The sequence below is a fragment of the Balaenoptera ricei genome, chromosome 11 (assembly GCF_028023285.1).
Source record: "Balaenoptera ricei isolate mBalRic1 chromosome 11, mBalRic1.hap2, whole genome shotgun sequence".
Taxonomy (NCBI): Eukaryota; Metazoa; Chordata; class Mammalia; order Artiodactyla; family Balaenopteridae; genus Balaenoptera; species Balaenoptera ricei.
In genome coordinates, this window is record NC_082649.1 from 30548662 (window position 1) to 30979760 (window position 431099).

General features: G+C 44.0%; 1 protein-coding gene and 1 long non-coding RNA gene across 4 annotated transcripts; both read right to left on the reverse strand.

Annotated features, from left to right (window-relative positions):
- Positions 1–121468: 121468 nt before the first annotated feature.
- On the reverse strand, positions 121469–127241 carry LOC132373971 (uncharacterized). Of its 2 annotated transcripts, XR_009505569.1 has the most exons (3): positions 127155–127237; positions 125706–125834; positions 121469–121811 (listed from the first exon to the last, which is right to left on the reverse strand). It is a non-coding gene; the product is annotated as an uncharacterized LOC132373971 (long non-coding RNA). The 2 variants fall into 2 exon arrangements; XR_009505570.1 differs by lacking the exon at positions 125706–125834 and having other exon boundaries at positions 127155–127241.
- A 66188-nt stretch (positions 127242–193429) lies between these two features.
- RUNX2 (RUNX family transcription factor 2) lies at positions 193430–418312 on the reverse strand. 2 transcript variants are annotated; one of them, XM_059938580.1, is made up of 7 exons: positions 417641–418312; positions 408821–408977; positions 402997–403101; positions 349534–349707; positions 329883–330044; positions 300725–300790; positions 298116–299120 (listed from the first exon to the last, which is right to left on the reverse strand). In XM_059938580.1, the coding sequence occupies exons 1-7, from the start codon at positions 418016–418018 to the stop codon at positions 298642–298644; spliced, it is 1521 nt and encodes a 506-aa protein (XP_059794563.1). In that variant the 5' UTR covers positions 418019–418312; the 3' UTR covers positions 298116–298641. The 2 variants fall into 2 exon arrangements, with proteins under 2 accessions (XP_059794562.1, XP_059794563.1); XM_059938579.1 differs by lacking the exons at positions 298116–299120; positions 300725–300790 and adding an exon at positions 193430–194047.
- Between the last annotated feature and the right edge of the window lie 12787 nt (positions 418313–431099).

Here is a 431099-nt window from a genome sequence, read left to right on the forward strand (position 1 = left end):
CGCAGCTTTGTCCACCCCAAACGCCTTTGAGCTCTGCAGTGACGAAGGGCAGAAAAGACCCATTTTCAAAGCCATTCGCCTGAAGAGCACCTGGAATATTTATTCAGCAGGTTCTTCCTTCAGATTTCCTTTCAGGTGATCACGGATTTGGCAGTGATGCCCTTGGCGAATCCTCAAAGAACACAGATCAAAACGCCCCATCCTCCTGCCCCATAATTACGTCATCCAGTAACTCCCCGTGAGCCGGTGATAAAAGGAAATCTACCCAGTGGGTGCTCGACAGGTGGCCTTAAAAGGTTTAAATTGCCACTTGAAGCTGGGCTGATGCAAAGGGTCTGTGCAGGTGTGACTTGGGTGGATGAGGACAGGACACACTCGATCAGGGTGGGGCCCCTCCGAGCACACTGAGCGATGGAGGGGACGGGCAAGTTTCTTCCCTGGGTTCACCTTTCTTTACTGACCCGGATGCTGAGGCAAAAGCCTGGGCAGCCTTAGGACGGTGGGCGGCACCCGGGAGAGGTGTTGGGGATTCTGCTTTCTTTGGCCACGTGGTACCATCTCGAGCCACAGACCAATCCATGTCAGGACCTATTCCGACAAGACCCCCAAAGAGCCCCTTTAGAATTTCAAAAGGCTCAGCTCACTTGGGACTTAATCTTTCAGATACTGTTCCAGCCAATTGGTCCCACTCTTAAGCATCCGTCTTCAGTTACGTTCCCCTACTTTCACCCTGTGGAAATTTGCAGAAGTTCTTGTGCCATATTGGTTTCTTTAGGTCGGGACCTCTGCTTCCTCCCAAAGCCCATGTTTTTATTATGTCTTCAGAATTTTGAGGGCCTCCCACCCGTCTTGGGCCATCTCCACATTTGAAGCTTCTTGATATGGCATCATATTTATTTTTCTCTATGCCGTGCATAGTCTCCTCAAGATACCTTTCTTCTACCTCGGTGACAGCTGCCAGCTGCCAGCTGTTTTACTGTGGCCATTTGTTGACACCCAGTCTTCTCCATGATTAGGAGCCACTTGAGGTCAGGGGAAGTGTTTTCCATTTTTCTGTGTTCCTGACGACAGAACACTATATTTATTAAACTATATACTATTATTATTAAATTATACCGATTAAACTCTATTAAGTACACTATAGGTACTTAATAAATGTTTCTTTTTGTCCAAGTAATATTTGGTTTCTGTTTTGTTTTGTTTTATTGAAGATTAGTTGATTTACAACATTTTATTAGTTGCAGGTGTACAGCATTATGATTCAGTATTTTTGCAGATTATACTCCATTCTAGGTTATTGCAAGGCTATAATTCCCTGTGCTGTACAGAATATTCTTATTGCTTATCTATTTTTACACCTAGTAGTTTGTATCCGTTAATCCCATACCTCTAATTTGTCCTTCCCTCTTGCCCTCTCCCCACTGGTAACCACTAGTTTGTTTTCAATACCTGTGGGTCTGTTTCTGTTTTGCATATCCATTCATTTGTGTTGTTTTTTAGATTCCACATAGCTAGTAAATGTTTCTTGATTGATCAACTGGTAAAGGTGTTCCTCTCAGCGATGACACTCTACGCCTGAGCCAGGAGCCCAGCACTCAGCTCACATCATTTCTCTGAGGCTTTCCTCTCCCATGTGCTCTAGCTCCACATCGGCTTGTGAATTCCTGGAATGCTGAAAGAGACCTTAGAGTTTTCCTAAGGCTTATTACAGCAGTAGCAGCTATTGACTGAAATAAAGGATTTGAGGAACAAATATATTTGGAAAACACTGAGTGAAAGAAAATCTGAATAAGTCCTTCACTGTAGAACGTCTCTGAAGTGAACTTCTAATATTATATTAGCCCTTGATATGCTAGGATGTGTTGGGAATCTCTGAGAAAGGAATATAGTACCATTTCTCAATGCCCCCTCACTGCACCCTCACAGTGGAACCCTTTTCTCTCAAAGCTTCCCCTTGGACTCGGTTCTGTGGAACTCACCGTGGGACACTGACCCACCGCAGGCCCCTCGTTCTGCAGGTGGGAATTCACATCCTTGGATCACAGCGCCAACCCAGCAGTGAGGCTGTCTGCCTCCGGCTCAGTCTCTCCATCTCACTCTGGGGCTCCATCTTGATCTTCTCCACCACTTCTGGCCACACCACTAATTTAGCGCTTTGCATGGTTGGTCGTGTATGCACTTCTGTCTAGAACGAAATTATAACTTTCCTAAAGGGAGGGGCCATTTCAACACTCTCTTCATCTCCTCCTGAGTGCAGAGAGTCAGGCATGGGGCCAATATACTCTGACCGAAGAAAGAATGGCAAAGAAATGAGTGAGAGAGGTAAAAGTTTATCACAGTGTTTTGAAAAGGGATCTTATATCTCTTTGGGGACTAGAATAGATGCACCATCATTATTCTATGTCCCACTAAACAGGAAAATGCTTTCCATGACCTCACCATAATACATCCCCGTCATCAACTGTAAGGAGGATCCTAATTTCAGGGCTGTTAAAAACAAATCTGTAGCTTAAAAAATTAATGAAATACAGCAAAGACATTTACTCAAAGCAAAACTCAGTTCTACAGATAGCCTCATTCCACTGGAAACTCATTTCGAAATTTCCCAAAGCCTCCGAGTAGGAGAGGAGTGGGCAGGGAGTGGGGAGAAAGAAAGGTCTGTAGTCACAGGGCTAGAGAAGGACAGTGAAGGGAATCCTGCCAAAGGCCAAAGTTGTAAGTGCCTTGAGGTTTTCAAGGGTGGTGGCCATTGCCGTTGGGCGGACTCCAGCTGAAACCCAAGAGGCAGGGCACACAAATGGCATCAATTAATCTGAGATCGGTAATGACATGTTTGTTTTGGCTGGAAGGGATGCCATTGTGGCTTCAGTGCAGTGGTTGGGTTGTTGTGGACGGAGGGTGGGGAAATGTGTGTCCTGGGTACAGTGGTGCCATGGCCCTTGGAAGCTAGCTAGCCAAGAGGGTTCGTGGGTGTTTTTTGGTAGTTGGGAGTCTCTGGGTTAAAAACATTTTCTCAAAGAACCTCAAACAAAAGCAGCAATTGCTCATTCTGAACCTGCGAACCGGAGGCTAAGACTGACATGCCAGTGGCCACGGGGTAATGCTCTAGAGTTGATCTGAACATCTTCACTTTTTTTTTTTTTTTTTTTTTTTTAACGGAAGGCTTCTTTCTCTGATTGTGTAAACACTGGGACCAGGAGAAGTCATTTCCCCATTGCCAGAACACTGTCCAAATTCACGAGTTCGACATTTCAAACCAGACCCATGCCCTCAGCGGTCAGGTTGGTTTTCCTTTGGCCAAACACAACCTTCTGCACTTGGACGGGGCAGCCTGGGGTAGAAGGGCGCTTACAGGGCTTCTTAAAAAGGACTCCAAAATCTTCTGGGAGAGAAAAGAACTCTTTCCAGAGGGATATTCGTGATTAAGTGCAAATGAATCTGAAACACATGGATCAAATTTCCCTGAAATTACACACAGTTTTAAAAATTAAGGGGGGAAAGGGAATGGGTTTTCTGGTAACCCCAAAACATCTGAAGAAGAAACACACACACTCGGGCACGCAAAAATAAACCAAACTATGGTGTCTGAGGGCTCCTATAAATGCAGGCTCCAGCTGAACTTGTCCTTGAGTTAGGCTAAGGCCTCCCCTTGGAGCAGCTAACATCAGCGAACAGGAGAATCTGGGGCTGGGAGCCCATCTGCCACTGAAATGCCCTGCAATTCTGAAGAGGGATTCAGGGCAGCAGGGGAAAAAGCCCATTTTCTGTCTGTTAAGCCTCTCCATTAGTTACCTTTACCTTTATGAATGTTGTTAAGATTTGGGCTTTAACATACATAACTTTAAATCAGTAATATCCTTCATGGTTCCATGATTTGTTGGCTCCATATGTAACCCCTTGGCCCATTAAATTGGCTCCAACTCAAATCCTATGGTTCCTGTACTTTCAGCTCTCTTTTTGCTGGGAAGGGGCACAGAGCAGAGGAGCGGGCAGGCAAGAGACATGAGAAGAAGCTAGAGAAAGAAGAAAAAACGGAATTCCTTCTACTGAAATTTCTCAATGTGGAACTCATTGTCTGTACTGGCTTTGAGGCGGAAAAAAAAAAAAAACAAACCTAAGAGTTTAAATATTTGTTGAAGTCTGGATTTCTCCCTGCACCCGTCCCCACCAACCCCTCCACCCCGCCCCGCCCTGCCCATTCCCTCTTGTAAAATTAAAGCTGAAGCTAGCAGTTCACATCTCGCTCTTGAAATGTCACCAGCAACACTGCTATTATTCTGATTTTCTGGGCAACGCCCGTCGGTTCCCGGCTGCAGCTCAATTAAGCGAACTCTGCTTCTCTCGGCTCTGGCCTGACAGCTGCATTGAATTTGGGTTCATGGGGTGATTTATCGGGCCTGCTGATGTGCAGCCACGTGATTTTGGAGTGCAAAAAACCCTGGAATGCACCAAAAAGCAATATATGCATTATTATTAATAATAATAATAAAGATAAATGTCAGCCCCAAGTGACTCTGGTGACCCTTGCCACTCCATTTAACATTTTAACGGTGGCATGTGGCCCCTGCGTGGCACTCGGTTCTGTCTGGTGCCTTCAAGGAGGCTAAGAAAAGGTTATTTGTCAAATGCTGGGTCGGAGATGGAGGGGGAGGGGGAGGTATTTTTAAAGCTCTAGGTCAGCCCAGCCCAGCTGCATTCCTGTCCCTGTCACTGAAGGAGCTGAACTTTGTCACATTATTAAGCTGTCAGCAACACCAGGGCGTTGTTTAGATTTCTGGTGGGAACTCCTCACACATGCTCCAGGGCTCCATGGGGATTTTATCAACACTATTGTAAAACATGCACAAATGAGCTGTGCTGGAATTGCCCTGGGAGGACCGGGCTGCCAGGCCTCATCGGGCAGCAATACCAGAGCCGGGCTCTTGTGCTACCCACAGCAACCTCCCCAGAGCCCCCTGCAAACACCCATGCGTGGCGGGTCCCTCCTTTCTGCTGGGTCCCTTCTCCCTGAGTGCTGATGGTCGAGAGCCCTGCTGTGGCCTCAGCCAGCCCGGGCGCGGAGAAGCTCTGAGTTCAGGTTCACGTGGCGCTGATGTGGCCCAATGGGGCTGTGGTCCAAGTCCGAGTTCAGCCTCCCCGTTTCTCTCTCTTTCCCCCCACAGGCCAGTTCCTCCCTCACCCCTGAGAGCCGAACGTTCCCTCATTGTTCGTCTTCCAGTCTGGGAGCCGGGAAACCTCCGGATACAAGTTAGGGAGGTTGAATGGTCAAGAATTCTGGGGTGCGCTCTCTCTGTAAGGAAGGGCTGTATTCACAGGGGGCTGGAGGCCAGAGTTGGGCTTCCAATTTTAGCTCTCAGCAACGAGACTCCAGGGAAGGGGCTCAGGGCTGGGGGTTTCCAGCAGCCCTCAAATCACATCACGGCACACAGCCCACACTTCACGTCCATGTGGAGCTGCCTCCAAATAGGGCATAAAGGGGCGGGGAGAGGAGCAAGGGCAAAAATGAGCGGTACGATACTAACACACCATCATAAAGCAATTACACTCCAATAAAGATGTTAAAAAAAAAAAAAAGAACAGTAATGAGAACACCTGCAAGGACACTCCAGAATCCCTGAGGTCTTTATAAAGCTAGGAAAGCACTGTTGCCACCACAGCCAACCCCACTACTGGAAGAGAAGAGGGGAGGACAGCCCGGGACTCTTGGGATCCGTTTAAATAGCAGGCTAGACTTGAGCAGGGTGAAAAAGCCCTGTCCCCTATTGGCGCTGTGACCTCAGACCACGACCATCTGTACAGTAGATACAGAAGCAGCATGTGCCTTGTGGGCTGTTATGAGGACCAGACCAGATAACGGAAATATCAATGTTGATCATACTCTGAACGTAATAGCTCTGCCGCACTGATATTTTAAAGAAAGCAGATCCGGGCCCTGGTGCTCCTTGGTGTGCCTGGCTTTTTCTGCTCTGATTTGTGGCTGTGTTGTTAACTGGCTCTGCGAACTTGGGAAATGACCCTCCGACCAGCAAGGAAGGTGCCGTCATGACTCAGTCTTCCTGTAACTTCTGTGATTCTTTTTTCAACTTGCGTGATCAAAAACAGAGCGAAGGAGTCAGAGCCACCGTTCAGAACCCCGGGTCCGCATGGCACCGAAACCACTTAGGCAATGACACTCGCACAGTTGAGTGCCCCACGCCTAAGTGACAACACATGGCCACTTCACCGCCCCTCTCCAGGGCACACAACGCGGGGGTGGTCCCCGCAGGGAAGTGGAAAAGATCGTGTCCCTGCTCAGAGGATTCTTTTCCACATAAGAAGAGCCCCAGATCTTTCTCCAGACTTCCCACTGCCGACAACTTTGTTCATCACCTGGCAAAGAACTCCTCAGGGGTGGGACACTTCTCCTAACAAGGTCCCTCGTGACCACTGTGGGAAGCCTAAGTTGGGCTAACAACAGCCTCATTAGACTGGGTTTGTCCAGGCCTTCAGACGGGTGCTCTGGGCACATCAGGTAGAAGCCACAGGCCTCTCCCAAGACACGGAAGGCATTACGGTTTCCCCTCCTTTCGAGTTTGTGGAGGTGGATATTGTTAATGACAAGCAAAGATGCTACCACGTTTATTGACAAGCAAGGCAAATCATCACTCGTGGGCACGAGACACCGAGATACTAGGACAGGTCACTGATGCATCGTGGATCAGACCTAGGATTTAGATGGAGGGACACAGAGCTACGCCCGGGTCTGCCATCATGTGACCCTCAGCAAGCCCCTTCCGCTCACCAGACCACCTCCTCAATTCAGAACGGAAAGTATGAGGAGGCACCTGCCCTCCTTAAAAGGCTCTGGGGACTAGGAATAATAAGTGGAAGTGGGCTTTTAACAACACCCGTCTCCAAGAGGATTTCATAAAACAATACACCTAAAGTTCTTGATACAGAGGTAGGCATGCAGTAAGAGCTCAATAATTGTTGGCTATTGTTATCATTGTCAATCTGTCTCCTTTCTAGATGTAGTTAGTGCTGGATGCTGAACTGGATGCCATGAAAATATTATTTCCCTTAATCCTCACAACTTGATGGGGACTGTATTATTTTGCACATTTTACAGGTGAGGAAACTGAGGCTCAGGAAGATAGTTTTTTTCTCAGGTCCTCTAGAGGGGGCAGAGATTCATACCCATGGCCTCTAACTCCAAAGCTGGTGCTCTTTCATTTCTAACTAAACGAAATAATGTGCACAGAAGTACAATATTGTTGATAACTCTTACCAGTATTATTTCACCAAAGACCCTGGCTTCCTAGTATAATCTCTATCAGTTAGGATTCCATTCATTTGGCCACATGCAACAGGACACTCAGTTATCAGTGGCCCAGGTGATAAAGGCATTACATTATCTTACACAAACACAAGGATGGAGGAAGGTGGTGCAAGGTCAGCAGCTCTGTGAAGTCAGAACACCAAGGAGCTCAGTTGGCATTTCCCTGATTCTCTGGTCTTCCCCCTCATTTCTGCAAGATGGCTGCCAAAGGGCCAAACATCACATCTCTACACCACAGCATCCCAACAAGGAAGGAGGGGAGGGGTCAGAGAGCTTTTTCTCATGCAACTTCCTTTTTTGTTATTATGAGAAAAATCTTTTCCAGAGGCTCCCAACAGAGTTCTAGTTATGTCTTATTGGCTGAATTGAGTCAGTGGCAAGGGGAAGAGAGTGGCTATAATTGAACTAGAACAATCAAATCCATCTCCTGGGACTTCAAGAAGAAAATTGGAGTTCTGATTAGCAAGGGGAAGGAGGAAAAGTCAGCAGTGTTGGGTGGTCAGCGATTCCTTTACATAGTATTCAAGCCCCGACTCCCTTCCCTACCTCATAGCCCACTCCCCTTCTCATCCCCACCTTTCATTGCTCTCCCATTGGACCCTGCTCTGGCCAGCCAGTCTCCTCATTACTTGACCCATATGCCATGCTCAGGCCCACTTGCACATTTCTTCTCTTGGAGTTCCCTCTGTTTACCATATCTTTCTCCCACACCTTTGCCAATGAAAATTCTGTTCTACAATAAAGGATAAATTCTATTCTACAATAAATTCATATTCATCCCCCATAAATGCAGTCCACACCAGTGTTGCTTTTTTATAAACTTGGGAACACTTAGAATTTGAAAGAAAGGGTGTCTAGCATGGTGGTTAAAAACATGGACTTTACACGGCTACCCTGAAGGTATTTGTTTCCTGCCTATAGTATCTACTAGCTGTGTGACCTTGGGCAAGTCACATGGTCTTTCTGGGCCTCAGTTTCCTCATCTGTCAAATGAGTTTAATAATGACTTCTACCTCACAGGATTGTTGTAAGGCCTAAAGGAATTAATGTAAATGACTTTAGAGCAGTGTCTGACACATGGTGAATGCCATTTGTATACGCTCATTTTACGATTAAACTATCCCTTTCATTACTTAAATCCTAGATTACAAGACTGAAGGAGAATATCCAGATCCGTCAATTCACATGGTAGTTCTGTGAATTGAGGTCTAGAGTGTTTAAAACTGATATTTTCAAGGTCACAGGAGCAATTACATCCTGCTGGCAGGTCCTTGAAATACAGACATTTTGGTGCCAAGGGTGCTCTTTCGGAAACTTTGTAAAATGTTTCTGAACCTCTGGATCTGGGTTTCTCGAAGCCTGGGACTTCACCACCATCAGAATCCCCTGGGTGCTTATTAAAAGTTATGATTCCTGGACCCCATTTCAGATTCCCTGAATAAGAGTCTCTATGAGTGAGGCTCACATCTGCTATTTGAACAAACTGTCCAGATGTTTTATGAACCAAAGATTGGTACCTGCTGCCGGAGGGGTTGGCATTTCCTCCAGGGAAGACTCACATGGACAAGACCTAGGATAGCGAGAAGGATATCGCTAAGGACCCAGGCAGACCTCCATGGAGATGGGAAATCACACTTAGCCAGGAAGGCATAAGGTAAGGATCTCTTGGGTCTATTCAATCACTGTCAGTCAGAGCCCTGTGGGATTTTAGAGACTGAGAAATTTGTCCAATGCTGTGAATTTTCTCAAAGGAATCATGTTGGGGAAGGAGACAAGATGGGAAGGGGCAACTCTCCTGAGACCTGGTTTATGACTCAGCTCTCAATCTTGGGCATTTTTTTCCAGGGCTAATTCCATGGAAAATGTCACTGGAGAAGTCTGACACTTGGAGGACAAATGGGCTAAAAGACCCTTGTATTTGTTTTCTTTGGTGCATAACAGATTACCACAAACTTCACAGCTTAAAAAACACACACATTTATTATCTCATGGCCCCTGTGGGTCAGGAGTCTGGGCACAGCTCAGCTGGCTCCTCTGCTTCAGAATCTCTCACAAGGCTGCAAATGAGGTGTCATCTGGGGCTGAGGTCTAACCTGAAGGTTTGACTGGGAAGAATCTGCTTCCAAGCTTACGTGGTTGTTGGCAGCATTTGGTTCCTTACAAGTTGTTGGATTAGGATCTTGGTTCCTTGTCAGCTATTAGTGGAAGACTTCTGAAAGTTTCTGATCATATGGGCAACTTACTTCATCAAAGCCCACAAAGTTGTCTGCTGCCAAGAAGGAAGTGACAACCTTTGTAACCTAATTATAGAAGTATAACCTGATCATATAACTTAATTAACATTGCTGTATTCTATTGGCTAGAAGCAGTTTACTCAAGGGAAGGGGAATATACAAGGCTCTGAATACCAGTACATGGGGATCACTGGGAACCTCCATATTGAAAATTTTCTCTCTCAACCAAAGTGGGTGAAACCATTGGAGAGAAGTGTGGATAATGCAGATACATGATGTGGGCAGGATTATATTAATCCACATATACCACCTCTCAAATTACTTTACTACATTAGCTAGACATCTCATATTTATTCATGAAATATTATTGATGAGGGTATAGAAGTAAGTATTTCCAGGCAAACTAGATGTATAAAACAGGGGACTTCCGCCAAGAGGATTTTAATCCAGAAGGAGAGATAAATTATTATAATACTTGCTTTTAAATTCTCCCTGCCAAAATCCTCACTCTGAAGCCACTTCTGGGAGTAAGAGCACAGGATCTCCTAAAGGTTCCTATTAACTGCAAATATATTATCCCTGGACAGAGAACAAAAGTGATGCATTATATTTCAGCAAGATTTGGCTAACAGTCACAGAACAGGTGTAAGCAGAAACACCGACTCAGACATGGTGACAGACTGATGGGGACAATGTGGTCCAGGCCTTTGTGGGGGGGGCTATAGAAGGGCCTCTTTCTGACTGGGGAAGGGGCTGTGACAGCAAGTGCTGGAAGGGAATAGGCAAGCACACTACCAAAGGGACATTCTTCACCAACAATTCTGTCTGGGGCGGACTCAAGTTTCAGGCAACAAAAAGTTAGCAAAGAAAGGTGCTTGGTAAAGTATAAAATCCTTTAACCAATACCCTCCACTTCCAAGCATTATTAATGCAAAAGGAAGTATAAAAGGAGGGTCATTCATTACTTTCACGCACCCAACAAGTTTTTATTGAATGCTCTCTCTGTGCAAAGCATGGGGGCCCTGTCTCTGCTCCCGTGCAACTTTTTGTGGGACCACAAGCAAGGTAACTCCACGCTTCCTTGTAATACTCAGGGAGAGTTATTCTATAGCTCCCGTGGGAATCTGCAAAATATGGCCCCAGTCCTCCTTTCACGGAGCTCTCCTGGAGAGAACAATGAGAGAAGCCAGACTGACATTTCTAAAGTGGGAGCCTCAAGTGAAAACCACTTCTTGGAAAAACAGCAGGAAGAGAGGAGCCCAGAGGTTTGGAAACGGCATTTGATAACAATAGCAAGGGGACTGCTTTTTTGAGGGATTTCAACATGTGCACTGAACTCTAATTGGTGTGGGAGAAACTGGGACGTAGAGATGAATGAACCATCTATTGGAAGAAGGCCTGATGCATGCCTCCCAGTACCAGGCCAGGGACACTGTGCCAGGCTCACTCTGGGCCAGGGAGGTGGGAGGGACAGATCTCTAGCTGAGGTTCCTCAGCAGAGTCAACTGCTTTGTGATCTCCAAAAATCACGTTGGTAGAAGAGAGGAGAGAATGTTTGCCCTGAGCTACCCGATTCTTGTTCTAAGCAGCTGAATTTCTTTATTAACACGACAAGATCTCTAGCCCACATCCAACCATGTTTTAACTTTGCCTATATTGGTCCTTGAAGTTCATGACAGCTCATGGAAACCCCTTATGCAAATGAAGATGCCCAGACCAATGGCTCTGAGCTAGACTAGCCTTATGAGCATTGGGCCATTGTCTTGGTGTTCAAGGGCTCTTGACATTCAGCTCATTCTGTGCAGCAGGCATGGCGGAGATCCTCAAAGATGGACATTCAGAAGCTCTAGCATCTAGAATGGACATCTAACCCCAAGGGCTCTAGAGGGAAGAATTGGAAAGTTCAACAGAGATTTGAAAACTTGAGACTCTAATCACAATGCAAAACTCAGGGCCAAATGAGATAAGAAGGTGTTTCTCTATTAACGCCAGAATAACTTGTCTCTCTCAAATATTACCTTCTTCCATAGATGCTGAGTGACAAAAATTCGTGGCAGCTGGGGAGGAGAGACACAATCTAAATAGGTGGAGGGTCTCTTCCTGAGATTGTGCTCATGGTCTTCCTTTGTATTTTAGTTTCTCTCCTGATTTTAATATTTGTGATCTTTACACTATCAGAGAACAAAGACATACGTAACAGACATCAATTTACTCTGATGAGTTTATGTAATATTATGATTTGTCTTCTTTCACATTTCTAACATTTACCCCTTTCCCCCCAATCATTTTTTTTCTGACGCATGAGGACACTACATTAAGAATCACCAGGGTGGCATATATCCAGACAAAACTATAATTCAGAATGATACATGCACCCCTATGTTCATAGCAGCACTATTCACAATAGCCAAGACATGGAAAGAAACTAAATGTCCATCAACAGATGAATGGGTAAGGAAGATGTGGCATACATATATATATATATGTAATGGGATACTACTCAGCCATAAAAAGAATGAAATAATGCCATTTGCAGCAACATGGATGGATCTAGAGATTATCATACCAAGTGAAGTAAGTCAGAAAGAGAAAGACAAATACGATATGATATCACTTATATGTGGAACCTAAAATATGACACAAATGAACCTATCTATGAAACAGAAACAGAGCCACAGACATAGAGAACAGACTTGTGGTTGCCAAGGGGGAGGGGGATTAGGGGAGGGAAGGATTGGGAGTTTGGGGTTAGCAGATGCAAACTGTTATATATAGGATGGATAAGCAACAAGGTCCTACTGTATAGTACAGGGAACTATATTCAATATCCTGTGATTAAACCATAATGGAAAAGAATATGAAAAAGAATGTATATATATGTATAACTGAATCACTTTGCTGTACAGCAGAAATTAACACAACATTGTAAATCAACTATACTTCAATAAAATAAATTAAAAAAAATAAAGAATCGCCAGGGTGGGCGATTGATACGTGAGTACTGGGAGGGAGAAGGGTGGGCTAGGATGTAGAGGGGATACTCACCCACTTCAAATCCCTCCTGCTCCCTTGAAACTATACTTCTGAGCAGGAGCAAATCTATCAGGTTGGCAGAAAAGTTATTAGAAAATGAGAAATCTCTGAATTGTAGAATAAAGGAGCCACTTAGAGATCCTCTGCTACAATCCGTTCTCAGAAGCCAAGAAAGGATAGGGAATGTACCCAGGTCACAACAAAGAGCAAAACTAGGATACAGTGCCAGGTGTGTCTGGCTCCCAAGCTTAGATTCTTTCTCCATGCTGAGCCACCCCTGAGACGCTCAGACACTGACACCACAGAGGGATTCAAGCATCAGACCCATTTCTCCTCAGGCCGTTTGCAAAGGCCACTTTCTACTTGAGAACATAAATCTCTGTCCTGTCCTACAGTGGGTAGCTTGTCCTAATTCCTGTTGTGTCTCTTCCCTGGTTTCCCCCCACCCGCTTATGTCCAGCCATTCCCTGGGCCCCAGCGGGCAAGAAGAGGCTTGCCCAGTTGAATTGAACCCCATGGTGGCCAAGTCCCCACCCGCCTCCCTTTTGTAAATTTCCCTATGCTAATCTTATAACAACTTTACACACACATACGCACAGAAACGAGCAATAGTTAACAAGAAGAATCTCAGTCAAAGGAAACGTGAATGTTTAAAAAGCAAAGAATATATTTTAGCTCATAGAGCGGGGCTGATCTGGAAATAATCTGGTTTCGATATGCCTCTCGTGTAACCCTTCGAAAATATAAGACCCTTGCAGAACTCCCTATCTCTAATTTCTTTTGTTGCAATTTTCCAATAAAATCTGGCCCTGGCCCAAGTTCTCAGAGGACTAATAAGGATAAGAATGTCCCTGATTTTCCTTCAAAATGAGAAATCATTTCAACGTGAGGAGTTCGGCCGCAACTGGCACAATCCCCCTGGGTCTCTGGATTTCAGGAAAAGGGACCCGGGCCTCTTTCTCTGGCCATCCCAACAGCCTTCCAGACTTATAATTATTCAGTCAGCAGCCCAGAATTGTGGCCTACTTAGTTTTCTCTAAAAGCACTTAAGGACAGTTTAATGAAAGGAAAGAGCAGCAAAGAAAGGGGGAAAATGCTTTTTTTAGGAACAGAACAAAATATCATGTTTTCTTCTCTTTCTCTCTTTTTTCCCTTTTTGCAATATTTCTCCTCAGAGAAAATTATAGTCTTGAAAGCCAGCAATGTGCTCTGTATGTTTTGCTTATTACAGTGGTTAAAACGAGCACCACGGATGATGGAGTATCATTATAACATTCTTGATACCCCTGATATATTTGTGCAAACATAGTTGTGGGCGATGCATGCACAGCGATGAGCCCGTGTTGTCTGGAGAAGTCTCTCTCCATCTTTGTTTATTCGCACAGCCTCCTGCCTTTCTCTGGAATCCATCCTTTGTATTCCTTTGTACAGCTTCTGTCTCTTCGAGCTCCCCTTTTCCTGAACTTACCTTCTTTCCCACCTCCCTGGAACAGCATCACGATGTTTGGGTGCCAAACAATTTGCAAAGGAAATGGTTCAAGTTAGAAATGGAGTAAGATGGAGGCTGTAACCACAATGTAGGATTTCGGGTCGTTACCACTTCATTTCCTTTGGTTTGTATCTGTGCCTTTCTCGATTTTCTGTTCCTGTCTACAGGATCCCAGCAAGAGGCCCCCATTTCCTAGCCGGTGGAGCGGGAGGGCGTCTAAGAGCCAAAAAATAGAAAAATAAAAACATAATACCGTTCAAAGGCAATATTGCAGAGCACCGAGTCAAATGCTGTTGGGACAATGAAGAATAATACCCTCCTCCATTCCACTCCTTGCTCTAAAAATGTTTACAATGTGCAAAAAAGGAAAACATGAACCATTAATAAGGCCAGACAGGTCAAGGGCCATAGGCGTTCAGGGAATAAGGGCCCTCTGAGGGCTGGAAGATTCTAGGAAGGTTCCATGGAAGAGCTGGCCCTGCGTGTGAATGAGGTGGCCCATCTTGGAAGTGGACCCTCCAGCCCCATCGAACCTTCAGATGACTACACCTCCGGCTGACATCTCAACTGCAACCTCACGAGAGACCCCACACCAGAACCTCACAGCTAATCTGATCCCAAACTCTTGACTCACAGACACTTTTGAGATAAAAATGTTTACTGTTAACTTTTTTTTAAACTAAGGAAAAGTACGGTTGGAAGATATACTGTTCTTCCTGGGCTCCTGAAGGCACAGCAGATTTAGGCTGGAGAATTGGCGAGGGGTGTCTCCAGTTTGGACAACTATGGGAAGAGGAGACACCTTTGGAGCAGAATACGTGGGCCCAGGGAGTTCTAGAATAAGAAACAGATGCATCAGGTATACTGGGCATCCTGGTGACAGTGGACAAGTAAAGGGATACAAGTTTAAGACTGGGACTTTGGGGAGGGCAAAGCCAGGACATTTTATGGAAAAATTACCTTTTACAAATGCAAAGTGTGGGAATCCCCTGGCAGTCCAGTGGTTAGGACTCAGTGCTCTTTCACTGCCCTGGGCCCGGGTTTGATCCCTGGTTGGGGAACTAAAATCCCACAAGCCACATAGTGCAGCCAAAAAAAAAAAAGTATAAATGCAAGGTGTTCTGGTTGTAAGACAGGGTGAGCGGTATGTTTCAAGCACCCCTCAATGAGGTCAGTCATGTGGCCTGGAGATCATTTCCTCCCAAACACTGCTTTCATTATCCTCTTATAGTGTATTTATCCCTTTTGAGTTGGATCTTTCTTTTTCCTCTGCTCTGCTTCTTGTCTGCCCCTCCCTGGTGCATGGCTGGTAATATGCGTTGGGTTCTGAGATATTATGTGAGTGAGTGGATCAGTGCTTATATTGTGAACTACCAGGGAGATCCCATTTGTTTCCAGGATGTTTGTGCTTTGGACCAGAGCAGGAATTGTAATAATCTTATTTGTCTTGTCCGTTCTCTCAATCTGAGCTGTGTAGCATACTAATCAGCAACCATAGGTAGGTATTTAAATTGAAATGACTTAAAATTAAATGTAATTTAAAATTCAAAAAAAAAAAAAAGAGCTGGCCCTGAAGGATGGATGGGGCCCAGGAAGAGTAGTGAGAAGTTAGGAGAACTTTTCAAACAGAAGAAGCCGTAAGCTTTAAAGGCATGTCACTCACGGTTGTCCTGTGGGTCAATTCAACACTGGAAGGTTGGTGGGACATTCCATAAGAACACTTTCTAAATAAGCATTACTTATATTCTAGATGGACTAATTTGCCCACTTCGTTGGCCTCTGGTGCTAATAATGCAAATCTTTTGAGTTCGAGCCTTCTTCTTAAAATCTAGTATCTACTTAGTTATTGGATTCTGTCTGTCTGGGGACACAAACACTTTGGAATTCTGACAAAAGCTATGGACTGTTTCCCTAGAAGAAGTCACATGAACACAAAACGAGGCTTGTAATTTCAAGGGCTTCCAGAAGCCTCTTTATGAAACCCAGGTGAAAATGCCTGGACTAAACCATCCCCGAGACAGAGATTGACTTTGATTCATCATGGTAGCCTGATGTGCAGAACACACTAGTTGGTCACTGAAGGTTGAATGAATAGGAATGAATTCTGTGTTCCCCCATACTTTTTGGCCCCCGGGACTTCCATCCATCTGCCCTCCTGGGGCCACAGACTCAAGTTCCCCGCTGATCTGGATGCCAGTGTGGAAGACTCTCACAGAACCTGCCCATTGTGCTTCCAGCTCCTATCCTGGTATCCAAGAACCTGTCCTTTTCTTGAATCCATCTCCTTATTGTTCTGGGCCCATCTTGCATCTTATCTCCTGAGGGCTGGACTCTCTCTGGCATCTAAGGTAATAGTTAAAGGGATCCATGTCAACATGCTAAAGGAAGAGAAATAGACAAGCCTCTCCTTTCTCTTGTTTCTGTGCCCAGAATACCCATTGCATCTTCATGGTTGCCTTCTGGAACCAGACTTCAATCTTACTTTCTAGGCCTGAAGTGCCTCCAGTGAGAGGAACTGAAACCTAGTGGAATGGGACTTATCTCCTGGGAAGGTCAGAGAAGAAGATGCTTTGTGGCAGGAAGAAGCTGGTCACACTCTCTCTAGCCATACTCCATGTTAAGAAAGATGATCCAAAATTTGGAAATGACACAAAAGATGACTGAGCTCCCTTTTGGAGTCATACTAGAGCACTGCCTCACAAGCCTTGATTTTGTCCTGGGGATATAGCCTTTTTGACTTCTTATTTAATACCGATTAAGAGCCCGGACCTCGTAAAGTTAGTTGTTAATTTATAGAAGATTGATAGATGACATATAATTTTTGTCTGGTAGAGATGTAAGCAAAGTCTGTCTAATAAAAAAGATGATTTCAAGGGATAGAGTTGTATGGTCCTGTAGGACATTACCTAATTTTGTATTTAAAGTTTCTGTCTTACTTCGTCAATCTGTCTTGCATTGACTATATATACTGCAGTCTCTTTCATTCTCTTGTAAAGTAGTTTTAGCATCCTGCAGTTTTCTTGATTAATGAGTTCAATGAATCTATGAACTCACTCTACAGTTGTATGGGAATTGCGAGTTTTTTTTTTTTGAGAACTCTCAGCTACATCTCAGCTGTGGGCAGACGCCAATGTCAGAGGTATTTTAAGACCCAGAGTGCTGTAGGGCAGCACTTCTCAGACTCTAGTGGACACACGAATCACCTGGGGACCTTTTAAAATGCAGATTCTGATTTGGTGGTTCTGGAGTGGGGCACTTCTCACAAGCCTCCCAGGGATGCCCGTTATGCTGGTCCGTGGACAACACTTCACTGAGGCTGTAGAATGTACATAGTCTTCACCAAAGACTGGATGGATCTGTAAATCTGTGTCCCCACCTCCACCCCCCACTCCCTGCCCTTCGAAAGGCACAGCAGAACCAACCCAAGAGACAGCCCTGACTACCAAAGACCTGGGCTTGGTGGGGAGTTTCTGGAAACTTTCGGGGGAGGTTCAAGTGTGTGTAGAAGGGAGTGGGTAGGAGGGTGGGGCAACCAAAAGGAAATGAAGTGATTCATGCTCAACTGCGATTGCATGAGCATTAAATACAATCTGAGGGAAACCCAATCTCCCTATTGCAAAGGGCAATATCCAACTTGGAGCGCTGCTCTCCAAGCAATACAGCCTCCTCCCTCTCCTGACGGACCCACCCAGACTCTTCCCCAAGGAGCCCTCAGGGCTGTCAAGTGCATGGGCAGTGCTCAGACTTCGTGTTTTCCATGGCAGTTGAGCTCTTTTCCCCTCCTTTGGGAAGAGGAGAGGTGGGTCCCTTTGGTTTTCAGTGGGCACATTTCAGTACGTTGGTGGCCTGCCTCCGCTCTGCTACATGCTCTCTTACATCATGGTGCACTCATATTTTTAATCCTGCACATTTCTTGGAAACACACAGATGTCAGAGACTCCAAGAAACACACAATTGGTTTAGTTCACTCCTACCCCTGGGCCTCTACCAAATCGAAGAGGTATCTGTTCCCAGAGAGAATGGAAAGCTTCGATTCTGGAGCTCAAAGACCTGCTCTTGGACTGCACTGCACTGTGATGAGGAGAGAGAGAGAGAGCAAGAAAAGGGGAGAGAGGAAGGAAGGGAGGGAGGGAGGGCATTGTTCATAAAGCTAGATTTATTCTGTGAAAGAGATGTCCTTTATTCTGAGAGCATGTTCTCTCTGTCTTTTTTGGAGGTCATGTTAGATATCTTCATTGAGATGATGTTGGTAGTAAGATGACAGATTTTGTGTTGTTTTGCTTTTGTTTTTTATGACCTTGTTCAGTAAAATAAAAAAGTTGGCAATCCCATGCTAGTCCTCCAATTTTGGGGGAAACTGTTCTACTCTGGAAAGCCACACACCCAAGAATCACTTACGCTGGGCTCTCAGGCTATAGCTGGGATACCCCTGAGTAACTGAGTCCCTACTTGCATCTTTCTGGAAAAACAGCCTTTGATTCCCGGGGCTGGCCGGTGTGGGAGCAGGTAACTTTCTTCCTGACGTGGGCAGCCCCTCTGCTCCTGCCTTCACCAGTCTGCTTAGAGGGAAGAAACACTTGGCAAAACAGATAACAGAGCATCTTCTACACAGATTTAACATAAGGTTTGGAGACTGGGAATGAGTTAGAGTTTGAATACCTGGGAGTGAGTCTTGGTTCTTCCACTTAAAAACTGTGTGAACTTTTGCAAGTGGTGTAATATTTTTGAAGCTGAAAAAACTTTCAGTTGCCAAGAGAATAAAATCAGTAACATATATGAAGAGCTCTGTAAAACATAACATAAAAGAGCTGTGAAAATATAATCTATTGTTACAAGACCTCTCCCTCCCTCCTACCAAATTTCCACACACAAATGAAACATTGTTGGGTTTATAGCTAAGATTTCTGGCTCCCTTGTGCCCACTTTTGGTGTGGGGACAATTAAATGATCTCAGAGATAAGCAGTCTAATTTTCAGTTATTTATTAGATTTTAATATCTGGAGTTTGTCAGGGCATCAAGAGCTATCTGGGTAATTCAAATGTGCATCCAAGGTCAATAACCACTGTTTACAGAAACGGGGTAGAGAAAAGTTATCTAACCTAACTAGCTAAGTTGCAGCTTATCAAATGTTCTGACATAATAATCTCATTTCAGTCTTAAAAAATTGAGTTTTACTGTTCCCAATCACACATGAAAAACAGAGGTTCTAGAGATTAAATTATTGCCCAAATTCACACCATCAGAGCGGCAAGGACAGGATGCTAATATATTTTGGGGTGATTCAGAAGCCCTGCCCTTTACCCATCACTACCTCATGCTATCAGAGAGCCAACACTGAATCTTTTTTTTTTTTTTAATAGAAGGGTTTTTGTTTTTATAAATTTATTTATTTATTTATTTATTTATGGCTGTGTTGGGTCTTCATTTCTGTGCGAGGGCTTTCTCTAGTTGTGGCAAGCAGGGGCCACTCTTCATCGCGGTGCGCAGGCCTCTCACTATCGCGGCCTCTCTTGTTGCGGAGCACAGGCTCCAGACGCACAGGCTCAGTAGTTGTGGCGCACCGGCTTAGTTGCTCCGCGACATGTGGGATCTTCCCAGACCGGAGCTCGAACCCGTGTCCCCTGCATTGGCAGGCAGATTCTCAACCACTGCGCCACCAGGGAAGCCCAACAGTGAATCTTAATTCACTCACCATGGGGGAATTTTTTTGACAGGGTACCAACTTGGATAAATGGTCCCAACTTGACCATTTATCAAAAGTGTAACTTTGGACCCATCTCTTTTGATAGATCCTGTACCATTCATAGAAGAAATATAAAATCTTCTCAAATAATTTCCAGGAAAGTGATTATAAAAAAACAAAACCAAAATCAAAATACTTTGCAATTGTAAAAATCATAATTATTAACTTTCTCTAATGAACTAACTTACCATTAGCCAAGACTTGCTGTTTTTGCCATAACTGAAACATAATTGAAATGTCATTCATTTTCTTAGTAGGGCTGGTAAATGGAACTGCTCATATCTGAAGGGTTAAATAAAATATTTTTATACTATTTACACTGAGCATTAGCTAACTCCCTGGGCTAATATTGGACATTATCCCATCAGTGTACATTAGATGTAACATAGGCATCTGTTACCGATGCTAAACATCTAATTGGGGGAGTGGAAATATAATATAATAAAGAGAATGTATATATGAGGAAAACTGAACTCCAAAATGCTTTAAATTACAACATGATGCCTCCCACTTTATTTAATCAAGTCCTTTCTTATAACTCAGTTAAAATGAGAGGGAAGAGAGAAAGGGAAAGTAATACTAAAATTTATTCCTAATTTTAACTCTGAAGTATACAAATCATAGTGATTTGGTGAAATAGTTTGAAGTTTCCCAAAAAAAAAGAAAAAGAAAAAGAAGAGTTCTGTGTTTTTCCTGTAAGGCCTCTCTTCGAGAAGATAATTACAGAAACTTTACCTTAACCATTCTAATATTCTGACCCAAGAAAATTTAGATGTTGCTAATGTTAACACAGATGCTGCAGAAATAGACATGGACCAACAGTGGCGAGTCTGGGTGATAAGGGTCAGTGCCAGAAGGTTCCTGGGGTCCTCAAAACCTCAAAATATAGACAAAAACAAATTCAACTCACCAAGTATTTCAGTTACATCTGGTGAGGTGACCCAGGTTAGCCAGGAGAACAACAAATCTGCTTCTACATGTTAGAGTATGTTTGACTTAAAAATGGCAGGAGGAAGCAGAAAATAAAGTCTGTGTCCCTAAAAAGTGCTTGATCTTGTCCATCTCATAAGACATCTCTCTTCCTTCCTCCTGTCCTGAAGTCACCAAAAGATGGCAGACGCCAGTAAAGACTCCCTCACATAGCAGCAGTGGAAGGCACACTCCCTCCTTGAGGGCTTCCCTGCCTTCAGTAAAGGAACTCAAGGGAGATCTGCTAAAACAGTGGTCAGCAAACTAGTCCTGTTTTATTTTTAAATAAAATATATTGTCTAGGGCTGCTTTTATACTGGGAAGGCAGAGTTGAGTAGTTGCCACTGAGATCACATGGCCCACAAAGGGTAAAATATTTACTACCTTTACAGAAAAAGTTAGCCAACTCTTGTACCAAGAAGGGCACCAGCTACAGAGCACCAAGATTGGTATTTTATCAACTCCCAAACTCTGGTTCTCAATCCTTCTGTAACCCTAGCACACCTTAGGGAAAAAACATATATCCATCGGTAATACCATCTACCTCCTCTAAGGAGTAAGGATTTTCCATGAAGCTAGTGCAATTTAAGCTTCGTGTCGCTCACTTGCAGAAGGTCTTGGGAGGGACCCTAGGGATGTGTTCATATGGTTAGATGTTTTTATAACATTTGAAAACATAAGAGATAGAGACTATTGTGTCTTTCCATTCCAGCTTCCCTTCCGCTAATCTTCTCCATGTCTTGGGTAGTGCTGGATGGAAAGTGGGAATTTTGTGGATCCAATTAAATAGAAGTTGAGATGGGGAGTTGGGGATACATCTAACTGGGTTTCATGAGACATGGATAGAGAGAGACAGAGAGATGCTATCTCATAGGCACTTCTCTTTAGGTTAAGCTTCTGCCAGCCTCCCAAGATAGGAATAACTCTCCGGATTCTTCTGACCGCCCACTGCGCCAAACCATTGTCATTGTGACATAAAAGTACAGGCTTAGCTGTCCTAGCACAGCGGATACGTCCTGTGACGTCCATCGTTGAAAGTGTGTGGTTGCAGGGGAGAAAACGTTGTGAAATGTGTGAAGCCAGAAGCTAGTCTATGGGAAATTCTACCCAGGCTTACAGTACATAACGGAAAAAAACATGATAGATTTTTTCCCCCCAAATCTTCAAACAGTCTAAAAATGTCAGCTGGCACTGTTCATTACAAGTTGTGATGCTAAAAAAAACTTTTCTATCGATAATAAAATTTTTTTTCAATCAACCACACTGAAAAAGGTCAAAATATCTATTTTTCTTATAATAACCTATAATGGAAAATAATCTGAAAAATATATATATATATTTCTTTTGCTGTACACTTGAAACTAACACAACATTGTAAATTAACTATACTTCAAAGCTTCGAAAGAAAGAAAGAGAGAAAGAAAGGGAAAGAAAGAAAGAAAATACCTATTTCTTTCTGTAGAAAATGATAGTATAACATTGCAGTTGTATAAAGAAATGCTCAAAGAGCATGCAGTCCACACATATAGGAAAACTAGTATTATAGAGTGCATCAAATAATTAATTAATAAAAACATCATGTTGTTTTCTGGATTTTGTGATGTTTGTGGTCACCTTTTTAAAATTAGTAATGTCTTGTGATGTTATCTTCATTCTAAAAAAATTGTATATCCTTTTTCATAACTAGGGGCCCCCAGATCAAGTCAGCTTTAGGCCCACAAAACCTGGCCTATGTATGTACCTACTCACACACACTTGTGTGTTATTAAAACACAGATTTTCTTTCTTTCTTTCTTTCTTTCTTTCTTTCTTTCTTTCTTTCTTTCTTTCTTTAATGCTGGCCATTATAACCCACTACATTGATGCAGTGATCTAGTAACGCATTAGGATTCCCAGTAGAAAAAAGCTTCCTTAAAAGTCTATACAAACAAATTATCATTGTAAGTGAATCTATTCCTAAATGGATGTCTCATGTCTCATCCCAAGTTACCTTGCTGCAATGGTCTGGATGGGATAGAAAGACATAAATTGCAGAGCTTGGTTGACCTGGATCTGAATCCTGACTTCACCTTTTTTGCCCTCCGAACTTCCCTGAGACTTAGTTTCTTTATCTGTCAAACAGGGAAACTGGTGCCGACTTCATAAGGTCCTCGTGAAGGGGAAATGAAGGAACCAGTATTAAAGGCGTAGCTCAAAAGCTGGTGGACGGCAGGCCTTCCACCCTGGAGGTTCCTCCCCTTCACCATCAGCATCACTCTGGGAGCCCCCAGCGGCTCCCGCACAGAAAACACAGCTGGCAAAGAGACACTCCGAGGAAAGCCTCTGTAATTAATGTCATATTCACTCAATTTCAGGTCTAGACAATATTTTTCTAAAACAATTGCTTCCAAGGGCCAGTAATAAAAACAGAACAATGTCAGTCATCAGAACTCAGAAAGGGGAGAATAAATACTGCCTGACGGGTCCATTCAAACTTTGATCCGAAATCCTGCATTCCTCTGGGAGACTTATAGTAAATGATTTCCACACTTCTCCATGGCTGTTGGTCCTTGCTGTGCATGGCCCTGTGTCTCAGGAACAAAAGACAGGAATGCAGAGAGAAGACGGCTTTAAGACTCTCCTTTAAGGGATCCAGAAGCCTCAGCGACTGGAGTAGCAGATGTTAATTGCCCTCTGGAGATCACTGTCCTAGATACGGTGTGAGACGGGTCCTCTGAAAGCTATGGACAGCCCCAAATCTCTGACCTAGAGTATTTCCCCAACCAGCATGCCAGGGGTCTGAAATCCCATCTGCTACTTAGGACAGCTGCCTGTTGTCCTGGAGAAGCAGAGGACGAGATGAAAGGGAACTGGAATTTTCCCTGGTATTGGGCCTGTTGAAGGGGGTCTCTGCTCTTCCTCAACCCACCTCTACGCTCACCCCATTCTCATTCTTCCTAACTAGTTAGGAGCAGGGACTACGGAAAGCGCTGGCCACAGTTGCCAAAGTATCTCAACTCGGAGAGGGTGCCATTTTGATGGAATTCTTTGCAAATGGCACCTCCTAGAAATGCACAAAGTTGTTGTTCAGGTGCTGGCAATTTAGATCTTCCGTCCAGAGAAGTTTCTTCACATCTCCCTTCATGGGGAGAGAGAGTGAGAGACTAGAAACAGAGAGAAATGGAGAGGCTGACAAGAGGAAAAAGAGAGAAAGAGGAGGCCCAGAGGGAGACACAGAGAGAGGAAACTGGAGACAGAGGCTGAGTGGCCTTTGTTACAGTCTTTGGGAATCAACCCAAGGCTCTTCAGTAAATAGAATTCAGCAAAGAAGCCAACAGACGTTCCCACGAACACAGGGCACAGACCACCCAGCACTCAGACTCCTTCGCCAGATCCTGGGGTGTTGTCACCAGAATGAGTATCTCGGTCTGCAGAGGCCCTGGGAGTCATTTGTGTTTGCCCACCCCCGCCCCCGACCTTAGATTCCCATATTTGAAGGAGGACAAGTCTTTGTGATCCGAAACGAAAATCTGCATCCCTCTCTCTCCCTCACGCCACCCAGATTCAGTAGCCCCTCCCAGCAAGAAGGGGCAGCTCAGCTCAAAATGGCACGTGGCCTCCTTGGGCATGCTCACCCACTGGGCACCCAGCAACCCTCCATCCTTTAAAAATAGGTCTTCCTCCTGCAATTTCTCCAAACCAATCAAAAATCCCCTTCTCCCGTGAAGGTATTCTCCACCAAGTCAAAGGGGAGCCTGATTTAATAAAATCTTACGTATGAGTGACTGATGATCTTCCTCAGTGCTTCCAGGAGCATCTACACTATAAAAAAGCAATTTATGACCAAAAGAAACAAAGAACCAGGAAGATGAATCTCTCCTTGGTAGGGCTCCAGGGACGGAGGCAAAGGGAAGGGATAAAGTTCAGGAAGGGTGGAGCCTTCATGGAAGGCCCAGCTGGTCTGCTAGTGCCCCTAAGTCACACCACAAGGGCAGGTGCTTGCTCTATCTAGGTCGAAAGTTGCTTCAGCATCCAGGAAGTCGCAGCTCTCCTCGGATCAGAAACCTGATACACCTGTTTTCTGCCATAGCATCTAACAGGAGAGCCAAGGGGATGTAAGGCAGCGGTTCTCCAATTGCGAGCCCTGCAGCGGCAGCACGGGCGGGCGTCGCCTGGGATCTCATTAGAAATGCAGAATCAGAAACTCAGGGGGTGGGACCCAGGAATCTCTGTTTCTACAAGCCTTCCAGGGAAGGCTGATGTACTTCAAGGCTGAGAACCATCTATAGAGCATGATGAACAGGGAACCTTCGTCTACCTCCAGCTAGTTTCAAATCTTGAGTAACTCTATTCACTTCTGTGAACTTCAGTTTCCCCAAATATCCAATAGTATGATGGGATTTAATCAGTGTCCTAGGGAAAACTGGTTTCCTCAAATGCTGCATGAAAAAAAAAAAAAGAATAGCCAGATCATTCTGGAAAACCGTTCCTTAGACGTCCGTAATACGTATTAGCCTATTAAAGACTTCAAAAAATCCAACCATGAATAAAGGAGCCTGTTTAACTGTGTTTAACTCCGTGTTTGGGAAACATGTTTGAGTGTGGATCTTCTTTCTTAGTCACATCCATTAACATTGGGAACAAGAGTGTTTAGGTGATCACCAGGGTCTTTGCCAAATATAGTACCTTGTAGGTCTACATCGTACTGCTCCAAGGAGGTTGACTCTGGTCTGGCTCACGTCTGTTGCAGCACATGTAAAGTCAGCTCCAATAAGCAAATGCTCAGCTTATACAGGACCCAGGCCATCTACAGGAGTTTATCTACCTTATGATTTATGTGCATTCAGTAATTTGTTAGTGTAGTGTACAATCTTACCTGTCTCTGCCACCTAGAGAAAAACCTAGAGAGGGGCATTCTACAGCTTTGAGGGCAAGAGGTGAGGCATGTGGGCAACAGCAGGAGAGGTGAGGAAGACATCCTAGGAGGAGGGGAGGTGTGGTGGACGGTGAACTCCTACAGAGAATAGAGGGCCCTTGGGAGGCATGGAGCTGACTGTCCTCGGCCATCTGCAAGACTGCCAGTAGCACTTCACAGTTTCTCATTTCTTAACCCTCTGCCCGTCTCAGAGGGCAGAGAAGATGAGTCACATGCATGAAACACCCTGATCTCTGCAAGCAAGGGATGCCAAGAGTCATAATGATTACTAACTAATGATCATTAGAATGTTCTGCAATTTACAGAACATTTCTGTGTAGATTCTTCCTTAATCTTGGCAATAACGAAGCTGTGAAGTAGGAATTACATTTTACTCCCATTTTGCACATAAGAAAACTGAGGATCAGTTGGGATTGTTTTTTCCCGGACAAAGTTCAGGAAGGGTGGAGCCTTCATGGCAGGCTTTGTAACTGGGAGTAAGTGGATTCACTACAAGGGCTCTTCCACCATCCCAGGTGACAGTGGTCTCCAAAGGCACGTGATCTATCCTTCTAAAGCCATTTCCATTCAGAAGTTCTCTCTGGTTTGTGCAATGTTGAATTCACTTCACATTAGCCCAATGCAGCCCTGATAATCCCCTCCCTAATAGTGTAATGGCTCAGAGCATGATTCTCGAACTGATAGCTCAGGATCAAGCCCCAGGTCCTCACACTAGTTGTATGATTTGGGCTTCTGTGGGACCAACTGTGTAAAGTTTTTAGCACAGTGCCTGGCATAGGAAGTGCTCTCTGAATGTTGGCTGCTCATCCATCATTGCGAGAAGACAAATCTTAGCTGACTTCGGGCACCAGGAAAGGGAGTAGTAAGCACCAGAGGAACGAAAAGTCATGGACTATCCCAAGACCAAGGAGACCAGTAACGCAAAGAACAATAGACTCAGGACTGAAGGCTTTGGTTGGAATCTTTACTTTGCCATTTAATTCCAAGTGGACTTGAGCAAATAACTGAACTGTTCAGTTTTCTCTTCTGCTCATTGGGGGTTGTCATGCCTTACTTTCTACATGAGGCTGTTAGAAGGTTAGACAGACCAAGCATGACCCTTCTAGCAGACACTCTTGGTTGCCTACCTAAGAGCCACTTACCCCAACTTCTTGATAACTGAACCCTGACTTTGTTCGGGTTCTGCTCTTCCCCATCGTCATTTCCTTTAGGGGATGTGCTCTGGCTGGTCTAAGCTCATAAAGGCAGCTCCATTCCTCCTACCAGTGACTGGTGGAAGTCAGGCATGTAACTCACTTCTGACCACTGGGATGTGAGGCCAGGTCCTCTTTGAACTTGGGGAAAAGATTTTCCTGATTTTAAAAAGATGCATAGGAAGAAATGGTATCTCCTCCCCCTGGACATGGTGCATCTAGATGTGATACTGGTCCTACTGCTGCAGGTGTCTTGCTACCTAGGGTGACACGCCTGAGCATGACACTAACTCTTGGAAGATGGCAGAGAAGAGGATGGAAATCACCCGGGTCTCGGACAGTGTTGCTGAGACACTTAATTAGCCAATCCTAAGATGTCCTATCTCTGAAATTCTTTGTTTAAGGGCAGTGGAGTCAGGGTGTTGTGCTATTTACGTCTGAGAGTGCCGCAGTGTACCCCAGGTGATAGATCACTGTAAAGTACTATTTTATGAATCTGTGGAACTATTTTTTGCAGTGAATCCTCCAAACTCTCTGCATAAGTGAGAGAATAGCAACAAATTACCCAGCAAAACCCCAGAGGGTCATAGCACTCAGGTGACAAGGCGTAGATCAGTGATGCAGAATAGAATCTTGGTACAGAACCAGCCTAAATGAGCTTCACAGTTTATTTCCCTGTAATGATGTTCAGAACTCTGCTCCCCCATATTTTTATGTTCAACAAAAGAGTGTCCTAAAGAAATAACATATGATAAAGGAACACATTCTGCCACTTTACGAAATCCATATGCCCTCTCCCTTGCCATCCAGATTTCCAAAGCTGACATTTACTGTGCATCAGAACATAGGCAAACCAACGGCATGAAATCATCTGGAAGTCACAAGTCCATTGCTTCAGCTTTTTAAAAAGTGAAATAGAGAGATTCTGGCTGCAGCAAGTGTTCCATTTTCTAAATAGAATGCTTGATTTGGCCAGGCCAGATATGACCTAATGACAGAGATTAAATTACATCTGAAAGGAAAATAAATTAAGATATAAGTAGTAAAATTGCATGTTCTTGCTAAACTGAACCTATGACAGGATTTTTTTTTCTTCTAATAGCTGTTCACTCTTACTATTTTCCCTGGGTTGACAGCAAATAGTCAATATCTTCAAAATTATTTAAAATCCTGTGGGATTATGTTTGTTTTAAATTTTGTATTGGGAAGGCAGGAAACTGTTCCTGGTAAAGAATCGGGAAAATGTCACAGGGATAATGTCTTGATCGGAGTTGTGATTTTCAGTAATGACAAAGCCTGCATTCATTACTGGCACCTAGTAAGTGCTCAACAAATATGTTTGAAAGAACTAAAGCACAGTATCCTGTTTATTCTAAGCAGAAGACCCTGAGTGTCCTCTCAAGGTGGCAGTTTAATGTTCTGTGAACAGGTCTGAGATGTAAATTGTAATAAAGTACTAGGATAAATTTTTTTTTTTAGGATAAATGTTATCTTTATTGGAAAACCTATGACTTTTCAAAAATATATGACAGTGATAATTGATGTACCTGATGAGCCACAGGGATTCACAACTTCTAAATACCTTAAAAGGAAGCATTATTATAAAGAGCATGGAATTTTGAGTCCACAGAACTGGGATTCTGTCCCTGGCTTCTCCACGTAGCAGTTTCATGACCACTGGCAAGAAATTCAACATCTGCACCCATAGCTTCTTTTTTTCCCCAAAACAAACAACTTTTTATTGAAGTACAGTTGATTTACAATGTTGTATTAGTTTCAGGTGTATAGCGAAGTGAATATATATATATATTCTTTTTCGGATTCTTTTCCATTATAAGTTATTATAAGATATTGACTATAATTCCCTGTGCTATACAGTAGGACCTTGTTGTTTATCTATTTTATGTATATTAATGTATATCTGTTAATCCCAAACTCCTAATTTATCCCTCCCCACATTTCCCCTTTGGTAACCATAAATTTGTTTTCTATGTCTGTGAGTCTGTTTCTGTTTTGTAAATAAGTTCATTTGTATCATTTTTTTAGATTCCACATGTAAGTGATGTCATATAATATTTACTTTTTCTTTGCCTGACTTACTTCACTTGGTATGATAATCTCTAGGTCCATCCATGTGGCTGCAAATGGCATTATTTCATTCTTTTTTATGGCTGAGTAATATTCCATTATACATATATATATATATTATATATATATATATTATATATATATTCTATTATATGTATCTATATATCACATCTTCTTTATCCATTTATCTGTCAATGGACATTTAGGTTGCTTCCATGTCTTGGCTATAGTAAATAGTGCTGCTATGAACATTGGAGTGGATGTACTTTTTTCAAATTAGAGTTTTCATCTCTTCCAAATATATGCCCAGGAGTGGGATTGCAGGACCATATGGTAACTCTATTTTAGTTTTTTAAGTAACCTCCATACTGTTCTCCCTAGAGACCACACCATAGCTTCTTTATTGGCCAAATGGATGGTGACAGTAGTGCCTACCTTATAATGTGGTTTTGAGGATTAACTGAGATAATACATGAAAAGCACTCTCCAAGGTGTCTTTGTCAGAATCACCCAAAATATAACAAATGAATGAAGGAAGGAAGGAAGGAAAAAATGAGCTATGTTGTGATAGCTTTCAAATCCAATCTATGATACTAAAGCCTAGTTCTGTATGACCAATTCATGGATGACACGTAACAGGAACTCAACTAACCAGACTCTGATTAACCAGAGTATGCTTCAATTACTGTGCTTACCTTATTGTGTCACCATTATCTGTTTGCAAATTTCTCTATAGCTATATTCATCTTTTTATCTCCAACAACCCAGCATTCGGCATATAGTAAGCACTTAATAAACATTTATCAAATAAGTGAGTGAGTGAATAAAGAATTTCCCCTGGGGTCAGAACTATTTTCTGTAAAATATTAAGTGATTGACAGGGGACCCATTGGTAGCTGCTAAGACAAGTCAAGATGAAGCCGCTACAGAAAGCCTTCTCTGAAGGCTAAAAACTACACGCTCCCACTGCTGGCCCTGCTGCCAGATGAAAACCACATCACGTGGCAATTTACATTGTGTTCTTCTAACATGGACAGATTCAAGACAGCCTGGCTCTTGCCATCTTATGGACCATTCTGCCCTAACACACTGGCTACTGTTCTTTCTATTGAATTGCAACTTCTTTTTTTCCTGGGTATCGATAAACAGCTGCAGAGTCAAATTAGTACTGTTTACTGTCAAATTAAGATGGAAACCGATCCTTTCTGTTCTTTGTTTACAGCGCCTGTATGGCTTGTCCCAAACCTCCAGAGTAACTAAATGCAAACGGATGGCTTCTGACGGTGGATGCTGTCCCAGATCAAACAGAAGGCAGATTTTGTTTGTCTTCTAAAATAAACTATCTTTTCAGGTTCATGGGCTCGGAATAACAGCTATCATATTTCTCCAGCTGGTTTTTATTCCTTTACTAATTTTACAGCTTGGTCTTTTAGAAGGAGAGTTCTGTCTTTGTTGCATTCCTATGGGGCTAGTTCTGTGTCAGGGGAACAGAATATTCGTAGAAGTTCAGGAAGCCAAGAGAGACAGAGAGAGAGAGAGAGAGAGAAGAGTGTGTCTGTGATTTGGATGCATGGATAATACTGTTCTGAAAACTCATCGTGAAATAAAGTGTTTATTGTCAAAACCTAAATACTGTAGCAATCTCTAAATAATAGAATTTTTAAAATTCTGGTCTTACTACTTAACTTTTCTTTTCCTTCCAGAGTCTTTGCCGTTTGCATATTCGATAAGCAGACCTGTAAGTTCCTCTAAGTTCTTTTCTTAAAATGTTGAACTAGATGGGTAGCACGACACTTAGAAACCATCTGCAGCTTGACATCACTTTGACTGATTCCACCACTTTGGGGGACAAGTTTTCAAACCAGCCAATGCACCGTCCTGCAGTGCCCTCTTCTCTGTTGTTCATCAGCCCGTTATGAAGAAGAATCTTGCAAGTTGTCTCACTGAAATCCAGACATGCTACTTCTGCTGCCTTTTCTGGGCGAGACAGGCAACCCTCACAACAAAGGGAATGATACTGTGCTCACATGAAGAGTTCTCATGAAACACAAGCTGCCTCCTGACAATGACAGCTTCTTTATTTCATGCTTGCAAACCACAAACCAAATTCCCAATCGTCTGATCTAGAATCTCACCCAAGAACACCACCGTGTTGATTGTTCTGCAATTAGTAGAATCTATCCTCTTACCCTTTATGAAAATGGGACCAATAATTTGCTAAATTCATTTACCATTCATTTCACAAAGAGTCATTTTACGTATGCTATATAATTTAATCTACATGACAATTTTATAGGAAAAGTACCGTATTCCCACTTGATAAATAAACCATCACACAGGAGTTTAAATTCTAGAACAAGAGGTGACCTTCTTGTTTGCCATCCTAGTTCAGATCCTCCTGCCACCAGGCCCTGCCTTCCCTTCCCTGGAATTTGAAGCCTCAGACCTGGCTTTCAAGCCATCTCTAACGTGACCTCACTCTTTCACTTCAAATTTCCACTCTTCTAACACTTGAAGCTCCAGTCAAACTGGGTTACTCCCTGAGCCTAAAGACGTCTGTACAATCCTTCCTCCGTGTTCATGCCATTCCCCAGTCCTTGTCACATAGCCAGGTTCCAGTTAAAATATCTCAGCTTCCATGACCCTTCTCACATGGACACATACAGACACTCACTCAGAGCTGTTGCAATGGCTGTTCAGTCATTTGACAGTGAATAGAAGAGCACCTTGCTGGGAGGACCGTGGGCACTGCAGACGTTAAAGCCAGTGAGCTGAAGACTCCAGCTGAAGAAAATACTTAGAGGGCCCCCAGGGGCTGGGGCAGATCATCCAGGAAAACCAGGCTGAGCAGACATGGGGCTTGCATTGGTTTCGTTCTCTCACTGGTGTTACACCTGGGGGCACGGATCTTTCCACCATCTTTAGTGCATCTGATACAGTAGAAAATGTCAAATTCATATAGTCTTTGGCAGAAAGACAGTCTTCGCCTGCCAGAATCAAGTGGGAAGACTGCAGCTGGAACACTTACTATTAACACAGTATCACAGGTAGTCAACTACCTGAAGGCAGAAGTTGCAAGGTGAGTTTAGATGAGGACAAGTGCATCTAGGTTACAGTACACATTCCTTGAAGATCATGGGGACCAGTCGAGGTGAGACTGAAGCCTCCTGGAGCACCAGGCTAATGAATGGGTACTCTTTGTATGCTTCTGGGTGGGTGATGGCGAGCCCTTGAAGGTTTTTGAGCAGGGGAGTGATGTGATGAACACAACGTTTAGGAAGGTTAATCTGGTCATTCTATGGAAAAGGAAATTGTACACGCCATATGCTCTGACTTCTTCACAGTTGGAAATCCTGAATATTCTGTGAATCTTCTCACTTCTTATTCACCTACACTCATCACAAGTCATAAGGAAGCCTGGGATGCAGTTCCAACATCCTTTTTTCTTGCTGTTTTCTTAACTTTTTTTTATGAACAATATATCTACACTAGTTCTAGTTATGAAAAACAATGGCTATGGTTGAGTCACACAAGTTCCTAAAAAATGGAAGAAACCTCAAGTTAGGGACCTGAATCTGGTGTAGTACAAATTTCGTCGTTGTCATGTTAATCACCATCATCATCATCATCACCACCATCATCACCATCATCATCATCACCATCATCCTCATTATCATCATCCATCATCATCACCATCATCATCATCACCACCATCCTCATTATCATCATCCATCATCACCATCACCATCATCATCATCATAATCACCATCATCACCATCATCCTCATTATCATCATCCATCATCATCGCCATCATCACCACCACCACCATCATCATCAACCATCATCATCATCATTATCATCATCCATCATCATCACCATCATCATCATCATTATTATCACCACTAACTAACTATTGAGCATTCACTCTCCCCACTAGGTACTTGCTATGGACTCATTTATTCCTTATCATACTATAAGCTAGAGGAAAGTGGCTGACCTTTACACTTGATCACCACAACATTTTGATTCCAGGTTCTCTTTGGTGTGTGCCTAGTCCAGGACCAGAATAGAATTTTCAACCTACATCCTGGGAACCAGCTTAGGGCTCAAGCTGGTTAATAATCTGGAATTCTTGTTTGCTTCACTCTTTGGTCCCAATCGATATTCAGATCTGGATTTCCTTCTTTCATCCTTCAAATATTTTGTGAGCATCTGCTATGTGCCCAGCACTTTGGTGAACAAGACAGATGTGTTTCCTGCAAGCATGGGTGAGTTTTGCTTGGAATGCTTGAAGGTAGAAGTTTCACCCCCTGCTATGATAACAAAGAAACCTGGGTATAAGACTTGGCTCAGATGCTAATTATTCTGGGACCTTGGCCAAGCATCTAAATCTCCCTGAGCCTCAGTTTCCTTGTGGTTAGAAAGACAGAATTCACCTGGAGACTCTCAGTTCTTCATCAGAGTCTGGTTTTCAGAGTTTAAAAACTGAAGTTATGTTGCAATCAGATGCCTTTCTGTCTCCCCATCTAGGCCTTTCTACTCTCCAGGGCTGAACAGTTTAGCCATCAGTGGAGCGAACATGCCACATTGCAAGCCCTTCCTCACTGAGGTTAATTGGAGTCATTCTTGTCTTGGCCTCCCCACATCCCATGGGGGCCTGAGAGGTCCAGCCTGGCTATTTGCTCAGTGTCACTCTGAATCTAAACCTGTTCCTTTTTAACTTGATATTGTGTCTCTGTTTACTTTACCTAATAAGCAAATCATTTCCTTCATAAAAAGCTCATTTTGCAGATGAGGTGGGATTCAGAAAAGGGCGATGCCGGTCATTTTTCCTGACCTCTTCCATTAGCTGAAGTACTTGCTGAGAGGTGATGTCATTCCCTGAAACAGAGGCTAGACATACAGGGATAAACAAAGTCGCTCTTCTCCTCCCATTGGAAGAGACCATGCCAATGGAGTTATGCTGGGTTCTTCAGAAAAGGGAACCCAGGAACTCAATACCAGGCTCATTATATAGACCCCACAAAGTCTCTTTGAACGTAGGACTATTGACCTAGAGCATGCTATTAAACTGGAAACAGGATTAAGTAAGGCAGTTGCAAATCACAAAGCACTTGAGCTGTCATTTATTTTCACCCTTCTCTCCTTCCAAATGAGCACGCAATTTCCTTTGTGCAATGGCATTTGGCATATGCCAACCCAAAGCCATTTTGATTTTTCCTATTCTTCTGTGGTTTCAGCCATGCATCAGAGGCCTATATTTTTCCTTTTTGCCCACATTAAAAAAAAAAATTCATAGTAGAACAAGAAGTTGATGGGAAGACTGGAACTCTTTCACTAAGAGGCAAGAGGAAAAGTATGAAGTATTCAAAGAAGATATTTAACACCTTGGGCCCACCATTATGTTCTGTGAGCCTCAGTTTCCTCCTTCAGAAAATGGGATGAAAGATGCTTCCAGAAAGCTGGAGACACTTCAAGGAGATACTCTATATAAAACACATATTCATTCATTCAACAATTAGTAAGTGCCTACTCTGTTCTACACCGGGATGACTTTTAACCCCCTCAAAAACATGAGAATGCAGACCTAACTACCAATCCTATTAAAATAGTTCAAGAATTTGTTTCGGAAAATCACTGGATTTTCATAGCCTTTTTCTCTTTATCTTTTTCCCTTCCCTCCCATCCCAAACTTCAGTGTGAAGAAAAACCTACTCCTTCAATGGCTCCAACTCAACTCCCTTCTCCATAAATCATTCCTTGAATCCAGGAAATCAGACTCGGAAAAAGTGTCTTGGAGAAAAGACACATATTGGAAAAAAAAATGGGTGACTTTTGACTGATTCGGTTCCCAGTAAAAACTCGAAGGGTATGTTCATTCAATTCCACAAGCATCTAGTAAGTGCCTATTAGACACACAGCCATGCCATGTGGTAGCTTGGAAAGAGCTGGGTTCTAGTTGGCATTCCATCACTAATTGATTCCCGACACTGGCCAATTCCAATTCTATTGCCTCTCTGGACCTCCTTCTCTATAAGGGCGGCTGGAGTAGATGGTCATTAATGACCCTTCCAACACTAACGTTTTATGATGCTGGTGAGTGCAGGGAAAGGAACTGAAAAGTAGCTCCTGCAAAAATGGAACAGCTTTGCCATTTCTGTTCTTTATTTAACCACAATCACTTAAATTATTTAGAACATATTTCCAGTTGAGGTCTAATTACAGAATTTTCTAATTTTCTTTTTTTTTTTTTTACTGCTGTTGTTGCTGTTTGAATCAAACTTGTTTTGCTCTTTGCTTCGGGTGGAAATTTTTAATGCTGAGTGTGTTTTTATGAGTGTAAGCGAAATTTAGATTCAGCCCCTCTGCCTCGCTATGGAGGTCCCTGAAATTTACAGGGGAAGAAAAAAATCTAGTCACTTCGAATCTAGGTCAAACCAAATTTTAATATCCAAAGAATTTAATCAGAAAGCTGGAGTCTACATTACTGTTTTAAGATACCAGATTTGGCAAGTGTTCTATTTTGTTATGAAGGACCCTACCCATCTCAAGGCTAATGCAGTACATATTAGCATTCAGGACCTCAGCAAATCACAGTTTGTTTTGAATTTAACTCTATATATCCCAGCATTTGTTAGATAAAGGACTCTCTGCTTCAGAGGTAATCTCCTAGGTCATATCATATTTATTTCTCTAGTTTAGGGTATTTCAAGAGTTAGTTATCAATTGATTCAACACATTCCAAAAGTAAATGTGATAATATCTCATTAATTCAGACCTCACTAATTTAGACTTTGTGCACCTTGGGGGCACATAGGCAAACCTAAGCCAAACAGTAGTGTAAATGACATTTAAGAAATTTTTAACGTTCTTAAGAAGACATAGTTTTAAGTACATTAAAAAAAAAAAACAAACTCTTGCATTTAAAAAACAAAAAAGGGTGCTACATACAAATGATCCTAAGTTAATTTCCAAAGCTGACACAGTAGTCCCTCTTTGCACAATATATTTTTGGCCGTTATTTGTGACACAGTTTATAGTAGAAATCATTTTTTTATACATTCTGCAATTCTAGCTTTTCCCTTTCCGGGTGTACTGGTGCCGCAACTTAGTAAAAAATTAATAATATCACTGCTACAGAATATACCATGTTGGAAAATGTGACATGTTTGATCACAGTGTGAAATTTGCTTTCTATGACTCACCCCAGGGTAATGATGAAAGCATTTGTGGTGGGAAGAATATCTGAGTTGAGTTTGGGTAAACGCAGAAGGAACGCATGTTGTCAAAGAATTGACTCAGTCATCTCATTATGAACAAAGTAAGGCCCAGAGAAGCAAACTGATGCGGCTCCCTCCTCGGTTTAGCAGGAAGTGGAGCAATATGTAGAAAGTATGGCTCTTGACTATGGGTTCAGGCTTTTTCACTACCCAGTCTTTATGTGCTGAAAGGGGGAAACCTCACTGGCACCATCTTGCTCTGTCATAAATGCTCTTATGCTGACCCGGTGCCTTCACACCAAGCAACCACAGAATCCCTTGTTGAAGTTACACTGAGGGCCTGCCTACAGAGTTGTTCAATTTCCCCGGAAAACCATGTACTTAGCCTCTAGGTTTGTTTTTGTTCCAAGGCATCTGACTCAGTGGCAGCCCCATAGAGACACAATGTTTAGGTAGGGGTGGGGAGGGTAGAGGAGATAGATCTGTCTATCTATCTATCTATCCATATTTATATATAGATAGATAGATAAAAATATATCCTGCCACATTATCGAGCCTGACCCTTCCACCCATTTCCACCCCCTGCTTACTGGTAAACCAAGGGTAAGTGTGTATTTTAAGGAGAATGTACTGAGTGATCACCAAAGCAACCTGAACTTAAGTTGAGCTGAGAACCACAGGCCACAGTAACCTGATTCTTGGAATGTTCACCACTGATCTTGGCAGCCGTTTTCTTTCTGGTTTGTGATTTTCAATAAGATCCCAAACAACCAAAGAGGGGAGGAAAAAGAAAAAAGAACAAGCAAAGGGAGAAAAATCCCTAACCTTCCCAAACCAGCCATTTATCACAGTCATTGACACAACGACCTCAAGGGAGGTCACCACTACTTAGGAATTGGCGACGGTGCTGTGATGAACGCTGAAAAGGGCATTTTTGGCCCAACAGACCAATTAGCCAATGATCGTATCCACTTCCTTGCTCCTTCCTGAATTTCTTAAACATGTGTTTCTTGGAATGCACCTCTATTGCCACATAGACCCAAGTGACAAATCATCAACCCCCAAGAGCCAGGGCTCTGCAGCAAACCAGCAGCACACACTGCAACTTGCCAGAGGGCAGGAGGGAGCGATAAGCCAGACTACCAAATCTGGTTAAAAAAACCCCAAAAACCTGTTTGTATTGGCTGAGTAGTATATTCCAAAGCACAGTGGTGGCACTTACTTCTTTGTAAAATGTTCTAAGGTCTATTACACTTAAGAGGAAGCCCGGTGAGAGGGACGGTGTCGTCAGGGGCAGGCTGGCCGGCTCCCAGAGAAGCAGTAGCCTGATGAAGTTCCAGCCGTCCACACACTGGTCCTCAGCCCGGTGGGTGCAGCAGTTAGATTTAGCCCACACGTACCCAGATATGAAAGATGAGTTTCTTACAGGCAGGTGTTTGATAATCAAACACATAGGAGGCTGATGTAGAAACCAGAAGCTAGTCTGGACCTGACATGCTCTCTCCCTTCCCATGCTTGTCTGGAATGGTCCTCCAGTGATGAGATGCCAAAGTCTTCCACTTACAATTTTAGATATGTGATGTTGGGAGGACTTTTCCACAGATTGGCTTCTGGCTCCACACGTTTATACCTGGCTTCTCCTCCAGTCTCATCCTACCGGTGCCAGGCACCTTAGGACACAGTCAGAATGAGATGATTTTGACCCTGCACCTTCAGGCCATGATGGGGGGCAAGTCCACCCAGCGGGTAGTAGGATTTTCCCTGACGTTCCTACACGAGGAGGGTTTGCAATAACATAATCGTACATGGGTGTGATTGACAAACTACACTAATATACACCCCAGAAACCTGAACTTATGTATCCCCAATGCAATTGCCCTTTATCCAGGTCCCCCCAAGTGCCCATGGCCACTCCAATGTCACCTGACAGGAAGGGAGGTATTGGAGGGAAGGTTGGGGAGAAAAGACAGAAATCTTGACTACCTTAAAATAGCTTACTTCTGCCAATTTTACAAAGACGTACGAGCACTAGGGCCTCTCGCATGCAAGCGGGGGAGGGAGGTCCTAAAACTTAAGCCTCATCAGCTTCATAGTAAATCCAGGCCTTAAATCTGGACATGCCAGACCTGTTGATAAAGCTCAGTGCAATCCCCTCCTCCCAGAAGGCTGGCTCATCTGATGTCTGGGCTGAGGAACTGATCTTCTAGGTCTGTAGCTAGCGGATGGAGGCGGGGGGCGTCCTGGATAATCCTTAAAATGAATCCATATGTTGCTGGATTTGTCGGATGAGTGGGGAGGAGGGTGAGGAACGAAGACCAGCAAACATCTATATTCAGGGGTTGATTAGCATCGTGGGGGAAGGAGACCAGCAAGCAGCCTGGCGTGGAGTGTGGGAAGCAGGGGATGGGGGATGGGGAGGAGGACGGCACAGAGACACACACATACATATGTACACACCCACCAGGACCAAATGTGCGGAGCCAGTGGCTGCCACGTGAAGCTGGAGGGGAGGGTTGCTGAAGGACTTGGTAAGCCATGGGCACTCCGATCATCACCTGGTCAAGCCCCAGGTGACTGGGTGTGTGACAAAGAGTAGGGTACAGCCCTTTCCCATCTAAACAGAATGCTCATGGCTCTGGCACCTTTAGGACCCGCCACTCTCCAAGGAGATGGCCCTGAACGTGGACGGTGGTGTTCCCGAAGTGGTGCAGGCAGTGGGGGAGAGGCAGCTCAGGAGGCCGGGCACAGAGGGCACATCATTGGGAGGGCCTTGATGGGGAGAGGGGGAGGTGGAGGACACCATGTGCTGACCACCGCTGGCACATGTGACACATCCTCCCAGGATCCCCAAAGTGACTGGGTGGGGCTCTGCAGAGCGCGGAGACCCTTGTGAGCAGGTGAGGGCAAAACCCAGCTCAGATCGCATTGTTGTCATTGAGACCTGGGGAGATGGGAGTTCCATTTCACGGACATTAGCATCTTAGCCTGCTTTTTAGAAGGAATCCGTCTAGGCAACATTATTGCTCTGATTTTGAAGGTTGAGGAAGGATAGGGCAACCTCAGGCCCATCCGTTAGGGGTGAGAGGGTCAGATGAGAATGAGATTCTACTTATGTATTTATTCGTTCATCCATTTAATACTTGTTGAGCTTCTACAATATGCAGGCACTGTTTGGGGGTAAAATAGAGAGTTCCAGCTGATAGACTGCCGAGGTAACTGGCCATCTCTGAGTTAAGGCATCTCTCCATCTCACGGGAGCTGGTGTACAAACCAAGTGGGAGGACACACCACCCAAAGGTCAAGGTTGTGGACTCTGGGGCCAAATGACCTGGGCTTAAACTCATAGCCAACCTTTACCAGCTGTGAGAACTCAAGCAAGGTACCTCGTCTCCCCCAGCCTCCACTGTTGTGGTCCTTACCTGTAAAATGGGAATAATAATATTTGCTTCCACGGTAATTTTGAGGATTAAAATGTAGAATCCACAGAAGTGTTTAGCATCGTGTCTGGTGCACAGGAAAGGCGAGGGGAGTGTGAGCTCTTCACAGTATATTTGTATGAGGATTATTCTCTCCTTGCCCCCGTTTGGGAGTGGTTCAACAGCACAGAGCTGTGAGCCAGACCGGCACACATAGGCTACAGGAAAGAAAGCGCAGGCTTCCACAGGCAGCAGAAGACAGCACTGGGGCCACAGTTACCCCAGAGCACGCTGACAGCAGCTGCGGGGACCTGGGAAAACGCTCCACCTCATCAGAGAAGGAAACTGGCAAATGCCATGAGGGAGATGAGAACTGCACACACGAGCACTCAGACGACATCTTCTGGAGACTAGAAGGAAAACTAGAGGAGGGAGCTTTTGAAAGACTGAAGGACGGCTGAGGTTCCCATAGTGACAGATGGAGAAGTGAACTCTGCTGGATTGCATTTCTCCCTCCAGGCTGGAGGCTGGGGAACTGCGGGCGACAGCAGAAGTATCCTCCTCTCGGTAGGCCTGGGAAGGGAGGAGGCATTGGCTGGGGATGAATTCACCTGAAGGGTGAATAGGAGTCTTCTAGGTAAGACACCAGTGAAAGGAAACATCAGAGTCTAGGAAGAGGAAAGAAGCAAATGAGAATGAAGTTCGAAAGTTAAATCGGAGGCAAATTGCGAAAAGCCTTCTATGCCAAACCTACCCAATCTCGCAGTTTGGGAGGCCCACGGGAGGTTTATAAGCCAGAAGTAAAAAGCAGATAGGACAGTCAGGCGCGCATTTATTAAAGGTTCCCTGTGGCAGTGTGGAGGGTAGATGAAGGGGGTGCTGGCGGGGGAGGATTGGGTGTGGGCAGTTATCCGACAAGGTCAAAGTTAACAATATTCATGTACCGAGGGCTACCCAGTTGGCCCGTGAAGATGAACTTTTTCTCTCTCTGCAGGTTTTCTAATCTCCTTTCTTTCTCCACGTGCTAATAGCTCCTTATGGTTTCCTCCTGCAGGGAGCATCTCGCTCCTCTGATTCTTCATCCTGGGGGTACATAAGAGACCAGATCGGTGTCTAGACTTTGCAGAAGTCTAGAAGAATAAAGGAGCATTCAAACCAAATAAGATGAAAGAACAATTTATTTTGAGGCTATCTTTCTAATATCTTAAATATCAGGGTGAGCTAGATGGGGGCCCCTGGGACTCAAGTTGTGTTTATGGGCTGACCTAAGACACTAAGAGATGATTTGAAAACGTTAAGGAATGCCCCTCCATGCCAGGTTGATCCCCTTTACCAAAACGATTTACTAGAATGGAAACAAGAAGAAACGTTGACCTCGGCTCTTTGCCTCCTTTATTTGCATGTAACCACATGGACCTGAGGAGGAGGTGGGGGACGAGAAATGCCTTTTGTTGGAAGCATAGTCCCTGGAGCTCCCCTCCCCCAGCCCCTCCCCAGGCGTCTTCCTCCTCAGCCCTCCTGCCCCCTTGCTTCCCCAGACACACCTTGCTCCTTCTCACTTCCCCATCATGGCTTCCACCCTCGGCGACATGGGAAATGCCTTCATCCTCCTCATCACTTCCATCCCTCCGGGTCCAGGGCACTCTTCTCACCTTCCACTGGCCTCCCCGAATCAAGCCAGTCATCACCCAACATGAAAATAGCAGTAAGGACAGTCACCCGTGCGGAGCCCCACCAGCCAGACACTGTAAGCCCTGGGCTCAGCCGTGCACTCACTCATTCTATAAAAAGTAAGGAGCGTTTGATAGTGTCTGGCCTTACATTTAGGTCTTTAATCCATTTTGAGTTTATTTTTGTGTATGGTGTTAGGGAGTGTTCTAATTTCATACTTTTACATGTACCTGTCCAGTTTTCCCAGCACCACTTATTGAAGAGGCTGTCTTTTCTCTGCTGTATATGCTTGCCTCCTTTATCAAAGATAAGGTGACCATATGTACGGAGTTATTTGTAGTGAGGTGGATGGAGTTAGAGTCTGTCATACAGAGTGAAGTAAGTCAGAAAGAGAAAAACAAATACAGTATGCTAACACATATATATGGAATCTAAGGAAAAAAAAAAAAAAGGTCATGAAGAACCTAGTGGCAAGATGAGAATAAAGACACAGACCTACTAGAGAATGGACTTGAGGATAGGGGGAGGGGGAAGGGTAAGATGTGACAAAGAGAGAGAGTGGCATGGACACATATACACTACCAAATGTAAAATAGATAGCTAGTGGGAAGCAACCGCATAACACAGGGAGATCAGCTCTGTGCTTTGTGACCACCTAGAGGTGTGGGATAGGGAGGGCGGGAGGGAGGGAGATGCAAGAGGGAAGAGATATGGGAACATATGTATATGTATAACTGATTCACTTTGTTATAAAGTAGAAACTAACACACCATTGTAAAGCAATTATACTCCAATAAAGATGTTAAAAAAAAAAAAAAAGTAAGGAGCGCCTATGACAGGCCAGGGGACCAGCCAGGAGCAGGGATTCGACAATGCACTGGACAGGCTGGGGCCCTGTCCTCGCTGGGCTCTGCAGCGCTTCATAGCGTCCCAGGGACCCTGGGAATAAATAGGCTGTCCTGTTCTTTACAGATGGGATAATGGAAGTTCAGCCAGCCGGAGCATCTTCTCCAAGGCTGTACAACTGGTAATCGGGGGATAAAGCTTTAGACACTGGTCAGTGTGATGCATGGCTCTCCAGCTTTGGACACACGGGTCACCTCCTACAGCGTCTGTAGGGGCACCGTGTCTGACCTCCAGTGCCTACGATGTTTTCTCATTGTTTGGTGTGTGTTGGATGCAGCTCCTTGACTGAGATCATTTAAGGTAGGAGCCCAATCATTTGTGTCATTTTTCCCTACAGCACCTGGTGCCAGGCTGAGCCCTAAATACTTGGGGAGTGAGGCCAGGCAGGCTTTATCTGGCTCCTCAGCTCCTGTCTCAGGTTTTACCCATAAATTCCGCAGCAGAGGGAGGGCCAGTGGGGCTCCTGGGTTCTGAGACATATCAGCCTGCTCTCCATGTCCCACCATCTTCAAATCCTCCTACGGACCTTCTCTTGCAGTAGGAGGACTTGCTAATCCACTCGATATCCAAAATCTTCTAAATGTGATATTTAATCATGTCATGTATTCCAAAGATACTGTGTGTTCTTTTTTTCATTTCTCATGTAAATAATGAATAACAAATAAATCACACAGCACTGGTCCCGTGCCAGGCATTGTTCTAAAACATGATATTTCGGGGGCTCTCGCCTTCTGAGATGGCCCACACTCTGTCTGTGGAGTGTGTGTCTCTCTAAATAAATCCGCTTCTTACCTATCAAAAATAAATAAAGTAAAATAAAACAGCGTGCTTTGTTGGACAGAATCAGCATCACCCGGGAACCTGTTAGAAATGCAAACTAAAGGGACACTCTGGGGTGAGGGTAGGGATCCAGCAATCTGTGTTTTGACAAGGTTCCAGGTGTACTGAAGCTGAGAACCACTGTCCTAAGGGCTTTTCGTGTATAAACTAACTCCCTGAACTCCCATTCCAACCCTCTGAGGTAGGTTCTATTGTTAACTCCGTTTTGGAGCTGGGGGAACTAAGGTACAGAGAGGTTAGGTAACTTGCTCAAAGTCACACAGCCAGGGAGGGTGGAGTTTCCAATCCCTCAGCGGGGGAGAGGGCTTGACCTCAGGGAATTTGTGGAGCTCATGGTGACATCTGTCTCACCCCTGGAAAACTTATCTGGAGACAAGAGGCTGGTGGGCACAAGACAGGGTTACCCTAGGACTTTGGAGGCCGAGGGACGTGCCAGTTTTCCTGGGGGTCATGTGGACCTGTGAGCTGTCACTGGCCCCAAGACCTTGAAGAACAGTTTGACTAAATGTGTCTGAAGATGGAGCTGTAGCAAAAACAAAGCGCTTTAAAAATCATCCTCTGCCATTTGTAGTTATTATAAAATATTGGCTTTATTTCCTGTGTTGTACCACATATAGCTTATTTTGTTGTAGCTTATTTTTTAATTGAAATATAGTTGATTTACAATATTTTGTTAGTTTCAGGTGTACAGAAAAATAGTTCAGTTATATACATATAAAGAACTAGAAAAGAATATATATATTTTTTCAGATTCTTTTCCATTATACGTTATTACAAGACATTGAATAGAACTCCTTAATTATATTTCTTTTTAACCCGTCCAACATTTGGAACATTAATACCACCTGTCAATCATGTTTTCTTCTTATCACGTTATGTGATGTATCAGTTCATTCTAATGTGCAGGCCTGGCTGTATCGAAGGGCTTGTCCTGACCTTAGGGAGGTTGAGGATGTCAAGTTGAACACATTTGGCAGGAAGCTGTGATTCCACTGACACATCCAACCAACACTCCAAGTAGGTGAGTTTATGGGCGTGTGATGTGAAGGGGTACTGGGGAGACTTTTAGTTATCCCCAGATACCCCTTTCTCACTCATGACACTGAGATGTCACCCTCAGATTCACTCCTTTGGACCTTGAAGAATTTTGGATTTCTCCAATCCCCTGTGACAGTGCGAGGGTCTCTGGCTACGACTGGAAGGGGCAGTTATCCAGCTGGGAGTACAGTCTCTGGGAACTAGACCACTGGGGAGGGACGGAGGAATGAATGGAGAAAAAAGAGAGAGAGAAACAGGGAAGCATTGAAGGGGAGGCACCAAGGACTATTCCACCAGCCCCCCAGGTTTCTTCTTCCTTATGACCAGGTAGAAACAGCATCCTCCCGAAGGATGCTGGATGGACAGCATATAAGAGCGCACAGGTAAGTGCACAGGTAAGCACACTATGCGCTACGTAAGCACTGTGCTGATGCTTCACAGGCACTAGCTAATTTAATCCTCGCAACAACCCCGTGAGAGTGTCACTATTATTATTTCCATTTTACAGATGGAGAAACTGAGGCACAGAGAGGCTAAGTGTTACACCCAAGTTACACAGCTGTGTGACAGAGTCAGGAGCACAGACAGCTTGACTCCAATGCCATGCTCTGTGCCATCACACCAGAAGTATGGTCCTTACCCCATAACACACACACACACACACACACACACACACACACACACACACACACACACTCTTGGAGGATTGTCAGGGAACTCCTGCTTTCAAGAACTGCTAGTTGCCACGTTCTGCCTTTTAGAGCCAATGAGACAATAAGAACTTGTTGGTCGTGTGTTAAGAGTGCTTATTTGATACTAACATAGTAGATTTATTCTCTGTCACTCCAGAGCACAGAACTAAAACTGAGAGGGGGGATGTACAGGAGGCAGACATTGGCTCAACAGAGGCTGTGTCATAAGACAAAAGGGCTGTGGTAGTTAACGAGCTCCCGGTGAGTGGAAGTGTTACAGCTTGAGCAGTCACAGGCCAGGGAAGGTCTATACCCCAGGGACAAGGTTGGAAGAGACCAGAATCAAAGCCCCCCACTCCTCGCCCCCAATCCCTGGTAGTCAATCCCAACATACTTCTCCAGATCTGCCATCTCCAAGCAGTGTGCCCACCCAGCAGGAGATGCCTGATGAATATTTAATATCATCTTCATAGACTTTCTGGGAGGAATTTAATAAAAACAGCAAGCATTCATTCTTTTTGTCTCCTAAGGGTAAGTCCATTCTAACCTGCCCAGTCACCCTTTCTGTTCTCTGTCTGCTTCCAGAGAGCCCTATGGGGATTCAGGCTTATTAAAAAAAAAAAAAAAAAAGCACATGTATAATAGGGTCTATGTCTTTGCCTCCACAGAGGAAATGCTCTGTGTTACTGTAAATAATAATTTGCAGGTCAGTGAGGGTTGTTAAACGTCCCTGATGCTTTTTCTCACTTCCCTCCAGACTTTTGTAATTACTACTGCTCTGAACCCAGCTGGCAGAGATGCATATTTCTCTGTCCAGGAAATGACAGCAGTGTGGTACCCTCTTCTCACTGTGGCAAAAGCCTGTATGACTGTGGATCGGGCCTGTCCTGAACCATTCACATCTCTGCATGAAAACAGCCACATGGGAACCGAACAAGCTGTTGCCCAAAAGACCCAAGGCATGGCAGCTGGGTTCTAAAGCTGGCTGTGCCACTATGTGCGTGACTTCAGACCAGGCACGGAAACTCCTGGGCTTCTGTTTCTTCACCTGCAAAGCTGAGAACACAATAGTTACACTGACCAAGAAATATCATTGCTATGAGAATTCATGCTTTTATCCAATATTTCATTCTAAGTCTTTGTGGATCGTCGCTAAGGGCCAGGGGGCCAGGCACATTGTAGTCCCTGGGGAGGGGAGGATGCAGTCATAAACAAAATGGGCAAAAGTCTCTCTGCCCCTGAAGCTCCACTGGGGGAAGCAGAGAAATAAGGGAATAAGCCAAACATACAGGATTTCTAATGGTGTTAAGTGCTTTGGTGAAAAGTAAAGCAGAAAAGGGAGGTGGGAAGTGCTGTGCAGTAATTGGGGAGGGCATCTCTAAGAGGCTGCAATTGGGAGACTTGGACCCAAAGGAGGTAAGGGAGTGGGTCCAGGGAATATTTGGGGGAAGGGCATTCCAGGTGGTGGGAATGGCAGGGGCAAAGGCCCTGGAGCAAGTGTGAGTCTGCAGTTCAAAGATGATGTGGCCAGAGTGGCTGGAGCAGAGGGCGTGAGCTGAGCGGTCACTCTGAGGTCCCAGGGAAGCGGGACCAGACAGGGTAGGGCTTTGTAAGGCCTTTGACTTGAACTCTGATTGAGACAGGAGTCGCTGGAAGGTTTGGAGCAGAGGAGTGACATAGTCTGACTCGAGTCTGAAAAGAATCTCTCCAGCTGCTGTGTTTAGAAAAGAGAATCCAGTGAAAGAATATTTGCCGAGGGATTTTGAAAAGCACAAAGCACAACAGGGAGATGAAGTCCAGGGAAAACTTCAGCTCTCCAGACCCCTCAGGCATCAGTAGTTCCGGAGACCTAGTGTGGATTAGATATGACCACCCAATCACTGTCACTTCCCCTGTTGAGAAGGAGAGTTCATTTTCCCTCCCCTTCAATCTGGTTGGTCCTGCAACGACTTACCAAATAAAATACAGTGGGACTGATGCAGGGTATTTTTTAAAGGACAGGCAACGCAGGAGCAGGACCCGGGGCTCCACCACTCGGGCCAGAGTTCCATCATCAGCTTCACTGACCACAATTCTCCACTGTGATCTGTAAGTCCCCAGTGAGTCCAGGGAGCCCCTGAAACGCCTTCCTATAAGGGATGGGGAAGCCCGGGGGAAATGCTTTGTTTGGTCCCATTACTTACCAGCCTTATGATATTGCACAAGTCGCTTAGGCTGCCAGAGACTAATTTATTCAGGGTAATAAGTTCCATTATCCAAGATCACTATGAACAATCAATAAGAGAATACATGAGTACCTAGCTTGGTATCTGGCACTCATTCAATTACCATCGTTCCTCACAGATGTAGGAAAAAAACTTATGGTTACCAAGAGGGAAGAAGGGGGAGGGGTAAATTGGGAGATTGGGATTGACATGTATACACTACTATATATAAAATAGATAACTCATAAGGATCGACTGTAGAGCACAGGGAACTCTACTCTATACTCTGTAATGACCTGCATGGGAAAAGAATCTAAAAAAAGAGTGGATATGTGGATATGTATAACTGATTCACTTTGCTGTACACCTGAAAATAACAACATTGTAAATCAACTATACTCCAATAAAAATTAATTTTAAAAAATTACCATCATTCTTTTGTTGTGCCCTGTATCAGGCTTAACCCTATAGGGCTGGATAAAAACCTTTCTTTCTCCTTGTGACTTTACGTACTTGATTGGAATATTCCACCTCTAGACCCTCCCCTCTGGAAAGTGATCGCAAAGGCAGGAGACTGTCCAGGGAAGGCATCTGCTAAAATGTGTATACATGGTGGAAGGGGTTATAGAGAGATCCCGGCCAGAACAGAATCCAAGTTTGCTGAGTCCTGTTTATAGGACTCTCTGCTGGGCAAGGGCTTCCCTGGGCATGTGGAAGAAGCCTGGTTTGCCAGAGAGTGAAAGTTTGAAGAGGGGATACCCCTAGGAGCCAGCAATGAGATGTAAATGCTTCCCATCCCACGCCTCCCCCATCAGTTCCCAAGGACTGTGAGGCCCCCATACTTGTTTTGGAGAGAATTTTAGTCCGTGCTCAGAGGAAAAAAAGAGAGAGAGAGAGAGAAAGTCAGTAAATCAATAACAGATTTTCCTTCCCATCAGTTGGTTTCAAGGTTTGAGCCAATGTCAACCGATCTAGAATTTCGAAGTTGTAAATAAAAAATTGAATGGTAAGATTTTTATCTGAACCACCTCATGAAAGGCACTATTCAGAGTACTGGTTTATCACACTCCTCACGTAGTCTGAGCTAAGGTATGGGTGCAGCAGTGCACACCAGTCCAAGAAATGCAGTGAGAAAGTTTTCACTTCTGCCTGGCTTGGGCTACGGTGCTAAGATGTGGCACTCTTACTGGGTCTTCTTGTTTCTCCTCCAAATTATTTCCCTCCATTGATTTCTTGCCCCCTGATCTAATCAACATACCCCCCACTGTAGCAGGTACTGTGGAAAATAACAACAACAACAGTAATAGCAATGGCACTTACTATTTACTGAGCACCTACTACGTGCCAGGCACTGAGCTTGCTGCTTTTCGTATCTTATTTCTGATTCTTCTGAAAAATGGGTAAAGTGGTCGTCATTACCTGTTTTATACACCGATAAACTGAAACTTTCAGAAGTTAAGTAAGTTGCTTAAGGTTGCCCAACTAGTGAGAATAATGAAACCATATGATCATTTCCTTGCTCCCAAGGAGTTTTAAGAAAACCATCTCTCATCAGTCACCCAGGATTGGGACTTCCCTGGTGGCGCAGTGGTTAAGAATCTGCCTGCCAATGCAGGGGACACAGGTTCGATCCCTAGTCCGGGAAGATCCCACATGCCGCGGAGCAACTAAGCCTGCGAGCCATAACTACTGAGCCCGTGTGCCACAACTACTGAAGCCCACGCGCCTAGAGCCGGTGCTCCACAACAAAAGAAGCCACTGCAATGAGAAGCCTGCGCACCACAACAAAGAGTAGCCCCCACTCGCCACAACTAGAGAAAGCCAGTGGGCAACAATGAAGACCCAACACAGCCAAAAATAAATAAATTAATTAATTAAAAAAAAATCACCCAGGATTCTTACTTCTAGCCATTCACTAACATTCCTTCAGCCAATAAATGTGCCTAAAGCACTTACAATGTGTTTCTGCAAATACAACATTGGCAACAGAGAAAACAATACATAGAATGATTATTTTTTTCAACTTTGTGGAATATAATGGAAGGTCAGAGAAACAGGACGGCATGGGCCCGAGAACCCAGGGAGAGTTTTACAGAGAGAGTAAGACTTAGGTTGTGTATTGAAAAGTGAAAAAAAAAATTATTCAAGGGCATTCCTAGTCAGGGGAACGGGATAGGCAAAGGTACTGAGGCACGAATAAGCATGACAGGATGAAGCATAGTGGAAGGACGTCTGAAGTGGAAGAATGAAACTATTCCCACCCCCTACAGGGATTGGGCAAAGGGGGGGCATTTGTCTAGGAATTGAACTAGACGATTGCAAATGGTAATTCCAATGCTTCACATTTCTCAGAAGGTTTTAGAGTACTTTTAAAAGTCAAAGAAGAATGGAAAAAATCAACCAACCAACCAACACTTCTCTGTGTTAATACTTGAATCATTAATTCTACTATGAGAGAAGCAGTCCACCAAATGTGGGGTGATTAAGAAAGTGTTTCTGCCCTTCTTCATCGGTTGAAATCAGAATTTCTCTGAAAATTCATCTTCATCCTCAGAAGATGTGTGTGTGTGTACAGTGTGTGTGTGTGTGCCTCTTCCAATAATATGTACTTTAGAATCCTGGAAAAATAAGAAAGCGTAACTGCTCCTTATCTTGAACCTGGAAAGCTCTGTGGGGACCAGATCGATTGTGCCCATACCCCCACCCCATAGATACGTCTGAAGGTCTCGGGATGTCAAAGACCACCATGGAATGTTTTACTGTCCTAGTCTCCCCTCAGGAACCACCAAAGATGGCAGATTATTCCAGACTGAAGAACTCCAATTTAGGGGAAAACTCCTGGAGGGTAAGAGCTGGATTCTTTGGTGAGAGAAACTCCTATTAGGTGGAGCGGCACTTCCTCAAACCTAGGAATTTACATGGTGAAAGTGGAAAAGAAGAAGGTGCTCTTGCAAAGAGGCAGAGAGACCCAAGGACAGAGATGGGGAGGGTCAGGGGGTGGCAAGATTCGGAACTGGGAATGCTTTCTAGGGGACCATCCTATAATGGTTTAACTTCCTGGATGCCCTTGCACTAGGGAAGACTAATATTTAGGTACATTGTTGTCTCCTGTGGCAGAGCCTGTTATCCGTCCTCCTTGTGCCCCCATCATTTCTGGGTGGTCACTGCTCTATCAGAGGTCTCATTTCCCAGCCCCCCTTGCATTCAAGTAGGGCCACGTGGGGTCTCCCAGGGCCCACTAACTGCCCTGGGCATGGGAAAATCTTATTCCTTCAAATATTCCCTTGCTTCTTCATACAGAATCTATTCCTAATAATATTTCAATCATCAGGATAATAATAGCACCCTAAAATTAATAATTTGCAGTTTAGAATGTTTGTCCATACCTATGGTCCCATTTGATACCAACAAGAACCCTATGATGTGGCTATGGTACCCATCTTGTCCCCATTTTAGAGATGAGGAAACTGAGATTCACGTCTTAATAGAATCTGGTAAGTGGTGGAGCCATAGTGGAGGTAACACACAGCTGAACAGATGCTCTGTAAGTGAAAGTTGGTGGATCCGACCCTATTAAATTGCTTTGCTTTGTTCCTTGCCACTGCTACTCTCATGCCACCCAGCTTTATGACCTTCAGGTGATTCCCACGGATCCAACTCTCCTATTTTTACACTCAAACAAGCAAAAGGCCAAGGAGTCATCCCTGGTGCCCGTGGTTTAACTTCGAATCTCAAATCAAAATGACGTTGAGAAACGTAGAGAACAGGTCCAGTGGAAGTCGAAATGTCATGGCCTTCGGCGAAATCTCTGCACACAGGAGTCTTTGCCCAGGTTAGTCGTCCAGCTTTAGAAAACAGACCCATGAAACACTGTCTCTTAGCAATTTTCCAGGAATATTCGTTGTCTCCAGCACGACATCACATTCATTCATTCAGTCAGTAAATATGTTTACAACAGGGTTTCCCAACCTCTTTCTCATGATGACTCCCCTTAAGGAGCCTTTTTAGAAAACTTTTGCCCAATCTCCCCATGAAACTTTAATACCACCGAAACACTGTATATCTCTTTATGTACTGTGGCCCATTGAAGGGCCATAAACCATTTCTAAGACATTTTCATTGCCCTCCCCCAAGAATCACTTTCACCCCTTGGGGGCATTATCACCTCTGTGGAGAATGCATGGTTTAGAGGACATACCACGTGTGAAGGATATGAAGGTAGAAAACAGACCTGATCCTTGCCTTCAAAAGTTTCCAGTCCAATACGAAGAAGGCTTTGTCTCGCGTCATCAACAATCCTAGTAAAGAAGAGAAACCGGAGATCCTGGGTTGATTTTAGAGACTTCTTTCTAAACCACCAAAGGTGATTTTAAGACCTTTCTCAATCCAAGACATTAGTAGCATTAGATAGGGTTTCAGTTCTGGGCCATCATCCGTGGGGCTCTACACACACAAAAAACAATTGGCAAAGACCTGTGTTCTGTGTGGAAACATGGCTGGGAGGCACTCACCACACATTTATGGCACGGAGAATAATTTTTGCTAAAAAAAATTGTTTAGAGTGAAACACAAGACAGAATGGAACAAATTCCTCCAAAAATTATTTTAAAAAAATGGTTTTTTGTTCAATCACTTCTATTGAAAAACCATTCAGCAGGATTTAAGTACTCAAGATAATGTTTCACTTTCTCTAACAAGGGAAAGAATTTGAAGCTGAAAACCCAACAGCTCCTTCATTACTTGAATGGAAATCCCCTTGAATTCCATCATCCACTCAATCACAGGCTTGTAGGTTGAGTCACAAAAAGGTAACCAGTGGTCAGGAAGAAAGGGACTGAATGTGAAAGTCGTTTCCATTTCGCTTTAGCACCTTTGAACGTGTTATTGTAATGCTTCTGGTGGAAGTGGGGAGGAAAATCCCACGTGCCATGCGCCTTCATTCAGCAAATATTTATTAAGTGCTGCTATGTGACAGGCCCCATGTCAGGTGTTTTTTAAAAAAAGAAGTCTATTAGGGAAAGAAGTACTTCTCTGACATCTGTAGCATGCCTGGCCTTGGCCTTGATGTGTGAGGGATTCAACTTGCATTATTAGAACATTTTTCCACGGGGAGCAGGAGACCTGAGTGCTAGATCCACCTCTGGGTCTAGCTGTGTGGACCTCTATCAGTTGCCTAACATCTCTGAGACTTGATTTCTCCATCCATAATAATTAGGGGGGGGTTTGCTAGTGGTTCTCAACTATGACTTTCACCTGGGGAGCGTCAAGGATGTACCAATGCTTGAATCCTATTTAGGACCAGTGGTCTCAGAATCTCTGGAGGTGGGACTTGGGAGCAGGTATTTTTTAAAAGCTTCCCCCAGTGATTCTTCCAGCTCTATCTTCTTTGCTAAAGACTAAAGACAAAATGCTAGAGGGGGCTCATCTTAAAACAAGATGGCAGCTCTGACTTTCTGACCATGGGCAATTCTCAACAAAAAGAAGAGAGCAAGGCTTGCCTCCCCTCCTTCCACTTCCTGTTTTAGCATATTTATGCTTTCCTTCCTCCTTTCCCCCATTACCATCTGTTTCCTGACTCCGTTTCTCTCCTGACCCGCTTGCTATGGCCTACTGCCCGCTGTACTTTCCTTCTGCTTTTGGTAAAGCATACAGTAGCATTCATTTGAAGCTAAAAAGAGTTCCTGCTCTCAGGAAGGATGACCCGTAACAGGAAGATGAAAGGCCCTCTAACCCTGAGAATGCAATTACAGTCCTCAAGCAAATAGGACAGGACACTTCTAAGAGTCGGGAGCAAGGCTAAAATCAAACCCTGTGGAATAGTACATTCCCTGGTTATGCGGAGGAGTTGTATGCCTTCCACCTCCAGTGGAAAGTTAGACACAATTTCTCCAGGATTTAACCCAAAAAGCTAAGAAATTTGGAGTGGATTGGGAAGTCTTCCAGTCAAATATTTCTGCCCCACGCTCAGGCTCTCAAGCCCGTCAGGGAGATTTTTTACTTGATGTGTTTCAACTTGTGGATGTCCCCCTTTAAAAAATGGAAGTTTCATTAAATTAAAACATGTTTTTAAAGATGTCTATAAACTGAAAACCCCAGGGCCTCTGTAAAGTGCAGTTGTTTTATCTGCTTGAAGACACAGATGCTGGGCTATCTAACTTACAACTGCAACGACTTGAACACAGAAGGTATTCAACTAACGTTCCATTCTTCTTATGAAAAAAGTAAAATTTACACTGTTAAAGCCAACCTGGGCCCTTTTTGCTCAAGGCCTTTCTTTTGGCCCCCAAACCAAAACCCCTTGCAGGGGTGAGAAGAGCTCCCAATTCAACTTTTATCACTTAGCAGAGGGTTTGGTACCAGAATGAATGAAAGAACGAAAAACTATCTCAGTGGAAGCTTCTGTGATTTTTCTCTCTTATAAATCATTGTCCCTTGCTTATTCCCCAAACGACACTATTTGCATCACAAGGAGATCTGGACTACTTCAAGATAAAGCGACAATGCCTAAATGCCGACCACACCATCTGTACTGTGACCAAAAGTCACCCTCACTGCTCTTTCCACATACCCCATGAAGTCATTGCCCACAGCGGTGGTGTGGTACCTATGACACTCAGAGAGAACTTTCAACCCTGGGTGTTCCATCTGGCCCTGAAATCGCCCTGAAGTTTCAGTTGAGGGGTTAGTTATTCATTCATATCACATTTAATAATCTATTTTGAAATTTGTATTTTGAAATACTTGTATAGTCACAGGAAGTTGCAAAAATGTACAGAGAGGTCCCAGGTACCCTTCACCAAATTTCTCCAATTCACCAAACTAATATGCAATGTGGCAGAATCACTTTCATCAGGTCTTTTCACGTGAGGGAATGGGAAATAGAGTGACTGACCTTCCTGGTTTGCCCAGAATGGAGGGGGTTCCCAGAACATGGGATTTTTAGATTTTAAACCAGGACAGTCCTAAGCAAACAGGGACAAGTTAGTCACCCTAAAAATATCCATACAAAACTGCCAAGCAAGCAATATTTGGGGGGTATCTATCCCCACTGCTCTTTTTGTGCCTTTTCTAGAACTGGTTTCCATCACCTCCTCTGTGCTCTGTGGCTATTCCATTTCTGCTGTTTGCAGGCTCTCACCTCCCACTAACTGGATCTGCCTCTCCTCCCAGACCTCTGTTTTGGAATTATCCCCTCATATTGTCCTGAGTCCCCCATTAGCTATCAAGATTTCTACTTCCTCAACTCACATTGCTGGTCTCAACAAGATACTGGGAGAAAAGCCTTTCATTCCAGTGCAGTGAAAAGAGACCTGGACTCAGAATCAGGAGGCAAGGGTTCTCATCCCTCTCCTGCTATTGGCCAAGTGACTTTGTGTAAATGATCTTCCAACTCTGGACTCCTTACTCTGAAAGTAAGGGAACTGGTCAAAAACAGGCTTTTTCACCTACTGACACTATTGACATCTGGGGCTAATTCTTCTTTGCTGTTGAGGTCTGTCCTGTGCATTATAGGATGGTTAGAAACATCCTTGGCCTCTGCTCTCTAGATGCCAGGAGCAGCCCTGAGCTGGGACAGCCAAACATGTTTTCAGACACGCCAAACGTCCTCTGGGGGCTAAAATCACCCCTGGTTGGGGATTGGTCTGAAATATTTTTCAAGACACTTTCAGTTCTGGAAGCGTTTGCTATCATTAATCTGCAGTAAGTTATAAGTGATTAATAGTTTCCCCTCCACCTCCCTAGAATATTTGCATTTTCAAAACATAACCTGTTTGGAAAAAAGTCTAGAAGCAGCTTCACCGAAACAAGAAACTCAGCTCTCTCTAGGCTGTGTTCACAGAGGTTTAATGTTTTTTCTTTTCCTTCTCCCCCTACACCTGTTCCTCCTCTTCTTTTTTTTTTTCTTCCGTTTAATATCTACATGATCATGTATTACCTGAGTTATTTTTTTTATGCATTTTTTGACAAAGTAATTTTTTGTTTTTACTGAAGTATAATTGACATACAACTTTCTATTAGTTTCAGGTATACAACATAATGATTCAATATTTGTATATGCTGTAAAATGGTCCTCACAATATGTCGCGTTAACATCCATCACCATACATAGTAACGAAAAATTTTCTCTGGTGATGAGAGATTTTAAGATCTACTCTCTAAGCAACTTTCAAATATGCAATACAATATTATTAACTATAGTCACCATCTCAGCTTCTTCATCTTTAAAGCAAGAATGGTAATATCTGAGTTATTTTTTAAATTGGATGTTTTCAGACCCAAATGAAGTCAGTAGGTTTTCAAGCCAGCACTATGAATGAAACAGGAGGGATTACAGGAAAAACAGGGGCTCACTAAGTCACACCATTTTGAGCTCTCAGACCTTTTCATATAGTTGTACTTACTTTTAAATTTTGATGATGTAATTATCCAAATCAGATTATTTTGGCAACCAAACAAGAGTTTTCAAAATACTCTTCACACCAAAGGCATCCCTCCAGCTCAGGGTACCTCAGCTGGAATGAACATAACCTCATCAACTCTCCCCTCCTAGAAGGACAGTGCACTCCAAACCCTTCGCCACTGACACTGGGCCTGTCTGGCTGAGGGAGGGTCCTAGAAAACAGACTTCTTGGAAAAATCTAAAACACCTCCAAAGCTCATGGATTATCCACTTCATACAAATGTGCTAAATATTTGATTTAATCCTATGAACTTATTGATAACTGACTGTTTCTGACCTACACAAACTGTAATTTTATATGGGTTTCCCCTAATAATATTCAGTAACTGTCAAATACATGAAGAATCCCACCCATCAGCACTGGTCCTCCAGCCAGGTGCCTTGACATCAGAAGTGGGTAGGAAGGGAGAGAGAGGGGATGGAGGAAAACCTGCAGAGAGAAGAGAGACGAAGCCAGACCTCTTATGAGTGGTGGGGGACCCCTGGGGATGATGGTGACCCCCACAGCTGACCTGATCCGCAATGTCACCAAGAGGGACAGGTTGAGAATTGGGGCTCTGCCCTGTGTAGTGTGTAAGCTCCCTGAGGGCAGAAACCATCTGCTATTATATGCATCTGTTTGTCTCACTCTGTGCCTCTCACAGAGCGTTACACACAGCAAGGACCCAGTAATCACTGCTGTACGGTTATGTGCATAGGAATATCTAAATCACATTGTGCTATGAAATGATCCATCCTGGCCTTCATTCATTTACGGGTTCCTTCATCCACTGTATTTGCAAAGAAAGGTGCTGGATAATGTGGTCGGTTCAAAAATCTTGCCCCAGCTCTCAAGCTATTTGTAGCCTATGCAAATTAGGCCTAAAGAAGTGGTTTCAACGCTAGAATCCAAGTTCAGTGTGGTTCCATGTATATGGCTTTTTCATTGAAACAAGTGAACCAGGGGAACTCCCTTGAAGTTACATTCATGACCCCAGTCTCTCTGACAGATGACAGTACTCAGTTAAAGCAAAGGAAAAAGTCTACTTGGAAGAAAAAAAAAATTTATTTCATTAATGGCTAAATCTTCACATGCTCAACAACTCATTTTTGGATTCTCAAAACCCATGAGTTTGCACCTATTGTCGAAAATACACGAGTAGCAAATTCTCCAAAAATATTCCAATATGCGAAAGTCAGATTGAAGAAATGATGAGGGAGCTCATTCTAAATCTTTTGGATTATTTTGGGGGCGCCTTTTCCTTTGTATGGCATTTATGCTTTATGAACAGACTTGACTAGGATCGGGCCTTCCTAGGGGTAGAAAGCCAAGTAGATTTACTCCAAGTGATTAGAGCTACTAGCTCTGACTTGAGGTCAATAGAATAAACAAATCATTACTCAAGGAATGGATGTTCTTCCATTTTTTATAAGAATTTCAACAAAATCCTCAAAATCTGACCAACTCATATGTTTGGATCATTTTCCTGTTTTTCCCTGACATTTGCATAACCAACAGCTTCTTCCAACATAGCTTTGACTGGTGTTAAGTGACTGCCAGAATTTGGACAGGAACATTCGTAGGAGGCCCTGTCCCATATCGGCAGCGTGCGGCTGCACCCTGGAACCCGCTGACTCTCTTGGTTACCATAATGGAAAGACTGCCAACTTCAGCTTAGTTCCATTATTTCTTCCCAAGAGCACCTGGCCAACCATATCTTGTTTTTCTAACCTCTTATTTAGGCATTCAGGATCTCCGGTGGAAAAGAAAACTACCGGAGGAGAGAAGAAATTTCAGCGCAGGGCAAAGGTCAACAGGAGTTGGCAGACCTGTGTTCACATCCCACCTTTCTGCCTCCTATGGTACCCAAAGCCAGTCATGCTCCTATGTATCTCATCTACAAATCACAGAGGTGAAATTAGATAAGCCTGAAATCGCTTCAAGTTCTAATTCTCTGTTATTCTATGGCCTCTTAGGAAAAAACTATGCTTCTTTTCTGCTCTCCCTCCTTCCCTTTCTCCCCTTCCTTCCTCAATCAATCTTTCTCTCTCTCTCCCTCTCCCTCCCTCCCTCCTTCTCCGCCTCCCTGCTCCCTCCTTCCTTCCTCCCTTCTTCCTGCCTTCCCTCTCTCTCTCTCTCTCTCTTTTTTTCCATAGGGCTTGCTGAAGGCTGGCAAATGCTTCCCAGCAGCCAAATAGAAGTCATTACCAGAAGCACCGCAGCTAAACAGAGGGAAATGTTTAGGTAAGCATTATAATGGGCATGGAAATAAAGAGACCACAATTCAAAGCATAAGTCATCGTAGATGAGAATGCACATGTCTGGGGCTAGGTTTATGAGAAATGAACGGGATGAGGCTGGGCTGGCGAATCCCTGGGCTTGTGTTTTCTTAATGCCAGGAGTGATTTATCTTCTGGTAAACAGTTTTGCTCAAGTAGGGCATCCAGTTACTACAAACCTTGTTTGGTATAAAAACTAACTGCATAGAAAAATATTGCCTTAGCAAGGTTTAACTGGTTGTTAATCCAAACATGTGGCAGAGACTGAATTCCAGGGCTCAAAATATCCTCCCGATTCTCAGCAGTATCAGAACGTCCAGAGGAGATCATAATCATCACTCTTAATGAGGCGTGACTCAGAGGTAGCGTATGGAAAGAGGACATTTCCAGAAAAACCATGGTATGGAAACCAAGCCCGCTGGGGGAGGTAAGCTGTCCCTTAGGTAGAAGTTCTGCTCAGCTCTTTTGAAGTACGAGGCTGGGCTGCCTCGGGAAGATGAAAAAAAAAAAAGAAAGTCTTTAAAATCCTCCTTTCCACACAAATCTCTTCACATACAGCTCTGTTCCCTGGGATGTTTCATCACCTTAAGAAATATATTTAAAACAGACACAAGGAAAAGTATCCTTTTATAAGGAAAGCAAAGCTCTGGGCTTTTATTTTTTTAACAAAAATTGAATTGCCTCCTTCAAATTCTCTGCGTTTGCCTCTCAGCATCCATGAGACCTAATTGTCATATTTTCAATATTTTGTTTTTATGTTTAAAAAAAAAGCTTGAAAGAACTCAAGAAAGAAAAATGAAAGAGAGAGAGAGAAATCTGGTCATCAAGAACATTTAGCTTCTATGTCAAAAAAATGTTTTAGAAAGAGAAAGAGAGGAGATAAGTTTAACGTTCAGATCTTCCCGCTCCCCACATCTCTTTTCCGCGGGGGTTCCTGCTGCGCTAATAGTTTTCAGTTGCCTCTCCGAGGAGTCCGGTGACCGTGTATTCTGAGCATTGCAAATACACCCTCAGCCTGCATGTCCTGGAGGGTTTGTTTAAAATACTTTTCCTATTTCAAGGTGGCAGTTGGCAGTCAGAACGATCCTAAATGCCCCTGGAGCCGTTCGAGTCTACAGGATCGTGAAGTGTCAGCTTACCCAGCACACAGACCAGCAGCTTCGCCACGAGGCAGCAGGCTTCTGGCTCCACGTACTGGGTTCCCTGCCACGTGCAATACACTCAGTGCAGCAGAGTCAGGGCGCCCCAGGGGGACTTGGCCCACGGAAACGGTCGGCTCAGCCATCCCAGGCAGATATCTAAACCAATCCACCGCGCTGATTCACGCAGATCACATTCATTTAAGAATTCCAGAGATGGGGATTTCATAATCTTCCTTGGTTGTTCGTTCCAATGTCTCACAACCCTTCAACCAGGACCTGCTCCTTCATCTCCAACCTAATCTCCCCTGATGCAATTCCAGCTCCTCCAGTTTTTGTTTTTTTTTTTTCTGTCTTCACTAGAAATGAAAAACAGCTGGACACCATCTTCCGCATAAAAACCCTGCATAAGCTGGGAGACCATTATTAAATCAACCAGGTCCTTGTCTTCTCTAGGTTACACGATGGATGCCAAAGGCTTCAGAGTTCCGTCATCGTGCTGGTTCCTCTCATTATTTTCCTGACTCTCTGTGTCACTCAAATCTAGAAATTTTGTGAGGATTTGACTCATACTAACTAAATGTGTGTGTGTGTACACTAACTAAATGTGTGCATGTGTACACTAACTAAATGTGTGCATGTGTACATGCATGTATAGGAGGGAGGTTAAGCTCACAGTTCCAACAAGTTACTTTTGTAAACTCTTTTATTGTGAAAAATAGCAAAAAGAATTTATATAACATACATGCATGGTTTAAAAAACAAAATACAGTGAGAACTCACATACCCGGCACAAGTTCTTTTTTCTATTAACACTGACCTTGTGTTTGATTTGCTTTATTTGAGAGGAGATGGAGAGTCATTTCACCATTGTTTGTAGTTTAAATTACATTTACATTTAAATCACACTATGTTTTAAACCAATGATGCTATTTAAACTCCTTCACACATGTTTGTCATAGCCTCTTTCCAATCTGACAATATTTAGCTAAGGCATCAGAAATTTTATAAGGTGGCCCATTCTAAAAAAAGCTGAACCCAAATCAAAAAAATCTTTAAATGGGGAATGTTTTCACTGAGCCAAGTTTACTAACAGTCTAGTTCTGTATTATTGAAATATTCATGTCTGAGCTAAAATACAATGTTTTCATCAGGAAATGTCAGGAAACAGGCCATTTAATCATGTTTCTAGCAGATGATACTTGATGGTATTGTTTCCATCATCCAAACAAACTGCCAAGTATCAGATGTGCCCAGCATTCAAGTGAGTCAGAGATTCAAGCCGCTGTAGATGTAGCATCATGACTTTTCTACTTGCTATCGGTCAAAAAGATGCTGCTTCATGAAAACATTTGAGATGAAGCAAAGTGAACAAACCACTATCATTTTGTATATTTTAAGGGAAAATACACAGATCTGATCTGTGTTAATCAGATCCTCCTTTATGGTCATCCTGAATCTCTGCTTGAGTGAAAAGCCCAAAGGCTTTCTGGACATTAAACCACAATTCTCAGTTCAGCTAACGTGAAGTATGGTGCATATGCTTTTTCTCCAGAGGCAGCTGTGATTCCCTCTCTCACCCATAGGTGGCCCATCTTTTCTTTTTCTTTTTTTAAACTGAAGTCTAGTTTTGATTTAAAATGTTGTGTTAATCACTGCTGTACAGCAAAGTGATTCAGTTATACATACACATACATTCTTTTTTATATTCTTTTCCATTATGGTTTATCATAGGATATTGAATATAGTTCTCTGTGCTATACAGTAGGACCTTGTTGTTTATCCATCCTATATATAATAGTTTGCATCTGCTAACCCCAAACTCCCAATCCATCCCTCCCCCAACCCCCTGCCCCTTGGTAACCACCAGTCTATTCTCTATATCCGTGATTCTGTTTCTGTTTCATAGATAGGTTCATTTGTGTCATACTTTAGATTCCACATATAAATGATATCATATAGTATTTGTCTTTCTCTGTCTGACTTACTTAACTTAGTATGATAATCTCTAGGTCCATCCATGTAGCTGCAAAAGGCATTATTTCATTCTTTCTTATGGCTGAGTGGTATTCCATTGTATATATGTACCACATCTTTATCCGTTCATCTGTCGATGGACATTTCGGTTGTTTCCATGTCTTCACTGTTGTGAAGGGTGCTGCTCTGAACATAGGGGTGCATGCATCTTTTTGAATTATAGTTCTGTCCACATGGAAAAGGGAACCCTCCTACACTGTTGGTGGGAAAGTAAGTTGGTGCAGCCACTGTGGAAAACAGTATGGAGGTTCCTCAGAAAACTAAAAATAGGATTACCATATGATCCAGCAATTCCACTCCTGGACATATATCCATCTCTTCTTAATCTCAGAAGAAGCCTCAGTTTTCCATCTCGGCTCTGCTTTTCCCAGAGCTCTCCATTGCTAACTTCTCCTGTCCTAGAAAAGAATCAGAAGTCAAAGCTCTGTTCTCACCACCTTCATATCGATTTCTCCTCAAGTAGCCTAAGGCATTTCTTGCTTTTTGTTATGTTTGTTGTTGTTGGGTTTGGTTTTTTTATTTACCTCTCCTGCCAGCTGCTTCGCTACCATGGCTGGGACTCTATCTCACTTGTTTTATGTTTACAGGTTTTCCTTTCATGACTAGATCAAGGTTTGTAAATTGGCAACACACTTATTTTCGTTTCTTTCAAGAATCCAGATAGTTTTTGAACACAGACCACAGTTGGCTTCATCACATGGTCCCAAAAAGCTATGCAGAGGCTGGCTTCCTGCATACAGTCCCTTTATCCAATACCAACCCTTTCCCTTGGCTTCAGGTAAAATATTTTTAAACCATTGCCACGCTTCCTGAGAATTTATAAAGACTGTTCGCTTCCATTTTTTTTTCCTAGCTAATACCCATGTTTTATTCTGATTCCCTTTGCTGAAATTGAGAAACATGCAGGATATTTGATTTCTCTTTGGTAGCAGCTTCACTGAGGACACTTCTTGCAAGGATTTTTCTCCACCTGTCAGAACCAAGGCGAGACTATTTCCCATCCTTATGGCTGCTCCAGGTTCCAGAACAAGGCTAGACCCACCTGACAGGCTCTGTGCCGGATCCAAGGTCAGGATGAGCCAGGCTACCTGTCTTGAAAGAAAGAAACTTCACCATTAGGACCACCCACCTGATACCATCCTGGAGCTTTGGACTGGCCTTTTAAGAGGGGAAGGGGGAAAAAGAGAAAAAATAACATAGCAAAATTGATCTCAGCACTACCCGTGGAGTCATTAATGTGGTTTCTTGCAAACTGCTCATAAAATTCATGGCAGCAGCTAATTGCTACCATGTTCTTCCTCATATACTCTCATATTAAATTTGAAAGAAAGAAATAAAAGCCCTTTCAAAGCCATATTAATCCATGCACGGCAGTGGAATGCGTGATCTAAAGCGAGCCTCTCACATCGCCACAGCTATGTGGGCTGGCTGGCAAACGTGGATTTCATGTCACTCACAATACAATGAACAATGCCTTTGCCAACCGCTGGCTCTGCCTGGGCCCAGCTCCCCTGAACCACAACAGTCCGAGCCAGCAAGGAGTGCCGTGTGAGCTCCCACACGTGAACATCAGCACATGTGCCTGAGTGTGCATATCGGTCTCCACGGAATTCAAGCTAAACTTGGCGTGTATCTTTCTGCCTCCGTCCCCCACGCACATTTGCTTGAAAGTTCTCAGCAGAAGAGTGGTGGCCAGTGGCCAAGATCTGGTTGCCACTTTACCCTCCCGAAGTTTCACTGCATTTGCCCTGCAATGTGCTAAGAAGACCAGCCTTGCCTCAAGGCACCTCTTGCAAGAATTTAAAGAACTACAAACTCGACAAGCCTCTCATACTTTCTTGAAATTCTCACTCGTAGAAGGCTCCTGTTGGAATGAATTATTCCAAGCTCTCCTGGGAACTGGGCTGCCCCTCGGCTGGTCTACACAGGTGTGGTGCTATCAGTTTTGATGGGTCATGGCATCCCTTCTGATTGGGTGTGGCATCTATCCAATTGGTCCTGGCGTCCCTTCTTATTGTTTGAATCAGTGCTGCACTGATTTGTACATATTGTTAAGTGTATTAAATGCAATAAATCTAGCCAAGAAACCAATATGTTCAAACAATATATCAGAATAGCTAGGTGACAACTAACCAAAGACATGGCTGAGTCTGCAATGAGCATTTCATCTGACAATTTCCTGCTGCTGTATGAAAATATGACCCTCTCCCAGGTATATCAGAGATGTCATTGCAGAATTGCTACAGATGAATTTCTTGTCCCAATCCTGCCTGAGCAGGAAAGCTTAAAGAGGACTAATGTGGGTCTCCATGGTCAAGAAACACAGAGCCCATAGTATCTTATGGATGATTCTTTTATCCCTCCCTCCTGTCCCAGCCTCATGACCTGAAAGACTTGATCTCTTTTCATTACCATCCCAGACCCATTCTGGCCCCAATTCAGCCCTAACCAAGCCAGGCAGCAAATCAGAAGCCCCATCCCAACCAATGGGCATGTTTGGTGCTAGTTTAGAATTAGTCTTGGGAGCTGATGGGAACGAGGTGAGCATTCTGTGTCCACCAAACCTCTAACCTTAGCCTCATCCTCGCGGTCATTGTTCCCCCCTTATCCCGTTATTTCCATGGGGACGGGTGCCCTGCTCTGAAGCACAGCCCACTGATGTGAGTCTCCACCCTAACATAATATTTGTGACGGCCTCTCACCTCTACAAGTAGCTCAAAGCCTCCTACTCCCCTCTAGGTGGCTTCCCCAAAACTCTCATCTCTCTGCCATTTCCAAGAGGAAGAGTTCTGAAATCACAGAGTCTTAGGACAGTTGGATCTCTGCTCTGGACAGTGAACTTTGGACAGGAGGAGATGATGTGGGCATGAAATTGGCCAATATTCTCTTTCTCTTGGGTTCATTGTTTTGGGTGCACCCTCACTAAGAGAGAGGTGAGAGTAGAAACCAGTGGGAAGAGGCCAAAGAGCCATGACTTTAGGTCTTGAATTACAGGAGAAAAATGTCTTTACAGTTCACATATGACCCATTCCAGTGCCTCAGGCATGACACCAGACAAGGACATGGGGCCAAAGTCTAGGTTAGAAATAAAGTACGTTTCCTCTGTCCCTCTGCCTCAGGAGTCTGTGGCAATGGTAAGCAGCTGATCAGGTACTAGAGGTTCATTATCTTAGATTCATTTCAATGAACACATTGTTCTAGCCAGGCATCTTTCCCTAGGTTCAGGGCATGTTTACCATACTCTTCCTCATTGCCTGGAGTCCTGCTTCTCACAAACAGAAGTTCCTGGATGCACAAGGCACCTTACCCTCCAGACAAAAAATATCACCCCTGCTTAAACACTCTTGCTGCTAAGTCCCACTCACCACATTGGCATCCTAAGATGTATTCATCAACACACATGCAACCCAAGTTCAGGCACTGATTCTGTGACACACACTCAGCCATCCTCCTTCAGGACCTTGAGTCGGTTTCATACATTCTGACACACTCCCCTCATCTGTTGCCCTATCTCGGACGTTTCAGATCACCCTGCAGCTATAATAATAGAAGTACTCGGTGCATGTGCAAAAGTGGAGCTGTTGTCTCTGAACACCGCTATGTATCTGTGTTGTGTCAGAGGAAAGTAGCAAAACATGAGAAAATTACTATGCAAGTTAAATTTTCAGTGGACGGTGTCCAAGCAACAGTGTTTATGAAAGTCTGTTGAGAGACTTGATATCTTCCCTGAAGGTTTTAGCTTGTCTGCTATTCAAAAAGAAGGATTCTCATAAATAATATAACCCAAGTGACCCCAGGTCTACAAGCTTTGGGTATTATCTTCTGTCTAATAGTCAGATAAAATAATTCAAGTCTTTACCTTCCATAACTATGGGGAATCCAATGCCTCTCCAGTATTTCTCAGGATTTCGACAAGGAGCTTGCCTCTACCTGCCAGCCCTAAACCCTTGTTCCTGGTTTCCCCCAAGTCATATCTGATTTCAGCCCATGCTCCTCTCACCCGTAACACTGCCCCCAAGGGCAGGTCAGCCTCCTTTTATTCCCCAAGGCAAACCCAACAATCTTGTGTGGAACAGACTTTGAAGGATTACAACAGAGGACAGGAAACAACTTAAAATTGGATATCTGATATGAATGTTAATAAAGTTGGTTGTCTTAGCCCTTCACGAGGGCTTGGATGTCCACTATCCAAGATGGTGACTCCAGATCCGTCACAAATCAGGGCTCCTTTCTCATCACCTTTCTTCCCCAAGCCTCTGCCTGCTATTACATCCCTTCCCCCAATGGTGAGCCCTTAGGCTAACTCAAAGGACACCGAAATTTTCAAAAAAATCACGCAAAACCATTTTAGGCCTCTCTTTGACTCAAAGGCATCCATATAAATAGAACAGGATGTATAATCAAAGGCTCATTAAAGTGACTTCTTAAAAAAAGAGCAGCTCCCCACTTAGTAGAAGGTCTGCCTTCCTTCTAGGAGGTGGCAAGACTATAACTTTGAAAGGCAGCACCTTTCTTTCTTTGGTTCCACCATGATAATTTTTTTTTTTTTAATTTTAAAAAAATTTTTATTTATTTATTTATTTTTTATTTATTTATGGCTGTGTTGGGTCTTTGTTTCTGTGTGAGGGCTTTCTCTAGTTGTGGCAAGTGGGGACCACTCTTCATCGCGGTGCGCAGGCCTCTCACTATCGCGGCCTCTCTTGTTGCGGAGCACAGGCTCCAGACGCGCCGGCTCAGTAATTGTGGCTCACGGGCCTAGTTGCTCTGCGGCATGTGGGATCTTCCCAGACCAGGGCTCGAACCCGTGTCCCCTGCACTGGCAGGCAGATTCTCAACCACTGCGCCACCAGGGAAGCCCCCACCATGATAATTTAATCCGAGGATTTATTCCAATCATGGTGGAGGGATTTTAGGGTGCTTAAGGTTTTCTTAAGCATTTCCAGGTGGAGTTTAAAGGTATCCTTGTATCTGGAAGAGAGAGAGGAGACCTTACCTGCAAATCTAGATAGCCTTTGATTTGATGCATAAATGAAGAGAAGTTCAGATGATCTCATGGACTATGTTCTCTCAGGCATCCCCACGTCTTAATGAGATGGGTCTACAACCTAGTGGGATGGATCTTAAAACTAGAATTCCGAAGAAGAGGACATTTTTGGGAAAAGGAGGCGGAGTAATACAAGTCAAGGAGATAGACAGCTATGTTAAAATTCACAAATCTGCTATGGAAAGGTTTCTGGAAAACAAGTGAGTGAGGGGACCAGGACAGGAGGGAGGATGTCTTGTGGTCAGAGAAGGCTGTGTTCTACTAGAGGACATGGACGGTGCCACCCAGATGCAGATAATGGGAGGTGCCAAGAGCAGAGTGCCAAGAGAAAGTGTTGGGAAGATCTTAAAAAGGAGTGGGGAAGCAGTTATCACTGTGATGGAAAATCATCTTTTGATCTCAAGTGAAAGGAAAGAGGGAAATGCCTCAAGTAGATCCAATGGTTAATTTGCGGGTTTTATTTAATTTTAGCCCCTGGTACTGATTCCTATATCCCTTTTAAATAGTAGGGGACCTGATGTAACTTTAAAAAAATTAAAAGTTGGCCTAGCTTGAAGTCATTTTTAAGAAATTTAGTATCCATTTAAAGCCAAAGAATCACAGAGGAGAGAGTATAAAGTCTGTTGCAAATGTGTGCACTCTGACTAAGACTAATATAGATCTCAAGAAATCCCCTCTCTTAACTCAATACAACACAGCCTTCTTGTGGTTTCGGCTCCTTCCCCAAATGACATTAGAACCACCCACGTCAGAGGGTGGAAGCAAGAGGTGCAAGAAGCGGGATATTAGCAGAAGGCATGGGATCAGCTTGGAGATATTTGGGCATCCTTGTGAGCATTTGGTGGCTTGTTAAGCTCCAGGAATTGGCTGTGCTTTAGCCTCCTGCCTTTCTGTACTGAGCGACAGATCAGCTGGCTTGCTTTCCTTATTTATTAAGTAGGGTCATCCTCTTGGTGTCTCAGATCCTTTGTGTCATTCTCTTAGTCAAACGAAAGATCTGTATGGTTTAGAATTCATCTGCAAATAGGAAAAGAACCCAAGTGGCAAGCCAATTCCTTGAGCAGCTCTGACGCCTCACACAGGATGCTTATGTGGAAAGTCCCAAGTATCCCTTTATTCAATAGAAGTCAAGTGATGTCTCCACCTGATTTAAAAAAAAAAAAAAAAAAAAAGGTAATGCAATTGAAATAAATCAGTATTCTTACACAACTCAGAATTGTATTTTAGAAATAGAGACAAAAGATAAACGGTAAATCAAACATGAATATCATGTGAATATACATACAGAAGAAGAGTATCAAGGAGGTCATAGTCCTGACAGAGTGACCAGCTGTTCTGGTTTGCGTAGGACTGAAGGGATTCCCAGGACATGGAGTGTTCAGTGCTAAAACTGGGAGAGTTCTAACTAAACCAGAACGGTTGGTCACCCTGGTCTACGATGAGTGAGGTTAGTGACAATGCAAGAGTCAGAAGAGATTTTTTTGTGTGGCCAGCACTAACTACACAGTCAGAGAGAAGCCTAGGAGCTGATCTCCATGCTGTATATTTGAAGGATGATATACAGAAAGTAGAGCGCTCACACTCCTGCTTTGCTTTTGTTCTGTCTGGAAAGAAGAATGATCTTCAGGCCAAGAAGAATAAAAGCAAAACTGGTTAAGGGTCTACCAAAGCTCAAGATGGATGTAGAGTTAATAAGAATTGACCTAGCTGTTTGAAATGAAATCAAGAGTGCTAACCCAGGAACTTTGAACCTGAAAGAAACAGCAATAGAAACTACCAAATCCTGTGGACAGTATTTAGAGTTCTCAAACTTGAGTGTGCTTGATGTCCTCCTGGAAAGCTTGCTAAAGATGCAGCTTCTGGGGCCCCACCTTCAGATAATCTTATTCGATGGGTCTCAAAGTTGGAGGTCTGCAGCCTCAATAAACACACCAAGTCATTCCCCTAAAGGTGGACCTTTAATGTCCACTCTTAGAGAAACACTCTTTTAAAGAACATTGGTGAGCAACCAATTGGTGAGCAAACAGTTGGTCAACACCAACAATTGGTGGACAAACAAACAAAAAGAAAAGATTAGAGATAAAAAAAAAAAAGAAATATATGGATGTCTATATGTGCATGTAGGCACACATACATGTTTAAATTTCAATTAAGAAATTTCTAAGATGGATTTCACAAATCCATCTTAATGAGTGGCTTAATGAGCCACTTGCAGGTCCTGTCAGATGCAGGCGATGCCTCTCTGGAGGACAAAGCAGCTGGTACTGGCAGAGGCCACACTTGGTCCTCTGATGTCCAGACTCTCTAGAGGCCTTTGGGCTGAGCACTCTTCAGAACCATCTGTTTGGAGTCAATGCCTCCACCCAAAGGAATGAACTTCAAGGTAAGAACTGAAGACACCCTGGACAACCAAAGCTTAATATATTATCACTTGGGTGTATTTTTGTCATCAGTGGGCCAGACAGTTGCAGGTATGCAAATCAGAGTTCTGGAAACCACACCACTGAAAATGCCTGGGCTGGAACCTCATCTCCACCCAGACAGCTTATATTCTAATAATGGCATTTCCTTCCTATCTGGTTGCTAATTCTCTGAGATGCAAACAAAAAAGAAATGAGAAAAAAAGAAATGGTCTGTCAATTAGCTATATGGAAAAATTCCTCCAATTAAGTGAAATAAATCAGACAGAGGAAGACAGATACTGTATGACATCACTTATATGCGGAACCTAGAAAATACAACAAGCTAGTGAATATAACAAAAAAGAAACAGACTCACAGGTATAGAGAACAAATTAGTGCTTACCAGTGGGGAGAGGGAAGGGGGGAGGGGCAAGATGGGGTGGGGAATTAAGAGATACAAACTATCATATAAAATAAGTTACAAAGATATATTGTACGACACAGGGAATATAGCCAATATTTTACAATAACTATAAATGGAGTATAAGCTTTAAAAATTGTGAATCACTATACTATACATTTGTAACATATAATATTGTACATCAACTATACTTCAATTTAAAAAAAAGAAAATTCCTCCCAAATTAAGATTTGTATCTCTTCTTAACTTTGGTTTCTGAAATAATAGCTAATATGTGCGTCATGCTTTATTTCTTAACTAAGTCCTTTATGCATGTTATTATATCTTTATCCTCTCACCAGCCCCATGAAGTAGGTAGGACAGAGAGTTTAATGACACCTGGGTCCTCTAGGCTGAGAAGGGGCAGAGCACAAATAATCAGAGCTGAGACTCAACTCAGTCTCCTGATTGCAAATCTGAAACCACAGCCCTCTGAACTGGACAATCATCCCCTTAAATCCTTCGGGGAAAAGGGGAGCAGTGCAGGTTACTGAACGAGCTAATTCCTCCATTGAAGAAATGGCTCAGACAGTCGTGGCTGTTCTCCTGATCACCGTTATATTTGTGTTTGCTTTTTCTTAAAATTAACTTCATTATGTTCCTGAGTGGCGGATGCCAATGTGTATCTGCAGGGAATTACAATTCTGGGCTGGAAGGAAGCTCCCTCTTGGATGCCTTGCAAGACCCATCAAAGAACCTGATGGAAATTGAGCCTGTCATTAATGAGACAGGGCAATTTGGCACAGAGAAAACAATCTTCTAAAATGACTGTGTCAGCAACCTCATTGGACTCCCCACTGAAACAGAGCAGGGACCTGTTCCCAGAGGGCAGGGGCCACGTGGTTACACATTTATATGCTCCCTGGTACCAAGCACAGTGCCACAGACAGAGTGGGTGCCTAGGAATGTCTATGAGATGAACAATTCAGGATGGGTACATGATTTGTGAGCTAGAAAGAGGTGCAGAGAACAGAGCCAAAGAATAATAAATTAAGGTCTGAGGGTTTTCTTCCCAGCTCCAGCCTTGTAAGAGCATTTTACTCTTCTTTCTCACGGGTAAAGTGCTTTAGTGAAGAATAGGACAAGCTAAGCATTTATTTTTCAATAATCTATACAAAATCTGCCAGAGGTGGGTAAGCAAGCAAAGCAATTAAACCACTTTAACAACAGAGGGGAAGCAGTCCAAATTCAAAACTGAGAATCCTGGCTAGGAGAAAAAGCAGTTTAGATCACTTCCCTTTGTAAAATGATCCCACTGGCTAACACAAGGTTGACTATGTTTAAGGGTTAAATGCATTACCAGCTGGCAAACGACCTTCTGGAGAGAGAAAGAGGAAGCAAGGGAGGCCAATGCTTCAGAAGTAACTTATTTAATAAAAATCATCTCCCCCTCGCATTTCTGACACCACCGGGCAGTCACACCATCCTGCCTTGGGTCACCAGACTTGGCTCCGTGCGAAGTCAGAGGAAATTATAGAAATCCATCATGGCTGAGTTTTCTGAGCTGGTTATTACTCGTTGCTTTTTATCTTCCAAACGGTCCCTAAATTTAATTGCTTCGTTGTAATGGATTAACCTCTGAGGTCCACAGTAGCATTCATATTGTGTTCAAAGGGAAAGTTGCAGTTTCTGAGCTCGGTGGAGGAAGTTTCATGAGACCAAAACGTCCCTGCTCAGTTCTGGGTAACTCTGACAGTCACTTGTCTGCAGAGGTCACACAGAAGTCCAGGCAAGGAGTAACCCCAAGAAGACTCTTATTTGACCTGAAGGAATCAGTGCACGCCCTCCAAACTGATTTCAAGATGAAAGAGGAGTGGACAGTGACCATGGGGATTGTCACTCTGCAAATAGATATTAAAAACACTTGGGCTTCCCTGGTGGTGCAGTGGTTAAGAATCTGCCTGTCAATGCAGGGGACATGGGTTCGAGCCCTGGTCTGGGAGGATCCCACATGCCGCGGAACAACTAAGCCCATGCACCACAACTACTGAGCCTGCGCTCTAGAGCCCATGTGCTACAACTACTAAGCCCACGTGCCACAACTACTGAAGCTCACGTGCCTAGAGCCTGTCCACAACACGAGAAGCCACCGCAACGAGAAGCCCGTGCACCGCAACAGTGGCCCTCCCATGCCACAACTAGAGAAAAGCCCTCTCGCAGCAATGAAGACCCAATGCAGCCAAAAATAAATAAATAAATAAAATAAAAATAAAAATTAAAAAAACGCTGGTTTTCGGGGAGGATTAGCCACAGGTCCTACTCTCCTGCTTCATTTATGCCTCTACCTCGTCTAGACCTTTCCCATCAGCAAGCACACAGGCTCTACTATCTCCCATCTATAAAAAGGTGCCTCTCTTGGCCCCAGAATCTTTGCTATTCTTTAAAAACAAAATTCTTACAAGTATAACTTACATTCCCCTTCCACTCAAACGTCTCTTACCAGTGACCAACAACCCTCATGGAGTCAGGTTCCATAGACACTTTTTTTGGTTCATCTTCATCACCTTGGTAGCGGCATTTGATACAGGGGACTGGGCCCTACATCTTGAAACATTGCTCCCTCCTAGATCCCATGAAACCCACCCTCCCCTGGTTTTCCTCCTACCTCTCTGGCCGTTCGTTCCCATGTCCCTTCTCTTGTTCTACTCCTTCTACTTACCTCTCAATGTCAGGTTTTTTTCCCTGGGCCCTCTTCTCATTTCTCTCTATCCTTCTTTCCTAGAATTTCTCATCTGTCCCTATGGCTCTAAATGCCATCTATACACTGATGACTCTACAATGTACATCTCTAACATCTGACTTCTTTTCTGAACTTCAGACCAGCATATTCATAGTTTATCCGGCCCAGATTTAAATTCTTGAGGATTCACCATCTCAGGAAATGAATCCTACCCCTCTTACCTCTAATCCACTGGCCTGTCCCGTTGCATCTGCCTCCAAATTATATCTCATTGGGTTCTGACCCAGGGATTAGAGCAGAGGAGAAGTCTTCTTAGAGTATCTGGAAATCATGTTCAATTTTCATATATGTGTTGGAATTGGAAAGGCAAAATCAAGAGGGGTCGCGCGTGGAGCAGATATATCTGGCTTGAGTTCAGGGCCTGTGAGCACAAAGTTTGGGAGACAAGCTTGGAGAAAACAGCATACTGCAGTGGTCACTTTTGCAGTGTCCATAGCCAACCCTCCCTCCTTCTTTCATTCAACCCATTTCTTCTACAAATATTCACACAATACCTTCTGTGTGTGCCAGACACAGTCCTGGCAGCTGGGGGCATAAGATGGAGAACCAAGGGAACACAACCCCTGCCCATATGGAGCTACAGCCAAGTGAAGGAAATAGATATTAACAAACACAACAAATGTTGTATTTCTTTGATTCTAGAACATTATCAGTTGTAAGAAACACTACTTCACCAAAGGTATACGTAAGCTGTAAGACGCAGCCCAGTTCAGAAGCCTTAAAATATTGGGGAGGAGATATGGCACAAAATTGTATAATTGTGAGACATGTTATGAAGAAAAAGTACAAAGCACTATGGGAGATGATCACAGGGTGTAGGTGGGACTAATTTAGACTGTGGGAGTCATAGAATCCTTCTTGAAGGAGTGATATTCAAGCTGAGATATCCTTCCTTGAAATTCCCTTTGACTTCCGTGTTACTTTGAGGAGTCACTGGAGCCTTAGGTGGTAGATAGTTTTGACATGGGAACACCTCCATCGTATTTAAAACAAATATCTTTTAAAATAATGTAAGGACATTTTAACACATTCTCTTCTCATATGTTTGAAGAGACTGAGCATCATTTGATGATAAAGCAAGAGTAAGTTCTCTGCCCCAAGCTCAATCTTGCCAATCTTCATCATGCCAGGCAGTTCACTTCATAGGGATGGTCTGAGCAACAAGGATGAGAAAGAACAAAAAACTACAAAATATAAATGCCCACATACACCATCAATAATAATAATAATAACAACAACAATGACAACAGGCCATGTAGGACCAACCAACCACATCTTCCTAGTGTTGGTGGTTGGTGACCCCTCAAACCTATTTCTCACTCATATAATGATCAGCAAAACCCCAAGTGTGACTCTGCCTAAGACTTTTCCTCAGTTCCCTTCAAACCCATATGGACGTTGAGGTAAATCTAATCCACATGTTTCTGATTCATTTACACTTAACTCATCAAAATGTTGTTTTCTAACAGCTATTTGATGGCCAAGAAGTCATTCTTAAAGCTCTTTTCTTAGAAATAGGATGTTGTGGTTTGCAAAGAGAAAAAAGGCTGAGCCCCTAAAGGTTTAAATTCGACTTGAAACTAAGAAATGGTGAAGTTTGGGCCAAATCTGGTCTAATGCTTTCTCATTATTCTTAAGAACCTTTCTGCCCCAGTTGGTTTTTCAACTCTCGGTTCAGTGTGAAAATGCTTGGACTAGGCAGGGTTGCTGGTCCAGGATGGCCTTTGAGATGAATTTGAACTAGAAAATAGGATGTGTTCAAAAAGGATGTTTTTCTGTTGGCTCATTTTTCCTCCCTTGAAATTCCCTTTACCTCCATAATTTACAGTAAGCCTCTTGTCAGATAAATGGCAGCTCCTTGACTCACCCTGGGGTGCTCCCCCTAGGGTCAGGCTACTCATGGTACTTGGAACCACTGCTTCTTTCTTCGTTTCCCCTTCTCAATGAAAGCTCTGTGTCAAAGCTTTCAAGAAAACAAAAATCCTGGAGCATGAAGAATTTCATGGCCCTGCAAAGAAACAGAAGATACGTTAGATCAAATTTAGGCTGATAAACTCACCAACTCCCTTTAATTTGACTTTAATTGAAATGACCCTTGTAAGGAGGACTAAAAATAAACACTCATTCATGGTTTTGCTCTGGAATCCCATAAAATCTACATGAATACACTACTTCTGGTTTACTGTAGCTTCTCAAGACACCCTGCCCAGATGGATTCGATTCCTGCCATTTGGAATTAAGACAAACCTTTAGCAGCCCTCACAAGCATAGAAACTCTGATCTTCCTCCATGTTTGTTTCTCTTTGGGCAGCTTCCAGACATGGGCCATTGGACACACGATACACTAGTAAGATGAGTTTATGAATTCTCTCTGGTGAAGGAGCAAACTGTGTAGTCTGGCAGCAGTAACTAGGACACAATAAATGTCCAAAAAAATATGTGTTGAATTAATCTCTATCAACAAAACTCAGTGGGTCTACAGACCTAGTGGAATAGAGAAGAGGAAGCATATTCATACTTTGCACAGCAAAAGAAGAAATTGACCATGTAGGGAGGGAATGAAATGAGGAGAAATGCAGAGGGAAGGTACCTAGTTAAGTCATTCTGCAACCCCAGCCATTGGCTTTTCTCCCGATATCATAATGGTATATAAAATGTGTACACACACACACACACACACACACACACACACACACACACCGGAATACTACTCAACCATAAAAAAGAAAATACTGAGATTTATGACAACATGGATGGACCTTGAGGGCATTATGCTAAGTAAAATAAGTCAGACAGAGAAAGACAAATACTGTGTGATCTTATTTATATGTGAAATCTAAAAAACAAAAAAACAAACCCCACCAAACTCATAGAAAAAGGGACCAGATATGTGGTTACCAGAGGTGGGAGGTAGCAGGCGGGAGAACTGGATGAAGGTGGTCAAAAGGTACAAACTAGCAGTTACAAGGTAAATAAGTCCTGGGGATGTAATGTACAACATGATGACTATAATTAGCACTGCTGTACAGTATATTGGAAAGTTACTAAGAGAGTAGATCCTAAAAGTTCTCATCACAAGGAAAAAAACTTTCTTCTTTTTTTTTTTTGTATCTTTAAGAGGTGACAGATGTTAACTTATGGTGGTAATCATTCTGCAATATATGTAAGTCAAGACATTATGCTGTACACTGTAAACTCATACAGTGCCATAAGTTAATTATATCTCAATAAAACTGAAAGATAGATAAATAAATAAGTAAATAAATGCCAGCAGTTACAAAATTTTAAACACATATATTTTCTTTTATTGAAGTAGAGTTGATTTACAATGTTGTGTTAGTTTCAGGTGTATAGCACAGTGATTCAGTTATATATATATAAATATATATATATATTTTTTGAGGATAGTTCCCCGTGCTATACAGTAGGTCCTTTCTGGTTATCTATTTTATACATAGCAGTATGTATATAAACATATATATATTTTATGTGAGATAAAAGTTTTTGTCTTTTACTGATATTGATAAATATAGATGGGGCAAATTAAACAAAGCTAAAATTAGTGATAAAAGTGTGGGAGAAATATCAGTTCTTGAAATGGGACAAAACTTGAATCAAAGTCTATCAATAAACTCTCATGAATTTTTATGTTTGTGAATTCTTTATGGAATGTGACTGATATAATCTCTGTCAAAAATATATGTATAGGGCTTCCCTGGTGGCGCAGTGGTTGAGAATCTGCCTGCCAATGCAGGGGACACGGGTTCGATCCCTGGTCTAGGAAGATCCCACATGCCGCGGAGCAACTAGGCCCGTGAGCCACAACTACTGAGCCTGCGCGTCTGGAGCCTGTGCTCCGCAACAAGAGAGACCGCGACAGTGAGAGGCCCGCGCACCGCGATGAAGAGTGGCCCCCGCTTGCCGCAACTAGAGAAAGCCCTCGCACAGAAACAAAGACCCAACACAGCCAAAAATAAATAAACAAACAAACAAAAAAATGGCATTAAGACAAAAAAATCATACTCAAGCTAAGAAATTCATAATAGAACTATAAACAGACCTCTGAATAATGAATGTGCAATCTGATTATAAATTTAGTGTATGGCCCAGAGCCTCTGTTCACCTGTCCTATTCCTTAGGAATTAGTTGCTCACAGCACATAGCTCAGAGCTAAGCACCTTAACAGGTAATTGAAAAAAGGCCTGACTCTTGACCAAGTTGTTAAGCCAAGTTAAGCCTTTATCTGTATTTCTTTCATGTACACACACACACAGACACACACACACACACCACAGAGACACTCACATCTGTAGTTAGATTAATGCCTCATTTATCTGACATTATTGTTAGTACATTTCCCAAATAAATAAAGCTCACCCACTGAAAGTTATATATTTTAATTGGAATCACAAAACTTTCTAAAAGAAAATACACACTACTCAAACTTCTTAAACATAAAATTCTCAATATAATATAAACTGTAAACAATGAGTCATGATGGTTCTAATTATGAACATCAGTCATTTTACTGGGCCCTCAGACTCTGTTGAGGATTTTTTAGCAATCCTCAGGTTATTTATTATTTTTAAACTGCATTCTGAACAGCTGAGGCAGTGAGACCTCTCCTCCTCCTTCAGTGCCGTGCATTTGATGGCAAATTTTGCCTTCAGAATAAAACCTGAGGGTTGATCTCTGAAGACAATAAGTGTTCTGCTTGGGAAGGATACAGGTGAGGTTGAGTTTGAGATAGTATTAAAATAAATAGTTTGGTAATTCTAGCCATCACTCCCATTCAATTCTTAGGGAAACAAAAAAATCAGCTCCACCCAGGAGTAAAACACAGTGAAGGTTAATATCCCCAAACGGAAGTCCTCTTTATTTTGCTCCTTTTGGGTTGCCCAGCCTGCCCATGCAGGGTACCCCATATGGAAACATGTGCCCTGCCCACGTAAGCAGAGTAGGGAGGCTGTCCTCCTATTTATGAGAGGGGACCGTTAGGCAAACAGTCCTGTACAAAAGCAGGGGAACCTTAAACCAAGGATCATCCAATGTGGAAGGAAAGCTGATTCCATAAAAGGGAAGGATCAGGTGAATAAAGAGATCAACTGTTATTCAGAGAACAGAAGTGACATTTTAAAAAAAAGTATAATTAGTATTTGCAGAGAGTTTTAAGAAGATAATGCATTCAGAAATGGAGAACAGGGTGCTGCAAAAAAGAAGCATTCAAAGAACAAGAAGGAGTTCCTGGAAATTAAAACATAATAATTTTCAAAATATAACAGTCACACCAATAAAAGAACCAAGGTAGTTGTCTGGAATCTATAACTGGGCAAACATTCCATAATATAGAGCAATACAACAAAGAGATGGAAAATGTGATAGGAAAATTAAGAGACCATGGAAGAAAAATCTACTAAATCCAGTCTATGTCCACTAAGAGTTTTAGAAGTAGAGAACAGAGACAAGGGAGAGGAGAAAACAATCAAAGACAGGAGGGAAGGATAAACGTTCCCTGAGCTGAGGAATGATAAGAATCTCCAGCCTGGAAGGGGCCCATAAAATCTCAGAAGAATGCCTAAAAAGATCCCACCTAAAGGTACAAGAGATTTCAGGATTTTGAAAAATAAAGAGAAAGGCTTAAAAGCTTCTGAGAGCAAAAGCAGTTTTTATAAGGGAATTTAAATCAGAGTGACATCAGACTACGGTTACAGTAGATGCTAGAAATCAATAAAGCAGTGCAAACACAGAGTTTGGAGACAAGAAGGGACCCAGAAAATGCACCTATGTATCATAAAGTAATCTGGGGGCTGACACTGCTAGTTTCTTGCCTTCTTTACCATTTTCTTAGGAAGGGGGATATCAATGTACTCAGCTAAAATTATTCACATCACCAGACTCCCATGACACTAAGAGTGAGCACATGACCCAGTTCTGGCCAATGAGTGTAAGCAGAAGCTGATAACTGGAACTTCCTGGATAGTTTTTTCAAAGGAACAGAGTCAATAGCCCGATATTCTTTGTCCATTTGTCCCTTTGCTCTTCCCCCTGCCTGCTTCTCAGAGTGTGGACTTGATGCTTGGAGGTTCACAACCATCTTGTGACCAAAAGGACCACAGTTTACATAATAAAGATGCTAATAGAGAAGGGTGGAAAAAGCCTGGATCCTTCAGGAAAAATAAAATCATAAAAGTATTAAAAGAAATGTGGGGAAAATTTTTAAAATAGTCTTGGGGGAGAAAGGACCATTCTAAGTGTGACACAAGATGCATAAGCCATAAAAAGAAAGATTAATATATTTGATAAATTAAAACTTTAAAATTATCGTATGGGAAAAAGAACCTCATAAAAAGTCAAATAATTAAAGACAAACTGTGAAAAAAAACATAGCTGCAATTCTTATCATAAAAAGATAATGTCTTCAATATATAATGAAATCCATACAAATTGGTACAGAAAGAAAGACTTGACTCAAAGAGAAAAATAGGCGAAAGATAAGAACAGTTCACAGGCAAAAGAATACTATCACCCTTGTATGAAAAGATGTTCAACTCATTAAAAGATTAATGTAAACTAAAACTATGGTGAAATACCATGTAGATATAGATATACAGATATATAGATATAGTCTTGTTCAAGCGTGTATATTCATAAAATATTCTGGACAGATAAGTAGGAAAATTGTTCCTGGAAAGAGGAAGTGAATGACTAAGAGACAACGATGGTGGAACATTTACTTTTCACCATATACCTCCTTTTATAAATTAAACGTTGTATTTTGAGGTAATTGTAGGTTCACAGGCAGCTTTAAGAAATAATACAGAGGATCCTTGTATCCTTTACCTAGGGTCCCCCAGTGGTAACAATTTGCAAAACTCTAGTACATTATCACAACTGGGATATCGATGGTTATACAGTCAAGACACAGAACATTTTCATCACCACGGGATCCCTCTTGTTGCCCCTTTACAGCCACATCAACTTCCCTCTCACCCACAATCCCTCCTTAGCCCCTAGCAGCCACTAGTGGACATTTCAAGAATGTTACACAAATGGAATCATATATTATGTAAACTCTTCGAATTGGCTTTTTTCGCTGGCTTAATTCTCTGGAGATTCATCCAGGTTGCTGCGTGTATCAATAGTTTGCTGTTTTTATGGCTGAATAAGTTTCATGGTACAGCTTTCACTCATTGAAGGATATAGGATTGGCTTCCAGTTTGGGGCTATTTTGAATAAAGCTGCCATAAACTTTCACGTACAGGTTTTTGTGTGAACATCAGTGGTTTTTTTCACTCTGGGCTAAACGCCCAGAAGGGTAGCTGATGGGTGATATACTAGTTGCAGTTTTTCTAAAGAAATTGCCAAATTTGTGGCTGCACCATTTTACATTCCTACCAGCAGTGGAAGAATGATCTCGTTTCTCCACATCCTCTCCAGCATTTGGTGTTGGTATTTTTAATTTTAATTTAACTGATATATGTTTAGTAATATCACATTGTGGTTGTAACTTGCATTTTCCTAATGGCTAATGATTGTTGAACAGCTTTTCAGGTTCTTATTTGCCATTTGTATATCCTCATTGGTGAAATGTCTCTTCCTGTCTTTTGCACATGTTTTAATTGGATTTTATTTTATTTTTTACTGTTGAGTTTTGAGAGTTCTTTATATATTTCAGATACTAGGCTTTTGCCAGATATGTACTTTGTAAGTAATTTCTCCCTGTCTGTAGCTTCTCTTTTTATTCTCTTAACAGGGTCTTTTGCTGAGCAAAAGTTTTTAATTTTAATGACATCCAATGTATCATATTTCCTTTTGTAAATCATACTTTTGGTATCAAATCTAAGAACTCTTCTCCTAGCCCGAAATCCTGAAGGTTTACTTCTATGTTTTTTTCTAAAAGTTTTATAATTTTATGTTATATATTCAAGTCCATTATTCATTTGAGATATTTTTGTGTAAGATATGAGGTTTAGGTCAAGTTTCTTTTTTTTTGGAGGGGCCATGGATGGCCAATTGTTCCAGCAGCATTTGTTTAAAAAGATACCCTTCCTCCTTCGAATTGCTTTTGCACCTTTGTCAAAAATCAGTTGGGCATATTTGTGCCCATTTCCCTAATGGCTTTCATTGATGTACGTGTCTGTCACTCCACCAGTACTACACAGTCTGGATTACTATAGCCATAGGATAAGTCTTTAAATCAAGTAGACTGATCCCTCCCTGTTTATTTTTCAAAATTGTTTTAGCTATTCTAGTTCCCTTGCCTTTCTATATAAATTTTACACTTGATCTTAGCCAAAAGGCCAAGAAGTCATTCCATATGAATTTTAAAATAATCTTCCCTATATCTACAAAAAGCCTTCCTGGGATTTTGATAGGGATTGAATTAAACCTGTACCTCAATCAATTTGAGAAGAATCAACATGTTTACTATGTTGTCTTCTTATACATAGCATGATATTTTTTCTCCATTTATTTAGATAATCTTTGATTTCTTTCATTAGCATTTTGTAGTTTTCAGCACACAATTTCTGAACATGTTTTGTTAGGTTTACATCTAAGTGTTTCATTTAGTTTGAGTGATTTAAGTGGTATTGTATTTTTCATTTTGTTGTCCATGTACTCCTTGTTAGTGTATAGGAATACAACTGATGTTTGTATGTTTATCTTGTATCCCACAAGCTTGCTGAAATCATTTATTAGTTCTAGGAGATTTGGGTTTTTTGTAGATTCCTTAGGATTTTCTACATGGACAATCATGTCATCTCCAAATAAGAACAGTTTTATTACTTCCCTTCCAATCTGCATGCCTTTGATTTCATTTTCTTGCCTTATTTCACTGGCTAGCACTTCCAGAACCACGTTAAATAAGAGTGGTAAGAATGGACATTCTTGTCTTGTTGTCACTCTTAGGGAAAGCGTTCAGTCTTTCACCATTAAATATAATGTCAACTGTAGTTGAGGTCTTTATTAAGTTGGAAGTTCCCTCTATTCCTATTTTTCTGAGAGTTTTTATCATGCATGAGTGTTCAATTTTGTCAAATGCTCTTTCTGGATCAATTGATATGATCATGTGATTTTCTTCTTTAGCCTGTTAATGTGGTGAATTACATTGATTACATTCTGAGTATTGAAGCAGCTTTGTATCCCTGGGAGGTACAAATGACAAGGATTATTAATGCAAATAGGTTGTGGTATCCTTGAGCCTCACCTAAAGTGTTCGTTCTCTGAGCTCCACCACACTTTCTCTCCTGCTGAAGAGGTGGTCAAGGCTGGCTGTAGTGGACACCGATCCAGGCAAAGATCACCAGGCCGTGGTGCCAGCAAGTATCACAGGGAAGCAAGCATGCTAAAGAAGAAAGTGCTGTGGATGCACCAGGCTGCGGGGAGGAGGAGTAAGGAGGTATGCCCACCATGACAAGTTTGCTGCCTGCAGATACCAATGGGATACCAGCCTTCAGCTGGCCAACAATTCCTACTTGAGAACAATGTGGCTGATTAATTCTGACTAACTTTGCCCATAAACATGCAAAGCATGAAGGGAGTATGCATCCAGCTATCAATGGAATGCAGTACTTGGGCAAAGACACTCACATCAGCTTACTTTGCCTTGCTACATTATAAGAATATATTCTGCATTTTTATTTGTGTGGAACAAATTGTCCTCAACAAATCCCAGGCTTTGTCACATTAATCTAGTGCTCAGTCATAAAAATACCCATAGACCTTGAACACTACTCATAGGCTAGAGTAATGCATCTGTGAAAGATGAAATTTAGAAACTATTCCTTTTAGCCCAATATCTGTATAACAGTTAAGCTGCCTAGAGAAAATAGGCAATATTTTGTGTGTGGAGGATCTCTCTCTGCACCTAAGACCCCAAGGGAAGCCAGAAAATAGAGTCAAATCTCCATTTAGAAGCAGAGGCCATCTGTAAATCTACTTCTTTCACAAGAGTCATCTAGAGAGGACTTTATATATGTCTAGTGAAAGTGGGAAAAAATTGTCCAGCATTTTAGATGGAAAGCGTTCCATTTTTTGTCTATTTTTTCTTCCTTAGATCAGTATTTCTCAAACATGTTTCATTATATCTCCCTCTAAGGCATCTTTTAGGACATTTCTTTCCTAATTGTCCCCCTCCTTCCATGAAATTTGGATACCACAGATATATTGTTTAGTTTGATGGGTAAGGTTGAGTTTTGGGGGGCCAAAGTTATTGTAATATCTAATTCTCTCCCAACCAATTTTTCCCCCTGGGGAGCAATACTGCCTTGTTAAGAATGCATATCTTAGATAAATGAGTATTTAGATTCTTCACAAAAGCAGAAGAAAGGAATATTCTAAAACCACTTTTAAGGTTGCTCCCATATCCTATCCTCAGAATTGCAATGACAATTATTCTCCTTTATCTGGATTCAAGTATACATACTTTAGTCCAGAATCAAGTAAAAAGAGATTTATTATAATCAAAGAAATGTCAGGGAAGTCAGCTTCAGGAAGTCAGTTTCAGAAAGTCCTAAAAGACTGGGAAAGTCACGATCAGGCAGCTACCTTCTCCTTAACCTAGTAAGTTCTAGGTGAAGGCTCTCACCTGCTTTTGCCCAGTGCTGTGTGTCTCCTGCAAAATCCAAATGCCTAAATCCTTCGTCCACACAAACTTCCAATGTTCCTTCACTGTTATGTTAAGGATGAGGGGTAATAGAGGGTGAGTTATATGGCACCATTTATTGCAATATGTGATGGCTGGACTCAGATGAGATGTTTAATTGGACAAGCTTCACTTAAGACATTATATAAAACCTGGCGTTATGTCTTGGACTCAGAGTCCAACAGATTTTTGGTACATGAACCATGGCATATTTATCAAGGGTGGTTAACTGCAATGTGGTATTGAAGTTGGGTATCTGATTCACCCACATTAAAGATTTCTTTCATTCAATTCTTTTGGACTTGAGCAGCCATAACAATGATGTCAGGTAGCAGGAAATCTAAAGCTGTGTGGTGGCAGCTTAGCATGCCAGGGTACCAAGGTTTGCCAGGGAAGACAGTTGCTGGGTTTGAGGGCACCTCTAACAATCTCTCCACAAACTGGTTTAATGAGGAGTCTCAACTCATTGGGAGATAAACCTGAAACAGTCTGCTTTATTGAGTATCTGCCACCAACCAGGCTCTGTGGACCTGACCTTCCCCCTGGAACGCCACACTACCAACCATAGCTGAGATGGCAGCATACATGTCCCATCACCTTCAATTATCAAAGCAGTCTCATTTCAGCTCTGTGAGAGTCAGTGCTGTCAATGTAAAATCTCCAATTCCATATTCAAGGGGAACATTTCTCTTTCCACCTTCCAGACCTCAGGGTAGGCTACACTGGGAGCTCAACTGGCTTAGCCAGGGGAGGGAGAGTGAGACATGGTCTGCTCTCACACATCTCCTCCTTCCCCTTCTCCACTCTCATTTTGGGGTGGAGAGCAGAGGGTTAGAAGGTATATATATCTTCTTACGTGACTGCTCACAGTGAGCTTTCAGACTTTTCCCAACTTCATCTTGGTTGGTCCTACCTGCTGACTTGGCTCATTATCTATGAACTCAAAATGGTCAGGTGGTGGTTCCAACAACCTTGCTGATAAGGGGCTTAATTTAGAGATGCTCTGCTAGGCATAGGTGGTCTCTTGAGAGATGAAGCCACCTCTTTCACTTGTCGTCCAGCCAATGGATCCACCTACTTGCTCTGATATTCCAAAACTATCAATACTTTGATCTCTGGAAAGACTATGGCCCCAACTCCCAATTACCCTTCCCAACCCCAAATGTGGGGTCCATGACACATATAGGATCTATTTCCCATACTCTCAGGAACTATAGAGAGGCAGTCCTTGTCTCTGCCAGCAGCACACTGTACCATCTGCCCCCAGGGTTCTTTCTGCCTTTCTGGTCACCCTGGTATGGCTTCTCAAGTCTGGTGACTTGCTGTCACAACCAGGGAATTAAACGTCTAACTTCTTCTACTTGCTGGACTTACTTTCAAGGGATTACATGAAAACTTATGAGGGATTCTCTTGAGGTCTCCATCCTTTGGCTTCAGAAAGTAAAACTTCCTTGGGAAGGGAAAGGGAGGATGGTTTGAGAGGCTCATGGCACTCCCTCGAGTAGGAAGTCTCATTCCACCCCCCATGGCCCTCTGATATCTACTGGAAAGAGGGATGGAGAGTAGCAGAAGCCAGGCCTCTTGGCAAGCCCGATGGGAGTGTCTGATCCATTAATGATGTGAAAACAGGATCTCTCTTCCCCGGTACATGGCTTCTTTCCAAGTCTCTTGGTTCTTTTTCTTCCACAGTGAGAGCTTGCAAATATGGCTTTGGGTTGCTATGCTAACAGATCCGGCCACCAGTCCACCTGACCTCAACTCTATTGCTCAATTCCAACTACCTCAATCTCTGGGTCTCAGTGCAAATTTTCAAGAGAGGGAGTCTGATTGGCTCCGCCCTGAACAGACGTTCACTACAGTTTCAACCTAATGTGAACAAAAGAGCAGGTCCCCACGTGAAAACACATCTTCGTAGTCCCACTCATTCACCAGGGTCAAGTTAGAATTACGGTATCATCACATCAACCAGATTGAGGCATTCCGGAGAGCAAGAGGTAGAGTTACCAATAATTCTCCAGGGACAATAGCATACTTTGGGACTGTCCTGAACAAACTAATATATATATTCATCCAACCCAGAGGAATTGCCAAAGAAGGAAGAGTGGGTAGACAGGTGTACCAGGTACACTTACTATGTAGTGAACCACAGATTAGTCAACAAGCTCCCTGAGGGAAGGAAGTGTGTCTTTTACACCTTTATATGTTGGAGTCTTTCACGGTGTCTGTCAGATAGGAGACACCTAATGAATATCTGTTGCATAAATGAAAATATAACAAGCTCCAATATCTCAGTGAAAAAAAATGTAGTTAATTTTAACATGTGAACATGGAATCTTTTTTCCTATAAAACGGAAAAGGTTCATATTATTCTGAGAGATACTTTTATAGTCTTGCTGATCAAGTTGCCTATACAATGCAATGAGAATTCTGAAGCTTGGGAAAGTACCCTGCTTAGAATTTAGCCTAAAACATAACCTGCACCAAAGCAGCATCTTTTATTTCTAATGAGACTCTTTCATTTACAGCATTTGTCATTCTCAACTTTTTACGGAATTTCAGCCCTTATCTACAGGGTTATATTGGCAATCCTATGTCAGGAATTTAGGCAGAAATGTGGTCTCCCTCCCCTGTGGTTGGACACCCTCTGCTGCAGGATAATAAAACAGAGCAGAAAAAATGGAACATGGCCAGGGTTGGTGGATGAAGGGATACAGAAGAGAGAAGTAAGAGAGTAAAAGTCAAGAAGACACCCAAAGACAGGAGTAAGTCCACAGCCAGGAAAGAATTGAGAACAAGCTCTGAACATCATCTCTGATGGGTACCAGGTAGGTGGTACCTCACAGTGCTTGTGAAAGCTCACCAACTCCCGGCTACCCTCCTTCTCAGGGACTTCCAGTTCCTCTCCCATGTAGGCTTTCTTCAGGTATCTGCAGCCCTTTCCATACACCCATCTAAAGCCATCTCCAAGGGCAACATCTTTGGAACCAGTAGAGGCACCCACATGTGGCTGGGCTGACCACCCTGCCCTTCCTCCACCCAAGTATCAGAGTGTCACTCTCCTTATAGCTGTTAATATGGCCTTGGTCCTCCAGCTCTGTTCGAGAAGGCATCTCTGACTCCATAACAAAAATAATAACTGTCAACTCTGTGAAAGGAAACTTTCTTTATTTTGGAGCATTAGACCGTTATCTTATTATATATTATTTTGTTTTAAATGGGTTTATATTTAATGACTTTCTACAAAAATTAGAAGTGATTTGCGTAACAAGAGAAAGAGAAGAGATAAAGGGGGAAAAAAAATACATCACCTCCTCCCCCAACTCTCCTTTCATGTTTTGAAGCTACATTTTTTAATTTATTTAAATTGTCATAGATACATTTTGTGGTTGATTCTTATACTTATGAATGTTCAAGTTGCTTTATCTTTTTTCCTCTTAAGACTATATAATTTTAATTAAAATATGGGCTGACTAATGTGGATTTCTCTGGGAGGAAAACCCCCCTCCACCCCCTGATCTTGTTCTGTGGGAGAAGCTCTAATGCCAAGCATTTCCCCTCTCTGGGTGGTTGAATCACAGACATAAAGCCTCAGAGTATTTAACTTGGCTTTTGAGAGTCTCCTTGCAAACTTGAACTTAATGAGGACAGGAAAATTATTACAGAGGTGTTCTTGATGGCGTCCAGAATGAAGGCACATTTGCCATTGGCCAGTGACGACAAGGTTTACCCCACTCTGTGTCACTGCCAACCTCAGGCTCCCAGAATTTCCCTGAGGCCTAGTTGCCTCAAAAACCCAATAAACAGTCCAGATTGCTTATTGGAGAGGGGCTCTGCTTCTCCCCCACCACTCACCATTGCCCTGGGTGGCATGACCACCCTTGCTTTTAGGTTGGGAAAATGGCAAACTCAGGACCATGTGTATGGAACGCACTGAATTATCCCCTGTGAGAAGAAAACAGAGAGAGAGAGAGCGAGCCTCAAGAAATCAGTTAATCTGGGAAGGAGAACATGAATGCATTTATAGCGTAAGGAAAATAGAAGGGTTACAGGTTTGGGTGGGTTTTTAAGATTTCAAAATATTTTTTGATGGTTTACGCCCACACGATACCATGTTTTAGACCACAGGTTGGCAAACGCTGGCCTGTGGGCCGGATCTGGCCAGCCATCTGTTTTTATAAATAAAGTTTTATTGGAACACAGCCACACCCACTTGTTTACACATTGTCTATGGTTGCTCTTATGCTCTAAGGCTGAGTTGAGTAGTTGTGACAGAGACCATGTGTGCCACAAAGCCTAAAATATTTACTATCTGGCCCTTTGCAGAAAAAGTTTGCCAACTCTCGTTTTAGACCAACATGGAGGCACAGTCTCATCTTCCTAATTTAACAGGAGGACAGTTATATATCAATGCAAAAGTAGAACCTAGGACCTTCCCTTGTAGCTTATGATCACGTCATTGTTTTTCTGCACCCACGAGCATGTTCTAGAGTGGAGGTAAAGAGCAGCATCCCTCCTCCATGCTCACCAGGTGTGTAACTTTGGGCCAGCCCCTTAACCTCCCAAGTCCCAGTTTTCTCATCCGTGTATGGGGGATGAGATGGCAGATGGGATGGCGATTGCACCTCCCTCATAAGGTTGTAATGAGATTACGTGAATGAACACACCCTTTGTATTCATGTCAAGAGTCAAGGACAGTGCCTGGCCATAATGCAACCTCCACGCACATTGGCTGTTGAGTGGTCCTTTTTCATTGCCGAGCCATCTCTCAACACCCAACATCCACGAGACATGCATTTCTCAGAAAAGGGGTAACAGGAGAACACGGAAAAGAGGTAGTCACCCATTGGCAATTTGGCAAGATCTAAGTTCCTACCTCTTATTTATTTTTTCTAAAAATCATTCATAACCATCCATGAACTGGATGTTCTAGGATATGGCCTGCAGAATAGCTCCTATAAAATCCAAACTAACAGTGAACAAGAATGATAATACTTATTTGCACTGGAATCTGCTCAATTCAGTATCTCCCTGGATGCAGCTACTACAACTCACTCTCATGCCCCAGTGGGCTCATTGTTCCTTAAATAGACTCACCCCTGGGCTCAGCACCCAGCTCTCTTCAAAGGGCTCAGTAAATCAGTGGCTCTCCACACGTACTCACTCGTGTGCCACAAAGTCAGATGCACAGGGTCTGGGCTGACCTCGGTTTAAAAACAGGAAAGCTAATCAAGTCATTGCTCCAAGGGAATCCAAAGAACACGGGAATAATTTGCCCCAAACACCCAGCGCTACGTTGGCCCTCCACAGAACAGCTGAATCAATTAGCCTAATTAAAAGAGGTGGAAAATTACTCCCGCAAATAAGTTGCCATGAAAGGCATGTCTTAATTTGGCCTAAGGGAAAGCAAAGAGCTCGCCCCTGTGTCTTGCCAGAGTCTATGAATGGGGAATAATTGGCAATTTATGCATGTGTGTATTTAAGGCCATGGTACAAATATGTTTTCGTTGACAAGCAGCTGAGGCTTTCCCTGGTATAATTGTGTGTGTTGGCTGAAACTCCGCGTGTGTACCGTGGGTGTACATTTGGGGGTCTGGGACAAACCCCACTGTGGGGAGCCTTGGCTGGGGCCAAAATCGACCCCTGGGAACAAGACCTCACATCAGCCCAGTCAGCCTCTGCTTCCTTCTCGGGGGACGTTTCCCAGCTCAGCAGACTTTGCAGGGAGGGTCTGAGGACTCTACTGCAAGCATCCTAGAAAGACAAGCTATGAAGTTAAAAAGTAAAATGAAAAAGGGTGCCTTCATCCCATGGAATCCCATTAGGAATAATGCTGGAGAAGTATATCTCTGAGTGTAGGAAGGTAATCGAAATTACTTGATAAGAAAAAACCAGCTGCATGATGGTCTATGTCAGCATGGATGTAGACACCTCGTTCTTCCATCCACAACCCAGCATCCAACCTCTGGGACCGTCCCAGCCCTCTGCCTGCCCCCAGCCCAGCCCCATCTGCAGGGAGAACTCCGAGACCCCTGCGTGGCTGAGAGGGCTGTAGGTCCTTGGGATCCTCAGAAAGGGACGTCTACAAACCCAGCACAGCTGTCTCTTGCCCGTGTTGGCCCCCCTCGGGCAGTGTAACTTTGATATGCTTTTTTTTTTGAAGAAGAAAGAAAAATGTCTCTTTTCGATGTCTTTCTCAAAGATCTCTTCCCCAACAGGGATGAGGACTTGAACGAAAGAAGGCTATGGGGAAGAAGAAAATCCTTGCTATACTTGGGTAATTGAAAAATTAAAATATTGAAATAATCACAGGATGCGAACGTCTCCCAACACCCTCTTTCTAGGTTCAGGGAAGGACCCAGAGCAGTGTGGTTCTGAGCCGAGGGGCAGGACATGGGATTCTCGGTCACCCTGGCTTCCTCCTCCCTCAACACCCCACCCCCACCCTGTTTTCCTGGTCCCTCCCAAACAGTGCGCCTCTTAAGCCCCTACTGTTTGCCAACTTTTCCTTGTGAACCCAGCTCCTCTCCACTGTGGGTTTCTGGACCCTGGACTGTGTCTTACACTTAGCTGGGGACGATAAATGATTAGCTAATGACCCAGAATGGGGGAGAATCGATAGACCTAAAGGACCCTTGAGAAGAGGGGGCTTGAGGTGATGGAGGGACCCAACAAACACAATCTTTTAATTGATCCAGGACTAGGGCTGCATGCCCTGTGGATACCAAGAAAATCAGTCCCAGTCCCTCTGTGCTGTGACAGGGCTCAGTTTTTGAGATATTACCTTTAAGAGGCAGTAGAGCTTGGGGTTAAGAGCATCAGCTCTGAAACAAGCCAGAGGGAGGGAGGAAGAAGGATGGAAGGGTGGAAGGAGGGAAGGAAGGAATGGGGGGTGAAGTGCTAATACCAGTTCCATACGAGCCATGTGCCGTGCCCTTTACAGACATTATCTCACTGAAGCCTCCCCTCAAACCTATGGAATTTACCATCCGAAGAAGAAGGGAATTTTAAAGAGACCCCTCTTTCTAAAGCTCAGAAGCCATATCATTAAACGTCCCATTTGATCTGTAACCCTCAACTCATCTGGGACCCTCACCCCCATCCCTGAGCATATTCCATCCTCAAACCCCATCTCACGCCTAAGAAGAGGCTCAGAGATGGGTGGGAGGGAGGGAAGTGTCTTCCTTCTAAGTTATTCGATCATTTTTTTTGTTGTTTTTTTTTAAACTCATCAGTTACAGAGGAATGACATGAGAGGAAAACCAGCTGATTTTTTTTTTAAATGTCATCCATTAATCTTATCTTTTTTAATTAATTAATTAATTAATTTTTTAATTTATGGCTGTGTTGGGTCTTCGTTTCTGTGCAAGGGCTTTCTCTAGTTGTGGCAAGCGGGGGCCACTCTTCATCGCGGTGCGCGGGCCTCTCACTGTCACGGCCTCTCTTGTTGCGGAGCACAGGCTCCAGACGTGCAGGCTCAGTAATTGTGGCTCACGGGCCTAGTTGCTCCGCGGCATGTGGGATCCCCCCAGACCAGGGCTCGAACCCGTGTCCCCTGCATTGGCAGGCAGATTCTCAACCACTGCGCCACCAGGGAAGCCCCTATTCGATCATTTTTAAAAGCTAACACTTTGAGGATTTTCTTTTGGTGTCATAAACTGTAGTGTGAGTGCCAAAATCTCTACCTTGGCTACCAAAGCGCCGAGTCAACTTACCATATTACCCACTATCATCCCCATTATACAGATGAGGGTCCAGAGAGATTCAATAACTGGCCCACGTTTCCAGAGCTAGACCGTGGTGGAGCCAGGGCTGCAAAGCCACGCGCGTTGGTTTGTTGGAGTGGGTGGCTCTCCACTCCACCACACTGCCTTGCATCCCCGCACCCCGGAAGCCCCACCACCACCCATCTCCCCACCCCCGGCCTGGACCGGGATGCAGATCTTCTTTCGTGTCCAGAATCATGAACCAGCTTGAATCAGTCCCTTAGCAGCCTTAACTGTGAATGTCCCAGTAGCTTACTGTGTGGAACTGTCTGGAAAAAAAATTGTTCTTGTGAAATGGAAAAAAAAAAAATGAAGTCAGATAAGATGCTACAAGAAAAAGCTTTCTTTTCTGACGGGTGCCATTTTTCTCAAACTCACATGGCTTTAAAGTGGACCAGATACTGCTTCTTTTAATATAACACAAGGATCAGGTAAATGGATCCATGGTACCAGTTTCTATTTTCCACTTGCTTTGAAATTGTTTACATAATGTGGGCATGGTCAGGTGTTTGTGCGGGGGAGAAACTCTGGAATTTGGGACAGCGAGATCTCGCTAGGAGAGTTTGCCAAGGCCTGAACGGGACTTTGAGGACATCCTCGGGCTGCAGTTTTCATGAGGGCTTGTTGAACTCAGATTCTTGCTAAAGCCCTGTTTCTTTTCCTTGCTCTTTATTGACGAAGTTTTCCTTTGAAACCTAAATGCATGAAACAACAGATCCTTCCGACCAATCTCAAGAGGAGGGCCATAATGAACCAGAACTGACTCTCTTTTCAACTTTTTAGAAATGGGGGAGGGGTGGCAACAATTTTTATCTTACTTTGTCAAGGGACAACAAGCTTCCATGGTTAGTCATTTTCCCATTTGATGAGCACACAAGAGACTGAACAGAGCAGGTAGATACCTCCTCGTTCTAGCCCTGAGGTTACTCATGGACAAAATGATTCTAGTGTTTTCTCTGCCCCTTCAAGTCTGACAACCATTGATTGTCCCTCATTTCTCAATGTCTGTCAAACAAATGAGTTTTTTGGAAAGAAATAATATTTGCCACCGTTTAAAAAGGTCTATTGTGTCCCAGACTAAGACACAAGTAGCTAGAGGTTTGGATGGAGATGGGGGAAAATGGGCTGGCTGGAGGCCGCTCTCTGGACTCAGAGCATCTTGGGTCCACTGCGGTCTGATTGTGACACAGGCTTGTGGGCTTTGGCCTCCTGGATCCAGAGACACATCTGCCAGAGTCAGGAAGAAGACAAAATTCTCTTCCATCCTGGTGATCAGCAAGATAGAGATAGACAAAAACAAAAAATAAACAAATGAGCAAAAACAGGTAAGACACACAAAAAATAGTTTTAAGCCAGAAAACTGCCCTATTCCTAAGTAAAGACAGCAAGGATGCCACACGCATGTCTACACCTTCCCCACACTGCAGAGTAAGTCAAGCCCCACAATGGTATGTTCATGCCCCATCTCCAATAGCATCCCCGGGTAGCAGACCGCCTCAGCAACCTCTCCATAAGGCTCCAGGACACGGATTCTCACTCCAGAAACCCACTGGGGGCCCCCAAAAGTGAGGGCTTTTTCCAAATAACATTCTGGGGTCCTTTTTAAACCTCTGTATCTCTGCTAAATCTGCAAGGCTCCATGGAGTTGGGTTGGAGCCAAGGTGGGATTAAGTGGAATTGTAGAAGTTTTCCGAATAAACAGTTTCCTACTATTAGCAACTTTGCACCTACAGCAAAGGCTCAACTTTTCCCCCTCCCTTTCTTAGCCAAGAAGTGTATATAATAATTCTGTTGTGTGAGATAAATTTGTTGTGTGGATGTGTGTGTAGTGGGCCACATATGTGTTTGCACCTCTATACACAAGAACTGCAAGGCCATATCCATACCTTCCCTGTACTGCAGAATTGGCCAAGCCCCAAAGAAAACATGCATTTTGGATGCCTACATAAGTGTTTTCAGTGTGTATGCATGTGTGCATATTTCTGTGTATGCGTATGTATGTGTAAACACGTATAAATATATATCCTTTCTCTCCTTATTGATTCTCTTCCAAAGATTTCATCAAATCTGATAACCATTCTTTTCCATTCCTATCCAAACCAGGTTTTCTGTTATGTCTGCTTCAAACATCACAAAACATAGGTTAATTTTTTTAACAGCCTCAGTCATAGGACCTAGAACTGCTGTTTCCCCTTCCTTGCTGGCCTTGACCTTGCTGGGATATCTCCCAGTAGAATTCCCCAGAAACACGCCATCAACCGGGTTGCATGGCCAGGCATCTCAAGTCCTCCTTCTGGGTTGTGTTATAAATTTTGGCTGAGACATTGACACATGTCAACATGTTACTTTCAATGACATGTTTGTCTTTTCTTTGTTAGCTTTGGTTCAAGGCCGTGAATCCATTTGGAGAATCGACGTTTCCAAGCCTAAGTAAAAGTCTTCTAATCTGCCTCATGGACTTTGGGGTTTCTCAATGCCTGCCCCCTCCTTCCATTGCTCTCCCTCCTCTCTTATTTTTCTTAGAAATCCAAGTGAAAAGGATATTTGGTGATCAAAGGGAATTCAACTGGCAGGGCATGAATGAAACAAACCAATGAGCTCCCGGTGACCTCTGTCTTTGGTTGGATCTTGATGAGATCCATCCCTGGTACCCACGTTTGCTGCCTCTGGGGGGACCACAGCCATCTCTCTGCTTTTTCATCTGAGCTCTGTGATTCTTTTTATCTTTTCAATGGCAACAGCGATCTGTGCTGAGGATTTAACCCTGCTTTGTCAAGTCTCTTCTCTCTTTGGTCATTATTCAAAGGATCTTTGATCTATTTGAAGTCAGACTCCAGGGTACCTGCAGCATTCCTTCCAGGAGTTTTGAGAGCTCCAAAGCCATCTCCCTTTGCCCAGACGGGCTGCTTCTCTGCTCATTTCCTTTTGCCCTCGAGACAGTAATTTCCCTTGGTGGTGCTTTCATTAGCTGTTGTGGAAAAAGACGAGCCACAGCAGCTCGGCTCAAACGTGGCTTGGGAAAAGTGGCCTAAAAGTGAAGATGTGTTATGCATTCCTTGGGGCCGGCTGAAGGTGGCCAGCAGGAAGCCAGTTTATAGCAAAAGAAACACGGTTTTGTTGCCTCTTTCTTAAAAAATTCTTCTTGGGCTTTGAACAAATAATATTAATATAAAGCTTGAACACACATCTTAATCATCAACCTTAAATCTAAATCAGTTTTGGCTGTTGCAGAAGTCCATTTACAAAGGGTAAAGATTTACCCCCATTAGGATGGCCTAAAGAATTAGTCACAGACTCTAAAAAAAAACTATAGCAGGAGACAGCATGTGAGAATGAAGGGGGCAATTAAACCAGAAGTCAGACAACTGGATTCTAACCCCAGAACTGCTTCTGTGTGGCCATGGGCAACCTATTTAATTACCCTGGGGTTCAGTTTCCTCATCTGTAAAAGGGGAGGGGGGTGGACTTAAACCTCTAAATTTCTATGTTCTGAGCAAGCAAGCAATATCATAATAATGATGTATTCTCCTAAGGCAACTACTTTGAAGGAAAAATATATTTATTTGGATATACAAGTTCTGGTGTTTGTTTAAAAAAAAAGATTTTCATTGCTTTATAGTCACACCTCGTATATTCCAGCTCCTGTTAGAAGCCTTTTATGACTCTGTCATTCATAAATTTGTCCAAACTCTTTTTTAATCCATTTACATTTCCTGTCTGTACCGCCTCTCAGGGTAATGAGTTCCATAACTTTATTATGTGCTAGGAGAGTATTATTTCCTTGTTTGCCCTAACTTACCTCAAGCTTCCAAACTGCCTGCTTGCCCTGGTATTTCAGAATTGGGTGAACAAGTTCATCCATAGTCTTTGCTTTATAAACTGGAGTTAAAATCATTTTAGGCTGCTTCATAAACAACAGCCCACCCCACGCCATTCCCCTAATCGTTATAGTTACTTGTGCAATAAATGTGGAAGCTAATGCTGTTAAGAAAGTCCTGGCTTTCAATGACTGAGAGTCAGGAGAGCCTGAAGGCCTAAAGCTTGGGCTCTAGAGTCAGACAAACCCAGGCTCCTATTCCAGCTCTGCTATTTGCCTTGTGGTCTCTCTGAGCCCCATTTCCTCATCTGGAAAAGAGAAAACAATCCCTACGTCAGAAGCTGTTGTAAGAGTTGACTGATATAAATTTTGGAATGTGCCCAACACAAGCCAGGGATGTTGTAAATATCTCCCCAAATCTAGTGGTTGGTTTGGTGATAGTTAATGGATGCCGTGACACTAGATAGAGTTTAATGGGCAAGGTGTTATAGAATCATGGCTCATATCGTGAGCATGGGTCTAAATAAGTGGTTGACAAAGAATAATCTAAGCTTCAATGCATGAAAAAAGCATGCAAGGGGAGTGCCGTTCCATACGCGACCAAGTGGGTAGGATTTGAGGGGAGATCTTCGGCAACAGATAGATAGGAAATGTAATCTCAGCTTGAACTAAAATGGTATCAGATCATGGACAATAAATATTTACAAGGTAGTAGAGGATGTTTTAAACCAAAGAAGGCAGAGGAAGCCAATATGCTCTTTCCAAAGCAATGGCCTGAGTGTCTCAGAGAATAGAAATTCAACATCTAGATCTTACTAACAAGTTGGATGACCTTGAGTAATTCAAAGCTGTCTCTAAGTCTAGGTTTCCTTGCACATAGAATGGAATCAGTCTAGTTCACTGACTTACAAACCCTGTTCCTTAGAACCTGTATTAAGGAAGAGAGGAAAGAGAGAGGGATGAGGATAGGATAAAGTCCTTGTTCCTAATTCAATCCAAGTAGCTATCTTTCTAAGGTCCTAAATGGGCTCATAAAGGAAAATTGCGTAGAACCAAAATCACTCTTTAAAAAACCCTTAAATCACCCCAATGTATACTGTGATAAGTTCAAGGAACCAAAACCAAGTGAAGAAAAGCAAAGTCACCTCTCCTGTCTCACCCTGACTCTAGGGTATGCCATCATTGAGCCAAGGGCCAGGCTGACTTCTCTCTCTTTCTCTCTGTCTCTCTGTCTCTCTCTCTCTCACACACACATACACACACACACATATAAACATACATATGGTTCCATAAATGCATGAACTAAAGCTATTACAATGAACTTCCCTTTAAGATTTAAAATTTGGTTTGTAAAAAGTCTTCCTAAGCTGGAAAGAAACAACTGATACCACTAGATTAGTTGCTGAGGTGCCTTCCACTCTAACAGAATGAGATTCCAACCAGAAGAATGTAAGCCCTGGCTCCAGGATTCTTATTAGAGAGATTTGGAGAGAATACTTAAGAGGAAATTGGGACAATTTATTTGCACACCTAATCAGACAACCAACCGGTGTAGGAAGTGTATGGAAAATAAGCCAAAATACATAAGCATTTCTGCATGAATGCTGGAAGCCTAAGAACAACAAAAAGAAACACTTGGCATCCAGTAGATCCATAACCCAACTGGTGTCCCCGCAAGAAACTGGTTACAAGAAAGGAATGAAGAAGAGTCCATAGTTATTCTCTGAAGACATGATCCCAATGTGTATTCAGCATCAAAATGACCAATAAAATTTCAGGCACATCATCAGCATGACTGCTTTTTAAAAAATACATAGATGCTTTATCCAACTCCTGAATAAAAACATGGCGCAACCCAACTAAGGTAATTTGCATCGTTCTCATTCTTATACCTCAGAAAGATGTAATGAGCTGGGCAAGGCAACGCAGAAAACAAAGAGAGAAAACAGGGCAAGAGGAGCAAGAGGAAGAGAGGGAGGGAGGGAGAAATGAAGGACAGACTGAAGTATTTCAAAGAGGGGTATTGAAATAATTAGAGTGATAGAAGATTCTTCAACAGAGAACGCTTGGAAGGGATGTTACCAATATCCACAAACTATCGACAGAATTACAAAGGAGAAAACAAGCTGGCCACGGTCTTTAACCCCATTCGTAAGTCCTTAGAGAAAAGAGTGTAGGGACTCACCAAAAGCATACTCTATCCAATAAAGCAACATATATTTAAATGATATCTCATAGGTATAGTGTTCACATTTATCCACAGGAAATGCTTGGAACTGGTTATTCCACCAGGAGAATTCAACAGATGTTATAAATAATTCAAGAAAAGTTAGAAAAAAAAATGTAGATAAATTTGAGAATTTGATTTAAGGAGAATGCAGCTCTTCATATATCTTTGGCCAAAGAACAGTCCATTTCTTATAGGGAACGTTGTCATCTTCAACCTGGAGCATGATTCTGGAGAATACTACTCAAAAGTCTTCACATTTTCGCATTAGTTTGCCAATGTCCAGAGGCAAGGACCAGCTCTTACTCTCCTTTATGTCCTTCGAAAACTCCTGTCCAGCACAGTACCTCATACATATTCAGCAGTCATTTATGTTTGCTGAAAGAAAGTTAATTGCATTGATTCATTGAAAGAGCTGGTTAAGTATGGTCTCTCTACAAGTTTTCTTTCTTTTTTTGTGGGGGGGCCACACTGTGTGGCTTGCAGGAACTTTGTTCCCTGACCAGGGATGGAACCCATGCCCCCTGCAGTGGAAGCACAGAGTCCTAACAACTGGGCAGTCAGGAAATTCCCTATACAAGCTTTCTTGGTACTTCCAATGTTCCCTTTGGATCCATAAGATCAGTCCCTAATAATCATTACATTTCCTGTCATCTGGAAGACATTCTTTCTGTGTTTTTTAACTTCTTTAAAAGATCCAACCTATTTGGTTCCCCAAGCATTCCATCTAATAAGCCTTTTATAAAAGTATGTGATTTGAATAACAACAGAATAAATGTAGCCTTGGCCTATTGTGATACTAGGAAACAGCCAGCGCCAATCAATTTCAAAACAAATCCCAGAGTTAGTGCATCCAAACACAATGGCAGTCAACCAGAAATTTTCTCCAGAGCATGACCATTGGTGCTGAGCCTGCTAAAGAAAAGGAGTATTTGTGAGCTTTCAGGATTTGTCATCATGTTCTTTGAAGAGCTACCAACCCGATGTGAGAGATGGAAAGTCTAAGCCCAGTTCTATCATGTGGGCACCTGTGGCCTCAGGTGAATGATTTAGCCTCCCTGGGCCTCATTTTCCTCATCTGTAAAGTGTAGAGTTTACTGACGCAGGTCATAACACCCAAGTCCCAGAACTGGATCCTCTTAAATCTATTGGTTAAGAAAACTAGATATTTTTCTGTTTCCAGAAAGTGAGGTTTTGATTTCTATATTTGAGAATATAGATTCTCTAACTTACTCTAATTTCATTACAGCTCCATGAGATATTTGGAAGCCCAGAAAAGATTGTGTGGGGGGATAGGGGGGAAGGTGGGGAGGGTTGCATAAGGCAAGAGTTTAATACTACTCTCCCCTTCAACTCCCCTGATTTGAGAAGAAAACCAATCTTCTCTGTGATGTGACCACACTTCATATATTTCCATGTTCATATTTATCAATGAGACAGCCCTTAAAGAAGAAATATTCCTTCTCAGAATCTTCTTAAGATCTATCCTCTACTGCACTACCGGATGAAAAACTCCTGGAGAATAGACACTTTAGGCCACAGTCCTGAAATGGTTCAAGAAGTGGAAAAGCAGAGTCCTATGTGAAAAGAATGGGGCTAAGAGAGCTGTAAAAAGAAGCTGGCCATGGAGAATTAATAGAAGTCTTGCTGGAGAAGTCAGAGAGGTGAGGCTCATTCTAGATAGCTGCAAACCCACGAGAAGACAGAAGCCTGCCTCAGAAGATGTTACAGTCCTTCCAGAATTCCAGTTCTTTACCAGCAAATAGAATGGACATCAGTGAATGACGTGCCATGCAGCACTATAGCAATGGGCCAAGACAAAGATGAGGACAAGAAAGGGCATGCTCTTCAAAGGCTCACGGACCAGCATGGCTAGTGATTGGCTCCTAAAAAATGCTATGAGAGTGTTTGTAAATAAATAACATAGAAATAAAAACCTTGTAGTTCAAAACCCACATGAAATAAGAGCCTGCCACAGACATCTTGGAACGCTTTCAGCATTGCTATCTACAAGACTTCTCCATTCATATAAGCAATAGGCCTGAGATGTGGCTGTGTCCTAACAAGAATGGATGATGAAAGGTCTTGTGCCCTTGCAGCCAATTTCATAGGACCTGGAGACATGCTTTGCCCTGTGGTAAAAGAGGATATAACAAAATAGAATATGAGGACTCTACCTACAAGAAGATCACAATCCAATGGGTGAAGTAAATTATGCACATGCCCAAAGTTAAACACCTACCCAAGAAATGCCATCAGACAACGTAAGAAATAGCAAAAGACTAGTACAGACAGTATGTGCGATGAGTAAGAAGAATGTGGATGTAAGCAGGTCAGGGACATTTTCATGGAGAAGGGCTTTGAATTGTGGGCATGAGAGGCATAGTGGAGATGAAAGGAGAGACTTCCAAAAAGCTAAAAGAGTGAGTATAGATAGGCACCAACATCAGGGAAGAATGAACAGTTTGAGCAGGCTAGCACCATTTGCTGGCAGTAAGATATGACCTTACAGTGACTGGGTAGATCAGTTGGCCAGACTAAGCAACTCAGACTTTATCCTGTGAGTAGTAGGGAACCTTTGATGATAAACAGTGTAAGCTAGGCTCTTGGTCATCCAAAATTCCCTAAGTGAGTCTAAAATAGTGATCATTGTTCCTTGCTCCATTGAGTCCTTGCTCCTTGTAACCATAGAAACACTCTTCAGAGTTGCCCGCATCACATGTGGTTTTAACAGATTTTCTTCCTAAATTACAGGCATCCTTGCAAACGTGAGGAGGATCCTAGAATTGGAAGAAGTCTAAGAAGTTGCCAAATCTATTTCTCATCAATGCAGAAACTTTTTCTACAAGACCCTCAAGAGCAACGTATTCCCCAGGCTGGTAGAATACATTGAAAGTAGGAGGAACTCAGGAAAGGCTGATGAGTAAGCAAATGAATTCAACCACTTCTTAAACCTGGTCATTTGGATCTCACTTGCAGGATTGGGCAGCATTTATTTCTTAGAAAGTTCTTTCTTCCTTTGAGTTAAATTCTGTCCTCCTATTTCTACCACCCATTGGCTCTAGTTCTGTCATCCAAAGAAACATAAGAAATTTACTCATTTTTCCATGTCCCTGCTCTTTTACTATTTGGAGACATTTGTTGGGTCTTAGCCTTTTCCTCTCCAGCTAAACACCTCCAGTTCCTTCCTAGAGCTCAAAGGAACCAACCTGCTATTGTGAATAATGCTGGATTCCCTTTTCTCCCTCTTCATTCACTGAGAAAGATGGGTTGCAGAAGGGATTGGGTTATAGATTCTAGGGGGAGGTGTCACCCAGAGGCTAGATCAGTGAGTCCCTGAACTTTTACATACGTGCCATGCTTCCCTGGGCTGTGTGTTCCGACCCTGCTACAGCTGAGGCCACTTGGCCATTTTCCAGTGAGCCTGATCCTTTCTCCCCGCAAGCTCCCAAACTCCCAAACTCCCATGCTGGAGGAGGATCTATGTGACCTGTCATCTTCCCACTGCTTCCATTTCCATCAGATGGCGTTTTCCCTGGAAGAAGCTTCCTCAGCACCCCGCTGGCAGTCTTCACACTAGCCTGTCTACTCTAAATCGCAGCCATTACCATTTAAGCCCACTTCCTCCAGCTTGGTCCCCAGCTCCTCAAGCGAGCAAAAGCAGCTGATTCCTCACCCTCCACACCATCATCCTTCAAATCCTCGAAAGCCATCATTAAATCACAATTCCACCAGTGTCACCACACCCCTAAGCTTCAGGGAAGGTTCGGCTACAAACCAACCTTCCACCTTCTAAGCAGAGGATCATAGTCAACATTTCTAAAAAGCGAAACAGAAAGCACTTGAGCTCATCATACTTAATAAACATAAATATGGTTTCTGGAAGTTTGGGTTTTTATATACAGTAATATTTTTTAGTTATGGATAAATATGTCCTATAAGTACATACATATTCTTCAGGCACTGAAATATTAAATGTCTTTGTGTTGTGGGTTTTGGTCAAAAGAGTTTGATAAACACAGTTTTCTGCCAGCCCAAAGCTGTGGCTGTCCCTAGTTAAGGGCTCTGTAATAAAAAGAGGGATTCTGAAGGTAGACACCACATCCGTCTTATTCACCTAGGCGTCCTCTCTCAGTATCTCCATGAAGTAGGTGTCTAATAAATATTTGCTAAATGAATGAAAACCACTCACTGGCTTGGTGACCTCTGAGACTCAGTCCCCTCATTTATAAAATGAATTTTCAGCACTTCTTGGTAAACTCTGAGTCCCCTCAAACCCTACCCTAAGAATCCATGACTATCTCTGGGTCCTAGAAAATGCTTTTGCCATGGCAAAATTTGGTTCCAGTAACATCTTTCTTCCCCCAAATTCACACTGTACAAATAACCACCACTGGGTAGGAAGTGTAAGGGTAAGCTGGTGCTGAAAAAAAGGCTAAGAAAAAAAATAATAAAGTAAATCCTGCCCAGTGTATGTCAGGCTGTGGTTTGTACTAGATTAATGAAAGCCCCACATGGCATAATTGTGTTTACAGTGAGCTTATAGGAGTTTTCCCTCAAGGTAGGGAAAGGGGATCGGGTTAAACAAATTATTTAGCTTTTCCTGACCTGAACTGGCAACAGGGATGGGGAATGGTAGTTGAGGAATGGCCTCCCCAATTCCAGCCCAGATTATGCTCACCTTGAGTGCTTTTGCAACCGGAGGCTGGTCTTCCATCAGGGAGGTAGAAAGCAATTCCTAGGCACTACCCTAGAAGGTCTAAAGCCCCAAATTGTTTCCTGTGGGCCAACTGTACCTTGTCCAGTTGTGTAGAAGACTCTCAGCTACAAGGCAGCAAGTAACTGGTATTACAGGAATGAAAGGTCCTGCTTTTTGGATGGAAAAAGTGAAGCAAATAAACAAATTTGATTGCCCAGAACTAGAATCCTGTTATCTTTATTGCTATGACTCGGCTCTTCTTCCTGAAACAGAAACACTTCATGGAATTACACGCAGCCCACATCCATAGGAGGGTGACACCCTGAAGTTCTGATAAGAAGAAAACACAAATCTTATCTGCTGAGTCTACACAACACCAAAAATCTAATTTGAATGAACACTTTACTCAATGTATTTGATGAAGGACCTATAGCTCCGGCATAGTTGACTTTGGTCTAAAAGCAAATTAATTTTAACTACAGCTTAGGGGATATGGATATAATGTTGCTTAGTTTGTGTGTGTGTGTGTGTGTGTGTGTGTGTGTGTGTGTGTGTGTGTGTGTGTGTGTTCAGTCAATCCATAGCCACTGCCAGTTTCTCTTTAGTCTCTGAAGATATTTTTAGGTATGAGACTGTACTAACAGGATGTATGTAATTTATTGGCAGAACTTTCCTGTCAACCCGTCAGTCATTTCTGATTCCAAATTACACGGGCCCAACCCAGGTCTGGGATGCATTCACATTAAATGATTGCGGATCGTTTATTTCAGAAATGATAGGTTGGAGAAAATGTGCTTTGCACATGAGAAATGAAATCCCACAGCACATCAGGTTTCCTGTTTCCTTGAGATCCTCCTTTTTTCCATTTAGTCTCTATTTTCACTTTTCCTCCCTCTCACTGAAAGGTCTTGAGAGGATCCAAATACAGATCAGGAAAGGCCTAACTACCCACTCCCTGGCCCGGGGTTGCATAAGACCACGCACGCTCCCGGAGGGGAAGAAGGAAGGAATCACAGTCACGACTGACACTTGATACGGCCCCTGGGAGCTCAGCAAGTCAGGAGAGGCGGTGTGATGACCCACCTTTGCAGGCTCAGCTGGATTAGGTGACTTGGCCAAGGTCACACAGAAAGGATGAGGATGCAGGAGCGTGAGCACATGCTCTCACGATGGTGTGCTCTTCTCTCCCCACTGTTTGTGAGTTCCCTCGTGGTTACTTTTACCCAGCACCACATCTGTACCAATAAGCCAAATCCCGTATCAGTGTGGGTTCAGTCAGAGAAGCACAGCCTCTGTGAATGTCACGGAGGACGGGATACCTTCTGCAGGTACGTCTTAACTGGCATGGAACTGGCTTACCGAGCTTCTCTAAATCCTTTGCCTGCTGTCAGTGTGGGCAGCCAGGAAGGGAGGACGAAGGTGAAGTGGGAAAGGTCAAATCCAACAGGAACGGTGTGCAGCCCTTACCACCTCCAGTCTTTTTTTAATTGAATGAAAGATTCTTTAAATTCCATAGTGCTTTACAATTTTCAAAAGTTTCACACACATGATTTCATACAATCCTATAATAACCCTTTTCTCCCCCCACGCCTATATTATCCACCCCCCCACTGCTAACGGCTAGTCTGTTCTCTATATCTGTGTCTGCTTCTTTTTTTGTTTTATTCACTAATTTGTTGTATTTTTTAGATGCCACCTTCCAAGTCCATCCATGTTGTTGCAAATGGCAAAATTTCATTCTTTTTTATGTCTGAGTAGTATTCCATTGTACATATATATATATATATATATATATATATATATACACACCACATCTTCTTTATCCATTCATCTGTTCATGGACACTTAGGTTGCTTCCGTATCTTGACAATTGTAAATAATGCTGCATTGGGGTGCATGTCTCTTTTCAAATTAGTGTTTTTGTTTTTTTCAGATGTATACTCAGGAGTGGACTTGCTGGGTCATGTGGTAGTTCTATTTTTAGTTTTTTGAGAAACCCCCATACCGTTTTCCACCATGGCTTCACCAATTTACATTCTCACCAACAGTGTGCAAAGGTTCTCTTTTCTCCACGTCCTTGCCAGTATTTATCATTTGTGTTCTTTTGATGACAGCCATTCTGACCCCTCACCACCTCCAGATGGTGTGAGCCCTTTCCCTGGGGAGCTGTACTCAGGCCAGGCCCAGGGGTTGAAGAAGCTGGGTGAGGAGTTCTGGAGGCCTGGAAGCCACCCTGAGCCAGCGAGGCTAGCCAGCAGATCAGCCCCAGGAGACCTGCTCATACTTCTGTAAACAAAGCTGGCCCATAAACAATTATACAGTTTGGACTTTGTGACTGTTCTTAGGTAATTTTTTTTATTATTGAGATTTTATTTATTTAAGCTTTTAATAGAGGTATAAGTTACATATTATGAATCTTAGGTGATTGATACTAATAAACGCATGCATCCATGCATCCATTTAACAGGAACCCCTATCAAGGTACACTCCATGACTCCAGAAAGTTCCCTCCCAGTCAACACCCCTCCCCCGCTACCACCAGAAATAGCCACTGCTCTGATTCCCTTGGCAGTAGATTCGCTTTGCCTACATTAGAACTTTATATAAATGGAATCATACAGTACTTACCCTTTGGCGTCATGGATTCTTTTATGTAACATAACATTTGTCAGATTGTCCATGTTGTTACGTGTATCAGTAGATCATTGCTAAGTAGCATTCCATTACATGGATGTATATGAATCGACCCATTCACCCGCTAATGGACATTTGGGTTGCTTTTACTCTGAGGCTATTATCACACAATTACTATGAACATTTTTGCACAAGGCATTTGGTGGGAGGGCATGTGATTTCACTTGGATAAATACTTACGGGTGGAATTACTGAGTCATAGGTAGAGGAATATTTAATTTCATTAGAAACTGCCAAACTATTTTTTTTTTAAATGAGACGTTATGGGTTGAATTGTGTCCCTCCACAATTCATCTGTTGAAATCTTAACCCCCACTACCTCAGAATGTGACTGTGTTTGGAGACAGAGTCTTTAAAGAGGTAGTTAGGTTAAAATGAGGGCATTAGAATGGGCCCTAATCCAATATGGCTGATGCCCTCATAAGAGGAGATTAGGATACAGATACACCCAGAAGGAAGACCTGAGAAGACACAAGGGGACGATGGCCATCTATCCACCAAGGAGAGAGGCCTCAGAAGAAACCAATCCTGCCCACACGTTGATCTTAAACGTCTAGCCTCCAGAATTGTGAGAAAATAAACATCTGCTGTTTAAGCTAATCAAACGAAGTTGTGGTACTTTGGTATAGCAGCCCTTGGAGCCTAGCCTAGATGCTTGGCTACCATTTCCCACTCATCCCCTGCCACTGTCACCTTCAATTGTCCCACTCCAGCCACCCTGGACATTTTGCCATTTCCTCCGCACGCCAAACCCACTCCCGACTCTGGGACTTGGCGGTTGATATACTCTGCCTGGAATCCACTTCCCCCGCATTGCTGCCTCCCTTCTTTCATCCTCAGCTCAAATGTCACCTCCTCGGAGAGACCTTCTCTGACCATGCTACTAAAACAGTCCCCATCGCCCCCCCATCCCTCTCCATCACCAGCTAACTTTTTTACTTCCTAAGAGATTTGACTTTCTAACGCATTACATCTGTCTTGTCTTATCTCCCAAGGTAGACTGTAAGCCCTACAAAGCAGACACGGAATTGTTCAACACTGTACATTTGGAACCCAGAGAAGAAGACTACAGAGGGTACTTAGTAATTATTTATTGACTGAATAGTTTTTGTTTTTGTTTTTGTTTTAATTTATTTATTTATTTATTTTTGGCTGTGTTGGATCTTCGTTTCTGTGCGAGGGCTTTCTCTAGTTGCGGCAAGCGGGGGCCACTCTTCATCGCGGTGCGCGGACCTCTCACTATCGCGGCCTCTCTTGTTGGGGAGCACAGGCTCCAGATGCGCAGGCTCAGTAGTTGTGGCTCACGGGCCTAGTTGCTCCCCGGCATGTGGGATCTTCCCAGACCAGGGCTCGAACCCGTGTCCCCTGCATTGGCAGGCAGATTCTCAACCACTGCGCCACCAGGGAAGCCCGACTGAATAGTTTTTTAAAAAAGAGAGAACAAGTTCTATGCACTGTCTGGCACAGAACCGTTGCTAAACAAATAATGTTATTATAATTCTAAAGCTATGTAATCATTGAAACCATAAGAAAATATCATCACGTGGTTACAGTTCTCAATTTAAGACACAAAAATGGACTTTAAAAAACAAGTATAAATTATAAGCATGTTAAAAACATCCCCATATTCAGGCATTAATTAGTTTTCTTGCATTAAGCATAGTTTTCTTTTCCATTCTTTATTTAAATGTTTTAACTCTTTTTTTAATTGTAATCTATACCCTGAAATTTTTCTGCAAAACCAAAACTCCGTGGTTGAAAGCCTTGCAATGAAATAATTTTGAGTAACATCTAGAGTTTTGTATTTCCCATGTCTTCAGGGTCTGATAGCTTCTGTATGCCTGTTCCCAGGATGTTTGGCTGTGCTGCAATTCCTACCCCTAGATTTCATGAGTATTCCTTTGTAGCTAAAATAATCACCTTAACTCACTGAACTAGAATGATTCTCTTATTTAATAGAACTTCTTCATTGGGTGTCTGTATCTTTCAATCAATCATAAAAAACTAAAAAGAACAAGTCTTCTGTCTTGTAATCTTTTTTCACTTAACTGCATAATGTGAAAATCTTTTCATGTCAACAGGTATACACATGAATGACTTTAAATGGCTACATACTATTCCATTGAGTGGCTAAAATATGAAATATTACCAGTCTTCTATAATTTGACTTTTAAGTTTCAAGGCTTTGCTTTTCTCCTTACAATTTTTTCACATCTTAGATAGCAGTTTATTTCCATAAACTGAATTGCCAAGTAATTCTTAGCTTATTTTAATCAAGTAAATGCAGAGAGCAAGTATACCCTCCCACTGAAAAGATCCAAGAAGTGGGTAACACTGAGCATTACTAAATGTAGCAAAACCACTACCCAACTTTAAAATATATAAAATGATCTTATCTAGAACTTGTTCTAAAAGAGCTGGATACATATTTTCCCCTTAAAAAACAGTAAGTGATGTTCCCAATAAAAACATCTTAGGAAAATTAAACTTTAATACTTGCTCATTAAATAGTATAAACTTTAATATCTCTTTGTTTTTTTCTTAAATTTTTATTTCATATTGAAGTATAGTTGATTAACAAAGTTGTGTTAGTTTCAGGTGTACAGCAGCCTGATTGAAATCGTAAACTGGCTTTTGATTAAAAGACAGAACTTGTATATTTTCTTGTGAAACTTGAAAAGGTAAAAGACTTAAAATGAAAGGATTCAAAATAGTGGGGCACTTTATAAGTTCATGGTGTCTGTAATATATCTGAACAGGGAATGGGCTTCAGAATGGGATGAAAAAGAGCTGATGTCACACAGCCTCTGTCCCGACCAGTGCAAGGACAGAGCTGGACGGTGCTGGTCCATTCTGCTGGCTTTGGCAGGAGACAGCGCTTCTAAGAGCCAGATCTGAAATCTCGGATGCTAGTTATCCCTAATGAGGATAATTGGATCCCTCTTTCTCAAATCATAGGCTTGAGAAATTCCTTACTAAAGTGCTCCCTAAAATTAATTTTATTTTTAACTTCATTTTATAGCTGGTGCTCATGCAGCTCTGACTACTGAACTCAGGTAGGTGTGCTTTGCAGAGGGGGGCTGGTGGAGGTGCAGGGGAGCCCATGTTTCTCTCTTAGCTTGTTTTAGCCCAATTGTTACTCAGCCTTTGAACGGAATGGATTCTAAAGGCTCAGAGTGCTCCGTTAGCCACTCTAATTATTCCAGAAAAATTGAATTTCCAGGAGTTTAAGTTATTTGAGGAGGGAGAATGACAGGCAAAGGCCTGTGGTCTACAAGACAGAACCAAGAGGTTTCTGGGGTGTCAGCACAAATCACTGCATTGCATTGCTCTGAGCCTGATGAGAGGGTTGGGCTAGATGTTCTCTTGTATCTCCCTAAATTCTGAGATTTTGTGACCCAGTTGTCTCTGGGAGAATTCAAACTTCTTTCCTAAAAGACTTAATCACTTCTTAAGTTAATTTGGAAATTCTCACTTTAGCTGGACACAATATTTTGAAAAAAAAAAAAAAAAAGTCATTCCCTTATGACTTCTGTTAACTTCTGTAGAGCAAGCAGTTAATTCTACTCATACTTGGGCTTGGGAACTCATAAACAGCACATTCTCAGCCTGGGGGCTCTGTGAATCATCATAGCCTCGCCATCATTTTAAATAATTCAATGGAGTTTAATAGCAAGTGTTTAATTCAACACACTGACTGCAATTCACCAGTCTAAGGCACCCTAGACTGAAGATATTGTGGGAGATAACAGAAATTAATGAGTTTCTTTCTTACTTCATTCAGATGACCAGCTGAAGTTATCTCCCTTGCCTGAGTTAGAGAACTCCCTAGCTCTCCTCTCTTCTGCTTCCTCTTCCTCTTGGGCAACCATGTGCATTTGTGATGTGTACATACAGGTGTATGGAAAAGCTCAGCTGATTGGAAATCCTGCAGGACTTTGGACAAGGGAGTGAAGATCAGACCCCAGAGAGTTAACCTAAAGCACACTACTAACTTATAGCCCACTATTTCTATAGCAAAGGAGCAATTTTAATGCAGAAAAAAACAATATGGAGGCTCTGCTATATCACTTGTATTATAAAAACTGGGGGAGAGGAATCTTCAAAGATGGGAGAGACCTGAGTGACTGAAGCAGTCATGTTCACATTGTATGGAAGGGAAGCATGTTAGAAGACAAATCCCAGAGCCGACGGCAAAGCAGATCGCTGGAATCTTCCCTAGATACCTGCTCAACCTTGGGGCCCCCAGGGACCAGCTGTTTGGGCAGTGAAGGGGGTATAAAGTGATAATGTGGTACTGAGTTTGCAATTTACTTTTCTTGATTTGTTTCAACCTCATTTCACAGACGTAACAATGCTCATTTCACACCACAATAAAGTATTGAATAGAAACTAGGGAAAGGGGCAGAGAGATCTAATTCAGGGCTGAAGTACCATAGCAAGACTGGTCCCAAACTTGAACTTTTAGAGGACATCCCCTGAGGAATTGTAAGAAATGTACATGAGGGACTCTTAAGACTCATGTCTTAAGACTTATGAAAAAAGATATTGAAAGCTATAGCATCAGGACTCAATCCATGCAACTGGACTTGGGAAAATGTCATCCTAGGAGAACCTGCTCTGTTTCTTACATCTCCATTTGTCATGTGGCCCTAGAGAATAATCAGTTGTCATCCAGGTAGAAGTTCATTCCTACAGACTCCTGCTGCAATCCAGTTTTGTGAAGAACGTAGCTTCTCTGTGAAGCTTAATTGCCTCCATCAGTGTTTCTGTGAAAAAAAATACAAAAGAATATAAACTGGGGCTACTGCCCACTAATAGCTCATAACCTACATTTTGTTTTACTAGTAGGATTTCTTTAGCACTTAAGTATATAGTGTTTAATTTATATTATTTATACACATTTCAATAAATTTTCAATATGGATAATATCCTGCATGCTGCTTTTTTCTTAGCGGTAGATATCCTTTACATACTTACGTTATGTATTTACATATATAATTACATATCAGTACTTTAGAACTTTAGGCACTGAGCTTGCAACATTATAATGCAATAAAATGACTCAGAATAGAAAATTAAAAAGAGAGGTTCTAAAAAAATTTAATTAGAGAGGGGATATTGTTTTGTTAAATGCCTGCAATGTAAGAGTAAAAACATTTGAAAACTAAGTTAAGCTTGAAGTTCCCTTGCAGCCTTGGCAGAAAGGGAAACATATATCCTAATGAGACAAAGCCTTTCCCCTGCGCTAAAATATACTTGGAATATTACACAGAGTCCTCTATTTGAGACCTTGAAAATATAATGGATGTCCTCACCCTGAGTTTTATAGAAGACACAAAAATTGTCTTCAATATGGCCATAAAATAAAATCTGAGGGTACATTATCCATCAAGATGGACAGGAAACTTGAACATGGGGGCAAAACCCAGCTCTTTTCATGGCAGTTGCCAGGATGATATCAATAACGTTAGCAGTGAAGGTAAGATTTCCCCAGGGAAAAATGAAAGTCCCACAGGCAGACCATAAATAACTATAGGAAGAAGCTCGCCACCCTGACACAGAGGATCTTATAATTTGAAAGGATAAGTATGAAAATCCAGACATAACCTAATCCTCGCAAGTTGTGTTCAAGAGTCACTCAATTCTCTATGTCTTTAAGGTCTGGCGAAAAACATTAAAATTCTAATTCTTTTAAAATGAGTTGGAGCCACTTAAAGTTGTGTTCTGTTAAATCAACACACCATATTATTTTGGTCAATTTCATCTACTAGTGAAAAAGCAAAGCAGTCAAACCACTGATTTCGAATGGTGTAGATACCTCCAAAAAGGAAAGCAATCAGCAAAAAAAAAAAAAAAAAAAGAAAGCCTTCCATCTCTTTCCTTCATTGCACCAGAGCACCAGTTACTAAGAATCTCAGATGAGTAGAGAAATAACTATTAAAAAATTGAATTCTTGTCTACACAATGCCAAAACATCTAGTAAGTCTGGTTAAAAAAAAAAAAAAAAAAGTCAACCCAGATGTTTGGCACTATATAGACAAAACATCCAGATGACTGGCTGAACTTGCGAATAAACTGCTGAAATGGGCCAGATGTTCCGGCTTCTTTGGGCTTCAGAGCCTAGGGGGTCCTTGGGGACATCAGGAGAAAGCAAATGTTCCCTCTGGAGCTTCACCACCTGCATGCCTTCCTTGGAAACTGAAGTGGGTGTGTAGCAGCGGGGTTTCAATTAAAAACGTCAACGACTGCCTTAGAAAAATCAAGGAAAAAGTACGAAAAGGCCGTAATGTGATATTTATCTGAAATCCGTGTTTTGGGAAGTCACTGAGTCACATCTATCTTGAGGCACTGTGGTTGCATATCTAAATATTCTTCCCCTTGAGACTTTCTCTTTCAACCCAAGTTCTGGGCTACCCTTACCCAACCCAGAGGGCAGTGGTTTTTCACAGGCAACCGTTAACGCTGAAATCTACAGCTCTCTGTTTCCCCACATCAGTTTTGTCCCTTCCTTGCTCCCTTCTTCATGGTTCCTGTTATATCTTTTCTTTCCTACAGAGGTGTGCTAAGTAGGAAAGGGAGAATCAGAATCAAGCCAGGGATTCTTCTGGTACAGCCCAGCCATGGGCAGTCCTGGCAGAAAGGCCCAATGCCAGAGCTGGCAGGGCGAGCAGAGGGGACAGAGGGGCCGGGATGCTGAGGGATGCTGCCCTCCACAAAAAAGAGACCCACATGGCTGCCAGCCAGCTAGCAGAGGCTCCAGCAGCACTCAGGCGGGTATTAACTGACAGGGTGGGACAGAGCCACAAAACCCAGAGTCCCCTCCAGCAGATTTGTCTAAAATGGTGCCTCGCAGGAAACTGAGGGCAGCAGGAAGGGAAGAGTCTCATCAACTACCATGTGATTACTGAGCTCCCAACTGTATTTAGAAAACAACTTCGGCTTCCATCAGAAAGTTCAGATATGCCTTGAATCCATGATCTAAGTTTTGTTTTCAGAAAGGGGTCTGTTTTGTTTCTTTTAAAAAACATCCTTAAAAAGATTTCCTTTGAGTCAGTCTTTTCTGTAGTCACCTTCCTTGGGAGACTTTCTGCTTCTCTGTAAAAGAAAAGCTGTGATTGCTTTCTTGTCCCCCTCCAGAAACACTTATTCAGACAATTTCCCGACTGCCACTGGAGGAGGAGTTTCTGCGTCTCTCATCAGGATACAATTAACAGAACAAATGAAGTGATGTGGGAAAGAAAATAGAAAAAGGAGTCATTCCCACTGTTCCTCTTGAAGTCGTCCCTGCACTCTGCTGGGCTGAAGGAAATCAGAACAGCAAACTTGAGAGCTGAAAGAACATTAGCTACACACCCACCCCAAGACCCATAGGACACATCCCGATTTCACTCATGTCAAAAGATGGCACAGACGGGAAAATTTAAACACAAAAATAAAGTGTTATTTTCCTCTCTTTGGATTAACAAAAAACTCCTTCTCCCATTTCTAACCACCCCCTCCCCTGGCTCCTTCTCCCCTCCCCTCGCCCCCTCCTCTCTCAGGGGTTGGCTTTATTTAAAAAACTATATTTCTGCCCAGGCATTCAAAAATGCTGAGTGCCTCAAGCAAAGTAGTAGAATAAGCATGTTTCTTACTGCTTCTTGGCAACTCTGCGGCCCAAGACCTGCTTCCAATTAGGGATCATGTGGCTTCAGTTTAGTATTATCATGAAAATGAAATTACCACTTTAGAAAAGTCAAGTTATTTTGGAAGTGAAAACTGCAGGTCAGAGCCCACCAAAATTCCAAAAAATTTGCTCAAGAAACATCTTATTGCAGGGTCAAACTGGTCTGGCTGATAAACATCCTAGGGTTTGTGATATGTGCCTCTCCTCCGGCAGCTCCACCGCCCCCAACCCGGCCCTAGGTCAAGTTCATTGTCCTTGGGAAAAAGGTATCCCTCTGATGGCAGATCCAAGCTTGCTCTGCTTGCAAAGCAATAGTACCGTCTTCTCTGATCCTCTGATGTACTTGAACCAGTGGACCTCATGATGCACTCACCTGGCTGGGACATAGTCTACCTTAGCTGGCTCTTTCTCTCCTGAGGTTTCTATTCCTTGCCCAGCCCCGCCACCCCACCCCGCCCCCAACAAGATTGTAAATTCCTGAGAGCAAGGGCCATGTCTTTTTTTGTAGCTTCATAAATTCTTAGAACAGGAAGGGACCAGATCCAATTGCTTCATTTTAAAGATAAGGCCTCTTAACTAGTTCTGGCACACATGCTCTGAGGACTGAGGTCTCTGTCCACAGCCAGGTCAGCCCTGAGCCCACAGAATATCTGACAACAAGGATGCCCTTCAAAAGTGTTGCAGACCAGACCCGGGGGACCTCGCCTATCAGCACAGTGGTTAAGACCCTTGAGAGTCAACCCAGCCGAAATAATACATAAATAAATAACTTAATTAATTAATTTTTTTTAAAGTTTATTAAAAAAAAAAAAAAACACCCTTGAGATTCAGAAAGACTGGGTTCAAATCCTGGGGCCATCACCAACTAGTTCTGTGACTTAAGACAAATTGCTTTACCTATTATAGGCTTCATTTATTCACGTGTAAAGCTGGGAAAATAGGGTTTGCTGAGGATTAAAGAAGGTAATGTACGTATTTAGTCCATGCGCCTATCATTAGGAAGCACTAAATAAATGGATATTGTTTTATTGTCATTATTATTTGGCATGTTTGATGGAACCCAAACAGAGGGGTTTCTTTTAGAGAAAGCTCCAGCGCTTGTCATATGAAAACATGGGTTTATTTGGAGGAAATGGTCTGTATCGGCTTTTTGGAACCATCTCTGTTATTATGAAATTCCAGGAACTGGAATAAAATAACAAGGGGGTGGGAGAGAGGGTGAGCGGATGGCTCACAAAGCAACTGGAACCAACCAGCCCGGGGGTCACGAATTGAATGAGCACCCACTGTGTGCCAGGCGCTGTGTCTGGTGCTGCAGGAAATCCAGGCCATGTTAGACGTGGCTCGGTCTCCAAACGCTCACAGTCTACTTAGACACATAGAATTCCTGGGAAGAAAACTAAAATTCCAGCTGTGGGTAGTCTGTCTCAAGGGGTCTGTTGATCACAAAAACTACAGAAGTACAGAAGAAACAGGATGCCTTCCAGGTGGTGTGGGCAGGGAAAATGTCACAGAGAAGGTGAAACTTAAAGAAGGCTTTGAAATTTTGCCATTTGCAGCAACATGGATGGACTTGGAAGGTATTACGCTAAGTGAAACAAGTCAGACAGACTTGATGACATTGCTTATATGTGGAATCTAAAAAATACGGCAAACTAGTGAATATAACAAAAAAGAAGCCGACTCACAGATATAGAGAACAAACTCATGGTTACCAGTGGGAGAGTGAAGCGGTGGGGGGGGGGGCAATATAGGGGTGGGGGAATGGGAGGCACAAACTACTGGGTGTAAGACAGGCTCAAGGATGTACTGTATAACACGGGGAATACAGCCAATATTTTGTAGTGACTGTAAATAGAAAGTAACCTTTAAAAATTGTATAAAAATTAAAAATAAGACAAAGTAGGTTTTGAAGCACTGGGAAGACTCAGCTAGGTGGAGATGAGGAAGCAGCACTCCTTACACTAAAGGAAGAGTCTCTGTGAAGTCCCAGATGTAGGGATTTCAAGATGTGTTTAGAGGCAGTGAAACCAGCCTGCCTAAAGGTAGAGGTACACCTACAGGCTTAGGGAACAGAAGATTAGAAGAGTTGCTTGAACATGCACTGTGAAGAGCTTTGAATGCTTCGCTTATCACAGGGCCTTAGCATGACTGTGCCGAGTATGAGTCACCTTAGCATTGTGCAGTGTACAACCTAAACAACTGTCCTTAGCAGCGTGGTTAAATCTTTGGACTTCATCTTGCAGGTGGTCATGAGGCACTGAAGATTTTCGAGTAAGATATCAGGGTCTGATTTTTGTATATGTTGTTGAGGACATTGCACTCAACTTGGAAGAGTTTTAGAAGTGGGTATCACCAATTCCATGGAATAACTGACCACCAATTACCAATTTGGGTGTGGAGAAGGAGGGAAGTCATGGTGCTTTAAAGCCCTGGCTCTTTACGATTCATAGTCTCTGCACCTTTGGAGTTTAAGGAATCTTGGTCCAAGTTAACGATTTTTCAAAGCTGACTGGGGAGAAAAATCTCAGAATAGAACATATTCCAGCTGTCCTATCTTTATTGTGGGCTGTTCTAAAACTCTCCTTCTCTAATAGCAGAATGTCTGAAAGAGTTTAGAGGAGGAGGGGCAGGCTGTGGGGCTGAGGAGAGGGAGACACAACCATGGTACCATCTAAACCTCCTCAGAGGCAGGAAATGAAGGAACAGGTGGATGCAGGGACTCGGTCACGATTCTTCCATTTTCCCTTTCACTGTCTTTGAGAACAATCGTTCTGTGACTTACGTCACAAACAGAGACAAATCCAGGATTGTGCCAAGAAAAACTCCCCTGGATGTAGCACAATACTGAGTCTAACGTGAGGTGGAGGGCAAGGAGGGGAGACTATCACAAAAGGAAACAGCCGCGTGTGGTCCTCCTCACACACATTGGCAATTGATGGGTGAGTTTCTGTATCACGGGCTACTTCAAATGCCATCCAGCTCGAGTCTTTACCCCACTGCACCGGGCAGACAACCCCACGGCACCCGGAGGCTCCCAGACACCCCTGGCCCTGGGTTCCCCTTGTTATAGCTCCTACTGACCACTTCAGGGAAGACTGAAACTCAAAGGAGAGCAGAAATTTTCTGCAAGGCAGGAAAGGTGTGGAGCAGATGCTGGGGATGGGGGTGCCAAAGGGATGGAAACAGATGCCTGGGAGTTTCTGCCATCAACACCTACTTGTAGATTCAAGTTTGAGCCGTCATTTGCAGATGCCTGTGTAAAATAATCCATCTCCCATGACCTCAGCGGAACATGACTTGGCTGGCGGGGACAAAGCCTCCTGAGGAGAAAAGCAGCTTGCCCAGATCTTCACAGAAAGCTGAAAAGATCCCAAGATGGGCCCCACTGCTTTAAGGCAGGAGGACTGGAGAGAGGTCAGGGACCCCAGAGCTACACCAAAGGAGCCTTTTCAAACCCTGTGGTTGACCACAGGAGAGAGAAAACGTGGAGGGAGAGCCCAGGGGTGGAGGGTGGCTCTCCCCGCACACTCTCCCAGGCCCCTAGGGAGCACCAGGGACCATGTCGGGAGCACCAGGGACCATGTCCGCATCTCCTCCTCCTCCATCTGCCACTCTCGGACACACCCAGGAGAGTCATGTGTTTCCTCAGGAGAGAGCAGCACAGGCAAAGCCCAGCTGAGCCCACAGAATCCCATCCCAGAGCTGCCCCCAGCCCAGGGCAGACCCCTAATGGATGTGCCTGGCGGGACCCCGGGAGACCCAGGCATGAAACCAGAACGGAAAAGAAAATGACTCCAGATTGCTGACAGGCAACCCCGCGTCCGTGGACTGCAGAGGCGGGGGTAATGTACAAACGCAAACCGAGCAGCTAGCAGAGTGGGGTTCTGGGTGGCTGGCATTCCACCAGCACGGCCACCGGGGCGGCAGCAGGGATCAGCGGCATTTAGCCTTTTTTCTGTCATTTCTTGCAAATGCTGCTCGGACCATCTCGAGATCAGGGCCTCGCGTAGGATTCCAGAGCACCGCCGGGGCACTCGGTGTGCTGACAATTCAGGAGGAGAGGATGCCACGAGGTTCCTTGCCTGTGGTCAACACCACTCATTGTGATGAACGGGACATCCCCTCGTTTCTCTCTCCTGCCTCTTTCTCTCTGCTGCCTTTTTCTTACACACAGAAGATGTGTGTGTATGCATACATATAGAATACTATAAAATACATAAAATGTAACATAGTATAATACAAATACAATAGATCCTTGTGTATCAGCATAGAAGTCAAGATCCTTGAGACTGGCTTTCGGGCAACGGCCGGTTTTATCAGCCCAGCACTTTGAAAATCAGCTCAGAGCAGGGTTACTTCGAGATTTCTATGCTACCAGTTTTCAGGAGGAACCAGGTGTATTTCCCTTAAGCATTCCAAAGGTTCTCTGTGAGTGGATTCTTTTACTCAGCTCACAAAACCAGAAGCTTCCATTAGCTTCCATGGCTGTCACATCAACAAGCTTCCAAGGTTGGGCAAACAGTTGATAGCATCTGGCAGAGGCTGGCTCACACGTGAAGATGGGGAAGGGTCTCCTCTAAGTGCCACGAGCTTCTGCCTCCTTTCCTGAACTTCTCCTCACCTCACCTCTCCTGCCATAGTGTTTTAAGAATGAACTGTTCCTCCCCACCATCCCAGTTCCATCCACGTCTCTAGATGGATGGCAGCAGGAGCACACCTCACTCTGCTGGTCTTTTATATCACTGGAGATGTAGAGATAAAATTCTGAAAAAAGTGCTCCAGTATCTCTGGGCATTCAAAATATCCACAGAGGCCATGAAATCTGAATTTGTGCATCACCCAAGCTGTCACCACCGCCTGGAATCACCCCCTTGTCCTCCTGTACCTACTTCATCTCCAGCTACAGATGCCCACGTCAAATTCCTTCAAGAGGTCCCGAGCTCATTCATGCATCAGTAAAGGTTTATTGAACATGCACTACGTGCCAGCACTGCCTGTTCTAGGCCCTGGGAATAAGGCGGTAGGCAACACTGCCAAAGTCCCTGCCCTCCTGGGTCTTACAGTTAAATAGTGGAAAAAGAAAACAACTACTTCATAACATGGCAGGGGGTGATAGGGGCTAGAGGTAAAAATAGAGTTGGTTAAGAGGATTGAGAGTGAACTAAAGGAATTGGGTAGCACAGCAGATGGCAAGGGGCTGGTCAGAGGAGCCCCTCTGAAGGGGAGACACTTGGCAGGGATTGAAGTGCAATCAGAGAGCCTGCACGAGGACATTGTTCACCTATTAAAAAATCCTGAATTCCCTATGGCAATGAAAGGTGGTAATAAAAATTAAAGTTCCTATGTTATTGCAGCACCTAATCACTTATCACGTGCTTTACACTCACCACTTCATTAGCTTCTCGCTACTCTCTGAGGTGTTATTTGTGCTTTAAAGATGCTGATATGGAGTCCCAGAGAGGGGAAGGGACTTTCCTAAGGCCATTCAGAGAAAACCCAGTGGCAGGGTGGGATTAGAACCCGGTTCTCCTAATTCCCAGCCAAATGCTTCCTAGGAGAATAGATAATGTTGGACGACATTACGATCAGGCATATTTTTGCTTAAGACTTCAATCAGAGGTACATGCCCCAGATATATACCCCTGTCTGTGTGCAGCCCCAATTCCCTTCCAGCTGGACCTAAAATATAACCACATGGTTACAAATAGGCAAATAGCTCACTGAAGCACCATAGGTATCCCACTGTTAGATAAATAAGAGCTGAATATATTCATTCAGAAAGGAGGTAAAGAGCAGAGAGTGACCACTATGTCTACTATATTTGCTATAACTACTACATACATGTTTGTGGACTTGCTCACCTCTGCATGTTAATAAATGGATGCCCCTGGACTTTTGACACTTGGGTCCCAGCTTTCCCCACAATGGACTATAAGGTGGAAAGTTGCCAGTCCTATGTGACTTTGGACAAATCTTTTCCCCTCTCTGACCTAAGTTTCCTCTTTTGGAAAATGAACACTTTGAATTAGATGGTCTCTAAGTTTCTATCACTTCCTGACATCTTACAATTCTATACAAACTCGTATTTTTTAGTAATAAATACAGATATGGTCCTAAGTAAGCCCTTGTGTGCTGTGCCACATTGTACCTGGCTAGAGACTTTCAACAATACCTTATCACCTTCTTGATTCATTTTTCCAGCAAAGAAACTCTTCCAAAACTAAAAAATTCCTGAGCGTTGCTGAGACGAGGCGCAGAGAATGTTCATTTGTTTTTCTAAATCAGTGTCAATTGCTGACTAAAAAACTGAGGCAGGGTTAAGCCTTTGGGGATGAGTATGAGGACAAAAGGGAACAATAGGAAATGGGAAGAAAACAAGCAAAGGAGAAGAAAGAGTAAGAGAAGGTGAGGAAAGGAAGGAAAAGTAGTGGTGGGTTGTGGGTGATGGAGGGGTGTGGGCAGGGACAGGAAATGTCCTGGAAAGTATTTCCAGAGCTTTGTGATCTGTTTCTTGTATAAGGCATACGGGCTTCATTAATAAGAGTGTGTGTGTGTGTGTGTGTGTGTGTGTGTGTGTGTGTGTGTCCTGAGACATGTATTAATCATGCTGGTGACGAGCAGATGAAATCAATGATTCCTGAAACTTCCTCTGAAATCAACTCAAGAGACCACGTACGTGATGTTTCCTCAAACTGGCACCAACGTAGTCATCCTTCATGGGCTGTGTCCAGGACCCTTTTCTCTTAGGCTTACCCCTCACTCCAGGATCCACCCCCAAACTCTCCCTCCTTCTCCAACCCCATCACTGATTTCTCCTTCTCTCCTGGAAGGGGAAGATTTGTGTCATCTCCCTAGCCAGCTTTAGCCAAGGAAAGTTTTTACTTCTCAACTTGCACACATTTTCTATATGATTTGAGCCTTTTACTCCACTTTTTTCATTCTGGTTCTTTTTTTCATTGAGGTCTTTCCATTCATTTTACCTTCACCTACGTCTGTAGCATCTTATATCTTATGGAAATCATCCTCAAACTGGGTGTGGGTACTCCTACGAGGTCCAAAGACTTTCTTTCAGGTAAGAATAATGTAAGAGGGGGCTTTCCTGGTGGCGCAGTGGTTGAGAATCTGCCTGCCAATGCAGGGGACATGGGTTCGATCCCTGGTCTGGGAAGATCCCACATGCTGCCCGTGCGTCACAACTACTGAGCCCCCGTGCCGCAACTACTGAAGCCCGCGCACCTAGAGTCCGTGCTCCACAACGAGAGAAGCCACGGCAATGAGAAGCCCGCACACTGCAACGAAGAGTAGCCCCCTCTCGCTGCAACTAGAGAAAGCCCACGTGCTGCAATGAAGACCCAACACAGCCAAAAATAAATAAATAAAATAAATAAATTTTTTAAAAAAAGAATAATGTAAGAGAATACTTTTCCAGACCCTAAACTTCCATAAATTCTCTTAGATCAGCACCACCAGTCTGTGGCATCTGCTTTCACTTCCCCTTTCAAGGTCACCATTTTCTTACTTGACAAAATATGGTATATTTCTTGCCCTTCCAAGTCTTGCTTTGGGGTATGACTTTGGTGAGTAAAAACCTCTGGGACACCAAACAAGGAGCAATTTGATAATGCATTGTTCCAAAAGGAACTCCTTGACAGCAAAGCAATGAGGACTTTAGTAAGAATTATTAAAAGGGCAGAAACTTTTTTCTTCCAGGAAACCAATTAATGGCAGGACTCTGTGACTTTAACTCTGGGACTATCTACCTATCTACAAATTAGAAATAAATAATTGCCATAGGAACATATCAACAAGTATATTTGAATTAAAATTTTAAGTTAGATTTTTTTTTCCTGACAAAAGACAAGGCTGATTCGACTGATTTATTTGAACATGCGAACCACCTTTGCCAAGGGGGTTTTATGTGAGTGGAAATGTTCTCAAACTGAATGAGTTTCTAAGGTTATGACAAAATATATGTAAAACACCTATGCAATATGCCAGAAATTATAACATTTGCAACTATTAAACTTACTAAAAAATTTTAGACGGTGTAATAGATTGTACTTTTATTTCCAATTGTTTGCTGCCCCATTCTTATAAAAGGAATATACTTGGGTCAGGCTCTGCCCTATGACCTGCTTTGGCCCATGGAATGTGAACAGAAATGATGTAACCCATAGCTGCACAGCAGCTTTAAAAGTCACCGCATGGCTCTGCCAGAGCTCTTTTTTTCCCTCTGCCACAAGCATGTCATGTTGCAAACAGCAGGTGCTGCTTCAGCCTGGATCCTGGAAGGAGAAGACATATGGAACAGATCCATAAACAACCTGCAGCCAACGTATCAGGTAAGCCAGAAATAAGACCTTGTTACAGTAAGCCAATAAGATTTGGGTATATTTGTTATAGCATCATAACCTAATAAAAGCTGACTAAATAGAGCTACAATATGACCCAGCAATCCCACTCTTGGGCATATATCCAGAGAAAAACATAATTCTAAAAGATACATGCACCCCTATGTTCGTTGCAGCACTACTTACAATAGCCAAGACATGGAAGCAACCTAAATGTCCATCGACATGAATGAATAAAGAAGATGTGGTACATATATACAATGGAATATTAGTCAGCCATAAAAAAGAATGAAATAATGCCATTTACAGGAATATGGATGGACCTAGAGATTATCATACTAAGTGAAGTAAGTCAGACAGAGAAAGACAAATATCATATAATATCACTTATATGTGGAATCTAAAAAATTATACAAATGAACTTATTTACAAAACAGAAACAGACTCACAGACTTAGAGAACAGACTTGTGGTTACCAAAGGGGAAAGGTGGGGGGAGGGATAAATTAGGAGGTTGGGATTAACATATGCACACTACCATATATAAAATATATATATATAATTGTATATATATATAAAATAGATAATCAACAAGGACCTACTCTATAGCACAGAGAACTCTACTCAATATTCTGGGATAACCTATATCAGAAAAGAGTCTGAAAAAGAATAGATATATGTATATGTATAACTAAATCACTCTGCTGTACACCTGAAACTAACACACTGTAAATCAATTATACTCCAATTATAAAATAAAAATTTAAAAACATAAAATAAAAAAGGAAACTGACTAATTATAGATAACAACTCAGAAACATCTGATGGGAAGGGCAAATAACTTTTCAAAATTTATTTATGGAGTATGAGAGTGAAAAGGTTGCCAACCTCCATTTTAGATCAATGATCATTTCCCATTAAGTAAACCACTTTTACACATTTTGTGCAGCTGTGGCATACATCAATTCTGCTCCAGGTTTATGTTAGATGTGAGCACTGGAAATAAAGAAATGAAGAACACATATTCCCCAATCTTAAAGAAATTAGAGTCTAATACAGCAGAGATATACAAGTAAGGTACCCACTGCCTGATGAGCATGACCATAGATATGGGTCCAGAGAAAGGAATGATTCAATTTTTCTAAGATAGAAGACACTGGGGAAGAATCACTGGAGGAGGTGAAATAGGGGAGGACATTTCAGTCAGATACAAATGCCTATATAAATTCCTAGAAATGCAAAAGGAGGTGGTATGTTTTTCAGAAGTAGAAACATCTGGCATTGCTGGATTCCACTTTTCAGAAGCAGTAGAGGGAGCTACAGTCTGTGGCAGACAGACCCTAGATCCCCACCTCCTATTGTTCACACTCTTGTATAATCCTCTCCCTTTGGGAATGGAAAGGTCCTATGACTTACTTCTAACCAATAAAATATGGCAAAAGTGATGGTATTGATTCTAGCCCATTACATAAGACTCCTGGAACACTTGCCCTGGAGTTTTTCCTTCCCTTGTCAGCTGTGAGAAAGCAAGTGCTCTTTAAGTAAGTGGAAGTTCACATGTCAAGAAACTGTAGGAGGTTCCTAATAGCCAAAGGAGACTTCACTCCTGCAACCATAAGGAAATAAATTCTGCTAACAATCAGAGTGAATTTAGAAGTGAATTCTTCCCCATCTGAGCCTCTGATGAGACCACAGCTATAGCTGATATCTTGATTGCAACTTGGTTGAGGCTCTGAAGCAGAGAACCGAGCTAAAAGTCAGGCCCAGGCTCCCAACACACAGAAACTGTGAGATAATAAATATGAGTTGTTTCAAGTTGCTAAGTTCATGGTAACTTGTTACACATCAATAGAAAATTAAAACACAGTAAAAGTGTGGGGAGGCACTATTCAAGGAGTCTAGATTTTATTACATGGTTAGTGAGGAGCCAAGATGATGGCTCAAGGGAGGGAGATGATACAAAAGTAAGTTTTAGGATTGTCACTCTGACAACAGCGATGGAGAAGGACTTCAAAGGACAAGGTTAGAAGCCTCTCATCTTCCACAAAGCCAGGCATACAAATGAGTATGTGACCTCAGACCAAGAAATATCAAGAAACATGTATTTATTGAGCATCTACAGGATGCTGTGTCAGTGAAAAGAATTGTAGGAAGAGTCACAGAGCATGGTCCCCACACTTCAAGATTCTTATATCAAGCAAGGGAACAAGATAGATGTGCAAACAAGGATTTGTTTGCTTTGTTTCATTTTGTCTTCTTAACTGACATTAATCAGTAAGTAGATAGTACTCGAGAGGAGGGATGGATCAAAGTCTCTTCCCACAGGAGTGGTCAGGGAGGGGTCCGGTGAGGAGTGATTTTGAGGTCCATCTTGAAGGATGAGTAGGATTTGGATGAGCCAGGTAGTGTTTCATGGCCAGCAGACAATTTCCTGGTGAGAGAAAATACAAGTTGGTTTGGAGAGAAAGCCTGGAACTGGGACTTTTGGAAAGGACTTTAGAGGGAAAGACTGAAGTGAGAGATTAGTCTTTCCCCTTCTTATTTGTTTACAGTGCTGACTATATTTTGTAATTTGTTGAAGGGCCACCCAAGAAGGCTTCATGGAGGAGGTGAGACGTGAACTGGTTCTGAAGGATGGCAGGGCTTAGATGAGCACCTAGGAGTAGAGAGAACCTTCCAGTGAGGAGCAGGGTGTGGCAGTGTAGTGGGGATTCAAGGAACATAAAGAAGACCCATCTGTTTGAGAGAAGGGAAGGAGAATAGAAAGAAATACAGGGAGAGAAGGTTGAGAAAGTTGGTTGGTGTCACATTTTTACCTCAAAAGCTTTAAGATCAATCAATATCCTTTTGAGCTTATACATTCTTAGCCCTTCCACGATCATGTTACTCCCTATTCTTCACCTTTTAAAACTATTAATAGTTTTCTATTATCTTTGGGATAAAGTCAATACTCCCTCCCATGACCTACAAGGCACTGCCCGATCTGGCTTCTGCCTACCTCTCTGGCCTCAACTCATACCCCCAAGACCCCTAGCACCTGGCCTCATTTCCTCAGAACACCCAGCTTCTTCTGTCCTCAGGTCCTTTACACAGCCAGGGTCAGCAGGTGGAGGAGGAGGAAGCCATGTCCTAGGCAGTATTTCCCTGGACTCTCCTCACCTCAGTTTGGAGTCCTTCTTTGTCCTAAGTGCTCATGGCACCAGCTTGCTTCACAGCACTTATCATGCGTGGCATTACAACCCTGGTTAAGGAGTGGTTGAGTGTCTGTGGGTCTAACTAGACTCTAGGAATCTAGTCTGTGTTGTTCACCACCATATTCCCAGGCTGTGTTGTGTCTGGCACAGAGCTGGCCAACAATAAATATTGACCCAATGAGTGGATGGATCCATGGGTCCACCCTCGGCTGGAGTGTAACCCAACATAGATGACAGGAACCAAAGCTTGAAAGTGATGCTTCTACCACTCATGCTCACCCACCTGGGACAGAAGCACCACTGGACATAAGCACAAACCACTAACCGGCAGTGAGTAAAATACTTCTACAGCCATCCCTCAAAACAGGGAAATAAGAAAGGAAAAAGAAATAAGGTCCGGCTTGGCATCACTGAATGCCATATCTCCATGGCTGCATAATGCTTCTGTTGGCAAGTGTTCACCACAGACTTACGGGTTGTTTTTTTAAAATCACCCCTCAATAGATAAGAAACCAAGAGATTATGATACACCTGGAGTCACATGGCAAATTGACAGTGGAACTACAGGTTCTAACTCAAAACCACGAGATAGTCAACATATTCAATGAGCAGGCATTGTTCAAATGTGAGCTCTTTGGTTTCATCTGGTGATTTCATTCCAATTGTATGTAGACTGAGAGAAACCCCAGTCTGGCAGAGGACTTAATATTCAGAATGTAAGAGGATTTAGGACTTTCTGGGGTTGATGCCAAACTCCGTGCTGAGGACAGACAGTGAGTTAAGAGGAAATGAATGCCTGAGAAGGGTGACCTTTTTGAGAGAGGTTAAGGGGGATAGGAGAGAGTTGATAGGACTCAGGCTGGGATGCCGAGGGTCCCAGGAGGCGCCTGTGTAGGGCGTGGGTCAATGTTTGGTGCTTTTAGAAACTCAGAAGGGTGGTTTAAACATGGGGCCACTCGTCTGGGTCTGCATCCTGGCTCTTCCTGTCTTAGTGACCTCAGAAAAGTGACTTAATCTATCTAGTTAACTAGTACCTACATTATGGGCTTGTTACAAAAATTAAATGGAAAAATTCTTATCAAGCCAGGGTGGCAAAGTTGAGCCACCCTGAGCCCACTGGCTGTTTCTGTAAATAAAGTTTTATTGGAATACAATGACACTCATTTGTTTACACATTGTCTGTGGCTGTTTTCACACTGCAGTGGCAGAGTTAAGTAACCACAGCAGAGAACATATGCCCTGCAAAGCTGGAAATATTTGCTGTATGGTCCTTTATGAAGAGTTGCTGATCCTCGATAGGAAGCATCTATTACATGTTTAGTGTAATAATTTAGTACTAACTGTGTACACATTTAAATATTTATTACACAGCCTGGCACAAAGTAAGTGCTCAATAATTATTAGCTTTTATTATGGAACCCCCTCCTGTCAGATGAAGGCCCAGAGAGAGGGTAAGTGGTTTTCCCAGGGCTGCTGAGCTAGCTTGTGTTAAAGAAACAGGGTTCGAGAAAGAGAATTAGGTGCCAAACAGGGCAATCAGGAAACTTGCCCCCAGAGGAATGCGTACCCAGGACACAGGAAGTTCAATTTAAGGAATCTGTATGTTAAATCCAGTGCCTTATGAGTTGAGCTGGCTATAGAACCAAAATTGATTAATCGAGAATGAAAAGCTAAGGAGAGTAAGTTTCCTCATGTGTTTTTCCTTATTAAAAAAATCCAGGAAGACCGGTCTGGAGAGAAAAGCTATTGTAAAGGATGCCTTTGACTCCTGAGTGATGGTTGTGACAATTTACCCAAAAGTGATGAGAACCTGCTAGCAAATCTTCATCTTAACTAAGGTTGGGGGCTGGCTGGTCATTGCAGTCCACAATTTCCCTTTCAGGAAAGTAGACGGAAAAACTTTCCATTTAATTGTGTGTTGTAACCCAGCAAATACAGTCCAGAAGGTAAATAATGAAAATAGGCACTTTCAGGTCAATGATGTCTTTGTACAATCAAATAACCATTTAGGTGCGTCTGAGGAGAGGTAGTTATTGTATATCAGAAGCCTTTGAGCAAGCACACAGTTTTACCATGAGGCAGCAAAGCTGGAGGCAAAAATAAGCTTGTTACTAGGGTTTATATTGCTTTTTTTTTTTTTTTTTTTTGCTTACTCATTAAGACACAGATGGCAAATACTGGTCCTGTAAATATTGATCGTATGTGCTTCCATTCCTCTATCCATGGCAGACATTATTAATTGATCTTGGCACATTTTCCCACTGATTTCAGACTGCTTCAGAATTTACTTCAATGCCATGCTCTATGAATCTACCAGGTGACATGCAAGATGAAATAAAATTGCCATCCCCAGATGCATGGCGCATGGTAGGAAATGGCTCTGGAACCAACGTGTTGCAATTATCCAGAAGTATGGCTCACTACAGTGAAGCCTCATTCATTTGTTCATTCAATAAATCTTAATTTCCTTAGTCAGGACCCCAGCAGAATACAGATAATTGTAGAAACAGATAAACTCAAAAGGAGTCATTTTCTGAGTTTAATGAAGAGACTATTACAAGGGATAGTACAGGATCCTGGGAGTAGAAGAAGGGAGGTTTTACCATCCCTGGGTTTGACAGGGGCTGTGGCTGCAGCCCAGAGACTCAGCCAGCTCGATGCTGATATTCCCTGGTGCTTTCATTGGCGTCCAAAGGGAAGCTGGAGGGCCAGGGAGCCTGTGTCAACCAGGGTTCTCCAGAGAAACAGAATCAATAGGATATATACAGACATGTATGAGATTGATGATAGGCATTGGCTCATGCGGTTATGGAGGCTGAGAAGTTCCACAATCTGCTGTCTGCCAGCTATAGAACAAGGAAAGTCAGTGGTATAAGAGAACTGGGGGCCACGGTGTACATCCTGGAGTCCAAAGGCCCAAGAACCAGGATCTCTGATATCCGAAGGCAGGAAGAGGTGGACATACCAGCCAAAGAAGAGAGAAAGAGAATTCACTCTTCCTTGGCCTTTTTGTTACAGTTGGGCCCCCAATGAATTGGATGATGCCCACCCACGTTACTCGGTCTATCAAATCAAATGCTAATCTCTTCTAGAAACACGGTCAGAAATACCCCCAAGAAACAATACTTTACCGGCTATCTGGGGATCCCTTGACCCAGTCAAGTTGGAGCATAAACTTCACCATCACAGAGCCCATGGACACGGTTCACAGGCCTCAGCCCCGGGGCACAGAATGAGGTGGTAAAAGGTACAGAGTGCATCTGGAGGGGCAAACAGAGACACTCAGCTCGAAGCCAGGCAGCAGAGTTGGTGAGACCTTGTTCTGGACACTGAGGACTCAATAGAGAACAGGCAGACAAGGTTCTGGCTGAAGGTGACAGTCCAGTGGTGGGAAGAGAAGGACTGAACTAATGAATAGGTGAAAATAACATGATTTCACATATTTTAGAAAACCCAAAGCTGGTGGTATTTTACCAATATTGCTTTGGCTATTTTTTCCTAAATTAAAAGAGGAACTATCACCAGCAGATAAGGCAAATGCCAACAGAGACCATTCTGCCTGATTGGCTGTCCATCCTTGAAAAAGAAACGAGGCACGATTTTCCTTTTTTGTCTTTTAATCACATGCTCGCTTCTCAAACTCATTCACTCTTCGATAGTTTGAGAAAACAGATTTTTGGTTTTGGAATGGATGCCTTGTTTAATCCTAGTTTCTGCAATCTTGGTAAATCAGGGAGAAAGATATGTCCAGCGGGCAACACAAGAATGTTTTATTTGCGTAAGAAAGAGAAAATGGAGATTTTTTTCCCCGAGTTGCAGGAATCAAGTCTTGACCATACTTTGATGTTTCACATCCATTCATCTCTTTATTGCCAATCTGTTCTGGATTCTATCCAAAGAGAACTATGACATTTCTCTTCCCCGATACTATTTTAGAGCTTACTACCCTACAGGATCTTTCTTAAATATTGTCAAAGGAGACAGGATTTGGCCAAGGGTTTTGATGGTTTTCTTGGGGGGATCTGAGGGAGAGGTTGGCAAGTGGGAAAGGGGAGAGTTTCTTTTTTTATTTGAGTGTGTTGTTTTGTTTTGTTTTGTTTTTTTACCAAGATACCAAGTCCCGATCCCCAAATCAACAAGCCATGCCCAAAGTTACGAAAGTAGAGAAGGGCTGGCTGAACTTTCAAAAAACTTGCAAACAAATTCACAATCCGATGGGTTCACAGTCTTCCGCAATCACAAATCCTACAGCGAATTCCAGAACAATGAAAAAAAAAGAGAGAGAGACATAAAGACCCCCAAACCAGCTGAGCCAGTATTTAAAGCCTTTTTAATTTAACGGAACTATTTTTTATGGTATCCAGGATATGTTTCTGGCTTTTCAAGCTGTCACATGATCTCTCGTCCAGATGTGCGGGTGTATATCTGGGACGGGACCGGCCACAAGCTGCAGTGCTTCCCTTCGGCTTGTAGCTTGTTCCTGTAACTCAGCCTAGTCCTATCCGCTCCAGAAGCCCCGCATTAACCTGTGGTAGAACAACAGTCACACAGGAGGGGAGAAAGTTAACCAAAACACTCACGTGAATCTGGAAAAGCAGAGAGGCAGCGGGTGGGGCTGGAGGGGAAGGAGCGCCAACTCAGAAGAGGTTTATTTGTCAGCTCCACACAACACTGAAAGTGAAACCTCCAAGTGTGCCGTGGTCTGAAAACTTCCCTTTTTTTTCACCTACTGGGAACAGCTTTTACCCGAGGACAAGCCTTCCTGGAGCCTTCCCCAGGAAATTAGCAAATGCCTCTGTTTGGAACGTCAGGTGGCAGGAACCCACAGCAAGGCCAGCAGTGCCTCAAGAACCACAGAGAACAGGGCTTCTCCTTCATAGAAATTTCTGGAAGCCCAGGCCTTCACCGCAGAGCAGGCGGGAATGGGCAACCAGGGGGCTGCCGCCTGCCTGGAGCGTCTTTGCCGGTGACCTCTGTGGGGACTAACCCGTCAGGCTGCTTGGAGAGCTTCTGGCAATCAGTTAAATTGGTTAAGCCTCGGTTTCTTCGCGTATGAAGTGGGGTTATTAATAGAACCCGCCTTGAAGGGTATTTTCAGGGTTTGATGGAATCGTTGTGAACGCACTTAGCACAGCACCTGTCACAGATGAGGGTTTTGATTCATTCTTGAGTTCAAAAATATTGGCATGCCATCTGTGCTAGAGGCTTGGGGACATCTGTGAACAAAACAAAGATACTGGCCCCGAGGACCTTACTTTTGGGGGGAAAGGGGGTAAACATCATAAGTAAGCAAACAAATGTGTGTGTGCAAAGGTGGTAACACGGGCTACAGCAAAGGGACTGTGGGTTTTCTGTGGGTTTTCTCCCTCCTGTAAAGCAAGTAGAGCCCAAGGTCCCCTTTATGATTCTCCACTAAAGGGGCATGAAAGGTAAGAGCCTGAGATTGATTAAGGGGGCCTTTATAGTCTTTTCTGCCTGAACTCACACCCTTACAGTGCCACAGCACAGTTGCCAGAAGGGAATTCTGCCGGGCTCTCCCCCAACCTATTCCATTTTCAGGACACTTTTCCCTCTGCCTTGGAGTGTCAATCCTTCCAAAGCCTCTGTGCTCTACTCGGTTTGACTTCAGCTCCAGCGGTGAGAGGGAAGATTTATTTCCACAACTTTCTGTGCAGAGTGTTTCACAGAAGATGTATTGTTCCGAGTGAGATTTTCACCGGGGCAGTGGAAGAGACGAGAAATCTCCCCCCAGAAACACTGTCACATTTCTTCAAAATCATTGACTCTGAAAAAGAAAGAAAAGTCTATAATCATTTCAGTTAGGTAGTATGCAGATATCTATATTGTATGTTTAAAAATATGTGGGAGTCTGACAAAACCCACATATACACACATGAAATCATATAATCTCGGGGTCAGAAGGGTACGACTAGCAGAAGCCCTTCTCTCGCCGTAATGCGTTTTGAATTACGCCTGCATGAGGTATAACATGGGTTACAGCCAAGGAGAAACATCTACCCTTCTGCAATCTAGCCAGTCTGCGGAAATTCTGCAGATGGCACCCTACAAAGGTAGGATCTTAATTCACAGGCTGAATTATGATAATTTCAAAACACTTTCATTTAAGGTGAGTTTAAAGGCAAAGAAGTTAATAAAATTACTCTTACTGAGTTTTCACAGTGGTTTTCGTCTCTGGGTACACATTAGAATCACCGGGACCTTGGTATTTTTAATCCAGACCTGTAGAGAATCTGTTTACAGTAAATTCCAGCGTTCACTATGCTAGGTTCATTTTTGCAACAGAAAGAAATATTCTGCTTATAATAATGAAAACTTGCAGCAAGAAGGCTCATATATAATTTCCCTCCAACAATGTTTAAAATATAAATCACTCCCCTCTCCACCCCATAGTCATACCCTGATTATTTTTTCATTGGCCTTTGCAAAAGGCCTTTTGACTCTTCCTGTTGCAGTCGTGGGGCGTAGTTGAAAGAATTCTTGGTTTAGGAACCGAGAAACATGGTCTTCCCCTCCTTTGACATCAACTAGCTGTATGATTTTAGGTGAGGTCTTTGTGGCCTCAGCTTGCTCCTCAATAAAATGGGCAGATTGTACTAGGCGATCTTGAAAATCCCTTCATTTAGAGAGAAAGCATGGAAATTATGGAAGGAGTCAGAGAGATGGGAGTTTGAATCCTGCTCGGTCCCTTCCTAGACCTTGGGCTTGTCTCTGTTTCAGAACAGCCATTGGTAAACACGTCCTGGGAAAATGAATTGAGATAGCATGCATGAAGACTCTTTGCGAAAGACACAATTAAATATTCATTTCCATTCCATTTGGTTCCCTTCCTCCCCTCAGGCCCCTTCCTGAGTTGACAGAAGACTCAAGTAAAATACAAGAAGTGGTTAAGAAACCCACCCAAATGATGAAGGAATTTCTACTTTGGCACATTTTTTTTGTCCAGTAAATTACTCTTTTCTCTCCAGGTAGCCCATAGGAGACAGGGAGTTGCTCACGCTGTCAGCAGGGCTTCAACATTCAACGTGCTTCCTAGAGTTGATGACTCCCTTGGGGACCCTGATGGTGGGCATTGGGGGCTACGGGAGAGATGTTTTGGAAGCAAGCCCTGGATGGAAACCTCCAAATCACATTCCACAGTCACCCACTGGTTATTCCAGCGTTAGATGAGCCTGAGTGGTCTCAGCTACTGCCTTTCATTGCATCAGGGTCAGGCCCTCTGAGTAGCATCTGATGCTTCCGTCTTCTCATGGGAGGGAAGAGACTATTCATTCAAAGAGGGCAGAAAGGAAAGCAGACGTTTTCATCTCTGAAAGCGGTATTCCTTCCAATAGCCCAGGTATCCTGTGAATTTGCCCAGCCCTCTATGCAAAGGGCTTTCTACCCTAAAAGGAACCATCCTTCCGATGAGTCCAGCCTGGCAAAGCCAGTGGTAGATAAAGCAAGCACAATTCCTTGCCATCTTGAGTCATCGTAACTATAGAATATAAGCTTGGTGTGCTGATGGTGTTTTGAGCCTGGCAGTTGGAAAAACATCTACATCGGACTCGTTCCCTGAATGAATATGATCGGGGGTGTTGGGGTGGATGGGAGAAGAGAAAAATGAACCGGAGCTGTGTGAAATTCATCAGTTTCAGTTCACAGGGCTTTGAGTTAACTTCTTTCAGTTTCGATTCATGCAGGTTTCCCTCCTTTGGAGAGAAACTTTGACTTTCAGGTTGAAAGAAACTAAACGGAGCTGAAACCACATTATTTGACGTACTTTCAGGTTGAGTCGAGGAGAAGAAAGAGGTGGAAAGGTTGCCCCAGACTCCTTCCAATTTCTCCTACAAAAATCTGCCGCTGGTTCACCTCCCCAGTTCTGTGATTCCTGGTCAGCTGTCCTCCCAGCTAGATTCGAGTTGAATTGGGAACCCAAATTCCTATTTATTTAACTTCTCCTGGAGGTCCACTCCCCGAGCCCAAGCCCACCCCGGAGGCAGCAGAGCCGGTCTGTGAGGGAGGGGCAAGACCTACCCTGAAAGACCCACCTGCCCCCAAATGTCACTCTGTTGACCTTTCTGAAATCCCCCTTGGGGCCTGGAACGGTGATCAGCAGAGAATCTGGGTTGGAAACTCACCTCCACAATTTACTATCTGTATGACCTTGGCAGGGTGGGGGAGGGGAAGTTGTCAATCGCCAAACCCTTGATGCAAATGTTGATGATTTCTTTAAATTCCTAACATTTGTCTGACTACCTCAAAATCCCATTTTTGCTTCAAGTTTGGTTCAGTTATTCAACATGTTTAGTGAGGACTCCTTCATCTATCTCTAGCCCAGTACCTTTAAAATGCTAAGTGGTTTGGGGAGAAGTCAGTAACGGAGTAGTTAAGAAACATGTAGGAGAATGGGAAACTCTTAGACAACAGAGAGGAACGAAGATGGGCAGAGTACTCTGAGCGTGGGGAGCCCAGGAGGGAGCTGGAGGTTTATGAAGTGGAGCTAGACGGCGCTGAAGCCAACTCCACTTATTCCACAATCTGGCCCCAGAGAGGAGTCACACTCATACAAATGCACTCAGTTCCTCCGAAAACCAAGCAGCCCCTCACTGGAGACTGTGACCGCAGGAGACCCTCTCGTGGGTCTGACTGAGGCCATCTTTCTTTCCAAATTACCTCCTGTCCCCTCTGAGGGTCCCGCTGAGGAAATGGGTCACAGGGCAGCCAACAACCCTGCCCCATGTTCCATGGCATTTCTAAATAGAAAGAAGGAGGGAAGGAGGGAGACAGAGAGAGAAAAAGAGAGAGATTATCCTCCACGTAGGGGAAATCACTGCTCCCAAGGTTGCTTTGATTTCCAGAAATTAATTAATGTGCATCCTGACAAAATTCCTGCTGCACGTGGAAACCACTGTAGACAGGGATCATTTACTGGAACGAGAAAGCAAGATCGGGTACAGAATAAGAGAAGGAACTCTAATGAACACAGGCAGGCCCCAGTCAGTGAGAATGGGATTTGCTCAATGTTTCCAGTAACCAGAAGGTCTACATTACATGGTTAGAAGAAGAGCCTCAAGGAGATTCTATCGGGGATGGTTTTCTCTCTAGAAGAAAAGCAGCTCAAATGTTCAAGGTCTGACCTGGGCTCAGTACTGAGTCAAGCTCATCTTTGATGATGTAAGTTACAGGAGCCGACTCCACAAGCGACCCAGGATACTCAGTTCCTCACGCGTACATCTGAGACCCTTGCAAAGTCAACCCAAGGGCCAACGACTGAAGCATACACACCCACTTTGGGAAGTGGGGAACCTCCACCCCGTGCAATGGCCTGTTGGACGGTGACTCAGAGAGGCAATGGTTTGGGGGTATGGAGGTACTTTTAATGAAAATCCTTGAGGCATGAATCCAAAACTCTTAGCTTGAACCCAAAGACTCCCTGTTACCAAAGCAAAGGTTGCTCAACAGCGTTTCCCCAGAGTCCACAAACTCCCTGTGGCAATGATCACTGACTGTCCCCCAATACCTATTCTGTCTTTCTTCTGCAGTCCTTAGATGAGTGATTTTTTGTGGGCCACCTGGCTGCCAGATTAAAGACTGCATTTCCCAGCCTTCCTTGCAGTTGTGTGATTGGGTACCTCAGTCCTGGTCAATGAAGTTAAAGTGGTGTGTGTAACTTGCTGGGAGTGGTTTTAAAAGCAAAGTCATGCCCTTTGTCCCCACCCCTCTCCCCAGCCTTTTTCCGTCCCACTGGCTGGAATGTGGCTATCGTGGTTAGAGCCCCAGCAGCAAACTGGGACCAGGACATATTCTAGAGAAGCCACGCATCACGGAGTATTCAGATGAAAGATGCCTGAATCCCTGTTGCCATGGAGTCCAGGGGTGCTCGGGACTGCCTGCCTCCTAACTTTTTGAATGTAAGGTGTAAAGAAACTTCTACCCGGTTTACACTGCTGCTCGCACCTAAACTTAATCACGACTGATGCATTCCCTTAACATGCTGCGTGTTTTCTCGCTTCATTTCCTCTTCCAGTTATTCCAAAATCTCCCCTTCTAATAATTTCAATTATTCAGTTAACAAAGATAAAATAATCAGAGCTAGCCTTTGTAGAGGGTTTATTATATGCCAGGCACTGTTCTAAGTGCTTTATAGGAATTAATTTATTTGTCACCACAACCTGTGAAGCAGGTCCTGCTTTTCTTTTTTTTTTCTGTTCAAGGATGTTTATCATGAGAATGTTTGCAATGGCAAAAAAATAGGAAATAAGCTATACCGATGGGGGACTGATTGAATAAGTGTGTGTGTGTGTGTGTGTGTGTGTGTGTGTGTGTGTGTCTGTGAAAGGGTTATGCAGCTCTCTCTATATTGATATGGGACAATCTCCCAGGTGTGTAGCTAGTGAAAAAGGCAAGCTATCAAAGTGTGCTTTTACCAATCAGGAAACTGAGGCATAACTTGATGTTACATTTCTTACAGATGGTTTGATACTTGAATCCAAATTATCTAACTTCAACTCTGAAAAGTAAGAGAAAGGGATGGATTGGCCCGGGTCTCCAGCTGCCAACTGAGGTTCACAGTGGTGGGGGGAATCTATCCACTGAGCAGAAATTTGGATCAGATGATTTCCAAGATGCATTCTGATTCTAAAAGTTCCATAATTGCATGACTAGGAGACATTGTAAGATCCTTAGGCCACCAGTGAAGATTCACTGATGTGTATCACACCTCTCTTCCTGAGAGAAAGAGAGTCAACTGGAACCTTTTAGATATATTTTCAATGCCTTTGTTACAGGATGATTCTAGATTCATCAGAAACTCAGTCAGAACTTGCATTTTCCCAAGTTTCTGATGAATCAAGCCTCATCTCCATCCAGCCATGATTCATTCAGTCACGAACAAACCAACAAAATCCTTTCCATGTTCAAGTCACTATGCTACCTGATCAGAGAGACATAAAATAAAATAAAATAAAAGAACATGACACTGTCTGTGCCCCCAAACCCTGTGAACTCTTAGCATAAAAGAATCATGTAAAAGAGTCTTAGGCTTGAATTCAGAAGAACTTGGCTTATGTCCTGGACCTTAAGGAAGTCACTTTTCCTCTTTGAGTATCAATTTCCTCATATTTGAGTTGGGATTGATAAGACTTGGATGAAAGAGTTGGCATGAAGATTAAGTAGCACGATTATAACACGCTGTAGATCAAAAAGCACTAAAACCATGTATAATTCTTAACTGCTCTTTATAATCTTCATAAACCTCTTTCACACACATTTTCTATATCATTTATTCCTTATCACCATCCAGCAGGATGTGTCACATGAATAATGTCACCGCATTTTACAGAGGAGGAAACTGAGACCCAGGAACATGAATGAACTTGGCCAAGTTCACAGTCATTCCGTAAGAGTCAGCCCTTCGAGCAGACACCTTGAAGCTGAAATCCTGACTGTGCCGTCTCCAGATGGTGAAGCCGCAGACAGGACACTTAGCGATTTCAACATGAGCTCTGGAGCCAGGATCCCTAGGTGTGAATCCCAGATCTGCCACTGCATCCTGTGCAACTCTAGAAAAGTGGCTTAACCTCTCTGTGCCTTGGCTTCCTCATCTGTAAAATGGAGACGGAATAAGGTTAGAAGTGTGATGGAGGTTTAAAGATTCTCTACAATATTTTGTTCACGTACTGAAAGTTTCACTTTCAAATCTCTCCACTGTCTTTCTAAAGGACAGTCTTGTGCTTGGTTTGAAGGAGCTTTCAAGTCTGTTCTTCCTTCTGTTCATGAGGGTCTGGTGTCCACACCTGTTGCAATGGGCCCAAAACCTCAAAGGAAAAGGACATCATAAGAGGTACATTGATTCCTCAGCTGGGGGCCAGAACCCCAGGCTGAGAGCTCACCCCGTGCAGAGAATGTCCACCTCTGAACAGGGAAGAGTAGACTCTGCTGAGCAACAGAGGAAAAGCAGGAAGGAGGGATCAAATCCTAACTGTCCAGGCTTGACTCTCACCATGTAAACACTCCCTGGCTGCACACGGACACCCACGGCCACACTGGCGTATACGTTTACACTGGGACCAAGCAGATGAATTGGCTCAATTCACTAAAACTCTTGTTTAATTTGGAGGCTTGAGCGTCCAACTGCCAAGTGAAATGCCTGTCTTAGAAAGCGCCTGTGTATTTTAAAGGAACATTGCATGCATTTTAACCAGAGATTTCCGCTGTGTGTTTATTTCCAATAGTAGAAGTGCCAAAGGGTGGTAAGTTTGTTGCCTCTTGTCTGTGGTTTTTGGGACAAGATGACTGACCCGCCTGAGGACATTGAATGATGGGCTACAAGGAGTGAACTGGAAATCGGTGGGGTTCCTCTGTGCCCCATTGTTCAGCAACCAGGGAGAGGAAGGGGCTAGTTTTAATCTGAAGTCTAGGGTGCTTGCTGATGCTCTATTTTATCCAAGCCATCAATGTAATGTTTGAATATTGCTTTGCAGTTAGAATTTTTTCACATGCGTTCTGTATGTCGCTGGGCATCAGAAAGGCTACTGGTCTGGTTACATCCGGGGGCATCTCAGGTTATGCACACAGCCTGATGCTAGCAAGAGCCATCACCTTACTTAAACTGATGCCACGTCCCGGGTATGTGGTCTTAGATCACTTAACCTCTCTCTGTGTCTCTCTCCTCATGTCCCTACATGTGAGGTTGTGAGGATTAAATGAGTTAATGCATGTAAAACATTTAGCACCCGACCCACAGTGAGCGCTCGATAGGTATTAGTGACAATGATGCTAAGGGTGGTCATGATGATAAGGGTGGAGGTGATGATGGTGATGACAGCGAGGAGGCTTCTCTCTCCTCCTTTTTGGTAAAATAACAATAATAATAGATTCCAGTCACTTGAGGTCTATTGTGAGCCAGGAAGCCACCCTGATGGGCACTTTATATACATTGTGTCTAATCTTTAACAACCCCTATGTTCTAGCTGGGAAAATGGAGAATCAGGCTGGTTAAGTAACTGGCCTAAAGTCACAGCCCCAATAAAAGGCAGAGGGTTTGGATTTGTGGATACCCCCCTACCACAGTGCACACATTTCTGCTGCATCTCCTGGACAGTTTAGTCCTCTTAAATGCTTTCCAGAAAAGGAGGTGTGCAATATAAATAAATGAACATACAAACAGATCTTTTGAAAGCTTGAGTTCTTGACGGTTTCCCCTTCCTCTCTACATTTTGTTTCACTTCTGTCTTGACTTTTCTACCTCCTACCAGGTTCTGTTCCCAAGTTTCCTGTTCACAATACCCCTCGTTAAGAAAGTGCTTTTGTGACCACCTAGAGGGGTGGGATAGGGAGGGTGGGAGGAAGGGAGATGCCAGAGGGAAGAGATATGGGAACATATGTATATGTATAACTGATTCACTTTGTTATAAAGCAGAAACTAACACACCATTGTAAAGCAATTATACTCCAATAAAGATGTTTAAAAAAATAAATAAATAAAAATTAAAATTAAAAAAAAAAGAAAGTGTTTTGTGAAACAAGAGTTTTTCCCGAGGCCCCAGGTTATGGCAATGCCAGTTTGGAAATCCTGGGTTAAGTGGACAATGTATTGATTGGAAATGACAAAGTTGCCTGACTCATTTCAGTGGGCCTGTGGGGACTGAGCACCTGGCGTGTGCCGGCAACAGTCCTATGTGTAGGAACAAAGCCCCTGCTTCCACCGACCTGCATTCTGGAGGATGAAACCTACAGCTCCCATACACACAAAAAATCATCTGATCTTCTGTGTTTCACTAAAGCTGCATTCTTTGCAGGGAAAGCCATGCAGTTCAGAGCATTCATGTCTTCAGCCCATTCTGGAGTCAAGAATTTCAGAATCCAACCCCAGCTGGGAGAGACAAGGAGTTGGGGACACTGAGATTCAAGTCTTGGTGCTACTTTCTTCATCTGTGACCTCGAGCAAGGATTAGCCCCTGATCTTCAGGTTAGTCCTTTGCAAGGGAGGTGACATTCAATCCCTCCGTAACAATGCTTTGCTTTTGCCCCATACATTTAACCATCACATTTTACATCAGCATTTCCTTTCATTGTGCCAAGCCCGGCCCCCCAGGTCACGGGAGACATCAGCTCCCTGGGTCTCTGTGGAGCGCAATGAACTAGTAGCCACTACTGCACGCTGACCATTCAGGGGCTCCGCCCCCTTGTGCTGATCGGGACTGAGAATTCCAAAACACAGGCAGCAGCAGATGCGCCGGCTGAGCTGAGAATAAGGGGTGGCCAAGGCCTTGAGAGGAGACTGGTCCATCCTAGACAAGACAGCATGTGCCCCCCAGACCCTCTTACTAGCCCACAGTTGCTGCCTAGCTTGCTGATGGAAATAAATTAAGTGAAAGCCATTTAAGCGAAGTGGTGTTTGTGTGTGGTTTCTCTTAGTCAATATCCTGTACCTAGGTCCTTGTTTTGACGTTTGGGTGTAGTTCCTCAGAATGAAACCTTGACCCTCCAAAACCACTGAAGTTCTGCCTGTGGTCAGGCTGCTTCCTCACTCAGTCCTGCACCCAGATGGAGCAGATTAACCTAGTCTTTGAGATTAACCTAACCGACACCGAAGAGCCCTGAATTCAAGTCCCACCTTTTCACTCATGGGCTGTGTGACTTTGGGAAAGTTACTTGACTTGTCCGTGCCTTGGCTTCCAAATCTCTGAAATAGGGATAATAATATTGGTGGTTGTTTTAAAGATCCAATTAAATAATGGATGTAAAGAACTTAGGACAGCAAGCACTTAGAAACTGGTAAAAGAAAAAAAATGCATAATAGCTAATTCTTATCAGGTAGAGTCGGGAGGAAGAAGGGAAGGGGCTCAGGAGAAATAGCTGTGCCCAGCATACCTTAAGCATAGGCCCTGGGCAAAAAGGCATGGTAACCTAACCTTGTTTCTGAAAAAGAATGCATATGTATATCCATTGCACGGTGGGCGGCGACACTTTCTTCCTAGTGGGGAAGCAGGCAGGCCCGGACCTCAGAGCCCCACAAAACAGTGGCATCTAGCCTAACTTTTTAAAAGCCTGAGGGGTTTCATGAGCAGGCCAGAGGGACACAGAAGTAGTTTTATATTTATATATATATATATATGTATATCTGATTCACTTTGCTGTACACCTGAAACTAACACAGCATTGTAAACCAACTAGACTCCAATAAAAATTTCAAAAAAAAAAAATCTAACCTTGTTTCAAGTACCCACCAAGAGCTTGACATCTTCCAGACATCTTGGGATAGATATACATTTCCTGATTTTACAGATAGATGAACAACCATGGCTCAGACACACTAAGACGCTGCCGTCACACGGGTGGCTAGTGAGTGTCTTGAGGAAGGGGACCACTTGGGGCTTATTCATCAGTGTATCTGCCGTCCCATTACCCGGCACCTTGTTGCTCTGCCTGCCTCGCCTGGCAGCAGGTCCCGCCCAGATGACCCGTGTCTCATAGGCAAGAGATGAGATGATGCCCAAGACGTGGCCATGGCAACTGAGGAAGAGGGAAGTTATTAAAAACCCTACTTACCAGACAACTTCTGTGTCCCTCTGGCCTGCTCTGGAATGTAAAACCCCTCAGGCTTTTAAACTGACAGACCAGATGCCAGCAGTTTTGTGGGGCTCTGAGGTCTGGGCCTGCCTGCTTCCCCACTAGGAAGAAAGCATTGCCCCCCGCTGTGCAATTGTCCACACAGCTTCCGTCTCCGGCATACGGCCCCCTCCATCACCCACCAGCAGGAAGGATGCTCCTGTCTCCTACCTCTGGCTCACCTCCCACAGTCATCTCAACTCCCATCTGATAACACTCATACCGGGACCCTTTTTTGCACTTGGGATTTCCTCCTTCCCCCTTAAATCTCAGGGATTAAGACTGCTGGCCCCAGACCGACACCTCTTCTTGGCCAAAGCTGGTTCCACCCCTGAGCGTTGCTCTCCTCCTCACCACATGCCTCCCCTTTCCTCACCTCTCTGGCCAAGCCCCACCCTGGAGCACTTCCTGAGGGTGGGGCCTATGTTGGAAGTTGCCTAGCCCAAGCCAAGGCCACATGGTTCCAGGGCAACTGAGACAACAGCACAGTGAATGACAATAGAAGGCAATGAGGGGAGATGCACAAACGGGACAGAGCATCCGCAGAAAGGACAGGTGGTCTGGAGAAGGTTTCGTGGTGGAGGGGCAAATAGACAGGTAGGATATGGACAGGCCCAACTGGGTGTGGAGGAGATGCCTTACTGAGAACCCTGGTGCACTGCGGGTGAGGAGGTAAACTGGCGTAGCCACCCTGGAAAACAGTGTGGAGGTTCCTCACAAAATTAAAAACAGAGCTACCATATGATCTAGCAATTCCACTTCTGGGTATTTATCGGAGGAAAATGAAAACTCTAACTCAAAAAGATATATGCACCCCCATGTTCATTGCAGCATTATTTGCAACAGCCAAGACATGGAAGCAACCTAAGTGTTCATCAATGGATGAATAAAAAAATGTGATATATATATATATATATATATATATATATATATATATATATATATATATATATATATGAATATTACTCCAACATAAAAAAGAAAGAAATATTGCCACTTGTGACAACATGGATGGAACTTAAGAGCATTATACTAAGTGAAATAACAGACAGAGAAAGACAAATTCCATATAGTCTCACTTACATGTGGAATCTGAAAAAACAAAACAAAAAACCAACCCCAAGCTCCTAGATACAGAGAACAGATAGATTGGTGGTTGCCTGAGGTAGAGGGTGGGGTGAGCAAAATGGGTGAAGGGGGTCAAAAGGTACAAACGGCCAGTTGTGAAATAAATGTCCTGGGGGTGTAATGTACAACATGTGACTATAGTTAATAATACTGTAGTGCATATCTGAAAGTTACCAAGAGAGTAGATCTAAAAGTTCTCATGATAAGAAAAAAAAATTGTAACTATGTATAGTGATAGATGTTAACTAGACTAATTGTGGCGATCACTTTGCAATATATACAAATATCGAATCATTATGTTATATACCTGAAACTAATATAATCGTATATGTTAATTACCTCTCAATTTTTTAAAAAAGGAGATGGTCTGCTGAGAAATCCTGAACCAACTGTTAAATCTGGAAAGGGACATGAGGGATATTGCACCAGCCTGATAATTATGAGACAGAGACCCCAAAGGTGTGACAGCTCCCCAGCCCACTTGGAATCTTGGAAAACACGTAGGTTTTGAGGTGAAATAGTCATGAGTTCTAATCCTGCCTTTGCCCTTCTGACCTATGACACCTGGAGAAAGTCTCTCAACCTCCCAAGCCTCAGTTTCCTTATCTGCAAAATGGGACTGTCAGTATCTATCTCAAGAGAGTTGATGAGAGGATTAGTGGCTAGATGTGCATAAATCACTGAGCCCTGAGCCTGGCCATATCCTGAGCTACATAAATGATTCTCTACTGTCCTCAGGATCAAGGGCAAACCCCTCACTCCATGCTTACGAACTCTCATACAAACATATCCATTATTGTAATTTAATTTTATATTCAGAAATTGATTTTTTTTTACTGTTGTCATAATACACACCACAAGATACAAAGTTCAACAAAACCTTAGCCAGTAGGGTTGCAAATTGAAAAAAGGTCCAGATCTGTCCACAGCAGGAGTCAGGGTTCAGTCAGCATAAAATTGTCATGCTCTCAGTAGAGGGCAAGCGTCTTTAAGATTGAAAATCTTGGACTTGGGTGTCTCCTTAGGGTCCCTCTGGCTACAAGAGTCTAAGTCTGACTTGGGGAAGGCTGGGAGGAGCAGAAGAGAGAATCTTATCCTCCGAGCCTGCATGGGATTGGGGATTGAGGTATGAGTGCCACACGCAGGTCTTGTCTTCCTTGTCTTCCCTGCAGTGGGGTGTAGGAGTGGGGGCCATAGTAGGTTTAGAAGCGGAATGCTTTCTGTGAGCCCCTTTACAACAGAGGACAAATGCCGGAGTCCAAATGACCATCAGTATTCCAGAACTCTCCAGAGTCTTCCTGGAAGTTCTCAAGCCATTAGTCAAGCACTCTCTCAACATTCAGAAGGAAAAAAAAAAAATGGCATCTTTTGCTTCCAGAGTACATGCTATAAATCTCTGTACCCATCTTCCACCTACCTTCCGTCTCCCCTCCCACTTGAGCCAAGCACTCAGAGGATTCTGGGAGACTTCTGCATCCCTCACACCAAGTTCTAGCTTTCTGGAGAACCAGGGACCAGCCACTACCACTTCCACTGGCTGGACTGCACAGGGGCATCTTAGACTTGGTTAGGATATGATGTAAATTGTAGAGATTGAGAAGCAGCCAGACCCCAGTCTTCCCTTCCCCTGCCCAGAGGATGCATCTCCTGTCACATCTGCTTAATCAGATGGACTGCAGACCCATTTTTGCAGAAGTAGGTTAAGGTCAGAGCCAAGACAGCTGCAGAAAGAAGCAAATTGCTTGTGGATCCCCACCTGGGCTATCAGCTCACTCTGGTCCTGGAAATGACTAGACCATGTTTGGACATCCATGTTGATCAGCTGGCCTCCAATGAAATTAGGTCCCAAGGAAATCTGAGCTTCCATCTCCTTGGAGCTGTGTTGACTCTGGGTGCACCTGTCTTATTAACATTTGTGCCTTGAGAGAACCATGTGGGAATGGAGAAGAGATGCCCCCAGGCCAGCCTGGGGAGGCGCCTCTGTCAAGTGTATACAAGAGCCAGGCTTACAAGGCCAAGTGTGGGAATACTGGATAGCCCAAGCAGGTCATACCCTTGAGCCATGGATGCGTCCTCCCCTCACCTGCAACTCCAGCCAGCTGTCTTCATAATACCTGTGTGCAGACAACAAACAAGCCAGGTGAGAGTGTGGGTGGCTCAGGGAAACTCGTCCCCACGACCATAGAAGAACCCAAGCAGCCCTGGGGGGTAGAGATAGGCTAACATCATCTTTAAGTGTGGAAAGGACCACTCTTCTCAGCAGCTCCATCACTGTGAGTAGCAAACACCTTCTCTACCCACTCAAGTGCTGGCCAGGATGGTAAATGATCGTTCAGGGCTGGAGAAACTGTTTCAGGGAGAGTCCTGATCCCAGACCTGAAAGCAACATAGGGATTTCCCTGGGCACAAGGCTCTCCTCCCCAGGGCCTCTCTCCTCCGGTCCTGAGCTCTGGAGGCGGCAGCCCTGCAGCAGCTTCTGTGACGGGACCGATTGGAAGAGCCTCTTACCTCTGGGCTGGTCGGGGCCCAGGTTTCCACCCATCACGTCATTGCACTGACCGCCTTGCGGAAGTGCATGCTCTCAGAATCAGCGGGCTAAGGTTGGATGATCTAGGTGGAGAAAGAGCTTTCCTTTTCAAATCTGGTTGAATTATGTTTTTATACCATTTCTGCTATAACTATTATGATCACACTTACAGTGCAACATGGACAAAGATTCGTGTTGACCACAAACCAGAACCTCATAGAAGACAATGTAGTGACACCCCCCCCCGCTACACGATATCTACTTAAAGGACCCCCTAAGGGCTCCTCACCCCCGAAACCTCTCTCTAGCTGGCTTGTCACCATCCAAGGAATTGCCCTCTTTACAGTTTCATTCCTTTGGGTTAAGGTAGTGTTCCCTGTCAAAGTATAAAAATTCCTGGGAGGATAACACATTGAGTATTGGTCTCCAGCATCTTAGAATCCATTCATCATGCTTTCATCACCCTCACCCAGACCATCGCAGCAGCCCCTTTGCCAGCTGCCCTGGTCTGCTCTTTCCTCCCTCCCACTCATCTTCTCCTCTTCTGCCAGCGATTACTTTTAAAAAACTCAGTCCTTGTCGCTTCCCTGCCTAACAACCTCCCCTTCTCCTACAGAATCCAACTCAAACTCCTTAGGGTTCAAGGTCTCTCATTTTTTAGCCCCTGCATGGAGATGGAGACTCTTCACTTATGTCACCCACACCCTGAGCATTTGTTTCCCGAACAAACAAGCCTCTTTCACATCTCTCTTCCCCAGGGTGTTCCATTTGCCCTTCCTCTTCCCATCCTCCTGAATTGAGATGCACCTGAAATTGTATCCCGATTGGGCTGGGTTTCCACATCCCACCCCATGCTTCTGTGCAACCTCTGTCCTGCCTTTCTCTTCACCCAAAGAGTCTTTTTGGATCCCTCTAGAAAGACACTCATCCCAGGGCCCCATGATTATGTTTGGGTCTATTGAATATAATATAAAGAATAGATTATATTATATTCTTTCATATATATATATATATAAATACAATAGGTATGATAATATTCCTTCCTCCTTTCAACTGTGAGCTCATTGCGGACAAGGACTTTGTCTAATTCGTCTATTTGCCCCAAATCCCAGCACCGGCTACACAGCCAGCTTTCAACAAATATGTGTTCTCTGTTACCCCTGAGAGTCAGCTAGGAGATTTTGATATGGAAAAAAGGAGTGACGGGGCAGAGTGGGGTAAAAGCAATAACATACTTTGGTCTGAATACAGCAAGCAGTCACTTGAAGCCTGGATCCAGGAGAAGAATCATAAAAGGTAAGAACTCAGGACCGGCATCACCTTCCAAGTCCTGGCCTCCAGGTCAGCCCAACCTTAGCAAAGACTGCTAGCCCTAACCACTTACAGCTTCTAAAAACTCTCTGCCAGAGTTGATGTCATTTTATCTTTTTTTTTTTTTTTTTTTGGCTTCGTTGGGTCTTCATTGCTGCACATGGGCTTTCTCTAGTTGCAGCGAGCTGAGGCTACTCTTCGTTGCAGTGCGCGGGCTTCTCATTGCGGTGGCTTCTCTTGTTGCAGAGCACGGGCTCTAGGTGCACTGGCTTCAGTAGTTGTGGCATGTGGGCTTCAGTAGTTGTGGCCCACAGGCTCTAGAGCGCAGGCTCAGTAGTTGCGGCACACGGGCTTAGTTGCTCCGTAGCATGTGGGATCTTCGGGGACCAGGGCTGGAACCCTGCAGGGGACCAGGGCCTGTCCCCTGCATTGGCAGGCGGATTCTTAACCACTGTGCCACCAGGGAAACCCTGTCATTTTATCTTGACTCCCAAATTTAAATTTCCAAATACACGTGTGTTATTTTTCTGTCATCAGTTTCTAATTTAATGGCGTTAGAGTCAGAAAACATGGTCTGTGTGTTCCTGATTTTTTGGAAACTTAGTAACCTTTATTGCATAATATATGGCCAATTTCCATAAACATTTACACAGGAAAGACTATGTAACTGTGCCCTGTGGGGCACAGGGCTCCCTGTATGTCCACCAAATCGATCTGGTTCTGTGAGCTGTTCAAACCCTCGACAGCTGTACTAACTCATGGTCTGCTTAGTCTAAAGTCCATTGTGTTTAACATCTGCCCCTGTGATGGTGAGATTCACAGCCTCTCCTCCTAATTCACTCTTTCTCGACAAACATTATCTGCTCTCACTTGCCTCAAAGAGTTGTCAGCTCCAGGGAAGAGAGGGTTTGTGAACTACAAAGCACCCCATGCAGGTTAATTATTACTGCTGAAAATTTTCGCAACGCCTCTCACCATCTTGAGAAGAATAAAAGCCTTTTTTTAAAAATTTATTTATTTATTTATTTATTTTGGCTGCGTTGGGTCTTCATTGCTGCACATGCTCTTTCTCTAGTTGCAGCGAGTGGGGGCTATTCTTTGTTGCGGTGCGAGGGCCTCTCGTCGTGGTGGCTTCTCTTGTTGTGGAGCACAGGCTCTAGGAGAGCAGGCTTCAGTAGTTGTGGCTCACGGGCTTCAGTAGTTGTGGCTCATGGGCTTCAGTAGTTGTGGCTCACGGGCTTCAGTAGTTGTGGCTCACGGGCTCTGGAGCACAGGCTCAGTAGTTGTGGCGCACAGGCTTAGTTGCTCTGTGGCATGTGGGATCTTCCCGGACCAGGGCTCGAACCCATGTCCCCTGCATTGGCAGGCGGACTCCCAACCACTGCACCACCAGGGAAGTCCCCTAAAAGGCTTTTTAATAGTTCTTTTAGGCCTTCTTCCCACCTTCCTCATCATTGCTTCCATGGCTGAACACCTATTGTGTGTGGGCTCTGCTCACTTCATTCTTGGGTTTCCCCTCCAATGCCCATGAGGAGGTGTCATTAGTCTCAGAGGGAAGAGCCTTGCTCAGATCCCAAGTTCATAAAGCAGCAGAGTCTGGAGCACAGCCCAGGTTGGCCTGCTTCCAAAACCTATGCTTTTATTATGTTTTGTTTCATTGCTTAAATTGTTTTTCTAATGATGAAATATTTCATATGTATACAGAATCATATACATAACACTATATAGAAAGTATAAAGAATAATCCCTACCATGCAGCCTTAAGCATAGTACATTCTAGATGCTTTTGAATCCACCTGTGTGCCCACCCCATTCTCATTCCCTCCACCCTTTTCTCTGGGGTATCCACTCTCCTTAATTTTATGGGTATTTTTTTCACCTTGCTTTTTTCTCAGTAGTTTTACTATGTGTGTATATATTATACATAGATGTGTGTAATAATATATTATTGAGTTGTGCATAACTCTGAACTTCAGTTAAGTGGGTTCATACTACACATATTCTTCTGCAACTTGGGAGATTCATCTTTATTAATTTGACTAGAGGGATATATTCATTTCCACTTCTATATAATTCCACTGTATGAATGTATATCACCATTTATTTATTTCTCCTACTACTGGTGGATATATAGTTTGTTCCTACTGTTTGCTTAACAATGGTGTTGTAAATATGCTTATCTCTTGGTGTACATATGCAAAAGTTTCCCTAGAGTGTAAATACTAGGAGTGTGTCTTAGCTTGGGCTGCCATAAGAAAATACCATAGACTGGGTGGCTTAAACAGCAAAAATTTATTCCTCACAGTTCTGGAGGCTAAAAATCCAAAATACAGGTGTCAGCATGGTCATTATCTGGTGAGAATTCTCTTCCTGCTTGTAGACAGCCACCTTCTCACTGTGTCTTCACATGGCAGAGAGAGACAGTAAGCTCTCTTGTAAGGGCACTAACCCCATCATGAGGAGCCCACCCTCATGACCTCATCTAGACCTAACTATGTCTCAAAGGCCCCATCTCCAAATACCATCCCACTGAGGGGGTTAAGGCTTCAACATGTGAATTGAGGAGGGGAGCACAATTCGGTCCAAAGCAGAGTGGAATTGCTGGGTCATAGGTCACACCTATCTTCAACCTTATTAGATATTGCCAAACTGTTGTCTGAAGAAGTCAATTCAAACTCCATGCTCCTGACCTGCTTCCTAACTCAGCCACCTGCCTCCTTCAGTATGCCTCCCATTAACATTCTTCACCCAGATTCAAAATGTTCTCTCTCCAAGAGCTTAAGAATCTTTTATGTGTCATGATCTGTTTCTCTTCCCTGACCCCTTGCCCGGCCACCCTATCTTGTTTGTCTCCTCCCACCATCACTTCTCCCCACCTTCCTGGTGATGACACTGGCTGACACACACCCACACCCTACCTGTGCTCCAGGAATCCAGTGAGCTTCCAGGAGCAGAGAAGAAACTAACATTCCTCTCTCAAAGGCATGTGGAGAGATGGTGCCCCAGCCTTCCTACAGTTAACCACCGTGAACAAGCCAAGCAGTGACAGAATCAGTGGACGCTGAAAATCTTAGAGGTGGAAGAGGTCCAAGCAATCGTCGTCTATTCCCCCTTTAACACAGGAGGAAATGAACTCCCAGAGGGGAAAGTGTTTTGCCCAAGGTCACCAAGCCAGTGAGGGGCCACTGGGCTGGAACAGTAAGTCCTGTGTTGTGAGCAGAAGTTACCATCCCGGCAGTTTGTAGGGACAGGGGTGACATTATTCTAATTCTGGTTTTTGGATACAAACAGCGAGTCTCATCATAGTCTAAAGAAGAAAATTTAGGTTGTCCCAAATGAATCACCTGTTTGGGGAACTGATTTTTGAGGGCTAATTTTACGTCCAACCAAAGCAGACAATAATCAGTACATTATAGCAAGGGGTTTGTTTATAGCATGGGAGAATGAATACCTTGTTCATACCATCATTCATTCAAAAAGTATTTCTTGAACAGCTGCTATGTGCCATATTCTAGGCACTATACCAGGAAAGCGGGGGAGGGAGGGGAAACAGGCAAAAATCCCTGCCTTCTTGGATCTTACATTCTAGTGGGTGATAACAGACAATAACAACAACAAAAAAAAAACACAAAAAACAAACAAGCACATAAATATCAGCGTGTAGGTGTCTGTGTGCGTCAAGTGGTAGCGACCACTATGAAGAACAGCAAAGCCAGGTAAGAGAGAGACAGAAAACAAGGGCCAGCAGGGGGCACTGTTTGTAATGAGGCCTGTGGGAGGGTAGAAGGAAATGAAGTCAGAAAGATGGCAGGACCAGATAGATCATTTGGGTTTATCTCTATTCATTGCTCTATAATAAATTGTTGTAGGCAAACTTTGTGGCTTCAAATATTTCAAATGTATCATCTTGCAGTTCTGGAGGTCAGAGTCGGACATGGCTCTCACTGGGCTGAAATCAAGGTGTCAGTGGGACTGGGTTCCTTCCTGGAGGCTCCAGGGGAGAAACCCTTGCCTCCTTTTCTAGCTTCCAGAGGCTGACATCACTCCCTGGCTCCTGGCCCCCTTGTCTCTACCTTCAAAGCCAGCAGCAGGGTGTCAGGTCCTTCTCACCTGAAATTCCTCTGACCACCTTTCCATACCCACAAGTCCACCTCTCTGATCTCAGCCTGGCAGGGTTCTTCACCCTTAGGGACTTGTGGGATTAGGGTTGAACCCACTCGGATCGCCCAGGGTACCTTCCCCATGTCAAGGCCCATCCTCTTAATCACATCTGCAGCATCCCTTTCACCACGTGAGGTAACACACAGGCTCCAGGCATCAGGCCATGGACATTTGGGGGCCATTAGTCTGCCAACCACCAAAACCACTGGAGGATTTTGGTAGAGGAGTGACCTGATTTCTAAACGGCTGCTTGGCAGGGAACAGACCACTGGAGGCAAAGGTGGGGGCAGGGGGGGGACGACAAGGGGACCAGCTAGGAAGCTGCTGCAAGTACCCAGGGCAGGGGAGGTGGCAGGGAAGGAGGACGTGGATAGGAGCCGTGGAAGTTTCAAGAGGCCTTCTTTCTGCGGGTATATTTTAAAGGTAGAGGCAATAGGATTGCCTGACCAACTGGACGTGGAGGGTGGCAGGAAGAGAAGAGTTGTGTAATTCCAAGGATTTTGTTCAGAGAATGGAATTGCCTGTCATCGGAGGGAAAGACGTTGAAAGAAACAAGGGGTGGGGAGGGATGAAATCAGGTAACACTTCCACCCACAAGAGTTAAGCTAATGCCTCTGCTCTGGCCCCCAGCTTTCAGGATTTTATATTTCAGTTGGGAAATCAAGACACACAAGATAACACAACTGATTACTTTGATACATCAGAACTTACACTTACAAGTGAATACTATCCCCAAAGCTGTCATCTCGGGAAGCCATATACATTTATTCCAAGGCTGCTGCCCAAACAGCCAAACAGCCAAAACAGCCTTGGAACTTCTTTCTAGGAACTGGATTGATTTACGGGCTGTAAAGAACATCAGCTTTGTCATTTCTCCCTCAGAAGTTCAGTTTGAACATTGACTTTATTCACCGGACCTGACTCAACCTCCAAAGAATTAAAACCGTGTTCCCAGGATGATAATTGGCCACCACGGAGGACAGTCATATCTCTAGCTGTGGCCATGCCACTGGAAAAGTCGGCTACCATCTCCAGGGAGGACGAATTTCCTTCTACAGACCAGTACCCCATCCAGTGGAGGTGAGAGCCACTTCCCTCCAGAAGCTCCAGTTATGATGCCATTAATACTGGGCAGAGGTGGTCTTCTTAACAGCCCAGCCCTCATCTGGGTGTATAGATTTGGGTATAATATGGTTTAAAATTGTGCAATTTGGTGATAGTGGATCATCCATACATTTCACAAGAGACGTTTTTTCTCTGGTTTCCATACCAGGCATATTCATGTTTCTCATAAGCTACTGGATTGTTCAGATTGTATGGTCCTAGTGAAGATGTAACTGGTCATATTTCTTCCTTCACTCCACAGACTAGAAAATTTTCTGTTTGCTCATTTGTAAAATATGGAAGCTTAGTTTCTAGTGGGTGCTAACAGACAATAACAAACAAACAAAAAAGCACAAAAAACCAACAAACACAGTGTGTAGGTGTCTGTGTGTGTCAAGTGTATCTTCTTAGGGTAGTTTTGAGGAGGAAATCAGACATTCCATATAAAGCACTTCACATGATGCCTAAGAAACTCTTGAGAAATTGTATTAACCTCGGTCCATGTGCAGGATCACGTTTACCAGATCACTGCTCACCTTTTACTTTTCCCTGGAAGAACTTACTCCTTTCAGGCTCCAACTGATTGTGTTGCTTGCTTCTGATTCTTGCCTGGTTTTCCCAACATTCCCTTCGAGTACCTTAGCTGTCCAGTTGGTTGTGACGATCAAGCGGGTGAGCAGGGGTCTTCTTTTCCTACCTTCACTACCCTTCCCCTTTCTCCAAAGACTGCCATGCCATCCCAAAGACACGCAATGGCCCTGCCAAACCAACGTCCTATAAATTATCAGCCCTGCCCGCTGCCTTCACGATTGACATAATACAGAGGTAAACTACTACCTGGACTTCACCTGCAGAGAACAACAGAGACTTCATAGGCTCCAGGTAGGAAACTTGGTCTTTGCTGATACCTGAATGCCCAGAGAGAGAGGTGAGATCTATCTAAGAAAAACTTTGGGTCTCCATCCCTTTCATTTAAACCAACACCCACGATTTCCACTAACCTGAGAAATAATTACGTGGCGATGCCAGGAGTACCTTTCTTCTTCTTTTTTTTTTTAATCAGTCATCAATTTTATACACATCAGTGTATACATGTCAATCCCAATCGCCCAATTCAGCACACCACCATCCCCACCCCACCGCGGTTTTCCCCCCTTGGTGTCCATATGTTTGTTCTCTACATCTGTGTCTCAACTTCTGCCCTGCAAACCGGTTCATCTGTACCATTTTTCTAGGTTCCAGAAAGACAAAAACAAATATCGTATATTAACGCATGTATGTGGAACCTAGGAATACCTTTCTTCTCTCACAGGGAATCTTGGGGGCATTTTAACAGGGGCTTCTGGAATCCGTGCGTGGTTCATGCTTCAAATCTGATTCACTAGTGGCCCAGTTGTTTGGAATTTTAGTCCAGTGGGGGAGATAGTTTTGTCCAGAATATCCTTTAGAAGCACCCCAAAATGACAGTGAATGATGGCTCATTTTCTCCGTTTGTCCATGAGTTAGAGTGGCCCTAAGGGCAGCGTGAGGCCCTCTCTACCCCTCCTGCCCTCTTTCTCCTCCTCCCCTGTCCCCGCCAGGCCCTTAAAGAGGAGTCATGACCCGTGGTTGATGAGATCATTGTCCGCATTAGATGAGAAAATGGATTTTTAAAACTCCCCACTCTGCTCCTGGCACATAATAGGCCCTTTATTAATGTCAGGGTAATTGTTTCTCCCATCCCCCATGTTTGCCCACCAAAACCATGAAGTTCAGACCCCAAAAGACAATCTTCAGAGGCTCTGAACTGGCTGTGAAGATCCCCATCCTCCAGAACCTTCCCCAGCCCATTTATAACATCACAGTCTCACTACGGCTGCTGATGGACCAGCCATGTCCATCTTTCTTTCTGAGTCTCCAGGACTTTATAGAAACTTCCAACCACTTGATTTGACAAATGACTTTCTGAGTGGAAGGGGGTTTTACATTTAATACATATCATAAGAGACATCAGAGCTATGCTCAGGAGATCAAATAGTTTCTTCAGCTAAGAATGTAAGCATGATCCCCATTAATATCTTTCCAACAAAGGCCCTGAGCTCCCCACCCCCGTTCCTCTATGATCTCAGTTTATTAATGTTGCCGTCCCCTCCCCCTGGTTAAGCTGCCCTCACCGCAGACTCTCATTCCAGTCTGATGTACACCCTCCGTAGAACACACCTCCTTGGCAAGCATTTAATGTTAAAAAAAAAAAAAAAAGTCCTTCATCATCAAACAACTGAACACCATCTCCTGGGAAATAAAATCTGAAAAGTTAAGAAGGGAAAAAGAGAGGGCTATGATTATTTTAATCTTATTCCAGATGCTCAAGTACGCTCCCAAATAAAACCCAAATTAAACGTGAGCCTTATTCAAAGGGATGATGGCCGTGCAAGTGTCTGAGACAAGGTTTGGCAAATAGTAGGTGCTCAGTTAATATTTACCTAAAAATAAGTAAGAACATCCATACAAGCTGTCCCATGGACCACGCTCTGTCGAGCCCCAGCCTGAACAGACAAGATGGGTTCCTGTTACTTCAGTCCCCACCTGGACCCAGGGTGCTGTAATTTTTCAAAAGCACCTTCATGCTTACTAGCTGCTTTGATTAATGCAGTGTATCGAAGCTTGCACCTGGCCTTGAGAGAAGGGGGTCTCTCCCAGGTCCCTCAAAGACAGGATTAACGCAGACACCCCACACTGACACACACAAACACTGGGAAAATCTGGTTCTCTCAAGATTTTGGAAGCATCTGAAGATTATGGAATCTCTGTCAGCACTACAGAAATTGCTGAGATTGGAGCTCTGATTCCTTATCAAAACTAGAGGGAACAAAAACCTCTTTACCACCAACATTAACACCAAAAGTATGTCAGAAGAGTACCGACATTGTAGGATGGACACTTTGGCCCCTTTGGTCAAAAGGGCCAATGTACCAGCCAGAAAATTTCCCTTTCACTTAGCCACTCCAACCCTGAAACCAATGCCCAAGTCATGTTGTTCCCTGGGCCTCAGTTTATTGCATCTATAAAATGGGAACAAAGAGGTTGGCTTCGTCTCCCTGCTGGCGTTCTTGGGAGAATAAAATTAGACAGCCTGGGAAAGATTTTTCAAGAATGGAAACTTACACATACAAATTGGCAGCCACCGGCGAAGGACAGGTGATGTGGGTACCAAAGAGAGCCAGAGGGAGCTCCTTGCCAACATGGTACTAGGTAACAGGAGTAAGGATGCTCAGATCATCACGGGTTGTGTTCTTCCTTCGAGGGCTCTGTCATATCACCCAGGTTCAGGTCACTGGCAGTCCTGGATGTGAATCCCAGAGCTGTCATCTACCAGCTAAATAACTTCATAACCTGAGCTGGCCCCTTGGCCTCCCGGGCCCTTCACCTCCTTCCGTACAAGGTGGACTAACATCTCCTCCCTCATAGAGAACAGCCAGATGTAAGGATCCAGTGAGGGAACGGAGGCCAGCGCACAGAGGTGCTGCACAGGTGTTAGCTCAGCCTGCGAGTTTGTCCTTCAAAGAAACCATTCTGCTCTCAGGGACCCTCAGAGGGGAGGAGGAGCTTCCCTACAGCTGCCTGTGGAAATTTGTCTCAAGTTCTGCCTCATTGCCCTGGGGCTCCTCCCCCCACCCTCTCTGTGGCACTTCCACAAGCCTTGGAGGGTCGCATGCTGGGAAGCAAATGGCCCTTCACCTCATGCTCTGTCCCCTGCTGGTAGAGGTGGTGGCTGGAGGGGAGGGAAGATGGCCTGATGTGGTCGCTGGTGGCAGCTCTGGACTGATGGCTCTAGCATCTCCCACGGCCCCCAAGCAGTGCCCTAAACAGAAGGGGGAATTGGATGAAATCCTCCTGCACGGTTTTCCCACCTGCATTTCACCACCCTCCCCCCAGCAAGGCCTGGGGCTCCACAACAAGTGCTGCACCAGGTCATTCACCCGACCTCCACAGCCACCTGTCAAAGCCTCCTTAGACTCGGAACTCTGGGACCCGAATGGGATTCAGAGAGCATCCTATCTGGATGCTAACCTGGGTCACTGAGCCCCTTAAACATCCTGGCAGGCAGTAATGGGGGTGCTAGAGACACTCTATTTTAAAAAGCTGTTCCTAAAACATACATGTGCACCATGTGAGACTGGACGGGCTAATTATGTCTCCGTCTTTTTTGGATGGAATTGCATCAATTCAATATGATCATTCTGGTTAGCTGGTGCTGATAAAAGTTCTAATAAGTAGTATATCATTTTTAAATGCAGCAATTACTACTGAATGAATGCTGTTTGTAGCACTGACGAACTTTTCTTTTCTAAACAAGGAGTCTACGGGGGAAAAATAATGAAAAGTCTCCTTAGTGGCAAAAGGGGCAAAACCCACCAACCAGTCCCATTTTACAGGTGAGGAAATAGAGTCGCAGGAGTTAGGCCTCTCCCAAACCCGAGCAGCTTCTCTGGAGTAGAAGCAAGATTCCATATTACAAGCCCAGAGTTTTGCTTCCAGCGCTGTTTGCTCGAGCTGCTTTGTCCCATCCTGGGCCCCGTCCTCTCCACACACACCTGATAATTACCAGGTTATACCAAACAAGGAAACTATACCTTGTTAGCCAAACGATGGGCACATGTCAACAGGCCCTTCTAAAACTGTGTTGTCCATTAGGTAAATACATGTGGATATTTAATTAATTAAAATTAAACTTTACAATTCAGTTTCTCATTCATACTAGCCACATTTCAAGCGCTAGGTAGTCACTTGTGGCTGGTGGTTACCATACTGGACTGTGCAGATATAGACCGTTTCTATCATTGCAGGAATTTCTACTGGGCAACACTGGTCTAGAAGCAGTGACTTTGACAGGAAAGAGTCCAGACCCTGTGGGTGGGCAGGGCTTGGAGGTACTTCACATGTCACCCAGGCTCTGCATGGGCTCCGAGTCTGTGGGTCCCCAAGGACCTGGAGACTTTGAGAGAGAAACAGCCTAAAGGACCACCTCCCTCCTCGACTGGTGCTGTGGTTTCTACGACCAGAGCCTCTCTCGAGATTCAGCCACCCTGAATATTTACAAGTCACTTTGTCACAGGTGAAGAAGCACTAACATGGGCATCAGAGAGGGGGTTTCAGCCCCAGGGCTGCCTTTTACCAGCTGTGTGTCTTCAGCAAATAACTCCTCTTCTCTGGCCCTCAGTCCCCCACTAGGGAAACCATTCTGTCTTCTGAAGCCCGAAAATTCGATGCTGCCCCATCCTCAATTCATTCATCTCTCGTGGGTCTGTGTCTTATCTTTCTTGGGTGTGTGTGCATTTAGAGAAATGTTCGTCTTGATCAAGGGCATGGTGGAGAGGGCAGGGGAGATTGCCTTGGCCAACATCAGAATATGTTTTAATGTAGAGAAAAACCTCTGAAGAGACTAAGGCAGCAGAGGGCCTTTCGGCTACTGTTTTCCACGCAAGAATCCAGTAGATGGGGCTGCTGCATAGAGGCGATGTCCTGACAGGCTCTGCCTTAAGCTTGTCATAGTGGGTGCCCAAGCTCAGAGGGGAGGAAATGTGTCTTTTTTGTCCTTGCAGGACCCCAAATCTCTCCCTATACCCAGATTTAATGAGTCACCGCTAGAAGCCTCGGTACAGGCCCAGGAAAGCCCCTCGTGCCCCTTCTGTGCCTTTAGCCCTGATGAATTTTCCTTTTCCCCTTCCAAATTATAAAACTGAAGCTATTTCCTCCGGTGCCTTATTTAGCAGCTGTCAAAAGTTGGAACCTGACAAAGATCAACAACTTTTTACTAGCTCAAAATTCACTCCTGTCCCAGGTGGGTTTTCCCCTGCTCTGCCCTCCCTCTCCTTCCCCAGTGAAAACTTTCAAAGTCCACCAAGATTGCCTGAGACCCTGGCCGTGTGCCTCTTTGGATACAGAATGCTTTTAAGGAAATAAAAGTGCATCCCCGCCATTCACTTTTTCCTAACTGCCTCATTTTCCTTCCCAAGTTGACGATGGGACTAAATCCTCCTCCCCAGATGAAGGGTGATTGGCAGCCTCAGTCCACAGTCTCTCACCATCTTCTGAGGACAAGACTCACCCAGCCTCAGCACCACAACTGACAGCAAATGGTTCGTCGGAATTTCCAACTCCTATGATTTCTCCCTTCAGTTCTTCAGAGGTAAAGATGAGGGTAAAATACGTCAAGAAGGCCCCTGGCTGTGCGTGCCCACCGTGGGAGTTTTGGACAGAAGGGTGTACATCCTTTGCAACTTCACAGTGAGACTTGCACAGAAGGTCTCTTTTCCTTGTAAATGGCCCATTTAAGGCTTAAAGTTCAAGAGCGTACCTGGGTCCAGCCTTACTAGCATCACCAGGCCCCAGGCTTTTCAGCACTGGGAGGAGAGGGGGGAGGGCAGCAGAGGATGGCGACAGTCTGGCAGGGACCCCTTCTGTTGACACCAGAGGGACCTGTCCTGGTAAGTGAAGCTGCGTATGGCAGCTCGGGGGCTGCTTAAAGCGATGGATGAGAACAGGTGCTGTAGGTGGAGGGAGATTTCATTCCCTGAGGTTGGTCTCCAAGCTGAATAGACAAAGGAGCAAGAAATGGGGAAAATTCTCAAGCAAAATAAGGAGTATTTGCTGGTCCATCTGAGTGAGAATTCTCAAAATATTTTCCAAAGCTCCAAGCTGCTTGGGGACTGCGGCCACAGTATAGAGATAATTGCCCCATGTTCATTAGGAGAGCCTGTGTGTGTAAAGGGAAGAAATAGTCAAGCTTTGGGGCCAAATGTTGGTTCAAATCCCAGCTCCATGAGCTTCTGCTTGGATAACTTTAGATAAGTCACCTGGACTCTCTGAATCTTCATTTTCTCATCTTTTATAGATTGATTATTGCCAACAGTCAATGAAATAATCTGTGTGAAGGCACTCAGCACTGTGCCTGGCATGTAGTAAGCACTCAGATGTTAACTACTATCTTACTTTGCACATAAAATAATACCACAACGCCCTTCTAAGTAGAAATAGAGATGTATGAGAAAATTCTCTCTTTCCACAGGCTACGGGAATTTCTTTAGGATTAACATCCTAACACTTGTGGAATTTAAGACTGACCCCCCAAAGAAAAGTCACAGGGGAGCTTGATACGTGCTCCCTAAAATTTGCTTCCCATTCTACCCAACAGCCCTTACGAGTTTGGAGTTCTACCAATGAAGCCACGTGGTCAATATAAATGGCAGCATATTCACCAAAAAACAAATATTTCTCAGATCCAGTAAAACCCTGTGAAAACACCACGCCCTTGCCCTCTAAATCAAAATCAGACACCAAGAGATTGGGTCCATCCTTGTTCTAGCCCTGACTATAATAAAATGACCCTACATTCATGCTATGGAATATTTTGGACCCCACTTAGAAGATCGTAGTGGAGTATGGGATCTGTGTGGGGTGTGTGCCAACAGCCCCGAGGTGGGCAGACACCGCCCTGACGGTGTTAAACAGTATGTGCCTCGTTCCCATTCTTGTTTCTCAGTCAAGGTCAAGTAGATGTTCTTGGCGCAGTTCAGTGGCAGCGCAATTCCCGAGGGTTCTAACCCCGGCCCAACTCTAACTCCTGCAAATGAGAGTCACATTATCGTGGGATTAGAACCTTGAGTTTGCACAAATAGTGAAAAGGGAAGGAAGAAAGAGCGTGGTTTCCAGGTTTGAAGACCTCAAGATTTTCTAACAAGAAATTCGCTATGACACGTGTCCCAAGTGATCAGTAGCATGTTGCCACTCACAACTGAAAAGTGCGCTGGTTTATTCATTCATCTCACAAACTTTTATTAAGCACCTACTATGTGCCATGCCCTGTGCCAGACCCTGGAGAATCAAGAATGAATTAGGCACAGGCTCAGCCTTCAAAGACCTCACAAGGGTACAGGGGAGACCGACCATGCAGGGTGACGAGTGCCGTGCAGGGTGACAAGCGCCGTGCAGGGTGACAAGCGCCGTGCAGGGTAAGCACAGGGCACTGTGGAGCCCACAGGAGGGAGAGACTGTTAGTTGTAAGCAACTCTGCCTTGAGCCAGGAGGCCAAGGTCCTGAGATGGGAGAACCAGAGTGCAGGGGAGGCCTCCTGGGGACATGGAGGAGGAGACAGGCTCAGGTAAGAGCACCTGAGGCCAGCACAGGCAAGAAGGATCAAGTGCAAAGGCTCTGAGGTGGGAGCCTATGATGGGCATCGCAGCCTGTATGGAGGTGGGGGGACGCTAATTCCAAAGCCCACATTCCTCTCCCACACTCACGATTTCTCTGATAGTTACACTTATATTCCAAATGCACAGTCAAAGCACAATTAGCACTGAATCTGAAAAAACACAATGTAGATGCTTATTCTGGAACCAGAAAAGACCTTCAGGTTTCCTAGGAAGTTTATGACCCTATCCCTCAAACACTGAAATGAAGGCCACGTATGAGGTTTCAAAGTTCTCTAACGAAGCACATGCCTCAGCGTTCTTTGATAATAATATCTGAACTCTCTCCTTGAAAATCAGGAAACATTTCTTCACGTGGCCTCTTGTCACATTATAAGCCAATTGGCTATTAGTCAGCATGCATCAGGAATAGAGCGTAATATCATTCATTTAATATAATTGTTTTAAAACCTCATAGAGTGATAGAATGAATAAAATGCCCCAGGCACTGCACTTAACCCCCTCCCTAAGTCAGCAACTCTGAGTGTGAACGCTGGACGTGAGCTGGTTGAGCCAGTCTACGTGCAGATCCAAAGCCAGCTGAGCCCCGCACTTAGGTAGGATTTGAGAGGCACCAAGAAACCTACCCTCAGTGGCAGAATTCCAATAAGTTATTCATATTTTGAGTGAAGGTAGTGGGAATTGGGGGTTTTGTTTGTTTGTTTTTCCTTTTATTTTTTTAATAAAGCAGTGGAAACCTTCCTTCATGTGAAATCTTGCAGAGTGCCCCATATAAAATCATAATAGCAGATTCTTAAATAGTATTTACTATGTGCCAGATGTTTTAACTGATTTAGTCCAACAACAACACTGTAAGACAGATACAGTGTACTGTTACTGTCAAGATTTCCCAGGTGACAAAACTGCGGCACAGAGAGGTTAAATGACCTGCCCAACATCACACAGCTGGTAGGTGGTGAAGCTGGGGTTTGAATCAGGGTGGTCTGACTCCAGAGCCCACCCAATACTGACCCCTCTGGGTGGTCCCAAAGCAGAAGGCAGCATGGCCCTGGTCGGAGCCCAGGTGGAGGGCAGGGTTTCCAGTCTCCATGGGGATGGGGTCACCCTCAGGCACATCCATGGAAGGATTCCATGAAACACAACTTTAAAGCCACTGGATTGAGGTGTTATCTACCAAGGATCACTTTACGATAACACCTCCTTCTTGGAAGGAGTGACATGTTAGTGCATTAGTATGAATCCGTTTTCAAGAACCTGGTTCTAAGCCCAGGGAAGTAGTGATGGGGACATCCCAGCCTCAGGGCAGGGATGCTGGCAAGGGCAGAGCTGGGTCCAGGGAGGGCTAGACTCCAGAGTCTGAATAGTAGGAGGAGAGGGTGATGGGAGAAATGGCGCCTCCAAGACCACAAGCTCCCTGCCTGGCAGGCGAGCGGGAGATCAGGCTAAGAGCAAGGTGCCTGTGAGGCCCATTGGGAAAGGCCTTAGGGCAGGCCGTCTTCTGGTTGCTGAGCGCAATAAAAGGGGGCTAACTCCTGGCAGAAGCATAGCGTGACTCGAGTTGTAGGGGGTGGGTGAGAAGAACAGTCTGACGTGAGAGTGTCAGGGCTCCCGGTGTGGTGACACTCAGAGTTTTTCAGTTTCTATATTGATAAAAAATTTTGCAATTTTCAAAATCGCAGAACAAATAGAACCATGACTCATACTTCACAATTTGCCTGGCAAATTTACTGTAGTATCATGATTCTGACCATTGCATGTTTTTCAGGGGTGATGAGACATCAGGATAGAATATTTGGCACAAGAAGTATGTGATCGTGGGGACGGTGGGACACACATAACCCCCACCTCATGTCTTATGTTCAAGATTAGAAACCAGTGATTTATGTGGATTATGAGTCTCAGTGGACCTGGGGGTACAAGTTTTGATGTATCCACGTGAGTCTTTTTAGTCTGCTTTTTAATCAGCTCTGAGCCACATTTTCATCCTCTGTAACTTCATGAGATTAATTACTTTGGGCCCACCATTAAAAGTATTAAAATTTTGAATGGATTTGAAATTTGAATGTTTAAATGGTAGGAGTTTGAGTAGAGACTTTCAGGATAATGTAATTTAAAAGCTGATGATATGCACAATTAAATCTTAACACTTTAAAGGAACAATTAAAAAACCAGATTTCTGCCCTTTGGTTTCTAACTGAGGAATCAAGTCAGAAAGTCTATAGTCCCTGGTGGAAGAAATAGACATGGGGGACCAAGTCTTGTCACTGTTAGATGGCACCTAGCATCATGTCAGCAACAGAAGACATAATCGATAATTTGTTGAATGAATGAATGAATGAATGATAAATACATATATGCAAACACTCAAATATACAGTCTCTACAAGTTGAAATACAGGGCCCAATCTTACTATACTTAGGGACCATTTTCCTATTTACAATTTTTCTGGTATTTGTTCCTTTTTAAACATGTTCATTAATCCTAGAAATGAGTTTACACAGAAAGAGAAACTACTTTATATCTTGCATTTGTTCAACACCTTTCACTCAGATCTCATTGACATTGTCCATATTTTCAATTTTCAGAGCACCAATGGGCTGTCCAGGCCCAGGGTAAAGGTCATGGTCTCCAATATCTCACACCATCACGTTTTTCACTCTCTCTCTCTCTCAGGGGCTTTTGTGGAATAGAAACTATTCTATTAACTAAGAGACTAGTTCTCCTTAGAAGATGATTCATTTGAATAGTCTGAAACTAGTATTTGGTGAATTGCCTACCTCTACAGGCGTTGGGACAGACACTTAATCTTTATTTCATTTAATCCTCCCACGTGTAATTTTGCCCATTTTTAGGAGATGAGAAATTGGGGTCAGAGAGGTTTATCCAAGCCACAAAGATAGGAAGGGGCAGAATTGGGATTCCAAGTCAGGCTGAGTCCAATGCCTGTTATCTTTATATCAAGGACAAACAACATTAGTTCAAATGGTGGTGGTTGGAAATGAACACCTTAACAGGGCTAGAAGCCAAACCAGGGATGCTGACCAGGAGGGCTTTTAGGCCAGTGGGTAGCAATGATATTTGGGGAGACCCTCCTTTTGCACCTCAATTCTCACTGTGTAGCAATTTGGCCAGTTGGATGCTGCAGGGGCCTCCTAACCAGCCAGGAGCCCACTCTGGTCCCCCTCCAGGCCACCTTCCACGCTCAGCCAAAGTGATTGAATGTCAATCAGAGGAGGTCACTGCCTTGTTGAAAGCCCTTTAGCACCACCCATTGCACTCAGAATAAAGACCCCAATCCCCACATGCCAGAGGTCCCACCTGAGCGGCCCCACCCCCCTCTTTGGGCTCATCGCCCCCCTCTGCCCATGCTCTCTGCTCTCCAGGCACCAGGCATTCACTTCCTCCTTCCTGCCACAGGGCCTTTGCACGTGCATCCCCCTCCCTGAGAGCCCCATCCCACCTTGCTCTCCACCAGGCCACCTTCCTCCCCCTTTTCCTGTCTCAGTGTAAATGTCCCTCCCTCAGAGAAGCCACTCTTGACGATGATCAGCTTAGGCCCCCTGCAGTGCATCCCAGGGTACCTTGTCCTGATCTTTAATTTATCACTGTTAGAGTGAGATAATTACCTGCATGATCGTGTGTTGAATGTCATCTCACACCCCGCCCAGAGGGAGATTTGGCTTAAGTGACACCCGTGAGGCAGGAACCCATCAGTCTTGTTCATCTCTCTATCCCCAGCCTCTGCTTCAGCACCTGACGTATAGGAGATGCTCAAAACATGCTTTTTCCACCCAGGAGGCAGTTCATCACAAAATCGGGCACTTGCCCATCTAGCTTCAGGCCCAGGAATCACCAGTCATACTTACTATCTGATTTCCTTGAGTTTTATCGGAACCAGTGTGTGAGGAGCCAGGGGAAACAGCGTGTAGCACCCATGTCACAGGAAACCGTTTACCACTTGGTGATCCTCTCTCCCTGCCACGTTTTAATAAGCTTAATAGCAACAGCAGCCAACATTTATTAAGTGCTACGTTAGCCAACATTTATTAAGTGCTACATTCTCAGCAGTGTGTTACGAGATTTTCATTCAGCCTAAGTCCACAAGGCATGATGCCGTTTCACTTACATCGGATCCTGGCCTGGCTCCGTTCACCTTCCAGAGACTCCGTCTCACAGGAAGAGCCCCCATTCGAGGCCTGGCCTGCGAGGCCCAGAGGCTTGGTTCCTCTCTGACCTCATCCCTGTGACTCTCCGCCCCCTCACTCAGCTCCAGCCACACCGGCCTCCTTGCAGCTTCTAGAACACTCCTGGCAGGGAAAACCCCCAGGGCCTGTGCACCTGCTCTTCCCTCTGCAGGGAGCCCTCTTCCCCCACCGCAAAGAGCCACGGCCCTGGCATCTGCTTCAAATGTCTCCTTCTCTCCCAGCCTCCCCTGACCACCGTCCTGCACTCCCTTGGCCCCTTTGTTGCTACATTTTCCTCCATCAGGTACCACCATCTAACATACTGTTATGTTAGATGTTATATTAGTTATTATGTATCTGTTTATGTACTGTCTCTCTCCCCCCCTTGGAAGGGAAGCACCATGTGGGGAGGGCAGTGCCTGCTTGGTCCGTGGCTGTGCCCTCCTGCCTGGCACAGACCAGGAGCTCAGCAAACGGTGACTCCACCGGTGAAGCGTCTCCTTTCCTCCCAATGCTCATCCTGAGGGGTGCACATGCCACCCCAACACCTTCCAGGCCACCTGTCTCTGCCGAGGCTGACGCTGCCCCCGCACCCTCTAGAGGAAGAGACCAGGAAACTCAGCCTCCAGAGATGTGGGGTGCACCACGGCCCCCAAAGTCTGATCTGAGGCAGGCGCCCTGTTTCAACTTCCCACTTCTTCAGTGAATCCAGAAGATGAGTTTCCTTCCCCATCAGTTGTGCATTTGTCCATTGTTTTAGCCGAAGCCATCACTTACTCAGATGGAGGAGGCCCCACCCCTGGGAGACTCAAAGTTAAGAAGCCGCCTCCCAACAGCCATGTGAGCTCCATTCTGTTGAACGTGTTTTCCTTCTCATTTATTTTTCTAATCTCAGATATAGATTTTTGTTACCTTTCAAAATATGGGGCATTTAAGAAAAGCAGTCTTTTCAAAAAGTGCTCATGGCCAGAACTGACTGCACTTCTTTCATACCTCCCGGTCCCAACCTCCAGGGGTGAAAGGGCTGCAGCTTGGTCCCAAATAGGAAAACACAACATTTTTTTTTAACCAGGGAAGGGTTGTGTTTCCGCACAGAGGACAGGTTCTGAGCCCTGGGATAGCAGAGAACTTGATCATTTTTCATCTCAGACACCACATCTCTGAATTCTTTCCCCGACCCACGACTGATCAGCATTACTATTAGTAGCTCCAAATATGTTGCTCGTATTTAAAGCCTTGTAGTTACCACACAATAAATACCCCAAACGTGCTCCCCTCGCTCCCCACTTCCTGCCTCCGTTCCTTCCACTGGTTTCACAGCTCTGTCCTTTTCAAAGTTGTCCCCTGTACTTACGACGACCCGTTTCTTCTGCTCCATCAAACCACCCTGCTTTCAAATCCCTCCCTCTCTTTAAATCCCTCTTCACTCTTGAGTGAAACCTTCTACTGGGGTCTCACAAGGAGGGTCCCTCCCTCCTGCCACCCCTCCCCAAAAATCTGGAGAGGAAGGAGTAATAATAGAACTGAAATAATACGTCAGTTTCAGCTAAGCTGAGCCAGGCACACTTTCACCAGGTGTTTCAGATCTTGGCTCCTGGGGCACATGAGGATCCAAAAGAGCAAAAGCTGAGGACTTTACGTCCCCAACACCACAACCTGGAGCGTCAGAGTCAGTACCTGCTTTGGAACGGAGAGGGTATGGACTTGCTTACACCCTCCGATTAGAGGAACTGGCAGGGCATCGGGCACCCATTAATTCGTCAATGTCATCCTTCAGTTATGTAGCCAATAGCGATTGAGAGGTTTAGTTATTGGATTGCTGAAGGTTTTACAATCTAACTTTCAAGCATGCCCTATCACACTGCAAATCTTCTCACAAGAAATTATGTCTTACTGAATGCAATTGAATTTGATAAAATTCAGTTCCTTCATTTGAACCTCCATGGTATTTTTTGAGGTAGTAAAAGAGCACTGGGCTAGGGCTAAGGAGAACTGGAGAGGAATCCCGTCTATCCTACTTAACCGTGGGAAAGTCACATGACCTCTCCCAGCCTCAATCTCCCTTATCCATAAAATGGGTGCGATACCAACTGCCCTGCCTACATTACAGGAGTTGCTGTATCTTATTCATCTCAGTGTCCTTGGCCATCAATACAAAGCCTGATCTATAACAGCCTTTCCAAAAACATAGATGACACTGAAAAGATGGTAGTTACATTGAGAAAGTAATAACAAAGGACCTTTTTGTTGAGTCAAGCATGACAGACACAAAATCCTCACCTCTACTTAACAAAATTCGGTGCATCCTTCCAGACCTAATTCAAATGCAATTTTATCCACGAAGTGGCCCATCCCCACAACCCCAAGACAGAAAAGAGTCAAGGAGGTTGTGTGGCATCTGGGACACCGGGCCATACCTAGGAGGTACCACCCCCTGGAATGGAGCTCTTGAGAGCTGCCATGAGGAGAGACCCAGTGCAGGTTGTGGAGTCTGGAAACCCAGGTTCTGACCAGGAGGAGGGATGAGCCAAGGACCCAGAGCAGAAAAGGACTCTGAGCTATGAGAGCAGGGATGGATCAGATGGGACATCTGAGGACAAAGTTGGGGGTTTTGTGGAGTCAGTAGAGATGGTCTCAAGGGGGAAATGGATAAGGACAGACACACACTCTGTGTGTCTGGAATGTTCTCTGAATCATGCTGGACAGAGACCAACTCTCCCTTTCTCAAATCCCATAGCACTTTGCACTACTTGGGGCACTGCCCACACTGCCTGTCTTTGTGGTTCTTTGAATACGCGCATCCCTCCCCTAATATCAACTCTTTGAAGGCAAGTCCAAGCTTTACTCATCTTTGTACCCCTTTCTCAGTCCACACCCAAAGCCTAGCCCAGTGTCTTGCCTATAACCACTCTAATAAATATTTGTTTGATGGATTATGAAAACATTATCCTCTTTGGTTTCCAATAGGATCAAATAAAACATGGTCCAAGATACTATAGAACCTTATAAACTAGTTCACTCATCTAGTTTTATCATCTGGGTTTTGCATTTTCTCCCTATCCTTTAGCATTTTACAGCACACAGTGTTCTCCAAGAAAATCACTCACTGCTCACCGGGCTGTGTGTTTCATACCAAATAGCATAAGCATGGCTACCATTTATTGAGCCTTGTGGCAAAATGGCCAGCTGTTGGCCAGAAACATTTGGCACCCCTTAGAGAGTGCGGAGTTATTGCTCAGAGGGGCTGCTAAGCTGGGACTACATTTCTCAGCTCTCCTTGTACCCAGGTAAGGCCATGGGACCGGTTCTCATCAATGTAACAGGATGCATCTCACCTGTAAGGATTTTAAGGCACAGTAGGGCTTCTCCACTCTCTCTTTCTCCTTTGCCACCTGAAGTCAGAGGACTTGGAGTTTCTAGGAGGTGGGGGAGTCACAGGATGGAAGCCTGGATCCCTGAGTCACCACGTGGAGGAAGGCCTCCTGCTTCCCCGTTGAGTCTATTACATGGGCAAGAAATAAACTTTAATTATATGAAACCATTGGAATTTGGCACTTAACTGTTACAAGAGCTAGCGTTACCTTAATTATTTCACTAAACCCTTGTAATGGCCCTGCATGGTAGGTACTCTCACCAACCCTCTTTGTATTTTTCAAATCAGTGAACTAAGACACAGAGGGGCTAAGTTACTTAGACAGGGTATCAGAGCTAATAAGTGCTAGAGCTGGAACTTGACCAAGATTTGCCTGTTTCCAAATGCCGTGTTTTTCCCCATTACCTTGTCCTGTCTCCCATCCATCAATGACCTTGGACTCTGTCTTTGACATCATTTTTAAATTAGGGGTTTCTAGGCTTCCCTGGTGGCGCGGTGGTTAAGAATCTGCCTGCCAACGCAGGGCACACGGGTTTGACCCCTGGTCCGGGAAGATCCCACATGCCGTGGAGCAACTAAGCCCGTGCGCCACAAGTACTGAGCCTGCACTCTAGAGCCTGCGAGCCACAACTACTGAAGCCCGCATGCCTACAGCCCATGCTCTGCAACAAGAGAAGCCACCGCAATGAGAAGCCCATGCACCGCAAAGAAGAGTAGCCCCCGCTCGCCGCAACTAGAGAAAGCCCGCGTGCAGCAATGAAGACCCAACTCAGCCAAAAATAAATAAATAAATAAATAAATAAATAAATAAATAAATAAATAAATATCAGGGGGTTCTGACCTACACTCTTAAAAAGAAGTTTAGATATATGTCTCCCCTTTCCTTCACAGAACTCCTTCCATCACCTGGAAGAATCATGAATGCCAAGCCCTGGAGTGTTCTACAAAGAACTTAATTTCTTCCTCACCTGTTCTGACACAATTTTTTTTTTTACTACCAGAATTGAATTATTTCTCTAAGGAAATATTTAAACTTAATACTGCTTGGCTTCTGTGTTTTTACCAGGTATGAAGGGTAAGAAGAGAATTCATTATGGGTTTTGAGTGGGAGACAGGAAAGAGAATGGGGAAAAAAGAGAAATCATATGGATTCATCAAATCCCCCCCTGGTCCTTGCTTGCTTCAGTAAGCTCTCAAAACCTTTGTACTGGTTCTCAGACACTTTGTTGATACAATTTATGCCACCCACGGTTTTGTCTGTATTCGTTCTGTATCTTTTTCACCTTCTGACTGAGGCATTTAAAAAGTTCAGATGACTTATCCAGAATCATATAGTATCAAGGGACAGTACTGAAAAGCAAATTATATCAGCGTGAAAAGGAATAGAAAGAAAGGTCAGTATAAACTCATCTGCAAAAAGGAGCTTTTAAAATGACAGGAGTTTCTTTTTTTCTTTTCTTCCTTCCTTTCTTCCTTCCTTCTTTCCTTTCTTTCTTTCTTCCTTTCTTTCCTTCTTTCTTTCTATCACCCTTTACATATACAATTACAGTTACACAACTTAGAAAGAAAAAAAAAGGAGTAGGCAATCCAGATTTTTTTCAGTGGATGAGTGTTTTGCTTTCTAATTATTTCATCTCCTCGTTTTATATCAAGCCGTGTGCTGTCATCATTTCCTTGGCCCTTAATTTGCTATTCCTAATCTTCTGTGGGTTGGGAAACTAAAAGATAGATACATAGATAGATAGATACATACATACATACATGGATAGATAAAAGAAATTGTGATATAACTCAATAGAACTTTTGAACTTTCTACAGTGATGGAAATTTCTCTGTGCACTATCAACTTACCACTATTGAGTCCTTGAAGTATGGGTAGTTCAGCTAAGGAATTGAATTTTACATTTTATCTAATTATAATTAATTTCAATTAAATTTAAATAGCCATGTGTGCCTAGGGGCTACTGTCCTGGACAACACAGGTCTTGAACAAGGTGCTAAATAAGAGTCAATTGAGACTCGTCTGAAGCTCAAGGGACACATATTTTGAAAACTCAGCAGCATTATTTTTTTTTTAATTTACTTCTGCCCTGATATGAGTGAATAATGAAGCCAGTGGAAAGACCCTCCAGCAAACCCGGGCATGGGAGGGGAGCTGCACAATGTTTTGGCTCAAGAAGGACAGGTCAGCTTTCGTGATCATGGAAGGAGGACAAGGGTGCTGAAGGTGAGAAGCAGGGAAGCTCAGTCAGGGGTGCGCCTGAGGCCAGGGGAGCCTGGAGAGAAAAGCTGCTCTTTTCAAGGAGCCCTTCCATCCTGGTCACTCAGGGCAGGGAACAGGGCAGACAGAACCTCCCGAGACCCCCAGGACGAGCTCAGAGAGTCCCCTCGAGCACAGCACACACGTGGCACCAGCCTGGATAATGACAGCATGTTCATGTGGGGTTTGGGGCTTTTTTTTAATCCCCAGACTTGCTCACAATTTTTTTCCAACACAAGGCTTCAAGCGACCAGAACTGGCATCAACACTCTATCCCTACCCTAAGAGTCAAGGATCATTCTAATGTCGTTGCGAAGGTTCAGGGTCTATGACCTGACTAGATACCGAGTCTTCCAGGGCGTCTGTGTCCTGTAGGGGATACTTGGTGGCTTTCTGAATAGGATGGAACAGTCCTGCTTTCTGAAGGGAGTCCATCCATCCTTCGCAGCTTTGTCCCAGGTATTCCCTGGAGCTACCACAACCTCAGCAAGTTAGACCTCAAGGATCCCACACCAAATTCAGGGTCTGTTGTGTTCAGAAATGGCATCTGTCCATCTCTGTGCAGGAAGAGAGAGCCTCAGTTCTGAACACTGACACACACATACGTCTTTCCTGGCCAAGGATAACGGTGCTTGTCTGCGACCTGCAGGTACGTGCCACTGACTAGCTTGCCCACCTACTCCCTCATGAAAGGGGCAGCTTTGGCCTCAACCTCCCATACTTAGGCACCAGGTCCTATTTCAGCATCAAATCTGTGCAGTTCTTTTCTTTTTGAAATAAAGATATGCATAGATATAGAGTCATGTGTCTATTTAATAGAATATAAAAGCAATAACTGATCATTGAAGAAGATGTAAAAAAAAATAAGTAAAAACACCTAAAGACCTCCATTCAAAGGCAACCTCAGTTACCATTTGTTTGTTTCTTGCCTGCCATTTCTCTTTGCACAGAGTGTTTCCCCTCTTGACCTAGTTGTAAGCATTTTATAATCAGTATCTTGGTTTTTGTTCCATCATGAGCTTTTCTTGTAATCATACAGATTTAGCAAACATCATTTGTAATGTCTGCAGAGTATCCCGTTAAGAAGAGCTACCATATCCGCTTACTCATTCCCCTCTTGAAAGACATTTTTTTTCTAGCATTGCCCATTTCTAAATTATGATAGCAAATGACTCTGTGTGCAAAGGTTTGCCCCCGACACACACCAGTTTTGGGAAACTCTCCTTAGGATGGAATCATAGAAGAGGAATTTCTGAGTCCAGGGTCAGGAAGATGGGGAGCCAAGGTCCAGGGTGGACCAGAGCCAAGTTTATGAACCAATAATCTTGACCTTCTTGGCATTCCAGCTCCCAAACACAAGACCTACTGCTACAGGATTATCTGGGCATTTATTTAAAACCCAGGTTCCTGACAGTTGTTAGGTGATTGCTTGATAATCACTGCTTCTGATCGACCGGACCCCCAGGCAGGAACACATTTTGGAGAACATCTTCCTGAGCTTTCTGTTTATCTGTTGCTATTAAAACTGCAGACAACAGGGACTTCCCTGGCAGTCCAGCGGTTAAGACTCCTCACTTCCACTGCAGGGGGCACGGGTTCGGTCCCTGGTCGGGGAACTAAGATCCCACATGACGCATGGCAAGGCCAAAAAAAAAAAAGAAAACTGCAGACAATAGGCCTATTCTTTTTTTTTTTAACATCTTTATTGGAGTATAATTGCTTTACAATGGTGTGTTAGTTTCTGCTTTATAACAAAGTGAATCAGTTATACATATACATATGTTCCATATCTCTTCCCTCTTGCATCTCCCTCCCTCCCACCCTCCCAATCCCACCCCTCTAGGTGGTCACAAAGCACAGAGCTGATCTCCCTGTGCTATGCGGTTGCTTCCCACTAGCGATCTATTTTATGTTTGGTAGTGTATATTTTGTCCATGCCAATCTCTCACTTTGTCACATCTTACCCTTCTCCCTCCCCATATCCTCAAGTCCATTCTCTAGTAGGTCTGTGTCTTTATTCCCGTCTTGCCACTAGCAACCTAAGTGTCCATCATCGGATGAATGGATAAAGAAGATGTGGCACATATATACAATGGAATATTACTCAGCCATAAAAAGAAACGAAATTGAGTTATTTGTAGTGAGATGGATGGAGTTAGAGTCTGTCATACAGAGTGAAGTAAGTCAGAAAGAGAAAAACAAATACAGTATGCTAACACATATATATGGAATCTAAGGAAAAAAAAAAAAAAAGGTCATGAAGAACCTAGTGGCAAGACGGGAATAAAGAAATAGGCCTATTCTTAACCCTTGCCTCTTGGCAGGGGGAAAAACTCATAAGAGCAATCAGTTCATTTCCTAGTTCCTTTTTTGAAGTATTCACTTAAATTTTTTTTTAAATCATCCCACATAAAGATATGGAAATTGAGATCCCACTGATTAAAAGTCCTGCCTTTACCTTACATGATCTTTGAAAGTTAGCCCTTCCCCATGCGGACTTTTATTCCTTTTATTCAGTATTTCCCTTGCTGAGCCCGTCTACAATTCCCACTGCCAGGACTCTGGAGTCTTTTTACTGGAAGACATGGAGAGGGTCTCATCAATTTTAATCATGAACCTCAAGGAGGTAACTGGAATGTTAGTCATAGAACATTACACGTCCACCAAAGGAAAAGTGTTTGGGAATTGCTGATGGGGTCCTCCAAGGAGGAAAAGTGAACCTGGCTCAAACCCAAGATGTGCAAAGAACACTCAAAACTCTTCCATCTCCCTGAACCCAAGCCTGCTCCTTCAGTGTTCTTTTATTAGGAACGATGAACTCACATAAAACAAAACTGAGAAATAGAGACAGAGACAGAAACCAAGTCAAAAGCAGAGACCAATTTTGGAGCACGCAGGACTTCAGGATGAGCTGGGTGTGATCCCAGAGGCTGCCACCCAGTGGAGTTCGAGGGAAGCATCTTGCCTGCCGCATCCTGGCCCCACGTCAATACGGCTTTCTCAGAGGAGGCGCTGAAAAGGTGTCCGGGTATTAATTTGTCTGTTGTGAGAGGTTTTAGTGCAGCTGTAAATCACTGCAAATCACAAACAGGGCCTCCACGGAGGTATCCGTGAGCGGCTTGAGCTTGGTGAGGCCTGAAAAGAAGAAACTTCTGTCCATCGCGGGAGGGGTCAGGAGAGCCAGACTACAGGCCAGTGTTAATCACCTGATGTGGTTAAGAGGCAATGGCTCTGGTCCCACAAAATCACCCCACAAAAGTGAACCTGGCAGGTGTAGTGTTTTGGTAGTTGAGAGATTTTTTAAGGAAGCGTTTCTCAAAAGTTAAGATGTGTTGAGACTCAAAGGCTGTGGTTCAGGGTTAAAAGGCCCGGGTCAGGGAAGGGCCATTTTCAGTTGTCTGGGAGAGGCTTCCTTTTAATATTAGACAAGCAATCAGCCAAATCCAGAGAGAGAAGTTGAGAGGCTGGCCATTGAGATGGGGACCTGGCCGGGACACAGGTGTCACTTTAAAGTAAAACAGTTCCCTAGAGTTTGAAGTTGCTTCACGCAAGTCTTCAATGATACTCAGGCCGGTGCGTGGCCTGGTACGATGAACCCACCCCAGGGTCCATTCTCTAGTATTCGCAGATGAAGAGAACAGAGGTCGAGGCAGAACAGCAGGAAGCAAGGGCTTGTGATAAAGCTTATTTTCTAACTTTCTATGATTAAGATGCCCCTTCTCTTTAGAGTGGGTAAGAAAGGCTGGAAATCCCAGGTCCAATCGCCAACGATCCCAAGGGTGGTCCAGGAGTCTGTGATGTTCACCAGCCCCCTTCCCCATCACATGATTCCGATATCAGTGGTTGAAGGACCCCTTGTGACCAGGACTCCCCAGAGCACCAAGCGTGGCTCCACTCGTGGCCCCAACATAACACTTTCAGAGGCGAGCAACACTCAGATAAGCTCTGTGCTCCAAGGGTGAAAAGGCCATGGTTTCTCGGCCCTTCTTTTGGAATGAATCACAGAAGGAGGACTCTGCATTTATTCTTCGCGCGTACAAGCCAGTGACTCAAGTCTGGCAGCGGCATTCTTGTAAGATGGCCTTTGGGGGCCCCATAAGCGAAAGAGATAGTCAAATGCACTAATTCAGCTAGCTGACTGGGGCCACACCTCCCCCTCAGGGTGAACCTTATCAATCATATTATCATTCCCAAATACTTATCCTCCTCTCCTCATTCCATCAGAGCTGCAACCAAGTAATATGACATAAACAAGAAAGAAGTGTTTATTGTTGTAAACCATTGAGCTGTTGGGGGTGTTTTTTACTGCAGCAAAAGCTGCTTGACACACACAGCTCTGCTCCTTGTTAGACACAGGAATGTAGGATTTTCTTTCACCCAATATACTTCTTTTAGACACCTACTCTGTGCAAGGCATTATTCAAGGATAAATGTACAAACCTTACAAATATAGCATCTGACCACCCCCTGCCATTCAGCGTTAGCCCCTTCTGCTACAGAAACAAATTATGTCATTCCTACTCAGAGCCCTTCAGTGGTTCTCTGGTCAATTTAAAATTAAAGCCCAAGTCCTTTTAGATGGCCTGGAGGGCCCCACAGGGTCTGGCTCTTGTCTCGTCTGTGACCTCATTTTCTACCACCTCTCCATCAACCACTTCTGCTGCCACCCTGGCTTCCTTGCTGTTCCTGAAATATGCCAAATGTGCCCCTGCCTCAGGGCCTTTGCACTTGCTGTTCTTTCTCCCTTGACTCTTGTTCCCCAAGATACCACAGGGCTCACTCCCTCCCCTCCTTTAAGTCTTTGCACAAGTGTCACCTCTTCACTGAAGCCTGCTTTGACCACCCATTTGAATTGAACCTTCCTCCTTTGCTCTCCGGTACCCCTTCCCTGCCATAACTCACTCCTTCACAAATATCACCATCTAAGTAGTTCTCAGAGCATGGTGCAACAATCCTGAAGGTCTCCAAGACACGTTCAAACTATTTTCATGATAATACGAAGATGCTATTTGCCCTTTTCCCTGTGTTGACATTTGCACCGATGGTACAAAGGCAGTGGGGGTAAAACTGCTGGCACCTTGGCTTGAATTGGGTTAGGCACACCAAACTGTACCATTGGTCACTTTGTCCTTCACTGCCACACTCACAATAGAAAAGGTGCTAGTTTCACCTAAGAATGTCCCTGAGGAAAGTGTGTAGATTATTAATTCTATTAAATCTTGACCCTTGAGCACATGTCTTCCTAATATTCTGAGGAATACGCACAAAGCCCTTCTGTTACCTACCAAGGTATGATTTTTTTGTCTCAAGGAAAAGTATTCATGTGATTGTTTGAGTTACAGACTGAATCAGCTGCTTCTTTCATGGACTACATTTCACTCGAAAGAATGACTGACAGAAAAATAATGATCATTCCGACTTGGGCATTTGACAGATATCTTCTGGAAAACAATTGGTATTTGCTGCCAAAGATAAAATACTGGCTTTCAAGCAAAAATTAAAATGTTTGGAAGACTTGTATCTGTCACTTCCCAAAACTTAAAGACTTTTCTGGTGAGATTGAAGATGACATGCATAAATATGATTTTGGTATTGGATCATGAAAGGTATGGACATTGGGAAGAATCTGCATAACTTGGCGAACCCATTCTTTCCAAATGATCAATTCATAAGGCGTGGGTAAAAGACCCATTCAAAGTGCAAGATAGACCAACAGATTTTAATGAAATAGAGTATTGATATGGTTTCAGATTCGACATTGCAACCAACCTTTAAGAGACTACTACTTGTTGAGTTCTGGTGTAGTATCAGAGAAGAATATCCACAATTAAAAGGCTATTCAAATACTCCTCTTTTTTCTAACTACCTGTCTGTGTGAGGTCAGATTTTTCTCCATCTACTTCAGCCAAAGCAACACATCAGCATACACTGAATGCAGAAGCAGATATGAGAATCCAGCCGTCTCCCACTTCAACCAGAAAATAATGAGATCTGGGACTTCCCTGGTGGTCCAGTGGTTAAGACTCTGCCTTCCAGTGCAGGGGGTACGGGTTCAATCCCTGGTCAGGGAGTTAAGATCCCGCATGCCTTGGGGCCAAAAAACCGAAGCATAAAACAGAAGAAATATTGTAACAAATTCAATAAAGACTTAAAGAAAAAGAATGGTCCGCATCAAAAAAATTTAAAAAAAAAGGAAAGAAAGAGATCTGCCAAAATGCCAAACATGCCACTCTTCCTCTAAATTTCTGTTTTCGAAAAAATAGCAATTTTTCACTAGATATATGTTATTTATCCTAAAATGTCATGAGCATATTGTTGCCTTTCAGTTTTCATATGTGAATATTTTTGGTTGCTCAGTTTTGATTTCTAGTATTGTAGATTTCAATAGCGATAACCTACATAGAAAAAAAAGTTCTTTGAGATCCTCAATAATTTTTAAGGATAGATGGGGGTTCTGAGACCCCGAAGTTTGAGAACTGCTGCTATATATAACTTCTTAGTTATTTTTTTGTCTTCCTCTTTTAGAATGGAAACTACACTAAGGCAGGGGCTGTTTTCTGTCTTGTTCACTATCCCCAGAGGTTAGAAAAGTGCCTGGTATTAGTAGGCAGTCGGTAAAGATCTGTTGAATGAATGAATGAATGAATGAATGCCACCCAGCCATACCCTCCACTCCTATGAACATGTCTGTGGCACAGTCCACAAGGCCTAGCTAAGGCTTGATACCCACCCATCTGCTCTAAGATATTTTCCAACGTCCTGCCCTCTCCAAACCAAACCATTCTCGCCCCACTGAACCATTCTGAACTCCCACTCCACCGACCTGTCTCACTCATCCTGACCCCAAGGCCACCCCTTGCCTTGTCTGTGTGCATCCACTTGTCTTCCCACCAGCCTGCAAGGTCCCGGAGTATCGTGTCATGATCCCCTATCTCTTCCTCGGCTTGAAGCCCAGAGCCTAGCACTGAAGAAATGCTGTTGAAGTGAAGAGATGCTTTTTAAATGAGTGAATGATATACCACATGAGCATCCTTGGACATGAATAAGCACATGTGTACAAATATGCAGAAGATCCAGCAGCCAATCAAAACCTTTCTCCAGTACTGCCTGGATCCCACACATTTCTGTACCTATAGCTCAACCCTTGACTCTCTCCCGAAGGTTCTCTGGCTGACCCTCACTGGCCCATGCACCAGAGCTTGTATCCAGGCTTCTGCCTTGTGGCCGCAGGTCCAGGCATTGTTCCCTTGCAGGAGTCCTTGCCTTGGTGATAACAGTAGCATTTCTTGAGCATCTACTATGTATCACTCATAGATATATGTAATCCCCCCAGACCTTCCAACAACCTAATTAGGCAGAACCAAAAGGAACTAAGGGCCGTGTCTAATTAATTTGTTGTATCGCCAGCCCCCGGCACAGTGCCTGGTACACAGTATGTGCTCAAACAGTATTTAGAGAATAAATGGATTAATGAATGAGTCCCACCCCATTTTACAGATGAGCAAACTGAGTCTCCTCAAGGGTAGGCATCCCATCCATCATGTGATCCTCTCTCCAAATATTCAGGGCTGCCAATGGTATACACCTGGCTTTGCCCCCACAAGCCTCTCTACCCAGTTGGACAAACCCAGTCTTCAGGTCACAGACCCTCCTGGTCCTAGCTCATCCCAATGTTCATTCAGGAACAATCTCTCACTGGCAGCCACCTGAGACAAGGCACCTCAGGCCTCCCAACCCTGCCACCCTTGGCCGAACAAGCAGGTGTGTTTTCAAGGTGCATTAAACCTCTTGCAGGAAATCTCTTGATCTCAGCTTGGTCCAAACCAGGGACTAATACCACCAGGACCAGCTTGCAATGCAGAGAGCAGCAAGCCGACCACAGGAAGCCATCCTGCTTTCAGCGAGAATGAAGCTGAGAGCCCTTCTATCAGGAACTCCTCAGCTTCCGCTGCTGAGGGAAGAAAAGTGAAGAAGGAGGCCGGGGAAAGGCAGGCTGACCTACACACTCAAATCGCACCCAGCCTCCCCACCGTGGCTACCGTTTTTTGCTGGAAGGTAATAGAGCCTAGGGTGGCTTGCTTTCTGAGGGCTTCTAAGAGCTGCACTTGATCAGATGAAACAGAGTTGGGAAGGAGCTAGGAAGTCCAAGGTTGGCCTCCCTCCCCTGTGCCCAGGTCCCCTGGGGAGCTGGCCATAACCATCCTCTGCTCAGTTATTGCCACTTACAGCACAGGGAGCATGTGTGCCATTGTGAGAGCTGACCGTGCATCAGAGAAGGAGCGCCAGGGCCCCAGGCAGGATTGGAAGGCCTGGGCCTGTGTGTCGCCAAGTTCTCTGGTACTCCTGGAGGTCAAGGGACAGTACCTACTTAGCGATGGGGGAAGAGACACAGGAGGATCGGGCCCTTCCCGGCAACCTCCCCAGACAACAGAATGGCTGTGGTGCCTTCACCAAAAAAAAATGTCTTGCTTTACCACTTTAAAAGTGATACATTTGGGCTTCCCTGGTGGCGCAGTGGTTAAGAATCCACCTGCCAATGCAGGCGACATGGGTTCAATCCCCGGTCCAGGAAGATCCCACATGCCGTGGGGCAGCTAAGCCTGTGCACCACAACTACTGAGCCTGCGCTCTAGAGCCCACGAGCCACAACTACTGAAGCCCGTGCACCTGGAGCCCGTGCTCCGCAACAAGAGAAGCCACCGCAATGAGAAGTCCGTGCACCACAACGAAGAGTAGCCCCCGCTCACCGCAACTAGAGAAAGCCCGCGTGCAGCAACGAAGACCCAACACAGCCAAAAATAAATAAATAAATTAAGCTTTTTTAAAAGTAGAAAATTTGACTAATACATAAAAGCACTAAGAAGAAAACTGAAATCACCTGTAACCCCACCCACGACCTAGCTTGTGAACATTTTGTACAAATCCTCCAGTTTCTTCTTCTACACGTATCTTTATTTTGTAACATATTGATCTCATAACGTTCAGACTGTTTTGTAAACGAGTTTTCCACCAAGCACTGCGTGGTAAACATTTTCTTCATCACAGTAAATAAGATTTTGCTATCTTAAAAGCATATAGAGTAGTCCATCATCATCTGGAAATTTATTGAGACATTAATTTTTTTTAACTCTGCCCTCTCATTGAACATTTTCACTTTTCTAAACAATGTGCTGAAGATCTTAAACCTAAATTGGGCACTTCAATTATTTCCTTAGGAGGGTGACTAGAAATGGAATTATTGGGTCAAAAGGTGCACACATCTTTACATTTTTAAAACAGACATATTGAGGTATAACTGACATACAGTAAGTTGCACGTATTTGAAGTTTTGTAATTTTTGACATAGGTCCACACCCATGAAACCATTGCCATAAGCAAGGTAATGAACATGTCCATCACCCTCGTAAGTTTCTCTGTGCCCCTTTGTCATCTCTCCCTCTCTCCCCTCCCCACCCCAAGCACCACTGTTCTGTTTTCTGTCACTGCAAAATAGTTAGCATTTTCTAGCGTTTTATGCAAATGGATCAGACAGTATGGACCTTTTTTCCCTCTCCCTTCTTTTATTAGCATAATTATTTTGTGATTGATTCATTCACATCGTTGCACATATCAATAGCTCCTTCCTTTTTATTGCTGAGTAGTATTCCACACACGCTTTTAACATTCTTGATGCATACCACCAAATGGTCTGTGGGGATCTTCTTGAGGCCCTCCATCATAACAGTACAGTGATTTGGAGTTGATCACCCCTGAAAAGCTAGCATTGAAATGCCACTTGTCCCAAGAACACCATTCTGCCTCCTGAACTGCCTGGCCCCCAACACGAATTACCAGAAACAAATAAAAATGGTCAGGAAGACATGCAGGAGCAGAAGGGCTGGGGAGGGCAGCCATGGGTTCTTGGGGTCCTGATGGTTCACACCTCAGCCCTCCACGCCCAGAAGGGACCCGTTTCCTGGATACTGCACTGCTGGCAGGAACCTGCACTAAATCAGCTTCTGACTGCTGGCAGTAATGGGCATTCATGAGCAGGGCTTTGGGACAATACAGACCACACCAACAAGTGTCGGGGGGCGCATCTGCTCTCCCTGTAACCATGCATGAACATTCTATTGATACAGACCAATGTAACTATAAAATAGCAAAAAAACAAACAGCAACCAAACAAACAGTATTTGCTTTGCTACTAGACTGTAAAACCACTGGAGGGTAGAATCTATGGCTGACTCATCTTTCTCCACCGCCTCTCACTCTGGTAAATTCTCAATACACTTTCTCAAACGCTGTGGCCTACATGTTCTTTGAAATAGCTCAGCTCCTGCCCGGCACCACAGAGACAGAAATCAGATGACCGCAGGACAGACCAACTGGGGGCTGCTACATTCGGGAAGGCTGTGTCCTTGAGTAGCTGTGATGGTTAATTTCATGGGTCACACACCAACGTGTTCATAATAAAAGCAAGAGGAATGCTCATGACAATTGCAGTTTTCATTTCTGTAACTGATCACGTGGTCGTAGCTACTGTTTATAATTACCTTCTCCCACTACCCGCTCTGTACTCCCTTTGCCATCCGCAAGTACCTCAGCTGGTTGTGATTCTTTCCCTGGTGGGATGACCCAAACCTTCATTCCTGAAGGGTCTGAGTCATTAGTAGTCCTGCCTGGAGTGGGTTGTTGTAGTTTTCCATTGACCTTAATCACAGGACATGGAAATACTAAGAGACTAATTTCATGGGCATGGAATAATCCAGGGCACGGAATACTAAGCCCTAAGGGATCTCCTATATTTCAGACACACCCTTCCTTACTTTCACTATGGAGGAGCAGTCCTATTTCCCCTTGGGAGTCATGTTCAATCACCCCAACCAACACTATAACTCACTATAACTCTGTACCTGTTGATTCAGAGGAAGGAGGAGGCCAGAGTGGCTGGGTGGCTGTCTTAACTTCCAGTTCAGTGGAATCATTATTGTGTCTCCCACTGGAAGCCTTCCTCCTTCTGGAACTAAGACTTCTAAGCCAGCAGAGCATAAAGTCAGAGGGACAGAGAGCAAAAACTTTGATGGTGGGTCACTAGGAGTGTAGCCTTCTCCCCACTCCCCTCCCACAAGCTTCTCTGCTTCCTTCAACATACAGCCCCATGTATTCTCTTTAAAGCCACTTTTGACCTCTCCAGCTGGAGTCAGTCACTACCTCTGTCCCCCTTGTTTTCCATTTTATTGAAATTATTTGTTTATTCATTCGAGGAGTTTATTGGGAGTCTCCCATGTGCCAAGCACCCTGGCCCTTCCCCACGTGGAGTCCAGAGTCTAGGGAAGCCAAAAGACACTGAAGACAACTTACCTGCCCATATGTTAGGAGCAATGATGGAAATGTACAAGGGGTACCACGGGCCCACTGAGGAAAGGCGCCTGTCGTGGGGTGGGCAGGGAAATAACAAAGGCTTTCTGGAGGAGCTGGGCCCTAAAATAAGCCTTAAAAAATGACTAGGAGTTATCCTCTTCAGTAGCTCATAATAGCAGTTATCCTGCATGACAAAGGAGACAGGGGGCAGGGAGCAAAGGCAGAGAGGTGGTGGGGTGGGGGCTGGATGCAGAAGGAAGGGTCAAAACACTTACCCACCAGGAGGACCAGAGGCCAATGCAAAGTGCTGAACGGTCAGTCTGGTGGTCAGGAGCATCTACTAAGGGACAAAGCTGGAGAGGCGGGTACCAGCCAGGGCACCAAGGACTTTGTACTCCATGGTAAGTGGGCCACAGGGAGCCACTTGAAAGCTTGGCTAAGTGACTTAGATGTATATTTTAGGCAAATCACTCATACATCAGGGTGGGAAAGCGATGAAGGAGGATGAGACCAAATCAGACAGACTGGCTATGAGGAAATTGCAATAATCAACGAAAGAGGTATGAAGGACCTAAACTAGGGGAGTCTTGGATGGGATGCAGAAGTAGAGATGAGTACGATGAATGTTTCGAAGGTAAAATTGATAAGACTCTGTGTTTGATTGCAGTGTGGAGGCAAAGGAGAGGGAGACTCTTAGGTTTCTAAAGTGGCTCGAGTGTGGATGGTCTGTCACCTTCAACCAGGACAGATCTGTACCTTATTCACCTCTCCAACCTCAGAGGCCAATAGAATGTCTGAGACATAGCCAGTGCTTAAAATTATTTCTGAATGAATGAATGCATCAGTCAAGAATAGGGCCATAGTCTTACCTCAGTGTCCAACTCCAAGGGGACATCTACACAGAGTGCAAAGTGAATAGTGCCCTGGAATTGGACAGCTGGAGGCCCCGCCCGGAGATCCTTGGCTTGAGGATGGTCCCCTGAAGCCTGAGCTTCATAGGGGAAAGTGCTAAATGAGGACTCGCTACAGCAAGGAACGGAAGAAGCCAAATAACCATAAGTAGAGGTGACTTAGATCCTTGTCACTTTCAAGCTATTGACAGCTTATCAGATCTATGTGAGCAGAATCCCAGGAGCTTGACCTAGGGAGAGAGGAAAGGATTTGGAGAATTTAGTCAGCAAAAGGGACTGAACGTGGACAAGATCCATGTTTACAAAGTCAAGAAGTGGTTCCCCCCTCTTCTTAGTATAAAGAGGTTATTGGAGGTCAACTAAATGGAAACTCTAGTTCCTGTAAAAGGGACCACATAAAATTGTTGAGAGGAGGAAAGATCAAAGACTACAATAGATTTTTTAAAGTGTTCAATTGCTGATGCCTCATAGACTTACCAGAAGTTATTGGGTATTTGTACAGGATGGGAGAGTTGAGTGTTTTTACCCTCCATCCCTTTTCTTTTTGTCTTGGTTGAGGACTCCTCCATGGGCTTTATGGATTCCCACTGGGAGCCTTCCTAGCCAAGTGTCCTTGAGCAAGCTTTCCATCTCTCATTCTTCAGATTCCTCCTGGTAGAACAGTCACAGTAATACCAACCTTGGAGGACTTCTATAGGGTCGAGTAAGATCCTACACATAGTATGTGCTCAATAAATGTCAGAGTTTATTCTCAGAGGCAGAACCCCATCATTAACTTAGAACAGATCAACCTTTCTGAGTTTCCCCACAAAAAAGCATGACCATGTTTTGTGAGAATTCAATGAGGTAAAGGAGCGTTTTGTATCCTGGGAAGAATTTTCTAAAGAATAAAATGGTGATTTTTGAGTGGGAATGAGGAAGGAAATTCAGGCCCCCAATCCTCCTGGAGACAGTGAGGATTTTCACTCAAAGAGTGCAAAGTTTTGTCTTTCATTCAAGACCTGTGATTCAGATCAGGGATCTGCACACTGGGTTCCTTGAGGGCTGGCCTTGGAATCTCCCTCCAGGACCACCCAGGAGTCCGAGCAGCCACAGGACGCCTGCAGCTTGTTGACTTAAGAATATGAACCATTGGAATGTGTTACACCTGTCTGGACTGGCTACCTAGTCTTTTAGTCCTTCAAGGTGTTTAATTTAATCTGCAGAACTCTATACAGGCGACCCTCATTGCCTCTGAGGTTACTGCTTGCTTCTGTAACATCAGGCTTGGAAGTTATAAAATTGCAGAGTGCGGGAGAAATACCAAGCCCCTAACCTTGTTTTGACCACCTACCAACTCTGTGGTCCTGAGCAGATCATTTCACTTCTCTAAGCCTCAGTTTCCTGGCGTATAATATGGGGCTTCAAATACCTGTTTATCTCACAAGGTTAGGAGGATCAAGAAAATATTTTGTGCAGTATAAACAATTATATAAAATAAATATATGAAAATTTTCTGTTCATTTCTGCTATATTAGTTAGGTTAGGTGACACTATGCTCCAAGACTACAACAAGGAGTCATTTCTTGTTTAGTTAAATTTAAATGTGGATTGGGTGGCTCTTGAGGGCAACTTTCCTCCACACAGTGATTCAGGGATCAAGGCTGCCTCCATCTTGAGGTGCTAACACCTCAACATCTGTCTTCCTGTATTGTGGAAGAGGAAGAGATGGATGGTGACCCATCCAGGATGTTCTCAAAGGTCATTCTTGGGATGGTGTACATCATTTCTGCCCACATCTTATTGTCAGAAACCAATCACGTGGCCCCAATGTAACTGGAAGTGAGAGTAAGAAATTTAGGGGAACCCATGAACTAATTGGTGAATACCACTATCTCTGCTACTTCTGCACTAATGACAATGAATTCACATGTTAAGGAAAATGCAGGACAAAGTACAAAGACCTTAGAATCAGGCAAGGCTGAATCCAAATCTAAGCTTTGTTGCTCACTAGCTGTATGAGCTAGTTTGCTCAGCTTTTCAGAACCTCAGTTTCCTTATCAGCAAAGTGATTCAGATATATACATATATATTCTTTTTCAGATTCTTTTACATTATACGTTATTACAAGATATTGAATATAGTTCCCTGTGCTATACAGTACGTCCTTGCTGTGATATGTCTTTAGAATGTACTTTCACTCATTTGTTCTAAGCACTTTCTTCAAATGAGGACAAAGTGGGTGCTAGAGTGTGCTACTGAGAATTACAGATTCAATATCTTGTAATAACCTACAATGTAAAATAATCTGATATATATATGTATATATACATATATATATATACCTATATACAAAACTGAATCATTTTGCTGTACACCTGAAAGTAACCCAATATTGTAAATCAACTATACTTCAATTTTTTAAAAAATTGTAGTAAGCTACAAGTAAGAGAAGCCTGAGAAACAGGAACATAAATAACTTAGAAGTCTCATTTTTCCTTATGTAACTACAAGTCCACAAAGAAGGCTTTCTCAGCACTAGTCCTGTGGCCATACTCTCAGAGACCCAGGCCCTTTCTGTCTTCTCCCTCAGCCATTCTTATATTGTGCTGTCACCTCAGCATCACATTCTCACTCCAGGAAGGAAGAAGGAGTAGGACAAAGGGGGTCCCCACCCCCCCTCCAAGGAGTGCCACTCAATGTTTCATTTGTTTCTCATTGGCCAAAGGAGTGTCACATGACAACTGCTTTCTGCAGGGAAGCTGAGAAATGTAGGTTTTTAGCTAGGCACATGGTTCTGATAGTAAGGAAGAAAGGAGGAATGGATATTGGGTAGACACCTAGCAGTGTAGACCAGATGGTGTCTGTGACCAGCTGATTGACACAAGGGATAAAGGAGTGATAAAAAGTCTAAGGGGTAAAGCCCCACATCAATCATCTACATCCACCGTAATGCTGCTGTTGCTGACCAGGGTCCTTGGACTCTTTAATCAATAGAAATTGATAAGAGGCCAGATGAGGAATTCAGGGAAGGTTTTTATTTTGTTTTGTTTTGTTTATAAATTTGTAAATTTATTTGTTTGTTTTTGGCTGTGTTGGACCTCCATTGCTGCGCACGGGCTTTCTCTAGTTGCGGCGAGTGCGGGCTACTCTTTGTTGTGGTGCGTGGGCTTCTCATTGCGGTGGCTTCTCTTGTTGTGGAGCATGGGCCCTAGGCACACAGGTTTCAGTAACTGTGGCATGTGGGCTCAGTAGTTGTGGCTTGCAGGTTCTAGAGCACAGGCTCAGTAGTCATGGTGCCATGTGGGATCTTCCCGGACCGGGGCTGGAACCCGTGTCCCCTGCATTGGCAGGCGGATTCTTAACCACTGTGCCACCAGGGAAGCCCCAGGCAAGGTGTTATTGGGGCTTGTGCTGCAGCACAAGGGAGCAAAAACAAGTAGCAAGTACCCTTGCTCGCTACCTGTGGGGGGGCGAGCTGGTCCCTTAAATGGGGTGAGGGTAGGGGTGGATCAGTAGGTCGGGCCAGAGGGGTAGCTTAGGTGGTCTGCCCACCCCTTTGGTGGTGCTGTGTGCAGGGACCATGCTCAGTACCCTACTTTTGCTCCCGGCACCTCAGAAGTGGCAGCTGGGTTTTGGACTTTTTGTATCTTATTGTTCATAATTTGCCTCACCTGCGCATGCCTGCATTAATTTTCAGTCCTTTATTTGTATTCTGTTGCTCGAGGAGATGTTTATCTAGGTTCAAGCACTGCAGTTAAGAGTCCCAGGTCCCAGCCTGTCTCACTGCCTTGCCATCACTAAGCCGCAGTGACACGCAAGAATAAACATCTAGGGTCAGCTGGGGGTCAGCTAAGAGGCTCTGCTAATCTCGGCTGGGCTAACTCATGTGTCTGGGAGTTGGCTGACTGTTGGCTGATCTAGACTGGCCTCAGCTGGGACACCTGGGGTGATCTGGCTCTGCTCCTCAGTGTCTCCTCCTCCAACAGGTTAGCTTGAGCATGTTTCCACGGCAATGAGAGGCACAAGAGAGCAAGAGGAAACATGCAAGGCCTCTTGGGATCTAGGTTTGGAACCAATGCACATCACTTCCACTTTATCCTGTTGGCCAAAACAAGTTCATGACTAAGCCCAGAGGTAGCCTTGGAGGTCAATGTAAAGTTATATGGCAAAGGCATGGATACAGGAAGCATGAAGAATTAGGATCATTTTTACAGTCTTCCCCATCCCCCTCCATGGGCCATGGGCCCTCAGACCTAGGGGTTAAAAGTGGAGCTAAGTGGCTAAAAAGTATTCTCTAGGCAGTAGTGTTCAGCACATTCACACTCATTCACAGCTCTGCTGATAGGAGAGCACATCCAAGCAGCACAATCACTTTATTTCCTATAGCTCATTTGGGGAGTTAAATGTTTTCCCAGGAAGTAGAGAGAGAATGTCAGAATTTATGAGGGGTGGAAGAGCCAGGATGACAAAAGCGGCATCAGGGTGAGAAGGGGGAATACAAATCCTTTAGCTGCAGAAATGGCCCTTCACCTGAACTTGGAACCGATGGAAAACTAAACCTGTTTCAGAGCCGCCTTTCTGCACAGAGCTGCTATTGTGGGTGGTACAGATTTAGCTAACCCTACAAAATCCATTGCCCTGGACACATCCTGCAAGGTTTCTGTGGCCCCTGGTGGTAAAACACCAAAATGGAGCTCATTCGTTAAAGAGCGCTGTCGTTTGGCTCCATTGCTCCTAGGGGCACACACTGGAGGAGAGAATTTCTCCTCTGAGTCCTTGGGCTTGTCTGCTCATGATCTTGTAAGTCACAGCAAGGAGAAAGGAAAACGTGGGAGAAATGAAACTGGCCAAAGGAAACGGCCCACTGTACAGACACGGTGCTTTCAGGAGAACATGACAAGGACCTTCTTTCCCCCCAGGGAGAAGGACAAGAACGTAGTCAGCATAAGGCTTGCACTAGGATGAAGCGGATTGGGTTACAAGAGGCCTGAGTTCTACTTTAGATAAGTGAATACCCCTCTCTGGGTCTCAGTTTCCCCAAACAAGCAGATGAAGCAAGGTGGGACTGAGGTCCCTTCCAGCCCTTGGAGTCTGTGTTTGGGGAAAACCTGGAGGCCGTCACTTCAAGGGATGTGTATGGTACCATGCACGTGTCCTCCCCGGAGGGGAGAAGGTGGCAGGCAAGCTGGACATTGGCATGACTGGAGAAGAGTAAGAGGCCCCAGCCCAGGAGAGCAGACCCCTTACAGTAAGACCTTAGGAGGGCAGAAGGGTCTGTGTGTTGCATCCCCCAGGTGGGGACCTCAAAGAGAGGGGGAGGTTCGGAAAACAAACTTTGCTTTAGAACTCCAGAGGAACCGAGACGGAATTCTCTCTGCATACGTGTGGGCAGCGTTCACAGCAGACAGCCTCAGCTCCCAGATCCAAAAGGGTGACCACATCCTACAGGGATAGCCAGATGGCGTTTCTGAACCAGATGTACAGTTCTAAGAGGAGAGCAGATTATTATATTTAGTAATTCAATGTCGGGGCTCAGAGCCCTTGAATGAATTAGATCTAAACATCCAGTCATTGACCAAACATGACCTGATCACCCACTACGTGCCAGTGACACATGGGGCATCTTGTTCCCTTTCTGCCTCCATGCCACGGATGACAAACGCCGCCACCTCTCAGCCGCAGGTGGAGGCCCCGGCCAGGGAGACAGCATGGAGCTGCAGATCAGTCTTGACCGGAAACACAACAGGACGGCCTCTGTTTCCCCAGCCTCCCTTCTAGACTGAATTTCCTGCCCTGAAATGCTGCCGACAGCCAGGCCAAGGAGCCAAAAAAAAAAAAAAAAAACCCTTTTAAAATTAACGTACTAGGATATGGAGCTGGTGGGAGGAGGGGATGAAAAGAAGGATCTTGGAAGAACTCCAGCTATTTTATTCCAACTTTTTCATTCCAGTTTGGAGATCTGGGACACATTGATTCACAACTTTATAGTTCTTATTCAGCATTGATTTATGGGTTGACCAATCTGGGCCTAATCTGTTGGAGAAGGATTGGTTTTTCGGTCCAATAATGTTATATTTATGAGCCCATGAAGTGCACCGGGGCTGCAGCCCAGCCTGGAGTCAATAGAACAGAACTTCTAAGATCTCGGAGAGGGGTGTTCACAGACCATTTTCTGCTCCCAGATCATGCTTAAAGCTCCCCTGTACATTAAAGGCTTCTGGTGTCATCTCATATTTGAACTCCAAACTGCCTGCCCATAAATCTTTAATGACCGTGAACGGCTCCGACAGTTGGGAACGTTCCTGGTTCCGTTTGCCTGTCACTCTCCTCCCCCGCGCCAACCCCGCCCCCCAGGTCCTTCTCTGATTGTGGAAGTGACTAGCCCGAGCCTGGAGCTGCAGACACCGCTGGCTGCTGGCTGGAGACCTCGCAGCTGCGCAGGCCAGGGCAGGATTTGAATGTGCGCCCGGCCAAGGCCATGCAGAGTTCAACGGGGTTATCGTGTGCTTCCGGTTCGACTTGTGGTTATTCTGGTTCAGTAACTATAAAGAAATGAGTGGCCTGGAGAGACAGGAACTTGTGGAGAAGCCTGCCTGCCGTGGTGAAGAGGAAATAGAGCTATTCAGAGAGCATGCATTTCTGTGTTTCTCTTTGATGGGAAAGACATTTTCCTTGTCACCCTCTGGGCAGTTTTCTGTTCTCAACCACCACCCGTGGGTCCTTCCCAGCCTGGTCATTCTGAGGATGCCTCCGGCAGCAACCCCACATTGGGTACCAGTCGTCAATGTCCATTGCCAGCCTTGACCCCCTAATTCACCACTGGGGGTCTCCAGACAAGGGGGGTCACTGCATGGTCTGCCCTTAGAAGAGAAAAATCTAGCAACAGCAAGACACCACTCAGAGAAGGCACCAGCCTCTGAGGGATGAAGAGAGAAGCTGCAAATTCTAAATTTCAGAGTCCAAGCCCTATAAAGATGACCAGATCGACCTATAAAGGGAGTTTTTAGCATCCTGGGCAGATCGTTTACCATCCCTGGATGAGCAGTGCAATGGATTGTCCAGACCAGGAATCAGCAAACTTTTTTTTCTGCAGACAGTCAGATAGTAAATATTCTTGGCTTTGCAGGTCACATACGGTCTCTGTCCCATATTCTTCTTCTTTTTGCAGGATTTGAAAATGTAAAAATCATTCTCAGTTCCCAAGCTAAACAAGAACAGGTTATGGGCCAGGGTTGCCTGACCCCTGGTTTAGAAAACTAAAAAATGTTGTTTTCATTTAAAAATGCTAATGCGTCCTCCGTGTGTGTACACGTGTGTGCTGAGTGTAGGTGCGTCCACTCTGTGCTGGAGGAGGCGGACTGACAGCTCATCCAGCAATGGCAAGATTCACCCCGGGGAGCCAGGAAGGGTGGCAGTTGAAAGAACACAGGACTCAGGAGACATCTGCTCTGCCTGCCACCCCTGAGCAAGTCACCCGACCTTTGTGACGCTTCCTGTACCATCTGCACAGTGACAGGCCAGATGCCGTCTGAGCTCCCTCCCAAGTGCGATATTCCATTTGGCCATCTCAGACGCTTCTGGGAACCAAGTGGGATGCAAGAGAAAGGAATGGATAAAAATCTGTTAGATCCGTTCACTCCAGCACAGAGCCCAGCCAACTTTGAGGTGACTTAAGGAGACCATCCCCCATCGGAACACCCCGCTTTGGGAGCGGAGCCCCCTGGCACGAGCCCTGCTTGGGGAGACCCTGGAGGAATGCTCGGTGCCAGCCTTCCCTGCCATGCTCACCACGGAAACGAGCCACGCGGCCCGCGCACCACGCCAAGCATCCGGACAGCTGAATGAGCCATGCCATTGTGGGCAGACACCGAGGCTCCCAGAAAACAAGCAAAGGCGAGGCCTGGAAGCTGCAGCGTAGGCAGGTCGTCATGACCTTCCCTCCCGGGCCAGCACCAGACTGGCCGGCCAACAGGTCTTCATCTCCATCCAGGCGGCCCAGGCAGCCCTCAGGATGCAGGAGGTGGCACCCACCGCTGCCAAACTGGATGTCCGGCGACGGCTCCCTCCGTCAACATTTCTGAGCACCAGCTCCGCGCCTCAAGGCTGCCAGGCCCCGTGAGGATGGGGCAAACGGGGGGAAATGCCTGCTCCAGAAGAGATGGCTGGGCCAGAGTCAGCGCCCTCCGGAGAGCACGAGGGCAAGAGACACAGCCCTTGGCGCATTTTGGAGGAAGCAGCTGGAGCAGAGAGCCTTGGGTGATGCCCCTGCTGGCCCCTCATCAGAGGCTTTGCACGTTCGTTTTATGGAAATGGTTTGAGCTGCCGGTACCCCCCAGCCAGCCTCATCCATGAAAGCCAAGGTTAGAGTCAGCCTGCTTGCTGTTTGCTGGGGCCCTTGCTTTATAGGAGGCTTAGCAAATGCCCCCTGGGACTTGAGCTTCTGGTGCAGGTGCCACAGTGACCTGCAGAAATCCTTGCATTTTCTGTCTCTCTACACAGAGTTGGTTGTTGGAAGGCAGGTGGCCGGAGGGGGTAAGGAGTGAAGGAAACAAAACACAGTTACGGCCAAGTCCCCTTGTACGCGTAATGTGGCTAATGACATCGACCTTAAAGGACCCGAAGGTTATCAGTATTTCAGAGCCACCGAGGCGGCACAACCCTCCTGGCCTGTCCTCATCCACTCTTTCCTGGGCCTTGTCTCATCCTCCAGTATCTCCTCTGCCTCTCCACGCCCAGCACACATGACATCATTGGTACTGTGGCCCGGGGGTGGGCGGTCCCCTGTTTATTGTTCCAGTTTGCTGACATTTTCTGATTCTTCAGGGACCTGTTACTTCCAGAGAGCAATTCTGCTGTCACCCTGGGGAAGAATCATCAGCCAAAGGCAGTTCAACAGTCCTGGGTCCTTGACCTACCTCTGAAAAGAGAACGTCCAGTGTGAGAGGCAGCCCCGAGTGGTGGCACAGCCAGGGCCTTGGAGACAGACAGATCCAGGCTCTGTCGGTTACCAGCTATGCGACCATGAGCAAGTCACATGACCCCCTTTCGCCTCAGTTTCCTGATCAATGAAATGGGCCTTATAGGTGCTAGCTCCCAACTTTGCTTACAGGGATGCTGTGAGAAGTAAACCCAGTCCTGTACATAGCACACAGCACAGGGCCCAACACCTGATACGAGCCCGATCAGTGTTAGTGCGGACGTCCTTTAGATAAAGGAAGATGGCCAAGGGCAAGTCCAGGGTTGGCTTCCTGCTCCCAGAGTGGCAGCACACACCAGTTAACCTACAGTTGTCCAGAGCCTAACAGCCCACCAAGAAGGCTCAGAAACCCAGCCCGTCTGCACCTGGCAGCGAGGCCATCCCCTGGGGACAGTATCTCATTGCCACACTCTGGACGGTTGAGTGGCATCAGATAAGAGAGCCAGGCTGCCTTCTGTGAGGCCTTGGCTGGGTGCAGAGGGTCAAGCAAGCACTCATCTGCTGGCACAGGCACTGCCCACGTGGGTCTCCCTGGTGCCTGCTCTTGGGTGCTCCCGTGGCCGACCCGTTCCGCTCTCGGATAGAGAGCTGCTTTCTTCAGATACACCACTGCTTTGACTCGAGTTCCTGCTGGGACTGTCACTTGCTTATTTGTTGTCAGCTGCATTCCTGCTCTTCTTTGCTCTGTCCTGTGTCATAAGGGCTGAAGCCCCACAAACTGCATCTCCCAGACTCCCTCCAATGGGCCCCCAGCTAGGTTCTGGGAAGAGGAGGCGCTGACAGGGAAGGCGGGAGGCGGGGAGAAGCAACTGTCTCCCTTCCTCCCCCGTGGCCCCCCGGTGGCGGGTGTCAGGCAGTAGCGACAGCACTAGTGACAGCCGAGGATGACGGTGGCAGGGGCTGCAGCCTGGCAGGGTCGCTCCTGGGTTCCTGCTGAAGCAGCTCAGCTCTACCGCCGGGGCCTTGGCGTCACACTGGTCCTGAGTCCCCTTGGCATCTCCAGCCCAGGGCTGGTAGCGCTTTCCTTTCCTGCAGTCACTCCTCTTTGGAGTGACTCCACCTTCCCCTCCACACTCCTCCAGCCTTCCAACACCCTTGCTCCCGATTCCTGAATGAATGCACACCCCTCTGTGTGCAGGACCCAGATGGCCTCTGTTTCCTGACCAGACCCAGACTAACTCACTGTTCGAGTGACCATCCAAGATCCACATCTTCAGGGTGGTGGCACACCTCTGTCTGGCCCCCCTCGCGCCGACTTTAAAGTTCAACCTTCAGAAGGCAGACTTGTTTCTATTTCTCCCTTTTTCCAGTTTCCTGGATGGAACCACCCCAAGGTCCCCGTGTTCCTCCTGCCATCCACTCACTTCCCCTTTTGGAACCTTGATGAAGCCACAGCAACAGCCTAAAGCAAGAAGGAGGAACGTATGCCTTGGACCCCACAATTACACCTCCAGGAATTTACATGAACAACATAGTCACAGAAGAGACAAAACATGTATCCCCAGACACGGTCATTACAGGACTGCTTACAATTGTGAAAAATCTGGAAGCACGAATAGAAGATGGACTAAGTAAATCTTGCTTCGTATATAACGTCTATTTTTTTAAATAGAAAGATTTTCATCATCTATTATCAAGTTAACAAACAAAACAGGCTACAGAGCAGCAGACATACTGTCCATCTGTAGAATTGGACACACATGTATGTGTTTCTATTGAAACACAGATGTTTCATATAGTAGTTGCCAGAATACTGACAGCAGTTATCTCTTGGGGGTGGAATTTGGGGTGAGTTTTATATTCTTCTTTGTTCTCCTCTGTGTTGTCTGAATTGTTACAACAATTGACAGGTCCCTTTTACAAAACACTTTGTTTTTTAAAAGGCAGTGTGCTGGGAAGACAGCAGTGAAAAAAACAGACAAAAATTTCTTCCCTCACGGGAAGCTGACATTCTAAGAACAAAAAATAAAGTAAGACGTATACTGGGTAAGGTGGATATTGGTGTGAGGCAAAAAAAAGCAAGAAAAGAGAAAAAGAAATGCATCTAGGGGGAGGAGGCTGATGGTTAGGGAGCGGATTACAACTTTTAAAAGGATAGTGATGCTTGAGCCAAGACCTGAAGGAGGTGAGGGAGCAAGCCATGCGATATATCTGGGAAAGAGTGGTCCAGGCTGAAGAAATAGGCAGTGCAAAGGCCCTGAGGTAGGAATGTGCCTGGTACATGGGAGAAGCAGCAAGGAGGCGTGGGTGACCCGAGTGGAGGAGAGTCATAAGAGATGAGGTCAGGCAGGTAACAGGAGACCAGATTATGTAAAACTTTGGCTCTTACTCTGAGTGAGATGAAAGCCACTGAGAGTCTTGTGCAGAAGAATAACCTAGTCAGAAATATTTTTAAAAGACCCCCCTGGCTGCTCTGTGGGAATGGAGAGGGAGCAGGGAGCCCATTTAGGAGCCAACTGCAATAACTCAGGTGAGAAAGGATAGTGTGGTTTGGACCAGGTAGTAACAATGGAGAAGTGGTGAGAAGTGGCTGGATCATGGAACTCTCTAGAAGGTAGAACCAATGTGATGTGCTTTTGGATTGGATATAGGCATGAGAGATAGGGAAGAGCCAAGAATTACTTCAAAGTTAGAGTGAAAGAGTCCTTAAATCAGTGCCCCACCAAGTGGAGAATCCTTTCTGCTGAAGCACCAGCTGCTCTCCATCCAGTCTCTGCTTGGTGCCCTCCCAAGACAGGGCCCTCACTACCTCACACAGTTGAGTCTGGTAACTGCTGGTAAATCCTTCCTTGGCTGAAGCCTGCTATCCTCCGCCATAGGTCTTATGCTTGCCTTCAGCTTGCCACCTTGAACCATCGTGTGTTTGTCTCATGCTATGCCCACCCGAACGACACCCTAAGCCTTGGGAAAAGCAGGTATCAAGACAGGTATTGGAGGGAAGTTTCAATCTAGAATCTACAAGACTAGGGAATTCCCTGGTGGTCCAGTGGTTAGGACTCCACACTTTCACTGCCAAGGGCCTGGTTTCAATCCCTGGTTGGGGAACTAAGATCCTGCAAGCCACGTGGCAAAAAATAAAAAATAAAAAATAGAATCTACAAAACTAGATTTCCTTTTTTCTGTCCAGCACCTTCAAACTGATACTTTGTTTGAACTCAATTCCATCCCACCCCCCCAGCCCCCACCCTAGAAATTGTCAAATTTCCCCTGGCTGTACCTTCTGCAAGATGAAGGCCATCCTGCCCTCCTAACCTCCTTCAGCCCCATCTTCAAAAACCCTAAACCAGGCCCAGTCTCTGAGGCCCCAACTCACCCAGGACAGGAGCTCAGACTTTTCTCTGGTCTGCCGGGATGGAATCAGTGTTATGTCAGTTCCTTCCTCTGATATCCTCAATCTCAATCTCATACATAGAAATATAAATATATAAATATATATGGGGATTCTGATCAAATGATTCAGTCCCTATATCTAAATTTAGGATTTATATGCCAGCCCCTCTTTGTTCTTGAAAGATTTAGGTTTTTTGTTGCTGTTTTTAATCTCACACAAAAGAAGTCAGTTAAAATTAAAACAAAAGACTGTTCAGATGAGTAAAAACCAGAAGCTGATGCCCTCAGGTGTGGCACTGGCATTCCAGTTGAGCTGTTTCTTCCACTAAAGAGCAGAAGAAAGGCTGGTCCCTTTGGGCCATAGATTCTCTTCCTGAAAAAGTCCCTCAGAGCCGGAAGGCAACTCCGACCTGAGTGTATGATTCTCACTCCACCTGGGTCCTCCTGACTTAGGACCCAGGAGAGAGGAAGTAAAAATGCCCGCTGACCATAAAAAGGCACTTGGACTGCACTTTCGGGAGGGCAAAGCCGCCATCACGTCCATGTCTGATTCTGATAGGCAGATGCCATCATCCCCATTTGACACAGATCAAGAGACTGAAGCTCAGAGGGGTTAAATAACTCTCCCAAAGTCAAACCTCAAGAAGCCTGGCCTCCTGTGACTGCCATTCTCACCACTCCCTGCTGCTTCAAATTGTTTACATGCTGGGATCGATAATCCCTCTCCTTGTGGGACACTGGGCTGGGAACCCCTGGAGAGCAGGGCCTTTATTCTATTCATCTTTGTGTCCCCCAGGGCATCAGCATTGTAGATATCCAATAAATGCTTGTTGGCATTGGTTTGAACTCCACGGAAGCTTTTTTAGAAGTGGGTGGTTAGACTTAATACGCCCTGGCTTTAAAAAGAAAAGTCCCCCAAAGAGATGCTTTGAAAGTTTAAAGGTTGTGGAATCCAGGCCCCTGCAGGGGCAAAGACAAACAGCAGTTTCTGGGGAACAGTGGCAATGCAACGAGCAGGAATCCCAGAGCAGACAACCCCTACCCACTACTACACAAAGTGTGTCTTGGGCAAGTGGTATCAGCATCCCCTGGCGCTGATTAGAAATGCAGAGTCTCAGGCCCACCCCAGAGCCGCCGAAGCAGAACCTGCATCGTAAGCTCTCCACGCCAAAGTCTGAGAAGCTCTGGGGGTGCCAGAAACTGCAGAAACCTGGCAGCTCACCAGCTGTGCGCCCTGCAAATGCTCCGGGTGGGGTTTTACTCTGTGCAGTGTGGTTTCCAGTGCTTGGTTTGTTTCTGGAAAAAGAGCAGTAGATTTGCTTCTGGCAAATGAGCACACTTAATTAAAATTCTAATTCAATCAGGAAGGCGAGAAGGGCCCTCTTCCTTATGGGAAGTCAGATCCTGGAGGGCATAGGTTCCTCCAGATTTCTGAAATTCCATCTAGGTCTCCACCAGGGGACACTGGCAAAGTCTGGAGACATGTTTGTTTGTCACAGCTGGGAAGGATGGTGTTACTGGCATCTAGGAGGAAAGGCCAGGGATGCTGGCTTCCTCCTTGTTGGCCAGTGAATCGGTTTCTGCTCCAATCCAGAGAAAAAGGGTGGATTTACCAAATTTAGGGAGGTCTGGGAGCTTTAGAAAAGAACCATGACAACCTTTAAAAGCTTATTCTTCACAAGCATGAGAAAAGTTGAAATAAGACTCAAGGAGTAAAGTAAGGCTGGGATAGGTAACTGAGAACAGAAAGAGCAAGGGAAGGAAGAAATGTGGCACCGAAAGGCCAACACCCAGAAAGTACATATAAAAATCTTGTTTATTAAACAAAATACTTTCTTATTCATAAGAAAGACTTAAATACCCCCCTTCTCCAAATACATCAGATTTTTCTCACTTCTCTATTTTCCAAACCTCTTGAAATGTGGTTATAATGAGAAAAAATAAACTTCTTTTCCCAAAAATATTTTTTAAAGAAATGTGTAAAAGTCACCAGAGATCAGATACCACATCAACAACTCAAGAAAGGAACACTGGAGCTGCCCTTGAGCTACTGCTTTTGTAACATGCTTCGCACTTGCCTTCCCTCCACAGGACTCAGAAGTCACCAATGTGGGTCGGGAAAGGATGGTTCTCTGAGCATCTTGCCCAGGGTCCCACCACAATCTTCGGGCACTTGTCCTGTCAGGAGCTCAAGGCCTTCTCCAAAGCAAGAGAAGGACATCTGAAGGGCCAGGAGAGCTCCCAGGAGTGGGGCAGGCGGGCGAGAGCCGAGAAAGAGCCTGGCACGGCAGAAAGTGCGAGGAGCACCGTCATTTCAGATTGAAATGCGAGGGGAGGTCCATTCCTTCCCATAAAGTAGGTTGAGCAGAGTAATCCCGTCCTCTGCTGGCTTTGCCAGGCTCAGGGGTGACACAGGCAGGGTTGCCTGGTGCATTCGGGATCTCTTTACTGCGCGGCTCGGATACACAGTGTGGGGGCAGCTCCATCAGTTGCCATCCGGGGCATCTGGCGGCGGCTGCGGCTGCGGCTGCGGGCCCAGCGACGAGGCCAGTTTGGTGAGGGCCCTCGCTATGACGTCCAGGTGGCCATTCATCGTCCGCAACTCCACCAGGATGTCCCCGACGTTGGCTTCCAAGGTCGCGGCGGCGGCGGCGGCGGCGGCGGGCCGGGCGCAGGGCGGCGGGGAAGCGCCCGGGTCCTCCGCGCCCTCCTCCCTGCCCGCTGCGCCCGTGCGCGAGGCGCAGGTAGCCGGCCGATCACGCTCATCCCCGCGGACGCCGGGAGGGGTGGTCGAGGGGCAGCCGGGCAGCCAGTCGACGAGGCGCGGGGCTCCCTCCGGGGAGGAGGCGACCACCGAGTAGAGGCCGGCGCGCCGGGGGGCGCCCGAGCCCGAGGCGGGAGGCGCAGGGGCCGCGGGGAGCGGCGGCAGCAGCGCGGCCAGCACCGAGGGCCCCGGGGAGAACGCCTGGGGCTCGCAGGACGACGAGGGAGAAGGAAGCGCGGTGGTGGAGGGGCCTGGCTCCTCCGAGGAGAGGAACAAGGTGGTCGAAGACTGGGAGTCCAAGGTGCTGGGCTCTGAATCTGTCAAGGAGGAAACGAGAAAGGGTCACTCGGGCATTTATTGAGTGCCAACTGTATGCCCGGCTCCATGCTAGGTATAAAGGAACTCAGTTAGAAGGTGGAAACTTATTTCCTACCCCCAGCCTTGTGATCCGATAAGGAAGAGTGGGTTTCAGGAGCACGGGAATCCATAGGCAGGGGACACCACGGAGTCCAGCAAGGCGTCCTGGTGGGTAAGGCTCTCTACCGAGGTCTAGAGAGGGGCACTGCTGGGAAGAGAGCGAGGGAGCTCCAGGCAGGGGCGGAAGTTGCAGCCTGTTCGCAGGCAGTCTGGCCAAGGACAGTAGGTCAAGGCTGTGAAAAGAGGACCCCTCCACCCTCCTCAGAAGCAGAAGTGTGTTAAGCAGAGGGCTCCTTCCACCGTCCCAGCAAAGCCAAGCTCTCAGGGGGAAGTTGGAAGAGTTTGGGGCCAGGAGCCAGAGCTCAGCGCTGTTTCCCACTCTGCCGGAAAATGCCATGGAACCTTGGGCCAGACCCTTCCCCCCTTGAGGACTTGGTTTCCTATCCCAGTGACCCCCGGGTCCCAACCAGGACTGCTCAACCTGCCTTCAGAAGTCTTCAGCTTGAAGCGCGGGTCTAAGTTCCCAGGGGGCCGCACTCAAAGGCTCTATAAGCCTCCTGTTGTGAGTTCTGCCCTAATCCCCTGAGTCCCCACATAGAAAGTGGGCAGCATCTCTTTGCAACTGGGTATGGCAGCAAGGTTCACCAACCTCAGATCAAAGGATCCACCTCAATGCCAATGACCTCAGCTGTTCCGGCCGCCCTGTTCCCGCCTTTGGGTAGATGGCTCGTGATCACCTTGGAAGCGGTTCTGAGTTTTACTGGAGCCCAGTCTCCGAAGGCTTGCTCCCAATTCCAGCTGGAGGGTCTGCTCTTGGCTCGCCTCATTGGCAGTTTGGGTGCCCACCTTTATGCCCTGCCCTTGAGGGGTTCCAAGCCTTTCAAAGGCAGAACTTGCTCTATTACCTCAGCCTGTTATATTGTGGGGGTGGGGTGGGGGTGGGGGGGGGGAGAATGACATGATGACAGAGCCAGTAAGTAAACACGTTCCCCATTGCTTGTGAACATGTGTGCTCTCGCTGCCCCTCATGGGTGAGCTATTCCTTCATTTGGGAGCTGAGTCTTGCGGAGACTCAGAGCCATCATCTGGCTAGAGCTTGTTCTCTCATCCTGACTTCAATCCTACCACGTTCTCACAGTCCCAGATGTTCCAATGTCCAGTCGGTGTGGTTGTGAATTTGGTCTGATGGGAGCAGAGAAGCGATGGCTCCTCGGGGACCACAGTTGAGGAGAGCCACCCGTGTGCCTGAAAACTCCTCTGATGGAACTTGCATGGGCACTTTCTGCTATTGGCTTTCACGGAACTGCCTCTCTTCCACCAGAACTTAAGGTCCTCTGGTTTCTGTGAGGCTCTTCTTTTGTTAACCACGAATCGCAGACACTTCTGGGCACATAACCCTCATGAGTTGAAAAGAATCAAAGAGAAACCCTACAAACTGTTGGCTCTGCTTTTGCTTGAGAATGATGTTAATAAGCTTCACACATAGCAGACAAGAGGCTGTTATATTTAATCAAATAGAAGTCTAACAAGGAAAATGAGATAGAGGCAATTACACAAAATGTTCTAGCTCAGTGTTTCCTGAATTTTCATGTGCAGGCCATTCCCCTGGGACATTGTTAAAGGGCAGGTTGTGATTTGGCAGGTCAGGACTGGGGCCAGAGACTCTGCATTTCTAGCCAGCTCCCAGGTCGTGTGGGTGCTGCTGGTCTGGGGACCACACCTTGCAGAGCAAAGGTGTAGACCAAATATACAAGGTTGGCAATAAAGCTTGGGGTTCACAATCATAGAAACTAGAGGAATCAGGGGTAGAGGAGCAACCTAGAAGCCCCATATGATCATGAAGATAGTAATAGTAATGATGCTGATGACCTCGCCTAGCTATCAGAGGAATAAGAGGGGTGGCCTATCCTGCTGTTAGTCTGATGGTTTTCCAGCAAAGCCTTGAACCAGTGAGCACTGGCTTAGGGAGGAGTGAAGGTTTCTTAAAGAGGAAAGCCCTTCACTGCTGTTTAAGCTAAAACTTCAAAGATTTCTGCAGTGACCATGCATGAACATGCCTTCCCTTGTCACTGACCTTTAGCAGAAAGTGACTGCTTCCTCCCAAGCCTGTAAGTCAAGGTCTTCTGAGTACTTTCTGTTCAATCCTATTGCTGAGTCAGGCTGAATCATTGCTTGGCTGGTAACTATGTACCTTGAACGGCTGACCTTTTCTATCTTTTTTACACCCACTTGGCATTCCCTGTCACCACCACTTAAACCCACCTGCCTGGGCCTAGGCTTTCCCTGGGGGACGCCTGGGGAAAAGGTGAAGTGTGCAGCTGGCTACGGGAACCTGCGATTCATTTGCAAATAAACCCTTCAGATCATCCCCTAAAACCTGCTCCTCTTGCTACCTTCCCCTTCTCAGTAAGTGACCTTCCCTTTGTTTAGCCAAACACCCAGGACAAACCCTTGACCCATCTCTTTCCCTTACTCCCCACATCCAATCTGCCAGCAGTGGTTATAGCCTCTGCCTTCAAAGTATATCCAGCATTGGATCAATTCTCACTGGCTCCAGGCAGTGGTCCAGCTACTGGTGGCTGAGCTGAGACCAGAAAACAGGGCTCCTGAGTTCCAGGTCAGTGTTTCCCCTGCCACACCCAAAAGCTTACTGGATTTGAATGAATCATTTAGAACTCTCCCCTGGCTCTATTGTGTCTCCCCAGCCCTCCTAGCCACCCTCCACCATTTGCCCAGGAAAATTGTTTGCTGAGTCTTAGCCTCTTTTTTATATAAGATAATAGCTACATTTATTCATTAAGTCGTTCAACAAATATTTATTGAGCACCTACAATATGCCCAGCAGAACACTCCACAGTGTACAAAGCCAGACCTAAATCCTGACCTCACTGTGGAGGCAGAAAATAATCAAATAATTGCATAAACAAATGTGTAATTGCAACAGTGATACAATCTACATGCTATAAGCATCTAAAAGAAAAGGGAGGGTTTGACCTAATCAAGGAAGATTCCCTGAGGAAATGCTGTTGGAGTGGAGTAAGGATGAGTAGTTAAGTAGGAAGAGGGGAGAATGTTGATGCATGAGCAAGGGCCTGAGGCAGAAGGGAGTGCTGCAAATATGTGGGACTTCCAGAGAAAGCCAGTTTGCTGGGAGTGGAGAGAGCCAGGGGAAGGAAGTGTGAGGTGAGTTGAAGCTCAAAAAGGAGAGCAGGGGTCAGGAGATGGAGTGTATGATAAACACTGCCAGTATTGCTCAATATCCATTTTCTTCCTCCTTTTCAGCTGGTCCATGACCACTTAGAATAAAGATTACATTTTCTAGCCTCTCTTCCAACTAGCTCTAGCCATGTCACTAAATTCGGGGCAGGAAAATGTCAGTAGAAGTGCTATGTACAATTCTTTGTTCCTGTGCTTGGGTTTTGGTTGCAATGGCTGGTGCTCAAGCAGCCCCTTTGGACCATGAGGTAGAAACCACATGCTAAGGATTATAGAGCAGAGAACTGAGTCCCTGAGAATTTTGAGGAACTGCTATACAAATTCTAGCTGGCTCAACTGTAGCCTTTTTGTACGAGAAAATAAAATCTTATCTATTCAAACTCCTGTTAAATTGGGTTTTTTGTCACTCACAGCCAAACCAAATCCTGATAAACATGGCTTTGCTGAATTTATTAAGGGGTTTTGTCATTATTCTATGAGCGATGGAAAGCTTTGAAAAAGTTTTAAACATAAGTGTGTGTGTCTGTATGTGTGTGTGTGTGATGTGATCAGTTTTGTATTTTGAAAAGTTCACCTGGCTGCACTGGGCAAGAAGTAGACAGAATAGAAGCCGGGGACACAAGTTAGGAGCTTGCCGTTGCAGGTGAGAAATTACAAAATGACAGTGGCTTTTGCTAGGGTGGTAACTAGAGATGCAGAGAAGTAGACAGCTTCTAGAGACAGCTGTGACCCAGAAACATTAGGATTTACTATCAGCAGGGATGCAGGAGGTGGGGGAAAAGGCATCAGAGAAATGGGTGCCCTCCTGGCTGCTGCTTCAGTGCAAGGTTCCAGAAATTCTGTCTGCAGAAGGGGAACTTTCCCTTTCTTGTGCTCTGGAGTCTGGGTGGCCCCTTCCCAGCCCACACCCAGCCATGCAGCATAGCTCAGCTCTGACACACCTCAGCGGAGGCAGCCCGTGGGAACATTTTCCCAGGAGCCTGGAGGGAGGAGAAACAGGGTAGCTTTGGGCAGGGAACCAGAGAAGCAGAAGTCTGTGGGAAAAGGATGAAACCTGTTTGGGGGAGAAGCAACATCTCTCAGCAGTGCAGCCAGGCCCTGGCCTTTGAAGGTTCAGACTTGGCTGGGCCACTGCCTGCTTCTTTCAGAACCCCCGGCACACAAAAGGGAGGGTGAGTGTCTGATGAACTAAACCCAATAATATTCACTCCTTTTATTTTCCAGAAACGTCATGAGACCCACAGGGCAATCTTCTGGTTTTAAGACCTGGTGAGTCACGCCTACAAATACCTCTGACTCAACGTGATCCCAAGCTCTCACCGGGCATCTCCCAGGAACGTGGCTCAGCAGGAGAGCTGGAGCAGGACAGCCTGGCAGGGGAGAGAAGGGCTGGTGTCTCTGGAGGGGGTGAAAAGGGCCGGCTCCAGTACAGACCATGGGATTCCTGACTTGACACTGACTGCTCCCAATAACAGCCAACATTGACCGAGTGCTATCTCCAAGCCACATGCTAAATTCTCTCTTCTTTTTTTTTTTTTTTTTTTTTAGAATAGCTTTATTGCTTTGCCAGGCAAAGGGGGCCACAGCAGGCTAATGCCCTCAAAACTGTGTGTCCCTAAATTCTCTCTTCTAATCTTCATGGAAGACCATGATGTGGATTCTGTTTTTAATCCCATTTTCTTGTGTAGGAAACTGAGGCTCTGTTATGTTAAGTACCCTGCTCACTGTCACAGAGCCAGGATATGAATCCAGGCAGCTAATGCCAAAGGCTATCGTGTGTGAAGGAGGGCACGTGCTTTATGGAGTTTGCAGGGATGAGACAAGGGCTGAGAAGGAGAGCTGACATTTGTGGAGGGTCGGCTACACTCTAGGCTGATGATTTGTCACCTTGACTGCACATTAAAATCACCTGGGGAACTTTATAAACACTACTGATGCCCCAGCCAATTAAATCACGACCTCTGGGGATGGTGCCCAGGCATCTTATATTTCAAAAGCACCCATTTTATAAGATAACACTAATGCGCAGCTAGGGTTATTCGACAAAAGCAACTTTCATACGTTTTCTTATTCAATCCCAACAGTGGCCTTCTTCCCATTTTCAAACGGAGAAACTGAGGCTCACAGAATTTGGATAGCTTAGACAAAGCCCACAGCCACCGAGACCTGATCTGTATCTGGCTGACTCCCATGCCATTCATGTTGATTCCATTCTCTCTCATATCTGGGCCTCCTCCATTTTGAAAGTGGGTGAACTTTCTTAATGTAAATGTCTTTTGCAATTTGCATCTTTTTTGTTCAGGTGCAAGTACTGTTTAGGCCAGCTGTTGGAGAGTAGTAGTGCAGTCTATAGCTACTGAGTAGAATGGGCTGGCCCAGGGGCCTCTGAAACCATGGCTATGGCTTCATCCAGGCTCTGCTACAGCCAATGGACCAGGACGTCTGAAGAGATGCCCAGTAGCCCTGGCCAGGATGTGCCTGTGGACTCTCCCAGAACACCACCCATCCACTGGAGTCCCTGCCTCTGAGGAACCACCCTCTGAAGATCAGAAGGCCCAGCCCTGGGGAAATCCTTAGTCTCTGCTTCCAGCAGCATTAGTGACTTCCCAAGGATGACATGGGAAAAGTCATCACCCTTTTACTTCCATGTGAATTATCCAAGCCTCTAATTTCCTAGTGGCTGAGGGCTGCGCTAATGAGAAGGGGTGTTCATCATCAATCAACTTAGTAAAAAAGCAGCTGGGAAGGCAGAAGGGCAGCCAGAGACTGATTTGAGCAGCCAAAAGATTCTCCTGCCCAAAGAGTGCTTTTTAAAGAGGGGAGGAAAAGAAGTGACAGCAGGGGTCTATCCGCCCATGCTCATGGCAGGATTATTCACATTGGCCAAAAGGTGGATGCAGCACATGTGGCCATGGATGGATGGATAAACAAAATGTGATATTGATATAATGGAACATTACTCAACCTTAAAAAGGAAGGAAATTTTGATACTTGCTACATGGATAATGCTTCACATTATGCTAAGTGAAATAAGCCAGTCACAGAAGCGGATACACAAAATATTATATGATTTCTCTTGGGTGAGGTTCCTGGGGCAGTCAGATTCATAGAGGCAGAGAGGAGGATGGGGGTTGCCAGGGTTGAGAGGAGGGGGGGTGGAAAGTTAGTGTTTAATGAGTGCAGACTTCCAGTTGGGGAAGATGAGGACATTCCCGGAGATGGATGATGGTGAGGGTTACCCAATAATGGGAAGGTACTTAATGCCACAGAACTGTACGCTTAAAAATGGGTAAAATGATGAATGTACACTGTATATATTTTACCACAATAAAAAAAAAAAAAACAGGCGGGGGAGGTGTGACACAGTAATTCACAATTTTATCCATACACTTGAAGGAAGGTCTATGTAAGAACTTTCTGGGACGGTTTGTAAAACAGGAATAAGAAAAACTGGTAAAATAAATTACTGTTGAGAACATTATAGAGCAGATGTAAACACCCCGAAGACTCCCCTGAGAATGAGGACCCTTTACCCAGATCTGGACCTAAACATTACTGCGTCATTAAAGACCGTTCCATTTTCAATCAGCAGGGTGAAAAGTTCTAAAATCGTTTTGTTGAGACTGTGGATATAGGTTAGAAGAAAGGAAAGTCTGGAGTCTGACACTTTTAGATCCACTTTTAGACTCATTCTACTTTTGTAAGCAAAGTGATGTCAACCCTCCAAGCATTTCGCAGCCAAGCTGCTGGCTCCTCAGGGTCCCCCTTTCTCACTAGCACCACTGGCCACCGAGAAAAAGCGGGGATTGCTTCAGTTCAAGAGCCTCAGGTCCTCAGCCCGGCCCCTAGCCGCCCCACCCCTTCCTCATTCACTCTGCCGCAACTATTTCTTGAAGGTATCAGACATATTTCAACCTCAGGGCCTTTGCACTTGCTGTTCTGCCTGGCATGCTTCCCCCCTCGAACATCCCCATGGCTCAGTCTGTCACCACCTTCAGCCTTTGCTCAAGGTCACCTTCTCCAGCGGTCTTTTCTGGACACCCTAGTTGAAAGGACTACCCTCATTCCCGCACATCAGTTTTCTGTCCCCCTTGCCCTGCCCAAAAGATGCTGTCACTGTCCCATTCATACCCTGGGGCTCATTCCAGGTGGAGGGAGTTATATGAGGCTTGGGGATTGTGGCCTGAAAGACAATTTGAAAGAGCTGAAGTGTAGGGTGCCCAGGGCTGGGAGACTTGCATGAAATGACTTACTAGGTAACAAGGACAGAGAGCTGAGCTGCTGGTCTGCTAAGGTAAGGAATTTGAGCTTGAGCAGGCAGAGGGGAGCCACTGAAGGATTTTAGGCAGGAGAGTGATAGATTTGATTTGCATTTTTAAGCGATTACTCTGGCAGCCGGCCTTGTAGAGGCTGAACTCAGGGGGTGAGGCTGGAGGCAGGAAGACCAAATGCAAAAGGAACCTCTTGGCTGTTCAAGGAGCTAAAATGATACTACAGCAGAAAGAGACACAAGCGTGAAGTCCAGCCAACCAGTATTAGAAGCAAATTTTTTTTTCTAGGAATGGATTGAATTTCAGCAAAAAGAGACTTTCCTGCCACCCTTTACAGACAATACAGTGAAGGCTGCCTTCTGCCCTGGTTCAAGTTGTCCACCCTGGGCCTTTCATGCATCAATATTCAATAAAAGCGAGCGTGGGTTTTATGGGATTGTTTGTTATGCGTGGAGCCAAGCTTTTCTACTCACTCAGACAGAACTGCTCTGCCAACGTCTAAATTGGCCGTTTTTTGCATATAGGGTGTGAGGGATATCTCTATGTGTCTTTATGAGCACACCCATTTGGAAGGAGACATATGTGACTATATATAATATCTTTATGTGATTTTTTGAAGAGATGTTTATACAACCTGTATATTCCTTGGCATGAATATGTTTGTAGCATGGAGAAAGGGAGAGACAGAATGCAAAAGCGATTCCCACACCATAACCGACTTTGGCTCACGAAGAAAAATGCAAAATAGATTATGTTCCCTAGCAATGCCTCCAGGGTTGAAAGATTTCCAAATCCACCCATTTAATCCTTCCTCCTGGAAGGGCACTCACCTTTGAACTTTATTTTTTAAAACTATCATTAAAAAAAATAACAATCGCACAGCCCAGACCAGACCCTACTGCAGCCCAGGCTCCCCGCCCCTCTCCCACACCCCAACAAGAGAGCTAACCAAAGGGGTCATCTCGCTTGCAAAAAAAACAAACAAAAAAAAAACCCCGCGGGCTGCTTGATGAACTTGATGGAAAGAGCCAGGCTGTAAAAGACGGCATTTTGGCTTTAACAAGGCCAGGAGCCCGGAGCGCCGCCAGCTGGGTAGTCTGAACCAACCCAAGAATATTAGAACCTGGGGTCACCCGGAGCTGGGACGCCATCAGGAATGCAGGGAGGAGAGACGGTCTGGCGGGGGGGGGGGGGTGGCGCTGGGGATCACTGGGGCCCCGCGCTGCCAGCTCCTTGATGCAAGTCAACAGGCGGACAGAGAGGCCAGGACAGCTGGGCGGGAGCAGCGCTGTGCCCGCGGCACGGGGCTCGCCTGGGCCCTCTTCACACGACCAGGCTCCAGGACCCCTGGGGTAGGGCAGGTGGACACACACGCGTGTCCACTCACCGGCTCAGCGGGTACAGCACCTCAAGGAGGAAGCCTCCTTGGCTTGTTACGATGCCTCCTTGCCACGCTGTTGACCCACAGGAAGTAAGGAAGCAGTGGAGTATCCCACCTGAGGAGGAGGGAGGGGCGATGGTCCCATTTCCCAAAGCCATAGGCAGCAAGGTTCTCAACAAGGGTGTTCCCTGAGTCAGTGGCAGAGCAGAGCAAAGGGACCCTTCGCTGTCCTCTGGACCAAAGCGGCGACGCCCAGCTCTGGACGCGCTTGGTAAACATCTACTCCGCGGGTTACCCTGTTTTCCACGCAGCCCTGGGAGCAGAGCCTCGCTCTTAACATCTGACGCCTCTGGTGTCTGTCACCTATTTCCACAGTTCCCCCACCCCACCCCCCTGCACATAGAAGCAAATGACCCCAAGAAATGGCCCTATGAGTTCTCTCACTGCCCCATCCGGACACTTTTAAGACTTGATCCTTTCTCTTGAGAATTCCCTGGAGATTAGATCACCCAGCTGTGCCACTGCGTCTCTCCTTAGGAAAACTTTTCTAATTTAGGTCCGAGCTTTCCCTCTCCTTCATTCCATGCCATCCCTCCTAATGATAACCCCTTGTGCCAGGCTCAATTACACACAAAGCTCAAATGAGCAGCCCCAACTCTAAACTTGGCCCTGTCCATTGGAAGGGGAGGTCTTGGGCATCTTGCTCTACCCAGAAAGAAAGATGCTGTTCCCCAAGGGGAAACAAAGCCAAGGAAGGGGGGCGGGGTGGAATCTCCTGCAAAAATAAAAGTCAAGAACGAAGAAACAGGGACTTCCCTGGTGGCGCAGTGGTTAAGAATCTGCCTGCCAATGCAGGGGACATGGGTTCGAGCCCTGGTCCGGGAAGATCCCACATAATGCGAAGCAACTAAGCCCGTGCGCCACAACTACGGAGCCTGCGTTCTAGATCCCGTGAGCCACAACTACTGAGCCCACGTGCCGCAACTACTGAAGCCCCCGAGAGCCCGTGCTCCGCAACAAGAGAAGCCACCACAATGAGAAACCTGCACACCGCAACGAAGAGCAGCCCCCGTTCACCACAGCTAGAGGAGGCCCATGCGCAGCAACGAAAACAGAATACAGCCAAAAACTAATTAATTAACTAATTAATTAATTAATTTAAAAAAAAAAAAAAGAAGAAACAGACCAGCTCTGGCTCCCCCAGGGCACTGGGGCTGGAGGCTGATGCTGCATCTTCAGCCAGGCCTGTTAGGACCCTGCCCTGCCCCAGGCATGCGAGAGCAACAGAAGTGCTTTGATTTTTCCCTTTCTAAAAACGTCCTCCAGCCTGACCCTACCTACGCTCTCACTACAGGGTCAGCAGAGGGTGAAATGAGAGCATTCTCTCGGAATTTCCTGACTTCTGTGAATTTTTCTCAAGATCTGGCCATGAGTCAATGTGAGGCACTGTGACACATGGTGTGACTTGCAGTGGCTCTCCTCCCTTCTGGAACACCGTGAAAAGCATCTCCCAGCTGAGTAACTGAGGACGAAAATCCATAAGGTCCCCCCCCTTCCCCGCAACTTTCCTTCTATATTGTCTCCAAATTAGAGGAGATATGGAACTATATTTTATCAGGATATTAATATTCTCTAGAAGCATGGAAAGATCTGTATTGATGCAGTTGACTTGCTTTGCAGAATTAAGCTCTCTTGTATGATGTTTGTTGGTCTTTATGTTTGGGGTGTTTAGAGAATGGGGCAGGGGGTGGATGAGAACAGCCGTGGAGGAGACAGGAGGAGATCGCTCAGATTTACAAAGTCTTGGCAAGATCCTAGAACATCCCCTGAAAGGTCCAGGTGAACCGGACTAGGTAGGCAGGTAGATTTATCGGCTCAACTTTATTGATGTTGACAACCAATCTGAAATAGCCAAACAAAGCAGATTAATTATAATTTTGCATGTGAATTATCTGACTGCCAGGACTGTATATCACTTGCCAGTGGAGACCAGCTACAACCAGTATCTGCTAGTGATGGTTTATAATTCCCCCCCAGAGTCTGGGGGGGGAAGTGCTCAGATCAATGACATCTTTCAAAAGAGCCTGGAATTAAAATGAAGGGAATACTACTCAGCCATTAAAAAGAATGAAATGTTGCCATCTGCAGCAACATGGATGGACTTGGAGCGTATTATGCTGAGTGAAATAAGTCCGACAGAGAAAGATAAATACTCTGTGATATCACTTCTATGTAGAATCTAAACAATAATACAAATGAGTGTATATGCAAAATAGAAACAGACTCACAGATATAGTGAACAAACTAGTGGTTATCAAAAGGGAAAGAAAAGGGGGAAGGACAGATTAGGAGTAGGGGAATAAGGGATAACAAACTACTATGTATAAGGCAGATAAACAACAAGGATATATTGTATATCACAGGAAATTACAGCTGTTATCTTGTAATAACTTTTAATGGAGTATAATCTATGAAAATATTGAATGACTATGCTGTACACCTGAAACTAATGTAATATTGTAGATCAACTACACTTCAATTAATTAACACGAATGGAGTGTGAAAACGAGGCTGCTAATGTTTGTGGAGCCTGGCCTCACTCGGGGTTCTTGGGAACATGTGTGGAAGCATTTTGCAAACTGTCATATGCTACGCAAACAGCAAGGAATCACCATCCTTAGGGTGTATTAAGACCCCACCTTGGGACCAAAGAAGATTAAGCCTTTTATAAATACAGCAGAGAATTTCTAACCGTCCTAGTGAGTGTAGGGGCGAGTGTTTAGGGCCTAGTGCCTCTCTTTCAAATGCAGGAAACGAAGGGCAGACTCTAGGGAAGTTACCCAGACATTGAGGAAAATGAGGCATCTCATACCCCCTCTGCCTACGTAGCCCCTTTCCCTCCTTAGACCCCCAGGAAGAGCATCCTTGGTTGTAGAAAGTCGAACTTGGGAAGGAAAATCCCAGTTTGAAGCAAAAGCTCTCAGAGCTCCTACACCTTCTGCTATTCTGAGGTAAACGGAAGATAAATATTTTCTGGGGCTCTTTCAACCAAGGTGAAGTAGGTAACTTTCCTCTCCCCGCCCCCCGTTTCTTCTCCTTCCCCAAAATCCCCTCCCTTCTCTTCCTGTCTTCTCACCACCATCCAAAGAGACCACTCTTTGGTTTTCTTCTCGTTCTGGAAAAAACTGTTTTTCTGAATTGCTGTCTTTTCACTGACTTGTGAAGGCAAAACAAGAGAATTAAATGAGGCCATTGGGTAAGAAGGTATCAAATCTTAAGCGAACTATGATTTCTAAATTTAAAAATTTTTTTATTATATATTGTAGATTTTTTTATAGATTTATTTAAAATTATTTTTATTATAACTTTATATATATATATTTATCATTTATTTTTTTAAACTAATAGAACCTTTCCTTTTCCTAGCCGACCATCTACCATCTTTTTCGTAGTTTGCTTGCTGAGATGCGGCCCCGGGGCGGGCACCGGGGGAGCCGGTATTTCTCTGAGCCGGGGGCAGCCTCTCTTACGGGCAAGCCCTGGAAACATTTTCCTTCCAACTCCGCCCCATCATGCTGTGGTTCCCCTCTATACAAAATGAGCAAAACAGCACTCTTCCCTCCCACAGGCAGGAGATGAGGTGGAATCCTTGCAAATTTGTCAAGTGTTTTAAGGTCCTTGGATTAAAGAATTTACTTGAGAGAAGAAAATAACGATTCCAGAGTGGAATTCCACTCGGCGGTCACGTGTTCTGTCCCTCCCACCACCCAATCTCTCCCCACCCCCGTGTCTTACATGACTTGGAACAGGACCCCGTGAGCTATGAGGGGTTCAGAAAGCCTTTAAGTCATTTCTTGGCCTGCTCTTCTTTACCTTTTAATAAATTCTAGTTCTGCTCCTGCTTTTTTTCTTCTTCAGGCAGCCAAAACCTTCTCTCTCCTAATGTGGATTATCAGACGAGGAGCCAGCTGGTTGGAGACGGGCCCCGTCCCATCTTGCTATTTCCTCTTTGTCTCTCACCCCTGCCTCTCCTTTGCCTGTGCTTCCCATCGCACCCCCTGTTTTTAACATGCCATACGTTTCGATAAACTGAAACAAATTTGACTCTGGATTCTTGGCTGTAGAATTTGCTTCGGCCTCCTGGACTGGTACTCTCTGAAATGGAGCCTGGTGCCTCCTCGGGGGTGCGGGCCACTGGGCGGTGACGGAGCGGGGCCCTGCTGTCCCCGAGGAGGCTCCTCCCCACTCAGGGCTCCCCGACCTCAGCATCCCACGTGGAATGTGGGAAAACACCGCGGCAGCTGCTAGGGCGGCCGTGAGACGGCGGCCAAGAATGCCCCCGGCCCTGGCCGCAGCTGTGTCCTCAACAGGTGCTGGCTGGCCGCCGGGCACGCCTGCATGTGTCACCCCCTCTTCTGGACACACAGAAACATCCCAGATCAGGGCCACCGACGTGGCCTCTCTCCATTCACCCCACCAGTCCTGAGGCCACAGAGATTTCGGGCACAAGACAGTCCCAGGTGACAAAAAGCAGCCAGAGTCACGTTTCCTCTGCCCTCCACCCTGCACCCTCAGCGTGAAGGCTCACTGGACAGATGAGAGCAACTCCTCCAATGAGAGGCACCTTCCCGGCCTCGCTGCAGGAAAGGAGGTGTTTCCAGAGAAGGGCAAGGCTGGCCCTTCACTGGCTGGCTCTGATCACGGCTCCAGAGAGGCGGCCACCCCACACTTCCTCAGCTTGGGGACAGGACAGAACCCGCCCCTGGGTCCCCTCTGTCACCCCTCCTGCCTTTCTCTCCTTCACCTGCCCCAGCTTCTCACCTCCCAGGGCCCACCCTCCTCTCAGGGAGAGTTAGTTACCCTGGTGGGGCGCGTGTGCGTGTGTGTGTGTGCGTGTGTGCGCACGTGTGTGTGTGTTGCCTCCTCAACAAGACAAGAGTAGGGACTGTGCCATCTACAGTCATACAGCAGCCCCCCAACAGTGGGTTTTTGGGGGGTTTATTATTATTATTTTTGTTGTTGGAGTATAGTTGATTTACAATGTTATGTTAGTTTCAGGTGTACAGCAAAGTGAATCAGTTATACATATACATGTATCTACTCTTTTTTAGATTCTTTTCCCAATTAGGCCATTACACCAACAGTGTTTCATTCATCCCTATGGAAATAAAAACCAAATCAGAAAAACATCACGTGTTAAATCCCGTGTGTGTCTGTATATAAAATCTCCTCTCCCAATCCCGTGTGCTTTGGGAAAAATAGTATTTACTTGTGTCTTCCTTATCTATATTTTACTCTCTTTTATTGTGTTTTACTTTCCATTTCCCAAGGCCTGTTAAGTGGAGTACCATGAAAATTCAGTTCAGTAGAAACGCTGGAACATTCGGAGCTGAACAAAGTTAAACAGGACTTTGCGGCATCTTAACACAGTAAAGGGCATGGCAATCATCCACAAGAAATGTAGAATTCAGGGTTTTCCAAATCTGCTTAACCTCAAAACCCCGTCTTCGGAGGAATATTTCAAGGAACTGGCATCCCTTTGGTCAATGCTTCAGCAGACATCAGCGCCTCTCGTGAATGAGGTACAGCACCCAGCAAGGATCGTGCACAGGCCAATGCTCATTAAAGACCAACGCCTCTGCCCTCCTTCAAGCCAGAAGAATAGAAATGCCTCGTCTTCCAGAACTTTTGACAATTACAGGAGGAAGAAGCCCTTTGGCAAATGAGGGATTTGCTCCGGTCTTTGTGTTTCAGCCTGGGATAATGAGGGACTATCCAAAGCTATTCTTTCCACCAGAGGCCCTCATAAAAAGCCAGAGCCCTCAGTTCATCACCAGCAGTACCAGCATCAGGGCAACAAAAGCATTGCAAAGCCTAGAAAAGTCCAGATCTGGCAGTGAGCCGTGATGACTCTTTTAATTACAACTCTTACCCTCCTGCTGGCCGCCTTCTTAGACTTGGTCTAACTTCTTTTGAGCCCCCTCGTTAATCAACTCTCACCTCCTGGCACCCCAGAGGCTCTCTTTGGTGGTCCATGTGACAAGGTTCTGGGACTTGAGTCCTTCTTCTGGATGCTTCGAACTGCCCTACAGCCTGGACATAGATCCATGAGCCAATTTTGTTTTCTTCAAATCCGGGGGAAGAGAGGAGTGGTCTGCTAGCTTCCTGGGAATGTTGGCGATGTCGGAGAGTTGGGGTAGGGAGGGGGGAACTGTCGGGGCCAAGCCAAGGGACGGGATCAGGGCATTTGGAGAAGCCAGACCAGTTCCCACAGGGCACCGACTTGGAAGCTTTGTAAACAGAGCTCACTTGGCAAAGGATCTGTGTGGCCACTGCCATCCACGACAGCATCGCTGCTGGCAGAGTGTTTACTCCCATCACTTCCTCCTCATTTCCCCCTGACACTGTCCCTACAAAGAAGGATGGGAATTGGGTGAGAATCAGGCAGACGATATCCTCTGGACAACCGTCAGGGTTTCTAAGAATCACACCAAGCCGCTGCCGGCCAACTCATGTTTCTTCCTCTTCCCCTCCATGGGCGTGAGTACCCAGTGAGGCAGCGAAGAAGCACAGCTCAGGAGCCGCCCACGCTCTGTGAGACGGTGTGGTCGCTTTGCAGCTTGCGGCCTCAGTGTGTCCATCTGGGACGTGAGCACAGTGGTTCCCTCCTGGCTTGTCTCACAGGGGCCTCTGAGATGCACGATGCGGAGAGGGGGCTGAGAGAACTAAAGACCAGCCTCCCCTCCATTTCCCCGAAGCTTTCCATCCCTGCCTCTCTCCCCCATGAAGATCAAATCCAGACTCCCTCTCAGCCAACACATGAGGCCACAGGAGACCAAAGGTCCCACCTCGTTAGATTCCAATCACAGAATTACATGGTGAGAGTTCCCTGAGCTGCCTTACCTGGGACTACAAATCATATCATAGAAAAGACAGCCCCCGCCCCCTTCCCACTTACCCGCTCTGACTACGCCTGTCTCGTCTCCTCTGCCAAGCTCTTTCCTGGGAAGCTATCAGGACTGTAGCTGAGCACGTGTGACTTTGACCCTGACAAGACGGAACCCAAGGCGACCCTACCTCCATCTTCCTAACTGGTCCGTATGGAGGGAGAAGGCAGGACCACAGGGAAGAGAGAACAGAATGGGTTCATTTCTGCCCCTTCCCCACTCCCCCAAGCCAGCCTCCAGATCAGTGCTTCCAGTTACAGACACTCTGAAGCTGGTTCCCAGAATATAAGTCACATGGAAGACGCCCAAGTAGAGAAGGTGCCTTTCCCCAGACAGAGGAGCCCTCCAGGGCACCCACGAAGAGCTCAGGATAAGCCCTTCCCGTTGCTGTGCTGCATCTCCTTTACCCTCCTGATGGTAACTCACAAAGCCTTCATCAGCCCCGTCTCAGACTGCAGGATTCTGTAGAAGGAGTCCCAGCCCTTCACACACCCTCTCCGTCTGCAGGGACCTGACGGTGGTCATTGTTCTCGGCCTCGTACTTGCCTTCCCTTAAGTCCCAGCAAAACCGCCCGAGCTCAGAGCCTTGGGGTGACACAGGGAAGACACCAGGAGAACCCCAAGCTGTAATGTGGGAGGGTGAGGACCCACTAACCAAGACGCGAGAGAAGTTGGGGGGGGGGGGGGAACACAGGAAAGGGAAGGAAAGGAGAAAAGACAGGAGGGGGTAGGAGAGAAGGGAAGGGAAGGGAAAAGATAGGAAAGGAAAGGAAAGGAAAAAAAAAAAAAGAAAAAGAGAAAGGGAGGAACACTTCACCACAAAACCTTTAAAAATGAACTCTCTTCCCCAACAGAGGGATGCAGTGGGAAGGAAGGCCACAAAAGGGAGCACAGACAAGTAAATATAAATACGGTTATTTTAGGGCTTGGTGGGGAATGGACGCTGGTGGTCTCCAGCTTCTTCCTGGTGGGTCGGCGCTCATCCCAGGGAGGAACCTTGGGCCATGCCAGCCCTGGCCTTGCGGCCCGCCGGGGTGGCCGGCGTGGAACCGCAGGGCGGCCCCAGGGGCGGAGGCTCAGCCGCACCTCAGAAAAGCCAGGGTGTAGGTGTAAGCAGCATATCTGGCCGAGGAAGGGCTACTTCTCAAAGCCCCCATTCATGGACCCTACGCGCAGGAGCGGCAAACAGGAAAAAAAATTGTTTCCCAGTCGGCCTCGCAAGGTGGGTTCCTGTTTATTAATCAAAGACCACATCAAGAATGCAGGGTTACAAATGTTCCTTCTCAGGAGCACAGAAGCTGGTGGCTGGATGTAAAAAAACTAAAAATCCCAACCGGTGGACAAAAAGCTGCCGCTAGGGGGGCGGGGCCCCCCTGTGTTAGTTTCCGAAGGAAAATTCTACAAAAGGATGGGGGGCCCAGCAGCAGGCGTCCGTTGCTGAGGGCAATGTGCTCTCCATGGGGCTGGAAACAGGCCTCCTGGTGCCGGAAGCTCTTGGGTGGTGGGGTTAGCGGCTGCCCCGCACCCCCTTTCTTCCTGCTAGCCCCCTCTTCTGCCTTCTGAGCCGGTAGCAGTGAGAAACGCCCAAGGGGATTTTTTTAAAGATAATTAGCAATTAGTTCCCTGTGGAAATCGGGGGAAATCGAAAGGAGGCCCTTGGAGAAGGTTCAGAGAAATTCATTCACCAGGCAAGGCTGGGCCAGACCAAGAGGGTTCCCCCACCCCCCACCCCCGCCCCCGAGGGTCCCCATCCCGCCCATCGGAGACCAGGCTGCGCTTCCCACCTACAGCAGGGACCGTGGAAAAGGAATTAAAGAAGCAAACTGCAGATAAGATCGAGGCTCCCGCTCTCCTTTGAAGCTTAATTAAAGCAAACTGATCAGCCTTACACTGGGCATGCTGCAGACTTCCCAAATGGCAGCGATAATCGCTAACAGGGAGCGATGTTATTCCAGAATCGGGGATGCACAGGAAGCTCGTTCAGGCTTCCAATGCGGGTAGAGGAAAATCTGAACTGTGATAATTAAATACAAATCGCGCCTGGGGGCAAACAAACAAACAAAATCCTTGCTCTCTCCAGATAAGGGGGAAAGGCAGCAGCAGAAGAAATGGATTCAGGGCCATCTACATTTAATTTCATTCTCTGGCAGATCTAAACTGATTTCTGGGTGAGGGGGATCAAACAGACCTGTCAGCAGATCACAAAGCCGTCTCGAATACGTGCAGGGTATATACCCCATCCGGCACCCAGACCACCGGTACGTTTTATGATTTCTTGACAATACAAATATTTGGCAGTGCTGAAATCGCCCCAATCAAATCAACCTGGGGCTTCATCTGCAGTTCTGAGGTGCTCTCCAAGAGCTGGCTGGAGCCCAGCCCCAAATAACCACGGCTCATCTTATTCTAATATTGCAGGAAACTATGTCCTCCTTCCCATGTCTGCTCCCCACCCTCTGCGGGGGAAGGGAAGGTCTCCACTTGCTGTGTGTGGTTGTTGCCTTTGCTGTTGACTTGGCCGCTCTTGTTTTCCACACACAGGGCAGCCTAGTGGCCTGAGTCAGGAGACCAAGACTCAGACCTTCCCCTCTAGCCCTTCAGCTGCAGGCCCTCCACCCTCCTGCCTGCAGAAGGAGGCCAAGGCCAAGTTCAGGCTGGGAAGCCAGAGGGGAGAGCAGGCGTTTCTGAGACAGGGCCGAAGTCAAGGCTCAGAAGGGTCCACCTGAAGAGGGGCCGTGTAGGATGAGCAGGGAAGGGAAACGAAGCAGGAGCTGCTGCAGCTGTGATGCCTCAAGGTGCCCAGGGAACACCAGGCAGGTAGGTGCCATCATCCATGTGGCTGCTGGTGGCTTCTTCCACAGCATAAGATTTCACCTGTGTTAAGACACTGACACGTCTGCCTCATCTTTCTCTTTGAAACTAGAAGTTCTTGGAGCATACAATGTGGGTTTCACTCAATGCCATTTTGGTCTTACTTAGAGAAGGTTGTATAATTTTCCCTCTTCACAGGTGAGAAAACAGGTGCAGAGAGGTACAGAATCAGGAGGAATCCAGGCAGGCTTACTGGCCTATAACGAGGGGCCCTGAAGATCTTTCAGGAAGCCTGGAGAAATCCGTACTTGCTTGCTAAGCACCTGTCTCCAAAAGCCTCAATGTCAGGGGTTACCTGTGAACCTAACCCATGAACTTGATGTATAACTTCCTCCATACGCCCATAAACTTCAATGCCTCACCAACGTGTGGAGAGGATGAGGTCCTGGACAGCAGCTAAAGGACCATGCATTCCATCCTTACCCCGCTGAGCCAGGCCTATGAAGAGAGCAATTTCTATCAGACCCCAGCCCTAAGGGCCCCTGGATCCCAGAGAGTGGACACATGAAAATCAGCCCTGTTCCTCATCACACAGAGACACCCCCCCACCCCCAAAAAGTCTCAGACAAGCCCCATGGCAAAGCCAACAAAATTCAGTGTTCCTCCCCAGGCCACACCATGCTACAAAGTGACTACCAACCCCCTTCTTTTAGTGATTGCCTTGTTTCCTTCCTCCCGCCTGGGAGATTGGTGAGATACTAAGTTACTAAACGGGCGGCACTTTGTGTTTGTGTGCCTACAGTCTGGAGTAGACCTCGATTCCCTGGTCTCTCCCTGACATCATTCAGTCTGAGCCCAGAGCTTATAATAAGCCCCTCCCCAGGCCTTCCTCCTGAGAAGTCCGTGGCTCTTTGGGGCATGTTCCCCTCGCTGCAGCAAGTTAGTGAACCTGGCTTTATGTGGTGACTTGCATTCTTGGTGGTTCTTATCTGTTGGAAAGAGCAATGCGGGGGGTGGGGGTGTGGGTGGGGGAGTAACTGAGGCTAAGCCTTGGGTCTGACCACAGCCTCTGCAAACCCAGCTTCCACTGGGTTGATACTGATACTCTGCTGAGATATCACCTCATTATCAACACCTAGTTTTCCACAGGGAGGTCACAGGCCCCAACCGTGGGGTCAATGGCTCTGTATCTTCTTCCTGTTTCTCCTGGAGGCCACTTCTCCAGTTTGGGTCCAGGGTTCTGAGAGGGGAAAAGAGCAGAGGTATACCCTCTGAGCTCTGAAATGTACCTGTTGACTTTGTCTTATTGTTGCTACTTTTTTAAATTGAAGTATAGTTGATTTACAATGTTGTGTTAATTTCTGCTGTACAGCAAAGTGACCCAGTTATACATATATATTCTTTTTCATATTCTTTTCCGTTATGGTTTATCACAGGATATTGAATATAGTTCCCTGTGCTATACAGTAGGACCTTGTTATTTATCTTATTGTTGCTATTTTTAATTTTTACATTGAAAATAGTCTTTTTTTTCTGATTCAAATATAATAAACAGTGCAAAAAATTCAAACTCTAGAAAAACATAAGAAACTAAAACTAACCTGAAATCCACTAGTCTGTTAATCACCACTAACATTTTGGTAATCCATCTCTTTATATCTCTGTCCGTGAACATACGTACGCTTTCTATATAAGTGGGAGGTAATACGTACTGGTGTTCTTATATGGTGCACACCTCTTTCTCTTTTATGATCTTTTTTCTAATCTCCCACCTCCCCGTCTTCAACATTTCCCCTGCAGGGCACCAATGCTGCCTAATGTGCCCTCCTCCCACCCTGATCTTCATGCTGCTTTCTCCACACGGCAGTGGAGCATGATAAAAGCCCTGCTCCCGGGAAAGGTCTAGATTTTGACAATGGACCCTGGACAAAGAGACAAAGACAGAGATCCACACTTGCAATTAAGGAATCTCTGATAAGAAGTCAGAAGACCTCTAACCCGTAGATGCTGAATATGGTGCTATCATTTTAAAGACTGTTGCTAGGGCATAACTGAGTTCTGCTCAAAATATACCGACTGGTAGGACAAACAGAGCAGCCCCAGATGTCCTCCTCTTCCTCCCAAAACAAAGTTGGATAGGGTGGGGCGGGAGGGGGCGTCCTGGGTGGATTTCAACACACCCTGTAGCCCCTTTAGATGGTACTTCCAGTCCGTTCTCTGTGTGTGGCAGGGATCTGGCCAGGATGGTACCAAACCAGGGTGTTACTAGCCTCCTTGGGGGCTCCACGCCCCACACACGTCTCCCTACAGTTGAAAAGAACTCCTCAACCCTACCAAACAGAATTCCCCTCTGCTCCCACAGAGCAGCTTCTTGCTTTCTCTCATTTCTAATTATTTAAGATCGTTCACCGTCTTGTATAACATCCTCAAGACATCAGCCATGCTCAATGGCCACTTCCTAATGCGCTGCTTTCCACAGCATGTGGTAAGGATGGATGTCATTTTAGTCAACTCTATTTTTTGAAAATGCAGATGTACACTAAAGATGAATTTGATGGTGGTTATTTGTTTAAGAATCAATTTATTGCATAAGACAGGGATATCCTAATTGGGGCTACAAAAATACATGATTTGCACCCAACATTTCAGGAGCATATTTGTTGCATTAAAGAGAGATGGGGGCGGGGGCGGGAGCGCATCTGGGTCCCTGTCTGTATGTGTGTGTTTCTGCATCCATAAGCTTGGGCCTCTGGTCTCTGGCCTTTTAAATCAGGACCAGGTTGCCTGCCACATACCTCTCTTCTGCCTGTCACTCACCAGAAGCGGCCCCTTGCAGGCTGGAACTCTGCTGTGCAAACAGGTGCGGCAGAGTTCATCCAAAAGAGTTAAACGAAAAAAAAACCCCAAAACAAAATCTTTCCACTCAGAGCAGGCAAGCTTTACTTTTTTCAAGTAAGTGTTACTTAAGAGAAGGCCTTGTAAAGCTCATAAAACCCTGGAACATCTGGTAAACGGTGTCAATTTTACACATTCTCCAACACAGGGTACATGACTCTTGTTTCCACTGGCGTAACTCAAGGATACTGGTGCGTCTCCGGGCACCCTGCCCATCCTGATTTCCATGGGATGGTCTCAAGCCAACAGGTCATCTCTCCTTCCACCAGCCCAGCAACAGACAACAGAAAACCTCAGAACCCAGATCCAAGAGGCAAGGGAGATGGTGGGGGAGTGGAATCAGCCAAGGACATCACTCCTGCTGTGACAGGCGCACACGGCACACTGGGAGACGGGGGAGGGGGCACAGACTCGGGTGCTGCATGTGAGGGGCAGGATGACTTCTCTGGGTGGCTTTAAAATACCATGAGAATCTGCGGTTTTAATATTTAGTCATTTATCCCAGTCGTTAAACATACCACCTTTGGCCTGAGTTGGATGCCAGGGGTTGAGGGTTACTCAAAAACATTTAAAATCAATATTTCCAAAGTTGTCTGGAAATGAGGTCACAGTCCCATCAGCAGATGCTATTTGCTATACATGTTTTTATATTCTGGCTAGTGAGAACCCCAATGGCTCCACTCTGAGATTCTGACTTTGCTATCAGAAGAAGGCTTCTTGCTTCCCTGCTGGACTGTCTTCCCACTGTGTGACTTTCAACCCTAGGGACGGCCATAAGAAAACGTCAGAGGGACCATCTAAATTTTGAGTCCCCAAGCAAACATCTCAGAAAGCAAAACCTCACCCTTTTGCAAACCCTCACACTCTTGCATGTCCCTTCGGGATGTATTTAGCTCTCAGGATTGTCCCAAAACCCAGGCATCAGGCAGTGCATGCACCCAGGAATGAGCCGAGGACACCTGGCTGTAGGAGGACTGACTGTGTGTTCTTGGGCAAGTCCCCCACTTAAGCCTCAATGTCCTCATCTGAGAAATTGCTCTGTGTTTCTCACAGGCTTGATGGGAGACTCAAACAACTTAATACACATGAATGTGGTCTGTAAGACATTCCACAAGGGTTACTTACAGTTATACCTGCGTAATTGTTGACCATTTTGTCTTTTCTATAGTCTTCCCTAAGAAAGCCAGTTCTGGCTAATGAATTAACAGAAAGTCTGCTGAAAGATTTCTGGGAAAGAATTTTTGCTGCTGATGAAATACTGAGGTTAGAGAAGAGAGCTCTCTGGTATACCCTTTTCCCTGTGCTTCCTGACTTTGAAAGCAGAGCTGCAGCAGCCATTCTGTCATCATGAGACTAGTGGAGCTGCAGCAGCCATTCTGTCATCATGAGACCACAAGCCCAAGAGTAAAAAGTTCATATGTTGAAGAGGGGAGGGAGGAGGCATAGAAAGGGCTTGGATCCTTGAAGACATCACCAAACCAGTGCCAACAAATGCCTGCTTCTGGACTTCTTGTTATGTGAAAAGAACTAACTCTACTTATATAAGTCACTGTCAGTTTTCTGTTCCGTTCTGTTCCTTGCATCAGTCCCTCTGTTAGCCACTTTCATATGACCTTGTATTTTCCTCTGTAGAACTTACCACAGTTATAATCACTTAATATATTATTCAATCCTTAGTGTAATTATCTGCTCAATGTCTCTATTCCCATCTAGACTTTAAGTTCTGTGAAGGCAGGAACCACCTCTGTCTGGTTCACTGCTGAATCCTCAGATCCTCGCTCACTGTCCAGCACATAGTAGTTGCTCAGTAAATATTGGTTGGTTAAGTGAATAGCTCTGGTTCTAAATGGACGCTGGTCACTTTGCTCCTTACTCCCAGTAGTGTTTAGGTTCTGGGGACGTGGAGAGGCCACTCCACCGTTTCACTTCCAACGCTAACTTGAGTCAGAGTTTTATGCCAGTCAAGCCATCTCCCTTGTGGAAGATAACACCCAACACCGAGCCCTTAGAGGACCCTCAGTAAATACTTGTTGAACAGAATTTGCAGCCTCCCAGAGTGGTTTTCAATAAACAAATGCATTCTGCTTTCTAAAGTCGATTTGAATCCTTCCTTCAGAAGTCTGAGCCTCAACCCCAGCTTTGAGAGCAGGAGAACACAGGAAAATAAGTAATACCCGGCCATACAGTTTCTGGATTTTGCTTCAAGAACAAGGAAGAATATTTTCTCAGTGAAAAATCTTCCTTTTCTTGCAGCTCCCTGGGCTGTGTTACCACTTCTAGCCTCAGCTGGAACTAGCAACCCAAAAGCAGCCCCAGAAAAGAGAAGGAAAAAGAATTAAATCACACCACCCACAAGGGATCAGGAGTTTACAATATAGTTTCCCCGTGGTTGGCTGCGAACACCGTCTGGAGGTGGTCTCTCCCTCCATCGCTGGTCCCCGCGTCCTCCCTGCGCGCCAGGGGTATATATTACCTTTCCCTCTGTTAAATGCCAACACGCAAACTCCTGGAAATGGTCCATCAGCAATTCCAAGACAGGATCCCCCACATAAGGCAGGAGGATCCTGAGTTCCAGCTTCCTGTCTCCATTCATAATGTACCTTCCAAACGGAGAGAGAGACTGGGTCCTGAGGGGCCATAAAGCATAACAGTCAAGAACCAGGATTCCAGACCTGGGAATTCTGCCACTTCCTGGTTATATAATCCTGGCGTTTTATCCAATCTCCATAAAACTCACTCTCTGCATTGCTCAAATTGGGAAATAAATGAGATAACCCACGTAAAAGTGCAAGCTTGCCACAGAGCAAGCCTCGAAAAAACTTCAGATATTTTTATCCAGGCTCAACCAGACCCACACTTACCTATTAAACCATGCTTCGGGAGTTGTTAAATGGCCTTCAAGATTTTTCTTCCCAGTTGGCCAGTTTCCCCAGCCCTCTCTGGTCCTGCCTATGTTGCCTCTGAGAGCACCCGTCTCTCCTAGCCTCACTCTCTAAACGGGCTACTCCAGCTTGAGAGATGCTTTTTACAGCCTTTGTGGAGCCTGGAAATGGCTATCTTGGTGAATACCTTAGTCACCCTGAATTTTGCTCTCCAGTTCTCTGCCAGGCAAGTTATCTCCCCTCAGCTTGTTTGCATCCTCTGAACATCAGGGGTAATAATTGCTCACTCGCAGGATTGGTATAAGGTAGAAAAATTAAATAATATTTGCAAAGTGCCAGGCACATCCTGGGCACTTAAATTGTACTTAATATTGCTAGTATTAATACGAATATCATCATCATCAATATTATTATTCAAGCTAATAATTCAACAATATTATTCAATAATAATATTGATATCATTGATATAATATTGATATCATTCATAACAATATTGATATTCAATGATAGTATTAATATTCAATAATATTATATGTTCATTATTATTCATATCATTATCATTATTAATATTGTTATTCAGGATTCAAGTTAGCATATGCCTGAGTTAACCAAAACGAACAAACAGACACACAAACAAACCAGAAGTAAGGGCAAAAAAAATGTTTTTTTTCTTAAAGCCGAGATGCAACTTGGCAGTCGGCTGGGGTCTGGAAAGGGAGCGGGCCAGCCACCCAGAGTGCTGCTGCTTCCTGGGAAGATACTGCTTTAAAACCGAAGCCCCATGGGCAGGGTCCAAAGATGCCTGGCCCATAATGGCACCACCACACAAACAAAGAAGAATGTGTGCTTGCAGATACCTGTACAGATTTGGATGAAATAAAGTCCCCAGATGGACCCCACCAAGCTTATATTTTAGAAGGATTTCTTTCTCTCTCTATCCCTCCATGTGTGTGTCTGTCTCTCTCTGGCAATATTCTGGACTCCTGAAAATAGAGGTTTATTATGGAAATGCTGACAGACCCTTAAATAGAGCACTGTATTTGCAACACTGTAATTATGCCTCCATTGAAAAGCTCCAAAGAAAACATGATTTCCTTGAGCAAATAAATCACGCATGGCTCTAAAGGCCCAGGTTTAAATCATTTGAACCATAAAGAACAGTCGTCTTCCATATATAAAGGGAATATAAATAATAATGACCGAAAAAAAAAACAAAACAACTAGGCCTATACCAGGGAAACGTAGACAAACTTTTACGGTCTTCATAAAATTGGACCCACGTCTCACTACCATCCGACTGCATAAGTAGGCACCAGATTAGCCTTAGGACAGTGCTGATTTGATTGGCCTAGAAACTGCCCCTGAATAAATAAGAGATCCATATCTTCTCCCATGCACACCCGGCACAGGACTCCCGTTTCTCTCTCTTTGTCTCCCTCCCTCTCTCCCCCCTCTCTTATCCTGACCACACCCTACCTCTCCACCCCACCCCCACCCCACCCCCCTCCCTCCCCATCCCACCACTAACATTTGCTCTGAGACATTCCTCAGCGATATGATCTAAGGTTAGACCCTGCAATTAACAGCCTCAAGGCGATGCAGTAGCTCAGATGTGTCCGGCCACTACAGACAGGCTCTCACTCCCCGTGGAAAATGACTTGTGCATTTCTCTGTGCTCTCAACACACATCTCATTGAAGACATGAGGCCACCGATCCTTGAGACCAGCACCTTGACAAGCAGCGTGTGTTTGACATGTAACCTGTGTCTGCAGCCTGGGCAAAATTCGCTCCAGATTTCACAGTCACCATAGCAAGCACTGAAAAAGGGGCCCTTCTGTGACTCTGCAGCAGCTCCCAGCAGTAATCAGAGAAGCCCAACACGGTACTGGAGGACAGGCTTTTTTTTTCTTTTCCAGCCAGATTGTGGTTTGCTTATTTTCAAACAGTTATTGATACTTCCAAATGGCAGTCACTAAATGACAGGTTTCATTTAGATGATTATCAAAAATGAAACTCGTAAAGTTTGAGGCTATAATTCCTTTTCTTAATAGCAAAAGAAAACCTGCGTTATAACTATATAGACCTCATGTGCTTATCCATACTTATTTATACCTACAAAAACCAAAAGTGTTCTATGGCTTAGTTTTTTTCGACAACATAACTATATCCAGATATTTTTCAGATGTAATTTTCATATTTGGGGGTGAATTCACTCCTACAAGGCCTTTCAAATTACATATGAGAGATTCAATTATGTTCCTTCTGATTTTCTTATCAAGTTTGTTTTATTATATTCTGATCCTTTGAAAATTGGGTAACAGAGAGTAGCCTAAAGCTACATACAACCCCTATAAACTCAGGGCCCCTGTGACCCCCGGCTTGGTACAGGGCTATACTAAAAGCAATTCGATAGAAAACAAATATACTTGAAAGCAATTTAAATCACTTTTGCTTCTTTTTAGAAAAACTAAATTGGGGATGGTGGGGGGAGACACATGTTTAATATAATAAAACAACTTTAAAACCCTTGTATGGACTAAATTGTGTTCCCCCTAAAAATCATATGTTGAAGCCCTAACCCCCAATGTGACTGTATTTGGGGATGGGGCCTTTAAAGAGGTAATTAAGGTTAAATGAGGTAATAAGGGTGGGCTCTAATCCGATATGACTGGTGTCCTCATAAGAAGAGGAAGAGACACCAGGGATGCACGCACACAAAGAAAAGGCCATGTGAGGACACAGCAAGGAGACGGCCACGTGCAAGCCAAGGAGAGAGGCCTCAAGAGAAACCAACCCTGCCAACACCTTGATCTTGGATGTCCAGCCTCCAGAGTTATGAGAAAGTAAGTTTTGTTATGGCAACCATGGCAAACAAATACAAGGCTCTTTAGATGTCTTTCATGCTTATTCTCTCTCATACCTGTCATTGCTTCCCCCACAAAAAAAAATCCACTTCCTCTCTCTCTATGGCCCTCAAACTCTCCCAAATGCCCATTTCACACCTGCTTTCACTTCTCCCTTCCTGCTCCCCTCTGGGGCTCAGCTCTCTATTATCAACTAGGTCACCCCGGCCGTCTTAGCCTTAACCCATCTTATCCTGTCCAATATCAAAGATCCCAGAAAATTAAAAGCCTTCCTCCGAGAGATGGATGGGGAGAGAGGCTATGAATATGATCACAATCTGCTGTCCTTGTTACAGACTTTAAGATGATAACGTAGGAGCAACTAGGACAAGAAAGAAAGGGATGAAGGTCGAAAGGACAGAAGTACGAACAGGGCGGCAGCACTGCCTACACGATGTCAAACGTTCAGTAGAAAAGACCGATTATTTCTCACCATTAAAAAAAAAAGAATCCAAACGTTTGACTAATATGTTTGCCATCCTGACAAACCGGACTGAAAGCTTTGACATCCTAGCCACCTAGGTATGAAGGTAGCCTGCTTGAAAAGGGTGTGTTCAAGTCTTATCACCAGGCTGGCTCTCTCCAGGCGGAGGCGGAAATGAAACCAGCCTCATCTGGCCACCCCTAACAGAAGAAAAACGCGGGAGAAAGAAGGGAGCCGTAAATGCTCAATGGAATAAGGACCATTTAAAAAGCACCAACAGAAAGTCTGATTTTTGTTTTGGGATGGGCTTGTTTACAATTGACAACCAAAATATTCAGAAATGTCGCGGGGAGAAAAGGTCACCACCAACTCTGACAAATTCTACTGTTAGCAGAGTGCCTGTAAATCTGGATTCAGGCATCTGGGTGCAATTAGGACAGCATTTCCGACACACCCTTCACCTTTAAAGCCCTTTCGCCAGCATTAACTAATGAATCCTCCCAACACCCTGGGAGGGGAGGTGTGATTATTTCTGTCTTGGAGAGAGAGGTAAGGTGGCCCAAAGAGGGCTCCACCTTCCCCAGGCCTGAGAGAGAGGTGACACCTCTGTTGTAGGAGCCACCCAGAGAGGAGGCCACCAGCTTACAGCTGCTGGTCCCCAAGGACAGACACAGTTCCCCTCTCTCTCGGGGTGAGGAAAGCTCATTTCTGCACCCACATGGGGACCTCTCCTCCAACCATTAGTTTGCAGAGTCTTCTTGCAACACGTGCCGGCTTTGTCTAGTGTCAACTCAGCTAAGCTGTGACTGGGATTCCCAGAATTCCCTTCTCTCTATGGTTCCAGATTAGGGTTGGGCCACCAAAGAACTTGGAGTGGGATTCGGGGGGTGGAAGGCAAGCAGCCTCCATATCACGTGGGGAAGGTGATGTAGAGCACCAAGCACCTTGGTGGCCTGCACCTGTTGTCATTGGTCCGCTAGCCCACTCTGTTGGAGGAGAGCCTGCAAGATCACCTCCTTCAGCCTCTCTGGGTCCTGGGCCAGGCGTGCAAGCAGTTCCACGGAGAGACGGGCACCTGCTTCTGTAGGGCATCCGTATGGTTAAGGTTAGAGGTGACGAGTGATGTACATGGGTCCCAGGATGTCTTCATGGGCTTCTTGAAGGTGCGTTCCAGTTTGTCCTTGGCTCTCCCCCACTTCAAATCCAAGCTTTTCTTCCCAACTGTCGACACTGACCTGCAGTGACTTCAGGCCACCATCAGACAGAGGCAACAGCCTTCCATAGATTTCTTCACCAGTGGCAGATGGGTAAGCTATAATCCTTACAGAAAATCTCTTATTGACCACATCGCTCATAGTGGTTTGGCTTCCTTGATCAAACCCTAACTGACACAGAGCATTTGACTAATTATGCAATCATAGAACCTCCAGACAAAGTGGGGGCCCCCACCAGGAATCTCATCCCCAGGGAGCCTACAAGGCATGTACGATGTGGTACACAGGCTGGATGGACTTCCCAGTTTCCTCATTTCTCTCTCGTAGGTAGTCTGCTTGGCCTCCTCCCCTGTGAACCAGGATCAGAAGACCTGTGAATCGGAATTCTAACCCAAAAGCACATTCGCACTGCTCTCTTCTCCCTCATACTCCCTCCCAACACAGTGACCCCAGCCTGTACTCTTACAGGTCAAGTGTTTATTTAATGAGGTGCTGCCTAAAAGATACTCCACCCACATACATTTCCAGTGTCAAGGGTGAAGCTAATTTGGGGTGCAGTGGATTCACTAAGCAGTTTACATATTTTCCAAGAAAGGCCAAATCGGGAAGAAAGAGAGAAAAGGTTCAGTACAATCCTCCCAAGGGGCCACCATTTATCTAAGATGAGTGCGGCCATATTGCCTCAAATCCACACCATAAGGAGCATTGGGGGCGTCTATGGATGAATGCTGGTCACTTGCCTATTTGCCCTCAGTCCCCACCATTTCCTTGTTCTCTGTATTCAAAGCGGGAGACCCCAGGAAGCTACCAAGGCTACCTCACCCACTGCCACCTGCTTGGTTTGGCCAAAGGGAAGCACAGGCAAGAGATTGGAGGGTGGATTGGAAAGAGAAGCCAGGTGTTCACTTTCACCCCATCCTGTACTTCGGGCTGAGTCTTCCCCATTCAGCACAACTGTTGAACTTCCCATGGAACCAGATTCCAACAGATAACCCAGGCTCTTGAGCTCAGGTAATGCCTCTACTCCTCCAGCCCTAGAAAGGAAGAGTAAGCTGTAATTGCTAATATTGGGGTTGCCTTACCTTCCAAGCTTGCTCTTGCAATTCTTCTAAAAATTCTTTGTAACTAATTTCCCATATTAAATTTCTTCTATGATATTACTCTGCATGAGTTTTGTTTTTTCTTGAGAGACCCAGGGTGATGCATTTGCTTTCAACCCTGAGGAATAGAATTTGCCAAAGCTGACTTCCTTCCAAGATTTCTAAGCTCCCTGGACGAGTATCATTTTGTAAAATTATTGTAGATAACAACACACAAAGTGTTGCAGAAGAGGAAAACTGAATGATAACTCTGCACCCAGCCTTTCTGGGTGGGGGTGTGCAGAGTTGACTCAAGTCTCCCATCTAACACAACGAGAACAGACATGTACTAGAGGAGTTTCTCAAGGGATGGCAATGGGTTTCTGCTCATGGTAAGTAATGGGTTTCCACACTGTCTTACCTGAAGTTCACAGCGTTCATATAATCACCAGCATATGACCTGCTAGGCCCTAGAGAGTTGTGATGGACAACAATGGCTACTGACCTCAAGAAACGTCCAGTCAAGTAGTCAAGCGTGATCATGTGTGTGCTGATTCTAGGATCAGCCCTTACCAGTAAAACAAAGGGAAGTCAACTGGCCCCGCTAGAAGGGGTCTGTGGTTGTGGCTTAGAATGACCTGCTCCAATCAAGCCAACCAGATCAGCTCATTGTAGACGAAAACCTTTGAAGTCACTTGGGTAGGGCTGCTCATAAACATAAAGCTGGACTCTTCAAGTTCAACCTCACAGCAATGCCCATCGCTAAGGTCATTCAGATAGAAAGGGCAGCGACATGCACCCCCAGGGAGGAAACCATATTCTTCCTCTCAAAGTTCAGAGCCCAGTCTCTTCCAGGATTGGACATTCCGGCCCCTCCTTTCACTGCCCTGTGTGCTCTGATCATGCATCAGTCTAATCAACTAAACCTTCAAGGCTTGCCTTGTATTACATGTTCAAAAGAGCTTATCTTCCCTCTTTCTCCTTCCCTAAGCCAGATACTGACCCCGCCACTCTTCAAGTCCCTTAGGATCATGCCTCCATCTCTTCCTTCTCAATCAGCTCTGTGTCTTTCCTCAGCACCTGGTAGGCTCTGACACACTGAAGTCCTTTAATGAGTCTTTGCTTTTTGAATGAATGATTGCATGGGTGCACGGATGATTGGTTTGGAGTGGGAAGCAACCACGGATGGATTCCCTAGGAGTTGTCTGCAAAGCACTGGTCTAGAAATCCAGCTTTAAATATGGTAACACATCCACCCTTGATCACCATTAGAGCTGAACGGCAGAAATAAGACTTACAAGGAGGAATGCGGAGTAACGCTGAAACTCCATCCCTGGGCACAGACCAGAACCAGCGTGTGCAGAGGTGACCAGACCTGCAAAACTGTGACCAGACCTGCAAAACTAGCCTCGTCCTAAAATTCAGCCAATTCTAGAAAATCAAGATGTCTACGGAAAGGTCTGAAGCATTCATTTCGCAGAGTCCCCCCCCACGAAGCTGGTTCGGTGTGGATCCAATATTTTAAAATCTTCCACTGGCAGTTCCAGTTGTAGAAAATACGGATCACAACAGACTATAGGTAGATGGCTCCTCCATCTTCCTTTGCCCAAGTGGCCTGCAATCCCAACACCCACAGACAATGCCCTCTCTCTGCAGAGGATAAGTTAGACCCCAGGGAGGTGTCTGTTAGTAGCTGTAAGACTCTCCCTTTTCCCAGACTTTAAACTTTGGCCTCTAGCTTGTTAAAGATAGAAGGTAGACTCCCGTGGGGCCCAGACTTGTGCCCAGCCTACTAGAAATAATCAGGAAGCCAGAGATGACTCAGCGTCTACTTTAGACCCAGGATGACTTTTCTACCAGCCAGCGCTATTGTTCTGAGGTACCCAACCCTCGGGGTTCCTGACCTTGCTTGCCTTGACCTCCAAGACTTGTTTGCCCTGTCCTGCCATGACAAATCTACTAGTTGGGCCTCAGGCCTGACCTCTGAAGGCATCAAGTTCATCATTCTTGGCCTGCAGCCCCCTAGTCTCGATTCCTGGTCCATATCTGCATGTCCGGCCCTGACAGGAACCACCCACACCTCAAACTGTGAGTACCTCTCCCTCAGGAGACAAACAAAACAAGACATAAACCAGCAAAAACCCTAGATAAAGATTAGATGGCAGATTTGCAGTGGCGTGGGCGCCATGCAGAATTAACACGGAACGCCTCGTGCCGTAAGATGAGACCACAGCCCCCAAACAAGCCACCTCCAAACGTCCCCCACTTTGCTGAGACAGGGTGGCAAAGGCCTGCCCTCTCTCTGCCTTCTAGGCAGGAAGTCTTATATGGCTCTTGCATTCCATCCAAAAGACAAAAGAGGGGGTGGATTTCTCTGAACCCTCGCCAGGTCGCATTGAGGTGGGTGTTGGGTCTTTTGAAACCGTCAGAATGAGTATGCTTCTGATTATGGGGTTCCCAAGACTCTGAGCCAGTTTTTTTTAAAAGCACATACATTTTCTTTCTGGACCACAGCCACGTTGCTCCGGCTATGCTAATCCCCCCAGTAGCCACGGTGCTTCCCAGGACATCCAGGGAGTTGCTTGTTTTAGGGAAATCCTGTTAGATTGAACTCTGTTCAAGAATGTGCCCAGTGTGCTTCAGCCCAGAAGCAAAGTGAATTTTGCCTGGAGAGTTCAAAGCACTTGGGTAATTGGGGGCCGGGCAGGGATGTGCATCTGAGGGGTCAGTTAGCTCAGCCCTGCAGCATCCTGACCTGCGATCTTGGGGATGAACTAGCTACTGGAAGATTCTCAAGATGACCCAATTAATGAAAGAGCCAGTTAGTACTGATGTGGTGTGGGCAGCTGTCAAGTGGGCCTTACTCCACCTTGTGTTCCAAGACCTTCCTCTCCCACCGGGTTCTTTGGGCCCTCTCTGCGCCCGGGAATTCTCAGTGCAATCACTTTGCTGATAGGGGAGTATGTTGACCTTTCCAAACGTTTACCAGAACTTGCCTGACCTGGGTCCCTACGCTGATAATAGGGTATGATCATTAATCCCCGTTAATGTACTTTCAAGGGTAACCTTAAAAATAACTGGAAAAGGACATTTCCTTTATGATGGGAATTTAACCACACCAGTCGTTTGCCTCCTTCATCCCAAGAACTCTCCACTTCTGATTCAAGACCACGTAGAGGTTCACCATGACGGATATGAAAAAGCAAATCGGAGAGGCCGTATGCTATAGTGGGGAGAACGACACCGCTAGGAATCAGGGACTTCTGTCTCCCGGCTCTGCCATTAGCGAGTTATGAGATCCTGGGCACCCACTTCATCTCTCTCGTCCCTTATGTACATGAAGTCCACGAAGGTCCCAGGAATAATGGCAATTTGGTGGTTCAATAAAGTCACACAGCCCCGAGGATTGCCTGTAAGCGGGCGCTCTCTAAATATTTGATGAACAGATGTGCACCGACCATAGACTAGCCTGCAAGAGAGTTAAGACCTTATGACCACTTACGTATACTTGTATGTTTATCAGATTCTTTCCCAAGATTGGGTTTTCTTTAGTTGAGGGAGGGAGAGGGAGAAAATATAAGAAAGGGGGAGAGACAGAGAAAAAAATGAGCTGGAACATAAAACAGGCCATCAAGAAAAGAGAAAGAAAGCAGAAAGGGAGAGCAAAGGTAGCAGCACTGAGGAAGAAACGAGCTTCCTTCATAACTTCATTCAACCCTGCCTCCCTTTCTCATCACCAGTTCAAATATACCACACAGCATGTGGCCCTGGAGTTAATCAAGCTGCGAGACAATGTTCTGAATTGGAATTAGACTCTGCCTCTCCTTTTAGAAAAGGTATTTAACCATGATTACTTTCAAGGAAGAGGTTCTGGGAATATTATGTTGTGCTCTTTAGAAAATACGATTTTATGAAATGTGAACACTGGGAAATTTTAGACATGATCAGGTTTTACTGAATAAATTGCTGCATTTATAAAAGTTAATAAATTTAATAAAAACACACTACTGATATGCATGAGGCTCAAATTTGCCAATAGCCTTTTTTTGTTATTAAAAATCTATCCTCCATCTGTGACACTACGAGTGAATTATATATGTAATATAACATAACATAAAAATGAATTGTATATATAGGAAGTACATAAGCTATCTCTACATGACACAGACAATATTGCTTATTAAAATACTGGAGCATACTAAAAAAGACAAACAACAAACAAAAAAACAAAGGTATTTAGCTTTTCTATGCCGTGACTTCCTCCTTTATAAAAGGAGGTCAACATTAGTACCTAACTCCATGGGTCGTTTGGAGGACTAAGAGGGTAATTCATGTTAATCTCTGCCCTGCTAATGGATGTTTAGCCTTCCTCACTGAAGACTCGCTATTTGTAAGTTCTTGTTAGTATTTGGGAGGAACACGATGCCCTGAACTCCAGAGAGGCATCGAGAGGAAGACGTATTCCTTAAACAGGAGAACAAGGGCGGTGAGCATTGCAAGGCCTCTTGGGTTGAACCCTGTGAAATGGGAAAATGAGCTGTACATGATGAGCTCCTTGAAGGACATGCATGAGGTCGATTGATAAACCCCAAGTAATCTGCAGGCGCCACGTTACCCTGTGTGCTAAGTGCATCCCCCTCTAAAGGTCAGGTCAGACTGATCAGACCTTGAGATTCACCCCTGCATTGAGGTGAGATCTCCAGGCTGCATTGTGAAATGTGATGGTTCTTGACCAGTGAGTTATTTTTAGCTGAGAATGAACAGATAGACTAAAGCTCTTCACAACTTAAAAGGTTATCTAGAGATCAGGTCAGCTGAGGCCTGGGGCCACCATCTTGCTCCAAGGGAGTGAGGATGGAATCCTGGGGGTGTTTTCTTCTCAAAGTACGACTTGGGATTTTTATCACCGATGATAATGTTGTAGACTCACAGCTAGGACAACACACTGAGCTACCAGGGCCTAAAGAAGTTTGAGTGTAAAAGAAAAATTATCTAACAACGTGGTTTTTTAAAAAAAAAAAAATTCTATAGAGTTCTTTTCTGAAGAACTAATTAAATAAAATCCATAGTCCTCACAATGGCTTCAGTCTTCTACATGACGCAGCCCCTTTTCTGATTCATTAGTGGTCATGAAATCAATGTAATAGACTGAAACAAAATTTTTATGCGACAAATGAGAAAAGGATAGAAAATATCAGTATTTTATAAAACTTGTACTTCCATTTTGTGGAGGTGTTTGTAATGTCACGATCTAAAATAAATTTTTCACTCTGGGTCACCGTTAAAAGGGTTGAAAAGTACTGATTTAGAAGAATTTATTACAGTCCTGATTTGGGGTGATGAAGACCTGAATTGAAGTGGAAGCTATGAGAGAAAGAATAACAAAAACAATAATAACTATTATTATTATTTTATACAATCCTCACAATAACCCTGCTGGGTAGGGTTTATTGTGTTATCCTGATTTTTCAGAGACGGAATAGTAGAGAGTAAGTCACACAGCAAATAAGTGGAAAATCCTGCCTGGAACACAATTTGTGTTCTTGGTTTCTCTGTTTACTCCAGATCCTACGGTCCTACGACTAGGCTATCTGCTTCTTCTCAAAGGGGACTGAGGGAGGCAGAAAGCTAAGAAAATTCAGAGTCAGTATTGACACTAAGACTTCAGTCCTGAGCGGCTAAGAGAATGCTTGTACAAATGTCCAATATGGACACGTCAGCAGAGACGACTGGTTTGGGAGGAGAGTGGGATAAGCGTGAAATTAAAGTGATGGAGGGACATCCAAGTGTCTGAGTTTCAAGTCAAAAGCGAACTTCAAGCCCTTGGGAGAGATCACTGGGATTTGGGTTTGCACATCTCTGGGTCAGAGCCAGCACCTGTCCCCTCCGTGCAGAGGAACACCTCCTATACCCTAGAAGGGCTGGCTGGCCCTTGTGAACTATGTGCTGGCCTCATCACGGCGCCAGTATCCTACCGACACCTTCAAATTCTGAGGAACCATCGGCCTTTCCCTGTGAGCACACCTCCTCACCCCCTCTAAACTGCAGTCCTCCACTCAGAGGTCATAGAACATGCTAGAGTCGCTTCCTGTTCTGCAGCTTCAGTGTCTGAGGGCCTCTCAGACCTCGTCTAACTCCATCCCCCATCGCAAGGAGAAGCGTTCATCAAACCTCTCCCTTGCCTCCGTGATCAGCCGTCCTGCACAGCTCGCCCAGTCTCTCTTGCTGCCACGTGAACTGGTTGTTCTCAGAAGATGTGGGCACCAGACAGGCTGTAGCCTTCTGCAAAAAGCAATGACCCAGGGCAACCATATGTTAAGTTAACTGAAAGTCAACCTCACGCCAAAGGCAAAAACTAAGGCTCACATATGGACCAGGGGTCAACAACATAAAACAAACACAGTTTTAAAAATTCTTGCACCAACATCAGTGTGAAGCAAATTCAGCTGGTGGATGACTCCTCTCCCTCCTCAGCCCGAGGGGACCTCAGAGGTAAGGCATAGAACTAATGATTAAGGGGCTCTGGAGTTAGAAAAATAAACTACGACAACGAAATATATAAATGGCTAAGCTGTTCACCTAGGCCATTCTTAACATTTATGGTTAGGCTGTGCGGTCAGCCGAATAATGGTCCTCCTAGAGATATCTATGTCCTAGTTTCCAGGACCTGGGAATGTTAACCTTATATGGCAAAATTGCCTTTGCAAATGTTAAAGATTCTTGAGATGAAGAAATTATCCTGAGTTACCCAAGCGGGTCCTAAATCTAATCACAAGTGTCCTTATAAAGAGAGAGGTTGAGAGAGATTTGACACGTGAAGAGAAGAAGGCAATGTGACCACAGAGCAGAGTTTGGAGGGATGTGGTTAAAGCCAAGGAATGTTGGCAGCCGGCAGCAGCTGAAGAGGCAAGAAACAGGTTCTCTCCTCGAGCCTCCAGAGAGAGTATGGCCCTGCTCACACCTTAATTTCAGCCCGGCAATATTGATTACAGACTCCTGGCCTCCAGAACTGTGACAGAATACATTTCTGTTGTTTAAGCCACTAAGTTTGTGATAGTTCTTTACAGCAGCCATAGGAAACTAACACAGTCTGGAACACGAAGAGATGTGAAAATGCCTGGTGCAACAAATGGTACATAAAAGACACTCCATAAAGGTTTGTTTCTTATTTGCAAGTCTTTCTCCATCCCTTCCTTCCTTCATGTGCTTCCTATGTTCTTATCCTCCTTTTAAAAAATATATCCAGTCTCTAGGGCATAGAAAAGGGAACACAGGCTTTGGGACCTTAGCTCAAATTCCACCACTACTCATTAGCTGAGCTTAGGCTAGTCATGTAACCTTCCTCAGTTCTCACATCTGCAAAATGGGGATAACCCCACTTGTTATGCAGGGTTCTTGTGAAAAGCAAGGGAGATAATACACATCAATCTTTATGCAGTTTGTTTGCATCATGTACCCATTTATTATATCTTGTCGTTTCAACTTTCCGTATTTGGGGGAAAAAGAAAATGAGAGAAAGATCATAATAGCAGAAAATAACTATTTAGATTGTGTTAGTAATTAAGCCTGGTGTTTTTCTCTATAGTCATTTTCTACAAAGAGCATATAAGATGAAGGATATGAATCTACTCTTCCTTCTGGGACATCCGCACTCAGGTGATTCTGCTGAGTGCATGTTCTGAGTACAAACCCAACATTTAAAGACATATTTTGTTATAGAACATGGTCCCTGAACACAGGTGCACTTCTTCATCTGGTGCCCAGCCCCAAAACAGCAGCATGATCCAACATAGAGGAAAAATCACTGGGATGCCTGACACTCTCCAGTGTGTGCCTTTCTATGGGATTTAAACCAACATTATTAAGCATGCATGGTATACACCTTATGGCTGACTTCAGAACGTGGACCCAGGGAAGATGTGATTCCGCTGTACTGACTACTTAATAACCTCCCACACATATATGCACTTGGCTGGCCGGCCCTCTCCTTCCATCCCCCAAGTAAACCATCCCTCACTGAACTCCTATAGGCACCAAAGGCTATTAGCTTTCTGGTCTTCTGGCCACACTGTAATTCTGGAACAATTATCCTGCTTGTCTCTTATCTCCATCACATAATTTCAATGCAAAGTTGCAAAGAGGCATAAAGATTCCCAAAAGTTGGGGAAATGTAGAAAGCACTAAAAAGTCATGAAACTCATCAAACACCAAGTTACTGCTCCTTGCCCTCAGCAATTTCCTCAAAGAAGACAAACGTATTTATAGAACATTGGTCTTCCTACAGCATCTCCCACTTCAAACATGATTTCTTTTAATTACCGCAGAACTTATTGCTAAACAACCATGTCTGTATCCGATAGCTTTTTGGGAGGTTATAACACAGATAAGCAGCTCTACTGGAGCCATAGCATAGCAAAAACCTAGTCACACCACTGAAAAAAGGAAACCTGAAATGTGCCCTACCCGCCTTAAAATGGGAGTCTCTCAGGGGAAAAAAAAATGTCTCTGGCTTCTTTAAATATCTCTCTGTATTTAATTTCACTGAAAACCACGCTTCTGGTCCCACGGTGCCGGCAGCCTTCTCATTACCTCCGGCAATTTACATTGCATCTTTTTTGAACTCTGAGTTCCCGGACAGAGTGTGGTGCAGCAAATTAGTGAATCATAAAAACTAGAGTCGGGAAAGGCCTCTGGGGTCATAGGGTTATCCTCTGCCAATTCTAGATGGTTCTCTGTGGTTTATTCCTGAGTGCTTTGTTCAAACTGGTTTGAAGTCAACAGTACATCCCACAGGGAGGGGAAAAAAGAACAACAATATATCTCTTGCCTATCCATTCCCCTAGCCAGCCCAACCCAGGAGAGGGAAGCCTGGGGCCACCAGGAAAGGAGGGATGAACCATAGGATGTGAGGGCTGGAAACGACTTTGGAGGGCATCTCATCCAACATCAAATTTCACAAATAAGGAAAATGAGGTTCAGGGAGTTTAATGCACAAGCCTCAAGGATAACATGAGACCCATGACAAGGATAGCACATCAAAGGAACTCAACAAATATTGGTTCCATTTCCTTCATCAGTTCATCTTGTGCCTTGTATTTGAGTTGGTTGTATGCACACATTAGACTGCGGCTTGTGAACTCCTTGTGGGTGGAGCCCCTATTTTATTTATTTTTATATCTCCCAGAGTGCCTAAATCACTGCCTTGCACATAAAGGATGGCTTAGTGAGTGCTGGTCATGTTGCATTAAGTTACTACAGAAATAGTTTTTCTTATACAGATCTCACTAGCTTGCATCCATGTGTGTCCCTGCCCCCATCTTGTAGACCTAGGAACAACAATCCTACATTATAGGATCAACGTGAGCCGAGCTTTCTATGGATGACACCCAAAATGGACTGCACTGTCGTGGGAGGTGTGTCAGGCAAAGAAGGGAACTGGACATAGACATAAAGAGGGGACTCAGGAACCCAATCTAGGTTTAGAGTATTGACCTCCGGGGTGCCATCCCACCTTCAAGCTTTTATGATATAAAAGAGCTTTATTTCCAACTGCACATAAGGTTTCAACTAGTTGAATCCCTTAAAAGTCAAAGCCCTCTCAAGACAGATCCCTCTAGCCCCTCACCCTTATAAATCAAAGACATCAGAATATGGCTCCAACCGTGGGTATAGGGGGAAAGAGTTGTCCCCAAAGTTTTCTCCCAAATGCACCTCTTGATCTAGCTGAGACACTTCAAAAGTTATCCTCTGATACACTTTTTAAAACCTCATTTAACATAGTCGAAAGTGGAATTAGTTCTGTGAGTTGGTTTGGCAGAGAGATGAAGTCACATCAAATCCATATTCATTATCGACATCCCATATGTCATCTGTACAGATGAATGGGGGCTCTCGTGTGGGAGAAAGGGTACTTCAACAGAAACACTCCGGGGCTCACAGACACCTGTCTACAGTCTTCCTGTTTTGCCTCCTTTTTTTTTTTTTAAGAATTTCTTTTTTTATATATATTTTATTTAGTTAGTTAGTTAGTTAGTTAGTTGTGCGGGGTCTTAGTCGTGGCAGGCGGGGTACTTACTTGCAGCTTGCAGGCTCCTTAGTTGTGGCATGAGAACTCTTAGTTGCGGCATGCATATGGGATCCAGTTCCCCGACCAGGGATGAACCTGGGTCCCCTGCATTGGGAGCGTGGAGTCAACCACTGAGCCACCAGGGGAGTCCCTGGCCTCCTTTTAATTGATTTATCTCAAATACTGGCCAGCCAGGGAGACTCATCCAGTTCAGCTGAAACTCTCTCATGTTTAATACTTCTCTTCCCACTCTTAGCACCTAAATAGGCCTTTGAAGACATTTAAACCCTATGTGTTGTTTTTAAAATTAACTTAGTTAAAACTGGGAATGTTATTGTAGAAAAATTAGAAAATGCAGGTAAACAAAAGAAAAACTCTCACCTCTTGGAGAAAATTGCTATGAATATCTAGTAGGTAGGCTTTCCAGCCTTCTTTCTCTGTCTTAGTCCTTTAGAGCGATGGGAATGAGGGTACTTAGAGAATAACTTTATTACCAAGGCTCCACTGAGAGTCAGCTGTAACTTCTAGGTCAACCTCACTCTTGGACACTTGGGAAAGCCAACAGTAGGCATGTGTGGAAAAAACTTACAGAAATGATGCAGGCTGTTTCAAACCAAACATCCTCTCCCTCTTGGAAATTATTCAGATTTCCAATCATTATCAATAGAGCTACTCCACATGTAGCTTACTGAACATGTATAATGTGCCAAGCATCCTTCATCTCATTGAGTTGACATCTTCTAGAGCTTTCCCAGGGGCGTGATGGTAAAGTTTTAACAACTGGCAAATTTGGGGGTAGAGCCCCGACTTGTAACATTTGTCATTTTCTGTGGTGTAAATACTCCTACGGATTTCAAGTTATGACTCAGAGTTGGAAAGAGGAGCACAGCATCCTATAGTGTTTCTGCCACTCAGATGTCATAGTCATAAGAGATGATAGCAAAGTAGAGTCACGTAATTAGGAAGTGGTGAGTGTTGCGTGTTGTATATTTATTACTTATGTTTTTAATATATTCAATGGAAAGTTTATATAGCTTAATTTTCATTAATGGCTGTGTTTAACAACTGGCTTGCAAAATCCCTGAAAAGTAATAGATTGGTTCTCGTGAGCCTGCACACCATGGAGGCTTCCTCACCAACTCTTCTTCACCAACTCATCAGGTGTGAATAAAACCTGATTCATGAGCTTTTGTTTGACCTGGATTTAGGTTTTCTTTCTCTATTTTCCATCCTCAAGATATTCTTCTCCTCCCCCTCCTCTTCTGATCTTGTCTTTCGGCAACAGGAGATATTGGGATGGGAAATGGAAGCTAGACTCCAGAGGGAAGAGCTTTTTCTATGGAACAAAGATTTGAAGAAAGGGAGAGCGTTAAAGCCAGAAACGTAAGGCAAGTTCAAAAGCCACGCTGTCCAACATGGTAGCCACCGGCTGCACGTGGCTACTGAGCTTTGAAATGTGCATAGTTTGAATTGAGTTGTGCTATAATTGTAAAATACGCACCGGATTTTGAAGACTTAGCTCAAAACAATATAAAATATCTCATTGATGATTTCATATTGATTGTATGTCGGATGATGCTTTGTATCTGTTGAGTTAAATTATGTTATAAAATTGGTTTTACCTGATTCTTTTCACTTTTTAAAAGACATCCACTAGAAAATGTTAAGTTACATCTGTGGCTTGCTTTATCTTTCTATTGGACACCACTGCTCTAGACAGTTACCAGGAATCAAGGATAACCTTTGCTGAAGGTTACTTTGGGTTATTCAGCCCTAAGTTTCACAAGCTGGGGGCATGGTCTCTGAAACCTGCTGGTTTGGTGAGAAGGCAAACCCCAACCCTAATCCGTAGCATCTTTCAGGAACTCAGGCTGACCCTGACTTATTTAGTGCCAACTCTTAGGGACAGTGTGAGCAGGAACCAGCACCAATAACACACTGCTGTTGTCATACCACCTGACTTCCTTACTGCTCTCCTCTCCCCAAGCCCAGCGACATTCACCTGGATCTAATGAGAAAGCCCTGAAAACACCTGCAATCAAGTTATAGCCCCCCCCCCAGCAGTTATTAAACACCTATCATGTGCTAGCCCTGAGCAGGGACTATGACAGAGTGGGGCTCAGGAGTATTAAAAGAAGTAGACCCACAGGTGTACGGCCAATTGACTTCTGACATAGGCGCAAAGGCATTTCAGGAGAGAAAGGAAATTCTCTTCAATAAATGTTGCTGGAATACATAGATATTCATATGCCCAAAAAATGAACCTTGAGCCTTACTTCACACTCCATACAAAAACTAACTCAAAATGGATCCTAGCCCTAAAGCCTAAAACTATAAAACTTCTGAAGAAAACATGGGGGAAAATATTTGTAACCTTGAGTTAGGCAAGGTTAACTGTTGTTGCAGTTAATTCTTTGCTAAGAATCCTAGCAAGTAGGCCAGATCGATTCCTTTTAAGATATGGACCCATATGGCCCCGGTCCAGGGCCAGCAGCCAGCAGCCCTCCCACCTCTCTCTAGAACCTTCTCCCCTCTCCCACCTGTACTCCCTCCTGCCAGCTGTTCTGAGTGCCCTGTGGGGAGCACGGTTCTCAGCTACTCCCGCCCACGGAGGAATTAGTGCCTGAAAAATGTTTGTGTTGTTTCTCTCAATGGGACCTGCGTTTTTACAGATCTGTGGAGCAAAAAGACTCAAAAGGATTCATTTCTAGAGGGGACATTTCAGACTCTATTGGGACTTGGGGGACCTTTCCATCACCTGGGCAATGGGCACACAATCCCCTCTCATCTTCTGCAATCACAAGTCAAGAGACCCTTACTCGGGACTTCCCTGGTGGCGCAGTCATTAAGAATCCGCCTGCCAATGCAGGGGACACAGGTTCTATCCCTGGTCCGGGAAGATCCCACATGCCGCGGAGCAACTAAGCCCGTGCGCCACAACTGCTGAGCCTGCACTCTAGAGCCCATGAGCTACAACTACTGAGCCCATGTGCCACAACTACTGAAGCCCGCACGCCTAGAGCCCGTGCTCCGCAACAAGAGAAGCCACCACATTGAGAAGCCCGTGCACCGCATGGAAGAGTAGCCCCCACTTGCAGCTAGAGAAAGCCTGTGCACAGCAATGAAGACCCAACACAGCCAAAAATAAATAAATAAATTCAAAAAAAAACAAAAAAAGAGACCCTTACTCTCCAGTTGTGGGAGGTGCTGGCAGAGGGAAGTCGAGCTCATCTCTTGCTTCCTTTCGAACTGACCGCTCAGGAAAGAGCAGGTGGAAGGGAAGCCCTGGGGCTTTGGCTGCCTGTTGGGAACGCAGTCATGCTGGCCACCACCTAAGTTCCACCTGAGACGGTGAGTTGCAGGCTGAGAAGTGGGGAACAAACCCAAAGTCCTATTGAGACAGGCTGGGACCTGGGACCCTTTGCTGCAGCGCCTGCACCTGGACAAATGTCTCCTCAAGCAACAAAATACACAGAAACTATAAGGGACTAAAAATAACTGCATGCATGCGCAGTTGGGGCGAAGTATGGACAACAAGACACAAAAACGAACAAACAAACAAAAACCAACTACCACTTCTGAAGAGCTGAGAGCAAAAACAGGGTGTCAGGAGCCAAAGCAGGGTGCTGTGCATGCACCCCCCACCCCCGCACACAACAGCAGCAAAGGGGCTGGCAGACCACCTATGTCACCCTTCCGTCCTGACCCCCGAACACGCCGCTGCCCTCACCCCATGTAAGAAACCAGCTCACCACCCTTGCTGGGGAGCGAGCAGGGGTAACTGTTACCTGTTTTTGCTCCCACCCTGCTGCGGCAGGGGCCCCAATAAAGCCTTGACTGAATTTCTTATCTGGCCTCTTATCAGTTTCTATTGACTGGGGAAGGCCAAGAACCCTGATAGGTATCACTCTGGAGGACACTCCCCGGTGAGACTATGCCTGCCAAAGAGTGGCTTGGAATCTACTGGAATGGAATCCTTCTTCCCTCTAGGTAATAATGACGGGCCAGGTTAGTTCCCGATGGGGCTAGATGATGAGCCAGGACCTTGACTCAGAACCTCCTGCGTTTTGACATGGCCCAGGTCAGCCCTGCAAGCCAGCCCTCTGGAGTCTGAACCACCCAGGGCTGGCTGAGCCCCAAGTCAGAGCGAGACAGAAAACAACAATGTTGTTTCTGGAGTTTTTTAAACTGCTCTTTAATCTTTGGACAACTTAACACAGGATCAGGCAATCTCAGTTGGAGGAACAGTAGAAGTATTCTAGCCTGACTACCTCGCTGACACATAATCTCAGCTCCATCATCCCTGTCTGTTCTTTGCCTGAATGCTCCCAGTGACAGAGTTCTATTTTCAAACAAGCCCTGATTGTTAGAAAGTTCTTCCTTATATGCAGCTGTGAAAAAGAATGAGGAAGTTCTCTTTGTACTGATGTGGAAAAATCTCCAAGATATACTATCAAGTGAAAGGAAAGAAAAAAACACAACCCAAAAAAACTGGTGTTGAACAATGTGTACCACATACTAACTTCGGAATTTTTAAAAATGAGAAAAACGAGAAATGACTTTCATATCTGCTTATATTATGTGCATTAAGAAATTCTGAAATAATATACAAGAAACTTGAAAAATAAAAGTTACTTACGGGGGAATGGGGAGAATGAAGCCAAGGATAATGAGAGGAATGAGAGCTAACATGTATTGTGCAATTTACTGCGAGCCAGGAGCTACTCTAAATGCTTCACATGTATGAACCCATTTAATCTTCTCTACAATCCCACATCATTATTCCTATTTTTCAGATGAGGACGCTGAGGCTCAGAGAGGTAAAGCAACTTGCCTAAGGTCACACAGCTAGTAAGCAGCATGGATGGGATGCAAATCCACGCAGCATAGCTTCAGAGATCCAGCTCTAAGGACCCTGCCAAACTGTTCCTTCCAGAATACAAGGGTGAGAAGGAGGCTTTTCCCTGTGTCTGTATTTGTTTTTATACTTTTTGTTAGTTTGGTTGTTTGGTTAGTTGGTTGGCTGGTTAGCTTTTTTAACCACATGACTATATTAACCACGTACTAAATAAAATTTTCTCTGGTTGCTATGAGGAAGCAATGTTATAAGCTGGGTGGTGGTGGTGGGGAGTTGGAAAAGAAAGGAAAAAAGAGAAAAAAGAAATGAAAGTTCTTCCTTGAGCTGAGAAAAACAAAAATAAAAACCTGAAGCTTTTTGCTTTTTTGTCCTGGGTTGGTTCTCTGGGCAGCTACCAGCTCCTGCTAAATGGACCCTTTCCCAGAAATGGAAAAGGACATTCTCAGTTCTTTCTGCTGATTCCTAGATGCCCTAGACTTTCATACCCTTCACCATGCTGGTCCGTCTTCCCCAAATACACTCCAGGATATCACTGTCCTCTTAAGGGTGAGGTCCCAAACTTGAACCCAGGTCTCCAACACTGGTCTGGCCAATATGATACTCTCTTGTTTTGAGAACTATATTTCTACTAATGCAGCTTATGTTTACACTTGCTTTTTCGGACTCCTCATGTTTCCATTGCAATTAACTAAAATGTCCAACAACTATTCCCACGTGCTTCTGCTTATTCAGCTCTTCTCTGTTCCTGCCTGGCTGAGTTGTTTTCTGATCCCATGTCTAGGGTGTTAAATCTCTTCCCATTAAACGTTCTCTTGTTAGTCTGTTTGACCCATTGGTCCAGCCTGCCTCAGTTGGCTCCTGAAATAGTCAAGATACTTCCCAGACAGACAGGTTTCCATTTGGCAGGTAAGGAGACTTAGTCCCAGAGAGGGGTCTTGCCTAAGATCTCACAAATTGTTGGTGCCGGTGGGGAGGAATGAATCAAGGGCCTTGACCTCCATTCAGTGCCCTTTCCAGGAAGCCCTGCTGTCACAGGCCGGTGTCTTCAGAAGACTCCGTCCTACAGGCATGACATAGGCTGCCTCTGACAGGAACCAGGAAAGAGCGCACCGAGGTAGCCCCGCCGGTTGAGTGTTGCAGTTAAGAAGGGAAGGCCGGCATGTGCGTGGCACATGTTCATAGTTGGCTGGTGATTATAGCAGCTTAAAACATCATGTTCTAGATTAGCTGCTTGGGGTTTTCTGAAGCTTGTGCCGAAATCAGAGATGCCGTGGGGATGAGATCTTCCTTATCTGTGAAGTGATGCGATGTGGAGTTATTCAACAAGCAATCCCCAGAGACCACAGACCAAGGAACCGGTCCAGGAATTCCACTCTCATCTGCCCGCCCGCCTGCCAGATGTGCAGGTTGAAGTGTGTTTCGATGTTCCGCCTGTCTCCTCTCCAAGAGATGGGATCAGACAGCTATTTCGAGGATGAGTCCAAAACAGGAGGGGGTGCCTACCTAATCCTTATGCTGGTACAATATCCGATTTGGCAAAGTGGGTAGAAAAAGTGAAAACCGGAAAATTCCCTGAGATAAATGCATCCGTGGTCATGAAGACCCCAGGAGACAGGGTAAGGGAGACAGAGGAACCTCAGTTGGGCTGATCCAAGTGCTCCAGGACAATCACCCAGGGGAAAAGTCAGGAAAGTACAAGTAGCAATGAGTGAAAATGCCTTGCAGATGAGGTGACTCCAATCAGACTCGGAGGCCAGCCCTCTGCAAAGGTCATGGAGGTTTTGTCTGAGATGTGAGACACACCTCAATGTCTCGAATTAAGTCTCAGATGCCATCAGGAAATTTAGCTTTACTGGATCAGGTGGAACTTAAAATGAAAACTTACTAACCTAGACCCCAAGATTGTAGTCTCCAATTCTGACCCTGCCTTACTGGAGGGGCTTTTGAACATTACGTAACCAATGAACACCTCCATTTCCCCCCTTTGGTGATGACTCTTGGGAAGGTAAGAGGCCGAATAAGAGAGATGATTAATAATCCCCACTCTGCCTGCCTAACTGATGTCCTATAAATACAGAGACAATAACGTCAGGAAATTCTTCTGAACTACTTCAAGAATGACAGAGAATAAATACGAGACTTTGTTACTGCCATTAACCACGAAACTCATAAAACTGCCTATGGGGGTATGTTTTCTGAAATCCCAAAACACAACTTTTTCTCAAGTATGTAACCGACTTCACAATGTCAAAACACTTAACAAAAGGTCCCCGGGACTCCATCATGGGAAATTAAATCTCTGGAAAAGTAGAAAGTCCTCGAAAATATGCCCTTCTGACCCCAAACCAGGAGCAGGTTAGTGCAAGAAGCTGTCTCAAGTATGTTCAGTTGTGAACTGGGTGCAGCTGGCATCTCTTAACGGACAAAACTGGTTCCAAGAATGAGTCATCCTGATTATACCCTTGGGACATCATTCATAAATATCATCTGTCCCCAAAGACTTCCAAAACACAGGAGTAACGGCAAAACACACACACATATATACATGTAAGCAAGGTTTCTAACAATCGGACCATTGTCCAGTACAGAGAAACCGGGCACACCCTTTACCTAAGATAAAAAGAAAATGCGAAAGCAATCAAATGAAATCTGTCTTGTCCAACCTGAAAAACGGCAGTTGGATTAGAACATTGTCTATGATCCGTTTTCAGCGAGCCACCTTTCTGGGAGCATTTCAGCGAGTAGAACAACTTTTTGGGGGCCAGCCCTCCCCGCCTAATGAAGAAGCGTTCCTGTACCCAGGTTCCCTTCCATGACTGTCCTCCCCAAATCGGTCCCATCCTCACTCAAGGAGCCCAACACCTGGTTAACTAAACTTTCTTCTTTCCTATAAAATGCGGTCTCAGAAAAATAGCTCTCTTTTTTTCATAGGGAATAAAACTTCAGAAATGTTCATTTCAGCCTTTCGGGCTCCTGTAAGCTCTTAGAGATGGGGCGAGGGAAGGCGAAGGGGATGTGTACACTATCCTCTCCATCTCCTCGAGGAAGAGGCTGCGGTTCATCACCATGAGGCAGTCTCTCCCACCTCCCCCTTCAATCCTGCACAAACAGAAAGTCGGCAGAGGACCAGCCCTACGCAATGGCCACTTGAGCCCACTGCAGCATCTTACCCAGAACAAAGCTCCCCAAGGATGCCTTTCTGCAGAAAGACCTGAGAAGAGTCAGCAGGCCACACAGTACAAGGCCAGGTGTAGAACATATTCATCCTTGCGGAGCCTGCAGCCCTGGGGTAGAAGCTGGGGGGCTTCAGACTCTCTCTACCCCCTCGGTGTCCCCGGTAGGGTTCAGGAGCCTTCTGTGTGGTCCCCATAGAGAGACGCACATAGAACTCTGTCTCCACAGCCTTTCCCTCTACTCCTCTCCCCACTGCATCTCAGGAGTTGGGAACTAACTGGAGTCCTACCCTCTCACGTGCAAACCCAAGTGTGGCCATGACCCCTACACCCACACGCTGCTAGAGCACCAATTTTAACATAGAAATGACGCCCCCACCGTCCCCCCCCCCCCCCACGCCTACCCTTTCGAGGGCATTAGACAACAAACTTCCCACTGGACACACATTTTCTAATTTGCCCCCGCAGGAGTTTTCGCCCCAAGTAGAAAGAATTCTAGCGTTATTCTGCATATTCAAAACACTCAGGCAAAGAGAGAGGCAGAGAGAGGGAGGGAGAGTCTCACAGGCCACCAGGGCTGGGAGACACCTCCTTAGAATAAGCCAGACGCAGCCACTAATTTTTTAAAAATTTCTTCAATGGTTATAGATCTATTCATTTTTTAAAATTTATTCTGAGTCAGTTTTGGTAATTTAATAGGAAGTTATCCATTTAAATGTTCAAATTTATGGCATAAAATTATTCAAGACAGCCTTGTATGTACAGTTATGTCCCTTTTTTTCATGGTTTGCTCATGCTTTCTGTTCTTTCTTGCTTAATTTTGCCACAGACTTGTCTTTTCAAAGGACCAGCTTTTGGCTTTGTCAGTCCCCTCTTGAATCTTTGTTTCTGTTCCTTTAATCCCTGCTCATGCTAGTATTTTTCCCTTCCTTCCACCTCACCTTTATGCTTGCATTTCTCCTCACTTCCTAAGTTGGACACTTAAGCTCATTAATGTAAGGATTCTTCTGTTTTCTAGTTGTAATGCCCACTCTCACTCAGGTGGTAATTTGTGTCTTCTCTCCCTTCATTTCTTAGTCCGTCTAGCTACATGTTTGTCAATTTTACTGATCTTTTCAAAGAACCAACTTTTTGTTTCATTGAATTTCTTTATTGCTTTTCTGTTTTCTCTTTCATTCATTTCCACTCTATTCTTTATTATTTTCTTCCCTCTGTTTGTTTTGAGCTTAGTTTACTCTTAATTTTCTAGTTTCTTAAGGTATAAGCTAAGGTTATTAATTTGAGGTCTTTCCTGTTTTCAAATATAGACACTTAAAGGTATAAATTCCCTCTAGAAACATTTATGGAATGATGGAGTAAGAACCTCTGAAAATCAACTCCTCCATAAAAGCAACAAGAACATTGGCAAAAATGTTACAAGCAATTTTTTTTTTGGAATTCATAACAATCCAAGGAGCATTATGACTTTTAAAATCAACTTTTCCATTTCTGCAAGAAAGGCAATTGGGATTTTGAAAGGAATTGCACTGAATCTGTAGATCAATTTGGGAAATATTACAGACATAACAATATTAAGTTTTCCAGTCCACAAACACAGGATATCTTTCCATTTATTTGAGTCCTCTTTAATTTCCTTCAACAATGTTTTGTAGTTTTCAATAGATAAGTCTTGCATTTCCTTGGTTAAATTTATTCCTAAGTACTTTCTTCTTTTTGATTCTATTATAAATGGAATTATCTTCTTGGACTGTTCATGGCTAGTGTTTAGAAATATAATTAATTTTTGCATATTGTTATTTTTCCTGCAACCTTGTTGGACTAGTTTATTAGCTCTAAAAGGTTTTCTGTGGATTCCTTAGGATTTTTTATATATAAGAGCATGTCATCTGCAAACAGAGTTTTATTTCTTCCTTTCCAACTTGGTTGCCTTTTATTTCTTTTTCTTGTCTAATTGTCCTGGCTAGAACTTCCAGTACAACAATGATTAGAAGCGGTGAGAGCAGACATCCGCGTCTCCTTCCTGACTTTAGGGGTAAAGCTTTCAGTCTTTCACCAATATGATTTATTTTAGCTCTGGGTTTTCCATAGATGCCCTTTATCACTGGTGGGAATATAAAATGGTAAAGCTGCTTTGGAATACTGTTTGATGGCTCCTAAAAAATTTAAACATAGATCTACTATATAACCCAACTTCCCACTTTGGTATATACCCAAAATAATGGAAAACACATGTCCACACTAAAAAACCTGTACATGAATTTTCATAGCAGGGTTATTCATCATAGCCGAAAAGTGGAAACATCCCAATGTCCATGAAGCGAAGAATGGATAAACTAAATGTGGTATATCCATACAGTGCATTATTCATTCATAAAAAGGAATAAAATACTGATACAAGCTACAACATGGGTGAATCTTAAAAACATGCAAAGTGAAAAAAGGCAAACACAAAAGATCACATAGCATATAATTCTATTTATAAGAAATGTCCAAAATAGGCAGTCCATAGAGATAGAAATTGCATTAGTGTTTGCCAGGGAATGGGGGAAGGGAATAAAACCAATTGGTAATGGGTATGGGGTTTCTCTCTGGGATGATGAAATGTTCTGAAATTTGTGGTGAGGGTTGCAAATCTCTCAGAGTTATACTGAAAACCACTGAACTGTACACCTTAAAGGGGCAAGTTTTATGGTATATGAAGTTTATCTCAGTAAAGCTGTTATTTAAACAAATTTCATTCTAAGCACATTAGCTGCTTCATATAAATTTGGATGATGTATTTTGGTTTTCATTCAGCTAAAAATATTTTCTAACTTCCCTTGTGATTTCTCATTTGACCCATGGGTTATCGAGACATGTGTCATTTAATTTTCAAATATCTGGAGGTTACGCATATTTATTTCTGTTGTTAACTTCTAATGTAACTCCATTGTGTCCAGAAAAATACTTTGTATCATTTAAATGCTTTTAAATTTATTGACAGTTTGCTTTATGACCTGGCATATAACCTGTCCTGGAGAATGTTCCACGTATGCTTGAAAAGAATGCATTCTGCTGATGTTGACTGGAATGTTCTATAGATCAGGTCAAGTTGGTTGGTAGTGTTGTTCAAGTCTTCTTATACCATTGCCAGTTTTCTGTCTAGTTACCTATCAATTATTGGGAGTGGGGTATTAAAGCCTCCAAATATTTTTGTTGAATTATCTATTTCTCCCTTCAATTTTGTCAGTTTTTTTTTTTAATTAGTTTTTTTTTTTTAAATTTATTTATTTTTATGGCTGTGTTGGTTCTTCGTTTCTGTGCAAGGGCTTTCTCTAGTTGTGGCAAGCGGGGACCACTCTTCATCGCGGTGCGCGGGCCTCTCACTATCGCGGCCTCTCTTGTTGCGGAGCACAGGCTCCAGACGCGCAGGCTCAGTAGTTGTGGCTCACGAGCCCAGCCGCTCCGCGGCATGTGGGATCCTCCCAGACCAGGGCTCGAACCCGTGTCCCCTGCATTGGCAGGCAGACTCTCAACCGCTGCGCCACCAGGGAAGCCCAATTTTGTCAGTTTTTATTCATACATTTGGGACCTTGTTCTTAGGTGTGCATAAGTTTATAACTTTTATATCTTCTTGATAAATTGACCAGTTATCACTATGAAATGTCCCTCCATGTCCCTTAATAACATTTTTTGTCTTACAGTCTATTTTGTTCGACATTATAGCTCTCTTATGTTTACTTTTTATATGGTATATCTTTTTCCCATCCTTTTATTTTCAACCTATCTGTGTCTGAATCTAAACTGCATCTCTTTGTAGATAGCACATGGTTGGATCTTGTTTTTTATCGAATCTGACAAGCGGCCTTTTGATTGGAGTGTTTAATTCATTTACCTTTAATGCAATTATTGAAATCTTAGATTTATGTCTGCCATGTTCTTTTTCTTTTCTATATGTCTCATGCTCTTTTTAGTTTATTTGTTCCTCCTTTACTACCTTATTTTGTGTCAAATAGATATTTTCTACTGTGCCATTTTAATTCCTTCGTTGTATTTTTAAATTATTTTCTTAGTGGTTAGTCTAGGGATTATAGTTTATATCTTAATGTATCACAGCCCACTTTGGATTAATACTAACTTAATTCCAGTACAATGTTGAGTTTACTTCAATATAACTCTGTTACGTAACTCCTTTTTGCTATTTTTGATGTATCTATTACATCTTTCTGTAAGCCCCAAAATACAGTTTTAGAAATTTTGTTTTATGCAGTGATCTTGTAAACCTGACATGAGAAGAAAAAAGAAAAATATATAATACAGTCTTTTATATTTACCTATGTAATTACCTTTTCCAATGGTCTTTATTTCTTCATGTGGATTCAAGTTACTCTTTGATGTCATTTCTTGTAAGGTAGTTCTGCTAGCAATGAACATTCTCCGTATTTGTTTGTCTGGTAAAATGTTTCATCACCGTCACTTCTGAAGGACAGTTTTTTGGATATAGTATTCTTGGTTGATTTTTTTTTCTTTCAGTGCTTTGAATACGTCATCCATTGCTCTCTGACTTTCAGTGTTTCTAATAGAAATTCAACTTTAATCATGTTGTTCCTGAGTATGTATTGCATTATTTTCTCTTACTACTTTTAAGGTTTCTCTTTGTCTCTGTCTTTCAATAGTTGTACTATGATGTGTCTAGATGTCACTACAGTCTTGGTAGTTCAGGTAACCTCATCTATTTTGGTCTTGATCATACAAGATGCAGATACAAATTGCTTTTATTATGTTCAACCCATGGTCCAGGAGCCAAGCAATGTGCTATCATATTTCAAATTTAATCTTCATAGCAATGCTGGCAGGGAGGGAAGCCTAGTCATGCCCATTCTGAAGATGTGGAAGCTGAGGCTTAGAAACATCTCAGTTTTTAAGTGGTAGAGATAGGATTTAAACACTGACTTTAGACTCTACGGCTTAGTGTTGAACATAGTTCAATGTTCTCCTTCAATTGGGATGTCATCCAGCTGAAATAAAGTGGGGAACATGGGACGAGCCTTGAGAAAATTGATAAGAATAATGCAAGATTTAGGAATAGAAAACTTAAATATTGGGGATTATTTGGTCTAGAAAGGAGCTGAAATAACAATATTTAATATCTGAAGTGATATCAAGGTTTGCTGGTAAGCACTAGATAATTATTTTCACTGAAGGGGAGGAAGCAAAACAAAACAATAGAAAGTGCATTTCTATTGAATATTTCATCGGGAAAATTTTACTCCTTTCAAGGATTCATGAGATGTTAAAGTTTGTTGCCTGAAAGTTTATGTGATCGCATTCTGCAGTAACTCATTGCTTTTCATGTCTCCTTCATATATAGCTTAGGTGCAGGCAAAAGTGGCTTCCCAAGACTTTTTCAGCCCTGCCTGCACTTCTCAAGTTAGAATGACAGGCTCCCCATCCAAGACCACCAGCGTCTGAGCTCCACATGCCGCTCACCTCTGGTCCTCCACATTGCTCTCTGGTTCACGTAACTAATTAAAGCAAGATTCCTGTATGAAACACCCCTCCAGGCAGGGCCAACCCTCTCTTGAAGAAATAGGCCACCATATGAGTTCTAATACAGAGACATGTAAAAGCCCCACTTGCTCCAGCTAATCTCCCTGACCGAAAATCCACTATTTGATTTAATACTTTGAGGTAAGGAATGTGCATCACCTTGGGCACATCTATTTAAGTACATGTGTACCTCCAACTGGCTAACCATCTCTTGGAAAGAAGGAGTGATTCTCAGATAGTACCAGCTTAGATCAGGAGAAATTCAATTTGTGGACAAAAAAAGAAGATAGAGAGGCTGAGATTTTGCCTTGATGGAGAAATGAGTCAATGGGGGCTGAGAAAGGAAAAACCGATGAGAGAGGAGGGCTAGTTGACATTCAGAAAACACCACTGTAGACCAGGGATGTGATACTTGTCCTTCACAATTGTCCTTCAGCCCAGCATGGACTCAGATCATGCCACATCTATGCCTTGGGGCCAAGAGTCTGAAGCGAAGACCTAAATGCTGTGCAACTTTGATTGCACCTCAACCAACCAGCTGGAATCGTAAGCATATGTTTTTACGTTCACTTTTCTATGAACTTCATTTTGCTAGAGATTTCATTAAAACCCACTTCCAGTCTTGATATGTGCAACATGAAATCCTCCAGATGAATTGGGTCTGTAGATGGTGACAACACTCTCGCCACACTCCATGGACCAAATTGCTCTGTATCCACTTAACTTGGCTGGAATGTAAAGGCAAACGCTGAGCAAATGCTATGAAATCAATAGCTACAGAGTGTTGGTTTCTTGGGTTTTTTTTTTCCCCCCTAGGCAGACCCCAGAGGAGACTGACACACAGATTAGACAAATCACTTTTCATAATCCTAAGGACTGCAGCATGACACATCCAGAGTATTAATCAAAGGCTAGGACCGAGCAAAATGTGAATTAAATTTCTTAATGGAGAGAGACGTGAACTTTCTATTCTCAGATCTCTGGCTGTGGACGTCTCTAAGGCAATGAAAAATTCAGCTACCCAGTTTATAATATTCTGAGAGATATATCACCAAAGTGACACAACTTATCATGGTTACATTTTCTGTTTAGAGAACTTGGTTTCCGATGTGCTCGAAAGGAGCTCGGGGGCTGCTGGCAGAGAGTTTGAGGGTAGCCCGTGAAACACAAGGTCTTATATATTTGGGGTCATTTAAAGATTCCTTTCACCAGTGTCTGGGGGCCTGTCCTGGGGTCTCAACCAGACTCCAGGGTCTTAATACTTTTTATTTAGTCCATGGAATTGCAAAGAAGTGAAATCTTTTGCTTTCTAAGCCAGCAGAGCGAAGATGAGCCTCAAAGAAATTAGACTGAAAGCAAATGAGATTTAATACTAAAATTGAAAATAAGCCTGCATCATGGCCTTTTTTAAAGGTCAAACTCACACCACCTAAAGTCCCTGCTAGGACCCTGGTTAAGTTAGGGATAAACAGCAAGAAAAAAAAAAGTCAGTCATTGTGTTTGTGAAACAAAGGTTTTTTTCCTCAGCCCTCACAAAGATATATTTTGGGGTATGTGGCAGCGCAAAGTCTATCCAGGACAACTGTCTATCTTAGAAGGCGTGGGCACAGCAGCAGACACAGCGGATTCCTCCTCATCCGGGACTGTCTCCTGCTCCTTGTGGATGGACGGGGCTACAAACACACATGGAATTTTTATAGGACGCAGTGTTTGTCGTGGACAACTTTCTCCTGGGGGGTTAAAAGCCTTTTATGGGCATTATCTGACTTATCCCCTGCAACCTCCTGGTAGATGGAGGGAGGAGAGTGGAAGCCAGCCGTATCGATTGGAACACCAATCAGAAATCCACAAAGCCTGTTTTAAGAAGTATCAGTGACTTGCCCAGGAAAAAGCAAGCTGGTGGAAAAAGAAATCAGAGGCATTCAGCTTTCCCAAGGAGACAGGGGCTGCAGGATTGCACACCTCACACACACACACACACACACACACACACACACAAAATCTGGGCCTCCCTGGGACTCAAGATTACAGTGTACACCTTGCAGGATTTTGATGAAGACTCAGGGAGATGACCTAAGTAAAAAAATAAATAAATAAAATAAAAATAACTGATCCATAATAAAAGGCAATTCCCTCCTAAACCCTTCCCTTTCCCTCCTCACTGCCATATCCCTCTAGAAATGGGCCACAGAAGGGGGCAGAACATATGAGGCAGCCAGATTGGCAGCGGGAGGAGTGAAGCTTCTAACAACCCCTCAAACAAACTGATTATAGATTCTGTATATTCTGGGCTATACATTGCCCGTATCCATTAAAGCTCATCTCAAATGTATTTTTGCATTTTGTCAGCCTAAGCGTGCACTGAATCACTGGCTGAACCTTTGGCTTCTTCTGCCATGCCCGTCTGCTCCTCTTCGCCTGTGGTGGGTGGAGGTAGATTTCACCCCCTCCTCACCCTCCCCAGCTTGGAGACCCAGGGATTTTATCAGCATATGTGCAGTAAATCTTGAAGATCTATCCCCACTTGAACGCAGTGTGCTGTAGCACACCGGGTTACAAGATGCATAATTAGAACTCATTCGGCTGACAGATTGATGGGGGTGTAGCAGAGGCCAGATGGCAGTAAATTAGGCAGCTAAACACAGCAAACTCTGGCATAACATCGGCACCAAGTTGCATGTCTTTTGCAAAGCTTCTTCAAAGTGTATCTGTTTTAGGAGGTGTTTTCAAGGTACCTCAGCATAAATACTTTTATGGGGAGTTTGTCCTCCTGGTGTTCACCATTCCACTGCCCCAACTACTTCAGAATCACCTACTTAATACATCTAATATATCACTATGGCCTATTATTGGATGAATGGTCACATGTATACGTGACAACAGTGACTTCTTAGTAGGACTCAGAAATACTCTCCCTAATGAACTGAAAAAAACACCCTAACAAACTCATGATTTTTGTACAAGTGTTCTGATGACCTCATTCTCTGAAAGTCAAATTGGTTAAGAAGAAAGTTAAATTCCAGAGTGTTCTGAGGGATAAATAAATAAACCTGAGTGCTACGGGTGTTCTCATTCTAGATAGGACAGCTCGCCAAGATCTCACATAAGACAGACAAATTCATGCCTAAGCACAGGCAGCAGGATCTTCTCCCCCAGGGTCTCCTAATCTTTTTCACCTTTTTTCCATCTCTGCTTAGCTTTCTGCAATTTGGAGAGCATTTTTCGAATCCCGGGCTCCTTTCTATTAATAAGTTTTCCTCCTTGCCTGTGTCTCTCAACTTTCTCTAAACCAGGGGTCTTCAGGAGATTTTGTGTGTGTGTACCCGCAAAAGAAATTTTTAAAACTACATTTTTCAGATAACATCTACATTTCATCATCGTACATGTAGTTATAAAGGATGTACCGTCTGGCAACTGGTGCTCTCTACTTACTTGTACTTTAGCTCTATTCCATCAAACCCTTATTGCGACAGATTCAGGTGATTCCATTTATGGGAAATGTCTGCCATAGCACTTAAATGACTAAGCAGTTCTCACTGCCAATCCAATTAGCCAAATCAGACTCACTTTCTCACAGAGAAAGTCAAACTTCATTTTTCATTTCAAATAAGTGTGTTAATATGTGTCCCCATGGCAACTAACTCATTTCTGAATTGTCATTCTAATAGACAGACGAGTGGGTAGATACTGATGGCAGATACAGACATACGTACATGGAGACATGCCATGAATTTGTTATGGGGTAGAATAAAGCTCTGTCCCCTTTCAGTATTTCTCCCCAAAGCTCTCTTTGCTTTGTTCTCCTGGGACTTTTCCTGGGGTGAAATGTCTTCACAAATTATCCCTTCATTTAGAGACCCAGAGGATATTTAGACCCTGGGGCAATGCTCTACAGTGACCCTGGGATGGGTGAGAGGATGCCTTTTTTGGTAACATCACTGTAAAGGAATGATGTTCTCAGGCTGTTGAGCTATAGAAAAGATGGGAGTGAAGGATCTCAAAACCCATGCCTTGGGCTTCCCTGGTGGCGCAGTGGTTAAGAATCCACCTGCCAATGCAGGGGACACGAGTTTGAGCCCTGGTCCGGGAAAATCCCACATGCCGTGGAGCAACTAAGCCTGCGCGCCACAACTACTGAGACTGCGCTCTAGAGCCCGCGAGCCACAGCTACTGAGCCCGAGTGCCACAACTACTGAAGCCCGCGCGCCTAGAGCCCGTGCTCTGCAACAAGAGAAGCCACCCAATGAGAAGCCTGCGCACCGCAACAAAGACCCAACGCGGCCAAAAATAAAAATAAATAAATAAATTTACTTAAAAACAAAAACAAAAACCCATGCCTTTGGGCTTCCCTGATGGCGCAGTGGTTAAGAATCTGCCTGCCAATGCAGGGGACACGGGTTTGAGCCCTGGTCTGGGAAGATCCCACATGCCGCGGAGCAACTGGGCCTGTGAGCCACAACGACTGAGCCTGCGCGTCTGGAGCCTGTGCTCCGCAACAAGAGAGGCCACGACAGTGAGAGGCCCGCGCACCGTGATGAAGAGTGGCCCCGCTCGCCACAACTAGAGAAAGCCCTCGCACAGAAATGAAGACCCAACACAGCCAAAAATAAAAATAAATAAATAAATAAAATTAAAAAAAAAAAAAAAAAAACCCATGCCTTTAAAGCCATGTGCATCTGCATAAGTACCCCCAGAAGGATGCATACTGCACTGAAGATGCTGTTCTTGATCAAGCACACAAGATGGGGGTCATTCGGGGGCCAGCAGCGAGAAGCACCTGCTGTACCACCATCTGCCTCCGTTATTCCATCCGTCACGAGCAAGAGGTGTCCCCTCTTCACTCGCTCATTAATTCATTCAACAAACACCTGCTTTGTATGAACCACAGTGCTCTGTAGGCTCCCTTGACATTGTGTCCCAGCGATCCTCTTGAATGATCGTTGTCAACAAAATCTGGAGACTCCCCATCAGCCCTCATTAGTGATAACTTCAGATCGTAACAAAACCAGGGTGTGTGTAGAGACAGCCACTGGTTACTTGGTTAGAAAAACCTGCTTTCGGTATTTCCAGGCACTTGAGCCATCTAGAATTCCAGATCCCAAATAAAATAAAATATAAAATAAAATAAAAGGGGTGGGAGGGGTGCCTGAGGGAAAAAGTCATATCCTAAACTTATTGTTAAATTGCTAGGAAGTGTGAGTGATGAAAATGGTCAGAAAATATGATCCTTTAGTGAATTGGGATCTCACTCATGTTTAATTAGGTCTCCTGTGAGACATTTAAATCTATGGGCACCTATCAAGGGTGAGAAGTCTGCTCCAGGGGCCCCCAAATGATTTCACTTTCACTTTCATTTTAGTGGTGGAGGAAAACCAGGACATTTGCTAAAATATCTGAACTGTGGGTGTGTGTTTTAAGGCCTGTATGCGTGCGGCAGTCGCCACGGAGGAAATTCAGAGTCCCACGATCACTTTCAGCGTGTTGCTTACCAAAAGCCAGGACAGCCATGCTGGAGGTACAATCACCTTGTACATGCCCTGGATTTCTCAGTTTCCCAAAACAAGGTTTTCGTAAGAAGTATGGCTTAGAAACGACTGTACTCAAAATTCCTTCAAGTACTTCCAAACCTCCTTCAGGCTGAAATCTAGGTGCTTCCAAATAAACAAAAATAGTTTGCAAAGCACTCCCTAGCTACTTCACCCCAAACCCGTTCAGAATAAACAATAAACGTTGTTTTTTTTTCCTTTTAAATTCTACCTCATCATCACAGGTTTGGGGACTAGAGACAGGGAGGAAAAGCAGTGGACCAGAAGGCAGGAGACTGAAGGTTTAGTCTCAGCTCTGTGCAGGGACTAAGGAGGCTCTGGACAGAGGTGGTGAATCTCCACCCCACACTTCCTCGCCAAGTGATCTTGGATAAGTTACTTAACTACTCTCTGCCTTGGTTTCCTTATCTGTAGAGTGAGAAGCTTCTGAGTGGGTTGTCAAGAACTAAAGGAGATACGGCATGGGAGTGCTTAGCCTGGTGCCAGCACGTACCACGAGCTCTGTCATGTTTGCCATTACTGTTGGTGGCATCGGGCAAGTCACTTAGTTTCTCTTCTCCTGCCAATGTGGGGAGGAAGAAAAGCACATTTTATGGTTTTACCACAATAAAGTTTTACTGCAAGGTAAATGGAATTAAAAAGCAGTTCCTCCCTCCATTAAATTGCAAATGTCTTGAGATCTAAGACCAGAATCCTGCTTTTATATTCTACCCCAAGCTCCCCTGCCCCCTCCATTGCCCATCAGTACCTTATACATGGTGGGCATCCATCAATACACGTTCGTGGACCTCAAGTATCTCTAAGTTTAACTTTGCCATAAGGGAGTGAATGAGTGAGGCCGATTTTGGGGGGGTGTTAAAGTGTGTCTGGGAGAGTCTGTCTGAGTGAGAGTGGGTGTGTTTATCTGTGATTGAGAGAGGGATGGGGGAGGGGTGGCCACACATGGGTATAAACATTTCTGTAATTGCTGAGCCTGCTTTCACTGACCCAAAGACTGAATCCACAGTAACATAAATCTCCAGCCGGCAGATAGAGATGCTGTTATTAAAATTCTAAAAATAATAATAATAATAAAGAGGCACATTTTAGATCTCAAATGAATCAGATTTTTGACATTGATCTTCAAAAGATAAGTCCGTGTGGGGAGAAAATGAGTTGCATGTTTTCCATCTTTGCCCTTCCTTGCCTTGTTTTATTGAAAAAATACCACCTAGGAGAGAGCTTTTTCACTTCAAAACACAACAAAAATCAACCCCTGCTTCTCCACAGGCCTCCCCCTCCACCTTCCCTGTGAATAATACCAAGTGCAGATGAAGCCCTTTGGAACAAGCCTGGGTATCTAAGACTACCTCAGAAACCTGAGGTTAAAAAACACCTCTAAACAGCGGATGTCCATTTCTATGCCTTTTTATTTTGAAATAAAGGAAAGATAAAACAAAACCAAAACACCCAGTGTTTTACCTGGCATGTGTGTTTGTGCTGACTCACTTCAAGAACATCTGGTGAGGGGAGAAAAACCCACTTCACTTTTACCTCTAGAAAATTCCCTTTTCATGGGAATGAAAATCCCGGCTCCCACGCACTCAGATCTGGGGATGTGGGGACGTGGGTCGGTCTTCCTGCCCTGAAGCTACGAGCCCTAGGGCAAGGCAGTGCTTTCTCTCTAACCAGATCATATTTTTCCATCTGAACGGTTTTATGATGGGGGCTTAAGCAACTTCCTACAGCCCCGTTGTTGTTCTTAATTTCTTCGACTTGGAGTGAAACCCCTACAGGGAAACTGTAAAGAAAATAAAAGAAAGAAAGGAGGAAGGGAATGTTCCTCTTCTCTTTCCTCCCTAGCCCCCCCTCATAAACATCCCACCCCATGTCACAAAATGTATGGCGAGCGTTAAGCCTTGGCAGTATTTTGACACGATGCGCGGTCCCTCACTCCCCCTCTATTCCTTTGAGGTTCATCTTGCAGCCCAGGGCTCTGTTCCACTGCCAACTTGGTGGGAGTGTTTAGTGACTAGAAGGTTGTGGCTTGCTCTCCCCAGAACTTCACACTTCATTTTTCCATATCCCTGGGAGCAGCAGCAAATATTTCACCAGCCTGGTTTGCTGGCTACCAACATAAATCAGACTTAGGCCTCAAAAAAATATCCAGGCCTGTCAAGGCATTAAGCTTTTATTTTCTGACTCCATCCAGTGGTAAATGAGAGCTTGTATTTTCCTTGAAAACTGTAAAGGGATTTTTAAGCATTGTCGCTGGACGGCTGCCAGCTCTGAAAGATACAATACGTAGTGTAACTGGTTAGGAAAGATTTGAAAAAGTCTTAAGTATGAAAAATGGCTTTTCTGAAAGGTTTTTCAATGAAATGAGAAACGGGGCTTAAATTTCATATAGATTTTTTTTTTTTTTTTTTTCTGGAAAGACCTGAACTATTCATGAGAAAAGCATTAGGAAGGGACGTGTTCTCAGAGAAATGTGAGTTATATTAGTGAGGCGTGCTTCTCTCCCTTGCCCCCGTTCTTCCTCTCTTTCTCTGTGTACACAGACACTTGGGCCGCTTCATTAGGTCAGTTCCTGCCATCATTACTGATGATATGACAGCAAGAACAAACAGACTGGACAGTTTTATGTGCTGTGTATTAATTGTTTCATAATTGAGGCCAGCAAACCAAGTCCGCTTTGAAAACCCTGGCTTAAAATTCTAAGCAAGTTTGCAAGGTGCAGACCATGCCTCTGAGATCGCTTCTTCATATCTCCCCTGGGTGAGGAATCCAATCTCACACTCCGAATGTCGAGAGCTTTCTTGCACTGGGAAGGGCAATGGAGTTAAATAGGCAGGCATTTGCACCAAAACACCATGCAGGTCCAGGAAGTCTGGGAAAAGGTGCAAGGAACCGGGCTGAGATCACAGGAACTTGGGGTAGAAAAACAACCCCGCTTAGATTTTGTGATGTGTCATGTTTCATCGAGGTACATGTTGAATTTCAGTGGAGTAGGATGAAATGAGAATGAACGTAATCTGCCCCCGGTTTCATCCAGGTCATTGTATAGACTTGCCACCTGGGGTAGCAAGGAGGTGAGGGAAGGCAAGGAAGAAATAACTAAGGAAATAGTGAGCCTCTAGCTTGAAGGTTTCCATGTAGCATTTAAAGCAGGATGAGACTGTTCAGGAAGGTAACAGGCCATGTGGACGATATGATTTGATTTTTGAATCAGGGACCTGGGGATGAGGTGAGTGAGACTGATGGAAACACAGTAGCCATGGACCCAGGAGGAGGAAATGGCAGGTGTGTAGCAGAGTGTCATAAGGAGAAGAGCGGGGAAGACATACCCCGGGCTGACTTTGCAGGGACCCACAGCCCATCCGTCCTGCTTGTGCAGTGATTGAAGTACACGGCTCCCATCCAACCCCAAGTCATTAGTTGTATTAAATCTTGGGTGTTCCCAAGGTGGGACATTGTTTCCCTGGGTGCTTTGTCTTCTTGAGAGAGTACAGAAGAATCTGAAAGCAGACTTTCTGGACCAAAGCACTTTGAGCCATGGTTCAAACCTCAGTGCCAGCCCAGAATGAACCCACTTCTACGTTCCTTCCAGCTGATCTGGCTCCACACCTTCAACCCCTTTGGTGGCACCTGGTGCCAAGCTTCCAGCGGCTGAAGCCTCTGCAGCCACAGACCTCACCTCCGGCTCCCACTCAGTGGTCTGTGACCACCTTCCGTTAGTTCTTTCAATTTGCTGAGCTCTCACCTGCCTCTAGTATTTTCCCTCTGAAAACTGTGAAAAGTGTGTGAAATTCAGAATGGATTCAGATTTATGGACATGGATGTCCATAAACCAAGTTTTATTGGGACACAGCCGTGTTCATCTGTTCATCTCACATACTGTCTATGGCTGCTTTCACGGTAGAACAGCGCAGTTGGGTCGTTGTGACAGAGATCGCGTGACCCACCGATATTTACACCTGGCTTTTTACAGATCAAGCTTGCTGCCCTCTGCACCACTTCCCTTCGTCAACCATGCACACCCACGCTGAGTCTGGCCAGCCCCTTCCTCTTCCTTCAGAGCTGCCTGCAGACTAGCCCTCAGGCTGGTGGTTCCCGTCGCTTACACTCTGAACTTAGCCTTGCAGAGCGAATATGTTGTAAATTGAATTCATTTCTAAATGCTTTGTCATTCAAACTACAAAATGGCAAAACTACTAGATGAAAAAATTTAAAAGTCATCCAGCGACCATAAAAAAAATACCCTACTTGAAAACTGGAATCACACACCCGAAATGTTCATATTGGTTATCCATAAACAGTGATATTCTGGATGAGTTTAATACACTTTTGACTTATTGGCAATTTCTAAATTTTCATAATATGCATCTTCTAAATTTTCTCTGTAACGCACATGTTCTAAGTTTTTGAGAACATATATTCTATAATGTTTAAATATGACTTTCAATGGGACTTTTACGAAAATATATACTGAGCACCTTTTATATGCAAGGCACTGCGTTAAGTGTCATGGAAATAATCCATGCCCTCAAGGAAGTCTAAAATCTGGTAGTTTACAAAAAATGGACATGCATAGTGGTGCTGACAATATGCCGACTTTGCCTATTTTGTTTGAATATTCAAGAGAGCATCTATCATTTTGCTGAGGAAATAGGTTTAAGTGTTATGAAACAATGTATATGTGTCTATGTCTGTCATCCCCTATTTTATCCACCCCCCTCCCCCCACCCCCCACCCCCGCTGCACCCCGCCCCCCCCACCCCCCCACCCGCCTAGGGGCATCCACTTATTTACCAGAAGTCCTTGAGTATGTCTCTACCCTTTTTTAAAATGGAGTGTATGTGTTTTCTTTTACAGTAAAGATATTCTGCTATAATATCATGCTTTAATTTTTACATTCTTTAAAAGAGTTATTAAAATTTCCCAAAAAGGTTTTGAGCGGTCTTCTGTTAGGTTGATTCCCAGATTTGTGGTGGGTTTAGCTGCTACTGTGAATGGGATCTCATTTTCTCTCATCTTTTCTAGTCGGTTATTGCCGGTGGGCCATGAATCTTGAATATGGGCCACCTTGCTGGGGAAGGGGAAAAGTCAGTAAAACACAGAGCAGCCTCCTACAGATCACTGGGCCACAAACTACGGAGTTGAGTCTGCACCTGAGGTCTAAGAGCCTGGGGTAGGGTGGGGCGGGGCAGGGGAGCCGTCTCTATCTGTGTCACCCATCAGGCTCTTCACAGCTGAGACCCCTGTAGGCCTGCTGCGTGCACCTGGCATTTCTTGACACCACACCACGACCACTCTGACTATCCAACCTCACCACCTACACACGCCCACCAAGAAACCCATCCTTCCCTTAAAAAAATCCCCTGCAGTCTCACTGAGGCTCTAAGCCTGTCCTCTCTGCTATAACTCTGTGGGCAAGAAGCAGCACCGACAGAGCCCTTTTTTTCTTTATACCCTCCCAGCTATCCTGGTAGATCGAATGGCCTCTAGTATCCAGCAGACCCCACTGGATGGATCTCATGATTCTGAGGGTGCTCCTACCGGTTTAATACGATCTGGAGAACCCTGGAATGATCTGAGCACCCGAGGTTTCCGGTCTTGGCCGGTCCCTGTTACCACCACCACTACCTGGGCTGAATCTTTTCATGGGTATCATAATGTCCTAGTTCTCTCAGGGGTTTGCTGAGAACAAGCACCATTTTGGCAGGAGTCACACAAGCTGGACAAACAGATACTCTTTGTCCACATCCATGAAATGTTGGGAAGAAGCTTTTGAAAGGCTTGTCAAAGGGCTCTAGATTATCAGACCATCCTTAGCTGATATTTATGCAGGAATAAGCAATGCTACTTCTTACTAGGGCCGGGCCCAACTTTTCCCAGTGATTTGCCCTCTAAGTACAGTTAGTCATTCCAGTTCTTTCAGTAACTAGACCAGAGGCTCTCAATCACCTGGGAGCTTTTGGCAAATACCAATACTTAGGCCCTACCCCAGAGAAACTGAATCAGAATTTCCCCATCTGCTGGGCCAACGGTACCATGTCGGGTCTCTGAGCCCAAGCAGGACACTTCTGTCTGTCTGGAGAGATGGAGGAGTGGGGTGGAGGGCCTGTCCTCTGACCCCACCTCTCTCTAACCACATCTAAGTTAAAAACCACAAAACCAAGTACACAGGCAAATGAGGGTGATGCCATGATTCGAAGGAAGGGGGAGTGGTGGGGTGGGGAGGATGGATAAGGAAGAGAGGCCGTGTGTGATGGAGAGAGTCCTCTTCAAGGTCAGAACGGACACTTCACGGCGGAAGTGATCTTTGAGGGTCAGGGGAAGGACGGTGCCACCAGTGCCCAGGCTGGAGAGGGCCGAATCTCAGCTAAGTCCAGGCCAACTCCAGGAGTTCCTGCCCCTTCCTCCCTGCAGACCCAGGCCACCCTCCGGCTCCTCCTCTGTGCCCCCTGCCTGGCTCACGCTCACTTCATCTCCGCCTATATACTTCTTGGGTGTCCCACCCGCCTCTGGCTGCCATGTGAGGGAATTCACTTCCTAAAATGCCACAGCAGCCTCGCGGGCGGGTTAGGGAACAGCCAGCAGGGTTGGCCACGTGGCTCAGGAGGCCATGTCTCCACCAACTAGAAGTGCCAGAGACTCATTCTGGGGGCCCTTGGGGCGCGACGGTTTGCTCACCAGAGGTGTTTACTAGAAAGGAGGAAATAGCTCTCCCAGGCCTCCTCTGATACTTTCACCAAAGTGACAAAGAAACAGAAAGAACTCTACTTCCATCTCTGTTTTCCTGCTCCAACGACCTCTCGTTCCCAGCCAGGTCCTCTTTGCTTCCTGTCTGTAATAATAAATACCTTCGATTGCATGCTAGCTAGCATTGGTGGCAGCGCGCTGAGGGATTTCTGTGTGCACTCTTCTGTAACGTTCCACGCCTAGATGAAGAAATTGGGGCCCAGGGAAATTAGGCGGCTTGCCTCACATCACATGGCCAGTAGCTAGCAGAGGACGATTTGGACTCAGGCCCATCTGAGACCAAACCAAAGCAACCACCACACCACGCCGAGAGCTTTGTAGGCCAGAAACCGGGGTCATCAGTAAAGTCAGAGCTGGTGCTCAAAGAGCCCGACTATCTTCCACCAAACTCACCAGAACTCAGAGCCACTTGGCGGCTCTGGAGGGTAACAGTATAAGCTAGAGTTGAAAGCACCCACAGGCTTTGGAGTCAAACACTTAACTTGACTAGCCAAGCTTCAATTTCCTCATCTGTAAACTAGGACAATAGTACTTACTTCATAGAGTTGCTGCAGAAATAAAATAAGATAATCCAGGGGAAAGGTTTACTACAGTATCAGGCACAGTGTAAGAGCTCCATGATGTAGCCATTTTATTATCAATGGTATTATCGTTAGAAATATAATAACCACCAAACATTTTCTCACTCGTTCGGTGAATATTTACAGAGGGTCCTGCACCAGTCACTGAGGTACACAGTGAAGCAAAGACAGAACAGTGCTGTCATTGGTCAGTTCATGCTCTCCCCAGTTGGAAAGTCCACTCTGCAAAGCAAGTTGCCATCGGAAGGCTGCCTGCAAGTTGTGGATCCTCAGAGAAAGACGGCAAGTGTCTTTTAAGTTGTGACAACTTGAAGTGGCCCCTTCCCTTCAAACATCTTTGGAGCTAGGGTTCAGGATGGCCTATCGCATGGAGGAGAATTGGGGAAAGAGGGAACTAAGCCTTACGGAGCGCTTCCTGGGTGTCAGGTGCAACGTTCCTTGCTTTCATGCAGGGCAATGTCTCCCTATAATTCATGATGCAGGAAATGCCTTTAGGCAGCACCTGACATGCTCTGGGCATCATGAAGTCAGAGCATTAAATAACATTGACCCCGCTGTGCACAAGAAGAAATAGACCCATGGTGACAACAGCTCTGGAGACAAATCACTTTGATTCTCTCTGTGTCTGTACCCCTAACTAGCTGTGTGCTTTGAGCAAGTGATTTATTCTCTCTGAGCCTTGGTGCCTTTAGCTGGAAAAGGGATAGAAATAACAGGAGTAGCTGTCTCATATGATGGTGGAGTACATGCAAAGAGGGGCTCAACAAACTTGATCCATTACTGTTGCCTTCTGTCAGTCTTCTTTACTACACCAAGGAGAGAGTCTCGGTTGGCTGTGCTGGGAAGTCTAACACTTGTTAATCTGACCTCTAACAAAAAGAAAGCAAGCCTCAGGCCCACAGAGTTCCACAGACAATAGTACCTAGCTAGGACTTAACAAGCTGACTTTTTTCATCATTGTGGGGTGTGTGTGTGTGTGTGTGTGTGTGTGTGTGTGTGTGTGTGTGTGAGAGAGAGAGAGAGAGAGAGGGAGGGAGAGAGAAAGATTAACTTCTAATTGTGGAAAGTGATACTGGTTTTTCATTTCTGCTAGTAACAGAACGCTTCCTTTTAAAATAAACATCTTTTAATTAAAAGAAGAAATCAACTTAAATGCAAATATTGAGGAAATAAAAGGACAGGTAGCAGGTGGATATGACAAACATCTTGACTGTGACATTTGAATGATGGAAGTTTGGCAAACAAGGATAGGGCAGCCCCCATGTCACGCCTTCCAATCTTCCAATCTCGTTAGAGACGAGACCCCAAAAGCTTAAGAGCAGTGGAGCAAACTGAAGCTTGGAGGGAGGGGTTGTGCCTCTCTCTAGCACCTCTGCCCTTTCCCAGTATGTGCTAGCAACAGACCTATGTCTTTGCTTTCCAGCCACCCATTTTTCAGACCCCAAAGAGACCACTGCCTGTCAGCCATCCCCTTCTTCTAAGAGGTCAACACCATGACTGTGGTTTCATCCCCTGGAGTTGCCTCCCAGGCTGAGGGATACGGCCCCATCCCCTTGGCAGGATCAAGCAGGTTTTCAAGTCTTCTTAGAAACACAACTACAAACCGTCTCTAGGTGTGGCCTACTTTTGCACGTGGCTCACCTCACCCACAGGCCATCGGGTCCAACTGCTTCCTTCCTTAGATGGCAATGGGGGCCCCTGGCTGGAGTTCCTCACGTTCCAACCACACATCTGAGATAAACGAGCATCTCATAAAATGGGACAGACCAAAGCCCCATGAAGGATTCTGTGTCCATTGTGGCTCTGATTTCTGTCTCTCACGTTAGAGAAAGGGGAACTCTGGGTAGATACTGCTGGATAAACAGTGTTCTTTGGCAAAGCTGTGATGGTGGGTCTTAGAAGTCAGTGAACTAGGGGCCCCAGGGGGCGTGTGTTGGGAGAGATAAGAGTCATAGTATTTGAGATGTCAACATTCCCTAAAACTACAGCCCCACGGTTCTGCTTCACACACAAGGGGAATGAGGCTGAGAGGTTACTCGACCTGCCCAAGGTCATAGGCATCCCAGTCAGAACACTGCCATGTTTCCCTTTGGGCCTCTGAACCCAGTTTGACCCTGGGCCTCATTAAAAATTCTTGCCATGTCTTCTTTCTTCAATGGATAATTTAAAATAGGAATAATAAATATAACACCTCGTTGTATATGTGTAGCACCTTTCTTCCAATAAATGGTGTTCTTTCAGCTTGCCCACCCATGCTGCACGGAGCGGAAGTGTTTCCACCGTGGACTCTGACACTGGTTATTGACTGAACCTCGCCTCAAGCCCACACACATACCCCTATCAAAGGTATAGCTCACGGGACAGGGCCCAAGTCCTACAGGGAGCTCTGTGATTCGCTACTTCAGGGTGGTGTTAAAAAAAAAAAAAAAACAACCCAGCTCTCACACATCATATACATGAGAGACATATTTAGAAAGCTAAAGTTTTAACTGTTTTTCTTCTATCTAATTCTTTGATTCTCCATGGAATAACAGGCCCTTTTGTGTTTTTAGTAGTTTTTGCTGTAGCACTTGTAGTAGAATAGTAGTGATAACCATCATTTATTAAATGTAATAGTGATTACCATCATTTATTAAACTTCGACATTGTAGACATTTATATCCAGTATCTTATTTAATCTTCACAAAAATCTTAATGATATAGGTATTATGCTGCCTTACGAATGAAACAAACTAAAGCTCAGAGAAGTAATTGCCTGATACAAAAAAGTAAAGTCTTCTATTTTTGACAATAGGGTCAACTAGATTTTCAAGGAATTCCTAAGAGCACTACATAAAATATAAAATCTTTTTTTTTAATGCATGACAGATTTGGCAAGAAAGTGAAGTAATTCTTTGTGTTGCAGAAATGACCAGAAAGCCCAAATCCAAAGGAGTCATTAGGTGCTGGACTTAGCATTTCCCACACGTGAGGGACAAATCCTGAAGCCCAAGCTGAGTGAAAGGTCAGAGCAGAGACCGAGAATACTGAAGGGAACCGTCTCAGTAAGTGAACCGGCGAAACCCTGATCCCACAGAACAGGAAGGAAGAGATCTGTGACCACTTGTCCTCAGCTCTGTGTGGAGCAGAGAAAGAAAAAGAAAAAAATCCCCCCCCCCACCTTATTTCTAATTACAGACCTGGACTTTCATGAGTTTGGGGCCTGAATATACACAACCACTGAGGCTGGAAGAAAACGTTGAAATGTTAGTTTAAACTGGTTTCAACTTGGTGATACCCCCAGGCACCTGACAGAAGCAAATTCCAATTTTCTGTGGAAGAAAATACTCTTAAATGCGGCCTCAATGAATTCCTACACGTTAAGTTACAAGGAAAATGACTTTTTTTTTTTTTTTTGTCACTAAACACACAAGGAAAAAAGCCACACTGAGAGTCAGCTGGAAAAAGAAACTCTAGAATCAGACCTTCAGAGACCACAGATACTGGAACTAATCAAACACAGAATATAAAATTAGTATGATTAACATGTTCAAAAATATGAAAGGAGATTGAAAGTATAGCAAAGGAAAAAAGAGACTATCATAACTGGCCAGATTTGATAAAAGATCAGATAGAAATTCTAGAAATGAAAAATGTGATCACTAAATTTAGAATTTTAATGACTGGGGTAAAACAGAAACTAGATGAACTAAAATACTGAAGAGATTACACATACTCTAGTAGTAGAGGGGAAAAAAGCAATGGGAAATATGAAAATGTTTAAGAACCTTAGAGAATAGTGTGAGGCTATTCTATAGGAAACAATAAAGAGAATGGGAAAAAGCAATATTAAAAGAGATAACGACTGAGAATTCTCCAGAATTAATGGAAAGGTGCCAGTGCATGGATTAAGAAAGCCCAGAGGATCCCAAGCAGGATAAATAAAAAGAAATCCATTCCTACACATATCACAATGAACACAACAACAAAAACAAACAGAAGATCTTACAGCAATCAGAGAGAAGAAGCAGATAATCTGGAAAAGAATGACAAGCTGACAGGTGAATTCTTAAAAACAGAAAGGAAAATTAGATGCATTAATATCAACTAATTAGTATCAAATAACCAACAATTTAGAATTCTAAACAAGGAAAGCTATTTCCCAAAGGTGGGGGGAGGAGCAAAAATTTTCAAAGCATCACAAACTGAAAGAATTTACTACCAGAACACTCTCTCACTGTAGGAACTTCTAAAGGAAATGCATTTTAGAAAGAAGGAAATTGATCCTAGAGTGTAGGTCTAAAATGCACGCAATTCAGTTAGCAAAGTAAAAGGTTGAAATGTGGCTAAATCTTAATAAACATTGATGGTATAAAACAACAATAATGTCTAATTTATGGGTTTTTTAAAATTAAGAGAGAATTAAAATCCTGGACAACTGGGTATAAAATTGGAGGAGAGCAATTAGAATTCAAGGGTTCTTTGCTTCTTTTATCTTCTGGAAAGAGCTTAAATATATTAATTTTCAACTTTATTATGTTAAGTATCCATATTGAAATGTCTAGGGTAACCTCTGAAAGAACTGGAATATGGAGAAAAATGAAATTGGGGGGGTGAATGAAACCAATCAATTCAAAACAAGGAAGCAAAGGAGGAAAAAGAAAAAAATACAGAAAAAGCAGGAAAAAGATTACTAGAAAGTGCAACATAAGATGATAGAAATGAATACAAAGAGTTCAGTTACTACAAATGATTTAAATGGACTAAACTCTCTAGTTGAAAGACAAAGACTATCAGACTAGAGACTGACCTGGAAGGAGTAGTTGGTCCAAGTTGAGGAAGGGCAGAAATAAGTTTGAGAAGGTGATGCAAGCAGTACCATGTCACACAGGGATATAAAAGCTTAGCATTTGACTTTGATTTAACAGGGCTTGCTAGTGTGAAGCATGGGACAGAAGACTGTTGTTTTCCATTATAAGACTTTTTCTATTATTATTTGAATAAATTTTTGTTTAACATTTGCATGAATTATATGGATAAATATTTTAAAATTAAAAAAGACTAAAAGAAAGAATCTCAAAAGACCAATCCTTTGGTTTGATGATAGATAGAAAGATAGATGATGATGATAGATAGATAGATAGATAGATGATAGATAGATTGATAGATAGATAGATAGATAGATAGATAGATAGGAGATATTTTCCTTTATACACTTCTGTTTGTATTATTTGAATTTGGGACAGTAGGTGTTATTTTTGTGATTTAAAAAGAACTCAAAAATAGGCAATGGGGTACTGTAGAATTTTGAGTCAGGGGGACTTGAGAATGGGTTATTATTCGGGGAGTAGACTAGAAGATGGATTGAGAGATCAAGAGACAAAATCTAGAATCAGAGAAATAAGTTGGAACAACTAAAACGATTGTCTGGACCCGTGTGATCAATGTGGCATGGAAAGAAAGGAAAAATCTAAGAGGAAAGAAGTGATGGTCTTTGTTGACTGTTCTTGTTCCTGAAGGTCAGGGGTAGTGAGAGCAACTGAGTTCTTGAAGATGAAGGAAGAGGCAAAAATTACTTAATGAATGATGAGGACAATGCTTGTTCTAGTCTGCCCCTGCAGGAGTCACTCCTACCCTAAGCCAGCTTCAGACTCTCTATTTGGAGAGCAAAAGATTTACTTATTGGACATTCTGGAGTGTTTGCAGTGACCCCCAGCTGTACTGTAAACCCCTCCTTGGTATCTTTCCTGGAAATAATTTGGCATAACAGAGGACCAAACACTACTGTAGCCTTCAGAGCCTCCAAAACACAAGCCAATTGGATGAGAATGGGAAAAAAAAAAAATGCTCATTTGCTATTCTTCTGGAAGCTCCCCTAATCCCAGTCCACAACACTGGAGGATCTGGAAGGATCTTGGAATTCCGGATAAATTGTCGAAAATGAGAGGACAGTACCTCAACCATGCCACAGGCCCTGGCATAGGACAGGCAGGTCTGCTCTCCATGCCCTAGACCAGGTTCTTCCTGGAGCCACATTATCCCATGGTTGGATAGGAGACTCTAAGCCCCAAAAGGCAAGGAACCAATTACCTGAAAATGGAAGCACCTTTATTATCATTTCTGGTGCCTCCAGAATGGTATCCAAACTGGCCATTCCCCAGGCCTTCTAGAACTTCACTTGTGTGACCTGAGAAAGTCACTGAGTGTCTCTGAGCCCGAGTTTCCTCATCTGTAAATGAGGATGGCAGTAACAGACTTCTAAAGATTTGTTATAAGGGTTAAATGGGACAATGATATAGAAATCCGGTGGCAGAGGTTTGGGCAAGGTATTAACTTAACACTTATTTTTTTAATTAGTGGTTTAAAAAGAGATGATAAAGAGAGCCCTTCTATTTCTGGAGAAGTGCCAGGAGAAACATAAAGGGAAGAGGAGACAGGAAAAATAAAGGGTAGAATCAATAGGACTGAAATAGCGGGAATGAAAGTAACGGAATCTTCATGAGAATTCAGAAAATATACGCCTGGGCTATTACGTAAAGTGTGTTATCAGTGATCAAAATAAAGATGTCAGGAGGGGAAGTCTTGTCTCTGCAATGGGATCGTAAGATGTTTGAGGCAAGAAACTGTGATTCTTCACCACGGCATTGAGCACAGGTCAAACCTTATTTTAGTTCTAAAAAACTCAAAGTATCTGGTGAATAAATAATGAATAAGGGAAAGAGCGAATGAATGAGAGGGGAAAGGGGGTCGAGGGAGGGAAGGAAAGAGCACAAACTCTAACACAAGGCAGGTGCCCTCTCCTAGGGTTGGGATAGCAGCTCTCGCATGCCAAGGAGGGTGCCACCATGTTATCTATTCCAAAACAAGAAGGGATTCTGAACCTTGAGGCGATTTGGACATTATTAACCAGAATCCTTTCCGAGAGGCTAACACTGTCCCTGAGCTTCGTCCCCTGCTCCCTCATAGCATGTCCAGAGGTCTGAGCCCTAAGAAATGACCCAAGGGCTAGCGATGCGCTCAGAGAAGCGTGGCCATCATTGGCCTCGCTGGTCACAGGTACAGAGGCACGAGCTAGGCTGAAGCTTTGGCGCCCGCACTGCCCCAGATCTGGCTCCCACCCCAAAGCCAGTGTCCCCCAGAGGCTGAAGCCCGCCCTGGCTCTCATCACTGGTAAGTAAAGTGGTTTCAGACAACCTTGTGCACGGAGTCAGGACGTGGAAGGAGTTATTTCTTTTCCCTGCAGAGAGTTGGTTCTTCTGATAAACTACAGTTTGATTTTATTTTATTAATGCCAATAGTGGAGTGTGATTTCTCATGATTAAGCTTCTTTTCCGCCCGCCTCTTTAGACTTTGGCTATAAATAGAAGCTTCTTTGTTCTGTCTCCTCTGGGCAATAATTGGAAACATAAAGTGAGGGAGACACCCTCGTGTCCTTCCGCATCTCTTGGTTGTTTCTCCACAAGTAGGCAGTCGCGCAAACAAACAGCCTGCTGTGTTTGTATTTTCTCTGAAGTCACAATTTCTTCCACTAAATGTTTACACATTCCAGCATTTCGGGGACTTGAGGACCAAGACTGATGGCATTTTAATATTCGTTTGAACGTGCGCACTTAATGTGCTTGGTTAATTGTAGTAATTAGTAGTCTTTTCATTCCAAAGCCGTTGCTGAAATTAAATCAGGGTTGTTATTTCTTTTAACGGACTACCTGAAGAATTTTTACTTTGAAAATGAATCAGGACTGACAGACATGAAGTTCAGCTCTGCCACAGAGGAGGAAGGGACAAGGATTCTAGGGACCTGGGGGGTCTTTGGGGAGAGTTCCCAGCCTCATTTAGTCCCTCCAGATTTCCATCTGTCAGTAATCACAATGCCCAGGGTGATAATGACTTATCACCCAAACCAAGACACTTCTGAGAATGAAATGGGGTCCCATTACTGATTTGTACAGGACCACGGTCCTAAACGGTCCCAGGCAAGCCAGGACTGTGGTCTCCCTACCCCACAAATGCATAGCTCTTTACACAGGACATTCACTATTTGATCTCATCTGCTCCTCCCCACGAGGGAGGGATCATTCCCATTTAACAGATGAAGCAACTGAGGCTGCAAAGTTAATAAGCCACTTGCCCCAGGCCCACCAGGCAGTGGATAAAACCACGCTCAACCACAGCTCTTCTTCAGAGCCATATTCTTCGTCCACCACCCTGACCCACATTCCTTCTGGTCAGCCAGGAACAGCCACAGGGTTGAGTGGTAGCATGTAAACATCTGTGGCAGAACCGGAAGCTGGATGGGAAGGTGGCAGAAGGAAGAGCCTGCATTAAGGAGCCGGCAGGAGGTCCCAGCCAGGAAGGCGGGGGGACAGCCAGGCTGGGTTTCTGAAAGAGGTTGACCTCCCTCAGGGGCCACGGAGATAGCTACTCTTGTGTTCTGGCCCCAGATGCCACCCCCCAGGCATGCATGCGGCTCAGCTCCAGGGCTCCTGTGTGGCCAAGGGAGCTCTAATTATAAAGGCAATGGCTGTCGTGACAGAATTTTCCAGGAGATAATTTTTTGGCAAACTCCCTGGACTGAGAGGGCCGGCCATACACAGCTGGGGGCTGTTGCGGTGACTCTCTGTGTGTCACCCTCCTCTGTGACTCATCGGCCAGGCAACAGTGCTTCTCTCATGTCTACCTGTTTCTCTCCACCTCCCATCTCTCCTGCTCCCCTCATCCTTCCCACTTGGTGAAGGCAAACGTCCTCTGCTCAGTTTAACTAATTCCCTCTGATATCAGCGTTTCTATCTTTACAGTTTGGCGTCCCTGTGAAGTTTCCCTTTGTACATTTCCCCGTTCCTGTATTCCCATCATTCAGGTATCATCACTCAATAACCATTCGACAGCAGTAATGCTTTTCATATGGAAAGAATTGGTTTTTTATTGATGGCAAATGTTGTGATGAACGTTCACGCCCACTTGGAGCCAAAGGAGCTTTTTATTGGATGAACCGCACTAAGATGTGGTTCCAAGAAATGTCTTTGGAGTGTGGACTGAGATGTACTTTTGGGAACAGGTCTTGTGGCGGGGGGCAGGGGAAGGAGGGCAGCCTTTCCGTTTATCAAAATCTCATCCATCAAAATGTATAATAGCAACAGTATTAATAACCCCATAGTTGCATAGCACTTGGTATTTTTCCAAGCACTTCCCTGGAATATTATCATTTCCATGTTACAAGTTAAGCAACATTGTAACAGGATGGACTGCCCTCATGAGCAAGGAGTAAGCTGATAAGTGGGTCAGTGTCCCATGAGAAGGATAATTTTTAGCATGTGTGAAAACCCATCTTTGGGTGTCTCTGAAGATCAGAAGTCCTTCCCAAGCTAAACTCTTCTCAAGGTCCCCTTTGCCCGGTCAAAATATAAAATGATGGCCGCCATGTCCAGGCACAGGACTCATCTCAATGCCACCTCTGATGCAGTTAAGCATCCTGACACGTAACCCAGATGCAGTGGGAAACCAAGGTTTAATTAGCAACATATGCCATTGGCATAGGGTGTGGCCAACAGAATGTGAATGCCATGTACTGACTGTCCCAGACTAGAGCCCTTCTCCATTGGAACTAACAAGAGAATGGCAAGCATTGGATGATGGAGGTGGTGATGCTAGTGTAGCCCATCCACATTAGCCAATTGTCCAGTTTGGACTCCAACCCACCTCTGCATTCCTCAGAAGCTCGCCTTAGCACTGGCCTTGGTAAAACAGGGGAATTAGGGGACTAGATAGATAGGAACTTGGAAGTCATATGGGGCTACCACCATCACCATTTTATTAATATAGAAGCTAAAGCCTCAAGACTGTGGAGGGACTTGCCCTAGTTAGCAAGGCGAGCCAGGGCGTAGCAGTACCAAGAACCCAGCACTCTGATGGAGGATGTGTCTCTCTTCACTCAGCCTCCCACATCGAACCAGAGAATTCCCTAACTCACCCTGCCTGGCTTTTCTTCTTCCTTCTTAACCCGTTGGCTTTCCCTTATTACTGGGCTGCAGCTGGGACTCAGGGACTCGCCAGTCTATCTGAGTTAAGAAGAGGGTATCGTTCTACACATTCGGTTTCCCCACGCTCCACCGCCCATCCCACACCACGTCCACATCCTTCATTATAAGGGAGCAAAGCTCCCGGAGCAGCAGGTTGTAGTAGAGGCACTTGGAGGCGATGTGAACCAGCAGGATGCTGAACTCAACAGGGTGCGTGGGTAGCATCCAGCTGCCACGCCTGGAGGGGTGACCTCGGGGATGTGTCCTGAGATCTGGTCCCAGACACACTAGATCACGCAGGAATGCACTGGGAGGAAAGGTGCTTTTGTTTCTGCACCTGCTTCCATTATTCATGGGTGTCCCTCACCAGGTCGGCAGCCTTGTTGCTTGTGTTACTAATTGGCTCATAACAGAACATCCAGACTTTCTGGGGCTCAGATTTTCTGTCCTTTCAGACCTAACCCTCCCTGGCTCGTGTTTCAAGGGATGTTTTCCTGACTACCCTTTTGGCTTTCTCTAGTTCTTCGTCTGCTCTTTCTGTTTTGCTTGGCTTACAAAATGTCATATTTCATTCTAAGCCAGCAAGCTGCTCCAATAGCAATTCCATTTCAGTCCCAGAGCATCGAAGAGGGGGCCTAGACCACGATTAGCTTCTCTAGACTCTAAGATCATAGGAAATTCCATCCACTGCGTCCGCAGCTAATTACCCGTGCCATATGCAGGGCTCTTCATTTATATTTTGCTTGGCAAACAGAGCAACTTATGGGGATTTTCCTCCTCAATGTCCCCTCAGAAATCAACCATCTAATGCTACTACCACCACCACTGAGTTAAGGAGGAAGGCAAGGCCACCAGCTGGAGCAGTGGTGACTAATAAGGCCCTGGCTTCATGGCTGTTATGGTCTCTCTGCTCGGTTCCATCTAGTCCTCTGTCCTCCCAGCATCTGTTAGGCCGGGCCTTCCTCAATCCACCTTTTCCAGTCTGGTTCCTCTCAGGTTCCTGGTTGAGGATAACTTAGCGGTCGCTTCCTTGTACATATGTGGCCATTGCTCCTTACATTGGGGGTATCAAGAATGAAGTACCTATTCTGGGCCAGAGACACTGTGCTAGGCACCTTGTATACATTATGTACCTTATCTCACATGATCTGCACCATGATCTTACATGGGAGATGTGAGAACCGAACTCAAAGAGAGTCACGATTACCCAAGGTCCAGGAAAGATTTAAATCATAACTGCCTAATTTCAAAGCCTGTGCACGCTCCAATATTCCCCCAGGTTTTTTCAGGAAGATGATTTGTGCAAGTGGCCCTTCACCAAGAAGGAGAACTTTGACCATCAGCCAGCTTTTCTCCTTCACCTTTGTATTTAGCTAATTCTCATCGTATTGCTGAAGCTGACAACCAGGGCTCTCCCTTCAGGAACGCAGACCCAGTAACCATTTATGATGGCGATCAGCACACACATTCCAATGAATAGATACAGCTGGAGGTGGGATCTCCAAATCGGAAACAGGAAGCCCTCCAACTTCAGCAACGTAGTCCCAAAGCACAAGCCATTCCCAGGTGTAGCCTAGAAGATTCATCTGTGGTTTCCATGTGTGCTCAAACATGATAAGAGGCTCCAGGATCTCCAGGGATGCCCTAAAGAAAAGGTTCCCAGGTACTTTGCAGAGGCAGAACGAAAAGGTGCGCTGGGCCAGTTCACACCAGCTGGTGAGAGTCAGCTGTGCCCATCACTTCTCAGTTCTGGTTGTAGTGACGTCGCATTGGTAGTTTGAACTTGGCCAAGGAGGGAGTATTTACACCACAGAAATTGGCAAACCACACATAAGGGCTTTTGTTTTTGTTTTTGTTCTGGCGAGCGAGTGATGAAACATTTACCAACTTTTGGAAGGACGGGTGGCATAATGAGAAACATCTGAGTAGCCAGTTTACATGGGGGGCTTTGAGGGGCTCCCACAAAGCCCCACCTGCTCAAGACCCATTAGCCGTGTTGTCCCTCCACCAACGAGGGCTATACTCCCAGCCTGGATCACTTCTCGGGACCGGACCACAGAGGCAGGGGCTCTCCTGGAAGTCCTGGTCACTGTGCCTACCTAGGACCCCACTTGTAGACCAGGCTTTCTCTCCTGCCCTGCCCTCAAATGCAGTGGCCAGCACCCCTTGACCCCATAAGGAAACTGCTACTTGGAAGCACAGGCATGGCTGGCAAGGACCCAGGAGGACCACGGGTCCATGCTGAGGAGGACAGCATCTAAGTCTGAAGCTTTCTTACTCTCTAGATTCCTGGTTGTAGGAAGGAGCTACAGGAACAGTTGGGGAAAGGAAGGAAGGACTTTGCAGAGGCAGGAAGCTGGGTTAAAACTGCAAACTCCTGTGTTTGGGATTTCCCTTTTCACCCTCCAAGTTCTGGGAAAGAACTGTTCTAATTTGAGGAAATCCAGGCCAGGTGTGCCCCTCCTCCATTGTACCATGAAGCCTCCTCCTTCCTGACAAGGACCCCAGGTGCCCCTGCACTCAGCTCCACAATTTAGGTGAAGCATCTGAAGGCAAGAGTGGCAGAGGGGAGTCAGAAAGGAGGACGGAAGAGGAAGAGAAACAGAGGATAGAGGTAAAGCCAGAAGCAGAGGAAGAGAGTCAGAGACAGCACCTTTGCTTTGGAAACCAGAGTAAGGAAGGAGGAGAGGGTGGCGCTAAGAGAGGACGAGGATGAGAGCAAATGCCACCATCTTGCTCGTTTCTACCATGAGGGCTTTCTCAGTGCAAATCCATTCTGCAGCCAGCAGCTGGATGAACCATCCTAAAATACTGCTTTCAATAGGTCACTGCCACAAACTTTCGATGGCTCCCTTTGGCCCCAGATCACTAGCTTTGCGCCTCAAGTCTCCCTTATCTGGCCCCAATCTCCCTTCTCAAACACACCTCCCACTGAGCTGTTTACAGAGGACAATTCTAAATCAGAAGAGAAGCAGAGGCAGGGCTGCTAATGCAAGATGAAATCCTTGATTGAATCCTAGAATTTTTTTTTTAAGTAGCTGTAAAGAATATCATTGGGACAATTTGAGAAATTTAATATATTACTGTTTGTGACATAGTAATATATTTAAATAATATATTTTAATATTTAAATACTCATACATAATATGATATAATATATCAACATTTCCTGGGTGGGATCATCGTATTTTGGAATATATGATGAAATATTTAGGTGTAAAGTGTCATGATGTCTGCAACTGACTTTAAAATGGTTGAGAGGGCTTCCCTGGTGGCGCAGTGGTTGAGAATCTGCCTGCCAGTGCAGGGGACACGGGTTCGAGCCCTGGTCTGGGAGGATCCCACATGCCGCGGAGCAACTGGGCCCGTGAGCCACAATTACTGAGCCTGCGCGTCTGGAGCCTGTGCTCCACAACAAGAGAGGCCGCGATAGTGAGAGGCCCCCTCTTGCCACAACTAGAGAAAGCCCTCGCACAGAAACGAAGACCCAACACAGCCATAAATAAATAAATTTAAAAAAAAAAAAATGGTTGAGAAAAAAAAGAAAAAGGGAGTAAATGTGGTGAAATATTAATGAGTGAACAAGCTAGGTGAAGAGTATTTATTTTAAAAAGTCTTTCAACTTTTCTAAAGATGTGAAAATGTTCAAAATTAAAAGTTGGATTAAAAATAAAACAACAAAGCCTAAAGTAGCTCATGCCCTCCATCCACCATCACCACCAGCTTCCCCAGTCATCTCAGAATAAAATCCAAAGTCCATCACAGCCTATGACTGGCAGTCCATGAACTGGTCCTGGCACCATCTCCTACCATTTCCCAGCTCTCTCACTACCCCCCAAGCTCATGAGCCTCCCCGCTGTTTCTAGAACCAAGCATGGGCATTATAACTAGAGAAACAGACAATAACATATAATCTGATAAAGATCGATTATGTGTGAGTGAAAGAAGAAAAACAAAACATATGCCTGCCTCAGGGCCTTTGCACTTAATAGCTCCTGTTGCTTGCAACAGTTTCCCCAGGGGTTATAGCTTACTGGCTCACTTTATTCAGGTTTCTATTCAAGTATGACCTCTTCAGAAAGATCATTCCTGGCAACCCTACCTGAAACAAAATCCCTGCCTACTCCATTATTCTCTATCCCCTTTCTTTGTTTTTTGTTTATGCAAAGCACTTAGCACAACTTGACATTATGTTATTTGTTTTATTATAGGTTTACTGTTTATCTGCCCTTGTTATAATCTGCAGTGTCTAGAAAAGCAGATGGCATGTATTTTATATTATATAAATAAATGAGTGAAAAACTGAACTGCTCTTCATATATTAATTTGATACATATCATGCCTGACTATGTATTGTTCGTTACCTTGTCCATGTATCTTCCCTCACACCTAGTTCTGGAAAGCTACTTTTTTTGTTAATTGATTCTTTTTTATTTACCACTTGTCTAAGTGACAGTAAGCATAATCATTCTCATTATAAACTAATTTGAAAAGGTAATTTTCTAATTAATAAATATATACCAGTGTAAACTGCGTTCTTATAATAAAATAACTATAAAAGCTGCTGACAACTTTGGAAAGAAAACAAAGGTATTTGTCAGTGGCGAGACCTCATGAAAAATCTGATGGTCTAAATAAGAAAAATGCACAAGCACAATTCCCCCTACAAGGACACTGGTAAATTACTTTTGATTTAATAATTTTGCCTAAGGATCATTTCAGGCATCATATATACAGATTCTCTCTGTGGAAAGTGCACAGTAAGAGAACTTCTGTTGACGGCCTAGGTCGACCATTTACTGTTTATAGAAACCTGGCCAAGTTGCTTAACCTCTCTGAACCTTTGTTACATTGCCTGTACAATCATTACCTACCATACTTTGCAGATCTATTGCATTAAATAAGATCAAGTATACGCATGCTATTTGTAAACTTTAAAGCACTGTAAAAACATAGTCTATTATTTTATCTCTGAGAAAGATCTGGAGAAAATAAACACGTCAAGTACCATTAAACATATTAATAAAACTAACAATAGTGCTAGTTATAAAAATGTGAATCTTTCTACACTTATTCTCCAAAGAAGCACTGTCCAGTAGAACTTTCTACAATAATGCAAATATTCTATACCTGCACTATCTAATACAGTAGCTATTAGCCACATGTGGCTACTGAGCACTTGAAATGTGGCTGGCGTGACTGGGGAACTGCATGTAAAATTTTAAACTAACTGTATTAATTTTATTCAGACTTAAACAGTCATGTGGCTGGAGGCTCCTGTATCAGACAGCACGGCTCTAAAGCATCATTGCTTCAAATATGTTTTGCAGAAAACTCCTACTTGGCCCTAACCATAAAGGGATTAGGTTTTGCAAGCATCAAGACGCCTGGTGATGGAAATCTTGTGGTTTGGAGTAAAGGAAAAAGTGTGGAATGAAGTGAAGATGGGAAGAGAAGGAAAGGAGAGGATGGCTTCTCTGCCCTGTGGCCTTGCTGATTTTGAAAAAGCAAACAGAATCTACCCCTTAGGAATTCCAGCATCCCTTCTTATGTGCTGTGTGACCTCAGAAAAGATAGTTAACCTCTCTGAGCTTCAGTCTTTTAACTATAAAATAGGAATCATGATGCCTACTTCAGAGGCATAAATAAGCTTCATAGGAGTAAGTGAAACAGATAAATGATACAAAGTGCCTAACACGGTGCCCTGTACAAAGCAAACTGTGAGCTCTCTAATCCTCCCCTCACTCCGGGAACACAGGAGATGCGGGGCAGCACATCAAGTCTCTTGCCCGGGACCACACGGCTGCTGGGAAGCCTGGCCATGGGTGGGCATCCCTCTAGCTGCATCCAGCCTCAAAGCAGCCCGGCGGGCACACACCCAGCCTCCCAGCCTCCCACCATTCACGCCTCCTGAATGCCCTGACCTCACCCAGCACTTTGCTCTGAAGATCTCTGAGGGCTTCAAAGACTCCCCTTTGGATTCAATACAAACGATGTTCCTTCTGGGTATGTACACAGGTTGGGGGAAGGCTAGCGGGTGAGGTCCAATCACCCCTCAAAATGAAGCCACGACTCCCTCTGTTGCCTGCGCTGCCGTTTCCTCTGCTGTCGGTGGAAAAAACGCAAAGTCCGTTTCATCCCCGTGAGGGCCTGGGGGTCCACTGGGACAGTCTCACTCCCTAAAAAGCAGGTGGTGGTGGTGACCCCACTTTTCACAGGTGTGGCAAATGAATATTTCCAGCAAACTGCTTAAAAACCATACTTTCCTCCGATTGCCCAAGGTAGTCCCATTTTCAATTATTGTCCCTTAACCCTTCAAAATAGCCCAGAGTTCAAATGTCCAAGTCTCATCTCTTAGATTGCCTTTCTACCCTGGAAGCAGCACCAAAATCTTTGTTAGATGGTGGGCTTTCAGTGTTCATAGAGCATAATCACCGTATGTCCGTGACGGTTTAACCCCACGAGTGCCAGCTCTCTGACACTCCTCCCTTGAGAGACAGGATCCCTTCTCCTTGAATCTGGGTGGGCTTGTGACCGCTTGGACCAATAGATATGGTGAAAGTGACACCATGTGATTCTGAGGCTCCGGCATTAAAGGCCACGCAGCTCCCCCCAGGACGGCTGGGACACTTGTTCTCAGAGCTCAAGCAAGTACAGGAGAAACCCAGCGACCCTGAGGCACCGCACGGGGCAGGCCATGCAGAGGGCCCCCAGGAGGCAGTCCCGGCTCAGACTACCCTTTGTCCAGCGCAATCCAGGCACCCAACACACGCGTGAAGACGCCCCCAGCCTTTCAAGTCTTCCCAGCTGAGGCCACTTGTTTACAGTGGAGACAAGCCTGTTCCAATTCCTGACCCACAGAAGCTGTGAGAGTAATTAAATGTCGTCCTCCTGCACCACTATATTTTGGGGTGATTTATTGTTCAGTAACAGATGACGGGGCCCAAGTACCATGTCTCATAGAACCCAGGAGTCTGGAAAACTGAATTCCACAGACTGAATGCCCTGACTGTCAGGGGTAGGGTGGGATGGGGGACCTATGCAGTTCCCACTGGGACTTGTTGATTGAAGAAGAGGCAAAGCCGGACCTACATAAGAGTTGTCTGGAGTAGAATTGGTTGGGGAGGGGAAGCAGGCAGAAGAAGACATTTTCTTTTTTGCTTTAGTATAATTCTGGACCCTTTGATCTGTCAAATAATTTTTTTAAATAGAGAAATCGATAGCAGAACAAAGACTGACTAATGTGATTTCGGTGGATGGCTTTACTCAAAGATTTTCATGTTGAAATTTGCTGGCGGTGGAGACGGTTTTTTATCTTATGTTTTGTTAGCATTTTCTCTTCTGGTCACCCCCGTGTTTTTCGGGGTCCTATGGAGCACGCTACTCGAGAATGAAGGCCAAAAGTGGCCATTCTGAGTTGCAATGTGTCCTTGCAACTCAAATACTTTGTGTCCTTAGAGGGACTCAAACATCTATGGCACAGAAGGAAGAACCCTGGGCTGAGAGGAGGAAGTCACCAATATGATGCTTAACCTTGGGCAACTCATGTTAACAAGCCCAGGCCTCAGTATGGTTCTTCACAAATTGGACTCAGTGATTTCCAAGGTCCGTTTTCTAACATGTTGGAGAGAAAGCAGTTAATACTTATTAAGTGCTTGCCCTGTGGCAAGCACCATGCTAGGCCCTCTATCTAGATTATTTTATTTACTCCTCAAAAAAAAAATCAACAAAAGCCTAAGAACCAGTGTCCCCATTTTGCCTGTGAGGAAACCAAGGCCCAGTGGGATGGAGGTTTCAGCCGCTGGGAGGTGGAGGGATAGAATTCTAGAATCAACAGGGCCACCCTCAGGGGACGCTCCCTCCCCTCTCTGCCCCACAGTGGTTCCCACACCTTGTGCCCAGAGGCTTTGAGAGTCTGGCTCTTCAGTCAGTTCTAATCCTCCATAGTTAAGAGGGAAGGTTCTAACTACATTCCTTTGTACTATCATCAGCTACTTAAAGTGGCAAGAAACAATAGACTCTTTCTCTGCTTTCCTGGAAGGGTGGCTCTTGGACCCTTGCTGAGTCTCTGAGTGACAACCAGGGCAGCCGTTCCATCCTGACTGCCCCCCAGGTGCCCTGGGCAAGTCTAGAGGAATCCTGCCACCCAGCTCTTCCCTGCAGAACTGTTAAGTGGCGTGAGCTTCTATTTTCCCCTTAACAAGAGTCCCCCAACCCTAGGTTATTTGGCATATACTCGGTCCATCACAGGACTCAACAAAGCATATAATGACCGTTTTTCCAAAATACCGGGGACTCCTCTTTCCCTGACAAACACACACCTTCTCCATTGCCAGGATGTTACTTATCCTTGTGTTTTGCTGAAGAGGGTTCTAACTGTGCAGGTTGCCTCACACCCGAGATCTCTTCTCACACACCTGTTACTGATGTCTGAATCCTGAAATAATCACCCAGTGCTGACCAAGTCCCACTGCAATGGGCACTGAGAGGGGTCATTGAGAACTGTGATATCTGAGGATGTGGCTGCAGAGTCGCTTTGCCTCTCCTCCCATGAAGATTTGTGGGTCTACTTCCCCTCCCCTTGACCCTGGGCTGGCCTCTGTGACTGCCTTTGACCGACAGAACACAGTGGAAGTGGCCTTGCCCATCTCCTCTTCCAAGGTGGACCTTAAAAGATGTGCAGCTTCCACTTCTGTGCCTCTTAGAAGCCTGGGCTGTGGAAGAATTCTGACTACCCTGGGACCGCCATGCCGTGAGGAAGCCCAAGGTAGCCCTACAGAACTGCCCGGCTGAGCCCTGCCTGCATTCCTGACCCACGGAATCATGAGCAATAAAAGAGCTGTTGTTCTAAAGCACTAAATTATGGTGTAGTTGGTTAAGCAGAAACACAGCTAACCGAAACAGAGTATAAGAGGATTAGAGCACCAAACTCACAGTACAGATGACATAATGGTGTCATTGAGCAATTGGGTCAATGAATGGTAAGGAAGAATGGTAAGGAAGTCTTCATAGCGGAGGGGGACCTGAAGGTTTGTAGGAGGGGATGGAGTTGGATGAGTGCAAGGACAGGATGTGGGGAGAGGAAATTCCACAAGATCCAGCTCCTCCACAGGCCTCTGGGAAAATGCCCTGAACACCCACCGGACTCCTCGTTTATTTCTACTGCAGCCACCTGACTGCGGAGAGCAAACCCGTAACTCTGGGCCATCAGCCTGAGTTCGGCCCAAAGTAACCCATTACAAGTAGAAGATTTCTCCAGAGTCCTGTTTTATCTCTCCAACTCCCATGAATTCTATATTGCATTCCATACTTTATTCATCCATATCTTAATATAAAAAATGTTTGAAATCACTTACCAGTTAGATTACTTAACTTCACCCTACCCCAACCAGTTCAAGGGAAAATAGATACTCCAGGAAGAGGGGTCAAAATGAGACGTGAGCCTGTGTAGCCCCAGAACACACGTGCACCCCGAGGCAGGCGTCATAATCACACATCTTCAGTAGACAAATCTAGCCTCTGGCCTCCCCCTTCCTGTCTCATTCCCAGCTTTAAACTACCCCTAGGTTCACAAGGGGCCCAAACCAGGAGACACCCGGAGGACTCCCTCCAGATGTGGATTAAAAATTAAAGTCACCTGATGCTTTAGCTCTTCTATCTCCGATCCACCCTCCAGGTCAGCCACCCGTAGAGTGTTTGGAAAGCAACCTAGGGTGATTCTCAGCCTTTCCAACACACTGGAATGCTCCCCAAACTTCTTTTTCTTAGACAGTTCACACACACACACACACACACACACACACACACACACACTCTCTCTCTCTCTCTCTCTCTCTCTCACATCTATAGCCTGTGTAGATACGTTGACACTTGGAAGCAAAAGAGAGGAAAGCTTTTATTATTGTTTGCCATTTGAAAATGATTATCTAGCAGGATGATGTGTATTGAAGGAGACGGCCTGCAGTTAGCGTCCCAGGGAGAGCTCCCTTCCTAGACCTGGGTGAGCCTGCACTACCTCCCGGCTTCTCGACTGGGGACTACCTGGTGCCAGACTTGGATGCCGACCAACACAAATTAAAGGAATATACTGCCTCCTAGACAGGACGGGGACGCGGGAGAGTGAGAATGCTGAGAATTTTAAAGGGATCATCACCTCAGCAGGAGACCAAAAATCAGCCTCAGAAAGAGCAGCTATCCCAACAGATGGTCACCTCTAGTTCAGAAAGTCTTTGGTTCTGGGTTACCGTGTGATTCCAGATGCTGTCTCTCTTGCACCCCACCACCCCCCTCATCCCAGCCCAGGGCCTCCACCCCTCCCCCCAACAACTACTCTCTCCTCTCAGTCCTTTCTGGAAATACAGCCGTGCCTTATTTAAAATCGTGAAGCCCTCGCACTGTTGGTGGGAATGTAAATTGTTACAGCCACTATGGAGAACACTATGGAGGTTCCCTAAAAAAACTAAAAGTAGAACTACCATATGACCCAGCAATCCCACTGCTGGACATATATCCTGAGAAAACCATAATTCAAAAAGACACATGCACCCCATTGTTCACTGCAGCACTATTTACAGTAGCCAGGACATGGAAACAACCTAAACGTCCATCAACAGATGAATGCATAAAGAAAATGTGGTACATATATACAATGGAATATTACTCAGCCATAAAAAGGAATGAAATTGGGTCATTTGTAGAGATGTGGATGGACCTAGAGTCTGTCATACAGAGTGAAATAAGTCAGAAAGAGAAAAACAAATATCGTATATTAACACATATATGCGGAACCTAGAAAAATGGTACAGATGAACCTATTTGCAGGGCAGGAACAGAGACTCAGATGTGGAGAACAGACATGTGGACGCAGCGGGGGAAGGGGAGGGTGGGAGGAATTGGGAGATTAGGATTGACATATATACACTACCATAGATAGCTAGTAAGAACCTGCTGTATAGCACAGGGAGCTCAGCTCGGTGCTCTGTGATGATCTAGACGTGTAGGATGCGGGGGTGGGAGGGAGGTCCAAGAGGGAGGGTATATATGTGTACATATAGCTGATTCACTTCGTTGTACAACAGAAACTAACACAACATTGTAAAGCAACTATACTCCAATTCAAAAAAAAATTTTTTTTAAGGAAAATGAGAAAGGAAAGAAGAAAAGGAAGTAAGTAAGGCATGCAGGCAGGAAGGAAGAAAGGATTCCTTTCAAGAATTGGACCTCTTTTCCCTGGGTTCCATGTTGTCATTTATCTTCATATTTTCTCTCATTTTGCTAAAGCTCATTCTGCAGTAACTAATGTATATGTATATTAAATCATCACATTGCACATCTTAAAAAAATCACATTGTACAACCTAAATATGTATAACTTTTATTTGTCAATCATACCTCTATAAAGTTGGAGAAAAAATAAAATAAAATAAAATCGTGAAGCCCTAAAACGACACTCTGTGGGAAGGCAGTTAACCAACTTGTATTCAAAAATGAATCTAGAGGGACTTCCCTGGTGGTGCAGTGGTTAAGAATCCGCCTGCTAGTGCAGGGGACACGGGTTCAAGCCCTGGTCCGCGAAGATCCCACACGCCGCGGACCATTTAAGCCCATGCACCGCAACTACTGAGCCTGCGCTCTAGAGCCCGTGAGCCACAACTACCGAAGTCCGCACGCCTAGAGCCCGTGCTCCGCAGCAAGAGAAGCCACCGCAATGACAAGCCCGTGCACCGCAACGAACAGTAGCCCCCGCTCGCGGAAACTAGAGAAAGCCCACGCGCAGCAGCGAAGACCCAACTCAGCCAAAAATAAATAAATAAATAAATAAAATTAAAAAAAAAAAGAATCTAGAGGTGGGAACAGGGAGTCAGGGTGCAAGGTGTCTGTTTGGGAGTGACAAGAATGCAGTGGTCGTACAACGTGGAGAGTGTAGTAAATGCTACTGAACTGTTCACTTCTTTAAATGGTTAATTTCATGCCATGTGAATTTCACCTCAATTTTTCTTTTAAAAAAAAGGATCTTCCAAGAAAGAGTAAATCCTTCTAGAATCCTATTAACCAGCCCACATTTGACTGGACCTCAGTCCCCTGAGGTGCTCATGGGAGGCTGCGGGGACGAAGCGGGACCCACATTATCCGATGGTTTCACGTCCTGGCAGGACAAGAGCTTCAGAGGCTCCCAGGACAGAGAGAAAATGAAATCAGCAAGCCACCCCGTAGGCTAAAATTAACTGACCCTATCTATGACCTGGACTTGGCAAGGGACTGAACTTCTCTCTTGTTCCTCCTCTGTGAGCCCAAACGTGTCTTATGAGACTACCAAGAGGGGCCCATAAAAGTGATGATAAACTCAGGCCAAATCTTGGGGGGGCTATATATTTGGCTCCTATAACTTCATTTCTTTCTCTGCTACCAGCAAGCAGTCTCCAGGAAGTCCCCATGTCAGGCGATGCAGAATTTTTCTTAATATATGATTTTCATCTTCAACAGCCCTGGCCAGTTCAAAATAAAGAGAAGAGAGGATGCTGGGAGCATGTCCCCTACAAATTTTAAAAAGAAAATGAAAGAGGTCTTGTACTCCAACAAGCCGATGTGATACTTAGAAAAGAATCCTTTTGGCTGAAGAATATTTTTACTTCATGTGTCTATATAAGTAGGCTTTTTTTTTTTTTTAATAGAAAGCACATCACTAGTGTCTAAAACCAAACGTGGTTTTGATTGAACCAGACTTACGTTTATATCTGAAGCTCATTGGCTAACAATAGAACTGGCTTTCCCATTTGCCAACATCAATGTTGACCTGTTTTCACCTAAATTTTATAGTTGTCAGAAAAAGAAACTGTGCGCTAGTCAGTGGCATACCCTGGCCTTTCTCAGCCACACTTGCTTGCATTTTTTGCAGCTCCTTTAAATTCCCCTTGTCACAAATACTAACAATAAGGTCAAGTATTTCAGTAAGAAATATTGAATTATTATCCAACTTTGTCAAACAGCCAAGAGCCTACGAAAGCTAACCACGAACTGTAGAAGGGCGGATTAACCTCAGGCCTCCCCACCCTGCCTCCATGGCTCGAGGAAGGATTTTTGGAACCAGGGGGGCACCGGGAGGGTTGGGGGGAATGGGAAAGGGATGGCTCACAATCACGTCCCAGCCCCCATCCCTCGGGAGTGTCTTGTTGCTCTCGTTTGCTGCTGCAAAGAGCCAGCTTTGATTTTTCTTGGAGAGGGTTCCAGGCACCCTAACATCTCAGTCATGCCAACAGCACGAGGCTGCCCAGCTCTCCTGATCCCCTGGCCGTATCCCTGTCCATCAAGGTTAATTTCTATGACAACATAAACTTCATTGCGTAGCCAATAAACTCAAACCTGATGGAACTTGATGTGGCCAGGACGGAGAATGACGAACGGGCAAGATGTCAGGGCTGGAAATAGGACTCGGTTCGCCAGCCAGTGGTTTGGGAGGCATAGAGATGGATTTATGTGTGTGTGCATGTGTTTTATTTGCTCTAATAACTGTAATAGATTTCCATTAATCAATAAACTGCCTCTTGCAGAGACAGGAATAAAATGCAAGGCCCCTGACATAAGCTTCAGGTAGAACCAGGACCCTCTCCCTCATTTTCACTCTAGCCCATAGCAGCTAAGACCACGGATCTCCTATCACCTCAAGGAATCTGGGCAGGGCAGGTTTCTTGGGCAAGAGAGAGAGAGAGAGAGAGAGAGAGAGAGAGAAGAATGAGGATTGGCTTTCAACTGGACAAGAAAGAGATTAGCCTGCAGGAAGGCAGCAGCCCCAGGACGAGATGTCAAAAAAATCGTCCCAAGGAAATTTCCTGCTCTTTGAGCAGGGTGTGTGGCTTTGGAAGGAAGGTTTTAGTGGTTCCAAAAAACCTTCCTTGAAATGCAAATACACTGACTCCTCAAAGGTGAGGGTCGGGACAGTTTTGTTTTATAAAAGAGGATGTCCACAGCGCAGGGGTAACTGGTGTGGGCTCGGAGAGAGAGGCGGGGTCCATGGGAGGTCCTTCAGGGGCATGGCAGGCCTCCAAAAGAGGGGTCTGGAGGATTGGGTAGAGAAGACCCCAAAATACGGTTTTAAAGTTTTATGCAGGGTTGGTCATGAGCATAACTCTCGAGAAGTTCTTTGACTGTGTCTCATCCAGAGCATCAACATCTCCCAACCATTTATACTTGTCACGCCACTGCATGCTGAAGGGTCCGACGTGCCAAATCATCCCTCCCTTTCTCATCAAGACTCCGGTCCACTTGGTAGTAGAGGTTGAACAAGCAATCGGATAAAATATATCTATACTTTGTCCTGAAAATCTGATATTTTGTGCTGTCATCCCTTGACATTTTTATAGTGGTACTTTCTTTTGTTAAACATTAAGATCGCACGTTTTTTTCTTCATGTTGTATATTTTGATAACATAGGTATTTCCTCTGGTTTTTGATGATCTGATATTGAATTGGGTTTCTGAAGTGGGACTCGTCTCCCACAGAGGTTCTGATACTGCTCATCCCACCCCCCTCACTCTAACGCCTCTGAGAATCCCTCTTGCCCATCCTATCGGTGGAAATGTGATTTGGAATGCTACCGAAGGCCACGAGCTGGGGGCAGCCGTCTCACCCTCTTTTTCTCTCTGGAGAGCTGTCCATGGGATCTCCATGGTGGGGATCCATCTGCTGCCAGGTACCACACTGCAGGGTGGACGTGGGGCTGACACGAGCTCAGCTGCAGACCCAGAATGGCGAGGAATTACTCAGCCTTCCAGATCCAGCTCAAGTGTCATCTTCCTGCTGTGCCCAGGAGCTGCTGCCTGAATGGGGCTCCTCTACCCTTGGTTCACATCACTGTTGTGGCACTGCTATGCCATGTTGTCACTTACAGCTTTATTTTTCTGTCTCTCTGAGCAGATGGTGAGTTTCTTGAGGGCATGGGGTATGTTTCATTCACTGCCATTCCCATCATTTCTAAGAAGTGTTTTTACATCAGTGTTTACTGAATGAATAAAAATGCAGCCCTTCCCTCAAGGTCAGATGAGAATTGGGGATTGTGAAGCAAACAATGACAGCTATTCTCTCAAGCAAGGGATAGGGTAAAGCTACAAATTCTTCCTCTTCTTAGCCCTCCACCTCCTTCCACCCTGTAAATGGCTTTGCACTTGTGTCTAATAATCAAGGGAAACAATAAGTCTGTGTCTATGATTAAACAGGCATCAGATGATTAATCACGTTCTAAGTTTTGTGTGATAGCACTACACCTAGTACCTGTGTCTTCCATCCTTGCCCCACTAGCACGGTTTTCTTCTTGCATCTTTAAAATTGAAGAGATCTTGGTGATAGGTAACTCAGATAGTAAGTAGATAAAAGGTAAAACTGAGATGGAAAATCTTTTTTCAAGATTAGCTGTCATGTACCATTTGTTTAGATGGCTAGGATGTCGTGTTAATGAAGTCCAGAGTGTGGCCTCGTCTCTATAGCCAGAGCATGAAAGAGCGAATAGAAAGACCTTGGACCACGACAAGGTCATGACATCTACCCTTAGCACTGAGGACAAGGGGGCCTACGGACATCGGCTTGAACCATGTTGCCAACAGATAGATCATCTTTATCCAGGAAGGAATGACACTGATACTCTTAGACTGACGTTCTCACTAAGTCAGACCTGGGAGCTTTATCTATGATTTTAATGACGTCATACATAGCAGGTCTTTTTCAATAAGGTGAGCTGGAGTATGGTATGTTGGAAATTCGTATGTTGGAAATTAATTCACATGAGTAGAAGAAATTTTTAACAGAATCAGTATGAGTTTATAAAAAATGGAAATAGGTTCATAAAAAGTACAAAAGTAAATAAGTGCTTAATGAAAAGACAACACAGAAGAAGCTACTCTTATAAAGGAAGGAAATGTCTCTTCCAGTGAATGAGTATGAGAACGGCTTGGAAGTAGATTCCAACCCTTCACGTCCCCTCATCTGTCTACAGGGTGATCCTGCGTAAGTGATTTGACCTCTCTGGGGTTTCATTTACTAATCCTCTACAAACTGGCCATTTTTGCCAATTCTGTGAGAAACAATGGACCTCGTTCTCTCTCTTAATGCTAGGCAGACTATACCTGCCTCTTAAAACTCCCCATAATTTCTCCATTCTAAAAGCTACTCCAAATCTATAGGTAAGAGTTGCTGCATGGAACCTTAGCATACCATCTAGAAGGTAAATATATCACTGCCCACATTTAAGGAGAAGGTCAAGAGAGGTTAAGTGGCTTGTTCAAGGTCACACATTTAGTTGGTAGGGATCTGGAACCCAGATCATTTTGCCACTAACTGCTTTCCCCCTTTCTTTCTTTTTTTTTTTTTTTTTTTTTGAATTAATTAATTTATTTTTTGGCCACGACGCATGACATATGGGATCTTAGTTCCCCGACCAGGGATTGAACCCATGCCCCCTGCAGTGGAAGCGCGGAGTCCTAACCACTGGACCGCCAGGGAATTCCCTCTGCTTCCCTCTTTCAATATACCACTCAACCCCTTAATGCAGAGTTGGCTGCATGACTGTGACAACAAGAAAGAGAAAATAGAAGACCAGCTTTCCCCCTTTGATTATATGAAAATCATCCACTTTTTCAACACCAAGCCTCCCGTATACTGTGGTAGAAATGAAAGGCTTGTATGACTAAATATAGATGCCAAGTATCTCACAAATACTTGAGTGTTTCAGGAAATGAAAAATAGAAAATGAAATTGGCTATAAGCAGAAATCAAAACTATCCAAATTGTCTCTAGAAACTAATCACTAACTTTTTAATCTCTGTTTTGGGCAACCTGAAACATTCATGAATTCGCTTAAATAAAGAATGGCATGACAAACACCTCTTATTGGGATGGATTAAGTTGAATAGAGACGCTTTCCAAGGTGCTTTGTAATGGTGCTTTTTTAAGCCTTCCACCATACTGCTCTGCCTAGAGTAGGTGTTCAATAAATATTTTCAGAAAGAAGAAAGAAAAGAAGGCAGAGAGAGTGAGAGGGAGAGAGGTCATTTCTGTTCTCTTGGGATTTCAGGAAGATGGGATATTAATTCCATATAAAGTAGACGTAAGGAAATAGTCTATAAAATGCTTTAAAACAGTTGGAGAGAAGCCTACTTGTTCAGTTAAAGAGATTTAAATGATTTAGGGCAGAGAACACTGGCGCCCCATTCCCAGGCTCCTCCAGGCCGCTGCACAAGTACACAACGCCGTGCACACACCAGGTATCCCATCTCAGGCCTGGAGCCTCCAGGATCTGCTCTCTCCAGTACACAGCACTGCCTCTTAGTGATGCACTTCAGAAATGCGGGACCTGGGTGCTGCCCCTTCATCAGGTGGTAAGAAGGATCCCAGAGCCACTCTTGGAAACGAAAGAGCTGAAGTTGACAGGAATTTCTTGGCTTGGGCCTTTCTCTTCTAAGATGAGGTCAATGCTGCCAAATTAGGTTCATTAATACTTTTGCAGTAACAAAATTAACATGAAACTCAACACACCTAAATGGAAAAACTTGGAAGAGATTACGGACTGGGGACTGAGGTTGGGGTAGGGTCAACATTTCTGTTCTGAATGTGCCTGTGTGTTTTAAGTTTATAGTTTATGTGATGTGATGTCTCTGAGTTCCTACAGGGAAGAACCCATGGTAAACCAATTGCCAAACTTAGCCATGACGTTCGGTAGAAAATTAGTTTATAAAATATGTAGAAAAATATTACTTTCAAAGAGCAACATTTTTTTAAATGTTAAAAGAATATTTTTTAAAAAGCATTCCACTTGGGGCTCCAGCTCTATTGTGATTCAAAATATTTGGAAACCTTATTGACTCATTTTAAGAGAATCATCTTAGTTATTATGAGTAACGATAATAGGTCCCATCAATTTTATACTTACTATGCTGTGGACACTTTGCTAGGCTTCCTCATATCTCATTAACTCATTTACTTTCTCCATTATACAGATGATAAAGGAGATTGTGTCTAAAGTTTTAGCTTAGGAATATAGTCTCTGGAATCAGGCAGATCTAGGCTTGAGTCTTAATGGCTGTGTAACTTGGGCAAGTCTGAGCCTCAGTTTCTTCATCAGTAAAATGGGGATAAAACCAATACTACCTTCTTCATAGGTTGCTGAGAAGATTGAGATAAGTCACGTGAAACATTCAGCCAGGTGCCAAGGGCATAGTCCAGTGGGCCATGAAAATTAAATGGTGTTAAGTATTATTATTATTATTATTATTTGATCACATTACCAGTACCAAATACAACTTTTCCCCAAGAGGAAATTAAAACAATGGCCATCAGTGCCATCCCAAGAGGGGAAGGAGGTAAATCATCTTCTGTCTCCACTCCTTTCTCCCCGGGATGTTCGTATTAGTGAGATGAGGGCCAAGCAAACTTCAAGGACAGCTACAGAGGACGAAAATTGTGAGAAAATAGTTGCTGGGGTGTCCTTTGTGCATTGCAGGGGAGGGAGCGGCAAGCAGGAAAAGGAAGGACCAGGGTTTAGGAGGATGATGGGAAGAAGAAAGGCCATAAGGAGGACTTTTTGGACCTGATTACCGGTACGAGCCTCTCTACCTGCTCCTAACGTCCCTTCCTTCTCTCACTCCTGCAAGCCCCAAGGAGAGACAGTCAGGGAGTACCAGGCACCCCTACTCTCTGGGAAGCAACTTCTGGGTGGCATGAGCCAGCAGCAGTGTGCAGCCTTGCCCCACAGCGGCTCTGGCAGCTCCCTGGGAAAGAAGAAAGCAGCGTCTTACATGTGTGGCGTATTCTAAAACAAAATAAGAACTGCGAGATTTGATGGACTCTGACAGGGGGAAGAAGGGAGTGAAAAAGACGGAACAAAGATGCCATTTTAAAATTATTGGCTTGGGTTCAGGATTTCACTATTTTCTATGGCAAGGAGCAAGTAAAAAAATCCCTCCTATTGATGAGTATTTTTTTATAGTCGGTGAAACCATAGGGCTCGGGGCTTCCGACTATTCCCTCCTGGGGCACCTGGGAGCCGGTCCTCTGGATAACTCAGGAAAGAGCTGGACGGACAGCAGGCAGGAGACTCAGAGGCCCCCAGCAAGTAGCATGAAGGAGGCACGGGTGCAGGAGGACAGACTGTGTTTTCAGCTAGGATTCTGTGATCTTCCTGCCAAACGGGGGTTTACAAAGCAAAAACCTCCAGAGAATTCTCATACTTTCTGGCTTATTCTCCTGGTGTTCATCTTAACAGGAATCAGCTGTTTGCCTTCTCACTTCTCCAGCATGTTGCCGAGGAGAATTTAGCATCTGGTCTGGCTATTATTAAAAACAAGAACATCCTGCTCCGTTGGGAGAACAGCACCACTGGCAAGAAAAGGACAGAGATATTTGCATTCAGGATTCCAAAGATGGGTTTCGGTTCAATATCTGCTCTCCCTCCTCCCCACCCAGGCTTTCATTTTAAAATTTCCCAATGCATCTGTCATTTGCATCGTGGTCTCCTCTTTCTGAAACAGAGAGATGGAGTGTACTTTTTCCTTTCACTGGGAGGCAGGAATCACTGGAGTTGTTCAAACACTGACCCGCTCCTGCTGTGTGATAAAGTTGAACTACCAGAGGAAATTTTTTTTTTTTTTTTTTTTTTACAACTGCGGAAATGAAAAAGTAAACAAGACTGGGGCTGCATCGGTATTCAGGCTCCAGCTTTTTTGTTGTTGTTTTTGTCTTTTGCTTTTTTTAAGCATTGGGCTAGGAGCCTGAAGGAACCGTATAATATGAAAAACCCTGAGAGGTTTTATTAGCCAATAAAAAAAAAAAACTGAGTTCCCATTAACCACTTAACTCCTTGCTAAAGTTCCGCCCTTTCTTCCCTCCTGGATCCTTCTCTCCCTCTGATGCCCGGGAAGAATAGAAATTTGGCCCATCGGTCTCTCCCTGCACAATCTGAGTTCCCAGTGTGTCCCAGAAGTTGTGGTGGAGAAGTACATTCAGTAATTATCTCTGCATTTCTCATCTGTAAAACCACTAATAAGATCTTGATAAGGAGTCAGATTTTCTATGCCCCCAAATCCACACCCAGAAAGACTCCCTGAGCACACTGCTAAAAGGAGAAAGGTCATCGTGATTTTCAAGATTTCAATACTAAATGACTGTTAGAGAAAAACAGAATCGGGCTAAGACATTGCTGGAATATGTCATGATTCTCACAAAAGGCTCCTCTCGTTTCAGGGCAGAAGAATAGAGAGAAACTCACAGAGAAACAGAAAGTGAAACTGGCCAGAGTTGTTACACTGTCAGAGATGGATGCAGTTATAAAAAAAATAAATGACCTAATTTAGGAAGGAAAGGATGTCCAAGGAGATTTAAATCATAAAACCGTTGTATTAAGGCTCCCGCGATTACACATGTCATGCGGTTTTGTGTGTTTACTTTTGCTGTTTTTAAATAAGACATTTGCACATTTACATCAATCCATCATCCGATTGCATTTTGGGAGTTCCTGGTACCCTCAGCTCTCAAAGACCCCCTTCAGCTCTGCCACTGTATCCTGTATCTCCTAACTCCACTGACCCCACTCTATCTTCCTTCCATCCCCGCATCTGGGCTACCTCTGGTACTTTGGGTTCTCCAGTAGAAATGTCCCAAGGCAGAAGGAGTACAGGGCCACCTGAGACCTCGTTGCAATTTTGTGTTCTGGTCTCATTTAGTGTTGTGAAGACAAAACTAGTTCTTGAAGGGCTTGTGTGGAAGAACTTTTGCTCATCCCCATCCCTCCCCCCTCCTATTTTTTTAGCATTTTGCTAGATGGTCTTGGTTTCTCTATAAGGATGACAGGTTGGGGGGTGGGGGGCAGGGGTGGGGTTCTTTCCATCCTATCGGCTGTGGAGTGGCACAGAAAGACCTGGGACAAAAAGACAGCAATCATGACGTGAGCTACCTTTGCAATGCTAAAACATAAAGCAGGTTTTCCAGAAAACCCCACTGAGCGGTCAGACATCATTGCAACAAGATAATAAGCAAATGAAATTAAAATAAATTTTAGTAAAAGTTCAGTGAGTTTCCAGAAACTTGATCCTTCTGCTTTCCAACTGGTTGAGCACGTCCGTCCAGGACAGCAGGGCCGGTTGAATCACAAAACGCTTGTGAATAAATGCGTTACAAAAATGAATAATAACCCTTCTTAGATGTTCATGTCACCGTGCTCCTGACATCTCAGGGAGGCGTCCAGTGTCCCCTGTCCCTTCTAAATAACCTATTTGAAGAAGAGTAATTGCTTGTGGGATGGTGTGTTTTTTTGCAGAATTTGAGGCAAATAAATGCTGTGTCAAGGGGTATCTGTGTGTGTGCTGAGCTTCGTCTTTCCCTGAAGGTTGCTCTGGCACCTCTTCCCATCCCTCCACCCTCCTCCCTCCCCGCCTCCCTCCCTTCAGGTGTGCGCGCACCCATCTCACACACACACACATACATACACACACACACACACACACACAAACGCCCCTTAGTACACTGCCCTTTGCATCTTCAGTGGATCCTTTGCCAAATTTTGATGAATTACTTTTTTAAAAATGTCATTTCCAAGGCCTCCCGACTGAATGCTGTGAAGCCCCAAGGGAGCCACACAGAAGCTGGAGGAGGAGGGAGATGCCCTCGCCTTTGCTCAGAGCTCATAATTTAAATGAGAGCCATCCATGTATTGGTTACTAGCTGGCCTTACTTAAGCATCTTCTGCAGACCCAAGGAGAGAGCCCAGGAAGGAAGAGCAGAGGTGGTGGAGCAGGGATTGGAGTAGCCCGGTGCCCCCAGCACCAGTGAGCAACCAGCTGTCACCCACATGTCCTCTGCACCAACACCCGGACAGCTCAGGCATCCTTCGAAGGATCCTTCCCGAGCCCTTCGGACCCGATTCGAGGAGCAAATGCGTGTGTTTGCCTGGGGTCTCACAGGAGAGCTGGCCCGCGCTCACTGAAACGGAGGAAGTCAGTTGTCCCCAGAAAAACTTAGAGCCTGTAAGATAGCGATCTTATCATACCACCCGCCCCTCCCCTCCCCCCCCACCACCAAAAAAAATCCTGTTTCCTAGGACAGGTCTCTAAAATGGCTTTAAGTGATTGGGTCAGAGATTGAAACTGGATTGCCCACTGTTAACCTGATCATCTAGGTAGGGTTGTTTGCTTACATCAGACCAGCCGGTACCTGCATTTGCACCCTGGCTCTTGGCTGGGTCAGTGCAATGAACCACCCGCTTCCAGAGGGGATGAAAAATCAACACGTGCAGATCTGTGGGCCCTGCCCTCCCTGTGAACAAGGGCTTCCTCTACCTCCTCCCTGGCCTTTTCAGACTGTTCTCAAATCCCATAAACATAAACATGTGGCTCTTCAACCGCATCTGTAGATAATAACTTCAGGGGGCTTCCTGTTTACACGGCAATACCCATTTCCCAGCCAAATAAACTCTGCGACAGAGAGCTGAGGTGTTTATGGGGCCAGTCTCGGCCGGGATCGAGTTAACAGGAAACACCCACTCTCCAAGAAATGTCTGATGATTAAATATTTGTGGGGCAGGGGGCACAAAGGGTCAAAAACACTGGAGAAATTGCTTTCTTCTTCCGCCTGTCGTTTCCAGTGAGAAACAGAAGCGGCCATGATAAATACAGCCCAGCCGGCCAGGCCTAGCAAAGCCCCACAGCCGTGCTGTTCGCTGGCTGCAGGGCCCGTGAAGCGGGGAAGATGGAGGAAGTGCAGACTGGAGAGTCAGGAGCCTCTGTCCCAACACATACAGCCCTCAGGGTGCCATCAGGTGGAAGGACGGGGCAGGCAGATGGGCATTCAGCCCCGGGAAGTCCCTCAGTCTCCTATCTGGCCGTCCTGTTTCAATGAGCAACGTATTCTCGCACCAGCTCTGTGCAGAAAGCCCCTGGCAACGTCTGGAGACATTTTTCATTGTCGCGACTGGGCAGACGCTACAGGCATGTAGCAGGTAGAAGCCAGGCACGCTGCTAAACACCCTCCAATGCACAGGACAGTCCTCCCTGCACACACGCCGAAGAATTATCCAGCCTGAAACGTCAGTAGCGCCAAGGTCTAGCCCAGTGCCTTTCCGTAAACCAAGAAACTGAGACCCCGAGGAGGAGAGTGATTTGCTGCTGCGGGATAAAGCTGGAGAGGCCGAGAAGGCCACCATGCCCACCTCCCGTGCAGTGCCTTTTAAAGCCACACAGATGTTTAATTTAAAAGGATAAATAAATATACATCCTCAAAGAGTTGCAAACAAGTTCCCTGGCCTAAGTTCACCCAAGTGCTTTTAGGATGTCTCCCAGGCTTAGAAATGAGCTGTTTCCAAGACCTCTCAGAAAACAGTGCCAAAGGGGTAAGAATGAGCAGATCTAAAAGGCAGCTTCTAACTCCTAGCGTGATGTGGGCCCCCCCCCCCCACCAGTGACTGCGCTTGTCGGCACCGAGGTTTCCCCGTCCCTCTCTAGAACTGTGATAAGCCAAGGCATACGGACAGCACGGGACGGGACGGAACGGAAAGAAAGCAACCGCTCTACCCCAGGCCCTCGACCTTCTCGCAGGGGAGGGACTTACCAAAAATAAACAGTGGCCCAGAAAAAACGTCTCCAAACTAGAGTTAACCTCACTAGTAGTAGAATTTTTCTGAGGCTAGAGCTCTCCAGGCCAAGGTCCGTTTTCACTCCGTTTCCTTGTCTTTGGTTGACTTTCTGTTTAAGAACCCAAAAGAGATGTCAGAAGGAAAACAGACTACCCCCTACGGCTGGGCTGCTTGAGCTCTTGTGACTACAGTCAAGGGTTCACTTGTCGGCCCCGTTCATGTGCCCAGAGATTCGCATCATGGAACCATCGAGGCTGCTGTCTTTCTACCCTGACTCGTCCCCTGGTTGGAATAAGGGGCTTTACCCAAGGATGGGGTGAGCACTCCTTCCTTCAGACAACAGGCTGATAAGGAAGTGAGCACACTGCTAGATTCTTCACCCACCCCTCTCTAGGGGCAGGATAAAACAAGAACCCAGCGCTTACCAAGACGGTTTTCCTCTCACCAGTAACATAGGATCTCTGCTCTCATCCAGCCCTGGCAAGTCCTACGACCAATAAGTGCCCAGGTGTAGGCAGGAGTAGGCGTCAGACTAGAGAAGAAACCGCGGATGAGAAAAGACCCAGTGTACACACATAACAAAACCAAAAAAGCCATTTTATTGAAAATTAAATTCAAACTTCAAATTAATATTACAATCATGAGAAAAATGCCAAATAATTCAATTTACAGTTGCAACATACAATACAAATAGTCCCTTTGAAGTTAAGAGTAAACTCATCCACAATCATGACCTGTGGCACAAAGCAGAATTTGTACAATATGTGCACGGAAAGCAAATCTTGGGCAACAGCGACTGGAAAAAAATAAAAATGAAAAGCTTGTATTTACACAAAATGCTACAAATATTTTTGTTCCACAGAAATCTAAGAATGGTAAAGCATATCCAAAAAAAATGGAATTTTATTCAAAATACCTAAGAAATTACTGTAAGTTATGGTTTTGGCTGATATACTCCAAAGTACTGCATGAAGAAGCAAACAGTTATTTGTAAACATGAAGTAAACAAACATCTAAAAAATTCTCACATAGAAAATATGTTTCAAATGTGTTATCTTTTTAAGAACAACAAATTCAAGGTTTGGAAGAGTCGTCTTTTATTTATTTTATTTATTATGGTTCTTTCGAATGTCATAGGTATAATTATTGTTTTTGCTAATGCTTTGTGTTTCCATGTATTCACCTAGACTCTGAGTCAGTCCCTTTCCTGGGAATGGAGGGAACTCTTTCAGCCAGCACACACATCTCTTCCCCTCTGAATCTGCAATGGACGGGCCCCAATGGTGTACAGTTCTCTGCCCTGGTGGGGGTAAGACGGCCTGAAGAGCGAACCACAGCTGATACTGTTGAGTCTTTCAGTTCCAACCTGGATGTCATTTCACAAAAAAAAAAAAACTAAAGCTTCGGTACCTGTTCTGGAACTCTGACATAGGTTAGAACAGGTTAAAAAAGTGGCTGTATTGGTCACACTGTAAACCATGCCTTTTTAATCTGAAGGAAGTAGAGTGCTGGCTAGTTCATGGTTCCACAGTAGCAGTAAGGCTTTGCTTTGGTCTTGAAATCACAAATCATACACGTGACCCAGTGCAAATTAAGGATTTGGTTAAAAAAAAAAAAGATAGAAAAATTTAACCCCCGGGCTAAAAAAGGGCTGAATTTGATCTAAGAAATGTAAATTACCCCATTGGAATGGTTTGAGTGAGGGGAGAAGGAAGAAGTGCTTGAATTTTTCCCAAGGAAAAAAAAGAAAACTTTTAAAGTGTTTCTGGGTTGCTGCCTGCAGCCACTATACTAACATTTCAACACAAAAGCATCCCTCAAGTCACTTAGTATGTGTACTGTAAACTTAAAAAAGCCCTTTCAACATTAAAAAAGAATGTACAGATATAGTACCTTTTTTATTAAATAGGGTACAGCTGGCACTGGCAGTAACATTTTTTCTGTCAATTAATTAAGATTGAAATGTGTAACCAGACACTGGCTTTTTTAAGTGCTACTGAAACAAACACACATATTTTACACTTACAAATAAATGGACAGTGGCTTGCTTCAAGCTACCACACACAAATAATAAATAGTATCAATTACTACTTCCATCTTCAGTAATAGAAAAGTGGCTTATTTATCTAAGCATACTTGGTATACAACCTTTAGAAGGCAAAGTGTTTTGTTTTGGTTGGGCTTGGTTTTCCCCTCGATCTTTATTAGGAGGAGTCAGGGTGAATTCCCAGGCGAGGAGCACAGGTCCAATGCCCCACGAGCCGTCCCAAGATGCTTGGTGCTCTATGAGGTGGGCTGGACGATGGATGACGGGGGAGCAAGGGGCCTCTGGGGCTGAAGGCAAATCTCTATAAGGTTCTGCCTGGGGGCGGGCACAAGCTTTAAATGAAAGGGCCCTGACCTGTGGGGGAGATGGGTGGGGATCTGCCTGGTGGGGTCGTGAAGTGGTCCTGGCTTGGATCAAGGATCCACACTTGAGAATCTGCCACGTGGCCGCCAGGAGTGGTCAAAGTGCATCCGACAGGAGGGCTTCGGCTCAAATTCATACGCAGTAGTAGACACCAAATTCCACCTAGCTTTGCCTTCCCTTCGCCCCCCCATGGTGAGAAATACGAATATCAGAGGCTGTATTCTGGGTCCCCACTGCCTGTATGTTCTCAGATCAGCTGCCTGCTGGAACCTGCCTGCTCCTTCAGACGACCCTGCTCCCGGAAGACAAGGACTTAACTCTGCTCCTTTAAATGCAAATTCTGTGGGAAGCTGCCAGTGGGCCCCGGGCTAAGGCAGATTTGGGTTCCCCTGACTTACTGTTTGGTAAGGCGTTTTGGGTAACGCTCCCTGGGGCAGTTTTGCTTTCCTGTACCGTGTGTATCACGACTGATCCTTCAGCCACATGTGTGGCTTTAAGCTGACTACGTCTTCACTGGTGATGTCGAGTTTTGCTTTAACTATGAAACCACAGAACATTGTTCTGCAGTTCAAGGATTCACTTGTGCTTGTCTTTTTAATATGACAAGAGTCATCATTATTTCAAAGAAATTAGGAAACCACATCACTCCAGCATTTCATGCCGACAAAGCGCAACGTAAGTGATAAAGGACTAAGGGTTGCTTTTTTTAAATCTCTGATTATTGCTTTTTAAAAGGCAAAGCTGTGTTAGAGGCAATCAAAGATCTGAAAAGAACTAAACATAACATTTCCTTCATACGTCACAAAAACAAGCTACATCTAAAATATTTGGAGATGGAAGTATTTTTTAAAATCACATTGTGTCTGGATGAACTGAAATTGCTTAGCAATATTTCAGATATGGCTCTAGCCCACTGAAGAAATTTGTTATTTAATAAAGAGCACTTTTAGAGACCGAAGTCAACATATCAATACACTAAGAAATGTTTCAAGGGTCCAAATGTCATTAAATAATTATAAATATATCTTTAAAGTTATATGACCATTCACGTTAGCAAGTTACCTCAGATTTTACACATATTCATAATTTAAAAAAAAAAAAAGAAGACAAATAACACACAGCCAAACGCAAACACTATCTCTACCATTACGGCTATAATAAGGTATTGCCATTTTCAGTTTTGCATAAAAGAAGAAGGGGTTAGGTGGGAAGGGGGCAGTCCAGGATCGGATTTCTTTTTGGTTAAATGGGAAAAGGAAAAAAAAAAAAAAGTATAAAAAGGTAAAATAAAGTAATCTATCCTGATCGGTACTTTCTGAAGTCACTTTCTTAAAGTAGGAAAAAATTAAAATAAAAAACAACTGAACCAAACAGTTCAAATGAGTACTTGCAGCAAGTGTGAAAGCCAACGTTTGGAACAGTTACTCTGAATGGATGGCACGGGGATGGAAGCGTTCTTTCTGCCCCTCTTCCCTTCGTGGGCACCTGGCCCGGCTGTGTCAGCGGGTCTGCCGAGGGCACTGGTCCACACACAGCGGCACCGCGGGGGTGTGTGGTGTCAAAGCACAGGGGACAAGCGTCTCTGCTCTTCCTCCTGAACTTGGGAGTCCCCCTCTCTGAACTGGCATCTGAACAGGTTACTGAGGATAACAGACCAAATGACCACAGCAACAGAAGTACCTTTTCTCCTTTGTTTGCTCGCAAAGGCACATGTTTAAATAGAGAATGATCTGAAATCTGATTAGGATTGTCTCTCTCGGGCCTCTTGCTTCTCAAGAGCTACCCTCTGAGGGTTGCAAGATCATGACAGAGTGAGTGAATGCCAAAAAAAAAAACCTTCTAAAAAATAGGCACTTTGTAGATAGGCTAGTTGATATACATATATATGCACTCTCTATACATGTATATGTCGATACATTTGGGACGTGGCTCCCAGAGACCGCTGGGCCACTGCTGAGGAAGTTTCAATAGGGCCGCCAAACAGATTCATCCATTCTGCCACTAGAATTCAAAACGGTGGGGGAACTGCTGTGGCTTCCGTCGGCGTCAACGCCATCGCTCTGGTTAGGCAGGTTTGGGTTTAAGAGCGTGCTGCCGTTCGAGGTGGTGGTGCACGGCGGTAGCATTCTGGAAGGAGACCGGTCCCCCCCGGGCACCACGGGGAACTGATAGGATCCTGACGAGGTGCCATAGTAGAGATATGGAGTGCTGCTGGTCTGGAAGGGTCCGCTCTGGCTTTGGGAGGAGCCGGGGTAGGGTGGTGGCAGGTAGGTGTGGTAGTGAGTGGTGGCGGACATACCGAGGGACATGCCTGAGGTGACTGGCGGGGTATAAGTAAAGGTGGCTGGATAGTGCATTCGTGGGTTGGAGAAGCGGCTCTCAGTGAGGGATGAAATGCTTGAGAACTGCCTGGGGTCTGAAAAAGGGCCCAGTTCTGAAGCACCTAAAAATTACAACAGAAGATGGGGGGGGGGGGGAAACATCTGTAAATAGCAGTTAAAATCATGAAAGAATTTATTTTTTTACAAGAAAAAAAAAAAGAAAACTTTAGCTTTCCCCCAAAGGAACAGCAAGCCACAAACAGACTTTCAAATGCACCGGTCACTACACAGACTTCTGGGGTTTTTCTGTTTGTTTGTTTTTTCACTTTACAGTCTTAGCGGCATTTAGCCTCAAGTTCTTCACCCCCAGAGAATCCCAAAGGGCTTTAAAAACCCAAATGTGTGCTAGGTCGTGTGTGTAAACCAACCCAACACTCTAATCAGACAGATTCACTCACCAGACTGTAAGACTGAATCCTCATTGATTTTTTTTCCCTGTCTTTTTGTTCCTTGTTGTACCTCAGATATTTGAAAGTGACCTTTTTACTAAGTCGGACACGTTCCTTTTTCTCAACCCAATATAAAGAAAATTCCAAAGTGATCCGTTTTGTTATTGGTACTCTTAGCAGGGCCCCTTCGTCAATGAGGGAATGTCAAAAAGATACCCTAGCGTGGGCCTATCACTTCAACTCTTAAAATAATGTGAAATCCTGTTTTATTCCTCATCTTGGTAACAGATTTCAAAAAAAATCAAACTAGATTTCAATGTTTTCTGGAACTATCTTACTTATCTGGGGGTGTATAGGGAGTGTCTGACCCTTAGAAATTCTCCCAAGGGTCATAAACTAGCAGGTTTTGAAAGTGAGTGGGGGGAAGGCTTGGTACCTGGGAATCACTGCATTTCAAGTCTTGATGGGAGAAGTAGGACCTGATTAAGGCCATGTGCCAACAGCAGCTTTGGGGAAAGGCTCGCTGGTAGAGGAGATAAAACAGGAGGGCACCTCACCATCCACCTTCCGGACCCCTGTACCACATCCTACAGAATTAGCTTCAGGCCAGTTTGAACTGGGAACCTGAAGCAAAGACAGTTTTCCTCTAAAATGTAAAGTCCTTTAACTTCTAAAGCTAACAGGATGCCTCCTTAATAGGTATTTCTCGCACTTAACTTATGAAACCACAGTTAGAAACTACTTCATGTGGAAATTAGTTTTCGGAAATGCCAAAAACTTATAGTTGTGATCTTTAAAGACAGGGTTATGAATTTCTAACACTGACAGAATTGTGACAAGCCGTTTTATAATACCAGTGTTCTTAAGATTTTGTTCACACCTAAAATCTTCCAATCCTTTGGATCTCATACATTTGCTTTTCCTACCGCTTTTATCTGTGAGGGAAAGCACTCAGTAATTCTTGAAGGTCTTAGTGAGCAGGTACTTCTTCAGCTTCAATTTTATCTAGCCACGTTCTTGGATACTACAATACTTATTAAACGAATCATCCCAATATTTTTCTTTCAAGGTGCTGATCGAGAGTTGTTCATTTTTGTTAAAATGCACACTGCCTGTGTTCTTTATAAAACGCTCGGGGCAAGTGCCGTGGTGTGCACTGATAGCGAGAAGTGACTACTTCAAAGCAATATATCGTTAACAAGGTGTTTCTCACTCATCGGACAGTCCCAATCAGACAGCCCCACCCAGCCCAGCCCAGCAATTGTGAAAAGTCTCACCTGCCTGGCTCTTCTTACTGAGAGTGGAAGGCCAGAGGCAGAAGTCAGAGGTGGCAGTGTCATCATCTGTAAAACGAGGGGATGAGCTCTAAGTTCCCTTCCGGCTCTAACGTTCTATCACCGTGAATCCCAAGACAGGAGGAGAAGCAACTGCCTTGGTGGGGGGGGGGGGGGGGGAGGGAGGGGGGGAGGCAGAGAAGGTCCCACCCCTCACAGTACCTTCCCAGAATCCACAGGCCCATAAGCAGAGAGTAAAAAGCTGGTGAGCAGCTTCTAAGACCAGAAGCAAACACTTTCAAGATGACAAACCAAAACTAGCACAGTCTGGGCAGTTACTCTCTGCTTTTTATAAATTCTTCCATCCTCCACTGGCCTCTCCCTAACCCCTCCCAAATATGAAATTCTGACAAGCTCAGGTGTGAAAAGGTACAAGAAGTGATTAGGACAGAATCGCCAACGGGGCCAGATGAGATTTGCCATCTCCCTGCCCTGTGCTTCTGTAGTGCCTGACACGATACAGGCCCTGCACGGAGACCACAGATGTTCTCGGCCAGCCTGATTTTTCACTGCAGGGCATCTAGGTGAACTTGAGTTGGCAGAGTTAAAAGGGTATAGGCAGGCCACCTCTGTACGCTTTAAGTTCAACGCTCGGCCCGTGAGAGAAACCAGAGTAATGTGAGCCATTTCAAATGGAAAGATGTCACCCTTAAAGCATCAGCGTCCGCCCCCCACAGGAGCACAGAGCTTACACAGGTAGGCTCATCAACGTAAAAAATGCTTCTCGTGGGTATTTATACTTAAAATATACTGTCGTCATAATTAAAATTCCAGGTGGTTTCCCTGATGTTGATGCAGAAGCCTCATTAAAACCCTTTATGTGGGACCCTGCCAGTAAACTCCAGTGTGGTTTTGAATTTCTCTCTCCACCTCCTACCTCCAACTTCTCGATTTTACCTGATCCACTTGTCTGATGTTTTTATGATCCATCACATGCCAGGATCACTCTACCTTTTTGGTTTCTAAATGCCAGCTAATGCAAATTGACATTCATTTTTCAATTAATGAGCTCTGGCTGTGGTTTATAGCGAACAATGCAACACACTTCCGCTGGCTTTACAGAATTTTGACCAATGACTTCTAGTCATTTGAGACTGTCATGTCTTGAGGATTAACTCCTTCTGGGCAAAGAGAGCTCATGAAGACTTTAAAGGGATTATATGGTAATTTTTATAAGTTACAAAAAATAAAATTTTCTGGAACTTACTTAGTTATTTCGTGTTACACTGCAATGTGTTCTGTAGGAAGAAATTTTAACAACTTGCTGCAGTGTCATGTGAGATCTCTTATATAATAATCAAGATGGGGAGATGAAGGAATTCTAAACTTAGAAAGAAAGAACTTAAACCCCTTCCTAACCTTCGATTATTTATAATAATTATTACAGAAGCAAAGGATATAACTAAATTTTCTTTCATTGAATGGGGTTATACCTGTACTTCTAACCTCCGTTCTGTACAAGAACTCAGTTTTTCTTTTAGACCATCTTCTCAGGTTATTTCGACCTTGTGTCCTAAACTATTCATACCCATGTCACCAGCCACATTACGTCCAGCTACCAACTATCTATAGACCTAGATATTATATCAACTAAAGTAAAGAAAATATAATATCTACTTATTAAGAGGATCAGGATGAAAGCCTGGAGAGTTCTAAAAGTACTCTTACCCCAATCTAATTTTAGAAATGTAAAGCCAAAGCTCAGTAACGGCCCCAGTGATCTGCCTTGTAGCCTCAGAGCCAGCTTAAAACTCCAGATTACAACCTACCGATTAAATAAAGCCAGCATTGCCAGGAGTTACTTGAAGCCCAAGATAAACATGGTGCATCTTCCTGATAGGCTTGTTTTTACCCAGCATGGAGACAAGGGTATGCTGTACAGTAAACACGTACATGACATGGAGTAGAATGCAACACTTGGGTGAATTTTCAGACAAACAAAAAATGACTTCAACAAAATTTTGCACTTGTGAAGCTTTAAACTATGCCCCCAGATTCCCTAAGGTACCCATTTATCCTCCTCTGCTAGTTTGGGGTACACTCTGGTGAAAAAAAAAAATCCAAACCCCTCGTTTACTGTTTAGATGATCCTAATCTAACCCACTGACAAATAGGGAAGCTCAGTGGAGAAGGGAACCAAAAATGTGCTCTGCAAAAATCACAGAGCTCCAGAGAGGCAGAACCACAGCTAGACAAGACCTCTTCGACCTCTAACCACTCTGCAGTCTTAGTCACCCTTAAGGAATTCGGTGGGCACAACCACAGATATATTATTTGCTGTCTTACAAGCCTATCTGCCGAAATAAATTTGCCTAGAAATATTTAAGTAGGTTCTTCTGGTGCCCATGTGTTGCCCAATGAGAGCGACTGTCCTTGGGACACTATTTAAAAACTCTTTCGGGACTTGTTGATCTAATCTGCTGAACAGTGAGCAACTAATTCAGTTGTTCGTGGCATAATGTGAAGGAGACCAAGGTCAAGGGCTTGATTCCCTTAGGACCTGCTGGTTCCCTACAGATGCATTTCATTCCACCACTGCTCGCTGCACCCTTAGCCAGTCAGACAGCTGCAGATTTATGTAGTTATCATAAATAGAGCTGCAAGAACCTTGCTCATTGAAACGGCAGCAGCGGCAGTTTTTCACCACCTAGTGTACCTGGGGAAGAATATATTAATAAAATGCCCGTGAAGCTCAAATAAAAATAAAATCGATGTTAAAAGTAAAAATTTCTTGCTCCTCTCCGCCAAAGTCTATGGGGAAAAAGGAAATGGCCTCCCTTTACCCAACCAGGTCTCTTGGGTCTCCCAAGCAAGTGGAAAGTGTAGGGGAAAGGAGTGAAACCAAGATAAGGGAGAATAAAAGAGAAGCTCTGATCTTTTATTCTTGCAGCCTGCAAGCCTCCACTCAGCGCCTTCCACACTCCGATGGCTAAGGAGAGTTATCTTGGGTCATGCTTGACTCCTAACTAGAGTGAGCTGCGGAGGGCAGTGGTAGTCTAATCCTTGTTCGTCTTCCCCTTTGGGGCTTAATAACAATGATACTTGATGTTTCTAGGCCTTTACCAAGTACTTTCACATGCATTTTCTTATTCAGTAGACCGTCAAGACATAATGGTTGGTTGAAAATGGGCCAGGAGAGCTCTCAAAAGAATGGAAATAGGAGTTTGAAAAGAATAGCAGACTGGGGTACTTGCCATTCTGGGCTGTCAGCTAGGAAACATCGTACCCATGTATCACCCCCTCTCAGCGGTGGAATTTACACACCCCAGCCAAGGAGGGCAGGTCGGGGCGGAGAAAAGGACAAGGGGCCTTGAATCCAGGTGGAACACAGATGGGCAAACGCAGAGTGCTCTGCCCTTTTTTAATGCAAGGGCAAAAATATACAGAATGAAAAGCCATCATACTTCTCGGCAATGAGGCGTTAACTTCAAAGCTTCATCGAGGCCTTTTAAATGGTAGGAGTTGTTGCCACACCAAATCTCAAATAACGTCCGGGTACTTTTTATTAACCCCCTCGCAGCATCCTTTCTATCGGAACGTATAATACACGAGATCTCCACAGAGCCGCTCTCCTCTAACAATCTTCTTCCCCTTCTACATTTTGGCTGCCACCTTCCCAACTGCTCTATTATATAATTTCCTATTTCACTCCTGTTCGAAATAGCATTTATTTTCCATGTCACTCTTTCGGGCCCTCAGCCACTACTTTACTGAATTATTAGCTGTTTCGTAGCCTGCGCTCTCCAACTACAAAGTAAGCTTTGGATGGTAAGGATGATTTATTTTCCTTTCATATCCCTCAGAACCGTCTACATTATAAGAGCTTAAATTTTTTTAAATGTAAGTGTATGAATGGATGGATAAATCAACAAATAAGTAAATTAGCTGGGGGATCAGGAACTCTGCACAACAGCTGGTACATTTTTGACGCATCAAGAAAACAGATATTATAATAAACATTAAGCAATGCTGACATCCAACCTAAAATGTAACTCAAATATGATTCCATACCTAGAAAACCTCGTAAAACTCTCTTTAAAGGGTGTTCAAAGCTCTCCCCAAGCATTGTTACATCCGTTGACCTCACGTTTCAGACAGGGGCCCGCAAATGGCAGTTGCCACTAGTGAAAGGATTCCTCTGTTTTGCCACCGTGCTGTTCCCAATATCCTGAGAGCCCGTATCTGTGTGTAAGTCTACACTGGGGAGCCACGGGGAGAAGAGAGGAAGGAGAAAGAGGGCCAGGCCAGAAATGTACAGCCTGCGGGAAGGCGAGTCAGCAAGCTCCTCTCCCTCTGGACCCCAAGGTAACTGCTGCCACTAAGGTCACGGGGTTGATTTGCAGCGGGTTGGAAAGCTTGCTTCCTGTCTGAATTTCTAGATAGTACATAGAGCCAGTAAGTCAGCATCATCCAGAATTGCGGATGACCTTTATAGATGAAGAGATGGCAGCCTGGAGGCACGTGGATCTGCGGGACATCCCGAGATGAAAACGTGGTCCTCCTGCCTCAGGCCCGAGCGTGCTACTACTCCCTGTCTGCATCCCTGACAGTGCGTGCCGGCGGGGAAATGGAGAGCTTCGGCCTTGAGCTTCCTTAGATCTGCGTTCTACGAAAACACACACAGAAGGGGAAAATCTTCCACCTTTTCAGGCCACACAGGGGCAGAGCCTTGAAACCAGAGGGTGTCATCCCGACCCGGCACAGGTCACAGCCGCCCTTCACCAGGCGTGACTGAGCAGCTCTGCAAAGGGGGCGCGGAAAATAAGGGTGAGGCTCTTGGCATAGTCAGAGCCCTCTGTTCTACTCTTCCACGGTCACGTCCCACTACTGCTGGGTATGAACCTTCCTCTTTGTGGCGGGACAGGTACTCAGGACCCTCACTACAGCTTTGCTCATCCCCAGACTCACGGCCACCTCTCTTTTCTCTGCCAGACCCGGGTACGTAAGCACTGCCTTCAAAGCTCACCACTACACAAGGACTTCCCAGGTATACAAATCCCTATCACCTTTTCTTTACCCTATACACCTGGAACGTTTACAGATGTAAGTTTTACCACGCCATGCATTTTAAAGTATCATCACTGGTTTTAGAGAAGCATTTTCATTTTCCAGCTAAAGGGAAAGCAAATGAAGAAGAAGAACCATGTACCCTTTGAGATCCTACCTAGTAGGGGCTTCCCTGGCGGTCCAGTGGTTAAGACGCCTCGCTTTTACTGCAGGGGGCGCGGGTTTGATCCCTGGTCGGGGAACTAAGAACCCCGCACGCTGTGCAGCCAAAAAAAAAAAAAGCACCACCCCTACCTAGTTCACAGTATGGTACCGAAAAAAGACGAGTACTTCCAAAACATCTACTAAACGAATCAGTTACTAGCATAGACCCAAGCAAGCAACATGACAGAAGCAGAAATGCTATGTAAACATTACCTAAAAATCAACTTTCGACTCTACGCAGAACATTACTTTGCATTTTCCACATTGAGGTTTGGAGAGATTTTTACATCAGTTTTCTTACTTTCCCTGAATTTGTCCCCTCACACTAAAATGATCAAGTATCAATCACTAAATTAGTTTTACTTTTAATTTCATTAGATAATAGGTGGAAAAATATACCCCACGTGGGAGAAATGTAATGGATCACATTGATGGAGAAGAAAGCAGCAAAATGAGAATTTGAAATCGATTTTTTGAAGATAATGAGAGGTCAGACTACCAAGCTCCATAGTTTTGCAAAAGAGAGGAAAAGTGCCTCGACTATCCAGTATAAATATTTATTTTCCGTGTTGTAATGAATTGTACTTTTCCACTGCACGCTCACAAATTCTGAAAGACCAGCTGATCCCAAGGCTAAGAAAGTATGCTATGCTGAAGGAAAGAGAGAGAAAAAGGAAGAATAAAAATAAAGCAAAAAACGCACAACCTGGCAATTTTCAGAAACTTCAACCATCCCTTAAACCCACCCAAATTTTGAGGATATGGTTGGAATAATACATTTCCTCTTGGTGAGAAGGAGGGAGGCCATAGATGTGCAGTGCGTGTGTGTGTGTGTGTGTGTGTGTGTGTGTTCGTGTGTGCAGGGGGAGGGAGGGTAAGAGAGAAGGAAGAAACCAAAGGGTGAAGGGGGGAGAAGAAACGGAGGAAAAACGAGAGAGATCTTCTTGCTGGGCCTTGATTAAGAACTTTTTAAAGGCTAGGAAGGGTGGATAGTCTTTGAAACCAGATCCGCCACAGGAAGGAGGCCAGCACCCAGGACACCGTGTCTTTCAGAAGGGGCCACCCACAGAGCCGCGGTGGTCATATGACTGCTCTGTCACATCCTGAAGCCATTTCCAGCCCATGCACACGTCTGTGCTCCCATTTAGAGAGGATGGGATATATTGGGAACACACATATGGAAACACTTTCAGAGAATCAGTTTCCATGAAATTCATAATGAGCCAAGTGGCTTCAGATGTGGTTGCGTTCCTCCGATTAGCCAGGAAAAAAAAGAAGGAAGAAAAGGAGGAAAAAGGGACAAATCCACCCTTTCAGACCTTATTTCAGTTTCAGAGAAATTAAAAACCACTAATGACTTATGGCTACCAAAACATAGAGCCACAATTAAGACAGGAGGAACTAGGAAAAAGAGGGACAGAGGTTTAGAAGCAATAGCCTTTCCCTCCTAAAAATAACAGCTTCAATATCAGTAATCTTGTCTTAAATCAGGGGGAGGCTTTCCTGTGACGGTATCTGCCTAGGGTGGCATAATTAATTTTCTGACATCCTGGCAACATGCAGTGCGCATGCGCACTGTGGGGTGGGACCATGCGGACAGAGGCAGAGGCTAGAAGACCGGCTTTTATTCGATAACATATGTGGCCAATTAAGATTATTTTAAAAATTGCAACTAAATGATAAATTGTTCCTAAGTAAATCTTTCCAAAAGGCCTGCATGCAGAAGGGACAGCCTGGTATTTTCCTGTGGCCTGTGCTAATGGTAACTCAGACTATATTAAAAGCAGAAATTTATGAACTGGTTGAGATGTTATATATTAGACAATCAAGCTTAGCTGATAGGAAGGCATGAAATACAAGAAGGGAACAACTGGGGGAGGGACTTTAAAAAGGGACATTGAACTGATATTAGTAAGTTAAGACGTTATTTTTATATTAAAACCAAAGCAGATATACTATGGAGGAAAATTCACATTAATTTTAAGGTATAACAGGAGACAAGAAAATGCTCTCCAGGCAAGAGTTGGGGTTGTTTTGGGTTACGTCAGCAGATCGGGGGGGCGGGGGGGGGGGCGCAGAGTGGGGAAGGAGCCGAGTTCCCTCTGCCCTTTGGGGTGCTTCAGTGGGAAAGTCTTTCAAGCTTGGTACGTTGTTTAGAAATGCCCTGAGGATGCGCTGGGAACCATCACTGGCTGGTGCTTAACAGACCAGTCTTTGCTCCAAGCATAGGAATCCTCCAAGTGATTTTGTAGTCACAGCATCCCATGGTGTCACAGGTTTTATTTACTAAGGGGAAAGAGATTCGAAGGTTCCCACCTGCAGAGGATCTGCACTCCGTGGGAGATGTCTACTCACATTACGGTGAGTCTACTCACATTAAATCCTCACCCCAGCCCTGGGAGGGAGACAGTATCACTGACCCCACATTATGGATGACAAACTGAAGCCCAAAGAAGCAAACTGATTTCCTCAAGGTTACAGACCAGTAAATGGTGGCCTGGGACCTGGCCCCAGACCTAGGGGGCTCAGCTGCCACAGTCCCCTCCAGGGTTCAGGGATTCTGTGTCACTTTCATGCGAGTTCTAACATACTGGTGGCCATGCCTACCTGGAGGGCAATGATGGAAAGGGTTCTGATCAATTGTCAGTGACAGGCCTGGGGATGGAGGTGGGGATGGGATGTGGAACTGGTGGTGGGGGGGGTGGGGGGGCGGGGGGGGCTGATCCCTGCCACCTATTTTCCGTGCTCGACTCAGCCCCAGAATTCTCATATGGTCCTTACTGTTGATGTTCTGAGTGATCGTAAGCAAGTCACGTTTTATTATTCCCCAGGTTCCCTCATTGGGTAAGACTCTTGTAAGTGAGAACGGGCAAAATACACAGCAAATAGTAAACATCTCCATCTCAAAAGGGTATTCCTTCATACGGTATTATTTGAATTAGTAGAGCCAGAGATGAAGGAAAATTTAAAAATTGGGTCCAAGCTAGGAAAGACGTGAGTTGAGAATTAGAATCCTGAAACTCCTGATTCACTCCACACACCCAGCTCCAGGCCCAACCAAACTCTTCTGTTAAAAAAAAAAAAGCCTCTTGCAGTGGGAAAAGGAGGCTAGGAGAGCAAATAATCACCATAGCAACCACATTCCACCATCCCCTAAATGCGCAGACTGTTTTCAGATCCAGCTCGATTCTCCCCTTCTTAAAGTAGGTGCAGATAGATTAAATCCAGCACCAATGCAGTTTCAGACTCTTCCCTGTGACTGACTCTAGCGCTGACCCAGGAAGGCTCCAGGCAGCGGCTGCCTTGGAGGTAGCATCGCTCAAAATGTGACAAGCTCGGGGCACCGTTTTTTTCAAATAAAATTCCCTTCCAAGGGCTTAGCGCCCTGGTGTGGTCCCACAGCCCTGAAGCCATCCTGAACCTTAACGCCTGTGTCTCGAACCACCCGATGTCCCAAGACCCAGAATGTGAACCAGATGACCAAAGGGCTCTGGTTCAGGCTCGAAGTCAGCTCCACAAGCTACAGCTCTCCCGGGCCTGATATGACCCACGTTAATCTGGGATCAAAGCCGCAGGCTTCAGCCTCAAGCTGTGTCCTGCCGGGACCTGTCCTTACCCGTGCCCTCTTTCCCTCTCCAATCAGATGCACCCACTTACCGGCTCCCTCTGCCCATGCCCTGGGATGGGTTCCTGTCCCAGGGAGACCATGTAAGAGGCTTCCTGGTTGTGCCTTAGAACCAAGGTCCACTTGTGTGTGTGTTGTATCTGCTGCCCAGATGGTTTAGCAATCCTTGTCTCATCCAACTTGCTGGTTCCTCAAGCTTTCCTACCCGTTCTGTGACTTCATGTCACGCTTTTTTACTCGGGTTTGTGTGTATGTTTCTAGATCTCTCTGTTAGGCACACAGCAAACATTTTCTGGAGTGACAATCCTGTCCCAACTTACCTTTCCAGTCTCGTTTCTCACTCTCCTTCTTCGGGAGCTCTACAGTCCATTCAGACTGGACCCCTGTCCGTGTTCTGTCCTGTCCACCTTCCATTTTCCCTCCTTCAGGCGCCGGTTTTACGTTATTCCCCTCAGCCCTCAGTGTCCGCACCTCCACTCTCTCTCAATCCCTTGAAATTCTAAGCATCCTGTAAAATCTACCTCACAATCCCCCTCCGCTTCCAAGAGTCTTCTCGTGTTCTTGCTTCAGCCCAGAGCGACCCCTCCTTCCTCTGCACCTTGTTCTTCACTTATATTTCTCTTCTAGGCAGGCGTGCACATGCAGAGGACCTACAATCGCCTCACCACTTCTACCAGCCTGTAAATTCCTTGAGAACGACAACTCTGCCCTATATATCTTCAAACGCACCGTAGCTCCTCTCAGAGTGACATTCGGAAAGTTTTTAAATGTGTGTGAGAGGAAAAAGAGATGGCGATGCCAGGTTTGACCTAAAGCCTTGTCTCTAACTGCATTTTGCCTGTGCCTTCTGATTTCTGCCTATCCATCTGCAGCCAACGGCTTTTCCTGACCTACTACACCTGTGGTTTACTTGCACCGAGAGGGCTCAGGTTAGTTCCAGACCCACGGCACTGCTCTGCCCACCGGTTTTGGGGTGCATCTCTCGTTCTAACCTGTCCCCTGGGTTTGCTCCCTTACACTAAGAGCAAAAATTTGTTCTGGCTTTTTCAGTCCCAAGCAAACTCTCCTGTCCCACGTCAACACTGACTCTCAACACTGACTCTCAAAAATAATAGTTCAATTAAAAAATCATGTCGCAAATGTGTACATTGCTTTTTAGGTTGTCACTGTTTTTACATACATCTCGTTTTACCTTCACAAAAAGCCCAACTGACGTGGAAGCTGAGTCAAGGAAAGAAGGCACCAACTCAAGGACGCAGCCTATTAGTGGCAGAGCCAGGATGGAATTATTGGGTTTCCTAATTTGTCCCTTTTCCCCACTCAACTTGTCCCTTCAGCATCTACTACTTTTCATCCTAAGAGAAGTCCTGACGGGGAGAAAGATGGTATTTCTTTAACAACAGGGATCATCTCGATTGAATTTTTTTTTTTTTAAGAGATGACGGGCATGCCTTCTCACATTGAAGGTTTATATCCAATAATATCAGAAACCAAACTACTACCTTTCATTTAACTGAAAAACTGACTCACTTTGAAAAGAATTTCTTTTTCTTTGTTGCTAGGATTCAGCCTAAAACCATGTACAAGTCTTCATACTGTCCTGAGACAATGCTCCTTATGTAACTTCCGAATCCAAACACAGTGTTGCAGTAACTCGTTCCTCTGACATTCTGAGTTTTTCCACTCAGGCCCTGCACACGGAATTAACTCAAAACTTCTGCAAGAAAAACGTCCCTTTTAGAGTTTGATTTGGCATCCATTTCAAAGAGCTGTTTGTATATTTTAGAATATGGAGAATTTTCCTTTGATTGAAACCTCTCTTTTCACAATGGACAAGAGATGATTTCTCTTCTGAGTGATTTAAACAAAAACAAACACATCTTAGTTACATAGAACCTTGTTCTCAAAGTGGGTTTTTTGACACAAATCAAACCCTACAGATTGTAAAGCATTTGGCAAAAGCCTTCAAACAGCCAAAGCCAAATAGTGAAATTTTCCTTGTTGTAGGAGATAAACAAATACTAAGGCAAATCGGAAAAAAAAAAAAGAAAAAGAGGACCTCCTTTCACTTTCTACTCTGCTCGATAACGTTGCCTTCTCAACACACACACCCACCCCTGCAGAGGGGTTTCATCCTCAATGTTTATTCCTGGTGCTACAGTAATAAACCTGCCGCAAATGGACAATTTCAACATCTGTTTGTGGCTGCTCCCAGACTCCTTGTACTCCTTTAGGACATGAAGACGGCTGTCTCCCAAGTGTAAACAGACACACCTAATTATGTATTAAGGTGTCTGAGAGGAGCTACTTGTTTCGATGACCAAAAAAAAAAAAAAAGAGGGCCTGGTCAGCTCCATATCCTTGAGAGAAACACACAAAAACACAACAAATAGTCCAACAGTAGCTCCTCCAACAGTGGAAGTTCTCTGCCTGCCCAAAACCTGAGCCCTATTTTTCCCCAGCCTGGGAATACCGTCCACTGAGTGCACTCTAGATGTGGCCCAAAACAGCTGATGACCGGCCAGGAGAGATGGTGCTGTCACAGATGTGGAGCAGAGTCTACTCGGTCTATTCATAAGGATTTAATTCGAGGGTGAAAAGAGGAAAGGGGCAAAGGAGATAATTCAGGGATAGCTTCTTTTTTCCTTCAGATCACAATGGCCATGTGCAGCAATAGCAAAAAAATGTCAGTGGTCTATTAGATATGTAGCAGGAGAATAGGATTCTAGAGCCTTGGGCTAGCAGTCGGGGTGGGGGAGGGTTCTGGTCACAGCAGTGTCCCTAATGGGAAGGGTGATCATGGTGGAGCCCCCTCCCCCCACCATTCTTCGTCAGTAAAATGATGGAACTTGACTCAATCATCTTTATGGGTTTCCAACTCTAAAATTCTAATTCAGCTACGTGTTACAAAACCTTGAGGATTCCAAAAGTACCTTTAAAATTCTATTAGAAGTGCTGTTCCTCTAAACAAAGGTGCCCATTCATTAAAAAACAGTATTACAGTCTTTTTTAAAATGAAGTATATAAATCCACTGTGCGAAAAATACCAGGTTTCCCTCGATATACAAAATGCCGATTAGAAAATTAAGTTCTTCCACAAAATAAAAAAAGTATAATTGTTAACAACAGTTTGCAAGGAGGCCAAAGGAAAATGGGAACACTATTAGCTTTTCAAGAAAGTTTTTTGTCATTAAATTTAGCAGTAAAGGGGGTTAAAATTTGCTTTAGGCCCACACATTCAGTGAGGGATACAATGTGAGCTATTTCTCTTTCTTCTTTGTTCTAGACTTTTCCAGCAAATTGTTTTGATCTGACCTATCTGAAATTAAAATAAATATTTATATCCATCTTTCCAACTCTTGCAGGATAGGATATATTGTTATGCATAATTTAAGTAGCTTAAGTTTCCTTGCCCCACACATAAAAATATATACTTTCAGGTTTTAAGATTTCATTAATATGTACATTTTTCATCTCAGAATAATAAAATTCAGGTTTACAAAAATCAGAAGGTGGATTATTTCCACTGTTGTTTCTGGTAGGAATCTGGTGAATTTTACTTTATTTTGGGTTCTCTGACCTGTAAGCATGAACATTGGCTACTTAGGAAGGATTACTGGTGTTATGTCCCCCGAAGATAGCCTGAAAAGACCAATGCGATAAAAATCCCTCTTCGGATGACACCCAACAGGCTTTGTAGCAAAATCTGGCTCTGATGTGGAAACCCGTATGACAACGCATGGTGGGGAAAGCACACTTGGAGCCCAAAGATGTGGGGTTGAGTCTTTCCCTCCCCCCTCTCCCCATGTGACCTAGAGGTCAAGTCTCTGAATGTCCCAGAGCCCAAACTCCTACTGGCAAAACAGGGACTATAATAACATCTATACCGATGAGCTTCTGTGAGGTTAAATGAGAATGTCTGTGCAAGTCCTTTCTACATATTTAAAACACTATCTAAATATTATCATCATTATTAATACTGAGTTTTGCTATGCACTTAATTTTACTATCACCTTTGGATATGGTTGCTATTGTATAATCCTTCCCGTTTTCCTCTGCACCTAATCTGTTGTAACACGGTGTTCTTCTTCTGTAGGCTTTAAGTAACTTCTGCCATCGGAAAAGCCACTGTTATCGATGACGTGAGCGTCCTGGGTCTTTCCAGTTTCCTCTTGGGAGTTGCTGAATTAGAGCAGCAGAAGAGCTCCAGCTTCCCCACCACGAGGACGATTCCGCCTCCCCGGTGGTGTCTTCAGTTTTTCTTCGCACGTTCAGGGGCGCCTGCCCGAATCTCCGCGTCTCCTGGCGACCCAGCCTTCAGACCAGCATCCTCTGAGCCTGACGTGCTGCTGGAGGCCCCTCGTCCTCAAACTGCACGGGGCCATGGTCCTCGTCACACCCAGTGTGATGCCACCGGAATCCACAGTCCCGAGCCGCAGGTTGTATTTATACAAATCTCTTTATTTGTCCCGTTTCCCTTAAGGCGAACTTGCCTATTTGTTCTATTTGTTAGAGCTCACTTGCCACGTTTTTCAGTAACTGCAGAGTTTTACCTCAGTGTGAATGGCTCCAATTTGCCTTCTACATCATCTCAAGTGGTACTTGCTTATTCGATTTTTACAAACTTTCAGAAAGATTTTTTTTCCAACTTCCAAGCCTAAGTTCTGTTATTTACCATTTGAAATGTTACCTTTGTATTAAAATGTTAGCAGGAAGACCCTTGGGTGGGGTTCACTTTGGTGAAATAGTTTTTCTCTTAATTTAGGCACCAGGGAACATGGCAAAGAGCAGGGCAATGCCACGAAGACACCTGCAGGGACCCAGGGCGTAAGCGGTGGCTTCAAGCTGACACTTCAAATACTAGCTTGGAAGGTCTGCACAGGGGCTGAAACACAACCACGTCGCCAGTTTTCTAGTTCCAAGGTCCCTAAATAGAGGCCTGGTTATCTATCTCCTTGCCCACTTTTGTAGTGATTTCCACTATAATACTGCAAAGTTGTAGCAAAAAAGAACAGGACCAAAGCCTTAAAACTGGAGGGGACCATGAGTCTGATCAAGACCACCCCTCGTTTGAGGAAGAAGCAAGCCTGACCATCAGGATTCAGACCTGGCTCCTGGGGAGAAAATAGCCCTCCTTCTCAAGCCTGTTGTCTTTAAGTTTTATTCCTTTTAAAAAGTGACTATTTTTTTCCCCAGTGGCCTGTTATTTGGTGTTTCTCAATCTGGTTTTGCATCCTCCTTACACTGAGTCTTTTGGTTTCAATCTTCCTTGACTGCTCTATTCTAAATGACAAAGCCAGAGAGAAAGGTTAAGAACGAGCTTCCACAGCAAAAGAAATGTCCCACCTGTTATCCAGAATTCCAATCCATCAAGTTTTCAGAGCCCCTGGAATTATTCCACGTGTCCCATCCTAGGAGATGCTGACGCCCTTTGAATCGTACCTTATTTTGGGTCCTTTGGGCTTCCAAAGCTCAATATAAATCCATCAAATAAATTTTAAGCGGATCAGGTCACCGAGAAATATGCTCCCCAGACTCTGATTTTACTGCTCTCCTTCTTTCCTTTAAAACAAGCTAACAAATGGTGGTAACGGTTTTCAGGACACACCTCCCTCTGCACCTTGGCACTGCAGCAAGAAGAGGATGCTGGTGTCCATGGAGAGCAGGACTTCTGTTACTTTTCAAACAGGAAATGTCAGAAGTGCTCATATCTTCGTAAGATCTGGAAGCTAATTACCAGAACCACAGATGGAAGGTTTGGGGGTGGGGGAGGGAAGACTCCCTCTTGAAGGCCCGGTTAAAGGATGTGAGAAGGGAGTGATCACTGACTACAACAGTGACTCTACACGAGAGTCTCAGCTGTTTGAAGATTCCTCCTTTAACCCTAGTTTGTGCTTATGAGATTCTGCTTAGAACAAGTCCCTCATCCCTTATCAACTCAAGTTCTTCCCAATTTAAGCCATGTCCCCATTTCTCAGTCCTCTGGGAGGCAGCTGTCTGGGGTTGTCGACTCCATTCCCAGTGAAGACAAGTACTGGTGTCTCACCCAGCTTTCCTTGTCTCAAATGCAGGAGATGAGCTAGCAAGCCTGATGTAAGGAACCCCCAGCCCCTCGCCCGGGGGTCTCCTCCCTTCAGGGCTGTTGCCACACACGCTTCCCTCGTGATCATCTAATAGCCCCGGCACAGCATTTCACTCCATCTTAAAAGCAGTGTATAGCATATAGTATATAAAGGCCATGAAAGACATAAAAACACAATACCTACATTTTAGGAGGAGGACATACAATGCAGGTCAGTCCCCCTAATTAATCTCATCAGTGCACTTCACCTCACTGCACTGTAGTCGGGGTTTGCACGGTGCCAAGGAAGGGGAGCTACTGGAAATAATCAGATTAATGTGTCAATGAAAACAACCAAATCAAACATTTCAGCTCTCAAAATGGATTGCTGGCCTGAATTTTCCAGGTGGGTGGTTCTGTATTCACCTAATAAATCAAGCAATTCCTGAATTACCACTTCACTCTGGGGTGTATGAACAGCGTCTAAACATTAACTACGGTTTTATAAGATGCAGTGTTATTCCTTTTAAAGTAAACTCATGACTGGGGCGGAGGGAGCATTACTGAAACATTTGGATGATACAGGGGTGTTTGCAAATACCCCCTCCGATCCGCAGTCTCTCCATCCCCATCCCTTCCAGGTAAGCACAAACCACCGTCCTGTCACCAGCATGACTGCCACAGCCTCCCAGCCACACCCTTGCTTCCTCCCTCATCCTCCTACACAATTCTCCCCCAAACAGCCAGAGAGACCTTTGGAAGATAGAAATCCGTTTTTATCGTGACCTTGCTTAAAATCTGCCAGTGGCTCATCACTGCAGGTACCTGCAAATCCGAACCTCTAATCCTGACCAGCGAGGCCCTCTGACGGCATCTCACCTTCTACACACTCCAGCCACTGGGCATTCTTCTTGCCCACTGCCTGGGGTGACGGGGCAGGGCTACGCCTCCTGGCTATTTGGATCTCAGCTTAAATGCTTCTTCCTCATCACATCACCCTGTTTTATTTTTTTCACAGCACATATCCCTAGATAATATTTTCTTATTTTCAATTGCCTACCCTCCCCCAGGAATAGCTAACATGTATGGAGTGCCAGGCATTATTCTAAGGGCTTTACATATATTAACTACCTCTGAGTCCTCATAACAACCTTTCAACATTGGTGATATTATTATTATTATTAGCCCATTTTACAGATAGAAAAATTGAGGTATGGACAAGCTAAGTAACAACCCCAAGATCACACAGCTAGTGAGTGAAGAGGCCTGTATTTAAACCCAGGGAGTCTGGCTCCAAAGACTGAATGTCTAATCACCACGTCATACGCCATTAGAAAAAGCTCCCTGAGCTTTTATTAATCACCGTATTAATAAAGATTTTTATCACGTGGATGTAAAACACTATGATAGCAATGCATCACTAAAAGGAAATTTGTTATAATTCTCATCATATTTTCTCTAAATATATCTAATTTCTTTAATATAGAAAGTCTGGTCTCTGATCCCATTTACTCTGTTATTTACAAAATTCACCTGCCCTTTTGTTTTAATAACCTTTAGCTTACAAGATTCTCATTTCTCCAGTGAGATAAAGTACACTTCATTATAACCATCCTCTGGTAAAGAGTGTGTAACACAGATAAGTTGCATAAAGCCACGCAAGGGTGTGTAAAATGTCAATGAAATTAAGTTCCTTAATTTTAAATTAAAGCTGGGGTTTCAAAATCTGTCTGCAGACCCTGACACACATGCACATATATGAGGCTTCACCATGTACAGAAGCTCAGCTGTGGTCAAGTGTCAAGTTCTTTGGCATTAATTAACCTGATCTTAGGTTGCTTCTCATCAGAATCAACTGAAGCCCAAGACAAAGCTTTCCTTGACATCTGTAGTAGTTATTCCTATAAATTTAGTTCATAAATCAAATACTATACTAGGCTTTATTCTTATTATGGGTGGCAGTATCCAGTTTTCTGATGTGCTTTCAGGCCTTAATTTAGAATCACAGACATTCAAAGCTTTACCAATATCTAGCCCAACTAACTCATTTCACACCTGAGGAAACTAAGACCCATGGAAGTTAAGTGACTTGCTCAAGAACTCAGAGGCACATCCAAAATTAGATGCCAGGTTCCTCAATTCCTAGCCAAGTGCTGTTTCCAACACACGTCCAATGATGTTATGAGAGTTTAATCACTGTGCCATATGCCTGGGCCTTAGAAGAAATGTTTTTCTGATAAACCAAGTCAATTCAACACAATTTTATTGAACAACTGCTATTTTATCACTGTTGGGTTCTATTCTCTTTGGGGATGTGTGTCCCAAATTTAAATGCTTCAATCATTTGCTGGATTAAAAAGATTATTTAAGACTTTACTAACCCTTCAAAAAGATACTAATCCAATTATATCAATAATCACATTGAATGTCAATGGTCTAAATGCACCATTAAGACAGAGACAGAGTGGATCAAAAAAAAAAAGACCCAATTGTATGTTATCTACAAGAAAGGCACTTTAAATATAAAGGCACACAGAGATTATGTAGAGCAATGGAAAATCTCATTCACTGCTGGTGGGAATGCAAAATGTACAGCCACTTTGGGAGACAGTGTGGCCGTTTCTTACAAAACTAAGCATACATTTACCATGCGATGCGGCAACTGAACTCCTCGGCATTTACCCAAAGGAGCTGAAAACTTATGTCCACACAAAACCTACACACAGATGTTTATATATTGTGAGGTACTCACGATACCCATGAAGTGGTATGGTGTTATTGAAAGACTTGGAGTAGTCATAAATGTACATTGCAAACTCTAGGGCAGCCACTAAAAAAAGGTTAAAAAAGAAGTAGAACTGATATGCTAAGAAAGGAGAGAAAAGAGGATCATATAAAACACTCAATTAAAACCACAAAAGGCAGAAAAGAGTGGAAGGCAAAAATCAGATAAAGAACAAGGGCAATAAAAAGAAAAGAGTAACAAATATGGTAGATGTTAATCCAACTATATCAATAATCACTTTAAATGTCAATGGTCTAAATGCGCCAGTTAAAAGAGAGAGTGGATCGAAAACCAAGACCCAGCTAATGCTTCCAAGGTATGGTACTCTTGACAACCTATAAACTTCTAAGGTCAGAAAAAATGGAACTTGTTCTATTAACTGCCCAGGGAGTCAAACTCTTTCCTTTTTGGAATCTTTAAGGTCAATTCTCCACCACACCTTTAAGCAATACTGAGACTCACTGTTTTCCCAAGGTGTAGGTTGGGAGCTTACAGGTTTGTTATTTTTAATGATGAGTACCACAACAGTATTATCAGACTTTTCCAAGCCTGTTTTTATTTCCTCTGTAGTTGTTATTTAGAAAGGGTTCTTCTTAATTACATGTGGATTTATTGTAGCCACATCAATGGGTTTATTACTGATTTATTATGAATCACTGCTCTCCTTGGCATAGGGTGGAGCGTTTATAACCCTCCTTATACTTGTTATTATTATTCCATTAATGATAACATGATTATTAATTACAACAGGGAGCTGGAATGGTGACCATTGGGGTTGGAGACAGCTGTAGCCAATGTTTGGATACAAAAGCATTGGTCTTATCCCAGTCTACCATGCTTGGCTGTTTCTAAGCTGGTCACTTAAGGTGAAAGTCTCTCTGGAAAAGATAAGACACCTTCCTGCTGAAGAAATCCTTTGAGATATTCAGGGACAATGTTGCCTGAGCAGTATTTTAATTTACATGATGTTCACAGACTTGACATTCATGAATTTCTTGAGAGTCACATCAAAAAAATAATAATTTTTTAAAAAAAAAAAATAATAATAATTTAGACAGTTTAGTCAAATGCGATCCTAGATTTACCTCAGACCAAGTCACTTATATTCCGACCCAATTTAATAATATATGCCTTCCTATTTGTTTTCTGAAAATGAACTGTTCGAAATAAAATACTACTCAAAAATGACTTTGAACAATTCAAACTTAAGTGCTGTAATCTACATTTTATCATATAGAATTTAAATTATTGAAAAGCTTTTTACTTGTTTAGTCATATTTTTCTACGTTCTCCCTTATAACTATTTCTACATATTAACAAACCTAAAAACTAACTTAATATAATCATGCAGTTTCTCTTTCCCTTTTTCTACCAGCACTGATCAATTAATATTTCCTGAGAAAGCAGTGCTCAATAAAGTAACAAAATAATACTAATAATGTATTTTTCCTGAAAAAAAGTAAGTAGTAGCTTGGTTGATATTTAGGAATATCCCAAATAAGAGACCTGTCAAGAATATTCACATGTATATTCATTCTAAATGTAGTGAATAGGTAAATACATGCACATATGCATGTATATGTTAGAGCACGTATCTAACAGTGTTCCTTCACTTTAAAAGAGACAGTGGAAAATTCTATAACATAACCATGTGCTAGGACCATATTTGTGTATACGGAATATGAAATTAAGGTAAATGACAATTATCCTTAGTCTCCTATACAGCCCCACTTCTAGATCTATTAGCCAATTCCTAATGGTCAGAGCATAGTTAATTCTGAGGCATGCAGCCTGGACTATTGGGTAGACTTTTCTTCTTCAGGCACAGACTTCCCATGAGCATCTACATGCAGAGCAGAGAGAGAGTAACAGAGGTAGCAATGGATTAGAAGGCCAGGTCCTTGGCCTAAGGGGAGCTTCCAATCTAGCTGGGAAAAGACAAGATCTTATATATTCTTGTCGTATCTTAAGAAACATTATGAAACCACACATGTCAATAAGTGTAATTTTTTTTTCAGCTGAAAATGTAATTGTTGAAGCAATTCAGAGTAAAAATATAATCTGAGCAGAATGGAATTGAATTTTAATTTCCTAAAGGAGAAGACTTTAAGTTTATGCAGAGGCAAAAGAGATTTCCTTTCACTAAAATTCTGAGCATTTTTTTGCATATTCTGGCATCCATACGGGCTGGTATCATAATGTAACCATGTCATACTCCCATCATGTCTTCTGAATGAGACTGAAACCTTCCTGAAGCCAGAGGTGATGTCTTCTATTTTGCTTTTATTCACTGCCTGCCTAAGCACATTTTAAGTCACATACCAAGTATTTGTTGAGCCGACTTGAAATGGCTGAAATGAATTGAGGAAAGACACCTGAGGTTGGAAAGAAAGCAAGAGACTACTAATATATTGGGTGACATTAATAAAAATCCAAAGTTCTTGACAGGTAGAAACTATTACCTGAATTAAATAAGATAAAACCTAACAGGAAAAACTATAAATTTCTATACTTGGATCTAAAAAACAAAAACAAAAAACTGCAGAAGTTAGAAATGGGAGAATCGCAGCTTGACAGAAAGTGGCAAATATGAGAAAACAGTGTAACGTGGTCACCAAAGAACCAAGACCACTTTAGCTGGCACCAGCAGGGGCCAAGAATAAAGAAGTTTGGTTCTGGATGCCAGGCATTAAGAGGGCCACTGAGAAAGTGTAGTTTGCCCAGAGACCACTGACCAGGACAGTGAGGTGATGTGTCACAAAACCCCATCATACGGCAAGAGCTTAAAAAGGGGGGGAAGAATAGGTGAAAACAGGAAAAATTCAGAAGACTTTGTTAGAAATGATAGTTGTCCAAACCAGAACTCTTGCTTTGTTTTAGAGGAATAATTTTGCTTCACTTTATGGCTTAGTTAATATAATTTCTATCGTTTTCTCAGAAAAGATTTTGACACTTTATTACATGACGGCTATAATTAATGTCAGACTCTAAATTAGAAATCAAAAACTCTATTTGATCATTTGGTTTCAAGCTGGATCTAAAGTATGTTTTGGCATGATTACTAACTGTTAGCAGCAAGTACTGGAAACAGATGCAGTCTTGATATGTGTTCTAAATGTGAAACACATTGCAAAGAGACTTGGAAATAAAAATATACACTGCTCATGCACACTCTTACTATGCTATTTCCTGTCCTTATCAGTCATAAAAGTTTCTCTTGTTTTGCCCTTTACTTGTTTTCCCAGGTGAATAAAATCTTCGTTCTCCTTTTTCCCTTTCTTCTTCCATTTTTCCCTAAATGTCAATCTTCCTTTTTTTTTTCTATTGTCTTTTCCACTAACAGTTTTTCCATTAAACATTCACTGAGCACCTACTATGCACCAATATCCTGTGCAAGGATATGTAAGACACAGTCCTGTCCTTGGAGAAGCCTATCTCCTACGAAAGGGGAAAGGCATATAATGAAATTATTACTAAAGGAAAATACATACACATTAGAGGTGTGTCCAAAGTACAGAGACGAGAAATGGAGGAGAGAGTGATTCACTTGGAGGAAAGTGGTGGTTGGGAAAAGGATGCCTGAGTAGGATCAGTCGGGCCCTGTCCAGCTAATGCAGAGAAGTGGGCTGGCCCGGAAGTATGAAGCAGCACAGCATACTTGAGGAATGCCAGGCATTCTTAGGAGAAAAGAAGCATCCTTTACCTAGGAGAGTTGAGTATTTGCGGAGGCAGTTATCAATCCATAACATAAATGGATTGGTATTTTTTAGCTTGGGTCTGTGCTGTACTTGAATTGATGGGAACGACCACCTAAAGGTAAATGTTTCTATGGGCAAAAAAAACAAAGAAAAAAATTTTAATTAAAATATGGGCCAGGGACTTTCCTGGTGGTCCAGTGGTAAAGAATCCACCTTCCAATGCAGGGCACATGGGTTTGATCCCTGGTCGGGGAACTAAGATCCCACATGCCTCGGGGCAACTAAGCCCGCGTGCCTCAACTAGACAGCTCATGTGCCCTGGAGCCCGTGTGCCACAACTAGAGAGAGAAAATACGCTTGCCACAACTAGAGAGAAGCCCGCGTGCCACAACGAAGAGCCTGAGAAACATGCCGCAACTAAGACCCGATGCAGCCAAAAAAATAAATAAATAAAATGAATAAATATATTTTTTTAAAATGGGCCAAAGATAAGGAAAACCATAATCTGGACCATTTGGGGACAGTTGCTGAGACAGAGGACTTGTTCCCCCAGGCAGGAATGCATGAAATGCTTTCTAAAAAGAAATATCACTAAGTCAGTAACAAAAGGAAAAAAAAAGGGGTGGTAGTATTCAGAGGTGCAGGGAGAACAGTCTGGATGCTTTTTTAAAATTTAATAACATCCTTAACAATGGAATATCATTCAGTGGTAAAAAGAAATGAGCTATCTAGCCATGAAAAGATACAGAGGAATCTTAAATGCACATTGCTAAGTGAAAGAATCCAGTCTGAAAAGGCTACATACTGAAAAGGCCAATTATATGATATTCTGGAAAAGGCAAAAATATAGAGACAGGAGAAAGATCAGTGGTTGCCAGGGGTTGGGGGGCAGTTTGGGAAGGAGAAGTAGGTGGAGCACAGGAGATTTTTTTAGGGCAATGAAACTATGCTCTGTGATTCTGTAATGGTGGACATGGCACTATGCACCTGGCAAAATCCACAGGAGCACACAACACTGAGAGTGGACCCTAATGTAAACGGTGGACTTCAGTTAATAACAATATATCAATATTGGTTCATCAATTGTACCACACAAATGCAAGATGTGAATAATAAGAAAAAGTGGCCAGTGGGGATGGTGCAGGGGAGAGATATAGGAACTCTGCACCTTATGCTCAATTTTTCTGTAAATCTAAAACTGCTCTAAAAAATAGAGCATTAATTTAAAAACAAAAATATATGATAGTATGTTTCTACTCTTTTGAAGCTAATGACATAACTTAGTTCTTCCAAGAGCATTTATCAGGTCAGGCAAGCGTTCTTTACCAAAAGTCCCAAGAACAACAAATCCCTGGACAGACATGACCGTACTCCCTGCACAACCTCTGAGACATGTAGATGGGCAACTGTGAGTAATTCACTTACACAGGACCATTGAGGCACAATAAATTAACTGACATATCTGAGAACAGTGCAAAGAGTCTTTAGTGACAATGAAACTAAAACTCAGGTTTCCTTAGTTCAACTGTCTCCACCCTCTTCTTAGATCACAGTGAACCACAGAAAGCCACTGTGTCATTCAAAAATTAACTTTAATACTTCTGGTGAAGTTAGGTTCAAGCTCCCAAGCTTTCTTTTATGAAAAGAAAAGGATTAGAGCAAATCTTTCAATAAAATGTGTAACCATGTCTTTGCCATCCCTGCATAAGCATGATTGCTTTCATTACTGAGTCTTTTCTCCATATGTGGGTGGTTGTACATGTATCAAAAATAAATCGTCACAGAAACAACTGACAAGAACCACGTATAAAGTCAGAGTCGAACCGTGTACACAGGTTTCGTTCTGTGCTTTGGTAGCTCAGTCTAGCTACAAGTAGCAGTAACTAGTCATACAACCAAGTTTAGTCAACTTTGTGAGCTGGGCCAACTATCCCCAACTGATCTCGTAGGAACGGAAACCACTTCTTGCGTCCTCAGCACCAGTAACTCAAAAGTTATGCTCAACTGAGGCCCAGGGATGCCCTGGAAAACTGGGCCTACAGCAGTAAGATAAAAATATCCTCTGCTCGTGTCAGAAAATAGCCCATTTCTAAAGAAAGCAAGATGAATTTCAACTTACGGAATGCAAAAATAACCCAACCAATCACAGTCAATATTATAGGGAAGAATATTGAATGTTCAATTGGTAACACAGGGCTTGCCTTTGTTTAGGGTCCATTAAATTTAATAACTTCCCCCTCTGTGGCTTTAAACAGAGAACTTCTTCAAAATAAAGAGTGGCTCCTATTAAACTTAATTACTTGCCCATGGCTGCGACGGCAGAGGTGTGTCTACCAAATAGGTGGGTCTTAAGAAAGGAATGGTTCTATAGTAAAAAAGTAGATGGTCTAGTGTTTTATTATAGTTGCTTTAACTTTCTGGTTTATTAGTATTAATTGCTGGAGTTTTCCTTTTTACCTCTCTTACGGCACCACTCCCTCCTGTGAGTTGAGTGGCCCTGCTAAAATTAATGTCCACATATACTTGACACATTACTGAAGCTGCTGGTTCCAAACCCTCAACCAGGGGAACTGACAGAAACTCGGCTATAAGGGACATTTAAAAAATGAACTACATCAAACACCGCTGGCTTTGAAATGACATGAAACAATCCTCCCGATAGACTTTGAGTGATCAAATGGAGTTTTTCCACTGCAGTTTCTAGATTTTGTGGTAGTAATAAAATAATTTTTAGGAACTTTGTTTATTAGACTAATCTCTATTCTGCTGACCTTTGGAAATATTATAGTTTAGCGACTAAGAGTCATAAAAATGGAGACATCTTTAACAGTCCTGTACAGTTGATTAAGTGGAATTTGTCGATATTTAAATATCTTGAAAGAAGGAATTCAAGACTATTTGCTTAAACAGGAAAAAAAAAATCTTCAAAAAGATTACAGTCCTTAACTCTGTCTCATGTAAAATAATCCTACAATTGCAGAGAAAAATCATCCACACAACCTGTATTGGCCTCTCCCAGGGTACCTGAGGCAGACAATGTGCATGACCTTGCATCTCTAATTCATGTATACTACCACTCTAAGAGACCTCCAGAAAGGATCAGAGAGGTCCATGGGCACAATGACCAAGGCTGCAGAAAAATGCCTGTATAAACCCCTTCCACCTCGTGTATGCCAAAGAGTGGTACAGACTTAGGTTAATCTAAGATACTTCACTCAGATGGGTGGGACGGGGAGGAGTTATCTGCAGTGAATAACCCAAGGTACAGTCTCCGTTAGGAGGCTAACAATAGCTCATACTCTGACCCACCAGTCAAAGAATAAGACTCAATAAACAGTTGTGCTTCTTTTCCTAAGAGTATAATTACATAAACTACATTTTGAAAGTCAGTAATTATTTATCTACGTACTATTTTTTAATGAGCTCCAGAAAAGTAATTATAATCTTTGTGTTAAGCCTCACAAGTGCTTTGAACATCAAAAATGCCATGGGTGATAACATTACAGCGATGAAGCCATGCAATGGTTTGGTTTGTTGTCAAGGTTCCTTGCTTGTCTTGCCACACACCTTGCTCTTTAAGAGAATCAGTGAGAAATAACTTTGGCTACCTCCGTGTAGTGAATATTCTTTTAGGATCATATAAGATGAAATGAGATAATGCATAAAATCTCTGGGGATTGGGGGGGGGGTACCACTTAAATACAGATTATTATGTGATAAGGCCATACTTATCATAGTAAGTATAGTGGGGAGGGGAACCAACCCCTAACAGGGCTTCTTCTGCACTAGGTATCTCTAGACTGGTTTCTGCTTGATTTTTATAATTCGGCTGGATATGGACTAAGCTCAATACAATAAGGTAGACCCTATTAGTCAACTCCACGACAATAATTTACTGTTCAGCCATAACTTATAACTGCTGCTATTGTTCTTGTTATAATATTGAAGGCTTCTCAAGGTTAAGGAAAATATTTTCTGAATCTTTGTACTGCCCCTGTGAACTTCAAGATATCTGGGTTTGTATCTTTCTTTGCAATAAAGTAGGGAATGTTAGTAATATATCTTTATCATCTTATTTTATTTACTCCTTGCTTCCATAAAGAATTTGAGGGAGACTGCAGGAGCTTTGTGGTGTAAGATCATTGTCATTATCGTAATTCATTAAGTTCGAGCATTTGTAGCCACACTTGAAAAATTACGCAGAAGAAAGGATAACAAAAAAAGAAGTTGGAAGTTGTAAAATTGGATTCTCTGAAGGTCTTTAAACAGATTAAATCATGGTCTTTCTTTGCAATGGTCTTGTAGGATGAAATGGAATTTCTTTAGGAATATTTCTTTCTGAAAGATCTTTCTGGCCCCCTTTACTCCTATGATCCCTTGGAAAAGAACCTTAGCATGCCTAGTTACATGTAAGTGTAATTTAACATCTTCTATTTTCTGACACTGTAACTGAATAGTTATTTCTCTTAGTGCTTTACTGAGTTTTTGTGAATGGCTCCCAACTGCTTTTAGCTCTATAAAAATTTATAAGTCTATGGAATAATAATAATAATAATGACAAACATTTATTGAGTACTTCTATGTGTTAGGCACTGTGTTAAGTGCTTTATGAATGCCATATGAGTATTAACTTGTTAAAATATTTAAATATTTCATGGTTTTTTTTTTGTTTTAAATATACTCTGTAGCCATCCATTTTAGAAAGCAAATAATTCCTTTTAAAGTTTCGATTTTCACCTACTGATTCATTTAAACCAGGGCTTGCCTGCAAATTATATACAGACACAATTTTTACAAAACAATGTTAGCTTCATAATCTCAGCTACAATCTGTTTAGCCCATATTGTGTGTCAGGCCTGCCCTAAGCACTTTACACTAAGCATCTCATTTAATCCTCACAGTAGCCCCAAGAGATAAATATTATATCCCTGTTTGACGAATAATAAAACTAAGTTTCTGAGAAGTAAGAAACTTGCCTGATATATGTGTGAGTTAGAATTCAAACCTGGGTCTGAACCTCCAACCCTACTGTATAAGTGAGGAATTTTATTCTTTCTCACCCAAGATCACAGGAGAATGTTTTGTGTATCCCTTCATATAGCGAGATGAGAACTGATTTCTCTACACAGAAAAACAGGAACTGTTCTGGAAAGCATCTCAAAAAGTGAACACAGGACTGCTTGGAGATGGAGACAGAGGTTAATATTTTAGCTGTCCGTGTTGCAGAGACATAGCATCCTGGAACTTAGGGATACCTTTAGATATTGAGGGGAATAAGAAGAAGAAAGTATGCAACTTGGTACCTGAGAACTTATGAGATAGGCTCCTCTCCAACAAGTGTCCTAGGACCGGTCCCCAGGGAACTGAAAACGGGGCTCACTCCAGATGATTTGGTCCCCTAGTCCACCAGGCAGCGCTCTGGGGTGCAGACACAGCCCCACACCCAACAGCAAGGTCAGAGAAAGCAAGGCTCCTCCAGTTCCCTTACAGTCCACTTCTAGTTCTTTCTTCCTGATTCCCTACTGCTGACAAGAGGGATTTTCTGTTCTCTTCGCTTTAATGTTTATACAGAACCTCCCACCCTGGCACCATGTTACTTTGCCAGGAACAACTCATAGACATGTTTGGGGTGGGAGGAAAAAAACTGGACTAAACTCAGTCTCAAACTAGTTTAAAGCAGAGGCCCGTTCCCACCACTGGCCTCAGATCAATATACGGCTGGATAATTAACCAGTTTCTCTCTCCTCTGTGAAATGAGAAAAGCTGTGTTGTGTTCGTTTATGGAAATGTTTTAAGTAATTATCAGTAAATTGCCTCCAAATAACCTGGCTGTTCCGTATTATACATGTAAATGATAAAATGCCATTTTCAGTGTTATTTTCAATGGTTTTCTCATTGAATTCACATACGAATACACCTTAGCGAGAAAATGCTGGAGATAAGTGTCTCTAAGGCTGCGATCACTCCCTGAGGTTTTTTTTTTTTCCTCCAGGTACTGCCAGAGGACAAACAGCAAAATCTGCTTCAGCCACAGAGGGTTGGACAGGTGGAAGCCCCAGAGGACCCTAAACAGAAACAAGTTTGCACAAATCTGTCCTGGCAAAGTGTCACCTTGGCCCCATGTTAAGACAAAATGGACTCAGTCTAAAATACAGAAGAAATGACCAGAACTAACTCAACACCACCCAACACTATACCTCCAATCCCGCGTCAGCCCTGGTTATCGCCCGTGCCTTCCTCATCCTTTCCTGTGTCGTTAACTGATGTTTGCCAGTAGAAGGGAGTCATTCCAGTCGAGGGAAATGATCACTAAAATTCTATACTCTGCACACTTCCCCAACAAATACCATGTGATTCATGACAATAAGAACAGCGGTCGGAATGAAAAGTGGTCACGTGGTTTTCCAAAAAATCTTGAGGTTTCCCTCCCCCACCCCTTCTTTCCCTACTCACCCCTATGGGAGTCCGTCTGTGGCAGAAAATGTGAAGGCATTAGGACCAGAGAGCCCTTTCCTGCTATTTGCTTGAGAAACAAAGCCTTCCCTCCTCCCAAGTTGAAAGAAATAAAGGAGTCTGAGCTAGTCACAACCTGCAAGCCTGCTGGCGGCCCGTCAGCTTGCCAGTGGCGCAACTCAGCGGAGTGAGTACCGGCTTCGAGCTTTGCAGAAAATGAGAGAGGGAGAGAAAACAGAGACAGAAACACAAAGAGAAAGAAAGAAAGGCATTAACCTGGCCAGGAGTCAAACAGGTGCTTGGAGCCCGAACGCTGAGAAGAGTGCCTGACAAATAGAGGATCCGACTTTGTGTGCCTCTAGGGGGCTGCTTCTGTACTGATGGGGCCAGGGCTGCAGTCTGGATGGCAAGGGGTGGATGACAGATTTTTTTTTCGTATTCACAGGACTCATATGGTTGGCCAAGAGCCTTTAACTTTCCTCCACTTGTCAGTCTGACATCTTCGTGGATACTCTCTGTCTCCATGGGATGAATTCTCCATGAGAGAGAGGGGCAGCAGGATGCTGATCACATACGCTGCCACCATGAGTCACAGAATTTCGTGGTGCCTTTGGAAGAGGGGATGTGTGAGCCCCGGGGGCTGCCACGTTGACAGCAACAGCAGTGAGCTGTGTGATTCGTGGAGCGGTCTGCCTTGGTCTTGAGCTGGCCGCTCAGAGGCCATACGTGGCCTTTTAAGACTCTTACAGCCCCACTGCACTTGGAGTGACACACGTCTGGCAAGGATCTGAAGTTTGCAGGCGCCCTCTCTCAGAACTGGCTACCTGGGACCCCTGGGATTTAAGAGCCTCTAGAAACGGAGGGCTGTGCCCTCAGGCTGTAATTTGGCTTTCAGGCAGATGTTAGGCACAGAAAGGAACACAAGCAGAGGAAGGCCTGGTACAAGACCCTCAGGAGAAGGCCCCAGTTAGGAGACAGAGCCAACCAAAGGGCGTGCAATTCAGTGGGACTGAAACTGGGAGGGCACTGAGTGTCATCTTAGACAAGGATGCCATCTCTGGTGGACTTTCCGTCTCTTGACTTCAATTTAAGTTCAAGCACTCAATAGCCCCATAATTCAGAAGACCTGGTTTGCAGCTGTCAGACCCTTGTCCACATGCCTCTGATGGAGAGTTACTGTGAGTGTAGCTGAGACAGCTGGGCTCATCCCGCAGTCCCAACCCCACCCCTGCACCGGAGTGGGTTTTGAGTTCAAGTGTGGTCTTTACCTGAAATGCGCCTGGGCACGTCGGTGATGGCAGGCAGCCCGGTGCCCCGGGTGGAGGACAGCGGGGTGGTGGAGTGAATGGACGGGGGCGTCATCTGGCTCAGGTACGAGGGGTAGGACTGGTCGTAGGACCACGGCGGGGAAGACTGTGTCTGCCTGGGATCTGGGCAAAGAAGAAACATCTTTAGCACACCAGCCGCTGTGTACTTCGAACACACAACCCCAAACTCAGAAAGGAGAAAGCAGGGGAAAATCAGAATATACAAGGACGGTTTATTTCCCACAACTCCACCCTTGCAGGCCCCCTTGGGCACAGAGCTTCCTAGACTTCGAGTCTCTACGACAGTAACAAAATGGATCGTGTGTAAGGACTATTTGTTTCTCTCACACGTAAATATTTCTATTTGGAAAGCTTAACTGTCATTTAAGAAAACAATCTGCTTTGGTTATCGTCACAAAGTTGAATTCCATTTTATTTATTTTCTGTATTTCCTGTATGTTTTTTAATATTACTCCAATGAATATGTATTACTTATTTCTTTTTTAAAAAGTTAGAAAATTTGGGAACAATTTATTTGTTTAAAGAGCAGGCAGACTGTGCCTTTTACTGCTACACATGCAGCCACTATCTTTCAGCCGTGCTTTTCGGTTTGCAAATAATTCCATGATTTTAGCATGGTTCGCTTTCTTTCCAGGCAGGTCAACGGGGTGGCCCCTTTCCAGCCTGGGGGTTAGGAGGCTGGGGTAGAGATGAGCACAGAAGGGGCAGCATGTAAGGAGAAGAGGAAAGAGGGGAGCCAGTTATGTTATTCTCATGCTAAAGCTATGCCAGAAAATAACCTTTAAGAAAAAAACAAAACTTAATTTCAAAGCCAACTAAGAACTGAAAAGCTTCATCACCATCCAGTTTCAATGTTAAGCACATGAGTTTCTGACAGTAAGAAAATGATCCAAAACACAACAGGGAAATGTCTTCAGTCCTATTGGAATCTGTTTAAAAGATGTCACGTGTTTGGAATGTGGCCTAGTGTTACCTACAGTCACTATAACGATAAAAATAATGGGCTACTAACTGGTTAGAGTGAACTGCTGAGAATTAGCAATATTTTTTGATTTATCTCTATGGAGTTTCTTGGAGGTACAAACAGAATCATAAGCAAATTTCTCTTATCATTTTTTTTTTCTAACTTCACATTTTTAAAATTTTAAACACTCTAATATACCAGGCTGTTCTCAAGACAGCTTTGTATATTAGAATAGCCATGGACTTTGGAATGTGCAGAATGAGGTTCAAGTTCTGAGACTTCTATTTTCTAGCTGTGTGATCTTGGGTTAATTACTCAGTGACTCTGAACCTCAGTTTCCTAATCTGTAAAAGGGGGTGGGGGAGTAATAATACATGAATCACAGGGATGTGGGAATTGCATGAGAAAACTATGTGGAGAGGGCTAGCATAGGAAGCACTCAGTAGGTATTAATTCTTGTCTTTTAGAAAAACTCTTGGTGACACGAGGATAGTTCCATGGTTAAAACACGTCTGAACTGGAGTGAATACATTTGGAATAGGTCTAATTTTAAATTAGTCCTCTGTCACCTATCAGCCTCTGAAAATGAAAAGCTCAATTTTTAAAAACTATAAATATATTTAAGTCAATTCAGGTTTATTGCTACAAATAAAAGTGAGAGTAACAAAACATGGGTTTTCCTGAGATGATTCCTCTTTTAAAGCCTCTCAGTTTTTCTGTACAAAGCCATTTAGTTTCAGCTATTTCTTGTTTATTTGTTCCATTCAGAAATATTTTATTTAAAGACTATCTAAATAGGACATACTTTTCTTGAGTCAAAATAATTAAATACATCTGGGTATTTATCTAATGTTACTGTATCAACAGATGTATAGGAAAATTTCATCCAACTCAATTTTAAGGAATATTTACCTGAGTTTGCAATTTGAATAAAAGTATAGTACTGTAAATGGTTAACAGAAAATTTTCCTTCAGAAATCTAAAGGATACGTGATCATTAAAGAAATGAACTTTTGTGCTTTAAAATGTTCAAGGCTGACAGTGTATAGATTGGCAACATTTCAAATCTGAGTGAGTGGTCCTTGTTATATATCTGATACAGCTATACTTCCTTGCTTTAACCATTAATGTAATTCACTATTCAGATAAACGGTAAATGATCTTCAGATGGAAAAAGATGCATTCCTTACAGCACCAGAAAGCAATCTCACAAAGGTAAGGCCTTCTCTCAAGCACTATTTTCAATAGACAAAAAGGACAGGAACCACATAGCAAAATGAGCAGGGCACATGGGACTCAAATTTGGATTTGAGCTCTAATCTAACGTCACCAGATGACTCCCTGAGCAAGCAGTCTAACCTCTATCTCCATCCCTCTACTATAACATGTTACCAGCAGTATTGGGCTCTCTGCCTGCAAGTGGGGGAAAAATACAAAGAAATCTAAAGAATGACTAAAATCATTGACACTTAGACATATCACGAAGGAATTAGGGAACTTAGTTTGGATGTAAGATACAGCCTTTCATTTCTCCTTAAGCGGAGAGGCAGGCCAGTACAGGGGGAAAGAAGGGGGCTTTCTGATGAGAGGATCTGAGTTGGAGTCCCAGCTCTGCTATCTGTGAGCTGGATGACCTCAGCTGTATTAGCTAACTCTCTGAACCTCAAGTTTCCTCATCTGGAAAATGAAGCAGCATAACATGGTAAAGTGAACATAGCAAAGTGCTCACGTGTGCTGGCTGGACAGACAAGCCTAGGCTTGAATCACAGCTCCCCACTTTGCTGAGCAAGTCACTTAAACTTTGGGGGCCTCAATGGCTCATCTGTAAAATGGGAATCATGACACTTATTAAGGCTCTTGTGAGCATTACATGAACTAGGCCTTCTTTAAGGCCTAGTTCTTCTAAGGCCTAACTTCTAAGTTATCTGACACTCTTGGCACATACTAAGTATATAATAAATAGATACGATTATTGCTATCGGTAAAGTGAGTATAATTATAACTACTATCATTTTTGTTTACAGAATTAGGTGAAATAATACAACTAAAAGCATTGTGTAAAGTACTATATGAAAATGATTATTCTTCTCTCTAGGAGCTCATATCACGTGGCCAAGGCCGTACTGTGTTTCATGGGGTGTTTCTTAATGTTGCTGAGCTTTAATTTCCTCATCTGTAAAATGGGATACTATCTCAGAGCGTGTCGTAAGGATTAAATAACATACAGCCAGTGGCTAATTAGCATTATTCAAAAAAATTAAAAATCTGACTCTAAACTATCCAGGGTGGTTGGGTTGTCTAGTGTTAAGTCTTGAAGATTTCCAAGATCAGACTCAGCACAATTCAGTATAATGCCTGGCACATAGTAGGTGCTCAATAAATAACCATTGCATGAGCCTCCCAGGGTGGCTGGAGTGAATAATAGAATTTTATAATGAAGTAGTAATTAGTCCTTCTCTAACTTCCCCTTAGGCTACAAAAGAACTTGTTACTGGTGACATTTTAGCTTTGACATAAATTTCCTGACTGCTGGAATATATACTAGAACAGTCTATCAAAGGATAGCTTTCCTTTGAGTGGAGGTCCTTCCTGAAGATATCTAAGATTAGCAAAAAGAACTTCTCACTAGCCCTAAACAAGTGAGAAGATCTCGATTTCTCTCTCTCTCTCTTTTTTTTTTTTTTTTTTTCTTTCTCAGAGGACAGGCTGTAGGCCAGCCAATCTCTCTTCCAAGTTCACTGTCCTAAGATTCTATGATAATGACCTAGTTAAGGAGAGAGAGCTACTAAAGAAAAATAAAACACAAGAACTGCCATATAGGGCTCACTAGATCTAGTCTAAGGAATTTTAAAAGGGAACAGTAATCTTTAAAAAATAATAATAATAATGGTCTCCAAGCACCCCAGGGCTTCTCAAATACCCTGTGAATGAGGCCTCAACAATCCCAGCTCCCCAACATCTGGCCTGTGTGATCTTGGACAAATTACATAACCTATCTAACTTCAAGGTGCTTAATGTGTATAATGGGAATAAATAAGAAGAGCTCCCTCTTAAAGTTGTTTTAGAGATTAAATGAGGTAATGTAGGAAACAGCTTAGCACGTGGAAGGAACCCAATAAATGTTCACCACTGTTAAAGCATCTGCTTTACTGAGGCTTCATTCTGTATTTATGTTTCCAGCCCATAACCTCTTATTCTAGCAAAGGGCCATTTTTAGAAAGCTTCCTGTAGTTCTGAAGTCTGCCATTTGGAGACCATATCTGCACCGGTCGCTTTGATACACTTTACAATCATTTAACCAGAATCGTGTTCCTTCTTAGCCTTAGCTTCTCCCAGACCAAGAAATCCTAATCTGCTTAGTGTGTTTTCTAATACTGTATGCTTCAACTTTTTTCAAACTTTTAGTGGGGGAAAAAAAAAAAAAAAGGCTATAAAATAGCCATAAAATGTCCAATCACTAAGAAAATGTAGTCCTATCATAAATATATGATTACATCATATTTGCTTTGTTGTGGACAATTATTAATGCTTACAATAGAGAAAAGTCACCTTAACCTGATCTCATAAACGATTTCTGAACTCAACTTCCTTAAGAAACCTGAGACTTCTGAGATTCACTCTGAACTTGGATGAGTCAGAGCAGGTGACAGATGTTTTTAGGCACCGCCGGTCAATCCTAAGGTTACTGATAGGGAAGAGTGAGTACAGGGCCTAGCTCTGAGACAAACCTACTGATTAACCATTAACAAACAAGAAACTGTCTTCATCAACCTCAGGCCCCACAGGGCTAGCAGAACGTATTCCTTTCCTATACCCCATGCAGAGTTGTACTGAATGTTTCGTCCTTTTGAGTCTGCAGAAACGTGGAGGGAAGTACCCTGTCCTTCCACTCCAACATAAATAAGAACATCCTTGATTTTTTGGGTCTCAGAGACTAGAGGTGCCAATCATCGCCTTGATATTACATCCTGGGTGACCTGAGATTACCTACGAGCACCCACAAGTTTTCAGAAAATAACTGAACTCTATTTCACAGACGTTCCCAAAAGACAAGAAAACTGCTGTTGAACTTTAAATAGTTTTAGGGTGCTTTAAGAACGATAATTCATTATTTTCCTATGGCAATCTTCGGAAACAGCATCAATATTATTTTTATTACTATATTCTAGAAATTCAAAGCATTGACAGAAGTTTTTATATAGATATGACAATTTAAAAACAAGACCCTGGGTGTTGGCTTTTTTATGGGCACATACTCTTTTGTGCTTGGGAAACCTGAAATACTAAATAGCACAGGAGCATTTTAATAGGACTCCACCCCTATTTCTCCCCAAACTTCTCTCCTATCACCTAACAAAGGGGAGGGGGGAGTTTAAAGGGAAGTCGTAATCAAGTATGACCTGTAACATAAACTTGAGAGAGAAGATCAGGTCTTCCCTATACAATGGGCTGCTGTGCTCACAGCAGGATGTGACTAATCACAATGACTAAATGGGAGAGAAGAGAAAGAAGCAGAAGACCTAGGGCAGGGCAGAGATCCTGGAGGCACTGGGGAGAAAACAGTCCCCAGTCTAACTGGGAACGCATGCTAGGAACCGCCACCAGGCTTCGGAGGTCAGGCTAGCGATTGGACACGTCAGACCTACAGCTGTACACTTCCACAAGAAACGGTAGACCAAATCTAGCTACTAAGAGCTCAGGTTAAATAAAGAGGAGCCAGTCACTTGACAAAAAGAATCCCTTCAGCATTTGTTCCAACTGAGGCAATGTCAGTTGGATGAATTTTAAAAAGACACCAGAGAGGCACAAACTATTGGGTGTAAGACAGGCTCAAGGATGTTTTGTACCACAAGGGGAATATAGCCAATATTCTGTAATAACTGGAAATGGAAAGTAACCTTTAAATATTGTATAAAAGCTTAAAAAAATTTTTTTTAATTAAAAAAAAAAAAAAAAAGACACCAGAAGTCCGGGGGCCCACATACACTTTGCACTTTCTCTCCCAACTCACTAAAGTTGAGGGCAAGGTTCTTATTTAGCTATCCCTTTTTCACCTACAAAGTACCAGTCGTCATTACTGCCACCTTAACAGGGCTTTGGGGGGGGCAGTTTTTACATGCTATTCTGGTGAGTCAGCAAACTATCCTTTTTTTTTTTTTTTTTTTTTTTATTTATTTATAACTATCCATTTTTATTGTGACGAACAGCTTCTGTACGCCTACATAGTCGTGCGATGGTCTAAGGGATAGATAATCAACAAAAGACATTTCTTGCCACGCAAAAGCTTATACATGCAGGTGGGGAAAGTAAGACTAACAGACATAAAACAACAAGTAACTTAAAAATGTTCAAAGCATGTACCTGTGTTTTTCAAAAAGCTCCACAGGGCACCAATATCAGTGTGAATTTTATAAGATCTCCTTCTAGGGTGGTGTTCCTTCAGCTTAGGCTACTTGGAGATTGGGCCATCTGCTTTCCATTCTATAGACCCCAAAACATAAAAGTACAGGAGACAACATTCCCAGGAGATGCTCAAAAATTGATGTTACTTGGGGGGAGAAGTGGTTCACACGTCTCAAGTGGCCTTTGCATCAGGCAAAAAATGGAGACAACCATTTATTTAAACGGTGGATATGAGGAAAGCAAGCCCTCTCCTTTGAGTTGGACCACAGCTTCTGAAGTTCAATAACGGATATGGGGAAAAGGAAGCAGGGCCATGCATTTCCTAAAATGATTTGTAAAGAGTCATGGGCTCTAAGAGTATCCAGGCTTTCAAATGACTGAGAAGCTAAATTTCATGTCTGCCTACTTGAACTCTGAACACTTGGGGTCATAATAAGAGAGGAATGAAGAGACAGATGGTTAGAAAGAAAGGCACCGTAGGAAAAAGAACTGACTCCAGGAGAACAGGTAGAAGTCTCCTAATGAAGAAGTTTGAGTGGGGAGAGCAGAGTGGGCAGAGAGCTTTAGAAAAGCCCAGGGAAAGGTACACGTGGAAACTCAGCGGTTGCTATTAACGAGCCCCCTTTGGTAAACACTCTGGTTAGACACCTGTGGGTGCGAATGAAGGGCTGCTTTCCTAAGAACTGCTCGCAACGGGGCACACCTTGGACACAGTGCTGAACTTCACGCAGAGACGGGAGGAAACAAGTCAACAGGGGCCAAGCCTGAACCAGCGCACAAGCGGCTTCTTCCTGTGGGCACTGCCGGTGGGCTGCTGTGTAACGTGGCAGGACAGTGGCCAGTGGTTTCTGCCGCGTGCGCCCCAGTGAGCACCTGCTATATCTATCTGGGGGCCCAGTCCATTCAGAGAGCAGCACATTCCCACCCCTTCTCCTCCACCCACTTCCCCCTCCCCAGCACTCAACTCGGGCTGCGCAAACCTCCAATATTTCGTGAGAAAACTGGGGGACTTAAAATGAACTGCATAGATAGTTCTCCTAGTTGAAGACTGTGCCTCTCCACTGAAAGCAGGGTCAAAGTCAATCATCTCAATGGAGAGAGGCAGCTTTACAATTTCCTACCCTAGACTATTTCTGTCATATTACTGTCATTCATGAGACAAATATACTCACATTCTTACCTCCGTGAATTCCCATTTCCAAACATTTACGCTAAATGCTAAATCTTAAATTCTATGTCTTCTCTAATAACCCTGCTACCTAAACTGGAGTTTTAGAATGAGCTTTCCCACTCACTTCCCGTTCTCCTGACCAAGAGGGAACACCGTCTGAAAACAAACAGGCACTTCCAAGTGCAGGAGGAGCGCTGGATGGGGGGCTCTGGCACTAACTGTGCAGCTGTGCACCAATAATTCACCTTCTCTGAGTATCGCTGTCGTCAGGTGTAAGATGAGAATGGATGGGTTATCTCTAAGATGTTCTCCAGCAATGAAATGCTATGATTCTAACTATTCGGAAAATTGTGCTCCCAACCCTCAGTCCTTTCTGGAGTCGGTAGTTGCAACAGCAAGGACCGAAGCCGCCCTGAGCTGATCTGGGGTGGCTGGGAGAGGAAGCTGATGGGGGCTGACACTCGTGGCATGTCCCATCACAGAGCGTTGTGGCCCACCTCGGCAGGGAAGGCACCGAGAGCGGAATTTTGACTCCCCTCCTGTCCCCAACCAGGCTGTCTCCAGCCGACTAAGGTGGCCACCAGAATCGCTCGGCAGAAGACCAGCCCAGCCGATTCCAGAGCTTAAGGCTGAAATCTGAGAAAAAAGCAGCAACCTGTTCGGATAGAACTGGATGCCACTCAGGGTGCACCAGGCATGACGAGTTATGTGTCAGTACAAACAATGGGAGGAGGGGCACTTAGTGAATCCTAGGGGAGCATGGTGGGGAAGAGAATGAGAAATGACAGGTACAGCCTGAGACGTCACAGCCCCTAACAAAATGCCAAAAGAAAAACCAGAAGGAAGTTAAGACAAGGTAACGAGAAGTGCCTTTTTTCAGTACCACCAATTTGGGGCTGAATGGAACTCATCACTGTCTTACAGAAAATGAGGGAATTTTCTTATTTTCTTTTTAGTTAGGGCTTCTCGTTGACAGAGCAGAGTCTGCAGAGTTCTTCCTTACATTAAGGAAAACATGTCTCCCTGGAACTCCACTCACTCCTCATCACTGATGCCTGGGATTCCTCGTGCACATGACAGTTATTACATTATTTGAAGATAATGCCTTTAAAGCTTACTACATGATAGACAGTACTTTTACATTCTCTTGCCCCATTTACCTAGAAAAACCTAATAGAAGAAACAAGAGGCTATACCATACGTCACACCTAACCTGGCCTCAGCCTCGGCACATCCGGGACCGCAGTGTAAAGGTAGCAGAGGGAAGGGAACTAGCTACAAATAGGTAGAACCAGAATTTGAGAAATAACTGGGACATGGTGCTGGCCAGGGGAAGTGACCTTAGTTCAAATCACAGTATTGAAGTGGATGCAGGAAATTCAAGTTCAAATCAGGCTATTAACATCTAGTGGGTGAGATTATAGCAGTCGGGGTGTTACAGAAGGTCCCCAGACATGGTGAATCCTGTTGTCGGATGGATGATGGTATTGTCCATGGTTCCAAGAACTGGCTCCCACTCCTTCATTCAAAAACTATCTATTGAGTACCTCCTCTGGTACTCTGCTAGGTTCTAGAGATATTAATGGTGAATAAAGAGTTTGCCTGCCCTCATAGAGTTTACATTTTGGTGGGAGAGGCTGACATTAATCAACTAATCATATAACTGTGATAAGTGCTAAAAAGGAGATGTCCTTGGCATCATAAGAATGTACAGTGGGGGACTCCAGCCAAGCCTGGGGAAGGCTTCTCTAATGATGTGATGGTTAGAGAAGGGCAAGCAGAAGTCCAGTGGATACGTAGGTGGGGTTAAGAGGGCTTTAGGTAAAGCAAACAGCATATATCAAGTTCCTGGGACGGAGGCAGTATAGCTTTTTAGAAGAGCTGAGAAAGCCAGTGTGGTTGGATGACTGACAAAAGGTTCAAGACAGTGTGAGAAGAGACTGGAAAACAGGCAGGGAGGGCCCAGGCTATGCAGAACCTGCTGGGCCACGCGAGAGGTTTTGGTCTTTATCCTAAGTGCAATGGAAGGTCACGGGGGTGTTTTTAAGTATGGGGTGACATCATCAGATTCACATTTTTAAAATCTCCCTCTGACAGCATCATAATAGAAACAGGGCACAAGTCCAGCCCAGGACACACACAGGGAAGGGTGTGTAGGGAAAACAGCAGCTGAAACAGATGCAAGGGTGGAGTCCAGGAGCTGCACTCAGGGAACCAGGAAGCAGCCTGAGGCACTCAGCTGCCTCTGCACATGGTCCAACCAGGGGGATGAGGTCATGAGATGCCTCAGCTGGATCAGATTGGCTCTGGGTGGGCAAGGGGAGCCCGCGATCAACAGCCTTGGGCCTGCAGCTGTGATCTGGGCAAGCTCCACCTCATACATTCTGGTTCAGGGGTAAAGCCTGGGCATCTGTACGTGTAACAAGCTCCCCAGGTGATGCTAATACACGCCAAAGTTTGAGAACAACGGGCATCATTTTTACTCATGTTTGTTAGAAAGGAAAATTACCCAACAGTACTCTGAATTAATCTTCCCTATCAGGAAGAATGATCTTCAAATAGAATGAGCAGAACAAACATGCTTAAGAGGAAATTAAGGTCCAAGAGACGTGAGGAGATAAGAGAGAGCAACCTACTGCTTTAAATGAATTCAAGTTCCTGCTCCAAGATGAATTACGCCCCACAATATTGCAAGAATGTATGGAGACTGGCAGACGAAGGGCTTCTCTTTGACAGAGCAGGGTCTGCAAAGTCCTTCCTTGTATTAAGGAAAAAGTGTCTCCCTGGAACTCCACTCACTCCTCATTGTAGCTTCGCTGCCTGGGATTCCTCGTCCACATGACAGTTATTATTTGAAGATAATGACTTTAAAGTTTACTACATGATAAGACAGTACTTTTACATTCTCTTTCCCCATTTACCTTTCCTGAGAATGGCATTGCCATGGGTAAAAATCTAAATTGCAACTAGTTTTTTGGAGCCATTGCTTGCAGACCACTAAAAACACTTGAGTCCCTTTTGAAAGCCTGTGTATAATCAACACTTCACACTTGATGCCCAAAGTGACTATCAGAAAGCAGAATGGGTTCACTAAAAACTTGTTCCCTAGGATTACGAGAGCAATAGGTTAAAAGAAAGCTCCTCTGTCTGTTGTGCATCTTGACCTCAGCAAGATACACACCTTACCTCTAAAGGGACGTACAGGTAGTTAAAAGGCCCACCAGAAAGTGGTTGTTGATACGGGTCACGGTCAGCTTCGAGAGAGGAACACAGTGGCATATTCAAGGGCATGATAATCCTACTTACGTCCTGCATCTTCAGCAAAGTCTTTAAGAATGAAAAGCAACCTTCCTAAGCTTCAAGATGAGACAAAATTGGGAGAAACAGTCAACATACTGGATGAGGAGCCAGAACTATAAAATAACCCTACAAGATGGAAGGGGGAGATGAAAGTGACACAATGAAATCGACAAAGAACAAGAGTACAGTGCTGCATTTGGTCAACTCCAAGACGGGACGGGGGAAGCCTGCCCTAAGAGCAGAGTTTTTCATGGACTGCAAGCCACAGTGTGATGGGATGACAAAAAGTCAGCACAATCTTGAGATGGATTAACAGAACACGAGTGGACGCCTACCCCACTGGTCAGTGCTGGAGGGTTGTGTTTTCTCGAGGTAGGGTCAGCCCAGAGCCCTGGAGAAGACAGAACAAGGCATGGGACCTCCATCTGTCACACGAGGAATGGTTAAGGAATGGCCAAGAGCTCCCATCTACCCTCAGCCTTTCCATGGGACACCTACTTCCCACCTGAACTGAAGCTTGGATTTCCCCAGATCCTTCCTCCTAACCTTTCCATTTGGCTGTTGCTCATTCTCCAAGGCCACAAGATGAGCCAACTCCTCTTCAGAAGTTCTTCTGTCTTTACCCTAACCTACCAACCTCCAGAACATTCTTCCACATTGGTAAGTGGCTCAACATCTTCCTCGTTTCCCTGACTTGCACCGAGTCCTACTGAGTCCTAGAGAAACTGTCATTCCCACTGACCATCAACCACTGCAGAGCCCACTTCTGTTCACAAGCTGCAACCACTTCAGGAGACAATCACTGCTGACTGGCTCTTCCCAGCATCTCTGTCCTTACCTGGGTCCTCAGTGATGCTCAAAGTCATTTTCCTTTCCCCCCACTCACCTTGCTGACAGCCCCAAAGGTGTACTGTTCTTCTAACCCTTTCCCCTACACCCTCCCCACCTAAAACCACCTTGTCAGACTTCACCTTCCCGGGACACTGATTTCTAATTTCAGCCCTGAGAGTTCCAGAATCTCCTGGTGCCTAAGTTTTCTTATTCACTAAACAGGGTTCACAATACTGACTCTTCTGTGAAATCTGTCCTCTTACTGACTCTTCTGTGAAATCTGTTACAACCAACTGTTTTTAAACAGTTAAAAAGCAAGTCCTTATCAAAATAAACAAAGCCCTGGAAAGAATCTGATGGTCTTAACTGGGAATAGTGCCATAAAATTTTATTCCTGGAATACTTCTGCATATATTAAAATGAAAAAAAATGGAATGAAAATACTTTTCAAACTGATAACATCTGTAATATAATGTTGCTGCTATTAATACCACATAGTACAATAAACTCCAGCTCTCTGTTTGAAGGCCTGGGTGCCCATCCACAATTCAACATCAAAATACACCATTAGAGCATCCATTATATCAAACCGCATGCCTGACTCACCCCTCGCCTGGAGTAGCCCTGGAGGTTGAATATTTCATTCAAAGTTAGACTCCTATTCCGATCATTCTTCCCAGAATCCATAGCAAAAGATAAAAGGGGCAAGAAGGGTCCCTAGGCAACTAGTAAAGACACGCATACATGTGTGTACACATATACACATATACATATATGTAAAGCTCAAACTAAATATAAAACTAAAAAGAGAAAGGTGATGCTTTGGAAAAGAATGAGAGAACGAAACCCAGACTTCCTCTGGGCAGAGTCCTGAAGTCAGGCTAGAAATGGAACAGTCTTGGGGAAGGACAAGGAAAGGCATCATGAAGGAGATCGATTCTCCTTATCATGATTCGATATTAACTGAGCATCTTGTATTCCAGACAGGAGAACATTACGATGACAAGATTTTGGAACTCAAGAAATTGATTTTTCTTGGAACATTACCCGTCTTGTGTTTTTCTAAAAGTATAGTAAAGTCAGAGCATCTTCAGTTAATAGGGAATTCCAACCGACAGAAGTCCAGAGACCTTTAAGGAGCTCATCTACGAATGATGCCAACAGTTTCAGTGACCACACAGCACATTGACAGCCAGCCCTTCACAGGGTCGTACTGAGCTTTATCCTTCAAAGCCAGCCCAGGCCGGACCTGAACTCCACTCTTCCTTAGTAGGCGGCTGCCAGAGTTGAAGAGATGCGAAATCGTGTTCACACACAGGATTTGTGCTATTTCTTCATAAGAACTGGAACCAGCAACCTCCTCTGAAGAGCTTTCCCGCTCACACGTGTGCGTGGCAGCAGCACATTTTCCTGGCTATTCTGCCCAAAAGATCTCAAAGGAAGAAGGCAGGACAGGACTCTGCAGTAACTTCAGAAATGGAAACACAGCACCACCCAACTGAAACAACAGAACTTCCAACCACCTGCCTTGAGTGTGGTGATTTCAGTTCCTTAAGACACAAGATGCCTATAGGTGAGTAGGACCACAGTGATTATAAGGCAGGGGACCTCATTTGACTCCCACTCCCCACATCCTACAATTCTTCTCACGCTGAAGGCACCCGCAGTCATCCTTCCTGCTCAGTAACAGTCACTGTGCCCCTCGTGGGTTCATCCTCTTCACACTCACAGCCACTGCCACCCACCCTCGCCCGCTTCACCTCCCAACTTGTTTCACCCGAAAGAATCGCGGGGTCACTCGGCACCTGAATAGGACGGTAGTTTGGGACACGGCTACTCAGCTGTGCTTTCCTATTTCTAAAAGGCTTTGCTAGTAAATGTTTCAGTGCAAGCACAGCGGCCTGAGGGCTAAAACAGCCAAACACATACACAGCTGAAGCCCAGCTGGCCAGGATCCTCTTAATGCTTAAAGGAGCATGTTTGCCAAGGGGACACAGCAGCGGACTGAAGTTGGGCGGAAACGACTTCGCTTCAGGCAAGGTAACTGCTGTTAAGATCATCATCATCCTACATGATGCCTGGCAAGTTGATTTTCAAGATATCCCTAAAAAGGTTACCTTGAATATAGGCTCATATATAACTGTCCTTTAATTAGCAAAAGCAATTATATTGCATTTTAAAGCTTAATTCAGATACTCCTAATGCATCCCTTTTATGAACATTTCGTCTCTGAGGATCCTAAATAATATCTGATGGAGAAAGAAAAAGACATTGGTCCATGAGGACACGTGCCACTTAGACAGTCAGCAACATGGCCGACTCAATGGCCATGAGGCTGGTTGCCCGCTAAGAGTCTGGAACTCACAGTCAACTACAGTAGCTCAAGAGGCCTTTAGCAGCTCATTTCTCGAAGAGTCCATTTCCTCCACCTATAAAATATGTACTTTACAGAATTGTTTTAAGGCTTTAACAAGAACTTTATGTAAAACTAGTTTGTAAATGGTAAAGAGCTGCACAAATGAAAGTCTGAAATGGGAGGAAACTGGGCCAAGAGAGACGTACGCTTCAGCTTCCTGAGGGTGCCTGGTGGTTGAGTGCACAGGACCCTCCAGCTACATAAATCTGGCCTTAATTCCTGTATTTATGACTCACTGGTGTGTAAGTGGGACCTTGAGCAAGTTATTAGCCTCTCGGACCCTCAGTTTTCACAACAACGCTACCCATCTTATAGAACTGTTGTGAGAAATGCCTGCTATACGATACACAGTCAATAAATGGCAGCTAAGAGTAATCCAATCAAATAGGTACTAGAAAAATATTCAGGGTAGGATAATAATGGGTCACACTTCCTGAAGAAGTCAAACACCTGTTCATTCGTTCATCACCAAACCGAAAGTCACCAAGCAGTGGGCACCATAGAAGACAACGGGGACACAGAGGTCAGTAAAACATGGCCCTAGACTTTGAAAGTTCAAACTCTGACGGAGGAGACAGACGTGTACACAAATAATTGTCACCATGTGCAACGCTGGTGTGGGAGCCTTAGACTCAGCTTGGGTGGGTTGGAAGAGGCCTGACAGAGATGCCAGCGTTTGACCTGAGTTCTGAATGCGACCATCCTTAATTCCCTCTGGGGCTAGCGCAGTCACTTCCTAAAGGAAGACCCTGCTCCTACCACTGCCCCCTTATGATCCATGCTTCACACAGCAGCCAAAGGAGTTCTTAAAAGCATGTGAATTAGATAATGTCATTCTCTTGCTTCACATCCTTCAATAGCGCCCCACTGCGGTCTGGAAAAAACCCACACTCCTTACCAGGGCCTTGAAGACTCTCCTTAATCGAGCCCCTGGCCGCTCCCCTTTTTCACTCCGCTCTACCTACCCTGACCTTCCTGTCCCCTGCACACACCGCATCACCGCTCCCTGAGAGCCTTTGCCTGAGTTTCCCCTCGGCCAGAAATGCTGTTCCTCAGAGATCTTCAAAGCTCTTCAAACTTTCCAATCAAAATTAGCTTCTTCCCTCCCCACACTGCTGTCTCTCCCATTACTCTATTTCATTTCCCCAAAGCTTCTATTATTATCTGAAATTATCTTGCATGTATGCTTATTGACCCAATCACTGACTATATGTCACTAAAATGTGAGCCTCTGGTGAAGAGAAACTATACTATCTCGTTCTCTTACATTAATGCCTGGCAAAAAATAAGCACTCAATAAATATGTTTTTAGGAATGAATAACAGAATCGCAGAATGCCCACCCCCAAGGTTACATGAATTTCCCAATCCGCCAAGGGCCTGAGTCAGCTTTTTTTTCCTCTAGATGCGGCTCACCCGTCCAGAGAGTACTGAGTTCAAAACAGTGCTTATCTTGAGCAACATCTCCTAACATAGTCTCCCTACTCCACTGCTACCACCATGTTCTGAATCAAAAGAAGTGGACATTTGTGACAAGCTAGGTGTTTCCTAGCACCCAGAGACAGGCAACCGATGTCTGAAAGATTAAAAAAGAAAAGAGGTGCAGAGGAAGCAACTTCCTCAGGAAGCCGTGGGGAGGCCCTGGGCCCTCAGGCAGAACATCAGCCATTAAAGACCTCAGCAGAGTGACAGGTCAGACCGGCACTGCAAAGAAGCCAGCCCACCACATGGCCAGGACCTTGAGCCCTAGGAACTGCAAGACACACTAATATGAAACACTAAAGGCTTAGGACTTCTTCACTTTACAACTCCTAATTTCATTTCACGCTTCTGGGAGTTCGACTTGCCTTTTATGCTGGCATGTGGGAGAACTCATAGTGACTATACAACCATGATCATTGTCTGTAGTTTGGGGGTAAGAGCTTGAGATATCAAGAGAGCCAAGCCGATCGATGAGAGATAACTGGGCCCTTTCTGTTACAAATACCTTTATCCAAAGGATTACGTGAACTAAAATGCAGGAGTGGCATATTGCAAAGAAGTTACAAAATCCAGTCTCTTAAGGAGAATTTAAATTTAATCATGTGAAAATGTAGACCCTAAACTGAAATGATACCAAATGGTTTAACCATGTACATGTTCTACTGAAATGTGATTTCTGCTGTTATTGTTCATCGGAAGGGAACAAAGGCACCCTGGGATGGGAAATCAGAAAGAACGGTCAACACAAACCAGGCATGATAGTCCAACCCTTCTTGCAATGATTTCTTCTTATCTAAACTTTCATTCATTCAACATTTAATGAGACGCTAGCTACCACTGTGCTAGGCACAAAAGAAAATAAATGCCTGGAATAAATCCCTCAGAGAATTTCTAATCTAGAGGGGAGATACACAGAAGCCATAAAATAAGGTTATCTCAACTGAAGCTTAGAGGATGGAGAGGCAGCCTCTAGATGAAGGTTCCAAGACTTTCATGAAGAAGATAACAGTGACCTTGAAGGATGGGTGGATCTTGTCAACAGAAAGAGACCGCCATAGATAGAACAGTGTAAGTCAGGGGGTACAGAGGGAAGACGTGTACATTATAGCCTTGGGATAGAATGTGGCTGTGCAAGGGCTGGGAAAGATAACTCTTCACTTAGATTTTAACTCAAGGACAGAACTTTTCTGCTCTCCCCCGTGTTCCCTAAGACCCAATTCTCTACATGTGGTTCACTCTAACTCACACTTATTAAATAAATAAGAAAATTAATCCAGGGAGAAAAAAATGATCTATTCAATTCACTTTGAAGTTGCTGCTGCTACGGATGTTTCTGGGTTGTCCTAATAATCCAGGTCATTGTAGAACTCCGCACATCCTTGGTTATGGGTAGATACTTGTCTCACTAATGACATGCGGGGGTTTAAAGAAAGGGCATGTGGCCAACAGTGGGTAGGGGCGGCATGAATATGTGCGTAAGTCTGCAAATTTGTAAAGTTCAAGGAAGTTTTAGGGCCCAATACCTTGTGGATGCTTAAAAAAATGAGGAGACTCATCTATGAATCAATTCTACTGATGCCATCATCCCAAAATGCAGAGCTAATACTCTTGTACTATAATTCCAGAAAGTGATATTTTCATTTTTAAGAATACATCCAGTGAATATTGAAATACTGTTTTTAAATGATCATGATGGAACTGCAGCATGATATTGTATAAGACCAAACATACTGCCTTAGGATTCAAGAGACCGAATTCTGCTCTGTCACTAACGTGCTGTAAAACTGCAGACAAGGAGCTTAACCTCCGTGAGCCTCCCGACGGGGAGGAGGCTGATGCCTGGAGGTGAGCAGGGTCGGTGCAGGTGGCCAGGCTTTTGCTCGGCTCACACGCTCACCTGGCAGCAACGTGCCCTGGGCCTCCTCGGAGCCTCCCTCTCTGCACTCGTATGTGGGGTCAGGGGTGCTGCTAAAATGTAGATCCTCTTCACAACGTTTACCTAGCTTTTGGTTAATGATACCTAAGGGGTCTTTGGATTCTAAAATGTCCTCTGGGTCCTCTTTTCTGGTGTCATCTTTAGGTTTGAGGACAAAGCCTTGAGAAAAGCATCTTCTTAAATGAATCTAGCAGCACCCAGGTTCCGAAGGCCATTTTAAAGGCTTTAGCCATCAGCAAAATATAATTAGTAAACAGTTAAGGATTAAAATATAGAAATCACACATTTGAAGAACCCAGGGGTTGCCAAATCATAGAACATATATTTTTCTTATATATATCTTATTAGCCATCATAAGTCCCTTACAAATCATATATAAACACTTTTATATATGTATACACATACTTCTACACACATACACACACACACACACACACACACACACACACAGAAGCTAAGGATTACTATAAAGACAAAAGGACAGCTATTATGAACCTTAATCAATGATCTAAAATCCATCACTTTAACAAACTACTGTATGTAAAATAAATAAGCCATAAGGATGTATTGTATAACATGGCGAATACAGCCAATATTTTATAATAACTATAAACAGAGTATAATCAATAAAAATTTTGAATCACTACGTTGTACATCTGAAACTAATATAATATTGTAAAAACTATATGTCAATAAAAAAATAAAAAATAAAAATTTAAGTCCATTACTTTAAATGTAGTAGCACGCATAGCGACAAGCTTCAAATACACAAGTTGGTGTGAATTTCACCCTGGCATTTTCATCGAGGACCCATGTCTAGTGAACACACTAACCTGACTCCTACATTTCAATAACTGGAGATTTATTTAAACCTAACACATGGCTATTCTTCACAGAGTTCTAAGTTTCTTCTCTCATGCAGGTATCTGGTTCTCTTCAGTTTTTAGATATTTTATTTTTATAGTTCTATATTATTTTAAAAATACTCAGGCATATCCATATATTCAGACTAATATACACAGACCCACAGAAACCTAAGTAAATATCCAAAAAGACATAACACCTAATAAGGGCAGGACAGAAGGAGAGGTAGGTCATTTCGTTTATAAACAATTATGCTTATAAACCGTCAAAGACACTCAAAACCTAACGGCTACAGACAAAAACCTAACCATTGGAAAAGATCCAAGTTGAGAGTTTATTGTACACTTTGAGTTATTTTCCTTCCCATCTAGTCGCTCTGCCAACAATAGTAACTAGATGACATGTTGAGTTCCTTGCTGCTCTCAGTACTGTGATCTGCAAATTAAAGACCTATGACGATTAGCACACTCTCTTGTCACCATGGCATAAAAGCAAGCAGACTAGTCCTACAGGAAGATCTGCTTTTGCCCAAGTGGGGCAGGAAAAAAAAAAGGGTTGGGAGTCTTAACGCACCAAATGTGAATGATTAATCTGTAATGCGATGCTGATATTCATTTTTAAGAAGAAAGGTAAAGCAAGCAGCACACTGGAATGCATAAAGAGAAATGTCACATGAAGAACGGGAGCTCAATGTGAATCAGAGGGGACGTCTGTCTGCCCGATGGGCCGCTCCTTGGTCTTGCCTTATAACCACCAATTAAGGCTACCTGTTAGCCCAGGGCAATTTTCCAACCAACTTAATGAAACAGTTATACATGTAAGAAACATTAGCCCAGATCTGAGACAGTAATGCTAATTTTCTAATAGTGAGGGTGTGATGTTATCCCCTGCGCCACCTGGACACAATATAGAAACTGACAACAAACATTCTCCCAGACAGCATGGTATTACCGTCCCACCAGTGTGCAGACTGACATCGCCACAGAGGACAGCATCAGTAGAAACTTCCTCCAAAATTTATCCCAAAGTTAGTGAATACTGGTATTTGGTTTTTATTAAAAAGAAAAAAAAAAAGAAGGCCAGTGTCTTCAAGTGTTGATTTCTTTCATCATAAGCCATTTCCCAGCTCCAGAAGCTTTGAAGTGAACGCGTCTCATCTGTCAGGCAGCCCCTCACCCCCAGCCTGCCGGAGTCTGCGAAAGTGAGACCTATGAGTCTGTCTTACCTGTAATCTGACTCTGTCCTTGTGGATTAAAAGGACTTGGTGCAGAGTTCAGGGAGGGCCGTGGGTTCTGAGGCGGGACACCTACTCTCATACTGGGATGAGGGATGCGCCCTAAATCACTGAGGCGGTCAGAGAACAAACTAGGTTTAGAGTCATCAAGCTTCTGTCTGTGCCCTGGAAACAGCAAATCATAAAATAAAAGCATATTAATTAGCTGAACAATTGACCATGCTAAATAGATACGTGAACATACATACTAGGGGTTTAAGCCAAGGAATTGTCAATACTGATCTTTATAATGATGCGTCTATATAATGCCTTCCATTTCAAAGGGCTTTGTAATAAGCATCGTCCGGTGGCAAGCATCCCTTGTTCTGTTCTAGGAATGGAGAGCGGAGGGGCCCAGAGGGTGACTCGGGGCCAAGCATCAGCGGTGAGGCCCAGACACCAGAGCCCAAGAGGGACTCTCTGGGCGCCCCCTCTGGCCTCTCGGGGAGGCTGGGAAAGGTGACTGTGTCCTGGGCTGTGTTTGCTCATTTCATGAAGGAGGAAACCTCCCCTGAAACTTCAGAATCTGTGCATGGGACACACAGTGGGCCATACTTGGGGCAGAAACAGAGACAAACACATCTGTTAAAGGGACATTTCCATGATGACCATAAGTGACTTTTTCTTTTTTATGTTACCACTGTACCTTATGGAGACTCCTTTCTGAAAAATTAAAACTCAAACCGAGAACCCCTTTAAGAGGAAAACAGAAATACAGGCAAGGAAACTCAAATCCTCGAGAGGAATGTGGATATTTTGTGATACGCCAAAGCCTGAAAGCGTATAATAAACTATGTTAAATCAGAGAGAATGCTTTTTTTATTTTAAATCTAGTACTGTGGTTCTGTAAGAGAAACTGAAAAATACCCTTTGGGTTACCATGTGAATGTGAGAATCCACTATTTAAAAAAAAACAAACCAAAAACCTCACTTTGTCTCTCTTCTACTTTATTCAAGTGTAAAATCCACAGAACTTCTAGATATTAAAGAACTATGTAAGTTGAAATATAACCAAGGTACTAAGACTTTTTAAAAATCATCCAATCATTCTTAGCAAAGAGCATGGTATTGCCTTGGTGCAGGTATAACTGGAAAACACCTGAATCTTGATGCGACATTAGTTAAGTGTAAATCCGTAGAGTGGGACTGTGGTGAACAAGTACACTAATGCTTACTGCCTAAACAGAAATATATTCCATATTCTGTACCAGTGAAGCCCTGGTATGTTGCCCCAACAGTTTAGTAAAATGTTAAGTAACTGAAGCTGATTCAAAGAAGAGCCATTTAAGATGATGGCTAGAAGAAGAATTTGCAGGAAAAATTAAGGGCATTAGGAGTAGTATCTATAACAGAAGAAAACCTTGAAGGAGGATTAAGAGCCTTCGAGAAGGGGAAGGTAGATTCTACAAGTAGCAAGAACACCTGGTCTCCCACTTAGTACAGGACAAGAGGAATATATCAGGACAGGGTTAAGCTGAACATTAGAATTTCCCAACTATAAGCTGTCTTCCTAAGACAAATTCCTTATTTTACTTGCCCCCAAATGGATTTTCCTGTCTCCTTTTTCATTGCCTACCCAGCCCAAAGAAAACAGACAGGAAGCCAAGGCTTGGTAACAGGAGTGTAGCTGTCTCCCCAGCCAAAGATGTTCCAACTAAGGCCCATTAACTGAAATGCACCCACCACCCTATTTCCTGCCAGTGTAAGTCTGGGGCATGTGCTACAACTGAGGGGCTAAGATTGGGAGAAAAATGATCAGGAAAAACTAGGGAAACTCATTGCTTACTGATAGTTGTTTTCCCCACCATTTATGACTTTTTATCCAGATTACACATAGATATTTGAAATCTAAAGGACCTTTAGGGATTACCCAAAACAGCTCCCAGACCCCAGGAAGTGAGGTGTTCATAGATGAAGTGACCAAGGCCTGCAGAGATAAGACAACTAGCCCATGGGTCTTAGCTATTGACTAGCTCAGCCTGGACCAGGATGCAGCCCGGGTCCTAGTGGACTCAGCCTTCCACACATCATGTGGCACCATCCATGCTGGATCCCAGCTTCTCCCTTCCTCTCCCAGCTGCTACGAAGGACTGAAAATATCCAGATCGCCAGAGTGAGGCACCTGAGGACTAAGCCCTGGGAGGTGTCAGGCTGGTTTTCAAGGCAGGCAGAAGCAGCAGCAAGGATTCAGTTACAAAGTTAATAGCTCACCCATTACCCTAAACAAACTTCCATCAGTACACCTCACTGTGTCTTACAAGGTTCACGATTAGAGAATCATACAGTACTTGTCACACTTAGATCCATGGATTCTGTTCCTCATACACATATCAAAAAAAAAAAAAAAAAAGGATTGCTGTGGTGTTGATACAGCTGTAAACATTAACAAGAAAGCTTATGGAATTGTCCCTGGAAGTTATTTAATAGGCCATATTTTTGGAATGGCAGATTCCCTGAGGGCTGGGGGGGGGAGGGCTACACGATCTTGCATGGTTCCTTTATATACTGGGGCTTTATGTGGGCCATGGGTCACAAGAAAATTTAATAAGCTTTGCCTCTGCTTTCTACAGCCCTTTCGTTAGGTTTTCATGGAGACCGTATGAGATGTGAACTCAGTACACAAATGTGCGAGGACACGTTTATTTTCTCTGAGTCCGGTGCTTCGGGGCAGTAATAGGAGGTCGTAGGCAAGAATAAAGGACTTGGAGGAGCACGGATGTGTGTGAGAAATTTAAGGGCAGGTGAAATTTGAAAAGCCTCCATCACCTTTTGGAAATGATCTTCGAAGGCAAGCTACCGAGTATCTACACACACCCTAGAGTAATTCGGGGAACATCTATCTGCAGCTGCATCTATACAAAAAACATACCCATTTTTCTTCCTAGAACGTCTGCCCCTTCACAGCCACCACCACAACCACAACAAAATTCTTACAGGAGAATGAAGAGCAAAAGCCGAACGGGTTCTTCATCTTTCAACCATGACAAATAACTGCTACCGCTAAACCACATCAGGGTGACACAGGAATGACGGGCTGAAAGAAGAGGTACTTAAATCCTCAGCACCCAAGCCGTCCCTTCGGAAACTGGGGACTCGGAAGACAAAGGGCACACCGACTTAAATCAAGGACAGGGTACTCTGCCACGGTACAGGGAGAACCAAACCTCATCCAAAGGGCCAAAGAGTGGATCTTCCAAGCAGGAGGAAGCTATAAAGAATGGAGAACTGCTGTCTCCATGTTGCACAGTCTTGCATATCTAAGACTATGCAAAAGCTCGGTCCGGGATCTCCTTTTCTAGTTGCACTGCCTGCCTTGATCAGTGGCTCTCCCATCCAAGCTGAATAAAAATATCCTCTACGGAGCTTTGAAAAATATAGATGTCCATCAGCTCAATTAAATCGGGAGCTCTGGAAGAGGGTCCTGGGGAAAGTTATTCTTTAAAAGCTCACAACATAGTCCAACGTGCAGCTGAGGTAGAGAGCCACAGCCCAGGACGATCCCACAACCCCACTCGCTCAAGGCCACCGATTCACGTCCATGCCTCCCCCATCACTAGGGTGAGCCCTGACCTCTGTCCTGAGTTCCAGGTTTGTGTGTCCCTCTGCCTACTTGACTTTGACTCTCCCCTGGGACATCTCAAAGGTATCTTAAATTCAGCATATTTAAGACACAATTCTTGCTTCTTCTCTCCAAGAAACCCCGTTCCTCCCTAAGAGTCCCCCATCTCAGTCAATGGCACCAGCCACTCAATCCCTTAAGCCAAAAACCTTAACACTTTCCTTGATTTCCCCTTACATTCAATCCATTAACAGATTTTGTCATTTCCATCTTGAAAGTCTATCTCGAATCTGTTCAGTTCCACCAGCACAACCCTCACCCAGGACCCCATCATGTCTCTCTGGGCCTCTGCCATTGTCTCCCTTAGTGTCCCATTCCAGGACTTTTCCATTTTCCTGAAATGCTCTCCCCGGGATTCTTTGTACAGCCCACTCCTTCTCATCCCTTAGACCTCAGGGTGAACACCACCTCCTATGAGAGGTGCCTGCCTACTAGACCCAGAGTAGGTGCCCTCCGCTCGAGCACACCCTGTTTATTTCCTTGATGGCTGTAACCACAATCTGTAATTATCTCATGCATTGATTTGTCTCCCCTGCAAGACTATGAGTCCAACAAGAACGACTGCTCTGGCATGTTTACAGCTCTAATTCTCACAACCCAGTTCAGTCCCTGCCGTACAGTAGGTGCTCAATAAATGTTTATACAATAAATGAATGAATGTTCTCCTCTTTTAGATAAATGTCTTGGTTGAGAGAAATTTTTCTGGCCCAGGATATCATATTACAGCGCTATCTTTCCCAGAAAAACTCTTTCCTTCTTATTTGGCAGTCTTGTGAATCCAGCAGGGAAACCCCTTTTTTAGAGACCAGCCTTTATTGATGTTTCCTAAGAAATTTCCCTGAAGAACATTCATTTAAGTGAAAGCTTGTTTGCTTGCTTGCTTTCTGAAAAAGCCACATTTGCTCTTACTATAATTCTTAAGCATTGCTGCAAGCCATTTAGAATCATAGTGCTGAAAAGGACAAGAGAAATCATTTTGACTCTCAGTTTTAGAGCAGGGTACTTCTTTAATGGAGAGGACTCTGAGTCCCTGAGAGGGGAAGTGACTTGCCCAAAGTCACATAGCTAGTGGCAGGACGAGAACTCAGGTCTTCTGACTGCTGGTCTGGGGCTCTTTTCCCTCCCATTTGGCAACCAGCTTGTTTTAGATTAAAACAGCACATCATCAGTCATTCAGAAAAAATCACAGTCAAAAGTGAATTTCAAGTGGAAAAAGAAGTAGTTTTCAGAACAAATTTCATTCAAAAAGTTCAGTGTGTTTGGCTGAATATGACTTTTGTTGCAACAAATTCAGGGGCACAAGAAGAAAGTGTGATGGAAAAGGTCACAGCATTCACACATCCCTAGAGCAAAGACACATGAGGAACGGTTAAGTCACCAACCAATAGTCTAATGGTCCCATTCTTCCCCACCCGGCTTTCAGTCCAAGGGCAAGTCACCCACGGTGAAAGTTGGTAATGTTGCCTTTAGAACTTCTGCTTAAAAAATCACGCTTCTGAAACTGGTCCGTGAAGACTCTGAAACCGTGGTATGTGAACTACGAAAACAAACGTGCCACTCTGATGTAACCCATTTTGCCCATTTTTATAAAAGTCGATTGAGCACCGCTTCACAACTCTGGAGAGGCGGGTGGGCGCCCAGCCAGAACCTCACGCTCTGTGCCCTGTATTCAGTGCACAGAGTGATGCACTACGTCAATTAGTGAGCCCTCTTGAAGGATGCCCAAGTGCACTTACAGAAGAGTATGCCTTTCACAATGGGCAGGGCGTGTCACAGCCCCTCCGCTCTCACGTGGCACAGAAGGGTCATTTTGCTGGTCACTAGGGCATGATGTTTGACAGCTCTTCTCTTTACAGTAGTATTTTAAATCAGTTTTAAACACTCACTTGTTTTATTAGGTATCTATCTACTTGTATCCTGGGTATCAGGAAGATACAACGTTTAAATAAAATAAAGTTAAAAAAAAAAAATAAAGTTAAAAGGCAGATCTGCAATAAAACATCAATCAGGAATCAGTATGGCATCCATATTCAGGTCAGTTAGTCTAGCTAGTGTGTGCTGGGCATCTACCATGTGAGCCTCACTAGGCATTGTAAGGAGGAGCGGGGAGAAAATATATAAGATAACGTCCTTGCCCTCAAGCAGTGCACAGTCTAGTAGGGAAGAAAGGCAAGCAGTTAAGTCTAACTGCAAAGGACTGTGTGAGACAATCACTGAAATGCTACAGTTTGGGGATCAATTGAAAAAATATAAATATGGACTATTTCAAAATATTAAGGAAGAGGTGCTTTTGGTGATTATGTAAGAGTATGCCCTTAGGTTTTAGAACGGGTAACTAGAGGTTAAATGTCCTGATGTCTGGTATTTGCTCTAAAATATTTCAGCAAAATAACAAATGAAGCAAATACAGCAAAATGCTATTAATTATAAAACAAGGCGATGGGTACCTGGGGTTTTATGAAATATAATCTCTTTGAATGTATGTTTGAAATTTTTCACAATAAAAAAAACTTTAAAAAGTAATAAAATGCCGTTGGAAGAACAGGGGAACAATTGATGCTGACTAAACGGGAAGAGGAAACCCTCACCGATGAGATCATTACGTCCTTGAGGGTGGAGGAGGATCCTGATAGCCAGAGAAGGAAGGAGAAAAGCTAGTTGGAGGACAAATGACAGAACCATGATAACAGACGTCCTGTGAGACAAGATGGTGCTGAACATATATGTGATATTAACCTAACCAGAGGCAAACCATCTTCAAATCACTTGACACTTCTCATTTGACAACATTAATTCTTTTCAACGATGCAATATATATGGAAGTCTGTCTTTTAAGACAGATCTTTTCATCCCCTGACCAATAAAACAACACTTTGGCAGCCCCTGAGCCTCCTGTGTCATGCCATCAGGCCTCCCTGGAGGAGAGGGGCGTCTGGGAAGAGATGAGCTAATTTTGCTGCCAGCAAGTCAAGTGATAGAATTAGATCTGGTCCAATACCCCAGGGCTCAAGCCACAGGGTAGAACCATCTAAGAATGTTGTGACAATGACTTAGAGAGTAAAAAGGAACAGGGGAGAGGACTTGAACCAGAATTACCATTTTTCAGAGTAAATTGGTTATATGCAACAGAGATGCTATTCCACAGCAGTTCTGGGGGGACAAAAATGATGCCTTCAATTCTAATCTCTCTACCTTGAAAGTGGCACATGAAAGAGTGTTTGCAGGGAGGGGTTAGGGAACAGGGTGACTAATTTTAAAGTCATAACTCAATTCCAAATGAAATTACTTGGAATTTTACCTCTAAGGATGAGCGTTACTACATTCCCGCAAAAATGGAAGATGACACAGACTCAAGTGAGTTCTTAGGGAAGCCATGCAAAGTTTGGATCCAAATACTTTATTGAGGCTCTAGGTTAAAAACCTTGATTTTCTGCATTCCTACATATGCGTGAAAATGAAAATACTATTGAGAAAAGTGAAACTCTTATCTGTTTACATTCAGATGACTACATTTCACTGGTGGTTTGTGAAAGTCTAAAAATTGAAGACCTGTACCCTTGTCATGCACCCAATGTTTAGATAAGTTCTTCGCCTCTCCCTGACACACCTCCCCACGCCACTACAAACAGTCCCAACCAGCTTCTCCTCTAATTTCCCTGTTTCCATTAATGTAACTATTTTCTAGTCTCCCAGGCTCAAAATCCAGCCTAGGTCTTTTCCACCTCCCTTTCCTAGACCCCAGCATCTGGTCAAGCCCATGCCTGTAGTTTCTGCAGGTCTAGCCCATCTACAGGGATGAGCCCCTAGTTTCCATTCCCACTAGGACCACTCCTAACCTCTCACTTGTGGTGAAGATACCAGAGCAGCAGGCTGGCATATATGAAAGGGCACCAACCAGCTGTATGACCACAGGAAGGGTTTAATGGAACTCTCTGAGACCTAGCAAAAACGAAGAGTTCGTTTCCATAATTTCTAAAGTCCTTTCAGTCCCTAAATCCTAACATTAACGTTATGTACCTGCTCCAACCCTTTCAGTCGTCTTACAGTGTCTATCAAATTAAACAGAGCCCCCTGAGCCCAGTAAACAAGGACCTGGAAAAGATGGTCTCAATGTACCTTATTACGCTTTCTTCCAATGGCTCCAACCATACTGCTCCCGGCCTAGGCTTCACTCACACTGGACACCCCACAGTTCTTCAGAGTCCCTGTGCCTTTGCCCAAGCTGCCTCCTCCACTAGAACTGCCTCTCCCCAGTACCTCCATTTGGCCGAATCCCTTCCCAGTCTCAACCTGGTCACCACATTTGTTCTGGTCTTTTCTGTCTGTAGGGCCTCTGGTTTCTATCACAGCAAACTGAGAGCAGCTACAACTGCTTTTCGTCCACTACATGTGGTTATACTTAAGTGTAGTAGGCATTCAGTAAGTATTAACTTTCTGTGAATTGATATAAAATATTTATATAAAATTTCAAACCCTAATATCTTAGCTTCTCCTGGACTTGGCTGTGAACTCCCTGAGGATGGGTGTCACGTCCTACATCTAACACGTAACTTTGAGTCTAGGTACAGAGAAGGCACACAACAAATACTTGTTAAATTAATAAATAAGAACATTGTTACATTTAGAATTACTCTCCTTTTGTCCAGTAAAAGTCAGAGAGGAGGGGCGGGCGGGGGGGCGGGGGGAAAGGCTGGTTATTGGGCAACATTTCCCACAGTTAAATTGATGAGTCTCTAATCTTTGCTGGGAAAGGCTGCTGAGTCATCCTTTTCCCTAAGACTATGCTGTCTGGTTCAGGTCAAAAACTATTTCGGGACTAGAATAATGAAATGGACTAAGAAACTGTCTTCATGCTTAAGGAAGGCCTGGAGCCCCTCCGAGCCACTGGAAATTAGCAGCCGTGGAATATGATGTGTGCATGGGGCCCCAGAGCTCACACAGGACGGCCCGTGAGACAAGACAGCCCTAGACCACTGTTAGTGTGTGGCTTCAGACAGAGGACCACAGATCATAAACAAATCCCCTTCCAGGAGATTCTTCTCTGATGGCATTTCAAAAATGAACTAACAGATCTTCCCTCTAAGGGCCTTCTTAATATATAAACCAATTTCTAAAGGAAAAAAAAAAATGATAATCACTACCACATATCTTCAAGAGCTCTCTTTCGGGCCCTTGAACAGAGTCAGGCATGTAGAATTCAGAGTTTATCAGGAAAGAAGAGAAGAAGAACAATTTCACCCAAGAGAGGTCTGAAGCCTTCCAAGTCTCTTGGGTAAAAACATAATTATGGGAAGAAAAACATAATCTACTCAAGAGACATAATTACATAGTTAAGCCATAGACTCCATAGAAATATTCTAGGAACTCCAGTTCATAGAAAAAAATGTTAAAAGCTTGAATTTGCTTTCTTTTAATAATAAGAGGCGCCAGTTTAGATCAGTGAGTAAAAAGTTCACTCTCCCAAACTCGTATGGAGTCATTTTTTAAATATAATTAGATGCATGAGAGAGATCATTGAAGGACAGCCTCTTTCAAAATGTAGGCTTGTAAAGGTTAAAGAATTCAAGATCTTTCGATAAATACACAAATGAAAGAATTGTGAGATATTAATTCGCATGTATATAAATGCAAGTTACTCTATAACTTTTAGATTTTAGGCTGTGGCAGAGCCCGACAATCAAAGAATAAGTATCTGGAAGAAAGGACAGTCGCTCACCAGGGAATAACCCCTGAAAAACATATGCTTTGAGTACAATCCTTTTTCTTGAAATAATGGAGTCAAGCAACCTGAAATATCTAAAGAAAGAGAAATTCATGGGAGGTAAGGAGAAAAAAGGATTTTAAAAATGTAAAGAAAGACCCGATGAAAGCGTAATGGAAATATACAGGAGGAGATGTAATATTTTTGCAGGCGGTGGAAAAAGAACTAAACCGGGAACCTGGCTGACTTCAGCTCAGCCCCTCTCCTCTGTCCTAATACGTCTCTAATCTACTCTGCCTCTTTACCTCTAAATTCTCTGGCACTTTCTTTCTAGTTCCAATCCTGCTACCCTTGACTTTGCCTGCCTGTTGTTTCCAAGGGTTGCTTCTTTCCATCTTTACTCGCATTCAAAATAAGATTATATGAATTCGAATTTTTCAGAGCTGGAAGAGAATGTGGACTTCACCAGACCATGTTTTATTTTAGAAAAGGAATTGATGCCCAGAAAACCTCTGTGACTTGCTTGAAGTCACAGAAGTAGGCAGTGACACTGGACACTAGCCCCTGACCAGCCTCTGTCCTCTTTTTCATATGCCAGGCTGCCATACAAGGAAAGAAGGAAAAAAAGGCTAAGGAAAAGAGACCTAAAAAGAACAAAATAAGAAAAAGCAGAGAAGCTTAATTCAGAGATTTTGTTACATTATACCCAGTCTTACTGACTCCGTTTTATCACAACACATCTTGTTCTACTAATTACAACCCAACATCCACAACTGTCCTGGGCCATCAGAATCCGCATCTCTCCCTTCAGTTTCTGGGAAATGAACAAAAGATCTCTTTCTCTATGTCTACACTTTACTCACAAAACTTAGTAAAACTCGAGTGTGTTAGTTCTGAAAACATTTCCTTTGCCTTCTTTGACTATAATATATTCCTACACACCACAGTTTTGTGTTACTGGCCTTTACAGAGACCCCACTGAGAGATGTAAAGATTTTTTTTCTTAACGGTAACGTTTTAGGCAATGGAAATGGTAGTTTCCATAGTTGAACAAAAAGCATCACTGTTTATTTGCCAATAATCCAGCTAAACATGGATGGCATTATTCTTCAAAGAGTCTAGTGACAACTAGCCTACAGACTGTCACGCAATTCCTGGATCCTGGCTGAGTTTCCTTAGCATGCGATCTTCTCTGTTTCTCTTTCATTATTACAGTTTGGGGCATGTGCTGTGTGACTGTGTGTGTGTTTCGAGCAAAGAAAAAAAAGCACTACATCGAAGCAATTAAAAAGTGCAAAGGGCTCCTCTCTTGACATTTGCTGCTACAGCCGAGGAACATCATTTTCAATTTTCCCCTTTCTGTTAACAGGAAGAAAATGTTAAAAAGTAATAACCAAGGAAAAAGTCAGCCAGCTCCCGCAGCCTGGTCTTGCTGTGCTGAATGGCAGTGAAGATCATAGAAGAAGAAAAAAGAAAAAGACAGGGGAGAAAAAAGAGAGGGAGGGGGAGAATGTCTTGCTTAAACTGGACCTAGTCCAGCTGGCAAGAAGAGGTGGTTTTCTTAACGCTTGCAAAACCTGATTACTTTTTTTAAAGGAATGAAGAAGAAGGAGAGGTAAACACAGCCATTAAGACAGATTTAAGGTACTTAGTTTTAATCTGGTCTAAGGCCTCTCCAATTGTCTGCCGCTCTGCAATTCTCTGCTCGCTAGACAGGAATACGGGGTATGTCAGTGTCTTCCGAGCGGCCAATGCTGTCAGCTGAGCTCTGTGGTTACCCTCTCAGGTCAGGCATGGAAGGAACAGCGGCTTAAACAATAATGGATGGATGTCTGTTATGTGCTGTGTCTGTCAGAAGTCTGTTCTACTACATTAAAGGACTGTTGTGTTTATATCTACACAACAGGTCTCAAACAGATTGTTTAAACATGCTTAAACAGGAGATGTCTTTGAAATAACCCCCCCTAATAAAAGTCAGATGGGTAAGGAACTGAAAAATGCCATCAACAACATTAAAAAAATAACAACCTCATTTCTCTCTAAACTGCAAGGGTAACATGATATAAATTCCAAAATAAAACAGTTTACAAGTTAAACTCAGAAAAATTCCCTCGTGCATCAGGAGCCTTTTCCAATGGAATAGCGCTTATCCACCCATCCATACACCCTTCCTAAACGCTGTTGCACAAGGTACTATAGTCTTGATAGACAGATAATTGCTTTGTTCAGCCATGTGTAATGAAGGTAGTCTATTGTGTTAATCCCGGTACTCTTATCTTCTGCGAACTCTGAATAAAGAACTGAAAACTCTACCCTCTTCATTCCAAAACAACCAGCATTTACTCACTTTCAGATCTGCTAAAGTGTTCTTACATTCCACTCTGTCACTAAAGGTGCCAAGTATTTTGAGTAGGATCAAGTTATTGTTATATAAAAGGGAATCTAAAGTAGTGTTAAATGGAGTTAGAAGATAGCAAGTTTTACTTTTTTTTTTTTTTCACGGCACAACAGACTAGAAAAGTGCATTCTTGTCAAACCCAAGGAAGTGGGTTGGTGGCCATTTTTTCAGAGCTCATCATCAGCGCCCCCTCAATGAAAGAACATGATAGAGACACCAGCTCAATATTTTTTTAAATATTAAAAAAAAAGAACCTTCAGGTGTTTAAAATTAAACCTTTTTTTCCCAAAGCAGATGTAAAGTTTTAAAGATTTTTGTCTGCTGGCTTCGTGCTGAATTATCTAATCAGTAATGACAGTTGAAGATTTTTCTTTTGTCTGCGTAAAATGTATAAAGTATTGGCTTTTCCACATACACGTGTATATGGTTATAAATTTACATGATCTCTATTACATGCATACATATATATGTACAGAGAGGGAGAGCCCAGCGGCAGGGACAGAGATACCACCGATGTCAGTTCCATGTCTCTTTCCAGGTAACTGGGATGTTGTCCTCTTGAGGCCCAACATGCTATATACTCTACTTATACCCGGACACCACAATCCTTCTGACTACTGAACACACCATCAGCCTAATTAGATGCCTTGGTTTTATTTCAAAATGGCACATGCTCAAGAATCCAGGAAGCCCACTGGAAAAGAAGGAATATGGTCTGGAAAGTGGGGTAACCAACGAAACAACGTCATCATTTGATTCTTTCCCTTCTGGGTTCTATCACTTTCATGGACCTTAATGGTCACAGAAATGATATCCTTTCTGCTCCAAAGGTAGGCTCTTCCCAAGAATTCACTGGCCTAATGGCTCAACAAGTCCTACTAACAACCCATGAGGTTCAACCGTAAAACTCTGTCCAATAGAACTGAGGATTGCCCAACATGTAGTAAGAAGGATAACACGTGACTAATCGTCAGGAGATTTGGGTTCTGCCACTAATAGTAGCTTGTGAACTTCTCGGGTAGAGAATTTTCTCATCTGTAAGATAACAAACTGCCTAACTTACAATTCTAAGAATCAGTGACGCCATGGATGCCTCACCTGTCACCATGGGTTACACACACACACACACACACGCACACACACACACACACACACAATTAGTGAACTTAATGGAATAGTTAAAAGACCAAACCACCGTCTGACTAAAAGCAGAATCCCATATCTAAATCTGGGCCTGGTTTTACAAGGATCAGAAAATCTGGAGTCTGTTCCTGGCTTTGCCACCAACTTGGTTGTGGAGCTATAGGCAAATAATCTAACATCTCTATGACTCAATTTCCTCCTATGACTCAACTTCCTCATCTATCAAACGAGGATCAAAGTATTTGCATCACAGGGACACCATCAGGATGAAATGTAATAGAGGTGAAAATGTCCTACACGGGGGAAACCACGATGCAAATACAATATTCATTTCTCAATTAAAATTTCCTAAGCACTTATTATGTACCATGAACTATGCTACACCAGGGGGCCCAGCATATACTTGGGGAGGCATCGTATAAACAAATAATGACAGCAGTGTGACAAATAGCATAACTGAGGTCTGAACAGGCAAAGGGGAACCGAAGAATAAATGCTTAACTTCCAAGAGCAGACAGGAAGGGCTCACAGAGGAGATGGCATTTGAGTAAACTTAAAGGATGAGTAGAATTCAGTCAAGCAAATGCAGAAGAAAAAGACATTCCAAGCAGAAGGAACAGCAGGTGCAAAGACAGAGAGGTTAAAAAAGCATAGAGGGAACAATTTGGCGTGGCTGGGGGTGTGGGAGGGAGGGGGTCGGGCAGGTCAGATGCTGAAAGGCCTTGTCCACAATGTCACAGCATCAGAACTTCACCTTGTAAATAACAGGGGATCACTGAGATATTGTAGGCAAGGGTGTGCCATGGGCTGATTTATAGTTTCAGAGGACCACTTTGCTTAAAGGGGAAAACAGATCTAAAAAGCAGTGCAGTGTGAGGCATGAAACCAGTTAGGGGATTATTTTTTATATTATAGACCAAGAGACAAACACTGAGAGTGTGAACTCAGCTACAGCCAGGCTAATGGGTATGCAGGAAAGCATTTCAGACACACAACGGAGACAGACAAGACAGTAGAACAAGAAGATATAAGAGGTAAGGTGGAGAGGATGTTTCTGGTTTGGTCAAATAGGTGACTGTGGGGCGTTCAAAACTGGTGAAACTAGAGGGGGTTCCTATTTGGGTGGAGAAGTTTGGTTAAAGTGAAGGTGGGGGGGATCCCGAATACTGTAGGGGACATCAGTTGGAAGTACCTATGGGACATACTCAGGTGGAGATGCCCAGGAAGCAAACCAGAATTAAGAGTCTGAGATTCCGAAGAGGACGGAGATGCATTTTCAGTGGTCACAGGAACGTGAAGCCATCGGTGTAAATGACTCGGTCCCTCGGGGAATGGATATAGAGAATGAGTGAAGGAGAGTATCTTAAAAGGAGTCTAAAAAGCACAAACACTTAAGGGGTCGGCAAGCAAGAGGAGCCAGAAAAGAGATGGAGGAAGAGGAGGAGGAGGGGCCAGTGGTGCCATGGAAACCAAGGAGCAGGAAGCTCTCCTCCTGAAAGGACACAAACCAGGAACCACCGCCCCACTGCTACTTCAGGGGCCCGAGGAAGCCTGGGAGAAAGCATTCTCTCCTTCTACTCCGGGACCAACGGCACAAAGTTAATTCAGCCACAATGGTAAAAAAGATAACTCAACTCCACTCCCTCTGTACCCATTCCCCAAGTGACCTCATCCACATCTATGGCTTCAAATGCATCTCCAGCCTCTCCTGAACTTGAGACTCACATTTCTAGTTGCCTCTGGGCATCTTTTTAATAAGAATACCTTCACCAGTGACTGCAAGTGTGCATAGGGTCTTCTGAGTTCAATCTTGGTCATGTGATTTTAAAGGAATATTTTAAAGCCTCCCAACTGCAAAGCTATCAGCCCTCTTTGGGCCAAGTCACAAGTCAGACTGTGACTCTGTACCTGTCACTGGCACAGGTCAGAGGGTAACCAAAATGTGTTCTGCTCTAAATATTACACTGGGAATACCTAAACCAGTGTCCAAGAGGAGGGGAAGCAAAAGAAAACATGAGGTGACAGCAAAAATCTCTAAAACTAACCATCTTTCGCAGTATCACTTCGGAAAAAAATCCTCCAGAATCCTGTGCAGCAGTATATTTGACCACTTCTTAGCCTGCCATTTGCACTCCAATAAGCTTAAGAGAAATACAGAAACAAAATCAAATAAACCCAATCCCTCTTCTGCACCCTCCCCCTTTCTGCAGTCTCACTCCCAGTGTCAATCAGAAGGTAACCAACCCTGAAGAATGTATATGGGGATGGAAGGAAAGAATCCATCTGCTCTGGATGGAGACGTGGCAGGGGTCCAATGCAAATAGTAGGAGTGATAGCATTTAGAGAACTGCAAACTTAACTAATAAACACATATCAAAGGACTTTGAAAAGAAAGTCTGAGCCACCAAGTTGGCCTGAAGATCTTTAGACCTTTTCCTTTCCCCTCCATGAACGCTGAAGTCCAGAGGTTGCTAACGTCCAGACCAATTTACAATTTCCCTTGAAAAAACATGATTATCACCTCTACTGATTCTGCAATGGGCTTTTTTTTTTTTTTTTTTTCCTGTTAATTCAAAATGAGGTCCTAGGCTGGTCAATAATTTTAGGTACCAGGTCACAGCATAAATTTGTATTCCTTAATACTAATCTGAAAAAACAAATTTCAGTGTGTGTTTTAAAAGTTAATTCAATTACCTGATCTACTTTGTTCCACTGAATTACCCTCAACTGAGTATCTACAAGGGGCAAAATGCTATTTGAACTTAGCCCTGAATGTCTAGGAGGCCCCAGATGAATAGAGAGGAACGCAGAAGAGAGTTAAATCCGAAAAATACCACCCCAGCCAAAGCACCAGGCCATAACTTCCATCAATGGTCTGCAAAGAGTCAAGATGGAGAGGTTTCTGCTTTTTGGGTTTTTAGGGGGTCTTTTTGGCAGGGGGTGGTAGGCGTTAATCATAAAAATAAAAGAGATTTAGTGTTAGTCTTCTGAAAGTCACCATCTATCTACCTAGAATTTCATATTCAAGAATTTCTGCCAGTAAGTTTAACTGCTGATATTCGAGATCCAGCTCACAGGCCTTCACATCCATAAAACCTTCCCTCCACCCCCCAAACTGAAGTAAAGCTGCTCCCAAACTTCCCTGTCACTTCCACTGCCACTATCTTATGCCCCTTCTCTTTTCCTATCACTTTATGTTACACAGGCACGGGCATTAATACCCGTGCTTTCTCCCCTTATCTGAGCTGCCTTCCGGGCAATCTATACGACTAAGTCATCTCTGCATCCCCACAGCCCTCTTTAAAGTACATATAGGTACCCAACAAGTGGCTGTTGAATAAATAAATGGGCCAGTGACTGACAGAATCTATATACTAACAACCATTCTCTCTAGTAAAAAACAGTTCTCATTACAAAAACACCGAAGGCAACAGGAAAGCCTCGTAACCATACCTATCTTGCCTTCTTTTTCTAGGATAAGAAATGAAAAGTTGGACTTAATATCTATGAAGTGCTCCCTGGGAGTGTGACACTTAAGGAGACACTCTAACTTCCTAGTATTTTCAACAGCCAGACGAAGCTCTACAGATTCTGATCATATTTCAGGCTTATTAACAGAAATGAACAAATATCAACTTATATTCCTTCTACAGCAAACACTAGACAGGAAGACTATCCCCCCCCCAAAAAATATGAAGTGCACAATGATTCATCACAAGGTACACATTGTACTGTGTCCTTAAAGACTTAAATACATATACACGTATAATATGAAAATACTGTATCCTTTAATATATTTACCAAACCTAATTCTCCCTCAAATATTCCCTTAGCCATTATACAAACTGAACTCTTATTCACTTTACCCTTCCCTCTAAGATAGCTATATCTAGAGCACACCAGTACTGTGACAAGTAGTTCAGAGGAAAATATTACAGCCACTGATGCTGGACAAGGGGAAAAAATAGCAAAGCAACTGAATCTGCATTAAGGGTTTGGGCAGGCAGAATATAATTATCCTGACCTTAAAATGTGCTTTCGGTGTTGACAAATCACATGTTTCACTGGATTAAGGGCAATTTTTCTTTGCTTTTAAGAACAAAATCGCTTGGCCCAGATAATAATTCAAAGTGTGTATACCTGAGATGGCTGGACCACTGCAGCTCCGCCAGCCCCGTCCCAAGACTTTATACGTGTTGCCCGAGGTGGCATTTGTGAAAAAGGCAAGAGAACGAACATCTGACTTTCACAACTAAGCAGGAGGCAGAAAATGTTCTCAGACATATGTGACTCCTTTCAAGAACTCCTGACTCAAAATTTTAGAGGGAAGTGGCCCTGTAATAACATCTCTTCTGAGAATAGTGCCATATGGTTTTAACAGAGGTTTATTTCCTGAACCCAAAGAGGGCTGCTGATTCTCAATCCAAGGAAAATAATTATGCAGACAATTTCACTCTATTACTCTCAGTGAAACCCATTCTGTGTGGTCCACACATGCCTGCTGACACCTTCAAAGAGACATTAAGCCATTTTTATGTACCGTACCCTTAATGGGTAGAAAGCAAGGGAAATTTCCCTTTAGATTAGCACCTGTCGCCACGCATAAGGGTCCCCCACTTTGACTCTCACATGTTAACGTTGTGAGGTCAGGAAAGAGGAGGGAGATGAACAGAGCTTGCAAGTAACAAGTAATTATCAGTCAGATAGTAGGGCAAACACACACACACACACACACACACACACACACACACACGCTGAAAACCTGAAATACTGCATCTCCCAAAGTCAACAGCACTGCTGCGAAATTACTTCAGACACAATTGGCAGGTAGGAGGGCTGGGGGAGGGCAGCGGGGGTGGGGGGGATGGGGGAGGGTAATGGAGCACCACTCCCTTATGTAAATTTTAGCAACATTCAACTGCTAACCTTAAAAAAAAAATCAAGAGAATAGGAAAATAAAATCCCTCCAGTGCCAAAGCCGAACAACACAAATGCTGTAAAAATAAAGATTTCAACCAAAGAACACAACCATTAAATAGCGCTTTCAAAGAAGACCACCCTTTAAGCCTAAGAATATTCCCTTAAGAGCAGAATACGCTGAACCACGCCAGGTTGCCCCTGAATCTGAATTTTATTATAGTAGTTGGCTAGGAAATGAACTAGTTTCTCCCTTTCAGACGATTAAAGATCACCGAGTTTGAACATGAACCCAGGAAAACTAATTTTTATTTTGCTAGCGTACTTGGCACCTTGCAGAAAGAGTCTCTTTTCCCCGCATGAGATCTTTGCCTTCCAATACCTACCCACCTCTCTTTGAATCAGCAGAGAAACAACCAAAAAAAAAAAAAGTAAAGTTTCTGGAGATGTCCACAGGAATTTCACAAAATCGAACCAAAATCACAAATATTCCCTGAGAGAGAGAGACAGAGAGACAGACAGCCTTGTAGGGCAAGCAGTGTCCAGGCCCAGGGAGCAGGAACCAGATACAAGCGGTACAGTATTCACTACGAGGCAGGCCAGGACTGTTTTCTTTAGACTGCCTCAAAGTCTTGCCAAGAAACAGACGGATGCTGCTGAAAGAATATCTTCCACAGCTGGGCATCTGGGTTCTGTGACAGACAGCCCTGCTCCTGTGTGTGTGGCCTGTAGAACGTCTCAAAAGCTTGGGAGGGAGCTCTTAGCACAACAGGAGAAAACCCAAGGATGTTCTTTTTGGGGGGAGAGGGAATGAAATTCCAACATCATACACATCGGAGTGAAACTTTGCCTCTGTTGCCGACACCCCAGACTTAAACTTTGTTTCTCACTTGCGACCCTGTGTCTGCTGTCTGCTGACTGATCGGGCGGAGAAATCTCTCTGCTCACTTTCATTTCCAGTAAGACTTTTACATCTTGTTATTGTGCCAGCCAACACTAAGGCATTTTTGTTTGGAACAATCCAGGAGAATGTTTAAATAAAAAACAAACTGGAAATCTTGAAATTTCTTAAAAACAGAAACAACTGGAAACGGCCTAGCCATACCTGAGAACTATGCTGCCAAACAGGTTTCGGTTGAATTTTCTTAAATTAAAAAAAAATGCAACTTACCTTCCTTGATCAGATTTCTCAAAACACTTAGCAGTACCAAAGTTTTACTTTGACAGTATACTGGCTAAAACAGTAAAACAAAAACAGAGCCCTGACAAATAAAAAAAGTCAGCCTCTATTGTGTGTCCTTCAGAGTAAAAAGTCAGAGCTCAATAGAGAAAAGGAAGGCAAGCCTGGAAAATTAACTGTTAATAGAGGGTAGCAGCCAGCTTCCAATCTCAATGGAATAATAGGACACCACCTTCTTGCTTATTCCATTCAATTTAAATAGCTTTGAAGATGCCTGGGGTGAGGCATACAGGTATCGCTTGAGCTCCTCAGAGAAAAAAAACACGTGCACAGAACACAGACCCTGCTTTTTAGAAATTTTAAAATAGAACAATTCTCTGATTTATATCCATAAACATCACCCAAACAGTAGCATTTTGTACGAAAGCCATACATCCTCCTTATAGTCAGGAATTCCTCTGGTCTGGACCTGCTTTTTGATATAACAAATCTGGTGAAGCCAATGACTGGGAACCACTCTACCCAATTTAAAAGTTGAGGCACTTTTGCTAAAAAGAACAGGAAGACACGCAGTGATCTGCCACCTCCACTCCCGACACCCCAGCGTCGCCCCTTCTTAAGACGGCTCCTGGGTTGGTTTTCTATTTTCCATGGTTCTAACTGGCAAGACTGAACAGCTATACCGTTTTAATTACCGCAATACATTATGTAAGTTTTTGTTAAATCTCAAATTTGGGGACTTGAATCCACAAAACCTGCAAAAATTTCCCTGGGTGGTGGAGGGAGGAAAGTTAAAATGAATCCATATCATTCCTATGGAAACTTTTTGCCTTCCCAGAAGCCACAGTACCTGCCAGAGTCCTGAGCTAACAAACGTAGGAACTACAGACAGTTTGGGGCATGTCTTCAAAGAGGTGTATTATGAAAAGGAACAGGCCTGGGAGTGACCCATTTTTAATGCCCTACCTCGGTGTTACAGAAGACACAGTGACTGAGCCCCAACGGAAGCTCATAGTCACCAAGAGAAGTATTCCAGGTATCAAAGGAGGACAATCTGATCAAAGAACCACTGTCGACTCAGAAAGAGGCCACGATGCTTTTTCTGAGTATCGGGGTCCACAATGATCTTGTCCCAGTAATCTGCAGAACTCTGGTCTGTATCACTCCTCTGACATGTATCATATACTTCTTTTCTTTGTAATCTCCCCTGGCGAGTATTTCTCAACTTCCCAGCTCTACATGAGGTCCCTGAAAACAGAGCCCATCTTTATTCTCCATTATATCTCCCAAACTACATGAAGAGCTGGTTTTTAATTGACTCATTTGGCCGGAGTCTGAGCTTTTTCTAACGAGATGGGGTCTGAACAAGGCTCAAATGCATATGAGTCAAGAGAAGGAAAGAAAATAATGAAAATTGATGATGTCATTTGGCTGTATCACTTTCTTAGATCACTTTACATGGCCTTTACATTCAAAGACAAATACTTCCTACTTCAAAAAAATTATGTAAACAAAGAGCTGTTAATTTTCTCGTCATCCTCAACAGTAACAATGCCTTTGTTGATGAGCACCTATGGCCTGACTCATTATTTAATACATGAAAACACAACCATCAAAACTACAATTTGCCAGAGTGCTGCAGTTGGATTGACAGAAAAAATAATATCTACTTTTCCAGTGGCAGTGGTGGTGTGCAGTAGCTTAAATGTGGTTTTCATTGTCGAAGGGGTCTGATTTCTTTCATACGGATATTGTTAGGAAGCTGAGGATTGGTGATGGAGTTAAGATGACAGAAAACGAAGCCGTGGCAGGAGAGACTGCACAAATGCTTCATGCGCCTCTAGTTAGAGATGAAAGGTGTGTGTGGAGTGAGCCCTGGGCTCATGTCCTTGGAGAGAGATGCTCAAAACTGGAGTACAAAGTGGAAAAGTTGAAAGCATTGAGTTCTTGGAAATCTTGCTTATGCCTTAGACCCTATGTGTTAGAAGTAGATCTTGAGGGAATTACCCATAGTGGTTTTGAGGTTTCTGAGTAAAGAGGGAAAACAAGGGAAATTGCACGGGCATCCTGATTGACTTCAAAAGTTGATTTTATCTGTACATTTCAGAACTGAATGAAAAAGAAGCACTTTATCCACATTTTCCCTACAATGTTTGAATGCTGGTTTAATTCTGCTCCAAACTCTTGCTCTGGATAAAGAACTGCCTTATCTTTAATAATAATTCCAACAAACACATATCATAAAATATCATAAATATTTAGACAGACCAAACCTATAGACCCATAGACTTGTTATATGCTTTTCCGATATTGATTTGTACTATAAAAAATTTGTGACGTGAAGGTAAAATGTAAATATCACTTAAAAAGTAAGTTTTAAATGCTAAAATCAGAACCAATCTTTCCTTTTGTTTTTCTCTATAATATTCTTTACAAACTGTCCATTCATTTACCTAATAAACATTAATTGGGTATATACTATGTATAAGGTCCTTTGCTACAAACACTGAAGAAATAACCTCCCATAATAGATGGTCTATATCCTCAAGGATCTTATAAGCTGGTAAGTGAGATAATACCTATACATAAGTAACTAACACAAAGCAGTATGCTTTAAGAATGGTAAAGTGTTGCAGTCAAGAATGCTGCCAAGATTTTAGATGCCAGGCATTCCTCCTAAAGGAAAGCTTAATGGATTATGTACCATTTGAGCTAGAGAGGTGGGTGAGGTTTCAAAAGATGGAAATGGAAGAAGCATATTCAAAGCAAAAGGCACAGCATGAAAAGAAACCTGTGACTGGGGAAGGGCAAGGCACATTCAGGGAGCAGTGAGAACAGTTTGGCTACATCCGTGGTTCTCAACACGGAGAGTGCCAGCCCCTGGGGGAGCTTCAGAAATTCGTGGAGGTGGTTTTGATTGTCACATGGCTGAAGATGCACTACTGGACTTTGGTGGGCAGAGGCCAAAGATGCTAGTTGTCCTGCAACGCATGGGACAGTCCTACACAAAGTAGTTTTCCCACATCCCTCAGGACTTTTGGAAAACCCATCATGCATTCAAGTAGGTGGAAAAAATCTGGTTATAATTACCTGACCCTACAACCTAACTCTACTTAAATATAAAGTTTTTTTTTTTTCCCTAAAGTTTTAACACACTGGATTTTCTGGGAATAAAACTACCTAGAAGTCAAAGGAAGAGCATACTTTTCGGTTAGGAATTTTACCTAGAGTTGTACAACATTTCAGAAAATCTTCACCAACAGTAATGTCATTCTGGGTGTCTGAGCCCCTAACACACACCTGGATCAATCTCAATTTGTAGCTGTCCCACGTGAGATGGTTCTACGCACGTTCGAGCAGCTGGTTCGTTCATTATGTTTTCTAGCCTATTCTTCTCCAAGTATTTAGATACTAAAATATATAAATATAATTTTAGTTTAAATTAAGTTCCTTGATTTTTCCTTTATACTGCAATCCTGGCATTATGTTGCTCTTTTGGAAATTACTATCTAGATAGATATAGAAAACCTATGATTTCTTTTCAGGATAAGTAAAGGAAGACTATTGAGTTTTTGTTATAGAAAGAGGGCACTGGCTCTAATACATTTGAGAACTACTGGACTAGAAAGTGTGTAGGAAAGTGATGGGAGATGTAAAGGTAAGACAGGGCCAGGTGACTGTGGCTTTGAGAAGCCTGTAGGTGACTGGGTAACAACTAGAGCCCCACGAGGGTGACACAATAGAAAGCCCTCACGTTGACATGCTCAAAGCTGAGCCTTAGGAGGACTGAGCTGCAACTCTGGGTAAAGAGAACTTTAAGAGGAAAGAGTCTGGTGGCGACAAGAACAGTTAGTGACCCTGGCTTGTCCCTACAGTTCTCCATGTTAAGGTAAGGAAGGGATAGTTTTTACAGGGATATATTATTTAAAGATCATAGGTCAAAAGGACTTAAAGATCAAAGATCAAAAGGATTTTGTGGCATTCGTTTTAGGGATGAGGGAAATGGGGCAATTGAAGATGGTTAGGATGAAAGATAAAGATTTGGAGGGGTGTTCATAAAATCAAGGTGATTGCGCTTCCCTGGTGGCGCAGCGGTTGAGAATCTGCCTGTCAATGCAGGGGACACGGGTTCGAGCCCTGGTCTGGGAGGATCCCACATGCCGCGGAGCAACTAGGCCCGTGAGCCACAACTACTGAGCCTGCGCGTCTGGAGCCTGTGCTCCTCAACGAGAGGCCGCGATAGTGAGAGGCCCGCGCGCCGCGATGAAGAGTGGCCCCCGCTTGCCGCAACTAGAGAAAGCCCTCGGCAGGAAAGGAAGACCTAACACAGCCAAAAATAAATAAATTAATTAATTAATTAAAAAAAAAATCAAGGTGATTGCTCATGTGACAGTGCCTTAAATGAGCAGGCAAGGAAACAGAGAGAGGAGAGCCAAGTTCAGAACTCTGGGTGACGTCCACTTGTAGGAGGAGGTGGGAGTTTAAAAGCCATAGCAAAAAGAGACAGAGGAGCAGTCAGACAGGCAGGAGGAGAGCCGAGTCCGATCCAGCAGACGCCAAGGACAGAGGCGGAGGACGTAATCGGCAGGGTTAGTGCGCAGAGAGGTCGAGGCCGGAGACCAGGAGGACGGCTGCCAGAGGCTCAGGCCTTCCTAGCAGCCGTCCGGACAGTCTCAGTGCAGCCCAGGGAGCGGAAGCCAGCCTGCAGGAGGCCAGGGGCGAGTGGGCGTGAGGAAGCGGAGGCGACAAGTCTAAGTGACTCTTTCAAGAAGTTTGGTGGTTAGAAAGAAGAGAAATAAGATATTAGCTCAAAGGAGGAGGAAAGACAAGGGACGTCTTAGGATGGTAAATCTGACCAGATAAACAACAAAATGTTGCAGGGACTGGTTTTCAGTTTCTTTATCTGTCAAGTAAATGAACTGAGCTCCAGGGGCCTTGGGTACAACCCTAAGATTCTCTGATGAGTGGCTCGGGATAAATCACATTGGTTAGGAAATAAAGCATCGTAACAAAAGTCTTGGGTCACGGAAACAGGGTTTATTTCTCCATGAGATTTAAAGAGGGAAAAACAAATGTCCCACTCCTATGAGGCTCCTTCTATAGATTACAAAGCATTATAATACTTGAAGGGCTCACCACGCCCACCATTGAAGAGGTGTCAAAAGCCAGACCACCTCCCTGCTTGGGGACCCGAGAGCCCACTGTGCGACCACATCCCAGCCTGGCAGGAGCTCAGGCCCTGACTTCGGTGCTGGATTCCAATTGTGGCTTTGCAACCCACTGGGTCTGAGGACTTGGACGTGTTCCTTAACTTCTCCAAGCCCCTTCCTTTCCTTTCACATTTAAAGTGAGATCCTACCAGCATCTAGTCGTAGGGCTGTCATGTATATTATATAATGTAAGGTATTATTATTGGTATTCTTAACATCTCAAGATTAGAGTTACTGCTGCAGTTTAACAGGTACGGAACTGAGGCATGGAAAGATGAAGTGGCTTTCCTAAGTTGCCACAGATGCAGAACGGAAGGCAAATTTCTAAGCTAGCATCACAGTGACCATACCAGCTAGCCCAGGCTCCTTCTTAATTGACTGAATAGTTTGTACCAGCTCAGATCAACAAAGTATTGATAGTGATCCACAAGGTAAGCGTGGTACCAAAATTAGAGTCCTTGAAAAATAAGACTCTTGTGACCAGCGATGTTTACCTCTTTCTAAATGCGTCAGGCAAAACCCCCAAATGCTATATAATTAACCATGAGAGATGAATATTTCAAAAGAATGGATTCAAAGCTGTAATGTTTCGATTCCACCGCCCTCTTCTGATCTCGGAAGCCCGACCCACCTTACCCACAGGTCAGAGCAGGGTACGGGAGAGAAGGACATCTGGGATCCGGTGACCAGGGGAGCCCAACTGGCTGGTACTACGCCCACCTGAAGGTGTCCCGGACGTTTGGCTAGTGTGTTCTTCTCAGGACTAAGACCCCCTGGGATCACTATAGGAACCTGCAGTTTTCAGAGTATCTATGGAATGCCCACAAAGAGCGGCCTGGCCAAGGCTTGTAAATATGTCACAACACAGGTGACCTGATTTCAGAAACAGGCCCCAAAGCCACTGGGTGAATTACAAGAAACTACAGTCGAGACAAAAGAAAGAGGGTCACACGTAAACTCTAAAACATTTCCCTTGGTTTATAAACATGATTTGCTATAAAAGATAGCAAATCATGTCCACGCAGGTATCAGTGAAGCTCTCCTTAGAGTTCCCTTGTGTTTGAAAGAAGTGATGCAGCCACATTACAGACAAATGTCCCAGATACATAAGATGCTGCCATGGTCTCACTGTGCAATGAGAGAGATTGTGATCCACACCCAGCAGATGCCTTGTCCAGACAACTTAAAAATTGTAAATCCAACTGAGACACAGTCAGGTGCCTATAGCTATCAAAACGACAATGTCTGCTAAAACTAATGACGAGAGGATATTCATTAGGGTAAAATGAGCAAAGTGAATGAACTATATATAGGCTATATAGATCTGCTCAATTCTATACAGATTCTAAAGGAGGAAACCCCTCCATTTCCTGTAAGAAAGCAAGTATTGGATAATGCTGTGACACGGGTCTCAGCTGGTTTTTCCAGCTCTGTAAAGAGCAAAGAAAAGGACACAGTAATCTGGTTTGAGGCAGCTCATGCCAACCAAGGACCAGTGAAGATGCAGCTTCGGAAGGCTGACACTGCTCAAAATGAAATAAAGGATTTGCATTTCATTTTACATTATTCTCGTGTCATCATCTTAGTCCGCTAAAGAGACAAAAATACATGCTTATATTTAGGGTGCTTTCTTGGGTTTAGCCATCACTTAACAGTTCATTTACTCATTCTAAACACTAGAGTTAACTAGTACCTGATGTACTGAGCCGGGTACCTGTACATTAGGATAAAAAGAGACATGGTCCCTGACAAAGAACCTATAAATGTTTGTTTAGGAGCTCAACTATCTCAGTTGTTGAGACATTTTTCTAATTTTCAACACAATCTACAGTGAGTCCAACTCATTGTCTAGTTGGTCTTATCCCACAAATTAATAAAGGTAAAAACATTTCCGTTAATTAATTTATTTCCAGGATAAAATAAAGACCTGGATGCAAATATTTCCCTGTATTCTTCTAGTTAAAGAAGAAAAACAAATAAACTGAGCTACCCTCTTCTTGCCAGGGAAAGCCAAACTGAAAGAAAAAAAAGGAACAAAAGTAAGAGAAGAATTAATGTTTTACTGAAAAGCACTTAAATATATGTGAGCATCATTGTATCAATTTCTTTGGTTTATGACTATGATACTTATGCTGAAGGAATCCATCAGTTTTAACTCTACTGGCAAGACAAAAGGAAAAAAAAATACCCAACATGTACCAAATGAAATGAAGACTAATGTGGGAAAGATTTTTTTTCTCCCCAGCTAAAAAGGAAATATCTTCATCCTTTTGGAATAATAAGGGAACTTAAAATGCCTTAATGTCAATCTGTTTAGCATATAACCCACCTTATAGTGTTTACTATTTACTTAGTCAATTCACTCAATTTTTAATATGCCTGAGGATGATATAAATGCTTCCTTGTATAGACTTTTCCTCTTGCTTCTGTATGGAAAGATTTTATTTCTATTGGAGAACAATGGCATGAGTTTTATTTCCATTAGAAGGTATCAGAATGTCTTGTTTCCTGTACTCATAAAACCAAAAGGGAAGACAAAGAAGTGACCAGGAACAAAACCTATTGGTAAAGACTCCTCCCCTTTAAAAAATCACTGATCAATATTTGCTGGAAAGAGAAACTGGCTGTGACACGCTCCTGTTTCAGCTCAGACACACAGTGGCTGCGGTTCTGAGAGGCTGCCTGCTTCAGTGCGTCATTCACGCAGGTCCAGATGGGGATAACTTCAGCCTCGGGTTCTGGCCTGTCTGTACAAGCCTGGGCTCAAGCAAGTAACTTGTCTTTCCTGACATGAGTACAGAGAGACAATATTACACTATGGCTCATAAAAAGCACACGAATTGGTGATGCTTTCCGGACATCAGTGTCAAAATTAACTTGTAGTTGATGCCTACTTGCTTACGTTTCCTTCGTCTGAGTTCAAATTCTTTTGCTCCGAAAGGGAAATGTTTACTCTTGTACACACTTTGGTTTCAACCTCTGAAACCATTGCTAGCAATTAATCTGAACCACTGAACATCTGCTGTAAAACCCAAACCCAAATCCATCATTTTAATGACATCAATTACAAGTATACTGTTTATAAAATTCTACTGTGAATAGTTGTGCATTGTCACCACACAAGCCATTAAAGCCAGCACCTTAGTCCTGATGAATTACTCAAAACTGTAGTTCACAAATTAGTGAGTGCTCATTATCTCATGCTGGAAGCTAGTTTTTAGCCAGTAAAGAGTTCTCTTATTCATGTATATGTCCATTCTCACCTAAATCTCCAGGTGCATTGTCATGTGGTCTTCTTCTACATATATACACAGACCTATCAGCTCACCAATATCAAGGAAGAACAATGACAGAACTGCCACACCCCGTCAGCTTAACACTGAAGGAGGGACAGTGGATCAGCCCCCACCCCCCATTCCTATTCCCTTCGTAAGGATCAAACCAGCACTTCCCACCGGATTAGAAATAGAAAACAGCTTACTTCACTGATATAAATAACTCTGCAGTGCCCTTCATTGAGTCTAAAACCTTTCATATATTTAAACCCATTTCCTTAAGAGAGACTGTCAGAAATGGAAGCTTTTTTTTCCCCCTTTATTCTTAATCAATGTTTCTCTGTATGTTTTCTGAATCTTAGTTAATATCTTCTATTTTTAGTGTTTACTTGTGTGAGTGTCAAATGAATGGTGACGGGGTGGGGGGGGCTTGAATTTGATAGTATTCTAGTTGGACAAGCCAACTGTGGTCATGCGTCCTAACCACAGCTGCCCTGGAACATTTTTAAGGCTAGTAATTAATGTCTACTGACAAATCATGTTTTTTAAAAAACTGCGGCAGCAGATTAACATGGCTAATTCATTTAACAGGTATTACAGATTCATGTAGCAAACTGTGTGATAGGCACAGAAAAATATACAGAATCCCAGTAAGATGTAATCCCTCACAAAACAAAAAGACGAAAAGAAAAGGAAACTTAAGCTCATTTTTGTCACAGTTTGGCTTCCTCCCACACATTTCCTGCCATCAAGGGTATGTAGTCCATGCTCAGATGGCGCTGGGAAGAGGGCCCAGAGGAGGGCCAAGAACTGCAGTGGCACATAGTAGGTGCTCAATAAATACCTGTTGACTGTATGGAGACACACCTTCCTTCTGCACTGTCCTCTCCACGGTGTTAACACTGACTTCAACGGCACAGAAACTCCCAAACAATAAGGTTCAATCAACCCTGATTCTCACCACACTTGGGTCGTGGAAGAACCTTTCCAGCTGGCCTCCTTGCCCCCGTACGCTCCTTACCTCCTGTTTCCTCCTTGTTTTTGGTTCCTCCTGCCTCCCCCACCAAATTAAAACATTCCAGTCACAACCCACCGCTGGAGCTCTTCCACAGACGGAGGCCGAATTCGCTGCAGTTCCTGCAATTCCACATGATGTAGAAATCCAAAGCCTTCCACTCCCACCTCTCCTGCTGGCAAACCCACTGAGCCGCCCTCCGGCTGCCCCATCAGCTCAGGCTCCTCTGTACAGCCTTGCAGCCTTCGCCCAGTTCTACCATCAGCTGGATTTTCCTCTTCTCCCCTCCATGCCTGCTCTGCCCCACTCTGGCCTTGCTGCTGACTCCCTCTTCACACCGCACGGTCCCTCCCTTCCCTGTGCCTTTAATGAGTGTCTTCAGCTCACCCAGTAATTCATACCCACTTTCTTCGGGACTCAGCTTCCTCCAAATGATCACATCTTTCTTTAGAATTTCTACCACACGTTAAAGATGCTAAGACTTTGACATTTATGTTGCAGTTTACAACTGACAAACTTATTACACATGATCCCCTATGATCACCATTAGAGGTAGGTTTCAACATTCCCATTTTTCCATTGACGATACCAAGGCCCCAAGAGACAGACAGAGCAGTTTGTCAAGGACACTCCCTCCTGAAGGATCGGCCCTGGGGCTCCAGGCGTGTAACAAAGTCCAAATGGTCCTCCTGTTGTGCCACTTCCCCCTCCAGGTCCTCTCCGCTTCCGTAATCCCCTTACAGTGGACACTCTCAAAGGCTGTAAACTTTCTAAATTTCTTTCCCACTTCCTGTCCTCCGTCTCCTCTTAAGCTTTACCAAACCATCTTCTGAACCTGTCCTTCCATGGACATTTCCTGGCCAAGATCACCAATAGCTTTTGTATGGCCAAACCCAATCAGCTGAATCTGACACGGTTGGTGACCTTATTCTGGAACTGAGTCCCTGGCTTTCTGGCCACCACACTCCTTGGGGCCCCACCTACTCACTGACTGTACCCTCTCAGTTTCCCTCACTGGTCCCTTCTCCCAATTCCAATTTTCAAATGTTGGGAACCACCCCAGGGCTTTGTCCTTGGCCCTCTTCCCTTCTCTATGTAAAAATATTTCGGGACTTCCCTGGTGGCACAGTGGTTAAGGATCCACCTGCCAATGCAGGGGACACGGGTTTGAGCCCTGGTCTAGGAAGATCCCACATGCCATGGAGCAACTAAAAGCCCGTGTACCACAACTACTGAGCCTGCGCTCTGGAGCCCGCGAGCCACAACTACTGAGCCCGCGTGCCACAACTACTGAAGCCCACGTGCCTAGAGCCCGTGCTCCGCAACAAGAGAAGCCACCGCAATGAGAAGCCTGCGCACCGCAACAAAGAGTAGTCCCCGCTCGCCGCAACTAGAGAAAGTCCGCACACAGCAACCCAACGCAGCCAAAAATAAATAAATACATACATACATTAAAAATAAGTAAATAAAAAATAAATAAAAATACTTTTCAGTCCCATGGTTCTAAACACCACTCCAGACCTGTTCTGTAGCCTGAACTCCAGCCCCACAGTCTAAATCTATTGGGTTGGCCAAAATGTTCGTTTGGGCTTTTCCGTAGTTAAACCAATGAACAAACATTTTGGCCAAACCGTATATGATCTAGCCTTCCAGCACCGGCCTCTGCCCCCGACTCACTCTGCGGCCTCCTCGCCTACCACTTCCCCCTTCATTCTGCTGCACATGGGCCTCCTTGCCACTCCTTGAACATGTCAAGGAGCTTAGCCTCAACGCCTCTGCTCTTGACATTCCACTGCCTGGATCCTTCCCCAGATATGTAAGTTAATTCAGGTCTCTGCTCAAATGCCACCCCATCAGCAAGGCATGCCTGACCTACATGAAAGAGCACCCACCTCCCGTCCGTGACCTCTATCCCCTTACCATGCCTCTTTTTCCTTTAAACCACTTATCACCACCCTGCATATTTGCATATTATATATGTATGTGTTTGCTTATGCCTCTTCCAATAGAATGCAAGCTCCATGAGGGAAAGAAATTTGTCTCTTTTGTTAAAGACTATCTCCCTAACACCTAGAAAAGTGTCTGACATATTGTAGGACCCAATAAATACTAGTTGAAGGAATGAACATATGATAACATCACACAAATGAATAAGTATGTATCATCTAATTGTTTAGTAATTGTAAATGCTATCACCTGAACCATGTTTTAATTCCTTAAAGGGAGAACCTTGTGCCTTACATTCCAAATGTGTATGTAGTTGGCATAGTTGTGGGCACGCAGTAGGTGTTCAATAAAGACTGTGGCTGCCTGACTGATTTGAGCAACGCAGAGAAAAGCAGGACCAGAATTTCAAGGATATTCAGCAAGTCGTTATTTTTAGGTAATTCTATGTGTGCAGGTTTTTACAAAGAAAATGAACTGACAAGAGTCCCTGCCCTGTGGGAATATAGTTGTATGATATTGAAAATGGAAAATCATAACGTATGTGGAATTTTAAAAAGTATATAAATAACTAAAAATAGGTCAAACACTTACGGCAAGAACCCAAGCTGAAAGAAATTCAACTAAAAGATAGAATAGGGGTTAAGGCTAAAGGGGGAATATGGGATTTTAACTCAAGAAATCTAGATAAAAATAAGAACTGAAGAATGTTCCATACAAAGAGGAGAGGGGAATTAATCCGGAGAGAGGAAAGAAGAAGGTAGCGGTCCAAAGCTACAGGTGCCTGTCAGGGTTTAGGACCAAAGAACACAGCCCCACATCCCTGTGGACAAGTTTGTTCTGAGAGGAAGGAATGTGAGGTTTTGCATCAGTGGCACCACTGACTTGAGAATCAGAATCATTAATAAAAGAGCAGCAGCTCTGGAATTTCAGGGTGCTGGGAGGTTCTGTAATGTTTCCAGATCATGCTTCAAACCAGTCCCTCTGTCCTGCCACAGATCACTCCCAATCAGTTTTATTTACAAAATGAATAAGTGAAATTTGACAGGTTCGTTGAGCTAACTACTAGATGATGCCTTTAGCAGTCGGCTATTCACATACTTTTAATAGAATTTTTTATACCCGAGAGGAAAAATAATCAAGAAATTATTTTTGTTGACTTAATTTTCATGGCAAAAAGGATTAGAAACTGAAGAAGGGCATACTGTATTTGCCATTGAACACACTGTTGGCACTGAATAAAGGTATAATTTGTGGAGGTTATCATAGCTGGTTCCCTAGTAACCTGGTATTTCTTTGTGATTTTTCAAGGTTACAGAAGTGAAATAAGAACTCTAGGTAGTTCCATCAAGAATTTAAGGTGCTTAACAAATACTCTGCATTGCCTCTGAGTTAGCACTGGCTTGTTTTTATTGTTTTTTGTTTGTTTTGTTTTGTTTTGTTTTGTTTTGTTTTTGGTTGCCCACGCCACGTGGGACCTTAGTTCCCTGACCAGGGATCAAACCCGCACCCCGTGCCTTGGAAGTTCGGAGTCTTAACCACTGGACCTCCAGGGAAGTCCTTGGATTATTTTTAATTTCCTATCCCAGAACACATCATTGCCTCTGTCATAGGATCAGAGCACCTTTATTCGTCCTAGTCCAGGCCCATAAGCTTCCTTGTCTTATTAACAGGGAAAACGACTTTAGAACGACCTCTGCAAACTTTTCCCAGAGCTTTGGACCACGAAGGTTGACTGAGCCTCTCCTTTTTTCCCCTCAGTCACAGGCCCTCCTCAGCCAAGTCATCATCGTCCTGGCTTACTTCTTCCGCCTGGTTCTGTGGGGCAGACTCCCCAACTCAGCCTCCCGACGTAAGAAGTCTGACACTAGAAGGGCTGGTTTCGTTTTCACAAGCTTTGAATAAAAAATAATAATAATTCAAATGACATTTCCAGGTAGATGAAGTAGCTTAACACAAAGCATCTGCCAAACAGGATGCTTCTTTCTTTTCCAGATATCTTTATGAACTGAGCAAGTTTTAGATTTTAGGGATTTCTAAGAAGTTTGAATATTCGTTGTATCATCTTTCACGCTTCTAGAACTTCAGAAATAGGTAAAGCCACTGTCTGACATTGGATCTTCCTTTCACTTGCCCTTCACCAGACACCCTCGCTCCCAAGGAGATAGGCCAGGAGAGAACGAACAACTGGTCCACCCACTGACTCTCCCTATAGTCTTCTGTTGGGAAAGATGAACCACTATCTTTCCCTTCCATTCCTGATAACGTGTGAGCTGCTACACTGAAGAGACCATCTCTTTTCCTATATCTATTTTCCTCCATGAATTGATTTAAATTGTTTTTTTTTTCCACTTGTATTTGATCCCTACTTACTTTTGAAAAAAAAACAGCATACAAATAGGATTAATTTTTCTGGTTAGAATAACCTAAAGTCATTCTGACTGTAGTAATGTTTTCCGCACTTTGCTTTAAATTCTCAGCAGGAAACTTTTCTTGAATTTGTTTTGAGTCATACTAAACTGTTTTTAAACATTAAATGTTCAATCAAGATGTGTGACCCTGGGCAGGTCCCTTAACTTCTCAAGGCTCCTTCCTCACCTGCAAAACGACATCTTCTCTGCCTACTTCACAGGGTTATTGTGAAATCAAAAGAGTTAACATAAACTTTGGAAACTACACAAATATAGCATATGATATCCTAAGTGAAGGCACACAGGACCACTCCGAAAGAGGACGTATGGAGATGAAGCCTCTAAGAGGCTTGAGAAGAGACCCTCAAAGCATGATTATGGCACCCAGCATAGCATATTCTTGGTCATTTAGCATACCGGACATCACGTGAGCACCTATAAGACAGAATAAAGGTGAAAGGAAAAAGAGACAAGAAAAGCAAGGAAGAGAAAGTACAATTAATGTAAGTTATATTCTGAGACAGCAACTATATCAGGAACTAAATAATCCCAGGAGCTATAATATTTTTAAAGGAACCAAAATAGGAAATTTTTTATGCCAATTTTTATAAGCTAATTTTCACAATGTTTATCTTTACCAAACAGAAGATTTACCATTTTGAGATTAAGAATCAGGATGCAGCCCAATTCCTTCCAATAAGTAAAAAATAAAATCAGCTTGGAAGATATGAGCAAAATTTTGTCAAATAAAATGTGTGAACATATATGCATACACACAAATATGCACTTAGGAAATATATACATATATGCATATACACAAATATGCATTAGGAAAAATATTAAAAGTAAATACATCAAAATACTAACTGGGGTTATATTCGGTGTTGAATTTCAAGTGACTTTTACTTTCTTCTTCATATTGCCTGCATTTTCTGAAATTTCACAGCAAATGTTTTTCTTATGCAGTAATTAAATTAAAACAAATGTTATTGTGAGTGGATAAATAAGCTGTGGTATATCCAGACAATGGAATTCAGTGTTATAAGAAATGAGCTATCAAGCCATGAAAATGCAGGGAGGAATCTTAAATGCATATTACTAAGTGAAAGAAGCCAATCTGAAAAGGTTACATACTGTATGATTCCTACTATATGACGTTATGAAAAAGGCAAAACTATGGAGATGGTGAAAAGATCAGGGATTTTCCAGGGTTTGAAATGGGGTGGGGAGGGATGAACAGGCAGAGCACAGATGATTTTTAGGGCAGTGAAACTACTCGGTATGATACTATAATGGTGGACACGTGTCATTATACATTTGTGAAAACCTACAGAATGAACAATACCAAGAGCGATCCCTAATGTAAAATAAGGATTTTGGGTGATAACGATGTGTTAATCAATGTAGGTTCATCAATTGTATCGAGTACCACTCTGGCGGGGGGTGTTGATGATGGGGGAGCTGTGCGTGTGTGGGGCAGGGGGTATACAGGAAATCTCCGTATCTTCCTCTCAATTTCGCTGTGAACCTAAAACTGCTCTAAAAAATTAAACCTTAAAAATAAACATTATTTGAGTTGGGGGTTTTTGAGCACAAGCCACCTGTTCTCCTTGCTTGGCCCTGCAATAAACCTTTCCCTACTTCCAAAAAAAAAAAAAAATTCTACTTAAAATATAAGAAGAAACAAGTGGGCAGCACTGAACATCATATATGTTTTTGTTACTATTCCCACAAATGTTGTATTTTCACCAAAACAACATATTTTCCACATAATCTAAACTACCGAAAAATAAAAATACTATTACTTCTCTATCATGGCATAGCATTTATCCACGATGGCATTAAAGACTAACAGGAAAAAACAAATCCTGTTTAGTAGGTGAGATTATTCGTCTCCTGTGACTAATAACAATTCTAATTTCGCTAAGAAGAAAAGATGGCTACATAAAGTTAAGCAAGGCTCAGAGGAGTCCAAAGTGGTATCGCTGGTTGTCACACGAGACTCTTTACCCTGGTCCCCCACCTTCCACCCTAGTCCTTTACAGTTCACACTGAACAAAGGACAAATCAAACGACTACAAAAAAATATGTGAGTCTAAGTTAGCTTTGTCTTAACCCCTGATAGAAATCTCTATAAAGTTTCCCCCTCAAAATACTCACAGATATTCAAAGTCTTTGTTATCAAACAGCAGAAAAGGGAGGGAAATTCCCTGGCGGTCCAGTGGTTAGGACTCGGTGCTTTCACTGCTGGGGCCTGGGTTCAGTCCCTGGTCAGGGAACTAAGATCCAGTAAGCCAGCCACATGGCTTGGCCAAAAAAAAAAAAGCAAAGCAGCAGAAAAAGTACGGACCGGAAGTGAGAAAACGGAGTCGACTTTCTTAGTGTGAAGAACTAGGAGATGCAACCCCATGAGGTCTCAGTTTCCTCATTTGTAAAAGAGAAGTTAATAGACATAAGGCATCCAGCCCGGAGCCTCGTGAACGAATGAACATTAATTTTTGTCCTCCCCAAGCCACCCCCCAGCACAGACACACTTTAAATTGGATAAATTTTGTTACACTCCATTCAGCTTTGGAACCCTTTCTTAGAGTCAAAATGTACTTGGAAGGCCGTTTTGTAAGGCGGAACCCCGCTCCCGTGGAAGGGAGTGGTGAAGCTCAAAGGTGCCAGGAAGGAAGCGGGTCTGGTGAGGGACAAAGAAGTGAAGAGAATGGAGCGACAGGATAAACTGAGATAAAGTGGGAGGTGGTGGGACTGAGTTCTCAATGAGGGCACTGAAGGCTGTAAGGAAATGCGGATGTGGCCATAGAGGGGACAGCTGACTATAAAGTATGACAGGTAAACCGTAAAGTTCTAAGTTACTAAAATAAAAGCTGGGACCCCCGCTTGTTCTCCCTACAAATTAAGCGCTTTACATCCTGATGTGTTCAAAATAATACTGTGCACTACCCTTGGCTCTTTCAAGTTAGATTCTCAGTTATTCCATCAGCACCCAGCATTCAGAGGCTCTGACACAGAGCAGCCTTGCTAGAAATGTTTGCCCAATTAATATAGATACAGGCTGACTTTTCTTCCTAAGGTTATTTTAACTACCGAAGTCATCATGACCTAAAGGGTCGAAGTATCAACATTGGGATTTCACTGCATTGCTACAGGTTCTTTGTAAGTGTGTAGAGGTCTTGGGATTTCAGATCCTAATGTACAAATAAGAATATTTTTTAAAGCAGTTATTTTTAATAATTTACAAACCATGAGTCACCCAATAGTCTGGCTAAATGTGGAAGAGACTAGTATGACTACATTTTCCTGAGGTGAAAACTATCAAAATCCATTCCCAGAACTGGCCAAATAGTACCGGGGATAGAACTAGGAACAGAGCTCAGCTATGGTTCACCTTCAGAAGCTCTTTGTAGTAGCAAAAATTTTTTTTTAAAGTTGTCTTCCAATAGATTTTTTTAGTGCAATTTATTCCTATTTTGAAAAGAATGAAAGGAGACATATATAAATGAGCCAGAAATGCCACCTACTCCTTCCAACACAAGGATCTCCCCATTCCCCCATAAAAGCCTTTATTTACAGCTGAATTTGGCTCATCCTGTTGAATGCCCAGCCTAGAGGCACACAACAAAAGTGGTAACAACCAGACGCATCTATCTAGATCATCAGATTTCCTTCCTCTGGTCAGTGTGTGCCACAAATCTCACGCTGCAAAAGCTACAACTCATCCTTCACTGTCAGATTTCTTCCAATTCAGTTGCAAATTTTTATTTACTTTTATTTCAGTTCCCCCAACAACGGAGAATGCAGAAGTGGTCGCCTCCACACCACATAAGGGCTTCTCCTGAGCCGATGGTGGAAGGTGGACCCGCAGAAAGAACAGGTGGCCGGTGCTGCTATATCTCGTCCCGTTCTATCAGTAACTTCAATTCGCATGCCACCACTGGGCCAGTATGTGACAGACAAACTACAATCAAACTGAATCCTCAGTACAACTCCTAGACAGCCTGGATGAAAGCAAAGGGAAAAGGCACGTGTCCGGCTTGGGTTATTCCAGCTACTTGGCTCCACCAAGGAGCTGTGGAATCGGAGCTTACAATATATAGAACCAACATAGAACAGATTAAAAAGGGGCCAAAATATTTCTGTAAATAATAAAATGGGTATATATCCTACATTTTGGTCCATCTATGCTTTCCTAATTATAGACTCCAAAAACTCCTGTATCCCTGGCCCCAGCAAATTTCCTTGCTATGTCTGATCTGTGTCAGCAATGTAGAGTTCTAAAAATACCCACGGAGACCCTACGTGGGAACCCCCTGAGAGGTGATCAAAGCACAGGACCTTCCGCCAACACGCTATCCAAATCATCCACCTTTGCTCCCTTTGGACCTTTATAAAAACCTTCGTCCTTCGTGATTGTGCTTTAGACATTACCACGGCCATGTGTCCAACCTTCTGTGAAGTCCTGACCACTGAAAGCTCTCACTCTGTCTCTATCACAGTTTTCCTAAAGGAATGGGAGGTTGGTTCACAAGTCTTAAGTCCTCAGGGAAGAAAGGAGCTCAGAGAAGAACAGACAACCAGACAGTTTCTGTGGACACACCAGTGGGTTTTCTGTTGCTTCAGATAAACCAATACATGATCAGTTTCATGGCTCATTCCTCGGGGAAATATAGCCAGCCTCGGTTCACAGTATTTCAAAAGTATCACAGAAAATAAGGAATAAATTCCCTTCCACTGCCCACATATGTATAATGAAGAGACTTTTCCCATAACAAAGAAGGATTCAGAAGAGGGCTCCTTTTTATAATAGGAGTAAACCACATCTCTTGTCAGTTGTTCTTCCTTCCCACTATCAATCGCTTGGCCTCAAGAGCAGAAAAGAAGGGCCACTGATCCCCTTTAGGTCACCTTTTCCAGTGGAAAAGGCAGCTGTAGGTTTTAAGAATCCTTAGGATGGGGTTTTGAAAATAAATTATCTGGGGGTGAGGGATACCCAAATGTAGAAATCACAAAAATAACTCAATAAAGTCCCAAAGTGCCAAGGCCACTAAGAAAATACCACAGTCAAGGAAGAAAGGAGGCCTGTAAAAGGAAGCAGGTTGTGACTTCTGACCCAACCGCGGGCTGTGGGTGGCTCTCCAATGGTCAGCGATGCCTTGGAAAGGTCAAGTGTAGTGGCTCAAGGGTCTAAATGTGCTTAATGAACCAAGGAGCCCAAGTTATTTTGGGAGGAAAGAAAAATATGTTTTCTGAGTATTTTTCCTTTCCCCTAGCTTAGCACCACACCCACCTAGCCTTTCCAGTCGTGGCACCTGTTTCAAAGTCTGTTTCTTTGGTCTCTTTGATTATTTCTTTTCCTTTAGAGAAAATTATATCCACTTAGTTCAAAACAAAGAACCCATCTGAGAACACTGCATATGTGTGTGCTTTGTTTTTCACAGTGCTTCAAGCAAACCATCTGCAGGCGTGCTAATTTATGATTACAAAAGTTGCTCAGACAGGTATTTAATCAGTGAACGAGTGGATTAAGGCATAAATTTTAAAATAGAAACTCTGACACTTGGCTTCACGAGAAAGGTTAACCTAGGAAGCTGGGCTCTTTGCTTCCCTGCGGCGCCAGCTCCATGGTGGAAAGGAACAGTGTATAACGTCAGCCCTTCTCAGATTCGCTCTGCTCAACTTCTCCCCTGCTCTGCCAGCTTTTAAATGCATGAAGGTTTGTTTTCAGAAATAAATCCTGCCTATTTCCCCTCTCCTTCCTTCTCCGTGCCGATAAATTCCTTGAGGGTGATTTTTGGATTGCGTCTCTCAAGCTCCAGGTTATACGAACTTTGGTGTCACCTGGAAATGTTTTTAATTTCTCCCAGTATGGAGGGAACAGAGAAAAATGAATCGACTTCCTAAAACTTTACCTTCTGAATATGGCATACCCAAATCAAATAAACCTGAGTTTTTCTAAGGATAAAACGGTCTCGCCCTCACTCGGCCCCAAATTCTTAATAATGCATCTCTTCTGATTATCAGTAACAATTTTTTTTGACCGTGTGGCAGATCCGTTTCTCTTGTTCGTCATATTTTTTCTCAATTAAAGATTCTAATGGCCATTGAAGCAAGACAAATTACCCTCATCATTTATGCCTACAAACCTCTGTGACTCTGAGCTTCAGAATTATAATGGGAAACAGAAATCGTGCCTTTGATTTTAAAAGCAGAAAGGTGGCACTTTGTTGCACTTCATAAACACACAGAGAATCGAGAAAACGAAAGAGATTCGAATGAAAAGCCCTCCAGTCAAAACCTCAGCCTTCAGCCACCCGTTCTATTTAACAATTCTTAGAGTCAAGAAGTTCTTCTTTAAATCTAACCTACATCTATCATGCTTCAGTGAAAACCTACTCTGTCTGTGCCAGAAACAAAACAGCTGGTCACCATACACAGCTTAATAACTCCTCATAATTTTGAAGTCTGTTATTAAGTCATTTTTTAGTCTCCTCTTCTTGAAGCTAAATAATCCCAAGTCTTTCAACTTATCCTTATAGGTTCAATTTTACAATCCTTTAATCATCATCAATGCTCTTTGCTAAACATTCTTAAGTTTTCCACATTGCTCTTATGTTTTGAAACCCAGCTCACCTTTGGAATTGCTTCTCGTCGTCTATAAAAACCCAGGACTTTAGTGCATTACACACAACCCACAGAATGTACTCGAATAGGAAACCTACTGCTTTGTTTGGGTTCTTTTTGGTACAAACCTACTCCGGCGGCTCCTTCTCTAAGGAAAACATGTTCTTTGGGAACCAGTGTTCTCACTCCCATGCGTTCTTCCCCACCAGAGCTCTTCACGGCCTTTCTCAACTCACTTCCCCCAAACGATCCTGTTATACAATGAGTATCTAGCTAATCTGATCCACTTATTTAAACCAAGCTGTTAACCAAAAAAAGTCTTAAAATATGCTATGCCTTGGGCTTCCCTGGTGGCGCAGTGGTTAAGAATCCGCCTGCCAATGCAGGGGACACGGGTTCGAGCCCTGGTCTGGGAAGATCCCACATGCCACGGAGCAACTAGGCCCGTGAGCCACAACTACTGAGCCTGCGCGTCTGGAGCCTGTGCTCCGCAACAAGAAAAGGCCCGCAGTAGTGAGAGGCCCACGCACCACGATGAAGAGTGGCCCCCGCTCGCCGCAGCTAGAGAAAGCCCTCGCACAGAAACGAAGACCCAACACAGCCATAAATAAATTAATTAATTAAAAAATATATATATATATATGCTATGCCTTGCAGATAACATCTATGAAGGTCCTGCCCTCAAAGCCTTAACTCAAAGAAGAATCTCCGGCACCTTCTCTGGTGAGAATCACAGGAGGGAGGTTGGGGCCAGTCGGGATGGACGTGGAGACCTCTCCTGTGCTGCTCAAACTGTACCACACCAGCCGTGGGTAGAACTGATTCTAGTCAACTCTCTCTGCAACCTTCTCCAACCACTTAGGCATTCCCTATGGCCTCTCTTCTATCGAATGAAATATTAGATGCTGACACTGACTGTGCCCTTCGCCTTGAAGCCTCTTCCCCACTCTCCCTAGAGCTGGCTCTGTCTCACCCTCAGGTCTCTGCTCTAATGGAATCTCCTTCCCTTCACACTCTAGAATAGGTTCCTAGCTGTCCCCCAATGCCCCATCCTTCTTTATTACTACATCAGTTTCCTTTACAACACTTGTCACAACTTGCAGTTAGATGCAATTATAGATAAAGGTTCGTTTGCCCACTTCTTGACTGTCTTGCCCACCGAATGGCTCCTCAAAGGTGGGGTCATGTCTGCTCTGCTTTGTATGACTGGCACTGGCTAACAGCACACACTCAATTTTTGAAGGAATAAATGTCTCCACTGCTGGAAATATTTACATTTTAAAACATATCTCGGGGGCCGGGGGGGAGGGGGAATGGGATGAAGGCCATCAAAAGGTAGAGACTTCCGGTTATAAGATAAATAAGTACTAGGGATGTCATATACAACATGAGTGATCTAATTAACACTGCTATCTATGATATATGAAAGCGGTTAAGAGTAAATCCTAAGAGTTCTCATCACAAGGAAAAAATATTTTTCCTATTTCTTTAATGTTGTACCTATAGGAGATGATGGATGTTGCCTAAACTTCCTGCGGTGATCATTTCATGATGTAGGGAAGCCAAACCATTATGCTGTACACCTTCAACGCATTCAGTGCTACGAGTCCATGATATCTCAATAAAACTGGAAGGAAAAAAACATCTCTAACTGTCTTTTAAAGGGCTCTGTCAGCTATTACAAACGGGGGTGGTATTTTGGGGGGGTGGTATTTTTAGCAGTGGGACAGGGGGGTGTGATCGGACAGGGTGGTGGGAGGGATCCCACTCAGATCCGTCTGGTTTAATCATTCAGACATGGCCAGGGCCACGCCCCGCCCTAACCACCCCCCATCACAGAGACAGCTGCTGCCTCTTCCAAAGCTTTAACTGGAAACTGTGGTCAGTCCCATCGTCTTGCTTCTGCTCCTTAAAACAATTAATCTCATGTCCAGTTATTCTCTCTCCTTTCAGCTTCAACATAGTCACCCCTCTTGTAGCATTCCCATCATCTTCCTGATGCTATGTCCTCATGGCTGAGCCCTTCACAGAGAGCCGGCATTTAATTTCTATGATAATTTAATGAGTAATGAATATTATTTGTTAATATCCAGGATGTATCATTGGCAGTGGAAATCTTTGGAGATGCGATTATGGACCTTTTTAAAATTTTCTTCTTTTGATTAATTTTTATTCTCTAGTTTTTCCACCATGTACTTGGTCTGCATTTTCTACTCGAGTGATTTTTTTTTTTAAGGTTAACTAGCTTTATTTCAATGGTATTCAAAGTGAGATTCTACTGAGGGTTAACTTACAAAACTTGTGTTCGTCACACAAAATTCAGTGTTTTCAGCTCTGTTCAACTTTCATCTTAATGAATTCAAGACTTCAACAAACAAGACTTCAATTCAACAAACATATAGATATTCACACACACACACACATTTACCTATATATATATGTCTTCTGTGTGTAAGGCCTTATACCTTGGGACTTGTTTACTATACAGCAAGGCTACCACATCATCAGGCTTGCCTCTCAGGTAATAATACTTCATAACATCAACCAAGAATACCACAGGCACGATACCAGGAGCTCCCACAACTTTAATGACGAAGCATCAGGGAGTCTGAGCAGTGAATAACTGAACAGAGAGAGACCTGGGCTCCTTGCCTACCTCCATAAATCATCTGCTGACTTGCAGACCAACATGCAGCAGATGAGTTTTCAAGTGCCCGTGCCTCAGTTTACCCGCCCATAAAATGCACAATGCATCCCTCAAAGGGATGTAAACAGAATCAGTGAGGTAACATCTAAGCCTTTGGAACTCCTTGGCAGGAAGGTGCTACATAATTACTATTTGGTATTTAAGTTGCCCTTCATGTGTGCCAAGTACTTTATGATCACTCCTTAGGAGTTACTCCCAGCTATTCTGAAGTTGTCTTCATGTCTATTTCCTCTAAAAGGATGAAGAAATTGAACTGGAGAGAAGTGTAGCGATTTGCTCAGGGTCACTAAGATGGCATTGAGGTCTCAGAAGAGGACTTTCCAGGTCCTCCAATTCCCTCAACCATACTGAACCCACATCTTCAACACAAACTACCAATACAGATGAAATCCCCGTTAAACTGCTCTGAAATAGCCCTCATGGTACAAAAAAAATTGTAACTTGTTTTTGTAGAATAGAGTGAATGGCAAGGAGGTGAAACAGAAACCAAAGCTCTAGAATTAGTAACCCAGACTTCACAATCAGCCTTTTTTTTTTTTTTTAACACATCTATATTTCTCCTCACTTCCGGTATAACAGTGTTTCAGTACCTTCATAATCTCTCTGAAGGGCCCATATTTTTCTACAAATAATTTCCAAGACCAGCCCTAAGGAGGCATAGAGCCCAGGTTAAATCACCCTGAGTTTTGCCCAGCAAAATACGTACTGGCATTTTCACCCAAGTTGTAGCTCATGAAAATTAGTGTCAAGAAGGTAAAGAATGAGAAGATGCACGTCACACAGGGTGCATATACAGTCCGAGGAGCCATGAAAAGGTGGAAAGTACTAGTTGGCTTGAGTGTCAGCTGACCTGTTCCCACCAGCCACTTCCTGCATAACTCCAAGGAGGTGTGCACAGAGCCAACACTGGAGTCACCCCATCTACTTTGCTTCCAGAGAGTCCTACCCAAGGTCATGGTTCTGGTTCTCCTGAACCATGCTCCTCTAGCCCACACACCTGTTTTTTCCCCCTGCTTCATTCAAGGACTCATTTACCTTCTTTTGCTAAATGAAGCATCTTTTGGCTCTGAATCCTGTACTCTCACCAAAATGACAGAAGACCTGTGGACACAACATCTAAGAAGTGCTGCTCTGGTTGTTCAATGAGCAGCAGCCAGATGACCTCAGAGAGTCAAGTGCAGTGACGGAGTTCTTTACCATAAATTTGGATAGAAAGTTCCAGAGCACCACGGGCCCTGCCCAAGGCAAAACAGTGAAGTTGGGGGTTGAATTTCCTCTCCCTAAATGTCCCTTCCTTTGACTCTGTCTGTGGGAACATTCCCTCCCACCACCTCTCCACCCACTGGCTCTGGACTTTTCAGAGCCCCTATTTCCCTTCATCCATCGTTCATGAAAGTATAGCTGTCCTGGATTCCATTCCCTTAACTACTACTCCACTAACCTGATCATAATGGCCTGAAAGTCTCAGCCTAGACAATGGCTAGGAGTGAGGTTCCCGGACTCCCCGTAGGGCGCCTCTCACACCATGTCACGCTGGCAGCCAGCAGCCACAACTGCTAACGTTTTCAGGAAAAAAAACGGAGTTTACGACAAACAGGTTCTCGCTGAAGGAGCTACCAAAGGACCTACATCAAGAGAACTGAATCCAGAAGGAAGAACTGAGGTGCAAGAAGGAATGGTGAGCGAATAGATCGATAAACGTACAGGTAAATATGAAATAAACAATTTAAATCCTGATGATGACTAATTCGGGGAGCATAAAACAAAGATAAAAATATCAGACAGGGACTTCCCTGGTGGTCCAGTGGTTAAGACTCCACGCTTCCACTGCAGGGGGCACAGGTTCGATCTTTGGTTGGAGAACTAGGATCCCGCATGCCACGCCGCGTGGCCACAGGGAAAAAGAATCAGACAAACCAGGAGAGGAAAAAAGCCGGCATATATCTAGAACAAAACTAGATGAGAAATACTCTTATTAAAGGGAAATGTTTGCAAAAGGGGGAAATATGGAAATATAAAAACCCAAACTCACAGCTTGAAATTATAAAATCCTGCTCTCTTAGTAATACACCAGACCTGAAAAGCATCAGGAATCCACACTGCAACAGCTGACCTGCAGCAAAATTGCAACACTTGAACTTGGCAATGACTGCCTTCCAGGCTGGCCAAGGTCCTGCCTGCCCACTTGACTCTCTGTTTACTTCTAGTACCCAGGACTTGGCTGATTATTCGCCCTTTATCTCCCCAAGACCGCTCCCAATAAAGGATTCAAGATGACTTGTTTTTTATCTTAATATGAATTTAAGTCTGAGTTACCTTTCTCAGAGGTGTCTGGATATAAACCGTAATCCTGAATTTTAATGAAGTCCTTTTGTCTGCTAGCAAAGAGTCTCACCGCCAGTGCATAGCAGCAGGGAAATTTGGAAGGGAACGGGGAGCCCTTCCTTTGCTACTTAAGTACCACATCCCAAATACAGTCTCCTGCATATGACCTTGAATTAATAATTTCAATTTATGTGCTTTTTTATGAACTCCCTTAATTTCCAAGAGTTTCTCGAAAAACATGAGCAATTATTTTCAATGCCTGCCTAAATAAAAACTTCCGAGATTTTACGTGAAGACCAAAGATAGACTTTAGTTGACATCATAAAGGTACGCTATAACATGCGAGGTAGGGACAAGTATGAATATGAAGAGCAATATAACGAATCTTTTTTCTCTGTTATTTTTAAGTATTTCCTATTCTCCTCTGGTCCATCCCTTCCTGAAGCAAACGCTAGAGTACAAACAAAATAGAAGTAAAGTAGTTCAGTGATCTATTGGGAATTCTCTCTCTTGGGAAGAAAAATTTATTTTTTATAAAATAAATGAAGCCAAAAAATTTTTTCCTCTCTCTCAAGCCCCTAACGCTGTTTTAAGAATGAGTGATTTCTGACTTACAGTGAGATATAAACCGGTGACACACTTGGATCCAGTCTGTGTGTGTTTTGAGAGCATATATCGCTTGAAAACCTGCCACGCTATATTTAGTTAGAAGTAAATACATCAACTGGAACTGCGTCTGTGGACAAGGTGTTCTTACTGGGAAAGCCACGCTCCTTGTGAACACATGTCCGATACACTGAGAAAGCACATTTGGAACTGGGAAGCCAGGGGAGAGTGCAAAGGAGGGACACAAGCGTGTTTTAACGGCTGCGACAATTTGCCATGAAAGGATGTGAAGGCCCGGCTCCTTGCTGCAGCATGCCATGTGCTGCTGAATTCAATTATTGCCATGCTGTCTGCGAGCAAAGGAATGTGTAAACAGGCCATATAGCCTTGCATCAGTTCCACAGAATGTTGCACAACCCAAAATGCCTCTCGATGTGTCATTTCCTTCTTGGCCATCTTCCCAGCTCCTGACAGTCAGTCAACAGAAAAAAATAGTACTGAAAGGGATTTAAAAATGCTCTTGTCAAGAGTACATTCCACCAACCACCAGACTTAACCTCCACCAGCGCTTCTGACTCTCCCTCACCATCCCCCTTAAGGAAAGGGGGAAAGGGAACAGTTTTTTAAAACTGTGATTATTCTCTTAAGTCAAAGATGTTCAACAAGACTTCCCTGGTGGCGCAGTGGTTAAGAATCCACCTGCCAATGCAGAGGACACGGGTTTGAGCCCTGATCCGGGAAGATCCCACATGCCGCAGAGCAACTAAGCCCGTGTGCCACAACTACTGAGCCTGTGCTCTAGAGCCCGTGAGCCACAACTACTGAACCCACGTGCCACAACTACTGAAGCCCACGCACCTAGAGCCCATGCTCCGCAACAAGAGAAGCCACTGCAGCAAGAAGCCCACGCACCCCAATGAAGAGTAGCCCCCACTCGATGCAACCGGAGAAAGCCCGCATGCAGCAACAAAGATCCAATACAGCCAAAAATAAATAAATAAATAAATTTATTTTAAAAAAAATGTTCAGCAATGTTTTGTATACTAGTGACTAAAGGATGAATATTTATGACCATGAAACTGCTGCTTGTGTTTGCTGACTTGTAAATATCAAAACATGACATGTGGGCTTCCCTGGTGGCGCAGTGGTTGAGAATCTGCCTGCCAATCCAAGGGACACGGGTTCGAGCCCTGGTCTGGGAAGATCCCACATGCCGCGGAGCAACTAGGCCCGTGAGCCACAACTACTGAGCCTGTGCGTCTGGAGCCTGTGCTCCGCAATAAGAGAGGCCGCGACAGTGAGAGGCCCGCGCACCGCGATGAAGAGTGGCCCCCACTCACTGCAATTAGAGAAAGCCCTCGCACGGAAACGAAGACCCAACACAGCCAAAAATTAATTAATTAATTAATTAATTATTTAAAAAAATTGGATGCATGGATGAATGGTCCAGGAGCCCATCCCTCTCATTTAAAAAAAAAAAAAAAACATGACATGTACCCATCACGTCCATTCCTTGGGCACTTCAGAGACAGGGAAGAACCACGGGAAGTCTGCAAGTCAAGAAGTGAAGGGCTTTTTTGCAGCAACATGGATGAACTCGGAGGGCATTATGCAAAGTGAAGTAAGTCAGACAGAGAAAGACAAATACTGTATGATATCACTTATATGTGGAATCTAAAAAATACAACAAACTAGTGAATAAAACAAAAAAGAAGCATACTCACAGATATACAAAACAAACCAGTGGTTACCGGTGGGAAGAGGGAAGTGGGGAGGGACAATATAGGGGTAGGGGAAAAAGAAGAGGGTTATTATGAGATTCTATGAAATCATGTGTGTGAAACTTTTGAAAACTGTGAAGCACTATAGAATTTAAAGAATCTTTCATTAAAAAAAAAAATTTTCCCATTAAAAAAGAGTTAAAGGCTTTTCTACTAATACTTTCCGCCAAAGACTAAAATTCAGGTCTGTGGCCTCAGGAGTATGGTACGAGGCTTAGCAATAGCAAGGGTATCTCAAATTGTCTTCACAGACAGCAAGAATGTGAACGCAAGAACTGTGTCCAGATGTATCAAATAGCTTTAAAACTAATTCTGCTGTCCCTCCATCCAACACACTTTACATGTCCCCCATCTTCTTTCACAGGTGACCAAGCTTTATAACAGCATCCGCCATGGATAAATAAGGAAAGGTCATGGGCCAGCCATCATCAAAAGCCTATTCCTTCACCCAACTAGGATGAAGAGCAGTGAAGGATAAAAGCCAGCTGCTGCTGACACCATCTGCAATGAGGCAGAGAAAATGCCAAGCTCGCCATTCTCGCCACCCTTCACGGGACTGCAGGTGACCCAGTCTCAGAACTGGGTGGAACCGCATAGGAGAAAAATGAGACGATTCTGTGCCCAGACCACTCTGTTTTGATTAAATCTGTCACCTTCAGTTTATAAGGTAAAATGTCTGCAACTGGAAGTGCCCAAGAATATGGAAAAACAAAATGTTCTCTAAAGAATTAAAAATGTGCTGATGAACTGGACCACAGGTGAGAAGGAGCAAGCGGGAAAAGAAAACAGTTTGGCTGCAGGACACAAGCCTGACAAGCTGGGTGAAGCAGGGTGCTGAGGCAGCTCTAGAAACACACACGTACCCTGCACGTCCAGAGAAGCTGTCACTCACCTAAGCACCAGCCCTGCTGAAGTCGCAAACGGAGCCAAGCAGAGCACTGCTGCAGCCATGCGCTCCAAGCGTACAGGAAAGGAGCCGGATGGCGGGAAAGAAAAGGCGGGGCTTCCCCCTTCTCCCACCAGGTCAGGACAGGTAGCTGGCCGGCAGTGACCGGGAGTGTCCCAGCAGTAAGGACACAAGTGATGGCTCTGGTCTCTCCCTGAGAGTAACTATTAACTATGATTTACTTCCCTGGGGCACAACACACAAAAGCTATTAGAAACCCATCCATGTGTGTTAGGTATCAGGTTTGCAGGTGTGCTGGCGAGTGAGACTTTTCAGTGCTGGGTGATGTAGAATACAAAGCCTCCAGGCTTGCTCATTTGAAGAGTCATAAGATACTTTGGCTACAGACTTGCCATGTTGCCAAGCAAGGCTAATAACCTCTTTATGTTAAAAGATCTAATGTTCTTCTCAAATAAGAGTATTGATCTGGCTTGGCTTGCTATTGACCTGTTAATACCAAGCACCACAAGGTAATACCCACCCTTAATTCATCTGGTAATTACCAAATTGGTCCAATTCAGAGTGAAGCTGCTATCACCGAAACTGGGAGTCACCTTGTAGAACTTTAAATGTCTCCCAGATTAAAAAGTCAAGAGATCTTTTCAGGAGATGGTACCTCAAAAAATTATTTCTCCTGTTGCAACAATGACATTTCCCGTCTAAGCACTGATGGAAGTTGGTGATATTGGTGGTCCAGTGAACCACTGTCCCCATCATTAATATCTTTGTGGGGTTCCCCCCATCCCCTTGAGGCTAGGCTGCACCTGTATCTTGCTTTAACCAACAGAGTATGGAAGAAGTAACTCCCTACTAGTTCTGAGCCTTAAGAAGCCTTACAAAGACCTGAAAGCTCGCACTTTTGCACCTGAGGGAGACCTGAGCTGCCATATAGGAAGTCAGACTCTGCTGGAGAAGCCGCATGGAGAGGGGGAGGCTCTGGGACTACAGGAGAGAGAGAAAGGCCCAGCTGTCCCCTTATTCCACCGAGCCCAACCTTCCAGCCATCCCACCAAGGCACCAGACATAGCAATGAGGCCATCATGCATGTTCCAGCACTAGCCACCGTGTTACTGCAGACACAAGAAGGACGCCAAGCAAGACCACAGAAAACCCATCCAGATGAACCCCAGTCAACCCATAGAGTCGTGAGAAATAATAAACTGGTTGCTGTTTTAAGCCATTATGGGGACTTCCCTGGCGGTCCAGTGGTTAGGACTCTGTGCTTTCACTGCCGAGGGCCCAGGTTCGATCCCTGGTCGGGGAACTAAGACCCCACAAGCCGTACGGTGCAGCCAAAAAAAAAACGTAAGAGCCATTATGTTTGGGGATGGTTTGTTATTTAGCAATAGATAACTGACAAAGCAGCAAGAGAATGAAAAGGCTTCTGACTGTGTAAAGTGATTTACTTTTTCCATCCTCTGCACAGCCAGTAATACCCTTCCCATCAGTCCTCTTCCCTAACTCAGAACCACTGCAATAGAACATGACACTGCTGAGCAAGATTTCACCTTCCTGGAGAAATTCTTTCAATCAGACTGCAGCTGGAACCAAGTGCATACAAGGAACAAAGGATCCTAATAGAAACTGATGTTTAAAAGAGGTATCCAAACGCATTACTGTTGCTGCTGCCCCACTGACTTCTGCTGGCGAACATACGGCAGTACCTCTTCAGAGCTAACTTGCCAACAGGAGGTCAAAACGCCTTGCCTAAACACAAGACTTACAAATTTGGGATCTTAAGTATGATGTCATGTCTTAAAATGATAAGCTGGCAAAGAAAATAAATGGCATTCTGTAAAGATGTGCACCTTCTCATGTTTACGCTACTTAAGATGAAGGTTCTAATAAGTCATCGGCTATGTTCCTTTAAAGGGAAGTTTTATAACTGAGATGAATCACAACTGCAAAAGATCAAAGTTAAAAAACATCAATGATGCCATGGGGTACTTTTTAATCTTGTAATGAGTGATGATCATGTGCTCTTATGAAGTTAGTCCAACTGCCAACGCCAGATGTGTATATTAAGAAAAGGAGTTGTTTGTGATGTGACAGCACCAGTTCAGCTGCCAGAGACAGAAAACATAGAAGGATGAAATCTTTCTGATTTTTGAGTGAAAAGCAAGTCTTGGCAGATGTGCTGATAAGCAGGGCCTCCAAGGAGGGGTACTAGTGCATCCAAGCACCCTCTCTTGGACTTTGCTGCAAATAAGTTGTTTATCATCAGTTCTGTACAGCTGTCCCCAGGCAGCATGAATACCTGCTCAAGCACAATTTATAGCACTTATTAGTGTTATTTACTGATGAGCAGAAATTAGTAAAGCCATCTGCAAGAAAAAAAAATATTACCTTAGAGAACAGAATCTAGATGGTATCTATTTCCTGGAAGCGTACTCTAAGCAAAACTACAGCAAACTTCTGACACTGAAATTGATGTAATAATAGCTCACGCTTAATTAGCACTTACTACACTGTGTTGTGCATTTTACATACATGACATCACTGAACATCTTTGCAGCAACTGATGAGAAAGATACTATTATTCTTCTTCTCACTAACTATTATTATTCTTCTCACTTTAACAGAGGAAACTGAAGCAAAGAGAACTTAGGTAACTTGCCTACCACCACACAACTGGTAAACAGCAGAGCCGGGCTTTCAGTCCAGACAGCCTGACACAAAAGCCCACACCCTTAATCACTACGTTATTGCTGAGTAAAGACCCAACCAGTTAACGCAGAACTCGTCCTTGTTCAAATAGCTCATCTACCAGAAGTAGCCTGTTCAATATATACTATGGTCTTCCAAAGAAGGACTGAAATTCCATTAACAGAAATCAAGAGCACGAAACACTCAACCCCTTCAAATCACTGCAGCAATAAACAGGCGTACATTCTTTCGATGACAACCACTACTTAAAGAATTAAAATTCTGTGGGAGAAGATGCTAAAACAATTGCATTCATTGTCTTTTTTTCTCCCCTCAGGAAAGCCTTTTTCTGAAGTCCTTCTCTGTTAACGGTCGAGAAAATAAGCCACTTTGAAGTCTAGAGCAGTGATTGGCAAACCACAACTTGTGTGTCAAATCTCACCCACCACCTGCTTTTGTAAATAAAGTTTTATTGAAACACAGCCATAACCATCCATTTATGTATTGGTGAAGGCTGCTTTTGAGTTACATTGGCAGAGCTGAGTACCTGTGACAGAGATCGTATGGCCCAAAGGGTTGAAATCATTTACTATCTGGCACTTTACAGAAAAAGTTTGCCAACCCATGTTCTAGAGGATTCTCCATTTACCATCACATACACGAAAATCAGTCAAAATCCTGTCATACTCACAGTTGAAGGAAGTTGAAAATCCTGGGCATTTTCCACACCTGGGAGTCTCAAAATTAAAGAACAATATTGAGATGAGAGCTATACTTACAAACATTCAGTGCCCAGATGGCCAAGAGCAGGGCAGAAGGAAATAATCCAGTACAGAGAACCCAGGTTGTAGGATTAAAATGTTACCGATACCAGACCCTTCGTTACATCCAGACACTGAGTTTGACCAGTCACCTCGTGATGTCAGACAAATGACATCACATTTCCCCAGATATTTTTGGATCATGAGCAATGTTACTCAGGCTGATCTAGGGCGGTGGTCTGCCACTCGACTTCTGTATCTGCTTCCCCCTCCCACCCTCAGCAGCACCCAAAGCCTGAACTCAGGTCACACAAGTACCAGCCGCCCCCTCTACCCCTAACCCTCATTGCTTTCAGAGCACTTCTCTGCCTTCACAGGGCAGTGAACCTAGCAACTATTAATTCTGCCAACAACCTCTTGGGAATGAGGTAATACTACCCTCGCTTGAAAGAGAAGTGACTTTCCCAAAGCTACTGTACCTCCTCCCTTTTGTCACCACTTTCAGAATGAGGCAGCACCCACCTCTCCCCGCTTCCTCTCCCAACCATCAACTCTGAGCATCAACCCCTGAACATCTGGAGACACACACACACACAAACATATACACACACACAATGATGGTTTTTCCAAGAACTGAGAAAAGCAGCTGAGATCAGCAGGAAACATCTTTACAAGACAAGTATTAGTCGTGTTAAATGTTAAAAGACTACCATCCTGCTTTATGCATTACTAAGAGGGATGTCCCTGCCTTTCCAGGAACGCAGGGGCTAATTAGATTAAATGCTAGAAGATGTCTTCCGTCCTAAGGCATCGTCCCAGATGGATGGCAGTCCAGAAAAGTCAGACAAAACCCCAAACCAGGCCAGACGGCCCTGCGCTGATCGATTCACCTGCACTGCGTGACCACTAGCCCTGACAGCCGGAGACTTGGGGCGACCAGAGACGTGTGTGTGGCCACAGCCTAATAGGACATTCTCAAACTGAGCAGACAGGTCCAGCACTCCCAACGTTGGAAAACCTAGAAGAACGCCATACACATGAAAGGCGGAGAAAAGAAAAACCTCAAAGACTGGCCTTTGAGGCAGGAAACCTCCCTAGTTCAGACAAGCAGTCAGCCTTCATGAGAAGAAACAGCGGCCAGAGGAGCGGAAGGCAACACGTGTTCCCACCGCTCAGGGACAGGCTGCCAGGGGTAGAGGCAAAACTTCACCAGCCCTTTGCTCTCGGTTTTAGGGGAAGAAGAGCTATGCCACTCTCACTGTCTAGGCAGGTGTACTGTTATATAACAAATATTTCTGCCAGCTGTCCCTCCACCACAAACCAAATTAAACTCTCCAAACACAATGAATGCCTAGGCCTCCAATGAATTCACTCATCAAAGGCAGAGTTCTGTATGATGTTTCCATTGGCACAGAATTTTTAATGTTGTATATATCAAATAATCTTTAATCCTTAAATATATTTAAATACTGCTCTGGTGAGTATGTTGAAATTAGTTTTGGGGGCGGGGCAGGGAAGGCAAACCTGTTTTAATTTAGGTTTAGGAGGAAAATGATATTAGCCCAAATGGATTGTGTGCCCTGCCTTAAAATGATGCTGGTTCAACCTTCTAGATGTCTCAGGAGACAAATAAATCAAGGTGGATTTAAACCTGGCTTGACTCTGTTAAAGAAACTATCTATGGCAATTACTAGAACAAGACCAAACAACAGTGTTGTAACAATCAAGCAATTTATCGTTTGCAAATAAATTCTTTGTAATTAAGCAGTGTGCTCTCTATAAAGGGAACTGAGTGGGCGAGTTAAAAAGTTAAAACACATTCTTAGACCATGGGAAACACACACAAATGCTTTTTGACTAAGCTCAGGATTTTTCAATTTATTGTTTTCTTCCTCAGCTCTCGTGGGTCTGTTCTGCCTTGTCTATCGTGCCCAGTGGATGAACAGAATTTTTAGGAAAAAGTTACAGCAACGGAAAGTCACAAAGTTGTGTAGGGCTTAGCAATTTTGCGGCAAAGGTGAAAGGTGTAATTTGATTTTCTACTAACTGTGAAGTTCTCCTAATTGTCCCTCATAAAAATATATGCAGATAGCAAACTTGGCAAAGAAACTATGTGAAAGTAGCACTAACTTATTTGGGATAAATTCCTCACAGGGTCTCTGCAAACTCTATTCCCGTTTCCAGTAGGAAGGCAAGCACTTACTTCTGGGTTCCCGGGGTCCATCCACTGTAACTTTAATAGCTCTGTGATAGGTGGCGACTTGAGGAGGATTTGTGAAGACAGTTATGGTCAAGGTGAAACTCTTGCCTGCAGATAGAAAAGGGGAAAGAAAATCCACAGTGAATATAAAAAGACAGTATTGATGATAAAAATAGCAGTACAGATGTCCAAACTGCATTTAAGCATCGCTGAAGAGGGAACAAAACAGCAAGGGTCAGGACTCCTTATTCTAATGAGAAACCCTCTGACGGCCACCTTAGGGAGTTGCTAAGCTCACTGAGTGCTAAGATCATCATCTTCATGGCAGTTCTGTGCAAGGAGGCTCCAATTCCAAAAAAGAATTGCTCAGTAGCAAGAGCCGTAATGAAAACAAAAACTGGACCTCTTGAAGAGGGTTCTCTTTCCCTTCAGTTTTCTCCAACATCAGGAACACATCCAAGCAGAAAATTTTAGAAGTCTTTATTTAGGATTAGGTCATGACCCCGTGAGAGAACAATAGTAAATCACTGTTGATTATGCTATTGACTTCACATGGTTTTAGCATTTCATTTGCTTAACTGCACTACAGTGAGAAGATGAAAGAGGAAGGTTCTTATGGGAATCATTTTAACAGGAGCCAGTGTCTCCCGTCCTGGCCTTAATGTGCCTGTGGTATGATGATTTCATCATTACTGGAACAAAGTTTTTCTCCTCCCTGCCCACCCCTTCCCTAACATACATCCTCGCTCAGCAGCAATCTTGAAATGACTCCCTGACAGTGACTTATTTTTGGCTAAATGTACATGACATCTCCCAATGTAAACATGAATACTTGCTTTTAGCAGAGGGTGTACTTCATCGAAATATTACATCTGATGTTTCAAATTAATGAGCTAAAGGTGATGAACAGAGGTGGGGGGGAAGACGGGGGGCGGCGGGGGGGGGGGAGTTTAGGAGCAGATTTGGACGTTTGCTTTCTCCAGAAGAAGATACCAGACTCTGTTACCCAGACTCACTGACAGTTGTAATCAGTTAGATTTGCGACGGTTAGTCATGTCAGATAGTCAAAACTGCAAACTGTTACAAGACAGGAAGAGGTGGGCGTGAAGCAGTGACTCAATAAAACATTCAGCAATCTCAGGCCAGAGCATTCATTTAGCCTGCTCCTGGGACAGATCTTTAAAAAGCTCATTTCATTTTGCTTTGTTTTTTGGTCAGAGACTGTTTTTCCCTTTACTGAAAGCAGAGGGTATGAAATCAAAACACAAATCTTAAACAATATGTAGCAATGCAAAGTTTAATGCAATCTTTTCAAAGCTTAATATGGAACAGGTTACATACAGGGCTTAATGTGGAACAGGTCTTTGGCTGTCAAGTCTAGTGAATGGGTTTTCTTTTCAACCCAGACCACGTAAGTTCCTAAAATATGTTTAAGACACATATCATTTGTTACTCTGTATATATAGTTTTAAGTCTCTTTGGCTATACTTTGGCCAAGAAAAAAAAAAAAAATAGGAAAGAGGGAGATGCAGGGGGAGGGGGTACAGGGAAAATGAATATTGATTAGAAACCTATTAAGTGCCAGTTACTTCATACACATTATCTCATTTAATACTACCCAGTCAGGTTTATCACCCCCATGTCACAAATGAGGAAACCGAAGCCCAGAGAGTATTGGGAATTTAACCACACAACTAATAAGTGGAAAACATCAGGACCTGAATCCAGGTCTTCCAGACCCTAAAATTAATGCTCTTCCTTTTAACTTTATCAGAGAACATTTTTAGAAATTAATAGGTAATTTATTACTACATGTGTCCCAAACAGCTCTATCAGACCAAGAAGCAAATATAAATCTACTAATGTAGTATGTCAGTCAGAATGATGAAATCATCTATTCTTAAAGTGTCACTGATATATCGTATTTCATCCATTATATATTGAATGTTACATGGATTTAAGTAATTTAATTGTCTGGTTGGGGAACAGAGGATTTATTATAAACATTAAGACTAACCAGAAGAATAAGGCAGCCAGGAATCTAAACTAGTCACAGAAAACTGAAAGTCTACAGAAATGGAGATTAGAAAGTTGAATAGGAAGCCACTGGATCCAGATCAGGACCTTAAAACAATGGGAAGTTCTGGAGGAGTGAATGGGCTGAGCCCCTAGATTGAGAGTTAATTTGCATTAAACCGTAAAAAGATCCATTCTGGGTTGGATCAATGGTCTGTGAGTCAGGATCGCATTTCTAACAGTGGCTTTGAGGGCAGTGCTTGGAAGACAGCTGTCATCTGTGGCACAAATCTTCATAAATCAAGGATGTACACATCTCAGTTGTCCTTAATGACTCTAAATAACCTGCTAGAGACACCGCCCATGAGTTTATATAAACCGGTTCTAAGAGTATTGCTGTTTGAGACTTTTACAACTCACTTAGGATATTAAAAGGCATCGATGCTTCTCCCAAATTCAGAGGAACACCTTAGGTAGGAACAAAAGCCAAATATAAAATTCACCCTCCAAGATAAAGCATCTAAATGTTCAAAACAGAACCAGTTTTCTACAAAGACCTCTTTTAAAAAGAGGTGGGTTTGGGGGAAAGGAAACAAGTATTTGAGTCCGACGGCGGTCTTCTAAAATCAAATCCTAAGGATCAAGATGTACTTTAACAACTAAAACAAAAACCAAGGAGGTTCCTTCCACTTCTCATTGCCCCTTCAGAAGGAACATGAACGTAATGTTCAAGAAACTTCCACCCAACTAGGTAATTTGTTCTTCCCCCTATAAATAGTGATACATTTCCTAAGTCAAATGTTTATATGCATATTCATGACTTCCTTAAATTTAAAAAAAAATTTCCAAATCCCATTGTTTATTACTTTCCATAATAAGCGATAAAAATGCAGGCTCTTAAGGAGCTAGCACTCATTAGACAACTAATTGTAGCATCCTTGGCTTCATCTAGGAACTAGTTCTGCAATGTGTCCTCAAGTCATATATTTTCTGAGATACACATAGGAACTGTCATTGAAAGACAATTCCAACCTAGCCCGAGGGGCTGTCAGAAATTGTCGGGAAAGTTAAGACTATAAGCACGGATTGTATCCTAAATTGACAAAGTACCATGCTCTGTACACTGCAGGTGCTTAGAAGTGCTTGTAAATTAAAAGCAACATGCTTGATGTCAAAAGTGAGGAAACACACCAAGAAAACTTAAGAACCAAAGTCACTTTAAATACTCCTGTTTCAAATATAAAGGAGAAAAAAGGAAAAGACAATTTAAAAATATAAGCCACTCCTCACTTAATGCAAGTTTCACCGATGCTCTACTTTTATTCCAAAGTACTTCATAAAAGTTGTGGTCACTGGATAACCCATAATGCCAGAGTAAATAGTGATGTGACTCCCTTATAAATCAAAAACTGTTTTGCAATTTCTGAGAGTTTATATTTCTACCAGTGAAAAAAACTGTACCGTTTGAGGAACTTGGTGTTTTTTATTTTTTAATGCTACTGAAATAGAAAATTTAAATAGCTGGGGAAAAAATACAATGGTAGCAGCATGTTGACCCAGACTTAAAAACCTGAGAGAAATGTAGAAGTGTGAAAATCAAAGAGGAAGCTGGAAAGAGTCTGTTAGAAAGCAGGTCAGGTACACAGGCAGGTTAAAGGGTTTCCTGCCACTGAAGAACTGACCCATTTTTTTTTTTTTCAAAGAGTGGTATCTCTTGTCAGTATTCTCTGTCCTTTTTTCCTCTTCATTTCAGCTTGATATTACTGTTTCCTTTCATATAATGTTAATGTCATGATATAAAAATCTATTATTAGTGATAAATCAATTTTTCTTTCTCTCTCCACCCGCTCCCCCCACCCCCAATCTAAGTCTCGAAGACAAGTCTGGACCAATTTCTCCATCCTGCCTCTGGCAGCAAACTGTAGCATTTCAGATCCTCCACCAAGTCCCGGCTGCTTCAAAGGAAAAATCCTACTTTCTTCAGTTAAGATCATAAGAAATATAGGGGGAGGGGGTCAGCTCTGTTTGGACATAATTACACTTCATCAAAAGAAGCTTTCTTCATCTTCCATGCGTGAAAAGTCTGCAAGCAGTTAAGTCTGTCTTTTTTTTTTAAATATAAAAATTGCTATTTGGGAAACCAGCCAAAACTCAGAAAGCCAATATAGTAAAACAGTGCACACCCTTTGTTTCTCTTTGAAGTTTCTTAAATAAATATGTTGAGGGTTTACAAAGTACACTATCACTTTGCCATAGTTTCTACTCAAATTGATCAGAGAAAAGTTATGGAGCATCTATATAATACAAAAGCAAGATAAATGAAAACACTAGTTTGTATCTGTAAAGTAAAATGAAGTATAGCGCCCGGTCTTTTAAATACTAAAATTCATTACTCTAGTTCAAAACAAAGTAATATTACATAAGGAGAAAGATGCAACTCAGAGCATACAGGTAAATCATCGTGTTCAAATTTTTCTTGATTCTTACTAGAAAAAAGAAATTTTAACACACATACACACTTCACACCTAATCAGTCAACAGTGAGACAGAATGTCTTTTTTTTTTCTTTTAATGAAAGTGAACTAAACCTGATGCTGAGATAACCCCTCGAGTTTTGATTCTACCAGAGGCTCTGAGCCTCATTTTATTTCAAACCTTTCAGTAACAGTATCTCATTAGCATGCATCATTTTTTTTTAAGTTAAAAAGTACAACTTCTTGGCCGTGTTCCTAGAAAGTACACTAAAACTACTCATCGGAAACAGCCTTGCCTGAACTTCCCTTATCAAGTTTTTACAATGGTAATAATTTGACATCTGATCCAAACTAAAGGGCAATTATTGGACATGGTTTAAAAATTGATGCTTCTTATTTCCTAATTCAAACCTGGGTTGAAGTCACCCCATAGGTCTTTATAATTTAATTCACCCCAGTCCTAAAGTGGTCTATTTTCTCTCTTCTCATCGAAATACTTAACATGGAAATATTAGATTCAATCAATAAATAAATGAACATAATACTTCTAACGAATGATGATAAAAAGTCTCTCTATAGAATAAGTAAATAAAAGCCAAATATTGGTTTTCTTTGAGACTTTTTTTAAAACATTAACCCCATTTATGAAACAGCTATAAAAACCCTAAAGGGGATTATTTTCTGTTTTATGATCTTTTGATGGATTCCTAATATTTGAATGGGGGTGTGGATGGTGGAAACTCTTAAATAATGTAGAAATATTTAGAGTTCTGATCATTCATCTTCATAGTCATACTAACATAAGTAACATCTTATTCACTTATGCGAATGAAAAGCCTTCTGTAAAAAACCATGATTTTTAAATAGGTTCTTATAGAAGTAAATTAAATCCTATAGAGGTAACATATGTGACAAGTGAAGAGCGTTATACTTGCTGTCCTTGCTACAACTTAGAGCAAAATTGATATTACCAGGAAATTGATCCAATGCATTCCCTTTTCTTTGCCCTTTGCCACTGAATGCACTCAGTTACTTGGCTCCTCGTAACTCAGAACTTGAACCTCCAACTGTTCTTCCCTCCACCTTATATGCTCACACCCAGTGAAATTAGGAACTGGTTCTTCGGAAAACACTGTTTGAATTTTCAATATCATAAAACAAATGAAAAAGGCCTGAGTACTCACTAAAACACTCAACCTCATCTGGACGTATTTAAAGAAAACCTTCAGTAATTCTATTCGGTAGAAGGTACTGATTTGAATACAGACAGGCCTACATTTCATCAGAGGATCCTAATGTGTTTATTCCATTATCCATATTAAAAATCAGAGACCTACCTCGTCCACTCCGGCCCACAAATCTCAGATCGTTGAACCTTGCTACTTGGTTTTTCATAACAGCAGAGGCATTTCGGAGCTCAGCAGAATAATTTTCATCATTACCCGCCATGACAGTAACCACAGTCCCATCTGGTACCTCTCCGAGGGCTACCACCTACATAAAACAGGAAACACAGCAACAATAATGGCACATCAGAAAAGCTTAAACACTGAGAATATAGTCTCATGGTAAATGATGCATCTTATCAGGACTTAGTGCTCTAGTCCAGTAATGGCAGACAGGAATGAGGCATCTGCATGTGGGTTCAGATGCCACTTCAAAGAGACCAGTGTTTCAGGGTCCACCCATTCCAAAGGCAGGCAAAAGTTTCCTTCATTTGTTGTTGGATTCTTCACAGAATGCATGTACATTTTTATTAAATCCCCATGTTAAGTTGTCCATAGGAATTATGCCACAGAAGGAAAGCTGATGCCCCATCTGCAGATTGCATCGTACATATTAAGGCACCGCCTGTCTGCAGCCTGGAGCGCCCTGAGGTGTGGTCTCATCCAGATCACAGGCCAAAAAAAAAAAAAAGGAAGTCTGGTCAGCTCTATGGGAGACGATATTTAGGGGAAACCTTACAGTTCCTGACTATAGGGAAGACTAAATATAGTGTGGTATCCAGAACTACATTTCATCTCCTTACTTTGAGCTAGATATCCAGCTTTCAATCACACTGCAAAGAACTACTGAATGCCCACTCTGCAGTGGGACCCATGGAATATACAAAGCCATCAAGAAGCCTAAAGTCTAGGTACAGGATAAAGATATATAAGAGGCTGAAAATGACCACCGACAAATGAGTGGTATAGACAGAAAATACACCCTTAGCCAAACTTCTGTCTTGTCCCATCTGCCATCTTGGAATGACACACTTGCCTCCTTAATCTTCAACAATTAACCTGCAGTCGATTAACTCGGGCAAGTCAGGATCCAGGATAATCAGTCTTTGAGTCTAATAAACATTTTCACTGCTGCAAGGCAAGGATCACACTCCAGGGTTGGCTAACTTGCAAATTGGTGCCTCTGATTAACATGGAGCCCGGAAGGGAATGTCGGTGCAGAGTCTTTGTTGTCATATATAAAACACACTATTCTTAATCCATGAATTAAGGCCTTGCCCCTTGATAACATCCTTTCTCTCAACTAACTTCCAGGATCCTATAATATTCAGATGAGTTCCATCTCTTGCTCGTTCGGCTTCCAGATGCCCATGTGGTGACTAAGCCACAGCTCTGGCTACAGTAGCCCCACTACCCTCCAATGACAATATCCATGTGTGCTTGCCTGTCTGGCAAATATTACCCTCATCCTTCTGCTACTCCCTCTTTTGTCAAGATGTCCATAAGGCAAACCAAAGCATTTAATTCCATGCTCCCAATACAATTTGTATGTAACTCTCATTAAAGCAGATTTCCTACAATGTGATGAAACAGACATTATCACTACACTTGAGAGCTGCATTTCCCTCACCCTTGAACCCTACCCCTAACACGCTTCCACTATACCCTCTGCTCAAGCCAGGGAAACAACCAAACAAACAAACTTGTCAGTATTTCTTTCACCCTTCCTGTTCTCTTAGGCTGTTCCATTCCTGCTTTAGCACTTTGTTATTCAGTTTAAAATCTTAAAGCTGTCCTTAAATTACAGAAACCACTTCCTGAGCATCCCACTGGACTCAAATGATCCTCATTTCAATGTACATATAGGAATGACCCATCTACTCCTTTTGATATGCTAGTCCAAAGCTATGAGACTCCCTCTTAGGAGCCCAGATTATATTCGACTAGAAATTACACAAGGCAAGGGCCTTCATCTGTCTTGTTCACCACTATACACCCAGCTCCCAAAACAGTGCCTGGCACAGAGTAAGTGTTTGATAAATATTTTTGAAATAAATAAATGAAAGAGCTCCACAAAGAGCACCACTTCCCACTGCCAATAGTCTATGAGAGACCCAGTTAAAGGTTGAGTCAGCATCCCCAGCTAGCGGCAATATGCCCTTGCTCCAAACTAGTTTTCTGACAACTTTTTCCATCCCAGAAGAGAGGGAATCCTGCCCACTATCCTTCACCCGGAATGTACGGTTACTCTATTCAATCTGAGAAGTCTCCCAGGTCAAGGGTAAATCCCTTGAGAACATGGCTTCCTTCCTGCATACTTGACCTAGTGCCTCAAGCGGCTGCTGAACACAGGTAACGCTGTACCCCTGATGGGGGCAATGTACTTTTCAACTTCTTGAATTCACAATGCCAAAAATGTGCACATTTGAAAAATACTGAAATACTGAAAAAACTGACTGTTTGCCAGTATTCATCTGAATGCTTGACATTTTTTACACTCAGAATATTGTGTTTTAACACCTGCTGTGAGGCTTTCTATGTCAAAGTAAATATGGAACCAGTAAGTGCACTAATGAAGGTAGAAAAGTTGTACTGTTTAGAAGAGAATTAATGCACCAAAAATCAAGAGGCCCCACTTCTCCCCCACCTCTGTTACACATCTGCTATGATCTCAAGTAACTTCATCTCCTGAAACTACCGTTTTCCAATATAAATTGGAAATCATTTTTTTAAAGTCTATAAAATGTAGAAGAGACTATATAAGTATAGAGTACAATTATAATCATGTACTTTTTGTAAGATGAGCAGGATAACTTCTGTTCCAAGTCAGCTGTGTGCTAAACACAGGCTTTTACTTATAAGCTTCCTTAAAGGGTTCAATTGAATATGTAATTTTTTACTTCATGTCCTGAGATATTTTTTGGTGTTGTTGAGAGATACAGGAGGACTGCTAATGGGTTTCACTCCAGGCTGGCTAAATTTCATTTTAAAAAAAGCGAAGAAATGTGCCCCAATATAAAGATTTTTAAGAGCTCTGGGACATTATTATTTTACTGCATATTTTTAACATAATGGATTTTTTTTAGTTAGAAGAAAAGGAAAATTGATTCAATATGGGAAAATACAAAAGAAAAGATCCCTAAGCGTGAAATACATAAATCCATTTTTCTTTGCTTAAGCAGTATAATTAAATATTAAATATTGGTATGTTTTATGCATTACATTTAATAACAAAACAAATAGGTCACCACAAAGTGTGTGAGTCTTCTATGAGGCTTACAACTTGGCCCGGAAAAAAAAATTGCTAACTAACAAGATATAGTGACAACTTTTCCTGTTATGGCTGAATTCTATTTTAATGGCTAAATATATTGGTTCTTTCTGCTATTCACTCTACCAAAGCAGACTGCCTAATGTTTTTCTGAGGAAAAAAGGGGGGATAAGAAGTAATGTATGTGCCTTTATATCAATCAGAAGTGTAATTATATGTTTGAGGGTTTAAACAAAAAGTAGATCTCTGAAGCTAAAAAGTTTCCCTTGGAGATTCTCGACTGTGTTTATCTAAAAGAAAACCAAAAGAATCAAGAAATTTTTACACATTTCATCGGTACCAAACCCAAGCAATGGAAAACACTTTAAGGGGTAGAGAGCAGTCAAAAATCGCCCTTTAACTAGTTAGGAGTTAGCACGCATTAAAATTTGTTTCCACACTACCCAATACAAAAAGTTGTTCTGCAAAGAATAATTTGTGACGAAAACCTAACAGTTACTTTTCTAGGTGCTTTTAACATATAAAATCTACATAATTCAAGAAACTTCATGGGGAAGAGGGAAGTAATTTTGTGTCCTGACATTTTAGAATAGAGAAAGAAGTTCCTTTATTTAGCGCACCTCATTATAACTAGCATTTAAATCACATGATACGGAGCTTGTGCAAAATAAAGTAAAAGAATATTTAACTCTAGAAACGCTATTGAAAATTTTTATGAGACTCCCTACGACTAAATCTGTGAGTTACTCTGAAAGAGGAACAATGGAGAATTAACTCAGGCCCTTAAAATTGTTTTTGTGGTCTTATTATATGGAAATTTAAATTGCCTATGACATTTTCACGTACAGAAGTCTAGTCTTCACTAATCAATTACTCTTACAGACCAATATCACTGGGCACATTACACTTGCAGCAAAATTGAAATATAATTATTTTTCAAGATAGAATCTTATCAAATCTTTCTTTGGAATACACAGAGAGGTAAGGGAGTAATTGCAAAAAGGAAAAGTTTTATTTCTACGATAATTATTTAAAGATAACTTTAACTATCAAAAAGTTTCACAAATATTACAGTTATTTCTTAGAATCTAACTTAGAATTTAGAAAAACCTGGTTGAATTGTAGAGAAAAGAGTAAATACAATATAAAATATCATTTCATAATTTTTAAAATACATGTCAAAGAGAAATTTGATGGAAATTATTTCAATTTAAGCCAGAAATTTATGAGCCATGTATCAAGCTGGTTTAGATCATCTAACGATGGATATTCTGGAATTTTGAAAGGATACAAACAGCAATGCCAATGGGGAGAAAATAATGAACAATATTTTACCATGCCTGTTTTCAAATATAAGTTTTCTAAAATTTTTGAGTATTTATTTTCCATCTAAAATTATTTGTTTCCATTACCTTACCAGTAAGTTTTATATACTCAATCCTAAAATTTTTAACTTTAAATAATTTTTATTGCATTTAAAGGCATAACACAAAAATGTGTCTGTCTTTACATAACTTGAGATCTATTACGATTTACATAATTTTGCACAGCAACTCATAGTGGGTTTAAGCAAAGTTTTAACAGGTTTAATAACCTGTTTTTCTTTGTTTAGGTATAATTACATTCAAAAAGACACAAACATAAAATCTGATCATTAAATATGTAAGGAAACTACAACTCATTATGTCAAATAGTTATTAGCTGCATACTTGCTTATGAAGAGAAAAATGGCCAATGATGTTGAAAAATTATTTTCAAATAGAAATTGCTCCATCATTTTGAAACCCTACTTATGACAAATACTGAAAGGTATCATTAAACATGCAGAATTAACTATGAGCAATAGATGATATATCTAAAACTGTGTTTTTTTTCTTTAACATTGCCAGAAAAACATATGATATTGGTAAATATATAGTCCAGCGTTTGCTAACTTAAAACAGTGCAATAGTCTTACACTACTTTTAGCTTTAAAATATACATCTGGACTTAAATTTTCTGCATAGTGTTTCAGCTTGAAGCTATTTAAAGCAGCTGAGTTATGAACCCTGAACACCAGGCTTCAGGGTGGAAATGCTGCCAGACCCCTAACTTACAAGGGTGCTACTGGATACAGGGCTAACATGTTCTCTCCACTATTTCTACCTGACCATTAACTAATGAGCTGAATTTGCGTATTGCTTTTTCATCACTACAATTACCTAGGACAGAAAGGGCCTGGGATCTTCTAATAGTATGCCTTAACTATTTTAAGCTTTCAGTGAGATACACCTGAGAGAAAGGTTAAAAATATTTATTTCCATTTCCTTGACACCTGGGAGCACTGAACATTTCAAAACTGCAGAACTTCGTTAAAAATATAACGCTAATAAACAGCTTGGTGTATTTTAAAGTATACAAGTTGTTTTTGCACTTTTACATGTCAGAGTGTAAATGAATTAACTACTTTCGTATAATCCTAAAACAAGATCAGATGAACAACTCTAATACGTGACATGTCTTAATACAATACATTGCCAATATCATTCTGAAGTGCTGTTTTAAGTTAACGTATCGCAACACAGTCTACTGAATTCATTTCTGATTCTCTACCTTGCCGAGCTCAGTGTCACGGACGTAAAATATGAGCTCAATAAATATTATATTGATTTGAATACCAGACTTCTCAACAATTAAGTTCTGTATTAAACATATTTACCTGTCTGCTATCTACCGAACAACACTATAATTTACTTTGTACATAGCTCTAACTATGACAGCCAAATTGCTGTCACCACTTTTAAAACTGAGACTTCTTCATATTACTTCTTCTTTGCACATGTATTTGATTATGTTGCAAGAGTCTAGAAAGTCTACAGCTCACAGGCTTTTATCTCGAAAGTAAGGTAAAAAGAGGTTGTTTTTACTAACATTCAGATGAAAACAAAAAAATTATTGTCAAAATCTGGATGTTCCAAATATCTACACATGTTTTCAACAGAGACAAAACTTCTATACTGAGTGGATCTCAGCTGTCGCCCGCTATTTGAATTTTGTTAAACACAGGTAGGGGGGTGGGAAAACATGAAAGTCAAGTTTTTGGTTAACTCAATTTAACTTTTAATTAATATGAATTAAAACATTCAGTTTAATATGGCCATGTGTTATCTATGGTTTTGTTTACTGGTTAAAAGTAAACTTAATCTGTAATTAAAAATAAGTATGATGAATAGCAGGGAAGCAATTTATTTTTAAAATAATTTTAAAAGGGTGGTAGTGAGAAAACCTGAAGATAGCCAAATTATCTGAGAAGAGCTTTAACTAAATTGTATTCTGTCTTTATGCCAAAAACATCCTTTCTATCCAAAATATTAATGCTCAGTATCAATTCAGCACCATATATGTAAGAATATAGTTCAAGACAGTTATACCTTAAACATGTTTAGCAGGACAAACGGAATGTAGAACATCAGACATCTAAATGACATCTTTTAAAAATGTGGGCACCCATCCTTAACTTTTTCATACCCTAACTTGTGGCATTTTATATATAAAATATCTATTTATTTGTATTATTTGCTGTTTTCATCCAGTGTTGTTTTTTTGTTTGTGTCTTGAGGGGCTTGTGGGGGGGGGGCGTGGAAACAAATTTCCGTTCTCACATAAGGCCAATTAGAAAATTCTGGGCCCTTGGAGGATGAATTGTAAAAGATATATCTTATGTGAAAATCCAAATTTCTACGATTCGCCTATACTCTGAGCTTTTCATATTTCAAGGAAGAAAAGCTTAACCTACAAAATGGGTGGTTTATAAAAGGAGAAATGGGACGGTTAAAACACACACACATTTCTTGAGCCAACTGCAAAATGAAACTTGCCCCAGAGTGCAACATCCCCTTTCCATAACAATTCATTCGATTTCTGTTCTGATACAAGACATAGCGAGATAACCAGCTCTAATTGACCTGGACTCCTCTTTCTTTCCACGCCACCCACGCACGGAATCTGAATTGGTGCGCGTGGGGAGGGGGTGGTCAACAACCGGGAACTGCCAGTGGCCCGTGGGAGTTTGGCCCCAGGGTCCACAAGGGAGGAACTGGCAGGATTCCTCCCTTCCCCCCCTCCCCCCAAGGCCTGGCTTACCCTGCTCTCCACAATCCCAGAACCCAGGGGACCCAGGCCCACCTTCGCGGGTTCAGAGGCTAAACAGGGCCGGAAGCATCTTCCTGGGAGCGCTCTCGTCCCTGTCTGGCTCACCGCCCCCTCCATCCCAGGCGCCTAGTCCCGAGAGGGAGCTCGGCCCGGGACCCCATCTCCCCAGCAACCTGGGACGCTCCCGGCCCTGCGGGCTCCGCGAGGGGACGAGGGCTGCCAGAGGGATCCCGATAGCCTTACGGAGAGACTCCGGACCCTACACCCTCAACCTGCGGAGCCGCTGCCCGCGACTCCGGCTGCTGAGACCCGCCCTCAAACTAACGGGCCGGGAGAGCGGAGGAGGCCGCGGGGCGCGCGCAGGGCGCTCTCCAGCCCGGGAGTCACTCCCTCGGCGCCCAGGCCACGGGCCCGAGCCTCCCACGACCTCTCAGAAGCGGGAGGGACCTCTGGGGTCTGAGTCCTTAAGAGTAAGAATAAGGCGAATCGCACAATGTCACCTCAGTTTTCAAGGCGGGCGAGCCGAAGGCATTTCACAGGTTTCCCTTCTCCCTCCCGGGCGCGGCGAGGCGGGGAGCGGGTCCGGGTGGAAGAGGCGGCCCGAGCCCCCGCCCCCTCCACTGGCCCGCGCCGCCTTGCACTTGAGGGTCCGGCGCCGGGGACTCCCGGACTCCCCCGCCTCCGGGCGCGCGGCGACCCCTGCAGCCCCGCCTTCCTCCCGGTAGCGGGAAGGGGCGCGGGTCTGCAGACGGAGAAAACGCCCCCGTCCTGTCTGCCCCTCACTCGCTCCCTGAGTCCCTAGGTTCGCCCGGGACCCTCTCGGATACTGATAATGCGGCCCACGCGCCGCAGCCAGCAGCCGGCACGCGGCGCCCCGCCCCGGGCGCAAACGCCCGGCGCCGGCACCCCACCAACACCGGCCCCCGAGTCCAGGAGGGGCCGGAGCCGCCGAGGCGCAAGCGGGTCAGAGAAGGGGGCGCCGAGACGGGCGGAGGGCGTTCGGTTGGGAAGGGAAGAGCGCGGAATCCCGGGGAGGGGCGGCGCGGCGGCCCGCGGTGCGGGCCCGGCCGGGATGCCGGGGAAGGGGACGCGGGAGTCTCGGGGGAGAACGCCGGGGATCCTCGCTCCTGGGGAGTGGGGGCGGGGTGGAGCACGTCCCGGCGGCGCCGCCGAGAGTGGGCACCTGGGGGCTCCTGGGGGAGGGGAGACCGCTCAGAGGAGTGGGTCGGGACGTTGGCCGGGAGGCTCCAGGGGTGATGAACAGATAAAGGGGACAAGGGCTGAAGTGGTGGCTACGGGCACAGGTGGGAGAAGGAAGGATCTGCGCGGGGTCACTAAGCCCCGAGCCCGCTGTGGCATCCGGAGGAAGAGGGCCAGACGGGGGTCCCTCGGGTCAGAGCCACCGAGGTAGGAGCCATGGAGGCCGTCCGGGTCAGGGGCCCGGCCCCCATGGGCTTGGAAACGCCGGCGGGCAGGTCCCGCGGCGCCCGGCCGGGGGCGGGGAGCGGGGGGCGGCCGCAGCTTCTTACCTTGAAGGCCACGGGCAGGGTCTTGTTGCAACGCCAGTGCGAGGGCAGCACGGAGCACAGGAAGTTGGGGCTGTCGGTGCGGACGAGTTCAGCCGGGTGGTCAGCGATGATCTCCACCATGGTGCGGTTGTCGTGCGGCGGCCGCAACCGGGGCACCGCAGCCGCCGCCGCCGCCGCCGCCGCCGCGGCCGCCGCCGCCGCCTCCTGCTGCTGCTGCTGCTGCTGTTGCTGCTGCTGTTGCTGCTGCTGCTGTTGCTGCTGCTGCTGCTGCTGTTGCGCAGCCACCACCGGGCTCACGTCGCTCATCTTGCCGGGCTGCAGGCTGCTGGAGGGGGGGCTGAAGCGCCGGCTGGTGCTCGGATCTACGGGAATACGCATCACAACAGCCACAAGTTAGCGAAGTGGCCGGGGGAGGGGGAGGAGGGTGGAAATGAGGGGCGAGGAGGAGGAAATTGGGGGGGTGGAGGCGAGACGGGGGAAAGGGGCTGGAGGTGATGGGGCTGAGGAGGTGAGAAATCAAGTTCGATGAAGCCGACTGCCGGGCGGAGTCTGACGGGAGCCAGAGGTGGCGGTGCGGAGCAATCGGGTTGGCGGGTGGGGAGACCCGGGAGGCGCAGATCTTGCCGGAGCCTTTGGAACACCCGGGACGGCAGCTGCGAACGGGCACCGGGATGTGTTTGGCCCGGGGAGGCGGGAGGCTTCAGTTTGCAGCAGCTTGTAGTGGGGTTCCCGTGGGGCACCGCGTCCTGGGTGCGCTGGCGCCCCCTCCCAGTTCGAGTCCGGCGGTGGAGCCGAGTGGGTTCAGCAGTCCAGCCCCGAGGCCAGCATCGCCGCGCGCTGCCCGCCACCGCCGCTCCGCGCCGCGCGCTGCTGCCCAGCTGCAGGCGTCCGCGCCGCCGCCCGCCCGCCCGCGCCGCTGCCGCCGCCGCCGCCGCCGCCTCCTCCGCGGCGGCCGCCGCTCCCCCCGCGCCGGCTGCACACTCAGATTCCTCCCGCGGCGGCTGCCAGCCGGCTCCCCGGCTCGGCTCCTTCCTTTCCCTTCTCCTCTTCTCGCCCTCTCACCGCCACCTCCTCGCATCCACTCTCTCCTGCTCTTTGCAAAGCTCCCCTGACCCTCGTGCTTCGAGGTGCCAGGAGGTAAGTCGCGGGCAGCGGATCTCGGGGCAACGGATCTCGAGCCTGCGAATCGCAGCCGCTGCCGCCGCCCGCCGGCCGCGAGAAGGAGCCCCCGGGGCGCCGCGCGCAGCTTCGGAAGCCGAGAGAGGCGGCCCCGGTCTACGGGGATCTCGCCTGGTCGCGTCCTCTTGCTTCTCGCCTCCTCCCCCCAAGACAAGGAACCCCCTCTTGGTCGGAGGAGGTTGAAGTTGAGACGCCAGAGAGCCTCCGGCTGATCTGACTGTCGTTATTTTTCGTTGTAACTTCAGGAGAGGAGGAAGGAAAATTCTTGAGCGTCTGTGCTGACTTCTCAGCTCTCTTCACCCTTCCCCCACCCTACCCCCCCCCTCCACCTCTGCCGGAGCGGCTCCCGAGGGAAGAAAAGATTTTGCAGGGTTTGGGTGTGTTTTTTTTGTTTTGTTTTGTTTTTGTTTTTTACTTAAGTGACAGAAAAACTTGGGATGGAGGGGACACTTGTCAAAATACTTCTTAGAAACTCAAGTGGGTGGCTAGACACTTTTTTCTTCTATATTCAAACTAGTCGTTCCTAGAGAACAAGGATGAGTTTTTTAAGGACTGGAAAACTGTCAGCTTGATGATTAAAATAAGTTGCAAAAACCCTCGCTGGGGGAAAACCCCAGCAGTTTTCCATGAATCTCAATCTTTTATTGTCTATTTTGCATCTAAAACTAGGTCTAATGTCTTAACTTTCTCCCCCACCACTCCCGGGGAAAAAAATAAAACTACAAAATAAAATATTCAAAATGCTTCAATGGCTATTTATTTATGTATTTATTTCCCAATGTGGGTTTAAAAAGCGACTTTGGATCCCCCAAAAAGTTGTGGTCGAGAGGATGAAGGAGCGCAGAAAAAAAACCCGGCAGTTTTACCTAAAATGTGGTTTTTGGAGGCTGGGATTTCTAATGATTAGGTTTTTGTGGTTTATATAGACACGACTCTGGCTAAGGCGATCATTACGCTGATGAGAGTCAGAAGCACGTGGGTGTCTCCGACCAGCCTCAAACTCTGAGCCTTCAAAACAAATAAAACAATGTGGGGCGCCCGCAGAAGCCGGGAAATCCGCTTGAGGCTATTGCACCCCTAAGAAGGGGACACCGGGCCGTTTCCCCTCCTCGTAGTGTACTGCTACGTTCCTTGCTGTCAATCTCCCTTAAACCTCGCAAAGCTTGAAAACTTGTCTGCAAAAAGAATCATCAGTTGCCAGAGTTTCAAAGATTCCTAACAGCGTAGCTGACACTACACAGTAATACGTGATTTTATAAAAGAAATGAAGTTATAGTGCTTCCTCTTCGGAGTATTCAGGAAGAAACATAGTTGAGTCATCACTCATCGGGCCCCCCCCCCCATCTTACTTAAATCAATCCACGTACCCATTAATCGGCATTTTTATTGCTCAGCGCAAACGCCTCTCTCACCCTGGTAGCGACCTGCCAAGACTCTCTCTCCCGCTTTTTAAAGCGTCGCTTCCACTAGCCCAGCGGGCGCTTGGGGGTCTGCGCCTTTGAAGGGGCCTGGAGAGCGTGGGGGGCGCGGCAGAAGGGACCTGGTGTCTGTCGAGGTCTCTGGAGCCTATTTCAAGCGCAAGATGAACTTGGAGAGCTGTAGTTGAGTGGCTTGGGGACCAGGATTGCTCTCTCGACTGAGGGGCCTCCAGCCGTGGGAGCGGAGGTGGGGCGGGGGTGGCTCGGCGAGCGCCCTCGCGGGGGTAAGGATGCGGTCCAGGGGACACTGCTCTTTCCTCTTTGGGGCTTTAGTTTTACCTTCCCTTTCCCCATCCACAACTCCACGCGTCCCTCGTCCGGCTTTCCCTTCCCCAGTTTTCTCCCCGACGTTCCTGCCTCTCCCTAAAAATCCCCCCGCAGACGCGAGCCTCCTCGCCGCGCCCCTCCCGCCTCCTCGGCCTTCCCACGGCCGCCTGCCACCCTGGGTGACTCATTCTGCATCACCCGCTGGGACACCCCCTGCCCAACCTACTCCTCGCCGCGGCCCACTGGCCTCGGAGCCCGGGCGCCCCCGGCATGCGAGGACCCACTCATCCCGACGGACTTGATGCGCAGCGAGGAACGGAGCTGTCTCCTGCGCCTGTGATTTTTAATTATCTTTTCGGTCACAGGGGAGAGCTCTAACCCCGGGCACTGCCGCGCTGCCGGCGCGCGCCAGGGTCGGGTCTTCCCAGCCTCACGCGGCCGACCAGCGAAGGGAAGCCAGGCTTACCCTTCCAAAAAAAAAAAAAAAAAAAGAGAGACCAGACTGCCTGCGTTAGTTTCCTACCTTACACCCCCGCCCCACCACTTAGTCACATGCACCGGAGCACACACGCCTCACACATCCCCACACTGACACATAAATACACATACACAACTCACACACAAGACTTTTTTTTTTTTTTTTTTTTGCCTTTTAGCGGGACAGTTTTATTTCGGGCGCGTTGCACCTCAGTCTATCAAAGATCTCTGACTTTTTTTGTTGCGTTTTTGAATGTGTAGGGGCTGCAAAGGAGGAAAGAAGTTACCGGAAGCTGATTATTTCTGTGGTCAAAGGGAGATAAAAATTCAGTAACTACCGTAGTCGGTGTTATGCCGCCTTCTTTGGAGTTGTCCTTCTCCCTGGAAATCCACAGGACCGGGAACTACCAGAAAATGTGGTGCTCAGTAACAGTCAATATTTCAAATATGGGCGACCAGACGGGCTTTTTTGAATAAGAACTTCTAGGGCAGTTGAACTTAAGTAATCATCATGGGGGCTTTTCCTCCTCTTTCTTTCTCCATTGCTGTTTTGTCCGTTCTTTGTTTTACTTGGTGGATAGCAAAATATGCAGGCCTCAATGTTTGGGTGCTTTGACTGGGGATTTTAAGGGCTATTTAATCAATGGTGAATTATTTATTTTAATTAATCATATCCGGTAATTCAGCTTTATAGCCGTCCTTGGACATCCTCCCTCCATTTCACATTTCAGTGGAGCTAATATAAGCAACTCTTGGAAGTTACTAGTCTTGGATCCCTTAAAATATCCTACAGTTATTTATAATGGGGAAATGAAATTTTCCACCGAATACCCTAACAACGTTTCAGGTATCTGGCACAGCGGATGTTCAGTCTCCTTTCAAAAATATCCTCTTGCTGAACATTCACACTTTCAACTGGAGCTGACTGAGCCTGGAACAGATGATGTCTTGGCTCAGAGTGTTATACTTAAAGGAAGAAAACATTTTTACAGACCCCTAAACTGAACCTCTCCTGGTAATAGTAGGCACAGAGGGAAACTGTGAAATTTTACATGTGTGTATTTTGTGCTATAGTTGGTATGATCTCACTCTTGGGCTTAGATTTTTTTTTCTACCCTGAAATGTTCAGAACAAATCACCCAAAAGATTTCTCTTCAGAAGCATGCCTCTTTTCTGTTGTATGTTATGGCATAAAAACATGCACACGCACACACACATGTTTTTCTGAACATGTGCCTATTCCGGAAAATATAAGCATAATTTTTCCCTCCATCTCCTTTAACGTTTAATATAACTGGTTAGTAACAACACCTGGAAATTCTGACTTTCCAGACAAAGAAAATGAGATGTGAAACGGTCAAGTTATTTATCTAGTCAAAGAACTGAACTCCCCAAACCAGGACAAGAATCCATGCTTCTTTCATTCAGGTTTCATCTTCTAACCACTAAATTATTTTATATATACTTTTTTCTTGATGAAAAGTGAAAAAGTCACTGTGAAATTGTAAAACAGTTTTCAATGGGCCAGCTAATAAAGTGGGACAAACTTTCAGATGTGCAGTAAAAAATAATGGACATATCGATGATTGCTAAAGTTTTGAATGGTTGTATGGGAAAACTTTATAAATAGAACCATCTTTAGAGAGTTTTCCTTTGAACCGTAATTGAGTGAAAGTCACCCAGCCCTTGTAGAAGTAGCACTGCCAGTAGACCAGGTGTTGTCACACTACAGCCCACAGGCCAAATCTCACCTGATGCCTATTTTTGTATAACCCACAAGTTAAGGATGGTTTTTGCATTTGCAAATAGTTGGTAAAAAATTAAGAGAAGAATAATATTCATGACACATGAATCTGATGTAAATTCAAATGTCAGTGTCCACAAAGTTCTATTGGAACACGGCTTTATTCATTTAATTGTGTATTGTCTGTAGCTGCCTTTGCCTAAAACAGCAGAATTGTGTAGTTGTGAAAAGGACTGCATGGTCTGCAAAGCCTAAAATATTTAATATCTGTTTTTTTTTTAAACAGAAAAAGTTTGCCAATCCCTGCCCTGAAGAGAAAATGATGCAGGATTCTGGTGGAATGGGACAGCAGAAAGAAGTAGCTATTTCAGAAGATGGAAGGATGGAGTGTGTATAAGGTCCAAATTGGTTCTTGAAAAGTGAAAATGTTTTCATTTAACTTATTCTTTTCTGTATAAAATGTTAATCAGTTAGATTAATATTTTTCACTTAATCATTTTAGATGGGCCAAAATGAAAATCAGAGAATGAGAAGTTAGTGTGTTTGCATGAGGTCTTTAAGCACCATTGTCTTACACATCTCTATATGTCAACATCTTCCATTATCCTTCACAGTGAGAGCACATTAACTGCATAGAGAGACAAGAGTAAAGAAACTTCCATGTAGTCTGAACGTGAAAAAAAATATGTATGGCTTGTACAGGTTTATTCCATGTGTTCTACAAATGATTACACAAGAAACGTAAATGAGCTTACCAAGAATTTTCTGGTATACAAGATTTTCACAAGTCCTATATATACTTTTAAGATAGCTTAATAACTTAAGTGACCCCAAAACTTTCTGTCATATTTTTTTCATTTTAATTTTTTATACAGTTCAATACTGTATGATTTGTTGTAAGCTCGCTCAATTTTTCCCTTTGTCAATGGACCTGTAATAATTTGCGTGGCTGTAACAAGAGATGAATGTTTGTAGTTAAAGGGCTTAGCATCATAAACCTTTCCTTGTTGTTCCAGTTAGCATTCCCATGGACCATTTTCAGGTATTTAAAAGAGAGTACAGCATTGTCATAAAAAGGCTGATGCTTGCCATATCATTACCACATTTATGGAGCACCTGTCTAATTGTACTTCAGGAACAACGCTGACTAGAGTGGCACATGTGTTTGACGATAGTATCAACTTACTAAATGACACCCTTTTTACCTCAGGCGACCAATATAATTTCTAAAAATCTCATTTATTACCCAGGAGTCAGAGAAATAAAACTCATCTTCTTAAATCAGCCCTTTGGTATTTTGGTGGTGGTAACTGTCCTACGTTGGTGGCAGTGATCTCCGAGAAGTAGTGGAATATTATATGTAAAAGTTGACAAATGTCTGTGATGAAGCATCTAAGAACACCCTAAAAGGAAGTAATAATTTAACTTCCGTAGTAATTTAACGTAGTAATTTAACCATTCTTTACTGATGTGCTTGCATTTTACTTTCAAGGCACCAAGGCAGGTTGCTATCCAATTCTAATCCCACTGCCCACGGTTCTACAGTTTCACTCTAGACTTTGGGATGGTGGCCTGAACCATTTGTCCCCTCTCTCCAACTTGCCTTCAGGGTGAGAAACATAAATCGTAGTAGTCTTAGTCCAAATAACAAAGTACAAAATCAGCATTTGCGCAGTCTGAGAAATTTGAATTACCAACTAGAAAGGTAGGAAAAATAGAAGAGGAAAAAAAGAAAAGAATAGCAATAATCCAACTTGGTTCTCTTAGCTGCAATCCTAGGGGAGGCCAGTTCTGGGTCACCATCCTAAGTGTTTTATTCCTCTGTATTTCATATTCAGAAACTCTTCCTCCAGTGTTTTCCCCCAGGATTTCCTGAACTAGACTTTTCTCAGAGAAAGCACTTTCTTTTTCCCATCTAGCCATAATCAAGTTCTATACGCAATGCTTCCTTTATCTTTTTTAACTTCAGATGAATTATCTGAATTATTTTTTTGTCGGGCGGGATCTGTTAATCACACTCCTATAAGTCACATTTTTTCCCCAGATCAGTTTTCTTCCCTAGAGGAGCCAGTTATCAACTTATTACCTCTCAGGTCCAAATTCGTCTTTTTACCTGCTCTGTGAAAATGGATCTGGGCCCTTTAAATATTTCTCCTTACCAACTGGCATTGACATTTTGTCAGTAGGGGGCATTGGAGAAACGTTACAGAGGGAAAAGGGTTTGCTTCCTGGTTCCCTTGTGCTCAACAGGGCAGGTTGCTACAGCCCTTCAAGTGTAGCTTCTCTAGCTCCTAGCTTTTCCAGCACACACTCCAGCAGTTTCCCCAGGGCCCAGCTGCTGCAGCAAAGTTGGTTTCTCCAGTGCCAGGCTCCTGCTGTGCACAGCCAGCTGCCAGCAGCACCCAGCATTTTCCCCCAGCACCCTCCACCTTTGACTGTTTTGTAGCAATGTGTCTCTGGTAAGTCACCTACTTGGGAACAGCTTTCCCTAGCAGCCTAGAGGGCAGATTGCCAGCAAGTTCCACCAGTGCGACTTCTCTGCCATCCAGGGAGTCAAGGCTGTGCTCTTCCAATAAGATCTGTATCTCAGCCCAGGGGGAGGAAAGAAGAGGACTCTTTCTTGGTTGCTCTGTTTCAGTCCTGAGGACAGTGGTTGCTCTTATTCCTATAGTCTAGAGTTCTCTTGACTTCTTTCTAGCCAATTCTTTGTTACTCCAATCCATTTTTATAGTCCACAATTATATTAAACTTTCCTTGTTCAAATTACTGTGTGGTCTCTCTTTCCTCATTGTTCCCAGACTGATGTTACAAGGGTTTAAAATTTTCTGGCCCCCATGATGTACTTGCTCACAGTGTTTTCCATTTGCGGTCACACCTTTTGGGTCATTATAAGATGAGCATTTCCAACGTTACATCACATCTATTTGACTTATCTCTACCTGAGAAGTGTGATAGATATATACTTAGAAGACATTGGGAATTCCCCTGGCGGTCCAGTGGTTAGGACTCAAGGCGCTTTCATTGCCGGGGCCTGGGTTCGATCCCTGGTCGGGAAACTAAGATCCCACAAGCCGCATGGCACAGCCAAAAAATAAAAAAAGAGGACAGAGAGTAGAGGTAAAGTGGGTCAATATTCTCCCCCCAGAGTCTCTTGACATCCGTCATGAAATCCCATAGTCCACACTTCAATTAAAATATACATAAATAAAATCACACACAAAAATTCCAGAGCTGCTCCATGCCTAGATCCAATAAAAAGCCAGAATCAGGGAAGGTGGATAGATATCTTGCAGGATCTGGAGGGCAAAATGCTACTGCCCAGGAAAGACAGGGAGCCGGATTAAATGATGCTGCCTTATCGTACTTGAAGTCAGAGACTAGGCGATGCTATGTTTCTACAGTAAAATAAACCAGAGAAACACTGAATGAAACAAAATAAATAGACTTAGTACTGCCAATTTTCTCCCAGCTTTTAATATGCTATAGGTATCTTGAACCACCATGGAAGAAACTAGAATATAGCATTTCCCAAATTTACTTAATTATTTCTTCTGAGCAGATTTAAAGTTCTTTGAAGTGTTTTTAGAAAATCCATAGCTAAATCAAAGTGGAAAAAAATTGTTGGAACATTAAAGGGACTATCCTGTCTAAGGGAATATTGTAATGTAGTGGGGAAATAAAGTTGGCTAAGCTACTTATAGCTAGGTCACGGGGACCCTGGTACCATGATTCCTACCTTTGTACACATTTACAGGAGGGACAATGTTTAGGCTGCTTCTAGAAGCCTTGCTCTTGGTCCTCATCCCACTATCCCAACCCATTCACCCTTCTTGATCTGAACAGAAGAGTTGAATGGAAGCTTTTCTGGGCAGGGCCAGTAGGAGGGTGAGGCAGAAGAGCCTGCAAGGGCGGGGTCCCATCCTATCTTATTTTATTTTATTTTTTATTTTTTGGCCGCACTACCAGGGCATGTGGGATCTTAGTTCCCTGACCAGGGATCGAACCTGTGCCCCCTGCAGTGGGAGCATGGACTCTTAACCACTGGACCGCCAGGGAAGTCCCCATCCTATCTTTATTTAAAGTTTTGATACTTTGCTAATCGTGGATCTTTTGGTATTAAATTTGATTTTTAAGAATACTGCATGAAAATATTATCTTGAATAGTGGGTTTCTTGGAACGCCCTTAAATTTTGCACTCAAGGCCAGTGCCTCAATTCATTTCATCCTAATCCTGGCCCAGCTCTGTGGGGATGCGGAACTTACAGAGCAATTCCTGACCTCCCTGCTTTGTCACCATCTTTCCTTTTTTAATATATTACTAAATGTAAATACAAATTGCAATAATTCCATATTCTCCCAAAAAAGAACATACCTTATAACTTTCAGTACCTAACTGAGGTTTCAATAGCAGATATAACAGAAGAGTTTGACCTTCAATAATACAAAAAATAATATGTAAGGGTAACTCTGTGTGTGTGTTTACCTGGTTATCACTCTTTGGCAACAAAAATACAAATTATCTGCTTTTAATTATGCAATTTTTTTGGCCACTTGGTTGTGGGATCTTAGTTCCCCGACCAGGGATTGAACCTGGGGCCTCGGCAGTGAAAGCGCAGAGTTCAACCACTGGACTGATAGGGAATTCCCTATTATGCAATTTACAAAAGGCAAAAATGTGTCTTCTTTGTAGTTTAACTCTGTTTTAGAAGAACTATCTTCAATTTTATTTAAATTAAATACATTGCAAACACGATACACTTAGAGCCTGTTATTTTTCATTTCTGTAAGTGCAGTATTGGTGTTAAATTCATTAGATTCTTTTAATAAGTTAAATGGATTCCATTATCAAATCTTTATAGGAGTTTTACAAGAGACAATTCCTACTGGTGTCAATGTGGTGGAAAGAAACTTTCACCAGAATGGGGAAAAAAAAGTAAGATATTTAAAAAAAAAAAAAAAAAAGCTTACTTGGCCACTGTTCTTTCCTCTGTCAATACAGTTCTTTTTCTGTTAATTCACATCTTTGCCCAGAGAATATATTTATTTCTCTTTCCTAAGTAAAATCTCTAACTTTCTATAGTTTTTGATGACCAGGTTTGAGGCTTAACCGTGACGTGTTGATTCTTAGGCATTCTGAAATACGGATTTTTCACATGCCTTAAAATCAAACTTTTTACTTGACTCTTCCTAGCAGGTCTTAATTAGGATTTTGACTTCAACATTTAGGTCAGACTTATATGTATATGGCTAATGAACAAATCTAAAATCTTATATGACGCTATTCTCATTATTGTCAAGTAAAAAAGAAACTGATGAAATGTTCCAGATCTTCTTCTGATTTACTTAGTTTAAAGCTTATTCTTCTCTAACATTGCTGAAAATGGGGGTTGCATCTAGTAGTTTCATTGAACATAGCTGTTTTTTCCTGTTTTTAACTTGCTTCACTGTTTATCCTTATTGAAGGGTATTATTATGGTGTGCCCATAACTGTAAACATGGAAACTAGTTGAAGTGTTACAATTTATTACATATTGTCATTCAAGATTTAATCATGGCTTCTTTGATGCTGACAGTATTGTTGACACAAAAATAAATATCTTTTTTCAAAGGTATCTGTGATAAAACTTGAACTATGGAAAATATATTAATAAGCAGAGAATTACTAGAAGTATGATACATAGAGCCATAACTTAGAGTCAGCTTTGCAATTTGAAAGTTTTTCAATTCTCAACTTTGTTTTACAAACTTTTATAAACTCAACAATAAAATTTCCCTCTGGCAAGAATATTTCCATTCAGAACTAAACTTTCTATAGAAGATTTCCTATTGTCAGTGTTACAAATTAAAAAACTGGAAGAAAAATAGTTGGAAAGTTGCTTTGTGCTTGTCACTGAAAAAAGGGGGGGGGTGACATATCTAAATAAATTAAAGTCTAAACAGTCCATCAGAGATTTTTATCACGCATGTATGAAAAGCAAAAGAAATTCGCTTTAATTCATTCACTTCACCCTTGAAATCATTGTATTATGTGAAAATCTTATGTGGCCTTGATAATTTTAATACAAGTTGCTCAACTTTCTTTTCTTCTCTGTCAGAGAGCATGCAATTTGAAGCCACTGAAAGAAAAAAAAACTTTCAGAAGGTTTATATTGGAGTGGAGACTTGGTCTCTTCCCTCTGAACTCCCTTCCAGGAGCACAGCAACATGACCACATGTGAGCTATAGCTCTTCTCGGCACGTTTTAGAAGAGAGGGTAGAGGTGCAAAATGGGAAGTGTACTGGCACATCTTTTTAACTAACTCCCCGTAAAACCTGGAACAAGGGCTCCAGACCAACATGTCCTATGACCTCACAGAAATTTCCATCTGAAGATTCATTCCATAAACCAATCAAGGTCAATATGTCCAATATACCTAGCTCATTGTTCCAAGCAGAAAGGGAAACAAGGGACAACATTTATACTGCAAAGGCCCACTGTACACAGTCCTTATTTCCCCCCATCTTTATTAATACTCCTACTGAACACAGGATTGTGAACTCTGTAATGGTAGGGACTATATTTGTTTGGCTCACAAATAATCTGGAACCATACCACTGAAGAAGTCCAGGGAATTCCATTCCTACTATGTTCCACATGTACACAATGTGAATGATGTTCCCTGGAGTGGTGTAACATGGTAGCCCTAGGTAGCCCTGGCAGCTAGCGTAAGGCCTGGCTTACAGTATGTGACCAACATATATTAGTTGACTGAATGAATGAATATTCCCTGTTAGGCAGAAACTTGGGTATCAAGATAAACTAAGAAACTTGAGTATTAAGATAAACTAGTCTTCTCCATCATTTTCCACTTCTAGTCTATCACCTAATTCTATTAATGCTACTTCCTGAATATCATTCATATCTATTTTCTTTCCATCCCCATTACCACTGCCTTAGTTCAAGCCTCTATCATCTTGAATCTCAACTGCAAGAGACTTCTAGCTTATCTCCCTGACACCATTCATGCCTGCCTCAATCCCAAATCATCCTCCATGTTACCATCAGGGGTCTCTTTATAACACAATTTCAACCATGTCGTTGCATGGCTTGAAACTCTTCAGTGGTTCTATATCATCTATCACATGGGACAGGGGATAAAACCCTTCACGATCCGGCCTTATCAAGTTATCATCACAGAACCACAAGTACAGGGGTTAAAAGGTGAAACCCAAATTTGAAAACAAACATATCTTATGAAAAACCCCAACCTACACATCTCCTACTATCCCTTGCCCCCAAATCAGCCACATTTTCTCTCTCTCTTTCATCAATGCTATTGCAATTTGCATTTACTTCCATTATTGCACTCATCACCTGAATTCTCTGTTCACATACATGTCTCTCAAAGAGAGTGTAAATTCCTTGAGGGCAGGGATTGGTTTTATTCATTTTTCATCCTCAGCACTTAGCATAATGTCTAGACTACAATAAGTGCCTATAAATATTTGTTTAAATGAGTCAATGTATAAATAAACTTACTTAAAATTCTGTTTCGACCTGAATTTTCTGTCCTTTAAAATAGGAACTTTTCGTGTTATTGAATCCTATGGTTCTGTCTGAAATGATCAAATACTGATGAGGATGTGGAGCAATGGGAAGTTTCTTACATTTTATTGAGACTGTAAATTGCTGGGAAAGACTTGGGATCACAGCTTGGTAATATCTAGTAAAGGTGAAGCTGCACATATACTCTGTGACTTTGCAATTCCACACCTAAGTATCTACCCTGGATGGGGAACACATAGAAAATGATGATAGGTTACACGTTTTACTGGAGTAAAGAAATGAGAGCCTTGTGCTTGCAGGCAAGGAAGTGCGGCTTCCACTACTTCAGCCCACCCTGTGTCCTGAGTGCTCAGGGATCAATACTTTTTGCTGTATCAGTGGTCTCCAAACCCGGTGTAATGTGGTTTGCTGTATTATTTAAGAATACTCACTCTGCTTTAGAAAATCAGAGAAGCAAATGAGGATAAAGGAAACTAAATACAGAAGCTAGTCGTTTGTAAGACACATTAGACATAAAGGAAATAGAGCGTATGTGTACTCAACGTCAATTGGAAGGGATAGAAGGACCAAGAGCATCAAATAATCACGACACGCTAAGTAAATATGAGGCACTCAATATTCCCAGGGTCTTAAATGGGCATCCCATTGATGACATCCATTCTGGCCCATGTGTCCTCTGCCCAATAAACTCAATAGCTCCTCATCAATCTAATGGGTAAGCTACAACTATGACCAGGTGTACCATAAGCAAGTGTGTACTGGTTCTAG

Bases quoted from the DNA above. Each gene is read 5' to 3' on its own strand.
- RUNX2 (XM_059938579.1), bottom strand. From the start codon at position 418,018: ATGCGTATTCCCGTAGATCCGAGCACCAGCCGGCGCTTCAGCCCCCCC. The intron at 408,978-417,640 runs GTAAGAAGCTGC...TGTTTTATGTAG, and splicing joins CCCTGCCCGTGGCCTTCAAG to GTGGTAGCCCTCGGAGAGGT. The intron at 349,708-402,996 runs GTAAGTGCTTGC...TGCTGTTTCCAG, and splicing joins TGGACCCCGGGAACCCAGAA to GGCACAGACAGAAGCTTGAT.